The sequence below is a fragment of the Salmo trutta genome, chromosome 22 (genome assembly GCF_901001165.1).
Source record: "Salmo trutta chromosome 22, fSalTru1.1, whole genome shotgun sequence".
Taxonomy (NCBI): domain Eukaryota; kingdom Metazoa; phylum Chordata; class Actinopteri; order Salmoniformes; family Salmonidae; genus Salmo; species Salmo trutta.
Window position 1 is genome coordinate 39,341,993 of NC_042978.1, and position 555,435 is coordinate 39,897,427.

The window sequence follows — 555,435 nt, forward strand, 5'->3', positions numbered from 1 at the left end:
AGCTCCACAACCCCTAACTGTATGGAGACGCTGTCCATTCAGCCACACCCCACGGAGCTCCACAACCCCTAACTGTACGGAGGCGCTGTCCATTCAGCCACACCCCACGGAGCTCCACAACCCCTAACTGTACGGAGGCGCTGTCCATTCAGCCACACCCCACGGAGCTCCACAACCCCTAACTGTACGGAGGCGCTGTCCATTCAGCCACACCCCACGGAGCTCCACAACCCCTAACTGTATGGAGGCGCTGTCCATTCAGCCACACCCCACGGAGCTCCACAACCCCTAACTGTATGGAGGCGCTGTCCATTCAGCCACACCCCACGGAGCTCCACTATGCCTACCTGTACGGAGGCGCTCTCCATTCAGCCACACCCCACGGAGCTCCACTATGCCTACCTGTACGGAGGCGCTCTCCATTCAGCCACACCCCACGGAGCTCCACTATGCCTACCTGTACGGAGGCTCTGTCCATTCAGCCACACCCCACGGAGCTCCACCAAGCCTACCTGTACGGAGGCTCTGTCCATTCAGCCACACCCCACGGAGCTCCACTATGCCTACCTGTACGGAGGCGCTCTCCATTCAGCCACACCCCACGGAGCTCCACTATGCCTACCTGTACGGAGGCGCTCTCCATTCAGCCACACCCCACGGAGCTCCACTATGCCTACCTGTACGGAGGCGCTCTCCATTCAGCCACACCCCACGGAGCTCCACCAAGCCTACCTGTACGGAGGCGCTCTCCATTCAGCCACACCCCACGGAGCTCCACTATGCCTACCTGTACGGAGGCGCTCTCCATTCAGCCACACCCCACGGAGCTCCACCAAGCCTACCTGTACGGAGGCGCTCTCCATTCAGCCACACCCCACGGAGCTCCACTATGCCTACCTGTATGGAGGCGCTCTCCATTCAGTCACACCCCACGGAGCCACACCAAGCCTACCTGTACGGAGGCGCTCTCCATTCAGCCACACCCCACGGAGCCACACCAAGCCTACCTGTACGGAGGCTCTCTCCATTCAGCCACACCCCACGGAGCTCCACAACCCCTAACTGTACGGAGGCGCTCTCCATTCAGCCACACCCCACGGAGCTCCACTATGCCTACCTGTACGGAGGCGCTGTCCATTCAGCCACACCCCACGGAGCTCCACTATGCCTACCTGTACGGAGGCGCTCTCCATTCAGCCACACCCCACGGAGCTCCACTATGCCTACCTGTACGGAGGCTCTATCCATTCAGCCACACCCCACGGAGCTCCACTTTGCCTACCTGTACGGAGGCTCTGTCCATTCAGCCACACCCCACGGAGCTCCACTATGCCTACCTGTACGGAGGCGCTGTCCATTCAGCCACACCCCACGGAGCTCCACTATGCCTACCTGTACGGAGGCGCTGTCCATTCAGCCACACCCCACGGAGCTCCACTATGCCTACCTGTACGGAGGCGCTCTCCATTCAGCCACACCCCACGGAGCTCCACTATGCCTACCTGTATGGAGGCTCTGTCCATTCAGCCACACCCCACGGAGCTCCACTATGCCTACCTGTACGGAGGCGCTCTCCATTCAGCCACACCCCACGGAGCTCCACTATGCCTACCTGTACTGAGGCTCTGTCCATTCAGCCACACCCCACGGAGCTCCACTATGCCTACCTGTACAGAGGCTCTGTCCATTCAGCCACACCCCACTGAGCTCCACTATGCCTACCTGTACGGAGTCGCTGTCCATTCAGCCACACCCCACGGAGCTCCACTATGCCTACCTGTACGGAGGTGCTGTCCATTCTGGGGTGCTGAATCAAGGGCGCGGCCTGAATGTGTAGATCTTTCTTCATTCCTTCGTCGAGTTTGTTTGTCTTTATGCGTCCTTGTCAATTGTAGGCCTAAGTAATTAATTTGATGTATGCCTTTTATTTCAATGCATGTGTAGGACTTATCTGGCATAGTTTTCATTCACTGTCAGCTATTCTATGCTCCAGTTACCTTCACATTGATGTCTGTATGTCACGACTTCCGCCGAAGTCGATGCCTCTCCTTTCATTTTCCTTTTGTTTTGTCTTGTCTTCCCACACACCTGGTTTCAATTCCATCATTAGATGTTGTGTATTTAGCACTCTGTTCCCCACATGTCATTGTCCAGAATTGTTTATTGTAAGTGCTTGTGCACGTATGCTGGTGTGTGACGGGTTTTGTTACCCATTGATTGGTTGTTCTATTTTACGGTGGTATTTATTTATTATTAAACTGCTCCGTTGGAACACAGTTTTTGCACTCCTGTGCCTGACTTCTCTGCCACCAGTACGCACCCTTTACACTGTATTTGAAGTCGGCCTTGATAGCGTGTATTGTGCATCTATTTAATACTGCACTGTATGCACTGTTCCACAAGTAGGCTAAATTAGTCAATGTAGCCTATGTATGATGAGGTTGAATAGTACATTGTAAATGCCATTCCACATTAAAAAAGCTAAACCTAATATAAACCTAACATTGAGGTGATAATGTCGAGGGGACATTTTTGCTTGTTTTTGATGTTCTCCAAATGTTCTCAAAAATAGTTATTTCACAAAAGTTATTTCCTAAAAATTGTTCCCAAACGATAGCTCTCGTTATCGTTCTACATTCTTTTTGTAGTTTTGGCTGTAGTGTGAACACTCCTGTTCACTTGAATTGGAATGATTGATTTATTTATTGTTATAGTCATCGTTATAGTTATCATCCTTGGTGTGGACCGCCCTGTTCCCCCTAGAGTCGATGCCCGAGCAGAAATCTAATTAGCATAATAAAAACTAGCTCATCAAAATCCGCCTGTTTAAACTAGAGATATCTGCAATATCACAAAAACGTCTGTAGAGTCCGAAAGGTTTGGGCTACACAGGACTAGTCTGAAGGTAACCCGCTACCGGGAGAAAAATGTATAGAAGTGAATAGGGCATTTCCTTGTCAAAAGGTACAGTACATGACAAATTCCATTGTAAAAATATACACTTCCGTTCGAAAGTTTGGGGTCACTTAGAAATGTCCATGTTTTTGAAAGAAAAGCAATTTTTTTGTCCATTAGAATAACATCAAATACAGTGTAGAAATACAGTGTAGACATTGTTAATGTTGTAAATGACAACAAAAGCTGGAAACGGCAGATTTTTATGGAATATCTACATAGGCTTACAGAGGCCCATCAGCAACCATCACTCCTGTGTTCCAATGGCACGTTGTGTTAGCTAATCCAAGTTTATCATTTTAAAAGGCTAACTGATCATTAGAAAACTCCTTTTGAATTATGTTAGAACAGCTGAAAACTGTTGTGCTGATTTAAGAAACAATACAATTGGCCTTCAGGGCATCAGTTTTCAGCTGTGCTAACATAATTGCAAATGGGTTTTCTAATGATCAATTAGACTTTTAAAATGATAAACTTGGATTAGCTAACAGAACGTGCCATTGGAACACAAGAGTGATGGTTGCTGATAATGGGCCTCTGTAAGCCTATGTAGATATTCCATTAAAAATTATTCGTTTTCAGCTACAATAGTCATTTACAACATTAACAATGTCTACACTGTATTTCAGATCAATTTGATGTTATTTTAATGGACAAAAAAGTCGCTTTTCTTTCAAAAACAAGGACATTTCTAAGTGACCCCTAACTTTTGAACGGTAGTGTATATACTGTATATTTTCTTATATCTCTCAGATATAGAACAAACACTTCCATTAGATTTTCCATGTATGAGTCTGTTATTCAATGTGTTTCTATGGGCTAATAGCAGCAAGGCCCGATTCAGTGTTTCATCATTAATTTTTCTATAAATTTTTTATACCTACAGGGGCCCTAAAATTCTAAATCAAACAACTACATAATCCTTGGTATGACTATCTTAAAAGAATTCCTTATGTTAGCTTAGTTGAAAGTTGAGGTACAGTTCAGATAATTGTTCAAATAAATTGTTGGATATCTGATAAACGCATTCGATATTAGATATCCTTCCACAGTACTACAATCTATTGACTGATTTATTTATTTATTTTATTTCACCTTTATTTAACCAGGTAGGCTAGTTGAGAACAATTTCTCATTTGCAACTGCGACCTGGACAAGATAAAGCATAGCAATTTGACACAGAGGTACACATGGAATAAACAAAAAACCCAGTCAATAATACAGCAGAAAAAAAGAAAAGAAAAAAAGTCTATATACAGTTAGTGCAAATGAGAAAAGATAAGGGAGTTAAGGCAATAAATAGGCCACGGAGGTGAAGTAATTACAATATAGCAATTAAACACTGGAATGGTGGATGTGCAGAAGATGAATGTGCAAGTAGAGATACTGGGGTGCAAAGGAGCAAGATAAATAAATAAATACAGTATGGGAATGAGGTAGATAGATGGGCTGTTTACAGATGAGCTATGTACAGGTGCAGTGATCTGTGAGCTGCTCTGACAGCTGGTGCTTAAAGCTAGTGAGGGAGATATGAGTCTCAAACTTCAGTAATTTTTGCAGTTCGTTAGTCATTGGCAACAGAGAACTGGAAGGAGAGGCGACCAAAGGAGGAATTGGCTTTGGGGGTGACCAGTGAGATATACCTGCTAGAGCGCGTGCTATGAGTGGGTGCTGCTATGGTGACCAGTGAGCTGAGAGGTGGGGCTTTACCTAGCAGTGACTTTTAGATAACCTGTAGCCAGTGTGTTTGGCGAAGAGTATGAAGCGAGGGCCAACCAACGAGAGCGTACAGTTCGCAGTGGTGGGTAGTGTATGAGGCTTTGGTGACGAAACGGATGGCACTGTGATAGACTGCATCCAATTTGTTGAGTAGAGTGTTGGAGGCTATTTTATAGATGACATCGCCGAGGTCGAGGATCGGTAGGATGGTCAGTTTTACGAGGGTATGTTTGGCAGCATGAGTGAAGGATGCTTTGTTGCGATATAGGAAGCCGATTCTAGATTTAATTTTGGATTGGAGATGCTTAATGTGAGTCTGGAAGGAGAGTTTACAGTCTAACCAGACACCTAGGTATTTGTAGTTGTCCACGTATTCTAAGTCAGAGCCGTCCAGAGTAGTGATGCTGGACGGACGGGCAGGTGCGGGCAGTGATCGATTGAATAGCATGCATTTAGTTTTACTTGCATTTAAGAGCAGTTGGAGGCCACGGAAGGAGAGTTGTATGGCATTGAAGCTCGTCTGGAGTTTAGTTAACACAGTGTCCAAAGAGGGGCCAGAAGTATACAGAATGGTGTCGTCTGCGTAGAGGTGGATCAGAGAATCACCAGCAGCAAGAGCAACATAATTGATGTATACAGAGAAGAGAGTCGGCCCGAGAATTGAACCCTGTGGCACCCCCATAGAGACTGCCAGAGGTCCGGACAACAGGCCCTCCGATTTTACACACTGAACTCTATCAGAGAAGTAGTTGGTAAACCAGGCAAGGCAGTCATTTGAGAAACCAAGGCTGCCGAGTCTGCCAATAAGAATGTGGTGATTGAGTCAAAAGCCTTGGCCAGGTCGATGAATACGGCTGCACAGTAATGTTTCTTATCGAAGACGGTTATGATGTCGTTTAGGACCTTGAGCGTGGCTGAGGTGCACCCATGACTAGCTCTGAAACCAGATTGCATAGCGAAGAAGGTACAGTGGAATTCGAAATGGTCGGTAATCTGTTTGTTAACTTGGCTTTCGAAGACCTAAGAAAGACAGGGTAGGATAGATATAGGTCTGTAGCAGTTTGGGTCTAGAGTGTCTCCCCCTTTGAAGAGGTGGATGACCGCGGCAGCTTTCCAATCTTTGGGAATCTCGGACGATACAAAAGAGAGGTTGAACAGGCTAGTAATAGGGGTTGCAATAATTTCGGCAGATCATTTTAGAAAGAGAGGATCCAGATTGTCTAGCCCGTCTGATTTGTATGGGTCCAGATTTTGCAGCTCTTTCAGAACATCAGCTATCTGGATTTGGGTGAAGGAGAAATGGTGGGGGCTTGGGCGGGTTGCTGTGTAGGGGGATCCAGGTGGAAAGCATGGCCAGCCGGAGAGAAATGCTTATTAAAATTCTCAATTATAGTTGATTTATGGGTTGTAACAGTGTTTCCTTGCCTCAGAGCAGTGGGCAGCTGGGAGGAGGTGCTCTTGTTCTCCATGGACTTTACAGTGTCCCAGAACTTTTGGGAGTTTGTACTACAGGATGCAAATTTCTGTTCAGGCTTCCTCTGCTGACGGGATGAGGTCAATGTCATTCCAGGATACCCCAGCCAGGTCGATTAGAAAGGCCTGCTTGCAGAAGTGCTTTAGGGAGCGTTTGACAGTGATGAGGGGTGGTTGTTTGGTCGCAGACCGATTACGGATGCAGGCAATGAGGCAGTGATCGCTGAGATCTTGATTGAAAACAGCAGAGGTGTATTTGGAGGGCGAGTTAGTTAGGATGATATCTATGAGGGTGCCCGTGTTTACGGATTTGGGGTTGTACCTGGTAGGTTCATTGATAATTTGTGTGAGATTGAGGGCATCAAGCTTAGATTGTAGGATGGCTGGGGTGTTAAGCATGTCCCAGTTTAGGTCACCTAGCAGCACGAGCTCAGAAGGTAGATGTGGGGCAATCAGTTCGCATATGGTTTCGAGGGCACAGCTGGGGGCAGAGGGTGGTCTATAGCAAGCGGCAACAGTGAGAGACTTGTTTCTGGAAAGGTGAATTTCTAGAAGTAGAAGCTCGAATTGTTTGGGTACAGACTTGGATAGTAATACAGAACTCTGCAGGCTATCTTTGCAGTAGATAGCAACACCGTCCCCTTTGGCAGTTCTATCTTGGTGGAAAATGTTATAGTTAGGGATGGAGATTTCAGGGTTTTTGGTGGTTTTCCTAAGCCAGGATTCAGACACGGCTAAGACATCCGAGATGGCAGAGTGTGCTAAAGCAGTGAGTAAAACAAACTTAGGGAGTAGGCTTCTAATGTTAACATGCATGAAACCAAGGCTTTTACAGTTACAGAAGTCAACAAATGAGAGCACCTGGGAGTGGGAGTGGAGCTAGGCACTGCAGGACCTGGATTAACCTCTACATCACCAGAGGAACAGAGGAGAAGTAGGATAAGGGTACGGCTAAAGGCTATACGAACTGGCCGTCTAGCATGTTCGGAACAGAGAGTAAAAGGAGCAGGTTTCTTGCCACGATAGCATAGATTCAAGGCATAGTGTACAAACAAAGGTAAGGTAGGATGTGAGTACATTGGAGGCAAACCTAGGCATTGAGTAATGATGAGAGAGATAGTCTCTAGAGACGTTTAAACCAGGTGATGTCATCGCATATGTAGGAGGTGGAACAACATGGTTGGTTAAGGCATATTGAGCAGGGCTAGAGGCTCCACAGTGAAATAAGACAGTAATCACTAACCAGGACAGTAATGGACGAGGCATGATTATATTAGAAAGAGGCATGCGTAGCCAAGTGAACATATGGGTCCAGTGAGTGGTTGGGCTGGCTGGGGACACGCGATTCAGACAGTTAGCAGGCCGGTGCTAACAAGCTAGCAGATAGTAGGCCGGGGCCAACAAGCAAGCAGTTAGCAGACCGGGGCAAGCAAGCTAGTAGTTAGCAGACCGGGGCTAGCAAGTTAGCAGAAGGGCCTTTGGGGGACGTCGCGATGGAGGTAAGTCAGTTTTTGACTCTTCGTGCGGTGACGTCGATAGACCAGTCGTGGATTAGTAGGGTTCCAAGTAGCTCGAGGTAGCTAGTTGACTGTGGTTAGCAGAATGGGCCTTCAACGGACGTCGCGCCTGAGGGACCTGTTAGAATCCTCGGGCAGATTATCTCTCTCCTTCCCATCTCTCCATCCTTCTCTCTCACCTTCTCCCATCTCTCCATCCTTCTCTCTCACCTTTTCCCATCTCTCCATCCTTCTCTCTCACCTTCTCCCATCTCTCCATCCTTCTCTCTCACCTTTTCCCATCTCTCCATCCTTCTCTCTCTCCTCCCCATGTCTCCATCCTTCGCTCTCTCCTCCCCATCTCTCCATCCTTCTCTCTCAACTTCTCCCATATTTACATCCTTCTCTCTCTCCTCCCCATCTTTCCATCCTTCTCTCTCTCCTTCTCCCATATCTCATCCTTCTCTCTCACCTTCCCATTTCTCCATCCTCTCTCACCTTCTCCCATCTCTCCATCCTCTCTCTCCCCTTTTCCCATCTCTCCATCCTTCTCTCTCTCCTCCCCATCTCTCCATCCTTCTCTCTCACCTTCTCCCATATTTACATCCTTCTCTCTCTCCTCCCCATCTTTCCATCCTTCTCTCTCTCTTTCTCCCATATCTCCATCCTTCTCTCTCACCCTCCCATTTCTCCATCCTCTCTCACCTTCTCCCATCTCTCCATCCTTCTCTCTCACCTTCTCCCATCTCTCCATCCTTCGCTCTCTCCTCCCCATCTCTCCATCCTTCTCTCTCAACTTCTCTCATATTTACATCCTTCTCTCTCTCCTCCCCATCTTTCCATCCTTCTCTCTCTCCTTCTCCCATATCTCCATCCTTCTCTCTCACCCTCCCATTTCTCCATCCTCTCTCACCTTCTCCCATCTCTCCATCCTTCTCTCTCACCCTCCCATTTCTTCATCCTCTCTCACCTTCTCCCATCTCTCCATCCTTCTCTTTCTCCTCCCCATCTCTCTATACTTCTCTCTCACCTTCTCCCATCTCTCCATCCTTCTCTCTCACCCTCCCATTTCTTCATCCTCTCTCACCTTCTCCCATCTCTCCGTCCTTCTCTTTCTCCTCCCCATCTCTCTATACTTCTCGCTCACCTTCTCCCATCTCTCCAGCCTTCTCTCTCTCCTCCCCATCTCTCTCCTCTCACCTATTCCTGTCCTCTCCCTATCCCTCTTCTCCCTCCCCCTCGCCATCTCCCATTCACTCTCTTCCCCCTCTCTTCTCCCTATCTCCCTCTCCCTCTCTCCCCTCTGCCCCAATGTCACACCAAAACTCCAGTCAGGTAATCACCATCTCTGCGGGTGTCATTACTGGGTCGTTGAGCTGTCTCTGACTATCCATTCACTCTCACACGCTGTCTGTTGAATATAAATGAACTGTATTCACCTCGACAAGGCCAGTTAACGAATAGGGGATCTGCTTTAATGAGGCTAACTGTCAGTGAAGCACAACCTGCCTTTCCTTCGCTCATCCCTCTTTTATGTGTAATTATGCACACACACTTGGAAGTACACACACACACAGACATACGCATAAGCATGCACACAAGCACGGATACGCACACACACATGCACACACACACTCTGTCACATTGAGCTTCAAGAGCAGTGTAGAAGTAGCTCTGGCAATCTTCCAGGCTCAATCAACGTGGCTTTAAAACCCACTGGCTCAAACATCAAGGACGCTTAATACTTTGATAGGAGTTGGATGGAGAGGATGATGGGAAAGATTAAGACGTCCATCTGTTTCTGGTCACAGAGTGAAGATGGGCACAACACACACACACTGCATATACACACACAAATGCTGCATACACACACACACGCCGCATATACACACCAGTGACGTATATATTTATGGATGCCAAGGGAAGCCAGGATCCCCCCCAAAAAAGAAAAACATCTCTGTGTTTTCATGATTTTCATTCAATTTGCAAGAGGCTGAATGTATCTCACCTGAGAAAAGCATCCAAGCAAGCGAAACAGCGCCCCTCTCTCTATGTATGTGTATGACATTGTTGTTGCCGCCTTACCATTGAATGCAAGGGAAGCAAGCGAGCATTTGGCCTCCCCTGATAAAAAAAGTATAAATAAATAGCCAATCAGCGTTGAGCTAAACTGAGTGAGCTCAACTGGGAATGGTCCCGGCGCACCAAAAACAAGTGACAAGGGAAGCCAGTTTGGATTTGGCTTCACTCCTATCACAGAGAAACACGTTATCGATAGAAACAACTTGAATTGTTGAATCTCGTTGTGTTGTTGTTCTCTGGTGACTAGCTAGCTAGCTCAAATGATCTCTTTACTAAATTAGCCATGGATGGAGATAGAGATTTGGACTTGTGGTTTTAATTAATTATCTGTACTGGCCAATGATTATAACGGCGATTCGGATCCAACCATAAAATACATTGTGCCCCTGGACTGAGAGGATGGAAGTTCAATATATAGTTAGATGTAGAAGGCTAATGTTAACTAGCTAACGTTGCCCATGAAAGGAAGTTAGGCTAGCGAGCAAGCATTTTATCCAGGTAGCCTAGGACAACAAAAAATAAAAGCATGTACTAAATGACAGTCATAGACCGTTTCGTCAACAGGAAAGATGGCGTTTCTCTACAAGTAGGGTGAGTCAACATGTTTTTATACTTGCACAAACGTATACTGTATACACACACAAATCAGAACCATGGACTGCCACCTCACATTTAGCTTACATTGATTGGACTAAATTGTTTTTGGTACCTTTTAGTTGTCACTGTATTAGACTAAGCATAGGTGATTTAGATGACGTTGAAATGTTAAAGTTGAAATGGTGCTGGAATAGTGGAGGAAACTCCTATTTTTCTTTGCGATTTGCAGTAACTCTCCGTGGTTCTAAGTCAATACTTGTTTAGTTGTCCTAAAATGTTGGAAATATGCATTTTCTTGACCATGCTGTAGGTCATGTAACTGTTTGTTACATTCAATATCCTTTGTGAGGTTGCTCTCCGCCACTGTCTTCTTATTGTCTCAGTCTTAGGCCTTTACACTCTAAAAAGAAAAGGTTCCTGGAGTATTCTTTAGGGGATCTTCAAATTGAAACTGTGGGGGAACACCTATACGTTTTTCAAATAACCCCTTTTAATGGATCCAAAGAACCTTTCGAATAAACTTTTTGGGTTAATTTTTGAACTACCCCCCTATTATTATTATTAAAAACAATAACACTATATTTTAATTATCAGTGTTTATTATGATTTTAGTGGCAAAGCAGAATAAAACAGTCTAAATATGAGGTAAACCCCCAGCAGAGCCCCAGGTCCAATGGATATATCCTCTGGTGTGTTGATGTTAATGTCTTGATGTTCTCCGTATCCATAGCCAGAATGATTTTGCAGTGTATGGTGAGCGAACAGGTTTCCTGTTATATTCATCAGAGCTGAAGGGAGGGTGAAGTCTGTGAATCCCAAAAATAGTAATTATACAGATGATTAGCAAAACATGCACACAACAGTATTCATATCTTGGTTTTTGTGTTAAATGTGAATGAAAAAAATGGTTTTCATACACATACCTTGTCCATAATGTAGAGGCCTCTGGGATTTTCATTGAAGAGGTAAGGGAGGAGGATGGTAAATGTGATCTGCATAGCATACCAATACTAATTCACATACCTTTTCTATGCCTCCTCGTCTGTATACCTGCAGACACAGACACAAAAGTGAGCAGTTCAGTCATCTGCACCCAACACAGCTATCCTTCAACATATTCTTATAGCCTACATATTCTTACCTCTTTGTTGATTAATATCCATTAAATTGTGTCCATTTTCTGTTTTAGAAAGATTTGCACAAATATGAAAAGATAGATGGTATCATCAAACGAAATGAATTTAGATCATATAAGGGACTAACCTTACCTTAAATTGAGGAGATCTTTACATTTTTCAGTTAAATGCCTGCACCATTTAACTGCGCCAGCTGTCCTCTGAAAACAAAATGTTTCAGTTGGGCAGAAAGTTTTCTGCAAGAATCCCCACCAATTAAGGGTGTTCTTCGATGAACCCCACCTCCTATGGCGTTCTTGGAAGAACCCTTTGGGGGCCATTTTCAGTGCCAAGAACCCTAAGGTTCTTCAAAGAACCCTTGTTGAACCCCTCATTTTTAGAGTGTATATCATGGTGGCAAGGCATATGAACTAACAGGTTATAGAGCAAACAATGCAATTATCACAACACATTGGTTGGAATATGATATTTTCTTCTGGCTTGGTTTCCCCAGTGATTTTCCCACTCACCGCCACACACACACACACACACACACACACACACACACACACACACACACACACACACACACACACACACGCTGAGTATGTAACAGTTTTGCTTCCGTCCCTATCCTCGCCCCAGGGATCCTCTGAACACATCATCATCTGCCTCCCATGAAGCATCGTTACCTATCGCTCCACAAAAGCCGCAGCCCTACTACTTCAAGGTCTCAGAGTATGTGATGCACTGCTAACTAGCTAACCATTACACACCAGTTACACTTACCCCCTTTGACCTCCTCCTTCTCCTTATAACAGTGTTGCTTCCGAGAGAGGGAGAGAGAGAGAGAGAGAGAGAGAGAGATAATTGCATTGTACTTTATTGACTGAAAAGCTGTACCACTACACTGCTTTGGCAAAATCTACAAATTGTATTTCATGCCAATAAAGCAATCTGAATTTCAGAGGAAAGCTTAGCCCTTTCTACCCTATACCCAGTATGCCCTACCTTACCCACAGAGAGAGACTACACCAGACAATTCGGCCCTACCTAACCCAGAGACAACCCAGCCCAGTCCACACTAGCTCACCCAGAGAGAGACTATATCCCAGCCCAGTCCACCCTAGCTCACCCAGAGAGAGACTATAGCCCAGCCCAGTCCACCCTAGCTCACACAGAGAGAGACTATATCCCAGCCCAGTCCACCCTAGCTCACACAGAGAGAGACTATATCCCAGCCCAGTCCACCCTAGCTCACACAGAGAGAGACTATATCCCAGCCCAGTCCACCCTAGCTCACCCAGAGAGAGACTATAGCCCAGCCCAGTCCACCCTAGCTCACACAGAGAGAGACTATATCCCAGCCCAGTCCACCCTAGCTCACCCAGAGAGAGACGATAGCCCAGCCCAGTCTACCCGAGTTCACCCAGAGAGAGACTATAGCCCAGTCCAGTCCACCCTAGCTCACCCAGAGAGAGACTATATCCCAGCCCAGTCCACCCTAGCTCACCCAGAGAGAGACTATAGCCCAGCCCAGTCTACCCTAGCTCACCCAGAGAGAGACTATAGCCCAGCCCAGTCTACCCGAGGTCACCCAGAGAGAGACTATAGCCCAGCCCAGTCCACCCTAGCTCACCCAGAGAGAGACTATAGCCCAGCCCAGTCCACCCTAGCTCACCCAGAGAGAGACTATAGCCCAGTCCAGTCCACCCTAGCTCACCCAGAGAGAGACTATAGCCCCACCCAGTCCACCCTAGCTCACCCAGAGAGAGACTATAGCCCAGCCCAGTCCACCCTAGCTCACCCACCCAGAGAGAGACTACAGCCCAGACCAGTCCGCCCTAGCTCACCCAGAGAGAGACTATAACCCAGCCCAGTCTGCCCTAGCTCACCCAAAGAGAGACTAAAACCCAGCCCAGTCTACCCTAGCTCACCCAGAGAGAGACTATAGCCCAGCCCAGTCTACCCTAGCTCACTCAGAGAGAGACTACAGCCCAGCCCAGTCCGCCCTAGCTCACCCAGAGAGAGACTATAGCCCAGCCCAGTCCACCCTAGCTCACCCAGAGAGAGACTATAGCCCAGCCCAGTCTACCCTAGCTCACCCAGAGAGAGACTATATCCCAGCCCAGTCTACCCTAGCTCACCCAGAGAGAGACTATAACCCAGCCCAGTCTACCCTAGCTCACTCAGAGAGAGACTACAGCCCAGCCCAGTCCACCCTAGCTCACCCAGAGAGAGACTACAGCCCAGCCCAGTCCACCCTAGCTCACCCAGAGAGAGCATAGCCCAGCCCAGTCCACCCTAGCTCACCCAGAGAGAGACTATAGCCCAGCCCAGTCTACCCTAGCTCACACAGAGAGACTATAGCCCGGCCCAGTCCACCCTAGCTTACCCAGAGAGAAACTACCCCAGCCCAGTCCACCCTAGCTCACCCAGAGAGAGACTATAGCCCAGCCCAGTCTACCCTAGCTCACCCAGAGAGAGACTATAACCCAGCCCAGTCTACCCTAGCTCACCCAGAGAGAGACTATAACCCAGCCCAGTCTACCCTAGCTCACCCAGAGAGAGACTATAGCCCAGCCCAGTCCACCCTAGCTCACCCAGAGAGAGACTATAGCCCAGCCCAGTCTACCCTAGCTCACCCAGAGAGAGACTATAGCCCAGCCCAGTCTACCCTAGCTCACCCAGAGAGAGACTATAACCCAGCCCAGTCTACCCTAGCTCACCCAGAGAGAGACTATAGCCCCACCCAGTCCACCCTAGCTCACCCAGAGAGAGACTATAGCCTAGCCCAGTCCACCCTAGCTCACCCAGAGAGACTATAGCCCAGCCCAGTCCACCCTAGCTCACCAAGAGAGAGACTATAGCCCAGCCCAGTCCACCCTAGCTCACCCAGAGAGAGACCAGCCCAGCCCAGTCTACCCTAGCTCACCCAGAGAGAGACTTTAGCCCAGCCCAGTGTCAGCCTAGCTCACCCACAGAGAGACTACAGCCCAGCCCAGTCCACCCTAGCTCACCCAGAGAGAGACTATAGCCTAGCCCAGTCTACCCTAGCTCACCCAGAGAGAGACTATAGCCCAGCCCAGTCTCCAAGTAACCCACTCTACATAAGTAGTGCTGAGTGATTAGTGCTTTTTGAGATTGGTTGGTTTCGGTTTGATAATTTTTCTAAACAGTAAATGCACTATGCATTATGTGGGTTGAATGCTGTAACATCACAGAATAAAACTATTAATAAAAGTCTCATGATGGTAATGACTGCTCATGACTACTTATCACTTAATATCCATCATTTATTCACATTACTTTAATGAAATATTTCAGTTGTTGTGTATATTACATTTGTTTTATTTGATTACTTTATTATTTCATTCAAGTCACCATCTCGTCTCTATGACTGCTGAAAACCAACTATGAATCATGTATGTTCAGGTAGTCACCTCGCAAAGCAACTGCTCTATCCTGCGGGTCCGGGTGTCTGAACCAGAGCAACCTGGCAGGTTCCCCTGCCTCAGCTTGCTCGACGGGTTTCCATATCTCAGCGGGAATGATAGGCTCCCATGTCTCAACTGGGTGAACAGGTTCTCGTGCCTCGACCGAGGCAACCGGGAGGCCTCAGCCGGTAAATCAGGTTTCTGCGCCTCAGCGGAGGCAACCGGTCTGCTCCTGATCCCCGGGATCGTCCCTGTGGTTGGCTTCCTGCAGGCTGGAGCCGCGCGCCGGGGAGGGGGTACTGTCACGTATGCTCTCTCTCTGGTGCTCTAGGTCACCATGCTCCCACGCCTCAGTCGGATTGACAGGTTCCCGGGCCTTAGCAGAGATGACCGGTCCGCTAGATTTTTTCCATTCATGCATTTGTTGATTAAAAGTTACAACTACAAACTGATGTGTAAGATTTAACCCCCTAGTCGAATGAGGCACCCATGCACCAATCTGTCAGTTTAAGAGATATGTTTTTTTTACTGGACTGTGTCTCAATCTATTGCATCCCCCAATGTCGGGCCTTCTGTATCTTCTCACAAAAACATATGTAGTGTCCGAACAGTATGACCCCTCTATGGTAAGATGAGACTCTCACAAAGTGTCACGGGACTCGTCTGAAGGTAACCCGGCACTAATTAATAAAATGAATGGAAGTAGTTTTGGGGTGAAATATGTCATAGATATAGGGCAGACGCTTCAAAACCTTAAATAAAAAATCTGTTTAGCCATTTATGAATGTGTTATTCAATGCATTTTTATGGGCTACAGCAGTAAAGGCCAAATTCAATATTTTATTAAATAATTTGTAAATATTTTTTGATACAGGGGTCCTAAAATTCCAAATCAAATAGCTGAGATGGTATGACCATCTTAAAACAATTCCCCCCCCCCCCCACACACACACACACACACACACACAAAGGCTTGGACTTCATACTCTTCAAAGAATATCTTCAATGAAAAAAACACTGACTTTGCTGATAACTACTTTATTGAGGGTAAATGTACTTATGACTGTGATATGTGTTGTCTCACCTAGCTATATTAAGATTAATTCACTAATTGTAAGTCATTTTGGATAAGAGCTTCTGCTAAATTACTCAAATGTAAATGCCTATGAAGCTTGTCATATTTTTCCTTTATCTAACCAGGCATGTGTTATTGAGAACGTAATCTGAAATGTTCCCATCTTCCCCCAAACAGAGCCCTAGCTAGTAAAACCCAACATCAATATGGCCACTTCCCCGGTAAATAAAGATGGCGAGCGAATGGGAGAAATGAAGAGGTAAAGATGACATAACTGGTCCTAAGAAATATCATTTTTTCTGTAAGGTGTCAACAGAACTTTAGTGTTTTCACAACCCTCTGGGCCAGGCAGACTCCTGGAAAGGGAGCACATTCTGCATCCCAAATGGCACCCTATTTCCTACACTACTATTGCAAAACTAATGCACAATGTAGGCAATATGGTGCGATTTAGGGACAAACCCTCAGAGTCCAATGCAATCTGTTTAATCTTTGCAAACCCACCAAACGCAATCACCGCCGGCAGGGTTATTCTATTACAGGAGCTAGGGCCTTCACTTCAGCTTGAACTCTTTAAACAGAAAGTAACAGCGCAGTCACCTCACCCACCTCCGCTGTTCACTGTAATGCCATTACCACAGGTTCGAGGCAGAGCCGGGTCTGTCAGTAGCCGACAGGCTGCAGCAATCGCATGGTGTTATCTCATTCTACAGGTGAATAATGAATCAGAAACACACTTTCTCTCTCTCTGCATGGGAAACATTTGTATTGTTTATTTCACGTTTGTTTATTATCTACAAGTGAAGTAGATAATAAACAAAAGTGAAATAAGCAATACAAATGAACAGTAAACATTACACTCACAGAAGTTCCATAAGAATAAAGACATTTCAAATGTCATATTATGTCTATAACGGCTAATTCTGCTCTACATGCATTATTTGGTGTTTTACGTTGTCTCTCTCTGTCACACACACACCCCACCAATTTTCTTCTGTTTCCTGGTTGACCATTCTAATCAGCTATGTCATGTCGACCTAAGTGGAGCATTTACAAAGAGTAGTGTGTGTGTGTGTGTGTGTGTGTGTGTGTGTGTGTGTGCACGGCTGTGTGCTTAGCTGTAGCTAGGACTGAGGGCAGCATGTGTATGTAAAGCGTGCCTGCATGTGTGTGTGTTGTTTCCTCTCTTTTTCTCTGCCTCTCTCTCTCTTCCAACCACTAATTTCTCTCTCTCTGTCTCTTCCAACCACTAATTTCTCTCTCTCTGTCTCTTCCAACCACTAATTTCTCTCTATCTGTCTCTTCCAACCACTAATTTCTCTCTTTCTGTCTCTTCCAACCACTAATTTCTCTCTCTCTGTCTCTTCCAACCACTAATTTCTCTCTCTCTGTCTCTTCCAACCACTAATTTCTCTCTTTCTGTCTCTTCCAACCACTAATTTCTCTCTTTCTGTCTCTTCCAACCACTAATTTCTCTCTCTCTGTCTCTTCCAACCACTAATTTCTCTCTCTGTCTCTTCCAACCACTAATTTCTCTCTCTGTCTCTTCCAACCACTAATTTCTCTCTTTCTGTCTCTTCCAACCACTAATTTCTCTCTCTCTGTCTCTTCCAACCACTAATTTCTCTCTCTCTGTCTCTTCCAACCACTAATTTCTCTCTTTCTGTCTCTTCCAACCACTAATTTCTCTCTTTCTGTCTCTTCCAACCACTAATTTCTCTCTTTCTGTCTCTTCCAACCACTAATTTCTCTCTCTCTGTCTCTTCCAACCACTAATTTCTCTCTCTCTGTCTCTTCCAACCACTAATTTCTCTCTTTCTGTCTCTTCCAACCACTCATTTCTCTCTCTCTGTCTCTTCCAGCCCCTAATTTATCTCTCTCTGTCTCTTCCAACCACTAATTTCTCTCTCTCTGTCTCTTCCAACCCCTAATTTCTCTCTCTCTGTCTCTTCCAACCACTCATTTCTCTCTCTCTGTCTCTTTCAACCACTAATTTCTCTCTCTCTGTCTCTTCCAACCACTAATTTCTCTCTTTCTGTCTCTTCCAACCACTCATTTCTCTCTCTCTGTCTCTTCCAACCACTCATTTCTCTCTCTCTGTCTCTTCCAACCACTAATTTCTCTCTCTCTGTCTCTTCCAACCACCAATTTCTCTCTCTCTGTCTCTTCCAACCACTAATTCCTCTCTCTCTGTCTCTTCCAACCACTAATTTCTCTCTCTCTGTCTCTTCCAACCACTAATTTCTCTCTCTCTGTCTCTTCCAACCACTAATTTCTCTCTCTCTGTCTCTTCCAACCACTAATTTCTCTCTCTCTCTCTCTCCAACCACTAATTTCTCTCTTTCTGTCTCTTCCAACCACTAATTTCTCTCTCTCTGTCTCTTCCAACCACTAATTTCTCTCTCTCTGTCTCTTCCAACCACTAATTTCTCTCTTTCTGTCTCTTCCAACCCCTAATTTCTCTCTCTCTGTCTCTTCCAACCACTAATTTCTCTCTCTCTGTCTCTTCCAACCACTAATTTCTCTCTTTCTGTCTCTTCCAACCACTAATTTCTCTCTCTCTCTCTCTTCCAGCCCCTAATTTCTCTCTCTCTGCTTCTTCCAGGCCCTAATATTTATCTCTCTCTCTGAGGGAGGAGAGAGAGATATACACATACCAGACAGGATGTCCACTATGTTTCTCTGAATATTATTTCTTCCCAAAGTATACCACATCTCAGCTGTGTGTGTCCATCTGTGTGTGTGAGTGTGTGCTGCTTAGGATGGTTCCAGGCTCCTACAGATCTGAGCCCTCTCTCATTTATACTCAATTGGTTCCAATTAGACTGTATAGTGCACACCTAACACAAGGGCTGTGTCCCAACTGACACCCAATTCCCTTATAATGCATTACCTTTGACCAGGGCCCACAGCTCTAAAGTAGTGCACTATAAAGGGAATAGGGTGCCATTGTGTCCCAAATTCATCAAGCAATTCTGATCAGCATGGTCTAGCTTGTTATGCTGGTAGACCAGCCTTTGTTGTGGTTTTGCTGGTGACTAGCATTCATTGTGTTTTGCTGGTGATCAGCCTTCATTGTGTTTTGCTGGTGATAAGCCTTCATTGTGTTTTGCTGGTGATCAGCCTTCGCTGTGTTTTGCTGGTGACCAGCCTTCATTGTGTTTTGCTGGTGACCAGCCTTCATTGTGTTTTGCTGGTGATCAGCCTTCATTGTGTTTTGCTGGTGATCAGCCTTCGCTGTGTTTTCGCTGGTGACTAGCCTTCATTGTGTTTTGCTGGTGATCAGCCTTCGCTGTGTTTTTGCTGGTGACCAGTCACATTATGCTGGCTTGTGAAGTGATGTTTCATTCCTATTAGAATCCAGACAGAGTAGATTCCCACAATCTGCATTCAGAATGACTGCCAGGGTTAGAAAGATGAATGAATGAGACTACATATACCATGTAAACTAGATCAACCATTTCAGAAACAGGTGCAATATGTTCAACTGATAGATTGGATTAGTTTAGAAAAATGTATGTTATTTAGAAAAGTTGTAATTATTTTTTTGTGTAGCAAAAACACATCTAACTGCAATAGAGCATGATGGGAAATATGATAATGAGAAGTGTGGTTTTGCAGACCTCTCGGTCACTGGCATAGCACACCCCCCACGAGTTTTGGCCTTGTGTTTTAGGTTATAGTCCTGTTGAAAGGTGAATTCATCTCCCAGTGTCTGGTGTTTAGCTCCATTCCTTTACTTTATTGTCCTGAAAAACTCCTTAACGATTATAAGCACACCCATAACATGATCAAATCAAAACAAATTGTATTGGTTACATACACATGGTTAGCAGATGTTATTGCGAGTGTAGCGAAATGCTGATGCTTCTAGATCCTACAGTACAGCAGTATCTAACGGGTAATATCTATCAAATTCCACAACAAATCCTAATACACACAATCTAGTAAAGGAATGGGATAAGAATATCTAAATATACGGATGAGCAGTGACAGAGCGGCTAAGATGCAATAGATAGTGTAGTATACAGTATATACATATGAGATAAGTAATGTGAGACATGTACACATTCTTAAAGTGGCATCATTAAAGTGAATAGTGTTCCATTTATTAAAGTGGTCAATGAGATCAAGTCTGTAGGTAGGCAGCCGCCTCTCTGTGCTAACCATCTGATAGAAGCTGTTTTTCAATCTCAAGGCTATCTCTCTGTCCCAGCTTTGATGCACCTGTACTAACCTCGCCTTCTGGATGGAAGCGGGGTGAACAGGCAGTGGCTCGGGTGGTTATTGTCCTTGATTATCTTTTTGGCCTTCCTGTGACATCGGGTGTTGTAGGTGTCCTGAAGGGCAGGTAGTTGGCCCCCGGTGATGCGTTGTGCAGACCTCACTACCCTCTGGAGAGCCCTGCGGTTGTGGGCGGTGCAGTTGCTGTACCAGGAGGTGACACAGCCCGACATGATGCTCTCGATTGTGCACCTGTAAAAGTTAGTGAGGGTTTTCAGTGACAAGCGCTGCTGCGCGTTCTTCACCACACTCTGTGGGCGTGGACCATTTCCGTTTGTCTGTGATATGTACAGCGAGGAACTTAAAACTTTCCACCTTCTCCACTGCTGTTCCGTGGATAGGAGGGTGCCCCCTTTGCTGTTTCCACGATCATCTCTTTTGTTGTTTTCCTGACACCACACTCCGAGGGCCCTCACCTCCTCCCTGTAGGCTGTCTCGTCATTGTTGGTAATCAAGCCTACCACTGTTGTGTAATCTGCAAACTTGATGATTGAGTTGGAGGCGTGCATGGCCACGTAGTCGTGGGTGAACAGGGAGTACAGGAGGGGGCTGAGTACGCACCCTTGTGGGGCCCCAGTGTTGAGTATCAGCGGAGTGGAGACGTTTTTTACCTTCACCACCTGGGGGCGGCCCATCAGGAAGTCCAGGACCCAGTTGCACAGGGCAGGGTCAAGACCCAGGGACTCAAGCTTAATGATAAGTTTGGAGGGTACTATGGTGTTTAACACGGAGCTGTAAATGAACAGCATTCTTACATGTACATAGGTATTCCTCTTGTCCAGATGGGATAGGGCAGTGTGCAGTGTGATGGCGATTGCATCGTCTGTGGACCTATTGGGGCGGTAAGCAAATTTAAGTGGGTCTAAGGTGACAGGTAGGGTGGAGGTGATATGATCCTTGACTAGTCTCTAAAAGCATTTCATGATGACGGAAGTGAGTGCTATGGGGGAGATAGCCATTTAGTTCAGTTACCTTAGCTTTCTTGGGAACAGGAACAATGGTGACCATCTTGAAGCATGTGGGGACAGCAGACTGGGATAGGGATTGATTGAATATGTCCGTAAAAATACAGCAGCCAGCTGATCTGCGCATGCTCTGAGGATGCGGCTAGGGATGCCGTCTGGGCCGACAGCCTTGCAAGGGTTAATGCGTTTAAATGTTTTACTCACATTGGCCACGGAGAAGGAGAGCCCACAGTCTTTGGTAGAGGTTCGCGTCGGTGGCACTGTGTTGTCCTCAAAGCGCGCAAAGTTGTTGTTTAATTTGTCTGGAAGCAAGACGTCGATGCCCGCGACGGGGCTGGTTTTCTTTTTGTAATCCGTGATTGTCTGTAGACCCTGCCACATACATCTCATGTTTGAGCCATTGGATACTGACACTTTGATGTTTGATTGCCTTACGGATGGAATTCTACACTTTTTGTATTTGGCCATATTCCCAGTTGCCTTGTCATGATTAAATGCGGTGGTACGTGCTTTCAGTTTTGTGCGAATGCTGCCATCAATCCACGGTTACTGATTAGGGAAGGTTTTAATTGTCACAGTGGGTACAACATCTCCTATACATTTCCTTATAAACTCGCTCACCGAGTCAGTTTATGTTGTAATCTGAGGCTACCCGGAACATATCCCAGTCCACGTGATCGAAGCAATTTTGAAGTGTGGAATCCGATTGGTAAGACCAGCGTTGGATAGACCTAATACACCGACATTTCCTGTTTTAGTTTCTGCCTTTAGGAGGGGAGCAACAAGACGGAGTCATGGTCAGATTTTCCAAAAGGAGGGCGGGGGAGGGCCTTGTCTGCATCGCGGAAGTTAGAGTAGCAATGGTCGAGCGTGTTACTCGCTCTTGTACTGCAATCGATATGCTGATAGAATTTAGGCAGCCTTGTTCACAAACTAGCTTTGTTAAAATCCCCAGCTACAATAAATGCAGTCTCAGGATATATGGTTTCCAGTTTGCATAAAGTCCAGTGAAGTTCCTTGATGGCCGTCTTGGTATCCGCTTGCGGGGGGATATACACGGCTGTGGCAATAACAGAGGAGAGTTCTCTTGGGAGAAAATACGGTCGACATTTGATTGTGAGGAATTCTAGGTCAGGTGAACAAAAGGACTTGAGTTCCTATACGTTGTTACAATTACAATTGCCCCATTCAAAAAATGTAGAACCAAGAACAGATATAGCCCTTGGTTCACTCCAGACCTGACTGCCCTTGACCAGCACAAAAACATCCTGTGGCATACTGCATTAGTATCGAATAGCCCCGCGATATGCAACTTTTCAGGGAAGTTACATCAATGTCACAAGCTAACCATGTTTATGTGAAACAGAGTATGTTACATTCCCAGATATCTCTTTGGAAAGCAACTCTTGCCCTAATTTCGTCAACTTTGTTAACTAGGTACTGGACGTTAGCGAGTAATATACTTGGAAGCGGTGGGTGGTGTGTGCGCATCCGAAGCCTCATTAGAAGACCACTCCAGCACCCTCTCCTCCGGCGGCGTTGTTTTGGTTCGGCCTCTGGAATCAGTTCGAATGCTCTGGGAGGTGCAGATGAAGGATCCTCTTTGGGAAAGTCGTATTCCTGGTCGTAGTGCTGGTAAGTTGACGTCTCTTTAATATCAAATAGTTCTTCCTGGCTGTATGTAGTAACGCTTAAGGTTTTCTGGGCTAACAATGTAAGAAATAATACATAAAAAATGAAATACTACATAGTTTCCTAAGGACTAGAAGAGAAGCTGCCATCTCTATCGGCGCCGTCTTTGTTAAGTGATGCAACCACCACTGTGCTTGAAAATATGGAGAGTGGTACTCAGTAATAGTGTTGGATTGGATTTGCCCCAAACATAACACTGTATTCAGAACAAAAGTTAATTGCTTTGCCACCTTTTTTGCAGTGTTACTTTAGTGCCTTTTTGCAAACAGGATGCATGTTTTGGAATATTTTAATTCTGTACGGGCTTCCTTCTTTTCACTCTGTCAATTAGGTTAGTGTTGTGCAGTAACTACAATGTTGATCCCTCCTCAATTTTCTCCTATCACAGCCATTAAACTCTGTAACTGTTTTAAAGTCATCTTTGGCCTCACTGTGAAATCCCTGAGCGCTTTCCTTCCTTTCCGGAAACTGAGTTAGGAAGGACACCTGTATCTTTGTAGTGACTGGGTGTATTGATACACCATGCAAAGTGTAATTAATAACTTCACCATGCTCTTTTTGGTTGAATCTGTGTTTGAAATTCACTGCTCAACTGAGGAACCTTACAGATAATTGTATGTGTGGGGCACAGAGATGTAGTCATAAAAAAATCATGTTAAACACTATTACTGCACACAGTGAGTCTATGCAACTTATTACGTGACTTAAAATGTAGATTTCCACCTAAATAGACATACTTCAAAGTAACTGCTATTCATGTGTAATACATGATTCTGACATGCAAAAACGTGGAACATTTGGAAAGAAAACATCTGGGAGATTATGAGGAAATGATCAGAAGATAGAAGTTACATAGTTTAGAATACACAAGATTAAGCACACACAAAAGTTACCTTTCATTGACAAGCTATAAGTGAATTATTGATGACTTGAGCTTGAAACACACAAGATGGCTTCCACAACATGTGAACAATACCAGAAAAAAAATGGGATTGTTAGACCTAACAACTAGAAATGGGCAGATGTTCTAATAAGTGGTGTCAGGTGTGGTCACGGGACGTTTCCAAGTGTCCCTAAACCTCTCCAAAGTGGCATATGTCTGTAAATTAGATCATTCTAGTACTATTACATATTTGCAATCCCTACATCTTATTTGTTCAGTATTAAAAAAATTATTTCTACCATATCAACCTCACTCAAACACTGTGCTGGTGTTATGGGGAATCCAGGGTACATTCAAGTGTCCTTTCAACCTCTCCAGTGTCCAAATGTGGTAATTGCACTGTTTTTGCACACTGGATGCGCCTAAAAGTTATTGTTCACTATAAAAACTAAATTCCTACAACACCAACCTCTCTCAAACATGTGGTGGTGTCGGGGGACATACAGGGGATATCCAAGTGTTTTTTCAACCTCTCCAAAGTGCCTGAACGTTTAGCCTATGCATATCCAATATATTGGTCCCACATAGAAATAAACTGTTTACAAAAACAATACAAAAAGCACACCTACTCATTAAAGGGTTTTTCTTTATTTTTACTTCTACATTGTAGAATTATAGAGAAGACATCAAAACTATGAAAACACATATGGAATCATGTAGCAACCAAAAAAGTGTTAAACAAATCAAAATATATTTTTGATTTTTTATTCTTCAAAGTAGCCACTCTTTGCCTTGATGACAGCTTTGCACACTTTTGGCATTCTCTTAACCAGCTTCACCTGGAATGGTCTGAATGCTTATGTATATGTAATATAAATTAGCAAAATTTTCTAAACCTGTTTTTGCTTCATCATTATTGTCACGGTTGTCGTCTTCGTCTTCCGACGATATAACGAAATCGTCGTCTGAAAATGTAGACCAATACGCAGCAGGTACGTGTATGCTCATATTTAGATTTATTCACTTACAAAAACCACTGAATACAAAATAACAAAACCACTAGAACAAACGAACCACTAACAGTCTGGCAAAGCCTAGGGCTGAACACAGAACAATCACCCACAAAACACAAACACAAACACACCCTCATTTATGAGACTCTCAATCAAAGGCAGATAGAAAACACCTGCCTTCAACTGAGAGTCCCAACACCAATTCACCAGACATAGAAACAGACATACTAGACTCCACATAGAACTACCTAGACATAAACCAAAACCCGGACATACTAAATCAAACACCCTTTACACAAACACACCACCCCGAACCACATAAAACAAATACCCTCTGTCACGCCCTGACCAAACTACAAACAATTAACCTTATATACTGGCCAGGACGTGACAGTACCCCCCCCTTAAAGGTGCTACCCCAGAAGCACCTTAACACAAAAAAAATATAAATACCCCCAAACAATACCCAAAAGAAAGATTTCCCCCTTTCTAAAGGGAGGGAAGGGAGGGTGGCTGCCGTCAACGACGGCACTGTGCTACACCCCCCCTCCCCAACCCACCTATATTGGAGGCGGCTCAGGTTCTGGCCGTTCCAGGCAGTCTGGCGGCTCGGGGCAGTCTGGCGGCTCGGGGCGGTCTGGGCAGTCTGTCAGCTCGGGGCAGTCTGTCAGCTCGGGGCGGTCTGGGCAGTCTGTCAGCTCGGGGCGGTCTGGGCAGTCTGTCAGCTCGGGGCGGTCTGGGCAGTCTGTCAGCTCGGGGCGGTCTGGGCAGTCTGTCAGCTCGGGGCGGTCAGGGCAGTCTGGCCACTCCGGCAGGTCAGGGCAGTCTGGCCACTCCGGCAGGTCAGGGCAGTCTGGCCACTCCGGCAGGTCAGGGCAGTCTGGCCACTCCGGCAGGTCAGGGCAGTCTGGCCACTCCGGCAGGTCAGGGCAGTCTGGCCACTCCGGCAGGTCAGGGCAGTCTGGCCACTCCGGCAGGTCAGGGCAGTCTGGCCACTCCGGCAGGTCAGGGCAGTCTGGCCACTCCGGCAGTTCAGCGCAGTCTGGCCACTCCGGCAGTTCAGCGCAGTCTGGCCACTCCGGCAGTTCAGCGCAGTCTGGCCACTCCGGCAGTTCAGCGCAGTCTGGCCACTCCGGCAGTTCAGCGCAGTCTGGCCACTCCGGCAGTTCAGCGCAGTCTGGCCACTCCGGCAGTTCAGCGCAGTCTGGCCACTCCGGCAGTTCAGCGCAGTCTGGCCACTCCGGCAGTTCAGCGCAGTCTGGCCACTCCGGCAGTTCAGCGCAGTCTGGCCACTCCGGCAGTTCAGCGCAGTCTGACCACTCCGGCAGTTCAGCGCAGTCTGACCACTCCGGCGACTGTTGACTGGCGGGCAGCTCCGACGACTGTTGACTGACGGGCAGCTCCGAATACTGTTGACTGGAGGGCAGCTCCGACGACTGTTGACTGGAGGGCAGCTCCGACGACTGTTGACTGGCGGGCAGCTCCGACGACTGTTGACTGGCGGGGCTGGGGACACGCACCTTGGGCTTGGTGCGGGGTGCTGGTACTGGGCGTACCAGATTGGAGACACGTACCTCAGGGCTAGTGCGGGGAGCTGGCCTGGGGCTCCATCCTTGCCCCTCTTCACAGCCCTTGTGCCCCCCCCAAAAAATTTCTTGGGGCTGCCTCTCGGGTTCCCTTAACTCTTCCATAGCCCTGGACACGAACCTCCTTAAATCCGCCCATGTCCATCCATCCATGCTGTTCTCCTGCTGCTTGGTCCTTTGGTGGTGGGTGATTCTGTCACGGTTGTCGTCTTCGTCTTCCGACGATATAACGAAATCGTCGTCTGAAAATGTAGACCAATACGCAGCAGGTACGTGTATGCTCATATTTAGATTTATTCACTTACAAAAACCACTGAATACAAAATAACAAAACCACTAGAACAAACGAACCACTAACAGTCTGGCAAAGCCTAGGGCTGAACACAGAACAATCACCCACAAAACACAAACACAAACACACCCTCATTTATGAGACTCTCAATCAAAGGCAGATAGAAAACACCTGCCTTCAACTGAGAGTCCCAACACCAATTCACCAGACATAGAAACAGACATACTAGACTCCACATAGAACTACCTAGACATAAACCAAAACCCGGACATACTAAATCAAACACCCTTTACACAAACACACCACCCCGAACCACATAAAACAAATACCCTCTGTCACGCCCTGACCAAACTACAAACAATTAACCTTATATACTGGCCAGGACGTGACAATTATGGGGTATTGTGTGTAGATTGATCAGGTAAAAAAACAATTTCATCAATTTTATATTAAGGCTGTAACGTAACAAAATGTGGAAATGTCAAGGGTTCTGAATACTTTCCAAATGCACTGTATTGTGTAGACCTGTGCTGGATTTATGGCATTTTTAATCATTCCTTTTTCTATTTTACTTCAGGAATGATGTTGAACCCCTGTGTCGTGTCTTTGGGCACCATTAAACTGAAGACATGTTTATCAAAATAACTCCCTGTTATTATTATTACGCGATTAAACTGATTAATCGTTTAACTGTAATTAACTAGGAGATCGGGGCACCAAGGAAAATATTCAGATTACAAAGTTATAATTTTCCTAATATAAAACTTTCCTATATTATAACATTATATATTATATTATAGGCTGATTATCTTCTGGTTTAAATGGTGTATTTTACCTCGTGTCCGTCTCATTCCAAACATCGTAAATTGTTGTATCTGCACGAACCCAGTCTTCACTAAGTCATCCATACATCAACTGTCTTAAAATCATTTATTTACTAAACAAAGTAATTCACAGAAAGCATACAAACAGTAGTTATCGTCACAAAGACTTGGTAGAGTAATGTGCCCTAGGGGGCTAAACCGGCATGGCGGCTTGTTAAACAAAAAAAGGGGGGGGGGGGGGTCAGCTGAGAAGACCCTACAGAGTTGATTTGATTTGATTTTATTTGGATCTCTTTTAGTCCCCATTTGGACTAATCTTCCAAGAGTCCTTAAATATTAAAATACAATTTATATGCAAACACATTTTCACATATAACACACTATTACAATCATACATAATATACTAACGTAATAAACCAATAAATAATCATCTAAAAAATATGGATTCTTCATCTACTGTAATCCCACAGCATTTATGTGTATTATATTTAAATTGTTTTAAAATAATGTTTAAATGTATATATTGAAAGTTTTCTGGTTTGCTCAGTTAATTTATTCAATTTCTTTATTGCTCTAAATCGAAATGTTCTTTTGCCTATTTCTCTTTTCTGTCTGGATAACGCATAGATGGTGGACAATCTATTCCTAGTATTTACGGAATGTCTGTCTCTTACCAACTGATTACCGTTGTGAATTGTACTTGGCCGTTTTAAATGATGTATATTATGAAATAAAATAAGCATGTTTTTTTCAATTATCTTGTCGATTGATGACCAACCAAGAACATTGCGTATGACTGCAACAGAAAAACCATATCTCCACCGTAAAACAATCCTTGCTGCTTTGTTCTGTGCAATCTGCAGCCTCCTAACTTCACTTGATGATGCATCTCCCCAGACCACAGAACAGTAGTTCACTTGACTCTTAATTAAAGCTTGTGTTATTTGCTTAAGAATTTTTCCTGGTAAATATTTAGCTATCCTTCTGATTATGCATGCTGTTTTAATAATTTTTTTACATAGATTAGTTATTTGAGATGACCATGATAAGCAGTTGTCTAGCTGCACTCCTAATAGTTTGGTTTCTGCCACTTCTTCAATTTGTTCTCCTCCCATACTTAATTGTATCCCATGCTGTTTTGGCCTTTTTCTAGTGGAACAGACCAACATAACTTTGGTTTTCTTGGTATTTAAAACAAGTTTATTCTGGCAAACCCACTCCCTAATATTCTCCAAATCTCCTTGTAAAGCTTGCTGTACCTGTTGAACCGATTGTCCTGCTGCATAAATTGTAGTATCATCTGCAAATATAGTAGCTTGAGTTTCAGCTAGGGCATAGGAAAGGTCGTTGGTATATATTAAATAAAGAAGTGGCCCAAGGCAGCTGCCCTGCGGTATTCCACAGTTTAAAGCATGAGGGGAAGAAAATGAACCATTGATATAGGTGGACTGTTTCCTGTCAGTTAGATATGACTGTACCCAATTCAATGCTACCTCCTTAAAACCATAATGAATTAATTTTGTCAAAATTCTCATGATCCACTAAATCAAATGCTGCACTGAAATCAAAAAATAGTACCCCCACAAACTTGCCATTATCCATAGCATTGAGCCACTGGTCAGTCATGTCAACCAATGCAGTGGTAGTGGAATGATTTTTGCGATAAGCATGCTGATTGGCTGTAATCAGATCATTATTTTCCATGTACTCCCATATTTATCTACTCACAATACCCTCCAATATATTACTGAGTGTAGGGAGTAGACTAATTGGTCGACTATTGGCAGGAGTAGCGGGTTCTTTGCAGTCTTTTGGAATAGGACAAAGTTTAGCATGCTTCCATACATTTGCAAACATCCCCTTTTCCAGTGACCAATTAAATATGTATCTCAGTGGAACTGCAATCTGGGGAGCAGCACAGCGAAGCAAAAAAGTGTCCATAAGATCATAACCTGTAGATTTCCCATCAGGTAATGACTTCAAAAGGTTTAACACCTCCTCCACTGACACCATTTGCAGACTAAAAGAGCAGATCTTGTTGCTCATAATATGATCATCAATCCATTGGACAATAGCTTGTTTGGAAGAATGTATGTTTACATTGTTGCTCAGTAAATTCATTTTCTTTGTGAAAAAATCTGCAAAATGATTGGCAATATCAACTGGTTTTGTTATTATTCTCCCGTCAACCTCCACACTAGATGGGCATGATGAGATAGATGTACCAAGTAAACCCTTAACTGTGTTCCATACCTTTTTAGAATCATTTTCACAATCAATAAAAGCATTGTTGAAAAATAACTTTTTTTTCCTTTGATTCAATTTAACTGCATAATTACGCAATGTTCTATAATTCTGTTCATCAATTTCTGATTTTGATTTGGCTGCTAAGACTTTTAACATATTTCTTTGAGAAAAAGCCTCACCCAGTTCATCATCAATCCATGGAGATGGACGAGCACCAACTGTACTCTTTCTTACTGGGGCATGATGGTCCATAACCTCAGTGAGCAAATCAATAAATCATTCTGTAGCGTGATTTAAATCATCCTCTAGATAAATCAGCTCTCAGGGTACAGCAGCCAAATTATTTAGAAATAGCTCATAATTAAATGTTTTAAAATTTGTCTTGACCACAATCCTAGGGGGTTTCTTTGGAACCTTGGTGTTCATGGTTATGGTCACAATATTATGGTCTGTCCAGCCCACTGGCATTGATCTGGCTTTTAAGCATTGCGATTGTATATTACAGAAAATCAGATCAATGCATGTGTCTGAACGATGACCCAACTTAATTGATGATCTAGTAGTATCATTAACCATTTGTTTCAAACCACAGTTCTCGGCATATCTCATCAATTTTGTTCTATTCGAATTATTGTGATCCTTCCAATTTATATTAAAATCACCCAAGATAAATACATCTCTGTTTGCTATCTGTGGCCTTGTCAAACCCAGTGCATAAGTCATCCAAATAGGACACCTTAGAGCTAGGAGGTCTATACACACATCCTACCAATATGGCTGCCTGGTGAGGCAGATGTACTTGAGCCCATAGTGCCTCTACTTGACATACATTAAGGTCATCCCTCCTCTTAAAAGGTATATGATTCTGAATATACAGTGCTACACCCCCACCATTCCTATTCCTGTCCCTTCTAAGTAGACTATATCCATGAATGTTAATTTGCCCATCATTTACAGATGCATCTAAATGCGTTTCGGTCAAGGCCAAAATATGAATATTATTTATCTTGACCAAGTTAAAAACCTCATGTATTTTGTTAGGAAGGCTACATACATTAACCTGAGCTATATGCAACCCTTTCCTTATCAAGTGAAGATCAATAGAGCATGTATTCGTTATAGTTGAAGTTGTCATGATACACTACAACATACAAACTCAGATTTGAACATTAGATTAAAATAGCCAGGGAGTTAATCTAGAGTCCCGATACAATTGCCCGTTGATATAAAGTTTATCCATCACCATGGAGACTCGTTGATTCAGGCAACGTTTTTCCTTCATGATGGGATATAGTTTTTTTCTCCTTTCATTGATCTCGGTGGGGAAGTGATCATTCATTCCAAAATCAGTGTTTCTGAGTTCTCTGCCCATGTTCTTCGTCATTTCCTTTTGCTTAATTTTGTCAAAACATGCAATAATAGCCCGTGGCCTATTTCCAGAGGCCTTACCTATTCTATGGACTCTGGAGAAAGTGACATCACGCACAACATCAGTGGGCAGTTTTAGTTGAGTTGACATAAAATCTCGGACTGTGTCCTCACAGCCTCTGCTGTTGTCATTCTCCGGTATCCCTGAAAATATGAGATTGTCCCTCATTGATCGACACTGTACATCAAGCAAGGTTTCTTTAAGTTGTTTGTTCTCCCTTTGTACCACCTCCACCTTGCTCTGAATAGAGTCTACAGTACCTTTCATCCCTTTGTACCACCTCCACCTTGCTATGAATAGAGTCTACAGTACCTTTCATCCCTTTGCACCACCTCCACCTTGCTATGAACAGAGACTACAGTACCTTTCATCCCTTTGTACCACCTCCACCTTGCTATGAACAGAGACTACAGTACCTTTCACCACCTCCACCTTGCTATGAATAGAGTCTACAGTACCTTTCATCTCCATGTTCTCTTTCCTTAGATCATCAATCTGACGTTGGCTAAATTCTAGACTAGCACATAATGCATTGATGTCCTCTCGTAATATATCCAAGATATCAAGTTTGGCAAGCCTTTCATTGATGGATTTTAACAAGTCAACATCCATATCTGTAAACCTCTCCCCACTCGCCACACGCGCCCTCTTACTAGGGGATGGTTTGGTTCCATCGTTGATACCAATTGTTCAACCTGATTTTGGTTTGTTTTGTTGATTGGGTTGGTTGTCCTTAACAATGCTTGAGTCCTCCGAAGCTAGCGACATGTTTCTAAGAGTTCGTAAGTATCTCTCGTCAATGAATCGTTCAAGCTCTTCAATGGATTCTGAATCATCCAGCGTGTTTACAGACAGAGTTTAACAAACAAACAAATTGTTCAGATGCGCAAGACAATCTAATTTAGGTTCATCACAGAACAGGCGGGAGGCATGAGACTAACTGAACACTTTTAGTTCAGACAGAGTTGATAAATATTAACAATTGTTATGCTAATCCTTTGCACATGAACGCTCACTCATTCGAGAACAATTGCAATCAATATATATTTACGCTCAGTGTGTCGTCGGGATCCTTGTTGGAGAGTTTTTGTCCTGTTGGAGAGTTTTTGTCCGCGTTCTCTCTCTCTCGGTTAGAATGGATCTTTCAAAGCGACATTCATTAATGTCGTTATAGGATGGATGTTTCATCGGTCTTCGTGTTCAATGATATCAAATTTCTAGCTGGAGACTATTAATTAATATCAAAGACATGTTATTATTCTGTCGGTATCGATAGTCTAAAAGTTTAACCACGTGGTATGGTTAAACTTCAGTAGAGGGATGCATGGTCAAACCTTGGCTCTCTCTTCTGAGGTAAGCTGGTAACCAGAAAGTAACCCTGGGTGGGCTTATATACTGAACGTAGAAAAACTGTCACATGACGCCTTGTCCTGTCTGTGTCCCTGGGGGTGTGCCGATGACTGAGTTAAGCTTTGAACAGAAATACAATTCTATCACATTAACATCAGTACATAGCCTCTCAACATATTCCAAATAGCTTTAATCTTATTAAATCATTGTATACAACCATTTAGATGCAAGTCCCATAGCTGAGGCTATTATATAAACATTAGTATGGTAATACTGTCTCTAATGAGTATCACTAAATTGTACCAAGCGGACCAGTTCGTAGCTGGATTCTTCACCGATCTTTTATACCTTCTCCAGAACATAAATGTCATTCGGTTCCCCAATTATGTGAATAGAAGAATTCCTTTGTCTTTCTATGAAACCCCTCTCTGTCTCAAAACTGGGCCATGAGGCCAGACATTCTCCTTTGGAATTTTACAACCCCTCTCACCACAGCCTGGGTGGGGGGAGGTAGGTAGGGGGATGGTGCATAGAAAAGGCCTGGTGCAGAGGGAGGGGGTTCAACTGTGTTCTCTGTACGCAGAGAGAGGGCAACGTCATGACACCTGCTCGGATGAAACCTCTCTTCTGGATGAAACAATTGATCAGTCACTCTCCCAGTGGTGAAAAAGTACACAATTGTCAAAAGTAAAGATGCCTTAACAGAAAATGACTCAAGAAAAATGAAAGTCACCCAGTAAAATACTACTTGAGTAAAAGTCAAAAACCATTTGGTTTTAAATATACTTAAATATCAAAAGTACATGTAATTACTAAAATACACTTAAGTATCAAAAGTAAAAGTATAAATCATTTCAAATTCTTTGTATTATGCAAATAAGATAGCACCATTTTCTTGTTTTTTTTTAATGTATGGATATCCAGGGGCACACGCCAACACTCGGGCATCATTTACAAACAAAGCATGTGTGTTTACTGAGTCCACCAGATCAGAGGCAGTAGGGATGACCAGGGATGTTCTCTTGATAAGTGTGTGAAATGGACCATTTTCCTGTCCTGCTAAGCATTCAATATGTAACGAGTAGTTTTGGGTGTCAGGGAAAATGTATTGAGTAAAAAGTACATTATTTTATTTAGGAATGTAGTGAAGTATGTCGTGTCTTTGGGGTACCATTAAACTGAAGACATGTTTATCAATTAACTCCCTGTAATTATTATCACGCGACTAAACTGATTAATCGTTTAATTGTAATTAACTAGGAGATCGGGGCACCAAGGAAAATATTCCGATTACAAAGTTATAATTTTCCTAATATAACTTTCCTATATTATAACATTATATATTATATTATTTTATAGTATAGTATAGGCCGATTATCTTCTGGTTTAAATGGTGTATTTTACCTCGCGTCCAGTCTCATTCCAAACGTCGTAAATTGTTGTATCTGCACGAACCCAGCCTTTACTAAGAGTCATCCATACATCAATTGTCTTAAAATCATTTATTTACTAAACTAAGTAATTCACAGAAAGTATACAAACAGTAATTATCGTCACAAAGAATTGGTAGCGTAATGTGTCGTCGGGATCTCTCTCTCTCTCTCTCTCTCTCTCTCTCTCTCTCTCTCTCTCTCTCTCTCTCTCTCTCTCTCTCTCTCTCTCTCTCTCTCTCTCTCTCTCTCTCTCTCTCTCTCTCTCTCTCTCTCTCTCTCTCTCTCCTCTCTCTCTCTCTCTCTCTCTCTCTCTCTCTCTCTCTCTCTCTCTCTCTCTCTCTCTCTCGTCTCTCTCTCTCTCTCTCTCTCTCTGTGTGTGTTAGAATGGATCTTTCAAAGTGACATTCATTAATGTCGTTATAGAATGGATGTTTCGTTGGTCTTCGCGTTCAATGATATAATTTACTTAGCTGCAGACTAATAATTAATATCAAAGACTTGTTATTATTCTGTCGGTATCGATAGTCTAAAAGTTTCACCATGTGGTATAGTTAACTTTCAGTAGAGGAATTGGGTGGTCAAACCTATTGGCCAACTCGCAATGGAGTGGAGGCCTGGTCTGAAGAAATGTAAATCAGGGTGGGGTTTTATAGTGAACCTAGAACAGGCTTGCCGATGACTGATTTAATCTTTGAACATAAATACATTCTATCACATTAACATCAGTACACAGCATCTCAATATATCACAAATAGCTTTATCCTTATTAATACATTCTATACAACCATGTGGATGCAAGTCTCATAGCTGAGGCTATTATATAAACCGTTTTATGGTAATATGGCTATATTGTCTCTTCTGAGTATCACAAAATTGTACCAAGCGGACCAGTTCGTAGCTGGATTCTTCATCAATCTTCCATACCTTCTCCAGAACACAAACGTCACTCGGTTCCCCAATTCTGTGAGTTGGAAGAATTTCCTGTGTCTCTCTATGGGCCATGTGGCAGGAGATTCTCCTCTTAGAGTTTTACAACCCCTTCACACAGGGCCTGGGTGGGGGGAGGTAGGTTGGGGGATGGTGCAAGGGGGAGGGGGTCAACTGTCCTCCCTGTACTCAAAGAGGGCAGCGTCATGACAAGTAATAATAAGTTGTCAAAAATATAAATAGTAAAGTAGATACCCACCTCCCCCAAAACTACTTAAATATAAATACTTGAAAGTACTATTTAACTTCTATGGGCTACGTGCGTCCCACCTGCGGGACACAGCCAGTGAAATAACAGGGTGGCAAATTCAAAAACAACAAAATGTCATAATTCAACTTTCTCAAACATACACTTCTCCTTGATGTAACCACATTGTCCAATTTCAAAAAGGCTTTACAGCGAAAGCAAAACAATAGATTATGTTAGGAGAGTACATAGACAAAAATAATCACACAGCCATTTTCCAAGCAAGGACATGTGTCAATAAAACCCAAAACACAGCGAAATGAAGCACTAACCTTTGACGATCTTCATCAGATGACACTCCTAGGACATTATGTTACACAATACATGTATGCTTTGTTCGATAAAGTTCATATTTATATCCATAAACCCCATTTTACATTGGCGCATGATGTTCAGAAAATGTATTCCCACCAAAACTTCTGGTGAATGTGCACATCAATTTACAAAAATATCATCATAAACGTTGACAAAATATATAACAATTATTTAAAGAATTATAGATAGACTACTCCTGGATGCAACCGCTGTGTCAGATTTTAAAATAGCTTTACGGAGAAAGCACATTTTTCAATATTCTGAATACATAGCTCAGCCATCACAGCGAGCAAATTCAGACATCCGCCAAGTTCGGGGCAACCTAAACTCAGAATTAGTATTAGAAATAGTCTTACCTTTGCTGATCTTTGTCAGAATGCACTCCCAGGACTGCTACTTCCACAAGAAATGTTGTTTTTGTTCGAAATAATCCATATTTATGTCCAAATACCTCCATTTTGTTCGTGCGTTCAGGTCACTATCCAAAGGCATACCGCGCGAGCGTGGTGCCAGAGACGAAAAGTCAAAATGTTCCATTACTGTACTTAGAAGCATGTCAAACGCTATTTAAAATCAATCTTTATGGTATTTTTAACGTAAAATTGCGATAATATTCCAACCGGACAATAGCATATTCATTCAAGAAGAAAAAGAAGGAACGGCGCGCTCGGGGACCGAGCATATCCAATCCCTTTGTCTCCAGGCAGTCCACTCAGTAACTGAGCTCCTATTATCTGCCCAGTGACAGGAGAATGCTCAAACCACTTTCTGAAGGCTGTTGACAGCCAATGGAAGCCTTAGGAAGTGCAACGTCACCCCACAGACACTGTAGTTTCGATAGAGAATCAAAAGAAGAACTACAATTCTTAGACTTTCCACTTCCTGCTTGGATTTTTCTCAGGTTTTTGCCTGCCATATGAGTTCTGTTATACTCACAGACACCATTCAAACCGTTTTAGAAACTTCAGAGTGTTTTCTATCCAAATCTACTAATATGCATATTGTAGATTCTGTGCCAGAGTAGTAACCTGTTTAAATTGGGTACGTTTTTCATCCGGCCGTGAAAATACTGCCCCCTACACCCCAACAGGTTCAGTACTTTACACCACTGCACTTGTCACGTCCTGACCAGTAAAAGGGGTCATTTGTCATTGTAGTATGGTCAGGGCGTTGCAGGGGGTGTTGTTTTTGTGTGTTTTGGGGTTGGTTTGTTTCATGGGGATTTGTTCTAGTTTTAATTTTCTATGTTCATTTTCTATGTGTGGCCGAGTATGGTTTCTAATCAGAGGCAGGTGTCTTTCGTTGTCTCTGATTGGAAGCTATACTTAGGCAGCCTGTTTTTTCCTGTGGGGTGTGGGTGGCTGTTTTTTCGTATAGTCTATGTTACCTTACAAAACTGTCGTGTGTCGTTTTGTTATTTTTTGTTTAAGTGTTCACGTTACTCTAATAAAAGATGAGCACTCAACACGCTGCGCTTTGGTCTAATGCTTCTGACAGATATGACAGCACTCTTCCCCCATCCTCACCTCCAGGTATTCCTGGCTGACCATGTTAGTGCTGCATAACCTATTGGAGCCAATGCAAACACAACACTATTTAGGATATCTAGTTTATTCAATTGGTATACGGACTTGCTTTTTGAAAGAAATCTTGAACATATTGCAAAGCAATTGTGGTCCCACAGGTACCCTGTTTATAGTGTCTGTAGGCTATCCAAGGCTTTAAAAGAAATAAAGACAACTACTAGACATTTACACAATTGGATTTATTTCACCTTTCATGCCATACAAAGATAAATAGAATACATTTTTTCTAAACTAATTAAATGTTAGTTGGACTTATTGCGTCCGTTACTGAAATGGTTGTTCCAATTTGGATGTTTTATGTAGTGTAATTTATTAACCTTTTTAACCCTGGCAGTCATTGTGAATGCAGATTGTGGGTGAATAAAAGTTATAATATTCAGATATCCCCAGTCAGGGCTGATTCCAATAGGAATCAGACATCACTTTGAAGGCCTGCATATTGTGACTTGATACTGGTTTTGCAGGTAACCAGCATATATTGATATGCTGGTGACTAGCTTATGTGTCCAAAACACAGCGAAGGCTGGCCACCAGCGAAAACACAACAACGGCTGGCCACCAGCGAAAACACAACAAAGGCTGGCCACCAGCGAAAACACAACAAAGGCTGGCCACCAGCGAAAACACAACAAAGGCTGGCCACCAGCGAAAACACAACAAAGGCTGGCCACCAGCGGAAACACAACAAAGGCTGGCCACCAGCGAAAACACAACAAAGGCTGGCCACCAGCAAAAACACAACAAAGGCTGGCCACCAGCAAAAACACAACAAAGGCTGGCCACCAGCAAAAACACAACGAAGGCTGGCCAACAGCAAAAACCCAATGAAGGCTGGCCAACAGCGAAAACGCAACAAAGGCTGGCCACCAGCGAAAACACAACAGCGAAAACGCAACAAAGGCTGGTCACCAGTGAAAACACAACAGCGAAAACACAACAAAGGCTGGCCACCAGTGAAAACAGAACAGCGAAAACACAACAAAGGCTGGCCACCTGCGAAAACACCACCAAAACACAACAAAGGCTGGCCACCTGCGAAAACACCACGAAGGCTGGCCACCAGCGAAAACACCACGAAAACACAACAAAGGCTGGACATCAGCGAAAACACAACGAAAACACAACAAAGGCTGGACATCAGCGAAAACACAACGAAGGCTGACCACCAGCAAAAACACAACGAAGGCTGACCACCAGCAAAAATACAACGAAGTCTGGCCAACAGCAAAAACCCAATGAAGGCTGGCCAACAGCGAAAACGCAACAAAGGCTGGCCACCAGTGAAAACACAACAGCGAAAACGCAACAAAGGCTGGTCACCAGTGAAAACACAACAAAAACACAACAATGGCTGGCCACCAGCGAAAACCCAACAGAGGTTGGCCACCAGCGAAAACCCAACAGAGGTTGGCCACCAGCAAAAACCCAACAGAGGTTGGCCACCAGCAAAAACCCAACAGAGGTTGGCCACCAGCAAAAACCCAACAGAGGTTGGCCACCAGCAAAAACCCAACAGAGGTTGGCCACTAGCGAAAACCCAACAGAGGTTGGCCACTAGCGAAAACCCAACAGAGGTTGGCCACCAGCGAAAACCCAACAGAGGTTGGCCACCAGCGAAAACCCAACAGAGGTTGGCCACTAGCGAAAACCCAACAGAGGTTGGCCACCAGCGAAAACCCAACAGAGGTTGGCCACTAGCAAAAACCCAACAGAGGTTGGCCACCAGCGAAAACCCAACAGAGGTTGGCCACCAGCGAAAACCCAACAGAGGTTGGCCACTAGCGAAAACCCAACAAAAGGCTGGCCACTAGCGAAAACCCAACAAAAGGCTGGCCACTAGCGAAAACCCAACAAAAGGCTGGCCACTAGCGAAAACCCAACAAAAGGCTGGCCACCTGTGAAAACACAACAGCGAAAACACAACAAAGGCTGGCCACCAGTGAAAACACAACGTCTGGTCACCAGCAAAAACTCAACAGAGGCTTGTCACCAGCGAAAACGCAACAGAGGCTGGTCACCAGCGAAAACGCAACAGAGGCTGGTCACCAGCGAAAACGCAACAGAGGCTGGTCACCTGCAAAAACACAACAGAGGCTGGTCACCTGCAAAAACACAACAGAGGCCTGCGAAAACCTGCGAAAACCCAATGAAGGCTGGTCACCAGCGAAAACACAACAGCGAAAACACGACGGCTGGTCACCAGCGAAAGCACAACAAAGGCTGGTCAACAGCGCAAAACACAACAAAGGCTGGTCAACAGCGCAAAACACAACAAAGGCTGGTCAACAGCGCAAAACACAACAAAGGCTGGTCAACAGCGCAAAACACAACAAAGGCTGGCCACCAGCGAAAACACAACAAAGGCTGGTCAACAGCGCAAACACAACAAAGGCCTGCGAAAACACAACAAAGGCTGATAACCTGTGAAAACACAACAGCGAAAACACAACAAAGGCTGATCATCAGCAAAAACACAACAAAGGCTGGTCACCAACAAAAACAACAAATGCTGGTCATCAGCAAAAATACTATGAAAGCTGGTCACCAGTGAAAATACAACAGCAAAAACACAACACAGGCTGGTCACCAGCAAAAACACAATTAAGGCTAGTCACCAGCCTATGCTGCTCTATGCTTTTTCCCCCCAGCATGGTTACAGCCAAATCAAACACTAAGAGGGGATGTTACAGTAAGATGTTGATAGAGCACCCTCTCCTGGTAGTTATGCTACAGTACACTGGAAATAATACTCTAACCCAGAGGTTCTTAAGCTTTTTCAGCTCGAGACTCAAATGAGAAATGTACCGTCCTCACACGACCCAAATTAAGAAACAAATGTTTACTCATAACTCACGACCCACCTCTCACATGCTCACGGCCCACTTTGGGTCCCAAACCATAGTTTAAGAAACCCTGCTCTAACCAATTACAAATTATGCAAATATCCCACTTCTGATTTCTTATATTATCCCACGGGACCACATTTTCCTCCATTCCCAAACCCTTTCACATCATAGATACAGTATGTCAGTTTCTCAAATTAAGTCTGATAAAGCAGAATGACCAATATGCCAATCTATCATGTTTCAGCACATTCTATATATGAGCGGTCTTGCTCTAGCCTGGGTATCAGTCTGTTGGTTGCATCATGCCAAGGAGTTGGAATGATAGCACAAACAGGTCTGGGACTAGGCTATTCTTGTTCTACTTTCATCTAAATTCTGACCATTCTGAATGGGACAACCAGGAAAATGTGTTAATGGACCAGGTGGGTGTTGTTTGGCTTATAGCCTACCTCCAGCGAGGTGAGAGCAGCTGTGATCTTTATGTTCTCAATGATAAATAAGGTTGTGTTCTGCTGTGAAGCCATGCTTAACCCAGGTCCCTGCCTAGCGACATGGCTAATCCTGTGTCACAGCAGACAGCAACTCAGTGTGTAATCTGTCACAGCAGACAGCAACTCAGTGTGTAATCTGTGTCACAGCAGACAGCAACTCAGTATGTAATCTGTGTCAGAGCAGACAGCAACTCAGTGTGTAATCTGTGTCACAGCAGACAGCAACTCAGTATGTAATCTGTGTCAGAGCAGACAGCAACTCAGTGTGTAATCTGTGTCACAGCAGACAGCAACTTAGTGTATTCTCCCTCCCTCAAGACAACCAAGTCGATATATACCACAAAATAATGGTTCAGGGTGGCAGCTCATGGTCTCCTAGTATTGTCTGTCTGCAACCCTAACCTGTCTGAGTGACTGATGGCCTCGGTAATGGTGGAAGAGAAAACACGTTTAGATTTGATTTTTCTCAGCATGGACCACCTTCAACTCAACCATTTCTTAATAAGTCAACAGTCGTGGCAATAAAGATTTTATTGTGACCACGAAAACTACACAAGATCTTGACAAGGATTACATATCACTCTGGTATTTTTCAGTTTTTTCATTGGTTTCAAAATGTACATTCTTTTATCATGTATACCTAGAGTAGCAACAACTTTTTCAATAGAAAAAGGCACGCAAATGAAACTAGATGGCACATTTCTTACATATCGTAAAATTTCAAATACAGTACATATACAACAAAGAAAATTATCTATTTTTTTTTGAGGGCTCAGCCAATGCAAATGCCGATCTAAAACGCAATTCTCCACAACTGTTACAATAAGTGACCCAAAAGCATCCAAATCCAACATCCACCAGAGTCCAACCATTCAAAAACACCTGCTTTGACACACTATCCCATCATGCGCTTATGCTGTACAGTCTATCAAGCTCAGAGCAGCCATCGGAAAGAAAATAGACCTTTTCAGAAGATAGGCCTTTTCTTTCCTTTTTAATTAAATTCATCCCAGCATAATAGTTCCTGAAAGTGTGCAGCACTGAATGAAGGAGCCTCCACCCCTCTGCTCTCCTCTCTCCGAGATGTGACAGAGCTGGCTTCCTGTGGACTGAACAGTAGCACTGTAGACGTAGAGAATGTGCTTATAAAATGGCATCCTATTCCTTATAAAGTGGGCAGAGGTTTAGCATCTAGGACGCCTCGCACACTTGGACGCCTTTTCCCCATATTCTAAATGTCCAATATAAGTGCACAACTTTGCCCAGGGCCCATAGGGATCTAAGTGCACTATATTGGGAATAGTGTGCCATCTAAAAACAGCTAAGGTTCTGTAAATGCCCTCAACAGATAGATGAGCCTATCACTGACTGAACACCGGCCACAAGCCATTGTCTGTGTCTCTCCTGAGTCCTCTCCCTCCTGAGGGACTAAACAGCAGCATCAGACTGAATCAGTACATGAAGCACTATCAGCGCTTACAGCTGGTGGGCGCTGTCCTGTGCTTTGAGTGGACTGGAGGGAACAGTTCTGAACTGGGGGAGGTAGAGGGGGACACTCCTTACCCCTACCACTGACCCCTCATCACTGTACTCACTAAACATAGAGTCCTGACTCCCGAGCAAAGGGATGGACTCAACGGATGAGCCCCCTCTCCCCAGAACCATCACCTCTTTGAGAAGCATAGCCCCTGTGTCTTCCTCCTCCTTCTCCTCCTCTTCCTCCTCTCCCTCACTCTCCTCCTGATAGCCCATCCCCAGGTAATACAGGTCCTTCTCCTCAATTACCTCTATCCCCCCATCCCTCTCTCCTCCCAGGGCCTCATCCTCCTGTTCTGAAGTCTCGGAAAACTCCTCGACAGAGTTGTAAGAGCAGGAACGCCGTGGGTCCAGGTCCGACTCTCCGGTTCCGGAATGGGAGATCTCCAGCTCCCACAGACCTCCGGGGAAGGAGCCCGAGATGTCGGAGTTGTTGCCTGAGAAGTTGCCCTCGTCGCTGGAACTGCTGAGGCTGCCCTCCTGCTTGTAGAGGTGGTGGGGGTCGTCAGAGAGAAGCACGGTGGCGTAGGTCACTGACGGCTGGGCTGAGCTCTCCAAACTCCTGGGGAGATCTGGGAGTTGGAGGGTCTCCTCCTCCTCTGGGAGCCCAGGCACCTCTGAGTCCACACAGAGAGTTGGGGAGGAGGCTGGGATCAGGTCCTTGTCTGGGACTGACGTAGGGGGCCCAGTCTTCTCCATGATGGTGGCCTGGGAGATGGTCTCTGAGACGAGGAGTAGTGGCCAGGCTGGAAGGCCCTCTGGGTGGCGGAACAACTGCTCCATTGTGTCAGCCTGGACAAGAAGATAGGAGGAGAGTTAGGACCACACCAAGGTGAACAAGCCTATGGATTAGATAGTACTTTATTAATACTGTGGCAAGCTGTCCTACACAGCACATGCATTTTTTTTGTCTATTACCATTTTAGTAGCCTGCTATATCTTTAAGTGTGTTTTCATGGCTAAGTGTGTGTGGAGTAGTATTCCTGTACACCTCACCTTCCCGAAGTCAATCCCCTGAGCCCAGGAACAGTTGTTGGGGTTGGGAACATCTTTCCACATAAACTTCTTCATGCTGGGATTCAGACAGAATAGAATTTAACAACAAGGTATGGAGCCTTTCAGTCTCCAATCCAACACTCTCACTCATATACATTTACAAAGCGTAGTGTGTTTGTGTACGGATGTGTGCTTAGGTGTAGCTAGGACAGAGGGCAGCATGTGTATGTGAAGTGTGCGCCTCACTCACTCACTCTCACCCCCTTTCTCAGAACACATTCAGCCAATCACCATAGTAATTGAGCCCTGAGGACATTCTGTACATTGTTGAAATGTCACGTATAATCTAATTCCATTCCTAATCAATGTGTCTGACTGTGTTCCTCAGATCAATAACTACCTGGAATCACCATTTTAGTCTTAACCACCTGCACAGAGGCAAAAAACATTGATCCTCTCTTTCTAATGTCAGACACAGTCCAAAAGTACTTTCTGTAAATACACCACTGGTATAGAACACACCACACCACTGGTATAGAACAGAACACACCACACCACTGGTATAGAACAGAACACACCACACCACTGGTATAGAACAGAACACACCACTAGTATAGAACAGAACACACCACACCACTGGTATAGAACAGAACACACCACTGGTATAGAACAGAACACACCACTGGTATAGAACAGAACACACCACTGGTATAGAACAGAACACACCACTGGTATAGAACAGAACACACCACTGGTATAGAACACACCACACCACTGGTATAGAACAGAACACACCACACCACTGGTATAGAACAGAACACACCACACCACTGGTATAGAACAGAACACACCACACCACTGGTATAGAACAGAACACACCACACCACTGGTATAGAACAGAACACACCACTGGTATAGAACAGAACACACCACTGGTATAGAACAGAACACACCACTGATATAGAACAGAACACACCACTGGTATAGAACAGAACACACCACTGGTATAGAACAGAACACACCACTGGTATAGAACAGAACACACCACTGGTATAGAACAGAACACACCACTGGTATAGAACAGAACACACCACACCACTGGTATAGAACAGAACACACCACTGGTATAGAACAGAACACACCACACCACTGGTATAGAACAGAACACACCACTGGTATAGAACAGAACACACCACACCACTGGTATAGAACAGAACACACCACACCACTGGTATAGAACAGAACACACCACTGGTATAGAACAGAACACACCACTGGTATAGAACAGAATGCAACACTGCTATTGAGTGTCTACGACTGAGCAAAAATCTGTTAGCAGTATATACAGTTCATTGTCAAATGATTAAACTTTAAATTATATTCAATAATGATGTGAAATATAATCTTACTGGTTTTGGGATATGACCAGGGTGACGAAGAGGACAATGGAGAGGAAGGCGATGATCATCAGAAGCATGTAGGCAGCAGGCCCAGCATCACCCCCCCTAAAGACTGGAGGACAGGACAACACCCTGTGTAAGTCTATCAATCAATCAATCAATTAATCAATCCACATTGGATCATATTCACATTGACAAGATGGCGCCAGAGAACAAGGCTGACATTTTACGTATGCCTAACCCAATTTTTTTTTTTTCATTTCTTTGCGTTGTTTGTAACTTCTTTTTTAACTTATTTTGTACATAATGTTGCTGCTACCGTCTCTTATGACCGAAAATAACTTCTGGGCATCAGAACTGCGATTACTCACCACGGACTGGCAGAATACTTTTTTTCCTTTAACGAGTCTGACGTGAATGATATACTGCTTCCCGGGAACAGGCCCAGATCCCCGTCATTTGTGTGAAGAGAAGGCGCAGAAAAAGGGGCCAGAGGGCGGGCTGCCTTCTGAGAATTCGTAGCCGATCTAATAAACCCCCACTTCCTTCCATTCTGCTAGCAAACGTGCAATCTTTGGAAAATGAAATCTATGACCTACGCGGAAGATTAAACTACCAATGTGACATTCAAAACTGTAATATCTTATGCTTCACGGAGTCGTGGCTGAATGACAACATTATCAACATACAGCTGGATGGTTATACTCTGTATCAGCAGGACAGAACAGCGGCGTCTGGTAAGACAAGGGGTGGCAGACTATGTACTTTTGTAAATAACAGCCGGTGCATGATATCTAAGGAAGTCTCAAGGTTTTGCTCGCCTGAGGTAGAGTATCTCATGATAAGCTGTAGACCACACTATCTACCGAGACAGTTTTTACCTGTATTTTTCGGAGCTGTCTACATACCACCACAGACTGATGCTGAGACTAAGACTGCACTCAATGAGCTGTATTCCACCATAAGCAGGAAAATGCTCACCCAGAGGCGGCGCTCCTAGTAGCTGGGGACTTTAATGCAGGGAAACTTAAATCCATCTTAATAAATTTCTATCAGCATGTTAAATGTGCAACCAGAGAGAAAAAAATACTCTGGACTACCTTTACTCCACACACAGAGACGCATACAAAGCTCTCCCTCACCCTCCATTTGGCAAATCTGACCATAATTCTATCCTCCTGATTCCTGCTTACAAACAAAATGTAAGCAGGAAGCACCAGTGACTCGATCAATAAAAAGTGGTCAGATGAAGCAGATGCTAAGCTACAGGACTGTTTTGCTAGCACAAACCGGAATATGTTCCGGGATTCCTCCGATGGCATTGAGGAGTACACCACATCAGTCATTGGCTTCATCAATAAGTGCATCGATGACGTCGTCCCCAAAGTGACCATACGTACATACCCCAACCAGAAGCCATGGATTACAGACAGCATCCGCACTGAGCTAAAGGCTAGAGCTGCCGCTTTCAAGGAGCGGGGCTCTAACCTGGAAGCTTATAAGAAATCCCGCTATGCCCGCCGACGAACCATCAAACAGGCAAAGCGTCAACACAGGTCTAAGATTGGATCGTACTACACCAGCTCCGACACTCGTCGGATGTGGCAGGGCTTGCAAACTACTACAGACTACAAAAGGGAAGCACAGCCAAGAGCTGCCCAGTGACACGAGCCTACCAGACGAGCTAAAGTACTTCTATGCTCGCTTCGAGGCAAATAACACTGAAACGTGCATGAGAGCACCAGCTGTTCCGGAAGACTGTGTTATCACGCTCTCCGCAGCCGATGTGAGTAAGACCTTTAGACGGGTCAACATTCACAATCCTTGGTGTCCACATCACCAACAAACTAACATGGTCCAAGCACACCATGAGCCGTGAAGCGGGCACGACAAAACCTATTCCCCCTCAAGAGACTGAAAAGATGGGTCCTCAGAACCTCAAAAGGTTCTACAACTGCACCATCGAGAGCATCTAGACTGGTTACATCACTGCCTGGTAAGGTGCCTGCTCGCATCCGACCGCAAGGCACTACAGAGGGTAGTGCGTACCTCATATGCCATCCAGGACCTCTGGATGGCATATGAAGGAAGACCCTAAAAATTGTCAAAGACTCCAGCCACCCTAGTCGTAGACTGTTCTCTCTGCTACCGCACGACAAGAGGTACCGGAGCGCCAAGTCTAGTTCCAAGAGGCTTCTAAACAGCTTCCACCTCAAGCCATAAGACTCCTGAACATCTAATCAAATGGCTACCCAGACTATTTGCATTGCACCCCCTCTCTTTTATACCGCTGCTAATCTCTGTTATCATCTATGCATAGTCACTTTAATAACTCTACCTACATGTACATATTACCTAAACTAATCAGTGCCCCCGCACATTGACTCTGTACCGGTACCCCCCGATGTATAGTCTCACTATTGTTATTTTACTGCTGCTCTTTAATTACTTGTTACTTTTATTTCTTATTCTTACTCGTATTTTTTTAACTGCATTGTTGTTTAGAGGCTCATAAGTAAGCATTTCACTGTAAGGTCTACACCTGCTGTATTCGGTGCATGTAACTAATAACATTTGATACCAATACATAACCCTAGAGGAAATGTGTTAAAACACTCATAAAATTGGCACAAATTTGAACATATGACTTACATTATAGCTGCATGCATGTCAGTGCTTTAATATACAAAATAAACACAATCCATACTCATATGTCAAATACATAGGCTGCGTTTACACAGGCAGCCCAATTCTGATCATTTGTCCAATTATTGTAGAACGATCTGATTGGTCAAAAGATCCAAATTGGGCTGCCAGTGTAAACGCAGTCATTGAGACATATTTTTGGCCGGGTATATTGTATGTTCCTATCTTGAGGGAGGGCTTACCTTTAGTATACACTGGCTCTCCTTCTCCATCCGCGAACACTGGATACAAAATAAACTCGTACTCATCAGTGTCATAGAAATTACCTGGGAAATATAGTCAGAGAACAGAGAAAGGCTCAGATTAGAACAGATTGAACCATATAGTCAGAGAACAGAGGCTCAGATTAGAATAGACTGAACCATATAGTCACAGAGAACAGAGAGAGGCTCAGATTAGAATAGATTGAACCATATAAAGTCACAGAGCACAGAGAAGCGTGCAGATTAAAACAGATTGAATCATATTTAGTAACAGAGTAAAAAGAGAGGCTCAGATTAGAACAGATTCAACCATGTCTATAAACGCTCACTAGAGGGCGCCAGAAGCTCACCACCAACAACCTCTCAAAATGGAACTCCAAACGGATTGAAGTGCCACAGTTTGACCAGAAGCTGTTAAGGGGGTAGAAGCTGTTAAGGAGCCTCTTGGACCTAGACTTGGTGCTCTGGAACCGCTTGCCGTGAGATAGCAGAGAGAACAGTCTATGACTAGGGTGGCTGGAGTCTTAACATTTGTAGGGCCTTCCTCTGACACCACCTGGTATAGAGATCCTGGATGGCAGGAAGCTTGGCCACAGTGATATACTGCACCGTACGCACTTGTGGTCAGATGTCAAGCAGTTTCCATACCAAGCGGTGATGCAACCAGTCAGGATGCTCTCGATGGTGCAGCAGTATAACTTTTTGAGGATCTGAGAGGGAATAGGCATTGTCGTGCCCTCTTCACGACTGTATTGGTGTGTTTGGACCATGATAGTTTGTTAGTGATGTGGACGCAAAGGAACTTGAAGTTGATGTGAATGGGGGTATGCTCAGCCCCCCTTTTCCAGTAGTCCACAATCAGCTCTTTTGTCTTGCTTACATTGAGGAAGAGGTTGTTGTCCTGGCATCACACTGCCAGGTCTCTGACCTCCTCCCTGTAGGCTGTCTCATTGTTGTCGGCAAACTTAATGATGGTGTTGGAGTCGTGCGTGGCCATTCAGTCATGGGTGAATAGGGAGTACAGGAGGGGACTATTTATTATTATTCTTTTTTTATTTCACTTCACCTTTATTTAACCAGGTAGGCTAGTTGAGAACAAGTTCTCATTTACAACTGCGACCTGGCCAAGATAAAGCAAAGCAGTGCGACACAAACAACACAGAGTTACACATGGAATAAACAAGCTAAGAACGCACCCGAGGGCTCCCGCACTGAGGATCAGAGTGGCAGATGTTTTGTTGGCTACCCTTACCACCGGGGGGAGGCCTGTCAGGAAGTCCAGAATCCAGTTGCAGAGGGAGGTGTTTAGTTGCAGGGTCCTTAGCTTAGTGATGAGCTTTGTGGGCACTATGGTGATGAACACTGAACTGTAGTCAACAAACAGCATTCTCACATAGGTGTTCCTTTTGTCCAGGTGGGAAAGGGCAGTGTGGAGTACAATAGAGTTTGCATCATCTGTGGATCTGTTGGGGCGGTATGCATATTATAGTGGGACTAGGGTTTCTGGGATGATGGTGTTGATGTGTGCCATAACAAGCATTTCAAAGCACTTCATGGCTACAAACGTGAGTGCTACGGGTCAGTAGTTATTTAGACAGGCTACCTTGGGGTTCTTGGGAACAGGGACTATGGTGGTCTGCTTGAAAATGTAGGTATTACAAACTCAATCAGGGAAAGGTTGAAAATGTCAGTTTAGACACTTGCCAGTTGGTCAGCACATGCTTGGAGTATGCATCCTAGTAATCCGTCTGAATGTTAACCTGTTTAAAGGTCTTGCTCACATCGGCTACGGAGAGTGTGATCACACAGTCGTCCGGAACAGCTGGTGCTCTCATGCATGGTTTAGTGGGGCTTGCCTCGAAGCGAGCATAGAAGGCATTTAGCTCGTCTGGTAGGCTTGCGTCACTGGGCTGCTCGCGGCTGGGTTTCCCTTTCTAATCCGTAGTAGTTTGCAAGCTCTGCCACATCCGATGAGCGTCAGAGCCAGTGTCAGAGCCGTGTGGCTCAGTTGGTAGAGCATGGTGTTTGCAACGCCAGGGTTGTGGGTTCGATTCCCACAGGGGACCAGTACGGGGGAAAAACTTATGAAATGTATGCATTCACTACTGTAAGTTGCTCTGGATAAGAGCGTCTGCTAAATGACTAAAATGTAAATGTAGTAGGATTCGATCTTAGTTATGTATTGACACTGCCTTTTTGATGGTTCGTTGGAGGGCACAGGGCAATTTCTTATTAGAGATTTTCTTGTCTCGCTCCTTGAAAGCGGCACCTCTAGCCTTTAGGTCAGTGCGGATGTTGCCTGTAATCCCCAGCTTCTGGTTGGGATATGTATGGTCACTTCGGGGATGACGTTGTCGATGCATTTATTGATGAAGCCAGAGACTGGTGTGGTATACTCCTTAATGCCATCGGATGAATTCCGGAACACATTCTGTAGTAGCAAAAGAGTCCTGTAGCTTAGCATCCACATCATCAGACCACTTCCGTAATGAGAGAGTCATTCGTACTTCCTGCTTTAGTTATTGCTTGTAAGCAGGAATCAGGAGGATAGAATTATGGTCAGATTTGTCAAATGGAGGGTGAGGGAGAGCTTTGTATGCTTCTCTGTTTGTGAAGTAAAGGTGGACCAGAGTTTTTTTCCCTCTGGCTGCACGTGACATGCTGGTAAAAATTTGGTAAAACAGATACAAGTTTCCCTGCATTAAAGTCCCCGGCCACTAGCAGCGCTGCTTCTGGGTGAGCATACTCTATATTGCTTATGGCCGTATATTGCTCGTTGAGTGTGGTCTTAGTGCCTGCATCGGTTTGTGGTGGTAAATACTGATGGAAACTCTCTTGGTAAATAGTGTGCTCTACAGTTTATCATGAGGTACTCTACCTCAGACGTACAAAATCGAGACTTCCTTAATATTAGAGATTGCGCACCAGCTGTTGTTGACAACAGGACACAGACCACCATCCCTCGTCTTACCGGAGGCAGCTGTTATCTTGCCGATGCATGGAAAACCCAGCCAAATGTATATTATCCATGTCCTCGTTCAAACACGACTCGGTGAAACACAATATATTACAGTCCTAATGTCCAGCTGGTAATATGGTCTCGAACAGAGCTCTTCCAGTTTATTCTCCAGTGATTGCACGTTCGCCAGTAGGACGGATGGTAAAGGAGGATTATCCACTCGCCGACAAATTCTCACAAAGCACCCTGATCTGCGCCCCCTGTATCGGCGTCTCCTCTTTATGCGAATGACGGGGATTTGTGCCTGGTCCGAGAGGAGCCGTACATTTTTGTCCTTCGATTTGTTAAAGAAAGAGAATGAAAGAGAGAGAGAAAGAAAGAATGAGAGGGGAAATGAGACGGAAAGGTACAACAGGAAGTAAATGTACATACCATATAGGTAGAGTAGCTTGTCAGTAGGGGGGAACCTGGTCCACCTCTCCCTGCTCTCCGAGGTCTGGTCCGGTCTGTCCTGGTGGTTCTGACCCGACCACTCTACAACCAGGGACCACGGTACACTGCTGTTGGGCTGCAGAGACCACAACAGGACCACACAACTACTGTTCACACGGGATGCACTGAACGAACGCACACACTGACCTGGAGAGGGAGGGGCAGAAAAGGGAGGACGAGAGAAAGTGGGGGAAGGAAAGGAAGAGAGAGTGGGGGAAGGAAAGAAAGAGAAATAAAATATAGTTTATATTTTCTCTTCATGTAAAAACGGTTGGCTGGTATGCCCTCACGCATCTGAGCGGTCGGCTGTGAAAGCCCTCACCCGCTAGTACACTTATGATGACTGTGATTTGAGATCTGACCCTCTACAGGATGTCCAGTAGGAACAATGCCGATGCTTCTCCTTTCTGGGTTTTAATTTCCTTTTTCTCTTCATCATCAACACACACACTTAAGTGTAACTGTCACTAAGGAAGAGGGATAATGACCTCGAAGCTTGTGGTTGGAGGATATATTGGCACGGTTTGCCAGCCCTCGACTTTGTCTTGGGCCTAACAACTCCCATGCCCATATATCCTCCAATCACCGGCTTTGAGGGCATTATCACTTTTATCCAACGGGTTACCAACATATTCAAATAATGATCTACATATTTTCATTAAAAATGTTATTTTGATTAATTTATTCATAGTATTTCATCATTCCACAAGATATCGTCCCAACATAAATCTAGGGTTGCTAGAGACACGACCCAGTCGTTCGTTCTTTTTGTTCTGCATCTATGGACGCGACCCAGTCGTTCAGTCTTTTTGTTCTGTATCTATGGACGCGACCCAGTCGTTCAGTCTTTTTGTTCTGTAGCTATAGACGCAAACCAGATGTTCGTTCTAAATGCTCCATTGCCATACTGACTGGCAACGTTCTAATCCCTTGCTTGCTAGCTAGCCAACTACGGCTAATTTACAGTCACATCAAAAGTGCAGCCAGACTAACAGCAAAGTAGCTGCATTTGCATTTGTTTAAGCTGTTTTCTAGTTTGATTTATTTGGATACATCCATAACAATGAGCTTATGATGCGCGACTTTGCCTGGCAGAGAAAATGTTCACTCGTCAGGACACTGTTCAGACAAAAGAAAGACAATCTATGACATCCATTTCAGCTGATTTTAATAAATGAAACCATACATTCTCTTTGTTACCCACCACAGCTGACATAGCTATAGCTACTTATTGTATGTCCCATTTATCTGTACATTCCCCTGGATTGTGCATTGGTTGAAATATCTGTCTCTGTCTGTGCTACTACTTCTGCTGCCTTGCTTCAGCCTTTAAGGTGTTGATGGTGCTGCAGTGTTCACTTTGTTTTCAGCCAGGATGTTGCTCCAGAGTTTACTGTCGGTTAGTGACGGACGTCAGTAGCTATGGAGCGAACCTTCGCACCCATGTCCACTCACTGACAATCTCCCTCGCTTCTAAACCAGCATTGGTCAGTTTCTGGACGGTCGTTGTCCTGATGCTGTGATTAGTGTATGAAGTTGGTCCAGCTGCCCTACAGATCTTGGGTAAAAGTGCTGCCAGATACTTCACGGCCATCGGCTCTGACGTGTACCAGATCGAGTCCCCAATACACTCTCCTCTCCTTGGGTGGAGATAAAATGCAAGGGCGTTCTCCGGGCATTTCGATAGATATTTCTCCAGTGATGCCACCAGCATAGCGGGTTCCCTGGCTGCTCAAACATGAATCCCCTCTTGGACTCCTTGCCCTTCTCCCTTGGGTCCAGATGATTCTTTGTGGCCTTGTTATATGCGAGAGTGGCGTGTCTGAGTGAGAGAGAATGCATTGTTTTAATATTGTTTTCCAGTAGCCTAATTACAAGTGCAAAAAAACAAAAAAAAACAGGCTATGAACAACATACCTTAGACCGTTCTCGTCTGTTTTTACGAGGAATGAGTTGGGTTTCAGTTGTCTGTTCCCCTCTTCGACCCAGATGTAACTGGAGGTTGAACTACCCTTTCTGGACCAGACCCCTTGGTGTACCAGGATTCAGAGCCTGTGAGTTTTGGAGCTTGGGCCATTGTCCTCATCGGTGGCTGTTTGTGATATATTTTCCTTGCCGCCTTTGCTGTTTGATGTTTCCCAGAAATACATGATTAGAGGTGGTAAATTCGATGTCCTTCATATGGCACCAGCTGCGACCAGTGGGTGGATCATTTAGAAACCGGTTGAGCTCACTACGGAGTGCCAGGTAGCTACTTATGCTGTACTGCTCCCCCTTCCCATTTCGTACATTTGTTGGAGAAGGATGTTAAACTCTTAGTGACAGTTTTGAAGTCAACAACTGTTTAATTCTCTGCTAGTCAGCCCTCGAAGCAACGCACAGCTCAGTTTGTATTCTTAACAATGCAGTATCCCCCAAATCTGCATTCCTGGAGATTATTGCCATCTCTTTTTCACATTCATCTATTGTCATGCCGCTGAAAAGATCAAAAGAAATGTTCCACTCATCCATTTTAGTTTTCACAACAAAGTATCGATTTAGCCAGTCAACTGAAAAAAAAAGCTGTGTGTTGCTATGACAACCAGCTCAATTTGCTGCTTTACATGGGACGGTGGAGATCCCAATTCAATATCGAAAAGGTCTGAGAGACAGACAGCAAGGTTTATATCTCTGCTGTTGAAAACCAAATGCTAGTCTAAAAGAAATGGGAGATAATGTCTAGATGCTTTTTAAAGTGGAGATCAAGATTTAGCAGGTGGTAACTGAAATAGACACCGGCTGGAATGTGATTTTAACCAATCAGCATTCAGGATTAGACTCACCCGTTGTATAAACACACACACACACTTCGATTATATACCATGGATCTTGACTGGGAATGAATCTTGGTGGAATAGAACAATTCCGAATGAATTGTGTTTCTATAATGCAAGAACATGCACAACATAACAGTAAAGTGTCATAATTAGGCTATATAAACATGAATGAATAAGCATAATATTACACTACTATAACACGGATATAAACACAGCTATAAACATAGCAGAATAAACAATAACCAAAACGATAAACATCTTGTCGTAGAGAGAGAAACCAATTACTGACACTGACAAGATAAAGATTTATGTCACCCTCTCTCTCTGGCCCATAGCCACAGAAAGTAGGGGTGCTGAGGGTCCTGCAGCATCCCCTGAAAAATATGAATAAAAGTTGTGCACTGGGCCTTTTACATGCCTTGATAGCATGTATTATGCATCTATTTCATGTTGGATGCACTGTTCCACAAGTAGGCTAAATTAGTCAATGTAGCCTATGTACAGTGCATTCGGAAAGTATTTTCCCCACATTTTTTTTACGTTACAATCTAAAACAAATCCTCATCAATCTACACACAATACCCCATAATGGCAAAGCGAAAGCATATTTTCGGATACATTTTTTTTGCGCAAATGTATTAAAAATAAATAACAGAAATACCTGAATACCTTAAGTATTCAGACCCTTTGCTATGTGACTCGAAAATGAGCTCAGGTGCATCCTGTTTCCATTGATCATCCTTGAGAAGTTTCTACAACTTGATTGGAGTCCACCTATGGTAAATTCAATTGATTGGACATGATTTGGAATGGCACACACCTGTCTATGTAAGGTCCCACAGTTGACAGTGCATGTCAGAGCAAAAACCAAGCCATGAGGCCAAAGGAATTGTCCGTAGAGCTCAGAGAGTGGATTGTGTCGAGGCACAGAACTGGGGAAGGGTACCAAAACATTTCTGCAGCATTGAAGGTCCCCAAGAACACAGTGGCCTCCAAGTTTGGAAACACCAAGACTCTTCCTAGAGCTGGCTGTCCAGCCAAACAGAGCAATTGGGGAAGAAAGGCCTTGGTCAAGGAGGTGACCAAGAACCCGATGGTCACTCTGACAGAGCTCTAGAGTTCATCTGTGGAGATGGGAGAACCTTCCATAAGGACAACCATCTCTGCAGCCCTCCAACAATCAGGCCTTTATGGTAAAGTGGCAAGACGGAAGACACTAGACGGAAGGACTTTCAGACCATGATGCTCTCAGACCATGAGAAACAAGATTTTCTGGTCTGATGAAACCATTTTGAAGTCTTTGGCCTGAATGCCAAGTGTCACGTCTGGAAGAAACTTGGCACCATCCCTATGGTGAAGCATGGTGATGGCAGCATCATGCTGTGGGGATGTTTATCAGCGGAAGGGACTGGGAGCCTAGTCAGGAGTGAGGGAAAGACGAACGGAGCAAAATACAGAGAGATCCTTGATGAAAACCTGCACCAGTGCACTCAGGACCACAGTCTGGGACAAAGGTTCACCTTCCAACAGGACAACAACCCTAAGCACACAGCCAAGATAACGCAGGAGTGGTTTCAGGACAAGTCTCTGAATGTTCTTGAGTGGCCCAGCCAGAGCCCGGACTTGAACCCAATCGAACATCTCTGGAGAGACCTGAAAATAGCTGTACAGCGACGCTCCCCATCCAACCTGACAGAGCTTGAGAGGATCTGCAGATAAGAATGGGAGAAACTTTCCAAATACAGGTGTGCCAAGCTTTTAGCGTCATACCCAGGATGACGCGAGGCTGTAATCGCTGCCAAAGGTGCTTTAACAAAGTACTGAGTAAAGGGTCTGAATACTTACGTAAATGTAATATCGTTTTTCTTATTTTTTTTTATCAATTTGCAAACATTTCTAAAAATCTGTTTTTGCTTTGTCATTATAGGGTATTGTGTGTAGTTTGAGGGAAAAAATAAATTAATTTGTTTTAGAATAAGGCCGTAATGTAACAAAATGTGGAAAAAGTCAAGGGGTCTGAATACTTTCCGAATGCACTGTATGATGAGGTTGAGTAGTACATTGTGGATGCCATTCCACAGACCTTTAAACCTAATATAAACCTAATGTTGAGGTGATAATGTCTATGGGACATTTTTGTTTGAGTTTCTTTTTACAGGGACAGTGAACATTAATCAATGTTTCAGTAAAAGTGCCGGTTTTAGCCAGCCGGCTAATTTTCAACCGCAGTCCCTGGGCAGGTTATTAAAAACAATTACAATACAAACAAACAATGAGCAGTGAGCACATGCAGAGCAACACAGGACAAGCAACACGTAGCACACAGACAGAGCAGCAGCACAAAAAGCAACAAAGTTTTTCCAAATCTCACAAGCTACAGACAACAGATAACATGGAAAGCGGCAATACACAGCTAGGGATTATGTTCACAAGTCTGATTGTCCTTTTGCCATGCCACATTTGTTTTTGCTGTTCTCCAAATAGCATTTTAGAGTTTTAAAATTGTGTCGAAGTATAAATGAGCTTCAACTGGTGGATGTATTTCTACACACTCCACTTTGCCATACCCTAGGCACAGATAGAACAATGAGACAGATATTTCACTGGATGTATAAATATGAAGCATCCGCTTGGCGTTTCCACTCACTACCAAATATGGTAATGAGAAGAAGCCCAGTGACAGGCAGAGGGAGAATGGAACGAGATGGATTTTGGCCTACATTTTGCACATTTTCTCATAGATGAACCTCAATACAGTTTTCTGTTCCCAAAACTAGAATCTGTTATGAACAGATTGGAAAGTTTTGTAGACTTTTGCAAAGGTTTTAAGAAATGGCGTTGTTAAGGAGTGCAAAGTAGAATGTAGTTATTGCACACGCGCATTTCACAGAGCAGGCGTTCCCTAACGGAAATATGCAGATGTAGCTAGAACGGCCCAATAGGATCTCGCTAGCTCGTGCTTGGATCCGCCCACCTCCTTGCTTGTTCTGCCCACTATGACTCATCTGTTCCCATTGGAAACGACAGGCTGTGGTCTATCTTCGTTTAGTTGTAAAAATCTGTGCCCTAGGTTTAGCTGAACGCCATCCCCAAACTACTTCCCGCTGCTAAGCTCCGGGCTGGTGCGAGAATCTGCAATGCTTATCTTATCGTATCTGCCCCAGCACCACAGGGTCATGAATTACTCCGCACATGCGGGAGCTCCATGACCTGTCTGGGAAGGTTCTAGAAGCTCCCAACAACCACTCTAACAAAGGCCACTATGGAAAGCGCAGCAGTAGCATGTGTATATGAAAAACTATGTTTACCAATACAGCAGTGATACTTACGGTAACGAGGCATAATGCTACATACTATACATGATATGCCAAACAGAATAGTAATAGCTGTACTATAGAACATATGTTTGCAAATTGATCAAAGTTAGTGAGTAATTTGTGGTTATTACCCATTACTACACAACATGTAAAAATATATTCAATAACCCCCCCCCCCCCCCCGCAACTTACATTTCGATGCACGCACAACATTCAGATATTCTTGTTACTGTCCACAATAAAAATTGTCCTCAGAAAATGTGCGTATTCTTTCTTCCTATGATGAGGGATTACTAAAAAGGTAGGCTGCGTGGGAATTAGCACAACAAAAAGTGTTCCCCTCCTGTCCTTGACTAGAAAATAAACTGAACATCATATATCATTTTTTGGGCCCATCCAAGTTGAGAGACCAGTACCTATTTTACTAATAATAACAGTACCAGCATCACAGTTAATGATTTCCTCTTAGCCAACTAGCTATTCATGAAAATATGAATAACAGATGAAAACACACACAACAAACAAAGACCTGTGCCGAGAAGAGCTCCATTTTACAATTAATTCCAAGTCCATTATAACAATTATTAGACCTCGGTAGAGAACATACCAAGTCAGAGATAATGGTTTTTGATCCACTCTCAGGCTTTTAACTGACATCAACATGCCTAATCATTTACATTTTAGTTATTTAGCAGACACTCGTACCCAGAGCGACTTACAGGAGCAATTAGGGTTAAGTGCCTTGCTTAAGGGAACATCAACAGATTTTCCACTTAGTCGGCTCGGGATTCATGCCAGCGACCTTTCAGTAAACTGGCCCAAAGTTTTTAACCACCAGGCTACCTGCTGCTGCCCTCACCCTTCCTCTCCTCTCCCTCTCTAGTGAAGCCGCACCCCCCTCGGACCTTGAGGTAGTGAGCATGCCCAGTTGGGACCAACATGCCTGTTATCTCTCACTGATGACCACGAAGTCAGAAACATAGTATTTCAACTGACTATGACATGAAGCAAGAACACCAACTCAATATATGTTATTTAAATTGGGAAAACAAACAAGCAGTTTTCAAAGAACATTTTCTTTCTTTACAGATATTTGTTTCTGAATGCAAACTCTTTTGACTGCTAGTAATCTGTTTATGCTAGTAGTCTGTGTACTGGGTATAAAAATCCTTCAGCCCTATACAAATACAGTACATTCCCATTCAGTGTATTTTTCAGCAGCGACTTACGTTTGGGGTGTCTATCCAGGGTCATGTGGGTGTTCCGAGTGGAAGAACCCTGGCTGTTCTGAGCCTTGACCGTCACAGAGTGGACCTCCTCTCTCCACTCAAAGCTATAGGATGACACCAGGCCTATTCGCTCCTCAGTAACAGTGCCCCCAGAGTCCTGGTGCTGTACTACAAGTTCCTCCACACAGTAGGTTGGCTCCACTATGGGGGAATGCTATGGGGAAGAGGAGAGGGAAGAGTTGAGACTATCAAGGACTCTAATGAGGATTTGTTACCCAATGTGCTACTTCCTTATATTCTCTGATCTGAGATCGGTAACTGAGTACTGCTGTATTGCACTGACTCATCTAGTATTTTCAGAATAAACTAAGAACAACGATGTAGTGGAAGGAGAGGAGGCACCTTCGTACACCTGTTCAATTAATCTAACTCTCTCTGATGTTGACATTTAAACCACATACTATGAAACATGTAATGTGTTCTCTGAAGGCTATGGACTGTACCTCGAAGAGAAGAGTGACGTTCGTCTGCATACTTGCTGGATCCTCCTGAAACACTCGCCAGAAATCAGGACCCTGTTCAGGAGCTGAGAGAACAGAATATAGATGTTACAGCTGTGTGTATGCATGTGTGCACGTGTACCTACTGTATGACTGAGGCTTGAATTTTCTATCAGAACGTTATTTTCCATTTGGCAGCAGGCTACATGAAAATTGGAACAGCTGGATCGGGAAACGGCTCGAGTCGCACAAAATGGAATATAACGTTGCGGATAAAGTTCTAAAGACCTACATCGGTATACTGAGAGAGTTTTAGTTTCTAAAAGGACATATTTGGGTGTTTTTGGAGCATTTGTTAATGTTTATTCGGACCCCCGTACTGTACAACGAGGATGACGAAGCGAATCGCTGGTAGGTTTCTCAAAAACAAGTGAAATCACCCCAAAAACATTCTGGACCTTTCTATTTCTTTTTTATGACAATGACACTAACCTGTATAAATAAAAGTGAAATGACATGCATGAAGTGATGAGGAAGTCATCCAGTACAATACTGTACCTCTGCTGTTGTGAGTGGTGGTGTAGAGCAAGTGGCTCCAGTCACTCCAGGTCCCGGAGCCGTTGATGTGCTTACAGCGGACCTGCACATTGTACACCCCACACACATCTGGTTCAAGGACCTCAGCCCACGACTCAGTCTGCAGAGCTAGGACCTGTGGAACATATCCCAATTAAATCACATATTTACACCAAATCATTTATTTTTCAATGATAGAGCTTCAAAATCAATAAATATTTATCCATTAACTCAAAAGCAAATGGATATTGGGAAAATACACTATATGACGAAAGTTATGTGGAGACCTGCTCTTCGAACATCTCATTCCAAAACCATGGGCATTAATATGGAGTTGGTCCCCCCTTTGCTGCCATAACAGCCTCCACTCTTCTGGGAAGGCTTTCCACTAGATGTTGGAACATTGCTGCGGGGACTTGCTTCCATTCAGACGAGCATTAGTGAGGTCGGGCACTGATGTTGGGTGATTAGGCCTGGCTCGCAGTCAGCTTTCCAATTCATCCCAAAGGTGTTTGATGGGGTTGAGGTCAGGGCTCTGCGCAGGCCAGTCAAGTTCTTCCACACCAATCTCGACAAATAATTTCTGTATGGACCTCGCTTTGTGCACAGGGGCATTGTCACGCTGAAAACAGGAAAGGGCCTTCCCCAAACTGTTGCCACAAAGTTGGAAGCACAGAATCGTTTAGAATGTCACTGTATGCTGTAGCATTTATGATTTCCCTTCACTGTAACTAAGGGGCCTAGCCCGAACCATGAAAGACAGTCCCAGAGCATTATTCCTCCTCCCCCAAACTTTACAGTTGGCACTATGCATTCGGGCAGGTAGCGGTCTCCTGGCATCCACCAAACCCAGATTTGTGAAGCGTGATTTATCACTCCAGAGAACACATTTCCACTGCTCCAGAGTCCAATGTCCGCGAGCTTTACACCACTCCAGCTGACGCTTGGCATTACGCATGGTGATCTTATGCTTGTGTGTGGCTGCTCGGCCATGGAAACCCATTTCATGAAGCTCCCGACTTACAGTTATTGTGCTGATATTGCTTACAGAGGCAGTTTGGAACTCGGTAGTGAGTGTTGCAACCTAGGATAGACTATATTTACACGCTATGTGCTTCAGCACTCGGCGGTTCTGTTCTGTGAGCTTGTGCGGCCTACCACTTCACGGCTGAGATGTTGTTGCTCCTAGACATTTTCACTTCACAATAACAGCTGACCGGGGCAGCTCTAGCAGAGCAGAAAGTTGACGAACTGACTTGTTGGAAAGTTGGCATCCTGTGATGGTGCTATGTTGAAAGTCATTGAGCCCTTCAGTCAAGCAATTCTACTGCCAATGTTTGTCTATGGAGACTGCATGGCTGTGTGCTCAATTTTATACACCTGTCAGCAACGGGTATGGCTGATATAGTCGAATCCACTAATTTTAAGGGTTGTCCATATACTTTTGTATATATAGTGTATAATGTATGTCTTAAAAGATATGAATGTTATGTGACCCAGCAAGCGAGGGAACATTTTGAATGGAGGAAAAACTTCCAAAATACCCATGTGCCCAAAGATAGTGGGCATTTTCAAAAAGTGTTAATCAAAGGTTTTATTAAAATGACGTATTCTGCTTCATGCCACCAAGTCAGTGTTCCTCTACCAGTAAATGCCATGTATTTTAGGGCAAATAATGCCACTCTTAGATCAGAGATAGGAGATAGATAGAAAATAGAGACGAGCTGATGATCATGGCCAGGCGGTTGGAGCAAGATGAGCTCAAGGCCGCATCCGATATGGCCCCCTATTCAGGGTTCCCCAACTAGCAGCCCACTGGCCGAATTTAACCCGCCGGTGATTTTATTTCGCCTCCCAGGTTTTCTGAGCAAAACAAAGTTAGATATAAAAAATGTTTTTGACATAAAATACTATAAAAACACCAGCAAATCAGCTCCAATTGATTTTAATATTGGAAATATCTGTTCCAAAATTATTCCCAAACACTTTTTATATAAAAAAAACTTGGTAAAAAATACTTATTTTAAACTGTACAGTCACCAAGTACACAGAATGATCACAATTTCAAACAGTTCTTCATTTGGCGTCTCCAGCCATACGATATGTAATCGTATACCAATGTAAACACGGTTTGAAATTATTATGTTTTAGTCAAATATTATATGTGTGTTTGGGTTTCTTGCGGTCAATTTGCAGTCCACAAATTATTTGTAATTATGTTCTGGCCCCGTGACCATCCGTTCAAGAATAAATCGGCCCCCGGCTGAATCTAGTTGATGATCCCTACATAGTGCACCACTTTGACCAGAGCACTATGGCAAGAGCCCTACGTACCTGCCAGAATGGATGGGCCCTGCCAGTTGAAAGGGCATAGCGAACCTGGTACTGCATATCGTAGATGGGCAGTTCTGGGGGCACCCACGCCAGCTTTAGGACCCCACTGGGCATGCTCACTGCCTCAAGGCCTGAGGGAGGATGGGGCTTCACTAGAGGAAGGGAGAGGACAGTCATTATGTAGCCTGATCAAGCAAACTAAAAGCTATACATTATTTTTTTAAATATAGTAAATATTATTAACACATACTGGTGCAGTAGGTTCCAAAAAGCCACAACATGTAAGAAAATAAATGTAACAAGACCAGAACTCCTATACTGGTCCTAACTCACCGTGGTCCATAGGTGTGATGTAGACAGGATGTGACCTCGTGCTGTTGTCTGTCTTGGCCTCCATCCACAGCTTGTAGCAGGAAGTCACTCTTATTGGCTGCAGGTTGCAGCTCTTCACTCCCCTATAGCCGCTGGATTCACATTTCGCCTGCCTGACCACACCCACTGGCACACCCACCCTCTCCGCCTCCTCCATGACGTCACAGGACAGGTCGGCCACCCTGGAGAATTTAACGGACACACACACACACACACACACACAGTCAGGGTGAAAACACCTTTACCACTTCTGGGTATGTATGAACCATGTCATAGTCAATGGTATGCAACAAGTCTAAACTTCTACACTGCCTGAGTTTTGAAATCACGGCAATAATTCACAAATTATCACACACAGTCATTTACATTTTGCTTTACAACCTGGACTCAGGGGTAGATGTAACATAGTAAACGTAAATCTGTCTCCCTCCATTTAGGTGGGCCTAGCCCTGTCACAGATGCCATGGTTGTCCTTAGTTTAAAGATGTAATCCAGAGACAGGTGTTTTGTCCATCTCTTTAGCTATCATACTCCATCCATCCATCCATCCATCCAACCATCCAACCATCCCACTGATTTCAAAACTCAGGTCCTCCAGAAAATGGAGAGCAACACTTATGCAGTTCTACTAAGCAATATATGTATATTTTTAAAGCCGCGTTATACAGGATTACCTACACATGCTAACCAGCTCAAATAGACAGAAGCGTGCTATATGGCAGACCAATCCGAACTCATCTCTCGGCATGTCCAGCCCACTCATTATCTCAGCCAATCATGGCTAGCGGGAAGGTTGCTCACTTTTTCTGTGGCTAAACCAACTCGGCTCATAATTTAACAATTTTATTCATATTTACAGATGGCATACAAGTTTGTTATTAAGGCACATGAAAGTTCACGTTGCAGGAGTCATTTCTGCCCAAAAACTCAATTTGATAAAAAAAAAAAAAAAAAGATTACATTGAAATGGCTCTCGTGTGAAGTAGTGACCCGCGACATACTGTACACCTAGTTTCCTGAAACAGGTCACAAATAGCTAAAAAGTAGTACTGTAAGTAGTTGCTAAAGTTGACCGTGATGAGACTCAAACATGCAACCTTTGGGTTGCTAGACATTCACGTTATACACCCCCCATCCACCCTGACCAAGAACCTTATAAGTAATCTACTGTCTCATGAACCATACCACACTGCGTGAATCAGGCCTTCTTGGTCGAATTGCTGCAAAGAAATCACTGCTAAAGGACACCAATAGGAAGAAGAGACTTACTTGGGCCAAGAAACACGAGCAATGGATATTAGACCGGTGGAAATCTGTCCTTTGGTCTGAGGAGTCCAAATTTGAGATTTTTGGTTCCAACCGGAATGTCTTGGTGAGACGCAGAGTAGGTGGACGGATGATCTCCGCATGTGTGGTTCCCACAGTGAAGCATGGAGGAGGAAGGTGTGATGGTGCTTTGCTGGGCACACTGAATTATTTAGAATTTAAGGCCCATTTAACCAGTATGGCTACCACAGCATTCTGCAGCGATATGTAACCGATGTGAAATGGCTAGTTAGTTAGCGGTGGTGCGCGCTAATAGCGTTTCAATCAGTGACGTCACTCGCTCTGAGACCTGAAGTGGTTGTTCCCCTTACGTTGCAAGGGCCGCGGCTTTTGTGGCGCGATGGGTAACGATGCTTCGTGGGTGTCAGTTGTTGATGTGTGCAAGGGTCCCTGGTTCGAGCCAAGGTCGGGGCGAAGAGAGGGACGGAACCTACACGGTTAAATTGATGCTGTTGACCCAGATCATTGGTTGCTGCGGAAAAAGGAGGAGGTCAAAAGGGGGGTGAGTGTAACTGATGTGAAATGGCTAGTTAGTTAGCGGTGGTGCGCGCTAATAGCGTTTCAATCGGTGACGTCACTCGCTCTGAGACCTGAGGTGGTTGTTCCCCTTGCGTTGCAAGGGCCGCGGCTTTTGTGGCGCGATGGGTAACGATGCTTCGTGGGTGACTGTTGTTGATGTGTGCAAGGGTCCCGGGCTCAAACCAGGCTGCCGGTTTGGGTTCCGTGATAGAAACAGTAGATCTGTTCTATGTGCGCTATTGCATGGTTGCTAGCTATGACAATCCGTTTGTAGCGCTAGTAGTATTGTATGGGTTGGGATTATGGTTAATTGTTTAGCTATATATATTTATATAAATATATACATATATTTATAGATCTATCTATCTATCAATCTATCTATATATATATAGATCTATCGATATACGTCTATCTATCTATATATATATATATATATGTATATGTATATATATATATATATATATATATATATATATATATATATATATATATATATATATATACGTCTATCTATATATATATAGATATAGATATATATAGATGTATGTGTATATATAAAGATCTATAGATGTGTGTATATATATATAGATCTATAGATGTGTGTATATATATAGATCTATAGATGTGTGTGTGTGTGTGTGTGTGTGTATATATATATATCTATATATATATATATATACATACACATATATATATATACACATATATATATACACATATATATATACACATATATATATATACACATATATATATATACACATATATATATATACACATATATATATACACATATATATATATACACATATATATATATATATATATATATATATATATATATATATATATATATATATATATATATATATATATATATATATATATATATATACATACATACATACATACATACATACATACATACATACATACATACATACATACATACATACATACATACATACATACATACATACATACATACATACATACATACATACATACATACATACATACATACATACATACATACATACATACATACATACATACATACATATATATATATATATAAAATTGTAGAAACCAGGAAATGGCAGAGAGATTTATGTATAATACATCTTTAACAAAGAGCCAAATGTAAGATCCTCCAGTATTTCAAATGCTCTAATAGACTGATCTTAATCACAAGATATAAGATAACCAATAGTCACTTTAAACTATATGTGTAGGTTGTACAGGTTTTTGTGTAGGTTGTACAGGTGTATGTACTCGTGTAGGTTGTACAGATGTTTGTGTAGGTTATACAATGCTGTAAGTAGTGTTTACCTGGACATGAAGTTGATTCCACCTATAGGTAGGTTGTTCCACCTACAGGTCATGCTGTCCAGATCCCCATTGGTCACACAGCTGATATCAATGACCGGATCTGAAACACACAGATAATTTACATCAAATAAATACATTTCCTGAGGTCTAACCCTAACCCAATCCCAACCCTATATCAATCTAAACCTTGACATCCATCCAAACCCTGACATCCATCCATCTATGCATCCAACCATCCATCCCAGCACACCTTTAATGTATATCGTTGAGTAGCGGTAGTTACAGCTATACGTCTCCCCTAAAGGTTGGCAGCAATGCAGGGTGTCAGACAGTCTCTGCTCCGATGGTCGAACTGTTATTTTACTGACACGGTCGTTGACTGCAGTGTACTGGCTCTTAGGAAGGCGGTCACGGGAGTTCAGAATCCAGACCGTGGTGCTGGCGTTCACCCTGAGGTCATTGAACACGCAATAGACGGTCACGCTGTCTCCAAAGCTGGCCACCACTCTCTCAGGGAGATATGTCACATCTGAAACAAAGCAAAGTGAACTCAGTCAGAAAAACTGTATAACATCACATCAAACCTTCACAAACTTTTCTAAACTTTATTAGGGTAATGTCAAAAGTAAGTCAAGCCATTGTTTATAGGGAAAATCCGAGGTGGAAATTGTATCGCAGCAAACACATTACAGTTGGAACTTAATTTGGCCAAAGAAAATGACTCAACAGAATGAAACAAAACACTTGCAAACTAGTTTAAACCTTCACAGAAGTTTTGAACAGGCTATATTGCAGCAATTACCAAGAATCTTAAACTAAATATGGAGCACCCAATTCAAAAAGACAGATTTTTGCATATTTAAAGAACTGGTTTAGATTAATAAATAGGCTACAATAATAAAATGATATACAATAATAATAATAATAATAACACAAATGATTAAAAATATGAAAATAAAATAAAAAGTTGCATCCTACCTGAATAGCAAGTTGCACAGTAGCCTGAATTTGGCCATTTGTGTGGTACACTATACAGTGCATTCAGAAAGAATTCAGACCTCTTGATTTTTTCCACATTTTGTTACGTTACAGCCTTATTCTAAAATGGATTCAATTAGCATAATTTCTTTCAAATTTAAATTCCTCTGTGGAGATGGGAGAACCTTCCAAAAGGACTCCTCTAAAATCAGGCCTTTGTGGTTTGGGAGTTTGCCAAAAGGCACCTAAAGGACTCTCAGACCATGACAAACAAGAGACTCGCTGGTCTGATGAAACCAAGATTGAACTCTTCGGCCTGAATGCCAAGTGTCACGTCTGGAGGGAACCTGGCACCATCCCTAAGGTGAAGCATGGTAGTGGCAGCATCATGCTATGGGGATATTTTTCAGTGGCAAGGACTGGGAAACTAATCAGGATTGAGGGAAAGATGAACAGAGCAAAGTACAGGGAGATCCTTGATGAAAACCTGCTCCAGAGCGCTCAGAACCTCCGACTGGGGTGAAGGTTTACCTTCCAACAGGACAACGACCCTAAGCACACAGCCAAGACAATGCAGGAGTGGCTTTAGGACAAGTCTCTGAATGTTCTTGAGTGGACCAGCCAGACCCCGGACTTGAACCTGATGGAACATCTCTTGCGAGACCTGAAAATAGCTGTGCAGTGACACTCCCCATCCAACCTGACAGAGCTTGAGAGGTTCTGCAGAGAATGGGAGAAACTCTCCAAATACAGGTGTGCCAAGCTTGTAGCGCCATACCAAAGAAGACTCGAAGCTGTAATCGCTGCCAAAGGTGCTTCAACAAAGTGCTGCATAAAGGGTCTGAATACTTATGTAAAGGTGATATTTCAGTTTTCTATATTTTCTATTTTTCTACATTTCTACAATCCTGTTTTTGCTTTGTCATTATGTAGTATTGTTTGTAGATTGATGCGGTAAAAAAACCAGAATGAATCAATTTTAGAATAAGGCTGTAACATAAAATGGAGCTGACAGAGAGGGCTGCCATGCTTCTAGCTCTTAGGAAACTTTGTAGTATTTAGTTTTTAATCTATTATTTCTTACATTATTAGCCCAGAATTTTTTTTGTGTTCTTACATACAGCCGGGAAGAACTATTGGATATCAGAGCGGTGGTAACTCACCAGCATTACGACCAGGAATACGACTTTCCTGAAGCGGATCCAGGGCAATTGAACTGATTCCAGAGGCCGACCCAAAACACCACCAGTGGAGGAGATGTACTCGGAGTGGTCTTCTAGTCTGACTTAGGAGGCGTGCACACCACACACAGCTTCCGATGTATATTACTGGCTAATGTTTAGTCTCTGGAAAATTATTTTTTTTACCTTTATTTAACTAGGCAAGTCAGTTTAGAACAAATTCTTATTTTCAATGACGGCCTAGGAACAGTGTTCAGGGACAAAAAGACAGATTTGTACCATGTCAGCTCGGGGATTCGAACTTGCAACCTTTCGGTTACTAGCCCAACGCTCTAACCACTAGGCTACCGTGCCGCCCCGATAATAAAGTTGACGAGCTCAGGGTGAGGATTTTTTTTCAAGAGATACATCAGCGATGAAAACATACTCTCTTTCACAGAAACATGGCTGTCTCGGGACATACTGTCTGAGTCGATCCAGCCAGTTGGTTTCTCAGTTCATTGCGCAGATGGAATAAACATCTCTCCGGGAAGAAGAAGGGTGGGTGTGTTTCATGATCAACGACTCATTGTGTGATTGTGATAAAATACAGGAACTCAAGTCCTTTTGTTCACCCAACCTAGAATACCTCAAAATCAAATGCAGACCGTATTAACTCCCAAGAGAATTCTCTTCAGTTATAGTCACAACCGTGTATATCCCCCCTCAAGCCGATACCACGACGGCGCTCAAAGAACTTCACTAGACTTTATGCAAACTGGAAACCACATATCCTGAGGCTGTATTTATTGTAGCTGGGGATTTTAACAAAGCAAATTTGAGAAAAAGGCTGGCCAAGTTCTATCAGCACATTGACTGAAGTACTCGCGCTGCTAAAACACTCAACCACTGCTACTCAAACTTCCGGGATGCCTACAAGGCCCTCCCCCGCCCTCCTTTCGGCAAATCTGACCACAACTCTGTTTTGCTCCTCCCTTCCTATAGGCAGAAACTCAAACAGGATGTACCCGTGCTAAGGACTCTCCAATGCTGGTCTGACCAATCGGAATCCACGCACCAAGAATGTTTTGATCACACGGACTGGGATATGTTCCGGGTAGCTTCCGAGAATAATATTGCCAAATATACTGATACGGTGACTGAGTTTATCAGGAAGTGTATAGGAGACGTTGTACCCACTGAATATTAAAACCTACCCTAACCAGAAACCGTGGAGAGATTGCAGCATTCGTGCAAAACTGAAAGCACGAACCACCGCTTTTAACCATGGCAAGGTGACTGGGAATATGGCAGGATACAAACAGTGTAGTTATTCCCTCCGCAAGGCAATCAAACAGGCAAAATGTCAGCATAAAGACAACGTGGAGTCGCAATTCAACGTCTCAGACAAGAGACATATATGGCAGGGTCTACAGACAATCACGGACTACAAAAGGAAAACCAGCCACGTCGTGGACACCAATGTCTTGCTTCCAGACAAACTAAACACCTTCTTCACCCACTTTGAGGATAATACACCGCCACCGACGCGGCCAGCTACCAAGGACTGTGGGCTCTCCTTCTCTGTGGCTGACGTGAGTAAGACATTTAAGCATGTAAACCCCTCGCAAGGCTGCCGGCCCAGACGGCATCCCTAGCTTCGTCCTCAGAGCATGCGCAGACCAGCTGGCTAGTGTGTTTACGGACATATTCAATCTCTCCCTATCCCACTCTGCTGTCCCCACATGCTTCAAGATGGCCACCATTGTTCCTGTACCCAAGAAAGCAAAGGTATCTGAAATAAATGACTATCACCCCGTAGCACTCACTTCTGTCATCATGAAGTGCTTTGAGAGGCTAGTCAAGGATCATATCACCTCTACTTTACCTGTCGCCCTAGACCCACTTCAATTTGCTTACCGCCCCAATAGATCCACAGACGATGCAATCGCCATCACACTGCCCTATCCCATCTGCACAAGAAGAATACCTACGTAAGAATGCTGTTCATTGACTATATCTCAGCATTCAACACCATAGTACCCTCCAAGCTCATCATTAAGCTCGAGGCCCTAGGTCTGAACCCTGCCTGTACTCCCATGACTGCGTGGCCAAGCACCCCTCCTACGCAATCATCGAGTTTGCAGACGACACAACAGAAATAGGCTTGATTACCAACAATGACGAGACAGCCTACAGGGAGGAGGTGAGGGCTCGGAGTGTGGTGCCAGGAAAATAACCTCTCACTCAACGTCAACAAAACAAAGGAGATGATCGTGGACTCCAGGAAACAGCAGAGGGAGCACCCCTCCTATCCACATCAACGGGACCGCAGTGGACAAGGTGGAAAGCTTCACATTTCTCAGCGTACACATCACTGACAAACTGAAATGGTCCAACCACACAGAGATCGTGGTAAAGAAGGCACAACAGTGCCTCTTCGACCTCATGAGGCTGTAGAAATGTAGCTTGGCACCTAAAACCCTCACAAACGCTTACAGATGCACAATTGAGAGCATCCTGTCGGGCTGTATCACCGCCTGGTACGGCAACTGCACCGCCCACAACCGCAAGGCTCTCCAGAGGGTGGTGCGGTCTGCCCAACGCATCACTGGGGGCAAACTACCTGCCCTCCTGGACACCTACAGCACCCAATGTCACAGGGAGGCCAAAAACATCAACAAGGACAACAACCACACGAGCCACTGCCTGTTCACCCCGCTATCATCATCAAGAAGGCGAGGTCAGTCGAGATGCATCAAAGCTGGGAAAGAGAGACTGAAAAGCATCCATCTCAAGGCCATCAGACTATTAACCTCTCTGGGCTAGGTGGGACGCTTGACTATTTTACAGCATATTAAAGACAAGACTCTCGTTAATCTAACCACACTGTCCGATTTCAAAAAGGCTTTACAACGAAAGCAAAACATTAGATTGTCAGCAGAGTACCCAGCCAGAAATAATCAGACACCCATTTTTCAAGCTAGCATATAATGTCACATAAACCCAAACCACAGCTAAATGCAGCACTAACCTTTGATGATCTTCATCAGATGACAATCTTAGGACATTATGTTATACAATACATGCATGTCTGTTCAATCAAGTTCATATTTATATCAAAAACCAGCTTTTTTACATTAGCAGGTGACTAGCATGTGACTAGCATTCCCACCGAACACTTCCGGTGAATTTACTAAATTACTCACGATAAACGCTCACAAAAAACATAACAATTATTTTAAGAATTATAGATACAGAACTCCTCTATGCACTCGATATGTCCGATTTTAAAATAGCTTTTCGGTGAAAGCACATTTTGCAATATTCTAAGTAGATAGCCCGGCATCACAGGGCTAGCTATTTAGACACCCAGCAAGTTTAGCCCTGACCAAAGTCAGATTTACTATAAGAAAAATGTTATTACCTTTGCTGTCTTCGTCAGAATGCACTCCCAGGACTTCTACTTCAATAACAAATGTTGGTTTGGTCCCAAATAATCCATTGTTATATCCAAATAGCGGCGTTTTGTTCGTGCGTTCAAGACACTATCCGAAAGGGTAAATAAGGGTTACGAGCACGACGCATTTCGTGACAAAAAAAATCTAAATATTCCATTACCGTACTTCGAAGCATGTCAACCGCTGTTTAAAATCAATTTTTATGCCATTTTTCTCGTAAAAAAGCGATAATATTCCGACCGGGAAATCGTTTTTTTATTACAAAGAGAGTGAAAGTAAAAGCATGCTATCCCCTCATGCACGAGCCTCAGTCTAATGGCCCTCTGATAGAGCACTTGCCAAATGCGCTAGTGTGTTTCAGCCTGGGCCTTGAATTACGTCATTCAGGTTTTTCCCGGGTTCTGAGAGCCTATGGGAGCCGTAGGCAGTGTCACGTCATGCCAGAGATCCCCTGTTTTTGTTAGAGATTATCAAGGAGGGCAAGAAATAGTCAGACAGGCCACTTCCTGTAAGGAATCTTCTCAGGTTTTGGCCTGCCAAATGAGTTCTGTTATACTCACAGACACCATTCAAACAGTTTTAGAAACTTTAGGGTATTTTCTATCCAAAGCCAATAATTATATGCATATTCTAGTTACTGGGCAGGAGTAGTAACCAGATTAAATCGGATACGTTTTTTATCCGGCCGTGCAAATACTGCCCCCTAGCCCCAACAGGTTAAATAAACATCACTAGCACATTAGAGGCTGCTGCCTACATACATAGACTTGAAATCACTGGCCACTTTAAAAAATGGAACACTAGTCAATTTAATAATGTTGACATATTTTGCATTACTCATCTCATATGTTCACTACTGGTCAAAAGTTTTAAAACTACAAGGGTTTTTATTTGGACTATTTTCTACATTGTATAATTTTAACTATTGAATAATAGTGAAGATATCAAAACTATGAAATAACACAAAGAATCATGTAGTAACCCAAAAAATATTTTATATTTGAGATTCTTCAAATAGCTAACCGTTGCCTTAATGATAGCTTTGCTCACTCTTCCAGTTTAAGTTATTTTCTGTTTGTTTATGAGGCACACAAAATCAAATCTATTGACTGAAAGCTAAAAAGGGCAATAGCCTAGGTGATTAGTTGCATGTAATGATCTTCCTCTTAGCAATGAGACCTCTCAAGTGTAATAAAGAGAGAAAGAAAGAGTGAGTGTGCGAGGGAGGGAGGGAGGGAGGACAATATTTTTACAAATGGCTCTGCGTGTGTGTGTACATGTGTGTCTGTATGTGTTTGTCTTGACCAATATAAATATCATCACAGTTGAAGTCGGAAGTTTACATACACCTCAGCCAAATACATTTAAACTCAGTTTCACAATTCCTGACATTTAATCCTAGTAAAAATCCCCTGTCGTAGGGCAGTTAGGATCACCACTTTATTTTAAGAATGTGAAATGTCAGAATAATAGTAGAGAAATATTTATTTCAGCTTTTATTTTTTTCATCACATTGCCAGTGGGTCAGAAGTTTACATACGCTCAATTAGTATTTGGTAGCATTGCCTTTAAATTGTTCAACTTGGGTCAAACGTTTCGGGTAGCCTTCCACAAGCTTCCCACAATACGTTGGTGAATGTTGGCCCATTCCTCCTGACAGACCTGCTGTAACGGAGTCAGATTTGTAGGCCTCCTTGCTCGCACACTCTTTATCAGTTCTGCACACACATTTTCTATAGGATTGACGTCAGAGCTTTGTGATGGCCACTTCAATACCTTGACTTTGTTGTCCTTAAGCCATTTTGCCACAACTTTGGAAGTATGCTTGTGGTCATTGTCCATTTGGAAGACGAATTTGCGACCAAGCTTTAACTTCCTGAATGATGTCTTGAGATGTTGCTTCAATATATCCACATAATTTTCCTCCCTCATGATGCCATCTATTTTGTGAAGTGCACCAGCCCCTCCTGCAGCAAAGCACCCCCAAAACATGATGCTGCCACCCCCGTGCTTCACGGTTGGGATGGTATTCTTCAGCTCGCAAGCCTCCCCCGTTTTCCTCCAAACATAACGATGGTCATTATGGCCAAACAGTTCTTTTTTTGTTTCATCAGACCAGAATACATTTCTCCAAAAAGTACAATCTTTGTCCCCATGTGCAGTTGAAAACCGTAGTCTGGATTTTTTTATGGCGGTTTTGGAGCAGTGGCTTCTTCCTTGCTGAGCGACCTTTAAGGTTATGTCGATATTGGACTCGTTTTACTGTGGATATAGATACTTTTGTACCCGTTTCCTCCAGCATCTTCGCAAGGTCCTTTGCTGTTGTTCTGGGATTGATTTGCACTTTTCGCACCAAAGTACATTCATCTCTAGGAGACAGAACGCATCTCCTTCCTGAGCGGTATGACGTCTGCGTGGTCCCATGGTGTTTATACTTGCATACTATTGTTTGTACAGATGAACGTTGTACCATCAGGCGTTTGGAAATTGCTCCCAAGGATGAACCAGACTTGTGGAGGTCTACAATTCTTTTCCTGAGGTCTTGGCTGAGTTCTTTTGATTTTCCATGTCAAGCAAGGAGGCACTGAGTTTGAAGGTAGGCCTTGAAATACATCCACAGGTACACCTCCAATTGACTCAAATGATGTCAATTAGCCTATCAGAATCTTCTAAGGCCATGACATAATTTTCTGGAATTTTCAAAGCTGTTTAAAAGGCACAGTCAACTGAGTGTATGTAAACTTCTGACCCAGTGGAATTGTGATACAGTGAATTATAAGTCAAATAATCTGTCTATAAACAATTGTTGGAAAAATTACTTGTGTCATGCACAAAGTAGATGTCCTAACCGACTTGCCAAAACTATAGTTTGTTAACAAGACATTTGTGGAGTGGTTGAAAAACGAGTTTTAATGTCGCCAAGCTAAATGTATGTAAACCTACGACTTCAACTGTATATTTCCATGGTCCTGGCTCCTCTGTGTGTGCGTTTTCAATAATCACTTCTACACTGGGGCAGAATCCCTCAGTGGTCCCCATCTTTCATTCCCTGTCTTTGTCCTTTATGAAGAGCCTTCATCATGTGAGTCAGAGAGAGGGCTGACAGGGCTGACAGATGAATCTACAGCTCTGCAGTAAAGCTATAGGAGGAAAGGGACAAAAACAGACAACCTCCAAAAACCGACTCTCTGCATGATGTAGTCATCACTGAGAGAGGGAGAGATAGATGAGAAGAGGGGCAGGGAGGGAGAAAGAGAGGGCGAGAGAGACAGAAAGGGGAGAATAAGCTAATAAACTCCCATATCTACTGGGTGAAATACCACAGTGTGCCATCACAGCAGCAAGACTTGTGACCAGTTGCCACAAGAAAAGGGCAACCAGTGAAGAGCAAACACCATTGTAAATACAACCCATATTTATGTTTATTTATTTTCCCTTTTGTACTTTAACTATTTACACATCGTTACAACACTGTATATAGACATAATATGACATTTGAAATGTCTTTATTCTTTTGGAAATTTTGTGAGTAATGTTTACTGTTCATTTGTATTGTTTATTATCTTGGTAATGTTAAAGCAAGTGAAGTAGATAATAAACAATAAAAATGAACACCTGAGACAACTTCACAATTTCCAAACCAAATATGTTGGCCAAGTTGCCCAATGTATACTGTATCAGCTGCAAGTGTATGTAATGCATATTTATGAATCATCGCGTCTCTAACAGTACAGTATGCAGCAGGTACAGACCCATCCCAGTCTCCTCATCCAGGGGTTCTAAACCAAATATGTTGGCCAAGTTGCCCAATGTATACTGTATCAGCTGCAAGTGTATGTAATGCATATTTATGAATCATCGCGTCTCTAACAGTACAGTATGCAGCAGGTACAGACCCATCCCAGTCTCCTCATCCAGGGGTTCCAAACCAAATATGTTGGCCAAGTTGCCCAATGTATACTGTATCAGCTGCAAGTGTATGTAATGCATATTTATGAATCATCGCGTCTCTAACAGTACAGTATGCAGCAGGTACAGACCCATCCCAGTCTCCTCATCCAGGGGTTCCAAACCAAATATGTTTGCTAAGTTACCCAATGTATACAGTATTAACTGCATGGAAATGCAATGCATATCTATGAATCCTCGAGTCTCTAACAGTACAGTATGCAGCAGGTACAGACCCATGCCAGTCTCCCCATATATGTGTGTTTGTGTGGGCAAAATCTATCAACCACAGATGATTTATGACAGTGTGCTAGGAAAATAGCTTCTCCTTTTGTCTTAAAGAGCGACTGAATGCACCAATTCCGCATGTGTTTCTCTGATGAAGAATCCAGCTACGAACTGGTCCGTTTGGTACAATTTTGTGAAACTCATGAGAGACAATACCGCCACATTACCATAATCATGTTTATACAATAGCCTCAGCTATGAGACTTACATCTAAATGGTGGTATAAAATGAATTAATAAGGATGGAACTGTTTGTGAAATTGTGTAATGTGATTTTGGACTGTTTAATGAAGGAAACTCCAATTCCCTTTGGAGTCTAACTAAATCAGAGGACCGCCCATGAGCACAGTTATGGTCTGGCGTCATGGGAATTCGGTATCATTGAACGCGAAGGACCGACAACCGCCGAAACATCTGTCCAATAACGGCTTTAATGAATGTCACTCTGAACTACCCATTCTAACCACGACAGAGAGAGAGAGGGCGGATAGACTCTCCAACAGAAACTAACTTTTCAACAGAGATCCCGACGACACACTGAGCGTAAATATATATATTGATTGCAATTGTTCCCGAATGAGTGAGCGTTCATGTGCAAAGGATTAGTATTTCAATTGTTATAATTATCAACTCTGTAGTGCCATCTCAGCTGACCCCCCACTCCCCTTTTGTCTAACAAGCCGCCATGCCGGTTTAGCCCACTAGGGCACATTCCTCTATCATTTCTTTGTTACGATATCTACTGTTTGTTATGCATTTCTGTGAATTACCTAGTTAGTAAATAAATGATTTTAAGACAATTGATGTATGGATGACTCATAGTGAAGACTGGGTTCGTGCAGATAACCAACAATTTACGACGTTTGGAATGAGACTGACGTGAGGTAAAGAATACATCATTAATCAGAAGACTAATTGATCAGATATTAAAATATCTGAAAGATATATTAGGAAAATTATAACTTTGTAATCTGAATATTTTCCTTGGTGCCCCGACTTCCTAGTTAATTACAGTTACACGATTAATCAGTTTAATCGCGTAATAATAAGAATTTAGTTTTAATAATGCCAAAGACACGACACAGTATGAGAGGGGACTATATCTGACTGTATATTTAATGTGTGTAAGTAGGGCAAGGCAGAGGTCTTACTGTGCAGGTAGATGTCAAGGGAGTATGATAAGTTAACTGTGTGTTTATGATGTATATGTTTCTGTGCAGAGAGAGAGGTCTCACTTTCCAGACGGATACGATGTCGTTGGCTCCAGTCACTCCACAGGTGAGGCCGAGCAGGGTGGCGAGACCGGATCTGGACAGTGTAGTGCAGACCAGGCCTCAGTCCAGTCAGAGACACCCACTGGCCTCCAGACACCTCCACGTGCTGGAACAGAGGAATAGGGGAGAGAAACACAAGATGTCATACAGAAGTTACTCCATCTGCAAAATGCAGTGTCAACATGGATTGACAATTTGACAAATACAAAATGGCATTGTGATGACTGAGAACATAACTAAAAATGATATCTACATCTAAGAACAACCATGAGTAGCCTTAAGACTCTTCAACATCCTCTATCCTCTAGGTGTTTGCTCTTGTTCTCTGTGAAATTATTATTGTCACTAGCTTTATTTTCCTGTAAGACCTGTACTTAGATGTTGTGTTTGCTCGGAGGCCAGTGTGTTCTTACCAGCCAGTTGAGGTGAGAGGTACTTTGGGAGGTATTGTATCGGACCTCGTAGCTCAGTTGGACAGGGCTGGCATGGGGCTGTGGGTCGCTCCAGCTCAGAATCAACTCTCCCTCTGTGGTCTGGGTGTGTGTTAGGTTCAGTGGTGGGCTTGGTTTCCCTGTACAACACACACACACACACACACACACACCTTCATCATCATCATCATCCATGGTTGTTAGCATCATCACCATCCTCCAAACTATGAAACACCATTATCAACGTCATTATGGGCGCTCAGATCTTAATTTGACCAGTATATTGTAGCAACATGATTTGAAAGTTTAGTCCATAATGTTGCTTGATCGGTGGTTAGGCTATTAGCTGGAAAAAAGTAGGCTACATGAAAAGTGCAATACTGTTAATACACTGAACTAAAATATAAACGCAACATGTAAAGTGTTGGTCCTGTCATGACGTTGGCCTCTTTGAGTACAGGGAGGACAGTTGACCCCCTCCCCCCCTTTGCACCATCCCCCAACCTACCTTCCCCCACCCAGGCCCTGTGTGAAAGGGTTGTAAAAACTCTAAGAGAAGAATCTTACAACCACATGGCCCAGTTGAGACACAGAGGGGTCCCATAGAGAGACACAAGAAATTCTTCCAACTCACAGAATTGGGGAACCGAGTGACATTTGTGTTCTGGAGAAGGTATGGAAGATTGGTGAAGAATCCAGCTACGAACTGGTCCGCTTGGTACAATTTTGTGATACTCAGAAGAGACAATATAGCCATATTACCATAAAACTGTTTATATAATAGCCTCAGCGATGAGAATTGCATCCACATGGATGTATAAAATGTATTAATAAGGATAAAGCTATTTGTAATACATTGACGTGCTATGTACTAATGTTAATGTGATAGAATTGTATTTCTGTACCAAGCTTAACTCAGTCATCCAGGAAATGTTCCAAATGCACAAAAAGCTTATTTCTCTCAAATGTTGTACACACATTTGTTTACATCCCTGTTAGTGAGTATTTCTCCTTTGCCAAGATAATCCATCCAATTGACAGGTGGGATTAAACCGCATGATCATTAAACAGGTGCACCTGGGGACAGTTTTGTCACACAATACAATTCCACAGAGGTCTCAAGTTGAGGGAACGGGCAATTGGCATGCTGCCTGTAGGAATGTCCACCAGAGCTGTTGCCATTAAAAAAAGAGTGGGACAACATTCCACAGGCCACAAACAGCCTGATCAACTCTATACAAAAGAGATGTGCTGCACTCCAAGAGGCAAATGGTGGTCACACCAGATACTGACTTTTGGTTACTGGTTTTCTGATACAGGCCACTAACTTTTTTTAAGGTATCTGTCATGTGAAATCAATAGATTGGGGCCTAATGAATTTATTTCAATTCACTGACTTCCTTATACGAACTGTAACTCAGGAAAATCTAGAAATTGTTGCATGTTACGTTTATATTTTTGTTCAGTATATAACTGTGTGTTTGTGCAGGTTTTCAGTGAACTTATGTAAATCACGAAGCTCATCTGCATTTCCAGCGCAGGAACATTCTCAGTAACAAACAAGTGATCAAATTAAGATGCGATATCTATATTTCTACACTGCAGAGACAATGGTCTCAGGCACATACAGTACTGTAACAGCCATTGGAGACACATTGATTGTCCCTAATAACTGCATTGGTTATAGACTCAAACAGGCTTCATACAGGGCAGCCAAATGATGAAATCAGCAGAAACGTATTTGAAATGACATGACAGGCCAGGCTCAGTGGTGTATGAACATGATATAATAACATATATCTAAAAGACAGCATCTCTACTTTAGTGGTCCATGGGCTTCTTACTGAATACGGATCAATAAGGCCAAGCTCCATATGTCAGAAAAATCAATACCTCAAAATGTAATTAAAATAACTGAAATTGCAACCCAGTACCAAGGCAGAGTAGAAGACACCCTTTCGACATTTCTTCCTGGAATTTGAACATATATTACAGTATTTGACAGTGAGATGTATCCTCCTGGTATTTAAACTGCTTTGTTCATTTTGAAGTATTTGTGTTTACTCCCAGTGATTGACTTGACAGGGGAGTTATTTGTAACCCATCTTATTGTTGTTTTGATTTAGTGTTTTCATTAAAGTTAAATATGAGCACTTTACATGGCGCGCCTTGGTCCCCTTTGAACGACGAACGTTACAGAACTACCCACCATGACTGGATCAAGCGGTGTGCCCAGGCAGAGATGGACACCTGGTCACACATGGAATGGATGGAGAGGAGAAACTGGACTTGGGGGCAAGTCATTGACAGATATTGGAGCCTACCGGGGAAGAACGAGAGGCAGCCCCCAAACATTTTTTTGGGGGGGCACACGGGTAGTTTGGCTGGGCCAGGGGTGAGCCCTGAGCCAACTCCCCGTGCTTATTGTGGTGAGCATGCCTCTCGCACTCTCTCTCCGGTACGCCTCCATAATCCAGTACGTCCAGTGCCTGCTCCTCGCGCTCTCCCTCCAGTTCGCCTCAATAGCCCAGTAAGGCCGGTGCCTGCTTTGAGCACTCGGTCCTCAGTGTGTCTCCCCAGTCCGGTGAGACCGGTTCCAGCTCCCCGTAGGAAGCCTCCGGCGGCGGTCGGCAGTTCAGAGCCTCCGGCGGCGGTCGGCAGTTCAGAGCCTCCGGCGCTGATCCACGGTCAGGTTCCTCCGGTGACACAGAAGCGGGGGGGATCAGCAGGCCGTGTGGGGGCTACCCCCGAACCAGAGCTGCCGCCAAGTATAGATGCCCACCCGGACCCTCCCCTATAGGTTCAGGTTTGCGGCCGGGAGTGCGCACCTTTGGGGGGGGGGTACTGTCACGCCCTGACCTGAGAGAGAGGGTTTGTTTCTCTATGTGGTTAGGTAAGGGTGGGCATTCTATGTGTTGTATTTCTTTGTGTTGGGCCGAGTATGGTTCCTAACCAGAGGCAGCTGTCTATTGTTGTCTCTGATTAGGAACCATACTTAGGCAGCCTGTTTTTCCTTTGGGTTTTGTGGGTAGTTTTCTGTTTTGTTCCTTGTAACCTGACGGAACTGTTGACGGTTGTTTTTGTTGTTTTGATTTAGTGTGTCACGAATCCCACCGAAGGTGGCTCCCCTGCCTGCTCGGGCGGCGCTCGGCGGTCGTCGTCACCGACCTACTAGCCGCCGCTGATCCCTTTTTCCTTTTCGTTTGGTATGTCTTATTGTTTGCACCTGTTCCTCATTTGGTCTTTTGATTTTGGTTATTTAAGCCTGGTTAGCCCGCCCAGTGTTGTGCGGGATTATTTTAGCATCAGGTTGTACTTTTGTCGTTGGATGTGCTGCCGATTTATTACTTAATATTATATGCATGCTGTGCACCTGTTTTGGGCACTTGGCATTTTTCCCACGCCGTTTGTGTTGGCGTTGATCGTATTGTTTTTTTGTTCAAATAAACACAAAGTTCCGTACCTCTGCTCTCTGCGCCTGACTCCTACCACCACTCCTAGCAACACTGTGACAGAATCCCGCACCCGCTATGGAGTCAGCAGGAGCAGCCTCCCCTCCTCTCCCATCGATGGAGGAACGGATCCTTCACCATACCACCATCCTCCACCGAATCGGCTCAGCGATGGAGCAGATGATGGAAAGGATGGACCGATGGGAGAGGAGTGGCCTCCCTACCGCATCCCCAGCACCAAATCCCCCTCCACCATCTACCCCTCCACCGACGTCCGGACCCGGAGCCCTACGCCTGGCTCTCCCCAGGGAGTACGATGGAGCGGCGGCTGGGTGCCAGGGGTTCCTGCTACAGTTGGATTTGTACCTGGCTACCGTTCATCCGGCTCCCTCGGGAGAGGAGAGCGTAAGCGTCCTCGTCTCCTGCTTAACGGGACGTGCCCTGGAGTGGGCCAACGCAGTGTGGTATGGCCCAGACTCGGCAAGGGATCACTACCCCGAGTTCACCCGCCGTTTCCGGGCCGTGTTCGACCACCCAGCAGAAGGCCGGGCGGCGGGTGAACGGCTGTTCCACCTGCGTCAGGAGACGAGGAGCGCACAGGACTTTGCTCTGGAGTTCCGGACCTTGACTGCTGGAGCGGGGTGGAACGACAGGGCCCTGATGGACCACCATCGGTGTAGCCTCCGGGAGGACGTCCGCCGTGAGCTAGCCTGTCGGGACACTACCCTGTCACTAGATGAACTGATCGACATGTCCATTCGTCTCGACAATCTGCTGGCTGCGCGCGGGCGTCCAGACGGGGCCCTGTTGGTTCCACCTACAGGTCCTCCAGCTCCCATACCTATGGAGCTAGGGGGGGCGCGTCCAGGGGAACCGGAGGAGGAGGCTCCCCTTGTCCCCAGTGTGGTTGGAGAGGACACACTACCGACCGGTGCTGGGGGAGCTCCTCTGGGAATCGGGATGGCAGGCGGAGCACTCCTCGTCCATCTCAGGTGAGTAAGCACCAACCTCACCCAGAGCTCCCTGTTGGTCACATGTTCGTTTTAGTAACTTTCCCCTTGTTTTCTCCTTCTTTCCAGCATAAGGCGCTAGTCGATTCAGGCGCAGCTGGAAACTTTATGGATCGTGGGCTCGCATTAAGGCTAGGGATTCCCCTGGTGTCGTTGGACCAACCTTTCCCCGTGCACTCCATAGATAGCCGACCATTAGGGTCAGGACTGGTCAGGGAGGCCACGGTGCCACTGGACATGGTAACGCAGGGGGATCATGGGGAACGGATTAGTCTCTTCCTCATTGATTCTCCTGCGTTTCCGGTGGTGCTGGGGATTCCCTGGCTGGCCAATCACAATCCCAATATTTCGTGGAGACAGGGGGCTCTCAGAGGGTGGTCAGAGGAGTGCTCAGGCAGGTGTAAGGGAGTTTCCATCGGTGCGACGACGGTGGAGAGTCCAGACCAGGTTTCCACAGCGCGCATTCCCTCAGAATATGCCGATTTTTGGCTATCGCCTTCTGTAAAAAGAGGGCGACCCGATTACCACCTCATCGACGAGGGGATTGCGTGATAAATCTCCAGGTAAACGCTGCACTTCCCAGGAGTCATGTGTACCCATTGTCACAGGAGGAGACGTTGGCTATGGAGACATATGTCACGGAATCTCTGAGACAGGGGTATATACGGCCCTCCATGTCACCCGTCTCCTCGAGTTTCTTTTTCGTGAAGAAAAAGGATGGAGGTTTGCGCCCGTGCATTGATTATCGAGGTCTAAATTCCATCACAGTAGGGTTCAGTTACCCACTACCTCTCATCGCTACGGCGGTGGAATCATTTCACGGCGCGCATTTTTTCACGAAACTGGACCTCAGGAGCGCTTACAATCTGGTGCGTATCCGGGGAGGAGACGAGTGGAAAACCGCATTCAGTACCACATCGGGCCACTATGAGTACCTCGTCATGCCGTACGGGTTAAAGAATGCTCCAGCCGTCTTTCAATCCTTTGTTGACGAGATTCTCAGGGACCTGCACGGGCAGGGGGTGGTGGTGTATATTGACGACATCCTGATTTATTCCGCCACCCGCGCCCCGCATGTCTCCCTGGTGCGCAAGGTGCTTGGGCGACTGCTGGAGAATGACCTGTACGTCAAGGCTGAGAAATGTGAGTTTTTCAAACGAGCCGTTTCCTTCCTGGGGTATCGCATTTCCACCTTGGGGGTGGTGATGGAGGATGACCGCGTTAAAGCCGTGCGTAATTGGCCGACTCCGACCACGGTAAAGGAGGTGCAGCGGTTTTTAGGGTTTGCCAATTACTACCGGAGGTTTATCCGGGGCTTTGGTCAAGTTGCGGCTCCCATTACCTCACTGCTGAAGGGGGGTCCGGCGCGCTTGCGCTGGTCAGCAGAGGCGAACAGAGCGTTCAGTCGCCTGAAGGAGCTGTTTACCGTCGCTCCAGTGCTGGCTCATCCGGATCCCTCTTTGGCATTCATAGTGGAGGTGGACGCGTCCGAGACTGGGGTGGGGGCCGTGCTATCACAGCGCTCGGGCACGGCACCCAAACTCTGCCCGTGCGCTTTCTTTTCTAGGAAGCTAGGGCCGGCGGAGCAGAACTATGACGTGGGGGACAGGGAGTTGTTAGCTGTGGTCAAGGCTCTGAAGGTGTGGAGACATTGGCTTGAGGGGGCTAAGCACCCTTTCCTCATCTGGACTGACCACCGTAATCTCGAGTACATCCGGGCAGCTAGGAGAATGAATCCGCGTCAGGCCAGGTGGGCCATGTTCTTTACCCGTTTCCGGTTCACGATCTCTTATCGGCCAGGTTCACAGAACACGAAGGCCGACGCACTGTCCCGCCTATATGACACCGAGGAGAGGGCCATCGATCCGGCTCCCATTCTTCCGGCGTCGTGTTTGGTAGCTCCGGTGGTATGGGAGCTGGACGCGGAGATCGAGCGGGCGTTACGGTCGGAACCTGCACCATCGCAGTGTCCGGCGGGTGTTCAGTACGTACCGCTTGGTCTCCGTGATCGATTGATTCGATGGGCCCATAATCTCCCCTCTTCGGGTCACCCTGGGATCGAGAGGACAGTGCGGAAACTGAGGGGGAAGTACTGGTGGCCCACCTTGGGTAAGGACGTGCGGTTCTATGTTTCCTCCTGCTCGGTGTGCGCTCAGACCAAGGCTCCTCGACACCTGCCTAGAGGGAAATTACACCCCCTCCCCGTTCCACAGCGGCCGTGGTCACACTTGTCAGTGGACTTCCTCACTGACCTTCCCGTATCTCAGGGGAACACCACTATCCTGGTCGTTGTGGATCGGTTCTCGAAGTCCTGTCGTCTCATCCCGTTGCCCGGTCTCCCTACGGCTCTGCAGACTGCGGAGGCACTGTTTACCCATGTCTTCCGGCACTACGGGGTGCCCGAGGACATCGTTTCTGATCGGGGTCCCCAGTTCACGTCCAGAGTTTGGAGGGCGTTCATGGAACGTTTGGGGGTCTCGGTCAGCCTGACCTCGGGTTTCCACCCCGAGAGTAATAGGCAGGTGGAGAGGGTGAACCAAGAGGTGGGTAGGTTTCTAAGGACGTATTGCCAGGACCGGCCCAGAGAATGGGCGAGATACGTGCCATGGGCAGAAATAGCCCAAAATTCTCTACGGCACTCATCAACCAACATGTCACCGTTCCAGTGCGTGTTGGGCTACCAGCCGGTCCTGGCTCCATGGCACCAGAGCCAGACCGAGGCTCCTGCGGTGGAGGATTGGGTGCAGCGCTCGAAGGACACCTGGAGAGCCGTCCAAGACGCACTCACAAAGGCGAGTGGACGGCAGAAGAAGAGCGCTGACCAGCACCGCAGTGAGACCCCTGTGTTTGCACCAGGGAATCGAATCTGGCTCTCGGCTAGAAACCTGCCCCTCCGCTTGCCCTGCCGGAAGCTGGGCCCGCAGTGTGTAGGGCCATTTAAAGTCCTGAGGAGGATAAACGAGGTGTGTTACCGGTTACAACTTCCATCTTACTACCGTATTAACCCCTCGTTTCATGTGTCTCTCCTCAGGCCGGTGGTGGCTGGTCCCATGCAGGAAGGTGAGGTGCCGGAGGTTCCTCCCCCCCCGCTGGACATTGGGGGGTCCCCGGCGTATAGGATACGCGCCATTCTGGACTCCAGACTTCGGGGGGGGGGGGGGGCTACAGTACCTCGTCGACTGGGAGGGGTACGGCGCGGAGGAGAGGTGCTGGGTACCCAGGAGGGACATTTTGGACCCCCCACTACTGAGGGAGTTCCACCGCCTTCATGGGGATCGCCCTGCGCCTCGTCCTCCGGGTCGCCCTCGAGGTCGGTGGCGGCGCGCTGCGGGAGCCGCACGTACTGTCACGAATCCCACCGAAGGTGGCTCCCCTGCCTGCTCAGGCGGCGCTCGGCGGTCGTCGTCACCGACCTACTAGCCGCCGCTGATCCCTTTTTCCTTTTCGTTTGGTATGTCTTATTGTTTGCACCTGTTCCTCATTTGGTCTTTTGATTTTGGTTATTTAAGCCTGGTTAGCCCGCCCAGTGTTGTGCGGGATTATTTTAGCGTCAGGTTGTACTTTTGTCGTTGGATGTGCTGCCGATTTATTACTTAATATTATATGCATGCTGTGCACCTGTTTTGGGCACTTGCCATTTTTCCCACGCCGTTTGTGTTGGCGTTGATCGTGTTGTTTTTTTGTTCAAATAAACACGAAGTTCCGTACCTCTGCTCTCTGCGCCTGACTCCTACCACCACTCCTAGCAACACTGTGACATAGTGTTTTCATTCATGTAAAATATGAGCACTTTACACGCCGCGCCTTGGTCCCCTTTGAACGACGAACGTTACATACATGAGGAGTCGGCAACCTTTCTCAGTTGACGGTGCATGTCAGATAAAAAAGTACGCCATGAGGTCAAAGGAATTGTCTGTAGAGCTCCGAGATAGGATTGTGTCGAAGCATAGATCTGGGGAAGGAAAAAAAAAATTCTGCAGCATTTAAGGAAACCAAGAACACAGTGGCCTCCATCATTAAATGGAAGAAATTTGAAACCACAAAGACTCTTCCTAGAGCTGGCCGCCCAGCCAAACTGAGCAATCGGGGGAGAAGGGCCTTGGTCAGGGAGGTGACCAAGAACCCTATGGTCACTCTGACAGAGCTCCAGAGTTCCTCTGTGGACATGGGAGAACCTTCCAGAAAGACAATCTCTGCAGCACTCCACCAATCAGACCTTTATGGTAGAGTGGCCAGACGGAAGCCCTCCTCAGTAAAAAGGCAGTTTGCCAAAAGGCACCTAAAGACTCTCAGACCATGAGAAACAAGATTCTATGATCTGATGAAACCAAAATGTAACTCTTTGGCCTGAATGCCAAGTGTCACATCTGGAGGAAACCTGGCACCATCCCTAAGGTGAATCATGGTATGGTGGTGGCAAAATGTAACGTCATGATGTGGGGATGTATTTCAGCAGCAGGGAGACTAGTCAGGGTCAAGGAAAAGATGAACAAAGCAAAGTACTGACAGATCCTTGATGAAAACCTGCTCCAGAGCTCTCAGGACCTCAGACTGGGGCGAAGGTTCACCTTCCAACAGGACAACAACCCTAAGCACACAGTCAAGACAATGCAGGAATGGCTTCGGGACAAGTCTCTGAATGTCCTTCAGTGGCCCAGCCAGAGCCCGGACATGAACCCGATCGAACATCTCTGGAGAGACCTGAAAAGAGCTGTGCAGCAATGCTCCCCCTCCAACCTGACAGAGCTTGAGAGGATCTGCACAGAAGAATGGGAGAACCTCCCCAAATAAAGGTGTGCCAAGCTTCTAGCATCATACCCAAGAAGACTCAAGGCTGTAATCGCTACCGAAGATATAGATATATATATATATATATATATATATATATATATATATATATATGTTACTGCTAAACTAAAACAATCTCGGTCGACCAACAGCCTAATGACCAAACAATCGACCAGTTGACTACTTTGGGTCAGCCCTACATAATTAGAAGAGACAGGTGGGATAATTGAGTCTCATAATGGAAATGTCCCCTCCTAGCCGACAGGAAGAGACTGGATCCATCTGTTTCATTATTAAAGATAAACTATTATCACTCTCAGACATTCACGTCTTAATAAACAGGCTGTGAATGTGAAATTACATTTAGGGAATGAATGGTACTTCCCTTCATGTTGGTTGGACACTAAAGGCACTAAATCATGCATTGACTTTGATAAAATACGTATGTGAAAATGTAAGTTAAGCGCAAGAATATTAAGTCAGAATACCACCCCATATCTGACATACTGCACACATACATTCCTCCCATAAACGAGAGGGGAGCAAACTTAAAGCTGATAAGAAGGCAATTTTCCTGCCTTGCTACATAATTTAGGCATATTGATATTCCAGGGGTTTATTCCTGTCTCTCTTGAAAAGTGCACTTTCTTTGGCATAGGACTTGCATATAGCTACGTATGCTTTACTGCTTGCGATGTAAGAGAGCAGACCCACTAATGGAAACAATAACCTCGAATCAAAATGTTGTTGTTGATCATTGAGAACATGGCTGACAAGGCAACATGTATGCATCCTCTAATGTACTGTCACTAATGTACTGTCATAAAGATCACATGTTCAACTTAATACAAAAAAAGGTTTTGCATTTTTCCCATCAAAAGTGCCAAATAAAGTAACAAGGTTGACTGTAACAGGATGACGACTTCATCTTAAATCAGCCATAAATCTCCTAGTGACAGGGGGAATGGAAGCTTGTGTGCAACAGGAAGAGGCAATTGAATACAAGCTTCACAATTGATTTATTAATTGTTAAAACATTTCTAGCCTGTCCATCTATGGGTAACAGGGTTGACATGTTATGCTCGACCCGCTCAGTTTTCACCACAAAACACCAGAAAATAGAACCAGCTCACCTGATTTTACACTATGATTTGAATATTAGATCTTCAATGTCTCTTTATAAAAATACAAAATAAAATGAGGAATAGTTTCACCAAATGAGAGTTCCGGTCACGTAAGAGGGTTAACCTTAAAATGAGTGACAGGTTTCTTTTTTACCTTCACTAACAACAAATAAATAATAATCTTCAGAAATGACTTTGTCAAAGCAGCAAAATAACTAGGGCTTTACAATGGTGGTGAAATGTTGGAGTTAAGTGTGCTAAAACCTTCCTAGAAGTCACAGAGGATGCACAGAACAACATGTCAAAATACTGAATTTTGGCCCTTTAGCAAGTCTTTATTCATATAAAAAAAATCTGACTTATAAAATGTTCCATGTGATCTAAATTAAATGACACTTCAATTAATTTAACAGGCTTTTAAAACTCAATATTTGCACAATTTCTACTTGTATCAAACCAATGTTCCATTGACCAACAAGGCCGCAAAGAGCTTAGATTGAGCAAACAAGGTATGTGTTTCCCATCAGTGGAGAGATCTCCAGCTCATCACCATGGTTCCTGGGACCAGAGTAAACACTAATCTCGGCCTGCCTGGAAGTCCCAAAGGGCAGCTGGTATCAGACCTACTGAAGCTGCCCGTTACATTCACTATACTGTACACGTGTACATGTGGTCTTTAAGCCTAAACAAATAACTCCCCAGTTTCCTCATGGTACAAATGGCTCCCTAGATACCGCTGGCCTACATAATAAACAGTGCCAGCTCGCCAGGCAGCACGCTGGTACTTGGTAAATGTTAAGTGATATCCATTAACCTCAGAATATGAGGACCAGATAGATAAGCCATTAAAGCAATTAACATCCTCTATCTTCAGAAGAGAGGTTGAGAGAGGGATCAGGTGCATTCACACTCCTTACAGAGACGCGGAGGGACGCTGAGCATCACCAGGGGACCTGCTGTGGTGTTGGACACATTGGCTGTTACCACGACGATACTGCTGACCACATGGAGAGCAATAGAACAGGTGATGGAATCCTCTCCCACACAGTCAGTCCCATGTGTGGTGTTTACCTCACTGTCAGGCAGTGTTCTGAAATAGACAAGAGACATTTATGTACTTCACCAGATGAGGACATGGACTGCGTCCCCCCATATGTACTACGTTTAGCCCTATGTGTCCTAGTCGAAAACCCAGCCTAAATAAATATACTTTCATTCAGTAAAGATAAGAGGCTAGTGTAGTGTGCTAATCATAGACTAAGCACAGGTCAGGATGCAACCTAGCCTGGTCCCAGATCTGTTTGTGCTATCATGTCAACTCCTTGTCATGCCATGTTTGAAAGGATCACAAACATCTGGGACCAGGCTAGGTACAATCCACATGAAAGTAATGAAAACAACAAGTAAAAACACTTTTGTGATATTGTGCCTAATTATTTGCAAAATATTTAATAAGATGGGCCAAAAGCCAATTATAGGTAACTGGTGTTGGTTTTTTATCACACAGTCTCAGCCTGCTCCATGCATAACCCTGCTGTGGGAGATGAATAGGCTCTGCCAGTCACATTGCATGCACAGACAGGCACGGACACACACACACCTCAGACCCCCACCTGAGCTCTTACTGCCTCAGGCACATCTTTGAGCCAACACTAGACAAGAATAACAAACAGGACGGGAGAGGAGAGGACAGACTCGACAATAGCAGCAGGACGATTTCAACTTGATACTCACGCTAAGTGCTGCAAGCTAAGTGCCACTGACCCAGGAGTGGAGGTGTCTGAGGAAGTGGCTGGGTGCTTTAGATCACATATTACATTATCCCAGGTCTCATCAACACGGCACAGGATGTCCCAACAGGTGGCTGGAGAGAAGTTCAATTAGCATATTAGCATCAACACAGGCACATACTCTGTCTGGGTGGTCACTGTAAACCCTAAAATATGAACTCAACAACCCAAGACAAAGCACACACACACACACCTAGCTGAATAAACCCAAACCCAATTAGGAGTCATAGCAAGCCCTGGAACATTCTGAAAAAGAAGCCCTAGAATCTGGCCAACGTCATAGTTTATCATCCACTCTTACTCACACGTAGGACCTCAGGTCTACCTGAGCTGAATCAACATGTCATTGGAGAGGAAAATGTAACACCCACTCACACCATTTTACGTCTGCACAGTTATTGTCAACGATTCATGAGACCGTTTTCAAAACATCCCCTCTTTAAATGCCACAGAGCCACAGGCTGTGGGAAGCCTCATCTAATATCCATCGATTAGCATTAGCACGCGTCAGAGGCTACCACCACGCTATTGATCTCATGAATAAATCCTTCGCCCTGAGCCTTTGCTTCCTGTTGTTAAAACACACATTTGCACGGATGCACACACAGGCACACACACACAGATCTTTAGTTTGTGTTACCACCTCCCACTTCCACCACCACCTCCAAACAGAGAAGAACACCACACTCAAGTGCACAGAGGCCATCTTATCACTCCAGTTAATTGGCCCCTATTCAATTGAATGAGCCTCAATGTTCTCTTCCTCAGTGCAGTTAAGTGGCCACAGGCTGTTTTATTACGCACCATTCAGAGAAATGAAAACACATTTATCCAGTATATACAAATCGTCTCAGAATAGGAGTGCTGATCTAGGATCAATTCCTTGCTCTTATTCATTATGATTTAAAAGGTATTTGATCCTCGGTCAGCACCTTACACACCTATGATGCTTTGTGAATACGGTCCCAGGGCAGTAGTAAGACAGAACTCTCACCCAGTAAATATCATGCACAGGAGGTTGGCGACACCTTAATTAGGGAGAACGAGCTGGTGGTAATGACTGGAGCGGAATCAGTGGAACGGTATCAAATACATCAAACACATTGTTTCCATGTGTTTGATGTCATTCCATTTTCTCCGTTCCGGCCATTACTATGAGCCGTTCTCCCTTCAGCAACCTTCTGTGATGTCATGTCAGTAAAACAGAGCAGGACGCTTACCTCTGCTGGGCTCAGTCTGCGGGTGAGGTCCTAGTATGCTTGTGAAGTTCCTGAAGAGGCACTGAAGGGTGTGTCGGTGTCCCGGATCAGATGGTGCTGCCCTGGACCCCACAGACCCTCGGTCTTCTTCCTTTCCTCCGTGGTGAAGTTGGGCTGGGCGTGAGGAACAGCAGAGCTCTGTCTGCCAGGGGAGGTCTAGAAGGTCTCCATGGGGTGATACTCCCACACGCTCCACCGACACAGCACCTGAGGCAGAAACAGGAAGTAATCATGGTTGACAGGAAATGACATCAGACACTGGACAGAAGTTGTGGCTGGGGTATAATGATGCTGGTAATACCAGAGTTGTGGGTTTGATTCTCAGCATGGTATTCAAAGACGACATTGATATGAATTCCTAATACATTAATTTCAGACCGAATTATGAAGATATGTTCATGAAGTTGGTAAAAGTATTAGAAAAAGGCTACACTATTGTTCAGAGACCTTTACTAAAATGAACTCTGGTAACCTCAGCCTATACCAGAGGATTTCTACCAGCTCAAGGATACATACTGTACATGCTTCTTTGTCAACCAGGTAAAACAATGTGACTGACAAGACAATGGTTCCTTCTAGAGGTCGACCGATTATGATTTTTGAACGCCGATACCGTTTATTGGAGGACAAAAAAAGCCGATACCGATTACTCTGCCTTTTTTTTTTTTTTTTTTTTTTTAATAATGACAATTACAACAATACTGAATGAACACTTATTTTAACTTAATATAATACATCAATAAAATCTATTTAGCCTCAAATAAATAATGAAATATGTTCAATTTGGTTTAAATAATGCAAAAACAAAGTGTTGGAGAAGAAAGTAAAAGTGCAATATGTGCCATGTAAGAAAGCTAACGTTTAGTCCCATGTGGCTCAGTTGGTAGAGCATGGTGTTTGCAACACCAGGGTTGAGGGTTCAACTCCCATGGGGGACAAGTACGGAACAAAAAAAATATGTATGAAATGTATGCATTCACTACTGTAAGTCGCTCTGGATAAGAGCGTCTGCTAAATGACTAAAATGTTTAAGTGCCTTGCTCAGAACATGGGAACATATGAAAGCTGGTGGTTCCTTTTAACATGAGTCTTCAATATTCCCAGGTAAGAAGTTTTAGGTTGTAGTTATTATAGGAATTATAGGACTATTTCTCTCTATATGATTTGTATTTCATATACCTTTGACTATTTAATGTTCTTATAGGCACTTTAGTATTGCCAGTGTAACAGTACAGCTTCCATCCCTCTCCTTGCTCCTACCTGGGCTCGAACCAGGAACACATCAACAACAGCAAGGGGAACAACTACTCCAAGTATCAGAGCGAGTGACGTTTGAAATGCTATTAGCGCGCACCCGCTAACTAGCTAGCCATTTCACATCGGTTACACCAGCCTAATCTTGGGAGTTGACAGGCTTGAAGTCATAAACAGCACAATGCATTGTGAAGAGCTGCTGGCAAAACGCACTAAAGTGCTGTTTGAATGAATGCTTACGAGCCTGCTGGTGCCTACCACCGCTCAGTCAGACTGCTCTATCAAATCATAGACTTAATTATAATATAATAAACACAGAAATACGAGCATTGGGTCATTAATATGGTCGAATCCAGAAACTATCATCTCGAAAACAAAACGCTGTTTTCTTTCAGTGAAATACGGAACCGTTCCGTATTTTATCTAACGGGTGGCATCCCTAAGTCTAAATATTCCTGTTACATTGCACAACCTTCAATGGTATGTCATAATTATGTAAAATTCTGGCAAATTAGTTCGCAACGAGCCAGGCAATGAACGCAAGAGCAGTGACACAATTTCATGTTAGCAGGCAATATTAACTAAATATGCAGGTTTAAAAATATATACTTGTGTATTGATTTTAAAGAAAGGCATTGATGTTTATGGTTAGGTACATTGGTGCAACGACAGTGCTTTTTTCGTAAATGCGCTTGTTAAATCACCCGTTTGTCGAAGTAGGCTGTGATTCGATGAGAAATTAACAGGCACCGCATTGATTATATGCAACGCAGAACAAGCTAGTTAACCTAGTAATATCATCAACCATGTGTAGTTAACTAGTGATTATGTTAAGATTGATAGTTTTTTATAAGATAAGTTTAATGCTAGCTAGCAACTTACCTTGGCTTCTTGCTGCCCTCGCGTAACAGGTAGCCAGCCTGCCATGCAGGCTCCTCGTGGAGTGCAATGTAAGGCAGGTGGTTAGAGTGTTGGCCTAGTAACCAGAAGGTTGCAAAAACGAATCCCCGAATCCCCCCTGAACAAGGCAGTTAACCCCTGTTCCTAGGCCGTCATTAAAAATAAGAGTATGTTCTTAATCTGACTTGGCTAGTTAAATAAAGGTGTAAAAAAATATATAAAAAAATAAGGAAAATTAGCAAATCGGTGGCCAAAAATACAGATTTCCTATTGTTATGAAAACTTGAAATCGGCCCTAATTAATCGGCCATTACGATTAATCGGTTAACCTCTAGTTCATTCCACCCAATAGTCACCCATCCACCCTCCCAGTCTCCCCATAGCATGCTGGATTGGGATAAATATTACACAAGGGATATCAGTTGTATACTGATTCTCAAAGACGGAGTGTTCTCAATAACACAAACACGTTTGCCCACATGTACACACAAAGGATTGCTACTTTACCTGACAAAGATCCCCTTCTAGGATCAATTTGTTGTGTAACTAGCCGAATTAAAAGGTATGTGGTGCAGCAATCATGTGTGCAGTTCCAATTTCATTTCTACTTTTCATGGGGGAAATATCTTTTTGTGCGTCTATTTGGTTCAATATAGGCCATTTTTGTGGTCAGGAGACATTATGCCCTGCTGAACGATCTATTCTGTGTTTCACTTGTGTGGTAGAACGATTCTTGCCAAACACATTGGATGATGTCCAACATTACAAAGACGGCTAACTGCAGAGACCGGCATACTTCGATTTAGATCACTCAGTGTCACACCAATGAAATGCAACACTCAATGGCCCTTTTTATTTTGGCAATAATGGACTGTATTGTAAGTAGGGGCGTGATTGTATGGGAAGATGACCTTTGTTTCTGTATATATGCATATGAGTGTACTGTTCTGTAAGTTCTGGCACGTGAAGGTTCCAGAGAATAGCTGCCGGATGTAACTACATGTGGCATTGCTGCTGAAATGTTTGCTATTCATTATTTTAGTCTAAAGGAAAGCTTTCCTGGGGATAGTGAAGTTGTGTGACTACAGGCAGAGCCACATGGGAGGTAATGTTTCAGGGGAGGTAATGTGGATGGATGCAGTGAGATAGAAGAATCTGAACTAATGGGGAAGGAACTCAACTCACTGTGGGAGACGATGAGAATATGCAGCAGGAATGTCAACATTGCAGACAGGATCCTGCAGAGATCCAGAAAGAGAGGGAAGGAGGGAGAGAGCGAAAGAGGGAGCGAGAGAGAGGTACAGGCGGATGATGAGAGAACCCGTAGAGAGTGAGAAACATAGATAAAGAGAGAGAAAGAGAGAAAGATATGTAAAACACATAGACAGTCTATGCAATCTTGACTCAATCCAACACTGAAAACTCATTTGACAGGAGAACAGAGCCTTAGTAATAGTCACCACACCATGACCACAGTATTCTGCTGTAATGGCCTGGGTGTTGTCTGCTCATCTGCTGGCACAGGCTTGACTGATCTCTTCACAGCAGAAACTTCCTCATGCAAGATTAGAATGGATGATACTGTACTTTTTTACGAGCTTGCAGCTATACGAAGGTTTGTCAGCTTCTGAATGTACAATTGCTGAGTCATTTTTCAAAAAGTAAAATTCCCTTCCCCATCCACACTTGAATTTCCATTATGACTATAGCATTCATATCATAAACCACTATATAGTCCAAACCCAACCCTCCTGTGACGACAAAGGCAGTACAGTAAATAACATTAACACACAATACATAACACTAACCTACATTACATGCTGTATAAACATGGTGCCTGCCTGCCTGGGTTTTAAATCCCACATGCTAAAGTTCATCCCATGCCACATTAATTCCATTTCATATTCAAGAGCACCACCATCAATCATACTTACATTGTCTTCATGAGTTAGAGTTGGTGCGCATGGCCTCTACTGTGAGTGAGATTACTCTCACTGGGGAGGGAACAGAGATAGAGAGAACCTTAGGGACCAGTTAGGAAGACAACACAACGCAGAGATATACAATGTGTAAAAAACATTATGAACACCTGCTCTTTCCATGACAGACTGACCAGGTGAAAGCTATGATCCCTTATTGATGTCCCTTGGTAAATCCACTTCAAATCAGTGTAGACGAAGTGGAGGAGACAGGTTAAAGAAGGATTTTTAAGACAATTGATACATGGATTGTGTATGTGTGCCATTCACAGGGCGAATAGGCAGGACAAAATATTTAATTGCCTTAGAGCGGGGTATGGTAGAAGGTGCCAGGCTCACTGGTTTGTGTCAAGAACGGCAATGCTGCTGAGTTTCACTCAACAGTTTTCCGTGTGCATCAAGAATGGTCCCACCACTCAAAGGACATACGGCCAATTTGACGCAACTGTTGGAAGCATTGGAGTCAACATGGGCCAACATCCCTGTGGAATGTGTCGACACCTTGTAGAGTCCATGCTCCAACGAATTGAGGGCAAAAGGGGGCGGGGGGTGCCATCTAGAACCTAAAACAATTCTTCGGCTGTCCCCATAGGCAAACCCTATGAAGAACTGTTTTTGGTTCCAGGTAGAACTCTTCAGTTCCATAGAACCCTTTCCACAGAGGGTTCTACATGAAACCCAAAAGGGTTCTACCTGGAATGAAAAAGGCTTTTCCTATTGGGACAGCTGAAGAACCGTTTTGGAACCCTTTTTTGTAAGAGTGTAGATAGAGATGTTATAGATATGTTTCATCTCTACGCTGAAGAAACGATTGAAACTGCTCCCCAAGTCATCTCGCCATCCAGAACCCAATCTCCCACTACTAAATGTTAATGTATATCAAAAGAGACTACTACCACCAAGGTAAATGAAATTCAAGCAGGGACCATTTCTTCAAAATTGCTCTGACACACCATATACGTAGGTGGTGAGGGTAGGTGGCAACACATCTGCCACGCTGATCCTCAACACTGGAGCAGGTTGAGAGCCTCAAATTCCTTGGTGTCCTCAACAACAAATTAGAATGGTCCAAACACACCAAGACAGTCGTGAAGAGGGCACGACAAAGCCTATTCCCCCTCAGGAAACTAAAAAGATTTGGCATGGGTCCTGAGATCCTCAAAAGGTTCTACAGCTGCAACATCGAGAGCATCCTGACCGGTTGCATCACTGCCTGGTACGGCAATTGCTCGGCCTCCGACCGCAAGGCACTACAGAGGGTAGTGCGTACGGCCCAGTACATCACTGAAGCAAAGCTGCCTGCCATCCAGGACGTCTACACCAGGCGGTGTCAGAGGAAGGCCCTGAAAATTGTCAAAGACACCAGCCACCCCAGTCATAGACTGTTCTCTCTACTACCACATGGCAAGCGGTACCGGAGTGCCAATTCTAGGACAAAAAGGCTTCTCAACAGTTTTTATCCCCAAGCCATAAGACTCCTGAACAGGTAACCAAATGGTTACCCAGACTATTTGCATTGTGTGCCCTCCCCCTGCCACCCCTGCTACTCTCTATTTATCATATATGCATAGTCACTTTAACGATACATTCATGTACATACTACCTCAATTGGCCCGACCAACCACTGCTCCCACACATTGACTAACCGGGCTATCTGCATTGTGTCCCGCCACCCGCCAACCCTTCTTTTTATTCTACTACTACTCTGTTCATCATATATGCATAGTCACTTTAACCATATCTACATACTACCTCAATAAGCCTGACTAACCGTTGTCTGTATATAGCTTTGCTACTCTTATTTTCAAATGTCTTTTTACTGTTGTTTATTTCTTTACTTACACTTTTTTTTCGCACTATTGTTTAGAGCCTGTAAGTAAGCATTTCACTGTAAGGTCTACCTACACCTGTTGTATTTGGCGCACGTCACAAATAAACTTTGATTTGAAATGCATTTAATTTCCCTTTCAGTCCCTGGATCTTTGATTAAATGATTTCACTGGGGGATTTCTGACCATCACAAAATTTTATTTTGGTCCGTTCTTTAATAAACGATCTCTCCTTGAAGTAGCAGCTAATTTGCATATATTGAAAACAAGGCCTTGATGTGTCTGACAGCATAGAAATAGAACGACAAGACTAGAGTCTATTTCTACTTAGCTGACCGACAGACAGGTCCCTGCTGCCACTGCCACTCAGATAATAATAATACATTTGCTTTGTTTTCAATTGATTACCACAACAATAGTCTGAGGGAAAGGCATCTTCCATTTTAGTTTATAACGTTTCTGTTAATGCCAGTGTGGAAGGGTACTGTGTCTCATGGCCAAGGGGGAGGTTATAGGTAGGCACAGGAGATTCTTTTCAATAGGCCTACGGGATTTATTGAATAAAGAGGGTAATCATTGTTTCAAGTTAATGTCACATGGCCAAGTACAGTGAAATGCCTTTCTTGCAAATTCAAAACCCAACAATTCAGTAACCAATAACAAATCAGTGGAGGCTACTGAGGGGAGGATGGCTCATAATAACGGTCAGAACGGAGGGAATGTATTTGATACCATTCGACTGATACCGCTCCAGCCATTACCAAGAGCCCAATCTCCCCAATTAAGGTACCACCAACCTCCTGTGATAACAATGTAATACTAGAAAACACACACAAGAAAAAAATAAGAATATGAAGAACACAATAAGTGAGCAAGCATACTATATACAGGGTCAGTTCAGTACCATATTTACAATGTGCAAAGATACTGGAGTTATGGAGGTAGATACAGTTGAAGTCGAAAGTTTACATACACTTAGGTTGGATTTATTAAAACTTGTTTTTCAACCACTCCAAAAATGTCTTGTTAACAAACTATAGTTTTGGCAAGTCGGTTAGGGCATCTACTTTGTGCATGACAAGTATTTTTTTCAACAATTGTTTACAAACAGATTATTTCACTTTATCACAAGTCCAGTGGGTCAGACGTTTACATACACTAAGTTGACTGTGCCTTTAAACAACTTGGAAAATTACAGAAAATTATGTCATGGCTTTAGAAGCTTCTGATAGGCTAATTGACATCATTTGAGTCAATTGGGGGTGTACCTTTGAGTTTGAAGGTAGGCCTTGAAATACATCCAGTGCCTCTTTGCTTGACATCAAGAGAAAATCTAAAGAAATCAGCCAAGACCTAAAAAAAAAAAAAAATGTAGCCGTCCACAAGTCTGGTTCATCCTTGGGAGCAATTTCCAAAACGCCTGAAGGTACCACGTTCATCTATACAAACAATAGTACGCAGGTATAAACACCATGGGACCACGCAGCCATCATACCGCTCAGGAAGGAGACACGTTCTGTCTCCTAGAGATGAACGTACTTTGGTGCGAAAAGTGCAAATCAATCCCAGAACAAAAGCAAAAGACCTTGTGAAGATGCTGGAGGAAACAGGTACAAAAGTATCTATATCCACAGTAAAACAAGTCCTATATCGACATAACCTGAAAGGCCGCTCAGCAAGGAAGAAGCCACTGCTCCAAAACCGCCATAAAAAAGCTAGACTACGGTTTGCAACTGCACATGGGGACAAAGATTGTACTTTTTGGAGAAATGTACAACTGTTTGGCCATAATAACCATCATTTTGTTTGGAGGAAAAAGGGGGAGGCTGCAAGCAAAAGAACACCATCCCAACCGTGAAGCACGGGGGTGGCAGCATCATGTTGTGGGAGTGCTTTGCTGCAGGAGGGACTGGTGCACTTCACAAAATACATGGCATCATGAGGGGGGGGAAATTATGTGGATATATTGAAGCAACATCTCAAGACATCAGTCAAGAAGTTAAAGCTTGGTCGCAAATGGGTCTTCCAAATGGTCAATGACACCTAGCAAACTTCCAAAGTTGTGGCAAAATGGCTTAAGGACAACAAAGTCAAAGTATTGGGAGTAGTCATCACAAAGCCCTGACCTCAATCCTATAGAAAATGTGTGGGCAGAACTGAAAAAGCGTGTTCGAGCAAGGAGGCCTACAAACATGACTCAGTTACACCAGCTCTGTCAGGAGGAATGGGAGAAATTCACCCAACTTATTGTGGGAAGCTTATTAAAGGCTAACCGAAATGTTTGACCCAAGTTAAACAATTTAAAGGCAATGCTACCAAATACTAATTGAGTGTATGTAAACTTCTGACCCACTGGGAATGTGATGTATAATAACACATCAAAACTATGAAATAACACATATGGAATCATGTAGTAACCAAATAAAGTCTCAAACAGATTTGAGATTCCTCAAAGTTGCCACCCTTTGCCTTTATGATAGCTTTGCACAATCTTGGCATTCTCTGAGTAGGTGTCCAAACTTTTGACTGGCACTGTAAGTATTCTTCTTATCTAAGTGGGTGAGGGCAGTGTGGAAAGCAACTGAGATTGTGTCTTCTATGGATCTGTTGGGGTGGTATGCAAACTGGAGTGGGTTTAAGTTGTCTGGGATGATGGAGTTGATGTGTGCCATAACAAGCCTCTCAAAGTACTTCATGATTACATAAGCGAGTGGTCATATAAGTAGTCATTGTGGCATGAAGCCTTAGAGTTCTTGGGGACAGGAATGATGGTGGTCATCTTAAAACATGTGGGGATTACAGACTGGGATAAGGAGGTTGAAATTGACTGTGAATATGCCAGCTATTCTGCGCATGCTCTGAGAACGTGACCTGGAATACCGTTGAGCCCTGCAGCCTTGCGGGTTTTGACCTGATTAAAGACTTTTCTCACGTCGGCCTAGGAGAGCGAGATCACTCAATCCTCTAGGTCGGTGACGGCCCTCAAACTCGGCATGATGATAATGTTGTCGTCAAAGGGGCATAAAATGCATTGAGTGCATCTGGTAGAGTGGCATCATTGGGCAGATCGCAGCTGGGTCCTTCATAATCCGTAATGGACTGTAGCCCCTGCCACATGAGGCAGGCGTCAGAGCCTGTGTAATATGATTCCACCTTTTTCCTATAGTGTCCTTTTTCTTGTTTGATAACTCTGCGGAGGTCGTTGCAGGAATTCTTGTACTTATTCCTGTCCTCAGCTGTAGCCTCAGAGTTGTATACGATAGCTCTGGGTGAGGTAGCCCTCTCCTTCAGTTTAGCGCCAACCTCTGTGTTAATCCAGGGCTTTTGATTGGGGAAGCAGCGAACCCTCACCGTGGGGACAACATCGCTGACGCATTTTCTAATGAAGACGGTGACGAAGGTGTTTAGCTCACCAATGTTATCAGCGGACTCTCTAAACATATTCCAATCAGCACTAGAAAAGCAGTCGTGGCATAATCTCTGATTCTCATTTCTCAACAGAGTAAGTCACGGGTACTACCCGTTTGAGTTTATGCTTGTAAACAGCAAGCAGGAGTAGGGAGTCATGATCTGATTTGCCGAATGGCGGATGAGGGAGGGCCTTGTATGCTTGCGGGTAGAATAACAGTGGTCTAGGAGTTTAAATCGCCTCTAGTGGTGTTGGAGATGTGTTGATTGTGTTCGGCATCACGTGCCTTAGTTAGTAGAATTACAATTGCCGGCGACCAGAAAAGTAGCCTCTGGATGTAGGTTCTTGCTCGTTTATGGCCTTGTACAGTTAAGCGCCAGTTCATTATTTTTCTTGTCCTGAGGTGGAATGTATACAACAGTCACGATAATGTCTGAAAACTCCCTTTTATCAGCTAACCACATCATATGTTATAGCAATGTGTCAGTTGATGACACAGTCGATGAAGTGGCAAGCAAACTTTGGTTGATGCATGCAACGTCTGAGCAGGGGAAAGCCACCATTACCAGCATTCCTGGTTGTGACTATGTGTTACACAGCTATGGATGGAAGTTACTTTTCGTAGCAGGTTAGGAGAGCATTTTAGCTAACCCTAACCCTTTTCCTAACCTTAACCTAATTCTCCTAACCTGCAACATTAAATTCTGTTAACATGCTGCGTAAGTTCTCCTAACCAGCTAAAAGTCCCTTCCATCCATAGACAAAACCAGAGGTCAGCTGTGTGCAGGTGCACCTAACAACCCTGGAAAACAAGGGAGGGATAGGCAGATAAGAAACACTTCACTTCTCAAATAGTGTAATGATAACTTTAAAATGATTCCTCAAAAGGCAGTGAAAATACAGGCAACAATGTCACTAAACTCAGCAAAAAAAGAAACGTCCTCTCACTGTCAACTGCATTTATTTTCAGTAAACTTAACATGTGTAAATATTTGTATGAACAAAACAAGACTCAACAACTGAGACATAAACTGAACAAGTTCCACAGACATGTGACTATCAGAAATTGAATAATATGTCCCTGAACAAAGGGGGGGTCAAAATCAAAAGTAAGTCAGTATCTGGTGTGGCCACCAGCTGCATTAAGTAGCTGCATCTCCTCCTCATGGACTGCACCAGATTTGCCAGTTCTTGCTGTGAGATATTACCCCACTCTTCCACCAAGGCACCTCCAACTTCCCAGACATTTCTGGGGGGTAATGGCCCTAACCCTCACCCTCCGATCCAACAGGTCCCAGACATGCTCAATGGGATTGAGATCCGGGCTCTTCGCTGGCCATGGCAGAACACGGACATTCCTGTCTTGCAGGAAATCACACACAGAACAAGCAGTATGGCTGGTGGCATTTTCATGCTGGAGGGTCATGTCAGGATGAGCCTGCAGGAAGTGTACCACATGAGGGAGGAGGATATCCTCCCTGTAACGCACAGCGTTGAGATTGCCTGCAATGACAACAAGCACAGTCCGATGATGCTGTGACACACCACCCCAGACCATGACGGACCCTCCACGGCCAAATCAATCCCGCTCCAGAGTACAGGCCTCGGTGTAATGCTCATTCCTTTGACGATAAACATGACTCTGACCATCATCCCTGGTGAGACAAAACCGTGACTCGTTAGTGAAGATCACTTTTTGCCAGTCCTGTCTGGTCCAACGACGGTGGGTTTGTGCCCATAGGCAACGTTGTTGTCGGTGATGTCTGGTGAGGACCTGCCTTACAACAGGCCTTCAAGCCCTCAGTCCAGCCTCTCTCAGCCTATTGCGGACAGTCTGAGCACTGATGGAGGGATTGTGCGTTCCTGGTGTAACTCGGGCAGTTGTTGTTGCCATCCTGTACCTGTCCTGCAGGTGTGATGTTCAGATGTACTGATCCTGTGCAGGTGTTGTTACACATGGTCTGCCACTGCGAGGACTATCAGCTGTCCGTCCTGTCTCCATGTAGCGCTGTCTTAGGCGTCTCACAGTACGGACATTGCAATTTATTGCCCTGGCCACATCTGCAGTCCTCATGCCTCCGTGCATCATTCCTAAGGCAAGTTCACGCAGATGAGCATGGACCCTGGGCATCTTTCTTTAGGTGTTTTTCAGAGTCAGTAGAAAGGCCTCTTTAGTGTCCTAAGTTTTCATAACTGTGCCTACCACCTGTAAGCTGTTAGTGTCTTAACGACCACTCCACAGGTGCATGTTCATTAATTGTTTATGGTTCATTGAACAAGCATGGGAAACTATTTAAACCCTTTACAATGAAGATCTGTGAAGTTATTTGGATTTTTACAAATTATCTCTAAAAGACATGGTCCTGAAAAAGGGACGTCTCTTTTTTAGCTGAGTTTATAATGAGCTACAGTGGACATGACTGAGCCATGAATAATTCTAACTAGCAACCTTTCAGATACTGGCCCAATGCTCTAACCGCTAGGCTACCTGCTGCCCTATTTGACTCACTCAGTAATGAGAAAGTGTTTTTACCTAGTCTGGGAACTTGATTCCCACACAAAACATCAATATCTTACCCTTTGCATGCATTACTCCAAACATAAATACAGATCAATGACTGCATCCATGAATTCATTGGTTCTCTTGTTCAAAACAATAACATCCCAGGTTACAATAAAGTACCATGGATGACAGCTACTCAGCCAAGTGGCCAACTGCAGCTGGGAGACCTAGTCCTAGACAATCTATAGGGATGAGTTAGGCCACTGAGCAATAACAACTGAACTAGGTGTTATTCAATGTGATATAACAACCTGTGTGTGTGTGTGTGTGTGTGTGTGTGTGTGTGTGTTTTATCAAACTGCTATCAGTATAATGATGAGAAGGAAGCATTGGGCATGATCGGGCCCTAAATGGAAGAAAAAAAACAAGTGAATCCTCTCCATCACAGCCCGTGCTGGTACACACGCCTCATATTCATTAGATCACATATCAAAACAAGTTGTACTCTGCCAATGACAATAACAACATATGGTGGTAGGCGTATCACAAATTTCAAATGACAAGAAAATAAATTCATGTTAATCACTAGTCAAATGGAAAGCCATCAAGATTTGATAAACAAATGTGGTCCAGATTTGATAAAGCACCTCATGGGTATTCACATTGATCAGTGGCCAAATCAAATCTCTCATCTCATTTTTAGTACCGATTGAATTTCAGCAGGTTGACATATTGCCACGAGCAGAACTGAGCGATTTTCCCCTTAGATAGGCCAGCTGCAAATATTTTTTTTTTACTATATTGTAAAAATGTATGAATACAAAAAGGTGCTTTTCAGTCTTGATTTACGGTTAGGATTAGGCATTAGGGTTAGCAGTGTGGTTAGGGTTAGCTTTCTAATCAGATTGTATAACTTTGTGGCTGTCAGCTGGTGACCACCCACATGTCAGTTCAACATCTAGGTTTGATTTACATTTGGTTGAGTTGTCAACTAAAGTGAATTAAAAGTGAAATCAACTAAACATTTTACCATGTCATTGGATTTAGATTAAAAGTCCCCTTTTAACCTACGAAATTCCCTTATGTTGATGCCTTCTTCAAATCCAACCATTTTCCCACGTTGATTCAACATCATGATATTTCATTTTTGTTGGTGAAATGACGTGGAAATGCAGCGCTGCCTCCAGAGCAAGATTCATGAGGAAAAACGCTAACCTGCTGAATTTCAGCCATAGCCTGAACATCAATGTAGATTAATTATCCTATAAAAAGGCGTGAAGTCTGTTTTTGACACCCAAATCTCAGTCCCTCGATTGCATGCCTCTGGGAGTATTGCCTAACAGTCTACTCTACGAAGCCACCGACTCAATGTGAGTCACAGCGTTGAAACAGTTCCAAACTGGGCGCGCTGGGGCTTGCATCACCGGGAGGAAATCCTGGTTGATTTCTTTAGAAACGCAGTTGCACAGGTTACACTAGAGGGCCTTCCATACATTATTTATGCATGCCAGAATTGCTCAAATAGGGCTATAAGAGTTTATTTTCTCTTTTTTTTTTACTTGCAATCTTTAACCAAAAACAAATATATGCATATAAGCTATACAGCCTGGATGAAAAAATTTACAAATAAGGCAAAAATATATATACGCATTAGTTGTTTTTTCACTTAGAAAGAAAAACATGCAGCAAACATATCTGGCCAGGTGACACACAGACACACTGAGACAGCTGTGTCTGTATTTATACTGTATGTCGACTATGTGTGCCGTTTTAAAATGTATGTCGTTTTGTGCTTGAGCTGTTCTTGTTTATTCATGTTCTGTTTTTTCATGTTCTGTTTTGTCATGTTTTATGTGGACTCCAGGAAACCCCAGGAATCCTCATAAAATACCACAAAAAAAAAGAGTCCCTTGAGTTCTTACACATGGACTACAAATATTCTAGAATGTTGCACTGATCTTGAAAGCGCTTACTGCTCTAAATAGTAGGCTATAATTCAAACATTTAGAAGAGAACATTAATTAACTGTGCCTTACTTGATCTTTTGGTTCCTCTCCAAGTCGCCGATTTCCCAGTAGCCGATAGTTAGCCAGTCAGTGAACTACTCCGCAACAAATACAGAGGTTTTGAGGACTCAATATGCTAGCCAATAGTTTGCCTCATTCCTTCACAAATTCAAAGGCGGATCATAAGCTACTGTTGTAAACCATACTGTTAAAGCAATGTCAGAATGCTGAAACAGTTCCTTGTTATTGAAGTCCAGTATGTTTCCCAGCGCTGTCTCTTCTCCCCGACATGTAGCTAACTGAACCGCGCTCTTCACTAGCGGTTCTCTAGGTTTGGAGAAGGGAGTGGCGTAGCATGAGACAATATCGTCACGGGAACTATCGCCTACCAAATAATAACACTGTTCTAATAACCATTAAAAACACAATTATAATAAAAATGTATTTAACACAATATAACATGGTTGACAATGCACAATTAAATATGCATTACGCATAAATCGCTCTGCCATTTCCTGGTTGCAAAAAATGTGGCTTAAATTTCAGTTTATGTGACAAAACAAGCAAGTATAGTGTAGATAATCATTGTACCATCTAAACCACTGTCAAATATATGTTCCATAACACAAAATATTGTATTTTCAGCTGTTTGAAGCTGGTGTACAAAAAGTAAAAGACGGGAAGCACATAGTACATATCTACCAGATCTATATTTCACATTTCTATGTACATTTGGTTGATCACCCAAAAAGTTATATATTGCAGCTTTAATTAGTCTAATAATAATAATAATAAGTCTAAAAAATACTTATTAATTGAATTTAGTCCCAGAGGCATTAATAATAACATATTCATAATGGGAAAATTATCATGACATTGCTTTGGAGGACAATGTGAAATTATTAAAGTAGAAAAAAGGAGTGAACTCATCCTTAAGGTGATGTCATATTACAGTTTCAGAGATAGTTTAGTCATGGCAAGTTTGTAGCCCCTAGGGACATTTTTTATATTGTATAGTCAAAGGGTAGCTGTTATTTTAACTGAAAAGTAGGCCTATACATGAGTAAGAACACAGTGGCCTCCATCATTCTTAAATGGAAGACGTTTGGAACCACGAAGACTTCCTAGAGCTGGCCGCCCAGCCAAACTGAGCAATCGGGGGAGAAGGGTCTTGGTCAGGGAGGTGACCAAGAACCCGATGGTCACTCTGAAGGAGCTCCAGAGTTCCTCTGCGGAGATAGGAGAACTTTCCAGACCATTAGAAACAAAATTTCCTGGTCTAATGAAACCAAGATTGAAATTTTTGGCCTGAATGTCAAGCGTCATGTCTGGAGGAAACCTGGCACCATACCTACGGTGCAGCATGGTCGTGGCATCATCAGGTTGTGGGGATGTTTTCAGCGGCAGGGACTGGGAGACTAGTCAGGATCGAGGGAAAGATGAACTGAGCAAAATACTGAGAGATCCTAGATGAAAACCTGCACCAGCGCGCTCTGGACCTCAGGGGCAAAGGTTCACCTTCCAACTGGACAACAACCCTAAGCACACAGCCAATACAAGGCAGGAGAGGCTTTGGGACAAGTCTCTGAATGTCCTTGAGTGGCCCAGCCAGAGCCCAGACTTGAACCTGATCAAACATCTCTGGACAGACCTGAAAATAGCTGTGCAGTGATGCTCCCCATACAACCTGACAGAGCTTGAAAGGATCTGTAGAGAAGAATGGGAGAAACTCTCCAAATACAGGTGTGCCAAGCTTGTTGCGTCATACCCAAGAAGACTCAAGGCTGTAAAGGTGCCTAAACAAAGTACTGAGTAAAGGGTCTGAATACTTATGTAAATGTAATATTTCCTTTTTTATATATATACACATTTGAAAAAATGTCTTCACCTGTTTTTGCTTTGTCATTATGGGGTATTGTCTGTAGATTGATGAGGGACAAAAACAATTTAATCAATTTTAGAATAAGGCTGTAACATAACAAAATGTGGAAATAGTCAAGTGGTCTGAATACTTTCCGAATGCACTGTATATGGACTAATAGTTACCATGAGGTGATGGTTATTTAACACATTATATTCATCCTATTTATCAGTTTCCCTTAAAATGTACATGAAATCGTCTTCCCTTGAAACTACCTGAGTGTTATAGCTATTATTGGGTCTGATTAAGCATAAATAGAAGCATGATATTGAGGTGTTGCATTAGCAGAAAAAAAGATGGGTGAAGGAGAAATAAGGATATCAGGCTTCAGGCTCCGTTGTCCTGTGACAACCCTGGCTGGGATTTAAAAATAACAAATGAATTTCATCTACACTCTGGAGGTGTGGCAGATTGATTACATTTGAGTCCACATTCCTTGCTTTCACCAAAGTACAATTCCAGTCCTGAGCAACCTGAACAACACATTTCTAATCCGTCCATCCCAGAAGCAGTAGTGTTCCTGCTGCATCCCAATGTAAACATACTGACAGGGCATATATCAGGGTCTGAATGCCAGGCAATCATGGACAGTCACAGCCTGTCTGATTTAAAGTGAGGACAGAGTACAGTCCCAACAACTCATTCTGAGAGCCACTGGAGTAGGAAAGATACATTTCTCATAATTTTTGTATTTGTATTATGGATCCCCATTAGTTCCTGCCAAGGCAGCAGCTACTCTTCCTGGGGTCCAGCAAATTAAGGCAGCTTATACAATTTTCAGAACGTTACAATGCATTCACAGATTTCACAACACACTGTGTGCCCTCAGGCCCCTACTCCACCACTACCACATATCTACACTAAAAACATCCATGTGTACATGTGTGTATAGTGCGTATGTTATCATGTGAGTGTATTCATGTGTCTATATGTCTATATTTGTGTTGCTTCACAGTCCTCGCTGTTCCATAAGGTGTATTTTTATCTGTTTTTTAAATCAAATTTTACTGCTTGCATCAGTTACTTGATGTGGAATAGAGTTCCATGTAGTCATGGCTCTATGTAGTACAGTGCGCCTCCCATAGTCTGTTCTGGACTTGGGGACTGTGAAGAGACCTCTTGTGGTATGTCCTGTGGGATATGCATGGGTGTCCGAGCTGTGCGCCAGTAGTTTAAACAGACAGCTCGGTGCATTCAACATGTCAATACCTCTCATAAACACAAGTAGTGATGAAGTCAATCTCTCCTCCACTTTCAGCCAGGAGAGATTGACATGCATATTATTAATATTAATTCTCTGCCCTGTTCTGAGCCAGTTGCAATTTTGCTAAGTCCCTTTTTCCTAAGTCCCTTTTTGTTAATGATGGAAGATACCCCTGTATTGAAATCCTGAAACTACTTTATCTCACTATAGTAACTGGTCACAACCACAGAGTAGGCTACAGATCAAAGGATGGGAAAAAAGTTCCCACAGCGCTAGAATGTAAACCTTATTTCCTCAATCTCTTATGATCTCAGTAGGCTACTTTATCAGACCATCTCTGTAGGCTACTTTATCAGACCATCTCTGTAAGCTACTTTATCAGACCATCTCTGTAGGCTACTTTATCAGACCATCTCTGTAGGCTACTTTATCAGACCATCTCTGTAGGCTACTTTATAATACTTGCTAATGAGAACAACTGTCCATTACTGAGAGTAAGACTGACTTTGAACACAGTAGAGACACACACACACACACACACACACACACACACACACACACACACACACACACACACACACACACACACACACACACACACACACACACACACACACACACACACACACACACACACACACACAGATATGTTAAACTAAACATTATAACATCAGGTCACGTGACAAACGTACATAATGAGTAATATGCAAATCATGATGAATAAGTATCCCATCTACCTGGTCTTTCGTGTACATTAGAGACTACATGTGGATAATATTAATTGGTCTGGGATAATTACTCTATAATTCCCTGGGTGATTCCCTGGGTGATTCCCTGGATGATTGCTAAATACTGCACCATTTAAACACCCAAATCCCCCCAAAACACATGTAAATATTTGACTACAAATTGTGCCTTCCTGTATTATACTTATGCTAAAATGTTTATTATATTCTATTGAGGCATTTGCTTTATGTTGGTATTCTGATCTTTTATTATTTCTTATTGTTGTTGCATTGTGGAGAAGGAACCTCAAGTAAGCATTTTGTTGGACAGTGTATACCATGTGTATCCCATACATATGACGAATAAAACTTTAAACTTAATTCTGTATGAGAGGCACACAGCCAAAGCAGAGGTGGGTGACTGTTCTTAGCAGGTTGTTTGTTCCCTGACAGAGATGACAGTCTGATTCATCAGTGAAACACAGTTTGACACCTGGAGCATGTCCTTGTGTAACTATGGACTGTTTCCATGTAAGGAAACAAAACCTATTTTTACCAAAACCTTCTTCTACCTTTTTTCCTTCTATTATAGTAAGCAGATGTGTTTATATTGTAAAGTTTGACTTTGGAAGATCATTTAAAATCAAATCAAATTGTATGTCACATGCGCCGAATGCATCATACGTAGACCTTACAGTGAAATGCTGATTTACAAGCCCTAACCAACAATGCAGTTAATTAAAAAAAATAATAAGAATAACAAATGAAAGTAACAAATAATTAAAGATCAGCAGTAAAATAACAATAGCGAAGCTATATACAGGGGATACTGGTGCAGAGTCAGTGTGCAGGGGCATTTGTCTTTGTGTGTGTGTTAGTGTGTGTGTGTGTGTGTGTGTGTGTGTGTGTGTGTGTGTGTGTGTGTGTGTGTGTGTGTGTGTGTGTGTGTGTGTGTGTGTGTGTGTGTGTATGCGTGTGTCTGCACACTCCTGACTCATTGTTGAGGGTGGGGGTGTGTGCATGTAGAGTATGTAGAATATAGGATGCGTCATATGTAGAGTATAGGATGCGTCAAATGTAGAGTATAGGTCATATGTAGGGTATAGGATGTGTCAAATGTAGACTATAGGTCATATGTAGAGTATAGGATGCGTCATATGTAGGGTATAGGTCATATGTAGAGTACAGGATCCGTTATATGTAGAGTACAGGATCCGTCACATGTAGAGTATAGGATGCGTCATATGTAGAGTATAGGATGTGTCATATGTAGAGTATAGGATGCGTCATATGTAGAGTATAGGGTGCATCATATGTAGGGTATAGGATGCGTCATATGTAGAGTATAGGTCATATGTAGATTATAGGATGCGTCATAAATAGAGTATAGGATGCATCATATGTAGGGTATAGGATGCGTCATATGTAGAGTATAGGGTGCATCATATATAGGGTATAGGATGCGTCATATGTAGAATATAGGATGCGTCATATGTAGGGTATAGGATGCATCATATGTAGGTATAGGATGCATCATATGTAGGGTGTAGGATGCGTCATATGTAGAGTATAGAATGCATCATATGTAGGGTATAGGATGCGTCATATGTAGAGTATAGGATGCGTCATATGTAGGGTATAGGATGCATCATATGTAGGGTATAGGATGCGTCATATGTAGAGTATAGGATGCGTCATATGTAGAGTATAGGATGTGTCATATGTAGAGTATAGGATGCATCATATGTAGAGTATAGGATCCGTCATATGTAGGGTACAGGATGCATCATATGTAGAGTATAGGATGTGTCATATGTAGGGTATAGGATGCGTCATATGTAGAGTATAGGTCATATGTAGAGTATAGGATGCGTCATATGTAGAGTATAGGATGCATCATATGTAGAGTACAGGATCCGTCATATGTAGAGTATAGGATGCATCATATGTAGGGTACAGGATGCATCATATGTAGAGTATAGGATGCATCATAGGTAGAGTATAGGATGTGTCATATGTAGAGTATAGGTCATATGTAGAGTATAGGATGTGTCATATGTAGAGTATAGGTCATATGTAGAGTATAGGATGCGTCATATGTAGGGTATAGGATGCATCATATGTAGAGTATAGAATGCATCATAGGTAGAGTATAGGTCATATGTAGAGTATAGGATGTGTCATATGTAGAGTATAGGTCATATGTAGAGTATAGGATGCATCATATGTAGGGTATAGGATGCGTCATAAGTAGAGTATTGGTCGTATGTAGAGTATAGGACATATGTAGAGTATAGGTCATATGTAGAGTATAGGTCATATGTAGAGTATAGGTCATATGTAGAGTATAGGATGCGTCATATGTAGAGTATAGGATGCGTCATATGTAGAGTATAGGATGCGTCATATGTAGAGTATAGGATGCGTCATATGTAGGGTATAGGATGCGTCATATGTAGAGTATAGGATGTGTCATATGTAGGGTATAGGATGCGTCATATGTAGAGTATAGGATGCGTCATATGTAGAGTATAGGATGCGTCATATGTAGGGTATAGGATGCGTCATATGTAGAATATAGGTCATATGTAGAGTATAGGATGCATCATAGGTAGAGTATAGGTCATATGTAGAGTATAGGATGCATCATATGTAGAGTATAGGATGCATCATATGTAGAGTATAGGATGCATCATAGGTAGAGTATAGGTCATATGTAGAGTATAGGATGTGTCATATGTAGGGTATAGGATGCGTCATATGTAGGGTATAGGATGCGTCATATGTAGGGTATAGGATGCGTCATATGTAGGGTATAGGATGCATCATATGTAGAGTATAGGTCATATGTAGAGTATAGGATGCATCATATGTAGGGTATAGGATGCGTCATATGTAGGGTATAGGATGCGTCATATGTAGAGTATAGGATGCATCATATGTAGAGTATAGGTCATATGTAGAGTATAGGATGCATCATATGTAGGGTATAGGATGCGTCATAAGTAGAGTATTGGTCATATGTAGAGTATAGGACATATGTAGAGTATAGGTCATATGTAGAGTATAGGTCATATGTAGAGTATAGGTCATATGTAGAGTATAGGATGCGTCATATGTAGAGTATAGGATGCATCATATGTAGGGTATAGGATGTGTCATATGTAGAGTATAGGATGCATCATATGTAGGGTATAGGATGCGTCATATGTAGGGTATAGGATGCGTCATAAGTAGAGTATTGGACATATGTAGAGTATAGGACACATCCTTGGCAATTTCTCACATGGAATAGCCTTAATTTCTCAGAACAAGAATAGACTGACGAGTTTCAGAAGAAAATAATTTGTTTCTGGCCAATTTGAGCCTGTAATTGAACCCACAAATACTGATGCTCCATATACTCAACTAGTTTAAAGAAGGGCAGTTTTATTGCTTTTGAGGGTGGGAGTGTGTGCATGGTGTGTTGGATTGCAGCTGTGATGAATTTCTGCAGCTATCTCCACAGCCTGCAGTGTGTGGGTGTAAGTAGGCCATCGAGGGCAGGAAGATACCAAAGGCAGACATAGCCTGCAAATCCTATACTACCCTATATTCACACCACAACTCCGCACTGAGATCACAGAGATATTAACTGATGTGGGGATTGCCTTCCAGGCAGCATTAAGATCATTTTTAGCCCATGTTACAATGAATCGTTATATTCATAGTATAGTTCACTCAGCGGGCTTCACAAAATCACAATGGGTAAAATCAAGGTTGGCTTTGACAAAGAACATGTGTGAGACAGTACAGTAGCCTACATTACAGTAAGCTAGAAAGGACACCAGACTTACACATGCATTCAGGGTGGTGACATCATTCTCCTCTCACCAGGCATCAACCCAGTTCTTGTAAGAATGACATCCTCCGATGATGTCATGCTCCCAGGAAAGTGGTCACATGGTGCACTGCACACTGATGAATAATTAATAAACGGATTTCATAATTTGACGTGCTGAGCAGAAAGAACAGTAGCCGAGCCACCGCCTATATACAGAAACATACACGGAGACACATACATTGTGGATAGGTACCTCTAGTCTAGAGTGGCACAATAGGATCGCAAGGGGGGGTAATATGAAAATAATATGAAATAATATGAAAAATAGGTGATAGGGAATCCTTGATACCAGTAGAAATATTTAATGACGTTGTTGCATGTGATACGAGTGGCATTCATATGATTCTGGCTACAAAGGCTTTGAAACGCCATCTAATTAATCAACTGTTGGCTATTATTTAGCAAATTAATATGCTCATGTCAAATTAATTTATCTAGATAGTAGTGACTGTATCGTGAATGAATTTATCTAGATAGTAGTGACTGTATCGTGAATGAATTTATCTAGATAGTAGTGACTGTATCGTGAATGAATTTATCTAGATAGTAGTGACTGTGTCGCCTCTTATCTTGAGTAGTGAATAGACATAGCAACAGAACGAAGTAGCATTTTCCTGAGGGAGAAAATGATTATTTTACAAGGTGCGAGGAACAACAGAAGATTTACTATCTACGTCACAGGCAAGCCTAGCTGGCATTCTGAAGTTTGTCCACCGTTAAAACTTCTTACGGCTTGAATCCCGTTAGCGGGATCGATATGACGACAGCCAGTGAAAGAGCACGGCGGCAAATTCAGAACAACAAAAATCTCATAATTAAAATTTCTCAAACATACAAGTATTATACACCATTTTAAAGATAAGATTCTCCTTAATCTACCCACAGTGTCCGATTTCAAAAAGGCTTTACAGCGAAAGCAAAACATTAGATTATGTTAGGACAGCACCTTAACAAGAAAAACCACATAGCCATTTTCCAAGCAAAGAGAGGTGTCACAAAAACCAGAAATACAGCTAAAATGTATTACTAACCTTTGATGATCTTCATCAGATGACACTCCTAGGACTCAATGTTACAAAATACATGTTTTGTTCAATAAAGTTCATATTTATATCCATAAACCCCATTTTACATTGGCGCGTGATGTTCAGAAAATGTATTCCCACCAAAACTACCGGTGAATGAGCACATCAATTTACAAAATACTCATCATAAACGTTGATAACATTTACAACAGTTATTGAAAGAATTATAGATATACTACTCCTTAATGCAACCGCTGTGTCAGATTTTAAAATAGCTTTTCGGCAAAAGCACATTTTTCAATATTCTGAGTACAGAGCTCAGCCATCAAAGCAAGCTATACAGTTACCCGCCGAGTTCTGGAGTCAACTAAACTCAGAATTAGTATTATAAATCTTCCCTCACCTTTGCTGATCTTCGTCGGAATGCACTCCCAGGGCTCCTACTTCCACAAAAAAATATATTTTTGTTCGAAATACTCCATATTTATGTCCAAATACCTCCGTTTTGTTTGTGCGTTCAGATCACTATCCAAAGGCATAACGCCTGAGTGTAAAACAAGAGACAAAAAGTCAAATAGTGCCATTACCGTTCGTAGAAACATGTCAAACAATGTTTACAATCAATCCTTAGGGTCTTTTTAACATAAAACGTTGATAATATTCCAACCGGACAATAGCGTATTCATTACAGAAGAAAAAGAAGGAGCGGCGCACCAAATGTGCCCGTGCGGTAAACAACTCACTGGTCCCAGGCAGTTAAGTGATTGACTGAGCTTCTATTCTCTGCCCAGTAACAGTAGATGGATGAAACAAGTTTCTAAAGGCTGTTGACAGCCAATGGAAGCCTTAGGAAGTGCAAAATGACCCCACAGACACTGTAGTTTGAACAGCGATTAGATAGAAGAACTACAAGTCACTTCCTGGTTGGATTTTTTTCTCAGGTTTTTGCCTGCCATATGAGTTCTGTTATACTCACAGACATCATTCAAACAGTTTTAGAAACTTCAGAGTGTTTTCTATCCAACTCTACTAATAATAAGCATATCTTAGTTTCTGAGAGTGAGTAGCAGGCAGTTTACTCTGGGCACATCAGTCATCCAAGCGACTCAATACTGCCACCATGCATAAGAGGTTAAATCCACAAACTGGGCTGTAACTCTTTCCCTGGTGATGGATCTATCTCGCTGGTCGGCTAAATTGATTGTCCTACTGATGAGATCGATGGTGGCCAACAAAAGCCGGCCGAGCATCCTTTCTTTAGACTATGAATTCTGTCCGGGCAGTCAGTATGGCTTTGCTTACCATTGTCTCCCAACAACATGATCTCACATCTCACTGCTATATTTCACCAATGTTTGTCCAAAAGACACAATCGTCAAACCGCAAAGCTGTAGTCAAAGGTGCTATACAACCGTCAAATGTGAGATTAGTTTCTGGCCACCCGCGATGCCTCCTCTCGACAGTGCCGCTTGAAGTCCACAGAGGAAAGGTCATATCCTAGATTTGGCTTTTTTTATTTTGTAAATAAAGTGATCTTCTTCTGAAGGTTCTGACAGCTCTTGGCCTTGCCAAGACACTCAGCCAATTAACCCCTGCTGACATAGGCCAAAATCAGACAGAAGAAAATTCTGATGTCTGACAAAGCTATGCTGAATAATCTCACATTTTGATGTCACAACTTGCCATTTGCACCACTTGGACAAACGTCAAGAGTCGACACGAGTTTGTGAGATCTTGTTTCAATTGAATAGACTGTGTTATGGCAGGTGACAAACAGGCCAGCAGCCGCTGACTGGGGCAGCCTTTTCACCTTTGATGCCCCCGAAGAGCAGTGCTCACTATAAAACTGATTTTACAGAGGTAGGATAGCAGAAGCTTGCAGAGTGTTAGCACTGAAGCATGGCACTGTACAAGAGTGCAATTCAGGCCCAGTGGAGCATGAAGGCTGAAGGCCAAGCTAAGTATCTCCCACCTCTATTAACAAAAGGCTAGGTTTTTCCTTAGCGCTTTGAAACTTATTTTCCTTTAAAACTGTATAATGAAAGGAAATATAATTTGTTCAGCTTTTTCCTGTAAATAACAGGGTTGGTAATAATAATGTCTGTATATGTTTGTGGAAGTTCTGTGTTAAGGCATCCTTCTCAGTCTACAGTGTTTCCACTGGAACCTTGCCCAGGGCCCCTGCTATGAATAACCCAGTGTCCCATAGCTGCAAGAGTTTCATTTCCCAGGCTAAGTGGACATGCCATCCGCAAGGACAACTCAGGACATCTTCCAGAAGTTTTCACACATACAGTACAGTACACTCCCCTTCATGGATTCAAATTAAGAAAAAAGGAGTAGTGTAAGGAATTTGGTGGAAACTTGGTGGAAACTTCCACCAGCCATACACCAATGCAGTGGTTTTAAATGCAAGAGGGAGAGTGAATGAGGGCACACTTCTGGAAAAAGGGTAGAGAATTGGAATGCAGCTGAGTTGGCCTTGCAGAGTGGATCAGATTATATTTGTTCCTTCAGTTCAGTCTGGTACATACAGTAAAGATCTAGTTTTTCATTCATACCTTATTCACTAATTTCCATAAAGTAACACCTCCATGGAAATGTAAAATGCTGCTTAGTGATAGAAGTGCTCCCCCAAATTAAACGTGTGTGTGTCACGGATCCCTCCGGAACTGTGTCATTGCGCACACCTGGTCCCCATTCCCACTGATTGTATTTGTATAAATGTGCCCTTTGTTTCTCCATTGGGCTGTCGATTATTGTTCCAATGTCTGTAGGTCATGTGAGTACCTATGCTGTGTCGTTTTGGCTTTTGTGCCACGTGTATTGTGCAGGTGATTACAGGTCTCGTCCCGTGTGATAATCATTGTGCGCTTGTGTATTTATTCGAGGTACTCCTCGCTCTTTTGTTTGGGTTTCAACCCTGTGTTTTGTATACGTGTTTGTTTGGTCTTCGTCCCCGTGCCTTTACATGGCACACTGTAATTTGGGTATAATAAAAAAAAATTTTACTCATTCCTGTGCCTGTCTCCCGAATCATTCATACCAACATGACAGCTAGTGTGTGTGTGTGTGTGTGTGCTTCCATGTCATCATCCATCCATCCATCCATGCAGGACAGAGGGATACTCAACCAATCAGATGAGAGAGTGTGATGATGCGTATGCCGGTTTACAGTTTGTGGGAAACAACCAATCAGATGAAGGAGCGTGATGACTCGTATTTTTTTATTTATTTCACCTTTATTTAACCAGGTAGGCAAGTTGAGAACAAGTTCTCATTTACAATTGCGACCTGGCAATGCTGACTGGCTTGCAGGGGCAGATGAAAGACATGTATTTCTTTAATCTAGTGATCCATCAATGACTTGGTTATTTATTAGATATAGTTAAACCAACCATTATAAATGCAAAGTGTTAATCGGATGTCTTATTCAAACTCAGCTTGCAAGCTTATCATACTTACTTGTCTATCCAAAATAGGTTTACTCCAATATCTGCATTGTTTTTAAAATGGCATGTAGACAAACAAATGGACACATCTTGATTTTAGATTTATTTATTTTTTATCCACAAGTAAAACAGTTTCACAGACGTTTCAATTTTTTTAAATTGGCTTATTTTTTACTGATTTAAGATGAAAATGACATCATTTATGTTGTACATAGGCACTTACAATAGTTATTTATTTAACTTAACATAGCCTTGCAGAATTTCACCACCCTAACCCCACTTACAGTACATACTCTAACTTATTTATTTTTTTACAGATATTTTGTTCCATATACATTATTCATACACTTTACATACAGTACATGTTACTTTAATACACAGTATTACATGATAGGAATCAGTGGAGGCTGAGGAAGAAAGGGGAAGACCATCCTCAGTGAATAAAAAAAAATGTAAATAGTGAAACATTAAAAAAAGTTATCCTTTTTAGAAAAAATTATACTAAATATATTCGTCACCAAATAATTGATTAAAACACACTGTTTTTGTAACGAAGGTCTACAGTAGCCTCAACAGCACTCTGTAGGTTAGCACCATGGTGTAGCCGGAGGACTGAGAGTTTCCGTCCTCCTCTGGGTACATTGACTTCAATACAAAATCTAGGAGGCTCATGGTTTTCACTCCCATAGACTTACACAGTAATTATGACAGCTTTCGAAGGACATCCTCCAACCTATCAGAGCTCATGCAGAATGAACTGACATGTTGTCCACCCAATCAAAGGATCAGAGAATGAATCTAGTACTGAAATCATAACCTACAGCTATCTAGCACTGAAGTGCATAAAATGTGCTGAGTAGTTGACCTACAGAGAGAAAGACAATAGTTTAATCGTTTTTAACAAAATAATTTCTTCAAAAATGAAGAAGCAAGAGAGAGAGCTATCTATATTTCATTGCATTTTTTTCCCTTTCACTTAGCTCGTGAATGCAGCTAGCTAGTTTAGCCTACTCAAACACCCAGCTCAAACAGAGGGATGCTATGTTAGCTAGCTGGCTATCCAACACTTGAACTCTTCCAAGTCAAGGTAAGTTTTTGCTTTTATTAATGTATTGTCACCGGGGCCCGCCTGAGTAACTGCTAAATTGCTTGCTGACTGTACACGGCACTGCATGATTGTAGCAAGTTTACGAACGTGTTGGTTCTAGTAGCTATTTTGATTATGACGTTAGCTAATATAGTAACAATGATGTAGGCTGTGTGTAGAGGTTAGCGGTTATGATATGAAGGTTTGGCTAGTAAAGCTTTTCACCTGGTCACAGACAGCTAATGTGTTGGGCACCTTTTCCCTTCACTTATTGTGCACAAGGGAAAAGGTGACAGGAAGAGATTGCGTAGAAGCAAGAAGAAATTATACAACAAACAAAGTGATCATGCTGTTTGTATGTGGCTGCTATGAAAGTGAACTCTGTTTGCGTGTGATCAGGGGTGTATTCATTCTGCTGATTCTGTTGAAAAACGTTTCTTAAACGTCAGCAAACGGAATGAAGATAAAAAATACGTGAATTTGTCCAATAGAAACTCTTTCGCAACTGCTGGACTAATCATTACTCTATGGATCAGCTAGATGCAGGCAACAGCGTGCAAGGCAGTATTGAATGTCTGTCACCTTGATTACTCCAATTTCTCTCAACCTACATTGTAAACTTTGATTCATAGGCTAGATTGTAGCAACCTCATGATGGGTATAGGGAAAATTCCAGTATTCCGTAGTAGCCTAAACCTAACGATGTTACAATGAGCTGGGTGAATGGAATATGCAATGGCGGATTTAGGCATAGGCGACATGGGCAGCCGCCCAGGGCGGCATCTGCCGGGGGCGGCATGGAGTGCCCGCACAAAACAAATTATATTCTGAATGGTGACATTTGCGCGATTGGTTTTCTATCACTCATTTGCACGTCACGTGAATATCATGTCACCTTGTGGGACTGTGGGTCAATTAACCTTGTCAGAGTGGGCGCACTGATTCTAGTTTGTGAGCTAGGCAGGCTACTGCCTGGGAAGGTCTCCCACTCAGAAGTATAACATGGGGCGGGGGTAGGTTGACCTCAGGTTTCCCCACTGAAATCTATCAAATAGCGCACATCTAACTTTGTACAGTACTAATGCAATTAGTAAGGCAATTAGTTGTGCAATTTAGTTTGTGTGTTTCTTGTTTGAAGTGCAATAGTGTAATAATCAGGTTCTCTTCTTTATAAGTGTGTTATTCTATTTGTGTATTTGTGTGATATAGGATTTGTGCAATTTAGTTTTATTTGTGTGTTTTTTGTTAGCAATAGGGTAATAGTGTAATATTTCGATTCACATCTTAAACGGCAATGACCGCCACTGATAGAAATACAGTTTGATATACACATTACACGTAAAATGGTACTCATCATTACATACTCTTGCAATAAGTGCCATGGGATCTTTAGTGACCACAGAGTTAGGACACCCCTTTAAAGACCCATTTTCAATTTGAGGAACATTCCATTATTAGTTATTAATTGAAATTTTTTAAATTAAACTTAAGTTGTGATCTGTCTTTGAACGTACTGCTTTCTTGTTCATTTCAGAAGCATGTTTCTCGTTGGCTTTTGTTTGTCTGTCTTTCCCCCTGTTGGCATTCATACGTCTTTGTGCCACCCAATTTGAAACGGAACACCATTGACTGGGAGACTTTTACTCTCCCAACTGAGTTTTTTGCCTTGCCAAAGAGTGTGCATATATTGAAGCTCAAGAATACGATATATTACTATTATAATGACAGGCTATCTGTCCTGGGATCCTGCCAGATTCCATATAGGGGGAGAGACGCGAAAGCACAGCTTGCTTAGCTGGCTGGGCGGGCTCAAATGTAGGCCGCTATTGAACGTTTCCAGCGTTGCAGGAGCTGTGTTTACTTTGCTTTGTTCCGGGACAATGAAGACCGCGCTGACTTTCAATGTAGCAACTGTTTGTTTGTGGAGGACTACAGGAGCGAAGTAACTACTCTTAGCAAGCAAGTAGCAAACCTACCTTTTATTTTTCTTCCACCCCAGTAGCTGGACGCCGCTCTGGTCTGGTGGAAGTTTCGCCGTCGTGTCGGCTCTCCACAGCCCGGCAGTGCTCGGCAGGGTTCCATCCCCAAAGGGGTCTCCCCCTTCCCTGGAGAACGGAGCTCGACCCAAACAACCAGCCATGGAGGTACGTCACTCACCGTGGAAGTCGAAGAAGGCGTCCTCTGGCAACGGGGGTCTCCATGGAGATGTTGAGCCCGGAACTGACACAGACCAGAAACAGCTTTGCCGCCCTGGCCAATCAAGATCAGATCCGGAGGTACCTGCATCTTCATCCTCGGTTCTGTCTCCCTCTCCTGTGGCTTCTACTTTGGGTTCAGATCCTCGGAGCTCCCAGCCTCACCAGACCATGAGGCTGCCTGAGAGACCGGCCCATTCAACATCACCAGCTGTCATCGTAGGCAGCTCTATGGTGAGAAACATCTCAGTCCCCAAGGCAAAAACACTGTGCTACCCAGGAGCACGAGTACAGGACATAAGGCTGCTTCCGACTGTTCTACCACAGATGCCGGGAGCTGACACTGTTGTAGTCCATGTGGGGTCAAACGACATCAGGAGGGCTAGCTCAGAACATTTGAAAATTGATTTTAAAGAAATGATTTTAGCATTAAAAGACTCCAAAAAACGGACATTCATTTCAGATCTAGGACCATCGTTGAGCCGCGGGTGTGAAAGATTCAGCAGACTGCTGGAATTACACATCTGGCTAAAAGACTACTATAGCTCTGCTGGAGTCACTGTTATTGATAACTTTGACATCTTCTGGAACAGAAGATACTCTATAGTCCATCCAAATCATCTTGGCTCCTGGACTCTGTCCTCGCATTTCAAGGCTGCATTGAAACAATGACTGGTAAATGATTCAAGACCAGCTCAGTTAAATCCCTACCATTGTGACAATGAGTCTTCATAATGCTGCATCAAATGTACATGACTTTAGGGGCATTGGCAAACACAATGTAAGTAATTTAATTTATGTACCCCTAATTGCACCGAATACATCTGTTTATCCTACAGCTATTGTAAGCCGTTATCATGAGCCTATAAACTAGAGTTACACTGTTAGCATTGAGGCAGTGTGCAATAGTAGGAAGACCACTTTATGCAGCTCACCCTGCACTATTTGGTCTGTACTCTGGTCTTGTCACGTGTGCTCTGGCCAACAGTTTGCATATAAAGTGCTGGTAGGCTAGTCTACATGATGAGATTATTATGGATAAGAGCCAGAATATTTTTATTTGTCAAACGGCAGTCAAGCAACAATCATCATGTCACCAGAATAAGACCCTCAATATTTCTTGGAATGGAACATCAAGATCACAGTGCACTTTCAAAACCCTGTGAAGTTAATCATAATTTATTTAATCTGTAGCCTTTTAAACTGTATGGTTTCCTGGGTCATAGTGGGAGGAACACACAACATGTCATTGCATGACTCCAAGTTTACTTCGATATGATGGTTGTTATATCAATATTTGTGAATAAAGGCACTTTCAACGCCTTTTCTCGCATAATTAATTTTACAGACACAAAAAGATCACACCATGTCAAACCAACAAATAATCTGTTAGTATTTGTAAAAGTGTACTAAAACTTCCTGTTTCCATCACAGCTGTCGTGATTTTTACGGTATGACTTTACTCGCATAAAAACTGTGGAGATGTTATGGTTATTGGAAGGTCTGTGTTAGGCATCTGGGTTAATGTAACGAATTTTAGTAACGTTGCCAAATCTTGTTCCCTAATCTATTTTGCTATTTGGTCCTCAAACTTGAACATGCCATTTCTGATCAGTCGGGTAGGTGGGCCTTCTGAGCCAGCATACGAGTTATCACACTCCATCTGATTGGTCAAGTAGGCGGGCCTTCTGACTTTGTGGTAGTAACTAGTAACGACCCAGCACTGGCTTGTACACTACCAATGATGAAGTCTTTAAAAATACTTAACATATAGGAAGCTTACCAGTTTCTCTTGTAAAAATATGTGTATTATTGTGGCGGCGATAGCAGTACAGTACATTGGTTGAAGCTCAATGTTACATTTATGACAGAGTCGTCAGTATTAGGGTTGTCAGACAATTTTTTGCCCAAACCTAACTCAAATTCTGGACGTCAGATTAAAGCAAGGCTACAGCACCTATAAGGTGAAAATCAGACCTGAATCCATTTGGACTGAATATGTTTGTACAGTATATGCAAAAAAAATGTATTACATGTATAATTTATAGCCCTCACGTGCACATTTCCCTCCATGAATGACAATGCTAACATCTTTCAGCCGAATCTCAGAGTTTTAAAACTGGACTAAAGCACTTGGGTTGAGCAGCAACAGTGCTAGTATCTAGCGAACACCAGTCGGATGAGAGGCAAGCTACAAGCAAAGGAAGTTAGCTATATTTTACTGTGGAAGGTTTTTTATGCGGCTGTAATCATCTGTGTAAACTGTTGACCTTCACACTTGGGTGTAATAAGCACATAAAATAGCAAACGTCCTTGGCTACTATTGCCAGTTAGCTAGCCAACTAACATTAGACAGTAACGTTAGACAGCTACAAGCCAACAAGATTGTAATGTTAGCTGTATGGACGGATCACGCAACAAGCAAAGCTAGTAAAGTTAACAGTCAACACCAAACTTTGGGAAACTACCATGCTGCCAAATGTACAATACATGCAATGGGCATTGCTCAACTAACGTTAACGTTAGCTAATGTTACTCCATACACTAGCCAATCTGGCTTGCTTAGCAATGTAGCTAACATTATGAATAGATTCAGTACACTCCTTCCTCTGTCAATGCAATTTTTATAATGCATTATAATCCACATTTGCGCAGACTGATTAATACAATGTAAAGTTACTTTTCATTGTATTAGCGAAAACCTGAAGACGCCATTAAGTATGAAGTAGCCAGGGGGCTAAACAACACCAACATCATTGGGCGACCTTTGCGCAGTGAAAAGAAAACACCTTGCTTGCTATCTTGATTAGCTGTGTGACTGTTTTCAACTCAACTGTTTTAGATAAACAAATGTTTCTATCAGTACTGAGTGAATGAACGTTAACAAAAGCTTCCTGTCATCACCAGACTGTCCATTTAAATAAAGTGTCAAGATAATGCATTGATAACAGGGTTCGTAACGTAAGCGTTAACATCATCGTCATGGGACCTGAAGGGTTTCCACTAGTTACCACAGCCACAAATAAACAATTGGCTGTATCGTAAAAATGTATGAATCATTTTTTTCTTCATTTAAGGTTAGGGTTAGGCATAAATTTAGCGGTGTGGTAAAGATTAGGGTTGAGGTTAGGGTTAGGTTCAAAATCATATTTTAAGTAGAGAAATTGACCCCCGATCCCGACACACACCGGCCGCACCGTGTAGTTATTTTCAGTTATTAGGTGGCTCTTTAAAGAGTATTTTTGAGTGGCAATGGACAGGGATTGTTGTTTGCTCAAGCATCTTCATGCGTGTTTGACTCCTCTGATATTCTGGATTTCCTTGATTGTCTAACTTAAGGATCGGTGTCCTGCTAGCGGGACAACTTCCAGTGAAACTGGAGGGCACCAATTCAAATAAATAATCATAAACATTATGGATTTTAAACATTTAGGTACATATAAGTATCTTATATCGGCTGAAAGCTTCAATTCTTGTTAATCTAACTGCACTGTCCGATTTACAGTAGCTATTACAGCGAAAACATGCTTGCGATTGTTTGAGGACGGCGCCCCACATCAAAATATTTTTCCACCGGCACAGGAGTGATTAAATATTCACTTACTTTTCGAAAATCTTCCTTTGATTTGTCATCCAAAGGGTCCCAGCTATAACCTGTAGTGTCGTTTTGTTAGATAAACTCCTTCTTAATATCCAAAAAAATCTGTTTAGTTGGCGCCATCGATTTGGGTAATCCACTCGTTCAACTTGCAGAGAAAGGAATCCGAAAATCTACCCCTAAACTTTGTTTCAACATGTCAAAATATGTTTCCATTAACCTGTTGGGGCTAGGGGGCAGTATTTACACGGCCGGATAAAAAACGTACCCGATTTAATCTGGTTACTAATCCTACCCAGTAACTAGAATATGCATATAGTTATTATATATGGATAGAAAACACCCTAAAGTTTCTAAAACTGTTTGAATGGTGTCTGTGAGTATAACAGAACTCATTTGGCAGGCAAAAACCTGAGAGATTCCTTTACAGGAAGTGGCCTGTCTGAGCATTTATTGGCTTTCTCTTCCAAAAACTAAGGATCTCTGCTGTTACGTGACACTTCCCACGGCTCCAATGGGCTCTCAGAGCCCGGGAAAAAACAGAATGACGTAATTCAAAGCCCTGGCTGAAACACACGAGCGCTTTTGCTAAGTGGTCTATCAGAGGACAAAGGGCTTCATGCTCGTGCACTGTCCGCCCCCGTCTTTCTGTTTTTCCCTCTATTTACAGACACGCAGATTCCCGGTCGGAATATTATCGCTTTTCTACGAGATAAATTGCATAAAAATTTATTTTAAACAGCGGTTGACATGCTTCGAAGTACGGTAATGGAATATTTAGAATTTTTTTGTCACGAAATGCGCCATGCGCACGACCGTGATTTACCATTCTGATAGTGTCTAGAACGCACGAACAAAACATCGCTGATGGAACATAACGATGGATTATTTGGGACCAAACCAACATTTGTTATTGAAGTAGAAGTCCTGGGAGTGCATTCTGACGAAGAACAGGAAAGATAAGACCATTTTTCTTATAGTAAATATGATTTTGGTGAAGGCTAAACTTGCCGGGTGTCTAAATAGCTAGCCCGTGATGGCTGGGCTATGTACTTAGAATATTGCATAATGTGCTTCATCCGAAAAGCTATTTTAAAATCGGACATATCGAGTGCATAGAGGAGTTCTGTATCTATAATTCTTAAAATAATTGTTATGCTTTTTGTGAACGTTTATCGTGAGTAATTTAGTAAATTGTTAGTAAATTCACCGGAAGTTTGCGGGGGGTATGCTAGTTCTGAACGTCACATGCTAATGTAAAAAGCTGGTTTTTGATATAAATATGAACTTGATTGAACAAAACATGCATGCATTGTATAACATAATGTCCTAGGTGTGTCATCTGATGAAGATCATCAAAGGTTAGTGCTGCATTTAGCTGTCTTCTGGGTTTTTGTGACATTATATGCTAGCTTGAAAAATGGGTGTCTGATTATTTCTGGCTGGGTACTCTGCTGACATAGTCTAATGTTTTGCTTTCGTTGTAAAGCCTTTTTGAAATCGGACAGTGTGGTTAGATTAACGAGAGTCTTGTCTTTAAATAGCTGTAAAATAGTCATATGTTTGAGAAATTGAAGTAATAGCATTTCAAAGGTTTTGAAAATCGCGCCACAGGATTCAACTGGCTGTTGCGTAGGTGGGACGAATTCGTCCCGCCTAGCCCAGAACTCCTCAGATACTCTAAAATGTAATCAAACTATAATATTTCTTACTGAAAGTAGTATGTTCAATAGGAAACCGATTTTAGCAGGTGCGTAATGTCTTCATGGCGCGCAAACCCGAATTTCCAAGACTGTGTTCTTCTACTAAAACTGATATTTCTTATTCGTTTTCGAAGTTACAAGCCTGAAACCTTGAACATGACTGCTGACACCCTGTGAAAGCCATAGGAATTGCATCCAGGGAGCTAATTTTCAATATGACCTTTCTCTTGCATTTCTAAGAGGATGGTCTGTAAAAAAAAAGATTCTGTTTGGTTTTCTTTAGATTTTGTCCTACCATATCTATTGTGTTATTCTCCTACATTATTACAACATTTCTACAAACTTCAAAGTGTTTTCTTTCCAATGGTACCAATTATATGCATATCCTGGCTTCAGGGCCTGAGCTACAGGCAGTTTACTTTGGGCACGTCATTCAGACAGGAAGTGGATAAAAAAAAGGGGCCTAGCCCTAAGAAGTTTTAAAATGTGGGTCAAAATAAATTGGAAATAAAAGTATTATTGGAGTTTTTGGGGGCAAAAGACACTGTCTACCGGTATATTAGCTACTGGTGTGCACGGGAGTCCTCCTAACTAGCTAACACACAGTGTCCTTCCCTAATGCCTACCAAAGACCTGCCCTCGCCGTCGTTAACAGAACTGCGGGAAAACAGTGCCCGACAGGCGGGGGCGAAGAACACTGTCTACCGGTGTCCTAGCTATCGTTAGCTAGCTATCTACAATACCAGTGATAAGTTTGGACACACCTACGCATTCAAAGGTTTTTCTTTATTTGTACTATTTTCTACATTGTAGAATGATAGTGAAGACATCAAAACTATGAAATAACACATATGGAATGATGTAGTAACCAAAAACAAATCAAAATATATTGTAGATACTTCAAAGTAGCCACCCTTTGCCTTGATGACAGCTTTGCAAACTCTTGACATTCTCTCAACCAGCTTCACCTGGAATGCTTTTCCAACAGTCTTGAAGGAGTTCCCACATATGCTGAGCACTTGTTGGCTGCATTTCTTTCACTCTGCGGTCAAACTCATCCCAAACCATCTCAATTGGGTTGAGGTCGGGTGATTGTTGAGGCAAGGTCATCTGATGCAGCACTCCATCACTCTCTTTCTTGGTCAAATATTTCTTACACAGCCTAGAGGTGTGTTGGGATATTTTCCTGTTGAAAAACAAATGATAGTCCCACTAAGCGCAAACCAGATGGGATGGCTTATCGCTGCAGAATGCTGTGTTAGCCATACTGGTTAAGTGTGCCTTGAATTCTAAATAAATCACAGACAGTGTCACCAGGAAAGTACCCCCACACATCACACCTCCTCCTCCATGCTTCACGGTGGGAACCACACTTGCCGAAATCATCCGTTCACCTACTCTGCGTCTCATAAAGACGCAGATTGGAACCAAAAATCTCAAATTTGGAGTCATCAGACCAAAGGACAGATTTCCACTGGTCTAATGTCCATTGATTGTGTTTCTTGGCCCAGCAAGTCTCTTCTTATTATTGATGTCCTTTAGCAGTGGTTACTTTGCAGCAATTCGACCATGGAGGCCTGATTCATGCAGTCACCTTGATGTTGAGATGTGTATGTTACTTGAACTCTGTGAAGCATTTATTTGGGCTGCAATCTGAGGTGCAGTTAACTCTAATGAACTCTAGGTAACTCTGGGTCTTCCTTTCCTGTGGCGATCCTTATGAGAGCCAGTTTCATCATAGCGCTTGATGGTTTTTGTGACTGCACTTGAAGACACTTTCAAAGTTCTTGTAATTTTCCACATTGACGGACCTTCATGTCTTAAAGTAATGATGGACTGTCATTTCTCTTTGCTTATTTGAGCTATTCTTGCAATAATATGGACTTTGTCTTTTACCAAATAGGGATATCTTCTGTATACAACCCCTACCTTGTCACAACACAAGTGAGGCTCAAACACATTAGCTAGCTAGCACCCATTGTCCTTCACTAATACCAAACAAACACCTAGCTTAAAAATGGACCAATATAAGTATAAAGAGGGGTACTTGCAGATGCAGGAATGCCCCAAATTACGGACCACAATATCCCTTCTCTGTCTTGCTACTACAGAGAAGCGTACGGTGGAGAATGGACTCTCAACTCTCAAGGAATTGCCCTCATCCGTCAGATACACTCCACCCCTATGGTACATCACAGGGACACACTGCTTAGGGTGGCGGATTGTGTTCCCTGAAATGCGTACACCAGCTGATTTTTTATTTTTATTTAACTAGGCAAGTCAGTTAAAACCTGTTGGGGCTAGGGGGCAGTATTTGCACGGCCGGATAAAAAATGTACCCGATTTAAACTGGTTACTACTCTTGCCCAGAAATAATAATATGCATATAATTAGTTGATTTGGATAGAAAACACTCTAGTTTCTAAAACTGTTTGAATGGTGTCTGTGAGTATAACAGAACTCATATCTCAGGCCAAAACCTGAGAAGATTCCATACAGGAAGTGCCCTGTCTGACAATTTGTTATCCTTCTGTTGCATCTCTATCGAAAATACAGCATCTCTGCTGTAACGTGACATTTTCTAAAGCTTCCATTGGCTCTCAGCAGGCGCCAGAAAGTGGAATGACGTGTCTCCTGTCTCTGGGCGAAGAACAGCAGGAGTATTTGTTAGTGGTCAGGCTGGGAACAGTGACACTGGAGATGCGCGTTCATGAGAATTCTTAATTTTTTTCTTTCAGCCTTTCAATGAATACAACGTCGCCCGGTTGGAATATTATCGCTATTTTACGAGAAAAATAGCATAAAAATGGATTTTAAACAGCGTTTGACATGCTTCGAAGTACGGTAATGGAATATTTTGAAATTCTTTGTCACGAAATGCACTCGCGTGTCACCCTTCGGATAGTGACTTGAACGCACGAACAAAACGGAGCTATTTGGATATAACTATGGATTATTTGGAACCAAAACAACATTTGTTGTTGAAGTAGAAGTCCTGGGAGTGCATTCTGATGAAGAACAGCAAAGGTAATCTAATTTTTCTTATAGTAAATCTGAGTTTGGTGAGGGCCAAACTTGGTGGGTGTCAAATTAGCTAGCCGTGATGGCCGGGCTATGTACTCAGAATATTGCAAAATGTGCTTTCGCCGAAAAGCTATTTTAAAATCTGACACCGCGATTGCATAAAGGAGTTCTGTAGCTATAATTCTTAAAATATTTGTTATGTATTTTGTGAACGTTAATCATGAGTAATTTAGTAAATTCACTGGAAGTTTTCGGTGGGTATGCTAGTTCTGAACATAACATGCTAATGTAAAAAGCAGTTTTTTATATAAATATGAACTTGATTGAACAAAACATGCATGTCTTGTATAACATAATGTCCTAGGAGTGTCATCTGATGAAGATCATCAAAGGTTAGTGCTGCATTTAGCTGTGGTTTTGGTTTTTGTGACATATATGCTTGCTTTGAAAATGGCTGTGTGATTATTTTTGGCAGGGTACTCTCCTGACATAATCTAATGTTTCGCTTTCGCTGTAAAGCCTTTTTGAAATCGGACAATGTGGTTAGATTAAAGAGAGTCTTGTCTTTAAAATGGTGTAAAATAGTCATATGTTTGAGAAATTGAAGTTATAGCATTTTTGAGGTATTTGTATTTCGCGCCACGTGATTCCACTGGCTGTTGACTAGGTGGGACGCAAGCTGAGATGCAGTGCCTTAGACCGCTGCGCCACTCAGGAGCCCAATTGACAGCGCACCAGGCCCTCTCTATGCGTTGGTTTATCTTCTGGTATCACTCGAACATCCAGCTCCTCTGCTGCGCGATATCAGAGAAGACAACCGTTGTCCTGGAAACATTCGGATGACCATCTCTAAATTCACGCATCTGCAGCACCAGTGCTGTCCTCTTGGTGTATCCCAAGTGATTTCCACCAAGGTGGATGACTAGGATGTCAGGGGGAGAAGTAGCACAGGCCCTCTGCTGGGGCAGAACACCGAGAAGTTTCTGTCACTTCATGCCTTGCTCTCCAAGCCACCTAATGTGACAATAATGTACATTATGTAAATAGTTAATGGGTAGGCTACATGTTCATTATTTGTGTATTTTCTAGGAGCTTGCTAAATTGTCTTGTTAAATAAATCTTACAACAACAAAAAATAACAGTTTACTCCAGATTGGCTTAAATGGGTTTCTGTTTTTTCAGCTGTTAATATTAATAAAAAAATACTAATAACTGCACTATTTCTGTTGCCATTTGTTTTACTTGACTTGTATTGCTGTGTTATGCTATATTACAATGTTGTATAATAATGTTGCATAATCACCTTCCAGTGTTAAAACCAAGGAAATTGAAAGTTTTGGATCCTAAGCAAACTGCATACACATTGTTTGAAGTACAAAAGACCAACATAAAGTTGAAGTCGGAAGTTTACATACACCTTTAAACCTGTATGACGGCTGCGTGGTCCTTTAAACCGGTATGACGTCTGTATGGTCCTTTAAACCTGTATGACGGCTGTATGGTCCTTTAAACCTGTATGATGGCTGCGGTATGATGGCTGCGTGGTCCTTTAAACCTGTATGATGGCTGCGGTATGACGGCTGCGTGGTCCTTTAAACCTGTATGACGGCTGCGGTATGACGGCTGCGTGGTCCCATGGTGTTTATACTTGCGTACTATTGTTTGTACAGATGAACGTGGTACAGATGTGTTTGGAAATTGCTCCCAAGGATGAACCAGACTTGTGGAGGTCTTCAATTTTTTTCTGAGGTCTTGGCTGATTTCTTTTGATTTTCCCATGATGTCAAGCAAAGAGGCACTACGTTTGAAGGTAGGCCTTGAAGTACATCCACAGGTACACCCCCAATTGACTCAAATGATGTCAATTAGCATATCAGAAGCTTCTAAATCAATGACATAATTTTCTGGAATTTTCCAAGCTGTTTAAAGGCACAGTCAACTTAGTGTATGTAAACTTCTGACCCACTTGTGTCATGCACAAAGTAAATGTCCTAACCGACTTGCCAAAACTATAGTTTGTTAACAAGAAATTTGTGGAGTGGATGAAAAATGAGTTTTAATGACTCCAACCTAAGGGTATGTAAACTTCCGACTTCAACTGTATACTACTGTAGTAGTTCAAAGCTGTATGCTGGCAAATCTTAGTATAGCATGGGTGGAGTAGGCATTGTGGTTCTAATGTGAATTTCCTTTCTTTGTAGGCTTCAGAATAATGCCTACCTCTCACTTAAAAAATAGTTTTGAGTTTTTAATGATAGTAACATCTTAGTTGTCTTTCTGATATAATGTATCACATTCCCTAAATACCTTTAAGGCTTGAAAATTATGCAATGTATGCATTGAATTAAATTGTGATAAATAAATAGAAAAAGTGCACCAATATTTTAGCCCGCATCGTGCCAGGGTGAACATGTTTGCTGGGAAGTCTCTATCCGTGAAATAAAACAGGAAAATATGTACAGTGCCTTCAGAAAGTATTCATACCCCTTGAGTTATTCCACATTTTGTTGTATTACAGCCTGAATTCAACATGAATTAAAAAAATGTTTTCTCTCACCCATCTACATACAATAATTCCCCATAATGACAATGTGAAAACATGTTTGTAGACATTTTTGCCAATGTATTAATAATTAAATACAGAAATATCTCATTTACATAAGTATTCACACTCCTGAGTCAATACATGTTAGAATCACCTTTGGCAGTGATTACAGCTGTGAGTCTTTCTGGGTAAATCTCTTTGCACATCTGGATTGTACAGTATTTGCACATTATTATTACAAAAATAATTCAAGCTCGGTCAAGTTGAATGTTGATCAAAGTGGCTGGACAGCCATTTTCAAGTCTTGCCATTGTCACGCCCTGACCTTAGAGATCCCTTTTATTCTCTATTTGGTTAGGTCAGGGTGTGACTAGGGTGGGAAATCTATGTTTTCTATTTCTTTGTTGGCCGGGTATGGTTCTCAATCAGAGGCAGCTATCGTTGTACAGCTATCGTACAGTCTATCGTTGTCTCTGATTGGGGATCATACTTAGGCAGCCTTTTTCCCACCTTAGTTTGTGGGATCTTGTTTTTGGTACTGTGCTGTATGCCTTACTGAACATTACGTTTTGGTTTTGTATTATTTTTGGTTTTGTTTCAGTGTTCATCTAAATAAAGAAAGATGTACGCTTACCACGCTGCACCTTTGTCTAATTCTTCCCTCATCAAACGTAACAGCCATAGATTTTCAAGATGATTTAAGTGAAAACTGTAACCAGGCCACTCAGGAACATTCATTGTTGTCTTGGTAAGCAACTCCGGTGTATATTTGGCCTTGTGTCTCAGGTTATTGTCCTGCTGAAAGGGGAATATGTCTCCCAGTGTCTGTTGGCAAGCAGACTGAACCAAGTTATCCTCTAGGATTTTCCCTGTGCTTAGCTCTATTCCGGGGTTTTTTAATCCTAAAAAACTCCCTAGTCCATGGCGATGACAAGCATACTCATAACATGATGCAGCCACCACCGTGCTTGACAAAATGAAGAGTGGTACTCAGTAATGTGTTGGATTTGCCCCAAACATCATGCTTTGTATTCAGGACATAAAGTTAATTTCTTTGCCACATTTTTTTGCAGCTGTACTTTAGTGCCTTATTGCAAACAGGATGCATGCTTCTTTATTTTCACTCTGTCATTTAGGTTTGTATAGTGGAGTAACTACAATGTTCTTCCATCACAGCCATTAAACTCTGTAACTGTTTTAAAGTCACCATTGGCCTCATGCTGAAATCCCTAATTGGTTTCCTTCCTCTCTGGCAACTTAGGTTAGGAAGGACACCTAAATCTTTGTAGTGACTGGGTGCATTGATACACCATCCAAAGTGTAATTAATAACGCTATGATGCTCAAAGAGATATTCCATGTCGGTTTTTCTTTATTTTTACCCATCTACCAATAAGTGCCCCTCTTTGCGAGGCATTGGACACCCTCCCTGGTCTTTGTGGTTGAGTCTGTGTTTGAAATTCACTGCTCGACTGAGGGATCTGTCACGTCCTGACCAGTAAAGGGATCATTTGTAATTGTAGTATGGTCAGGGCGTGGCAGGGGGGGGTGTTTGTTTTGTGTGTTTTGGGGGTTTTGGTTCTAGGGGATTTTGGTTCTAGTTTTCTATTTCTATGTTTCATTTTCCATGTTTGGCCGAGTATGGTTTCCAATCAGAGGCAGGTGTTTTTCGTTGTCTCTGATTGGAAGCCATACTTAAGCAGCCTGTTTTTCTTTGGGTTTTGTGGGTGGTTGTTTTCTGTATAGCCTGTGTGCCTTACGGAACTCTTTCGTCGTTTTGTTTACTTTGTTTGAGTGTTCTCTCTAAATAAAGAAGGAAGATGAGCACTATACCCGCTGCGCCTTGGTCTAATCCTTTCGACGCATATGACAGGATCTTACAGATATTTGTATGTGTGTGGTACAGAGATGAGGTAATCATTAAAAAAATCACGTTAATCACTATTATTGCACGCAGAGTGAGTCCATGCAACTTATTCTGTGAATTGTTTAGCACATTTTTACTCCTGAACTTATTTAGGCTTGCTATAACAAAGGGGTGATATACTTGCTCACTAAAGAGATTTCAGGTTTTCATTTTTAATTAATTTGTAAAAAATTCAAAAAACATAATTCCACTTTGACATTATGGGGTATTGTGTGTAGGCCAGTGACAAAAATTCGCAATTTAATCAATTTTAAATTCAGGCTATAACAGAACAAAAAAAGAGAGAAAGAGAGAAAGAGAGAAAATCATGAGAAAACAAAAAGATAATTACTTTGACACCAAAAAAACAGATAACAAGAATGCCATTAGGCCCTAAACAGAGAGTGCACAGTGGCAGAATACCTGACCACTGTGACTGAAATCTTTGACTATGTACAGACTCAGTGAGCATAGCCTCCTGAGCAGGGCTCCTGAGTGGCGCAGCGGTCTAAGGCACTGCATCTCAGTGCTTAGGGTGTCACTACAGACACCCTGGTTCGATTCCAGGCTGTATCACAACCGGATGTGATAAGGAGTCCCATAGGGCGGCACACAATTGGCCTAGCGTCGTCCGGGTTTGGCCGGTGTAGGCTGTCATTGTGAATGAGAATTTGTTCTTAACTGACTTGCATAGTTAAATTAAATCATTTTAAAAGCCTTGTGATTGAGAGAGGCAGACCTGGCTCTCTTGAGAAGACAGGCTGTGTGCACACTGCTCAGAAAATGAGGTGGAAACTGAGCTGCACCTCCTAACCTCCTGCCAATTCGATGACCATATTAGAGACACATATTTCCCTCAGATTACACAGACCCACAAAGAATTCTAAAACAAATCAAATTTTGATAAACTCCCATATCTAGTGGGTGAAATGCCCCAGTGTGCCATCACAGCAGCAAGATTTGTGACCTGTTGCCCCAAGAAAAGGGCAACCAGTGAAGAACAAACACCATTGTAAATACAACGTATACTTATGTTTATTTATTTTCCCTTTTGCACTATACAACACTGTATACAGATAGACATCTTTTGGATCTTTGTGAGTGTTATGTTTACTGTACATTTTTTATAGTTTATTTCACTTTGGTTTATTATCTATTTCACTTGCTATGACAATGTAAACATGTTCGCATGCCAATAAAGCCCTTACATTGAAGTTGAATTGAGAGAGGAAGGGAGGGAGGGACAGAGGGAGTGATGCGGTGAAGAGGCCTAAGGGAGGATGTCAAGGAAGTCAATAGTACGTTCTCACTCTCTGCCCAATGGGGTGCTGTTTATAACTTATTTTATTTCAGGAAAACAAAATGAACATTGATTCCAATATTTCTCTTCTACCGCTCTGTGTCTGTCGTTCTCTCTCTCTGTTTGATTGTGTCTGTCTGTCTGTCTCTCTTTCCCACTCCGTCTCTCAATCTGTCTCTATCTCTCGCTCTCAATCTATTCCCTCTTTGGCCTCTTATGTTCTTCCCTCCCTCTCCTCTCTCTCCCCTCCCTGTGAGGAAAGCCTCAGCGTGTGTGTGTCGCGACAATGCCAGATCTGATCTTGCGTCATCTACACTCCTAACATTCATGTCATAATTATAATTAATAGTTTGCATTTTGTGAATCATTATTTACTGAATGAACATTCAGATCATTGAGAAGGGATGTCTGCAGGCACAGCATGTGCCAGAGTACTTTTATTATCACTGTAAAGTGCCAATGAGTCTTAGCATTAAACATATGTTTCCCATGCCAATAAAGCCCTTAACTTGAATTGACATTGAATTGACAGCCTAGAGAGAGATTGTATGAGTAAGCATCAATAGAGATTGTATCTGTGAGAGATGATAATCTGATTGTTGTTTTATGACCCTCTCCATCTGTCTCTCAAGAGTAAAGCTGTGAGAGAATCAGCAGAAATGGCTTGACACATCACGACTCTCTCTCTGATATTGATAGATTGAGTATGAGGGCCCTTTAAACAAAATAACATACAACATAACTTTTCCAGATGCACCATTGAGAGCATCCTGTCGGGCTGTATCACCGCCTGGTACTGCAACTGCACCACCCGCAACTGCAGGGTACTCCAGAAGAAGTGGAGGTCTGCCCAACGCGTCACTGGGGGCACACTGCTTGCCCTCCAGGACACCTACAGCACCCGATGCCACAGGAAGGCCAAAAAGATCATCGAGGACATCAACCACCCGAGCCACGGCCTGTTCACCTCACTATCATCCAGAAGGCGAGGTCAGTACAGGTGCATCAAAGCTGGGACCGAGGACTGAAAAACAGCTTCTATCTCAAGGCCATCAGACTGTTAAATAACCATCACTTGCCGGCCTCCACCCAGTACCATGCCCTGAACTTAGTCACAATGCCATTCTCCTACATAAATCCACTGAAAGACAGCCTCAGACAACACACACAATCTCTCTCTCACACACACACACACACACACACACACACACACACACACACACACACACACACACACACACACACACACACACAGTGTACAAAACTTTAGGAACACCTTGCTAATATTTAATTTACAGACAGCCAGGGCCACACTCCAACACTCAGACATCATTTCCAAATGAAGCATGTGTGTTTAGTCCGCCAGATCAGAGGCAGTAGAGATGTCCAGGGATGTTCTGTTGATAAGTGTCTGTCCTGATAAGCATTCAAAATGTAACGAGTACTTTTAGGTGTCAGGGAATATTAATTGAGTAAAAATTACATACATTTCTTTAGGAATGTAGTGAAGTAAAATTAAAAGTTAGTCAAGTCAAGTATAGTCAAGCATAGTCAAGTAAAGTACAGATAGCCCAAAAAACTACTTAAGTAGTAGTTTAAAGTATTTTTACTGAAGTACTTTACACCACTGCACAATCCAAGTTTCAATTGTTTCAGTGAATAAAAATCCTTCTTTAATCTGTATCCTCCCCTTCATCTTCACAGATTGAAGTGTATTTAACAAGTGACATCAATAGGGGATCATAGCTTTCACCTGGTCAGTCTTTGTCATGTTTAGAGCAGGTGTTCCTAATGTTTTGTACACACACACACACACACACACACACACACACACACACACACACACACACTCACACACACACACACACACACACACACACGTAGCAAACCAAGCCCAATGTGTATTAAGTCTCAGTCACATTAGTAGAGACAGCCGTTACCAATAGATTTAATGGAGCTCGTTAGTGCTGGGTTGAGTCAGTTGGCACAGAAGGGTAATAAAGTCAAACCCACGACACAAAGACGTGGTTTGTTCTCACACACGGGGCTTGCAGTGCCCTACACCTCACGTGGAAAGCCACAAAGAGTTGGCAATGGCACAGGTACTGCATGACACGGCATCAGGGCATCAGGGCTCATTTGCCAGTAATGTGTTTGGAGTTTTTTTTGCATAGCCGTTTCCAATCTTTACTGTGTAGGCAATCGATTTTGCTCTCATTGTCTGTTGTTCCTCCTTTCTATCCACTTTATTTCTCTGTCATGTTCATTGTTTTGTCTGTTATTTTGTTTTTGAAAACTATAACAGATTTTCAAAAAAGATTGACTTAATTGCCTGTGCCTGAATGGGCCTAAAGGCCTCTCAGACTGGATCTGTCCCCATCAGAGGGAGAGTCGTGATGGGTCAACCCATTTCTGTTGATTCTCTCGCATCACATGATGATGTAGCTTTACTCTTGAGAGACAGATGGAGAGGGTCTGTCACGATTGTCGTAAGGAGTGGACCAAAACGCAGGGGGAAAATGTATACTCATCTTTTTTATTTGAAGAAGGAAAAACAAAATAAACACGTATACAACACAAACGACTCCAAACCGTCCCGTCAGGTGCAACAAACACTAAACCAGGAAATAACTACCCACAAACCCCCATAGAACAAACACCCCTATAAATAGGACCTTCAATCAGAGGCAACGAGAAGCAGCTGCCTCCAATTGAAGGTCAACCCAATAAACACCACATAGAAATAGACCAACTAGAAATAACATAGAAATACACTAACATAGAACATAACCCAAACAACCCCGAAACACCCGAAACAAACACCCCCTGCCACGCCCTGACCAAACTACAATAACAAACAACCTCTTTTACTGGTCAGGACGTGACAGGGTCATAAAACAGCAATCAGATGATCACCTCTCACAGTCTCTAAGGACGCTTACTCATACAATCTCTCTTTCTCTCTCTCTCAATATAAGGGGCTTTATTAGCATGGGAAACATATGTTAACATTGCCAAAGCAAGTGAAGTAGATAATATACAAAAGTGAAATAAACAAAAATGAACAGCTTCTTCAGGTTCATCTCTCTGTAGTTGATGGCTTTTTTATGGAATGTTTGGGAATCGCTTCCTTTTAGGTGGTTGTAGAATTTAACGGCTCTTTTCTGGATTTTGATAATTAGCGGGTATCAGCCTAATTCTGCTTTGCATGCATTATTTGGTGTTTTACGTTGTACACAGAGGATATTTTTGCAGAATTCGGCATGCAGAGTCTCAGTTTGGTGTTTGTCCCATTTTGTGAATTCTTGGTTGGTAAGCGGACCCCAGACCTCACAACCATAAAGGGAAATGGGTTCTATAACTGATTCAAGTATTTTTAGCCAGATCCTAATTGTTATGTCGAATTGTATGTTCCTTTTTGTATGTTCCTTTTGTATGTTCCTTTTGTCCCTTCTTGCCTTGCCTCTCTCTCTGTGAACTCACTAAACCCACACCAAGTAGACAGAAGCACAGACACACCAATAACTTATCCTATTCCTCCTCATCTCTACCGCCACTCCTTTTCAGTCTCACTCACAAAACCTCATCTCCAGCAGAGAAAAATAGGAAATAATTGAATGAAAGAGAGAGAGAGATGAAGTAGCCAGTTGGTGCGTCACTCTGTGTCATTGTCTCAAGTGAGTAACCATCCAGAAACCACATTTAGGTAATGACTGGGGGACTTAGAAAATATCACTGGTGTCCATGACACCGCTTTCATTTGGAAACATTAATAAGATCTCTAATATTGTTTCTTTGTCATTGACATTGGATTGTTTTCTCTTTCTCGGTGAAAGACAAAGGAAAGACGTTGAAACCCACAGAGGCAGGGGAAGGGATAAGATTATAGCTTGGTTTGTAGAGAATTATAAAGACCACTGACTGATGTAGTCTGTATCATGTCTTCCATTCATCCCAGAGCGGAAAATAACACTCCTGGGCAGGAAAGCTAACATGCCTTTTCTGAGTATTCGGCCATTTTCAGAGTTGAAATACTCAAACAGAAGCTACCACATACAGTTACAGTAAAGTCCAGTGGTAATAGTATGTTTGTTGACACGTTCCATAATGTCCATTGTGGGAAAGCAATAGATCAAATCAAATCACATTTTATTTGTCACATGCGCCACAAAACAACAAGTGTAGACCTTACCATGAAATTCTTACTTACAAGCCCTTAACCAACAGTGCAGTTCAAGAAGAGTTAAGAAAATATTTACCAAATAAACAAAAGTAAAAAAAATATAAAAAGTAACACAATAAAATAACAATAACGAGGCTATATACGGGGGTACCGGTACCGAGTCAATGTGCGAGGGAACAGTTTAGTTGAGGTCATTTGTAAATGTAGGTGGGGTGAAGTGACTATGCATAGATAATAAACAGTGAGTAGCAGCAGTGTACAAAACAAATGGTCAATGTAATAGTCCGGTCGCCATTTGATTAATTGATCAGCAGTCTAATGGCTTGGGGGTAGAAGCTGTTAAGGAGCCTTTTGGTCCTAGACTTGGTGCTCTGGTACCGCTTGCCATGTGGTAGTAGAGAGAACAGTCTATGACTGGGGTGACTGGAGTCTCTGACAATTTTTGGGGCTTTCCTCTGACACCGCCTATTATATAGGTCCTGGATGGCAGGAAGCTTGGCCCCTGTGATGTACTGGGCCGTACGCACTACCCTCTGAAGCGCCTTACGGTCAGATGCCAAGCATTTGCCATAGCAGGCGGCGATGTAAACGGTCAGGATGCTCTCAATGGTGAGAGAGAGAGAGAGGGGTGGGCGGGATTAGAAAAGAGAGTGAAAAGAGAGAGATAACTAAATAATGAACACCAAATAATGCATGCAGAGCAGAATTAGAACAATACCCGCAAATGATCTTCTCCTGGACTGGAGAAGAGTCCCATAAGCAAGCTGGTCCTGGGACTCTGTTCACAAACACAAACAGACACCACAGAGCCCCATGACAGCAACACAATTAGACCCAACCAAATCATGAGAAACAGAAAGATAATTACTAGACACATTGGAAAGAATTTACAAAAAAACAGAGCAAACTAGAACGCTATTTGGCCCTAAACAGAGGGTACACAGTGGCAGAATACCTGAACACTGTGACTGACCCAAAATTAAGGAAATCTTTGACTATGTACAGAGTATGTACAGAAAGGCCGCCGAAGGCAGACCTGGCTCTCAAGAGAAGACAGGCTATGGGCACACTACCCACAAAATGAGGTGGAAATTGAGCTGCACGTACTAACCTCCTGCCAAATGTATGACCATATTAAAGACACATATTTCCCTCCAATTACACAGACCCACAAAGAATTCTAAAAACAAATCAAATTTTGATAAACTCCCATATCTATTGGGTAAAATACCACAGTGTGCCATCACAGCAGCAATATTTGTGACCTGTTGCCACAAGAAAAGGGCAACCAGTGAAGAACAAACACCATTGTAAATACAACGTATATTTATGTTTATTTATTTTTCCCTTTTGTTCTTTAACTATTTGCACATCATTACAACACTGTATATAGACATAATATGACATAATGAAACTTTTGTGAGTGTAATGTTTACTGCTAAATTGGTATTGTTTATTTCACTTTTGTTTATTATCTATTTCACTTGATTTGGCAATGTAAACATATGTTTCCCATGCCGATAAAGCCCCTTAAATTGAAATTGAATTGAGAGAGAGAAGCTGGCGGAAGTGATAAGGAAAGAGAGGGGGGTTGATAAGAAAGAGAGAGGGGGGGCATATAGGAAAATATAGAGAAAAGGCACAGAGGTAAGAAAGGGAAAGGGGGATACCCAGTCAGTTGTACAACTGAATGCCTTCAACTCAAATGTGTCTTTCTGTCACGTCCTGACCATAGTAAGTTGTTATTTTCTATAGTAGAGTGGTCAGGGCGTGACAGGGGGTGTTTTGGGTGGTTGTTCTATGTTTTCTATTTCTATGTTTAAGTTCTAGTTTGTCTATTTCTATGTTGGTATTGTTTGGGTTGATCTCTAATTGGAGGCAGCTGATCCTCGTTGCCTCTGATTAGAGATCATATTTAAGTAGGGGTTTTTCTCTTCTGGTTTTGTGGGTTATTATCTTTTGAGTAGTGTGTTTTCCTCTCTGCGTGACTGTTTGTTGTTTTTGTGTTTCAAGTAATTTTGTGTGTTGCATTCAGTTTCACGTTTAATAAAGATGTGGAACTACGAACACGCTGCATTTTGGTCCGATCCTTCAAACAGCCGTGACACTTTCGCATTTAACCCAACCCCTTTGAATCAGAGAGATGCAGGGGGCTACGAGGAACAGTGGGTTAACTGCTAGTGGTAGGACCAACACATTTCATGTGTATAGGGATTTTGTGAATGAAAGAGACAGTCATTTCATCATCTTGAAACATTGATGGTGATAGTAAAAATATTCTGATTTAAACTGTGGCGGTTTATGAATGAAACACCTCAGGCCACAGAAGAACATTGAAATGTATTATTATTTTTTACATGTTATTACCTTGTTGGTACTAGCCTAACATTCATGTTATAATTAATAGTTTGCATTTTGAAATTAATTGTTTACTGAATGAACATTCAGATCATTGAGAAGGGATATCGGCAGGCACAGCATGTGCCAGAGTACTTTTATTATCACTGTAAAGTGCCAATGAGCATTAAACATGTGTTTCCCATGCCAATAAAGCCCTTAACTTGAATTGGCATTGAATTGACAGCCTTGAGAGAGATTGTATGAGTAAGCATCAATAGAGATTGTATCTGTGAGCGATGATAATCTGATTGTTGTTTTACTATGACCCTCTCCATCTGTCTCTCAAGAGTAAAGCTGTGAGAGAATCAGCAGAAATGGCTTGACACATCACGACTCTCCTTCTGATATTGATAGATTCTATCTCAAGGCCATCAGACTGTTAAATAACCATCACTAGCAGGCTCTCACCCAGTACCCTGCCCTGAACTTAGTCACTGTCACTAGCCGGCTGCTACCTGGTTACTCTACCCTGCACCTTAGAGGCTGCGGCCCTATGTACATAGACATGGAATCACTGGTCACTTTAATAATGGAACACTGGTCACTTTAATAATGTTTACATACTCTTTTACTATTTTCATATGTAAATACTGCAATCTACTGTATTTTTTTATTTTTTATTTTTTTATTTCACCTTTATTTAACCAGCTAGGCTAGTTGAGAACAAGTTCTCATTTGCAACTGTGACCTGGCCAAGATAAAGCATAGCAATTCGACACGTACAACAACACAGAGTTACACATGGAATAAAGAAAACATAGTCAATAATGCAGTAGAACAAAAGAAAACAAAAAGTCTATGTACTGTGAGTGCATATGAGGTCATTTAAGGCAATAAATAGGCCATGGTGGCGAAGTAATTAAGATATAGCAATTAAACACTGGAATGGTAGATGTGCAGAAGTAAAGATGTGCAAGTAAAGATACTGGGGTGCAAAGGGGCAAGATAAATAAATAAATACAGTATGGGGATGAGGTAGGTAGATAGATGGGCTGTTTACAGATGTGCTATGTACAGGTACAGTGATCTGTGAGCTGTTCTGATAGCTCTTGCTTAAAGCTAGTGAGGGAGATATGAGTCTCCAGCTTCAAAGATTTTTGCAGTTCGTTCCAGTCATTGGCAGCAGAGAACTGGAACGAAAGACGACCAAAGGAGGAATTGGCTTTGGGGGTGACCAGTGAGATATACCTGCTGGAGCGAGTGCTATGGCTGGGTGCTGCTATGGTGACCAGTGAGCTGAGATAAGGCGGGGCTTTACCTAGCAGAGACTTTTAGATAACCTGTAGCCAGTGAGTTTGGCGACGAGTATGAAGCGAGGGCCAACCAACGAGAGCGTACAGGTCGCAGTGGTGGGTAGTGTATGGGGCTTTGGTGACAAAATGGATGACACTGTGATAGACTGCATCCAATTTGTTGAGTAGAGTGTTGGAGGCTATTTTATAGATGACATCACCGAAGTCGAGGATCGGTAGGATGGTCAGTTTTACGAGGGTATGTTTGGCAGCATGAGTGAAGGATGCTTTGTTGCGATATAGGAAGACGATTCTAGATTTCATTTTGGAATGGGGATGCTTAATGTGAGTCTTGAAGGAGAGTTTACAGCCTAACCAGACACCCAGGTATTTGTAGTTGTCCACGTATTCTAAGTCAGAGCCGTCCAGAGTAGTGATACTGGACGGGCGAGCTGGTGCGGGCGGTGATCGATTGAATAACATGCATTTAGTTTTACTTGCGTTTAAGAGCAGTTGGAGGCCATGGAAGGAGAGTTGTATGGCATTGAAGCTCGTCTGGAGGTTAGCAACACAGTGTAGCTGTGGAGGGTGCCGGGCAGTTGACCAAGGTAGGGGAGGCCAGGTGGAAAGCATGGCCAGCCGTAGAGAAATGCTATTTGAAATTCTCAATTATAGTGGATTTATTGGTGGTAACAGTGTTTCCTAGCCTCAGAGCAGTGGGCAGCTGGGAGGAGGTGCTCTTATTCTCCATGGACTTTACAGTGTCCCAGAACTTTTTTGAGTTATTACTACAGGATGCAAATTTCTGTTTGAAAAAGCTAGCCTTAGCTTTTCTAACTGCCTGTGTATATTTGTTCCTAACTTCCCTGAAAAGTTGCATATCACGGGGGCTATTCAATGCTAATGCAGAACGCCACAGGATGTTTTTGTGCTGGTGAAGGGCAGACAGGTCTGGAGTGAACCAAGGACTATATCTATTCTGAGTTCAGAATGTTTTGAGTGGGGCATCCTTATTTAAGATGGTGAGTAAGGCACTTTTAAAGAAATGCCAGGCATCATCTGCTGACGGGATGAGGTCAATGTCATTCCAGGATACCCCGGCCAGGTCGATTAGAAAGGCCTGCTCGCAGAAGTGTTTTAGGGAGCGTTTGACAGTGATGAGGGGTGGTCGTTTGGTCGCAGACCCATTACAGATGCAGGCAATGAGGCAGTGATCACTGAGGTCTTGATTGAAAACAGCAGAGGTGTATTTGGAGGGCGAGTTAGTTAGGATGACATCTATGAGGGTGCCCGTGTTTACGGATTTGGGGTTGTACCTGATAGGTTCATTGATAATTTGTGTGAGATTGAGGGCATCAAGCTTAGATTGTGGGATGGCCGGGGTGTTAAGCATGTCCAAGTTTAGGTCACCTAGTAGCACGAGCTCAGAAGATAGATGTGGGGCAATCAATTCACATATGGTATCGAGGGCACAGCTGGGGGCAGAGGGAGGTCTATAGCAAGCGGCAACAGTGAGAGACTTTTTTAGAAGTATTTTAGAAGTAGAAGCTCGAATTGTTTGGGTACAGACTTGGATAGTAATACAGAACTCTACAGACTATCTTTGCAGTAGATTGCAACACCGCCCCCTTTGGCAGTTCTATCTTGGCGGAAAATGTTATAGTTAGGGATGGAGATTTCAGAGTTTTTGGTGGTTTTCCTAAGCCAGGATTCAGACACGGCTAAGACATCCGGGTTGGCAGAGTGTGCTAAAGCAGTGAGTAAAACAAACTTAGGGAGTAGGCTTCTAATGTTAACATGCATGTAACCAAGGCTTTTACGGTTACAGAAGTCAACAAATGAGAGCACCTGGGGAGTGGGAGTGGAGGTAGGCACTGCAGGACCTGGATTACCCTCCACATTACCAGAGGAGAAGTAGGATAAGGGTACGGCTAAAGGCTATAGGAACTGGCCGTCTAGCACGTTTGGAACATAGAGTAAAAGGAGCAGGTTTCTGGGCACGATAGCATGGATTCAAGGTATAGTGTACACACAAAGGTAATGTAGGATGAGAGTACATTGGAGGTAAACCTAGGCATTGAGTAATGATGAGAGCGATATAGTCTCTAGAGACGTTTAAACCAGGTGATGTCATAACATATGTAGGAGGTGGAACAACATGGTTGGTTAAGGCATATTGAGCAGGGCTAGAGGCTCTACAGTGAAATAAGACAGTAATCACTAACCAGGACAGTAATGGACGAGGCATATTGATATTAGAGAGAGGCATGCGTAGCCAAGTGTACATATGGGTCCAGTGAGTGGTTGGGCTGACTGGGGACACGGCGATTCATACAGTTAGCAGGCCGATGCTAACAAGCTGACAGTTAGTAGGCCGGGGCTAAACAAGCTAGTAGTTAGCAGAACGGGGCTGGCAAGCTAGCAGTTAGCAGACCGGGTTAGCAAGCAAGCAGTTGGCAGACCGGGGCTAGCAGTTAGCAGACCGGGGCAGGCAAGCTAGCAGTTAGCAGACCGGGGTAAGCAAGCTAGCAGTTAAAAGACTGGGGCTAGCAAGTTAGCCTTTGGGGGACGTCGCGATGGGGGTAAGTCTGTTTTTGCCTCTTCGTGTGGTGACGTCGATAGACCAGTCGTGGAATTAGTAGGGTTCCATGTAGCTCTAGGTAGCTAGTAGGCCGCGGTTAGCAGAATGGGCCTTTAGCAGACATCGCGCCTGAGGGGCCTGTTGGAATCCTCTGGCAGATTATGTCGGTATTCCAGTCGTAGAGGATCGGCGGGGTTCCGTGCCCCTTACCGGCAGTAGAAGGGGTACGGATATTGTAGCCCAGGAGTGGGCTTCGGCGGTAGCACAGGAGCCCTGGCCGGGCTAGCTTCAGGCTAATTGGTGCTTGCTCCGGGATGGAAACGCAAGCCAGGAGTAGTCACCCGGGATTGCGGTTAGCTAGTTGCGAAGATCCAGATGAAAATGTTCAGAGTTTGCAGTAGGAATCCGGGGATATGGGGAAAAAAATAATAATAGGTCCGTTATGCTCTGGTTTGAGTAACGTTGTACGAACTGGCGAGAGCTTTCCGAGCTAAAGGTTAGCTGATGACCGCTAGCAATGGTTTGCTAACTCTAGCTGGTAGGTAGTTAGCTGGCTAGCTTCTGTTGAAGGATTCCAGATCCGAAGTAAATAGAAATTCTTTAGAAAAGAAAACAGATCCATGCCACATTGGATGAGGCGGGTTGCAGCAGAGTATTTGGAAGCTGAGGTTTAGGAAAATATTTTAAAAAGATGTGCGAAGAAAAATATGTAAAAATATATATACAAGGGACACAACAGGACTAGACGTCCGACTGCTACGCCATCTAGGATTCTAATCAATGCCACTCTGACATTGCTCGTCCTAATATTTATATATTTCTTAATTCCATTATTTTACTTTTAGATTTGTATGTATTGTTGTGAATTGTCAGATACTACTGCACTGTTAGAGCTAGGAACACAAGCATTTAGCTACACCTGCAATAACGTCGGCTAAATATGTGCATGCGACCAATAAAATTTGATTTGAACAATGAACACAACACAGGGAAAGGGGGAACAACAGACAATGAGGGCAAAATCGGTTACCTACACAATAATGATTGGAAACTGCTAGGCAAAAAACACAAATACATTGCTGGCAATTGAGCACTTATGCCAAGTGTCATGCCAGTGAGAAAGAGAGAGCGAGACGGAGAGAGAAATACACTTTTGGTCGGGCTTCCTTGGTGTACAGGTTTTCTGGCTGAGGTGTTGGCTGCAGTCCCTAAAATCACTAAGAAACTATCATGGTCCACACACATCAACACAGTCATGAAGCGGGCGCGGCAACACCTCTTCCCCCTCAGGAGGCTGAAAAGATTCAACATGGGCCCTCAGATCCTCAAAAAATTATACAGGTGCACCATTGAGAGCATCTTGACTGGCTGCATCACCACTTGGTATGGCAACTGTTCCGACCACAAGGCACTACAGAGGGTAGTGCATATGGCCCAGTACATCACTGGGGTCTAGCTCTCTGGCATCCAGGACCTCTGTATCAGGCGGTGTCAGAGGAAGGCCTTAAAAATTGTCAGACTCCAGCCACCCAAGTTATAGACTGTTCTCTCTGCTACGGCATGACAAGCAATACCGATGCACCATGTCTGGAACCAACAGGACCCTGAACAGCTTCCACCCAAAGCTATAAGACTGCTAAATAGTTAGTTAAATAGTTAACCATTAGCTACCCGGAATATCTGCATTGACCCTTTTTGCACAAATCTCTTTTGACTCATCACATACGCTGCTGTTACTGTTTATTTTTATTTGATTTATTTAACTTTACCGTTACATATATGTACATATCTACCTCAATTACCTCGCACCCCCCTGTACATGGACTCGGTACTGTCACGACTTCCGCCAAAGTCAGTTCCTCTCCTTGTTCGGGCGGCGTTTGGCGGTCGACGTCACCGGTCTTCTAACCATCGCCGATCCACCTTTCATTTTTCCATTTGTTTTGTCTTGTTTTCCCACACACCTGGTTTACATTCCCTCATTATTTGATGTGTATTTAACCCTCTGTTCCCCACATATCTGTGTGTGGAATTGTTTGTTTAGTGTATGTGCACGTTAGACTGGTTGCGCTGGGGTACGTCAACCTGTATTGTGTTTAGTGTTCTTAGTGCCGTGTGTTTTGTTCGCTGAAAGAAAAGGCTCTGTTTGCTACCCAAATTCTGCTCTCCTACGCCTGACTCCCTTACAGCCAGTTACCCATACCTAACAGAATTCCACACCCGAGTATGGAGTCAGCAGGAGCAGGTACCTACCAGCTGGTGGACCAGTCCATTCGGCTGGATAACCTGCTGGCCACTCGCGGACATCCATTGCGGGGTCTGTCGGTTCCATCCCCAAGCACCACCGCTCTGATGCCCAAAGAGCTGGGAGGTGCTGCGCTCGGGGAAACTGGAGGAAGTTCTGTCTCGTGCACCGTCTGTGGCCGCAGAGGTCACACTGCCGGTCGGTGCCGGGTTGGTTCCTCTGGGGGTCGAGGCAGCAGGCAGGGCACTCTGGCGTCACCCCAGGTGAGCCGGCACCATTCTCACCCAGAGCCCTCTGTTGTACACATGTTTTTGTATGTTACTTTTTCTGAATTTTCCCCGCATTCCCAGCATAAGGCGCTCGTCGATTCAGGCGCGGCTGGGAATTTTATAGACAGAGCATTCACTCATAGTTTAGGGATCCCCATTGTTCCAGTGGATGTGCCCTTCCCAGTTCACGCCTTAGACAGTCGACCATTGGGGTCAGGGTTGATTTGGAGGCCACTGCTCCCCTTCTCATGGTGACGCAGGGGGGTCACAAGGAGAGAATCAGTCTCTTCCTCATTGACTCTCCAGCGTTTTCCGTGGTGCTAGGCCTACCCTGGTTAGCCTGTCATGACCCCACTGTTTCATGGCAACGGAGGGCCCTCACGGGGTGGTCGCAGGAGTGCTCGGGGAGGTGTTTAGGGGTTTCCGTTGGTGCTACTACGGTGGAAAGTCCAAACCAGGTCTCCACCGTGCGCATTCCCCCAGAATATGCTGATTTGGCTCTCGCCTTCTCCAAAAAGAAGGCGACTCAATTACCACCCCATCGATGGGGGGATTGTGCCATAAATCTCCTGGTAGACGCCGCACTTCCCAGGAGTCACGTGTATCCCGTCACAGGCGGAGACGGCGGCTATGGAAACATATGTCTCCGAATCCCTGCGTCAGGGGTACATTTGGTCCTCCACTTCACCCGCCTCCTCGAGTTTCTTTTTTGTGAAGAAGGAGGGAGGTCTGCACCCGTGTATTGACTATCGAGGTCTAAACCAGATCACGGTGAGCGCTTACAACCTGGTGCGTATCCAGGAGGGAGACGAGTGGAAGACGGCGTTCAGTACTACCTCAGGGCACTATGAGTACCTCGTCATGCCGTACGGGTTGATGAATGCTCCATCAGTCTTCTAAGCCTTTGTAGACAAGATTTTCAGGGACCTGCACGGGCAGGGTGTAGTGGTGTATATTGATGACAGACAGACAGACGGACGGACGGACGGACGGACGGACGGGCGGGCGGGCGGGCGGACGGACGGACGGACGGACGGACGGACGGACGGACGGACGGACGGACGGACGGACGGACGGACGGACGGACGGACGGACGGACGGACGGACGGACGGACGGACGGACGGACGGACGGACGGACGGACGGACGGACAGACAGACAGACAGACAGACAGACAGACAGACAGACAGACATGGATAGAGACAGACATGGATAGAGACAGACATGGATAGAGACAGACATGGATAGAGACAGACATGGATAGAGACAGACATGGATGGAGGGATAGGGGGATTGAGGGAGAGAGTGGTGGAGAGGGAAGGGGGAAAGACAGACAGACAGAGAGACAGATAGGGGGATTGAGGGAGAGAGTGGTGGAGAGGGAAGGGGGAAAGACAGACAGAGGATATTGCATGATTCAGTATTCAACTAATTGACCATTAGAATAAATGACCATGAGTCTTCCTGTAATTTGTGATCAGCCAGTTCTGCGGAGCATCAACAAAAACAACAACAGTGGTGGCTGGCAGACCGCCACGGTAACAACAACACCATACGGACAGGCCGAGACCATGACTTCATTAACGGTCCTTAGTTGTCATTAGTTGCTAATGCCATGGTGATGAGTCTTGAGACCCTGGGCTGGGGGCTGGTGGTGATGAGTGATGAGTCCCTGGGCTGGTGGTGATGAGTGATGAGTCCCTGTGCTGGGGGCTGGTGGTGCTGAGTGATGAGTCCCTGGGCTGGTGGTGATGAGTCCCTGGGCTGGTGGTGATAGTCCCTGGGCTGGTGTTGATGAGTGATGAGTCCCTGGGCTGGTGGTTATGAGTGATGAGTCCCTGGGCTGGTGGTGATGAGTGATGAGTCCCTGGGCTGGGGGCTGGTGGTCTAATTGCTAGTGGTTATGGGTGTGTATATCTCCTATCTCCTGAAGTTTGCTCTCGTTCACTACTTTCCACAAATCTAAAAGGCAAGTGTTAGTGGGGGTTTCCACCATATTTCTCATACCAGCCATTTCCTTTCAAACCAATGAAGGGAAGTGAACAAGTGACAACAATAGGATGGAGAGATAATTGGGACATAGCTGCCCATATGAGCTGCCCACTGAGACAGCTCTTGCCGGGGACTTGTTTGCAGTGTTGGCCCTAGACGGTACCCCCTAGTGTTGGAGAGGTCAGCTGAGTTTAGCCGGTCCATGACTGCAAACATAGGCAGCAACATCGATTTGTTGACATCCTATTGATTCATTGAAGTCAAAACAAAGGAGCAGATTCACTCTCTATTTCACTCTACCTGCCAGTTTTTCTCTCTTCACTACTGATACCTCCTTCCCTTTCATCTGCTCATTCTCTCTCTCTTCTCTGTATTCTATCTCTTCCTCTGCACCACTTATTCTCTCTCTCCTCTGTATTCTCTCTCTTCCTCTCCACCACTTATTCTCTCTCCTCTCTGAATTCTCTCTCTTCCTCTGCGCCACTTATTCTACCTCTCCTCTCCGTATTCTCTCTTCCTCTCCACCACTTATTCTACCTCTCCTCTCCGTATTCTCTCTTCCTCTCCACCACTTCTTCTCTCTCTCCTCTCCATATTCTGTCTTCCTCTGCGCCACTTCTTCTCTCGCTCCTCTCCGTATTCTCTCTTCCTCTCCACCACTTTCAAGGTATCAGGTTGATTTGGCCCGTCTCATGGTTCTGCCATACTAATGAATCTGTGTTTTATCCCTTGTTTACTGTCAACCTTTACCCCGGCTGTTCTGTTTCTGGATCAGTGGAGAGGTTTTCCCTCCCTGTTTCTACTGGTCTAATGAAAGAGTCACAAGTCCTAATTCGTCAAGCAGTACAAGTTCGTGGATCGTCCTTATTTTTTCAGAACAAAAATATAAACGCAACATGTAAAGTGTTGGTCCCATGTTTCATGAGCTGAAATAAAAGATCCGAAACATTTTCCATATGCACAAAAAGCTTATTTCTCTCGAATTTTGTGCACAAATTTGTTAACATCCCTGTTAGTGAGCGTTTCTCCTTTGCCAAAATAATCCATCAAGAAGCTGATTAAACAGCATGATCATTACACAGGTGCACCTTGTGTTGGGGACAATAAAAGGCCACTCTAAAATGTGCAGTTTTGTCACAGAAAACAATGCCACATATGTCTCAAGTTTTGAAGGAGCGTGCAATTGGCATGCTGACTGAAGGAATGTCCACCAGACCTGTTGCCAGAAAATGTATTGTTAATTTCTCTACCATAAGCCACCAATGTCGTTTTAGAAAATTTAGCAGTACGACCAACCCGTGTAACCATGCCAGCCCAGGACCTCCACATCCGACTTCACCTGAGGGATCATCTGAGACCAGCCACCCAGACAGCTGATGAAACTGAGGAGTATTTCTGTCTGTAATAAAGCCCTTTTTGTGGGGAAAAACTCATTCTGATTGGCTGTGCCCCTGGCTGTGCCCCTGCCCAGTTATGTGAAATCCATAGATTAGGATCTACTGAATTTCTTTCGATTGACTGATTTCCTTATATGAACTATAACTCAGTAAAATCGTTGAAATTGTTCCATATTGCGTTTATATTTTTGTCTCGGTTTGCTACTCACCAACTGCTTAGTCAGGATCTTCACAGAGCCACTGTCTTCACAGAGCCAGGGTCTTCACACAGTCCGGCCAGTGGATAAATAGACTGGCTTGACGAGTCTGGAGAGTAAGGTAGATGTTGAGTAGTATTGATATTCAGGACAGCCAGCTGAGAGTGAAGGAAGATATGTCCCAGAGCAGGAGATGTTTGGGAAGTTTTGTCTACGGCCTAAAAGGTTTGTAGTACAACAGGTGTGTAGTACAACATGTGTGTAGTTCTGTTTTTGAACATATCGCCGCTTCCTCGCAGGTCGCTGGGCAAACGTACAGTTATTCTGGGAGAGAGGGACAGGAATACACACCAATCATCTGCACTGACACTGGCATGCCAGGAGGGGCTGGGGGGGGGGGGGCTGGGAGGAGGCCAGGGGGGTTTAATGGTGACTGAAAGCCAGCTCTCACACACACACACACAGAACACACACACACAACCCCCCTATAGTTGGTCAGAATGGCAAACGTGCCAGCTTAGCAACCAGGCACCTTGGCTGCTACTGTCCTCCCCCCACCCTACCCCACCCTACCCCACCCTACCCTACCCTACCCTACCCCACCCTACCCCACCCTACCCTACCCTACCCTACCCTACCCTACCCCACCCTACCCCACCCTACCCCACCCCACCCTACCCCACCCTACCCTACCCCACCCTACCCCACCCTATCCTACCCCACCCTACCCCTCCCCACCCCACCCCACACTACCCCACCCTACCCTACTCTACCCCACCCTACCCCACCCCACCCTACCCTACCCCACCCCACCCTACCCCACCCCACCCTACCCTACCCCACCCCACCCTACCCCACCCCACCCTACCCTACCCCACCCTACCCTACCCTACCCTACCCTACCCCACCCTACCCTACCCCACCCTACCCCACCCTACCCCACCCTATTCTACCCGACCCTACCCCACCCCACCCCACCCCACACTACCCCTGCCTACCCTACCCCACCCCTTATTGTCTTGTTACTTATTTCCGATAAGTATAACAGCATAATTGCATTAACTTGGTTCCAGGATATGTACAGTACTGCAGCAGTGTTCAGGCTATCTCATAGTAGTTCCTACCTTTCTCAATAAAAATTATATTGTACATTAAAATAATAAAATGATGCTGAAAATGTTTCATAAGTTAATATACTTTAGTTTATTTATTTAATTCAGAGCAGATAAAAGTTCCTACAGTAGGACTGCATACAGTAATGGCACTTCAGTTCTTAAAATCTAAATCAGTCATAACCAAAAATCCTCAACAACAGAACAGGTCCCACTAACAGCTGTTCATTTTATTTGAGAATTGTGGCAAAAAAAATCATGAGCCAATTTCCGATAAACGTCTATGAAAGTGACTATTACTGTTAATGCCATTTATTATTGTTATTTTCCTTCTTGGCAGCTGTAACTCCACTAATCCTGTGCCATGCCTGTGAACAGACTACCAGCCAATGTGTGCCCTTCTATTATTAGGCTTCCAGGAAGGTATCTAACTGCAGTACACTTGGTCTTGGACCTGCAGCAGCAGCATTTTCCAATTATCACTTTCACATTTTATGTTCTGATTCATAAGTTTATCATTCATGAATTCCCTGAAAACCGCAGACCAATCTTACTGGAAGAGATCCTATGGCAGGTTACGGTTACAAACTTAGTTATAAAAAGGTTCATGTTTCCAAACTGGAGAGTTTGGACACTAAGGACCATCATGCCGAGAGAGAGAGATGACAGGATGGTCCGAATGTTCACAACAACACACTAACAATATCCCCATAGATTTAGCAGACATGAGTCAGGCTCATGGTCTCGGGGTGAGGTAGCCATGCCTGTCACTTCAAAATCAATGTCACAAATTCCCTCTTGGTCAAGATGTTTTTTCCTGTGGAAGGCCACGGTTCAGAACCTACCCGTGACATAGACATGCTCTTGTCTAGTCCCTACAACCAGGCTCAACAATTTCTAACAGACACACTTCAGACAGGAGTGTTTTATTGACTAGGTTTTCAGAAGTACTGTGTCTCAATCTGCCCGAGTGCCAATTATATGTTAGAAGCAGGGAGAGCTGTACCATGAGCAAATCAAATCAAAGGTACTCAGTGGCAGAGCAGGGAAGAAGAGACTAGTTCAAGCAGACAAAAACCTCCAGTCTCCACAATGTCAATAAGAAATTTAATGAAATGATCTGTAGTCTCTCACGACACATACTTATCTATTAAATTCAATTAAATGACCATAGGCCTTTGCTCAGGTGAGCGTGATTTGATTCAAGATGCTGAGTTGTGTCATAGGCATCGTAAGGATTGGACCAAAGCGCAGCGGGAAAAGTGCTCATCTTCTTAATTTATTAAAGAAAACACTTAAACAAAATAAACAGACGACGAAAACCGTTCCATAAGGCACACAGGCTATACAGAAAATAACCACCCACAAAACACAAGAGAAAACAAACCCAACTAAATATGGCCTCCAATTAGAGACAACGACAACCAGCTGCCTCTAATTGGAGGTCATTGCCAAAAACCCAACATAGAAATAGAAAACTAGATAAACACATAGAAATAGATAACATAGAACATAAACCAAAAACACCGAAACACACAAAACAAACACCCCCTGCCACGCCCTGACCAAACTACAATGACAAATAACCCCTTTTACTGGTCAGGACGTGACAAGTTGAAAACCTCTTAGATGTAAAGTCCCGTTTAGGGGACCTGCGTGGTTCTGGTACCGGTTTCTGACCGACATTTTTGCATATAAATTGATCTGTGGACACTGTAGATTGAAATGGCTTGTATTGAGTGATAGCACTGGTTCCCACGGATACAAAGTATACTGAAAAACAGCTTTTATCTCAAGGCCATCAGACGGTTTCCACCCGGTTACCTAACCCTGCACCTTAGAGGCTGCTGCCCCATGTACATAGACTTGAAATCACTGGCAACTTGAATAATGGAACACTACTCACTTTAATAATGTTTACATATTTTTGCTTTACACATCTCATATGTATATACTGTATTCTATTCTACTGTATTTTAATCTATGCCACTCCGACATTGTTCATCCTCATATTTATATATTCCTTAATTCCATTATTTTACTTTTAGGTTGTGTGTATTGTTGTGAATTGTTAGATATGTCTTCACTGTTGGAGCTAGAAACACAAGCATTTCGCTGCACCCACAATAATATCTGCTAAACATGTGTATGTGACAAATAAAAATTGATTTGATTTGATTTATTTTCTGAGCCTGTGTGAAGTATGATGTGAAATCTGAAACCACTTGAAGCTGGGATGTCCCTCCTACAATTTCATTCGCTCTTCTGACTGTCCATCAACTCCTGGCTGAACCCTATCTCACAGCCAAAGTACATATCTGCAATCGTTACATTGTAGCGCAGAAGGGGAGAGTGGTTTCATCACAGTAGCACATTCAGAGATCGATTTATAGACATTCATCTAAAATAATTCATAGATTTTAAGCAAAAAATACTTTCTGTTTGTCATAAAGTAGACGGACAAGATTAATATGAGATGAAAGGCAAGTTTCTAACGAGTTCAGGAAGCCAAAGCTAGAGCTCTGTGAGACGTTCACAGCATTAGGGGCATTAGGGGCACAGCATACTAAACATACAAATATGTATTTTACAGTTATAAGGAAGGTGAAATCTATTTTTACCAAAAAGGTGAGATTTTAATCTTTCTTTGTGTATGCAGCATTATAAGTTATTGTTTATGGCCCTCTCATGATAAATAATTACTTTTGGGGATTATGTAGTTTTAGTTTTAGTTACATTAAACTGGTTAATGATCATCAAAAATGATTGAAGTTGGCTCTAAAACCTTCTAGTATTCTAACTTAGTACTCTGAGCTACCAGAACATTTTTTATTTAACTAGGCAAGTCAGTTAAGAACAAATTCTTATTTACAAAGACGGCACACCCTGGGCCAATTGTGCGCCTGCCCTATGGGACTCCCAATCACAGCCAGATGTGATTCAGCAAGGATTCGAACCAGGGACTGCCGTGACACCTCACTGAGATGCAGTGCCTTAGACCGCTGCGCCACTCGGGAGCCCAATTAGTGCTACTAGAACACTTTACGTCAGAGCTTAGAAAGGAAGTTTGGTGCCCAAGACAAGTCGCTCTATAACTTTACAATATTCTTATTTTTTTGTTGTGTGTTTTCACCCCTTTTTTCTCCCCAATTGGTAGTAGTTATAGTCTTGTCTCATTGCTGCAACTCCCGTACGGACTCAGGAGAGGCAAAGGTCAAGAGCCATGCATCCTCCAAAACACAACCCAACTCATCCAACCTGGAAGCCAGCCGCACCAATGTGTCAGAGGAAACACCGTACACCTGGCGACCATGTCAGCGTGCACTGCGCCCGGCCCGACACAGGAGTCACTAGTGCACGATGAGACAAGGATATCCCTGCCGGCCAAACCCTCCCCAAACCCAGACAACACTGAGCCAATTGTGCGCCGCCCCATGGGCCTCCTGGTCACAGCCAGCTGCAACAGAGCCTGGACTCAAACCCAGAATCTCTAGTGGCACAGCTAGCACTGCAATGCAGTGCCTTAGACCACTGCGCCACTCAGGAGGCCAACTTTACAATATTCTAACTTAGTGCTCTGAGCTGAATTAATAAATAAGAAGTTGAAAACCATCAACAGTTGTTAATTGCATTGGAGGGTTTAGGGAAGGCACTTTAACTATGGGATGGTTGAGATAAACACTGCTGTCTGATTTAGAAGAACTAGCAGAGAACAAAATAAGCTCTCATACAAAAGCAATTACAATCGCTATTACAATCCATATTACAATCACGCAGGACTTGGATATTGGTTAAAAAAAAGACATTTCAAAAGTACACAACACCCTGTTTAGCCAAATCTTTCCTTCGAAGTACGAATACATAATGTACTCAAGTACCATGCAATACATATATGCATACAGATGTAGGATCTTAATTTGATCACCCCGTTGCAGGATAACTTTGATTGTATTTTAGGTTTAAAAAGGCTTCTGAAGTTTGTAATTTCCACTTTGAAATTTCTGATTGATCAACCCCTACAAAAATGGCCATTGATTAGAATCCACATAATAATTTACATTTCCTGTCTCTGCAGGATTATTTTCCTGCTGTAGCAAACTGGCTCAAATTAAGATCCTACATCAGTATATGTTCTAAAATACTAGACTAAATGACTTCTGGAGGTATGCAAATACGTCAGTATGACCCTATCATTCTATCAAAATCTTGTTTTCGCCACCAATCAGAGTTCTCTGGTACTATGCCATTAAATGCTGTCATTAAAAGGCCATTTACAAACAACCTTGAGAATGTAATTTCCATAACTGTGATTTCTGCACTCATAAAGTCCCTAATGGCCTGTAAACGTGTCCACATAGAGGCTTTATGATGCCGGTGGATTTGAATCATCATTTACTGAGCAGTCGGGGTCGTGATGGGAAAATAGCCACGGAGGGAGCGGGCCAGATGCATAGAAGAATCCAACCATAGAGTACCTACACAGCCAAGAAACTCCACCACAGCTCACCAAAGTGCTCTTCTGCTTCCAAACCCATAATATATAAATATATACATATAATATATCCATATAATAAGACATTTCATTGACTGGATATGGTTTTAAATGTGTTTACTGTGTACACAGAATGAAGTGTACCACTGTGAATTAATTACTAAGCCTTGCATTAGTAGTTCATTGTAGCTCTGGTGATCATTAGCAGTAGTTACTTTTCATGTTCAAGCATGAGGAGCTATCGGAGGAGACCAAATGTCCAGGAAAGAGAACAATGGACATTAAAAAAATTATAATCAAAGCAAATAATCAAAATATTAACAGAGCCAACCGTGGAAGGAGGTAATGCAGGGGGAAAACTCAGGCTGGGTCTGAGACTTCATTTTACCCCAGTCACAGGCACAACACTGACTGACGCAGTGATTGGACGCAGTGATTGAACCACTGTCTCCGGTGGGGAGCAGCATACAGTACATTCGGAAAGTATTCAGACCCCTTGACTTTTTCCACATTCAATTGTTTTTTCCCCCTCATCAATCTACACACAATACCCAATAATGACAAAGCATTTAGAAATGTTTGCATATTTAAAAAACTGAAATGTCACATTTACATAAGTATTCAGACCCTTTACTCAGTACTATGTTGAAGCACCTTTGGCAGCAATTATAGCTTTGAGTGTTCTTGGATAAGACGCTACAAGCTTGGCACACCTGTATTTGGGGAGTTTCTCCCATTCTTCCCTGCAGATCCTCTCAAGCTCTGTCAGGCTGGATGGGGAGCGTCGCTGCACAGCTATTTTCAGGTCTCTCCAGAGATGTTTGATCAGGTTCAAGTCTGGGCTCTGGCTGGGCCACTGAAGGACATTCTGAGACTTGTCCTGAAGCCACTCCTGCATTGTCTTGGCTGTGTGCTTAGGGTCGTTGTCCTGTTGGAAGGTGAACCTTCGCCTCAGTCTGAGGTGCTGTACTTTGCTCCGTTCATCTTTCCCTCGATCCTGACTAATCTCTCAGTCCCTGTTGCTGAAAAACATCCCCTCAGCATGATGCTGCCACCACGCTTCACAATAGGGATGGTGCCAGGTTTCCTCCAGTGATGCTTGACATTCAGGCTAAAGAGTTCAACCATGGTTTCATCAGTTCAGAGAATCTTGTTTCTCATGGTCTGAGAGTCCTTTAGGTGCCTTTTGGCAAACTCCAAGTGGGCTGTCATGTGCCTTTCACTGAGGAGTGGCTTGAGTCTAGCCACTCTACCATAAAGGCCTGATTGGTGGAGTGCTGCAGAGATGGTTGTATTTCTGGAAGGTTCTCCCATCTCCACAGAGGAACTCTGTTGCTCTGTCAGAGTGACCATCGGGTACTTGGTCACCTCCCTGACCAAGGCCCTTCAACCCCCGATTGCTCAGTTTGGCCAGTCGGCCTGCTCTAGGAAGAGTCTTGATGGTTCCAAACTTCTTCCATTTAAGAATTATGGAGACCACTGTGTTCTTGGGGACCTTCAATGCTGCAGAAATATTTTGGTACCCTTCCCCAGATCTATGCCTTGACACAATCATGTCTCGGAGCCCTACGGACAATTCCTTCGACCTCATGACTTGTTTTTTGCTCTGACATGCACTGTCAACTGTGGGACCTTATATAGCCAGGTGTGTGCCTTTCCAAATCATGTCCAATCAATTTAATTTAACACTGGTGAACTCCAATCAAGTTGTAGAAACATCTCAAGGATGATCAATGGAAACAGGAGCACCTGAGCCTAATTTCGAGTCTCATTTCAAAGAGGATCAAATCAATCTAAATCAAATGTTCTTTGTCATATGCGCAGAATACAACAGGAGTAGTTTCACCTTACAGTGAAATGATAACTTACAAGCCCTTAACCAACAATGCAGTTTTAAGCAAAATACAAAAAAAAGAAATAAAAGTAAATAATAAATAATTAAAGAGCAGCAGTAAAATAACAATTGAAAGGCTATATACAGGGGGTTCTGGTACAGAGTCAGTGTGCGGGGGCACCGGTTCGTCGAGGTAATTGAGGTAATATGTACATGTAGGTAGAGTTATTAAGTGACTATGCATAGATAATAACAGAGTGTAGCAGCAGCGTAAAAGGGGGGGGGGGCAATGCAAATAGTCTGGGTAGCCATTTGATTAGATGTTCAGGAGTCTTATGGCTTGGGGATAGAAGCTGTTTAGAGGCCTGTGGGACCTAGACTTGGCGCTCCGGTACCGCTTGCCATGTGGTAGCAGAGAGAACAGTCTACGACTAGGGTGGCTGGAGTCTTTGACAATTTTTAAGGCCTTCTTCTGACACCGCCTGGTATAGAGGTCCTGGATGGCAGGAAGCTTGGCCCCAGTGAAGTACTGGGTCGTACGCCCTACACTACACTCTGTAGTGCCTTGCAGTCGGAGGCCAAGATGTTGCCATACCAGGCAGTGATGCAAGCCATCAGGATGCTCTCGATGGTGCAGCTGTAGAACCTTATGAGGATCTGAGGACCCATGCCAAATATTTTCAATCTCCTGAGGGGGAATAGGTTTTGTCGTGTCCTCTTCATGACTGTCTTGGTGTGCTTAGACCATGTTTGTTGGTGATGTGGACACCAAGGAACTTGAAGCTCTCAACCTGCTCCACTACAGCCCCGTCGATGAGAATGGGGGCATGCTCGGTCCTCCTTTTCCTGTAGTCCACAATCATCTCCTTTGTCTTGATCATGTTGAGGGAGAGGTTATTGTCCTGGCACGACACAGCCAGGTCTCTGACCTCCTCCCTATAGGCTGTCTCGTTGTTGTCGGTGATCAGGCCTACCACTGTTGTGTTATCAGCAAACTTAATGATGGTGTTGGAATCGTGCCTGGCCGTGCAGTCATGAGTGAACAGGGAGTACAGGAGGGGACTGAGCACGCACCCCTGAGGGGCCCCCGCGTTGAGGATCAGCGTGGCGGATGTGTTGTTACCTATCCTTACCATCTGGGGGTCCAGGATCAAGTTGCAGAGGGAGATGTTTAGTCCCAGGGTCCTTAGGTTAGTGATGAGCTTTCAGGGCACTATGGTGTTGAACGCTGAGCTGTTGTCAATGAATAGCATTCTCACATAGGTGTTCCTTTTGTCCAGGTGGGAAAGGGCAGTGTAGAGTGCAATAGAGATTGCATCATCTGTAGATCTGTTAGGGCGGTATGCAAATTGGAGTGGGTCTACGGTCTCTGGGATGATGGTGTTGATGTCAGCAATGACCAGTCTTTCAAAGCACTTCATGGCTACAGACGTGAGTGCTACGTGTCGGTAGTCATTTAGGCAGGTTACCTTAGTGCTCTTGGGCACAGGGACTATGGTGGTGTGCTTGAAACATGTTGGTATTACAGACTCAGACAGGGAGAGGTTGAAAATGTCAGTGAAGACACTTGCCAGTTGGTCAGTGCATGCTCAGAGTACATGTCCTGGTAATCCGTCTGGCCCTGTGGCCTTGTGAATGTTGGCCTGTTTAAAGGTCTTACTCACATCGGCTGCGGAGAGTGTGATCACACAGTCATCCGGAGCCGGTGTAGTACAATTCGATCTTAGTCCTGTATTGACTCTTTGCCTGTTTGATGGTTCGTCGGAGGGCATAGCAGGATTTCTTACATGCTTCCGGTTTAGAGTCCCGCTCCTTGAAAGTGGCAGCTCTACCCTTTAGCTTAGTGCGGATGTTGCCTCTAATCCATGGCTTCTGGTTGGGTATGTACGTACGGTCACTGTGGGGACAACATCATTGATGCACTCATTTATGAAGCCAGTGACTGATGTGGTGTACTCCTCAATGTCATTGGAAGAATCCCAGAACATATTCCAGTCTGTGCTAGCAAAACATTCCTGTAGCATAGCAACTGCTTCATCTGACCACTTTTTTTGTTGACCGAATCCCTGGTGCTTCCTGCTTTAATTTTTGCTTGTAAGCAAGAATCAGGACGATAGAATTATGGTCATATTTGCCAAATGGAGGGTGAGGGAGAGCTTTGTATGCGTCTCTGTGTGTGGAGTAAAGGTGGTCTAGAGCTTTTTTCCCTCTGGTTGCACATTTAACATGCTGGTAGAATTTAGGTAAAACTGATTTAAGTTTCTCTGCATTAAAGTCCCAGGCCATTAGGAGCGCCGCCTCTGGGTGAGCGTTTTCCTGTTTGCTTTTGGCCGTATACAGCTCATTGAGTGTGGTCTCAGTGCCAGCATCGGTTTGTGGTGGTAAATAGACAACTAGGAAGAATATAGATGGAAACTCTCTAGGTAGATAGTGTGGAATACAGCTTATCATGAGATACGCTTCCTCAGGCGAGCAAAACCTTGAGACTTCCTTAGATATCGTGAACCAGCTGTTGTTTACAAATATACATAGACCGCCATCCCTTGTCTTACCAGAGGCTGCTGTTCTATCCTGCCAATACAGTGTATAACTTGCCAGCTGTATGTTATTCATGTCGTCATTCAGCCACGACTCGGTTAAACATAAGATATTACAGTTTTTAATGTCCCGTTTGTAGGATATATGTGATTGTAGTTCGTTCACTTCATTATCCAGCGATTGTACGTTGGCCAATAGTACCGATGGCAAAGGCTGATTAGCCACTCGTCTCCGGATCCTCACAAGGCACCCCGATCTCGTTCCGCGATACCTCCGTCTCGTGTGAATGAAGGGGATGAGTCCCTCTTGTCTGACTCGTTAAAGAAAAATTATTTGTCCAGTTCAAGGTGAGTAATATCTGTTCTGATGTCCAGAAGCTCTTTTCGGTCATAAGAGACAGTAGCCGCAACATTATGTACAAAATAAGTTACAAACAATGGGAAAAAACAAACAAAATAGCGCGGTTGGTTAAGAGTCCATAAAACGGCAGCCATCCCCTCGGCGCCATCATTTTGTTCTTATGTAAATAATGTGTTTATTTTTTATATTTTATAAATGTGCCCAAATTTCTAAAAACCTGTTTTTGCTTTGTCATTATCGGGTATTGTGTGTAGATCGATGAGGATTTTGTTTTTATTTAATAAATGTTATATTAAAGCTGTAACATAACAAAATGTGGAAAAAGTCAAGGGGTCTGAATACTTTCTGAAAGCACTGTATATGACCGTCAAGGGGTGATACCACTAGACCACAACACAGGTGTTGTGCAGGCCCAATTCTTTTATGTGTGGATTCACTATGATTTTCTTTTTAGCTAAACGTTATTCAAGCTACTGACGGAGTAAAATCAATGGCCAGATTGTGCAAAACAATTTTTAAATGCAAAACCATGCAGTGAGGTAAGTCCAAACACATGTGCCTGTTTAGCCTTGTTAGCTTGAGATGCGCTCTCTCTCACACAAACACACTGCTACTTGTGAAGATGGACTGAGTCACATAAGATGGGATCCAGCAGGAGTTCCTATGCTCTCTGCACCTCTCATTGCTCATTGGAGATATTATGTCTTCACACTAAGGAATCATCTTTGCACTGTGTAACAACACCAGGGACTGAACTAGGAACATTCGGACAGACAGTGAAGGAGGTGGATGGATTGGCCTTTTTTAAAATTTTGGCAAGTCAGTTAAGAACAAATTCTTATTTACAATGACGGCCTACCCCGGCACAAAATAATCTGAAACACAACCCAAACTCATCAGCAAATGCATCCAACAAGTTTGTAGAGACCCAAACTTGATATAATCATTGTGTGCTAGGAATATGGGACCAAATACACCACCTTTGACTACTTTAATACACATACAAATGAATTTGTCCCAATGCTTTTTGGTCCCCTAAAATGGAGGGACTATATAAAAAAAGTGCTGTAATTTCTCAACGATTCACCCAATATGGATGAAAATACTCTAAAATCAAAGCTTACAGTGTGCACTTTAACCTCATTGTTATTGTCAAATCCAAAGTGCTGCAGTACAGAGCCAAAACAACAACGAAAATGGTCACTGTCCCAATAGTGTTGGAGCGCACTCTAGGTAGGGGTAAAGTGACTTGGCAGCAGGATAGATAGACAGTAGCATGCCTTAATCGATCTGATATTTTGTTTACTAGGCCTACTTGGTACTGCATGCGCAGTTGTGTCGGTATTTTAAGCTAAACTGATCTTTAGTATTTTGGTTTGCATGCATGAATAACTAGGCTACTACTTTCAGCATTTAGTTTGCATTATTTAGGTAAGACAGCTGTGTGTGCGGCTGCATTCACGTAGGGTAATTCACCAATTACAAACAGCCTATCTATCTTGTAGCCTATATTAATGGCCAAAACAGCCTTGCTTTAGTGTGTAGTGCGCTGTCCATTGTGATAATACAGCGCAGCGGAGATAGGCTACTTCAAAAACACTAAATCGATGGTCTCGGAGTCTCTGCATTTGAACTTTATGTTAATTGTGGTATAGTCTGAAGTAAGCAGAATTCAATATAATTCCAAGGCAAGAACCCACCAAAATGTTTCCCCCTCACCGATTTCAACTGCCCCCTTAGTCACTTTATCCTGGCACCAGGTCTGATGCAATACATAGGCTTACACAACCTTCACACAGGGCCTCTCTCCCCTGCCTGAAGATTTCTCTAAATGACTTACGCAGGCTCTGATCATGTTAATATCCATAACACTGTGCAGTGTGCTCCAGCATTGTCTAATGACGTGCTTGGTCACCATGGATCATCATTAGATCAAGATGCTATAGATCAGTGTCAGACTTAACCTCATAATTTTTTTCTCTCTGCGTGCGTAAGAATCTTTTATGACTACTGTAATATCCTTTAGTACCTCCCCTGCTACGCATCCACACTGGCACAGAGCCTAATCCGCTCCAATATGTGATTACCTGCTGCTGTGAGTGTATGTGTGTGTGTGTCTGTCTGTATGTGTGTCTGTGTGTGTACGTGTCTGTGTGTGTGTCTGTGTGTGTCTGTGTCTGTGTGTATGTGTGTCTGTGTGTACGTGTGTGTGTGTACGTTTGTACGTGCAAGCATGCGCAAGCGTGTGTGTGCATAGGTGGCAGGACAGAAACTCAGAATGCAACCTATTAGATTAGAATCTTGCTCGATGGTGTAGGTTGTCATGACAGTAGGTCATCATGACAAATAAGATGTCAGTCTGGGCAGAAGATATCATCAATCATCAGAGATCATTAGAGATTCCCCCTCCGGAAGCACATCAGGTGTGTGGAGGGGGTGAGAAATAAGACTAGGAGCTGTACCCACAGCGCAGGGTAAATGACATTTGGAAGAGGTTTATTTCATTTACAACTCCCTTGTTTCTCATCTTCACTGATCACAAAATATGGGATATTTTTCATGGGTATCAGGCTGTCCTTGGGACAGTGATATGGAGGAGTCTGGATTTGGTTGACAGCACAGCGCAGAAACCTCACCTATACATTCATCTCAGATCAGTTACTTTAAGGAGAGACATGGTAGGAGGTTGGAACATCAAATTAATGAAGCCATGGATGTCCATACATTCATAGCATCAGTCATATAGACACATTCATAGCAACACATTCAGTTCCAGTCATATCAACACATTCACATCATATTATTCAAAGCAACTTACAATAGTGATCATACCTCTATACATTTTTTTCTTACTGGTCCCCTGTGGGAATTGAACCCACAACCTTGGTGTTGCCAGCACCACGCTCTACCAACACAAAACCCTAAGGTCTGCCACTGTCCTCTAGTGGTGAACATGAATAGCTTTACTCCTTCCCAGAGCCATTTACTGTATATACTACAGGTAACTGACGAAAGGAAACGCCAACATAAAGCGTCTTAGTAGGGCGTTGGGACACTACAAGCCAGAACAGCGTCAATGCACCGTGGCATAGATTCTACAAGTGTCTGGAACTCTATTGGAAGGATGCAACGCCATTCTTCCACGAGAAATTCCATCATTTGGTGTTTTGTTGATGTTGGTGGATAACGCTGTCTCAGGCGCCGCTCCAGAATCTCCCATAAGTGTTCAATAGCGGAGGTGAATATGGCGGCCCCATGTACTTACCACAAATTCCTCATTCTGCTAAGTTCTCCGTATTGTACAGTGCTCTCTGTTAATCTTTTCTTGTAAGGTCATTAGCATTGTTTACATGATCCCAATTTTTGCTTCAAGACGTGTTGTGGATATGTTGTGGATAAGACGTGTTGTGGATAAGTATGTTGTGGATAGTGCTAAAACAATGACGTCATATCTGAATTCTGCCATCTTTATGCGTGTTCACCATTGGGTTGAGATCTGGTGACTGAGACAGCAATGGCATATGGTTTACATATTTTTCCTGCTATTCAAACTATCCAGTGACCATTTGTGCCCTGTGGAGGGGGGCATCATCCTCCTATGGGGGCATAGCCATGGTAGCCAAAATAATGGCCTGCCCAGCATTTTTATACATGACCCTACTCATGATGGGATGTTAATTGCTTAATTAACTCAGTAACCACACCATGTGTGGAAGCACCAGCTTTCAATACACTTTGTATCCCTCATTTAATCAAGTGTTTCCATTATTTTGGCAGTTAGCTGTACATCAATGGCTCCCAACTCCAGTCCTCAAGTACCTCTAACTGCACACAAATTGTTGTTGTAGCCCCAGACAAACACTCTTGATTCAACTCATCAAAGGCTGATGATTAGTTGACAAGTTGAATCAGGTATGCTTGCCCAGGGCTACAATGATAACTTCTTTGGGATAGGGGGCAGTATTTTCATGGCCGGATAAAAAACATACACGATTTAATCTGGTTACTACTCCTGCCCAGAAACTAGAATATGCATATAATTAGTAGATTTGGATAGAAAACACTCTAAAGTTTCTAAAACTGTTTGAATTGTGTCTGTGAGTATAACAGAACTCATATGGCAGGCCAAAACCTGAGAAGATTCCATACAGGAAGTGCCCTGTCTGACAATTTGTTGTCCTTCTGTTGCATCTCTATCAACATTACAGCATCTGTGCTGTAACGTGACACTTTCTAAGGCTTCCATTGGCTCTCTAAAGCCGCCAGAAAGTGGAATGGGGTGTCTGCTGTCTCTGGGCAAAGTATAGGAGCAGAGTTTGTAAGTGGTCAGCCTGGGGACAGTGAGACTGGAGATGCGCGGTCACGAGAACTCTCCATGTTTTTCTTTCAGTCTTTGAATGAATACAACGTTACCCGGTTGGAATATTAGCGCTATTTTACGAGAAAAATAGCATAAAAATTGATTTTAAACAGCGTTTGACATGCTTCTAAGTACGGTAATGGAATATTTAGAATTTTTTTGTCACGAAATGCGCTCGCGCGTTACCCTTCGGATAGTGACCTGAACACATGAACAAAACGGAGGTATTTGGATATAACTATGGATTATTTGGAACCAAAACAACATTTGTTGTTGAAGTAGAAGTCCTGGGAGTGCATTCTGACGAAGAACAGCAAAGGTAATCCAATTTTTCTAATAGTAATTCTGAGTTTAGGTGACCCCGAAGTTGGCGGATGTCAAAATAGCTAGCCGTGATGGCCGAGCTATGTACTCAGAATATTGCAAAATGTGCTTTCGACCGAAAAGCTCTTTTAAAATCGGACATAGCGATTGCATAAAGGAGTTCTGTATCTATAATTCTCTAAATAATTGTTATGTATTTTGTCAACGTTTATCATGAGTAATTTAGTAAATTCACCGGAAGTTTGCGGTGGGTATGCTAGTTCTGAACATCACATGCTAATGTAAAAAGCTAGTTTTTGATATAAATATGAACTTGATTGAACAAAACATGCATGTATTGTATAACATAATGTCCTAGGAGTGTCATCTGATGAAGATCATCAAAGATTAGTGCTGCATTTAGCTGTGGTTTGGGTTTATGTGACATATATGCTTGCTTGGAAAATGGCTGTGTGATTATTTGTGTCTATGTACTCTCCTAACATAATCTAATGTTTTGCTTTCGCTGTAAAGCCTTTTTGAAATCGGAAAATGTGGTTAGATTAACGAGAGTCTTATCTTTAAAATGGTGTGAAATAGTTGATTGTTTGAGAAAATTGAATTGTGGTATTTTAGTTGGTTTTGTATTTCGCGCCGTGCGATGCCATTGGCTGTTGGCTAGGGGTTCCGCAGGCGGAACGTCTGTCCTCAACAGGATAATGTGTACTGTTGGGGGGGTAATGGAGGACTGGAGTTGGGAAACACTGCTGAACAGGATGGTAATAAATGGTTCTGCTCCTTCTGACTTACACAGACTAATCATATTTCTTTAGTCTTTACAAATCTGATTTCTACATAACACACAGCGGGAACTGTGGAAGCACAGTTCCCGCTCAGCCCAGTCAAAACTGTTCGCTGCTCTGGCACCCCAATGGTGGAACAAGCTCCCTCACGACGCCAGGACAGCGGAGTCAATCACCACCTTCCGGAGACACCTGAAACCCCACCTCTTTAAGGAATACCTGGGATAGAATAAAGTAATCCTTCTACCCCCCCCCAGAAAGATATAGATGTACTATTGTAAAGTGGTTGTTCCACTGGATATCATAAGGTGAATGCACCAATTTGTAAGTCGCTCTGGATAAGAGCGTCTGCTAAATGACGTAAATGTAAAATGTAAATGTAATGTCCTCATCATCTACATGTATGTACAGCTATGGCTCTTTAACGCAGTAGAACCCTTCCACTATGCCATTGGCTAGATTGTCCCACTAAGAACCAACACAGACACAGATGACATTTGTTTGTTGTTTCTGACTTTCATCTTCTCTATTTATTTGTGCATTGCACTTATCACTTTATCAAGGGTAAACAGAACCCACAAAGAGAAACACAGAAACCACAGGAGGTTGGTGGCACCTTAATTGGGGAGGACAGGCTCATGGTAATGGTTGGAGTGGAATAAGTGGAATGGTATCAAATACATCAAACACATGGTTTCCATGTGCTTGATACCATTCCATTTGCTCCGTTCCAGCCAGTGTTATGAGCCTTCCTCCCCTCAGCAGCTTCCACTGACAGAAACAGTTTACACTTTTAGTAGTAATACTTTTACAGCCGACAAGCAAACACATACAGTAGTTGTATCCAAATCGTATCACATCCTCACGTACAACAGTTTCAACAACACTCATCCACTATATAGAGAGAGGTTAGCGTTTTAACATTGCCTTAAGTTAGCAGATAGACAAGAGATTTAAGTCAGCTAGGGAGCTTATAGGGGTTCTCCCTCTCTCTCTCTCACACACACACACACACACACACACACACACACACACACACACACACACACACACACACACACACACACACAACCTCAGTGTACATACATACAGTACATACATACTACACAGCCACAGCTCACCAGAGAAAGCAGAGCCTACAGTGGACAGACAGTCTCTTTAGTTCTATACTGGTCAGTGGTCAGTCAGTGCTCACGTTAGTCCACAACTCAGGTGTGGCCTTTTCACAGAGGAAAGGATTGACAACAGAGTAGGCTGGTCCTCCTATAGCTCCTCCCACCAGCCTCCTCTGGTTGACAACATCAGTATGCAGGGGATAAAAGAGGGAAATGGTTGTATCAGATGAAATAGATGTGCCAGTCTACCAAATGTATTGTTTTACACAGATAAGGGTTAGAAGGGGCAGACATTAGGATCTCACAAGCTTGATAGTGGTCCAATACACTCAAGTATAGTAATGTATTATGGAATGATGTGCCTCTATGTGTAGCAAGGTAAAGTCAGTCTTGTAGTCCTTCCACTAGTTCTCCCAGTCAGTGCATGCAAAAAAGATATGCATCAAACTAATGTAAATATAAAAGCCCTCATCAATGACAGGTTGCCTTTGATTAAACAGAATTTCACTTCAAATGTTTGTCATGATTTAAAAGTAAATGCTTTAGAGGATACAGCAAAGGATGAATAGGACAATACACCACCTGCATGTTACTAAACATTACCCACAATAAAATGAAAGATTCTTCATTGGGAGGGACTGAAGCATCTGAAACGAGTCAATAAATGAACATAATACAAAGTAAAACTGCACGTAACGATGATGAAGCTTCAGCAGTTAAGTTCTTAGATAAGTACAGCAGTGTGATATGGGATACTTTCTCTGATATGGAGAATATCCTTTACACACTGGTTCTTTCAGACTGTAGACACTACATTTACAGGAGAAATTAGGGTTAAGTGCCTTGCTCAAGGGCACATCAACAGATTTTATTACCTAGTCAGCTCGGGGATTTGAACCAGCAACCTTCCGGTTACTACCACAACGTGCTTAGCCGCAAGGCTACCTGCCGCCCACTAGCCAGTGACTGTAAAGATGAGAGTGAGTACTGTATGTTTAAAGCTGGAATCCGTAGCGGTCAAACTGCCACGTCCGTTTGTGATATTACAAAGACGTTACTTCAAATAACCAACACTGTTTTTTTCCCCCTCGGACATGATTGCACACTCAATAGAACAGCAGAGTTTTTTTAAACCAAGATGCTGGATGCTCCTCTCCTCTTTTCATAAACTAAACAAAAACAAAAACAAATGCGCCTGGGGCGACCGGTGGCGCTGTTTCACCTAATGTGGATTCCAGCTTTAAGACTGGTAATAGACTACAGCTGAGTTTACTCTCTGTGTTATAGCTAAAGACATTTTGCACCTTTCTGAGACTGAGGGCAAGAAAACACAAGAACCAACCACCGTAGGTAGTAAAGGTGGTGGTGTAACAACGAATATCCTGCCTACCTTCACCTACTAACTGTATGTCAAGTTGAGTCTCTAGGTTGTTGTCAGAACGTAAACATGTTACCCTTGCCTTGCAGTTGTCTTGTTCTCTCCTAGAACTCTCCTGTGGAGTTCTGTGGAAGCACATTGATCTAAATTGGTAATTCAAATAACATAGATAACAGTAGCTTTTCCATGAAGATAGACAACTCAGGTGGAAACTCTGTGAGATCGCTCTATATTGAATTCTTTGACATGGTATTTCTGAGATCACCGTGGTGTATAGACTTTACAGTCAGTGGTACAGTGCCTAATTGAATAGGCCATCCACTCCCAACACTGGCTCCAGATCTTCACTTCAAAGTCACACAGGTGACTGTGACAGGAACACTGTGTTAATGCTACAGTGTGTAAAACATTGTCATTGTCTTGACAGGTGACTGACAGGAACACTGTGTTAATGCTACAGTGTGTAAAACATTGTCATTGTCTTGACAGGTGACTGACAGGAACACTGTGTTAATGCTACCGTGTGTAAAACATTGGCATCGTCTTGCTCTTTATATAGCACCTGGCCAACAACACTGTGACCACAGGTATGTCATTATCTCCTATGTCTGGTGTATTAGGTGGACAGTATCACTCTGGTGATGTCTCCATAGACAGCTGGATGACTCTGCATGAATTGGTTCAGGACTCTTTGCTTGGTTCAGGACTCTTTGCTTGGTTCAGGACTCTTTGCTTGGTTCAGGACTCGGACATGTAGGACAGGGTTGAACAGTTCTTGTTGGACAGTGCTGCCACCAGATACATAGGTAGGTGGGTAGGCAGGTATCTTTCTGTTAGTCTGGCTATTGAAGTCTCTATGGAGTAGAGTCCACAGGACAGTGACAAGAAGAGAAGGAGGGGGGAGTCAGATCCGGTGGGGGCTTGATTATTGATCACAGGGGGTCGGCAGGAACTCTTTCTTTCTCTCTCTCTCTCTCCCTCTCTCCCTCTCTCTCTCTCTCTCTCTCAGCTCAGTAGAGTGCTTTTTGTCCTTGGCTGTCAAATTCTGACCAGGCATCATTCAGTTCCATAAAAATCATCTTGGCATATTGTTCATAGGGCTGTCCAGTGGCCTGGGAGAGGAAACAAGGAAGAAAACATCAGTCAGTCACGTTGTAATTTACTGCAGAGGTGAAAAGTGTATATTGTACAGAACCTCACTATATCATATCTGGTGTTTATTTGTGTGTGTGTGTGTGTAGAAGCATTATACCCGTAGGGGGTATAGGGGCACTTTCCCCACACAGGTTTTACTACTTATAGGTATGTGTTTGGGTAAATTAACCATTTTGTTTTATTCTATAAACTACTGAAAACATTTCTCCCAAATTCCAAATAAAAATATTGTCATTTAGAGCATTTATTTGCAGAAAATAAATAACAAAATAACACCAGTCTCAACGTCAACAGTGAAGACTCGGGGATGCTGACCTTCTAGGCAGAGTTGCAAAGAAAAAGCCATATCTCAGACTGGCCAATAAAAAGAAAAGATTAAGATGGGCAAAAGAACACAGACACTGGAAGAGGAACTCTGCCTAGAAGGCCAGCATCCCGGAGTTGCCTCTTCACTGTTGGCGTTGAGATGTGTGTTTGCAGGTACTATTTAATGAAGCTGCCAGTTGAGGAGTTGTGAGGCATGTGTTTCTCAAACTAGACACTCTAATGTACTTGTCCTCTTGCTCAGTTGTGCACCGGGGCCTCCCATTCCTCTTTTTATTCTGGTTAGAGCCAGTTTGTGCTGTTCTGTCAAGGGAGTAGTACACAGCGTTGCACGAGATCTTCAGTTTCTTGGCAATTTCTCGTATGGAATAACGTTAATTTCTCAGAATACAAATAGACTGACAAGTTTCAGAAGAAAAGTCTTTGTTTCTTGCCATTTTGAGCCTGTAATCAAACCCACAAATGCTGATGCTCCAGATACTCAACAAGTCTAAAGAAGGCCAGTTTTATTGCTTCTTTAAATCAGGATAACAGTTTTCAGCTGTGCTTACATAATTGCAAAATGGTTTTCTAATGATCAATTAGCCTTTTAAAATGATAAACTTGGATTAGCTAACACAAAGTGCCATTGGAACACAGGAGTGATGGTTGCTGATAATGGGCCTCTGTACACCAATGTAGATATTCCATTCAAAATCAGCTGTTTCCAGCTACAATAGTAATTTACAACATTAACAATGTCTACACTGTATTCCTGTTCAATTTGATGTCATTTTAATGGACAAAAAAATACCTTTTCTTCAAAAATAAGGACATTTCTAAGTGACCCCAAACTTTTGAACGGTAGTAAATTACATTCATTGGAGCTAATTAATTATATTCACTGGAGAATTTGACAGTAGGCATTGAAAAATACCAGTCACGGCAGGTGACGCTGGCTCCTGGCAAGCTTTCTTGACTTGAACATTAACTTTTGTCAACACATTGCTAACTTTTGTTCAACCAGTGAAACACCTGTTATTAGTGAACATGTTTGGAGCACAGCTATCGTGCTATAATCGTCTTAATACATACATTTTAAGAGAAGGGGGATTCAACTTAATATTAAAGTAGATTTAGTTTACCTGAAAGCAGTTTCCATTTTTACATGAAGTGGGTAAAGTTGGTAATCATCTCACGAGGAGAACAGCACAGTTGGGAGGAGAAGCTTCATTTCCAGAAGTTCTAAGCAGTCCATTTATTTTTGAGACAAGGGTGTCACTAAAGCTGTGTTGTATTTATTAGGTATATTGTAGCTAATTTTGAAAGATGTCATGATGCATTACAAGCAAGAACAAAAAATTCAACAAAAATAACAATTCTGAAAATAACTGTTTACCATTTGCATGACAATGAATCATTACCCCAAATCCCATAATTGTCAAAGCCCTAGTTTGAGTTACCTGTCTAGCTAATAGGCTATGTTAGAGTTTATACTTCTTCCAATTATGTGGGGGGGTCAGAATAATGAAAAACTATCTATCAAATCTATTCATTTTAAAGTGTTGAATACTTGTCCTTGCCATTATCATTCACCGGATGATGTTTTGCTAACATGATCGGGGTTCCTGGGTCGCCGGTTTGCCTGGGCGGGCGTCCTTGGGCAAGATAAGGTTTTAGACCCCTGCTTTAGAAAAGCAATAAATAACTAAAGGTACTGAATAAGACACATTCATTTCAATCTTTTACCTAGATTTTAGCAGAAATGCAGAGAAGCATATTTGGTTTCTTTAAAAAAAAAAGAACTGCCAGTTAGGAGGTGTTGTGGAATATTGAGTCAAATATTTACACAGATACCGGAACTCATCTGGGGTGCCGACTGCCTCTGCATATTGAATTCACAAGTTTCAGTATCTGTGTAAATATTTTACTCAATATACCACAACAGAGGATAAAGACAGCTCAAGAAAAATACAAAATAGAATTAAGCATATTGATTATGGCTCTACACTCTTAGAAAAAAAGGTTCTATCTAGAACCTAAAATGGTTATTTGGCTGTCCCCATAGGAGAACCCTTTCAAGAACCATTTTATGTTCCAGGTAGAACCCTTTTGGGTTCCATGAATAACCCTTTCCACAGAGGGTTCAACATAGAACCCAAAAGGCTTCTAACTGAAACCAAAATAGGTTCTACCTGGAACCAAAAAGGGTACTCCTATGGGGACAGGCAAATTTGAGGTGTTTGAAAAATGCTAAATTCTTCAACTTAAAGGATGGGGGGCCTAGCCTCCAGTCCACCTCCCAGCCATACTCACGCACCCTCAGATTTTTGGGGTGCATGATGCCCCCTGTGTGTGTGTGTGCGCGAGTGTGTGTGTGTGTGTGCATGAGTATGTGTGTGTGCGTGCGTGTGTGTGTATGAGGTACGTGTGGATGTGTTACACTGTGTGTAGAGTTAACCTCTTCCTTCCCTCTCACCTTGTCTGGATGGACCACCAGCACAGCTTTACGGTAGACCTTCTTGACCTGCTCTGGGGTCACCAGGTCAGCCATGCCTACAGGCTTCCAGCGGGTCTCCCCCTCCCACAGCACCGTGTGCATGGTGGACAGCAGGGCCCGGATGTTACGCTCCTTCCCCTCGATCCAGTCCAGAATCTGGTGGTAGAGGGGGGACAGTCTGGGCCAGATACAACACGGAGCTCACAGGGCTTCTTCAAAATCTTGAGATAGCTAACTTGTTTTTCTTTGGCTGTCAAAAGACAGTCCAACATTGGACCCTCCTCCCCCCTGTAGTTATATCTTCACTACACTCTCCAACTCTCGGTCCAAGGCAATTGGCCACTGTAAGACTACCTTGAGTTTCTCGGGGTCCATCTCTTTAGCCATTTCCTCCTTTCTCATCTCTGCTATTGTCCTGGGACCTTCCTTCTTTTTGGCTCCAGCAAAGCCTTGGCCAGACAGCAGGTCATCAAAGTTAGCCGTTGCAACTTTGGGCTTGGTACCTGGGAGAGAGAAAATAACATCTTCTCTCATCCACTTATAATACAGTATATGTGCAGTCTTATCATGAATGACTACCTGCACAGATCACACACATGCAGGTCAGTTTCAAGTGGCACATTTGTACATTAATACAGAGCAACAGGAGTTATTTTGGGGGGGAACACAACCCAACAGTCTATCCATCCCAGTGTAATAACAACCAGTCTCCCACTGACTCACCCATGTTGGGCTGTTGTTTCCCGGCTGCATTGGGAGCAGCTCCTCCTCCCATGGCAGAGAAGCTGACGTTGTAGTTGGGTCTGTTGGAGGGGGAGGTGTGGGGCATGGAGTGGCTGGTGCTGGGCTTGGCCTGGGGAGATGGACCACCCTGACCCTGGGGTTGGGGCTGCCACCCTGGCTGCCCTCCAACACCACCACCACCGGGCTTCCAGGAGGGGAGGCCTGTGTTGGCCTGCCAGCCCCCACCGTGCTGGGGCGAGGGAGGAGGCCGTGTAGGGGAGCCCATGGGGGGGAAGGCAGGGGTGGTGCCTGTAGGGGTGGTGGGCTTACTGGAGAACCCAGATCCTCCTATAGAGAGAGATGTAAGTGGAGTGTTTACATAAACTGTAACACAACTATCATAACATAACGTAGCATGACATGACATGACATAACCAGAGGAGGCTGGGGGGAGGATATATAGGAGGACAGGCTCATTGTAATGGCTGGAATGGAATCAATGAAACTATATCAAACACATCAAACACATGGAAAGCACGTTTGACTCCGTTCCATTGATTCCATTCCAGCTATTACAATGAGCTCGTCCTCCTATAGCTCCTCCCAACAGCCTCCCCTGGACATAACATATTTAAAGCATCTGTTAGAACAGTACTTAAAGCCTTCACTGACCTCCCAGACTTCCCCCCAGGTTTCCGATGTCAGCAAAGGGGTCCAGAGTGTTGGGTTTGGCCTGGTGTGTGGGAGTGTTGTTGACCGACCCAGTAGGACTGGTACTGGCTGACTTGCTGCCCATACTGAAACCACCTCCTCACACAGAACACACAATAACACGGTTGAAATACTATACTATACTATACAATACTTTATTTTATTTAGCCTCTATATTACCAGGAAGGTAAATTAAGAACACATTCTTATTTCCAAAGAAGTAGGCACTGTAGTTCTATAAACATGATTCTCATAAGCACCAGCAGAGGTCCCTATTTAGTCCATTCTGATATTACACACGCTTGCTTGCTCATGGCAGCACAGTACGCTGGATGATGGCATGCCATAGCTCTCTGTTGCTCATGGCAGCTGGTTGTTCCTCTGTTCTCAGACCCCTGTCTCTGAAGATGTTGTCCATGAATGTTACACATGAGTAGAGCCTACCTGGAGCTGCAGGTTTGTTCCAGTCCCATCCTCCCATGGCGTTGGGAGGCTGCTGAATGGTGACTACAGGGGTGGTAGGCGGGACTGGGCAGCTGCGGCCTATCAGAACACAGAAACATCAGTGACAGACCTCACAGACAATGGGAGGAAGGAGATATGAAGTGATGGAAATTATGACCACATTATCACCAATGACCATAGTGTTGGATACTATCTGACTTGAATTCCCTTTGAGCCCTTGAATTGAGCCCCTCTGTTTGTAATTGTATAATTAGCCTAGCAGTAGTAATTATCATTGGTCTATGTGCATTGTATTCAGGCAGAGTGAAAGTACAAAGGGGGCGTGTCTCTGAGTGTAAGAACGATTCCATAAGGGTTAAATAGGATCCATGTGTCTGGGGTTAGAGCTGACAGATCATAATTACTGTTCTATAACACTGTCTAATATCTTTACAGTTTTATATAGTTATATACTCTTATATACAGTTTTTATGTATTCTTAAAGATTGAAAGTAATGTTAGGTGTAAGCTCTTTGTGTATGAGAAGTGTAATTACAGTATTTAGTGGACTGCAGTAGACTGTAGGAATGTGTACTCCCAAGAACTCAAGGTCTCTCCTGACTGATAAGAAGTCCTGTGAAAGGAACGGAGGAGCGCAAAGGTTCCAGACTCAGGCTGGGCCACTATAACACCTGACCGATAAGAAGTCCTGTGAAAGGAACGGAGGAGCACGAAGGTTCCAGACTCAGGCTGGGCCACTATAACACCTGACCGATAAGAAGTCCTGTGAAAGGAACGGAGGAGCACGAAGGTTCCAGACTCAGGCTGGGCCACTATAACACCTGACCGATAAGAAGTCCTGTGAAAGGAACGGAGGAGCACGAAGGTTCCAGACTCAGGCTGGGCCACTATAACACCTGACCGATAAGAAGTCCTGTGAAAGGAACGGAGGAGCACGAAGGTTCCAGACTCAGGCTGGGCCACTATAACACCTGACCGATAAGAAGTCCTGTGAAAGGAACGGAGGAGCACGAAGGTTCCAGACTCAGGCTGGGCCACTATAACACCTGACCGATAAGAAGTCCTATGAAAGGAACGGAGGAGCACAAAGGTTCCAGACTCAGGCTGGGCCACTATAACACCTGACTGATAAGAAGTCCTGTGAAAGGAACGGAGGAGCACGAAGGTTCCAGACTCAGGCTGGGCCACTATAACACCTGACCGATAAGAAGTCCTGTGAAAGGAACGGAGGAGCACGAAGGTTCCAGACTCAGGCTGGGCCACTATAACACCTGACTGATAAGAAGTCCTGTGAAAGGAACGGAGGAGCACGAAGGTTCCAGACTCAGGCTGGGCCACTATAACACCAATAGGAGGAACTGACTTGGTTGTTGCCCAGTAACAGAGACTGATTGTTTATCCTAGAAATACAAGGAGGGGACTCTACCTAATCGGAAGGTATAAATATATGCTTGTGTGAATTGTATCAGTGTTATGCAGCTACAATGCCCAGTGTGGTGAATAAATCTAATTTAAGCTTATTTTGGTGTCTGGATTGTACCAGAATGTACAAGCTAACAACAGCATACCATGACTGTTAAGCTAACCAACTAAGGTCAGAACCATACCAATAGCAATAACTGTAACCATAAAAAAAACATTCCATTCAGATCTCCCTCAAAACTTGCAGCTTGAATTCCCATTGATCATCACTCATTATGTGCATGCATATACAGATGCCATATCTTAATTTTACATCCTGTTGTAGTAGAAATGTTCCTGCATTGCAGGAAATGCAAACTTGTATTGTATTCAAGGTTTAAAAAGGTTTCTACAGTTTTTCATTTCCACTTAAAAATGGCAGACTTGATTTGCCCTAACAAAAAATTTATTAACCTCTACAAAAAATGTCCATTAATTATAATTCACACAACAATTCACATTTCCTGTTTCTGCACGATTATTTTCCTGCTTTAGCAAACTGGTTCAAATTAAGATCCTACATCTGTACATTACCAAACACAACAGCATGGCTGAAGCAGCAGACTAGTATCAGTGTAAAGATAGCATTCGTATAGTGGATAGTGGATACAGTGAAACGTAAGTGGATCATCGTAAAGATAGCAGTCGTATAGTGGATAGTGGATACAGTGAAACGTTAGTGGATAGATATCAGTGTAAAGATAGCAGTCGTATAGTGGATAGTGGATACAGTGAAACGTTAGTGGATAGATATCAGTGTAAAGATAGCAGTCGTGTAGTGGATAGTGAATACAGTAAAACGTTAGTGGATAGATATCAGTGTAAAGATAGCATTCGTATAGTGGATAGTGAATACAGTAAAACATTAGTGGATAGATATCAGTGTAAAGATAGCAGTCGTATAGTGGATAGTGAATACAGTAAAACATTAGTGGATAGATATCAGTGTAAAGATAGCAGTCGTATAGTGGATAGTGGATACAGTAAAACGTTAGTGGATAGATATCAGTGTAAAGATAGCAGTCGTATAGTGGATAGTGGATACAGTGAAACGTTAGCGGATCATCGTAAAGATAGCAGTCGTATAGTGGATAGTGGATACAGTGAAACGTTAGTGGATCATCGTAAAGATAGCAGTCTTTGTATTAACCTCTACAAAAAATGTCCATTAATTATAATTCAGTAAAACGTTAGTGGATAGATATCAGTGTAAAGATAGCAGTCGTATAGTGGATAGTGGATACAGTGAAACGTTAGCGGATCATCGTAAAGATAGCAGTCGTATAGTGGATAGTGGATACAGTGAAACGTTAGTGGATCATCGTAAAGATAGCAGTCGTATAGCGGATAGTGGATACAGTAAAAAGTTAGTGGATAGATATCAGTGTAAAGATAGCAGTCGTATAGTGGATAGTGAATACAGTGAAACGTTAGTGGATAGATATCAGTGTAAAGATAGCAGTCGTATAGTGGATAGTGAATACAGTAAAACGTTAGTGGATAGATATCAGTGTAAAGATAGCAGTCGTATAGTGGATAGTGGATACAGTGAAACGTTAGTGGATCATCGTAAAGATAGCAGTCGTATAGTGGATAGTGGATACAGTAAAACGTTAGTGGATAGATATCAGTGTAAAGATAGCAGTCGTATAGTGGATAGCGGATACAGTAAAACATTAGTAGATAGATATCAGTGTAAAGATAGCAGTCGAATAGTGGATAGTGAATACAGTGAAACGTTAGTGGATAGATACAGTTGAAGACGGAAGTTTACATACTGTCACGTTCTGACCAGTAAAGGGGTTATTTGTTATTGTAGTTTGGTCAGGACGTGGCAGGGGGTGTTTGTTTTATGTGGTTCGGGGTTTGTTGGGTTATGTTATTATGTAAGAGTGTCACGTCCTGACCAGTTTAGGGATTATTTGCTATTGTAGTTTGGTCAGGACGTGGCAGAGGGTATTTTGTTTATATGTTTCGGGGTGGTGGTGTATGTAGTAGGGTGTTTGATTTATTTCCGGGTTTTGGTCTATGTTCTTTCTGGTTTGTTGGATTTCTATGTTTAGGTTGATGGGGGGTTGGACTCTCAATTGGAGGCAGGTGCTTTCTCGTTGCCTCTGATTGAGAGTCCTATATATGGGTAATTGTTTGGTTTGGTGTTGTGGGAGATTGTTTCTTGTTTTGCCTGTGTGACTGTGACAAGACTGTTTTGGTGTTCTCTTTATTTAAAATAAATATCAAGACGAGCATCCACATTCCTGCTGCGTTTTGGTCCTCTATTCCCGACGACAACCGTTACAGACTCTCCCACCACAAAAGGACCAAGCAGCGGAGAAGGGAGCGATGGGAATATGATATGGACTGTCGGGAAAAGGAGACATGGGCAGAGTTGAGGAGAGGCATTTCCAGGGCTGTGGAGGATTTAAGGGAGCCCGAGAGGCAGCCCCAAGATTTTTTTTTGGGGGGGTGGCACACGGGTAGTTTGGCTGGGCGAGGAGTGAGCGCCAGGCCAAATCCCTGTACCTTTTTTGGGCAACCAGTGACTGGACAGGTCCCGTGCTTCGGGGTAATGGGTACTGTGGCGAGGCCAAGTATTTTTAGGCCGGTACGCGCAGTACCAGCGCCCTGCATTTGCCAGGGGGAAGTGGGCATCCAGCCAGTAAGAGCGATGCCAGTTCTGCACTCGAGACCGCCAGTACGCCTCTACAGTCCAGTGCGTCAGCCCAGTCCGACTCGTCCTGTTCCCGCTCCCCGCACTAGCCCTGAGGTGCGTGTTCCCAGGCTGATACCTCCAGTACCAGCACCACGCATCAGGCTTCCAGTGCGTCAACCCAGTCCGACTCGTCCTGTTCCCGCACTAGCCCTGAGGTGCGTGTCCCCAGACTGGCACATCCAGTACCAGTACCACGCATCAGGCTTCCAGTGCGTCAGCCCAGCCTCGAGAGTTCGGCACCAGTGTGCAGCCCAGAGGATCCGGCACCAGTGTGCAGCCCAGAGGATCCGGCACCAGTGTGCAGCCCAGAGGATCCGGCACCAGTGTGCAGCCCAGAGGATCCGGCACCAGTGTGCAGCCCAGAGGATCCGGCACCAGTGTGCAGCCCAGAGGATCCGGCACCAGTGTGCAGTCCAGAGGATCCGGCAACAGTGTCTAGTCCGGAACCGAGGGGGTCTGCCTGCGACCCGGAACCGAGGGGGTCTGCCTGCGACCCGGAACCGAGGGGGTCTGCCTGCGACCCGGAACCGAGGGGGTCTGCCTGCGACCCGGAACTGAGTAAGTCTGTTGACGATCTGGAACTAAATGTGATTAACTGTGTACAAAATGAGTCTGCTTACAGCGTGGAATGGAATGGGTCTGCCTACGATCTGGAACAGAATGGGTCTGCCTACGATCCGGAACGATGGGAGTCTGCCTACGGCTCGGAACTGAGCAAGTCTGTCTGCAGTCTGGAGGGCAGTAGGCCTGAGCCGGAACCACCTCCAGTTTAAGTGGGTTGGGGAGGGGGGGTGTAGCACAGGTGCTGTCGTTGACGGAAGCCTCCCTCCCTTTAGTTTAGGGGGATTTTTGTTTGTTTTTGGGGATTATGTTTTTTTTTGTGTAAGGTGCATCCGTGGTTTGCACCTTTGGGGGGGGGGGGGTAATGTCACGTCCTGACCAGTTTAGGGATTATTTGCTATTGTAGTTTGGTCAGGACGTGGCAGAGGGTATTTTGTTTGTGTTTCGGGGTGGTGGTGTATGTAGTAGGGTGTTTGATTTATTTCTGGGTTTTGGTCTATGTTCTATGTTCTATGTTTTGTATTTCTATGTTCTTTCTGGTTTGTTGTATTTCTATGTTTAGGTTGATGGGGGGGGTTGGACTCTCAATTGGAGGCAGGTGCTTTCTCGTTGCCTCTGATTGAGAGTCCTATATATGGGTAATTGTTTGGTTTGGTGTTGTGGGAGATTGTTTCTTGTTTTGCCTGTGTGAGCCTGACAAGACTGTTTTGTTGTTCGTGCGTTCTTTGTTTTGGTGTTCTTTTTATTTAAAATAAATATCAAGATGAGCATCCACATTCCTGCTGCGTTTTGGTCCTCTATTCCTGACGACAAACGTTACAAAGAGGGGTGTTTGTTTAGAGTGTTCTGGGGTTTTTGGGCTATGTTCTATGTTAGTATGTTTCTAGTATGTCTAGTTCTATGTTTAGTTTATGGGGTTGACCTTCAATTGGAAGCAGCTGCTCCTAGTTGCTTCTAATTGAAGGTCCTATTTAAGAGGTGTTTTTCTGTGGGACGTTGTGGGTAGTTGTTTCCTGTTTTGTGTCTGTGCACCTGACAGGACTGTTAGTGTCGTTCGTTGTTTTTGTAAACGTGATTTGTTTGTTTTTTCCTTTTTAATAAATAAAGATGAGTATACACATTCCCGCTGCACCTTGGTCCAATCCTTACGACAGCCGTTACACACACTTAGGTTGGAGTCATTAACTTGTTTTTCAACCACTCCACAAATGTCTTGTTAACAAACTATAGATTTGGCAAGTCAGGACATCTACTTTGTGCATGACACAAGCAAGTTTACCAACAATTGTTTACAGACAGATTATTTCACTTATAATTCACTGTATCAAAATTCCAGTGGGTCAGAAGTTTACATACACTAAGTTGACTGTGCCTTTAAACAGATTGGAAAATTCCCGAAAATTGTCATCGCTTTAGTAGCTTCTGAAAGGCTAATTGACATCAATTGGAGGTGAACCTGTGGAAGTATTTCAAGGCCTACCTTCAAACTCAGTGCCTCTTTGCTTGACATCATGGGAAAATCAGAAGAAATCAGCCAAGACCTCAAAAGAAATTGCAGACCTCCACAAGTCTGGTTCATCCTTGGGAGCAATTTCCAAATGCCTGAAGGTACCACGTTCATCTGTACAATCAATAGTACGCAAGTAAAAACACCATGGGACCACGCAGCCGTCATACCGCTCAGAAAGGAGACGCCTTCTGTCTCCTAGAGATGAACGTACTTTGGTGCAAAAAGTGCAAATCAATCCCAGAACAACAGCAAAGGACCTTGTGAAGATGCTGGAGGAAACGGGTACAAAAGTATCTATATCCACAGTAAAACGATTCCTATATTTATTCAGCAGGGAAGATGCCACTGCTCCAAAACCGCCAGAAAAAGCCAGACTACGGTTTGCAACTGCACATGGGGACAAAGATCATACTTTTTGGAGAAATGTCCTCTGGTCTGATGAAACAAAAATAGAACTGTTTGGCCATAATGACCATCGTTATGTTTGAAAGAAAAAGGGGGAGGCTTGCAAGCAAAAGAACACCATCCCAACCATGAAGCACGAGGGTGGCAGCATCATGTTGTGGGGGTGCTTTGCTGCAGGAGGGACTGGTGCACTTCACAAAATAGATGGCATCATGAGGGAGGATAATTATGTGGATATATTGAAGCAACATCTCAAGACATCAGTCAGGAAGTTAAAGCTTGGTCGCAAATGTAGCGTAGCCTCTCTATGGAGGGGGTGTGTGGAATCAGGAGCAGGAGAGCAGAAGGGTTCCAGGAATTTCCACCGTTTATTTTGGCAGATCCGGAAAAAACACAACGACACATACAGGTGAGAAACCTCAACTCCGTAATGCCTACAAGCAAAATGTCCATGGTAACACATACCGTACAAACAACTAACAACGCCCGTGGTGCAGGCACGCACCCCTTACATGTTGCCTACAGCAAAATAATCCCGCACACAGCCTAATATATAAAGCCACCAAAATCAACAAAACAAGACACAGGTGTGTAAAACCAGACAGAACTAAATGAAAAAGAAAATGGGATTGGTGGCAGCTAGTTGGCCGGCGACGACGACCGCCGAGCACCGCCCGAGCAGGGAGAGGAGCCACCTTCGGTGGAAGTCGTGACAGCAAATGGGTCTTCCAAATAGACAGTGACCCCAAGCATACTTCCAAAGTTGTGGCAAAATGGCTTAAGGACAACAACGTCAAGGTATTCGAGTGGCCATCACAAGCCCTGACCTCAGTCCTATAGAACATTTGTGGGCAGAACTGAAAAAACATGTGCGAGCAAGGAGGCCTACAAACCTGACTCAGTTACACCAGCTCTGTCAGGAGGAAAGGGCCGAAATTCACCCAATTTATTGTGGGAAGCTTGTGGAAGGCTACCCGAAACGTTTGACCCAAGTTAAACAATTTAAAGGCAATGTTACCAAATACTAATTGAGTGTATGTAAACTTCTGACCCACTGGGAATGTGATAAAATAAATAAAATCTGAAATAAATCATTCTCTCTATTTTTCTGACATTTCACATTCTTAAAATAAAGTGATGATCCTAACTGACCTAAAACAGGGAATTTTTACTGGGATTAAATGTCAGGAATTGTGAAAAACTGGGTTTAAATGTATTTGGCTAAGGTGTATGTAAACTTCCGACTACAACTGTATCAGTGTAAAGACAGCAGTCGTATCGTGGATAGTGGATACCGTAAAACGTTAGTGGAAAGATATCAGTGTAAAGACAGCAGTCACATAGTGGATAGTGGAAAGAGTGAAACGTTCATTGGTAGACAGTGCCTCTACAGATGCAGTCTGGTCATGCCTTACCCATGCCAGTGTTCTGCATGGTGGGGGATAGAGAGTGAGCTGCATGCAGGAGGGGGGCAGGCTGCCCCAGGTTACCAAGATTACCTGCTGGACCTAGGAAAGACCCCATCAGCTCCTGGGGCTTGGGCATCGGACCCGCCCCAAACGGGTCCAACGCTGGGTGGACAGAGAGAAAAGCATAAACCATTACTTTCCTCTTCAATTCAATACATTTTATTAATCTCCGACAGGCAATTATTTCTGGCAGTCATAGGATACGGATAGATTAACATACTATGTACACATCTGTGTTAAAATGACTTTGTAAAAAACAGACAAATAAACCTGAATTGAGTTGATCAGTAACTATGGCTATATGGTGTTATAGTAATCCTTGACTACATACCTGGATAGGGGCAGGGGAGGGTGGAGGGAGGGGCTATTTTCTGTGGGGTGGACTGGGCCGAAGTGGGCCCACTCCCTGTCTGGGGGGAGGCCCCAAACAGATCCCCCAGGAGGTCCGTGGTGATGTTGGTGGTCGGGGGCTGTGGCGAGGGGCAGGGGGGGTTCACTGCCACCCCATCCAGGCCCAGGAGGTCCACCTCTTCTGGGGGAGGAGGAGGAGCAGCGGGGGGGGCATGGGGCTGCTCGGGTCTCTTGGGGCCCCTGGTTCCAGCCTGAGCCCCTCCAGGTCTCTCTCCGCTAGCGTGACTCTGCTGGTTGGAAAGGGACAGCATCTCGTCATCAGACGGCTCGCTGTCCTCCCCGTGAGGACGACCGTCCAGACCGCCTTGGGACCGGCTTGGCTCTACATGGGGGGGGGGGGGGTGTAGGACACATAAGGAAAACTTGGTCTTGATTTAGTAAATATGTTTGCTTCCCACAAAGTATTCTACAGGAGAACAGGAGATACTTTGCTAAGTGATAGGTATCCGTATTGCTAGCCACCACAGCAGCGTGACAAAGCTAAACTAACACATACGTACTGTACATCACCCAGGGGAAACTGCCTCTAACAATGTGCTGACTTCCTCTAACTACAGCAGCTAGTATGTTTACTGGTCTGTGGTCTCCTCTACTCTAGACCTACCCTCCAAGTCCAGTCCCTCCATCTCATCTTGGGAGGAGAGAATGAGACCAACGTTAGAGTAAGAAAGACTGTTCAACAGCAGCTCTCATTAGTGTTGACCATATCTGTCTGTGTCCAGAGTTTCTGTGTGTGTGCCTTGGTCCATCTGGGCATTGGAGTGTGTGGACCTCTGTGTGGACCTCTGTGTTAGTGCATGTATCTGTGCCTGTGTACCAACATGTGCGTGCCCATCTGTGTCCGTTTGTATGCATGCATGTGTGTATGAGTGTGTGCATCTGTGTGTACATCTTTGCCTGTGTGTGTCTGTGTGTGTATGTGTGTGTGTCCATCTGTCCTGTATGCCTCTGCCTGTGTGCTTGTATGTTGACCTCCCCTCTGCCCTACCTGCTATGGCCAGTGCGTCCTGGTGTTCCTGGTGACAGGAGAACAGTACATTGGGGATGAGGTCTTTATTAGGGAACTGTTCCCAGGGAGGGGTCAGGTCCTTCTGCTTGTCAGTGCTTTCCACCTCGATGTCCACCAGCACATGGAACAACCGAGGGTACTTCTCTGGAGAGTCACACGCATCCAGCTCCGGCCTAGACAGGTGTGTGTGTGTGTGTGTGTGTGTGTGTGTGTGTGTGTGTGTGTGTGTGTGTGTGTGTGTGTGTGTGTGTGTGTGTGTGTGTGTGTGTGTGTGTGTGTGTCAGACAAATAGTTAGTTAGTTCTCCATTCACTATTTCAAAAAAGAGCCATGTTCCATATCATGACTTACACCAACATGTAAACATGATATAGTATTTCACATTTACGTGTTAATACTTCACATATGTACTGTACAGATATTATATGAGAGAGGGGCTCACTTTGTAAACTTTAACACAGTGGTTCCTGGAGCAATGAAGCCTGTGTGGAACTGGATCTGGAATATCTGGGTGTTGGACACCTGCAAACACCAACAAGCAATCACATAGATAGATTCAGAATTCACATAGATAGATTCAGGAATCACATAGATAGATTCAGGAAACACATAGATAGATTCAGAATTCACATAGATAGATTCAGGAATCACATAGATAGATTCAGGAAACACATAGATAGATTCAGGAAGCGCATAGATAGATTCAGGAAGCGCATAGATAGATTCAGGAATCACATAGATAGATTCAGGAATCACATAGATAGATTCAAACAATTACACTGTGGAGATTTATGATCGTAAGGGAAGGAGATTCCGTCTTGATTCCATCTAGATTTTAATTTAGTCTCAATGCATTAGTGCTGTGTTTATGTTCATTCAGGGCACACAATGTACATCATTGTGTTAGTGTGACAGTATCGCCCAGAGTGCGATCTCTGTCTGTAAATAACAAGGTATCAGGACATGGTCCCATACAATCAGAGCTAACAGAATCTCTCATGGCATAGCATATCATAATCTGTGTGTGAGTCAGTGTTATGTTAGCATGCTAGACTAGCCACATGCTGTACCTTGGCCTGCGTGTGTCAGTGTTGTCTTAGCATGTTAGGCTAGCCCCATGCTGTACCTTGGCCTGCAGTCGTCCTCCGATGGTGTTCCTCATATGATAGACAGAAATTACCACATCACCCTGGACATTCACACCTAGAGGGAAGACAACCTTCCCCTCCTGGACCCTGTGCTCTCTGAGAAGGGTGGGGGGAAGAGAGAGACAGACAAGCAGAAAGGAGGAGAAAGAGAAAAAGAGAAAGGTATTCAGAGATGGTGTCATACAGTACACTCGGAAAGTATTCAGAACCCTTGTTGGTCATTAGTTTACTCCAATTAGGGGAGGGGTGGAAGGGTTAGTGGTAAATAAGAAAGTAAAAAATATATATATATATACAGTTGAAGTCGGAAGTTTACATACACCTTAGCCAAATACAATTCCTGACATTTAATCCTTGAAAAAATTCCATGTCTTAGGTCAGTTAGGATCACCACTTTATTTTAAGAATGTGAAATGTCAGAATAATAGTAGAGAGAAGTATTTCTTTCAGCTTTTATTTCTTTTATCACATTCCCAGTGGGTCAGAAGTTTACATATACTCAATTAGTATTTGGTAGCATTGCCTTTAAATTGTTTAACTTGGGTCAAATGTTTCGGGTAGCCTTCCACAAGCGTCCCACAATAAGTTGGGTGAATGTTGGCCCATTCCTCCCGACAGAGCTGGTGTAACTGAGTCAGATTCGTAGGCCTTCTTGCTCGCACATGCTTTTTCAGTTCTGCCCATACATTTTCTATGGGATTGAGGTCAGGGCTTTGTGATGGCCACTCCAATACCTTGACTTTGTTGTTCTTAAGCCATTTTGCCACAACTTTGGAAGTATGCTTGGGGTCATTGTCCATTTGGAAGACCCATTTGCGACCAAGCTTTAACTTCCTGACTGATGTCTTGAGATGTTGCTTTAATATACAGTGGGGGAAAAAAGTATTTGATTCCCTGCTGATTTTGTACGTTTGCCCACTTACAAAGAAATGATCAGTCTATAATTCTAATAGTAGGTTTATTTGAACAGTGAGAGACAGAATAACAACAACAAAAGTTCCAGAAAAACGCATGTCAAAAATGTTATAAAATGATTAGCATTTTAATGAGGGAAATAAATATTTAACCCCTCTGCAAAACATGACTTAGTACTTGGTGGCAAAACCCTTGTTGGAAATCACAGAGGTCAGACGTTTCTTGTAGTTGGCCACCAGGTTTGCACACATCTCAGGAGGGATTTTGTCCCACTCCTCTTTGCAGATCTTCTCCAAGTCATTAAGGTTTTGAGGCTGACGTTTGGCAACTCGAACCTTCAGCTCCCTCCACAGATTTTCTATGGGATTAATGTCTGGAGACTGGCTAGGCCACTGCTTAATGTGCTTCTTCTTGAGCCACTCCTTTGTTGCCTAGGCCGTGTGTTTTGGGTCATTGTCATGCTGGAATACCCATCCACGACCCATTTTCAATGCCCTGGCTGAGGGAAGGAGGTTCTCACCCAAGATTTGACGGTACATGGCCCCGTCCATCATCCCTTTGATGCGGTGAAGTTGTCCTGTCCCCTTAGCATGTCTCCTGTCTCCATGTTTGACGGTGGAGATGGTGTTCTTGGGGTCATAGGCAGCATTCCTCCTCCTCCAAACACGGGGAGTTGAGTTGATGTCAAAGAGCTCCATTTTGGTCTCATCTGACCACAACACTTTCACCAGTTGTCCTCTGAGTCATTCAGAGGTTCATTGGCAAACTTCAGACGGGCATGTAACTGTATTCTTGAGCAGGGGGACCTTGCAGGCGCTGCAGGATTTCAGTCCTTCACGGCGTAGTGTGTTACCAATTGTTTTCTTGGTGACTATGGTCCCAGCTGCCTTGAGATCATTGACAAGATCCTCCCGTGTAGATCTGGGCTGATTCCTCACCGTTCTCATGATCATTGCAACTCCACGAGGTGAGATCTTGCATGGAGCCCCAGGCCGAGGGAGATTGACAGTTCTTTTGTGTTTCTTCCATTTGCGAATAATCGCACCAAATGTTGTCACCTTTCACCAAGCTGCTTGGCGATGGTCTTGTAGCCCATTCCAGCCATGTGTAGGTCTACAATCTTGTCCCTGACATCCTTGGAGAGCTCTTTGGTCTTGGCCATGGTGGAGAGTTTGGAATCTGATTGATTGATTGCTTCTGTGGACAGGTGACTTTTTTACAGGTAACAAGCTGTGGTTAGGAGCACTCCCTTTAAGAGTGTGCTCCTAATCTCAGCTCGTTACCTGTATAAAAGACACCTGGGAGCCAGAAAACTTTATGATTGAGAGGGGGTCAAATACTTATTTCCCTCATTAAAATGCAAATCAATTTACAACATTTCTGACATGCGTTTTTCTGGATATTTTTGTTGTTATTCTGTATCTCACTGTTCAAATAAACCTACCATTAAAATTATAGACTGATCCTTTCTTTGTCAGTGGGCAAACGTACAAAATCAGCAGGGGATCAAATACTTTTTTCCCCCACTGTATCCACATCATTTAACTCCCTCATGATGCCATCTATTTTGTGAAGTGCACCAGTCCCTCCTGCAGCAAAGCACCCCCACAACATGATGCTGCCACCCCTGTGCTTCACGGTTAGGATGGTGTTCTTCGGCTTGCAAGCCTCCCCCTTTTTCCTCCAAACATAACGATGGTCATTATTGCTAAACAATTCTATTTATGTATCATCAGACCAGAGGACATTTCTCCAAAAAGTACGATCTTTGTCCCCATGTGCAGTTGCAAACCGTAGTCTGGCTTTTTTATGGCAGTTTTGGAGCAGTGGCTTCTTCCCTGCTGAGCGGCCTTTCAGGTTATGTCCATATAGGACTCGTTTTACTATGGATATAGATACTTTTGTACCTGTTTCCTCCAGCATCTTCACAAGGTCCTTTGCTGTTGTTCTGGGATTGATTTGCACTTTTTGCACCAAAGTACGTTCATCTCTAGGAGACAGAACACGTCTCCTTCCTGAGCGGTATGACGGCTGCGTGGTCCCATGGTGTTTATACTTGCGTACTACTCTTTCAACAGATGAACGTGGTATGTTCGGGCATTTGGAAATTGCTTCCAAGGATGAACCAGACTTGTGGATGTCTACATTTTTCTTTCTGAGGTCTTGGCTGATTTCCTTTGATTTTCCCATGATGTCAAGCAAAGAGGCACTGAGTTTGAAGGTAGGCCTTGAAATACATCCACAGGTACACCTCCAATTGATTCAAATGATGTCAATTAGCCTTTCAGAAGCTTCTAAAGCCATGACATCATTTTATGGAATTTTCCAATCTGTTTAAAGGCACAGTCAACTGAGTGTATGTAAGCTTCTGACCCACTGAAATTGTGATACAGTGAATTATAAGTGAAATAATCTGTCTGTAAACAATTGTTGGAAAAATTACTTGTGTCATGCACAAAGTAGATGTCCTAATCGACTTGCCAAAACTATAGTTAGTTAACAAGAAATTTGTGGAGTGGTTGAAAAACAAGTTTTAATGACTCCAACCTAAGTGTATGTAAACTTCCAGCTTCAACTGTATATACACTACCGTTCAAATGTTTTGGGTCACTTAGAAATGTTCTTGTTTTTGAAAGAAAAGCACATTTTTATCCATGAAAATAACATCAAATTGATCAGGAATACAGTGCAGACATTGTTAATGTTGTAAATTACTATTGTAGCTGGAAATGGCTGATTTTTTATGGAATATCTACATTGGTGTACAGAGGCCCATTATCAGCAACCATCCCTCCTGTGTTCCAATGGCACTTTGTGTTAGCTAATCCAAGTTTATAATTTTAAAAGGCTAATTGATCATTAGAAAATCATTTTGCAATTATGTTAGCACAGCTGAAAACTGTTGTTCTGACTAAAGAAGCAATATAACTGGCCTTCTTTAGACTAGTTGAGTATCTGGAGCATCAGCATTTGTGGGTTTGATTATAGGCTCAAAATGGCCAGAAACAAAGACCTTTCTTCTGAAACTCATCAGTCTATTCTTGTTCTGAGAAATGAAGGCTATTCCATGCGAGAAATTGCCAAGAAACTGAAGATCTTGTACAACGCTGTGTACTACTCCCTTGACAGAACAGCACAAACTGTCTCTAACCAGAATATAAAGAGGAGTGGGAGGCCCCGGTGCACAACTGAGCAAGAGGACAATTGCATTAGAATATCTAGCTTGAGAAACAGATGCCTCACAAGTCCTCAACTGGCAGCTTCATTAAATAATAAATAGAAGGACAGCATCCCGGAGTCGCCTCTTCACTGTTGACGTTGAGACTTGTGTTTTGTGGGTACTATTTAATGACGCTGCCATTTGAGGACTTGTGAGGCGTCGGTTTCTCAGTTGTGCACCGAGGCCTCCCACTCCTCTTTCTATTCTGGTTAGAGCCAGTTTGTGCTGTTCTGTGAAGGGAATAGTACACAGCATTGTACGAGATATTCAGTGGCCTCCAAATCATGTCCAATAATGCTGTAACGTAACAAAATGTGGAAAAAGCTCAAGGGGTCTGAATACTTCCCGAAGGCACTGTATGTAGATATATATTTGGAGGTTGAAGTAATTGTCCGTAGAGCTTTGAGACAGAATTGTGTCGAGGCACACATCTGGGGAAGGCTACCAAAAAACCTCTGCAGCATTGAAGGTCCCAAAGAACACAGTGGGCTCCATCATTCTTCAATGGAAGAATTTTGTAACCACCAAGACTCTTCCTAGAGGTGGCTGCCCGGCCAAACTGAGCAATCGGGGGACAAGGGCCTTGGTAAAGGAGGTGACCAAGAACCCAATGGTCAATCTGACAGAGCTCCATAGTTCCTCTGTGGAGATGGGAGAACCTTCCAAAAGGACAACTATCTCTGCAGCACTCCACCAATCAGACCTAAATGGTACAGTTGCCAGACGTAAACCACTCCTCAGTAAAAGGCACAGATTTTAAATACAATTCTCTCAACCAGCTTCACCTGGAATGCTTTTCCAACAGTCTGTTACTTGAACTCTGTGAAGCATTTATTTGGGCTGCAATATCTGAGGCTGGTAACTCTAATGAACTTATCCTCTGCAGCAGAGGTAACTGGGTCTTCCTTTCCTGTGGCGGTCCTCATGAGTGCCAGTTTCATCATAACGCTTGATGTTTTTTTGAGAATGCACTTTAAGAAACGTTCAAAGTTCTTTACATGTTCCCGGATTGACTGACTTTCATGTCTTAAAGTAATAATGGACTGTCGTTTCTCTTTGCTTATTTGAGCTGTCCTTGCCATAATATGGACTTGGTCTTTTACCAAATAGGGCTATCATCTGTATACCACCCCTACCTTGTGTCAGAGTCTAGGTGATGTGGGTAAGGCGGAGTCAGGCGCAGGACACAGAGATGAGTAATAATAGTAACTTTACTCAAAAAGAATCCTCCAACAACGAGAACAAAAATCCAGAATCACATAAACGAGACAACTGACAACAATAAACACGTACAAAACCATGATGGCTCCAGAGGGTTAAATAGGGAAATAATTCAAACAAAATGGGACCCAGGTGTGTACAATACAGACAAAACAAATGGAAAAAGAAATGTAGATCGGTGGAGGCTAGAAAGCTGGTGACGTCGACCGCCGAACGCCGCCCGAACAAGGAGAGGCACCAACTTCGGAGGAAGTCATGACACCTTGTCACAACACAACTGATTGACTCAAACGCATTAAGAAGAAAATAAATTCCACAAATTAACTTTTAACAAGGCACACCTGTTAATTGAAATGCATTCCAGGTGACTACCTCATGAAGCAGGTTGAGAGAATGCCAAGTATGCAAATTTGTCATCAAAGCAAAGAGTGCCTACTTTGAAGAATCTCAAATATAAAATATATTTTGATTTGTTTAACACTTTTTGGTTACTACATGATTCCATATGTGTTATGTCATAATTTTGATGTCTTCACTATTATGTCTTCACAGGAACAGGAGTGGAGAAATAGGCTATGATGATTTCTTTCTTTTAACATCTTGAGAGAATGTGAATGTGCAGTTAGATACCGTCAGTAGAGGTGTTATCTCTATCTGTATCATGAAAGCTGATTGCCACGTCCTGACCCTAGTAAGATGTCATTTTCTATAGTAGAGTAGGTCAGAGCGTGACAGGGGGTGTTGTGTTTTTCTATGTTTTCTATTTCCATGTTTGTGTTCTAGGTTTTCTATTTCTATGTTGTTGTTTTTTGGGTTGATCTCCAATTGGAGGCAACTGGTCCTCGTTGCCTCTGATTGGAGATCATATTTAAGTAGGGGTTTTTCTTCCTGGGTTTTTGTGGGTAGTTGTTTTCCGTTTTGTCTATGTACCTGACGGAACTGTTGGCTGTCGTTTTTGTTATTTTGTTTAAGTGTTATCATTAAAAGGAAATATGAGCACTTTACACGCTGCGCCTTGGTCCCCTTTATACAACCCATGTTACACTGATAGTATTTCAAACACATAAAATATGCATCCAAGCCGAACTGAAATCTTATCAGAGACATGATGGGTTGTTTTCACAGCTTTCTATTTCCTTACAACTGGTCCAACTGGAGCATTTTCTCCCCGGTCCCTAAATGTCTTTGCTCCATGAAAGAAGCAGAGATGACAGAGAGAACTTTACCGATGTCAACTTGAAGCGTTCATTCTGCCGATTTATGACATTCTGGTGAGCTGTGGTTTATTTAGACTTCTAGGGCAACATATAATGACAGAAGAGAAGCTGTATGTATCTAATTATAGACCAGTTGACTAACATATAGTCTACCAAAATGTTGGAAATTATAAACAAAAACATATCTAAATCAGGCAAAACTAATTCTGCACCGCCTGTCAAAAATAATCTGTTGTCTATCTGTAGCCTACACCACATTTTCTATAATAGAAGGTTAGGGTCGGGTGCGGGCCTCAGATTTTCACTTTATCACATATAGTCAGGTGATTGTGGATGGGTTATTAGCAATTGCGGGCGGGTGCGTGTGAACAAACAGCTGCTGGTGTGTGTGTATCTGCACCTACTGTACCTCATCCTCTCATAGTCCTGTGCAGTAGAGAAGATCTTGGTCTCCCCTATGAGGATCTCACAGAAGGGTCTGCAGCCGATGCGTTGTTTGTTGAAGCAAGGTACTGGACTCATGGTGACTGCCTTGACCACCAGGGGCTTGGAGTGTGGCAGGGAGGGCTTCTCTGATACCATACTGCACACATAGCCTATGTACCTGGAGAAGAGAGGCAGAGTATGTAAGGTTACAGACACTAAACTACCATAAGCACTGAGTACTATCTAAAAATAAACATACATTGTCTACATGAATACAGAGGAGGGGATTTTTTTGTGCTAGAAAATATCACAAAACTATTCATCTTAAAGTTACAGTATATACTTCAAATCATATTTCCTATGTGTACAGATTCTTGCACAAAATCGTTTGCTTTTTCAGTTTAGAGAAACACAACAGAACAAAAACAAAGATGAGGCTTGATTGCCACTGTCTTCATCCATCAGCCTCTCTCTGTCTGGGCTGAAGGATGAAGCAGTCTTTGTTATTTTGAGAAGGAGCTGTGTGGCCAAGCGGCTGGCTGTGTTTGCGTGTGTGTGTGTGTGTGCGCGTGTGTGCGTGCGTGTGCTTGCGCACGTGTGCATGCGTGTGTGCGTGCGTGTGTGCGTGCGTGTGTGCGCGTGTTTGTGTGCGCGTGCTCGTGTGCATGTGTGTGTGTGTGTGTGTTCGTGCTTGCATGTTGATTAATTGGCTTCTGTATATTTCTGGCACCTCGTTAGCATCGTGGCTAATGCGCCATGTACCGCAACTCAGCCATGGGAAAATAAATAGGTTGATAAAGGATTTAGGAGAATAATGCAGGGGGAGAAGGGAGGAGGGAGCTAGATTTTTATGTTCATCCATCATCTAAAAATAACAAAGTAAAAGTCATGGAGGTGAAGACTGTTTATGTGATAATCTTTTTCTCCTGTTTTCCACTGCAATGAACAGCAATCAATATAAACGTGCACACACACACACACACACACACACACACACACACACACACACAGACACGCCCTCTGTGTTGTCCTACCTCCGGTGCGAGGGCCAGAGGCCAGAGCCGGGTCTCTTGGCGCTGAGCAGCTGCATGGCAGGCACTGGGTTGGAGAAGAGGTGGCAGAAGCAGAACATGGCACAGACCAGCACACCCGACGGAGCACGGCCGTCCTTAAGGAGGGCACAGACAGTCAGTAGACAGTAGATACACATAGACAACACTAGCAAGCGAACAGCAACATGCCAACATAAACCGTTATGTAGGATAACTGACAGAAGAAAAGGAAGCTGCAGCTAGCTTCCAGTACTTCAATTTACACAACTCAATGCATTGCAAAAAAAGGCAGTATAGTCTTCATGATTCATATAAGCAAGGATAGTCTTTATGATTCTTAGAAGCTAGGACAGTGTTTATGATTCCTATAAGCTAGGATAGTCTTTATGATTCCTATAAGCTAGGATAGTCTTTATGATTCCTATAAACTAGGATAGTCTTTATGATTCCTATAAACTAGGATAGTCTTTACAATTCCTATAAGCTAGGATAGTCTTTATGATTCCTATAAGCTAGGATAGTCTTTATGATTCTTAGAAGCGAGGATAGTCTTTACAATTCCTATAAGCTAGGATAGTCTTTATGATTCCTATAAGCTAGGATAGTCTTCATGATTCTTAGAAGCTAGGATAGTCTTTATGATTCCTATAAGCTAGGATAGTCTTTATGATTCTTAGAAGCTAGGATAGTCTTTATGATTCTTAGAAGCTAGGTTAGTCTTTATAATTCCTATAAGCTAGGATAGTCTTTATGATTCTTAGAAGCTAGGTTAGTCTTTATAATTCCTATAAGCTAGGATAGTCTTTATGATTCTTAGAAGCTAGGATAGTCTTTATGATTCCTATAAGCTAGGATGGTCTTTATGATTCTTAGAAGCTAGGATAGTCTTTATGATTCTTAGAAGCTAGGATAGTCTTTATGATTCCTATAAGCTAGGATAGTCTTTATGATTCTTAGAAGCTAGGTTAGTCTTTATAATTCCTATACGCTAGGATGGTCTTTATGATTCCTATAAACTAGGATAGTCTTTATGATTCCTATAAGCGAGGATAGTCTTTATGATTCTTAGAAGCTAGGATAGTCTTTATGATTCTTAGAAGCTAGGATAGTCTTTATGATTCTTAGAAGCTAGGATAGTCTTTATGATTCTTAGAAGCTAGGATAGTCTTTATGATTCTTAGAAGCGAGGATAGTCTTTATGATTCTTAGTAGCTAGGATAGTCTATATGATTCTTAGAAGCGAGGATAGTCTTTATGATTCTTAGAAGCTAGGATAGTCTTTATGATTCTTAGAAGCGAGGATAGTCTTTATGATTCTTAGAAGCTAGGATAGTCTTTATGATTCCTATAAGCTAGGATGGTCTTTATGATTCTTAGAAGCTAGGATAGTCTTTATGATTCTTAGAAGCTAGGATAGTCTTTATGATTCTTAGAAGCTAGGATAGTCTTTATGATTCTTAGAAGCTAGGATGGTCTTTATGATTCTTAGAAGCTAGGATAGTCTTTATGATTCTTAGAAGCTAGGATGGTCTTTATGATTCCTATAAGCTAGGATAGTCTTCATGATTCTTAGAAGCTAGGATAGTCTTTACGATTCTTAGAAGCTAGGATAGTCTTTATGATTCTTAGAAGCTAGGATAGTCTTTATGATTCTTAGAAGCTAGGATGGTCTTTATGATTCTTAGAAGCTAGGATAGTCTTTATGATTCTTAGAAGCTAGGATAGTCTTTATGATTCTTAGAAGCTAGGATAGTCTTTATGATTCTTAGAAGCTAGGATAGTCTTTATGATTCTTAGAAGTTCTCTGTGCATGGCCAATATTTTTGGCTTCAGTCCCACGTTGCTCCAATATCACTAAACAGGGACTTCACACAGAGTTTGTCTGTCACTATCTGCTGCCACAGTATCTAAATATAGCTTGTGTCTCTTTTGCTTAAGAAAGTTATACAGTTATAAATACATCTAGTTGAGGTAATGTTAAGATCATAAAACTGGACCAAGTATTTCTAAGAGAGCAACATTCTTCCTTCAGCACAAAACGTTGAGGAAGACATTTGAGGAACTCTCATATAAACTAAAAGTGATTGCTCAACACAGATGAACTTGCCAACCACAATGAAATCACATACAGAAAGATGGAAAGCACTACATTCCAGTCATAGTGTACTGTAGTACATAACTAAAAACATGTACAGTATACTTTAAAGCATGTACAGTATAATTTGAAACATGTACAGTATACTTTGAAACATGTACAGTATAATTTGAAACATGTACAGTATACTTTGAAACATGTACAGTATACTTTGAAATATGTACAGTATACTTTTCTCTACCCATAATTATTTTGCTACAGCAAATGGACAGGACCAGGATTTTTATTTTATACTATTCTACTGTAGTTTATACTTCTCTCTTGAATACAGAGAACATCTGTCTTTGCTTAAGGTCTGTAATGCCAGTGAAAGAGCTCAGTGGAAACTAAAGCTGAAACAGAAACAATTGGAGCAGTATTCCAAGCTGTGTTTCTCTTGGACCCCAGGCAGTCCCACAAACCCAGAACAAACCCAGGACAACCCCAGGATGGTAGGGAGGCAACAATGAGAGGGGGAGGAGGAGAGGGAGGAGATGGATGGAGAATGGAGTGAGAGGAATGTTGTGTAAACAAGAAAGAAGTGAGGATGAGTGTGAATGATGGTTCTCAGGTCCGAGGCAACAATAAGAGGGGGGAAAGAGGAGGTAGGAGATGGAGGGAGAAAGGAGAAGAGAAAGGAATGGTGTGTAAACAAGAGAGGAGGAACAGAGGAAAAGGGACAGAGTGAAGAATGTGAATGAGAATAAACACTCCTGTGGGCCTCATCTTACCGAGCAGGTGATGACACACACATTCTTGGGGTTCTGTTTGAGCCAGTTGTGCATGTTCTTACACACCGCAAACAGGTTGTGCAGGCTGGGAGCCTGGCGGGATGGCCAGTTACACTCTGAGACCTGGAAATGGCGGGGGGTAAGAGAGATGGGGAGGGGAGAGAGAGAGAAGAGGGGTGAAGAGAGAGAGAAAGAGAGAGAGGGGGGTGAGAGAGAGGGAGGGGAGAAGGGGGGTGAGGGAGTGGGAGAGAGAGAGAGGGGGGTAAGAGAGGGGGAAGGGAGAGAGAGAGAGAGAGAAAGAGAGAGAGAAGAGAACGATTATGAGCAACGTCCTTGCAGTGAAAGCAACATGTGCACAAATCACGAGTTACCATGATGAGTCACATAATTACAATGACTTTACCAGAGAAAAAAATATGGATGAATCCATCGATGACATCCCCCCATTGTTTCCTATGAGAATGCTCAGTGGCGCATTTGATGATCAGGAAGTGTCATTTCAGCGTGTCGCCATCTTTCTACATGGACCTGACTGCCCTTGACCAGCACAAAAACATCCTGTGGCGGACTGCAATAGCATCGAATAGTCCCCATGATATGCAACTGTTCAGGGAAGTCAGGAACCAATACTCACAGTCAGTCAGGAAAGCAAAGGCTAGCTTTTTCAAACAGAAATCTGCATCCTGTAGCTCTAACTCCAAAAGGTTTTGGGACACTTTAAAGTCCATGGAGAACAAGAGCACCTCCTCCCAGCTGCCCACTGTTCTGAGGCTAGGTAACACGGTCACCACCGATAAATCCATGATAATCAAAAATTTCAATAAGCATTTCTCTACGGCTGGCCATGCTTTCCTCCTGGCTACCCCAGCCCTGGCCAACAGCTTCGTCCCCCCCCACAGCTACTTGCCCGAGCCTCCCCAGCTTCTTCTTCACCCAAATCCAGATTGCAGATGTTCTGAAAGAGCTGCAAAACCTGGAACCGTACAAATCAGCTGGTACTAGACAATCTGGACCCTCTATTTCTAAAACTGTCGCCATTGTTGCAACCCCTATTACCAGTCTGTTCAACCTCTCTTTCATATCGTCCGAGATCCCTAAAGATTGGAAAGCTGCCGCGGTCATCACCCTCTTCAAAGGGGGTGACACTCTAGACCCAAACTGTTATAGACCTATATCCATCCTGCCCTGCCTCTCGAAAGTCTTCGAAAGCCAAGTTAATAAACAGATCACTGACCATTTCGAATCCCACCATACCTTCTCCGCTGTGCAATCCGGTTTCCGAGCTGGTCACGGGTGCACCTCAGCCACACTCAAGGTACTAAACAATATCATAACCGCCATCGATAAAAGACAGTACTGTGCAGCCGTCTTCATTGACCGGGCCAAGGCTTTCGACTCTGTCCATCACCGCATTCTTATTGGCAGACTCAATAGCCTTGGTTTCTCAAATGACTGCCTCGCCTGGTTCACCAACTACTTCGCAGACAAAGTTCAGTGTGTCAAATCGGAGGGCCTGTTGTCCGGACCTCTGGCAGTCTCTATGGGGGTACCACAGGGTTCAATTCTCGGGCTGACTCTTTTCTCTGTATATATCAATGATGTCGCTTTTGCTGCGGGTGATTCCCTGATCCACCTCTACGCAGACGACACCATTCTGTATACATCTGGCCCTTCTTTGGACACTGTGTTAACTAACCTCCAAACGAGCTTCAATGCCATACAACACTCCTTCCATGGCCTCCAACTGCTCTTAAACGCTAGTAAAACCAAATGCATGCTTTTCAACCGTTTGCTGCCCGCACGCCCGACTAGCATCACTACCCTGGACGGTTCTGACCTAGAATAAGTGGACAACTACAAATACCTAGGTGTCTGGCTGGATTGTAAACTCTCCTTCCAGACTCATATTAAACATCTCCAATCCAAAATCAAATCGAGAATCGGCTTCTTAATTCGCAACAAAGCCTCCTTCACTCACGCCGCCAAACTTACCCTAGTAAAACTGACTATCCTACCAATCCTCGACTTCGGCGATGTCATCTACAAAATAGCTTCCAATACTCTACTCAGCAAACTGGATGCAGTCTATCACAGTGCCATCCGTTTTGTTACCAAAGCCCCTTATACCATCCACCACTGCGACCTGTATGCGCTAGTCGGCTGGCCCTCGCTACATATTTGTCGCCAGACCCACTGGCTCCAGGTCATCTATAAGTCTTTGCTAGGTAAAGCTCCGCCTAATCTCAGCTCACTGGTCACGATAACAACACCCACCCGTAGCATGCGCTCCAGCAGGTATATCTCACTGGTCATCCCCAAAGCCAACACCTCTTTGGCCGCCTTTCCTTCCAGTTCTCTGCTGCCTGTGACTGGAACGAATTGCTGAAGCTGGAGACTTATATTTCCATCACTAACTTTAAACATCAGCTATCTGAGCAGCTAACCGATCGCTGCAGCTGTACATAGTCCATCTGTAAATAGCCCACCCAATCTACCTACCTCATCCCCATGTTGTTTTTATTTACTTTTCTGCTCTTTTGCACACCAGTATCTCTACTTGCACATTTACTCATTTATCACTCCAGTTGTTAATCTGCTAAATTGTAATTGTTTCACTACTATGGCCTATTTATTGCCTACCTCCTCACACCATTTGCACACACTGTATATAGACAATTTTTTTCCATTGTGTTATTTACTGTATGCTTGTTTATTCCATGTGTAACTCTGTGTTGTTGTTTGTGTTGCACTGCTTTGCTTTATCTTGGCCAAGTCACAGTTCTAAATAAGAACTTGTTTTCAACTAGCTTACCTGGTTAAATAAAGGTGAAATAAAATACAATTAAATAAACTATAATGTGGATCCTGTTTTCTGGAAACAGTACAGCGGTCGGCCGTCCACTTGAAATCCTAAAGGCGAGGGGTTCTCCCCTGGTGTGTGTGTGTAATGAAAAAGGGGTGATAATGGTAGACCCCTCAAGAAACCAACACTCGACCCCTCTGATGTAAAAAAAAATGATAATACAATTACAGACCGGTATCCTTTCTTTCCTTTCCAAAACACTTGAGCGTGCTGTCTCTGACCAACTCTCTCATTATCTCTCTCAGAACCATCTTCTATACCCTAACCAGTCAGGCTTCAAGAAGGGTCACTCAACTGAGACTGCTCTCCTCTGTCACGGAGGCTCTCCGCTCTGCCAAAGCTGACTCTCTCTCCTCTGCTCTCATCTTCCTAGATCTATCCGCTGGCTTCCACACGGTGAACCATCAGATCCTCTTTTCCACCCTCTCAGGGCTGGGTGGCTCAGGCTCTGCACACTCCTGGATTGCATCCTACCTGGTCGCTCCTACCAGGTTACGTGGAGAGGATCTGTGTCTGCACCACGTGCTCTCACTACTGGTGTTCCCTAGGGGTCGGTTCTAGGCCCTCTCCTCTTTATTCTTTACACCAGCTCCATCATATCCTCTCATGGTCTCTCCTATAATTGCTAGGTAGATGACACTCAACTACTTCTCATTCCCCCCTTCTGTCACGGATGTCTGAAGGATCGGACCAAAACGCAGCATGTTTGTAGTTCCACATTATTATTTATTAGTGAAAGACAATGCAATACACTAAATAACTGAATATACAAAAACAGCAAACCATGACGCAGAGAGAAACAAACACTACTCAAAAGATAATAACCCACAAAACAGGAAGAGAAAAACCCATACTTAAATAGGATCTCCAATCAGAGGCAACGAGGATGAGCTGCCTCCAATTGGAGATTAACCCAAACAACCCCAACATAGAAATAGAAAAACTAGAACTTAAACATAGAAATAGAAAACATAGAAAAACCCAAAACACCCCCTGTCACACCCTGACCTACTCTACTATAGAAAATGACAACTTACTAGGGTCAGGACGTGACACCTTCTGACACCCACGTGGCAACATACAGTACATCTCTGCGTGCCTGGCAGATATCTCAGCTTGGATGTCGGCTCACCATCTCAAGCTCAACAAGACGAAGCTACTCTTCCTCCCGGGAAAGGCCTGCCCTCTCCAAAACCTCTCCATCATGGTTGACAACTCCATGGTGTCCCCCTCCAAGAGTGTAAATAACCAAAGCTTGAACCTGGACAACACCCTGTCATTCTCTGCAAACATCAAAGCAGTGACTCGCTCCTGCAGGTTCATGCTTTACAACATTTGTTGAGTACAAACTTTCCTCACACAGGAAGCGGCGCAGGTCCTAATCCAGGCACTCGTCATATCCCGTCGGGACTACTGCAACTCCTGAGTGGCGCAGCGGTCTAAGGCATTGTTTCTCAGTGCCAGAGGCGTCACTACAGTCCCTGGTTCGAATCCAGGCTGTATCACATCCGGCCGTGATTGGGAGTTCCATAGGGCGACGCACAATTAGCCCAGCGTTGTCAAGGTTTGGCCGGGGTAGGCCGTCACTGTAAATAAGAATTTGTTCTTAACTGACTTGCCTAGTTAAAAAAAGGTAAAAAAATCTAAATGTAAAAATGTAACTAGTAGAAAGAGGAGGAAGGGAAGCGCTACTAAGGTACACAATAGTACATTTTGGTAGACAGAAGGTGCTCTTTGGTAAAAGGGGTGAAATGGTCATCAAAAAGAAAGGAGGACCAAGGCACTCTTCATATCATTTATTAAAATGCCTTTATTTGTATGGATGTTCAATAGAAACAACATTTTACGCTTCAGATTTTTAAAACGTTGTTTCTATTGAACATGCCATACAAATAAAGGCATTTTAATTAATTTTATGAAGAGTGCCTTGGTCCTCCGTAAAAATGTAACTGTTGGCTGGGCTTTCCGCTTGCGCCATCAAACCCCTGCAACTTATCCAGAACGCTGCAGCCCGTCTGCTGTTCAACCTTCCCAACTTCTCCCATGTTACCCTGCTCCTCCATACACTCCATTGGCTTCCAGTCAAAGTTCGCATCCACTACAAGACCATGGTACTTGCCTACAGAGCAGCAGAGGAACTGCCCTCCCTATCTTCAAGCTCTGCTCCAAGCCTACATCCCAAACCAAGCACTCTGTTCTGCCACCTCTGCTCTCTTGGTCGTCCCACCCCAAATGGTGGGCAGCTCCCGCTCAGTCCAGTCCAAGCTCTTCTCTGTTCTGGCACCCCAATGGTGCTAGGACAGGAGTCTCTTCCCATCTTCAGAACTCATCAAAGAGTATCTTAAATAAAAATGATCAGTCTTCAAACCCCCCCCCCCCCCCCCCCCCAAAAAGTGCACATCTTTTCCTACTAGCACTGACTTTGCTGATAACTTCTTTATTGAGGAAAAATGTACTCACTACGACTGTGATATGTGGTGGTTTCAACTAGCTATATTAAGATGAATGCACTAACTTATCTGGATAAGAGTGTCTGCTAAATGACTAACATGTCAATGTAAAATGTAACTGCTGGTGTCTTGGTGACCCATAAACTGAATGGAGCGATTTAGCCAGAATCATTCCAAGGATAACATCTAGTCATTGAACAGTAAATCAGTTGAAGTGGGAAGCTGACATAGTAGTGACTGGAGTCCTGTGTAGACTCTATACCGTCTGCCTCACTGTGAGAGAAACTGAGCCAAGTCTTACTCTCCAAGTTCAGTCTTTGATTCTGATTTAGGTCTATGCATAGGACAATGCACTTTCACAGTGTTCAGTGGGTATGCTATGTTTGCCATGAAACACAATACCTGGTGCCTATGGCACGTGTCAAACTCATTCCACGGAGGGCCGAGAGACTGCGGGTTTTCGCTCCACCCTCGTACTTGATTTATGGATTAAGGTCACTAATTAGTGAGGAACTCCCTTCACCTGGTTGTCTAGTTCTTAATTGAAAGGAAAAACCACAAACCTGCAGACACTCGGCCCTCCATGGAATGAGTCTGACACCCCTGTGCTATGGGTAATGTGTTGTTATATATTATAAATCATTGCATACATGTTGGCATAGTGTGTTTTAGCATTACCGTATAACAGAGAGTGTCTGAACTGAGGCTAAGTATAGTATCTCTGTGTGTTGATCTTGGTAGGCCTTGGTAGACCTCCATCTCGTTCTCTCTGTCTCACCCGGTTGGAGAATTTTGCGCCGCGGTAGTTGCGCTGTGACAGGTTGAAGACAGTGTAGTGGTCAGCGTGCCGTGAGTCCAGAAAGGAGCGCATATCCTCCACATGGTTCTGGTTGCCGATCTGCAACGCCTCTGTAGGATATGACATCACTGGCAGGGGACAGAGAGGGAGACATTGGCAGAGGACAGAGAGAGGCATTGGCAGGGGATATAGAGGGAGACATTGGAAAAGGACAGAGAGGGAGACATGGGAAGGGGACAGAGAGGGAGACATATGGGCAATCCCAGTCACCATAAAGGTGATGATGAGGCATGCCAGGATATACAGTACTATGCTATTATCAAACACTGTCATGGCGTTCCATGACAGTGTTTGATTTGATCCATACTATTAACTCCTAATTTACCAGGTAAGTTGACTGAGAACACATTCTCATTTACAGCAATGACCTAGTGAATAGTAACAGGAGAGAGGAGGAGGGATAAACGAGTCAATTGGAAGCTGGGGATGATGAGGGCCAGATTGGGGATTTCATGTGCAGTAGGAAGGCTGTACACATATAAAACAGACAGGGAATCATACTAAATATCGAAAAGATGAGAGAACAGTTTGTGATTTATGTATAGTTATATTCTCCCGTTTAAAATTGTGTTTAAAATAATGTAACTGCAGGTGTTTTATAACAGGTTTGACTGGCATGTCCAGCTACATGTGGGGTGTTATAGAGAATAATAATGAGTTTTCAGTGAGAGGAGGGGTCAGAGGTGAGGGGATAGGGGCACCCAAGTAACGCCTGCATGACTGTGTCCTCTGCATCTGTAGGACAGACTGCTGTTACATGCAACCTCACAACACTGAAAGAGTGTGTGTGTGTGAGTGTGTGTGTGTGTGTGTGTGTGTGTGTGTGTGTGTGTGTGTGTGTGTGTGTGTGTGTGTGTGTGTGTGTGTGTGTGTGTGTGTGTGTGTGTGTGTGTGTGTGTGTGTGTGTGTGTGTCAGGAGAAGGAAGACAGAGTAGTACTATGGTTTCCACAGCACAGCTCTACTCTGTTGAACAGCACTCAGGTGTGGCAGGTGGAGGCGTGTGTGTGTGTGTGTGTGTGTGTGTGTGTGGTGTGTGTGTGTGTGTGTGTGTGTGTGTGTGTGTGTGTGTGTGTGTGTGTGTGTGTGTGTGTGTGTGTGTGTGTGTGTGTGTGTATCAGGAGAAGGAAGACAGAGTAGTACTGTGGTTTCCACAGCACAGCTCTACTCTGTTTACAGCACTCAGGTGTGGGAGGTGGAGGCGTATGTGTGTGTGTGTGTGTGTGTGTGCGTGCGTGCGTGCGTGTGTGTGTGTGCGTTCGTACGTGCGTGTGTGTGTGTTGCCTGCTATGAGGGGCCCATCACAAGGGTGGAGCATCATTTGCGTTTTTATTAGGGGTGTAACGGTACACCCACTCTCCCAGACATCTCACCCTCTGTCACCTGCAGATTTAATGTAGATGTTGTGCAGGGGAAAAAGTGAGGCAATATTTATAGGAGGCTGGAGACTGAGAGATTCAGATGTCTAACGCTGGCTAGGTTGAGAAGAAACCTCTGAAGCTCGAAGACAGGCTTACTGTTCCCCATAATGAGAAAATTCAACTACAGTTTGAGAATGACGTTTCTATACAGTACTCACCTATGATTCGTGACGTGATGTAGGCAATGTCCAGCTCTCCTTTTGTGTATCTGTAAACAGAGATGTTTTGTTAAGTAACATATAATGCAATTTAGACTATGTAATTACAGTGTTTATAACACTGTGTTGACTGTTTTGTGTTGTCACATTTGTATCTAATGTAATGGTTAAAAATTACATTGTAGCAAGCTGTTGAGGAGTAGACATACACAGACAGGGGTCAGTAGCCTACTGGCCAAAGCTACACAATACAAGTGACAATAGAAGTAGCCTAAAGTGTATGAGGCTGAGGCCCTGTTGCTTGTGGTGTAAATGTAAATCCACTATCTAGGCCACTGGTCTGTTAGTGAAGTGCTGGGGTGGATGAGCGCCATATAGCCCTAAGGGCTTCCCATCCTGGCCTTGCATGATTACCCAATAGCCCAGCCACCTGGGTAAACTGAGGCAGGGAGAGAGGGGAGTAGGGGGAGGCAGGGAGGGAGGAGGGATAAGGGCATTTAGGGGGACTGGAGGGAGGAGGGGAGGCAGGGAGGGAGGGCCGGCAGGGAGGGAGGCAGTGAGGGAGGCAGGGAGGAGGGGGAGGCAGGCAGGGAAGGAGGAGGCAGGGAGGGAGGGCCGGCAGGGAAGCAGAGAGGGAGACAGGGAGGGAAGAGGGGGAGGCAGGAAGGGAGGGCAGAGAGGGAGGAGGAGAGGAGGGGAAGCGGGAACAGGAGGAAGCATCAGTGGGCAATTCCTCTTAACGAGGTAATTGGACCAAAAGCAGCATCTTATTTTGATCCGGTGTTTTGTTGTGCTCTCCTGCAGCGTGAACAGTGTTAGAAAATCTGGATAATATGGCTGACCAGAAGACCACTCCATCGGCCCCTTCTGCGGCACTGAAGTCCACAAGTGAAGGGAAAAGGTGAGAGGAGAGTGTGTAGATGCAAGAAGGAATTATACAATCTTTTATTTAAAAAAAAATATTTCACCTTTATTTAACCAGGTAGGCCAGTTGAGAACAAGTAATCATTTACAACTGCGAACTGGCCAAGATAAAGCAAAGCAGTGTGACAAAAACAACAACACAGAGTTACACATAAACAAACGTACAGTCAATAACACAATACAAAAATCTATGTACAGTGTGTGCAAATGTAGTAAGATTAGTGAGGTAAGGCAATAAATAGGCAATAGAGGTGAAATAATTACAATTTAGCATTAACACTGGAGTGATAGATGTGCAGATGATAATGTGCAAGTAGAGATACTGGGGTGCAAAAGAGCAACAACAAGAATAATAATATGGGGATGAGGTAGTTGGGTGTGCTATTTACAGATGGGCTGTGTACAGGTACAGTGATCGGTAAGCTGCTCTGACAGCTGACGCTTAAAGTTAGTGAGGGAGATATAAGTTTCCAGCTTCAGTGATTTTTGCAATTCGTTCCAGTCATTGGCTGCAGAGAACTGGAAGGAAAGGCGGCCAAAGCGGGTGTTGGCTTTGGGGATGACCAGTGAAATATACCTGCTGGAGCGCGTGCTACGGGCGGGTGCTGCTATGGTGACCAGTGAGCTGAGATAAGGCAGGGCTTTACCTAGCAAAGTCTTATAGATGACCTGGAGCCAGTGGGTTTGGCGACGAATATGTAGCGAGGGCCAGCCAACGAGAGAATACAGGTCACAGTGGTGGGTAGTATATGGGGATTTGGTGACAAAACGCATGGCAATGTGATAGACTGCATCCAATTTGCTGAGTGGAGTGTTGGAGCCTATTTTGTAAATGACATCGCCGAAGTCAAGGATCAGTAGGATGGTCAGTTTTACGAGGGTATGTTTGGCAGCATGAGTGAAGGATGCTTTGTTTTGCGAATTAGGAAGCCGATTCGCGATTTAATTTTGGATTGGAGATGCTTAATGTGAGTCTGGAAGGAGAGTTTACAGTCTAACCAGACACCTAGGTATTTGTAGTTCTCCACATATTCGAAGTCAGAACCGTCCAGAGTAGTGATGCTAGGCGGGCAGGCGGGAGTGCTAGGCGGGCGGGCGGGAGCAGGCCGCAATCGGTTGAAGAGCATGCGTTTAGTTTTACTAGCATTTAAGAGCAGTTGGAGGCCACGGAAGGAGTGTTGTATGGCATTAAAGCTCGTTTGGAGGTTTGTTAACACAGTGTCCAAGGAAGGGCCAGATGTATACAGAATGGTGTCGTCAATGGTGTCATCAATGAGCAAAGTAATCATGCGGTTTGTATGTGGCTGCTATGAAAGTGAACTATGTTTGTTTGTTTCCAGGGGTGTATTCATTCCACCGATTCTCTTGAAAAACATGTCTTAAAAAAGAAACAAACGTAACGAAACAGAATCTCTCGTTCGCAACTGTTGGAATAATGATTACATCCTAGATCAGCTAGATGCAGGCAAGTGTGTGCAAGGCGGTATTGAATGTGTCACTGTTTGTGACCTTGATTACTCAAATTTATGCACCTATGTTGTAAACGTTGACTCCTAGGCTAGGATGTAGCAACCTCATGATGGGTATAGGGAAAATTTGAGTATCATGTAGTAGCTTAACTTATTGATGTTACATTGAGCTGGGTGAATGGAATATGAATGACAGTGATCCAATATGCTTGCTGTTATAGAAATAAGGCCATGCTCATAAAAAAAGAATTGTCCTCCCTCATCTTAAAACGGCAACGACCGCCACTGATGGCTTCAGGACTGCAGATCCAGCCCAGGCTATTTTAGCAGGAGAAGCAGGTGTTGTGTTGCATCGTCGCATGAGGCCAGCGGTGCTGTAGCGATGCAGATAAGCAGCCTCTGACTGGATGCTGGAGCGTGTGCACCCTGACTCCCCTTGTGAAGCAGATCGTTACAGTAGACACTAAACACACTTGCTAGTATCTTGGTGAGGGTAGGAGAGGTGCGGTAGATGTACACATACACAGGTGCATAGGCTACTGTATTCTGTGCCCTGCCAGATACACACAAAAACACAAGCATGCATTAGGCCAGGAGAGCTACAGCTGCCCTTGGCTGTATTACATTAGAGACATTAAAGCTGTGCTCTAACAGTAAGTGAGTCTCCTGTGGCAATACCTCACACACTCAGCAGTGTGGTCACAACACAACAAAGCAAACCACTGTAAGTGGGTTAAACCCCCGTGGCCATTGCATTACAGCTCTCCTCTGTGCCGGTCTCTCACTTAACATCCCGTTTATATCGGTCACCTAGATAACCCTAGCTTAACCCAGGCCACGATGGGGTCATGTGACTCCCTAGGTTTCAATATGTACTCATCATGACCAGGGATGGGCAAAAATCTGAAAATGCTAATACAAAATATCACAAAGATCAAAATAAACTAAAAAGTATATGTTTTATGTATTTAATTAAAATATATGTATTTTGTATTTTGACATACAAAAATACATTTGCAAGTAGCCAGCCAAACAGCAACAACATCTGCTAAATGATCAGAATGTAAATGTGAAAATGCAGATACCAAAATGAAATGCAAAGCACTCTGGGGATTATTATTGACCTTGTTCTGGGGAGGAGCTCATTAGAATAATAAACAGAATGCTTTGCAACTGTTCATTCTTACATATACAGTGACTTCAGAGAGTATTCATACCCCTTGACTTATTCCACATTTTCTTCTGTTGTTGCCTGAATTCAAAATGGATTAAATATATTTTTATTCTCACCCATTTACACACAATACCTCATAATGAAAAAGTTAAAACAGGTTTTTATAAATCTTTGCAAATGTATTGAAAAAGAAATACAGGAATCTAATTTATTGTACATAGAGTAAGTATTCACACTTCCGAGTCAATATATGTTAGAATCACACCTTTGGCAGCGATTACAGCTGTGAGTCTTTCTGGGGAAGTCTATAAGAGCTTTGCACGCCTGGATTGTATAATATTTGCACACTATTATTTTTTAAATTCTTCAAGCTCTGTCAAGTTGGTTGTTGATCATTGCTAGACAGCCATTTTCAAGTCTTGCCATAGATTATCAAGCCGATTTAAGTCAAACTGTAACTAGGCCACTCAGGAACATTCAATGACATCTTGGGAAGCAACTCTAGTGTATATTTGGCATTGTGTTTTAGGTTATTGTCTTGCTGAAAGGTGAATTTGTCTCCAAGTGTCTGTTGGAAACCAGACTTAACCAGGTTTTCCTCTAGGATTTTGCCTATGCTTAGCTCTATTCTGTTTCTTTTTATCCTACAAAACGCCCTAGTCTTTGCCGATGACAATTATACCATAACATGATGCATCCACCACTGTGCTTGAACATATGAAGAGTGCTACTCAGTTATGTGTTGTTGGATTTGCCCCAAACATAACACTTTGTATTCAGGACATAAAGTTACTTTTTTTGCAGTTTTACTTTAGTGCCGTATTGCAAACAGGATGCATAGTTGGGAATAATTTTATTCTGTACAGGTTTCCTTCTTTTCACTCTGTCATGTAGGTTAGTATTGTGGAGTAACTATAATGTTGTTGATCTATTCTCAGTTTTAAAATCACCATTGGCCTCATGGCGAAATTCCTTAGAGGTTTCCTTCCTCACTAGAAACTCAGTAAGTAAGGACACCTGTATCTTTGTAGTGACTGGGTGTATTTATACACCATCCAAAGTGTAATTAATAACTTCACCATGCTCAAAGGGATACCCATCTACTTATAGGTGCCCGTCATTGCGAAACAAAATGTGGAAAAGATCAAGGGGTGTGAATATTTTCTGAAGGCACTGTACATTCATATTTAGTTCATTTAGCAGACACTCTTATCACACCATAGTACCATGCAAAGTCAGTCTGCCTGTCACAACTGCATTTGGTCTAGGGAACATGGTGTTGGGTGAAAGAAAACTTGTGTGGTTGATTGAAGGGTTTTTCTCTTCTTGAATTTTACCTCAATAATTACACAGAATCTTAATTGGAATATCAGACATAAACTGTATCAGACTTCAGAGGCAAAGTTTAGAAATTCACAGGGTATGCAAATAGTCTGGGTAGCCATTTGACTAGATGTTCAGGAGTCTTATGGCTTGGGAGTAGAAGCTGTTTATAAGCCTCTTGGACCTAGACTTGACGCTCCGGTACCGCTTGCAGTGTGGTAGCAGAGAGAACAGTCTATGACTAGGGTGGCTGGAGTCTTTGACAATTTTTTGGGCCTTCCTCTGACACCGCCTGGTATAGAGGTCCTGGATGGCAGGAAGCTTGGCCCCAGTGATGTACTTGGCCGTTCGCACTACCCTCTGTAGTGCGTTGCGGTTGGAGGCTGAGCAGTTGCCATACCAGGCAGTGAAGGAACCCGTCAGGATGCTCTCGATGGTGCAGCTGTATAACCTTTTGAGGATCTGAGGACCCATGCCAAATCTTTTCAGTCTCCTGAGAGGGAATAGGTTTTGTCGTGCCTGCTTCACGACTGTCATGGTGTGCTTGGACCATGTTAGTTTGTTGGTGATGTGGACACCAAGGAACTTGAAGCTCTCAACCTGCTCCACTGCAGCCCCGTCGATGAGAATGGGGGCGTGCTCTGTCCTCTTTTTCCTGTAGTCCACAATCATCTCCTTAGTCTTGATCACATTGAGGGAGAGGTTGTTGTCCTGGCACCACACGACCATGTCTCTGACCTCCTCTCTATAGGCTGTCTCGTTGTTGTCGGGGATCAGGCCTACCACTGTTGTGTTATCAGCAAATTTAATGATGGTGTTGGAGTCGTGCCTGGCCGTGCAGTCATGAGTGAACAAGGAGTACAGGAGGGGGCTGAGCACGCACCCTTGAGGGGCCCGTGTTGAGGATCAGCGTGGCGGATGTGTTGTTACCTACCCTTACCACCTGGGGGTGGCCCATCAGGAAGTCCAGAATCCAGTTGCAGAGGGAGGTGTTTAGTCCCAGAGTCCTTAGCTTATTGATGAGCTTTGAGGGCACTATGGTGTTGAACGCTGTGCTGTAGTCAATGAATAGCATTCTCACATAGGTGTTCCTTTTGTCCAGGTGGGAAAGGGCAGTGTGGAGTGCAATAGAGATAGCATCATCTGTGGATCTGTTAGGGCGGTATTCAAATTGGAGTGGGTCTAAGTTTTCTAGGATAATGGTGTTGATGTGAGCCATAACCAGCCTTTCAAAGTACTTCATGGCTACAGACGTGAGTGCTACAGGTCGGTAGTCATTTAGGCAGGTTACCTTAGTGTTCTGCTTAAAACATTTTGGTATTACAGACAGGGAGAGGTTTAAAATGTCAGTGAAGACACTTGCTAGTTGGTCAGCGCATGCTCGCAGTACACGTCCTGTAATCCGTCTGGCCCTGCGACCTTGTAAATGTTGACCCGTCTAAAGGTCTTACTCACATCGGCTGCGGAGAGTGTGATCACACAGTCTTCCGGTACAGCTGGCGCTCTCATGCATGTTTCAGTGTTATTTGCCTTGAAGCGAGCATATAAGTAGTTTAGCTCATCCGGTAGGCTCGTGTCACTGCGCAGCTCTCGGTTGTGCTTCCCTTTGTAGTCTGTAATGGTATGCAGGCCCTGCCACATTCAACGAGCGTCAGAGTAGGTGTAGTACGACTCGATCTTAGTCCTGTATTGACTCTTTGCCTGTTTGATGGTTCGTCGGAAGGCATAGCGGGATTTCTTATAAGCTTCCGGGTTAGAGACCCGCTCCTTTTAAGGGGCAGCTCTAGCCTTTAGCTCAGTGCGGATGCTGCCGGTAATCCATGGCTTCTGGTTGGGGTATGTACATACGGTCACTGTGGGGACGACGTCATCGATGCACTTATTGATGAAGCCAATGACAGATGTGGTGTTCTCCTCAATGCCATTGGAGGAATCCTGGAACATATTCCAGTCTGTGCTAGCAAAACAGTCCTGTAGCTTAGCATCTGCTTCATCTGACCACTTTTTTATTGATCTAGTCACTGGTGCTTATACTGCTTGTAAGCAGGAATCAGGACGATGGTATTATGGTCAGATTTGCCAAATGGAGGGTGAGGGAGAGCTTTGTATGCATCTCTGTGTGTGGAGTATAGGTGGCCCTGAGTTCTTTTCCCTCTGGTTGCACATTTAACATGCTGATAGAAATTTGGTAAAACTGACTTAAGTTTCCCTGCATTAAAGTCCCCGGCTACTAGGAGCGCCGCCTCTGGGTGAGACTTCTTGTTTGCTTATGGCGGAATACAGCTCATTCAATGCTATCTTAGTGCCAGCCTCTGACTGTGGTGGTACAGTGAGGGAAAAAAAGTATTTGATCCCCTGCTGAGTTTGTATGTTTGCCCACTGACAAAGAAATGATCAGTCTATAATTTTAATGGTAGGTTTATTTGAACAGTGAAAGACAGAATAACAACAATAAAAAATCCAGAAAAACGCATGTCAAAAATGTTATAAATTGATTTGCATTTTAATGAGGGAAATAAGTATTTGGCCCCTCTGCAAAACATGACATAGTACTTGGTGGCAAAACCCTTGTTGGCTATCACAGAGGTCAGACGTTTCTTGTATTTGGCCACCAGGTTTGCACACATCTCAGGAGGCTTTTTACTTTTTTCCCTCACTGTATGTAAACAGCTACAAAGAATATAGATGAAAACTCTCTCAATAGGTAATGTGGTCTGCAGCTTATTATGAGAAACTCTACCTCAGGCGAGCAATAGCTCGAGACTTCCTTAGATATCGTGCACCAGCTGTTGTTTACAAAAATACATAGACCCTTGTCTTACCAGACGCCGCTGTTCAATCCTGCCGGTGCATCGTATGTTGATATTGTCGTCGTTCAGCCACGACTCCGTGAAGCATAAGATGTTACAGTTTTTAATGTCCTGTTGGTAGTTTAATCTTCCCAATAACTCGTTAATTTTATTGTCCAAAGATTGCATGTTTGCTAGCAGAATTGAGGGGAGTGGGGGTTTATTCGATCGCCTCCGACTTCTCAGAAGGCAGCCAGCCCTCCGGCCTCTCTTTTTCCGCCTCCTCTTCACGCAGATCACTGGGGTTGGGGCCTGTTCCCGAGGGAGCCGTATATCCTCCGCCTCGGGCTCGTCAAGAGTCGGGAAAGAAGAAAAATAATTCTGCTAGTCCGTGGTGAGTAATCTCAGTCCTTATGTCTAGAAGTTATTTTTGGTCATGGCCTGTTTTTCCTGGGTGAAATTAATCCCTGTGTATCAGCAGTGCTCTGAGTATCTGGCACAATGAACTGCTATACATTATTCACACAGGAGAGGAGAGACAAACAGAAAACAGAGGAGAAGAGGAAGAGAGCAGAACAGCAGAGCGCACAGGGGAAAAATGTGAGAAGACAATAGACAACAGAAGATTTGTGACGTTCAAGAGAAGAATGGTAAGGAAAGAAAAAGGATCAGTGGTGTAAAGTACTTAAGTAAAAATACATAGTTTTTGGGGGTATGTGAAATTGACCTTAATATTTATGTTTGACAACAACTTTTACTTCCCTACATTCCTGAATAAAATATTGTACTTTTTTATCCATACATTTTCCCTGACAACAAAAAAGTACTCAGTACATTTTGAATGCTTAGCAGGACAGGAAAATGGTCTAATTCACGCACTTATCAAGGAGAACACCTGGTTATCCCTACTGCCTCTGATCTGGCAGACTCACTAAACACACATGCTTCATTTGTAAATGATCAAATCAAATCTGTTTCTCAAACTAGACGCTCTAATGTACTTGTCCACTTGCTCAGTTGTGCACCGGGGCCTCCCACTCCTCTTTCTATTCTGGTTAGAGACAGTTTGTGCTGTTCTGTGAAGGGAATCGTATAAAGCGTTGTACGAGATCTTCAGTTTCTTGGCAATTTCTCGCATGGAATAGCCTTCATTTCTCAGAACAAGAATAGACTAACGAGTTTCAGAAGAAAGTGCTTTGTTTCTGGCCATTTTAAGCCTGTAATTGAATCCACAAATGCTGATGCTCCAGACACTCAACTAGTCTAAAGAAGGCCAGTTTTTTTGCTTCTTTAATCAGGATAACAGTTTTCAGCTGTGCTAACATAACTACAAAAGGGTTTTCTAATGATCAATTAGCCTTTTAAAATTATAAACTTGGATTAGTTAACACAACGTGCCATTGGAACACAGGAGGGATGGTTGCTGATAATTACATTTACATTTAAGTCATTTAGCAGACGCTCTTATCCAGTGCGACTTACATAATGGGCCTCTGTATGCCTACGTAGAAATTCCATTAAAAAGTTTCCAGCTACATTAGTCATTTACAACATTAAAACCTGTTAGGGACAGATGTTCCGCTAGAAGAACGCCTCACCAATATCTAATGGTATAGAGTGGCGCGAATTACAAATACCTAAAAAATGCAAAAACTTCCATTTTTCAAACATATGACTATTTTACACCATTTTAAAGACAAGATTCTCCTTTATCTAACCACATTGTCCGATTTCAAAAAGGCTTTACAACAAAAGCAAAACATTAGATTATGTCAGGAGAATACCCAGCCAGAAATAATCACACACCCATTTTTCAAGCTAGCATATATGTCACAAAAACCAAAACCACAGCTAAATGCAGCACTAACCTTTGATGATCTTCATCAGATGACACTCCTAGGACATTATGTTATACAATACATGCATGTTTTGTTCAATCAAGTTCATATTTATTTAAAAAAAAACAGCTTTTTACATTAGCATGTTTTGTTCAGAACTAGCATACCCACCGAAAACTTCCGGTGAATTTACTAAATTACTCACGATAAATGTTGACAAAAAACATAACAATTATTTTAAGAATTATAGATACAGAACTCCTTTATGCAATCGCGGTGTCCGATTTTAAAATAGCTTTTCGGTGAAAGCACATTTTGCAATATTCTGAGTAGATAGCCCGGCCATCATGGCTAGCTATTTTGACACCCACCAAGTTTGGCACTCACCAAACTCAGATTTACTATAAGAAAAATTGGATTACCTTTGCTGTTCTTCGTCAGAATGCACTCCCAGGACTTCTACTTCAACACCCAATGTTGTTTTGGTTCCAAATAATCCATAGTTATATCCAAATAGCTCCATTTTGTTTGTGCGTTCAAATCACTATCCGAAGGGTGACGCGCCGGCGCGTTTCGTGACAAAAAAATTCAAAATATTCCATTACCGTACTTCGAAGCATGTCAAACGCTGTTTAAAATAAATGTTTATGTGATTTTTCTCGTAAAATAGCGATAATATTCCAACCGGGAGACGTTGTATCCGTTCAAACACTGAAAGAAGAAAATGGAGTCATCACATGCACGCACGCACCAGTGTCATTGTTCTCAGAAGTTCCACTCTCCAAAACCCCTACTGTTTTTCGCCCAGAGACTGCAGAGTTATCATTCCACGTTCTGGCGCCTTCTGAGAGCCAATGAAAGCCTTAGAAAATGTCACGTTACAGCAGAGATCCTGTATTTTCGATAAAGAGGCTACAGAAGGCCAAGAAATGGTCAGAGAGGGCACTTCCCATATAGAATCTTCTCAGGTTTTGGCCTGCCATATGAGTTCTGTTATACTCACAGACACCATTCAAACAGTTTTAGAAACTTTAGGGTGTTTTCTATCCAAATCTACTAATTATATGCATATTCTAGTTTCTGGGCAGGAGTAATAACCAGATTAAATCGGGTATGTTTTTTATCCGGCCGTGAAAATACTGCCCCCTATCCCAAACAGGTTAACAATGTCTACACTGTATTTCTGATCAATTTGATGTTATTTTAATGGGAAAAAAAGTAGCTCTTCTTTCAAAAACAAGGAAATTTCTAAGTGACCACAAACTTTTGAATGGTAGTGTACATGTAAGTAGGGGTAAAGTGATTATTCATAGATAATAAACAGAGAGTAGCAGCAGTGTAAAAAAAGGGGGGGGGGTCATTGCAAATAGCCATTTGTTTAGCTGTTTCGCAGTCTTATGGCTCAGGGGGGAAGAAGCTGTTAAGAAGCCTTTTGGACCTAGACTGGGCGCTCCCGTACCGCTTGCCGTGCAGTAGCAGAGAGAACAGTCCATGACTAGGGTGGCTGGAGTCTTTGGCAATTCTTAGGGCCTTCCTCTGGCACCACATGGTAGAGGTCCTGGATTTTATTTTATTTTAAAAAAAATATTTCACCTTTATTTAACCAGGTAGGCCAGTTGAGAACAAGTTCTCATTTACAACTGCGACCTGGCCAAGATAAAGCAAAGCAGTGCGACAAAAACAACAACACAGTTACACATAAACAAACGTACAGTCAATAACACAATAGAAAAATCTATGTACAGTGTGTGAAAATGTAGAAGATTAGGGAGGTAAGGCAATAAATAGGTCATAGAGGCAAAATAATTACAATTTAGCATTAACACTGGAGTGATAGATGTGCATATGATGATGTGCAAGTAGAGATACTGGGGTGCAAAAGAGCAATGAGGATCTGAGGACACATTCCAAATATTTCAGTCTCCTGAGGGGGAACAGGAGTTGTCGTGCCCTCTTCACGCCTGTCTTGATGTGTTTGGACCATGATAGTTTGTTGGTGATGTGGACACCAAGGAACTTGAAGCTCTTAACCTGTTCCAATACAGCGAGAGAATAGGGGCGTGCTCGGCCCTCCTTTTCCTGTAGTCCACGATCATCTCCGGTCTTGATCACGTTGAGGGAGAAGTTGTTGTCCTGGTACCACACGGCCAGGTCTCTGACCTCCTCCCTATAATGTCGGTAATCGGGCCTACCACTGTGAACAGGGAGTACAGGAGGGGACTAAGCACACACCCCTTAGGGGCCCCCGTGTTGAGGATCAGCGTGGCAGATCTGTTGTTGCCTACCCTTACCACCTGGGGGCGGCCCGTCAGGAAGTATCTTGAGTGTTGGAGTGTGCTACTGGCTAAAAAACAAGAAAACGGTGCAGTCTGGTATGCTTTTTGTAAGGACTTTGAAATGATTCATACTTTTACTTTTACTTATGATATTTGAGTATATTTTAGAAATTACATTTACTTTTGATACTTAAGTATATTTAAAACCAAATACCAAAAAGTATATTTAAAACCAAATACCAAAAAGTATATTTAAAACCAAATACCAAAAAGTATATTTAAAACCAAAAAGTGGTATTTTACTGGGTGACTTTCACTTGAGTCATTTTCTATTAAGGTATCTTTATTTTTACTCAAGTATGACAATTGGGTATTTTTTCCACCACTGCAAAGGATGGGAGAAGGGAGGAGACAAGACGAGACTAGGCCAGAGACAATCTTATCAGCAGAAAATTGTGATCGACACACTGAATCAATGTGCCCCAGCTCTGCCCAGTCCCTGCTCTGTGAATGACACTGTTCCAAAGGGTCCAGAGAGATGAGTGTGTGTGTGTGTGTGTGTGTGTGTGTGTGTGTGTGTGTGTGTGTGTGTGTGTGTGTGTGTGTGTGTGTGTGTGTGTGCGTGCGTGCGTGTGTGTGCATGCGTGTGTGTGTGTGTATGGCAGTGTTAAAGAGAGAGTGTGTGGACAAGGCGTGAGTCTCGAGAGGCCTGCTCACTGTCAGACAGTACAGAGGCCCCTTTGTGTGTCTGGTGAAGACGCCTGTGCAGAAATACTCTCTCTCAGGACCCAGCGGTGCCAAACTCGACAGCCTCTCTCTCCCTCATTCCTCTCCCCCGCCTGTCCTTCATCCCTGTACACCCCTTCTACTGTTCCTCTCCTTCTCTGTTTTCACTCTAGTCTTTTCTATCAGCTATCTGATTAGCTAATATTTTATCTCAGATATAGATACAGTTCAAAGAATACCTCTCATTATAAACTGGGTGGTTCGAGCCCTGAATGCTGATTGGCTGACAGCCGTGGTATATCACACCGTATACCGTGGGTATGACAAAGCATTTATTTTTATTGCTCTAATTAGGTTGGTAACCAGTTTATAATAGCAATGAGGCACCTCGGGCTTTGTGGTATATGGCCAATATACCACGGCTAAGGGCTGTTCTTGGCACGACACAAGGCGGAGCCACATACCACAGCCCCTCGTGCCTTATCGCTTAAGTGTATCATAGTGGCAATACAGTCTAAAGTGTTATCTCATTGTTGCTGTAATGTAACTGTAGAACCATAGCGGTGTATCTCTGTGTGTAAAACCATGTGTAATCAGCCCGGGCATTGTTACTCCATTCCATGTTTCACAGCTCAAGGAACCCCGGCAACCAGGGGATGACATGTAAAGATCTCAGCTGGGTGATAACACAGTCTCCTCCTCTCATACTAGAGCCTAGCAGGCACACAGAGCGCTACTAGGCCCAGTCTCAGAGCGCTATACAGTAAGAAAGTGGCACTTCCTGGATCCTCATTTTGTAGGCTAAGAACAAACCTCACATTTGCATCTTCAAAGTCATAAAAACATGGTCATTTAAGATACACTGTATATTAAAATGCATACGTGTTTCAGAGTGAATTTACCTACCATATGCCGGTATTCAACTAATTTGACGGCCAAGAAGAAGCATGACGCTGAAAAGTTCCAACTGTTTCATTAGAACTACACACATGAACAACAACTCCCACCACCTGTATATCTCTCATAAGTAGACAGCTTGCCTTTTCAACAAAAAAAAAACATTTTTTTTGCATTTTTAAAAAGTACTGGCTGGCAATGGTCAGTAAAAAAAAACTTTGTAATCTAATTTACCACCCTATGAGTCAGTCTAGCATGGGAGCCAGACCTGGGTCAGACTTAGGTGGGAGGGAGGCAGTGATATTTCTAGCCTTAGACAATAGACACCATTGCATAGACCCACATAAAAAATACTTCAGTTTACTATAGAATACTAATGTACTTAATATAGAATTCTGTAGTAAACTGTACTATACTGTAGAATACTATACTACACACTGTAGAATCTCTCAGTCATGTGTACAGTCATGGCCAAAAGTTTTGAGAATTACACAAATATTAATTTTCACTAAGTCTGCTGCCTCAGTTTGTATGATGGCAATTTGCATATACTACAGAATGTTATGAAGAGTGATCAGATGAATTGCAATTAATTGCAAAGTCCCTCTTTGCCATGCAAATGAACTGAATCCCCAAAAAACATTTCCACTGCATTACAGCCCTGCCACAAAAGGACCAGCTGACATCATGTCAGTGATTCTCTCGTTAACACAGGTGTGAGTGTTGACGAGGACAAGGCTGGAGATTACTCTGTCATGCTGATTGAGTTCGAATAACTGACTGGAAGCTTCAAAAGGAGGGTGGTGCTTGGAATCATTGTTCTTCCTCTGTCAACCATGGTTTCCTGCAAGGAAACACGTGCCGTCATCATTGCTTTGCACAAAAAGGGCTTCACAGGCAAGGATATTGCTGCCAGAAAGATTGCACCTAAATCAACCATTTATCGGATCATCAAGAACTTCAAGGAGAGCGGTTCAATTGTTGTGAAGAAGGCTTCAGGGCACTCAAGAAAGTCCAGCAAGCACCAGGACTGTCTCCTAACGTTGATTCAGCTGTGGGATCGGGGCACCACCAGTGCAGAGCTTGCTCAGGAATGGAGCAGGCAGGTGTGAAGGTGTCAAGAAGGGCAGCAAAGAAGCCACTTCTCTCCAGGAAAAACATCAGGGACAGACTGATATTCTGCAAAAGGTACAGGGATTGGACTGCTGAGGACTGGGGTAAAGTCATTTTCTCTGATGAATCCCCTTTCCGATTGTTTGGGGCATCCGGAAAAAAGCTTGTCCGGAGAAGACAAGGTGAGCGCTACCATCAGTCCTTTGTCATGCCAACAGTAAAGCATCTTGAGACCATTCATGTGTGGGGTTGCTTCTCAGCCAAGGGAGTGGGCTCACTCACAATTTTGCCTAAGAACACAGCCATGAATAAAGAATGGTACCAACACATCCTCCGAGAGCAACTTCTCCCAACCATCCAGGAACAGTTTGATGACGAACAATGTTTTTTCCAGCATGATGGAGCACCTTGCCATAAGGCAAAAGTGATAACTAAGTGGCTCGGGGAACAAAACATCGATATTTTGGGTCCATGGCCAGGAAACTCCCCAGACCTTAATCCCATTGAAAACTTGTAGTCAATCCTCAAGAGGTGGGTGGACAAACAAAAACCCACAAATTCTGACAAACTCCAAGCATTGATTATGCAAGAATGGGCTGCCATCAGTCAGGATGTGGCCCAGAAGTTTATTGACAGCATGCCAGGGCAGATTGCAGAGGTCTTGAAAAAGAAGGGTCAACACTGCAAATATTGACTCTTTGCATCAACTTTATGTAATTGTCAATAAAAGCCCTTTGACACTTGCGAAATGCTTGTAATTATACTTCAGTATTCCATAGTAACATCTGACAAAAATATCTAAAGACACTGAAGCAGCAAACTTTGTGGAAATTAATATTTGTGTCATTCTCAAAACTTTTGGCCACGACTGTAGTACTTAGTATTTAATTTTGTTGTATACTGCAGAATAGTATAGTAAATACTTCAGCATTCTCTACAAAGAAAATCTGTAGTAAATACTACAGAAATATCTACAAAAACACAACAACAAAAATAACTATACTAAATACTACAGTATTTAAATTTGTCCTTTCCCCTCCCCCATTTTCCAATTTGTGCCCCCCCGTAAGTGAGAAACCTACATGCCAAGTATAGGCCCTATATTGTGTTCCCTATGGTTATAGAAAAAGAGCAGAAGCCATGAACTCCTCATTCAGAACCCAGTCCTACCTACCTACAGGTTATGGAACATTTGCTCTTTAGTATTTCTCCAGTAGGCTTCCACTTCAAGTGCCAAACATAATAAAACAAAAACACTTTAGTAAATACTACAGTCATGTCCACAAAAATACTACAATAAATACTACAGTCATGTCCACAAAAACACTACAGTAAATACTAGTCATGTCCACAAAAACACTACATTAAATACTACAGTCTGCAAAAACACTACATTAATTACTATAGTACATACTACTCTTTTTGTATACTACATTATTTATACTATAGTATAAACGGACATACACTTAAGTCAGGTCTACCTTGTAAAAGAGGTCTTCAGTCAGCAAAAACACTACAGTGAAAACTATAGTATTCCTAACATAGTATACATTTTAGTATTTTTTCATATGGGGAGATTAGCTATAACAGAGCTATTGGCAGGGGCAGGGGCATGTCAACTTACCCCAGCCTATCCCCTTGCCAGAGCCAGGGGATAGGTAGTGTTCTGGGATCAGGAAAGGTACAGGGAAAGGGGATGGGGGTGGTTGTTGGGACTTACGTGGCCACCTGGTGCATGACTTTGGTGGAGGTGTCCTTTAGAGTGTCCTTCAGGTTATCCTTGAAGTTGCTGAAGAACTTGCCGGCTCCGCCCTTCACCATGTCCAGCAGGCCTCCGCCATAGTTTGCGTCCATATCTGGAGATGGAGGACCTTTACAATTAAGAATGAAAGGAGAAACACACAGAAACACACTGAGAATGTAGACAGAGACAGAGCGAGACAGAGCGAGACAGACGGAGTCAGACAGAAAGGAGACAGATGGAGACAAACATGTAGATGCATGTAGAGACACACTATATGCAGTACAGCACAGACAAACAAATATAACAACATGGGCACAGAGACAACATACAACATATACTGTAACAAGCACACTAACTGGACTGATAAACTGCTAAAGAAAGAGAGCGAGAGAACTGCAGTCAACTGTGGTACTGTGCTACTTCAAGAGAAAGCACTCCTCTTGGACCTCACCCAAGTCCTATATCTGACTCAGCAACCTGGTCTAAGCACACTCCTCCCTTCCCCATCCCATCCATCTGTACAAAGCACATGGCACCGAGCTCCCACTGCCGCTACCACCACCACCACAACTATTACCACTACCACCACCACCACTACTACTATCACTACCACCACTACCACTACCACCACCACCACTACTACTATCACTACCACCACTACCACTTCTACCACCACCACTACCATTATCACTACTTGCCAGCTCAGCCCTCCACCATGTCCAGCAGCAACCCTCCTCCATTGTTGGCGTCCATATCTGGAGATGGAGGACATGGTCAGGTCCCCCTTATAAAAGAGGTCTCCTGATCTCACTTGGATTTCCTTGATAAATAAAGGTTATTAAATAAAAATAAAAACTACAACCATCACTACTATCATTAACACAAACCTCAGAGCCTCAACACACACAGTGTTCCGCTATAGAAGGTCTTTGACAGTAGTTATCAAGTGCTGTAGCTCTATGGTCTTTACAGAGCAATTTAAATCTAAGAGCTTATCAATCAAGCAAAGGAGAGCTTCAAGTGGGTGATTAAGCCTGAGCAGGGGCTCCATTCTGGCATCTAGGAGGCACCTGAGTGTGCACTGACTGCATTCCTTTGACTTGATTGCAACACATTTAATGGAGTCTCAGAAGACAGTAAATCCATCATGATGGTAAAAGGGACATTTTGTGGGAATTCCTACTGAAATGGAGTGCTGCCTTTATGTCCTGATAAAAGTGTGTGTGTGTGTGTGTGTGTGTGTGTGTGTGTGTGTGTGTGTGTGTGTGTGTGTGTGTGTGTGTGTGTGTGTGTGTGTGTGTGTGTGTGTCTGTGTGTGTGTGTGTGTGTGTGTGTGTGTGTGTGTGTGTGTGTGTGTGTGTGTGTGTGTGTGTGTGATAGTTGTGTGGGGAAAACAGCTTTACCATACCACACAAAGGCATCCACGCACGCAGACACACACAGTTAGAGTGAGAGTGATAGCCAGCAAGCCTCTTTTCGAGACACAGGCACTTGAGACTGTCGACAGGATTCATTCAGCAATCTCATTGTGAAACGCCACTGCTAAATGAGAGAGATTGCTAACCTTCTCCAACACACTGATGATGCAGAAATATGTCTCTCCCTCTTCTCCTTCAACTCTAAATTCAGACTGCCAACACTCCTAAGAGGTGTCTGGTATCTGACAGGCAGAATTATTTCCAATTCCACCTGAATATGCTTGTGTTTAAAGCCAAGTTGAGTAAACGCAGCATTCTATATCCTAAATGAAGGACGTGATCGAGTTCTCATTCCTAATTCTAAGGGTGTGATCGAGTTCTAATTCCTAATTCTAAGGGTGTGATAGAATTCTAATTCTTAGTTCTAAGGGTGTGATAGAATTCTAATTCTTAGTTCTAACAGTGTGATAGAGTTCTAATTCCTCATTCTAAGGGTGTGATAGAATTCTAATTCTTAGTTCTAACGGTGTGTTCTACTTCTAGTTAAGCAAGTCGTGTGTCCGCGACATGGCTGGTTTTCCCTTTGTAATCCGTGATTGTCTCAAGACCCTGCCACATGGAGCTGAAGTAGGAAGTTTACATACACCTTAGCCAAATACATTTAAACTCAGTTTTTCACAATTCCTGACTTTTAATCCTAGTAAATATTCCCTGTTTTAGGTCAGTTAGGATCACCAATTATTTTAACAATGTGAAATGTCAGAATAATAGTAGAGAATTATTTATTTCAGCTTTAATTTATTTCATCACATTCCCAGTGGGTCAGAAGTTTACATACACTCAATTAGTATTTGGTAACATTGCCTTTAAATTGTTTAACTTGGGTCAAACGTTTCGGGTAGCCTTCCACAAGCTTCCCACAATAACTTCCCTCCTGATAGAGCTGGTGTAACTGAGTCAGGTTTATAGGCTTTCTTGCTCGCACACGATTTTTCAGTTCTGCCCATACATTTTCTATAGGATTGAGGTCATTGCTTTGTGATGGCCTCTCCAATACCTTGACTTCGTTGTCCTTCAGCCATTTTGCCACAACTTTGGAAGTATGCTTGGGGTCATTGTTCATTTGGAAGACCCATTTGCAACGAAGCTTAATTTCCTGACTGATGTCTTGAGATGTTGCTTCAATATATCCACATAATTTTCCTCCCTCATGATGCCATTTATTTTGGGAAGTGCACCAGTCCCTCCTGCAGCAAAGCACCCCCACAACATGATGCTGCCACCCCCGTGCTTCATGGTTGGGATGGTGTTCTTTGACTTGCAAGCTTCCCTGTCACGACATCCGCCGAAGTCGGTTCCTCTCCTTGTTCGGGCGGTGCTCGGCGGTCGACGTCGCCGGTCTTCTAGCCATCGCCGATCCACTTTTCATTTTCCATTGGTTTTGTCTTTGTTTCCCACACACCTGGTTTTCATTTCCCAATTACTGGTCATGTATTTAACCCTCTGTTTCCCCCATGTCTTTGTGTGTGATTGTTTATTGTTCAGGTCGGTACATTTCCGGCTGTTTATTTCCGGGTGCTGTTTTCACCCGTGCTTTATGGCAACCGTTATTGTTCGCACATTGGTATGTGTACTGTGCGCTATTTCTTAAGTAAAGTGCGTTGTTCACTCATCTCTGCTCTGACTTACGGACCCTGGCCGCTGGCGTGGGATGGAACGACAGGGCCCTGATCGACCACTATCGTTGCAGTTTGCGCGAGGACGTCCGTCTGGAGTTGGCCTGCAGGGACACCACCCTCACTTTCGACCAGCTAGTGGACCTGTCCATTCGGTTGGATAACCTTCTTGCTGCCCGCGGACGTCCAGATCGGGGTCTGTCGGTTCCATCCCCCAGCACCACCGCTCCGACGCCCATAGAGCTGGGAGGTGCTGCAGTTAGGGAGACTGGAGGAGGTTCCGTTTCATGCACCATCAGTGGCCGCAGTGGGCACACTGCCGGTCGGTGCTGGGGAGGTTCCTCTGGGAGTCGAGGCAGCAGGCAGGGCACTCTCGCGTCACCCCAGGTGAGCCGGCAACATGCTCACCCAGAGCTCTCTGTTGCCCACATGTTTTTGAACATTACTTTTCCTGAGTTTTCCCCACATTCCCAGCATAAACCGCACGTCGATTCAGGCGCAGCTGGGAATTTCATTGACAGATCATTTGCCCATAAATTAGGAATCCCCAGTGTTCCTGTGGATATGCCCTTCCCAGTTCACGCCCAAGACAGTAGACCATTAGGGTCCGGGTTGATTAGAGAGGTCACCACGCCCCTGGGCATGGTGACGCAGGAGGGTCATAAGGAGAGAATCAGTCTCTTCCTTATTGATTCTCCTGCATTTCCCGTGGTGCTAGGCCTACCCTGGTTAGTCTGTCATGATCCCACTGTTTCGTGGCAACGGAGGGCCCTCACGGGGTGGTCACGAGAGTGCTCGGGGAGGTGTTAAGGGGTTTCAGTTGGTGCTACTACGGTGGAAAGTCTAGACCAGGTCTCCACCGTGTGCATTCCCCCTGAATATGCCGATTTGGCTCTCGCCTTCTGTAAGAAGAAGGCGACTCATTTACCACCCCATCGACAGGGGGATTGTGTGATAAATCTACTGGTAGACGCCGCACTTCCCAGGAGTCATGTGTATCCCCTGTCACAAGCGGAGACGGCGGCTATCGAGACATATGTCTCTGAATCCCCGCGTCAGGGGTACATTCGGTCTTCCACTTCACCCGCCTCCTCGAGTTTATTTTTTGTGAAGAAGAAGGAGGGAGGTCTGATGAGTGGAAGACGGCGTTCAGTACCACCTCAGGGCATTATGAGTACCTCGTCATGCCGTACAGGTTGATGAATGCTCCATCAGTTTTCCAAGCCTTTGTAGACGAGATTTTCAGGGACCTGCATGGGCAGGGTGTAGTGGTGTATATTGGTGACATTCTGATATACTCCGTTACACGCGCCAAGCATGTGTCCCTGGTGCGCAGGGTGCTTGGACGATTGTTGGAGCATGACCTGTACATCAAGTCCTGCGGTGGACGACTGGTTCAGGCGCGCGGAGGAGACATGGGACGCTGCTCATGTTCACCTTCAGCGGGCCATGCTGTGCCAGAAATCCAGCGCAGACCGTCACCGCAGTGAGGCCCCGGTGTTCGCACCAGGGGACCGGGTCTGGCTCTCGACCCAAAACCTGCCCCTCCGCCTGAACGAGTTGAGTTACAGGTTACAACTTCCCCCCGATTACCGTATTAACCCCTCGTTCCATGTGTCTCTCCTCAGGCCGGTGGTGGCTGGTCCGCTCCAGGAGTCTGAGGTGCGGGAGGTTCCTCCGCCCCCTCTGGACATCGAGGGGGCACCGGCGTATTCAGTTCGATCTATACTGGACTCGAGGCATCGGGCAAGGGGCCTTCAGTACCTCGTGGAGTGGGAGGGGTATTGTTTGCACATTGGTATGTGTACTGTGCGCTATTTCTTATGTAAAGTGCATTGTTCACTCATCTCTGCTCTCCTGCACCTGACTTCATGTAGCAGCTACACCCACCGCCTGACGCTCCCCCTTTTTCCTCCAAACATAACAATGGTCATTATGGCCAAACAATTCTATTTTTGTTTCATCAGACCAGAGGTCATTTCTCCAAAAAGCACGATCTTTGTCCCCATGTGCAGTTGCAAACCGTAGTCTGGCTTTTTTATGGTGGTTTTGGAGCAGTGGCTTCTTCCTTGCTGAGCGGCCTTTCAGGTTATGTCGATTATAGGACTAATTTTACTGTGGATATATATGCTTTTGTACCTGTTTCCTCCAGCATCTTCACAAGGTCCATTGCTGTTGCTCTGGGATTGATTTGCACTTTTCGCACCAAAGTACATTCATCTCTAGGAGACAGAACGCGTCTCCTTCCTGAGCGGTATGATGGCTGCGTGGTCCCATGGTGTTTATACTTGCATACTATTGTTTGTACAGATGAACGTGGTACCTTCAGGCATTTGGAAATTGCTCCCAAGGATTAACCAGACTTGTGGAGGTCTTCAATTTTTTGGCTGATTTCTTTTGATTTTCCCATGATGTCAAGCAAAGAGGCACTGAGTTTGAAGGTAGGCCTTGAAATACATCCACAAGTACACCTCCAATTGACTCAAATTATGTCAGATAGCCTATCAGAAGCTTCTTAAGCCATGACATCATTTTATGGAATTTTCCAAACTGTTTAAAGGCACAGTCAACTTAGTGTATGTAGACTTCTGACCCACTGAAATTGTGATACAGTGAATTTATAAGTGAAATAATCTGTCTGTAAGCAATTGTTGGAAAAATTACTTGTATCATGCACAAAGTAGATGTCCTAACTGACTTGCCAAAACTATAGTTTGTTAACAAGAAATTTGTGGAGTGGTTGAAAAACAAGTTTTAGTGACTCCAACCTAAGTGTATGTAAACTTCCAACTTCAACTGTACGTCTACTTCAACTGTACCGTCTATCTGGTTTGGGTAGGTTTTAATAGTCACAGTGCGAACAACATCCCCTATACACTTCCTGATGAACTCATTCACTGTGTCCGTGAGTAATATCCTCGGAAGCGGTGGATGGTGTGCACGTCTCCTGAGTCAGACTAGAAGTCCATTCTGAATACCTCTTCTCCGCCGGCAGCATCTTGGAGCAGCCTCTGGGATAAGTTCAGTTGCCCTGGGGGGTACGAACAAAGGATGCAATTCGGGAAAGTCGTATTCCTGGTCATAATGCTGGTGAGTTACCGCCGCTCTGATATCCAAGATTTCTTTCCGTCTGTATGTAATTACACAAAAAAAACATTGTGGGCTAATAATGTAAGATATAACATACAAAAAAACAAAATACTGCAAAGTTGCTTAGGAGCTAGAAGGGCTTCCATGTCTGTCGGCACCATCTTATATTGGGCAGGTAGCATTCTCCTGTTATCCACCAAACCCAGATTCGTTGGCCAGATGGTGAAGCGTGATTCATCATTCCAGGGAACGCATTTCCACTGCTCGAGAGTCCAATGGCGGAAAACCATTACACCACTCCAGCCGATGCTTGGCATTGCGCATGGTGAGCTTAGGCTTGTGTGCGGCAGCTCGGCCATGGAAACCCATTCAAGACGATTCTGCGCTTCCAACTTTGTGGCAACAGTTTGGGGAAGGTCCTTTCCTGTTTCAGCATGACAATGCCCCCGTGCACAAAGCTAGACCCACACAAAAATGGTTTGTCGAGATCAGTGTGGAAGAACTTGACTGGCCAGCACAGAGCTCTGACCTCAACCCCATCGAACACCTTTTGGATGAATTGCAACACCGACTGCGAGCCAGGTCTAATCGCCCAACATCAGTGCCCGACCTCAGTAATGCTTTTGTGGCTGAATGGAAGCAAGTACCCGCAGCAATGTTCCAACATCTAGTGGAAAGCCTTCCTAGAAGAGTTGAGGCTGTTATAGCAGCAAAGGGGGATCTAACTCCATATTAATGCCCATGATTTTGGAATGATATGTTTGACAAGCAGGTGTCCACATACTTTTGGTAATGTAGTGTAATTATAAAATGAGTGAAAGACTTTTCCTTCGAAAATGTTTATTAAATATGTTAAAAGCAGCTTTTCTGTGTTGGAATGGTGTGGGCATACCCAACAACAGAATGGTGTGGGTGTAATCTGGTCATTAAAAATATTCATGCGAATAGACTGCTGATTGGTCAGCTCAGGCAATGAGGCAGGATATATGCAGGAAATAGCAAACATTTTTTAAACAGTCTATTTGAGATACAAGTTTGTAGGGTTTTTTAAGTGTTTTTTCTCCAACTTATGCGCTGGCCACAAATACGAGTCAACAACATTATTTGGGTATGAGTTAACAGAATATGAACTTTTAAAAGTGAAGTTTTCACTGGACAGTTGCTTTAAGACTCATTGTACTTCTTGGGCATTACTTAGCATCCTCCTTCAGACTATTTAACCAGTCAGCTTGTCCCTCTTTTAATGCTAGAGGAACACTTCAAAGCCTCCTCCACAGCCATCCCTTAGAGTTGGTTACTGCTCTCTGAACTCCGACCAAAACGCCCCCCCTCTCACTCTCCTCCTGTTCATCCTTCCATCCTCCCTGCTCCAGTCAGGCACCTCTGATGTGAGAGAAAGGCCCAGTCAGAGAGCCGCTGGCCCAGAAAGAGATTTGGCCCCGGTCAGAGAGATCAATACAGACACAGTCTCAATGTGCCTCTCTCTCTCCTTCAACAGCCCCAACCTTCATCCTTTATACCTTCTATCCGGTGCAGGGTGAATAGGACAGACAGAGCGAGACAGAGAGAGACAGCGAGAGACAGCGAGAGACACAGACAGACACAGAGAGACACAGACAGACAGACAGACAGACACAGACAGACCTGTGTACTGCAGTAGTGACATGTGGGCCTCTGTTGTGGATCAAACAGGAACAGGAACTTTCCCAACAAACAGGCTCTAAGCTCTTTATTATAGATGCTGCTGATAAGACAAGAGTCTATGATTAATCTGTCTGGAAGGGACAGGCAGCTTGACATCAATAGTGACTATGTGGGAGATAGACACCCACAAAACATGATTGATATAGCAGCAGATATGCACAATACTAAACTCCACCCAAAAACTATATTTTGCCATTTGTTTCATTAGTCCATTGTTGACATAGTCCCAAAATGTTTTGCTTGTCAGTAATCAAGTTTCCAAGATATGTAACTTCCAAATACAGAAATTATCCCTGTATGATGCACAATTTTCCTTTAAGACTTAAATATTTACAGCGGACTGAAGTGACGTCATCCAGCCATCTATTTATCACTTAATGTCAGTAAAACAGCTCTAATGTAAGAGCGCTGCCCTGGAGTTGGGGAGATGGCGAAGTTTGCATTTCCAATGGGAAATTTCTCACATAATATACATGTTCTGATGCTAAGCTGATGGTGCGCTGATGGTGCCTGGTGGTCTCACCAATCCCTTTCAAACACACTGGAGATTTACAGTACATAAATCAGGGGTAGGCAACCCCAGTCCTGGAGTGCCGCATCACTTGGAAGACCGGGTGTGTTGAATTTAGTCAATCACTGAACTGATCAATTAGCTCAGTTGGTCAGCTGTGGTGCCTAGTTGGAACAAAATCCTGCAGAACCTGCAGCTCTCCACGAAGAGTGTTACCTACTCATAACATAGACTCTGCTATGTGGGAAGACAATGGGAAAACCTCCAATGCAGTCTCAGACCCTAACCACTAACCAAACACCTACTACTTAGCTGCAACATGTCTATCCACCTGTCTCTGTGTCTGCCTCTGTGTCAGTTGGTCAGTCAGTCGTTCAGTCTGCTTGTGTGCTGGCTTGCCTGCCAAACACGACTGACCAGATGGAGATGGGAGTCTGCAGAGCTCTGATGTTTACTGAGCTACACTGCACAGACACACAGAGAAGCAGAGGGAGAAGGAGATACAGACCACATACAGCCAGCCAGCGCAGGCAGACTCACCTGACACTCAGCCATCTCAGAGGTCTATGTCCCCCTCTCCCTCCTCCCCTCTCCTCCCTTCTCTCTCCTTTCCCCTCCCCTCCACATCGTACACGTCCCCTCAGCTCAGATAGATCCAGTACCTAAGGCCAGGTCTTTCAGTGCACTGCAGTGAGCTGTGGATATATCCAACCTGGTCTCAGAGCATTTCGTACTATTCTGTACATAAATCTGAGACACTCCATTTAGTATATGTTACATTTGATATGGTTTCAAAAGACAGATGGTTACTTAAGGCAAAAACAAAAGGAGGGTGGGCGTATAATGCAAACGTCTAGCAACCCAAAGGTTGAGAGTTCGTATTTCATCATGGACAACTTAGCATTTTAGCTATTTAGCAAATTTTCAACTACTTACTATTTGTTTGCTACTTTGCAACTACTTAGCATGTTAGCTAACTCTTCACCTAACCGTAACCCTTTTAGCTAACCCTTCCCCTAATCCTAACTTTAACCGAACTCCTAAACCTAACCCTAACCCCAAGCCTAGCTAATATTAGCGAGCTAGCTAATGTTACACACCTAGCCATCTAGCTAAAATTCGTAACATTTGATACGTTTTTGCAAATTCATAAAATATTTTACGTTTTGCAAATTCGTAACATATTGTACGTTTTTAGCAAATTCTTAACAAATCATACAAAATGGGTGATGGACTTCCACAAATGAATTGTCACGGTTGTCGTCGGTGAAAGAGGACCAAAACGCAGCAGGTACGTGTATGCACATTTTGAGATTTATTAACTTTCCAAAATGAATACAAAATAACAAACCACGAGAATGAACGCACAACCAACAAACAGTCTGGCAAAGCCTAGGGCTGAACACAGAACAATCACCCCCCAAATCACAAACACAACCACACCCTTATATATGGGACTCTCAATCAAAGGCAGATAGACAACACCTGCCTTCAACTGAGAGTCCCAAAGCCAATTAACCAACATAGAAACACACTCACCAGATTAGACATAGAAATACATAAACATAGACTATAAACCAAAACCCCGGAAATACTAAATCAAACACCCCCTTTGAACAAACACACCACCCTGAACCACATAAAACAAATACCCTCTGTCACGCCCTGACCAAACTACAAAACAATTATCCTTATATACTGGCCAGGACGTGACATGAATACATACCAGACGACACGTGATATATCATACTCAATGAAGTGTCTCAGATTTACAGTGGCAAGAAAAAGTATGTGAACCCTTTGGAATTACCTGTATTTCTACATAAATTTGATCTGATCTGATCTTCATCTAAGTCACAACAATAGACAAACATAGTGTGCTTAAACTAATAACACACAAATTATTGTATTTTTATTGTCTATATTGAATACATCATTTAAACATTCACAGTGTAGGTTGAGAAAAGTATGTGAACCTCTAAGCTAATGACTTCTCCAAAAGCTAATTGGAGTCAGGAGTCAGCTAACCCGGAGTCCAATCAATGAGACGAGATTGGAGATGTTGGTTAGAGCTGCCTTGCCCTATAAAAAACACTCACAAAATGTGAGTTTGCTATTTACAAGAAGCATTGCCTGATGTGAACCATGCCTCAAACAAAAGAGATCTCAGAAGACCTAAGATTGAGAATTGTTGACTTGCATAAAGCTGGAAAGGGTTACAAAAGTATCTCTAAAAGCCTTGATGTTCATCAGTCCATGGTAAGACCAATTGTCCATAAATGGAGAAAGTTCAGCACTGTTGCTACTCTCCCTAGGAGTGGCTGTCCTGCAAAGATGACTGCAAGAGCATAGCGCAGAATGCTCAATGAGGTTAAGAATCCTAGAGTGTCAGCTAAAGACTTACAGAAAAGGCCCACAAATTAGATTGTTGAAAATAAATTTATTGGAAAAGTTGTTAATTCCAAGATAGCTAAACCGTTATCTTAAACTCAGGGCAGTGAGAGAACATGTTTAATTGACTCACAAACTTCCTCTGAAAGTTTCAGTACTGATTATTTTAAACCCAATAACATGTTTTAGAACAGTAATCTCAGTAAGAAATATGCTAACATGATTGCCATTGCTAGCTAGATAGCTAGCTAAAACGGTTGCCTAGCAACACACATCTTAAGAAGATTTGAAAGATATTTGGGAAGTTCTTAAGAAAATCATTAAATCTTAAGATAGAGGAGTGCAATTGAGGAATTGCACTTCAACTACTTTATGAACTTATTTATTTTCTTAAGAAGCTTCTTAAATTTTGCTAAGATGTGTTTTGTGAATATGGGCCCTGGTTGATATATCCCTGTTCACAACACTACCACTCACTCACTGACAATGAACTGTGGCTTTTTAACTCTCCAATGGCCACATGACATACAGGCAACTGTATGCAGGAAATTCCCTACATACAATTCTTCAAAAGGAACAAGGAAGGATAGAGTATTATTGGGTTAGTGTTTTTTTGTTGTTGCCATGTTAGCTATTGTCAAGCTGTCTATTACTGTCACTGTTAATCAAGTCTTAGGGCTACACCACATCAGGATGATTGATAGGGACTATGTAGATGGTCTAATCATAATGTGTGCATGTTCAATTACATTAATTGAAGTTTTATTAAAATATTGGTAGCTTAATATTGGTAGACTGTAACATGAGATCACTGCTATGATGAGATCAGCTCTACTCACACAAAATAAAAATGAAAGCAGAAAAATATAGGCTACAATATAAGGAGACACCACGATTACATGATGCAATGCGCGGAAACATTAAGACAGAAATGTCTAGATAATCTATTTGAACCTATTTACACTGATCTTATTCAAATTAAATATATTTCAGGGAGTATCACACAGCGACAGGCGTGCTCTGCCTCGCATGCAACAGATCTGCATTATCCCCAGCTTGGCCTTGCTTGCTGCGCGTGAGCCACACCGCCTCCCATGGAGAGCCACCGCTTACCTGAGCTGTCCATGGTGCTGCAGTCGTTCTCCCGCAGTGGGCCTGCCTTCGGTCCTCCTAGGGTTGCTGCTGATACCAAGCCTCCACCGATTCCGCTGCGTCTCCCTCCTCCGTTATTGAAGCCTCCGCTGCTATCGACCAGCTGTAAAGATTCATAGCCATCATAACTGCATGGCTTTTTCTTATAGCCACCCAGTAGGCTCATCTCATGAGCACTGCGCCGTGGATTTGAGAATTACATTAAAAAAAGACAAAAACAGCTACTGAATGGCGTGAATGCACATATTCTGGACGATAAATTTCAGATATATACTTAGAAATAATCCACCAGATATGTGTTAGTAGTTCCAGCACCGTCTCTCTCTGATTTCTTTTCTCCGGGATATCAAGAGCAGGACGCTGTCATCAGGTCCGCATTTACTACACCGAACATCCACGGTTGTTCTGGCTGCCAGTCCCGGTTGAGTTAATGGGTCCTTTCCGGCTTTATGCTGGCTCCAAGCCAATCCTGACAATACCATTCCGGCAGTAGGTGACTAAATGATCGCCTGATTCCCTGATTCATAGTTATTTATTTACAAAGCAGTAATATTTGTCAGAAAATATACATTCATGTTGAATAGGCTGATGTGATGATAGCCCACTGGATATCCTACACAGGATTCTATTCTATACGAAAATATTCACATATCTATTTCTAATAACGTATTTTAACAGCCTACAGTTATCTTCAAGATATCTTCATAACTAATTATAATGGTTAAATTAACAATACAAACCACTTAAAAATTGCACTGTTGGTTAGAGCCTGTAAGTAAGCATTTCACTGTAAGGTCTAAACCTGTTGTATTCAGCGCACGTGACAAATAAACTTTGATTTGATTTGATTTCAGTTTCTTATAATCTACATAGGCGACAGTCTCCATTGCTAAGGGGCTTTAATTCGACCCATGTATTGGCCAGCTGTAGGCTATACTGTATAGCACCTCCACAGGAGGATAATAAAGGGATTAAAGTGCTGAAGTCTTTTAGTCAGCACTGTAGGACAGCATAGTGCTTTGTCAGGGAGGGGGGAGCACTTCAGTCAGTTGATAACTAAAGAGCTCGACTCTCCCCCCAGCCCCCACAAAAGGCAATCCCCCCAGCCCTCACAAAAAGATATCCCACAAATGGCACCATATTGCCCATAGACCTCTGGTCAAAAGCAGTGGAGTAAAGTACTTAAGCAAAAATACTTAAAAGTATCACTAGTCCTTTTTTTTTGGTATCATTACTTTACTATTTATATTTGTTGACAACTTTTACTTTTACTTCACTACATTCCTAAAGAAAATATGTACCTTTTACTCCATACATTTTACCTGACACCCAAATGTACTTGTTACATTTCGAATGCTCAGCCAGGACAGCAATGTCGTCCAATTCACACACCTATCAATCATTCCTACTGCCTCTGATCTGGCGGACTCACTAAACACAAATACTGTGTTTGTAAATTATGTCTGTGTGTTGGAATGTGTGCCTTGCTGTCCGTAAATAAAAAAAACAAGAACATTGGGCCGTCTGCTTTGCTTAATATAATAAGTTTTGATGTATAGCATTTACTTTAACTTTTTACTTGTACTCAAGTATGACAAGTTAGTACTTTTCCCACCACTGTACTTAAAGGAGAAGTTTACCCAAAATCCAGAAACTCCCAAGTGATTCCATACATTGAAACTAGTTCAGTGGAGTTTGCCATCTTTCCCCCTTCTCTCTCACTGTAGTGCTGTACTGAAAAAGCTGCAAAAATGGGTCACGTGACTCATGATATTGCTGAATGCAGGCCTCACTCTGCTCTGTTACCAGTGAATTCATGATTCAGAAATCTGCGAAGTGGGGACAAATTCATTGTTTTATTGAAAGCGTAGAAACTGCACGTTAGGCCCTTATTCACAGATGCAAGTTTTTTCGGAGGTGAAGACATTGTTACACATTAGTTATATAAATAAACAACAACCTACAAATATGTCTGATGACTAAATACTCGCGAGTGATGAAGAAAACTACTTGAGGGGCGCTGATGGTCTTGTCGAACTGTATTGTTTGGAGTGTGAGTATGCAGACAAAGAATTTAGGCAAAGTGAGCTTCAGATGGCCGCAGCCCCTCTAGACACCGAAGCTGCAGCAGTAACTGGACCACAGCCCCAACCCATCCCTGGGATCAACACAGACCGGTGCTGCGGCAGTAGCTGGACCACAGCCCCAACCCATCCCCGGGATCAACACAGACCGGTGCTGCGGCAGTAGCTGGACCACAGCCCCAACCCATCCCCGGGATCAACACAGACCGGTGCTGCGGCAGTAGCTGGACCACAGCCCCAACCCATCCCCGGGATCAACACAGACCGGTGCTGCGGCAGTAGCTGGACCACAGCCCCAACCCATCCTCGGGATCAACACAGACCGGTGCTGCGGCAGTAGCTGGACCACAACCCCAACCCATCCCCGGGATCAACACAGACCGGTGCTGCGGCAGTAGCTGGACCACAGCCCCAACCCATCCCCGGGATCAACACAGACCGGTGCTGCGGCAGTAGCTGGACCACAGCCCCAACCCATCCCCGGGATCAACACAGACCGGTGCTGCGGCAGTAGCTGGACCACAGCCCCAACCCATCCCCGGGATCAACACAGACCGGTGCTGCGGCAGTAGCTGGACCACAACCCCAACCCATCCCCGGGATCAACACAGACCGGTGCTGCGGCAGTAGCTGGACCACAACCCCAACCCATCCCCGGGATCAACACAGACCGGTGCTGCGGCAGTAGCTGGACCACAACCCCAACCCATCCCCGGGATCAACACAGACCGGTGCTGCGGCAGTAGCTGGACCACAGCCCCAACCCATCCCCGGGATCAACACAGACCGGTGCTGCGGCAGTAGCTGGACCACAGCCCCAACCCATCCCCGGGATCAACACAGACCGGTGCTGCGGCAGTAGCTGGACCACAACCCCAACCCATCCCCGGGATCAACACAGACCGGTGCTGCGGCAGTAGCTGGACCACAACCCCAACCCATCCCCGGGATCAACACAGACCGGTGCTGCGGCAGTAGCTGGACCACAGCCCCAACCCATCCCCGGGATCAACACAGACTGGTGGTGCAGTTGTGGCAATTGCGCTCCAATGCTGCAAATGAGGAATGTTTGTGCTGCAGTTAATTCAAATATGTGACTACAATTCCTACAAAAATGGAGGAACGTAATGATGATGAGGAGCAGTTAGTTTGCTTTTGCAACCAGGGGATTTTGTGGCCCTTTTTTTCCCATGTTATAAAAAAAACTAATTGGAGACGCATCCCTGTTTCACCTGGGTCAAATGGACAGTTATCTAACGAGTAAGTAGCAACTTTACTTTATTGAATGATTGATTGCTTATGATCAACCTCTATGAGCCGGACTGTTAGTGTGTTTATGTTTTCATATTAGCCCGAAACACTATATAGCCTATGTTTATTTATCACAATGTTTGGGGAGTATTCTATTCTGCCAAGAAAGGTGACACAATGTCTATTGTCTCTCAACCCCAGCTGTCATAAATATATAGGGAACATATGCTAACCTGTAGAGCACCTATGCCTATACGTCTACATTATATGATGCAATGGTAATAACACAATAAGAACACCGCAAACTTCAAGAGTCAGACTGGGCTACATACCTCCGCGCACTTGCTTTGTCGCTTTCTCTTCTCAAACGCGCATTTGTATTTTGGCACTGCTCCAGATCCAGTCCATGGACTTACAGTAGCAACAGCTGTATTTTAGCAGTCGGCTCCATAAAATAATTATAAAAAATAAACCTAAAATGTTTCAGGTGGAAAAGTACACATTTTGTGACTCAAAACAGATAGTACTTTTGACCAAAATAGCTAATTTGGCTAATTTACACTTTCAATAAAACAACGAATTTGTCCACACTTTGCTGATTTCTGAATCATGAATTCACTGGCAAAGGAGCAAAGCGAGGCCTGCATCCAGCAATGTCATGAGTCACGTGAGCCGTTTTTGCAGCGGTTTCAGTACAGCGTTTTTGCAGCGGTTTCAATACAGCGTTTTTGCAGCGGTTTCAGTACAGTGTTTTTGCAGCGGTTTCAGTACAGCGGTTTTGCAGCGGTTAAAGTACAGCGCTACAGGGAGAGAGAGGGGGAGAGGGCAAGCTCCACTGAACTAGTTTCAATGTATGGAATCACTTGGGAGTTTCTGGATTTTGGGTAAACTTCTTCTTTAAGTACATTTAAAACCAGATACTTTTAGAATTTTACTCAAGTAGTATTTTACTGGGTGACTTTCACTTTTACTTTAGTTATTTTCTATTAAATGGTATCTTTCCTTTTGCTCAAGTATAACAAATGGGTACTTTTTCTACCACTGGTCAAAAGTATTACACCATATAGGGAATGGTTTGCGATTTGGGACGCACACAAGACAGCTACTTGGCGTTTTGCAGCATGTTTCCTTCCTTGGCCTAGTTCCCTGGCAACTAAAGGGCTGCATGGTTTCTCAAAGCAGAACCCGGGCCTGGGAAACCCTTTACAACAGGAGCCCTGGACTGAAAGCACAGCAGGCAAGGGAATGTCCAAAAGGAGAAATTATTCAAGACATAACCGGATGCAAAGTGCCGCTCTATTGTAGGATTTAGTTTCCTCTGAAAGCTAACCTCCCAACATCAGACATTTACCCCAGATGCACTACTTCATGAAGTCAACTCCTGCAGTCAGTCTCCAATACAAATGGTCACAATCCTCACTCATTGAGAGGACTGGACTTGGGCATCAAAAGCAATGTAATGTCCTGGCATTGACCTTTTGACCACTGGTGGTACAATTTTATGTCTATGGTCACAGAACTGTGTGATGCAAGAAGGGATCACTTGGATGATGAGAGTGCCCACTGTACTTTATTTGGGATCCAAGTTCAAAAAGCAGAATAAATCACACTACAATGACAACTACACTTCCACATAATCCAGAATAATGGTCCCGTGTGGCTCAGTTGGTAGCGAATGGTGTTTGCAACGCCAGGGTTGTTGGTTCGATTCCTACGGGGGACCAGTACGAGAAAAAAAAAAGTATGAAATGTATGCGTTCACTACTGTACGTCGCTCTGGATAAGAGCGTCTGCTAAATGACTAAAAATTTAAAATAATGGACAGATAAGCAAATATGAACAAACAGGGAGAGATTATCGTCAGCCTGCTACATAAAAAACAATTGACAGCCATTAAAAAAAATCTAGCTCTATAACCCAGCCTACTACTACCTTTATTAACTTACTACATAGGTTTAAATGCCACATTGCATTCCTTTACAGGAGAGGTTTAAGCACCGTGGGTTAAGGAAGTTGTAGTTTAACAAAGACCTTGTGATGTTTTATTAGACCTTCGCCTCATAAACAGAAGGTTATTTCAGTCTTCCAGCTACGCCTCTTCAAAAACTGCTATACTTCATGATTTTTAAGACTTATGGATATTGAGGACAACAATAGGCTACTTGAATCCAGTCCGGCCATACAGCCATTATCTTCACTAAACTGACTGACCTAAAATAATATTTTCTGCTTGATTCGGTGGATTTGCCATCATATTTAAGGGTGGACAGTGGATTAATGATTATCCCTACAGGTTAAAGCTTTATTGACCTGTAAAATCTGCTGGCTAGGGTTAGGGTTCACTGGCAGACAGTAGCCTAAATTACTTGATCTGTGTGTAGCCTATTGTCCATGCAGCTGTCGTTACATTTTGAACTAAATAGATTCTTGCTTAGCCTAATGAAGAATCTCTAAACATTTTTCCAATCATCATCAAAGGAATCATGATGAAATGAAAATAAAACATAGTATTGCTATATTTCACAACCCACTGGGCACAGAAGTCAATTCGATGTCTATTCCACGTTGGTTGAACGCCATTTCGTTGAAATGTATGCATAAGAGAAATATGCTCTTAAAAGGGTAATAAAATCAAGTTAAGCCTACATGTGGTTATTTGCTCATAATTAGCCTATAGGCAAGTAATATCAATACATCATATTAATAAGCTATTACACTAACACCTGCACTGAAAAATGTTGTCCTGAATGTATCTAGTTTCGATAATATAATGTAGTCGTCAGTATAACGGTTTTACTAGTCTGGTGTGAAACGGAAACCACGCATCTCATCATCTGACACCACCGTGCGGCACAGGACAGGAGGCGGCACGACACTGGCACCATATGAAACCAGAACCGGCCATCGCTTCAGCACCTGGATCATGCAAGGGATTTCCCTACAATTTTTCCCTCAGCAAAACCCATTTCCTTTGAAATCTGAGCTAAATAATTCATTTAAGAATGATAGCAAATAATTAGTAGCCTATTTAGTTGGTTTCTCTATATTGTCGTCGTCTTCTTCAAACTGCCCCGCCACTGCCAGTAAACGCGTATTCAGCAACATGAATCATCCCCGGCATAGACAGCTATTTTTTTTACTTAGCATGTAGTTTTCCATTTTAATGAGTCAGTGACTTTAAAAACTATGAGAATTATCAGCTAAACACATATTAAATATTTTAGGGTTTCCCCACATTTAAAATAGTGAGTCATTAATAATCTCAGATCATGCCTAAAAATCCCCCGGTCATATTTGTCATTCAGTGCGCTTGGAATGTCGGTTGTTCAGGCTACGGCGGGTTCACCATTCATATGAGTGCACGTTTTTGGCTCATAATTATTAGCAATGCATAAAAAAAGCTTAAAGCAGCAACAGGACAGGGTATGTAACGTCATAGAGAGGCTGAGCGCACCGGGCTGTTTCCCATCGTTACGCATTTCCTCGCCTAAAGATAGGCCTGTAACCTGACAAAACACCTGCACCGAATAGAACCAAACATCATCGATGCTATGGGATATTCAAATGTCTAATATTATGGTAAAAACGCAGATAGACTTCTACTGATTGCCAAACCATGATATGCAGAATATCTTTATGCAGATCTAGCCAACAGAATTCCTGGGGCAGAGAAGACAATCATTATGTAATATTCAAATCTAATCGGGGAGAAACACATGACGACGATGCTACTCCGAAACAATCATTTCAGTGTCATTTGATACAAAACGTATCTGGTTTAAAACGAATTATGCAACAACAACAAAAATATATAATAATAAATACAGCCCGTTTCGCATACCTTTCAGAGCGCTCGCTGTCATTATCTCTGGAACGCCGACGTCCTCAGCTCCTGAGATCCGCGCGGGGACCCCAGCTGCGCTCTGAGAAATGGCAACCTTTGATTTGTCATTCGCCGCCAGAGCAGTCAAAGGTCAAACGACCGATACTTCCTTCTGTACCTCAACCTGTAAGTGGTGGCGGTGCACGGGCGACGTGTATAATGTCAGCTCCTGCGGTTGGCTAAAATTACAATTACTAATGACTACGACATCATCATATCATCACCTTATATTTAATGTGAGCTTCACTGAAACGAATCCAGCGACCTCAATTCGCTGATCTAACAACAATATGAAGCCTATCCATGTGAGCTGAAGTGTTCCGGATGTCACATAAATCCATATACTGGAAAAATGCGCAGTTTAGCGCCTCAGAATGCTGACTACACAGCGCATCACATCTTGCTGTAGTCTACTAATAAAACATAGGCAAGCAAAATCTGAGTAGGAATTTGGGGACTGGATAGATGGAAATTAAATTAACTCACATGTGCTGACATTTACATGAGACTGCCATGCTGACCACACCACTTGTTATGTGCCCAAGCGTTGAAAAATAAATGTACACATACATGTTATTCAATCATTGCATCCACACTGCTTGCGCGTGTCAACGAGAGTCTGCATAGCCAGGCACTAAAATATACTTGATTCTATTTGTGACGCTTGGCCCGCTGCAAACCCTGCCTCTCCCATCTCCTCATTGTTTTTTAGCAGCATATACCCACGTGAGTGACTGAAAGGTGAACTGAGGTCCACACTCCAGTCAAATTGTTGGTGGTAATGCAACCTAAAGTTGTTTGCCAACCTCCATATAAAGTCCGAAGAAGGAGAAGCCTAATGGAGGAGAGATTACTCGAAAGGAATTTGGTTTACACTCTTATCTGTGGATTAATTGTCGAGTAGAGGACCTTGTGCATTGCAGGTAAAATAAGGGAGGGGGTGCTGTAACTCTGAGTTCTCTCACATTATACTTCATTAGAATGCATGGTGGACTGGATACATACAGATGCTGCATCACCACAGTATGCCTATAGAGTTCTATGATAGCATATCTAATATGTTAGCAATGGCAATCCCACTCACCACTCACAGTAGAAACCCATCAGTCTTCTATACAGTGCCTTCAGAAAGTGGCGCAGCGGTCTAAGGCACTGCATCACAGCTGCTTGAGGTGTCACTACAGACCAGGGTTCGATCCCAGGTGGTGTTGCAACCTGGAGAACCTATGAGGCGGCGCACAATTGCTAATCTCCCTCATGCTTGAGGTGTCACTTGACCTTGAGAAGTCAAAGACCTGAAAGGAAATTCTGAGAAAATATGTTTATTTTCCTTGGAAAATGCCAGAGTTTTGACAGCAACATGACTTCTGGACAGAAAACATTAAGTGTGTGGTGGTGGGGTAATACACAGTGTATGAAAAGCTTTCCTAATCACTCATTCACCATAATGGGCTTGTCATACTCATAATGGACCAATTACAGTTTACACCAGCGACTGTTTGCATATTGTGTTATAGAAATCTAACAGGGAGACACATCCTCCCACAAACACTGTCCAACCACACTGACCACACTCATCCATTTTCTGATACAGCCATTCAGACGTATTACACTTTCAATTGGTTAAAACACTCTTTGGTCCCTTTTAATGCAGTTATAGACCAATTCATTAGAATCGTTTTACATTGTTTAGTCTTATAAGGTTATATTTGGTATAACGAAAATCAACAAAACAGTTTTAAATTGAACACAAAAACATATTTATGTAATCCAACTACCTTTGATAAAGATTAACATCTTAATCTGACTGAACTGTAAAAGTAATCCACATTATAGGGTGTGCTGTTTAGAAGACAACAATAGTTATTTCAGTTTAAATGAAAGAAAAATTAGAATTCAACAGTTAGTTAATTACCCTTACATGCGAATTAATATGCATGTGTGAATTGGAAATGTATTTTTTGAGATACCCTTGGAGAGTGGGGTCGTAGCCAGGGTCTGCCATATTCAACGGCAACCCTGGAGCAATTAGGGTTAAGTGCCTTGCTCAAGGGCACATCAACAGATATTTCACTGTGTTGGCTCAGAGACTCGAACAAAGCAACCTTTCGGTTACTGGCCCAACGCGCTAACCGCTAGGCTATCTATGTAAGAGTAATAAGAATGTAAGAGGCGAAGGTGCATGAAGATGGAGGAATTCAGGTACGACGTCATTGTTTGAGCACTACACAGAGTTTTTAAACTATGGCGCCGTATTATACATTGCACTCCAGAGCACTGTATAATACGGCGGAAAAAGCTAATTAGGCGTTTGCGGTAAGTACATTGGTGCCACCATCTTTATGCATGTCCGGCTATTAAAGGCATACTTAGGGTTGTACAACTCAGGCTCTCTGCAGTTCTGCAGTCCTGCTGATTTCCATTTCTCCCTGGGGCTTCAAACGTATTATCTGGAGAGGGGAAATCAGTCTCTGGTTAACAGGTAAGGACGAAAACCGTACACTGTAGCCCTTGAGGACCGAAGGTGTGGCCCCCTGATCTATAGTTGAAGTCTGAAGTTTACATACACCTTAGCCAAATACATTTAAACTCAGTTTTTCACAATTCCTGACATTCAATCCTAGTAAAAATTAGGTCAGTTAGGATCACCACTTTATTTTATGAATGTGAAATGTCAGAATAATGGTAGATAATGATTTATTTCAGTTTTTATTTCTTTCATCACATTCCCAGTGGGTCAGAAGTTTACATACACTCAATTAGTATTTGTAGCATTGTCTTTAAATTGTTTAACTTTGGTCAAACGTTCCGGGTAGCCTTCCACAAGCTTCCCACAATAAGTTGGGTGACTTCTGGCCCATTCCTCCAGACAGAGCTGGTGTAACTGAGTCATGTTTGAAAGCCTCCTTGCTCGAACAGGCTTTTTCAGCTCTGCCCACAAATTTTCTAAAGGATTGAGGTCAGGGACTTGTGATGGCCTCTCCAATACCTTGACTTTGTTGTCTTTAAGCCATTTTGCCACAACTTTGGAAGTATGCTTGGGGTCATTGTCCATTTGGAAGACCCATTTGCGACCAAGCTTTAACTTCCTGTCACGTTCGTCGTAGGAAGGAGACCAAAGCGCAGCGTGGGTATCGTTCCAAATCTTTTATTATAATTTGAAACTTTGCAAAATAAACAATAAACTACAAACAAAACACAAACCGTGACGAAAGAGGTGCAACATGCACTAACTCAAAATAATCTCCCACAAACACAGGTGGGAAAAACAACTACTTAAATATGATCCCCAATTAGAGACAACGATGACCAGCTGCCTCTAATTGGGATCATACAAAAATCCCAACATAGAAAAAAGAAACTAGAACCAAAATAACATAGAACTAAATAAACTAGATAAACCCCCCCAGTCACGCCCTGACCTACTCTACCATAGAAAATAAGAGCTCTCTATGGTCAAGACGTGACACTTCCTGACTGATGTCTTGAGATGTTGCTTCAATATATCCACATAATTTTCCTCCCTCATGATGCCATCTATTTTGTGAAGTGCACCAGTTCCTCCTGCAGCAAAACACCCCCGCAACATGATGCTGCCACCCCCGTGCTTCACGGTTGGGATGGTGTTCTTCGGCTTGCAAGCCTCCCCCTTTTTCCTACAAACATAACGATGGTCAAATTGGCCAAACAGTTCTATTTTTGTTTCATCAGACCAGAGGGCATATCTCCAAAAAGTACAATCTTTGTCCCCATGTGCAGTTGCAAACCGTAGTCTGGCTTTTTTATGGTGGTTTTGAAGCAGTGGCTTCTTCTTTGCTGAGATACTTTTTCACCTGTTTCATCCAGCATCTTCACAAGGTCCTTTGCTGTTGTTCTGGGATTGATTTGCACTTTTCGCACCAAAGTACGTTCATCTCTAGGAGACAGAACGCGTCTCCTTCCTGAGCGGTATGACGGCTGCGTGGTCCCATGGTGGTTATACTTGCGTACTATTGTTTGTACAGATGAACATTGTACCTTCAGGCGTTTGGAAATTGCTCCCAAGGATGAACCAGACTTGTGGAGGTCTGCAATTTTTTTCCGAGGTCTTGGCTGATTTCTTTGATTTTCCCATGATGTCAAGCAAAGAGGCACTGAGTTTGAAGGTAGGCCTTGAAATACATCCACAGGTACACCTCCAATTGACTCAAATTATGTCAATTAGTCTATCAGAAGCTTCTAAAGCCATGACATCATTTTATGGAATTTTCCAAGCTGTTTAAAGGCACAGTCAACTTAGTGTATGTAAACTTCTGACCCACCGGAATTGTGATACAGTGAATTATAAGTGAAGTAATCGATCTGTAAACAATTGTTGGAAAATATTACTTGTGTCATGCACAAAGTAGATGTCCTAACCGACTTGCCAAAACTATAGTTTGTTAACAAGAAATTTGTGGAGTGGTTGAAAAACGAGTTTTAATGACTCCAACCTAAGTGTATGTAAACTTCCGACTTCAACTGTATGTAGTGCATAAGATTGTATTTGCAGACATGTTTTGGTAGCAACTGCCAAGCTAAAGTGGCTCCTAACAGCTCCTGTGCACGGCCTGCACTTCTACTGTGTCACCGCTGCTCTGCTCAGGGCAGTGGGATGTGCTGTGTGTCTGTCTCAGGTCTGCTAGGGATCTTAGTGCTGAGAAGAGAGTTGATGTATGGCCAGATCTTGTCGGTCTCTGTGCCAGAGAACGTGTGCAGTATGCCCTTTGACCTGGGGAGGAAAATAAGGTCACACTTTAGATGCATAGATGCATTGATACCATGTATCTTAAACACATTATATTGTAATAACATTATAGTAATATTGAAACTAAATTGTAATTACTATGTAACTGATCAGTTATGTACTTTATCTGAAATGTCCATGTAAGAACGTAAAGTATGGCCAAAAACCTTAAATGAGCAATGGTGAGAGAGTACGAAGTTGGGTGCAGTATCATGGACATTAATGATAAACTGACTACACAAGATTAGACTAGACTTTACAGGGCAAGCTATTTACACAGTGCTTTTAAAAATGTGTCAGTGATTTGAAGAGGGGACGTACTTGTACAGGTCTATGACTGGCTTGGCCACGTCCTTGTAGTGCCTCAGTCTGGCCACTAGAGCCTCTGGTTGGTCATTATCATGCTGGATCAGAGGCTCTCCGCTGAGGTCATCCCTGCCCTGGAGGGACGACACAACACAGAGAGATTCTTACAGCAATGGCGTAAACTCATGAAAACTCTCTGTGTACAGTTATCTCGAACCCCTCACATTCAAATTATTCAAAGATTGTACTGATCATAAACAAATTCAAGAAAATCTGGTACCATATTTTCACAGCCTTCTGTAGAAACCATTGCTTAGTGCTGGGCTCTGGGAGGAACAGACAGACTAACCAGAAGTCTAAACACGTATAAAGGTGAGAAAAGGGTGACAAACTGGTGATTAAAAGGAGAGAATCACTACAGTACTTCCGGACCTGTACGCGTGGAGGGTTGAAGCCCATGTTGTAGACCCTGCCGCTGCCTGGGTGGATCCAGCGGTCACTCAGCCGGTCCTTCAGGGTCTCATAAGGGATGTTGAGGCTGATGACCAGGTCCAGGTCACAGGTACTGTTCAGAGCCTTGGCCTGGGTTAGGGTACAGGGAAACCCTGAGGGAGAGAAGAGAGTGATGAGGGCGACTGTGGGGAGGGTGCGGGTTTGTATGTGTGTGTGTGTCTGACATGCGTCCCCATCAAGTATGTGTGTCTGTGTGTGTGTGTGTGTGTGTGTGTGTGTGTGTGTGCGTGTGTGAATCTCACACTGCTCCTGCACAACAACGTTGAGGAAAATATGAATTTATTTTGTGGGACATCATAAAACATCCAAACACAAGATCCTTATGTCTCCCTTTTCCCTACACTGATATGAAATTGGTAGACATATTGCAAACACTGTATTTATACAACACAAACTCCTCCTCCCTGGAAACTGGTTCTGCTGGGCCTGACCTGACTGTGAGACTAGATTAGGGTGTAAAATTGCACTAATGTTTACAGACCTTGGCCTGCTTTCAGCCAGTTTCTGGGTCAGACACAAACCTATTCAGTCAATGTTTGACATGATATCTTACACTATCTGGACGATGGTCAAATTTAACAGTAAACTCAATCAGGTGTGTGTGTGTGTGTGTGTGTGTGTGGTCTTACCATCCATCAGCCAGCTGTGGCGGGTCATCTCCTCCAGCCTGGGCAGTAAGAGCCGTGTCATCACATGGTCCGGCACCATCAGACCCCTCTCTATGTAGGTCTTAGCTAGAACACCAGCCTCTGTGGAGAGAGGGAGGGAGGGGAGAGAGAATGAAGAAGAAAATAAGATGATGATGATGATGATGGCATCCATACCTGATATTACGTTAAAAAGCAACTTTTCTGTTTTGGAAAGATGTGGGCATACCCCAACAACAGAATGGTGTGGGCGTATACTGGTCATTAAAAATATTAATGCGAGTAGACCGCTGATTGGCCAGGGGACTCCCTAAAACCACACCATTTCAATACATCTATAACTGGAAGTGACTTTTCGTAGCAGGTTAGGAGAGCATTTTCGCTAACCTAACCTTAACCCTTTTCCTAACCTTGAACTAATTCTCCTAACCTGTTACATTAAGCTCATCCTCTTCAGGAGTATGACATCATACTTTGAGGAAATAGCAAGCATTTTTTAAACAGTCTGTTTGAGATACAAGGTTGTGTTTTTTAAGTGTTTTTCCCTCCAATTTATGCTTTGCCCACAAATATGAGCAGAGGACGACTCAACAACATTATTTGTGTATGAGTTAACAGAATATTAACTTTTAAAAATGACATTTTCACTGGACAGTTACACAACACCTAAGCGATTACCCATTCACCCTGCTTTCTTTTCCCGCTTTTTTCCCTGCTTTAGTCACAGCAGTCAGTCACGTAACTTGCATCTAAGACGGAACTCCAGACAAAACTACAGTCTCTAAACTACAGTCATCAATAATTGATTCATGTCATTGAATGACCTACTTACCAATCTGGATCACGACAATGTTGTTACAGTGGCAACAATAGAAGTACATAAAGCCAAAGCATACTATTGTTGTGTCCACAGAATTAAACGGAAGATTTCTATGGTTTTCTATGGTTCAATACAGAGTATGATGTGTTTATACAAGTGCTACTGTAGGCCTATGTACTGTAAATAACTCCAGTATAGTAAGTCTGGAAACTGGGTTTAGTTTAGTAAGGCATGGCCTTAAAGCAGTACTGACAACTGTAATTACAAGTATACACATGTGTTTTGGGTTTGCCCTGAATGCATCACATTTCATTTGTGGGCTAAAGAGCTGGGCACACGTTCTGATTAAAATAGGCTCCATTTAATGGACTCAGAAGTCAAATCAGAGAAGTTACATACATCACTCAATATAATTTAGGAGGTATTCTGAGGCAGCATTGTTATAATAGCAAGGTAATTAGGAGATAAATGTTATAACAGCTTTTCAACATCTTAAACACACTATAACAAGTTTTTACCTGCCACAGCCTTAAACAAAGTCAACTCTTTATAGCTGGGATTTTTTTAAACATTTAATATGTGTATTTTAATGTGGACAATTTAGTAGGTTTGCCATCGCTTCTAATTTGAACTATTGTTTTTGTGGCTTGGATGATAGAAGTTTCCTGATTTGAGAAATGCTCCACTGTTATTGGCTACAGTCCGGCATGGTGCCAACATGGATGCCACTCTCTTCACTTCGCCTGAATTTGGGCCTCTGCTGGTGTTACAATATTATTGGAATTTACAGAAGTGAAAGCTCCGACAACAGGCTTAGGCTGCTGGGGGTGAAGGTTTAGGTGTGGCAAATTAAATGTGTGTGCATATATATATAAAAATAAGAAAACATAGAAAAAAATGATAAAGTAAACATAGATTGATAAATTGTAAATGATAAATAGATGGTGAGTAACTTATCAAGAATAGGCCAACCTGTATCTGCAGCTATATTCTCCCGAAGAAAGTCGCCACTGGACAGATGTTTGAGGCCAAAGCTCTGCGCAATTCTTTCAGATATGGTCCCCTTCCCAGAACCTGGTGGACCCATGATCACAGCTCGGAACAGTTTGGCCATCATCCACTATAGCCTGAGACACCACGGACTGTATCTGTATCTGGAGGAGACAAAAGAAAAGCATAACATACTTTTTGCATTCTTGAAACATTGATAAGCATATTTCAATGTTGCCCATGGTGTGCGCTGTGCAACTTATCATCAAAGTCTGTGCACAGAGACTTTCTGTTCCTTTGCGTTAACAGGAACATAGTTATTAAAGTGCATTATAATTTATTATAGTTATAATAGTTTAATTTATCATAGTTATTGTAGTGTATAATAGTATTGCAGGATCAAACAATTTCTTTACATATTGGTTACTTACGATTAATAAAGGCTAAAGAAAAACGAAACTTGCCGTTTGCAAGGTTGTTAAAGAGCCTCATTCATCCAATCAGCGAGAGAAATCGAACTTTCTAGATTTATTTTCGTACAGATGTCGGATTTAAACTATGGAGAAAAACAACAGGGCAACAGTCACGCATAATGAGAGATACCTCGCGGATGCCCACAATCACTCCTCACCTCCGATTTCTGCGTGTGTCCTGCAAAAGTATGCGTTATAAAGCACGTAGTTCACTCAGACCAAGTGAGATTTTTTCCTGTTTTCAAAGGACAGTATGTTGCCTGCGTCTTTAAGAAAGGGATTCTTTCTGCGAATGGATGGAGGAGCTGAAACAACGCCCTATTTCTCAGCACCGCCCCGACACAATATCCAGAAAAAATGTGCGCAGGAACTCTTGGTAATGCTTAGGAATCTGGTACCTGTAGTTTTCTATTGTGAGGGAGACATGAGGAATTCATTGTAGCAACCATATGTAAATCTATGGCTGAGACATGAGGACTAGAAGAGGATAGAATATAATGGATTAGAATAATATAACCTGGGTCGTCTGCACGACTGCAGATCACTTTAGCTCACTGAGCTAAAGCATACAAGCATCAGTTTATGCAGCTATCACAAGTCTATAGATCTAAGGTAAGGTCATCAATCATGTATAGGCCTAGTTTGTGTTGCCCAACTCTACTAGGTCAATACACTATTACACACTATTAGGTTAAAGGATCACTGCGTTGCCAGAAAGTTTACTTCACTGTATGAAAGTCCAACTTCGTGCATTGATGTTCTATTAGAATGCAATTCAAGCTATTCAGAACTATTTGGGAGTAATATTTATTGGCACGTCTCCAGAGGGGAGAGTAGAGAGGGGGTGGGATCTTGATAATGACTGCGTAATGAATGGTATAAATCCAAATTAATGTTTCCACTCATGCGTAAGACACCTATTGACAAAACACAGTGAATCCCAAAATAGACACAATTGTTGACAGCAACAGTCAATACAGCTCGCGCGCAACGGTAATTCTCGCATTTCGGGTGTTCCTCTGAAACATTGGCCATCACACATTACTAGCCTAATCCTAGGTCTGTTTGTGCTTTCGCCTACTCCATTGTCATTGTCAAGCCAAACATGACAATTTCATAAGGAGATGGCAAGAAAACAGAAACAGACTGGCACCCAGGCTACATAGCATTACGCGCAGAGACACTGTCATTCCGCGCAACATTTGCAGACCAAGGAATGTAGCCTACTTGTTGCGAACCAGACGGCGGCGTCAGTGTCCTAAAGCTGTCAAATGCTGCGCATGCACAGCCTATTGTTGTCTTCAGTCAATGGAACCTGCCTAATCCATCAGACGAAAATACATTGGAAGATTATACATTTACTCACTAGCTGTTTTTTTTGTCACATGGTTGAGAGATTTCAATAACAACAAAAAATGGCGACAATCACGTTGTTCTATGTTGGTCTTGCTGCGTCATAAAAAAATTGAAACACGGGAATGAAACGCGCAAAATGCAAGTAAGTAAGTCTAATATGTCAGATATTGTACTGCAAGTAAATATAAAAAGGTAATTGCTAATGTTAATTTGGACTACATAGTACTTGTTTTTAACTAGAAAGGGGTGTGTGTAGGCTGGGCGTTAGCGTTTGCTGCACATGAATACGGCTCAATAGAAAAGATAGCATTGCTGTTTGACATGGTCTTCTTATTGAATATCAAAGTTATTATGGCAATTTATGTATTTTCAAATTTGTCAAATGATTGACAGTCTATTTACAAAGGTTTTTAAATAACCTTACTCTTGTTTTATTTAGGCTATAGAAACAGCAACAAGCAATTGAAATGTGTGGATTGCATTCGATTTTCTTATAATAGTGGTCAAGTGTTTTGAAAGAAAGTACGTTTATTTAATATGATGGGCTTTTCACGATTATTGAAGGGTCTGATATGACTATTATAAGAAGTACAGTCTATCTATGGTAAGTTTTGTAGCTCAGCTATTTAAATTTTTACAATTTAATTACGCAACCAATGTTATGTGTTTTGCTCGATTCAACTGTTCTCTCAACATTGCGCAGCTGTTTATTTTTTAAATAATTGTTGGCAAGTGCTCGTGCAATCCTGTGATATCAAACAGAACCAGCTAATCGAGTTGTTTACATGAAGCGGAGGGCGGACAGAGCTAGGGAGGAGTCTCTGCGATCAGACTACGCGACTGGACTGCTGGAGAGGCTTCGCGCGCGGAGGGCGGAGCCCCAAGAATCATAACAAGTCTTACGTCAGCTCTGTGGTATAAATTATGCAGTTCAAACACTGTACTGGGTAAACAGTGCTGGCGTCGACCAATTAACAAGGTGTTATTCCTGTAAAAATACATTTTCAAAAAAGTTTAGGAAAAAGACGATACACTACAGCTGTTACACATGTATGATATTGGGATACCATTCATATGAGGTGAGAAAGACATCGTACTAATGGTAGTAAAAGACCTTCTAGAATTCTGTAATGCCTGTATGGAATTCATAGCACATGCATAATTATCTCTTGTGAATAATTACAAAGATTTGCAGGTTTTGTTAAATGCACTTCCCTGTGTAACCTATAGTATAGAGAAGCCTGTTTACATTACTTCTGCATGCAAATGTGTTCTCATTCATGTAATTTGAGACTGTGGAAAACATGAGTACAAACATGATTTATGGTTTTAGCATATTTTCTGAATCTCCAAAGGCACCCCCACCTGCCGACCCTGTAGTATACAGTGTCTTCTCATTCTCCTGTCCCCCCTATATATAGCATGCTTTAGCATGGTTCCATCTGCAATAAAACAGTGTGACTGACTGTGGGGTATTATTGTTGCTCTGGACTCCCAGTCCTGTGTGTGTCTTTGACCCTGGCCTGGTATTATGAAGACGGATGGCATCCTGATACCTTGGCAGGGCGTTAGGTTGCACTGCCTCCACCACTGCTGATGCTGTACCGTCACTGTGCTGGAACTCAGACTGACTGGGCCCCTGGCTCTTGGCGCATGTCTCCTGTCTGCTAAATCTGACATCCAGGCTGCCCTGGTTCAGTTATCACTGTGCTGATGCTGTCCATTTTAAAGGTACAGTACTGTGATAACTGAAGGATGGCTGCCATCTTGACACACCTGATCCACTGACTATGTGATGATGGATGGAAGGATGGAGGGAGGGAACTGGTGCTGCAGTCAAGGAAAAAGGGAGGAACTTTTGTGTCTCTGAAATAATTACATATGGGATATTACAATGTTGTGTCTCCGACTTACATTTTTCAAAACCACATACAAATATTTGGATAATTAGAAAATGTATGATTATAGCCTAATATATTTAAATTTTATTTGACTAAAATTGATGTATGATGTATTGTCATTAGTTGAAAGTGAACAAATTCTTATTTTATAGCATTTGAGTCATTAATGTTTTTAATTAAATGCAAATAAATCAGAAAGAAACTGAAAATAATATGTAGTCATGTTATTTCTAATACTCAAGTATGGGGCCACTACAGTAATTTTGTTACATTTCCAGAAATAAAATGCAATTATTAAAGACATTATAGCCTGTGATGTTTTGTGGGAAATGATTGATAATTAAAGATATAAAATATCTAAAATAAAAACATCACATTTTCAAATTGATTAATAACTTTGATTAGATTTGTATATAATAAATAATACAAACATATTTGTAAAAGTTAATACATTTTTGGTATGATTGTATAATAGAAATAACAACATATGAGTAAAGGTATTTACATAAGACTCCTGTTTGACACAAGTCCTTAGAATGTTAGCAATACGGGAAGTCAATGCGGAAATCCCCTCACAGACAAACAAAAGGTCACATCACATCTTTCACTCTCCCTCCCTCTGCCTCCACCCTCTCTCTGGCCCCTCCCTCCTTATCCCCTCTCTCTACCCCCTATCTTTCTCTGTCTCTGCCCCCACCCTCCTCTCTATCCCGCTCGCTCTCCTTTCTCTGCCCATACATGTTTTTCCACTCACTCACCACAACAGATATCAATCCACACGGTTCAGTTTAACTGGACAGATCAAAGTTTTAAATGGTTTTGAGGATAAAAAAAGGTTCCTGACTCACCCTAATCACACAATTTGACTTCAGAGATATGGCAATCAGTGGAACACCAATTCTGGTAAATAATAAAACCACTGACAGAGAAATTTGGTAAACAAAGAACTGTAGTTAAAAGTCGACTTCTGTTTCACATCCCTATTTTTGAAAATAAAGGTTTTATTTTCTCCTATGGCTGTGAGAAAGTAGTGGTTTGCTAACGGTGACCTGTGGTTTTTGCTTTTCGTTCACTACACTGTAATGGCATTCCCTTGCCTTTCAGTTTACTGGAGACCCCGAGGATATCTGTGAACCTGGAAGTTCCAGCTGAAGCTACAACAAATCATCATTCACACTTACAGCACAACAGTCTCATAATGACTACTTTAGAAGCACTTCTGTGATTGACACTTTTGGTTCTATTAATCATATAGAATGTAAAAAAATATATAAATAATTGTAAGCAGGCATCACATACTTACTAGCCTACATACCTGTATACAGTATTTTTAAAAGTTACGTTTTTATATGGTAGGTTTGTAATACATTTGGGCTACACCTTGCACTTTGTTATTGTGTCAGTGACTACAACATTCTTGGGAAATTTCTGCCCACGGTTTCTGGAAAACTAACACATTTGTAACACATCAGATATGGAACGGGAAGTCCCTCTCCTACAGACAGACTGGACCATCTTAACAGACCTGGCTCTCTATTTCCTCCCACCTCACTACGAGGATGTCAGTTTCCATTTGACAGTTGGCCTCCTTTTTGGACTACGTGACAATACTGTAAATAAGAAATGTTGATGATCATATTTTGAAATATGATCAGATGGGAAAGAAATGGAGGAGCGTAATTCCCTATTACATCTCAATTGCAACAGAAAAAGCCCATTCCTATCTTTTGAACAGAGAAAGGGTTATTAATGAAAGATGTAAATCATTTATGAAGATGGTCAGAAACAAACACAATTGTGACTGGGGTTTTCCTCACCAAGGACAATCAATGTTTCCTGTAACCCACAACTGATGGATTTTTGACATACAAATCTAAGTGATATTACTGTAACAGTTAGAAGGAATTGATTTTGTTAACCATTCCATGTGTTGCAAATTATATAATGAAATGCTTTTAGAGTCTCGGTGCATTTGTATTGAGCTATACCAGACACTGAGTGCCTGTTAAAGAGGCAAGATATATCTACTGTATATATATTTTTGGGGTATTGATTCCACATTAGACTAATGTATGCATCAAATGAAATCTAAGTTTATTGGTCACGTACACAGTTTTGCAGGTCCAACAATGCAGCATTAGCTAGGAATACAAAAACAATACACACATAATCCAACGGTTAAATTAAGACACATTAGAAGGAGCAATGTCAGAGTCCGGAATATAAATACATTTATAAACTTGATGGTTCGAGCCCTGAATGCTGATTGGCTGACAACCGTGGTATATCAGGGTGGCAGGTAGCCTAGTGGTTAGAGTGTTGGGCCAGTAACCAAAAAATGTGATCATATTACTCCAGTGCTAGCCTCCCTACACTGGCTTCCTGTTAAGGCAAGGGCTGATTTCAAGGTTTTACTGCTAACGTACAAAGCATTACATGGGCTTGCTCCTACCTATCTTTCCGATTTGGTCCTGCCATACATACCTACACGTACGCTACGGTCACAAGACGCAGGCCTCCTAATTGTCCCTAGAATTTCTAAGCAAACGGCTGGAGGCAGGGCTTTCTCCTATAGAGCTCAATTTTTATGGAATGGTCTGCCTACCCATGTGAGAGACGCAGACTCAGTCTCAACCTTTAAGTCTTTACTGAAGACTTATCTCTTCAGTAGGTCCTATGATTAAGTATAGTCTGGCCCAGGAGTGTGAAGGTGAACGGAAAGGCTGGAGCAACGAACCGCCCTTGCTGTCTCTGCCTTGCCGGTTCCCCTCTTTCCACTGGGTTTCTCTGCCTCTAACCCTATTACAGGGGCTGAGTCACTGGCTTACTGGTGTTCTTCCATGCCGTCCATGGGAGGGGTGCATCACTTGAGTGGGTTGAGTCACTGACGTGGTCTTCCTGTCTGGGTTGGCGCCCCCCTTGGGTTGTGCCGTGGCGGAGATCTTTGTGGGCTATACTCGGCGTGGTCTCAGGATGGTAAGTTGGTGGTTGAGATATCCCTCTAGTGGTGTGGGGGCTGTGCTTTGGAAAAGTGGGTGGGGTTATATCCTGCCTGTTTGGCCCTGTCTGGGGGTATCATCGGATGGGGCCACAGTGTCTTCTGATCCCTCCTGTCTCAGCCTCCAGTATTTATGCTGCAGTAGTTTATGTGTCGGGGGGCTAGGGTCAGTCTGTTACATCTGGAGTATTTCTCTTGTCTTATCCGGTGTCCTGTGTGAATTTGTATATGCTCTCTCTAATTCTCTCTTTCTTTCTTTCTCTCGGAGGACCTGAGCCCTAGGACTATGCCTCAGGACTACCTGGCATGATGACTCCTTGCTGTCCCCAGTCCACCTGGCCATGCTGCTGCTCCAGTTTCAACTGTTCTGCCTGCGGCTATGGAACCCTGACCTGTTCACCGGACGTGCTTGTTGCACCCTCGACAACTACTATGATTATTATTATTTGACCATGCTGGTCATTTATGAACATTTTAACATCTTGACCATGTTCTGTTATAATATCCACCCGGCACAGCCAGAAGAGGACTGGCCACCCCTCATAGCCTGGTTCCTCTCTAGGTTTCTTCCTAGGTTTTTGGCCTTTCTAGGGAGTTTTTCCTAGGGAGTTTTTCCTAGCCACCGTGCTTCTTTCACATGCATTGCTTGCTGTTTGGGGTTTTAGGCTGGGTTTCTGTACAGCACTTTGAGATTTCAGCTGATGTACGAAGGGCTATATAAATACATTTGATTTGATTTGATAGCTCGAATCCCCAAGCTGACAAAGGTAAAAATCGGTCTTTCTGCCCCTGAACCCACTGTTCCTAGGCTGTCATTGTAAATAAGAATTTGTTCTTAACTGACTTGCCTAGTTAAATAAATATCAGACTTTATACCACGGGTATGACAAAACATTTATTTTTACTGCTCTAATTACATTGGTAACCAGTTTATAATAGCAGCAAGGCACCTCAGGGATTGTTGTATATGGCCAATATACCACGGCTAAGGGATGTATCAATGAACTCTGCATTGCGTAGTGCCAAAAACAGCCCTTAGCCATGGTATATTGGCCCTATACCACAGCCTTATTGCTTAAATGTATGTATGTAAATGGTGTGTATAGACAGTATGGACAGTATATGAATAGAAAAGTTATGTACAGCAGTAGCTATATAAGATGAGCCATGACTAGAATATAGTATATACATATCAAGTGGATAAAACAGTAAACATTATTAAAGTGACCAGTGTTCAATGACTATGTACATAGGACAGCAGTCTTTGAGGTGCAGGGCAGAGTACCGGGTGGTAGCCGGCTAGTGACAGTGTCTAAGGTTCAGGGCAGGGTACTGTGCATGGTGTATTACATGAGTAATATACATAGAACATTACTATGCAAAGAACTCCCAAAAGCCTACATGGCAACAGAAATTGTGACATTTATAATAACCTCACACCCCTTTGTGTGGATTTTAAGACCCATGAAAGATGAGGAATGGTTTTATTATCTCCACACACACACACACACACACACACACACACACACACACACACACACACACACAACAATGGATGTGATTTCCTTCAGTTTACTGCTCCCTCCAATCTAGGGTTAACAACATATATGACAGTTTCTGTGGGCTAAATGATCACTTGACTGAAGGAGCAATGCACCAATCAGAATGTGTGAAGCTGAGCTTGACGCACTATTTTCGGGAATAGGGACGTTACTTGACAGGAAGGGTTAGCTAGAAAGATTATGTATGTACTTTCGACCAGAAGGGAAAGAAACTCGTCGGGCAAAAACAAATTCGTTTGGAATATAGACATGCCTAAGGATATTTTCCTGTCAAGATCAACTCAGTCTTTATAGTTTCACAACGGATAATTATATTCTGGATCTACGAACAGAACGATACGGAAGTAAACTTGCCATCTGGCTAGCTTGCTAACGGCTAGGTGAGTAAAAACTACATACAATCTGTTTTAAATTGATATTGAGTAAAATACCAGCCATCAAGCCGCTGATATTCTTTTAACTAGAATCGTTATTAGATTCACACCTGCTTTTTGCGGGCTGTTACAAATGCACGGGATCTCGGAACCCTCAACTCCGTTCTCTTGAATCGAGGCGGAGTTGAGTTTTGATGACTGGTCGCGGGATTTACAAGCAACAATATTGAGTCACCATCAGTCGATTCTTGTAAAAATGTCAATTCTGAAAACGCTTAACTATGTTTGTCCTGTACAACTGCGGTCCTTCCGCAGGGTACTGAAATATATACTCCCAATAAAAACTTTTTGCGAATACAACCACGGACTTTTATCTCGTTACTCGTACAACGCGAGTCTGTGCTATCCGGCATCCTTGGGAGGTCCCTATCCTAAACCATAGCCTTAACCCATACCTAACCCTAATACTAAATGTGCAGTATGCAGACATTGCTCCACCACTTCCACCAATTTTAATAGCTCGCCTAATTAAAGTTTGTGACAAAACATACAGTGTAGAGAATAGAACCATCTAAGCCGCTGTAAAATAAAGAAATATTTTTCATAACCCAAAATAATATATTTTCAGCTGTTTGAAGCTGGTGTACAAACCCGAAAGTAAAAGATGCAAAAACTGAAGAACGGTAAGCATAGAAATGGCGCACATAGAACAGATCTACCGCTTATTGGACTTGCTTAAAATGAGAATGACAGATCTATAATGGTTCGCTCAAAAGTTACATATTGCAGCTTTAATCTCTCCCGTAACCATTTAAAATTTCAACTTCAATGTATAACTGCACGTGTATAACTACAACCAGTTAGAAAGTCGGACTTTTCTGAGTTTCCTTGTTCTGACTAACGCTTGAACACAGCAAGGGACATCCCAAGGAACCCGAATAGCACGGACCCAATTGGAGCTCAGTATGAGCAGCGAGGAAACAGTTGGTGATTGTGTTCACTAAAAGTTTTTATTAAAATGATGAATTAACACCCCGCGGAAGGACCGTATTTGTACAGTACAAACACAGGAACATGTAGCAAAGGGTTTTCAGGAATAGCATTTTTACAAGAATCAACTCATTTTGACTCAATGTTGTTGCCGTGACTAGTCATTAAACCCCAACTCCGCCTCGATATAAGAGAACGGAGGCGAAGGTTTATGGAGCCAGATAGCTGCCAAAACATGTAACTTGCACATCGTTAGGCGAGTAAGAAAATCCATGCATAATTTGATTGGATCATAAGAAAAGCCATGCGTGAAACATGAAATTACACTTGTGAACATACAAATCTCATTGTAGGTAATGTTTTATGAGCTAAACTATGTAGAATAGTTGGAAACGACAACTCCCTATTACATCAGACATTTCTGGCGGTATTTGATTTATCCATAGAGAACTGTGCAATGTGTGCATTGAGCTCACAGAAAAAACCTGAACAAAATGGAATTCAAATAATTCAACAGATGTCGGTCAACTGACATTTCGGTTAGTCGCCCAGCACTATAAATTGGTTGTTGATCATTGTCAGACAGTCATTTTCAAGTCTTGCCATAGATTTTCAAGCAGATTTAAGTCAAAACTGTAACTCTGCCACTCAGGACCATTCACTGTATTCTTGGGAAGCAAATACAGTGTAGATTTGGCCTTATGTTTTAGGTTATTGTCCTGCTGAAAGGTGAATTCATCTCCCAGTGTCTGGTGGAAAGCAGACTGAACCAGGTTTTCCTCTAGGATTTTGCCTGTGCTTAACTCCAATCTGTTTAAATTTTTATCCTGAAAAACTCACCAGTCCTTAACGATTACAAGCATACCCATAACATGATGCAGCCACCACTATGCTTGAAAAATGGAGAGTAGTACTCCGTGATGGGTTGTGTTGGATTTGACCCAAGCATAACTCTTTGTATTCACAACAAAAAGTTAATTGCTTTGCCACATTTCTTTTGCAGTTTTACTTTAGTGTCTTATGGCAAACAGGCTGCATGTTTTTGAGTAATTCTATTCTATAGAGACTTCCTTCTTTTCACTCACACTGTTGACTATCCCAGTATTGTGGAGTAATTCATCCTCAGTTTTCTCCTATCACAGCCATTAAACTAGAGGTCGACCGATTATGATTTTTCAAGGCCGATACCGATTATTGGAGGACCAAAAAAGCCGCTACCGATTAATCGGCCGTTATTTTTTTAAATATATTTTTTCCCAATTTAATTATTTAAATTTTTTTTTATTTATTTGTAATAATGACAATTACAACAATACTGAATGAACACTTATTTTAACTTAATATAATACATCAATAAAATCAATTTAGCCTCAAATAAATAATGAAACATGTTCAATTTGGTTTAAATAATGCAAAAACAAAGTGTTGGAGAAGTAAAAGTGCAATATGTGCCATGTAAAAAAACGAACGTTTAAGTTCCTTGCTCAGAACATGAGAACATATGAAAGCTGGTGGTTCCTTTTAACATGAGTCTTCAATATTCCCAGGTAAGAAGTTTTAGGTTGTAGTTATTATAGGAATTATAGGACTATTTCTCTCTATACGATTTGTATTTCATATACCTTTGACAATTGGGTGTTCTTATAGGCACTTTAGTATTGCCAGTGTAACAGTATAGCTTCCGTTCCTCTCCTCGCTCCTACCTGGGCTCGAACCAGGAACACATCGACAACAGCCACCCTCGAAGCAGCGTTACCCATGCAGAGCAATGGGAAAAACTACTCCAAGTCTCAGAGCGAGTGACGTTTGAAACGCTATTAGCGCGCACCTGGCTAACTAGCTAGCCATTTCACATCGGTTACACCAGCCTAATCTTGGGAGTTGACAGGCTTGAAGTCATAAACAGCGCAATGCATTGCGAAGGGCTGCTGGCAAACGCACAAAAGTGCTGTTTGAATGAACGCTTACGAGCCTGCTGCTGCCTACCATCGCTCAGTCAGACTGCTCTATCAAATCATAGACTTAATTATAATATGATAAACACACAGAAATACGAGCCTTAGGTCATTAATATGGTCGAAACCAGAAACTATCATCTCGAAAACAAAAAGTTTTTCCTGTCAGTGAAATACAAAGCCCCATAGGGGCTTTGGTTAAAAGTAGTGGTCCTGTCTGTCTGTGTGTGTTTCTACTGAATGTGTGTTCACAACCTTTTTGCTTTGTAAGACTGTATTTATTGTAAAAGATAAATGGAAAATATTTTGTGCTTGAGAAACTATTTTATCTAACGGGTGGTGTTTTATCTAACGGGTGGCATCCATAAGTCTAAATATTCTTGTTACATTGCACAATTGATGTTATGTCATAATTACGTAAAAGTCTGGCAAATTAGTTCGCAACGAGCCAGGCGGCCCAAACTGTTGCATATGAACGTGCGTGCAATGAACGCAAAATGACACAATTTCACCTGGTTAATATTGCCTGCTAACCTGGATTTCTTTTAGCTAAATATGCAGGTTTAAAAATATATACTTCTGTGTATTGATTTTAAGAAAGGCATTGATGTTTATGGTTAGGTACAGTCGTGCAACGATTGTGCTTTTTTCGCAAATGCGCTTTTGTTAAATCATCCCCCGTTTGGCGAAGTTGGCTGTCTTTGTTAGGAAGAAATAGTCTTCACAGTTCGCAACAAGCCAGGCGGCCCAAACTGCTGCATATACCCTGACTCTGTTTGCAAGAGAAGTGACACATTTTCCCTAGTTAAAAGAAATTCATGTTAGCAGGCAATATTAACTAAATATGCAGGTTTAAAAATATATACTTGTGTATTGATTTTAAGAAAGGCATTGATGTTTATGGTTGGAGCAACGTGTACCTAAGCGATTATATGCAACGCAGGACAGGCTAGATAAACTAGTAATATCATCAACCATGTGTAGTTAACTAGTGATTATGATTGATTGTTTTTTATAAGATAAGTTTAATGCTAGCTAGCAACTTACCTTGGCTTCTTACTGCATTCGCGTAACAGGCAGGCTCCTCGTGGAGTGCAATGTAAAGCAGGTGGTTAGAGCGTTGGACTAGTAAACCGTAAGGTTGCAAGATTGAATCCCCGAGCTGACAAGGTAAAAATCTGTCGTTCTGCCCCTGAACAAGGCAGTTTAACCCCGTTCCTAGGTCGTCATTGTAAATAAGAATGTGTTTTTAATCTGACTTGCCTAGTTAACCTGTCTGGGCTAGGGGGCAGTATTTTCACGGCCGGATGAAAAACGTACCCAATTTAAACAGGTTACTACTCTGGCCCAGAAACTAGGATATGCATATTATTAGTAGATTTGGATAGAAAACACTCTGAAGTTTCTAAAACTGTTTGAATGTTGTCTGTGAGTATAACAGAACTCATATGGCAGGAAAAAACCTGAGAAAAATCCAAGCAGGAAGTGGAAGGTCTGAGAATTGTAGTTCTTCTTTTGATTCTCTATCGAAGCTCCAGTGTCTGTGGGGTGACGTTGCACTTCCTAAGGCTTCCATTGGCTGTCTAAAACTTTCAGAAAGTGGTTTGAGCATTTTCCTGTCACTAGGTAGATAATAGGAGCTCAGTTACTGAGTGGTCTGCCTGGCAACAAAGGGATTGGATATGCTCGGTCCCGCGAGCGCGCCCCTCCTTCTTTTTCTTCTTGAATGAATATGCTTTTGTCCGGTTAGCATATTATCGCAATTTTACGTTAAAAATACCATAAAGATTGATTTTAAACAGCGTTTGACCTGCTTCTAAGTACGGTAATGGAACATTTTGACTTTTCATCTCTCGTTCCGCACTCACGCGTTATGCCTTTGGATAAGTGATCTGAACGCACGAACAAAACGGAGGTATTTGGACGTAAATATGGATTATTTGGAACAAAAACAACATTTCTTTTGGAAGTAGCAGTCCTGGGAGTGCATTCTGACGAAGATCAGCAAAGGTAATACAATATTTCTAATACTAATTCTGAGTTTAGGTTGCCCCAAATTTGGCGGGTGTCTGAAAAGCTCGCCGTGATGGCTGAGTTATGTACTCAGAATATAGAAAAATTTGCTTTCTCTGTAAAGCTATTTTAAAATATGACACAGCGGTTGCATAAAGGAGTAGTCTATAATTCTTAAAATAATTATGTATTTTGTCAACGTTTATGATGAGTATTTTTGTAAATTGATGTGCACGTTTACCGGACGTTTTGGTGGGAATACATTTTCTGAATATCACGCGCCAATGTAAAATGCTGTTTTTTAATATAAATATTAACTTTATCGAACAAAATATACATGTATTGTGTAACATAATGTCCTAGGAGTGTCATCTGATGAAGATTGTCAAAGGTTAGTGCTTCATTTAGCTGTGTTTTGGGTTTTATTGACATGTCCTTGCTTGGAAAATGGCTGTGTGATTATTTTTGTCTATGTACTCTCCTAACATAATCTAATGTTTTGCTTTCGCTGTAAAGCCTTTTTGAAATCGGACAATGTGGTTAGATTAACGAGAAGTTTATCTTTAAAATGGTGTAAAATAGTCGTATGTTTGAGAAAGTTGAATTATGACATTTTGTTGTTTTTGATATTTCACTGGCTGTGTCCCGCAGGTGGGACGCTGGCATCCCACCTAGCCCATAGAAGATAAATGTAAAAAAAAAAAAGAAAAAAGATTGGCCAAAAAAGGCGTCCAAAAATACCGATTTCCGATTGTTATGAAAACTTGAAATCGGCCCTAATTAATCGGCCATTCCGATTAATCGGTCGACCTCTACATTAAACTCTGCAACTGTTTTAAAGTCACCATTGGCTTCATGTTAACCTGTTTGGGCTAGGGGGCAGTATTGAGAATTTTGGAAAAAATATGTGCCCATTTTTAACTGCCTCCTACACCAACTCAGAAGCTAGAATATGCATATTATTGTTCAGGTTTGGATAGAAAACACCCTAAAGTTTCTAAAACTGTTTGAATGGTGTCTGTGAGTATAACAGAACTCCTATGGCAGGCAAAAACCTGACAAGGTTTCATGCAGAAAGTGGCCTGTCTGACAAGGAGTCGTGCGTCTTGCATCTGTTTATTGAAAAGTAAGGATCTTAGCTGTAACGTGACAATTCCCAGGGCTCCAATAGGCTCTCAGAACCCGCGAAAAACCTGAAGGTTGACGAGGCAGCCTCAGGCTGAAACACATTATCGCCTTTGGTAAGTGGCGGATCAGAGGACCATTGAATGAGGCGCATGCACGATTCGCCCCCGTGGAGAAATTTAATTCGGCTGTTTAGGCTCATTGCAGATTCCCGGTCGGAATATTATCGCTTTTCTACGAGATAAATGGCATAAAAATTGGTTTTAAACAGCGGTTGACATGCTTCGAAGTACGGTAATGGAATATTTAGACATTTTTTGTCACGCCAATAAGCCATGCGCGAGACCGTGATGTAGCATTCTGATAGTGTCTAGAACTCACGAACAAAACGTCGCTGTTTGGATATAACGATGGATTATTTGGGACCAAACCTACATTTGTTATTGAAGTAGAAGTCCTGGCAGTGTATTCTGACGAAGAACAAGCAAGGTAAGAACATTTTTCATATAGGAAATGTGATTTTGGTGGAGGCTGACCTGGGTGGGTGTCTAAATAGCTAGCCCTGTGATGCCGGGCTATGTACTTAGATTATTGCAAAATGTGCTTCATCCGAAAAGCTATTTTAAAATCGGACATATCGAGTGCATAGAGGAGTAATGTATCTATAATTCTTAAAATAATTGTTATGCTTTTTGTGAACGTTTATCGTGAGTAATTTAGCAAACTGTTAGTAAATTCCCCGGAAGTTTGCGGGGGGTATGCTTTTTCTGAACGTCACATGCTAATGTAAAAAGCTGGTTTTTGATATAAATATGAACTTGATTGAACAGACATGCATGTATTGTATAACATAATGTCCTAGGTGTGTCATCTGATGAAGATCATAAAAGGTTAGTGCTGCATTTAGCTGTGGTTTGGGTTTATGTGACATGATATGCTAGCTTGAAAAATGGGTGTCTGATTATTTCTGGCTGGGTACTCTCCTGACATAATCTAATGTTTTGCTTTCGTTGTAAAGCCTTTTTGAAATCGGACAGTGTGGTTAGATTAACGAGATTCTTGTCTTTAAATAGCTGTAAAATAGTCATATGTTTGAGAAATTGAAGTAATAGTATTTCAAACGATTCAAAAATCGCGCCACTGGATTGAAGTGTCTGTTACGTAGGTGGGACGAATTCGTCCTACATGCGCCAGAGAGGTTAAAATCCCTGAGCGGTGTCCTTCCTTTCTGGCAACTGAGTTAGGATGGACGCCTGTATCTTTGTAGTAGCTGGGTGTATTGATACACCATCCAAAGTGTAATTAATAATTTCTCCATGCTCAAACGGATATTCAATGTCTGTTTGTTTTATCCATCTACTAATAATAATTTTAAATTCAGGCTGTAACAAAATAAAATGTGGAAAAAGTCAAGGGGTCTGAATGATTTCCGAAGGCACTGTATGTATTTTTTCATGCATATACAAACACCCCATTCTAAATGTTACCTTAAATCACACTCTATACACACATCAATGATTAGTCTACATCTCTCACCTTGGTTGAGTGCCAACGGATGAGGAGCAGCCTAGGCAAATTATTAGGGAAAAACTTTTCTGTGTGCAAATCCCTACTGTAGCCTACTGATCTCCTACGTCATGCCAAAAGTTGTGCGTGTGGTGCTTGCATGTGCCTTTTCCCAGTTTAGGCTAACTCTACCATGATTCCAGACATAAATAATAAATTACAGAGACTACATTATTACTCTGTTAGCTTTGTATATTCAAATCAAATGTATTTATATAGCCCTTCTTACATCAGCTGATATTTCAAAGTGCTGTACAGAAACCCAGCCTAAAACCCCAAACAGCAAGCAATGCAGGTGTAGAAGCACGGTGGCTAGGAAAAACTCCCTAGAAAGGCCAAAACCTAGGAAGAAACCTACAGAGGAACCAGGCTATGAGGGGTGGCCAGTCCTCTTCTGGCTGTGCCGGGTGGAGATTATAACAGAACATGGCCAAGATGTTCAAATGTTCATAAATGACCAGCATGGGCAAATAATAATAATCACAGTAGTTGTCGAGGGTGCAACAAGTGAGCACCTCAAGAGTAAATGTCAGTTGGCTTTTCATAGCCGATCATTGAGAGTATCTCTACCACTCCTGCTGTCTCTAGAGAGTTGAAAACAGCAGGTCTGGGACAGGTAGCACGTCCGGTGAACAGGTCAGGGTTTTATAGCCGCAGGCAGAACAGTTGAAACTGGAGCAGCAGCACGGCCAGGTGGACTGGGGACAGCAAGGAGTCATCATGCCAGGTAGTCCTGAGGCATGGTCCTAGGGCTCAGGTCCTCCGAGAGAGAGAAAGAGTGAATTAGAGAGAGCATACTTAAATTGACACAGGACACCGGATAAGACAGGAGAAATACTCCAGATATAACAGACTGACCCTAGCCCCCCGACACATAAACTACTGCAGCATAAATACTGGAGGCTGAGACAGGAGGGGTCAGGAGACACTGTGGCCCCATCCGATGATACCCCCAGACAGGGCCAAACAGGCAGGATATAACCCCACCCACTTTTCCAAAGCACAGCCCCCACACCACTAGAGGGATATCTCAACCACCAACTTACCATCCTGAGACCACGCCGAGTATAGCCCACAAAGATCTCCGCCACGGCACAACCCAAGGGGGGCGCCAACCCAGACAGGAAGACCACGTCAGTGACTCAACCCACTCAAGTGACGCACCCCTCCTAGGGACGGCATGGGAGAACACTAGTAAGCCAGTGACTCAGCCCCTGTAATAGGGTTAGAGGCAGAGAATCCCAGTCGAGAGAGGGGAACCGGCCAGGCAGAGACAGCAAGGGCGGTTCGTTGCTCCAGAGCCTTTCCGTTCACCTTCACACTCCTGGGCCAGACAACACTCAATCATAGGACCTACTGAAGAGATGAGTCTTCAATAAAGACTTAAAGGTTGAGACCGAGTCTGCATCTCTCACATGGGTAGGCAGACCATTCCATAAAAATGGAGCTCTATAGGAGAAAGCCCTACCTCCAGCTGTTTGCTTAGAAATTCCAGGGACAATTAGGAGGCCTGCATCTTGTGACCGTAGCGTACGTGTAGGTATGTACGGCAGAACCAAATCGGAAAGATGGGTAGGAGCAAGCCCATGTAATGCTTTGTAGGTTAGCAGTAAAACCTTGAAATCAGCCCTTGCCTTAACAGGAAGCCAGTGTAGGGAGACTAACACTGGAGTAATATGATACAATTTTGGGGTGCTATAGTCAGGATTCTAGCAGCCGTATTTAGCACTAACTGAAGTTTATTTAGTGCTTTATCCGGGTAGCCGGAAAGTAGAGCATTGCAGTAGTCCAACCTAGAAGTAACAAAAGAAGCATGGATTAATTTTTCTGCATCATTTTTGGACAGCAAGTTTCTGATTTTTGCAATGTTACGTATATGGGAAAAAAAGCTGCCCTTGAAACAGTCTTGATATGTTCTTCAAAAGAGAGATCAGGGTCCAGAGTAACACCGAGGTCCTTCACAGTTTTATTTGAGTATAACCATCAAGATTAATTGTCAGATTCAACAGAAGATCTCTTTGTTTCTTGGGACCCTGAACAAGCATCTCTGTTTTGTCCGAGTTTAAAAGTAGAACGTTTGCAGCCATCTACTTCCTTATGTCTGAAACACAGGCTTCTAGCGAGGGCAATTTTGGAGCATCACCATGTTTCATTGAAATGTACAGCTGTGTGTCATCCGCATAGCAGTGAAATTTAACATTATGTTTTCGAATGACATCCCCAAGAGGTAAAATATATTGTGAAAACAATAGTGGTCCTAAAACGAAACCTTGAGGAACACCGACATTTACAGTTGATTTGTCAGAGGACAAACCATTCACAGAGACAAACTGATATCTTTCCGACAGATAAGATCTAAACCAGGCCAGAACTTGTCCGTGTAGACCAATTTGGCTTTCCAATCTCTCCAAAAGAATGTGGTGATCGATGGTATCAAAAGCAGCACTAAGATCTAGCAGCACGAGGTAATTTACCACCTTCACAGGTGCAGTCTCAGTGCTATGATGGGGTCTAAAACCAGACTGAAGCGTGACAGCTTTTTCAAAAATTTCTGAGAGGAATGGAAGATTCGATATAGGATGATTTAAAAAAAAAAAGTAAATATATTTTCTGGGTCAAGATTGGGCTTTTTCAAGAGAGTCTTTATTACTGCCACTTTTATTGAGTTTGGTACACATCCGGTGGATAGAGAGCCGTTTATTATGTTCAACATAGGAGGGCCAAGCACAGGAAGCAGCTCTTTCAGTCGTTTAGTTGGAGTAGGGTCCAGTATGCAGCTTGAAGGTTTAGAGGCCATGATTATTTTCATCATTGTGTCAAGTGATATAGTACTAAAACACTTTAGTGTCTCCCTTGATCCTAGGTCCTGGCAAAGTTGTGCAGACTCAGGACAACGGAGCTTTGGAGGAATACACAGATTTAAAGAGGAGTCTGTAATTTGCTTTCTACTGATCATGATCTTTTCCCCAAAGAAGTTCATGAATTTATTACTGCTGAAGTGAAAGCCATCCTCTCTTGGGGAATGCTGCTTTTTAGTTAGCTTTGCGACAGTATCAAAAATAAATGTCGGATTGTTCTTATTTTCCTCAATTAAGTTGGAAAAATAGGATGATCGAGCAGCGGTAAGGTTTCTTCTTTCCAAGCTAGTCGGAAGACTTCCAGTTTGGTGTGGCGCCATTTCCATTCCAATTTTCTGGAAGCTTGCTTCAGAGCTCGTGTATTTTCGGTATACCAAGGAGCTAGTTTCTTATGACAAATGTTTTTAGGGGTGCAACAGCATCTAGGGTATTGCGCAAGGTTAAATTGAGTTCCTCAGTTAGGTGGTTAACTCAATTTTGGCCTTTGACGTCCTTGGGTAGGCAGAGGGAGTCTGGAAGGGCATCAAGGAATCTTTGGGTTGTCTGAGAATTTATAGCACGACTTTTGATGCTCCTTGGTTGTGGTCTGAGCAGATTATTTGTTGCGATTGCAAACGTAATAAAATGGTGGTCCGATAGTCCAGGATTATGAGGAAAAACATTAAGATCCACAACATTTATTCCACGGGACAAAACTAGGTCCAGAGTATGACTGTGGCAGTGAGTAGGTCCAGAGACATTTTGGACAAAACCCACTGAGTCGATGATGGCTCCGAAAGTCACCAAAAATTTGAATATTATCTGCTATGACTACAATGTCCGATAGGAATTCAGGGAACTCAGTGAGGAACGCTGTATATAGCCCAGGAGGCTTGTAAACAGTAGCTATAAAAAGTGATTGAGTAGGCTATTAACTTCTATGTTCGTGCAGCACAAGATTTTGACTGGAGTGGGAAGAGGTGATCCCAGAACAGAAATCAACATGAGCTTAACGGAAGAACTGACGTTTCATCCCTAGGTAGTGATTCACAATTATGGAAAATCTCTGTATTTATGCTACTGGCTACTTCACTGACACGGAAGCCCTTTTTCACCTTTCCTTCTATTCCCTTATTAAGAGGTAAAGTTGATAAACAGCAATCTACCCAAATAACAGTGTAGGTCTGGGTCATGGTGGTGCAATACAGCTCAATACAGCCAGTCAGCTGATCACTACAATATCTAATACCTTAAAGGCCCAGTGCAGTCAAAATGTTGTTTTTCCTGTGTTTTAGATTTATATTTAGGGCCCTATTAAAATCCTTGATGCGGAGAACGTGGACGAAATCACGGAATCCAGTAAATAAAACACAATTTAACAATATTCAATAGTCTATTGAATTTAGTACGAAATTAACTAAATGTAATTTGCCCAAGTTTTATCATAAGACATGAACAGAATGCATCAGTGATTTGTATTTCCTGCAACTTTCTGAAGAGGCAAGGAGAATTCCCCTGTATGTGTGGTCCGCGAGGCTGCCACGTTGTGTAGACACTATAAAAACACCACAAAACAATAGCCTCTTCCTAGGTGGACACTGGGATTAAAGGGTAACTACACCCAGAACTAGCAATTTCTCAAATTTTTCCCAGGCCTCAAAAGTGGTCTCCTGATGTTGTTTAAGCATTGTTGTGGACTTAGAAAATCAAATGTATTTTTTTGTTGTTGTATGTTTAGAGAGCGAAAGCCTGGAAAAACTAACCGGCAAAAACTGAATTTTGGAAAAAATGAATGGAAAAAAGGCAATAAAAGTTACAGATTTTATAGCAGCTGATGAATCTAACACTGGAAAAGTGTGAACAAATTTGATCAGTTGTTTCTGGTTGAAAATGCAATCTACACAGGACCTTCTAATCAGCAGTTTGCATGGGTGGGAGATTCAGCTTTCCATGGTGACATCACCATGCGGTCAATTGGTTAATAGACCAATATCAGAAAAAGGTTCCAAAACTCTCTGCCAATAACAGCTGTGCAGTTTTCCCCTCAACAGCCCACAGACCTAGCAAAATTCTTGCTTTAGAAATATTTTTTCCCATTTTTAATGGGAATCGATTACCGATTACAGTAAGTTACTTGATTTTTACACAAATTATTTGATATTGATATAAAAACAGCTGCATTGGGCCTTTTTAAAAGTCCCTTTGATTATGTATACAATGGTTCACTAGTCCAGTTACCACAGTTCTAAATATGAAATGAGCATTAGTGATGCTTGTATCTCACATTATAAACCTTGCATTAATGTTGTATTATTGTGATTGTAGTGCATCAGTAGTGGTAGGCCCATCTCCAGGCTAATATTAGGCCTACCACACAATGGAATAAGTACACTGAACAAAAATATAAACCCAACATGCAAAGTGTTGGTCCAATGTTTTATGAGTTGAAATAAAAGATCCCAGAAATGTTCTATATGCACAAAAAGCTTATTTCTGTTTACATCCCTGTTAGTGAGCACATTTCCTTTGCCAAGATAATCCATCCACCTGACAGGTGTGGTATATCAAGAAGATCATTACACAGGTGCACCTTGTGCTGGAGACAATAAAAGGCCACTCTAAAATGTGGAGTTTTGTCATACAACACAATGCCACAGATGTCTCAAGTTTTGAGGGAGCATGCAATTGGCATGCTGACTGCAGGAATGTCCATCAGAGCTGTTGCCAGGTCATTTAATGTTAATTTCTCTACCATAAGCTGCCTCCAACATCGTTTTAGAGAATTTGGCAGTACGTCCACCTGGCCTTAACTGCTTACCACGTGTATGGAGTTGTGTGGGCGAGCAGTTTGCTGACGTAAACGTTGTGAACAGAGTGCACCATGGTGGCGGTGTGGTTATGGTATGGACATGCATAAGCTACGGACAACAAACACATTTTATCGATTGGCATTTTCATGCCAATCAACCGCCACCATCACCTCATGTTTCAGCATTATAATGCACAGCCCCATGTCGCAAGGATCTGTACACAATACCTGGAAGCTGAAAATGTCCCAGTTCTTCCATGGCCTTCATACTCACCAGACATGTCACCCATTGAGCACATTTGGGATGCTCTGGATCGACGTACGACAGCGTATTCCAGTTCCCGCCAATGTCCACCAACTTCGCAAAGCCATTGAAGAGGGGTGGGATAACATTCCACAGGCCACAATCTGCAGCCTGACCAACTCTATGCGAAGGAGATGTGTCGCGCTGCATGAGGCAAATGGTGGTCACACAAGATACTGACTGGTTCTCTGATCCACACCCCTATCTTTTTTTTTTTTAGGTATCTGTGACCAACGGATGCATTATCTGTATTCCCAGTCATGTGAAATCCATAGATTAGGGCCTAATGAATGTATTTCAATTGACTGATTTACATATATGAACTGTAACTCCGTAAAATTCAACAAATTGTTGCATGTTGCCTGGTCACTTTTTATGTTATTTTATAGTTTCTACAAACTATTTAAAAAAATATATAAAAATGTTTTATTAACCCCTCTTCGCCGCACACAAATGTTTGTTTGTTTTTACAGCTTTGTTGCTATGTATACATATACTTGACATATAACACTTTACATATTTTATTTATACATTTTGCATACATGGTACTTTTATATACAGTACCAGTCAAACGTTGACACACCTACTCATTCAAGCATTTTTCTTTATTTTTTACCATTTTCTACATTGTAGAATAATAGTGAAGACATCAAAACTATGCAATAACACATATGGAATCATGTAGTCACCAAAAAAGTGTTAAAGAAATTAAAATATATTTTAGATTTGAGATTCTTCAAAGTAGCCACCATTTGCCTTGATGACAGCTCTGCACACTCTTGGCATTCTCTCAACCAGCTTCACCTGGAATTCTTTTCCAACAGTCTTGAAGAAGTTACCACATATGCTGAGCACCTGTTGGCTGCTTTTCCTTCACTCTGCGGTCCAACTCATCCCAAACCATCCCAATTGGGTTGAGGTCGGGTGATTGTGGAGGCCAGGTCATCTGATGCAGCACTCCATCACTCTCCTTCTTGGTCAAATAGCCCTTACACAGCCTGGAGGTGTGTTGGGTCATTGTCCTGTTGAAAAACAAACAATAGTCCCACTATGCGCAAACCAGATGGGATGGCGTATCGCTGCAGAATGATGTGGTAGCCATGCTGGTTAACTTCTTGTGGATCATTGGGACGCTAGTGTCCCATCTGGCCAACATCCGGTGAAATTGCAGAACGCAAAATTCAAATTAAATTACTATAAATATTTAACTTTCATAAAATCACAAGTACAATGCATCAAAATAAAGCTAAACTTGTTGTTAATCCAGCCGCCGTGTCAGATTTGAAAGAGGCTTTACGGCGAAAGCAAACCATGCGATTAGGACAGCGCCCAGCACACAAATGCATAACAAATCATTTTCAAGAAGGGAGTTGCGACACGAAAGTCAGAAATAGCGATATAATATATGCCTTACTTTTGAACATCTTCTTCTGTTGGCACTCCAAAAGGTCCCAGTTACATTACAAATGGTCCTTTTGTTCGATAAAGTCCTTCTTTATATCCATAAAAACTCAGTTTAGCTGGCGCGCTTCAGTCAATAATCCACTCGGTTTCCCTCCTTCAAAATGCATACAAAATGAATCCCAAACTTTACCAATAAACTTATCTAAACAAGTCAATCAACGTTTATAATCAAACAATAGGTACCCTAATACGCAAATAAACAATCAAATTTTAGACGGAGAATGGTTATTGTCTTTACCGGAGAAAAATACCAAAGAACGCGCTCTGTCACGCGCTTGGAAACACTACAGCCAAGATGGGAGCCACCTAGAAAAACTATAATTTCTGGCTCATTTTTCCAAAAACCAGCCAGAAACTCTTTCTAAAGACTGTTGACATCTAGTGGAAGCCCTAGGAATTGCAATCGGGCATGATTTCGCCCTATTATAAAAGTGCCAGCCATTGAAATCAGTGGTAGGATGATTTTCTTTTTTTTGGGATGGTTTGTCCTCGGGGTTTCGCCTGCCATTTCAGTTATTTTATACTCACAGACATTATTCTAACAGTTTTAGAAACTTTTTTGAGTGTTTTCTATCCAAATCTACCAATTATATGCATATCCTAGCTTCTGGGCCTAAGTAGCAGGCAGTTTACTTTGGGCACGCTTTTCATCCGGATGTCAAAATACTGCCCCCATCCCAAAGAAGTTAAGTATGCCTTGAATTCTAAATAAATCACAGACAGTGTCACCAGCAATGCACCATCACACCTCCTCCTCCATGCTTCACGGTGGGAACCACACATGCAGAGATCATCCGTTCACCTACTCTACGTCTCACAAAGACACGGCGGTTGGAAGCAAAAATGTCAAATTTGGACTCATCAGACCAAAGGACAGATTTCCACCGGTCTAATGTCCATTGCTCGTGTTTCTTGGCCCAAGCAAGTCTCTTTTTCTTATTGGTGTCCTTTAGTTGTTGTTTCTTTGCAGCAATTTGACCATGAAGGCCTGATTCACACAGTCTCCTCTGAAAAGTTGATGTGGAGATGCGTTATTCTGCATTGACATATTTAATGTAGTCCTTATTATGTCCTGTTATATTCCTATCAGTGGAGAGATGTATGATTTAATGTAGGGCTATTTTGTGTGTGTGGCAGCCCAATTCTGATATTTTTTTCCCAATAATTGGTATTTTGATCATGATCAATCAGATCTTTTCACATCAGATCTTTTTCAGAGCTGATCTGATTGGTCAAAAGACCAATTAGTGAAAAAAAGTTCCAAGTTGGGCCACCTGTGTAAACGCTGTGTGTGTGTGTGTGTGTGTACTGTGACCCCGCTGATCCCGTCATCAGTCAGTAGATCAGAGCTCCGCCGCCACGGGCGATAGGCTGATAAGGGCTGTTATGAAACAAGCTGTGTCCTAGCCACTGGGGGTGCTGCCTGCACCGCTCTAGAGGAAGGGGAAACGCTGCTGGGAGAACTAATGGGATGATCTGCATGCAGAGGAGAACTATTTCTCCTCCATCTCTTCCTCATCCCCTCCTCCTCTCTTCCCTTCATCCTCTCTTCCTCTAGTAGGAGAGTTGGGTAAAGGGGACAGTGTATCCTTGGTCAACTCTCTTGTCCTTGGATTGCCACGTCACGGGACCACAGAGTGTGTTGTGCTCTTAGAAATAACATGGCTAGAGTAATTATAATTCTGTGGTTGTTCTTGATGACATCAATTCAGTGGGCGTGTGTGTTATTAATAGGGTTACCTTGGTAGAGGAGTGTGTGTGTGTGTTTTTGATTTAATCTATGAAGGTATGTGAATGACATTTCAAGAGGTGTGTGTTTGCTTTGGTGAGATCATCTAATCAGGTGTGTGTGTTGTGAATGACGTCGCCTCAGTAGGTGTGTGTGTGTGTGTTGGGGGCAGCCCATGTTGGAACATGAGTCATCAGGCTATGCAGGACTCTGCATCGCTGCTACAGTGAGCTCACCTCTGGATCAATACATTACCCACTCCTGACACACTTACCCACACCAACTCACCATCTCTCTCCCTCTCCTTCCAGAGTCTGGATGCCAAGTCTGGGGGTGATGGAGCTGGGCAGGCAACTGTGTGGGAAGATGAGGAGGCCGAGGAGGGCCGAGGGCCCCGTCACTGTGCCCATGAGAGGTCTGGAGATTCATTTCTACCTACCAGATATTCACCCGCTGGTGTTCCTCAAAGACAGCTTCACCGCTGAGGAGCTGTGTGTGGAGGCCGCCAAAAGATGCTGTAAGTACTGTCTCAACTCCTGCTGTGTGTGTCCGTGCCTAACTACGATCATCCATATATATGTGTGTGTGTGTGTGCCTGCCTGCCTGCGGGAATCCGAGTGTGTGCATGCCTGTATGCCAGAGCATTAACTTCTCTAGGGCCAGATTTCGTCCCACCCTAGTCAACAGCCAGTGGAATCCCGTGGCGCGTTATTCAAATACCTTAGAAATGCTTTTACTTCAATTTCTCAAACATATGACTATTTTACACCATTTTAAAGACAAGACTATCGTTAATCTAACCACACTGTCCGATTTCAAAAAGGCTTTACAACGAAAGCAAAACATTAGATTATGTCAGCAGAGTACCCAGCCAGAAATAATCAGACACCCATTTTTCAAGCTAGCATAGAATGTCACATAAACCCAAATCACAGCTAAATGCAGCACTAACCTTTGATGATCTTCATCAGATGACAATCTTAGGACATTATGTTATACAATACATGCATGTTTTGTTCAATCATGTTCATATTTATATCAAAAACCAGCTTTTTACATTAGCATGTGACGTTCAGAACTAGCATACCCCCCGCAAACTTCCGGTGAATTTACTAAATTACTCACGATAAACGTTCACAAAAAACATAACAATTATTTTAAGAATTATAGATACAGAACTCCTCTATGCACTCGCTATGTCCGATTTTAAAATAGCTTTTCGGTGAAAGAATATTGCAAAATGTGCTAAGTCGATAGCCCGGCATCACAGGGCTAGCTATTTAGACACCCACCAAGTTCAGCACTCACCAAAGTCAGATTTACTATAAGAAAAATGTTATTACCTTTGCTGTTCTTCGTCAGAATGCACTCCCAGGACTTCTACTTCAATAACAAATGTTGGTTTGGTTCAAAATAATCCATAGTTATGTTCAAATATCCTCTGTTTTGTTCGTGCGTTCAAGACACTATCCGAATGGTAAAGAAGGGTGATGCGCACGACGCATTTCGTGACAAAAAAATTCTAAATATTCCATAACCGTACTTCGAAGCATGTCAACCGCTGTTTAAAATCAATTTTTATGCCATTTTTCTCGTAAAAAAGCGATAATATTCCGACCGGGAAAGCGTGTTTACGTTCAAAGAGAGAGAAAGTAAAAACATGGGATCCCCTCGTGCACGAGCCTCAGTCTGATGGTCCCCTGATAGAGCACTTACCAAAGGCGCTAATGTGTTTCAGCCAGCGGCTGGAATTACATCATTCAGCTTTTTCCCGGGTTCTGAGAGCCTATGGGAGCCGTAGGAAGTGTCACGTTACAGCAAAGATCCTAAATGTTCAATAAACAGCCAAGAAGCCCAAGAAATGGTCAGAGAGGGTACTTCCTGTTTGGAATCTTCTCTGGTTTTTGCCTGCCATATGAGTTCTGTTATACTCACAGACATCATTCAAACAGTTTTAGAAACTTTAGGGTGTTTTCTATCCAAAGCCAATAATTATATGCATATTCTAGTTTCTGGGCAGTAGTTATAACCAGATTAAGTCGGGTACGTTTTTTATCCTGCCGTGTAAATACTGCCCCCTAGCCCTAACAGGTTAAATTTTATTTTATTTGTATTTATTTCACCTTTATTTAACCAGGTAGGCAAGTTGAGAACAAGTTCTCATTTACAATTGCGACCTGGCCAAGATAAAGCAAAGCAGTTCGACAACATACAACAACACAGAGTTACACATGGAATAAAACAACATACATTCAATGATGCAGTAGAAAAAAATAAGACTATATACAATGTGAGCAAATGATGTGAGATAAGGGAGGTAAAGGCAAAAAATGCCATGGTGGCAAAGTAAATAAAGTATAGCAAGAAAAACACTGGAATGGTAGATTTGTAGTTTGAAGAAAGTTAAAAGTTAAAATATAAATAATATGGTGCAAAGGAGCAAAATAAATAAAATAAATAAATACAGTAGGGGAAGAGGTAGTAGTTTGGGCTAAATTATAGATGGGCTATGTACAGGTGCAGTGATCTGTGAGCTGCTCTGACAGCTGGTGCTTAAAGCTAGTGAGGGAGATAAGTGTTTCCAGTTTCAGAGATTTTTGTAGTTCGTTCCAGTCATTGGCAGCAGAGAACTGGAAGGAGAGACGACCAAAGGAGGAGTTGGCTTTAGGGGTGACCAGAGAGATATACCTGCTGGAGCGCGTGCTACAGGTGGGTGCTGCTATGGTGACCAGTGAGCGGAGATAAGGAGGGACTTTACCTAGCAGGGTCTTGTAGATGACCTGGAGCCAATGTGTTTGGCGACGATTATGAAGCGAAGGCCAGCCAACGAGAGCGTACAGGTCGCAGTGGTGGGTAGTATATGGGGCTTTGGTGACAAAACGGATGGCACTGTGATAGACTGCATCCAGCTTGTTGAGTAGGGTATTGGAGGCTATTTTGTAAATGACATCGCCGAAGTCGAGGATTGGTAGGATGGTCAGTTTTACGAGGGTATGTTTGGCAGTATGAGTGAAGGATGCTTTGTTGCGAAATAGGAAGCCAATTCTAGATTTCACTTTGGATTGGAGATGATTGATGTGAGTCTGGAAGGAGAGTTTACAGTCTAACCAGACACCTAGGTATTTGTAGTTGTCCACAAATTCTAAGTTAGAACCGTCCAGAGAAGTTATGCTGGACGGGCGGGCAGGTGCAGGCAGCGATCGGTTGAAGAGCATGCATTTAGTTTTACTTGTGTTTAGGAGCAGTTGGAGACCACGGAAGGAGAGTTGAATGGCATTAAAGCTCTTCTGGAGGGTTGTTAACACAGTGTCCAAAGAAGGGCCAGAAGTATACAGAATGGTGTCGTCTGCGTAGAGGTGGATCAGAGATTCACCAGCAGCAAGAGCGACATCATTTATGTATACAGAGAAAAGAGTTGGCCCAAGAATTGAACCCTGTGGTACCCCCATAGACTAATAGCCTAGTCTGTGTTTTTACGATTTGATTGGGGGAAGTTTTCAGGAACATTCTGAAGTTATATACTCCCATCTTAAAGGTCCTGAAAATTCATTCTGAAAAGTAATTTTTCTCTCATGGCTAACTACCAGGAAGTTTGAAACAACAGGCTGAGTGGGCGGGGAGCTTGTGTTCATGAGCTCACCTTGACTGACAGCTCTTTGAAACACCTATCTCAAGCAACTTGGATGCAGTGAGCAATGTTGCAGTAAAATCCTCTAAAGCTAATTTGGTGATACTAAAAGCAACTCAAACAACATTGAAATTGCACCAACAGTGCCCTCCGTAATTAATTATTGGGACAGTGAAGCATTTTTTTTTTTGGGGCTCTATATACCAAAAGTTTGGATTTGAAAAAAAAGGCTATGACCATGAAGTTAAAGTGAAGACGGTCAGCTTTAATTTGAGAGTATTGTCATCCATATCATGTGAACTGTTTAGAAATTACAGCAGTTTTTGTACATAGTCCCCCCATTTTAGGGGACCGAAAGTATTGGGACAAATTCACTTGTATGTGTATTAAAGTAGTCAAAAGTTTTTGGTCCCATATTCATAGCAGACAATGACTACATCAAGCTTGTGTTTGTTTTTGGTTGTGTTTCAGATCATTTAGTGTTCAATGGAAATGAATGGTAAAATCATGTATTGTGTCATTTTTATTGTAGGTAAGAATAGAATGTTTCTAAACACTTCTACATTAATGTGGATGCTACTTTGATTACAGATAATCCTGAATGAATTGTGAATAATGATGAGTGAGAGGTTATTGTAATGGTGAGAGGTTATTGTAATGGTGAGAGGTTTGCGTGTCTTAGGGGTATGATATTTGTGCGTCTGTAACTTTCTCACTCATCATTATTCACGATTCATTCAGAATTATCCGGAATCATGGTAGAATCCACATTACTGTAGAAGTTTTGAATGGCCCGTCCCACCCCCCATTTTGTTCCATGCTGGCTGAAGACCTAGAGTTGAAGTTGGAAGTTTACATACACTTAGGTTGGAGTCATTAAAACTCGTTTTTCAACCACTCCACAAATTTCTTGTTAACAAACTATAGTTTTGGCAAGTCGGTTAGGACATCTACTTTGTGCATGACACAAGTAATTTTTCCAACAATTGTTTACAGACAGATTATTTCACTTATAATTCACTGTATCACAATTCCAGTGTGTCAGAAGTTTATATACACTGAGTTTACTGTACCTTTTAAACAGTTTGGAAAATTCCAGAAAATGATGTCATGGCTTTAGAAGCTTCTGATGCTAATTGACACCATTTGAGTCAATTGGAGGTGTACCTGTGGATGTATTTCAAGGCCTACCTTCAAACTCAGTGCCTCTTTGCTTGACATCATGGGAAAATCAAAAAAATTGTAGACCTCCACAAGTCTGGTTCATCCTTGGGAGCAGTTTCCTAACGCCTGAAGGAACTACATTCATCTGTACAAACAATAGTACGCAAGTATAAACACCATGGGACCACGCAGCCATCATACCGCTCAGGAAGGAGACGTGTTCTGTCTCCTAGAGATGAACGTACTTTGGTGTGAAAAGTGCAAATCAATCCCAGAACAACAGCAACAGACCTTGTGAAGATGCTGGAGGAAACAGGTGCAATAATATCTATATCCACAGTAAAATGAGTCCTATATCGACATAACCTGACAGGCCGCTCGGCAAAGAAGAAGCTACTGCTCCAAAACCGCCATAAAAAAGCCAGACTACGGTTTGCAACTGCACATGGGGACAAAGATTGTACTTTTTGGAGAAATGTCCTCTGGTCTGATGAAACAAAAATAGAACTGTTGGGCCATAATGACCATCGTTTTGTTTGGAGGAAAAAGGGGGAGGCTTGCAAGCCGAGGAGCACCATCCCAACCGTGAAGCACGGGGTGGCAGCGTCATGTTGTGGGGGTGCTTTTCTGCAGGAGGGACTGGTGCACTTCACAAAATATATGGCCTCATGAGGAGGGAAATTATGTGGATATATTGAAGCAACATCTCAAGACATCAATCAGGAAGTTAAAGCTTGGTCGCAAATGGGTCTTCCAAATGGACAATGACCCCAAGCAAACTCCCAAAGTTGTGGCAAAATGGCTTAAGGACAACAAAGTAAAGGTATTGTAGTGGCCATCACAAGCCCTGACCTCAATCCTATAGAAAAGTTGTGGGCAGAACTGAAAAAGTGTGTGCGAGCAAGGAGGCCTACAAACCTGACTCAGTTACACCAGCTCTGTCGAGAGGAATGGGCCAAAATTCACCCAATGTATTGTGGGAAGCTTGTGGAAGGCTACCCGAAATGTTTTACTCAAGTTAAACAATTTAAAGGCAATGCTACCAAATAGTAATTGAGTGTATGTAAACTTCTGACCCACTGGGAATGTGATGAAAGAAATAAAAGCTGAAATAAATAATTCTCTCTACTATTATTCTGACATTTCACATTGTTAAAATAAAGTGATGATCCTAACTAAGGTGTATGCAAACTTCCGACTTCAACTGTAGCTTGACAGTAACTTGTTAAAACCAGACACAGAAGAAAGGGGAAACGAGTATCTTTGCCATATATGAATAGGGGAAACTTTTAATTATTTTTGCTGACACCATACAGTGAATTTTTTTGCAACAGTAGATGAGCTATCTAGCTACTGTATACCACGCCCCTCTGCAAACAGGCCTTCTCCGGTGTTGGTTATGAGGTGGTACTTATTTAAATTAGGTAAGAGAATATCATGTTACCATTAGTGTATTAAAATGAAAGTTCAGGTGATGTCATCTTGTTCCCTTTAATAATGAATCCAAGTGTTTGAGGGGAACAGTAACTTTATGATCAAACTATATCAATGTAGAATCAAGTAATTGTTCATACTGTGATCTGGTTTCCTTAGAATATCATACAATTTCATGAAAAACATGATTTTGACTGTTCATGACCTTTTAAATTTGTTCATTTTGAACTAATTGGGGATAAATTAGACTTATCCTGATAGAGCCTGTCTGCCAACAGAAGTCCACTGTAAATAGGCCCTGTCACATGAGAACTGTTACGTAGCAGACAAGAAGGAGTAATACAACTAAGAAATGGCTTCATAGGAGATGTTTTGTCTCTTTTTGTGTGCTGCTCATTTGTGTCATACAGTAGATTCTAGCCTATATGACATGGGACCTGAAAATGTTCCAAAGATGTAGGCCTATCTGTGTTATTTGTGGATCTTTGTTTTATTGCCAACAATCTAATGTTGTCAGAAGGATGCTCTTAATTACAGCTGAATCTCGATGTTTAAGATAAGAAACGCTGAATCCTAATATAAGAAATGCTTCTGATGCTAGTAGTAACCGTATTAACAGGCTATTACAGTAACTGCCAGATATAAGGCACACAATACAGACTGATTGATAAAGCCCAGCTACTAAGCCTCATGAGAAAGGCCACTAACATCCAGCATCTGTTTTCTTACCGTTCTAAAAATGCTTGTTTGGTAGCCTTCTTCTTCGACAGACACATTTTGGACGATATTTAAAACGTTGTTCTGATACTTGCTCTAAAAGTCCAGAACATCTGCCAGTGTGACCAGGGATGGATAGAAAGGGAGAGAGGGGAAGAGAAAGGATTGGGTCTGTCCGTCCAGCTCTTGCTTTCAGCCAGACACTCCAAGACAAGATGGTGGCTGGTTGGGGTCGGCCAATGGGACAGGTTCTGGAATTTCCTCTTTGTGTGAAGCCAAAACATATTTTCCCAGTACTGCAGAGCGAGAGGGGAGACCAAGGAGGAGTTCAGACCAAGGAGGAGTTCATACGCAAACATAGTCCTTACGCAAACATTCACTAGTTAACCTTAGAGGCTTAACAAGCAAAGCAGCTGCCAACATAAATGCATGATCTGTTTATAGCAAGTGTGTCTGTGAAGGGCCTTTCTGTCTGTGTGGTCAGTGGTAGGTAGTTCGATACACACACTCAGTCACAACAAAACAGGAGAGCTCAGATAAGAGGAAGTATACTGGCCCCGGCATGTTCCTGTCTCTCACTATGTTCCCTTTATTATTTGCAACAATTAGAAAGGCTCATCTGTAAAGGCTAAAGTGTTAGCCTATAGGTTTTGTAGTAACGGCAGCAGTAGTAGTCCTATAACATACAGTAGGAACTATCACTTGCCATTTCATGACAGTCTGGAGACTCTACAGTAGACTCATGACAGTCATTTTTAGTGCAATACTTAAGATGGAGTAACATCCAGATATTTTGATCTGAGTTATCGAGGCTTGATTTACAGTACCTTCGGAAAGTATTCAGACCCCTTGACATTTTCCACATTTTGTTACGTTATAGCCTTATTCTAAAATTGATTAAATATGAATTGTTTTCAGCAATCTACACACAATACCCTATAATGCCAAGGTGAAAACAGGTTTTTAGACATTTTTGCAAATTTATTACAAATAAAAAACTAAAATACTTTTTTCCCCCACTGTATGTAAATAATGTATTTGATCCCCTGCTGATTTTGTATGTTTGCCCACTGATAAAGAAAAGATCTGTCTATAATTTTAATGGTAGGTTTATTTGAACAGTGAGAGACAGAATAACAACAAAAATATCGAGAAAAACACATGTCAAAAATGTTATAAATTGATTAGCATTTTAATGAGGGAAATAAGTATTTTACCCCCTCTCAATCAGAAAGATTTCTGGCTCCCAGGTGTCTTTTATACAGGTTACGAGCTGAGATTAGAGCACACTCTTAAAGGGAGTGCTCCTAACCGCAGCTTGTTACCTGTAAAAAAGACACATGTCCACAGAAGCAATCAATCAATCAGATTCCAAACTCTCCACCATGGCCAAGACCAAAGAGATCTCCAAGGATGTCAGGGACAAGATTGTAGACCTACACAAGGCTGGAATGGGCTACAAGACCATCGCCAAGCAGCTTGGTGAGAAGGTGACAACATTTGGTGCGATTATTCGCAAATGGAAGAAACACAAAAGAACTGTCAATATCCCTCGGCCTGGGGCTCCATGCAAGATCTCACCTCGTGGGGTTGCAATGATCATGAGAACGGTGAGGAATCAGCCCAGAACTACACGGGAAGATCTTGTCAATGATCTCAAGGCAGCTGGGACCATAGTCACCAAGAAAACAATTGGTAACACACTACGCCGTGAAGGACTGAAGTCCTGCAGCGCCCGCAAGGTCCCCCTGCTCAAGAAAGCACATATACATGCCCGTCTGAAGTTTGCCAATGAACATCTGAATGACTCAGAGGACAACTGGTGAAAGTGTTGTGGTCAGATGAGACCAAAATGGAGCTCTTCGGCATCAACTCAACTCACCGTGTTTGGAGGAGGAGGAATGCTGCCTATAACCCCAAGAACACCATCTCCACCGTGAAACACGGAGGTGGAAACATTATGCTTTGGGGGTGTTTTTCTGCTAAGGGGACAGGACAACTTCACTGCATCATTTGCCATGTACTGTCAAATCTTGGGTGAGAAAATGGGTCGTGGATGGGTATTCCAGCATGACAATGACCCAAAACACACGGCCAAGGCAACAAAGGAGTGGCTCAAGAAGAAGCACATTAAGGTCCTGGAGTGGCCTAGCCAGTCTCCAGACCTTAATCCCATAGAAAATCTGTGGAGGGAGCTGAAGGTTCGAGTTGTCAAACGTCAGCCTCGAAACCTTAATGACTTGGAGAAGATCTGCAAAGAGGAGTGGGACAAAATCCCTCCTGAGATGTGTGCAAACCTGGTGGCCAACTACAAGAAACGTCTGACCTCTGTGATTGCCAACAAGGGTTTTGCCACCAAGTACTAAGTCATGTTTTGCAGAGGGGTCAAATACTTATTTCCCTCATTAAAATGCAAATAATTGTATTACATTTTTGACATGTGTTTTTCTGGATTTTTTTGTTGTTATTCTGTCTCTCACTGTTCATATAAATCTACCATTAAAATTATAGACTGATCATTTCTTTGTAAGTGGGCAAACGTACAAAATCAGCAGGGGATCAAATACTTTTTTCACCCACTGTAAGTATTCAGCGCCTTTGCTATGAGACTCAAAATTGAGCTCAGGTGCATCCTGTTTCTAATGATCATCCTTGAGATGTTTCTACAACTTGATTGGAGTCCACCTGTCGTAAATTCAATTGATTGAACATGATTTGGAAAGGCACACACCTGTCTATAAAAGTTCCCCCAAAAACCAAGCCATGAGTTCGAAGGACTTGTCTGTAGAGCGCTGAGATAGGATTGTGTCGAGACACAGATCTGGGGAAGGGTACCAAAACATTTCTGCAGCATTGAAGGTCCCCAAGAACACAGTGGCCTCCATTTGTTAAATGGAAAATGTTTGGAAACTGGGAATTGGTCTGGGAATTGACCAAGAACCTGATGGTCGCTCTAGAATTCCTCTGGAGATGGGAGAACCTTCCTGAAGGACAGCCATCTCTGCAGAACTCCTCCAATCAGACCTTTTATGGTAGAGTGGCCAGTTGGAAGCCACTCCTCAGTAAAATGTAGCCTGCTTGGAGTTTGTCAAAAGGCACCTAAAGGACTCTCAGACCATGAGAAACAAGATTCTTTGGTCTGATGAAACCAAGATTGAACTCTTTGCCCTGAATGCCAAGTGTCATGTCTGGAGGAAACCTGGCACCATCCCTACGGTGAAGCACTGGGGTGGCAGCATCATGCTGTGGGGATGTTTTTCAGTGGCAGGGAGTTCGAAACTAGTCAGGATTGAGGGAAAGATGAATGAAGCAAAGTACAGAGACATCCTTGATGAAAATCTGCTCCAGAGCGCTCAGGACCTCAGACTCGGGCGAAGGTTCACCTTCCAAGACAGACTTGAACCCGATCAAACATCGCTGGAGAGACCTGAAAATAGCTGTGCAGCAACGCTCCCCATCCAACCTGACAGAGCTTGAGAGGATCTGCAGATAAGAATGGGAGACACTCCCCAAATACAGGTGTGCCAAGCTTGTAGCGTCATACCCAAGAAAACTTGATGTTGTAATCGCTGCCAAAGGTGCTTCAACAAAGTGCTGAGTAAAGGGTCTGAATACTTATGTAAATGTGATATCAGTTTTTTATTAGTAATACATTTACAAAAAATTCGAAAAACCTGTTTTTGCTTTGTCATTTTAAGGTATTGTGTGTAGATTGATGACGGGAAAAAACGATTTAATACATTTTGGAATAAAGCTGTAATGTAACAAAATGTGGAAAAAGTCAAGGGGTCTGAATACTTTCCGAAGGCACTGTATGTTGGGGGATTCCCTCTCTCTGTCCAACACGGTGTGTTTTGCGGAACTAATTTCTCACAGTTCAGTTCAGTGCACCACTCCCTTCCTTCCTGTCTCCTTGGCTGCCCAGTGAATTTCTGACCCAATGAAACCTGCCCTCTAACCACACAAAGACCCACTGTGACTGTGAAGATCTACGCCTATTGAAGACTTGAACATACAGTTGCTAGTATCCATAGCCAAGTCACACAATCGTCCAATACGTTGTTATTCCTAATGGGAATTTATCTCTGTTTTGTTTTTCACACAGAAACTGTAGGCATAAATGCGTGTGCTGATATCTGCACTGCAGGGGTACTCAAACTATTTGAGAAGGTCCAGTCGTACAAATTTCCTAGGTGGCAAAGGTCCGGATGGATATTATAATTTATCGGCGTAGTAACAAACCTGCACCTCGCAACCTATGCGACCCGAAACTGTTCACACCCCTATTGTTGGCATAGAGAGAAAATGTTGCAGTTTTACAGCAAATTGTCTGCCATTCTACACATTTTGCAATGTCTTGTGTGTTCATATGATACCAGAGTGACTCAACAAAATCAATGGGGGCTCCCTGGGTGTCAAGTCCCCTGGGCACATAATCTGACCATGATAACTACTATTCTACAAGTCTTAGATTAGACTAGCTACCTACAGCTAGTTGATCAACTGGACATTTCTGGCACTTTATAAATAACTCTGAGGTCTGTCAGTGATTGAAATAGTACGTGGGCAGTTTTCCTCTTGTTAGACTATCAAACGTTTCACCTTGTGCATTCTACTATTACAACTCTCAACACAAGTAAATTGAAAGCCCAGTTTTTAGTTCCTAGCACTGTATTGACTCTGTTCTGGGTCGGGATCCAGACTGCGGTCCACCTATTGAGTACGCCTGCTGTACTGTATGTTATAGGGATGGGCGATTATGGCCTAAATCATAGGCTAAATATAAGCCTTCCACAACCATAAGACCTACTAATAATGTCATTATTTTATTAAAATAGTTTAATGTGCTTTTTTTTGGCAATAATCACTGATCTAGATTTCAAGTCTGTTTATGAAAATGCCATTTTTGTTACAAGTTTAACTAGAACTATAGAAACTATAGAAAATGAACACCGATCTCATAAACAATCAAGCACAAGCCCACATGCTAGTGAGTAGCCAGCTAATCTTTATTTAGTCTAGCCAACTTGGATCTATTTGCTTGCTAAAAAGGTAGAACAGTTGAACTGTTATGAACACACCCTCTTGTCTGTCTCCAACTGTTTGAACAACACAGCCTGTTCACTTTGTTTACATGTTGAAATCCAGTGGCCTACCTGGATAAGAAGATGCTTATTTCTCAGAATGAGAACGAGTTGCCAATACCTTAAATAAATGTCTATTTTTATGCTCATTGTACATTTATAAAACACAGACTAGACAGTACTTGGTAAATGAAAAGCCTGACAGAAACGGAGCATTCATTTCCACAATCATGTTCATTGATGCTCACGTTTTAGTAGGGTAAGCTCTGTTCTACATTTTGGGAGTTAGAAAGGTTAAGTTATCATCTATTACAGTAAAATAATGTCTCTGTCGGTAGGTGGTTAGGAGACCAGACCAAAAATAAATAGAACGCTCATACATTTTTTTTCTTTGTATAATATATTTTTAAAAAAAAACTTGGTTCTTGCAATACAGGCATTATTGAACATCGCGCTAAAACATAATTTAAAATGAATTCGATATATCGCCCAGCCCTAGTATGTTATTTATACGATGACTCCTGTATGAACTTTGTGGTACTGACGAGTCAGTGTCAAAATGAATGAAGGGATGAATAATGTTGTAATGTATCCCCTTTCTCTGTCTGTCTGTCTCTCTCAGATATCTCCCCCCTGTGCTGTAATCTGTTTGGTCTGTATGATGAGAACCAACAGCTGTGGTACGCCCCCAACCACGTCATCAAGGTTACTGACGAGACCTGCATCAAGCTGCACTACCGCATGAGGTACTTAGACAGGCCTACTGCACTGTGTGTGTTATTACATTATCAAATCATTCTAATGGATGATGATTATCTCACTGACGCCATTCACCAGACGTCAATATACCTAACGTTGTTACTTACTTAGTTATCCACCACTGTTACCTGCTGTTGTTGCCGTTGTGAGCTCTCAGCATCGCCTGTCACTACGTTCTAGATTATTCAACAGGGCTGATACTTAACCATCATTCTTCAACCATGATTCAGTGTAACAAGAGAGTTGTCATGCAGGTAGGGTGTATGAGACATTGGCACAATGCTGTGCAGAGTCAACTGGCTCTTGCTGAGCTGGTGAACTAGTCTACATCAGATAAGATTCAAATACAGTAGAATGTAATTAATTAGGATTTACTTGTGAACTGTTTTTACAATCGACATGGATACAAGGCAGGGAGAAATCCAATGCTTAAAGTATGAAGTGGATGTGTTTGTTTGGCACACCTGAGGGCATTGAAACAGGAGATATTCAGTTGCCTTGCCAGTCTGTTGTGTATGATCCAAGAGAAACTGTTAACTCCGAGAGGAAGGATAGCAAACATGGGGTGTCACGCAGACATCCTCTTTCTGTTCTCTCACTAGAAAATAGAGAGCGAGGAGGGGAGGGTGAATGTGGTGAGAGCCTTAATGAGCAGGCCTATTGTTGAGTTGAATTTGCATCATACAGCCAGGGTACACTTGGTCAAACAACAGATTATGGTCAACCTTTGTACACAAATACAAACAAATGCGTATACTTACTGTAAATACGTGGATGCACACACCTCACCCACCTACCGAGTCCCGGCCATGTCTTGGTATTAACATGGTCCTGTCTCTTCTCTCCCATCCATCAGGTTTTACTTCACTAACTGGCATGGTACCAGTGAGCGTGAGTCTCCAGTGTGGAGACACTGTATCAGTAAGCTGAGGGGAGGTCTCGGCCCACAGAGGGCCCCTGAAGGTATACCCCTACTGGACGCAGCCTCCCTTGACTACCTGTTCGCCCAGGTACGTGTGGGTGTGTGTCTGTATGGGAGGGTGTGTACACCGTACAGGTAAAAATGCTATTTGTCACATATGCCGACTACAACGGGTGTAGAATTTACAATGAAATGCTTGCTTAAAAATAGTAACAGAAGAATGATGCTATATACAGGGAGTACCAGATCAATGTGCAGCTATATACAGGGAGTACCAGTACCAGATCAATGTGGAGCTATATACAGGGAGTACCAGTACCAGATCAATGTGCAGCTATATACAGGGAGTACCAGTACCAGATCAATGTGGAGCTATATACAGGGAGTACCAGTACCAGATCAATGTGCAGCTATATACAGGGAGTACCAGATCAATGTGCAGCTATATACAGGGAGTACCAGTACCAGATCAATGTGGAGCTATATACAGGGAGTACCAGTACCAGATCAATGTGGAGCTATATACAGGGAGTACCAGTACCAGATCAATGTGGAGCTATATACAGGGAGTACCAGTACCAGATCAATGTGCAGCTATATACAGGGAGTACCCGATCAATGTGCAACTATATACAGGGAGTACCAGTACCAGATCAATGTGGAGCTATATACAGGGAGTACCAGTACCAGATCAATGTGCAGCTATATACAGGGAGTACCCGATCAATGTGCAGCTATATACAGGGAGTACCAGTACCAGATCAATGTGCAGCTATATACAGGGAGTACCAGATCAATGTGCAGCTATATACAGGGAGTACCAGTACCAGATCAATGTGCAGCTATATACAGGGAGTACCAGATCAATGTGCAGCTATATACAGGGAGTACCCGATCAATGTGCAGCTATATACAGGGAGTACCAGATCAATGTGCAGCTATATACAGGGAGTGCCAGATCAATGTGCAGTTATATACAGGGAGTACCAGTACCCGATCATTGTGCAGGGGGTATGAGGTATTTGAGGTAGATATGTACATAAAGACAGGGTAAAGTGACTAGGCATCAGGATAGATAATAATGAGGTAGGTGTGTACATAAAGACAGGGTAAAGTGACTAGATGTCGTCAGGATAGATAATAATGAGGTAGGTGTGTACATAAAGACAGGGTAAAGTGACTAGATGTCGTCAGGATAGATAATAATGAGGTAGATGTGTACATAAAGACAGGGTAAAGTGACTAGATGTCGTCAGGATAGATAATAATGAGGTAGATATGTACATAAAGACAGGGTAAAGTGACTAGACGTCGTCAGGATAGATAATGAGGTAGATATGTACATAAAGACAGGGTAAAGTGACTAGGCATCAGGATAGATAATGAGGTAGATATGTACATAAAGACAGGGTAAAGTGACTAGGCATCAGGATAAATATTTTATATCAAGCTGACATTTTTGGACAGCTTGATATAAAGGTCCTGGATATGATTCACTACTCTTAATTTAATTGGAATATTAGTCAGCCAATCGTGTGTGGGTGTGTTTCCAGGGCCAGAATGATTTCCAGAAGGGTCTGGCTGTGGTTCGTTGCCCCCAGAGTGAGGCAGAGCAGCATGAGATAGAGAATGAGTGCCTGGGCATGGCTGTACTGGCCATCACTCACTATGCTATGACCAGAGAGATTCCCCTGTCTACTGCCTCCAATGAGATCAGGTAGAGATGTACACAATATACACACACTAACACACAACATAGACACACACACACAGATATACTCTGTAATCTCTACACACATATTTCACAAATGGAAAGGAATGACAATGTCCCTAATTCCTCCACTGCCTCCATCTCTGCTCCATCTCTGCTCCATCTCTGCTCCCTCTCTTCTCCCTCTTTTTCTCCCTCTCTGCTCCCTCTCTGCTCCCTCTCTGCTCCCTCTCTTCTCCCTCTCTTCTCCCTCTCTTCTCCCTCTCTGCTCCCTCTCTGCTCCCTCTCTGCTCCCTCTCTGCTCCCTCTCTGCTCCCTCTCTTCTCCATCTCTGCTCCATCTCGGCTCCCTCCCTGCTCCCTCTCTTTCCATCGCTACTCCCTCTCTCTCTAGCTACAAGCGTTTCATCCCGGAGAAACTGAACAGGCAAATCAAACAGCGGAACATTCTCACCCGGCTCCGCATCAACAACGTCTTCAAGAACTTCCTGAATGAGTTCAACAGTCGCACTGTTCAGGACAGTAACATCACACTCTACGACCTGAAGATCAAGTACCTGTCCACCCTAGAGGGCCTGACCCAGGGCCTGGGGAGGGAGATGCTGGAGCCCAGGGCCCTGGTAGTTACCCAGGAGGTGGAGACCAATGGGGGGCTGAGCGACGGGCCTGAGTCTTCCCTGGCCATGGAGGTCCAGGTTACTGGCACCACAGGGATATCATACAGGAGGAAGCCCCCTAATGTGAGTGGTTCTGGCTCCTTTTTTATGTTAAGGAGGATGTGTGGGATTTGAGGTGAGTTGGTGTGAGATGTTTGGAGATTTTTAAATGTTTTTTTGTGCTATTTTTGTGGGTGGGATTTTGAGTTGGCTTGAGAAACACTATATTATCTCTGAAGTTGGAGTGAATTTCGAAGGTACTGATGAAGTATCTGAATGTATTTTGAAGCTCATCTAAGAGAAATCTCTTGACAATGTATTTTTTCTTTCATTGGCAATAGAATACCTTGATCCTGAAAGAGAAGAACAAGTCCAAAAAGAACAAGTTTGAGGGTAAACAGACCAAGCCCAAGAAGAAAGACACCAGCGACGGCTGGGTGACATTCTGTGACTTCCACGAGATCACACACATTGTCATCAAAGAGTCCACTGTCACCATCTTCAGACAGGATAACAAGAAGATGGTGAGACACACACATCTCTCCAAACACTACCTGAGCTCGAATTACCGTAATTTCCGGACTATTAAGCGCACCTGAATATAAGCCGTACCCTCTGAATTTAAAAAATATTATTTTGAACATAAATAAGCTGCATATGTCTATAAGCCGCAGGTGCCTACCGGTACATTGAAACAAATGAACTTTACACAGGCTTTAACGAAACACGGCTTGTAACAAAAATAAATAGGCTTTAACGAAAAATAAAAAATTAGCAGTAAGCTTTAGTTGTCTTTTTGCACTGAGTCAATTCCTCACGCTGCGGTTTCCAACGTCTTATCATCGACACATTAAGACCAAGCTCCCGTGCAGCAGCTCTATTTCCTTTTCCAACAGCCAGATCAATCGCCTTCAACTTGAAAGCTGCATCATATGCATTTCTCTGTGTCTTTGCCTTGATGAGGGTGACAAAATGACTACCGTAATCAGAATGATGGGAAGCTCGATTTATTCTAAACAGTAAATAAAAAAGTTGTTTGACCTTAACCCGTTCAGCAATTTCATTGGTCTAATGAAAGCTTCATGCCGCCAAAAAACTCAGCACGTCACAGAATGTGTTTTTTTTGGGGAAAAAAATTGAAAGCGGGAAAAATCCATATATTAGCCGCGTCATTGTTTAAGCCGCGAGGTTCAAAGCTGGGAAAAAAGTTGCGGTTTATAGTCTGGAATTTACGGTACTAGATTAAGCAGTAACAGTAGCATATTAATGAGTGATTAATGAACGTTGTCTCTACTGTACCGTCTTAGCTCCAGTCAGTCAGAGTTCAAATGTCACCGGGCCTAACAGCCAGCCAACATAGCTAAGGGACAAATAATGTGATTAGTATTCTGTGTTTAGATTAGATTATCGACCGGTTTCTACTGTGAAATGCTTTGTCGATACAGGCCCAGGACACTAAGGAATGGACACAAGAAAGGAAACTAGTGCAGTGTTTTGGAACACAGACTAAAGGCAACAGCTAATGGGGATCTAAATAAAGAAAAAATGATCGAATGTATTGATTTATAAAGTATTTCTTACTATTGATTCATTCTCCTATTGTCCCACAGGAGGTGCAGCTGGAGTTTAAAGGAGAGGCGTTGGCGTTCGCTGCCCTGGTGGATGGGTACTTCCGTCTAACGGTAGATGCCCACCACTACCTGTGTACAGAGGTTGCCCCTTCCTCTGTGGTGCAGAACCTACAGAACTGCTGTCATGGACCTATCTGGTCAGTACTCAGACACTCTCTCTCTGTGTGTGTCTGTTTCTTTTTCTCTAGCTCGCTTTCTCTCTGACTGTTTCTCTCTTTCTGTCTATCTCTTTCTGGCTTTTGTTCTCTCTCTTCATACCCATTTTTATCTTCCATCACCTCTATCTGTTTAATTTCTCTTAATCTAGCGTTGAGTTTTGTGTTTTTGACCATTTGGTTCTGTTTGTTGGTCCTGCAGTACGGAGTATGCCAACCAGAAGCTTCGTCAGGAGGGCAACGAGGAGGGAACCTATGTCCTGCGCTGGTCCTGTACTGACTACCATTACATCATCATGACCGTGGTCTGCAGCGAGGTAACACACACACACACACACACACACACTCTGAGAACTAGGTCCGGGATGATACCAGTATCGCGATACTCGTTAGTATTGTGGCAAGGAAATAAAAAAGAAGCTGATTTAACTTCCTTAGGAAAATGGCTCTAATGTTGGAAACAAGCATCATTATGTTGTCTTCCAGAGTCAAATGTATTTATTTTCTAACCTATAGCACACAATATTTAACATACAGCATGTTTTTAAAGGACTAAAGAGTTTGGTCTGCTTTGTGTTTTCATTTTATGCCATGGAAAACATATTGCGATACTGATATCGTCACAGCCCTACTGAGAACACGAACAGTGTTTCTGCATGTATTTCTGCAGGCAGGGAGAGTGGGGTGGAAATGACTGAAGTGGGCGAGGTGGAACAAGTGGAGAAGTCAGATAAAAGGCCAAAGTTCAGAGTTCAGACATCATTACACAAGGAAGTGACTAAGAACAGATATAACACAGATGATGCCAAAATATGACACACACACACACACACACACACACACACACACACACACACACACACACACTGCTCATTGTCTAACTGTTTCGTTATTGTCTGATAAAGAGTACTGATAACCATGACTTTGATAGAAGAGCAATTAAAGTCCTTTTCAGACAATGTGTGGTTACTGTCAAAACAAGCACATACCAGGTGACACACCAGAGTAGATTTTGAGCAGAGCCTGGTGGTCTGGTCTGGTGTCTGTATCACATCATCATGGTAAGATGACCTACATTAGTAAACACTGTTGTTCAGTGTCAACACTCTGACTGAGCAGCCTCACATGCGTGCACAACACATGGTCAAACAGGCTCCAAGTGTGCGCGCGCGAGAGAGAGAGAGTGTGTGTGTTCTTGTTTGAGGCATCCATTCTCAATTAAATGAATTCAGTTCCAGTCAATAGCATGTGACTTAATGTACAGGCTGATTGGGATGTGGTGTTCCAGTGGACAGTTTGTTTTATCCAGCTAACTCGGGTCTAATCTAAACATAGTAGTGAAAACAGACTTAAAAGACCTGCTTTGTTCAACGTATCTATTAGCCTTTTGTTGACAGTGGTTGTAACATCTTTCACTACCAGCTGAACTCTTGTGGTTGTTGTAACATCTTTCACTCCCTCTCTCCCTCTTCTTTTCTTCTCCTCTCTTTTGATTCCCCCAAACTGACCACTCACCTCTCCCTATGTCTCTCCCCCCTCTATCTCCATCCCCCCTCTGTCTTCAGTTGGATCTGTGTGAGTCGAGACAGGTGCGTCAGTATAAGAACTTCCAGATCGAGGTGGGTTCAGAGGGTTTTCGTCTGTATGGGACAGAGACCTACAGGTCATCTCTCAGAGAGCTGCTAGACCACCTGTCTGGACAGAACCTCCGTACGGACAACCTCCGCTTCCAACTCAGCCGCTGCTGCCCCCCACAGCCCAGAGGTAGGGGGAGAGACAGACACACACACACACGTACACATACGTACACACACCTTGGTCAGTATGAAACTTTCACTTCAGTTTTTAGTATTTTTGTTGCAGTCCCTCAGAATGTATTTTGTGTACGTGTCAAACACACACATTGCCCTAAACCCTTAGTGTGATTTGGCTCTGGTCTGCTGAAAGGATGTTCCTTTTAAAGCCTGTTTACACCATGAGTTCTAGTTTCTCTTAGCGACACTGCCTCACCATGGTTACCACTCGCTTAACCCTCTCAATACCTCAACTCTGTTTTGTAGCTGTGTGCAACCGTGTGGATGTGGCTATGTGTTGTTGTATCTGTACACTGTAAAACCAAGTGTTTAGGATCTGAACACATAACTAAACACTTTTCAGTAACACTTTTTAAACGCATCGAGGCATTTAGAATTTCAGTGAAAATGTGTCACAGTGTTTAGATTGTAAACATGTTTATTCGCTGAAACACTTTTTAAACACATGAGCACAATTATTCAGTACAAGGCGTTTAGGTTTCAAACACTAACACTGGGGGTGTTGTTTTAACACTGTAGGGTGTAAAGCTGTATTTGCATACTTCCCAGCGTGCTTTTGAGTGAATGTGAGAGATACCCACCCATGACTGTGTTTGTTAGTGATATACATGGTTGTTGCATTCAATAAGGGAATGTGTTTCAATTAATATTTTACTTTAGATAATTTAGAACAATGTAAGTTATTTATCTTTGTATAGTATAAGATTGAAATCAATCAATGTGCATGAGGAAACATAGATATTAAAACAAACTATTGTAAAAATCTACCTGCAGCAAAACATGCTGGGAAATATGATAACAGAAATGAACTCAACACAGTTGATTAACAAACATTTTAAAATATTTATTGAATAAAATGTCCTGTTTAGTTGACAGACATTCCTAACACTGATCTAAATAATAGGCATGGAAAGTCACATCAATATCGAATGACTAAATGCACTCTAAACAAGATGATAGGAAAGTAAAATCTGAACACTTAGGAGAGATAGGTGTTCTCCTGGTTGGAAACTGACTGGAAATAGATGACTAACATGTTTAATCTTGCATTCTAAATGCCTGTTTAGGTTATGAACTTGTCAAATGTTTTCATTATTTTGCTGTGTACTGTGTGTGTGCTTTTCAGTGAGCGGGAGGGACAGTATCTATATGTGGGTGTTTTTGCAATCGTGTGTGTGTGTGCATGTACTGTGTGTCTGTAAGCACCCTGTCTTGTTTATCCTCTCTCTCTGTGTGTGTTGTGTGTGCGCACGCATCAGGAGAAGGAAGACGGTGTAGTACTGTGGTTTCCACACGCACAGCACTCCTCTGTTTACAGTGTGAGTGGGTTACCTGCTATGAGGGGCCCATCACAAGGGTGGAGCATCATTTGTGTTTTTATGGTAGGGGTGTTCAGTACGGGGACCTCGGTTCGGTCTGCACTGTGAATGAATGCATAATAGTATATTTACTAAAGAAAAACACTGGCCCTATATGCTATGCCTATGCTGCTTTATAGGCCTAAGCCTTTTGAGTAAATCTGAGCTGAAAAACAACTAGAGCTTATCCTTTTTTTAAACAACTAGAGCTTATCCTTTTTTTAAACAACTAGAGCTTATGCTTTTTTTTAAAACAACTAGAGCTTATCCTTTTTTTAAACAACTAGAGCTTATGCTTTTTTAAAAAACAACTAGAGCTTATGCTTTTTTTAAAAACAACTAGAGCTTATCCTTTTTTAAACAACTAGAGCTTATCCTTTTTTTAAACAACTAGAGCTTATGCTTTTTTTAAAAACAACTAGAGCTTATCCTTTTTTTAAACAACTAGAGCTTATGCTTTTTTTTAAAAACAACTAGAGCTTATCCTTTTTTTAAACAACTAGAGCTTATGCTTTTTTTAAAAACAACTAGAGCTTATGCTTTTTTTAAAAACAACTAGAGCTTATGCTTTTTTTAAACAACTAGAGCTTATGCTTTTTTTAAACAACTAGAGCTTATCCTTTTTTTAAACAACTAGAGCTTATGCTTTTTTTTAAAACAACTAGAGCTTATGCTTTTTTTTAACAACTAGAGCTTATGCTTTTTTTAAAACAACTAGAGCTTATGCTTTTTTTAAAACAACTAGAGCTTATGCTTTTTTTAAAACAACAACTAGAGCTTATGCTTTTTTTTTAAAACAACAACTAGAGCTTATGCTTTTTTTTAAAACGACGACTAGAGCTTGTGCTTTTTTTTTAAAACGACGACTAGAGCTTGTGCTTTTTTTTTAAAACGACGACTAGAGCTTGTGCTTTTTTTTTTAAACGACGACTAGAGCTTGTGCTTTTTTTAAAACGACAACTAGAGCTTGTGCTTTTTTTAAAACGACGACTAGAGCTTGTGCTTTTTTTTAAACGACGACTAGAGCTTGTGCTTTTTGAAAAAACAAGTAGAGCGTGTGCTTTTTTTGGAAAAACAAGTAGAGCTTGTGCTTTTTTGGAAAAACAAGTAGAGCGTGTGCTTTTTTGGGAAAAACAAGTAGAGCGTGTGCTTTTTTGGGAAAAACAAGTAGAGCGTGTGCTTTTTTGGGAAAAACAAGTAGAGCGTGTGCTTTTTTTGGGAAAAACAAGTAGAGCGTGTGCTTTTTTGGGAAAAACAAGTAGAGCGTGTGCTTTTTTGGGAAAAACAAGTAGAGCGTGTGCTTTTTTTGGGAAAAACAAGTAGAGCGTGTGCTTTTTTTGGAAAAACAAGTAGAGCGTGTGCTTTTAAAAAAAAAACAAGTAGAGTGTGTGCTTTTTTGAAAAACAACTAGAGCTTTTGCGCATGTTGCAATCAAAATTTGAATATTAATTTGGGCATTTCAAGCTGTGCTTTTTTGAGAGGCAGCTGGGAAATAGTTATGTACGACGGTGAGTGGCGGTGTCGATAAACCAGGAGGGAGGATTCCCCATTATTGTTTAATGATGGAGAATCCCAGTAGATTTATGGATGGAGAATCCCAGTTTCCCAGTAGATTACAATGGCGATGGACAGAGAGTTGTGGATAAAACGTTAACAGTATATCGCCATGGTCAACGAGAATAGCCTATGCAGTTGCCAACACCTCAAAATTGTTGACACATTTGCACCGACATCACCCCAGTATACCGTAGTAAGACAGAAATGCAACAAAAAAAGAACACAACATCGTCTCCCCTCTGCATTCAAGCAGCCTGCCGCCCCTTTCTAGACAGACACGCAGTCGTTGCTGGAGAACTGCTGTTCTTGTCTGACTTTGTACCTCTGTTTGGCTGCCTTAATTCCTTAGTGTAGCTTTTTCTTGGCAATCTATTAATGTGGTTTTTAATTTGTTTACAAGCATAATACTTTTAAATTATGGTTGACACAGCTTGTTGGCCGTTAGCCAATTAGCATTTCTCAACAAGTTCAAATCACATGATTGGATCCAACTGGTATTTAAATTCCCACCTCCCACATGGTTATAAACGCAGCATCAGAGTGGAAACTTGAGATGCCCAACATAACAATCCAGTCAGAACAGACAATGCAAGGAACATTGTGAATGCTGAACATTGTAAATTACATTTAATTTTCCCGCTGTACCGAAACGAACCGTGACACCAAAACTGCAATACGTACTGTACTGTGGGTTTTGTAAACTGTTACACCCCTAGTTTTTATGTTTGTGTGTGTGTGTCTGCGCACATTTTTATATATAATAAATAATCACACACATGCGAACATTTTGCCAGTCCCCACAAGGAAAAAGGCTATTTTAGGCTTAGTGGTTAGGGTTAGAATTCGGGTTAGGGTTAGAATTAAGGTTGGGGTTAGGATTTTGAATAGGAGTCAATTGTTTGGTCCCCACAAGGATAGTAAAACAAATTTGTGTGTGTGTGTTGTCAACCACAGAGAGTTCGTATTGTCAGAACATCACTTCCTCCTCTTCACCCAGCCACATATTGTGGGGGCGTTCAAACTCCACACACACACCAACGTGCATATACTCATGTGTACTACTCGCATATACACACCCATTTTGCTTATGCAAGCAGACACACTTGTTGTTTTCAAGCCGAAAACATTTCTATTTTTTTCAACTACATATTCATCATCTCTAGCATCACCCCAACATCAACATACAGTAGCATTCAAAAGTTTGGACGCACCTACTCATTCAAGGGTTTTTCTTTATTTGTACTGTTTTCTACATTGTAGAATGATAGTGAAGACATCAAAACTATGAAATAACACATATGGAATCATGTAGTAACCAAAAAAGTGTTAAAGAAATGAAAATATATTTGAGATTCTTCAAAGTAGCCACCCTTTGCCTTGATGACAGCTTTGCACACTCTTGGCATTCTCTCAACTAGCTTCATGAGGTAGTCACCTGGAATGCATTTCAATTAACAGGTGTGCCTTGTTCAAAGTTAATTTGTGGAATTTCTTTCCTTCTTAATGTGTTTGAGCCAATCAGTTGTGTTGTGACAAGGTAGGGATGGTATACAGAAGATAGCCCTAGCCCTATTTGGTAAAAGACCAAGTCCATATTATGGCAAGAACAGCTAAAATAAGCAAAGAGAAATGACAGTCCATCATTACTTTAAGACATGAAGGTCAGTCAATCTGGAAAATGTCAAGAACTTTGTAAGTATCTTCAAGTGCAGTCGCAAAAACCATCAAGCGCTATGATGAAACTGGCTCTCGTGAGGACTGCCAGAGGATAAGTTCATTAGAGTTATCAGCCTCAGAAATTGCAGCCCAAATAAATGCTTCACAGAATTCAAGTAACAGACACATCTCAACATCAGCTGTTCAGAGGAGACTGCGTGAATCAGGCCTTCATGGTCAAATTGCTGCAAAGAAACCACTACTAAAGGACACCAATAAGAAGAACAAACTTGCTTGGGCCAAGAAACACGAGCAATGGACATTAGACTGGTGGAAATCTGTCTTTGGTCTGATTAGTCCAAATTTGAGATTTTTGGTTCCAACCGCATTCTCTTTGTGAGACGCGGAGTAGGTGAACGGATGATCTCTGCATGTGTGGTTCCCACTGTGAAGCATGAAGGAGGAGGTATGGGGGTGCTTTTCTAGTGACACTGTCAGTGATTTATTTAAAATTCAAGGCACACTTAACCAGCATGGCTACCACAGCATTCTGCAGCGATACACAATTGCGCTTAGTGGGACTATCATTTGTTTTTCAACAGGACAATGACCCAACACACCTCCAGGCTGAGTAAGAGCAATTTGACCAAGAAGGAGAGTGATGGACTGCTGCATCAGATGACCTGGCCTCCACAATCACCCGACCTCAACCCAATTGAGATGGTTTGGGATGAGTTGGAGCGCAGAGTGAAGGAAATGTAGCCAACAAACCATTCCAGGTGAAGCTGGTTGCTAGAATGCCAAGAGTCTGCAAAGCTGTCATTAAGGCAAAGGGTGGCTACTTTGAAGAATCTCATATATATTTAACTTTGTTTTAACACTTTTTTTTGGTTACTACATGATTCCATATGTGTTATTTCATAGATTTGATGTCTTCACTATTATTCTACAATGTACAAAATAGTAAAAAAATGAAAAACCCTTAAATGAATAGGTGTGACCAAACATTTGACTGGTTCTGTATGTGTCATGGAGCATTTCTATGTTTTGTATTAAAAAAAAAAAGATAGAGGAAATTAAGTGTTTCCAATGACATCATTAACCAATTAGTAGGCAATGCCTCCTCATCATTTCTTAAAAGCCACTTTGCGGGCTCAGCCGTTGTTGCTACGAGACGTTTCCACTTCACAACAACAACACTTGATCGGGGCAGCTCTAGCAGGGCATAAATTTGACGAACTGACTTGTTGGAAAGGTGACATCCTATGACTGTATCATGTTGAAAGTCACTGAGCTCTTCAGTCAGGCCATTCTACTACCAATGTTTGTTTATGGAGATTGCATGGCTGTGCGCTCAATTTTATATACCTGTCAGCAACGGGTGTGGCTACACACACTATACAGTTGAAGTCAGAAGTTTACATACACCTTAGCCAAATACATTTAAATTCAGTTTTTCACAATTCCTGACATTTTAATCCTAGTATAAATTCCCTGTCTTAGGTCAGTTAGGATCACCACTTTATTTTAAGAATGAAATGTCAGAATAATAGTAGAGCGAATGATTTACTTCAGCTTTTATTTCTTCATCACATTCCCAGTGGGTCAGAAGTTTACATACACTCAATTAGTATTTGGTAGCATTTCCTTTAAATTATTTAACTTGGGTCAAACATTTTGGGTAGCCTTCCACAAGCTTCCCACAATAAGTTGGGTGAATTTTGGCCCATTCCTCCTGACAGAACTGGTGTAACTGAGTCAGGTTTGTAGGCCTCCTTGCTCGCACACACTTTTTCAGTTCTGCCCACATATTTTCTATGGGATTGAGGTCAGGCCTTTGTGATGGCCACTTCAATACCTTGACTTTGTTGTCCTTAAACCATTTTGCCACAACTTTGGAAGTATGCTTGGGGTCATTGTCCATTTGTGACCAAGCTTTAACTTCCTGACTGATGTCTTGAGATGTTGCTTCAACATATCCACATAATCTTCCTGCCTCATGATGCCATTCATTTTGTGAAGTGCACCAGTCCCTCCTGCAGCAAAGCACCCCCACAACATGATGCTGCCACCCCCATGCTTCACGGTTGGGATGGTGTTCTTCAGCTTGCAAGCCTCCCCCTTTTTCCTCCAAACATAACCATGGTCATTATGGCCAAACAGTTCTATTTTTGTTTCATCAGACCAGAGGACATTTCTCCAAAAAGTACAATCTTTGTTCCCATGTGCAGTTGCAAACCGAAGTTTGGCTTTTTTATGGCGTTTTTAGGGTGCTACACTGCCAACGTGTGTGTGTGTGTGTGTGTGTGTGTGTTTCAGAGGTGTCCAACCTGCTGGTGGTAACTAAGGACAGAGTGCTGGTCCCCCAGACAACCCTGCAGGAGAGTCAACTCAGCTTCCACAGGATTCTCAAGGAGGAGATCATGCAGGTGCTGTATCACAAACACACACACTTCTGCAACACACACACCTCTACACACACCGCGACACACACACACACACACACACACACACACACACACACACACTGCTACGCACACACACTCTACACACACTGCACACACACACACACACACACACACACACACACTGCTAAACACACACACTTTTTTTCCCCCCAAGATGGCGTAGCAGTGCAGATGTGGTTTGTCGTAATCTCGTTTACTTTTTGCATTTTTCTTTTTTGTATATATTCCAATTTATTTTTCAATCTCTTTTTCCCTTTTTAAATTAAATATACCTTCCAGTAACCCACCTCACTCAATGTGACACGGATCCGCTATTTCTTTAGACCTTATAGCCAAAACTTTCATCAACAGCTAGCCAGCTAATTAGCTACTAGCTATTTAGTCATTGTTAGCCACTGCTAGCGGCCTTTACCCTCTGCTTAGGCACCAGCCGTTTTTTGGCCTGGATAATACCTGCCAGGCTCGGACTGTTTTTCTCTAATACAACGCTGGATTCCTGCCGTAAACTCTGGACCATTGATCATCACAGCTAGCTAGCTGCCACTGAGTGACCCAGCCCCGAAGCTAGCTCTGAGCCAGGCTCATCTCCCGGCTAGCAAACAAAATGACCACAACTACAATACCTCTTTCGCCATCTGTCCCGGTCCCTTCGTCGATACGGCGCCCCGCCGTACCATCACGACTGGTCCGCAGACGTAATTCCATCAGCTGTGCCTTCATCCAGCCTTTGCTGGAGGTCGGAGCAGACTCTTCTACTTACCCCGGACTGCTAACTTCAAACACCGTGTCTCCCGCATGCTAGCGTAGCAACGACTACCCCGCGGCTTCCCTGTTCCATCTATTGCTGTACACTGGACCCTATGATCACTTGGCTACATAGCTGATGCCTGCTGGACTGTTCATTTATCACGGTACTCCACTTTGTTTACCTTTGTTTATCTGTCGGCCCTAGCCCCGAACTCAGGCCCTGTGTGTAGTTAACCAACCCTCTCTGCCCATTCATCGCCATTTTACCTGTTGTTGTTGTCTTAGCTGATTAGCTGTTGTCTTACCCGTTGTTGTCTTAGCTAGCTCTCCCAATCAACACCTGTGATTGCTTTATGCCTCGCTTTATGTCTCTCTCAAATGTCAATATGCCCTGTATACTGTTATCGTTGTTTTAGTTTACTACGGAGCCCCTAGTCCCACTGTACATGCCTTAGATACCTCCTTTGTCCCACCTCCCACACATGCGGTGACCTCACCCAGTATAACCAGCGTGTCCAGAGATGCAACCTCTCTTATCATCACTCAGTGCCTGGGCTTACCTCCACTCTACCCGCACCCCACTATACCCCTGTCTGCACATTATGCCCTGAATCTATTCTACCACGCCCAGAAATCTACTCCTTTTATTCTCTGTCCCCAACGCACTAGACGACCAGTTTTGCTAGCCTTTAGCCGTACCCTCATCCTACTCCTCCTCTGTTCCTCGGGTGATGTGGAGGCTAACCCAGGCCCTGCGTGTCCCCAGGCACTCTCATTTGTTGACTTCTGTAATCGAAAAAGCCTTGGTTTCATGCATGTTAACATCAGCAGCCTCCTCCCTAAGTTTGTTTTACTCACTGCTTTAGCACACTCCGCCAACCCTGATGTCCTTGCCGTGTCTGAATCCTGGCTTAGATTTCCATACCCAACTACAACATTTTCCATCAAGATAGAACTGCCAAAGGGAGAGGAGTTGCAATCTACTGCAGAGATAGCTTGCAAAGTTCTGTCATACTTTCCAGGTCTATGCCCAGATAGTTTGAGATTCTAATTTTAAAAGTGAATCTCTCCAGAAATAAGTCTCTTACTGTTGGCGCCTGTTATAGATCCCCCTAAGCTCCCAGCTGTGCCCTGGACACCATATGTGAATTGATTGCCCCCTATCTGTCTTCAGAGTTCGTTCTGTTAGGTGACCTAAACTGGGATATGCTTAAATCAAAATCAAATCAAATCAAATTTATTTATATAGCCCTTCGTACATCAGCTGAAATCTCAAAGTGCTGTACAGAAACCCAGCCTAAAACCCCAAACAGCAAGCAATGCATGTGAAAGAAGCACGGTGGCTGGGAAAAACTCCCTAGGAAAAACTCCTGAGAAAGGCCAAAAACCTAGGAAGAAACCTAGAGAGGAACCAGGCTATGAGGGGTGGCCAGTCCTCTTCTGGCTGTGCCGGGTGGATATTATAACAGAACATGGTCAAGATGTTAAAATGTTCGTAAATGACCAGCATGGTCAAATAATAATAATCATAGTAATTGTCGAGGGTGCAACAAGCACGTCCGGTGAACAGGTCAGGGTTCCGTAGCCGCAGGCAGAACAGTTGAAACTGGAGCAGCAGCATGGCCAGGTGGACTGGGGACAGCAAGGAGTCATCATGCCAGGTAGTCCTAGGGCTCAGGTCCTCCGAGAGAAAGAAAGAAACAAAGAGAGAATTAGAGAGAGCATATTTACATTCACACAGGACACCGGATAAGACAAGAGAATACTCCAGATGTAACAGACTGACCCTAGCCCCCCGACACATAAACTACTGCAGCATAAATACTGGAGGCTGAGACAGGAGGGATCAGAAGACACTGTGGCCCCATCCGATGATACCCCCGGACAGGGCCAAACAGGCAGGATATAACCCCACCCACTTTGCCAAAGCACAGCCCCCACACCACTAGAGGGATATCTACAACCACCAACTTACCGTCCGAAGACAAGGCCGAGTATAGCCCACAAAGATGTCCGCCACGGCACAACCCAGACAGGGTTGGCGCCCCAGCAGTCCTACAATCTAAGCTAGATGCCCTCAATCTCACACAAATTATCAAGGAAACCACCAGGTACAACCCTAAATCCGTAAACATGGGCACCCTCATAGATATTATCCTGACCAACTTGCCCTCCAAATACACCTCTGCTGTTTTAAATCAGGATCTCAGCGATCACTGCCTCATTGCCTGCATCCGCTATGGGTCCGCGATCAAACGACCACCCCTCATCACTGTCAAATGCTCCCTAAAACACTTCTGCGATCAGGCCTTTCTAATCGACCTGGTCCGGGTATCCTGGAAGGATATTGACCTCATCCCGTCAGTCGAGGATGCCTGGTCGTTCTTTTAAAAGAAATGTTCTCCTTCCTCCACCATCTTAAATAAGCATGCCCCATTCAAAAAATGTAGAACTAAGAACAGATATAGCCCTTGGTTCACTCCAGACCTGACTGCCCTTGACCAGCACAAAAACATCCTGTGGTGGACTGCAATACCATCGAATAGTCCCCACGATATGCAACTGTTCAGGGAAGTCAGGAACCAATACACACAGTCAGTCAGGAAAGCAAAGGCTAGCTTTTTCAAACAGAAATTTGCATCCTGTAGCTCTAACTCCAAAAAGTTTTGGGACACTGTAAAGTCCATGGAGAACAAGAGCACCTCCTCCCAGCTGCCCACTGCACTGAGGGTAGGCAACACGGTCACCACGGATACATCCATGATAATCGAAAATTTCAATAAGCATTTCTCTACGGCTGGCCATGCTTTCCTCCTGGTTACTCCAACCCCGGCCAACAGCTCCGCACCCCCCGCAGCTACTTGCTCGAGTCTCCCCAGCTTCTCCTTCACCCAAATCCAGTTCGCAGATGTTCTGAAAGAGCTGCAAAACCTGGACCCGTACAAATCAGCTGGGCTAGACAATCTGGACCCCCTTTCTAAAATTATCCGCCGCCATTGTTGCAACCCCTATTACCAGTCTGTTCAACCTCTTTTTCGTATCGTCCGAGATCCCTAAAGATTGGAAAGCTGCCGCGGTCATCCCCCTCTTCAAAGGGGGTGACACTCTAGACCCAAACTGTTATAGACCTATATCCATCCTGCCCTGCCTTTCTAAAGTCTTTGAAAGCCAAGTAAATAAACAGATCACTGACCATTTCAAATCCCACCGTACCTTCTCCGCTGTGCAATCCGGTTTCCAAGCTGGTCATGGGTGCACCTCAGTCACGCTCAAGGTACTAAACGATATCATAACCGCCATCGATAAAAGACAGTACTGTGCAGCCGTCTTCATCGACCTGGCCAAGGCTTTCGACTCTGTCAATCACAGTATTCTTATCGGCAGACGCAATAGCCTTGGTTTCTCAAATGACTGCCTCGCCTGGTTCACCAACTACTTCGCAGACAAAGTTCAGTGTGTCAAATCGGAGGGCCTGTTGTCCGGACCTCTGGCAGTCTCTATGGAGGTACCACAGGGTTCAATTCTCGGGTCGACTCTTTTCTCTGTATAGATCAACGATGTCGCTCTTGCTGCGGGTGATTCCCTGATCCACTTCTACGCAGACGACACCATTCTGTATACTTCTGGCCCCTCTTTGGACACTGTGTTAACTAACCTCCAAATGAGCTTCAATGCCTTACAACACTCCTTCCGTGGCCTCCAACTGCTCTTAAACGCTAGCAAAACCAAATGGATGCTTTTCAACCGTTCGCTTACCGCACCCGCTCACCCGACTAGTATCACTCCTCTGGATTGTTCTGCCCTTGAATACATGGAGAACTACAAATACCTAGGTATCTGGCTAGACTGTAAACTCTCCTCCAGACTCATATCAAACATCTCCAATCCAAAATCAAATCTGGAATCGGCTTTCTATTTCGCAACAAAGCCTCCACTCACGCCGGCAAACTTACCCTAGTAAAACTGACTATCCTACCGATCCTCGACTTCGGCGATGTCATCTACAAAATAGCTTCCAATACTCTACTCAGCAAATTGGATGTAGTCTATCACAGTGCCATCCGTTTTGTTACCAAAGCGCCTTACACCACCCACCACTGCGACCTGTATCCTCTAGTCGGCTGGCTCCAGGTCATCTGTAAGTCTATGCTAGGTAAAGCCCCGCCTTATCTCAGCTCACTGGTCACGATAACAACACCCACGCGTAGCACGCGCTCCAGCAGGTATATTTCACTGGTCATCCCCAAATTCCAAGACCTCCTTTGGCCGCCTTTCCTTCCAGTTCTCTGCTGCCAGTGACTGGAACGAATTGCAAAAATCGCTGAAGCTGGAGACTTACATTTCCCTCACTAACTTTAAACATCAGCTATCTGAGCAGGTAACTGATCGCTGCAGCTTTACATAGTCCATCTGTGAATAGCCCACCCAATCTCCCTATCTCCTCACCATTTTGTTTTTGTTTACTTTGCTGCTCTTTTGCACACCAGTATCACTACTTACACACCATCATCTACTCATCATCATCTGCTCATCTATCACCCCCATGTTAATCTGCTAAATTGTAATTACTTTGCTACTATGGCCTATTTATTGCCTTACCACCTCATGCCATTTGCACACACTGTATAAAGACTTTATTTTTTTCCCTATTGTGTTATTGGCTGTACGCTTGTTTATTCCATGTGTAATTCTGTGTTGTTGTTTCTGTCACTTTGCTTTATCTTGGCCAGGTCGCAGTTGTAAATGAGAACTTGTTCTCAACTGGCTTACCTGGTTAAATAAAGTTGAAATAAAAAAAAATAAAACACACACACTCTACACACACTGCTAGACACATGCTACACACTCTGCTACATTACACTTTGCTACACACACAAACCGTACCTCTTGTCACATCCATCCATCCATCGGCTGAAGGAGACTTTGTCAATCTTTACTTTTCTAGGCAGGGCTGAAGAGCCCTTCAGGGTTTTCTTACTGGTGTTTGTCACCAGTGTGTATTTACGATGTGTGTATGTTATGAGTGTGTATTGACTAACTCTCTGTCATCTTCCTCCTGTATCTATCAGGGAGAGCACCTGGGGCTGGGTACCCGGACCAACATCTATGCTGGAGTACTGAAGGTGAAGAGTGAGGAGGATGCAGGATACTATCCCTCTCAGGAGCTCAAAGTAGTGCTGAAGGTGTTGGGGTCCGGACACAGAGACATCTCCCTGGTAAGACACACATACACCATCTACATCATGGGATTACTTTATTACTTTAGGGACTCCCTCAAAAAGAGTGAAGAAGGCACAGTGATGCTGAAAATGTTGTGGTTTTTTTTACATAAAACATTACTGTGTGTGTGTGTGTGTGTGTGTGTGTGTGTGTGTGTGTGTGTGTGTGTGTGTGTATATATATGCATATATATATGTGTATGTGTGTGTATGTATATATATATATGTATGTATGTATGTATGTATGTATGTATGTATGTATGTATGTATGTATGTGTGTGTGTGTGTGTGTGTGTGTGTGTGTGTGTGTGTGTGTGTGTGTGTGTGTGTGTGTGTGTGTGTGTATACATACAGTTGAAGTTGTAAGTTTACATACACCTTAGCCAAATACATTTTAAACTCAGTTTTTCACAATTCCTGACATTTAATCCTAGTAAAAATACCCTGTCTTAGGTCAGTTAGGATCACCACTTTATTTTAAGAATGTGAAATGTCAGAATAATAGTAGAGAGAATGATTTATTTCATCACATTCCCAGTGGGTCAGAAGTTTACATACACTCAATTAGTATTTGGTATCATTGCCTTTAAATTGTTTAACTTGGGTCAAACATTTTGGGTAGCCTTCCACAAGCTTCCCACAATAAGTTAGGTGAATTTTGGCCCATTCCTCCTGACAGAGCTGGTGTAACTGAGTCAGGTTTGTAGGCCTCCTTGCTCACACACGCTTTCTCAGCTCTAACCACAAATTTTCTATGGGATTGAGGTCAGTGCTTTGTGATGGCCACTTCAATACCTTGACTTTGTTGTCCTTAAGCCATTTTGCCACAACTTTGGAAGTATGCTTGGGGTCATTGTCCATTTGGAAGACCCATTTGCGACCAAGCTTTAACTTCCTGACTGATGTCTTGATGTTGCTTCAATATATCCACATCATTTTCCTTTCTCATGATTCCATCTATTTTGTGAAGTGCACCAGTCTCTTCTGCAGTAAAGCACCCCCTCAACATGATGCTGCCACCCCCGTGCTTCACGGTTGCCATGGTGTTCTTCGGCTTGCAAGGCTCCCCCTTCTTCCTCAAAACTTAACAATGGTCATTATGACCAAACAGTTATATTTTTGTTTCATCAGACCAGAGGATATTTCACCAAAAAGTATTATTTTTGTCCCCATGTGCAGTTGCAAACCGTAGTCTGGCTTTTTTATGGCGGTTTTGGAGCAGTGGCTTCTTCCTTGCTGAGCGGCCTTTCAGGTTATGTCGATATAGGACTCGTTTTACTGTGGATATAGATACTTTTGTACCTGTTTCCTCCAGAATTTTCACAAGGTCCTTTGCTGTTGTTCTGGGATTGATTTGCACTTTTCGCACCAAAGTACGTTCATCTCTAGGAGACAGAACACGTCTCCTTCCTGAGCGGTATGACGGCTGCGTGTTCTCATGGTGTTTATCAGAAGCTTCTAAAGCCATGACATTTTCTGGAGTTTTCCAAGCTGTTTAAAGCCACAGTCAACTTAGTGTATGTAAACTTCTGACCCACTGGAATTGTGATACAGTGAATTATAAGTGAAATAATCTGTCTGTAAACAATTGTTGGAAAAATTACTTGTGTCATGCACAATGTAGATGTCCTAACCGACTTTGTGGAGTGGTTGAAAAATTAGTTTCAATGACTCCAACCTAAGTGTATGTAAGCTTCTGACTTCAACTATATATGTGTATGCGACTCTCTATTTAAATAGCTTCCAGTGTATTCTCTGTTAGTCAGCACCTCAGCACTAAATAATTTTCTCTGGGGGTGCTCCTGCTCATGCTTTTTATTAGACTGTGTCAGTATTTTGCCACGTTCCATATTAGCTAACTCGGACTCTGTCTCTCCCTCTGTCTCTCTCTCTCCTGTCCTCCATCTCTCTCCCGCTGTCTCTCCCTGTCTCTCTCTCTCCCGCTGTCTCTCCCTGTCTCTCTCCTGTCCTCCATCTCTCTCTCTCTCTCCTGTCCTCCATCTCTCTCCCTGTCTCTCTCTGTCTCTCTCTCTCTCCTGTCCTCCATCTCTCTCCCGCTCTCTCCCTGTCTCGCTCTCTCCTGTCCTCCATCTCTCTCCCGCTGTCTCTCTCTCTCCTGTCCTCCATCTCTGTCTCTCCCTCCTGTTATCCCCCTCTCTCCTGTTATCCCTTCTCTCTCTTGTTCTCTCTCTCTCTCCCCAGGCCTTCTTTGAGACAGCCAGTATGATGCGGCAGGTCTCCCATAAGCACATCGCCCTGCTCTATGGAGTCTGTGTACGCCACCTTGAGAGTGAGTACACACACACACACACACACACACACACACACACACACACACACACACACACACACACACAGTAACCTACATGAGCCCTATAAACCTCTCTTCCTGTGCAGCGTTCATACAGGACCTATACTACAGTATTGCAGTAGTAGATCAGCAGATAGGATGGGACTTCATTCCCCATGAGCTGTTGACTCAGTACTGAGTAGTACTGAGTAGTACTGAGTAGTACGTTGACTTAGGTTGAATCTCAAACCGATCACTTTGATCACTCGATAAAGGACTTAGTGTTCAGTTTGAGATTCAGCTATACTGTACTGTACCCTTTGAACACGATTTACCTGTCTAAACCAGTTAGTGGGAGATGTTTGGTATGAGTACAGTAACGTAGCTGTACTGTTTTCCCCAACACTCTAGAAAGGCAGGAATCTAGGAATGTACAGGCTGACTGGGATGTCACTTTGTTTTATCATGCCTAACTCTCTCCCTTTCCCTCCCTGATTTCCTATTTCCTTCATCTACCCCTTCCTGTGTGTGTGTGTGTCAAATCAAATGTTATGCTTCATAAAAACAGGTGTAGATCAACAGTGAAATGCTTACTTATGGGCCCTTTCCAACAATGCAGAGTTAAAGATAAAAAATAAATACACAGTAAAATAACGAGTAAAAATAACATGGCTATATACTGGGAGTACCAGTACAGAGTTGATGTGCAGGGGTATGAGGTAATTGAGGTAGCTATGTACATATAGGTAGGGGTAAAGTGACTAGGCAACAGGATAGATGGACAGTAGTAGCAGCTTATGTGATGTGTGTGGTGTCAGTAGGCATGTGTGTGCTGGGGTGTCAGTGTGTGGGTAGAGTCCAGTGTGTGTGTGTGCATAGAGTCAGTGCAAGAGAGAGAGTGCAAAAATGGGGGTCAATGCAGGTAGTCCTGGTAGCCATTTGATAAGCTGTTTAGTAGTCTTATGGCTTGGTGATAGAAGCTGTTCAGGGTCTTGTTGGTTCCAGACTGGTGCATGGGTACCGCTTGCCATGCGGTAGCAGAGAGAACAGTATGGCTTGAGTCTGACCATTTCTTGGGCCTTCCTCTGACACCGACTGGTATAGAGGTCCTGGATGGCAGGGAGCTCGGCCCTAGTGATGTACTTAGCTGTACTTACCACCTCGGTAGAGCCTTGCGTTCGGGTTCTTTGCCTTTGCCGTCAAGATGCTCTCGATGGTGCAGTGGTAGAACTTTAGGTTGGCCTCCCGAGTGGCGCAGTGGTCTAAGGCTGTGCCACTAAAGATTTTGGGTTCGAGTCCAGGCTCTATCGCAGCCGGCCGCGAATGGGAGACCCATGGGGCGGCACACAATTGGCCCAGCATCGTCCGGGTTAGGGGAGGGCTTGGCCGGCAGGGATGTCCTTGTCCCATCGTGCACTAGCGACTCCTGTGGCGGTCTGGGTGCAGTACACGCTGACCAGGTGTACGGTGTTTCCACCGACACATTGGTGCGGCTGGCTTCCAGGTTAAGTGGGCATTGTGTCAAAAAGCAGTGCGGCTTGGTTGGGTTGTGTTTCGGAGGACGCACGGCTCTCGACTTTCGCCTCTCCCGAGTCTGTACAGGAGTTGCAGCGATGAGACAAGACTGTAACTACCAATTGGAAACCACGAAATTGGGGATAAAGAGGGGTAAATAAAATAAAAAGAAGACCTTAAGGCTGCCTCATCGTTGTCGGTAATCAGTCCTACCATAGCTGTGTCGTCAGCAAACTTCATAAAGGTGTTGGAGGCGTGCGTGAACTAGAGGTTGACCGATTATGATTTTTCAACGCCGATACCGATTATTGACGGCCCGAAAAAAGCCGTTGCCGATTAATCGGCCGATTTTTTTTATTTTTCCAATATTTTCTTTTTTTTACATTTTATTTGTAATAATAACAATTACAACAATACTGAATGAACACTTATTTTAACTTAATATAATATATCAATAAAATCAATTTAGCCTCAAATAAATAATGAAACATGTTCAATTTGGTTTAAATAATGCAAAAACAAAGTGTTGGAGAAGAAAGTAAAAGTGCAATATGTGCCATGTAAAAAAACTAACGTTTAAGTTCCTTGCTCAGAACATGAGAACATATGAAAGCTGGTGGTTCATTTTAACATGAGTCTTCAATATTCCCAGGTAAGAAGTTTTAGGTTGTAGTTATTATAGGAATTATAGGACTATTTCTCTCTATACGATTTGTATTTCATATACCTTTGACTATTGGATGTTCTTATAGGCACTTTAGTATTGCCAGTGTAACAGTATAGCTTCCGTCCCTCTCCTCGCTCCTTCCTGGGCTCGAACCAGGAACACATCGACAACAGCCACCCTTGAAGCAGCGTTACCCATGTAGAGCAAGGGGAAAAACTACTCCAAGTCTCAGAGCGAGTGACGTTTGAAACGCTATTATCGCGCAACCGGCTAACTAGCCTGCCATTTCACATGGGTTACACCAGCCTAATCTTTGGAAGTTGACAGGCTTGAAGTCATAAACAGCGCAATGCATTGAGATATATATCTGTATACTTCTGGCCCTTCTTTGGACACTGTGTTAACAACCCTCCAGACGAGCTTCATTGCCATTCAACTCTCCTTCCGTGGTCTCCAACTGCTCCTAAACACAAGTAAAACTAAATGCATGCTCTTCAACCGATCGCTGCCTGCACCTGCCCGCCCGTCCAGCATAACTTCTCTGGACGGTTCTAACTTAGAATTTGTGGACAACTACAAATACCTAGGTGTCTGGTTAGACTGTAAACTCTCCTTCCAGACTCACATCAATCATCTCCAATCCAAAGTGAAATCTAGAATTGGCTTCCTATTTCGCAACAAAGCATCCTTCACTCATGCTGCCAAACATACCCTCGTAAAACTGACCATCCTACCAATCCTCGACTTCGGCGATGTCATTTACAAAATAGCCTCCAATACCCTACTCAACAAGCTGGATGCAGTCTATCACAGTGCCATCCGTTTTGTCACCAAAGCCCCATATACTACCCACCACTGCGACCTGTACGCTCTCGTTGGCTGGCCTTCGCTTCATAATCGTCGCCAAACACATTGGCTCCAGGTCATCTACAAGACCCTGCTAGGTAAAGTCCCCCCTTATCTCCGCTCACTGGTCACCATAGCAGCACCCACCTGTAGCACGCGCTCCGGCAGGTATATCTCTCTGGTCACCCCTAAAGCCAACTCCTCCTTTGGTCGTCTCTCCTTCCAGTTCTCTGCTGCCAATGACTGGAACGAATTACAAAAATCTCTGAAACTGGAAACACTTATCTCCCTCACTAGCTTTAAGCACCAGCTGTCAGAGCAGCTCACAGATCACTGCACCTGTACATAGCCCATCTATAATTTAGCCCAAACTACTACCTCTTCCCCTACTGTATTTATTTATTTTATTTATTTTGCTCCTTTGCACCATATTATTTATATTTTAACTTTGAACTTTCTTCAAACTACAAATCTACCATTCCAGTGTTTTTCTTGCTATACTTTATTTACTTTGCCACCATGGCATTTTTTTGCCTTTACCTCCCTTATCTCACATCATTTGCTCACATTGTATATAGTCTTGTTTTTTTCTACTGCATCATTGATTGTATGTTGTTTTACTCCATGTGTAACTCTGTGTTGTTTTATGTTGTCGAACTGCTTTGCTTTATCTTGGCCAGGTCGCAATTGTAAATGAGAACTTGTTCTCAACTTGCCTACCTGGTTAAATAAAGGTGAAATAAATAAAAGATGGGCTGCTGGCAAACGCACAAAAGTGCTGTTTAAATGAACGCTTACGAGCGTGCTGCTGCCTATCAAATCATAGACATAATTATAACGTAATAACACACAGAAATACGAGCCTTAGGTCATTAATGTGCTCGAATCCGGAAACAATCATCTCGAAAACAAAACGTTTTTCCTGTCAGTGAAATACGGAACCGTTCCGTATTTTATCTAACGTTGGCATCCCTAAGTCTAAATATTCCTGTTACATTGCACAACCTTCAATGTTATGTCATAATTACGTACAAATCTGGCAAATTAGTTCGCAATGAGCCAGGCGGCCCCAACTGTTGCATATACCCAGACTCTGCGTGCAATGAACGCAAAATGACACAATTTCACCTGGTTAATATTGCCTGCTAACCTGGATTTCTTTTAGCTAAATATGCAGGTTTAAAAATATATACTTCTGTGTATTGATTTTAAGAAAGGCATTGATGTTTATGGTTGGAGCATCGTGTACCTAAGCGATTATATGCAACGCAGGACAGGCTAGATAAACTAGTAATATCATCAACCATGTGTAGTTAACTAGTGATTATGATTGATTGTTTTTTCTAAGATAAGTTTAATGCTAGCTAGCAACTTACCTTGGCTTCTTACTGCATTTGTGTAACAGGCAGGCTCCTCGTGGAGTGCAATATAAAGCAGGTGGTTAGAGCGTTGGACTAGTAAACCGTAAGGTTGCAAGATTGAATCCCCGAGCTGACAAGGTAAAAATCTGTCATTCTGCCCCTGAACAAGGCAGTTAACCCACCGTTCCTAGGCCGTCATTGAAAATAAGAATGTGTTCTTAACTGACTTGCCTAGTTAAATAAAGGTCTATTAAAAAAAAATAATAATAATTTTTAAATCGCCGTCCAAAAATACCGATTTCCGATTGTTATAACTTGAAATCGGCCCCAATTAATCGGCCATTCCGATTAATCGGTCGACCTCTAGCTTGAACATGGAGTACGGGAAGGGACTAAGCACACACCCCTGAGGGGCACCTTTGTTGATGGTCAACGTGGCGGATGTGTTGTTTCCTACCCTCACTGCCTGGCGGAGGCCCGTCAGGAAGTCCAGGATCCAGTTGCAGAGAGAGGTGTTCAGTCCCAGGGTCCTGAGAGCACTATGGTGTTGAATGCTGAGATGTAGTCAATGAACAGCATTCTTACATACTGTAGGTAGAGTGCATTTGGAAAGTATTTAGATCCCTTCACTTTTTCCACATTTTGTTAAGTTACAGCCTTATTCTAAAAATGATTAAATACATGTTTTTCCTCATCAATCTGCACACAATACCGCTTGATGACAAAGTGAAAACAGGGTTTTAGTCATTTTTTGCAAAAACAGAATTACCTTATTTAGTGTTCAGACCCTTTGCTATGAGACTCAAATTTGAGCTCTGGTGCGTCCTGTTTCCCTTGATCATCCTTGAGATGTTTCTACAACTTGATTGGAGTGCACCTGTGGTAAATCCAATTGATTGGACATGATTTGGAAAGGCACACACCTGTCTATATAAGGTCCCACAGTTGACGGTGCCTGTCAGAGCAAAAACCAAGCCATGAAGTCAAAGGAATTGTCTGTAGAGCTCTGAGACAGGGTTGTGTCGAGTCACAGATCTGGGGAAGGGTACCAAAAAATATCTGCAGCATTGAAGGTCCCCAAGAACACAGTGGCCTACATCATTCTTAAATGGAAGAAGTTTAGAACCACCAAGTGTCTTCCTAGAGCTGGCCGCTTGGCCAAACTAAGCAATTGGGGGAGCAGGGCCTTGGTCATGGAGGTGATCAACAACCCGATGGTCACTCTGAAAGAGTTCCTCTGTGGAGATGGTTGTTCTTCTGGAAGGTTTTCCCATCTCTGCAGCACTCCATCAATCAGGCCTTTATGGTAGAGTGGCCAGACAGAAGCCCCTCCTCAGTAAAAGGCACATGACAGTCCACTTGGATTTTGCCAAAAGGCACCTAAAGGGCTGTTAGACCATGAGAAAGAGGATTCTCTGATCTGAAACCAAGATTGTACTCTTTGGCCTGAATGCCAAGCATCACGTCTGGAGGAAACCTGGCACCATCCCTAAGGTGAAGCATGGTGGTGGCAGAATCATGCTGTGGGGATGTTTTTCAGCAGCAGGGACTGGGAGTCTAGTCAGGATTGAGGGAAAGATGAACGGAGAAAAGTACAGAGATTCTTGATGAAAATCTGCTCCTGAACGCTCAGGACCTCAGACTTTGGTGAAGGTTCACCTCCAAACAGGACAACAACCCTAAGCACACAACAATTTGTAAGTCGCTCTGGATAAGGGCGTCTGCTAAATGACTTAAATGTAAATGTAAACCAAGACAACGCAGAAGTGGCTTCGGGACAAGTCTCTGAATGTCGTTGAGTGGTCCAGCCAGAGCCCGGACTTGAACCTGTATGGGCTTCAGGCCGAAGTCTTCACGCTTTTTGAGGTATTTCCAAACTGCAGTTTCCTCTGCTTGGAGCAACAGTGAAGTGGGCAGGGCAGTACGGATTTCTTGTCTTACATCTGCAAGCAGAGTCTGAACATCAGACAGGATGGCATTGTCTCCCTCAATCCGTGCAATGGCTACTGCTATAGGTTTCAGGAGTTTCAGGCTGCTTACCACTCTCTCAAAATACATAATTCAAGAGGATCCTTTTGATGGGGCTGTCCATATCGGCAGACTGTGATATGACCATTCCTTAGAGAGACTCCTTCCCCTCCAGGAGACTGTCAAACATGATGACAACACCACCCAAAAGGACGTTGCTGGGCAGCTTCAATGTGGTGCTCTTATTCTTCTCACTTTGCTTGGTGAGGTAGATTTCTGCTATAACTTGATGACCCTTCACATACCTAACCATTTCCTTTGCTCTCTTGTAGAGTGTATCCATTGTTTTCAGTGCCATGATGTCCTAGAGCAGCAGATTCAATGGGTGTGATGTGAGGGTAGGACTCCTCCACTTTATACCAAGCAGCCTTCATGTTTGCAGCATTGTCTGTCACCAGTGCAAATACCTTCTGTGGTCCAAGGTCATTGATGACTGCCTTCAGCTCATCTGCAATGTAGAAACCGGTGTGTCTGTTGTCCCTTGTGTCTGTGTATTGTTAAGCACATGTTTACTCCTGAATACTGGTTGAGGGGTGGAGATGATGTAGTTAATTATTCCTTGCCCACGAACATTCAACCACCCATCAGAAATGATTGCAATACAGTCTGCTTTCTCTATGATTTGCTTGACCTTCACTTGAACTCTGTTGAACTCTGCATCCAGCAAATTAGTAGATAAAGCATGTCTGGTTGGAGGAGTGTATGCTGGGTGAAGAACATTCAGAAATCTCTTCAAATACACATTGCCTGTGAGCAACAGAGGGGAATCAGTTGCATGCACAGCTCGAGCAAGACATTCATCACCATTTATCTGACTATGTTCCTCCATTGAGTCAAAAAAAACGTCTGATTCCAGGTGGACCATGAGCTGTTGCGGATAAGGTGTCTGATTCATCATTTTCACCTCGAATAGAAGTAGAGGGACTTTTGTCAGAGGTTGCTTGTTTTGTGAGCACTGAGGGAACTTTATGCACTTGGCCAGATGATTCTTCACATATGATTTGGCACAGTATTTGCAAATGTACACACATTTTCCTTCTACATTAGCTGCAGTGAAATGTCTCCACACATCAGATAGTGCCCGTGGCATTTTCCTGTAAAGATCAGAAAAAAAGTTGTAAAAACAAATACAATTCCATGTACAGATAAATAGTTAAGCAGTTAGATTAAACAACTCCTTTGTAAGATAAATGTTTTAAAATGAAACATGTAAGGAAATGAATTAACACTCTTTGTTAGCAGGTTCAAGCAAGCTAAAACCCACATTGTAGCAAACACTAACTAGCAGAAATTGTTAACAAGTTAGAAATTATATAAACACACTTTGCTGTAGGCTACTATTTACAAGTTAACAAAAAAAATAATGTATGTCATATATAAAATATATTCACCCCATCCAGTATTGTAATCAAAACTTACCAGAAAGCATGTAGTCCTTGGCTCAGACAGTGTAGTAGTGTGGGCTCAATAGCATCTCATTAGTGTGCAAGATCTTGAGAATCAGCTGTACATGTGATGCAAGAATGCACAGTGCATGCAGAGGGTTGCAATTCCATTGAATTGGGGATAGTTTAACCAAAATATGCTACAAGACCTTGAATTGCCTTATGAGTATCCCTCAAAAAGGTTCACAGTTATAAGCTAACTTTTTTGATGAATTTGTGCTAAATTACCAAAATTCCCGGGCTTGACTTCCCATGGAAAAATGACGGAAATTTACCGTAAACTTTCCGACCCTTTGCAACCCTATCCATGTCTCTCTCTCTCCCAGATATCATGGTGGAGGAGTTTGTCCAGTTAGGTCCGTTGGATGTGTTCATGCGGAGACAACGCAGTCCTCTCAGTACACCATGGAAGTTCCAGGTGGCCAAACAACTGGCCAGCGCTCTCAGCTACCTGGTAAGAAAAACACACTCTGAAATGTCTTCACCCTCTTTGTTTTGGCAAGCCTAAATATGTTCAGGAGTAAAAATGTGCTTAACAAGTCACATAATAATTGCATGGACTCTGTGTTTAACGTTATTATTTTATGACTACCTCATCTCTGTACCCCACACATTCACTCATCTGTAAGGTCCCTCAGTTCGAGTTGTGAATTTCAAACACAGATTCAACCATAAAGACCAGGGAGGTTTTCCAATGCCTCACAAATAAGGGCACCTATTGGTAGACGTTGGAAAAAAAGCAGACATTGAATATCCCTTTGAACATGGTGAAGTTATTAATTACAGTTTGGATGGTGTATCAAAACACCCAGTCACTACAAAGATACAGGTGTCCTTCCAAACTCAGTTGCCAGAGAGGAAGAAAACCGCTCAGTGATTTCACCATGAAGGCAATGGTGGCTTTAAAAAAGTTAGAGTTGAATGGCTGTGATAGGAGAAAACTGAGGATGGATCCACAACATTGTAGTTACTTTACATTACGAACCTGATTGACAAAGTGAAAAGAAGGAAGCGTGAACAGAATAAAAATATTCCAAAACATGCATCCTGTTTGCAAAAAGGCACTAAAGTAAAACTGTAAAGAAATTGTTAAAGAAATGTCCTGAATACAAGGCGTTATGTTTGGGGTAAATCCAACACATCACTGAGAACCACTCTTCATATTTTCAAGCATGGTGGTGACTGCATTAGGTTATGGATATGCTTGTCATCGGCAAGGATAATAAGCGGAATGGAGCTAAGCACAGGCAAAATCCGAGAGGAAATTCTGGTTGTCTGCTTTCCAATAGACATTGGGAGACAATTTCACCTTTCAACAGGGCAATAACCTAAAACAGAAGCCAAGTATACACTGGAGTTGCTTACCAAGGCAACATTTAAATGTTCCTGAGTGGCTTAGTTACAGTTTTGACTTACATCGGCTTGAAAATCTATGGCAACAACCAACTTGACAGAGCTTGAAGAATTTCTTTAAGAATAATGTGCAAATCTCTGTCTGTGTAGGAGGATAAGAAGCTAGTGCATGGCTTTGTGTGTACCAAGAACATCCTGCTAGCCAGAGACGGAGTGGACAGTGAGGGCGGACCCTTCATCAAACTCAGCGACCCCGGCATACCCATCACTGTGTTGACCAGAGAGGGTAAGACTTCATTGAATCATTTTGTTTGGCAAATGATGCACATTGAGTGCAAGACAACCATCATGTTCCTTTTCAGTTTGCGTTGTTATCCAGAGCAACGGATCTTATTTTGCAGATGTGTAGGGATCCACTTTGAGTTCAGAGAGGACAAGGGCCCAATTTGAGATTGTAGAATGTATTGTACAGTATGTTGAGTTCTGAAAGGTTTGTGGCCCAGGAGAATGTTTTGGGGAACAAGACTATACAAGGGCACAGCTCACATTCCATATTTCCCCCCAATTGCATATTTATGTTTGGTAAACATTTACTGTGTTTGTGGCTGAGTGAAGAAAGTTAAACAGACCAAACAGTGTTAATGTCCACCGGGACCACTGGATCTGACAGATGGGAACACTCTCCCTCCCTCCCTCCCTCCCTCCCTCCCTCTCTTTATGTTACTGGCATGGCAGGGCTGTGGATTCCTGTCACCTGGAAGTGATGTGAGGGCTTGTGGGAAGAACTTGGAGACAGTCAGAAAGAGAGTGTTAGAGATGGAGACAGTCAGAGAGACGGGTTTAGAGATGGAGACAGTCAGAGAGACGGAGTTAGAGATGGAGACAGTCAGAGAGACGGGTTTAGAGATGGAGACAGTCAGAGAGACGGGTTTAGAGATGGAGACAGTCAGAGAGACGGGTTTAGAGATGGAGACAGTCAGAGAGACGGAGTTAGAGATGGAGACAGTCAGAGAGACGGGTTTAGAGATGGAGACAGTCAGAGAGACGGGTTTAGAGATGGAGACAGTCAGAGAGACGGGGTTAGAGATGGAGACAGTCAGAGAGACGGGGTTAGAGATGGAGACAGTCAGAGAGACGGAGTTAGAGATGGAGACAGTCAGAGACGGGGTTAGAGATGGAGACAGTCAGAGAGACGGGGTTGGAGTCAGAGAGGGAGGGGGTTGGAGTCGGAGAGGGAGGGGGTTGGAGTCGGAGAGGGAGGGGGTTGGAGTCGGAGAGGGAGGGGGTTGGAGTCGGAGAGAGAGGGGGTTGGAGTCGGAGAGAGAGGGGGTTGGAGTCGGAGAGAGAGAGGGGGTTGGAGTCAGAGAGAGAGAGGGGGTTGGAGTCGGAGAGAGAGAGGGGGTTGGAGTCGGAGAGAGAGAGGGGGATGGAGTCGGGGAGAGAGAGGGGGTTGGAGTCGGGGAGAGAGAGGGGGTTGGAGTCGGGGAGAGAGAGGGGGTTGGAGTCGGAGAGAGAGAGGGGGTGGAGTCGGGGAGAGAGAGGGGGTTGGAGTCGGGGAGAGAGAGGGGGTTGGAGTCGGGGAGAGAGAGGGGGTTGGAGTCGGGGAGAGAGAGGGGGTTGGAGTCGGGGAGAGAGAGGGGGTTGGAGTCGGGGAGAGAGAGGGGGTTGGAGTCGGGGAGAGAGAGGGGGTTAGAGATGGAGACAGTCAGAGAGCCTCATGGAACTGTAATACTCCTTCCCCAAACAGATGAAGGTTCATTGTGTGTTCACTACAATAGTGTTTTGGTTTCTGCACTGCATGTGACTGTTTGTTTGTTTGTGTTATGACTAAATGTTTGTACTGTGTTTACATACACATACTGTGTGTCTAACTGTGTGTGTGTGTGTCAACCTGCAGAGTGTGTGGACCGGATCCCCTGGATTGCTCCAGAGTGTGTGAAGGACTCTGCCAACCTGAGTGTAGCGGCTGATAAATGGGGCTTTGGCACAACACTGTGGGAGATCTGCTATGACGGAGAAGTGCCCCTCAAAGACAAGAAACTCACAGAGGTACATACTGTATATACACACATGCACACCTTAATCCACTTTATCCTACACCCTCACACATCTCTATGCCATGTATTGCCAGTTTGGACACAAAGTATCAGATACCCTTAAGCTACTCTCTCTCTCTTTCCCCACTCCCTCCCTCTTGCCCTCCCCTACCCCTCCCTCTCTCCTCACCTCCCTCTCTCTCTCTTTCCCCCCTCCCTCCCTCACCTCCCTCTCTCTCCCTGAACAGAAAGAGAGGTTCTATGCAGCAGAGTGTCAGTTAGCTACTCCAGACTGCAAAGAGCTGGCTGAACTGATGACCCATTGTATGACCTTCGACCCCCGCAAACGCCCGTTCTTCAGGGCCATCGTCAGAGACATAGACACCCTGGAGGAACAGAGTACGTGTGTGTGTGTGTGTGCGTGTGTGCGTGCGTGTGTGCGCGTGCGTGCGTGCGTGCGTGCGTGCGTGTGTGTGTGTGTGTGTGTGCGCGCGTGCGTGTGTCAGTGAGGGTAAAATCACTGGGGAAGTGAAAAAAACTCACCCTACTTGTAGAGAAACACCAATGATAACCTCCTCTTTCATGTTGCCGAAACATTTAGCTTTTGTTGTCCTAAGCTACCTGGCTAAAATACTTGCTAGCTATCATAACTTCCTTTCATGGCCTGGCAACGATGCGCCAGGCCAGCTAGTTAACGTTAGTCTAAATAACTAGCTAGCTACATTGAACTTCCATCCTCTCAGGCCAGGGGCACAATTATGGTTGGATCATTGGCCAGAATGAAGTAAAACCAAATCCCTATCTCCATCCATGGCTAATTGAAGAAAGGGACAATTGTCACTAGCTAGCTAGCCACCGGAGGACCACAACACAAGGAGATGCAACAATTATATCTTTTTTTGTAAATTACGTTTTGCTTTTGGTGTGAAGCCGAATCCAAACTGTCTTCCCTTGACACTTTTTTATTTTTTGGCACGCCAGGACCATTCACAGTTAACCTCACTCAGTTTAGCTCTACGCTGATTGGCTAATATTATTTCAAAAATGTAATCAAAGGAGGCCAACTGCTCGCTGGCTTCTCTTGCATTCAATGCTACGGGCAGCAACGATGTCATTCTCTTTTTGCCCAGACAGCATCAGATAGATGGCCTACATATACTGAGAAAGAGGGCCGCTGTTGTGTTCGCTCGGATGCTTTCTCCAGTAAGATACATTCAGCCTCTTTCGAATTGAAGGAAAATGATAAAACACAGAGAGACGGCAGCTGTTTCTCAGCGCTAGCTAGAGAGAGAGATTGCAAGAGTGTGTGTATGAGTGTTGTGGAGTTCACTGGGTTCACGCTCCACAGCTCCCCCTAAACTGGGCCCCATGGATATAAATATTGCCTCAATACTCCCACACGGTGGCTAGAATTTGGTACTGCAGTCATGTCGCAGTTAGACATCCATCATACTGGTGTGGTTGCTTAGCTGAATAAACCCACTGTGTATGTTGTCAGTGTGTAACAGTGTGTATGTTGTCAGTGTGTAACAGTGTGTATGTTGTCAGTGTGTAACAGTGTGTATGTTGTCAGTGTGTAACAGTGTGTATGTATGTTGTCAGTGTGTAACAGTGTGTATGTATATTGTCAGTGTGTAACAGTGTGTGTGTGTGTGTATGTTGTCAGTGTGTAACAGTGTGTGTGTATGTTGTCAGTGTGTAACAGTGTGTATGTATGTTGTCAGTGTGTAACAGTGTGTATGTATGTTGTCAGTGTGTAACAGTGTGTGTGTGTATGTTGTCAGTGTGTAACTGTGTGTGTGTATGTTGTCAGTGTGTAACAGTGTGTGTATGTTGTCAGTGTGTAACAGTGTGTATCCCTCCATCAGACCCCTCTATCAAGCCTGTACCCACTCTGGAGGTCGACCCCACTGTGTTCGAGAAGAGGTTCCTCAAGAAGATTAGAGATTTAGGAGAGGTAACACACGTGTGTGTTTGACCATGCCAGAGACCGTGTGCATATGCAAGTAATGTTAATGTTTATGTGAGTATGATGTGATAAGAATGTTCTCTGTATGTGTGTGTGTAGGGTCACTTTGGCAAGGTGGAGCTGTGTCGGTATGACCCAAGAGGGGACCGGACAGGGGAGCTGGTAGCAGTGAAGAGTTTAAAGCCAGAGAACAGAGAGGAACAGAGCAGCAACCTCTGGTGTGAGATAGGAATCCTTAAAGAACTTTACCACCACAACATTGTCAAGTACAAAGGCATCTGTCAGGAGGAGGGTGAGCAGAGTATAGCACGCATGCACACACACACACGCACACACACACACGTATACACACACACCTGCACATACTGAACACCCACACATACACACCTACCTACTGAACACACACCTTCTGCTTTGCCTCACTCCATCCTCTCTATCTGTCTGTGTGCAGGAGGCAGAGCCATCAAGTTGATCATGGAGTACCTGCCTGCTGGCAGTCTGAAGGAGTACCTCCCCCGCAACAAAAGCCAGACCAGCCTGAAGACCCTGCTCAGTTACGCTGTCCAGATCTGTCAGGTACTTTAACACTAGGACCGCTGCCTAACATACCCCTAACACGCGCACCGCTGCCTAACATACACCTAACACGCGCACCGCTGCCTAACATACCCCTAACACGCGCACCGCTGCCTAACATACCCCTAACACGCGCACCGCTGCCTAACATACCCCTAACACGCGCACCGCTGCCTAACATACCCCTAACACGCGCACCGCTGCCTAACATACCCCTAACACGCGCACCGCTGCCTAACATACCCCTAACACTAGCACCGCTGCCTAACATACCCCTAACACTAGCACCGCTGCCTAACATACCCCTAACACTAGCACCGCTGCCTAACATACCCCTAACACGCGCACCGCTGCCTAACATACCCCTAACACGCGCACCGCTGCCTAACATACCCCTAACACGCGCACCGCTGCCTAACATACCCCTAACACGCGCACCGCTGCCTAACATACCCCTAACACGCGCACCGCTGCCTAACATACCCCTAACACGCGGCCTACCCCCCCCACCGCTGCTAACAACCCCAAACACGCGCACCGCTGCCTAACATACCCCTAACACGCGCACCGCTGCCTAACATACCCCTAACACGCGCACCGCTGCCTAACATACCCCTAACACGCGCACCGCTGCCTAACATACCCCTAACACGCGCACCGCTGCCTAACATACCCCTAGCACGCGCACCGCTGCCTAACATACCCCTAGCACGCGCACCGCTGCCTAACATACCCCTAGCACGCGCACCGCTGCCTAACATACCCCTAGCACGAGCACCGCTGCCTAACATACCCCTAAGTCTGACCATTAACTCTGGTTGAACAGATCCCTAGACCTGACGGTGTTATAGATATGTTGTGGGAATGTTATGGAAAAATGTTGGGACATTATGGCGGTGTTATGGGAATACTATGGAGATATTAAGGGGATGTTATGGATAGGATAAATTCCAACCATCTCTGTGTCTCCCCTCTGTCCAGGGAATGGACTATCTGGGATCTCGGAATTACATCCACCGGGATCTGGCGGCCCGGAACGTTCTGGTGGAGAACGAGAGCACGGTGAAGATCGGAGATTTCGGACTGACCAAGAGCATCAAGGACAACGAGGGATATTACACGGTCAAAGATGACCTGGACAGCCCTGTGTTCTGGTGAGGGAGGGAGGGAAAATAAGACAAAGTGTAGTACAGAGAGGGGAAGAGATATGAGAGGGAAAGAAAGCTGCTCTTTGAAAATGATACTGACTCTATTTTGAATTTGTATTGACATGTGTGTCCTCTCTCCTCTCCGCCTGTGCCAGGTATGCCCCAGAGTGTCTGGTCCACTGTAAGTTCTACCTGGCCTCTGATGTCTGGTCCTTCGGTGTCACGATGTATGAACTACTCACCTACTGTGACTCTGCCATCAGCCCCATGACGGTCAGTACACACACAGGCCTGACAGCACGGCCTTCCGTCTCCTGATTGAGGCAGATGGCGCCAGTCAATGCCCAGGGTGACTCTGCCCACTCCCGCCAGCCTGTGCCATAATACACACACACACACACGTGCAACTCCCTGATTGCTCAGACAAACTGTCACAATATGTCCTCCCTCATCCACACCAAGTAGCCATGATTAGTACATATCCATTGGGTCTTATTAATACCCTTTACCACCCTGTTCAATTTACAGTAAAGGAACATGTAGTCTCTCATCTGATCTGACTTAATATCAATTAGCTATTACTGTCTTATACAATGCCTTCAGAAAGTATTCACACCCCTTGTGTTTTTCTACATTTTGTTGCGTTACAACCTGAATTTGACACACAATACCACATAATGTCAAATTTGAATTATATTTTTTAGAAATGTTTACAAATTAATAAAAAATTGAGTCCGTAAGTATTCAACCCCTTTGTTATAGCAAGCCTAAATAAGTTCAGGAGTAAAAATGTAACATAATAAGTTGCATGGACTCACTCTGTGTGCAATAATAGTGTTTAACATCATTTTGGAATGACTACCTCATCTCTGTACCCCACACATACAATTATTTGTAAGGTCCCTTAATTGAGCAGTGAATTTCAAACACAGATTCAATCACAAAGACCAAGGAGGTTTTCCAATGGCTCGTAAAGAAGGAGACATTGATTATCCTTTTGAGCATGATGAAGTTGTTAATTACACTTTGGATGGTGTATTAATACACCCAGTCACTACAAAGATACAGGCGTCCTTCTCAGTTGCCGGAGAGGAAGGAAACCGCTCAGTGATTTCACCAGGAGGCCAATGGTGACTTTAAAACTGAGGATGGATCCACAACATTGTATTTACTCCACAATACTAACCTAAATGACAGAGTGAAAAGAAGGAAGCCTGTACAGAATAAATATATTCCAAAACATGCATCCTGTTTGCAATAAGGCCGGGATCGGAGGGAAGTAAAAAATGTGGCAAAGAAATGAAAAATATGTCCTGAATTCAAAGTGTTATGTTTGGGGGAAATCCAACAACACATCACTGAGTACCACTCTTTATATTTGACTGATGACTGCATTAGGTTATGGATATAATGGCAATAATCTGGCAATAATCAGCAACAAACTTGACAGAGCTTGAGGAATTTAAATATAATAATGTGCAAATATTTTACAATCCAGATGTGCAAACCTCTTAGACATACCCAGAAAGACTGTGATTCTAACATGACTCAGGGGGTTGAATACTTCTCTAATCAAGATATATTACTGTTTTATTTTTCATAAATGTTTTACAAATGTTAGACATTTTCTTCCACTTTGACATTATAGAGTATTTTGTGTAGATCATTGTCAAAAAAACAATTAAATCCAATGTAATCACACCTTGTAACACAACAAAAGTCAAGGAGTGTGAATACTTTCTGAAGGCATTGTATGTTGTCTACAGACTGTTTTGAAATAGATTATAGAATGTTAAATGTAATGTAGGTAAGGTTCGATGACTAATGTCTTCTGAATGTTGGTGACAACAATACAACTCTAAGTCACTCCAGTCCTCACTGGCTAGATTTCAGGGGTCATTTCATCACATCTCCATGGTGACGTATCTCTGCTCTCCCCTCCCCCTGACCTTTCCCCACAGGTGTTCTTGAAGATGATTGGTCCCACTCAGGGTCAGATGACTGTGACGCGATTGGTCAAGGCGCTGGAGGAGGGGAAAAGGCTGCCCCGCCCTGAGAGCTGTCCTGGAACGGTAGGATCTACATACGTAGCTACATACCTACCTGCCTGCCTACCTCATGCTGTTCAGAGTCACCCCATCACACACAACATGCTCTCTCTCTTTAAACACTTTCTCCACCATAAAGAGGAATCCTCAATAGGTCACTCATATACCTATAACTTGGTTACGCTACTGTGCGCTTGTGTCGTGAAAACCTTATTATATTTAGTGGAATTGCCCATTATTGATATGCTGTCAGTGTGTAAGTGAGATTTAAACATGAACACAATTTGAAAAACTAGTTGGCTTCGACTATTCAAACACAACAGAGGCCTGGCAATGCCACTCATAGTGCTAGAAATACCAAGAGCCTTATGAAACAATTTAAAAGACAGAATAACACAATCAAAATGAACTAGGGCTACTTATATGCAGGCTAAGGTGTTTGAATGTAGTCATGTTGGCCATATTGGATTCAGAACACAGGAGGTTGGTGGCACCTTAATTGGGGAGGACGGGCTCGGGGTATTGGCTGGAACGGAATAAGTGGAAAATGCAATTCCATTTGCGCAGTTCCAGACATTATTATGAGATGTCCTCCCATCAGCAGCCTCCACTGATTCAGAATAAAATGTATACACACCAACAGTCTTTATAGGCATGACTATTGTACACAATAAAAAAAATATACTAAAATACTAAATTCATATTTACAGGTGATTTTTAACCTCCATCAAATGTTATTATGGCAGCCATATTAGATTTGAGACTAAATATAATCTGTGATTGCCCCTTTGACTTAATTGCAAGACTTGGGGCTAAAGATACACTGCTCAAAAAAATAAAGGGAACACTAAAATAACACATCCTAGATCTGAATGAATGAAATAATCTTATTAAATACTTTTTTCTTTACATAGTTGAATGTGCTGACAACAAAATCACACAAAAATAATCAATAGAAATCCAATTTATCAACCCATGGAGGTCTGGATTTGGAGTCACACTCAAAATTAAAGTGGAAAACCACACTACAGGCTGATCCAACTTTGATTTAATGTCCTTAAAACAAGTCAAAATGAGGCTCAGTAGTGTGTGTGGCCTCCACGTGCCTGTATGACCACCCTACAACGCCTGGGCATGCTCCTGATGAGGTGGCGGATGGTCTCCTGAGGGATCTCCTCCCAGACCTGGACTAAAGCATCCGCCAACTCCTGGACAGTGCAACGTGGCGTTGGTGGATGGAGCGAGACATGATGTCCCAGATGTGCTCAATTGGATTCAGGTCTGGGGAACGGGCGGGCCAGTCCATAGCATCAATGCCTTCCTCTTGCAGGAACTGCTGACACACTCCAGCCACATGAGGTCTAGCATTGTCTTGCATTAGGAGGAACCCAGGGCCAACCGCACCAGCATATGGTCTCACAAGGGGTCTGAGGATCTCATCTCGGTACATAATGGCAGTCAGGCTACCTCTGGCGAGCACATGGAGGGCTGTGCGGCCCCCCAAAGAAATGCCACCCCACACCATGACTGACCCACCGCCAAACCGGTCATGCTGGAGGATGTTGCAGGCAGCAGAACGTTCTCCACGGCGTCTCCAGACTCTCACGTCTGTCACATGTGCTCAGTGTGAACCTGCTTTCATCTGTGAAGAGCACAGGGCGCCAGTGGCGAATTTGCCAATCTTGGTGTTCTCTTGCAAATGCCAAATGTCCTGCACGGTGTTGGGCTGTAAGCACAACCCCCACCTGTGGACGTCGGGCCCTCATACCACCCTCATGGAGTCTGTTTCTGACCATTTGAGCAGACACATGCACATTTGTGGCCTGCTGGAGGTCATTTTGCAGGGCTCTGGCAGTGCTCCTCTTGCTCCTCCTTGCACAAAGGTGGAGGTAGCGGTCCTGCTGCTGGGTTGTTGCCCTCCTACGGCCTCCTCCACGTCTCCTGATGTACTGGCCTGTCTCCTGGTAGCGCCTCCATGCTCTGGACACTACGCTGACAGACACAGCAAACCTTCTTGCCACAGCTCGCATTGATGTGCCATCCTGGATGAGCTGCACTACCTGAGCCACTTGTGTGGGTTGTAAAACTCCGTCTCATGCTACCACTAGAGTGAAAGCACCGCCAGCATTCAAAAGTGACCAAAACATCAGCCAGGAAGCATAGGAACTGAGAAGTGGTCTGTGGTCCTCACCTGCAGAACCACTCCTTTTTTGGGGGTGTCTTGCTAATTGCCTATAATTTCCACCTGTTTGAGTTTGAGTTTATTTTATTTTTACAGGGACAGTGCACATTAATCAACGTTTCAGTAAAAGTGCCGGTTTTAGCCAGCCGGCTAATTTTCAACCGCAGTCCCTGGGCAGGTTATTAAAAACAATTACAATATAGACAATCATAGAACAGTGAGCACACGCAGAGTAACATAGGACAAGCAAGACATAGCATACAGACAGAGCAACATAGGACAAGCAAGATGTAGCATACAGACAGAGCAACATAGAACAAAAAGCAACAAGACAAAATCCATAAAAACAACAGTGTTTCCACACCTCACAAGCTACAGACAACAGACAACATGGAAAGCGGCAATACACAGCTAGGGATTATGTTCACAAATCTGATTGACCTTTAGCCATGTCTTCATGCATTTTGTGAAAGTGTGATATGTGGTGCAGTTATGTGTGTCTGATGGCAGTGTATTCCAGACATGGGACGCTCTCACAGAGAAAGTGGATTTACTAAAGGTGCTTTTCTTTAAGGGAACTATACAGTCACCTCTCATGGCAGACCTTGTGGATCTGCTGCCATATGTTTGGATTTTCTGTTTAACAAAAATACTGAGTGGAGGGGGAGCCAGGCCATTTAGGATCTTGAATACAAGACATGCGTCGGTGTATTGCACCAGATTTTCCCAACTCAGGAGCTCATGCTTTCTGAGGATGTAACAGTGATGATGGCTATTGGGCTTCCTATCGAGCACTTTGAGAGCCTGTTTGTAGACAGACTGAATAGGTTTTAATGTTGTACAGCAAGCTTGGGTCCAACTAGTCAAGCAGTATGTTAAGCGGGGGAGAATCATCGATTTGAAGTACAGTCTTGCTACCTCTGTGGTCAAACAATTTCATATAAATCGGAAATTAGCTAGGTTGAATTTGGTTATTTGAATTACCTTTTTCACATGCTTTTTAAAAGAGAGGTTGGAATCAAGTATGATTCCAAGGTACTTAAAATCAGATACCACCTGGAGCTTCTCCCCTGGCACAGACATCTGGCTCAGTAGCATCTGTTGCCCTCTTTGTGAAGAACATGCAAACAGTTTTTTTCACATTGAGATGCAAACACGAGTCACTGAGCCACTTTGTAACCTGGACCATTACTGTAGTGAGTTCTTGTGCAGCTTGTTGTTTGCTCTTTGCATGCACATATATCACTGTATCATCTGCATACATTTGAACTTCAGACCCAGTGCAGACGGAAGGCAGATCATTAATGTACAGGCTGAACAAGAGGGGCCCCAGTATTGACCCTTGGGGCACGCCCACATCATAGCTAAGAGTGGGCGACAGCTCATTGCTCGCACTGAGTTCTGCCTTCAAGGTATGATTTCATCCATCTCAAGGCATCGGGGGAAAAGTTGAACTTGGACAATTTTGTGATGAGAATCTCATGGTTAACAGTATCGAAAGCCTTCCTTAGGTCCAGAAACACAGCCCCAACAACGCCCCCTTTGTCCATCTTGGACTTCACATTTTCCAGAAGAAAGCAGTTGGCCGTTTCTGTGGAGTGTTTCGCTCTGAAGCCAAACTGCATGGAGTGTAATGTGAAGGGGCTGTTGTTGAGGTGGGAAATCAGTTGTTCTGCTACACACTTTTCAACAACCTTCGACACTACAGGTAGTATACTAATGGGCCTGTAGTTACTCACGTCAGCAGGGTCGCCCAATTCAAAGATGGCAGTTATTATGGCTGGCTTCCATACCCTTGGAAACACCCCCAGACCAATAGATGTGTTGGTGACCTTAGTAATGGGGCCAATGAGTGACTCTTGATGGGGCCAATGAGTTGTCTATTCCATTTGCACAACAGCATGTGAAATGTATTGTCAATCAGTGTTGCTTCCTAAGTGGACAGTTTGATTTCACAGAAGTGTGATTGACTTGGAGTTATAAAGTGTTCCCTTTATTTCTTTGAGCAGTGTACAAAATCCTTAAAGTTGTCTTGGACCCCAATTTTTTTTCGATGTCTGAGCCAACTTGTTTTCCTTAGAGCCAATTACAATAGCCACAACATCAAAAAGGCAGACCCATACAGCCCTGAATGAGAGCAATATTTTGAACAGCTACCAAAAAGTGAAGTTTACATTACATTCATCATAAATATTCATAGTTGATATGTCCACCTATTGTATCTGTGTGTTTCCAGGTATATATTTCCAAGACTAATAAATATATCATAATGCTGATTGTTTATGTACAGTACATTCGGGAAGTATTCAGACCCCTTCACTTTTTCCACATTTTCTTACATTACAGCCTTAATCTAAAATGGATTCAATAAAATTTTAAGGGTACCAAAAAAATGTCTGCAGCATTGAAGGTCCCCAAGAACACAGTGGCCTCCATCATTCTTAAATGGAAGAAGTTTGGAACCACCAAGACTCTGCATAGAGCTGTCAGCCCAGCCAAACTGAGCAATCGGGGGAGAAGGGCCTTGGTCAAGGAGGTGACTAAGAAACCTATGGGAGAACCTTCCAGAAGGACAGCCATCTCTGCAGCACTCCACCAATCAGGCCTTTATGGTAGAGTGGCTAGACGGAAGCTACTCCTCAGTAAAAGGCACATGACAGGCCTCTTGGAGTTTGCCAAAAGGCACCAAAAGACTCTCAGGCCATGAGAAACGAGATTCTCTGGTCTGATGAAACCAAGATTGTACTCTTTGGCCTGAATGCCAAGTGTCACGTTTGGAGGAATCCTGGCACCATCCCTATGGTGAAGCATGGTGGTAGCAGCATCATGCTGTGGGGATGTTGTTTATTGGCAGGGAGTGGGAGACTAGTCAGGATCGAGGCAAAGAGAAAAGTACAGAGAGATCCTTGATGAAAACCTGCTCCAGAGCGCTCAGGACCTCAGACTGGACAACGACCCTAAGCACACAGCCAAGACAACACAGGAATGGTTTCGGGACAAGTCTCTGAATGTCCTTGAGTGGCCCAGCCAGAGCCCGGGCTTGAACCTGATCAAACATCCATGGAGAGATGTGAAATTAGCTGTCCAACCTGCCAGCGCTTGAGAGGATCTGCAGAGAAGAATGGGAGAAACTCCCCAAATACTGGTGTTCCAAGCATGTAGCGTCATACCCAAGAAGACTCGCGACTGTAATTGCTGCTTAAGGTGCTTAAACAAAGTATTGAGTAATACTTACAGTTGAAGTCGGAAGTTTACATACACTTAAGTTGGAGTCATTAAAACTCGTTTTTCAACCACTCCACAAATTTCTTGTTAACAAACTATAGTTTTGGCAAGTCGTTTAGGACATCTACTTTGTGCATGACACAAGTAATTTTCCCAACAATTGTTTACAGACAGATTATTTCACTTATAATTCACAATTTCAGTGGGTCAGAAGTTTACATACACTAAGTTGACTGTGGCTTTAAACAGCTTTAAACAGATGTCATGGATTTGGAAGCTTCTGATAGGCTAATTGACATAATTTGAGTCAATTGGAGGTGTACCTGTGGATGTATTTCAAGGCCTACCTTCAAACTCAGTGCCTCTTTGCTTGACATCATGGGAAAATCAAAAGAAATCAGCCAAGACCTCAGAAAAAAATTGTAGACCTCCACAAGTCTGGTTCATCCTTGGGAGCAATTTCCAAACACCTGAAGGTACCACGTTCATCTGTACAAACAATAGTACGCGAGTATAAACACCATGGGACCACACAGCCGTCATACTGCTCAGAAAGGAGACGCATTTTGTCTCCTAGAGATGAACGTACTTTGGTGCGAAAAGTGCAAATCAATCCCAGAACAACAGCAAAGGACCTTGTGAAGATGCTGGAGGAAACGGGTACAAAAGTATCTACAGTTGAAGTCGGAGGTTTACATACATTTAAATTCAGTTTTTCATCATTCTTGACATTTATTCCTAGTACAAATTAAAACAAATCCTATATCGACATAACCTGAAAGGCCGGTCAGCAAGGAAGAAGCCACTGCTCCAAAACCGCCATAAAAAAGCCAGACTACGGTTTGCAACTGCACATGGGACAAAGATCATACTTTTTGGAGAAACGTCCTCTGGTCTGATGGAACAAAAATAGAACTGTTTGGCCATAATGACCATCGTTATGTTTGGAGGAAAAAGGAGGGGGCTTGCAAGTCAAAGAACACCATCCCAACCATGAAGCACGGGGGTGGCAGCATCATATTGTGGGGGTGCTTTGCTGCAGGAGGGACTGGTACACTTCACAAAATAGATAGCATCATGAGGCGGAAAATTATGTGGATATATTGAAGCAACATCTCAAGACATCAGTCAGGAAGTTAAAGCTTGGTCGCAAATGGGTCTTCCAAATGGACATTGACCCCAAGCATACGACCAAAGTTGTGACAAAATGGCTTAAGGACAACAAAGTCAGGGTATTGGAGTGGCCATCACAAAGCCATGACCTCAATCCCATAGAACATTTGTGGGCAGAACTGAAAAAGCATGTGCGAGCAAGGAGGCCTACAAACCTGACTCAGTTACACCAGCTCTGTCAGGAGGAATGTGCCAAAATTCACCCAACTTAATGTGGGAAGCTTGTGGAAGGCTACCTGAAACGTTTTAAATCAAATGTATTTATATAGCCCTTCTTACATCAGCTGATATCTCAAAGTGCTGTACAGAAACCTAGCCTAAAACCCCAAACAGCAAGCAATGCAGGTGTAGAAGCACGGTGGCTAGGAGAAACTCCCTAGAAAGGCCACAACCTAGGAAGAAACCTAGAGAGGAACCAGGCTATGAGGGGTGGCCAGTCCTCTTCTGGCTGTGCCGGGTGGAAATTATAACAGAACATGGCCAAGATGTTCAAATGTTCATAAATGACCAGCATGGTCAAATAATAATAATCACAGTAGTTGTCGAGGGTGCAAGAAGTGAGCACCTCAAGAGTAAATTTCAGTTGGCTTTTCATAGCCGATCATTGAGAGTATCTCTACCGCTCCTGCTGTCTCTAGAGAGTTGAAAACAGCAGGTCTGGGACAGGTAGCACGTCCGGTGAACAGGTCAGGGTTTTATAGCCGCAGGCAGAACAGTTGAAACTGGAGCAGCAGCACGGCCAGGTGGACTGGGGACAGCAAGGAGTCATCACGCCAGGTAGTCCTGAGGCATGGTCCTAGGGCTCAGGTCCTCCGAAAGAAAGAAAGAAAGAGCGAATTAGAGAGAGCATACTTAAATTCACACAGGACACCGGATAAGACAGGAGAAATACTCCAGATATAATAGACTGACCCTAGCCCCCCGACATATAAACTACAGCAGCATAAATACTGGAGGCTGAGACAGGAGGGGTCAGGAGACACTGTGGCCCCATCCGATGATACCCCCAGACAGGGCCAAACAGGCAGGATATAACCCCACCCACTTTGCCAAAGCACAGCCCCCACACCACTAGAGGGATACCTTCAACCACCAACTTAACATCCTGAGACAAGGCCGAGTATAGCCCACAAAGATCTCCGCCACGGCACAACCCAAGGGGGGGCGCCAACCCAGACAGGAAGACCACGTCAGTGACTCAACCCACTCAAGTGATGCACCCCTCCTAGGGACGGCATGGAAGAGCACCAGTAAGCCAGTGACTCAGCCCCTTTAATAGGGTTAGAGGCAGAGAAATCCCAATGGAGAGAGGGGAACCGGCCAGGCAGAGACAGCAAGGGCGGTTCGTTGCTCCAGAGCCTTTCCGTTCACCTTCACACTCCTGGGCCAGACTACACTCAATCATAGGACCTACTGAAGAGATGAGTCTTCAATAAAGACTTAAAGGTTGAGACTGAGTCTGCGTCTCTCACATGGGTAGGCAGACCATTCCATAAAAATAGAGCTCTATAGGAGAAAGCCCTGCCTCCAGCTGTTTGCTTAGAAATTCTAGGGACAATTAGGAGGCTTGTGTCTTGTGACCATAGCGTACGTGTAGGTATGTATGGCAGGACCAAATTGGAAAGATGGGTAGGAGCAAGCCCATGTAATGCTTTGTAGGTTAGCAGTAAAACCTTGAAATCAGCCCTTGCCTTAACAAGAAGCCAGTGTAGGGAGGCTAGCACTGGAGTAATATGATCACATTTTTTGGTTCTAGTCAGGATTCTAGCAGCCGTATTTAGCACTAACTGAAGTTTATTTAGTGCTTTATCCGGGTAGCCGGAATTTATAGGCAATGCTACCAAATACTAATTGAGTGTATGTAAACTTCTGACCAACTGGGAATGTGATGAAATAAATAAAAGCTGAAATAAATCATTCTCTATACTATTATTTCACATTCTTAAATTAAAGTGATGATCCTAACTGACCTATGACAGGGAATTTTTACTCGGATTAAATGGCAGGAATTGTGAAAAACTGAGTTTAAATGTATTTGGCAACTGCATGCAAATGTTATAGTTCAGTTTTACATTTTTAATAAATGTGAAACAAATTCTAAAAACCTGTTTTTGCTTTGTCATTATGGAGTATTGTGTGTAGATTGAAGAGGAGGAAAAACAATTGAATCCATTTTAGAATAAGGCTGTAACGTAACAAAATGTGGAAAAAGTGAAGGGGTCAGAATACTTTCTGAATGCACTGACTACTTGTATTCTGAATTTGAGCAATATCATAGCTTGCGATATTGGGTTACATGAGCTTAGGTGCCCCCCCACACCTGTCCCCCAGGCATTCTTCTGCACTGTTTAAGTTAAGGGGGTGTGTCACAATATCTATCAATTTAACCACTTTTGCATAAAAACATTTTTCACAACCATCCATTTCATATATGGGAGACATGTTTTTGTTTTGTTATACCTCGGGTAGGGGTATCTAGCCTAGTTGTCTAGCAGGTGTATGAAGTAGTTTCTGTAACTTACGTTAGTTATGATCATGTTGTCTTGCAGGTGTATGAGCTGATGAGGAAGTGTTGGGAGAGCACCCCCGACAAGAGGATCACCTTCAAGAGCCTCATCGACGAGTTCACTCGCATGCTTGCCAACAACAGCTTGTAACCACAGCAACCACCCTCTACGCAAAGCCTTACCTACCACTGATACAATCCCAGGGGTCAAGGGAGAAAGGTTAAGGGCCACAGACTATGGTGACCTGGACCAAAAAAACAACGAAATCAGTGCTGCTGCAACAGACTTTCTTTCACGTCATTGTTGACATCCTCTATATTTACACTTCTGTTTTTTCCCAGAGAGATATTATACTAGAGATATCAACTATATGGATGAATACATACATAGCATATGGAATGAAACATGTCCGAACACATAGCTTTGACATCTTGCTGAATGTGACACTGAGCTGTGTTCACCTGGGGCCCACCATTCAGTCTGACCTTTCACCTTTTATCAAAATGTATCAGCTCTGCCTTTTTCATATTGCCATGTATGTATGGAGCTGTATCATTATAATCATTTCTAAAATGAAGAAAAGGGTTGAAGAAAGAGGGAGAGAGGCCCTCGATTGGACCTGTGCAAGATGGACTCTGGAAAAGGATTGCTACGGCCACTGTGAAGATGACACAGTGACAAAGCCAACAACATGTTAGTGAACAGGATTCTGACCATGGACTGTGACTGCATGAGGCCACCTCCCAGTGAGTGGTGACAGACGTGTAGGATAAAGGATACTGGTGAAACATCAAATCACATTTTATTCTGCACATTCTTCGTAAACAGGTGTAGACAGGCCCTTCCCAACAATGCAGAGAGATAGAAAATAGAGAAATAAAACATGTAATAATAAAAACACAACGAGTAATGATGTATGGGATATAGTATACTGTTAGCAGTGGGTTGGATTGGGATGAAGGATACTGTTTACATTGAAGGGAGGAGGATGGGAAAGTAGTACCTGTGGTGGACAATGGAGGGCAGTAAAGCTTTACATAAACTTTACTGTAAAACGCTCGTATTTCAAAACAGCTTCTTAAGTACAGCCATAATGTGTATGTTCAATATTTCATGTCTTTATTTGAATATATAATAAATAATATTGTGGGTGTGAGGACAGAAGGAAGGAGATGAAAGAACAGAGCCTTAAAAATGTGTTATTTGAGACCGTCTAAAAGGGTAAACCACAGAAATAGAATTAACGGAACAGACATTGTTATATATCTCGTGAAATGCATATGCCAGTAAGGTCTACAGCACGTACAGCAGTGGAGGCTGGTGGGAGGAGCTATAGGAGGATGGGCACATTGTAATGGCTGGAATTGAATAAATGGAACAGTATCAAACACATCAAAGATATGGAAACCACGTTTGACTCCGTTCCATTAATTCCATTGCAGCCATTACAATGAGCCCATCCTCCTATGGCTCCTCCCACCAGCCTCCACTGACTTACAGGTATCTTTACCGTAGGCAAACAAACAGTTAAAGGGAAAAGGTGATATTGAGAACGTATGTAAAGAAGGTGCTGGACAGACAATGTGTGGATGAGATAGTCAATGTAAGAAGAAGACAACACAGAATTGTTTTTTCAGTTACAATCCATGTTTATTCTGGAATGTAAAAGACAATTCCTTCTGCTCATAAAGAAGAGAAAACAAATACACTTTTTCAGAGGAATAAGACAAAGAAATAATGACTGACGGAAACATTTACATAAATACACAATTCAAATAAATAAAACGTAAAATGTTTTTTTTTGCCTTCTGTTCTGTGTCAAATTCCAAAGTGTCAAACGCAATATTAATTATTGAAAACATATATTTGTATATTACAGCAGTAAATATGCATGCTAAAATTCAATCGCATCTAGAAATAGCTTATTCACAGTAAAGCAATATCAACGTAGTTGTAATATAAAATATTGCAAAATCTACGGTAGAGATTTCATGTCAGAAAGAATCCACATACTTAAAAAAAAAAAAAAAAACAGTAGAAAGCAAATAGCACACCCAATCTGAGTCTACAGTCGTGGCCAAAAGTTTTGAGAATGACACAAATATTAATTTTCACAAAGTCTGCTGCCTCAGTTTGTATGATGGCAATTTGCATATACTCCAGAATGTTATGAAGAGTGATCAGATGAATTGCAATTAATTGCAAAGTCCCTCTTTGCCATGCAAATGAACTGAATCCCCCAAAAAACATTTCCACTGCATTTCAGCCCTGCCACAAAAGGACCAGCTGACATCATGTCAGTGATTCTCTTGTTAACACAGGTGTCAGTGATTCTCTCGTTAACACAGGTGTGAGTGTTGACGAGGACAAGGCTGAAGATCACTCTGTCATGTTGATTGAGTTCGAATAACAGACTGGAAGCTTAAAAAGGAGGGTGGTGCTTGGAATCATTGTTCTTCCTCTGTCAACCATGGTTACCTGCAAGGAAACACGTGCCGTCATCATTGCTTTGCACAAAAAGGGCTTCACAGGCAAGGATATTGCTGTCAGTAAGATTGCACCTAAATCAACCATTTATCGGATCATCAACAACTTCAAGGAGAGTGGTTCAATTGTTGTGAAGAAGGCTTCAGGGCGCCCAAGAAAGTCCAGCAAGCGCCAGGACCGTCTCCTAAAGTTGATTCAGCTGCGGGATTGGAGCACCACCGGTACAGAGCTTGCTCAGGAATGGCAGCCGGCAGGTGAAGGTGCATCTGCACGCACAGTGAGGCGAAGACTTTTGGAGGATGGCCTGGTGTCAAGAAGGGCAGCAAAGAAGCCACTTCTCTCCAGGAAAAACATCAGGGACAGACTGATATTCTGCAAAAGGTACAGGGATTGGACTGCTGAGGACTGGGGTAAAGTCATTTTCTCTGATGAATCCCCTTTCCGATTGTTTGGGGCATCCGGGAAAAAGCTTGTCCGGAGAAGACAAGGTGAGCGCTACCATCAGTCCTGTTTCATGCCAACAGTAAAGCATCCTGAGACCATTCATGTGTGGGGTTGCTTCTCAGCCAAGGGAGTGGGCTCACTCACAATTTTGCCTAAGAAACACAGCCATGAATAAAGAATGGTACCAACACATCTTCCGAGAGCAACTTCTCCCAACCATCCAGGAACAGTTTGGTGACGAACAATGCCTTTTCCAGCATGATAGAGCACCTTGCCATAAGGCAAAAGTGATAACTAAGTGGCTCGGGGAACAAAACATTGATATATTGGGTCCATGGCCAGGAAACTCCCCAGACCTTAATCCCATTGAGAACTTGTGGTTAATCCTAAAGAGGCGGGTGGACAAACAAAAACCCACAAATTCTGACAAACTCCAAGCATTGATTATGCAAGAATGGGCTGTCATCAGTCAGGATGTGGCCCAGAAGTTAATTGACAGCATGCCAGGGCGGATTGCAGAGGTCTTGAAAAAGAAGGGTCATCACTGCAAATATTGACTCTTTGCATCAACTTCATGTAATTGTCAATAAAAGCCTTTGACACACTGTAATTATACTTCAGTATTCCATAGTAACATCTAACAAAAATATCTAAAGACACTGAAGCAGCAAACTTTGTGGAAATTAATATTTGTGTCATTCTCAAAACTTTTGGCCACAACTGTACAGTCTTTAAAATGTTTTGTTCAGTCGTAAAGACTTCAGTATTGCAAAGCACACACACACACACACACACACACACACACACACACACACACACACACACACACACACACACACACACACACACACACACACACACACACACACACACACACACACACACACACACACACACACACACACGGTTCAGTACCCTAGGCACAGGCTCACTCTTTGTGCTCACCCAGTGTAGTACCAACACTGTTGTGTCAATGCAGCCTACAGACACGTCAAACTAGCTGATTCTCCTACAACACTGACCGTGTACCTTGTTTCCAATCAATATAAAAATACGCCTAGATGTCAACATGCAGAGATGGGCACAACCGATATACAGTACCAGTCAAAAGTTGGGACACACCTACTCATTCAAAGTATTATTATTATTTTTTTTTTTACAATTTTCTACATTATTTTCTACAATTTTCTACATGCTAGTGAAGACATCAAAACTATGAAATAACATATGGAATCATGTAGTAACCAAAATAGTGTTAAACAAATCAAAATATATATTTAGATTCTTCAAAGTAGCCACCCTTTGCCTTGATAACAGCTTTGCACACTCTTGGCATTCTCTCAACCAGCTTCACCTGGAATGCTTTTCCAACCGTTTTTAAGGAGTTCCCACATATGTACAGTGCTTTTCCTTCACTCTGCCGTCCAACTCATCCCAAACAGGTTGAGGTCGGGTGATTGTGGAGGCCAGGTCAACTGATGCAGCACTCCATCACTCTCCTTCTTGGTCAAATAGCCCTTACACAGTCTGGAGGTGTGTTGGCTTATTGTCCTGTTGAAAAACAAATGATAGTCCCACTAAGCGCAAACCAGATGGGATGGCTTATCGCTGCAGAATGCGGTGGTAGCCATACTGGTTAAGTCTGCCTTGAATTTTAAATAAATCACAGTGTCACCAGCAAAGTACCCCCACACCATCACATCTCCTCCATGCTTCACTGTGGGAACCACACTTGCGGAGATCATCCGTTCACCTATTCTGCGTCTCACAAAGACACGGCGGTTGAAAACAAAATTCTCAAATTTGGACTAATCAGACCAAAGGACAAATTTCCACCGGTCTAATGTCCATTGCTCGTGTTTCTTGGCCCAAGCAAGTCTCTTCTTCTTCTTGGTGTCCTGTGGTAGTGGTTTCTTTGCAGCGGTTTGACCATGAAGGCTTGATTCACGCAGTCTCCTCTGAACAGTTAATGTTGATGGGTCTGTTACTTGAACTCTGTGAAGCATTTATTTGGGCTGCAATCTGAGGCTGGTAACACTAATTAACTTATCCTCTGCAGCAGAGGTAGCTCTGGGTCTTCCTTTCCTGTGGCGGTCCTCATGAGAACCAGTTTCATCATAGCGCTTGATGGTTTTTGCGACTGCACTTGAAGAAACTTTCAAAGTTCTTGTACTTTTCTGGTTTGACTGACCTTCATGTCTTAAAGTAATGATGGACTGTCGTTTCTCTTTGCTTATTTGAGCTGTTCTAGCCATAATATGGACTTGGTCTTTTACCAAATAGGGCTATCTTCTGTATACCACCTCTACCTTGTCACAACACAACTGATTGTCTCAAACGCATTAACCTCTTACATCTAGACGTTGCGCTAGCGGAACACCTGCTCCAATATCCAATGATAGGCGTGGCGCGAAATACAAACTCCTCGAAAATCCGAAAACTTCAATTTTTCAAACATATGACTATTTTACACCATTTTAAAGACAAGACTCTCCTTTATCTAACCACACTGACGATTTCAAAAAGGCTTTACAGCGAAAGCAAAACATTAGATTATGTAAGCAGAGTACCCAGCCAGAAATAATCAGATACCCATTTTTCAAGCTAGCATATAATGTCACAAAAAACAAAACCACAGCTAAATGCAGCACTAACCTTTGATGATCTTCATCAGATGACACTCCTAGGACATTATGTTATACAATACATGCATGTTTTGTTCAATCAAGTTCATATTTATTTCAAAAACCAGCTTTTTACATTAGCATGTGATGTTCAGAACTAGCATTCCCACCGAACACTTCCGGTGAATTTACTAAATTACTCACGATAAACGTTGACAAAAAACATAACAATTATTTTAAGAATTATAGATACAGAACTCCTTTATGCAATCGCGGTGTCCGATTTTAAAATAGCTTTTCGGTGAAAGCACATTTTGCAATATTCTGAGTAGATAGCTCGCCATCACGGGCTAGCTATTTTGACACCCACCAAGTTTGGTACTCACCAAACTCAGATTTACTATAAGAAAAATTGGATTACCTTTGCTGTTCTTCGTCAGAATGCACTCCCAGGACTTCTACTTCAATAACAAATGTTGGTTTGGTTCCAAATAATCCATAGTTATATCCAAATAGCGGCGTTTTGTTGTGCGTTCAAGACAATATCCGAAGGGTAACGAAGGGTGACGCGCCCGGCGTGTTTCGTGACAAAAAATATTCCATTACCGTACTTCGAAGCATATCAAACGCTGTTTAAAATACATTTTTATGTGATTTTTCTCGTAAAAAAGCGATAATATTCCGACCGGGAGTCGTTGTTTTTGTGCAAAGACTGAAAATGAAAACATGGAGTCGTCTCGTGCACGCGCGCCAGTCTCATTGTTCTCTGATCGACCACTTACCAAATGCGCTACTGTTTTTCAGTCATGGCCTGCAAAGTCATCATTCAACGTTCTGGCGCCTTCTGAGAGCCTATGGGAGCGTTAGAAAATGTCACGTTACAGCAGAGATCCCCTGTTTTGGATAGAGATGATCAAGAAGGCCAAGAAATGGTCAGAGAGGGCGCTTCCTGTTTGGAATCTTCTCAGGTTTTGGCCTGCCAAATGAGTTCTGTTATAGGAGTAATAATCAGATTAAATCGGGTACGTTTTTTATCCGGCCGCGAAAATACTGCCCCCTATCCATAACAAGTTAAGAAGGAAATAAATTCCACAAGTTAATTTTTAACAAGGCACACCTGTTAATTGAAATGCATTCCAGGTGACTACCTCATGAAGCTAGTTGAGAGAATGCCAAGAGTGTGCAAAGCTGTTATCAAGGCAAAGTGTGGCTACATTGAAGAATCTCAAATATAAAATACATTTGATTTGTTTAACACTTTTTTGGTTACTACATGATTCCATATGTGTTATTTCATAGTTGTGATGTCTTCACTATTATTCTACAATGTAGAAAATAATAAAAATAAAGACCCTTGAATGAGTAGGTGTGTCTAAACTTTTGACTGGTACTGTAGATGGGAAAGCCCTTAACCCTTCAACCTCTGGTCAGGTCACTGGTTCTAGCAAAACTAAAAGCACTCTGGCCCTTGAGGCCAATTCCACTGCTGATTCTCATTCTTCCCCTTTAACCAGGGCTTGCTTTAAAACCTGTAACATCATAAACAGTATACACTGTGTACAAAATACTGCTCTTTCAATCAGTGTAGATTAAGGGGAGGAGACAAGAGTTTTAAGCTTTGCTACAGTTGAGACATGGATTGTGTATGTGTGCCATTCAGAGGGTGAATGGGCAAGACAAAAGATTTAAGTGTCTTTGAACGGGTTAAGGTAGTAGGTGCCAGGCGCACCAGTTTTAGTGTGTCAAAAAATATGTGTATCAAGAATGGTCCACTACCCAAAACATCCAGCCAATTTGACACAACTGTGGGAAGCATTGGAGTCAACATGGGCCAGCATCCCTGTGGAATGCTTTCAACACCTTGTAGAGTCCATACCCCAATGAATTGAGAGTGTTCTGAGGGCAAGGGGGGGGGTGCAAGTCATTATTAGGAAGGTATTCCTAATGTCTGGTATACTCAGTGTACATGCAAGACTACAGGGAACACTTCTAAGAGGAGACAGAGACAGAGAGATGTCCTGCAGAGGTAATGAGGTATCTGTGCTGACTATCATCATAATATTATATGGTAGCAGACCTGGAGCATACCATAAGAGACCTCAGCTAAATACTCACTCACTCACTCACTCACTCACTCACACACAGCAGCCAGACCAGAGGGGAAAAAAAGAGGAATCGAAATGGAACGACAAATGAATAAACACAGACTGTGCTAGCAGCTGGAGCTGTTTTTCTCTCTGTCCCTCTCTTTCTCTCCTCTCTCTCTGTCCCTCTCTTTCTCTCCTCTCTTTCTTTCCTCTCTCTCTGTCCCTTTCTTTCTCTCCTCTCTCTCTCTCTCTCCCACTCTCCTCTTTCTCTCCTCTCTCTCTGTCCCTCTCTTTCTCTCCTCTCTCTGTCCCTCTCTTTCTCTCCTCTCTTTCTCTCTCTCCCACTCTCCTCTCTTTCTCTCCTCTCTGTCCCTCTCTTTCTCTCCTCTCTCTCCCACTCTCCTCTCTTTCTCTCTGTCCCTCTCTTTCTCTCCTCTCTCTCTGTCCCTCTCTTTCTCTCCTCTCTTTCTCTCTCTCCCACTCTCCTCTCTTTCTTTCTCTCCCACTCTCCTCTCTTTCTTTCTCTCCCTTTCTGCTGTCTGTTCCCCTCATACCTGCCAAAAGCAGGTTATTAATGCACACACAACTTATTCACACACTCACACAAACTACAGTACACTAAATTCCTATAAAAACCTATGGACCTGCTATTAGGCAAAGAAGGAATATGAGCAGGTCAGAAAACACACAGGCACAGCTCTGCATAGCACTGTGGCACACCCGGTAATGGCTTAGAGAGAAAAGGCTAATTAAATAACCGGAGGGCCATTAAAACAACACAGACTGGCTTAAAGTGCCTGACTACAGACAGACATTATGACCTGCCTTTTACAGATACTGACTGAGACAGCCTCCTACAGTCACACACACACACACACAGAGAAATAAAGAAGCTACACACACTTCTAAGCATTGCCTTTTAAAGACGTGGTTGAAGCTAGCAATCAACTGGCTGGAAAGCCAAGTCAAACATACACACACAGTACAAGTAAAAGTATGGCTCTAAGCCAGTGTAACACAGCACTGAAAGGGGTTTAAATATGTTACAGCTTCGCCCGTTAAGAGCATGATATATGACACCACTAAAAACATCAGTGCTTCAAATCAAGTCACGTGACACAGGAGAACGCCGCTTTTTCAACTCAGTGGAGGATAAAAACAGACAGATTAGAGAGAGATTGGGGATCAGATAGAGAGAAAAGGAGAGGAAGAAAGATGAAAAGAGAGAAAGAAACTGGCAGTTTGATTGATTGTAGCACACTACACATTGAGTGGTAATGCCCTTGTATGCCCTCATGTTGGCATTGTGATATTAGTTGGTACAGTAGCTGTTGTTATTGCCTGGGTCTAAGGCTGAAGACCTGTGCCAGTTCTTAACATGGTGCTAAAGCCCTCATCCCATGCCCTTCGTACCTCTAAAAACCCCCTGTCAGTCCACAAGGGTTGGGTTTCAGTGCCTTTTCACTTTCACTGTACCACAGGGGTAGGCAAGTCTGGTCCTGAAGTGTCGCAGGCACGTTTTTGATGTAACCGACCTGGAAGACCAGGTGTGTTGAATTTAGTCAATCACTGAACTGATCAATTAGCTCAGTTGGTCAGCTGTGGTGCCTAGTTGGAACAAAATCCTACAGTACCTTTAGCACTCCAGGAAAAGGGTTGCCTACCCCTGCTGTACCACATGAATCTCAAGGTGATTCATTTAAATTCGATTCATGGCTTGATGAAAATTGCCGGTTATTTTTATAGATAGAAGCCTATCTTTTTACTTTCTGAATTGACTGAATCAAAATGGAAATTACTCCAATCTCTGAGATAATTCAACATGGCTACTCTCCTGTTTCCTGTTTCATTTCTAATGGCAGTTTATGAAGCAGTATTAAAGCGTTGGTTGGTTTGTTTGTGTCTCCACAGCGCTTCCCATCCAGAAAAGTCATTTAAAAAACAGCAGAAAAAGAAGAGGGGAGCCTGGGAACCTCTTCTGTTCCTCGACTGAGCCACTGTTCAATGGCCCCTACAGAAAACGACAGCCATTATAAACAGTGGAAGGTTTCCACCCTGTAGCTATCATACACAGAGCCATAAGAAGAAGGCCTAGGTCTTGGAAATGTCCATCCGCTAGCTAGTTATAATACATGGCTATATCGACCCAAAGAAGTGTCCACTCAGTGACTATTGTCATGTCTATAAGGTACCAAGTTAGGTGTCCATTCATTTGCTAGTACACCAGACCAATGGGAGCCTATAAGTGTCTATTGTTCAAGGTTAAAAGCAGTGATTAGACATCCCTCTCCCTGTGTATCTGAGTTTCCAGGGTAGCCCTGCCTTCTTCTACCCTGTGAATGGCTGATCACTCCTACACTTACGACACAACACGCACACACACACGCACACACTACATCAAGGTCTCCACAAAGAGAGAGATAAAAGGAGAGCTTAGGTGATCAGAAAAAGAGAAAGACACTGAGGAAGAGAAAAACACGTCAGTTACAGTGAGTCATCAAATCAACTCTGTCTGCAACACTGGCCAGTTTCCCCCGTTTGTAGAAAAGCGCACAGAGAGACTAGAAACTGAGTGATAGAAACAGAGAGAGAGAGAAACCTGACTACACACTGACTGGCCTTCAACAAGGCAGACTGACTGACTGGCAGAATGACTGACCCTAAAATACAGAAGCAGCTCACATACATTAGAAACAATGTACAGAGATTATTAGTCAACGAAACATTTACACCAACTGAGTTAAGAGTTAAGGCTTGAACAGGACAAAAGCAACAGTGTGTGTGTGTGTGTGTGTGTGTGTGTGTGTGTGTGTGTGTGTGTGTGTGTGTGTGTGTGTGTGTGTGTGTGTGTGTGTGTGTGTGTGTGTGTGTGTGTATATATATATATATACCAACATCATACAGCACTAAAGCTGAGACTGTGTATGTACTGTATGGTTTAGGAGATAGGGTGCAGGGGTTCAGAGAGAGAGAGGGAGGTCAGAGGTCATCTCTAGATCCTCTTCTTCTTGAAGTAGTCAGCGTACTGACCCCCCAGCCCCTGGGAGTGCTGCCCCACGTATGCCCCCTCTGATGTCATATTGTGCACCGCCAAGTGAGGGTACTCCCGTTTCTGCCCCCGAGTCGTCTGATTCTGAGAGAGAGAGAGAGAGAGAGAGAAGATCGTCAAAGATCTCAGTCACCCGAGCCACAGCCTGTTCACCCCGCTACCATCTAGAAGGTGGAGAAAGTACAGGTGCATCAAAGCTGGGACTGAGAGACTGAAAAACAGCTTAATCACTACCGGCTACTACCTGGTACTCTGCCCTGCACCTCAGAGACTGCTGTCCTATGTACATAGTCATTGAACACTGGTCATTTTAATAATGTTTACTGTTTTATCCACTTGATATGTATATACTATATTCTAGTCATGGCTCATCTTATATAGCTACTGCTGTACATAACTTTTCTATTCATATACTGTCCATACTGTCAATACACACCATTTATACATACTATTCCAGACTCTGACATTGCTTGTTCTGATATCTCTTATTTATGTAAATGTATGGCTAGATATTACTGCACTGTTGGAGCTAGAAACACAAGCATTTCACTTCACCTGAGATAACATCTGCAAATCTGTGTACAGGGCCAATACACTTTCATTGTTTTGATTTGAGAGAGAGGGTAATAGAGAGAGAAAGAAAGAGAGATATGAGAGAGAGTGAGTGAGAGAGAGAGCGAGAGAGAGAGGAAGAAGATGAGATGAGAGTGAAGGATGAAGAGAGATTGAGTATCGTATCGCCAAAGTTCAGCGCTATAGCACTATTTAAATTTACACAAAAGAAATGCTCCCCCCAATTGATCCACAGACGATATCGCCCCAATAGATCCAGACGATACCGCCCCAATAGATCTAGACAATACGGCCCCAATAGATCTAGACAATACCGCCCCAATATATCCAGACGATACCGCCCCAATAGGTCCACAGACGATACTGCCCCAATAGATCCAGATGATACCGCCCCAATAGACCCAGACGATACCACCCCAATATATACAGACGATACCGCCCCAATAGGTCCAGACGATGCCGCCCCAATAGATCTAGACAATACGGCCCCAATAGATCTAGACAATACCGCCCCAATATATCCAGACGATACCGCCCCAATAGGTCCACAGACGATACCGCCCCAATAGATCCAGATGATACCGCCCCAATAGACCCAGACGATACCGCCCCAATATATACAGACGATACCGCCCCAATAGGTCCAGATGATACCGCCCCAATAGATCCAGATGATACCGCCCCAATATATCCACAGACGATAATGCCCCAATATATCCAGACAATACCGCCCCAATATATCCACAGATGATATCGCCCCAATAGATCCAGACCATACCGACCCAATAGATCCAGACGATACCGCCCCAATAGATCCAGATGATACCGCCCCAATAGGTCCACAGACGATGCCGCCCCAACTGATCCAGATGATACCGCCCCAATAGATCCAGATCATACCGCCCCAATATATCCACAGACGATATCGCCCCAATAGACCCAGACAATACCGCCCTAACATATCCAGACGATACCGCCCCAATAGGTCCACAGACGATACCGCCCTAATAGATCCAGATGATACCGCCTCAATATATCCACAGGCGATACCGCCCCAATAGATCCACAGATAATACCGCTCCAATATATCCAGACGATACCGCCCCAATAGACCCAGACGATACCGCCCTAACATATCCAGACGATACCGCCCCAATAGATCCACAGACAATACCGCTCCAATATATCCAGACGATACCGCCCCAATAGATCCAGATGATACCGCCCCAATATATCCAGATGATACCAACCCAATAGATCCACAGACGATACCGACCCAATAGAGCCACAGACGATACTGCCCCAACAGATCCACAGACGATACCGCCCCAATAGGTACACAGACGACACCACCCTAATAGATCCAGACGATACCGGCCCCAATATGTCCAGACGATACCGACCCAATAGAGCCAAATGATACCGATCCAGACGATATCGCCCCAATATATCCAGACGATACCGACCCAATAGATCCACAGACGAAACCGCCCCAATATATCCAGATGACACCAAACCAATAGATCTACAGACGATGCAATCGCCATCACACTGCACAATGCCCTATCCCATCTGGACAAGAGGATTACCTAGGTAAGAATGCTGTTCATTGACGACAGCTCAACATTCAACACCATAGTACCCTCCAAGCTCATCATTAAGCTCGGGGACCCTGGGTCTGAACCCCGCCCTGTGCAACTGGGTCCTGGACTTCCTGATGGGCCGCCCCAGGTGGTGAAGGTAGGAAACAACACCTTCACTTCGCTGATCCTTAACACAGAGGCCCCACAAGGGTGCGTGCTCAGCCCCCTCCTGTAGTCCTTGTTCACCCATGACTGCGTGGCCACGCGCGCCACCAACTCAATCATCAAGTTTGCAGACGACACAACAGTTGTAGGCCTGATTACCAACATTAACGAGACAACCTATAGGGAGGAGGTGAGGGCCAAGAAAATAACCTCTCACTCAACGTGTAAAAAAACCAAAGCAGCTGATCGTGGACTTCAGGAAACAGTAGAAGGAGCATGCAACTATCCACATTGACGGGACCGCAGTGGAGAAGGTGGAAACCTTCAAGTTCCTTGGCGTACACGTCACTGATGATCTGAAATGGTCCACGCACACAGACAGTGTGATGAGGAAGGCGCAACAGCGCCTCTTCAACCTCAGGAGGCTGAAGAAATGTAGCTTAGCCCCAAAAAAACCTCAAACCTTTATAGATGCACAATTGAGAGCATCCTGTCGGGCTGTATCACTGCCTGGTACGGCAACTGCACCGCCCGCAACCACAGGGCTCTCCAGAGGGTGGTGCGTTCTGCCCAACGTATCACCGGGGGAAAAACTACCTGCCCTCCAGGACACCTACAACATCCGATGTCACAGGAAGGCCAAATAGATCATCAAGGACATCAACCACCAGAGCCACGGCCTGTTGACCCCGCTATCATCCAGGAGGCGAGGTCAGTACAGGTGCATCAAAGCTGGGACCGAGAGACTGAAAAACAGCTTCTATCTCAAGGCCATCAGACTGTTAAATAGCCATCACTAGCCGGCAACCACCCGGTTACTCAAACCCGCACCTTAGAGGCTGCTGCCCTATGTACATAGACTTACTTTATTGGTCACTTTAATAATGTTTAAATAATTTTTACATACTTCTTTACTCATCTCATATGTATATACTGCATTCTATTCTACTGTATTTTAGTCAATGTCACTCCGACATTGCTCAATCTAATATTTATATATTTCTTAATTCCATTCTTTTACTTTTAGATTTGTGTATATTGTTGTGAATTGTTTTTAGATACTACTGTACTGTTAGATACTACTGCACTGTTGGAACTAGGAACACAAGCATTTTACTACACCCGCAATAACATCTGCTAAATATGTGTATGTGACCAATACAATTTGATTTGATTTGCATTCATGGTAAACACTGCATATGTTGGCTCAATCGGAAATTACATTTAAACATTGGCAATACTGATTGAATTGAGCCCTAAACACCACTACTTATGATCCAGACCGCTCACTATACCTTCCCAACCCGAGACCCTTCACCCGAAACCTAACCCCGACTTAACTGCATATACCTTCCCAACCCGAGACCCCTCACCCAAGACCTCACCCCCAACTGGACTGCATATACCTTCCCAACCCGGGGCCCCTCACCCAAGACCTCACCCCCAACTGGACTGCATATACCTTCCCAACCCGAGGCCCCTCACCCCAGACCTCACCAGCGACTTGAAGACATATACCTTCCCAACACGAGACCCTTCACCCCAGACCTCACCCCCGACCTGACTGCATATACCATCCCAAACTAATTGAAACAGGAGGATGTGAAGACTGTGTGTCTGTACAAATACAGTACAAGTCAAAAGTTGCGAGGCAGCTACTCATTCAAGGTTTTTTCTTTATTTGTACTATATTCTACATTGTAGAATAATAGTGAAGATGTCAAAACTATGAAATAACACATATGGAATCATGTAGTAACCAAAAAAGTGTTAAACAAATCAAAATATATGTATATTTTATATTCTTCAAAGTAGCCACCCTTTGCCTTGATGACAGCTTTACACACTCTTGACATTCTCTCAACCACCATTCATGAGGAATGCTTTTCCAACAGTCTTGAAGGAGTTCCCACATATGCTGAGCACTTGTTGGCTGCTTTTCCTTCACTCTGCGGTCCATCTCATCCCAAACCATCTCAACTGGGTTGAGGTCGGGTGATTGTGGAGGCCAGGTCATATGATGAAGCGCTCCATCACTCTCCTTCCTGGTCAAATAGTTTTGTTGAAAAACAAATGATAGTCCCACTAAGCGCAAACCAGAAGGGATGGCGTATCACTGCAGAATGCTGTGTTAGCCATGCTGGTTAAGTGTGCCTTGAATTCTAAATAAATCACAGACAGTGTCACCAGCAAAACACCCCCACACCATCACACCTCCTCCATGCTTCACGGTGGGAACCACACATGCAGAGATCATCCGTTCACCTACTCTGCATCTTACAAACTAGGCAGTTGGAACCAAAAATCTCAAATTTGGACCAAAGGACAGATTTCCACTGGTCTAATGTCCATTGCTCATGTTTCTTGGCCAAGCATCATGTTTCTTGGCCAAGCAAGTCTCTTCTTCTTATTGGTGTCCTTTAGTAGTGGTTTCTTTGCAGCAATTCGACCATGAAGGCCTAATTCACACAGTCTCTTCTGAACAGTTGATGTTGAGATGTTTCTGTTACCTGAACCCTGTGAAGCATTTATTTGGGCTGCAATCTGAGGTGCAGTTTAATTGTCGATTTCTGAGGCTAGTAACTGTAATGAACTTATCCTTTGCAGCAGAAGTAACTCTGGGTCTTCCTTTCCTTTAACAATCCTCATGAGAACCAGCTTCATCATTGCGCTTGATGGTTTTTGCGACTGCACTCAAAGAAACTTTCAAGCACCGGTGACTCTGTCTATAAAAAAGTGGTCAGATGAAGCAGATGCTAAACTACAGGACTGTTTTGCTATCACAGACTGGAATATGTTCCAGGATTCTTCCGATGGCACTGAGGAGTACACCACATCAGTCACTGGCTTTATCAATAAGTGCAGCGAGGACGTCATCCCCACAGTGACTGTACGTACATACCCCAACCAGAAGCCATGGATTACAGGCAACATTCGCACTGAGCTAAAGGGTAGAGCTGCCGCTATGCCCTGCGACGAACCATCAAACAGGCAAAGCGTCAATACAGGGCTAAGATTGAATCATACTACACCGGCTCCGACGCTAGTCTTATGTGTCAGGGCTTGCAAACTATTACAGACTACAAAGGGAAGCACAGCCGTGAGCTGCCCAGTGACACGAGCCTACCAGACGAGCTAAATCACTTCTATGCTCGCTTTGATGCAAGCAACACTGAGGCATGCATGAGAGCATCAGCTGTTCCGGACGACTGTGTGATCACGCTCTCTGTAGCCGACGTGAGTAAGACCTTTAAACAGGTCAACATACACAAGGCTGCGGGGCCAGACGGATTACCAGGACGTGTGCTCCAGGCATGTGCTGACCAACTGGCAGGTGTTTTTACTGACATTTTCAACATGTCCCTGATTGAGTCTGTAATACCAACATGTTTCAAGAAGACCACCATAATCCCTGTGCCCAAGAACACAAAGGCAACCTGCCTAAATGACTACAGACCCGTAGCACTCACGTCCGTAGCCATGAAGTGCTTTGAAAGGCTGGTAATGGCTCACATCAACACCATTATCCCAGAAACCCTAGACCCACCAGAATTTGCATACCGCCCAAACAGATCCACAGATGATGCAATCTCTATTGCACTCCACACTGCCCTTTCACACCTGGACAAAAGGAACACATGTGAGAATGCTATTCATTGACTACAGCTCAGCGTTCAACACCATAGTAAACTCAAAGCTCATCACTAAGCTAAGGATCCTGGGACTAAACACCTCCCTCCGCAACTGGATCCTGGACTTCCTGACGGGCCTCCCCCAGGTGGTGAGGGTAGGTAGCAACACATCTGCCACGCTGATCCTCAACACTGGAGCTCCCCAGGGGTGCGTGCTCAGCCCCCTCCTGTACTCCCTGTTCACCCACAACTGCATGGCCAGGCACGACTGCAACACCATCATTAAGTTTGCAGATGACACAACAGTGGTAGGCTTGATCACCGACAACGACGAGACAGCCTATAGGGAGGAGGTCAGAGACCTGGCCGGGTGGTGCCAGAATAACAACCTATCCCTCAACGTAACCAAGACTAAGGAGATGATTGTGGACTACAGGAAAAGGAGGAGTGAGCACACCCCCATTCTCATCGACAGGGCTGTAGTGGAGCAGGTTGAGAGCTTCAAGTTCCTTGGTGTCTACATCAACAACAAACTAGAATGGTCCAAACACACCAAGACAGTCGTGAAGAGGGCACGACAAGGCCTATTCCCCCTCAGGAAACTAAAGATTTGGCATGGGTCCTGAGATCCTCAAACGGTTCTACAGCTGCAACATCAAGAGCATCCTGACTGGTTGCATCACTGCCTGGTACGGCAATTGCTCGGCCTCCGACCGCAAGGCACTACAGAGGGTAGTGCGTACGGCCCAGTACATCACTGGGGCTAAGCTGCCTACCATCCAGGACCTCTACACCAGGCGGTGTCAGAGGAAGGCCCTAAAAATTGTCAAAGACACCAGCCACCCCAGTCATAGACTGTTCTCTCTACAACCGCATGGCAAGCGGTACCGGAGTGCCAAGTCTAGGACAAAAAGGCTTCTCAACAGTTTTCATCCCCAAGCCATAAGACTCCTGAACAGGTAATCAAATGGCTACCCGGACTATTTGCATTGTGTGCCCCCCAACCCCTCTTTTACGCCGCTTCTTATCATATATGCATAGTCACTTTAACTATACATTCATGTTCATTCTATCTCAATTGGGCCGACCAACCAGTGCTCCCGCACATTGGCTAACAGGGCTATCTGCATTGTGTCCCGCCACCCGCCACCCGCCAACCCTTCTTTTTCGCTACTGCTACTCTCTGTTCATCATATATGCATCGTCACTTTAACCATATCTACATGTACATACTACCTCAATCAGCCTGACTAACCGGTGTCTGTATGTAGCCTCGCTACTGTTATAGCCTCGCTACTGTTATAGCCTCGCTACTTTTATCTTTCACTGTCTTTTTTTACTGTTTTATTTCTTTACTTACCTATTGTTCACCTAATACCTTTTTTGCACTATTGGTTAGAGCCTGTAAGTAAGCATTTCACTGTAAGGTCTACACCTGATGTATTCGGCGCAGGTGACAAATAAACTTTGATTTGATTTGCCTGCCTTGACCTGTCATTTACCTGCCCCGGTGGTTACAATAAACATTGTTACTTCACACAGTCTGCACTTGGGTCTTACCTTGATTCCTGATAATTAAGAAGGAAAGAAATTCCACAAAATAACTTTTAACAAGGCACACCTGTTAATTGTAATGCATTCCAGGGGACTACCTCAGGAAGCTGGTTGAAAGAATGCCAAAAGTGTGCAAAGCTGTCAAGGCAAAGGGTTACTACATGATATATTTTCATTTGTTTAACACTTTTTTTGGTTACTACATGATTCTATGTGTTATTTCATCATGTTGATGTCTTCACTATTATTTTACAATGTAGAAAATAGTAAAAATAAAGAGAAACCCTTGAATGAGTAGGTGTGTCTGAACTTTTGACTGGTACTGTAGATGTAACTCTTTAAGAGACATGAGTTCAGCTCAAGTCTCTGAGTAAATCCTCCCACTAGGCTGTCTGCTCATCTCAGCTCATTCTCCTAATCTCCCACGCTCAAACGTCACACACTGCTACTACAGCCGTCCAGGATAATGCATCTAGTACCACTACAAATCTCTTGTCGACAGATGCAGGTAACATAAATGGTAGTAGCATCTGTCGACAGACTGTGGGATGGACAACTTATGTCACTGATTATTTGGACAAATCACAATTTCACAGATGCTTGTATCTTTTGAATTTTGTAAGGGGACATTTGGCCTCTAGACTTGCCAGAACCTGGGTGAGTTTCTGTTTAGAGGGATGGAGACTTTGCTAGTCTCATTAGTATATTTTCTAAAACGTCTCCCCCAGAACTTAATCGAGCATCTGAAGCAATTACGCAATATTTTAGTTCTGAGTCCAAGATTAAGAAACTACTAATAGTACTAATCATATGATAGTACTGGGACTACTCCTAGTACTGGCTCTTCACTGGGACTACTCCTAGTACTGGCTCTTCACTGGGACTACTCCTAGTACTGGCTCTATACTGGGACTACTCCTAGTACTGGCTCTATACTGGGACTACTCCTAGTACTGGCTCTTCACTGGGACTACTCCTAGTACTGGCTCTACACTGGGACTACTCCTAGTACTGGCTCTTCACTGGGACTACTCCTAGTACTGGCTCTACACTGGGACTACTCCTAGTACTGGCTCTTCACTGGGACTACTCCTAGTACTGGCTCTACACTGGGACTACTCTTAGTACTGGCGCTTCACTGGGACTACTCCTAGTACTGGCTCTTCACTGGGACTACTCCTAGTACTGACTCTTCACTGCGACTACTCCTAGTACTGGCTCTACACTGGGACTACTCTTAGTACTGGCGCTTCACTGGGACTACTCCTAGTACTGACTCTTCACTGGGACTACTCTTAGTACTGGCGCTTCACTGGGACTACTCCTAGTACTGGCTCTATACTGGGACTACTCCTAGTACTGGCTCTATACTGGGACTACTCCTAGTACTGGCTCTACACTGGGAATACTCCTTACTTATATCACTGTAGAAAGTTTAAATATAGCAGTTGCATTGGTTCTCTAACTTCCATGGTGTTCCTGGAGTTTGGCCATAATGAGTACGGTGTCTCTGACGGAAAGATCATCACCATCAACATCCTCTTAATCATCATCAACATCATGTGACTTACGTAGTAGTACTGGTTCCATTCATTGGTGGATTGGGTGTGGGCACTCTGGATGTGTGTGGTGGAGCTGGGTGGGTGTGTGGCGTGAGGTGGCGCGGCCATGAAGCCTGACATCATAGGCATGGGGCTGTAAGCTGGCAGGACCGCGGCGGGCAGCACCGACTGGGCACCGTTACTGACCGCATGGAGAGACACACCCAGCGACTTACACACATCAGCCTCCTAGCAGACAGAGAGAGAGAAATAAAACGAACACACACACAGTTAACGAACGCATGGAGAAACTCACTCAGGGCCTTACTCACCTCCAACTCCTATTATTATTACACACACACACACACACACACACATACTCACATACACACCGGCCTTCCTTAGTCTTATGACGCGACACCTGCTGTGGTGTGGACAGACAGTCTCTCCCAGCAGGATATCTGTGTCCTGGGTTGGGGTGAGGAGTGTCATGCTCCCCAAATAAACACACCAGCATCTAAATACCACAGGCCTTCCACACCGGGGGGTCACTGACATACTACTACGATAGATTACACCCCAGGAGGGAGCATAAGAAGGGTACAGGGAAGGGTTATAGGAAGGGGTAGCTTGGGTAGGAGAGCGGGGGTCACTAAAGTCAACCAGAGAGAGACATGACAAGAATGGGATATAGTGTGAGCTGGGGTATGAGGTTACAGCCAGGGATTGGACAGTGTTAGATGAAAGCTGGGACATGGGAGTCCAAGGTACAGGCTAAGTGATGATGTTAGTGCGTATTACATCTAGAGAAAGAAGGGGGAGTAGGGTGTGTTTCGGCGGGCACTGGTGTACCCTAATAGTGTACCCTTATACATAGAGAAGATAGATTGGGGTCGTGAACTCTCTGGAACATTGGGTTGGAGGTGTTGACTAGCTAGGGTTTGGACATCTGGGGTGTGGCTTTTGGAATGTGACTGTGTGTCTTAACAGTGACATTCTGCACTGCGTCTTAACAGTGACATTCTGCACTGCGTCTCAACAGTGACATTCTGCACTGCGTCTCAACAGTGACATTGTGCGCTGCGTCTCAACAGTGACATTCTGCGCTGCGTCTCAACAGTGACATTGTGCGCTGCGTCTCAACAGTGACATTCTGCGCTGCGTCTCAACAGTGACATTGTGCGCTGCGTCTCAACAGTGACATTCTGCGCTGCGTCTCAACAGTGACATTCTGCGCTGCGTCTTAACAGTGACATTCTGCGCTGCGTCTCAACAGTGACATTCTGCGCTGCGTCTTAACAGTGACATTCTGCGCTGCGTCTCAACAGTGACATTCTGCGCTGCGTCTTAACAGTGACATTCTGCACTGCGTCTCAACAGTGACATTCTGCGCTGCATCTCAACAGTGACATTCTGCGCTGCGTCTCAACAGTGACATTCTGCGCTGCGTCTTAACAGTGACATTGTGCGCTGCGTCTCAACAGTGACATTCTGCGCTGCGTCTCAACAGTGACATTGTGCGCTGCGTCTTAACAGTGACATTGTGTGCTGCGTCTTAACAGTGACATTGTGTGCTGCGTCTTAACAGTGACATTGTGCGCTGCGTCTCAACAGTGACATTCTGCACTGCGTCTTAACAGTGACATTATGCGCTGCGTCTCAACAGTGACATTGTGTGCTGCGTCTTAACAGTGACATTGTGTACTGCGTCTCAACAGTGACATTGTGCGCTGCGTCTCAACAGTGACATTATGCACTGCGTCTTAACAGTGACATTGTGCGCTGCGTCTTAACAGTGACATTGTGTACTGCGTCTTAACAGTGACATTGTGTGCTGCGTCTCAACAGTGACATTGTGTACTGCGTCTTAACAGTGACATTGTGTGCTGCGTCTTAACAGTGACATTGTGTACTGCGTCTTAACAGTGACATTGTGTACTGCGTCTTAACAGTGACATTGTGTGCTGCGTCTCAACAGTGACATTCTGCGCTGCGTCTCAACAGTGACATTGTGTACTGCGTCTTAACAGTGACATTGTGTGCTGCGTCTCAACAGTGACATTGTGTACTGTGCTGTGTACCTTGGTAGGGTCTCTGTGTTGGTAGACCTGGGGAGGTGGCTGGGTCATAGGAGGCTGACAATAGTACTGACTGACAGCCTGCATGTAGGAGCTGTAATCCCCATAGGACGGCACCGCCGCCGCTGCCACAGCCTGCTGGAACACAACAGGGATATGTTACACACACACACACACACAGGCACACACACACACACAGGCACACACACACACAGGCACAAAGGTACAAAGGTGCCAGGTACCGTGTGTGTCGTGACCCTGAGGTGCCAGATACCGTGTGTGTCGTGACCCTGAGGTGCCAGATACCGTGTGTGTCGTGACCCTGAGGTGCCAGATACCGTGTGTGTCTTGACCCTGAGGTGCCAGATACCGTGTGTGTCTTGACCGTGAGGTGCCAGGTACCGTGTGTGTCTTGACCCTGAGGTGCCAGATACCGTGTGTGTCTTGACCCTGAGGTGCCAGATACCGTGTGTGTCTTGACCCTGAGGTGCCAGATACCGTGTGTGTCTTGACCCTGAGGTGCCAGATACCGTGTGTGTCTTGACCCTGAGGTGACAGATACCGTGTGTGTCTTGACCCTGAGGTGCCAGATACCGTGTGTGTCTTGACCCTGAGGTTCCAGGTACCGTGTGTGTCGTGACGCTGAGGTGCCAGATACCGTGTGTGTCTTGACCCTGAGGTGCCAGGTACCGTGTGTGTCGTGACCATGAGGTGCCAGATACCGTGTGTGTCTTGACCCTGAGGTGCCAGGTACCGTGTGTGTCGTGACCCTGAGGTGCCAGGTACCGTGTGTGTCTTGACCCTGAGGTGACAGATACCGTGTGTGTCTTGACCCTGAGGTGCCAGATACCGTGTGTGTCTTGACCCTGAGGTGACAGGTACCGTGTGTGTCTTGACCGTGAGGTGCCAGATACCGTGTGTGTCGTGACCCTGAGGTGCCTGGTACCGTGTGTGTCTTGACCCTGAGGTGACAGATACTGTGTGTGTCTTGACCCTGAGGTGACAGATACCGTGTGTGTCTTGACCCTGAGGTGCCAGGTACCGTGTGTGTTGTGACCCTGAGGTGCCAGGTACCGTGTGTGTCTTGACCCTGAGGTGACAGATACCGTGTGTGTCGTGACCCTGGGATACCAGGTCCCGTGTGTGTTGTGACCCTGACGTGCCAGATACCGTGTGTGTCTTGACCCTGAGGTGACAGGTACCGTGTGTGTTGTGACCCTGAGGTGCCAGGTACCGTGTGTGTTGTGACCCTGAGGTGCCAGGTACCGTGTGTGTCTTGACCCTGAGGTGACAGATACCGTGTGTGTCGTGACCCCGGGGTACCAGGTCCCGTGTGTGTTGTGACCCTGACGTGCCAGATACCGTGTGTGTCTGTACATGTAAACTTAACTGCTTCCCACCCTACTTTACATAATGTACTGGCTATAATGTTGCTTATATTGAAATACCTGACCTGTGTTATGATTCTGATCAGTATACCCCTGGAGGATAATACAGTAACTGAGAACACACTACACTGACCTGTGTTATGATTCTGATCAGTATACCCCTGGAGGATAATGCAGTAACTGAGAACACACTACACTGACCTGTGTTATGATTCTGATCAGTATACCCCTGGAGGATAATACAGTAACTGAGAACACACTACACTGACCTGTGTTATGATTCTGATCAGTATACCCCTGGAGGATAATGCAGTAACTGAGAACACACTACACTGACCTGTGTTATGATTCTGATCAGTATACCCCTGGAGGATAATACAGTAACTGAGAACACACTACACTGACCTGTGTTATGATTCTGATCAGTATACCCCTGGGGGATAATACAGTAACTGAGAACACACTACACTGACCTGTGTTATGATTCTGATCAGTATTCCCCTGGAGGATAATACAGTAACTGAGAACACACTACACTGACCTGTGTTATGATTCTGATCAGTATTCCCCTGGAGGATAATACAGTAACTGAGAACACACTACACTGACCTGTGTTATGATTCTGATCAGTATACCCCTGGAGGATAATGCAGTAACTGAGAACACACTACACTGACCTGTGTTATGATTCTGATCAGTATACCCCTGGAGGATAATGCAGTAACTGAGAACACACTACACTGACCTGTGTTATGATTCTGATCAGTATACCCCTGGAGGATAATACAGTAACTGAGAACACACTACACTGACCTGTGTTATGATTCTGATCAGTATACCCCTGGGGGATAATACAGTAACTGAGAACACACTACACTGACCTGTGTTATGATTCTGATCAGTATACCCCTGGAGGATAATGCAGTAACTGAGAACACACTACACTGACCTGTGTTATGATTCTGATCAGTATACCCCTGGAGGATAATGCAGTAACTGAGAACACACTACACTGACCTGTGTTATGATTCTGATCAGTATACCCCTGGAGGATAATGCAGTAACTGAGAACACACTACACTGACCTGTGTTATGATTCTGATCAGTATACCCCTGGGGGATAATACAGTAACTGAGAACACACTACACTGACCTGTGTTATGATTCTGATCAGTATACCCCTGGATGATAATGCACTGAGAACACACTACACTGACCTGTGTTATGATTCTGATCAGTATACCCCTGGAGGATAATGCAGTAACTGAGAACACACTACACTGACCTGTGTTATGATTCTGATCAGTATTCCCCTGGAGGATAATACAGTAACTGAGAACACACTACACTGACCTGTGTTATGATTCTGATCAGTATTCCCCTGGAGGATAATACAGTAACTGAGAACACACTACACTGACCTGTGTTATGATTCTGATCAGTATACCCCTGGAGGATAATGCAGTAACTGAGAACACACTACACTGACCTGTGTTATGATTCTGATCAGTATTCCCCTGGGGGATAATACAGTAACTGAGAACACACTACACTGACCTGTGTTATGATTCTGATCAGTATTCCCCTGGAGGATAATACAGTAACTGAGAACACACTACACTGACCTGTGTTATGATTCTGATCAGTATTCCCCTGGAGGATAATACAGTAACTGAGAACACACTACACTGACCTGTGTTATGATTCTGATCAGTATACCCCTGGAGGATAATGCAGTAACTGAGAACACACTACACTGACCTGTGTTATGATTCTGATCAGTATTCCCCTGGAGGATAATACAGTAACTGAGAACACACTACACTGACCTGTGTTATGATTCTGATCAGTATTCCCCTGGAGGATAATACAGTAACTGAGAACACACTACACTGACCTGTGTGTGCTCCTTGCTATAGTCCTTAGCTTGGCTCTCCTGGGGGGCGGTGCTGTAGCTCTGGGCTTGGTAGTGCTGGTACCACTGCTGCATAGCCTCCTACAATACAATCACGCAGACATTACATTACAATGACATTACAATCATATTACGTTAATCACATTACAATGACATTAAGTTACAATCACATTACGTTACAATCACATTACAATGACATTACGTTACAATCACATCACGTTACAATCACATCACGCTGCAATCACATTACAATGACATTACATTACAATGACATTACATTGCAAACCCATTACGTTACAATCACATTACACTACAATCACATCACGTTACAATCACATCACGTTACAATCACATTACGTCACAATCACATTACGTTACAATCACATTACGTTACAATCACATTACGTTACAATCACATTAATCACATTACGTCACAATCACATTACGTTACAATCACAGTATGTTACAATGACATTATGTTACAATGACATGGCGTTACAGTCACATTACGTTACAATGGCATGAGAATCACATTACGTTACAATGACATTATGTTACAATCACAATACGTTACAATGACAATACGTTACAATCACATTACGTTACAGTCACATTACGTTACAATCGCATTACGTAACAATGGCATTACGTAACAATGGCATTACGTTACAACGGCATTATGTTACAATCACATTACGTTACAATGGCATGAGAATCACATTACGTTACAATCACATTACAATGACATCACGTTACAATCACATTACGTTACAATGGCATTACGTTACAATCACATTACAATGACATCACGTTACAATCACATTACGTTACAATGGCATTACGTTACAATCACATTACGTTACAATCACATTACGTTACAATCGCATTACGTTACAACGGCATTACGTTACAATCACATTACGTTACAATGGCATTACGTTACAATGGCATTACGTTACAGACAGATGGAAACTGATGGTACTGTAGAAGTAGTCGTGTAGTATGGTGGTTTGGAGAGAGAGACAGCGAGAGAGAGAAAGAGTGAAATACAGTTCTTGTTTTATATGGTCTAGCAGTGTGCTGGAGTGGAGCACCAGATGGAACAGAATACACACTCTCTCTCCCCTTACCCATCTCTCTCCTCTCTCTTCCCTTACCCATCTCTCTCCTCTCTCTTCCCTTATCCATCTCTCTCCTCTCTCTCCTCTCTCTTCCCTTACCCATCTCTCTCCTCTCTCTTCCCTTATCCATCTCTCTCCTCTCTCTCCTCTCTCTTCCCTTACCCATCTCTCTCCTCTCTCTCTCTCCCTCTCTTCCCTTATCCATCTCTCTCCTCTCTCTCCTCTCTCTTCCCTTATCCATCTCTCTCCTCTCTCTCCTCTCTCTTCCCTTACCCATCTCTCTCCTCTCTCTCTCTCCCTCTCTCCCCTTACCCATCTCTCTCCTCTCTTCCCTTACCCATCTCTCTCCTCTCTCTTCCCTTACCCATCTCTCTCCTCTCTCTCTCCCTCTTTCTCTCTTCCCTTACCCATCTCTCTCCCTCCCTTCCCTTACCCATCTCTCTCCTCTCTTTTCCCTTACCCTTCTCTCTCCTCTCTCTCTCTGCCTCTCTCCCCTTACCCATCTCTCCTCTCTCTCTCCCTCTCTCTCCCTTCCCTTACCCATCTCTCTCCCTCCCTTCCCTTACCCATTTCTCTCCTCTCTCTTCCCTTACCCATCTCTCTCCTCTCTCGCTCTCCCTCTCTCCCCTTACCCATCCCTCTCCTCTCTCTCTCTCTTCCCTTAACCATCTCTTTCCTTTGTCTTTCTCCCTCTCTTCCCTTAACCATCTCTTTCCTCTCTCTCCTCTCTCTCCCTCTCTTCCCTTACCCATCTCTATCTCTCCCTTTCCTCTCTCTCCCCTTACCATCTCTCTCTCTCATCTCTCTCCCTCTCTTCATGATCCCATCTCTCTCTCCCTCTCTTCATTAACCCATCTCTCTCTCCCTCTTCATTATCCCATCTCTCTCTCCCTCTCTTCATTAACCCATCTCTCTCTCCCTCTCTTCATTATCCCATCTCTCTCTCCCTCTCTTCATTAACCCTCTCTCTCTCCCTCTTCATTATCCATTCTCTCTCTCCCTCTCTTCATTAACCCATCTCTCTCTCCCTCTCTTCATTATCCCATCTCTCTCTCCCTCTCTTCATTAACCCATCTCTCTCTCCCTCTTCATTAACCCATCTCTCTCTCCCTCTCTTCATTAACCCATCTCTCTCTCTCCCCCTCTTCATTAACCCATCTCTCTCTCCCTCTCTTCATTATCCCATCTCTCTCTCCCTCTCTTCATTAACCCATCTCTCTCTCCCTCTTCATTAACCCATCTCTCTCTCCCTCTCTTCATTATCCCATCTCTCTCTCCCTCTCTTCATTAACCCATCTCTCTCTCCCTCTTCATTATCCCATCTCTCTCTCCCTCTCTTCATTACCCCATCTCTCTCTCCCTCTCTTCATTAACCCATCTCTCTCTCCCTCTCTTCATTATCCCATCTCTCACTCCCTCTCTTCATTAACCCATCTCTCTCTCCCTCTCTTCATTATCCCATCTCTCTCTCCCCTCTTCATTAACCCATCTCTCTCTCCCTCTCTTCATTAACCCATCTCTCTCTCCCTCTCTTCATTAACCCATCTCTCTCTCCCCCTCTTCATTAACCCATCTCTCTCTCCCTCTCTTCATGAACCCATCTCTCTCTCCCTCTCGTCATTAACCCATCTCTCTCTCTCCCTCTCTTCATTAACCCATCTCTCTCTCCCTCTCTTCATTAACCCATCTCTCTCTCCCTCTCTTCATTAACCCATCTCTCTCTCCCTCTCTTCATTAACCCATCTCTCTCTCCCTCTCTTCATTAACCCATCTCTCTCTCCCTCTTCATTAACCCATCTCTCTCTCTCCCTCTCTTCATTACCCATCTCTCTCTCCCTCTCTTCATTACCCATCTCTCTCTCCCTCTCTTCATTAACCATCTCTCTCTCCCTCTCTTCATTAACCCATCTCTCTCTCCCTCTCTTCATTAACCCATCTCTCTCTCCCTCTCTTCATTAACCCATCTCTCTCTCCCTCTCTTCATTAACCCATCTCTCTCTCCCTCTTCATTATCCCATCTCTCTCTCCCTCTCTTCATTATCCCATCTCTCTCTCCCTCTCTTCATTAACCCATCTCTCTCTCCCTCTTCATTAACCCATCTCTCTCTCCCTCTCTTCATTAACCCATCTCTCTCTCCCTCTTCATTAACCCATCTCTCTCTCCCTCTCTTCATTATCCCATCTCTCTCTCCCTCTCTTCATTAACCCATCTCTCTCTCCCTCTCTTCATTAACCCATCTCTCTCTCCCTCTCTTCATTAACCCATCTCTCTCTCCCTCTCTTCATTAACCCATCTCTCTCCCTCTCTTCATTAACCCATCTCTCTCTCCCTCTCTTCATTAACCCATCTCTCTCTCCCTCTTCATTAACCCATCTCTCTCTCCCTCTCTTCATTAACCCATCTCTCTCTCCCTCTCTTCATTATCCCATCTCTCTCTCCCTCTCTTCATTATCCCATCTCTCTCTCCCTCTCTTCATTATCCCATCTCTCTCTCCCTCTCTTCATTAACCCATCTCTCTCTCCCTCTCTTCATTAACCCATCTCTCTCTCCCTCTCTTCATTATCCCATCTCTCTCTCCCTCTTCATTATCCCATCTCTCTCTCCCTCTCTTCATTAACCCATCTCTCTCTCCCTCTTCATTAACCCATCTCTCTCTCTCTCTTCATTAACCCATCTATCTCTCCCTCTCTTCATTAACCCATCTCTCTCTTTCTCTCTCACTCATCTCTCCTATTGTTCCTTTCTCTCTACATAACTCTACCTCTCCCCACTCTCTCTCTTTTCACTACCCTGTCTACTGCAACACACCCCACTCTCTCTCTCTTTCTCCATCTCTCCAACAGATGACAGAATTGTGAGTAATTGCAAAAACAACCTGTCTCTATGAGGAAGCACGGAAGACATAATGACTTACTGTGCAGAGCTCAACAGTTTGGGTGTGTGCTCACCCCTGCGTACACACTCGTGTCTGTGTGTGCATGCGTGTGTGTGTGTTACCTGTGAGTATGCCTGGCTATAGTGACTGTAGTCTGCAGAGGTATCGGTGCTGTAGGGTGCTGGGGTTTGGGAAGTGGTGGGTTGGGAGACAGGGGTCATAGCACTGCTGTACACCCCAACTAGAGGCTGCCCTGTCTGTGCTTTACAGGCCGCCGGGGCTGCATGACAGACCAAACAACCACACAGAGAATACAGTCAAATACACACAGTCATAGAAAAATAGGACATCATCTGTAATAGTTAATGTGAGTCCTTTTTTAATAACAAGCCCCAACAAGTTATAAGAAATATCTTAAAACGAGCAACATGTCCTTTATACTGGGTCATAACAATGAATGTGAATGAGTGTGTATCTGTGTGTGTGTGTGTGTGTACTTTACCTTGCAGCACCATGCCAGGTAACACACTAGCTAGATTCAGGTATGGATTGGAAGGTAGCTTCATCTCTTTAGGGGGTTCACCCAGGAGAGAGAACTGACTGCTGGGAGCCTGGAGACAGACAGAGATGGATAACATTGGACTTTACCACACTGTTACTTACCTAAGTAATTAACCAAATCATGAACAACCCATCGTACTAACGTATCATTAATGCATTCAACAATGCTGTAGATGTTCAAGTCAAAATGCTGTACACCCTTTAAGACTGTGTTGCCACCTAGCTTGCCTCACAATCAGCCCTCTACATAACTACCTAGCCACCCCATACAGCCGTGTGTATCTCAGCTTGCCTCACAATCAGCCCTCTACATAACTACCTAGCCACCCCATACAGCCGTGTGTATCTCAGCTTGCCTCACAATCAGCCCTCTACATAACTACCTAGCCACCCCATACAGCGAAAGAGAGAAAGACAGCGACAGACAGCTAAAGAGAGAGATAAAGAGAGAGAGAGCGAAGAGCCAGAGAGAAAGACAGCGACAGACAGCTAAAGAGAGAGATAAAGAGAGAGAGAGCGAAGAGCCAGAGAGAAAGACAGCGACAGACAGATAAAGAGAGAGATAAAGAGAGAGAGAGCGAAGAGCCAGAGAGAAAGACAGCGACAGACAGATAAAGAGAGATAAAGAGAGAGAGAGCGAAGAGCCAGAGAGAAAGACAGCGACAGACAGCTAAAGAGAGAGATAAAGAGAGAGAGAGCGAAGAGCCAGAGAGAAAGACAGCGACAGACAGCTAAAGAGAGAGATAAAGAGAGAGAGAGCGAAGAGCCAGAGAGAAAGACAGCGACAGACAGCTAAAGAGAGAGATAAAGAGAGAGAGAGCGAAGAGCCAGAGAGAAAGACAGCGACAGACAGATAAAGAGAGATAAAGAGAGAGAGAGCGAAGAGCCAGAGAGAAAGACAGTGACAGACAGATAAAGAGAGATAAAGAGAGAGAGAGCGAAGAGCCAGAGAGAAAGACAGCGACAGACAGATAAAGAGAGAGCGAGAGAGAGAGCGAGAGAGCGAGAGAGAGCAAGAGAGAGAGAGAGAGAGAGAGAGAGAGAGAGAGAGAGAAAGAGAGAGAGAGAGAGAGAGAGAGTGTATGTGTGGGGGTGCATTTAAGTTCAATACTGAGGCAACAGACCCTTCAGGGTCTGGAATGGTTTCTTTGCCTGTTCTTCGTGTGTGTGTGTTATATATATATATAAATGAATGAATGAATGAATGAATGAAAGAAAGAAGCCAGAGTTTCTGAGGGCTAAATCGGGCGAAAAGGCCCAAGGCCACAGAACACCAACTCATAAACAAATCAGACCTGTCAGAGAACTTAGACAGAGAGGAGGAGGAGAGAGAGAGACAGACAGAGACAGAAAGGAAAAGGGAGAGAGACAGACAGAGAGACAGACTGACTGACAGACAGACGACAGTCTAAAACCAGCGAACCCTAGGGCTATCTCTCTCTCTAGAGTGCTCCCTCAAAGTGAAGGAGGTGTGAAGGAGAGAAAAGAGGAGGTGAGGTGGATGGACAAACAGACAGATACAGTAGATAGGTAGAGACAGACTGATGAAGGAAAGAGAGAGAGACAGGAACCAACAGCCAAGGAAATGAGAGGCAGAAGGCAGGGCAGGAGAGCTAGTGATGGCTGGTAGGAAAGAGAGCTACCGGTGTCTCAGTCAATGCCAATGTGTTGTCGTATTGTTGTGTTGTTGTGCTGTTGTATTGTTGTACTGTTGTAATGTTGTGTTGTTGTATTGTTGTGCTCTTGTGTTGTTGTGCTGTTATATTGTTGTGTTGTGTCTGTGCTCTATACTCACTCCACTAGCTGGGCTACTCTCAGTGCTGCTGTAGCTGTGTAGGCCTGGCTGGTGGCCCCCTGGAGCTTTGGGTGGTGGGGGACCCAGGAAGTAGCTCTGTCCCTGGGGCTGAGCATTCACCGTGGTTCCAGGAGGGGCTGGTTGCCTGTCAGAGGCTGTGGTGTAGATACAGGCCCCGTTCTGTTCCCCTCCCCCGGCTGTTCCCAGGTGTGCCTGCACCTGCAGGTAGGGCATCATGCCCGCTGCCGACACTGAGGCCTGACTGGACATTGGCAGGGACTCCTGACCCAACTCTGTGGAGGGGGAAAGAGAGGCAAGAGAGGCAAGAGAGAGAGAAAGAGAGAGGTGGTTGAGAATGGATAGAGGACAGACACAAGACCTAGTATCATTCACAGACTGGTCCCCTCACTTACTGCTAGCCCACAGTAAACTGCAGTCACAGACTTGTCCCCTACTTACTGCAAGCCTACAGTAAACTACAGTCACAGACAGGTCCCCTCACTTACTGCTAGCCTACAGTAAACTGCAGTCACAGACTGGTCCCCTACTTACTGCTAGCCTACAGTAAACTGCAGTCAGACTGGTCCCCTACTTACTGCTAGCCTACAGTAAACTACAGTCACAGACTGGTCCCCTCACTTACTGCTAGCCTACAGTAAACTGCAGTCACAGACTGGTCCCCTACTTACTGCTAGCCTACAGTAAACTACAGTCACAGACAGGTCCCCTCACTTACTGCTAGCCTACAGTAAACTACAGTCACAGACTGGTCCCCTCACTTCCTGCTAGCCTACAGTAAACTGCAGTCACAGACTGGTCCCCTCACTTACTGCTAGCCTACAGTAAACTGCAGTCACAGACTGGTCCCCTCACTTACTGCTAGCCTACAGTAAACTGCAGTCAGACTGGTCCCCTCACTTACTGCTAGTCTACAGTAAACTACAGTCAGACTGGTCCTCTACTTACTGCTAGCCTACAGAAAAATACAGTCAGACTGGTCCTCTACTTACTGCTAGCCTACAGTAAACTACAGTCACAGACTGGTCCCCTCACTTACTGCTTGCCTACAGTAAAATACAGTCAGACTGGTCCTCTACTTACTGCTAGCCTACAGTAAACTACAGTCACAGACTGGTCCCCTCACTTACTGCTTGCCTACAGTAAACTACAGTCAGACTGGTCCCCTACTTACTGCTAGCCTACAGTAAACTACAGTCACAGACTGGTCCCCTTACTTACTGCTAGCATACAGTAAACTACAGTCAGACTGGTCCCCTACTTACTGCTAGCCTACAGTAAACTACAGTCACAGACTGGTCCCCTCACTTACTGCTAGCCTACAGTAAACTACAGTCAGACTGGTCCCCTCACTTACTGCTAGCCTACAATAAACTACAGTCAGACTGGTCCTCTACTTACTGCTAGCCTACAGTAAACTACAGTCACAGACTGGTCCCCTCACTTACTGCTAGCCTACAGTAAACTACAGTCAGACTGGTCCCCTCACTTACTGCTAGCCTACAATAAACTACAGTCAGACTGGTCCTCTACTTACTGCTAGCCTACAGTAAACTACAGTCACAGACTGGTCCCCTACTTACTGCTAGCCTACAGTAAACTACAGTCACAGACTGGTCCCCTCACTTACTGCTAGCCTACAGTAAACTACAGTAAGACTGGTCCTCTACTTACTGCTAGCCTACAGTAAACTACAGTCAGACTGGTCCCCTCACTTACTGCTAGACTACAGTAAACTACAGTCACAGACTGGTCCTCTACTTACTGCTAGCCTACAGTAAACTACAGTCACAGACTGGTCCCTTACTTACTGCTAGCCTACAGTCAGACTGGTCCCCTCACTTACTGCTAGCCTACAGTAAACTACAGTCAGACTGGTCCCCTCACTTACTGCTAGCCTACAGTAAACTACAGTAAGACTGGTCCTCTCACTTACTGCTAGCCTACAGTAAACTACAGTAACAGACTGGTCCCCTCACTTACTGCTAGCCTACAGTAAACTACAGTCAGACTGGTCCCCTCACTTACTGCTAGCCTACAGTCAGACTGGTCCTCTACTTACTGCTAGCCTACAGTAAACTACAGTCAGACTGGTCCCCTCACTTACTGCTAGACTACAGTAAACTACAGTCACAGACTGGTCCTCTACTTACTGCTAGCCTACAGTAAACTACAGTCACAGACTGGTCCCCTACTTACTGCTAGCCTACAGTCAGACTGGTCCCCTCACTTACTGCTAGCCTACAGTAAACTAAAGTCAGACTGGTCCCCTCACTTACTGCTAGCATACAGTAAACTACAGTCAGACTGGTCCCCTACTTACTGCTAGCCTACAGTAAACTACAGTAAGACTGGTCCTCTCAATTACTGCTAGCCTACAGTAAACTACAGTAACAGACTGGTCCCCTCACTTACTGCTAGCCTACAGTAAACTACAGTCAGACTGGTCCCCTCACTTACTGCTAGCCTACAGTCAGACTGGTCCCATTACTTACTGCTAGCCTACAGTAAACTACAGCCACAGACTGGTCCCCTCACTTACTGCTAGCCTACAGTAAACTACAGTCAGACTGGTCCCCTACTTACTGCTAGCCTACAGCAAAATACAGTCACAGACTGGTCCCCTCACTTACTGCTAGCCTACAGTAAAATACAGTCAGACTGGTCTCCTACTTACTGCTAGCCTACAGTAAACTACAGTCAGACTGGTCCTCTACTTACTGCTAGCCTACAGTAAACTACAGTCACAGACTGGTCCCCTCACTTACTGCTTGCCTACAGTAAAGTACAGTCAGACTGGTCCCCTACTTACTGCTAGCCTACAGTAAACTACAGTCACAGACTGGTCCCCTCACTTACTGCTAGCCTACAGTAAACTACAGTCAGACTGGTACCCTCACTTACTGCTAGCCTACAGTAAACTACAGTCACAGACTGGTCCCCTCACTTACTGCTAGCCTACAGTAAACTACAGTCAGACTGGTCAACTACTTACTGCTAGCCTACAGTAAATTACAGTCACAGACTGGTCCCCTCACTTACTGCTTGCCTACAGTAAACTACAGTCAGACTGGTCCCCTACTTACTGCTAGCCTACAGTAAACTACAGTCACAGACTGGTCCCCTCACTTACTGCTAGCCTACAGTAAACTACAGTCAGACTGGTCCCCTCACTTACTGCTAGCCTACAATAAACTACAGTCAGACTGGTCCTCTACTTACTGCTAGCCTACAGTAAACTACAGTCACAGACTGGTCCCCTCACTTACTGCTAGCCTACAGTAAACTACAGTCACAGACTGGTCCCCTCACTTACTGCTAGCCTACAGTAAACTACAGTCAGACTGGTCCTCTACTTACTGCTAGCCTACAGTAAACTACAGTCACAGACTGGTCCCCTCACTTACTGCTTGCCTACAGTAAACTACAGTCAGAATGGTCTTCTACTTACTGCTAGCCTACAGTAAACTGCAGTCACAGACTGGTCCCCTCACTTACTGCTTGCCTACAGTAAACTACAGTCAGACTGGTCCTCTACTTACTGCTAGCCTACAGTAAACTACAGTCACAGACTGGTCCCCTCACTTACTGCTAGCCTACAGTAAACTACAGTCACAAACTGGTCCCCTCACTTACTGCTAGCCTACAGTAAACTACAGTCAGACTGGTCCTCTACTTACTGCTAGCCTACAGTAAACTACAGTCAGACTTGTCCCCTCACTTACTGCTAGACTAAAGTAAACTACAGTCACAGACTGGTCCTCTACTTACTGCTAGCCTACAGTAAACTACAGTCACAGACTGGTCCCCTACTTACTGCTAGCCTACAGTCAGACTGGTCCCCTCACTTACTCCTAGCCTACAGTAAACTACAGTCAGACTGGTCCCCTCAATTACTGCTAGCATACAGTAAACTACAGTCAGACTGGTCCCCTACTTACTGCTAGCCTACAGTAAACTACAGTAAGACTGGTCCTCTCACTTACTGCTAGCCTACAGTAAACTACAGTCACAGACTGGTCCCCTCACTTACTGCTAGCCTACAGTAAACTACAGTCAGACTGGTCCCCTCACTTACTGCTAGCCTACAGTCAGACTGGTCCCATTACTTACTGCTAGCCTACAGTAAACTACAGCCACAGACTGGTCCCCTCACTTACTGCTAGCCTACAGTAAACTACAGTCAGACTGGTCCCCTACTTACTGCTAGCCTACAGCAAAATACAGTCACAGACTGGTCCCCTCACTTACTGCTAGCCTACAGTAAAATACAGTCAGACTGGTCCCCTACTTACTGCTAGCCTACAGTAAAATACAGTCAGACTGGTCCCCTACTTACTGCTAGCCTACAGTAAACTACAGTCACAGACTGGTCCCCTACTTACTGCTAGCCTACAGTAAACTACAGTCACAGACTGGTCCCCTCACTTACTGCTAGCCTACAGTGAACTACAGTCAGACTGCTCCCCTACTTACTGCTAGCCTACAGTAAACTACAGTCAGACTGGTCCCCTACTTACTGCTAGCCTACAGTAAAATACAGTCAGACTGGTCCCCTACTTACTGCTTGCCTACAGTAAACTACAGTCACAGACTGGTCCGCTACTTACTGCTAGCCTACAGTTAACTACAGTCAGACTGGTCCTCTACTTACTGCTAGCCTACAGTAAACTACAGTCAGACTGGTCCCCTCACTTACTGCTAGCCTACAGTAAACTACAGTCAGACTGGTCCCCTCACTTACTGCTAGGCTACTGTCAGACTGGTCCCATTACTTGCTGCTAGCCTACAGTAAACTACAGTCACAGACTGGTCCTCTCACTTACTGCTAGCCTACAGTTAACTACAGTCAGACTGGTCCTCTACATACTGCTAGCCTACAGTAAACTACAGTCAGACTGGTCCCCTCACTTACTTCTAGCCTACAGTAAACTACAGTCAGACTGGTCCCCTCACTTACTGCTAGCCTACAGAAAACTACAGTCACAGACTGGTCCCCTACTTACTGCTAGCCTACAGTAAACTACAGTCAGACTGGTCCCCTACTTACTGCTAGCCTACAGTAAACTACAGTCAGACTGGTCCCCTACTTACTGCTAGCCTACAATAAACTACAGTCAGACTGGTCCCCTCACTTACTGCTAGCCTACAGTAAACTACAGTCAGACTGGTCCCCTACTTACTGCTAGCCTACAGTAAACTACAGTCAGACTGGTCCCCTCACTTACTGCTAGCCTACAGTAAACTACAGTCACAGACTGGTCCCCTCACTTACTGCTAGCCTATAGTAAACTGCAGTCACAGACTGGTACCCTACTTACTGCTAGCCTACAGTAAACTACAGTCACAGACTGGTCCCCTCACTTACTGCTAGCCTACAGTAAACTGCAGTCACAGACTGGTCCCCTACTTACTGCTAGCCTACAGTAAACTGCAGTCACAGACTGGTCCCTTACTTACTGCTAGCCTACAGTAAACTACAGTAACAGACTGGTCCCCTACTTACTGCTAGCCTACAGTAAACTACAGTCAGACTGGTCCCCTCACTTACTGCTAGCCTACAGTAAACTACAGTCACAGACTGGTCCCCTACTTACTGCTAGTCTACAGTAAACTACAGTCAGACTGGTCCCCTCACTTACTGCTAGTCTACAGTAAAGTACAGTCAGACTGGTCCCCTACTTACTGCTAGCCTACAGTAAACTACAGTCACAGACTGGTCCCCTCACTTACTGCTAGCCTACAGTAAACTACAGTCAGACTGGTCCCCTCACTTACTGCTAGCCTACAGTAAACTACAGTCACAGACTGGTCCCCTCACTTACTGCTAGCCTACAGTAAACTACAGTCAGACTGGTCCTCTACTTACTGCTAGCCTACAGTAAACTACAGTCACAGACTGGTCCCCTCACTTACTGCTTGCCTACAGTAAACTACAGTCAGACTGGTCCCCTACTTACTGCTAGCCTACAGTAAACTACAGTCACAGACTGGTCCCCTCACTTACTGCTAGCCTACAGTAAACTACAGTCAGACTGGTCCCCTCACTTACTGCTAGCCTACAATAAACTAAAGTCAGACTGGTCCCCTACTTACTGCTAGCCTACAGTAAACTACAGTCACAGACTGGTCCCCTCACTTACTGCTAGCCTACAGTAAACTACAGTCAGACTGGTCCCCTTACTTACTGCTAGCCTACAGTAAACTACAGTCAGACTGGTCCTCTACTTACTGCTAGCCTACAGTAAACTACAGTCACAGACTGGTCCCCTCACTTACTGCTTGCCTACAGTAAACTACAGTCAGAATGGTCCTCTACTTACTGCTAGCCTACAGTAAACTGCAGTCACAGACTGGTCCCCTCACTTACTGCTTGCCTACAGTAAACTACAGTCAGACTGGTCCTCTACTTACTGCTAGCCTACAGTAAACTACAGTCACAGACTGGTCCCCTCACTTACTGCTAGCCTACAGTAAACTACAGTCACAGACTGGTCCCCTCACTTACTGCTAGCCTACAGTAAACTACAGTCAGACTGGTCCTCTACTTTCTGCTAGCCTACAGTAAACTACAGTCACAGACTGGTCCCCTCACTTACTGCTAGCCTACAGTAAACTACAGTCAGACTGGTCCTCTACTTACTGCTAGCCTACAGTAAACTACAGTCAGACTGGTCCCCTCACTTACTGCTAGACTACAGTAAACTACAGTCAGACTGGTCCCCTACTTACTGCTAGCCTACAGTAAACTACAGTCAGACTGGTCCCCTCACTTACTGCTAGCCTACAGTAAACTACAGTCACAGACTGGTCCCCTCACTTACTGCTAGCCTATAGTAAACTGCAGTCACAGACTGGTACCCTACTTACTGCTAGCCTACAGTAAACTACAGTCACAGACTGGTCCCCTCACTTACTGCTAGCCTACAGTAAACTGCAGTCACAGACTGGTCCCCTACTTACTGCTAGCCTACAGTAAACTGCAGTCACAGACTGGTCCCTTACTTACTGCTAGCCTACAGTAAACTACAGTAACAGACTGGTCCCCTACTTACTGCTAGCCTACAGTAAACTACAGTCAGACTGGTCCCCTCACTTACTGCTAGCCTACAGTAAACTACAGTCACAGACTGGTCCCCTACTTACTGCTAGTCTACAGTAAACTACAGTCAGACTGGTCCCCTCACTTACTGCTAGTCTACAGTAAAGTACAGTCAGACTGGTCCCCTACTTACTGCTAGCCTACAGTAAACTACAGTCACAGACTGGTCCCCTCACTTACTGCTAGCCTACAGTAAACTACAGTCAGACTGGTCCCCTCACTTACTGCTAGCCTACAGTAAACTACAGTCACAGACTGGTCCCCTCACTTACTGCTAGCCTACAGTAAACTACAGTCAGACTGGTCCTCTACTTACTGCTAGCCTACAGTAAACTACAGTCACAGACTGGTCCCCTCACTTACTGCTTGCCTACAGTAAACTACAGTCAGACTGGTCCCCTACTTACTGCTAGCCTACAGTAAACTACAGTCACAGACTGGTCCCCTCACTTACTGCTAGCCTACAGTAAACTACAGTCAGACTGGTCCCCTCACTTACTGCTAGCCTACAATAAACTACAGTCAGACTGGTCCCCTACTTACTGCTAGCCTACAGTAAACTACAGTCACAGACTGGTCCCCTCACTTACTGCTAGCCTACAGTAAACTACAGTCAGACTGGTCCCCTTACTTACTGCTAGCCTACAGTAAACTACAGTCAGACTGGTCCTCTACTTACTGCTAGCCTACAGTAAACTACAGTCACAGACTGGTCCCCTCACTTACTGCTTGCCTACAGTAAACTACAGTCAGAATGGTCCTCTACTTACTGCTAGCCTACAGTAAACTGCAGTCACAGACTGGTCCCCTCACTTACTGCTTGCCTACAGTAAACTACAGTCAGACTGGTCCTCTACTTACTGCTAGCCTACAGTAAACTACAGTCACAGACTGGTCCCCTCACTTACTGCTAGCCTACAGTAAACTACAGTCACAGACTGGTCCCCTCACTTACTGCTAGCCTACAGTAAACTACAGTCAGACTGGTCCTCTACTTTCTGCTAGCCTACAGTAAACTACAGTCACAGACTGGTCCCCTCACTTACTGCTAGCCTACAGTAAACTACAGTCAGACTGGTCCTCTACTTACTGCTAGCCTACAGTAAACTACAGTCAGACTGGTCCCCTCACTTACTGCTAGACTACAGTAAACTACAGTCACAGACTGGTCCTCTACTTACTGCTAGCCTACAGTAAACTACAGTCACAGACTGGTCCCCTACTTACTGCTAGCCTACAGTCAGACTGGTCCCCTCACTTACTCCTAGCCTACAGTAAACTACAGTCAGACTGCTCCCCTACTTACTGCTAGCCTACAGTAAACTACAGTCAGACTGGTCCACTACTTACTGCTAGCCTACAGTAAAATACAGTCAGACTGGTCCCCTACTTACTGCTTGCCTACAGTAAACTACAGTCACAGACTGGTCCCCTACTTACTGCTAGCCTACAGTTAACTACAGTCAGACTGGTCCTCTACTTACTGCTAGCCTACAGTAAACTACAGTCAGACTGGTCCCCTCACTTACTGCTAGCCTACAGTAAACTACAGTCAGACTGGTCCCCTCACTTACTGCTAGGCTACTGTCAGACTGGTCCCATTACTTACTCCTAGCCTACAGTAAACTACAGCCAGACTGGTCCCCTCACTTACTGCTAGCATACAGTAAACTACAGTCAGATATGTCCCCTACTTACTGCTAGCCTACAGTAAACTACAGTAAGACTGATCCTCTCACTTACTGCTAGCCTACAGTAAACTACAGTCACAGACTGGTCCCCTCACTTACTGCTAGCCTACAGTAAACTACAGTCAGACTGGTCCCCTCACTTACTGCTAGCCTACAGTCAGACTGGTCCCATTACTTACTGCTAGCCTACAGTAAACTACAGCCACAGACTGGTCCCCTCACTTACTGCTAGCCTACAGTAAACTACAGTCAGACTGGTCTCCTACTTACTGCTAGCCTACAGCAAAATACAGTCACAGACTGGTCCCCTCACTTACTGCTAGCCTAGAGTAAAATACATTCAGACTGGTCCCCTACTTACTGCTAACCTACAGAAAAATACAGTCAGACTGGTCCCCTACTTACTGCTAGCCTACAGTAAACTACAGTCACAGACTGGTCCCCTCACTTACTGCTAGCCTACAGTAAACTACAGTCACAGACTGGTCCCCTCACTTACTGCTAGCCTACAGTGAACTACAGTCAGACTGCTCCCCTACTTACTGCTAGCCTACAGTAAACTACAGTCAGACTGGTCCACTACTTACTGCTAGCCTACAGTAAAATACAGTCAGACTGGTCCCCTACTTACTGCTTGCCTACAGTAAACTACAGTCACAGACTGGTCCCCTACTTACTGCTAGCCTACAGTTAACTACAGTCAGACTGGTCCTCTACTTACTGCTAGCCTACAGTAAACTACAGTCAGACTGGTCCCCTCACTTACTGCTAGCCTACAGTAAACTACAGTCAGACTGGTCCCCTCACTTACTGCTAGGCTACTGTCAGACTGGTCCCATTACTTGCTGCTAGCCTACAGTAAACTACAGTCACAGACTGGTCCTCTCACTTACTGCTAGCCTACAGTTAACTACAGTCAGACTGGTCCTCTACTTACTGCTAGCCTACAGTAAACTACAGTCAGACTGGTCCCCTACTTACTGCTAGCCTACAGTAAACTACAGTCAGACTGGTCCCCTCACTTACTGCTAGCCTACAGAAAACTACAGTCACAGACTGGTCCCCTACTTACTGCTAGCCTACAGTAAAATACAGTCAGACTGGTCCCCTACTTACTGCTAGCCTACAGTAAACTACAGTCAGACTGGTCCCCTACTTACTGCTAGCCTACAATAAACTACAGTCAGACTGGTCCCCTCACTTACTGCTAGCCTACAGTAAACTACAGTCAGACTGGTCCCCTACTTACTGCTAGCCTACAGTAAACTACAGTCAGACTGGTCCCCTCACTTACTGCTAGCCTACAGTAAACTACAGTCACAGACTGGTCCCCTCACTTACTGCTAGCCTACAGTAAACTGCAGTCACAGACTGGTCCCCTACTTACTGCTAGCCTACAGTAAACTACAGTCACAGACTGGTCCCCTCACTTACTGCTAGCCTACAGTAAACTGCAGTCACAGACTGGTCCCCTACTTACTGCTAGCCTACAATAAACTGCAGTCACAGACTGGTCCCTTACTTACTGCTAGCCTACAGTAAACTACAGTCACAGACTGGTCCCCTACTTACTGCTAGCCTACAGTAAACTACAGTCAGACTGGTCCCCTCACTTACTGCTAGCCTACAGTAAACTACAGTCACAGACTGGTCCCGTATTTACTGCTAGTCTACAGTAAACTACAGTCAGACTGGTCCCCTCACTTACTGCTAGTCTACAGTAAACTACAGTCAGACTGGTCCCCTCACTTACTGCTAGCCTACAGTAAACTACAGTCAGGCTGGTCCCCTACTTACTGCTAGTCTACAGTAAACTACAGTCAGACTGGTCCCCTCACTTACTGCTAGCCTACAGTAAACTACAGTGAGACTGGTCCCCTCACTTACTGCTAGCCTACAGTAAACTATAGTCAGACTGGTCCCCTCACTTACTGCTAGGCTACTGTCAGACTGGTCCCATTACTTGCTGCTAGCCTACAGTAAACTACAGTCACAGACTGGTCCTCTCACTTACTGCTAGCCTACAGTTAACTACAGTCAGACTGGTCCTCTACTTACTGCTAGCCTACAGTAAACTACAGTCAGACTGGTCCCCTACTTACTGCTAGCCTACAGTAAACTACAGTCACAGACTGGTCCCTTACTTACTGCTAGCCTACAGTAAACTACAGTCACAGACTGGTCCCCTCACTTACTGCTAGCCTACAGTAAACTACAGTCAAACTGGTCATCTACTTACTGCTAGCCTACAGTAAACTACAGTCAGACTGGTCCTCTACTTACTGCTAGCCTACAGTAAACTACAGTCACAGACTGGTCCCCTCACTTACTGCTTGCCTACAGTAAAGTACAGTCAGACTGGTCCCCTACTTACTGCTAGCCTACAGTAAACTACAGTCACAGACTGGTCCCCTCACTTACTGCTAGCCTACAGTAAACTACAGTCAGACTGGTCCCCTCACTTACTGCTTGCCTACAGTAAACTACAGTCAGAATGGTCCTCTACTTACTGCTAGTCTACAGTAAACTACAGTCAGACTGGTCCCCTCACTTACTGCTAGCCTACAGTAAACTACAGTGAGACTGGTCCCCTCACTTACTGCTAGCCTACAGTAAACTACAGTCAGACTGGTCCCCTCACTTACTGCTAGGCTACTGTCAGACTGGTCCCATTACTTGCTGCTAGCCTACAGTAAACTACAGTCACAGACTGGTCCTCTCAATTACTGCTAGCCTACAGTTAACTACAGTCAGACTGGTCCTCTACTTACTGCTAGCCTACAGTAAACTACAGTCAGACTGGTCCCCTACTTACTGCTAGCCTACAGTAAACTACAGTCACAGACTGGTCCCTTACTTACTGCTAGCCTACAGTAAACTACAGTCACAGACTGGTCCCCTCACTTACTGCTAGCCTACAGTAAACTACAGTCAGACTGATCATCTACTTACTGCTAGCCTACAGTAAACTACAGTCAGACTGGTCCTCTACTTACTGCTAGCCTACAGTAAACTACAGTCACAGACTGGTCCCCTCACTTACTGCTTGCCTACAGTAAAGTACAGTCAGACTGGTCCCCTACTTACTGCTAGCCTACAGTAAACTACAGTCACAGACTGGTCCCCTCACTTACTGCTAGCCTACAGTAAACTACAGTCAGACTGGTCCCCTCACTTACTGCTAGCCTACAGTAAACTACAGTCACAGACTGGTCCCCTCACTTACTGCTAGCCTACAGTAAACTACAGTCAGACTGGTCCTCTACTTACTGCTAGCCTACAGTAAACTACAGTCACAGACTGGTCCCCTCACTTACTGCTTGCCTACAGTAAACTACAGTCAGACTGGTCCCCTACTTACTGCTAGCCTACAGTAAACTACAGTCAGACTGGTCTCCTCACTTACTGCTAGCCTACAGTAAACTACAGTCAGACTGGTCCCCTCACTTACTGCTAGCCTACAATAAACTACAGTCAGACTGGTCCTCTACTTACTGCTAGCCTACAGTAAACTACAGTCACAGACTGGTCCCCTCACTTACTGCTAGCCTACAGTAAACTACAGTCAGACTGGTCCCCTCACTTACTGCTAGCCTACAATAAACTACAGTCAGACTGGTCCCCTACTTACTGCTAGCCTACAGTAAACTACAGTCAGACTGGTCCTCTACTTACTGCTAGCCTACAGTAAACTACAGTCACAGACTGGTCCCCTCACTTACTGCTTGCCTACAGTAAACTACAGTCAGAATGGTCCTCTACTTACTGCTAGCCTACAGTAAACTACAGTCAGACTGGTCCTCTACTTACTGCTAGCCTACAGTAAACTACAGTCACAGACTGGTCCCCTCACTTACTGCTTGCCTACAGTAAACTACAGTCAGAATGGTCCTCTACTTACTGCTAGTCTACAGTAAACTACAGTCAGACTGGTCCCCTCACTTACTGCTAGCCTACAGTAAACTACAGTGAGACTGGTCCCCTCACTTACTGCTAGCCTACAGTAAACTACAGTCAGACTGGTCCCCTCACTTACTGCTAGGCTACTGTCAGACTGGTCCCATTACTTGCTGCTAGCCTACAGTAAACTACAGTCACAGACTGGTCCCCTCACTTACTGCTAGCCTACAGTAAACTACAGTCAGACTGATCATCTACTTACTGCTAGCCTACAGTAAACTACAGTCAGACTGGTCCTCTACTTACTGCTAGCCTACAGTAAACTACAGTCACAGACTGGTCCCCTCACTTACTGCTTGCCTACAGTAAAGTACAGTCAGACTGGTCCCCTACTTACTGCTAGCCTACAGTAAACTACAGTCACAGACTGGTCCCCTCACTTACTGCTAGCCTACAGTAAACTACAGTCAGACTGGTCCCCTCACTTACTGCTAGCCTACAGTAAACTACAGTCACAGACTGGTCCCCTCACTTACTGCTAGCCTACAGTAAACTACAGTCAGACTGGTCCTCTACTTACTGCTAGCCTACAGTAAACTACAGTCACAGACTGGTCCCCTCACTTACTGCTTGCCTACAGTAAACTACAGTCAGACTGGTCCCCTACTTACTGCTAGCCTACAGTAAACTACAGTCAGACTGGTCTCCTCACTTACTGCTAGCCTACAGTAAACTACAGTCAGACTGGTCCCCTCACTTACTGCTAGCCTACAATAAACTACAGTCAGACTGGTCCTCTACTTACTGCTAGCCTACAGTAAACTACAGTCACAGACTGGTCCCCTCACTTACTGCTAGCCTACAGTAAACTACAGTCAGACTGGTCCCCTCACTTACTGCTAGCCTACAATAAACTACAGTCAGACTGGTCCCCTACTTACTGCTAGCCTACAGTAAACTACAGTCACAGACTGGTCCCCTCACTTACTGCTAGCCTACAGTAAACTACAGTCAGACTGGTCCCCTCACTTACTGCTAGCCTACAGTAAACTACAGTCAGACTGGTCCTCTACTTACTGCTAGCCTACAGTAAACTACAGTCACAGACTGGTCCCCTCACTTACTGCTTGCCTACAGTAAACTACAGTCAGACTGGTCCTCTACTTACTGCTAGCCTACAGTAAACTACAGTCACAGACTGGTCCCCTCACTTACTGCTAGCCTACAGTAAACTACAGTCACAGACTGGTCCCCTCACTTACTGCTAGCCTACAGTAAACTACAGTCAGACTGGTCCTCTACTTACTGCTAGCCTACAGTAAACTACAGTCAGACTGGTCCCCTCACTTACTGCTAGACTACAGTAAACTACAGTCAGACTGGTCCTCTACTTACTGCTAGCCTACAGTAAACTACAGTCAGACTGGTCCCCTCACTTACTGCTAGACTACAGTAAACTACAGTCACAGACTGGTCCTCTACTTACTGCTAGCCTACAGTAAACTACAGTCACAGACTGGTCCCCTACTTACTGCTAGCCTACAGTCAGACTGGTCCCCTCACTTACTCCTAGCCTACAGTAAACTACAGCCAGACTGGTCCCCTCACTTACTGCTAGCATACAGTAAACTACAGTCAGATTGGTCCCCTACTTACTGCTACCCTACAGTAAACTACAGTAATACTGATCCTCTCACTTACTGCTAGCCTACAGTAAACTACAGTCACAGACTGGTCCCCTCACTTACTGCTAGCCTACAGTAAACTACAGTCAGACTGGTCCCCTCACTTACTGCTAGCCTACAGTCAGAGACTGGTCCCATTACTTACTGCTAGCCTACAGTAAACTACAGCCACAGACTGGTCCTCTACTTACTGCTAGCCTACAGTAAACTACAGTCAGACTGGTCCCCTCACTTACTGCTAGACTACAGTAAACTACAGTCAGACTGGTCCTCTACTTACTGCTAGCCTACAGTAAACTACAGTCAGACTGGTCCCCTCACTTACTGCTAGACTACAGTAAACTACAGTCACAGACTGGTCCTCTACTTACTGCTAGCCTACAGTAAACTACAGTCACAGACTGGTCCCCTACTTACTGCTAGCCTACAGTCAGACTGGTCCCCTCACTTACTCCTAGCCTACAGTAAACTACAGCCAGACTGGTCCCCTCACTTACTGCTAGCATACAGTAAACTACAGTCAGATTGGTCCCCTACTTACTGCTACCCTACAGTAAACTACAGTAATACTGATCCTCTCACTTACTGCTAGCCTACAGTAAACTACAGTCACAGACTGGTCCCCTCACTTACTGCTAGCCTACAGTAAACTACAGTCAGACTGGTCCCCTCACTTACTGCTAGCCTACAGTCAGAGACTGGTCCCATTACTTACTGCTAGCCTACAGTAAACTACAGCCACAGACTGGTCCCCTCACTTACTGCTAGCCTACAGTAAACTACAGTCAGACTGGTCTCCTACTTACTGCTAGCCTACAGCAAAATACAGTCACAGACTGGTCCCCTCACTTACTGCTAGCCTAGAGTAAAATACATTCAGACTGGTCCCCTACTTACTGCTAACCTACAGAAAAATACAGTCAGACTGGTCCCCTACTTACTGCTAGCCTACAGTAAACTACAGTCACAGACTGGTCCCCTCACTTACTGCTAGCCTACAGTAAACTACAGTCACAGACTGGTCCCCTCACTTACTGCTAGCCTACAGTGAACCACAGTCAGACTGCTCCCCTACTTACTGCTAGCCTACAGTAAACTACAGTCAGACTGGTCCCCTACTTACTGCTAGCCTACAGTAAAATACAGTCAGACTGGTCCCCTACTTACTGCTTGCCTACAGTAAACTACAGTCACAGACTGGTCCCCTACTTACTGCTAGCCTACAGTTAACTACAGTCAGACTGGTCCTCTACTTACTGCTAGCCTACAGTAAACTACAGTCAGACTGGTCCCCTCACTTACTGCTAGCCTACAGTAAACTACAGTCAGACTGGTCCCCTCACTTACTGCTAGGCTACTGTCAGACTGGTCCCATTACTTGCTGCTAGCCTACAGTAAACTACAGTCACAGACTGGTCCTCTCACTTACTGCTAGCCTACAGTTAACTACAGTCAGACTGGTCCTCTACTTACTGCTAGCCTACAGTAAACTACAGTCAGACTGGTCCCCTACTTACTGCTAGCCTACAGTAAACTACAGTCAGACTGGTCCCCTCACTTACTGCTAGCCTACAGAAAACTACAGTCACAGACTGGTCCCCTCACTTACTGCTAGCCTACAGTGAACCACAGTCAGACTGCTCCCCTACTTACTGCTAGCCTACAGTAAACTACAGTCACAGACTGGTCCTCTCACTTACTGCTAGCCTACAGTAAACTACAGTCAGACTGGTCTCCTACTTACTGCTAGCCTACAGCAAAATACAGTCACAGACTGGTCCCCTCACTTACTGCTAGCCTAGAGTAAAATACATTCAGACTGGTCCCCTACTTACTGCTAACCTACAGAAAAATACAGTCAGACTGGTCCCCTACTTACTGCTAGCCTACAGTAAACTACAGTCACAGACTGGTCCCCTCACTTACTGCTAGCCTACAGTAAACTACAGTCACAGACTGGTCCCCTCACTTACTGCTAGCCTACAGTGAACCACAGTCAGACTGCTCCCCTACTTACTGCTAGCCTACAGTAAACTACAGTCAGACTGGTCCCCTACTTACTGCTAGCCTACAGTAAAATACAGTCAGACTGGTCCCCTACTTACTGCTTGCCTACAGTAAACTACAGTCACAGACTGGTCCCCTACTTACTGCTAGCCTACAGTTAACTACAGTCAGACTGGTCCTCTACTTACTGCTAGCCTACAGTAAACTACAGTCAGACTGGTCCCCTCACTTACTGCTAGCCTACAGTAAACTACAGTCAGACTGGTCCCCTCACTTACTGCTAGGCTACTGTCAGACTGGTCCCATTACTTGCTGCTAGCCTACAGTAAACTACAGTCACAGACTGGTCCTCTCACTTACTGCTAGCCTACAGTTAACTACAGTCAGACTGGTCCTCTACTTACTGCTAGCCTACAGTAAACTACAGTCAGACTGGTCCCCTACTTACTGCTAGCCTACAGTAAACTACAGTCAGACTGGTCCCCTCACTTACTGCTAGCCTACAGAAAACTACAGTCACAGACTGGTCCCCTACTTACTGCTAGCCTACAGTAAACTACAGTCAGACTGGTCCCCTCACTTACTGCTAGCCTACAGTAAACTACAGTCAGACTGGTCCCCTACTTACTGCTAGCCTACAATAAACTACAGTCAGACTGGTCCCCTCACTTACTGCTAGCCTACAGTAAACTACAGTCAGACTGGTCCCCTACTTACTGCTAGCCTACAGTAAACTACAGTCAGACTGGTCCCCTCACTTACTGCTAGCCTACAGTAAACTGCAGTCACAGACTGGTCCCCTACTTACTGCTAGCCTACAGTAAACTACAGTCACAGACTGGTCCCCTCACTTACTGCTAGCCTACAGTAAACTGCAGTCACAGACTGGTCCCCTACTTACTGCTAGCCTACAGTAAACTGCAGTCACAGACTGGTCCCTTACTTACTACTAGCCTACAGTAAACTACAGTCACAGACTGGTCCCCTACTTACTGCTAGCCTACAGTAAACTACAGTCAGACTGGTCCCCTCACTTACTGCTAGCCTACAGTAAACTACAGTCACAGACTGGTCCCCTATTTACTGCTAGTCTACAGTAAACTACAGTCAGACTGGTCCCCTCACTTACTGCTAGTCTACAGTAAACTACAGTCAGACTGGTCCCCTCACTTACTGCTAGCCTACAGTAAACTACAGTCAGGCTGGTCCCCTACTTACTGCTAGTCTACAGTAAACTACAGTCAGACTGGTCCCCTCACTTACTGCTAGCCTACAGTAAACTACAGTGAGACTGGTCCCCTCACTTACTGCTAGCCTACAGTAAACTACAGTCAGACTGGTCCCCTCACTTACTGCTAGGCTACTGTCAGACTGGTCCCATTACTTGCTGCTAGCCTACAGTAAACTACAGTCACAGACTGGTCCTCTCACTTACTGCTAGCCTACAGTTAACTACAGTCAGACTGGTCCTCTACTTACTGCTAGCCTACAGTAAACTACAGTCAGACTGGTCCCCTACTTACTGCTAGCCTACAGTAAACTACAGTCACAGACTGGTCCCTTACTTACTGCTAGCCTACAGTAAACTACAGTCACAGACTGGTCCCCTCACTTACTGCTAGCCTACAGTAAACTACAGTCAGACTGGTCATCTACTTACTGCTAGCCTACAGTAAACTACAGTCAGACTGGTCCTCTACTTACTGCTAGCCTACAGTAAACTACAGTCACAGACTGGTCCCCTCACTTACTGCTTGCCTACAGTAAAGTACAGTCAGACTGGTCCCCTACTTACTGCTAGCCTACAGTAAACTACAGTCACAGACTGGTCCCCTCACTTACTGCTAGCCTACAGTAAACTACAGTCAGACTGGTCCCCTCACTTACTGCTAGCCTACAGTAAACTACAGTCACAGACTGGTCCCCTCACTTACTGCTAGCCTACAGTAAACTACAGTCAGACTGGTCCTCTACTTACTGCTAGCCTACAGTAAACTACAGTCACAGACTGGTCCCCTCACTTACTGCTTGCCTACAGTAAACTACAGTCAGACTGGTCCCCTACTTACTGCTAGCCTACAGTAAACTACAGTCACAGACTAGTCCCCTCACTTACTGCTAGCCTACAGTAAACTACAGTCAGACTGGTCCCCTCACTTACTGCTAGCCTACAATAAACTACAGTCAGACTGGTCCTCTACTTACTGCTAGCCTACAGTAAACTACAGTCACAGACTGGTCCCCTCACTTACTGCTAGCCTACAGTAAACTACAGTCAGACTGGTCTCCTCACTTACTGCTAGCCTACAGTAAACTACAGTCAGACTGGTCCTCTACTTACTGCTAGCCTACAGTAAACTACAGTCACAGACTGGTCCCCTCACTTACTGCTTGCCTACAGTAAACTACAGTCAGAATGGTCCTCTACTTACTGCTAGCCTACAGTAAACTGCAGTCACAGACTGGTCCCCTCACTTACTGCTTGCCTACAGTAAACTACAGTCAGACTGGTCCTCTACTTACTGCTAGCCTACAGTAAACTACAGTCACAGACTGGTCCCCTCACTTACTGCTAGCCTACAGTAAACTACAGTCACAGACTGGTCCCCTCACTTACTGCTAGCCTACAGTAAACTACAGTCAGACTGGTCCTCTACTTACTGCTAGCCTACAGTAAACTACAGTCAGACTGGTCCCCTCACTTACTGCTAGACTACAGTAAACTACAGTCACAGACTGGTCCTCTACTTACTGCTAGCCTACAGTAAACAACAGTCACAGACTGGTCCCCTACTTACTGCTAGCCTACAGTAAACTACAGTCACAGACTGGTCCCCTCACTTACTGCTAGCCTACAGTAAACTACAGTCAGACTGGTCCCCTCACTTACTGCTAGCATACAGTCAGACTGGTCCCCTCACTTACTCCTAGCCTACAGTAAACTACAGTCAGACTGGTCCCCTCACTTACTGCTAGCATACAGTAAACTACAGTCAGACTGGTCCCCTACTTACTGCTAGCCTACAGTAAACTACAGTAAGACTGGTCCTCTCACTTACTGCTAGCCTACAGTAAACTACAGTCACAGACTGGTCCCCTCACTTACTGCTAGCCTACAGTAAACTACAGTCAGACTGGTCCCCTCACTTACTGCTAGCCTACAGTCAGACTGGTCCCATTACTTACTGCTAGCCTACAGTAAACTACAGCCACAGACTGGTCCCCTCACTTACTGCTAGCCTACAGTAAACTACAGTCAGACTGGTCCCCTACTTACTGCTAGCCTACAGCAAAATACAGTCACAGACTGGTCCCCTCACTTACTGCTAGCCTACAGTAAAATACAGTCAGACTGGTCCCCTACTTACTGCTAGCCTACAGTAAACTACAGTCAGACTGGTCCCCTACTTACTGCTAGCCTACAGTAAACTACAGTCACAGACTGGTCCCCTACTTACTGCTAGCCTACAGTAAACTACAGTCACAGACTGGTCCCCTCACTTACTGCTAGCCTACAGTAAACTACAGTCACAGACTGCTCCCCTACTTACTGCTAGCCTACAGTTAACTACAGTCAGACTGGTCCTCTACTTACTGCTAGCCTACAGTAAACTACAGTCAGACTGGTCCCCTCACTTACTGCTAGCCTACAGTAAACTACAGTCAGACTGGTCCCCTCACTTACTGCTAGGCTACTGTCAGACTGGTCCCATTACTTGCTGCTAGCCTACAGTAAACTACAGTCACAGACTGGTCCTCTCACTTACTGCTAGCCTACAGTTAACTACAGTCAGACTGGTCCTCTACTTACTGCTAGCCTACAGTAAACTACAGTCAGACTGGTCCCCTACTTACTGCTAGCCTACAGTAAACTACAGTCAGACTGGTCCCCTCACTTACTGCTAGCCTACAGTAAACTACAGTCACAGACTGGTCCCCTACTTACTGCTAGCCTACAGTAAACTACAGTCAGACTGGTCCCCTACTTACTGCTAGCCTACAGTAAACTACAGTCAGACTGGTCCCCTACTTACTGCTAGCCTACAATAAACTACAGTCAGACTGGTCCCCTCACTTACTGCTAGCCTACAGTAAACTACAGTCAGACTGGTCCCCTACTTACTGCTAGCCTACAGTAAACTACAGTCAGACTGGTCCCCTCACTTACTGCTAGCCTACAGTAAACTACAGTCACAGACTGGTCCCCTCACTTACTGCTAGCCTACAGTAAACTGCAGTCACAGACTGGTCCCCTACTTACTGCTAGCCTACAGTAAACTACAGTCACAGACTGGTCCCCTCACTTACTGCTAGCCTACAGTAAACTGCAGTCACAGACTGGTCCCCTACTTACTGCTAGCCTACAGTAAACTGCAGTCACAGACTGGTCCCTTACTTACTGCTAGCCTACAGTAAACTACAGTCACAGACTGGTCCCCTACTTACTGCTAGCCTACAGTAAACTACAGTCAGACTGGTCCCCTCACTTACTGCTAGCCTACAGTAAACTACAGTCACAGACTGGTCCCCTACTTACTGCTAGTCTACAGTAAACTACAGTCAGACTGGTCCCCTCACTTACTGCTAGTCTACAGTAAACTACAGTCAGACTGGTCTCCTCACTTACTGCTAGCTTACAGTAAACTACAGTCAGGCTGGTCCCCTACTTACTGCTAGTCTACAGTAAACTACAGTCAGACTGGTCCCCTCACTTACTGCTAGCCTACAGTAAACTACAGTCAGACTGGTCCCCTCACTTACTGCTAGCCTACAGTAAACTACAGTCAGACTGGTCCCCTCACTTACTGCTAGGCTACTGTCAGACTGGTCCCATTACTTGCTGCTAGCCTACAGTAAACTACAGTCACAGACTGGTCCTCTCACTTACTGCTAGCCTACAGTTAACTACAGTCAGACTGGTCCCCTACTTACTGCTAGCCTACAGTAAACTACAGTCAGACTGGTCCCCTCACTTACTGCTAGCCTACAGTAAACTACAGTCACAGACTGGTCCCCTCACTTACTGCTAGCCTACAGTAAACTGCAGTCACAGACTGGTCCCCTACTTACTGCTAGCCTACAGTAAACTACAGTCAGACTGGTCCCCTACTTACTGCTAGCCTACAGTAAACTACAGTCAGACTGGTCCCCTCACTTACTGCTAGCCTACAGTAAACTACAGTCACAGACTGGTCCCCTACTTACTGCTAGCCTACAGTAAACTACAGTCAGACTGGTCCTCTACTTACTGCTAGCCTACAGTAAACTACAGTCAGACTGGTCCCCTCACTTACTGCTAGCCTACAGTAAACTACAGTCACAGACTGGTCGCCTACTTACTGCTAGTCTACAGTAAACTACAGTCAGACTGGTCCCCTCACTTACTGCTAGTCTACAGTAAACTACAGTCAGACTGGTCCCCTCACTTACTGCTAGCCTACAGTAAACTACAGTCAGGCTGGTCCCCTACTTACTGCTAGTCTACAGTAAACTACAGTCAGACTGGTCCCCTCACTTACTGCTAGTCTACAGTAAACTACAGTCAGACTGGTCCCCTCACTTACTGCTAGCCTACAGTAAACTACAGTCACAGACTGGTCCCCTCACTTACTGCTAGCCTACAGTAAACTACAGTCACAGACTGGTCCCCTGACTTACTGCTAGCCTACAGTAAACTACAGTCACAGACTGGTCCCCTCACTTACTGCTAGCCTACAGTAAACTACAGTCACAGACTGGTCCCCTCACTTACTGCTAGTCTACAGTAAACTACAGTCAGACTGGTCCCCTCACTTACTGCTAGCCTACAGTAAACTACAGTCACAGACTGGTCCCCTCACTTACTGCTAGCCTACAGTAAACTACAGTCAGGCTGGTCCCCTACTTACTGCTAGTCTACAATAAACTACAGTCAGACTAGTCCCCTACTTACTGCTAGCAGTGCACACAGTATAGTATACATGCTGTGCTCAAGCTATAGGCTTTAAAGAGATTAGGTGCATCCTAACTATGCTATCAAGCACAGTTAATTAAGCAATAAGGCCCGAGGACATGTGGTATATGGCCACTATACCATGAGTAAGGGCTGTTCTGGATACAGCACTTAGCCGTGGTATATTGGCCATATACCACAAACTCCCGAGGTGCCTTATTGCTATTATAAACTGGTTACCAGCGTAATTAGAAAAGTTTGCGGTCATACACACATCCTTTAAAACATAGGTGCTGGGCTAATAAAGACTACTAGTAAAGAACTATTGGGAGTGTTAAGTGTGACAGCCTCCTTGTTCTTTACTACCAACGTAATTCGAACAGTAAAAAGTAACTTTGTCATACCCGTGGTCTTTCATACTACGTCTTTCAGCCAATCAGCATTCAGGGCTCGAACCACCCGGTTTATAATACAGTATACAGTGCCATATATGCACAACTAAAATACCATTATCTACCCAGGAGAAAGTAAAGATTACATTAACTCAGGTTATGACATTTCTGAATGGAACACCTCATACATTATTATCTATTTACCAGTAGCACTGCAGCACAGCACAGAACACTACTCTGTTTCTCTGTTTCATCCTGGAATACCCAGATTACATTCATTCCAACTGTTAATATCCCTGTGATGAATGACCTGCATAGCCCAGAGCAGCCTCAGCCCTTACGGGCCTGCAGCAAACAAAACAATGCTAGCAAACATAGATAAATGATCGCAACCACAGAAATTTCAATACATTTGCATAAATAGTGACATTCTCATTTGGAAGATTTGAATTGCAAATGTGTTTGGTCTGTCTGAGAAGAACAGTTACAGAGGGAGGCCGAACGTCCAGGCTAGGTGGTGCTATAGGGCTGTGCGTACCGAGCCCAGGGCACTCACCAGTGGGGGAGTCACCCAGCAGACCCTTTCCCAGGGCCATGGGGGCTGGAGGTCTGAGACCAAGGACTTTCTGTAGGAGTAGACGAGAGGGGTCACCCAACAGACTAGATACCTAGGGAGGGGAAGAAAGAGAGGAGGAAGAGGATAGGAAATACAAAGAGAGAGGGAGGGGGGAGGAGAAAGGGAGAAAGGAGGTGAAAAAGAGGTGAATGATAGTGAGAGGAGAGGCAAAAGGTGATAAATTGAGAGTGAAGAGAGCAAGAGAGAAAGGGATTGTGGGAGGAGAGAAGTAGAGGAAAGGCTAAGAAAAGGGTTGTGAGACTAATGCAGAAATGGATAATGATCTCACAACTCAACTTAGCGTGTCTCCACTCCACATACACTGAGAGCAGTACTACATGTACAGCAGGATAGATGGAGCTAACAGAGCACACACACACACACACACACACACACAATCTCTCTATCTCTCAAGTCTGTCCTTTTAAAACTACATAAAATACGCAGACACCCAGAGTAATGTAATTAATATTTATATTGCTATACCTCACATGACAAATCGGGCAATAAAGAGAACAGAAGTTTCAATATTGTGAGAATATTTTTTTACCAAATCATTTCTGCACAGAACCCATTAGCTGTTCAGAGTAAAGCTTTCCTAATGTTGTTATATTTCATTAAGAATGACTGACAGAAGCAGCCAACCGAAAACACAACACACACAGGCTCAAGCACACACACACATTTGTTTTACTATCCTTGTGGGGATCAAACAATTGATTCCCAGTCAAAATCCTATTTTCCCGAACCCCTAACCCTAAACCTAACCCAAAACCCTAAACCTAATCTTAACTCTTATTAATCCTAACCCTAACTCCAAACCCTAATTCTAACCCCAACTCTAAACCTAGCCCTTAAGCCTAAAAAAACATTTTTCCTTGTGGGGCCTGAGGACACACACACACACACGTTGGACTGCCTCACATTGCTCATGTGCTTGTCTTTGATGTGCAGGAGCTGCTGCTGGGCCAGCTGCATGTGCAATAGATTCTGAAGAACCAGACCGTTCCCCAACATGGACCTCTGGGAAAGACACAGTACACACACATTTAGAAGACGCTGTAACAGTACACACAGATTTAGAACACACTATAACAGTACACACATTTAGAAGACGCTGTAACATTTAGAACATACTGTAACAGAAAACACATTTAGAACATGCTGTAACAGTACACACATTTAGAACACGCTGTAACATTTAGAACATGCTGTAACAGTACACACATTTAGAACACGCTGTAACATTTAGAACATAATGTAACAGTAAACACATTTAGAACATGCTGTAACATTTAGAACATAATGTAACAGTAAACACATTTAGAACATGCTGTAACAGTAAACACATTTAGAACACGCTGTAACATTTAGAACATAATGTAACAGTAAACACATTTAGAACACGCTGTAACATTTAGAACATAATGTAACAGTAAACACATTTAGAACATACTGTAACAGTAAACACATTTAGAACACGCTGTAACATTTAGAACATAATGTAACAGTAAACACATTTAGAACATGCTGTAACAGTAAACACATTTAGAACACGCTGTAACATTTAGAACATAATGTAACAGTAAACACATTTAGAACATGCTGTAACAGTAAACACATTTAGAACACGCTGTAACATTTAGAACATAATGTAACAGTAAACACATTTAGAACATGCTGTAACAGTAAACACATTTAGAACATGCTGTAACAGTAAACACATTTAGAACACGCTGTAACAGTAAACACATTTAGAACATGCTGTAACAGTAAACACATTTAGAACACGCTGTAACAGTAAACACATTTAGAACACGCTGTAACATTTAGAACATAATGTAACAGTAAACACATTTAGAACATACTGTAACAGTAAACACATTTAGAACACGCTGTAACAGTAAACACATTTAGAACACGCTGTAACATTTAGAACATAATGTAACAGTAAACACATTTAGAACATACTGTAACAGTAAACACATTTAGAACACGCTGTAACAGTACACACATTTAGAACACGCTGTAACAGTAAACACATTTAGAACACGCTGTAACATTTAGAACATACTGTAACAGTAAACACATTTAGAACATACTGTAACAGTAAACACATTTAGAACACGCTGTAACAGTACACACATTTAGAACATTCTGTAACATTACACACATTTAGAACACGCTGTAACATTTAGAACATGCTGTAACAGTACAAACCTTTAGAACACGCTGTAACAGTACACACATTTAGAAAATGCTGTAACAGTACACACATTTTGAACATGCTGTAACAGTACACACATTTAGAACACGCTGTAACCTTTAGAACATGCTGTAACAGTACACACATTTAGAATATGCTGTAACAGTACACACATTTAGAACATGCTGTAACAGTACACACATTTAGAACATGCTGTAACAGTACACACATTTAGAACACGCTGTAACAGTACACACATTTAGAACACTCTGTAACAGTACACACATATGGAACACTCTGTAACATTTAGAACACGCTGTAGCAGTACACACATTTAGAACATGCTGTAACAGTACACACATTTAGAACACGCTGTAACAGTACACACATTTAGAACATGTTGCAACAGTACACACATTTAGAACACGCTGTAACAGTACACACACACATTTAGAACACGTAACAGTACACACATTTAGAACATGCTGTAGCAGTACACACATTTAGAACACGCTGTAACAGTACACACATATAGAACACTCTTTAATATTTAGAACATGCTGTAACAGTACACACATTTAGAACACGCTGTAACATTTAGAACATGCTGTAACAGTACACACACATTTAGAACATGATGTAACAGTACACACATATAGAACACGCTGTAACAGTACACACATTTAGAACACGCTGTAACAGTACACACATTCAGAACACGCTGTAACAGTACACACAGACATTTAGAACACGTTGTAACAGTACACACACACACACATTTAGAACACGTTGTAACAGTACACACACACACATTTAGAACATGCTGTAACAGTACACACATTTAGAACACGCCGTAACAGTACACACATTTAGAACACGCCGTAACAGTACACACATTTAGAACACGCTGTAACATTTAGAACATGCTGTAACAGTACACACATTTAGAACATGCTGTAACAGTACAGACATTTAGAACATGCTGTAACAGTACACACATTTAGAACACGCCGTAACAGTACACACATTTAGAACACGTTGCAACAGTACACACATTTAGAACACGCTGTAACATTTAGAACACGCTGTAACAGTACACACATTTAGAACACGCTGTAACAGTACACACACACATTTAGAACACATTGTAACAGTACACACACACACATTTAAAACATGCTGTAACAGTACACACATTTAGAACACGCTGTAACAGTACACACATTTAGAACACGCTGTAACGGTACACACACACACATTTAGAACACGCTGTAACAGTACACACATTTACAACACGCTGTAACAGTACACACATTTAGGACACGCTGTAACAGTACACACATTTAGAACACGCTGTAACGGTACACACACACACATTTAGAACATGCTGTAACAGTACACACATTTAGAACATGCTGTAACAGTACACACATTTAGAACACGCTGTAACAGTACACACAGACATTTAGAACACGTTGTAACAGTACACACACACACATTTAGAACATGCTGTAACAGTACACACATTTTGAACACGCTGTAACAGTACACACACACATTTAGAACACATTGTAACAGTACACACACACACATTTAGAACACGCTGTAACAGTACACACACACATTTAGAACACGTAACAGTACACACATTTAGAACACGCTGTAAAAGTACACACATTTAGAACATGCTGTAGCAGTACACACATTTAGAACACGCTGTAACAGTACACACATATAGAACACTCTTTAACATTTAGAACATGCTGTAACAGTACACACATTTAGAACACGCTGTAACATTTAGAACATGCTGTAACAGTACACACACATTTAGAACATGCTGTAACAGTACACACATATAGAACACGCTGTAGCAGTACACACATTTAGAACACGCTGTAATAGTACACACATTTAGAACACGCCGTAACAGTACACACATTTAGAACACGTTGCAATAGTACACACATTTAGAACATGCTGTAACAGTACAAACATTTAGAACATGCTGTAACAGTACACACATTTAGAACACGCTGTAACAGTACACACATTTAGAACACGCTGTAACAGTACACACATTTAGAACACGCTGTAACATTTAGAACATGCTGTAACAGTACACACACACATTTAGAACACATTGTAACAGTACACACACACACATTTAGAACATGCTGTAACAGTACACACATTTAGAACACGCTGTAACAGTACACACATTTAGAACACGCTGTAACGGTACACACACACACATTTAGAACACGCTGTAACAGTACACACATTTACAACACGCTGTAACAGTACACACATTTAGGACACGCTGTAACAGTACACACATTTAGAACACGCTGTAACGGTACACACACACACATTTAGAACATGCTGTAACAGTACACACATTTAGAACATGCTGTAACAGTACACACATTTAGAACACGCTGTAACAGTACACACAGACATTTAGAACACGTTGTAACAGTACACACACACACATTTAGAACATGCTGTAACAGTACACACATTTTGAACACGCTGTAACAGTACACACACACATTTAGAACACATTGTAACAGTACACACACACACATTTAGAACACGCTGTAACAGTACACACACACATTTAGAACACGTAACAGTACACACATTTAGAACACGCTGTAAAAGTACACACATTTAGAACATGCTGTAGCAGTACACACATTTAGAACACGCTGTAACAGTACACACATATAGAACACTCTTTAACATTTAGAACATGCTGTAACAGTACACACATTTAGAACACGCTGTAACATTTAGAACATGCTGTAACAGTACACACACATTTAGAACATGCTGTAACAGTACACACATATAGAACACGCTGTAGCAGTACACACATTTAGAACACGCTGTAATAGTACACACATTTAGAACACGCCGTAACAGTACACACATTTAGAACACGTTGCAATAGTACACACATTTAGAACATGCTGTAACAGTACAAACATTTAGAACATGCTGTAACAGTACACACATTTAGAACACGCTGTAACAGTACACACATTTAGAACACGCTGTAACAGTACACACATTTAGAACACGCTGTAACATTTAGAACATGCTGTAACAGTACACACACACATTTAGAACACATTGTAACAGTACACACATTTAGAACATGCTGCAACACACGTCATCAAACAGATACACACACACACACACTCATCTCTCCATTCCCTGTGAACCACTCCTGTACACACTCCCACACACACACTCTCACACACTCCACAGTATTCTTACCTGCTGTACCTTCCCCAGTTGGAACAGGGCTGCTGTGAGGGGGGGTCTGAGGAATGGAGACAGGCTAGGGGGCCGCCCAAACTTCCCTGGAGACAGAGAGAGGGAGGAAGCAGGCATGGTCAGTGTATTGTATAACAGGGGTATTAAACTTGACTGAGACACTCAAGTGACAAGGGAAAAGGCATACTGTGGTGGCCTCACAGACCAACCAACCAAGGTGCATGAATGAATAAACAAACGGAATGTGGGAAAAATATTCAGCCACTCTTAGAAGAAAATGGAAGTTAGATACGAAAATACCTCTTTATTATGTGTTGGCATTTAGACTTCCACAGGCTGTATGCGACAGAGCATAGCACACAGCAGCCAGATAATAATCTCAGTAATAGCTCCAGATATCCACAACCTACTCATAATAAATGTATGCGTCAAAGCTAATGGTAGCTTCCTCCAGAATAGGTAGAAAGTTTAACATTTAATCAGGGGCTAATTTTAGACTTAGTCTAATTGTGTGTGCTCCTCTTTTAAGAGCCAGCCCTCAGCCTTCACTCCTTCCTGCCTGCCTGCCTGTTCTCCTCTGTTCTGATGTAGTCTGAGAACAAGTTCATTATAATAAATGATTAAGCATTCATCAAAAAGAAACGTGCTTAGAATTGAAATGACAGGATACGCTAATCGAAAGCCATTTCTATCTTTCTAGGGGCACAGAGAGGATGAGACGGATAAAAATGAAACAATCTAATCTGTACAACCCAATAAACTTTAGCAAGTAAGTTGTTTCTCTATTTAATTTACAATAGTCCTGTAAATAAGGGAGTCCAGTCTGTGTGTGTGTGTGTGTGTGTGTGTGTGTGTGTGTGTGTGTGTGTGTGTGTGTGTGTGTGTGTGTGTGTGCGTGTGTGTGTGTGTGTGTGTCTGACCTCCTCGTTTGCCAGTGTGGTAAGGCCTCATGAGGACCTGTAGGGCTGCTGGGTTGGTCATGCTGTTCAGCAGTTGGGCCAAGTTGGGCTCCGGCAGTAAGCCCTTCTTATTACTCAACATCTGCAACACACACACACACACACACACACACACACACAAACAAAAGGGAAAGGTTAGCACAGCTTGCTATATGCAGTATATACATTACCGGTCAAAAGTTTTAGAACAAATCAAATCAAATGTTATTAGTCACATGCCCCGAATACAACAGGTGTTGACCTTACAGTGAAATGCTTATGGTTACCTACTCATTCAAGGGTTTTTCTGTTTTTTACTATTTTCTACATTGTAGAATAATAGTGAAGACATCAAAACTATGAAATGACACATGGAATCATGTAGTAACTAAAAAAAGTGTTGAACAAATCAAAATATATTTTATATTTGAGATTCTTCAAAGTAGCCACTTTTTGCCTTCTTTACAGCTTTGCACACTCTTGACATTCTCTCAACCACCATTCATGAGGAATGCTTTTTCTTGAAGGAGTTCCCACATATGCTGAGCACTTGTTGGCTGCTTTTCATTCACTCTGCGGTCCAACTCATCCCAAACCATCTCAATTTGGTTGAGGTTGGGGGATTGTGGAGGCCAGGTCATCTGATGCAGCACTCCATCACTCTCCTTCTTGGTCAAATAGCCCTTACACAGCCTGGAGGTTGCTGTGGTAGCCATGCTGGTTAAGTGTGCCTTGAATTCTAAATAAATCACAGACAGTGTAACCAGCAAAGCACCCTCACACCATAATTGTCATGGATCCCTCTGGAACTGTGTCATTACGCACACCTGGTCCCCATTTCAGTGATTGTAATTGTATAAATGTGCCCTTTGGTTTCCATTGGGCTGTCGATTATTGTTCCAATTGTTCCACAGTTGGTCGTGTGAGTACCTGTGCTGTGTTGTTTTGGCTTTCATGACGCTTGTATTGCGCAGATGATTACGGGTCTCGTCCTGTGTGGTATCATTGTGCGCTTGTGTATTTATTCGAGGTACTCCTTGCTCTTTTGTTTGGGTCTCAACCCTGTGTTTTGTATACGTGTTTGTTTGGTCTTCGTCCCCGTGCCTTTACATGGCACACTGTAATTTGGGTCAATACAAATCCCTATTACGCATTCCTGCGCCTGTCTCCCGATCCCTTTATGCCATCGTGACAATAATAGCTCCTCCTTCATGCTTTACGGTGGGAAATGCACATGCGGAGATCATCCGTTCACCCACACCATGTCTCACAAAGACAAGACGGTTGGAACCAAAAATCAAACATTTGGACGCCAGACCAAAGGACACATTTTCACCGGTCTAATGTCCATTGCTCGTGTTTCTTGGCGCAAGCAAGTCTCTTATTCTGATTGGTGTCCTTTAGTAGTAGTTTCTTTGCAGAAATTTGACAATGAAGGCCTGATTCACACAGTCTCCTCTGAACAGTTGATGTTGAGATGTTTCTGTTACTTGAACTCTGTGAAGCATTTATTTGGCTGCAATTTCTGAGGCTGGTAACTCTAATGAACTTATCCTCTGCGGCAGAGGTAACTCTGGGTCTTCCTTTCCTGTGGCGGTCCTCATGAGAGTCAGTTTCATCATAGTGCTTGATGGTTTTTGCGACTGCACTTAAAGAAACTCTTGACATTCTTGACATTATACAAATTGACTGACCTTCATGTCTTAAAGTATTGATGGATTGTCATTTCTCGTTGCTTATTTGAGCTCTTTTTGCCATAATATGGACTTGGTCTTTTACCAAATAGGGCTATCTTCCGTATACCCTTTATTGTCACAACACAACTGATTGGCTCAGTAAACACATTAAGAAGGAAAGAAATTCCACAAATGTACTTTTAAGAAGGCACACCTGTTAATTGAAATGCATTCCAGGTGACTAACTCATGAAGCTTGTTGAGAGAATGACAAGAGTGTGCACAGCTGTCATCAAGGCAAATGGTGGCTACTTGAAGAATCTCAAATATAAAATATATTTTGATTTGTTTAACACTTTTTTGGTTACTACATGATTCCATATGTGTTATTTCATAGTTTTGATGTCTTCACTATTATTCTACAATGTAAATAGTAAAAAACAAAAAAAACCTTGAATGAGTAGGTGTTCTAAAACTTTTGACCGGTAGTGTATATACACTGAGTGTATAAACCATTAAGGACACCTGCTCTTTCCATAACAGACTGACCAGGTGATTCCGGGTGAAAGCTATGATCCCTTATTGATGTCACTTGTTAAATTCACTTCAATCAGTGAAGATGTGTCATGACTTCCGCCGAAGTCGGCTCCTCTCCTTGTTCAGGCGGCGTTCAGCGGTCGACGTCACCGGCTTTCTAGCCATCGCCGCTCCATTTTTCATTGTTCCATTTGTTTTGTCTTGTTCCCTGCACACCTGGTTTACATTCCCAATCACACTGCATGTATTTATTCCTCTGTTCCCCCCATGTCTTTGTGTGAAATTGTTTCGTGTTCGAGGTTACGCGTCAGGCTGGTGTTTAATGATCCGTGTTATTGCACGTAGTATGTTTATTTGGTATCATTAGCTTTTGCGCTCTGGGAGTCGAGGCAGCAGACAGGGCACTCTGGCTTCACCCCAGGTGAGTCTGCACCACTCTCATCCAGAGTCCTCTGTTGTCCACCTGTTTGTACCTGTTTGTTTTCCCTGCATTCCCAGCATAAGGCGCTCGTCAATTCAGGCGCGGCTGGGAATTTCATCGACAGAGCGTTAGCCCTTAGTTTAGGGATCTCCATTATTCCTGTGGTTAGACCTTTCCCGGTACACACTCTGGACAGTTGACCATTAGGGTCCGGGCTAATCAGGGAAGCCACCATCTCCCTGGCCATGGTGACGCAGGGGGGTCATGAGGAGAAAATCAGTCTCTTCCTCATTGACTCTCCTGCGTTTCCTGTGGTGCTAGGCCTTCCCTGGTTAGCTCATCATGACCCCACCATTTCATGGCAACAGAGGGCTTTCATGGGGTGGTCACGAGAGTGCTCGGGGAGGTGTGTAGGTGTTTCCGTTGGTGCTACCACGGTGGAAAGTCCAGACCAGGTCTCCACCATGCCGATTTGGCTCTCGCCTTTTGTAAAAAGAAGGCGACTCAATTACCACCCCATCGACAGGGGGATTGTGCGATAAATCTCCTGGTAGACGCTGCACTTCCCAGGAGTCACGTGTATCCCCTGTCGCAAGCGGAGACGGTGGCTATGGAGACATATGTCTCTGAATCCCTGCGTCAGGCGTACATTCGGTCCTCCACTTCACCCGCCTCCTCGAGTTTCTTTTCTTGTGAAGAAGGAGGGAGGTCTGCACCCGTGCATTGACTATCGAGGTCTCAATCAAATCATGGTGAGATATAGTTACCCGCTACCTCTCATCGCCACGGCGATTGAGTCAATGCACGGGGCGTGCTTCTTCACTAAACTGGATCTCAAGAGCGAGTACAACCTGGTGCGTATCCGGGAGGGAGACGAGTGGAAGACGCCGTTTAGTACCACCTCAGGGCATTATGAGTACCTCGTCATGCCACACAGATTGATGAATGCTCCATCAGTCTTCCAATCCTTTGTAGACGAGATTTTCAGGGACCTGCACGGGCAAGGCGTAGTGGTGTATATCGATGACATTCTGATATACTCCGCTACACGCGCCGAGCATGTGTCCTTGGTGCGCAGGGTACTTGGATGACTGTTGGAGCATGACCTGTACGTCAAGGCTGAGAAATGCCTGTTCTTCCAGCAGGCCATCTACTTCCTAGGGTATAACATTTCCACGTCAGGGGTGGAGATGGAGAGTGACCGCATTTCAGCCGTGTGTAATTGGCCGACTCCCACCACGGTAAAGAAGGTGCAGCGGTTTTTAGGGTTTGCCAATTACTACCAGAGATTTACCCGGGGTTTTGGCCAGGTGGCGGCTCTCATTACCTCACTGCTGAAGGGGGGTCCTGTACGTCTGCAGTGGTCGGTTGAGGCGGATAGGGCTTTTGGGCACCTAAGAGCCCAAAAGCCCCTAAGAGCTCTGCCCGGCGGAGCGGAACTATGATGTGGGGGCCAGGAGCTGTTGGCTGTGGTTAAGGCTTTGAAGGCGTGGAGACATTGGCTTGAGGGGGCTAAACACCCTTTTCTCATCTGGACTGACCACTGCAACCTGGAATACATCCGGGCAGCGAGGAGACTGAATCCTCGTCAGGCAAGGTGGGACATGTTTTTTTTACCCGTTTTGTGTTTACCCTGTCCTACAGACCAGGTTCCCAGAATATGAAGGCAGACGCACTGTCCCGGCTCTATGACACAGAGGAGCGGCCCATGGATCAGACTCCCATACTCCCGGCCTCCTGCCTGGTAGCGCCGGTCATGTGGGAGCTGGACGCGGACATTGAGCAGGCGTTGCGTACAGAGCCCGCTACCCTCCAGTGTCCCGTCGGGCGTCTGTACGTTCCATCTGCTGTCCATGACCAGTTGATCTATTGGACCCACACGTCACCCTCCTCTGGTCATCCGGGAATCGGTCGGGCGGTGCGCTGTCTGACTGGGAAGTACTGGTGGCCCACCTTGGCTAAGGACGTGAGGGTTTATGTTTCCTTCTGCTCGGTGTGCGCACAGTGCAAGACTCCTAGGCACCTGCCCAGAGGTAAGTTACAACCCTTACCCGTTCCACAACAATGTCGGTAGATTTCCTGACCGATCTTCCTCCCTCACAGGGTAACACCACGATCCTGGTCATTGTGGATCATTTTTCTAAGTCCTGTCGCCTCCTCCCTTTGCCCGGTCTCCCTACGGACCTACAGACTGCGGAGGCCTTGTTTACACACGTCTTCCGGCACTACGGGGTGCCTGAGGATATAGTGTCTGATCGGGGTCCCCAGATCACGTCGAGGGTCTGGAAGGCGTTCATGGAACGCCTTGGGGTCTCGGTCAGCCTTACCTCAGGTTTTCACCCCGAGAGTAACGGGCAAGTGGAGAGAGTAAACCAGGATGTGGGTTGGTTTCTGAGGTCCTATTGCCAGGACCGGCCGGGGGTTTGGCAGCGTTCGTGCTCTGGGCAGAGATGGCCCAGAACTCGCTCAGACCGGGTCTGGCTCTCAACCCGAAACCTGCCCCTCCGCCTGCCCTGCCGGAAGCTGGGCCCGCGGTTTGTGGGGCCATTCAAAGTCCTGAGGAGAGTGAACGAGGTATGTTACAGGTTACAACTTCCCCCCCGATTACCGCATTAACCCCTCGTTCCATGTGTCTCTCCTCAGGCCGGTGGTGGTTGGTCCACTCCAGGAATCTGAGGTGCGGGAGGTTCCTCCGCCCTCTCTGGACATCGAGGGGGCCCGGCGTACTCCGTTTGTTCCATCCTGGATTCGAGGCGTCGGGCGGGGGGCCTTCAGTACCTCATGGAGTGGGAGGGGTATGGTACTGGGTTCCGGTGGCGGATGTGTTGGACCCTGAACTGCTGCGGGAGTTCCACCGTCGCCGGCCGGATCGCCCTGCGCCTCGCCCTCCGGGTCGTCCCCGAGGCCGGGGTCGGCGCGCCGCTGGAGCCACGCGTCAAGGGGGGGGGGTACTGTCACGACTTCCGCCGAAGTTGGCTCCTCTCCTTGTTCCGGCGGCGTTTGGCGGTCGACGTCACCGGCTTTCTAGCCATCGCCGCTCCATTTTTCATTGTTCCATTTGTTTTGTCTTGTTCCCTGCACACCTGGTTTACATTCCCAATCACACTGCATATATTTACTCCTCTGTTCCCCCCATGTCTTTGTGTGAAATTGTTTCGTGTTATGTGTTTGAGGTTACGCGCCAGGCTGGTGTTTAATGATCCGTGTTTCTGCACGTAGTATGTTTATTTTGTATCATTAGCTTTTGTAACTGTGTTTTGCACTCTGCACTTTTGCTGTTGTGGCTGGAGGTTTTGACGCATTTGCGTCCGTCTGCTGTTTTCTCCTGCGTCAATAAAGTGTGCGCCTGTTCACAACTCTCTGCTCTCCTGCACCTGACTTCGCTACCAGTACGCACCCAACACCCTGACAAGATGAAGGGGAAGAGACAGGTTAAAGAATGATTTTTAAGCCCTGAAACAATTGAGACATGGATTGTGTACGTGTGCCATTCAGGGGAATGGGCAAGACAAAAGATTTAAGTGTCTTTGAATGGGGTATGGTAGTAGGTGGCAGGCGCACCGGTTTGTGTCAAGATCTGTAAGTTGCTGGGTTTTTCATGCTCAATAGTTTCCCATGTGTACCAAGAATGGTCCACCACCCAAAGGACATCCAGCCAACTTGACACAACTGTGGGAAGCATTGGCGTCAACATGGGCCAGCATCCCAGTGGAACGCTTTCAACACCTTGTAGAGTCCATGCCTCGATGGGCACACATTTGTTAACATCCCTGTTACTGAGCATTTCTCCTTTGCCAAGATAACCCATCCATCTGACAGGTGTGGCATATCAAGAACCTGATTAAACAGCACGATCATTACACAGGTGCCCCTTGTGCTGGGGACCATAAATGGCCACTCTAAAATGTGCAGTTTTGTCACAATAAACAAAGCCACAGATGTCTCAAGTTTTGAGGGAGCGTGCAACTGGCATGCTGACTGCAGGAATGTCCACCAGAGCTGTTGCCTTTCTCTACCATAAGCCCCCTCCAACATCATTTTAGAGAATTTGGCAGTACGTCCAACCAGCCTCACAACCGCAGACCATGTGTAACCACGCCAGCCCAGGACCTTCACGTCCGGCTTCTTCACCTGCTCGATCGTCTGAGACCAGCCACCCGGACAGCTGATGAAACTGTGGGCTTGCACATCTGAAGAATTTCTGCACAAACTGTCAGAAAGTGTAAGCTCATCTGCATGCTCGTCGTCCTCACCAAGGTCTTGACCTGATTGCAGTTTGGTGTCGTAACCGACTTCAGTGGGCAAATTGTCACCTTCGATGAACACTGGCACGCTGGAGAAGTGTGCTCTTCCTGGATGAATCCCGGTTTTAACAGTACCGTGTATGGCGTTGTGTGGGCGAGCGGTTTGCTGATGTTAACGTTGTGAACAGAGTTCTCCATGGTGGCGGTGGGTTTATGGTATGGGCAGGCATAAACTACAGACAACGAACACAATTACATTTGATCGATTGCAATTTGAATGCACAGAGATACGGTGACGAGATCCTGAGGTCGATTGTCGTGCCATTCATCTGCCGTCATCACCTCATATTTTAGCATGATAATGCACGACCCCATGCTGCAAGGATCTGTACACAATTCCTGGAAGCTACATACTCCATGGCCTGCATACTCACCAGACATATCACCCATTGAGCATGTTTGGGATGCTCTGGATCTACATGTATGACAGCGTGTTCCAGTTCCCGCCAATATTCAGAAAATTCGCATAGCCATTGAATAGGAGTGGGTCAACATTCCACAGGCCACAATCAACAGCCTGATCAACTCTATGCGAAGGAGATGTGTCGCGCTGCATGAGGCAAATTGTGGTCACACCTGATACTGACTGGTTTTCTGATCCACACCCCAACTTTTTTTTTAAAGGCATCTGTGACCAACAGATGCATATCTGTATTCCCAGTCATGTGAAATACATAGATTATGGCCTAATGAATGTATTTCAATTGACTGATTTTCTTATATGAACTGTAACTCTGTAAAATCTTTGAAATTGTTGCATGTTTCGTTTCTATTTTTGCTCAGTGTGTAAGTGCTATCACCTGCAGGTTTGAGCTTCTCATCACAGAGCCACATACACAGGCTCACAGAGTAGACATTCACAATAGCAATAAACAGATGATATTTCCCCTAGCCTTGAGCCATGTTCAGCTGAGTGAGTACAGTGTGTATTACTGCCTCTGATTGAGAGTGTGTGTGTTGTGTGTTTTAGCCTGTCAGTGAGAGTGTGTATTATACAGAGTCTATGTTAGTTGGGTATTGAGCGAGGCACAGTGTGATCTGTCACTGATTGCATCTTTCATAGGGAGGAGTGAAATTCTCTCTCTCTCTTCCTCTCTCTCTCTATATATATAAATTATATATTTCTCTATCATTCTCTCACTCTATATTTCTCTCTATCCCTCTCTCTTTCTCCCTCTATATTTCTCTCTTCCTCTCTCTGTCTCCTTCTCTCTCACCCCCACTCTCTCCCTCTCTATTTCCTTCTCTCTATATATTTATCTGTCTCCCTCTCTCCCCCCTCTCTATATTTCTCGCTCTCTTTTCCTCTTTCTCTCTCCCTCTCTCTCTATATACAGACGTGCTCAAATTTGTTGGTACCCTTACAGCTCATTGAAATAATGCTTCATTCCTCCTGAAAAGTGATGAAATTAAAAGCTATTTTTATCATGTATACTTGCATGCCTTTGGTATGTCATAGAATAAAGCAAAGAAGCTGTGAAAAGAGATAAATTATTGCTTATTCTACAAAGAGATTCTATAATGGCCTGGACACATTTGTTGGTACCCCTTAGAAAATATAATAAATAATTGGATTATAGTGATATTCCAAACTAATTTGTTTCTTTAATTAGTATCACACGTCTCCAATCTTGTAATCAGTCATTCCGCCTATTTAAATGGAGAAAAGTAGTCACTGTGCTGTTTGGTATCATTGTGTGCACCACACTGAACATGGACCAGAGAAAGCAAAGGAGAGATTTGTCTGAGGAGAAAATAATAGACAAGCATGGTAAAGGTAAAGGCTACAAGACCATCTTCAAGCAGCTTGATGTTCCTGTGACAACAGTTGCAAATATTATTAAGAGGTTTAAGGTCCATGGAACTGGAGCCAACCTCCCTGGGCACAGCCGCAAGATGAAAATCGACCCCAGATTGAACAGGATAGTGTGAATGGTAGAAAAAGAACCAAGGATAACTGCCAAAGAGATACAAGCTGAACTCCAAGGTGAAGGTACGTCAGTTTCTGATCGCGCCACACATCGCTTTTTGAGCGACAGTGGGCTCCATGGAAGAAGATCCAGGAGGACTCCACTTCTGAAAGAAAAACATGAAAAAGCCAGACTGGAATTTGCTAAAATGCACATTGACAAGCCACAATCCTTCTGGGAGAATGTCATTTGGACAGATGAGTCAAAACTGGAGCTTTTTGGCAAGTCACATCAGCTCTATGTTCACAGAAGAAAAAATTAAGCTTTCAAAGAAAAAACACCATACCTACAGTGAAACATGGAGTAAGTTTGCTTATGTTTTGGGGCTGCTCTGGGCTGCAGACCGTCGCCGAAGACTCTGGGCTGCACACCGTCGCCGGAGGCCCCGGGCTGCAGACCGTCGCCGGAGGCCCCGGGCTGAGAGGCGTCAACGGAGGCCCCGGGCTGAGAGGCGTCGCCGGAGGCTCCGGGCTGAGGAGCGTAGCCGGAGGCTCCGGGCTGAGGAGCGTAGCTGGAGGCTCTGGGCTGAGGGGCGTCGCCGTAGGTTCCGTGCCATGGATCATCACTGGAGGCTTCGTGCCATGGATCATCCCTACAGGCTCCGGGCCATGGATCATCACTGGAGGCTTCGTGCCATGGATCATCCCTACAGGCTCCGGTTCATGGATCATCACTGGAGGCTTTGTGCCATGGATCATCCCTGGAGGCTTCCTACGGGGAGCTGGAACCGGTCTCACCAGACTGGGGAGACGCACAGGAGACTGGGTGCGCAGAGCAGGCACAGGGCACACTGGGCCGTGGAGGCGCACCGGAGGTCTGGAGCTCAGGGCTGGCTCACCCCGTCCTGGCTGGATGGTCACTGTAGCCCGGCACGGGCGAAGCGCTGGCACAGGGTGAACTGGGCTGTGCTGGGGAATGAGGGCTGCCGTGCATAGAGCAGGCGCAGAATAAACTGGGCCGAGGAGATGCACTGGCGGCCAGATGCGTAGAGCCGGCGCACTTTTTCCTGGCTGCCGGCCAACTCTCGCCTGGCAACGCTGCGGAGCCCGTACCGACTGCACCGGGCTGTGCGTGCGAAAGGCCAAGATAGTGCGCACTACCCCGTAATGCATTTCTCGCCCTCTGCACACCCGCTCCGCAGTGCCCTTTCCGCCAGCATCATTCCCCGGGATCTCGCGTCGAACTCAGCGCTTGACTCCTTTTGGCTCCGGTTTGCTCCACGGCTCTCTCCTATACGCCCGGGAAGTTAGGTCAGGGTTCCCCCCTGACCTAGCCAAACTACCCGTATGCTCCCCCAACATTTTTTGGGGGGGCTGCCTCTCAGCCTCCTCTTGCCGCCCCAGCCGTTCCTCCCAGTATCGCCGTTCCACCTTCGCTGCCTCTATCTCCTCCGGCGGGCGGCGATACTCTCCCGGCCTTGTCCACGGTCCTGCCCCATCCAGGATTTCCTCCCAGGTCCATGACTCCAAGCCATAGTGCTCAGTCCTGCTCCTCCTCCCACGCTGCTTGGTCTTCTTTTGGTGGGTGGTTCTTTCACATGCGTCGAAAGGATTTGACCAAGGCGCAGCGTGCATAGTGCTCATCTTAATTTATTTTGAGAGAACACTTAAACAAAATAACCAAACGAAAAACAGTTCCATAAGGTGCATAGACTATACGGAAAACAACCCCCCACAAAACCCAAAGGAAAACGGGCTGCCTAAGTATGGCTTCCAATCAGAGACAACGAAAGACACCTGCCTCTGATTGGAAACCATACTCGGCCAAACCTGGAAAACGAAACATAGAAAATGCAAACTAGAACACATTCCCCCAGAAACAAACAAACCCCAAAACACACAAAACAACCCCCCTGCCACGCCCTGACCATTCTACTATGGCAAAATGACCCTTCTCACTGGTCAGGACGTGATATCCCAAGGATGAACCAGATTTGTGGAGGTCTACAATTTTTTTTCTGATGTCTTGGCTGATTTCTTTTGATTTTCCCATGATGTCAAGCAAAGAGGCACTGAGTTTGAAGGTATGCCTTGAAATACATCCACAAGTACACCTCCAATTGACTCAAATGATGTCAATTAGCCTATCAGAGGCTTCTAAAGCCATGACATAATTTTCTGAAATTTTCCAAGCTGTTTAAGGCACAGTCAACTTAGTATATGTAAACTTCTGACCCACTGGAATTGTGATAGTGAACTATACTGTAAGTGAAATAATCTGTCTGTAAACAATTGTTGGAAAAATGACTTGTGTCATGCACAAAGTAGATGTCCTAACCGACTTGCCAAAACTATAGTTTGTTAACAAGAAATTTGTGGAGTGGTTGAAAAACAAGTTTTAATGACTCCAACCTAGGTGTATGTGAACTTCCGACTTCAACTGTATGTAAACTTCCGACTTCAACTATATATATATATATATATATATATATATATATATATATATATATATATATATATATATATATATATATATATCTGGCTCCCCCCTCTCTCTTCCTCTCTCTGTTGTCCACTCCCCCCCTCTCTCCCTATATATATTTCTCTCTCTATATATATATATATTTCTCTCTCTGTCTCCCTCTCTATATTTATCACTCTCTCCCCCCTCTCTCTTCCTCTCTCTATATTTATCACTCTCTTCCGCTCTCTTTCTCCCTCTATCTCTCTATATATATTTCTCTCTCACTTCCTCTCTCTCTCCCTCTATTTCTCTCTCTCTCTATATATGTATCTCTCTCTCATTCTGTCTCTTATTCTCTCCCTCTCCTTGAGAAAATGTCAGTATGCATCAGTCTGTTTGGTTGGTTGCTGGTTGGTTCCCTCAAGCACGAGAAAACCAGGCTCCCACACCATCACACCAGGGAGAAAGGGAAGGCGAGAGAGGGAGGGAGGGATGGAGAGAATAAAATAGAAGGGGGGAGGTCCATCTGCGACTGTGTTCACACTCAGTTTCACAAACTGAAGAAATGACAGGAGTAGTCCTCTGCTGAGCACAGCGGCTCTCCTCCTCCTCCTCTCCTCTCCTTCCAGGGTTCTTATGTTGCTATTGTTTCTGTCTGAATCTCATTTTGTAATATACTCAACAGAAAGTGCCTGGTGCATGCTCCTCTACAGAATTAAATAGGATCTCTATGTGCTCTTCACTTTCTAGGAAATACTTTTTTCTAAGAACTACTCAACCTATTCACTGTCTGAGTATTTAAAGTATTCCGTCTCTAAGTGCACTATTAAAACTATATCTGAGACACAGGGGTCATCTGATAATATACCTGGGATGTACCAGAGTACTATCTCTGAGACACAGGGGTCATCTGATAGTACTCTGGTACATCCCAGGTATATTATCTCTGAGACACAGGGGTCGTCTGATAATACACCTGGGATGTACCACAGTACTATCTCTGAGGCACAGGGGTCATCTGATAATATACCTGGGATGTACCAGAGTACTATCTCTGAGACACAGGGGTCGTCTGATAATATACCTGGGGTGTACCAGAGTACTATCTCTGAGACACAGGGGTCGTCTGATAATATACCTGGGATGTACCACAGTACTATCTCTGAGACACAGGGGTCGTCTGATAATATACCTGGGATGTACCACAGTACTATCTCTGAGACACAGGGGTCGTCTGATAATATACCTGGGATGTACCAGAGTACTATCTCTGAGACACAGGGGGCGTCTGATAATATACCTGGGATGTACCAGAGTACTATCTCTGAGACACAGGGGTCGTCTGATAATATACCTGGGATGTACCAGAGTACTATCTCTGAGACAAAGGGGTCGTCTGATAATATACCTGGGATGTACCAGAGTACTATCTCTGAGACACAGGGGTCGTCTGATAATATACCTGGGATGTACCATAGTACTATCTCTGAGACACAGGGGTCGTCTGATAATATACCTGGGATGTACCACAGTACTATCTCTGAGACACAGGGGTCGTCTGATAATATACCTGGGATGTACCAGAGTACTATCTCTGAGACACAGGGGTCGTCTGATAATATACCTGGGATGTACCAGAGTACTTTCTCTGAGACACAGGGGTCGTCTGATAATATACCTGGGATGTACCAGAGTACTATCTCTGTGACAAAGGGGTCGTCTGATAATACACCTGGGATGTACTAGAGTACTATCTCTGAGACACAGGGGTCGTCTGATAATATACCTGGGATGTACTAGAGTACTATCTCTGAGACACAGGGGTCGTCTGATAATATACCTGGGATGTACCAGAGTACTATCTCTGAGACACAGGGGTCGTCTGATAATATACCTGGGATGTACTAGAGTACTATACATTATACTGTCCACAGTCACCTGGTATGACCAAGTTGATGCTGAGGTGTTGACAGATTGACAGTTCCTCCTGCCATCTTTTCGTCTCAAAAGGTAGAAATTAGAGAGTGAGTGGGGTAGAGGTGAGGTGCTCAAAGTACTGTGTGTGCACGTATTTAAGTGTTTGTGTAGACTTCAATGGTTGTGTATGTGTGTGTGTGGATGACTTTGACTGTGCATGTGTTTGAGTACATTACAGTAGTGTGTGTCTGTTTGTGTGCATGTCAGTTTTTGTATGTGTGTAGGCATGGTGTGTCAGGGGCAGTGAGCACAGCAGGGTTGATTTCTGTCAGAAGCAAACAGAGGAGTGAGTGGGCTCATTGTGAGGCAGGGCTACATTAGGACAACTCTTAAAATAACTTCCACTGTTATTGTTTCTGCCAGACAGCACCACAGTACGAGAGGAAGAAGGAGCGGGAGGTAATATGTACGCATGTATACAGTATGCAGATTTATGTTTAAATTGTCAGTATACCATGGCATTGTTGAATACTCATTTCTGATTAGTTTGAAGGGCATTCTAGAGCGTGCATTATTTCCCTTTATAAACTGGGTGGTTCATGTCCTGAATGCTGATTGGCTGAAAGCTGTGGTGTATGAGGCCGTGTACCATGGGTATGACAAAACATTTATTTTTACTATTACTACTAATTACTATTACTACTAATTACTACTAATTTTACTATTACTACTAATTACATTTGTAACCAGTTTATAACAGCAGTAAGTCACCTCGGGGGTTTGCGGTATATGGCCTATATACCATTACTAAGGGCTGTTTACAGGTATTCCGTGTTGTGTCGTGCAAAGAACAGCTCTTAGCCGTGGTATATTGGCCATATTCCACACCCCCTTGGGCCTTATTGCTTTAATAATACACTAATTGTACAAAACATTACGAACACCTGCTCTTTCCATAACATAGACTGACCAGGTGAATCCAGGTGAAAGCTATGATCCCTTAATGATGTCACTTGTTAAATCCAATCAAATCAGTGTAGAGGAAGGGGAGGAGACAGGTTAAAGAAGGATTTTTAAGCCTTGAGGCAACTGAGACATGGATTGTGTATGTGTGTCATTCAGAGGGTGAATTGGCAAGACAAAAGATTTAAGTGCCTTTGAAAGTATGGTAGTAGGTGCCAGGCGCACCGGTTTGAGTGTGTCAAGAATTGCAACGCTGCTGGCTTTTCACGCTCAACAGTTTCCTGTGTGTATCAAGAATGGTCCACCACCCAAAGGACATCCAGCCAACTTGACACAACTGTGGTGTCACGTCCTGACCAGTAAAGGGGTTATTTGTTATTGTAGTTTGGTCAGGACGTGGCAGGGGGTGTTTGTTTTATGTGGTTTGGGGTTTGTTGGGTTATGTGTTATGTAGAGGGGTGTTTGTTTTAGAGTGTTCTGGGGTTTATGGGTTATGTTCTAGGTTAGTGTATTTCTATGTTAGATCTAGGGTGTTTAGTTCTATGTTTAGTTAATTGGGATTGGCCTTCAATTGGAGGCAGCTGTTCCTCGTTGCCTCTGATTGAAGGTCCTATGTATAGGGGTGTGTTTGTAATGGGAAGTGTGGGAAGTTGTTTTTGCATAGCTGTGTGTAGCCTGCAAGACTGTTTGTCGTCCGTTCGTTTTCTTGTTTTTGTTACGTGTCTCAAATAAAGTTAAAATGAGCACTCAACCTGCTGCGCCTTGGTCCACTTCATACGACGGCCGTTACATGTGGGAAGCATTGGAGTGATGATTTTTATATGCATTCATTTGTATATCATTGAACTTTATAAATCTGTCAGTTTATTAAAGCTCAGTGATTAGTGCTTTTTGAGGTGAGTTTGGTTTCAGGTTCGATAATTTTTCTAAACAGTAAATGCACTATGCATTATGTGGGTTGAATGCTGTAACATCACAGACTAAAACTATTACTAAAAGTCTCATGATGGTAATGACTGCTCATGACTACTTATCACTTAATATCCATCATTTATTCACATTACTTTAATGAAATATTTCAGTTGTTGTGTATATTACATTTGATGACTTTATTTCATTCCAAGACATCTCATCTCTACAGAGACTGTTTATGACTGCTGAATAACAACAATCACTTAGATCATGTATTTTCAGGTAGAGATACCTCGCGAAGCAACTGCTCTGTATCCCTCAATTGTGTATTCTTCTCTCTCTTTTATGTAGCAGGTGTAGCAATGGATTATGGTCATTGTAGTTAATTACCACATTTCCTGCGCTAAACTATGTAGAATATTGTCCTGTTGGAAACTACAACACTCTACTACATTGCACAGTTCAGGCTTGATCTGATATCTCTACAGAAACTGCACAATGTGCGCATTGAGTTCACAGAAAAAAAAACGAACGAAATGGAATTAAAATAATTGAACCAACATTGGTCAATGAGTTGTTTATTAAATAACTTTTGGTTAATCACTCAGCACTATCGTTTATCCAGATTTGCAGTAAACATACAGTATTGTGTGTGTGTGTGTGCGCAAGTGGCCATGCTTGTGCATGTGTGTGTATGTATGTGAGTGTGTGTCCGTGTGTGCATGTGATTTGAACTTCTAGACAAGTTACTTACCACACCCTGAGCAGCGATGAGCGCTGCCAATGTGCTCCTGCCTGAGGTTCCGGGGGTGCAGAGAGAGAGACAGATCTCCTGTCCTCCCACCAGTGTTCTGTCCATCTCTATCAGTATAGCCTCCGCCTGCTCTGCACTCTCATACTCCACCACCCCGAACCCTCGCACCGGGCTGCCCTCATCCTGGGCTAGCTGAAACACAGAAAACACACACACGTTATACACACACGTTACACAGATCTCACTCTCAACAGCACAGGGCTACAAACAAACAAGCAAACTGACAACAGTAAAAACAAGTACATACCAACACATAAACCTTGCACGATGCATTCCCAACACTCTCTTATTCCCATCACAATTAGCGCAGTGTGAACGGAATAAAGCAACAACCTTGTCATGCCTCCACAGAGACTGGCAGTATACTCTCACAAGATGAGCTCCAACTCACATCCAACTCTGACACATTCCAAAAAGCTCTCTCTCAGAGTGGAGTAGCAGTACCATACTGTATTACATCTATCATAGACAGGTGGAGTAGCAGTACCATACTGTATTACATCTATCATAGATCAGGTGGAGGCTCAGGTGGAGTAGCAGTACCATACTGTATTACATCTATCATTGATCAGGTGGAGTAGCGGTACCATACTGTATTACATCTATCATTGATCAGGTGGAGTAGCAGTACCATACTGTATTACATCTATCATTGATCAGGTGGAGTAGCAGTACCATACTGTATTACATCTATCATTGATCAGGTGGAGTAGCAGTACCATACTGTATTACATCTATCATAGCTCAGGTGGAGTAGCAGTACCGTACTGTATTACATCTATCATAGCTCAGGTGGAGTAGCAGTACCATACTGTATTACATCTATCATAGACAGGTGGAGTAGCAGTACCACACTGTATTACATCTATCATAGCTCAGGTGGAGTAGCAGTACCATACTGTATTACATCTATCATAGACAGGTGGAGTAGCGGTACCGTACTGTATAACATCTATCATAGCTCAGGTGGAGTAGCAGTACCATACTGTATTACATCTATCATTGATCAGGTGGAGTAGCAGTACCATACTGTATTACATCTATCATTGATCAGGTGGAGTAGCAGTACCATACTGTATTACATCTATCATAGCTCAGGTGGAGTAGCAGAACCATACTGTATTACATCTATCATAGCTCAGGTGGAGTAGCAGTACCATACTGTATTACATCTATCATAGCTCAGGTGGAGTAGCAGTACCATACTGTATTACATCTATCATAGCTCAGGTGGAGTAGCAGTACCATACTGTATTACATCTATCATAGCTCAGGTGGAGTAGCAGTACCATACTGTATTACATCTATCATAGCTCAGGTGGAGTTGCAGTACCATACTGTATTACATCTATCATTGATCAGGTGGAGTAGCAGTACCATACTGTATTACATCTATCATAGATCAGGTGGAGGCTCAGGTGGAGTAGCAGTACCATACTGTATTACATCTATCATAGCTCAGGTGGAGTTGCAGTACCATACTGTATTACATCTATCATTGATCAGGTGGAGTAGCGGTACAGTACTGTATTACATCTATCATAGCTCAGGTGGAGTAGCAGTACCATACTGTATTACATCTATCATAGCTCAGGTGGAGTAGCAGTACCATACTGTATAACATCTATCATAGCTCAGGTGGAGTAGCAGTACCATACTGTATTACATCTATCATAGATCAGGTGGAGTAGCAGTACCATACTGTATTACATCTATCGTAGATCAGGTGGAGTAGCAGTACCATACTGTATTACATCTATCATGGATCAGGTGGAGTAGCAGTACCACACTGTATTACATCTATCATAGCTCAGGTGGAGTAGCAGTATCATACTGTATTACATCTATCATAGATCAGGTGGAGTAGCAGAACCATACTGTATTACATCTATCATAGCTCAGGTGGAGTAGCAGTACCATACTGTATTACATCTATCATAGATCAGGTGGAGTAGCAGTACCATACTGTATTACATCTATCATAGCTCAGGTGGAGTAGCAGTACCATACTGTATTACATCTATCATAGACAGGTGGAGTAGCAGTACCATACTGTATTACATCTATCATGGATCAGGTGGAGTAGCAGTACCATACTGTATTACATCTATCATAGATCAGGTGGAGTAGCAGTACCATACTGTATTACATCTATCATAGACAGGTGGAGTAGCAGTACCATACTGTATTACATCTATCATGGATCAGGTGGAGTAGCAGTACCATACTGTATTACATCTATCATAGCTCAGGTGGAGTAGCAGTACCATACTGTATTACATCTATCATAGCTCAGGTGGAGTAGCAGTACCGTACTGTATTACATCTATCATAGCTCAGGTGGAGTAGCAGTACCGTACTGTATTACATCTATCATAGATCAGGTGGAGTAGCAGTACCATACTGTATTACATCTATCATAGACAGGTGGAGTAGCAGTACCATACTGTATTACATCTATCATTGATCAGGTGGAGTAGCAGTACCATACTGTATTACATCTATCATAGCTCAGGTGGAGTAGCAGTACCATACTGTATTACATCTATCATAGACAGGTGGAGTAGCAGAACCATACTGTATTACATCTATCATGGATCAGGTGGAGTAGCAGTACCATACTGTATAACATCTATCATAGCTCAGGTGGAGTAGCAGTACCATACTGTATTACATCTATCATAGACAGGTGGAGTAGCAGTACCACACTGTATTACATCTATCATAGCTCAGGTGGAGTAGCAGAACCATACTGTATTACATCTATCATGGATCAGGTGGAGTAGCAGTACCATACTGTATAACATCTATCATAGCTCAGGTGGAGTAGCAGTACCATACTGTATTACATCTATCATAGACAGGTGGAGTAGCAGTACCATACTGTATAACATCTATCATAGCTCAGGTGGAGTAGCAGTACCATACTGTATTACATCTATCATAGCTCAGGTGGAGTAGCAGTACCATACTGTATTACATCTATCATAGACAGGTGGAGTAGCAGTACCATACTGTATTACATCTATCATAGCTCAGGTGGAGTAGCAGTACCATACTGTATTACATCTATCATGGATCAGGTGGAGTAGCAGTACCATACTGTATAACATCTATCATAGCTCAGGTGGAGTAGCAGTACCGTACTGTATTACATCTATCATAGCTCAGGTGGAGTAGCAGTACCATACTGTATTACATCTATCATAGCTCAGGTGGAGTAGCAGTACCATACTGTATTACATCTATCATAGCTCAGGTGGAGTAGCAGTACCATACTGTATTACATCTATCATAGACAGGTGGAGTAGCAGTACCATACTGTATTACATCTATCATAGACAGGTGGAGTAGCAGTACCATAGTGTATAACATCTATCATAGCTCAGGTGGAGTAGCAGAACCATACTGTATTACATCTATCATGGATCAGGTGGAGTAGCAGTACCATACTGTATAACATCTATCATAGCTCAGGTGGAGTAGCAGTACCATACTGTATTACATCTATCATAGACAGGTGGAGTAGCAGTACCACACTGTATTACATCTATCATAGCTCAGGTGGAGTAGCAGAACCATACTGTATTACATCTATCATAGACAGGTGGAGTAGCAGTACCATACTGTATTACATCTATCATAGCTCAGGTGGAGTAGCAGTACCATACTGTATTACATCTATCATAGATCAGGTGGAGTAGCAGTACCATACTGTATTACATCTATCGTAGATCAGGTGGAGTAGCAGTACCATACTGTATTACATCTATCATAGCTCAGGTGGAGTAGCAGTACCATACTGTATTACATCTATCATAGACAGGTGGAGTAGCAGTACCGTACTGTATAACATCTATCATAGCTCAGGTGGAGTAGCAGTACCATACTGTATTACATCTATCATGGATCAGGTGGAGTAGCAGTACCATACTGTATTACATCTATCATAGCTCAGGTGGAGTAGCAGTACCATACTGTATTACATCTATCATAGCTCAGGTGGAGTAGCAGTACCATACTGTATTACATCTATCATAGACAGGTGGAGTAGCAGTACCATACTGTATTACATCTATCATAGCTCAGGTGGAGTAGCAGTACCATACTGTATTACATCTATCATAGCTCAGGTGGAGTAGCAGTACCATACTGTATTACATCTATCGTAGATCAGGTGGAGTAGCAGTACCATACTGTATTACATCTATCATAGACAGGTGGAGTAGCAGTACCGTACTGTATTACATCTATCATAGACAGGTGTTTTGTGAAAGCCAGCCACTTTGATAATGGTCTGAAAAGAGCCCTTTCAGAATCTGCTGATATCGCTCTGTCTCTCTCTCTTATTCTCACTGTCTTTGGTGTTCTGAACCAGAATTCCCCAGAGAAAGCATTACAGAAGTGAGAGAGATAGCCTGGCTCAGAACTCTAAAGATGAAGAGAATATGAGAGAGAGAGAGAGAGAGAGAGAGAGAGAGAGAGAGAGAGAGAGCGAGAGAGAGAGAGAGAGAGAGAGAGAGAGAGAGAGAGAGAAATCAGCAGATTCTGAAAGGGCTCTTTTCAGACCATTATCAAAGTGGCTGGCTTTCACAGAATCCACCTGAGCTATGATAGATGTAATATAGTACGTTACTGCTACTCCTACTCCACCTGGCTTTCTCTCTCAGACTCAGACAAATAAACACACACACAAACATTAAAAAAGCACTAGTCTTCTTAGTACTGACGCAATGACAGAGCAGTTTCTTCCTCATGAAGTGCAGGCTGGTTTCCAGTGACAGAGCAGTTTCTTCCTCATGAAGTGCAGGCTGGTTTCCAGTGACAGAGCAGTTTCTTCCTCATGAAGTGCAGGCTGGTTTCCAGTGACAGAGCAGTTTCTTCCTCATGAAGTGCAGGCTGGTTTCCAGTAAGCACCAGTAGATAATGTCTCCTGACAGCTATTATTACTTTACAGTTACTGTCCATCAATACAACTAACAGGGATAGAGGGAGGGAGAGAAGGAAAGAGAGAAGGATGGAGGAAGGAAGGGAGGGAGGGAAATAAGATTGGGAGGGAGGGAGGATTGGTGAAAAGAGAGATGGATAGATGGATGGAGTGAAGAAGGGAGTTTGTAATGCCCCTTTCTGGAAATGAGTCAATTTAAGCCCACTGTAATAGGACAAGGAGCCATACATCCTGGTACTTACTGTATGTCAGCCAATCAGCAGAAGGGATGAGTTAAATAATGCACCAGAACTTCTCACCCCTGTAGGCCCTGAGTCCTGTCATACAACATTTAGATGCCAGCCTAGTAGCTAATGCAGACCAACTGGCATAACATGCTTCCAGATCACCACCAGTCACTGTTCAGCTGGATGGAATGGTAAGACAAGGCAGGACTGAACTGGACTGAATCGCATATAGTAGAGATTCTCCACACAATAACACAGCTGCTCTCATAGGATGTTCAGTCATGACTCATGAGTCAGTTGTTGCTTATCCCCCATCCTCTCACCCCACATTTCCTCTCCTCCACTCCCACTTGTCTGTCAGTCCCCCCAGCCTGAGGAACAGAGCTGTGGAGGAGGAGGTCGATAGGCCATCAGAATACATTAGCCATACTCTATGGAAATAAATGACCTTCCTCTCCTCCTTACCAGTCTACCAATTCAACGCCCTAAGGAAGGGAATGAGAAGGGGCATTGAACACACATATGTCACTCCAGTGAGTGAGTGAGTGATGTTTGCAAAGCAAGAGAGAGAGAATAAGTGACAAAGAGAGAGAGATGCACACACATATACACATCAAGCTGTTATGTTCATTCACCTTCTGCACAATCAAGTGTGTGTGCCTGCGTGCATGTGTGTGTAATGCACTGATCTGACTCTGAGAGCTTTATTTATAGTACAGAAAGTAGGGACTGTCATTTAGCTGGGTGTCAAGCAGCTGAGAGGGAAACCAAACCCCCACAACAGACACCAGCACCATCCCCAGCAGGGTGCACAGTCATACACACAAACATACAGAGACATCTACATAAGTTCACTATGGTTTAACAGGTAAAAACTCTCTCTCTCTCTTTCTCCCACTCTGTTGCACTCGTCCAATGATAAAGGGTGAAAGGGGATTAGGTAAATAAAACACTATCTCCAAACATACAGCTGGCCAATGTGCAATAGCTTTCCCTATGTCACCTGCTAATATTCATTTATAGTGAGAGGGTCCAGAGAGCCTTTGGTTGAAGTTAGTCAATAGTGGCCTTAGCTCTGCACTTCCAATGAGCCAGTGACCCCTCCCTCCCTCCCTCCCTCATCCATTGTCCATGTCCAGTGTTAACATAAAGACTAACCCATTTACAGAGAGACCCATCACCCCCACCATGCCCTCTATGATATAATTGAGACTCTGGCATTTTATCTCCCCCTCAGGTTAAGGTTACTTCTGCCTCTTCAACATCATAATCACATAAAAGGCCAGCTACTGTGGACATGTGTGTATGTGTGTAAAGTGCACGTGTGTGTGTGTGTGTGTGTGTGTGTAGTGTTTATTATCCACATCTTTCTGTGTCTGTCATGGTCTGTCGACTCCTATGCTACTCGATGGCACAGAACCCCTCTGATGTCATCCGCACAGCTCTTTCCACTGTTTATGAAACTGGCCAAGAAACTTTCCTAAGCAGTCATTGTGTGTGTGTGTGTGTGTGTGTGTGTGTGTGTGTGTGTGTGTGTGTGTGTGTGTGTGTGTGTGTGTGTGTGTGTGTGTGTGTGTGTGTACGCATCAGGAACAGATATGTCATAGTGAATCAGTCTTGTTACTTAAACAAAGATCAGTGCACACACGCATAAAGACAGACACACAGGCAGACACACAGACAGACACACGCACCGCGAGAAAGAGAGAGCAGGATATGTGCTCAGACCTTCACAGCCGTGCCACATGGTCCTCTATAGACTATCTACAGTATACACACGCGCTCATGCACACTGTCATATGCTCCATGTCTCTGGCAAGTCATTTACCTCAGTCTTACTGAGCTAACATCACCAATGTCTGGGAATGGACACATGCAGGTGTAGGATCTTAATTTGATGACCCTGTTGTTGCACGAAGTTAACATACGAAAATGTTTTAAGATGGTCATACCAAGGATCATGTACAGTTGAAGTCGGAAGATTACATACACCTTAGCCAAGTACATTTAAACTCAGTTTTTCACAATTCCTGACATTTAATCCTAGTAAAAATTCCCTGCCTTAGGTCAGTTAGGATCACTACTTTATTTTAAGAATGTGACATTTCAGAATAATAGTAGAGAGAATGATTTATTTCATCTTTTATTCCTTTCATCACATTCCCAGTGGGTCAGAAGTTTACATACACTCAATTAGTATTTGGTAGCATTGCCTTTAAATTGTTTAACTTGGGTCAAACGTTTCGGGTAGCCTTCCACAAGCTTCCCACAATAACTTGGGTAAAATTCATCCCATTCCTCCTGACAGAGCTGGTGTAACTGAGTCAGATTTGTAGGCCTCCTGGCTCGCACACGCTTTTTCAGTTCTGCCCACAAATGTTGTATAGGATTGAGGTCAGGGCTTTGTGATGGCCACTCCAATACCTTGACTTTGTTGTTCTTAAGCCATTTTGCCACAACTTTGGAAGTATGCTTGGGGTCATTGTCCATTTGGAAGACCCTTTTGCGACCAAGTTTTAACTTCCTGACTGATGTCTTGAGATGTTGCTTCAATATATCCACATCATTTTCCTACCTCAGGATGCCATCTATTTTGTGAAGTGCACCAGTCCCTCCTGCAGCAAAGCACCCCCGTGCCACTCCTGTGCTTCACGGTTGGGATGGTGCTCTTCGGCTTGCAAGCCTACCCTTTTTCCTCCAAACATAACGATGGTCATTATGGCCAAACAGTTCTATTTTTGTTTCATCAGACCAGAGGACGTTTCTCCAAAAAGTACAATCTTTGTCCCCATGTGCAGTTGCAAACCGTAGTCTGTTTTTTTATGGCGGTTTTGGAGCAGTGGTTTCTTCCTTGCTGAGCAGCCTTTCAGGTTATGTCGATATAGGACTCGTTTTACTGTGGATATAGATACTTTTGTACCTGTTTCCTCCAGCATCTTCACAATGTCCTTTGCTGTTGTTCTGGGATTGACTTGCACTTCTCGCACCAAAGTACGTTCATCTCTAGGAGATAGAATGCGTCTCTTTCCTGAGCGGTATGATGGCTGCGTGGTCCCATGGTGTTTATACTTGCGTACTATTGTTTGTACAGATGAACGTGGTACCTTCAGGCATTTGGAAATTGCTCCCAAGGATGAACCAGACTTGTGGAGGTCTACAATTCTTTTTCTGAGGTCTTAGCTGATTTCTTTTGATTTTCCCATGATGTCAAGCAAAGAGGCACTGAGTTTGAGGGTAGGCCTTGAAATACATCCACAGGTACACCTCCAATTGACTCAAATTATGTCAATTAGCCTATCAGAAGCTTCTAAAGCCATGACATCATTTTCTGGAATTTTCTAAGCTGTTTAAAGGCACACTCAACCAAGTGTATGTAAACTTCTGACCCACTGGAATTGTGATACAGTGAATTATAAGTGAAATAATCTGTCTATAAACAATTGTTGGAAAAATGACTTGTGTCATGCACAAAGTAGATGTCCTAACCAACTTGCATAAACTACAGTTTGTTAACAAGAAATTGGTGGTTGAAAAACGAGTTTTAATGACTCCAACCTAAGTGTATGTAAACTTCGGACTTCAACTGTAGCTATTTGATTTGGAATTTTAGGACCCCCTGAAGGTATATAAAAACATTTTGAAAAATGATTTTCTTTACTGCTATTAGCCCATAGAAATGCATTGAATAACAGCATAATACATGGATAAACAGATAGTCAAGAAAAAATAATAAAGGAAGCTTGTTCTGAAGTGTCTGTCTATCTGAGAGATGCATTACATGTATTACTGAACTAAAATATAAATGCAACATATAAAGTGTTGCTCCAATGTTTCATGAGCTGAAATAAAAGCAGCATTTGTTTACATCCTTGTTAGTGAACATTTCTCCTTTACCAAGATAATCCATCCACCTGACAGGTGTGGCATATCAAGAAGCTGATTAAACAGCATGATCCTTACAAAGGTGCACCTTGTGCTGGGGACAATAAAAAGCCACTCTAAAATGTATAGTTTTGCCACATAACACAATGCCGCAGATGTTTTGAGGGAGCAAGCAATTGGCATGCTGACAGCAGGAATATCCACCAGAGCTGTTGCCAAAGAATTGAATGTTCATTTTTCTACTATAAGTCGGCTCCAACATCATTTTAGAGAATTTGGCAGTACATCCAACCGGCCTGACAACCGCAGACCACGTGCAACCAACCATGCTCCCAAGTGGGTGGGCCTATGCCCTCAGACTGGGACGAAGGTTCACCTTCCAACAGGACAATGACCCTAAGCACACAGCCAAGACAACGCATGAGTGGCTTCGGGGCTCTGAATGTCCTTGAGTGGCCCAGCCAGAGCCAGGACTTTAACCTGATCGAACATCTCTAGAGAGACATGAAAATAGCTGTGCAGCAACGCTCCCAATCCAACCTGACAGAGCTTGAGAGGATCTGCAGAGAAGAATGGGGGAAAAAATCCCCAAATACAGGTGTGCCAAGCTTGTAGTTTCATACCCAAGAAGACTCAAGGCTGTAATCACTGCTTCAACAAAGTACTGAGTAAAGGGTCTGACTACTTATGTAAATGTGATATTATTATTATTTATTTAAAAAAAATTGCAAACATTTCTAAAAATCAGTTTTTGCTTTTTCATTATGCGGTATTGTGTGTAGATTGATGAGGGAATAAGGCAGGAACGTAATGTCACGTGTGCTCCCTCTCTGGCCTCTAGGTCACCAGGCTGCTCGTTATGGCGCACACCTGTCACCATCATCACTCACATGATTACCTTCCTTATACATGTCACTCCCTTTGGTTCCTTCCCCAGGCGTTATTGTTTCTGTTTCTGTGTCAGTTCTGTGCGTTGTCCGTGTTTCTTATTTTGTATTATGTTGTGTTTCTTTATTAAAACACTCACTCTCTGAACTTGACTCTCAGAGCACATCGTGCTCACCTAAGGGAAGCATCAGGGAGTGTTTTTAGTTTTTTTGTGTCAGGTGGAATGACGTTGGGTCGGGGAGCCACTACAGGTTTACATGCCTCAGCCTGATCAGCAGGCTCCCCTGGCTCAGCCGGATCTCCAGGCTCCCCTGTGTGGCTGAGAGTGTGTGGGTGACAAAGTGTTGTGGATGTGTTTCTGGCTTATTATGAGTGGGACGTAGCAAACAGGCCATCTCCACTCTATCTTGCTTAACTCTAAAAGAGAGTCAAAGCAAATCAAATGTTATTGGTTACATACACATAGTTAGCAGATGTTAATGCGAGTGTAGCGAAATGCTTGTGCTTCTAGTTCGGACCATGCAGTAATATCTAACAAATAATCTAACAATTTCACAACAACTACCTTATACACACACGTGTAAAGGAATTAATAAGAATATGTACATATAAATATATGGATGAGCGAGGGTATGTAAACATTATATAAAGTGGCATTGTTTAAAGTGACTAGTGATACATTTATTACATCCAATTTTTTATTATTAAAGTGGCTAGAGATTTGAGTCAGTATGTTGGCAGCAGCCACTCTATGTTACTGATGGCTGTTTAACAGTCTGATGGCCTTGAGATAGAAGCTGTTTTTCAGTCTCTCAGTCCCAGCTTTGATGCACCTGTACTGACCTCGCCTTCTGGATGATAGTGGGGTGAACAGGCCGTGGCTCAGGTGGTTGTTGTCCTTGATGATCTTTTTGTCCTTCCTGTGACATCAGGTGCTGTAGGTGTCCTGGAGGGCAGGTAGTTTGCCCCCGGTGATGCGTTGTGCAGACCTCTCTACCCTCTGGAGAGCCTTACGGTTGTGGGCGGAGCAGTTGCCATATCAGGCGGTGATACAGCCCGACAGGAAGCTCTTGATTGTGCATCTGTAAGAGTGTTTTCGGTGACAAGCCAAATTTCTTCAGCCTCCGGAGGTTGAAGAGGTTAATCACCAAGCTGTCTGTGTGGGTGGACCATTTCAGTTTGTCAGTGATGTGTACGCTGAGGAACTTTCCACCTTCTCCACTACTGTCCCGTCGATGTGGATAGGGGGGTGCTCCCTCTGCTCTTAACTGAAGTCCATGATCATCTCCTTTGTTTTGTTGACGTTGAGTGTGAGGTTATTTTCCTGACACCACACCATCGTTACGCGCACCTGCATGTGTGTGTGTGTGTGTGTGTGTGTGTGTGTGTGTGTGTGTGTGTGTCGGCAGTATTTGCCTGTACAGTCTTTTCAAAAAGGGCAAAAATCTCTTCCAAATAAATCATCTTTACCCTCCTCGGCCCACACTAGTCATCCATCACATCCACAACACTTTGTCACCCACACACTCTCAGCCACACACTCTCATTGACACCCTGTTCTCTCACAGACTGCTACTCTGACACAGTTCTCCTCCTAGTCTCCTCTGTCCCAGCCTGTCAATCAGGCAGGTCTCACTGACAATTGTGACAGGGCAACCATGTCCCCGGTCACAGAACGGTCACTCTGTGGTCTTCAAAGTCTCTCCTCTATAGGGCCCTGGAAGTCTACTGCTGTCAGACAGACCGACAACCAGGGCAATGGGTTTAAGTCAGCTTGATGAACACACACAAACACAGATCCTAACCCCTCCTAACTCCTCCTAGCCCCTCCTAACTCCTCCTAACTCCTCCTAGCCCCTCATAACTCCTTCTAACCCCTCCTAACTCCTCCTAGCCCCTGGGGCTAGGAGGAGTTAGGAGGAGTTAGGAGGGGTTAGGAGGAGTTAGGAGGAGTTAGGAGGAGTTAGGAGGGGTTAGGAGGAGTTAGAAGGGGTTCGGAGGGGCTAGGAGGGGCAAGGAGGAGTTAGGAGGGGTTAGGAGGAGTTAGAAGGGGTTAGCCCCTTCTAACTCCTCCTAACTCCTCCTAACCCCTTCTAACTCCTCCTAACCCCTTCTAACTCTTCCTAACTCTTCCTAACTCATCCTAGCCCCTCCTAGCCCCTCCGAACCCCTCCTAACTCCTCCTAACCCCTTCTAACTCCTCCTAACCCCTTCTAACACCTCCTAACTCCTCCTAGCCCCTCCTAGCCCCTCCGAACCCCTTCTAACTCCTCCTAACCCCTCCTAACTCCTCCTAGCCCCTCCTAGCCCCTCCGAACCCCTTCTAACTCCTCCTAACCCCTCCTAACTCCTCCTAACTCCTCCTAACCCCTCCTTGCCCCTCCTAACTCCTCCTAATCCCTCCTAACTCCTCCTTGCCCCTCCTAGCCCCTCCTAACTCCTCCTATCTCCTCCTAACCCCTCCTCTCCTCCTTGCCCCTCCTAGCCCCTCCTAGCCCCTCCTAACTCCTCCTAACCCCTCCTAGCCCCTCCTAACTCCTCCTAACCCCTCCTAACTCCTCCTAACCCCTTCTAACTCCTCCTAACCCCTCCTAACTCCTCCTAACTCCTCCTAACCCCTTCTAACTCCTCCTAACCCCTCCTAACCCCTCTTAACCCCTCCTAACCCCTATTAACTCCACCAAATGTAACTCCACTCTTCTCCTCTTACAGGTACCCTGCTTTATCACTGATGACTCATGTAGTATACAGTTTGTTCCCAGAGCTCTGTCCGGTCCCTAGCCACAGAAAAAGAGAGGGGGGGGGCATACAGAGAGAAAGAGACTTCTCTCTACTGTCATTTACCTGCTAATAACACATAGCTTTCTAATGGGCCTGGCATTCTTAGATTGCCTCCTGCTTATTTTTTTATTTAACCTTTATTTAACTAGGCAAGTCAGTTAAGAACAAATTCTTATTTACAATGATGGCCTACACCGGCCAAACCCGGATGACGCTGGGCCAATTGTGCACTGCCCTATTGGACTGCAAATCAGTTGTGATACAGCCTGGATTTGAACCAGGGTGTCTGTAGTGACGCCTCTAGCACTGAGATACAGTGCATTCAACCGCTGCGCCACTCAGGAGCCCTTCATTTGTGAGAGGGTGACCCGAAGCACACCGAGCGAGGCTTTGACAACCACTGTAAGGATGGAGACTTTAATTAATCTAGCACTACAGTACTAGAGGAGTCACTCTCAAGCACTGCTGCCAGAGGATAGAAAGTTTTTAAACAAATTAGAATGGAACTGAAATGGAGAAAAACCATGGAAACGAAACGAGGGGGGGCTAGTGGTGATCATAGGGCTTAGGGAGGAGGAGGAACCTTAGTGCACTGCAGAGGGATGGTGGTGGGGATGGGGGGCTTAGGGAGGAGGAGAGCCCTTAGTGCACTGCAGAGGGATGGGGATGGGAGGCTTAGGGAGGAGGAGGAACCTTAGTGCACTGCAGAGGGATGGTGGTGGGGATGGGGGGCTTAGGGAGGAGGAGAGCCCTTACTGCATTGCAGAGGGATGGTGGTGGGGGGCTTAGGGAGGAGGAGGAACCTTAGTGCACTGCAGAGGGATGGTGGTGGGGATGGGGGGCTTAGGGAGGAGGAGAGCCCTTAGTGCACTGCAGAGGGATGGTGGTGGGGGGCTTAGGGAGGAGGAGAGCCCTTAGTGCACTGCAGAGGGATGGTGGTGGGGGGCTTAGGGTGGAGGAAGAAACTTAGTGCACTGCAGAGGGATGGTGGTGGGGGTGGGGGGCTTAGGGTGGAGGAGGAACCTTAGTGCACTGCTGAGGGATGGTGGTGGGGGTGGGGGGCTTAGGGTGGAGGAGGAACCTTAGTGCACTGCAGAGGGATGATGGTCGGGGTGGGGGTGGAGGGTTTAGGGTGGAGGAGAGCCCTTAGTGCACTGCAGAGGGATGATGGTCGGGGTGGGGGTGGAGGGTTTAGGGTGGAGGAGAGCCCTTAGTGCACTGCAGAGGGATGATGGTCGGGGTGGGGGTAGAGGGTTTAGGGTGGAGGAGAGCCCTTAGTGCACTGCAGAGGGATGGTGGTGGGGTGGGTCTGGGATCTGTGAGGTATGGGATCTGTGAGTTATGGATCTGTGAGTTATGGGATCTGTGAGGTATGGAACCTGTGAGGTATGGGATCTGTGAGGTATGGAACCTGTGAGGTATGGGATCTGCGAGTTATGGGAACTGTGAGTTATGGGAACTGTGAGTTATGTGATCTTTGCGTTCTGGGATCTGTGAGTTATGGGACTTGTGATGTATGGAATCTGTGAGTTATGGGACCTGTGAAGTATGGGATGTGTGAGTTATGGGATGTGTGAGCTATGGGATCTGTGAAGTATGGGATGTGTGAGTTATGGGATCTGTGCGTTATGGGATCTGTGCGTTATGGGATCTGTGAGTTATGGGATCTGTGAGTTATGGGATCTGTGCGTTATGGGATCTGTGAGTTATGGGATCTGTGAGTTATGGGATCTGTGCGTTATGGGATCTGTGCGTTATGGGATCTGTGCGTTATGGGATCTGTATATGAAACCATTAGGACGGATACTGTGGGTATGGCAGAGTGTAGGAGAAGATCTATAGCTTATCATCTGTTCACAACACACACACACACACACACACAAACACACAAACACACAAACGCACACAAGCATAGGTCATTGCATAGCCTGAAGCATAGGTCATTGCATAGCCTGCTGGTTCTGCAACAGCTAGGAGGCATCATGGTAATTTCATAATGTAGGTGTATTGATATCGGTGTGGGACAAGTGGAGGGTTACAGGGAGGTGGAGGACGGGTGGATGAGAGGGAGTGGAGGGATGGAAGATAGGAGGGGTGGAACACGCACATGCACACACAACCCCCCACCCCACACACAACCCCCCACCCCACTCCACACACACACACACACACAACCCCCCACCCCACTCCACACACACACACACACACACACACACACAACCCCCCACCCCACACACACCAAGTACTGCACCTCAATCTCACCTGGCAGAAGACAGGCTTGTATCTGTCTGAGAACAGGAGGGTCAGCTCTTCTGAGTCGTACTCCTGGGGCAGCCGGTCCACACAGAGGCACTTAGAGTGGAGGTGGTGACCCGCAGTCAACTGGTTCACATCTGTCCATTGGACCATGACCGCACGGCCCCCCTCTGGTCGCCCCAGCAGCTCCGACCGCGCCCTCGACGCTGAGTCCTTCTTCATGTATTCCACGAAGCCGTAGCCCTTGGAGTGTCCGGTGAGCTCGCTGTAGACCAGGAAGCAGCGCTCAATGTTTCCGTAGGAACGGACTAGGTCCTCCAGCTGCTGGGCAGTAAAGGTATGGGGCAGGTTGGTGAGGCAGAGCAGACTGTCTGTGGGCTGGAGCTGCACCGTGATGTCCCGGCTGCGCACGATGCTCTGGTGGAGGGAGCGGATGGCATCCTGAGCCTGGTCACCGTTCAGCAGGGTCACAAATGCTGGAGGGACACGGATAGGGGCGCACAGAGACAGGGACGGAGACAGGGACGCACAGAGACAGGGACGGAGACAGGGACGCACAGAGACAGGGACGGAGACAGGGACAGGGGGACACAGAGACAAGGACGGAGACAGGGTACATGGATGCACAGAGACAGGGATGGAGACAGGGACAAGGACAGAAATGCACCGAGACAGGGACGGAGACAGGGTACATGGATGCACAGAGACAGGGATGGAGACAGGGACACGGACAAGGATGCACCGAGACAGGGACAGAGACAGGGACACACAGAGACAGGGACGGAGAAAGGGACATGGACACAGAGACAGGGACGGAGACAGGGACACGGACGCAGAGACATGGACAGGGACAGTGAGACAGACATGGACAAGGAGACACAGACATGGACAGGGAGACAGACATGGACAAGGAGACACAGACAGGGAGACACAGACATGGACAGGGACATGGACAGGGAGACAGACATGGACAAGGAGACACATACATGGACAGGAAGACACAGACATGGACAGGGACATGGACAGGGAGACACAGACATGGACAGGAACATGGACAGAGACACAAACAAGGAGACACACAGCCAGAGAAACACAGAGACACGCATAGAGACACACAGAGACGCACAGAGAGAAAGTCCCACATTAGCTGGGAGCAGCCTGGAAATAATCCACTCACTGACAGACATATTTAACCTGCCTCTAAACACACATTGACAGAACAGCATGCTAGATCACTATGACAGGGGAGGCGCTTACAACATCACAGGCCAATAAACATGGCTAATCAAACCTGAACCCTTTCAAACGAATGCTAACAGCCCGAAACGACGGTCTGCCCCCCCCCCCAACATGGTCCCCCTCGCCGACACGCCCGTGCAGTGATTCATTGGCCATGAAATGAGGCGGTAATGAATTGATATGGAATGTGTAGCGTAGCTATAATATCCCTCAGCCGAGTGAGGGCTGTAGTGATAGCAGCTTCTGTCTGACAGACTGACCAGCTGGCCAAAACACGTGACTGCTGATTTAAAAATACATCTAAATAAACTTCATTTGTGAGTGCTGGTCATCTTCTTGTAAACTAAATGATTGTTAAACCTGCTAAACATTTATTGTCTGTGGTAGGTCTGTGTTGAATATTCAGTTTAATTTAGTTGAATTTATTTGCACCAAAGAAAACATGTGATAATGTCACGGCTGTTAGAAGGAGCGGACCAAGATGCAGCGTTTTCGTAGTTCCACATATTTATTTCACCAGTGAAACCGAATGCAACAACTAAACACTTCAAAATATAAACAAAACAACAACCATGACGCAGGAGGATCAAATACACTCACAACTAATTATCACCCACAAACACATGTGAAACAAACAACTTAAATAGGACCTCCAATTAGAGACAACAACAACCTGCTTCCTCTAATTGGAGGTCATGCCAAACAACACCAACATAGAAATGCAAAACTAGAAACTGAACATAGACATACAAAAACAGACAAACACCCCCTGTCATGCCCTGACCTACTCCACCATAGAAAATAACCACTCACTATGGTCAGGACGTGACAGATAAACACCAATACAGGTATAAAAATGTATAAACAAATGGTGTGCAGGTGTGGTTGGAAGCCCAAGGGCTGTTAAAACAGATAACAAAACCTAATGATTATAAACGAACTGATCAGTAAAAAAAATCACTGAGTGGAAGAACTATATCTAAATCTTTTTAATTTTTTTATTTAACCTTTATTTAACTAGACAAGTCAGTTAAGAACAAATGTTTATTTACAATGACGGCCTAGGAACTGCCTTGTTCAGGAGCAGAACGACGGAATCTTTCATGGCTATCAGCCTCTTGCAGTTGACATCTTTTGAAGCAGAGCAGAGCCAACACTATCAAGGCCTGTTGCATTTATCCTAATGCCCTTCCAGCGTTCTGAGAACGTTGTGCTAAGTGCAACAGGATAGAGACTAATACTGGCATTATCAGGAGAGAGATTTGGGTGCTGTCGAGTTATGACTAAGGATTTGAGAGACACCGGCACAGTTTAGCAGTGATCCCACTGATGTCTGATGTAACGGAGGAGCTGAACCCAGAGCACTAATGTGATTCCAGGATTGTTCTGTCAGATAACACCAGAGAGGAGCTCTCTCCCACGTCCCACCCGTCGGCTGCTAGAACTCCCAGCTCCATGTGCACATCTTCACATTCCATTAAAGCGTTAATACACGCCGCCCGCCATCCTGCCCTGCAACCGCCCGCACAGAAATCAATTAACTCAACACTCTAATACTCAAACTGCATAATGGATCTAGTTCGCTGAGCTGAGACGGTAATCTGGTTATACTGCGATAAGTACAGTAACATCCCACTGAGAGTAGCCTGTATGATGTCTTAGGCAGACTTTATGCCCCCTCTGAAGCTTTCCCTCTCTTTCTGTGTTTCTCTTTCTCTCTTTATTTCTCTCTCTCTCGTTCTTTCTCTTTCTCTCCCTTCATCAAGCAATACACTCCAAGAAGTGGTGGCTTATTAAATGGAGCACCGCTGCTCAATATTTTCTTCAAGTGAGAGAGTGGAGTGGAGGAATGGAGGGGAGGACAGCTCAAAGGTCTTAAATAGCTTACACAAAAATCTTATAATACTGAGGCGTTCCAGAAGCTGCTGACAGGTTTTCAGGTTAAACGTTTCTCTCCAAAATACAAAGAGGCTCTTAATTACAGGGCTTGGCTTCAAAACGCAGTGATTGAATTGTGTATAAGGACTGTGTATGGCAAGAAGAATGTAAGGAAAGAAAGACAGAGGGAATCTGTTGTGGAATCATCTCAAAGCTTACAATTCTACATACCATGTTTCCTTGTGAAGTCGCTAATTAAAAACACAGGACACTAAGGAGGACAGCGGCTGTATGATGGCTAAATCACATTGTGTAGAACACAGGGCTTTGTTCACCTACTATGCTCCTGTCAATACCGTACTGGAGATGACATCCTCTCTGTTTCTTCACTATGGCCATGTTTGTACTCCATGTACCCAACAGATGGTATCACAGGATGGGAACATGCCCCAACCCACATTAACATTCCTCTTCGTCCACATCACCGAGAACTTGTCATGGACCAACACCACCACTCATGTCAAGAGGGCGCAACAGCGTCTTAATTCCTAAGGTGGCTGAAGAAATTCAGTATGCCACCCCGCGTCCTCTCCAAATATTACCGCTGCACCATCGAGAGTGTCCTGACCGGTTACATCACGGCCTGGTACGGAAATTGCTCCATCCGCGACCGCAAGGCCCTCCAGCGGATGGCGAAGACGGCCCAGTTCTTCCACCCATCCAGGACATCTACATGAAACGGTGCCTGAGGAAGGCATGCAGCATCATCAAGGACCCCACACACCCCAGCCATACTCCAGTTCTCTCCCTTACCGTCGGGCTGACGATATCGGAGCATGAGGTCTGATACCAATAGGCTCAGAGAGTTTCTATCTACAAGCCATCAGACTGCTGAACACTTGAACTGGACTGACCACCTGCTCTGATTCTCCACATCTTAGCACACAACACAACTGCTGCTACCAGACTCCTATTATACTGCTATATTTATATACTTGCCTCCGCTCACCCCCTCCCTTCCCCAAAACACATGTAAATATTGGACTAAAATATTGGACTAAAACATTTAAACATTTAAACGTGTTAACCTCTCTGGGCTAGTTGAATCCCGTGGCGCGTTATTCAAATACCTTAGAAATGCTATTACTTCAATTTCTCAAACATATGACTATTTTACACCATTTTAAAGACAAGACTCTCGTTAATCTAACCACACTGTCCGATTTCAAAAAGGCTTTACAACGAAAGCAAAACATTAGATTATGTCAGCAGAGTACCCAGCCAGAAATAATCAGACACCCATTTTTCAAGCTAGCATATAATGTCACATAAACCCAAACCACAGCTAAATGCAGCACTAACCTTTGATGATCTTCATCAGATGACAATCTTAGGACATTATGTCATACAATGCATGCATGTCTGTTCAATCAAGTTCATATTTATATAAAAAAACTGCTTTTTACATTAGCATGTGACTAGCATGTGACTAGCATTCCCACCGAACACTTCCGGTGAATTTACTAAATTACTCACGATAAACGTTCACAAAAAACATAACAATTATTTTAAGAATTATAGATACAGAACTCTTCTATACACTCGATATGTCCAATTTTAAAATAGCTTTTCGGTGAAAGCACATTTTGCAATATTCTAAGTAGATAGCCCGGCATCACAGGGCTAGTTATTTAGACACCCATCAAGTTTAGCACTCACCAAAGTCAGATTTACTATAAGAAAAATGTTATTACCTTTGCTGTCTTCGTCAGAATGCACTCCCAGGACTTCTACTTCAATAACAAATGTTGGTTTGGTCCCAAATAATCCATTGTTATATCCAAATAGCGGCGTTTTGTTCGTGCGTTCAAGACACTATCCGAAAGGGTAAATAAGGGTTACGAGCACGACGCATTTCGTGACAAAAAATGTCTAAATATTCCATTACCGTACTTCGAAGCATGTCAACCGCTGTTTAAAATCAATTTTTATGCAATTTTTCTCGTAAAAAAGCGATAATATTCCAACCGGGAAATCGTTTTTTATTACAAAGAGAGTGAAAGTAAAAGCATGCTATCCCCTCATGCACGAGCCTCAGTCTGATGGCCCTCTGATAGAGCACTTGCCAAACGCGCTAGTGTGTTTCAGCCTGGGCCTTGAATTACGTCATTCAGCTTTTTCCCGGGTTCTGAGAGCCTATGGGAGCCGTAGGAAGTGTCACGTCATGCCAGAGATCCCCTGTTTTTGTTAGAGATGATCAAGGAGGGCAAGAAATGGTCAGACAGGCCACTTCCTGTAAGGAATCTTCTCAGGCTTTGGCCTGCCAAATGAGTTCTGTTATACTCACAGACACCATTCAAACAGTTTTAGAAACGTTAGGGTGTTTTCTATCCAAAGCCAATAATTATATGCATATTCTAGTTACTGGGCAGGAGTAGTAACCAGATTAAATCGGTACGTTTTTTATCCGGCCGTGCAAATACTGCCCCCAAGCCCCAACAGGTTAACCCTCGCAAGGCTGCCGGCCCAGACGGCATCCCTAGCCGTGTCCTCAGAGCATGCGCAGACCAGCTGGCTGGTGTGTTTATGGACATATTCAATCAATCCTTATCCCAGTCCGCTGTTTCCACTTACTTCAAGAGGGCCACCATTGTTCCTGTTCCCAAGAAAGCTAAGGTAACTGAGCTAAACGACTATCGCCCTGTAGCACTCACTTCCGTCATCATGAAGTGCTTTGAGAGACTAGTCAAGGATCATATCACCTCCACCCTACCCGACACCCTAGACCCACTCCAATTTGCTTACCGCCCCAATAGGTCCACAGATGACGCAATTGCAATCACACTGCCCTAACCCATCTGGACAAGAGGAATACCTATGTAAGAATGCTGTTCATCAACTACAGCTCAGCATTTAACACCATAGTACCCACCATAGACCCTGGGTCTCGACCCCGCCCTGTGCAACTGGGTCCTGGACTTTGACGGGCCGCCCCCAGGTGGTGAGGGTAGGAAACAACATCTCCACCCCGCTGATCCTCAACACTGGGTCCCCACAACGGTGCGTTCTCAGCCCTCTCCTGTACTCCCTGTTCACTCAATCATCAAGTTTGCAGACAACACTCCAGTGGTAGGCTTGATTACCAACAACGATGAGACGGCCTACAGGGAGGAACTGAGGGCCCTCGGAGTGTGGTGTCAGGAAAATAACCTCGCACTCAATGTCAACAAAACAAAGGAGATGATCATGGACTTCAGGAAACAGCAGAGGGAGCACCCCCCTATCCACATCGACGGGACATTAGTGGAGAAGGTGGAAAGTTTTAAGTTCCTCAGCGAACACATCAAGGACAAACTGAAATGGTCCACCCACACAGACAGCTTGGTGAAGAAGGCGCAATGGCGCCTCTTCAACCTCAGGAGGCTGAAGAAATTTGGCTTGTCACCAAAAACACTCAAACTTTTACAGATGTACAATCGAGAGCATCCTGTCGGGCTGTATCACCGCCTGGTACAGCAACTGCTCCGCCCACAACCACAAGGCTCTCCAGAGGGTAGTGAGGTTTAAACAACGCATCACCGGGGGCAAACTACCTGCCCGCCAAGACACCTACAGCACCCAATGTCACAGGAAGGACAAAAAGATAATCAAGGACAACAACCACCCGAGCCACAGCCTGTTCACCCCGCTATCATCCAGAAGGCGAGGTCAGTACAGGTACATCAAAGCTGGGACTGAGAGACTGAAAAACAGCTTCTATCTCAAGGCCATCAGACTGTTAAACAGCCATCACTAACATAGAGTGGCTGCTGCCAACATACTGACTCAAATCTCTAGCCACTTTAATAATAAAAAATTGGATGTAATAAATGTATCACTAGTCACTTAAACAATGCCACTTTATATAATGTTTACATACCCTCGCTCATCCATATATTCTAATTAATTCCTTTACACTTGTGTGTATAAGGTAGTTGTTGTGAAATTGTTAGATTACTTGTTAGATATTACTGCATGGTCCGAACTAGAAGCACAAGCATTTCGCTACACTCGCATTAACATCTGCTAACCATGTGTATGTAACCAAAAAAATGTAATTTGATTTTGACTATAAATTGTGCCGTCCTGTATTATACTTATGCTAAAAATTTTATTATATTCTATTGAGGCATTTACTTTATGTTGGTATTCTGATCTTTTATTAATTCTTATTGTTGTTGCATTGTGGAGAAGGAACCTGTAAGTAAGCATTTTGTTGGACAGTATATACCATGTGTATCCCGTACAAATGACTAATGAACAGGCAAGGCCCAGCTAGAAGGACAGTCCCAGAGTTCAGACCATGGCTGTAACACACACAGATGATTTGTTTTTCCTCTTTCCTTTTGTTGCCGTTGGAAGCTCAAACTAGGCCCTGCCTGCAGATTTACAGCACGTCTATTAAAGGAGCATCCACTATAGGCAAAGCCAAGGTTCTTCTGTCTCTCTGCAAACACACACAATCTGGATATAAACACAGAGATGCAACAGACACGTGTCAACAGAACAAAGTCAACTCGAGTCTAACTCTTTCACAGCAAGAATTCATGTTTTCTCTCTACAACCTTAGCCCTGGCGTCTCCTTCTCTCCCTCCCTGACAGCTAACATAAAGCTCAGAGAGAGAGAGAGAGAGAGAAATGTAATTGAATTGAGAGAGCGAGTTATCGCAAACTGATCATCAGAGCAGCACTTTAATTTGCATCTCTCCTCAGCGACCCTGGCCTAAAGTATTGTGTTCTGCATAGGAACCACACACCCACACTCTTCACTCAGCCCAATCACTTACTGCTGACCCCCAGCTCCAGCCCCTTTAGCCCCCATCCTCCCTCAGCCTCTCCTTCCCCCCAGCTCCAGCCCCTTTAGCCCCCATCCTCTCTCAGCCTCTCCTTCCCCCCAGCTCCAGCCCCTTTAGCCCCCATCCTCCCTCAGCCTCTCCTTCCCCCCAGCTCCAGCCCCTTTAGCCCCCATCCTCCCTCAGCCTCTCCTTCCCCCCAGCTCCAGCCCCTTTAGCCCCCATCCTCCCTCAGCCTCTCCTTCCCCCCAGCTCCAGCCCCTTTAGCCCCCATCCTCCCTCAGCCTCTCCTTCCTCCCAGCTCCAGCCCCTCTAGCCCCATCCTCCCTCAGCCTCTCCTTCCCCCCAGCTCCAGCCCCACTAGCCCCATCCTCTCTCAGCCTCTCCTGCCTCCCAGCTCCAGCCCCTTTAGCCCCCATCCTCCCTCAGCCTCTCCTTCCCCCCAGCTCCAGCCCCACTAGCCCCATCCTCTCTCAGCCTCTCCTGCCTCCCAGCTCCAGCCCCTTTAGCCCCCATCCTCTCTCAGCCTCTCCTTCCTCCCAGCTCCAGCCCCTCTAGCCCCCATCCTGTCTCAGCCTCTCCTTCCCCCCAGCTCCAGCCCCTCTAGCCCCCATCCTCCCTCAGCCTCTCCTTCCCCCCAGCTCCAGCCCCTCTAGCCCCATCCTCTCTCAGCCTCTCCTTCCCCCCAGCTCCAGCCTCTCTAGCCCCATCCTCTCTCAGCCTCTCCTGCCCCCCAGCTCCAGCCCCTCTAGCCCCCATCCTCTCTCAGCCTCTCCCAGCTCCAGCCCCTCTAGCCCCATCCTCTCTCAGCCTCTCCTTCCCCCCAGCTCCAGCCCCTCTAGCCCCCATCCTCTCTCAGCCTCTCCCAGCTCCAGCCCCTCTAGCCCCCATCCTCTCTCAGCCTCTCCTTCCCCCCAGCTCCAGCCCCTCTAGCCCCATCCTCTCTCAGCCTCTCCTTCCCCCCAGCTCCAGCCCCTCTAGCCCCCATCCTCTCTCAGCCTCTCCCAGCTCCAGCCCCTCTAGCCCCCATCCTCTCTCAGCCTCTCCTGCCTCCCAGCTCCAGCCCCTCTAACCCCCATCCTCTCTCAGTCTCTCCTGCCCCCCAGCTCCAGCCCCTCTAGCCCCATCCTCTCTCAGCCTCTCCTTCCCCCCAGCTCCAGCCCCTCTAACCCCCATCCTCCCTCAGCCTCTCCTTCCCCCCAGCTCCAGCCCCTCTAACCCCCATCCTCTCTCAGCCTCTCCTTCCCCCAGCTCCAGCCCCTCTAACCCCCATCCTGTCTCAGCCTCTCCTGCCTCCCAGCTCCAGCCCCTCTAGCCCCATCCTCTCTCAGCCTCTCCTTCCCCCCACCTCCAGCCCCTCTAACCCCCATCCTCTCTCAGCCTCTCCTTCCCCCCAGCTCCAGCCCCTCTAGCCCCCATCCTCTCTCAGCCTCTCCTGCCTCCCAGCTCCAGCCCCTCTAACCCCCATCCTGTCTCAGCCTCTCCTGCCTCCCAGCTCCAGCCCCTCTAACCCCCATCCTGTCTCAGCCTCTCCTGCCTCCCAGCTCCAGCCCCTCTAACCCCCATCCTGTCTCAGCCTCTCCTGCCTCCCAGCTCCAGCCCCTCTAACCCCCATCCTCTCTCAGCCTCTCCTTCCCCCCAGCTCCAGCCCCTCTAGCCCCATCCTCTCTCAGCCTCTCCTTCCCCCCAGCTCCAGCCCCTCTAGCCCCATCCTCCCTCAGCCTCTCCTGCCTCCCAGCTCCAGCCCCTCTAACCCCCATCCTCTCTCAGCCTCTCCTGCCTCCCAGCTCCAGCCCCTCTAGCCCTCAGTCTCTCTCAGCCCCTTCAGCCCCCATTCATGAGTGGCCAGAAAGTGGCGTACTCATTCCACAGCTCGTTCCACTGCTTCCCTACCTCCCTGCCACATAATTTCCATCAGTCACTTTTTCTCCCTGCATGTAACACTAAGTCAATCCTTCTCCTCCTCTCTCTCTTCCCTCCTCGGCTATGCTAGTCTGATGTCATTAGAGTTTAAAAAGTCCCTGAATAGCTCTCTGAACCATATCATAGAATCTAATGCCCATGCCACCACAACCTGAAAATATCACTCCACCATCACACCAGAGACGACTTCCTTCCCCTTCGTGTAGAGAATGAAACTAGCCTGTCTATATGGTCTGTTAACCACAATAACACTCGAGAGAAGTAGAGAGGACACATATGCCATCTGCTCTGTAATTTAGACTGTCAACAGTGTCAACAGTGTTAACAGTGTCAACAGTGTTAAGGCCAGTGATGGGAAATCCACAGCTCAGGTCAGGGGGACAGTAAACTGTTGATGCTACAGCAGTCAGACAAGAGACTGAGTGAAAACGTAGTCTGTTCAGGACCCCTGGGCTATGATAAACCTGGTAGTGTACGGGCAGAGTCCTGAAGGGAGAATCTCTCTGGAAGTATTATTTATGAAGTGAAACTTAAGTATTCGCTCTGCTAGTAATGTAAACACCAGGATTCAGAAGTGGGTCAGATATAATGATGGGTCATATGAAGTAAAGAGATCCCACACACAGTACAGTTGCCCTCATAGATCAGATATTGCCTGTATTTTATTTTACCTTTATTTAACTAGGCAAGTCAGTTAAGAATAAATTCTTATTTTCAATGACAGCCTAGGAACAGGGGGTTAACGGTCTGTTCAGGGGCAGAATGACAGATTTGTACCTTGTCAGCTCGGAGATTTGAACTTGCAACCTTTCGGTTACTAGCCCAACGCTCTAACCACGTATATGGCAGGTTAGCAACGTAATCATTTGGTCTCGGAGGTCTCTGTGCGCTGTTTGTACCTGTTGACTCTGATAATCTGTCACTGGAACTTTCCTCTCCCAATGATAATAATTAACAGTCAATAAGCCTTGACTAATTCCCAAGGTTTGTAAGACACTGGGTAAAGAATAATTAGGCAAGGACTCGGCTTTCTGCAAAAGGTCTGTACAGTTTATTCAGAGAACGTTCTGAGGTCCAAATAACAAAGACATTCATTTTATGCTAACTCTCCACTTACGCACATACCTCCACACAAACAGTAGGTGAGTTGTATCCCTCCCTGGAGTTCTCATCACTGTTAATCCCTATCCAGTGCTGTCTGTTCCTTTCCCCTGAGATTAGAGAGACCTTGAAGGTTACTCCCTGTTTTCTCCTAAGTCTCTCCAGGTCGGGTCAAACACATGTCTACAGTTCCCTTAGTCTAACTAACACACACACACACATTTCCCTTCCTCCCGGGTCTTCTACTAGACCTTATGGGACTTATGTTCAGTACTTTAATTATTCATTACACATGCTACATAACTATTAATTACTAATCAGTTACGTTTCAGGGATGGATTCTTTGTTCATTTACCTTTATTATATAATTCCCTTATCATAACCCACTGCAAACGGTCAGCGCAGTGTGTGGCTGGATAGATGGGGATGTTGTGTGTGACTCAGTGGTGCAAGTCAGACTCAACACACACACCTGCTGTTTGTAGAGATAACACCAGAGAGGATGATAGGGCTGGGTGTGAGACTGCCAAGTGTTCCTGTGACAACTGTTGTTTTGTCACTATCATTACCAATACTGGCTTCATCACCATCATCCTCATCATTACCAATACAGGCTTCATCATCATCATCTTCTTCATCATTACCAATACTGGCTCCATCGTCATCATCATCATCATTACCGATTCTGTCTTCATCATCCTCATCATCAGCATCCTCATCATCATTACCAATACTGCCTTCATCATCATCATCATCATTACCAATACTGGCTTCATCGTCATCATCATTACCGATACTGCCTTCATCATCAGCATCCTCATCACCAATAATGCCTTCATCATCATCATCACCGATACTGTCTTCATCATCAGCATCCTCATCAACATTACCGATACTGCCTTCATCATCATAATCATCATCATCATCAATACTGCCTTCATCATCCTACTCATCATTATCATAAGTTACATTACTGTCTTCATCATCATCGATACTGCCTTCATAATCATCATCATCATTATCAATACTGCCTTCATCATCATCACCTTCTTAACTTTCAGTTAAAACACAGACAGGCTCTTTAGTTTATCAAGGAGAGGTGTTGTGAAGAGGTCGAATAGCTTAATTAACGACCTGCACAGCACTAAGGCTATTGTTACCTATTTAAATGGCTCTGTCTCAGGAAGATGAAACAATAGAAGAAGACAGAGCCCTATAGGAGAACTCTCAGGTTTGATTTCCTGGGTCCAAACAGAGCTCCATCAAATACTATGAAACTAGGAGCAGTGTCATGAAGAAGCAAATCAATTAGACAGCGGAGTGTGACACGGAGTAAAACACAAATCCCATTGTTTTGTACAGGTTGAGATAATAGGGACTTAACAGGGAACACTTGGCAAACTATGAGTTGGCTACTTAATGGGATCAATCCAAACAGAACATATCTATCACATAGCACACACGGCTTGGCATGGGCACGGCCTGGCATGGGCACGGCCTGGCATTGGCACTGCTGCCCTCATTTACAGCTACTGGCTCACACAGAACAGATGGACAGATGACGATGGAGACAGAGAGAGGGAAAGAGAGACAGAAATAACAAGAGGGAGAGATGGGGAGAAAGAGAGAGAAAGAGAGATCTGCCTGCAGTTGTCCTCAGGGGCAATTACAGGGCTGAGAGATCTCAAGTGGTATTGTCACTAAGAGCTGAGTTATAGACAAGTAGACCCATAATGGCTCTATCTATTAAGGAGAAAACTCACCAGACCGATTGACAGTCTGCACATTACGGGCCATTCGTTGGCTGTTCGTTGACTTGCTTTCGGTGCTGTGTGCTAGAGGGACCACCCACCCGTTTCTTCTATTTCTACATTCCATTCTTTTACTTTTAGATTTGTGTTGTGAATTGTTAGATACTACTGCACTGTTGGAACTAGGAACACAAGCATTTCACTACACGCGCAATAACATCTGCTAAATATGTGTATGTGACTAATACAAGTTGATTTGATACATGTAGAATCAGTTTGCTAAGTACTCTGGGCCGGCAGACGCTTGACAATCCTACCGGTCTGTCTGTGCCTTTAGTTTTGTGGCAAATTTCCAGGAGTCAAAAGAGATGACAATTTACATCTAAAGGCTTTAACACATTTAGATAAAGAGTCTGTTGATATTATACAATAACAGGGAAAAGGTCTAGTCAGAACATTGCCCTCTCAGAAACAGATGTGGTTCTGTAAACATTTAGCATCTTTAGGTCATTGGCTAGTAGAAACCGCATGGATGTGGAGCTTCAGTACATTGGGTTATATAATGGGATGTTGCAGGCTGCCAGATACACGGCCGGCCCGCTCATTATGCAGCCGCTTATGGCGGTAGATTGACGAGGGTGGCAATTTCTGAGCAAAACTCACATAATTCTGCCCTAAACCAAAGACAATTTCTCTTAACCAGTGGCTTATGGGCTTTTTAGGTGAGCGCTGATGCCGTCCTTTGATAAGCAGTGCCGACTTTGTCAAAAGCAGGGGCACAAAATATTTTGCTTGAATGGCAAAGACCGGACCTGGCCAGATAGGATACAAGTTGTCCTTCTTCAGAGATGTAAGTGGTGACACAAGCAATGTACTTGACTTTCATAGCACACTGTTCCTTCTCCTGTCTCTTTACAGTGCCTCTTCCTGTCTCTTTACAGTGCCTCTTCCTGTCTCTTTACAGTTCCTCTTCCTGTCTCTTTACAGTTCCTCTTCCTGTCTCTTTACAGATCCTGTCTCTTTACAGTTCCTCTTCCTGTCTCTTTACAGTGCCTCTTCCTGTCTCTTTACAGTTCCTCTTCCTGTCTGTTTACAGTTCCCCTTCCTGTCTCTTTACAGTACCTCTTCCTGTCTCTTTACAGTGCCTCTTCCTATCTCTTTACAGTTCCTCTTCCTGTCTCTTTACAGGTCCTCTTCCTGTCTCTTTACAGTTCCTCTTCCTGTCTCTTTACAGTGCCTCTTCAAGTCTCTTTACAGTTACTCTTCCTGTCTCTACAGTTCCTATTCCTGTCTCTTTACAGTTCCTCTTCCTGTCTCTTTACAGTTCCTCTTCCTGTCTCTTTACAGTTCCTCTTCCTGTCTCTTTACAGTGCCTCTTCCTGTCTCTTTACAGTTCCTCTTCCTATCTCTTTACAGTACCTCTTCCTGTCTCTTTACAGTGCCTCTTCCTGTCTCTTTACAGTGCCTCTTCAAGTCTCTTTACAGTTCCTCTTCCTGTCTCTTTACAGTTCCTCTTCAAGTCTCTTTACAGTGCCTCTTCAAGTCTCTTTACAGTGTCTCTTCAAGTCTCTTTACAGTGTCTCTTCAAGTCTCTTTACAGTTCCTCTTCAAGTCTCTTTACAGTTCCTCTTCAAGTCTCTTTACAGTGCCTCTTCCTGTCTCTTTACAGTGCCTCTTCAAGTCTCTTTACAGTTCCTCTTCAAGTCTCTTTACAGTGTCTCTTCAAGTCTCTTTACAGTTCCTCTTCAAGTCTCTTTACAGTGCCTCTTCCTATATCTTTACAGTGCCTCTTCAAGTCTCTTTACAGTGTCTCTTCAAGTCTCTTTACAGTTCCTCTTCAAGTCTCTTTACAGTTCCTCTTCCTGTCTCTTTACAGTTCCTCTTCCTGTCTCTTTCACAGTTCCTCTTCAAGTCTCTTTACAGTCGTCTTCCTGTCTCTTTACAGTTCCTCTTCCTGTCTCTTTACAGTTCCTCTTCCTGTCTCTTTACAGTTCCTCTTCAAGTCTCTTTACAGTCCTCTTCCTGTCTCTTTACAGTTCCTCTTCCTGTCTCTTTACAGTACCTCTTCCTGTCTCTTTACAGTTCCTCTTCCTGTCTCTTTACAGTTCCTCTTCCTGTCTCTTTACAGTTCCTCTTCCTGTCTCTTTACAGTCCTCTTCCTGTCCCTTTACAGTTCCTCTTCCTGTCTCTTTACAGTTCCTCTTCCTGTCTCTTTACAGTTCCTCTTCAAGTCTCTTTACAGTCCTCTTCCTGTCTCTTTACAGTTCCTCTTCCTGTCTCTTTACAGTTCCTCTTCCTGTCTCTTTACAGTTCCTCTTCAAGTCTCTTTACAGTCCTCTTCCTGTCTCTTTACAGTTCCTCTTCAAGTCTCTTTACAGTCCTCTTCAAGTCTCTTTACAGTTCCTCTTCCTGTCTCTTTACAGTTCCTCTTCCTGTCTCTTTACAGTTCCTCTTCCTGTCTCTTTACAGGTCCTCTTCCTGTCTCTTTACAGGTCCTCTTCCTGTCTCTTTACAGGTCCTCTTCCTGTCTCTTTACAGGTCCTCTTCCTGTCCCTTTACAGTTCCTCTTCCTGTCTCTTTACAGTTCCTCTTCAAGTCTCTTTACAGTCCTCTTCCTGTCTCTTTACAGTTCCTCTTCCTGTCTCTTTACAGTTCCTCTTCCTGTCTCTTTACAGTTCCTCTTCAAGTCTCTTTACAGTCCTCTTCCTGTCTCTTTACAGTTCCTCTTCCTGTCTCTTTACAGTTCCTCTTCCTGTCTCTTTACAGTTCCTCTTCAAGTCTCTTTACAGTCCTCTTCAAGTCTCTTTACAGTTCCTCTTCCTGTCTCTTTACAGTTCCTCTTCCTGTCTCTTTACAGTTCCTCTTCCTGTCTCTTTACAGTTCCTCTTCCTGTCTCTTTACAGTTCCTCTTCAAGTCTCTTTACTGTTTCTCTTCATGTCTCTTTACAGTTCCTCTTCCTGTCTCTTGACAGCTGAACATGACTCCTAAACATCCTATACGAATAGAGTGATCATAATCAACTTGCAATTTAAAGGAACCTCTTGAACAGTAGAGAAATACTGAAATTGTCAAATAATGAAATCTGTGAATCTGTGAAAACACAGGATGAAGGTAGAAAGACTACTCCCTAGGGAATCCTTAGACAACAACTCACCATAACAAAACATAAAGAGCATTCTAACAGGGAAACCAGACCGGCCATGTTGTATGTGCGTGTGTTGTATTTCACGAACATACAAACACACGTGGATGTTTGAAAGATGAACAAGGAGAAACTAATCAAAGATAACCAACTACAAACTAACTCACATTCCCTTTTTATCTGTGGATTAACCGTCAGAATAGAGAAACACTACATTTTGTACGACTCCAGGTCAAAATTCTACAAATATCTATAAAAAAAAGCACCGTATGCATTTCAGGTAAAATAACAACCCAATGTTTATCTCCCAGGATGAACTAGTTAGCAACAGCAATCTAGCTAAATGACCATGATCGTTTGTGTTTCCACCTGTCCCCAAATAAATTAAGTTGGTTCACAGTTGGTTTTGGTATTTTAACCTGCATTTCAAGATCACATCTGGTGGGGATAGACAAAATCAACATGTGTGTGATGGCGCACGTGGATGCACGGCCAGTGGAGCTAAGGTATAATGATGGTCCAACCACAGATTTCAAAAGAAAATGACTGCACAGCACATAGGTCATATGCACCACAGAGGCTTAGTGTACATCAGAGACAAACATTCATGAAGTCGCTGATGGGACTGTGTGGGCCGTAGTCCATTTTGTGTCAAGTACAAAGCTCTGGGCCAGTTAGCTTTGAACCGTGCAGGGCTCCTCTATTACCCCAGTGTCTTCATTATAGGGACAGTGCGGCTCACACAAAAGGCCCATTGTGTGGCCAGGATTCCTCTGCTGACCCCTTCCATTGTCATCCCAGTGGACAGTTCCGGAACGCCGCACATACCTTTGGAATTCCGAATTCCACTCCGGAGCACTCTATGGAAGCTCTATGGCTGGCCTGGCTGGGGTTTTATCCAACACCAGTGGGATGGGAGGCCAGGTAGTGACCAATGATGTATACAAACCCTGGGTTGCTGTTTCAAGGACAAAATTACATGTATTTTAAGTATTTCTGTTGTTGTGGAGACAGTAACAGTACGTTCTAAAAATATATGTTTAGCTCACATATTAAAATTTAAAAGTATGCATTATTACTTCTGTAATAGAATACCTTTCTATAGCTTCCAAAATATATTTTACGGTGGAGGAGTTGAAAGATGGAGGTACGGTGGCTTCAAAACCGCGCCCCCTGTCAGTCATCGAGTGTATATATAATATATTGGTAATGATGGATGGTAACTGTTAAATTAACACCAAAACACTCCGTAACGAGGTGGTCTTAAAGGGATAATCCACCTCAGAAATAAAAATCATGAAACTCCTAGCAATTTAGTGAAAGCCTATGTTCTATCAGTGGGTAAAATAAAAATGTTCCCCATGATTTAACTTCTAAGTGGTTCATCTTTGAAATCAGGAAATCGTGTAGTAATGCTTCATAGCTACATAATTCTCGTCACTAGAGCTAGAGGATAACACACTATCACCAACTCCATATTAATGCCCATCATTTTGGAATGAGATGTTCCACGAGCAGGTGTACACATACTTTTGGTCATGTAATGTAGCCAGAGAGGGCGCATTGCATTGTGGGTTTTGTAGTCCACTTGAGCTGCAACAGATGCCTGGCTCTCATTTGCACTGAAGTGAGAGCGGAGTAAAGTTAACATTGGGGATAAAGAGGGAGAAATACTTTCATTCCCTAAAGAAACTACTGAGAAATGGACAGAGAGTGACATACACACGCATGCAGAGAGTCATTGCCAAACACATTTTCAGAGACACATTCCGGGCAGACAGTCAAACACTCTTACGGAGAGCTACACCCACACACGCGCATGAATGCAGGCACGCACGCCATGCACTCACACACACACACACACACACACACACACACACACACACACACACACACACACACACACACACACACACACACACACACACACACACACACACACACTAATATGCCCTAAATTACTTCAAGTTTCTATATGGTTGCAGATCTGATGTCAGAGATGGAGCAGCCATACATGTCAATGAGTGCTAATAGGAAGCTAATAACCGACATACACATGCTTACATTGATGTTTGATTAAACACACCAGCAGTCCTCTCTCTCTCTACTGTAGCTAGCCTCCTCCAGGCAAGAGACTGGTTTGAAAACCTAGACAGGAGCTTCCTTTGAATTTACTCTCTGTTGTTTTGTTCAAAGGAATCATCACACGACACGTCTTGCTAGCCAATTCTCATTCCCAGGAATTCTCAGAAATGCCCCACTTATTTCACACATAGGGCAAACCAAGCCATCTGTGAGATACAATCAGCACACAATATATTATATGACAGTGATTCTTTCCCATGAATAAAAACACGGCCCAATAAAATCACCTTAAAATCTGTATCTAAATTCCCCCAAGAGGTTGATGAAATGTACATCCCATACAATAGATACTACATCCAAAAGAAACATGGTGTTTAGCTAATTCAGCATGAAGTAGGCAGACTGTACACATACTGTATATACATGCAGAGCTGTGGACTCGAGTCACATGACTTGGACTGGAGTCTGACTTGAGTCATGAATTTGATGACTTGAGACTCGACTTGATAGAAAATCAAATAACTTGACACTTGACTTGGACTTAAAATTATCTGGCTATGTTTTGTAACAAATGTGCAACAAATCAAATCAAAAAGTATTGGTCACATACACATGGTTAGCAGATGTTATTACTAGTGTAGCGAAATGCTTGTGCTTCTAGTTCTGACAGTGCAGCAATATCTAACATGTAATCTAACAATTCCACAGCAACTACCTAATACACACAAATCTAAGTAAAGGAATGGAATAAGAATATATACATATAAATATACGGATGAGCAATGACAGAGCGGCATAAGCAAGATGCAATAGATGTTATAAAATACAGTATATACAGTTGAAGTCAGAAGTTAACATACACTTTAGCCAAATACATTTAAACTCAGTTTTTCACAATTCCTGACATTTAATCCTAGTAAAAATTCCCTGTCTTAGGTCAGTTAGGATCATCACTTTATTTTAAGAATGTGAAATGTCAGAATAATAGAAGAGAGAATGATTTATTTCAGCTTTTATTTATTTTATCACATTCCCAGTGGGTCAGAAGTTTACATACACTCAATTACTATTTGGTAGCATTGCCTTTAAATTGTTTAACTTGGGTCAAACGTTTTGGGTAGCCTTCCACAAGCTTCCCACAATAAGTTGGGTGAATTTTGGCCCATTCCTCCTGACAGATCCGGTGTAACTGAGTCAGGTTTGTAGGCCTCCTTGCTCGCACACGCTTTTTCAGTTCTGCCCATACATTTTCTATGGGATTGAGGTCAGGGCTTTGTGGTGGCCACTCCAATACCTTGACTCTGTTGTCGTTAAGTCATTTTGCCACAACTTTGGAAGTATGCTTGGGGTCATTGTCCATTTGGAAGACCCATTTGCGACCAAGCTTTAACTTCCTGACTGATGTCTTGAGATGTTGCTTCAATATAGCCACATAATTTCCCTCCTCATGATGCCATCTATTTTGTGAAGTGGACCAGTCCCTCCTGCAGCAAAGCACCCCCACAGCATGATGCTGCCACCCCTGTGCTTCACGGTTGGGATGGTGTTCTTCGGCTTGTCTCCACCTTTTTAATCAAAACAAAACAATGGTCATTTTGGCCAAACAGTTATATATTTTTGTTACATCAGACCAGAGGACATTTCTCCAAAAAGTATGATTTTTGTATCCATATGCAGTTGCAAACCGTAGTCTGGCTTTTTTATGCCGGTTTTTGAGCAGTGACTTCTTCCTTGCTGAGCGGCCTTTCAGGTTATGTCGATATAGGACTCGTTTTACTGTGGCTATAGATACTTTGTGTGACGGCTGCGTGGTCCCATGGTGTTACTATTGTTTGTACAGATGAACGTGGTATCTTCAGGCGTTTGGAAATTGCTCCCAAGGATGAACCAGACTTCTGGAGATCTACAATTTGTTTTCTGAGGTCTTGGCTGATTTCTTTTGATTTTCCCATGATGTCAAGCAGAGGCACTGAGTTTGAAGGTAGGCCTTGAAATACATCCACAGGTACACCTCCGATTGACTCAAATGATGTTAATTAGCCTATCAGAAGCTTCTAAAGCCATGACATCATTTTCTGGAATTTTCCAAGCTGTTTAAAGGCACAGTCAACTTAGTGTATGTAAACTTTTGACCCACTGGAATTGTGATACAGTGAATTATAAGTGAAATAATCTGTCTGTAAACAATTGTTGGAAAAGTGACTTGTGTCATGCACAAAGTAGATGTCCTAACCGACTTGCCAAAACTATAGTTTGTTAACCTGTTGGGGATAGGGGGCAGTATTTGCACGGCCGGATAAAAAACGTACCCGATTTAATCTGGTTACTACTCCTGCCCAGTAACTAGAATATGCATATAATTTATATAATAGATTTGGATAGAAAACACTCTAAAGTTTCTAAAACTGTTTGAATGGTGTCTGTGAGTATAACAGAACTCATATGGCAGTCAAAACCCTGAGACAAATCCTAACAAGAAGTGGAAATCTGATGTGTGGAATCACTTCAAGCCTTGCCATTGAAACACACAGGGACTTATTAATCATTTAGCACTTCCTAAGTCTTCCACTAGATGTCAACAGTCTTTACAAAGTGGTTTAGAAACTGACCCAAAGAGAGGCTTGGGAAGTTGGTCACAGGGGGAGGGCCATTACTACTATGACGCAGCCGCCCATGGGAACCCTTTTGTTCTGAAATGTTTAGTAAGACAATGCAATCGTCCGCCTTGAATATTATTGAAGCTCTGGTTGAAAAAGGCCCTAAAGATTTATGTTATACAACGTTTGACATGTTTGAACGAACGTAAATATATATTTTTTGCACATTCGTGACGACAAGTCCCGCGCGCTCCATTACATTATGAGTAGCCTTCGGAACGCGCTAACAAGAAGGAACTATTGGGACATAAATTATTAACTTTTTCGAACAAAACTACATTTGTTGTGGACCTGGGATTCCTGGAAGTGCCTTCTGATGACGATAATCAAAGGTAAGGGAATATTTACAATAGTATATTTGATTTTAGATGGTTCCAAGATGGCGCTAACATGTATCGCCTAGCCTATTTTTCTGAGCATACCACGTCGTTTATTGCAAAGTGTGATTTCCCAGTAAAGTTATTTTTAAATCTGGCAATGCGGTTGCATTCACGAGATGTTAATCTATAATTCTTTGAATGACAATATTACATTTTAACAATGTTTTCGAATAGTAATTTTGTAAATTGTAGAGCTGATTCACCGGAAGCATTTGAGGGAAAATATTTTCTGAACGTCACGCGCCGATGTAAAATGCTGTTTTTATATATAAATATGAACTTTATCGAACAAAGAATGTATTTATTGTGTAACATGATGTCCTAGGAGTGTCATCTGATGAAGATTGTCAAAGGTTAGTGCTGCATTTAGCTGTGTTCTGGGTATTTGTGATGCATGCTAGTTGCTTTGAAAATGGCAGTGTGATTTTTTTTGGCAGGGTACTCTCCTAACATAATCTAATATTTTGCTTTTGCTGTAAAGCCTTTTTGAAATCGGAGAACGTGGTTCGATTCAGGAGAGGTGTATCTATAAAATGGTGTAAGATAGTCATATGTTTGAGAAATTGAAGTTATAGCATTTATGAGGTTTTGTATTTCACGCAACGCGATTCCACTGGCTGTTGACTAGGGTCCCACGTTTCCAGACAGGTTAACAAGAAATTTGTGGAGTGGTTGAAAAACAAGTTTTAATGACTCCAACCTAAGTGTACGTAAACTTCCGACTTCAACTGTATTATTTCAATTAAAAATCCTTATTTCTAACCTTGTCAATGTTTTGACTATATTTCCTATTCATTTTGCAACTCATTTCATGTATGTTTCCATGGAAAACAAGTATATTTCTAAGTGACCCCAAACTTTTGAACGGTAATGTGCACTGCTACCATCTAGTGGCCAAAATCTAAATTGCGCCTGGGCTAGAATAATACATTATGGCCTTTCTCTTGCATTTGAAATATGTTTTTTAAATTAAAAAAAAATATTTTACCAGTTCTAATGTGTTATATTCTCCTACATTAATTTCACATTTCCATAAACTTCAGTGTTTCCTTTCAAATGGTATCAAGAATATGCATATCCTTGCCTCAGGTGCTTAGCTACAGGCAGTTAGATTTGGGTATGTCATTTTAGGTGAAAATTTAAAAAAAGGGTTGGATCCTTTAGGTTGTAATGACAGGCTACATTGCGCAGCGATTGTGCGTGCGTGCGTGGGGGGGGGGAGGGGGTCGCAAGCTTTGAACCACTGCTTTTTGGGGACCGGGTCAAAGCATTTGAGAACCACTGAGCTAGCAGACAGATTGTTGATTTGCTGTAGAACGGGTGCAGCGCAAACGTCAATTTGTAGGGAGAGAATATTGCCATAAATACTGTATGTGGTGGCCTAGGGAAACCCTTCACATCGTCAAATTCTGACTTTTAGATTTTTTTGTTTGTTCTGTAAACTAATTTTCTAATTCCATTCAGAGAAAAATACCAACATTCAGCTTCAATGTTTCAGAAGAGATTGTCACTATGTGTGTATATATATACTGCTCAAAAAAATAAAGGGAACACTTAAACAACACATCCTAGATCTGAATGAAAGAAATAATCTTATTAAATACTTTTTTCTTTACATAGTTGAATGTGCTGACAACAAAATCACACAAAAATAATCAATGGAAATCCAATTTATCAACCCATGGAGGTCTGGATTTGGAGTCACACTCAAAATTTAAGTGGAAAACCACACTACAGGCTGATCCAACTTTGATGTAATGTCCTTAAAACAAGTCAAAATGAGGCTCAGTAGTGTGTGTGGCCTCCACGTGCCTGTATGAACTCCCTACAATGCCTGGGCATGCTCCTGATGAGGTGGCGGATGGTCTCCTGAGGGATCTCCTCCCAGACCTGGACTAAAGCATCCGCCAACTCCTGGACAGTCTGTGGTGCAACGTGGCGTTGGTGGATGGAGCGAGACATGATGTCCCAGATGTGCTCAATTGGATTCAGGTCTGGGGAACAGGCGGGCCAGTCCATAGCATCAATGCCTTCCTCTTGCAGGAACTGCTGACACACTCCAGCCACATGAGGTCTAGTATTGTCTTGCATTAGGAGGAACCCAGGGCCAACTGCACCAGCATATGGTCTCACAAGGGGTCTGAGGATCTCATCTCGGTACCTAATGGCAGTCAGGCTACCTCTGGCGAGCACATGGAGGGCTGTGCGGCCCCCCAAAGAAATGCCACCCCACACCATGACTGACCCACCGCCAAACCGGTCATGCTGGAGGATGTTGCAGGCAGCAGAACGTTCTCCATGGCGTCTCCAGACTCTGTCACGTCTGTCATGTGCTCAGTGTGAACCTGCTTTCATCTGTGAAGAGTACAGGGCGCCAGTGGAAAATTCTCTGGCAAATGCCAAACGTCCTGCACGGTGTTGGGCTGTAAGCACAACCCCCACCTGTGGACGTCGGGCCCTCATACCACCCTCATGGAGTCTGTTTCTGACCGTTTGAGCAGACACATGCACATTTGTGGCCTGTTGGAGGTCATTTTGCAGGGCTCTGGCAGTGCTTCTCTTGCTCCTCCTTGCACAAAGGCGGAGGTAGCGGTCATGCTGCTGGGTTGTTGCCCTCCTACGGCCTCCTCTACGTCTCCTGATGTACTGGCCTGTCTCCTGGTAGCGCCTCTGGACACTACGCTGACAGACACAGCAAACCTTCTTGCCACAGCTCGCATTGATGTGCCATCCTGGATGAGCTGCACTACCTGAGCCACTTGTGTGGGTTGTAGACTCCGTCTCATGCTACCGCTAGAGTGAAAGCACCGCCAGCATTCAAAAGTGACCAAAACATCAGCCAGGAAGCATAGGAACTGAGAAGTGGTCTGTGGTCCCCACCTGCAGAACCACTCCTTTATTGGGGGTGTCTTGCTAATTGCCTATAATTTCCACCTGTTGTCTATTCCATTTGCACAACAGCATGTGAAATTTATTGTCAATCAGTGTTGTTTCCTAAGTGGACAGTTTGATTTCACAGAAGTGTGATTGAGTTGGAGTTACATTGCGTTGTTTAAGTGTTCCCTTTATTTTTTTGAGCAGTGTATATATATATATATAGATTTTTTTTTATTAAAGCAACTGCTGGTATTGTTTTCATTAAATAATCATTACTAAAATGAATTTTTATACTGTACAATAATATAGAGTACCAGTCAAAAGTTTGGACACACCTACTCATTCAAGGGTTTTTCTTTATTTTTACTATTTCCTATATTGTAGAATAATAGAGACGACATCAAAACTATGAAATAACAAATATGGAATCATGTGGTAACCAAAAAAGTGTTACTTTTTTAAATATTTGAGATTCTTCAAAGCAGCCACCCTTTGCCTTGATGACAGCTTTGCACACTCTTGGCATTCTCTCACTCAGCTTCATGAGGAATGGAATGTATTTCAATTAAGAGGTGTGCCTTCTTAAAAGTGAATTTGTGGAATTATTGTGAGGTAGGGGTGGTATACTGATGATAGCTCTATTTGGAAAAAGACCAAGTCCATATTATGGCAAGAACAGCTCAAATAAGCAAAGAGAAACAACAGTCCATCATTGCTTTAAGATAAGAAGGTCAGTCAATCCAGAAAATTTCAAGAACTTTGAAAGTTTCTTCAAGTGCACTCGCAAAAACCATCAAGCGCTATGATAAACATGGCGGTATTCGCCTTAGCAATCTCACTAGAATAAAGACCTCCTCCATTCCTGCCATTATTGAAAGAGATCGTGATACCTCACATCTCAAAATTGGGTTACTTAATGTTAGATCCCTCACTTCAAAGGCAGTTATAGTCAATGAACTAATCACTGATCATAATCTTGATGTGATTGGCCTGACTGAAACATGGCTTAAGCCTGATGAATTTACTGTGTTAAATGAGGCCTCACCTCCTGGTTACACTAGTGACCATATCCCCTGTGCATCCCGCAAAGGCGGAGGTGTTGCTAACATTTACGATACCAAATTTAAATTTACAAAAAAAAAACAACGACGTTTTCATCTTTTGAGCTTCTAGTCATGAAATCTATGCAGCCTACTCAATCACTTTTTATAGCTACTGTTTACAGGCCTCCTGGGCCATATACAGCGTTCCTCACTGAGTTCCCTGAATTCCTATCGGACATTGTAGTCACAGCAGATAATATTCAAATTTTTGGTGACTTTAATATTCACATGGAAAAGTCCACAGACCCACTCCAAAAGGCTTTCGGAGCCATCATCGACTCAGTGGGTTTTGTCCAACATGTCTCTGGACCTACTCACTGCCACAGTCATACTCTGGACCTAGTTTTTTCCCGTGGAATAAATGTTGTGAATCTTAATGTTTTTCCTCATAATCCTGGACTATCGGACCACCATTTTATTACGTTTGCAATCGCAACAAATAATCTGCTCAGACCCCAACCAAGGAGCATCAAAAGTCGTGCTATAAATTCTCAGACAACCCAAAGATTCCTTGATGCCCTTCCAGACTCCTTCTGCCTACCCAAGGACATCAGAGGACAAAAATCAGTTAACCACCTAACTGAGGAACTCAATTTAACTTTGCGCAATACCCTAGATGCAGTTGCACCCCTAAAAACTAAAAACATTTGTCATAAGAAACTAGCTCCCTGGTATACAGAAAATACTCGAGCTCTGAAGCAAGTTTCCAGAAAATTGGAACGGAAATGGCGCCACACCAAACTGGAAGTCTTCCGACTAGCTTGGAAAGACAGTACTGTGCAGTATCGAAGAGCCCTAACTGCTGCTCGATCATCCTATTTTTCCAACTTAATTGAGGAAAATAAGAACAATCCGAAATGTATTTTTGATACTGTCGCAAAGCTAACTAAAAAGCAGCATTCCCCAAGAGAGGATGGCTTTCACTTCAGCAGTAATACATTTATGAACTTCTTTGAGGAAAAGATCATGATCATTAGAAAGCAAATTACGGACTCCTCTTTAAATCTGTGTATTCCTCCTAAGCTCCGTTGTCCTGAGTCTGCACAACTCTGCCAGGACCTAGGATCAAGGGAGACACTAAAGTGTTTTAGTACTATATCTCTTGACACAATGATGAAAATAATCATGGCCTCTAAACCTTCAAGCTGCATACTGGACCCTATTCAACTAAACTACTGAAAGAGCTGCTTCCTGTGCTTGGCCCTCCTATGTTGAACATAATAAACGGTTCTCTATCCACCGGATGTGTACCAAACTCACTAAACGTGGCAGTAATAAAGCCTCTCTAGAAAAAGCCAAACCTTGACCCAGAAAATATAAAAAACTGTCGGCCTATATCGAATCTTCCATTCCTCTCAAAAATTGTAGAAAAAGCTGTTACACAGCAACTCACTGCCTTCCTGAAGACAATCAATGTACACGAAACGCTTCAGTCTGGTTTTAGACCCCATCATAGCACTGAGACTGCACTTGTGAAGGTGGTAAATGACCTTTTAATGATGTCAGACCGAGGCTCTGCATCTGTCCTCGTGCTCCTAGATCTTAGGGCTGTTTTTGATACCATCGATCACCACATTCTTTTGGAGAGATTGGAAACCCAAATTGGTCTACACGGACAAGTTCTGGCCTGGTTTAGATCTTATCTGTCGGAAAGATATCAGTTTGTCTCTGTGAATGGTTTGTCCTCTGACAAATCAACTGTAAATTTCGGTGTTCCACAAGGTTCTGTTTTAGGACCACTATTGTTTAAACGATATATTTTACCTCTTGGGGATGTCATTCGAAAACATAATGTTAAATTTCACTGCTTTGCGGATGACACACAGCTGTACATTTCAATGAAACATGGTGAAGCCCCAAAATTGCCCTCGCTAGAAGCCTGTGTTTCAGACATAAGGAAGTGGATGGCTGCAAACGTTCTACTTTTAAACTCGGACAAAACAGAGATGCTTGTTCTAGGTCCCAAGAAACAAAGAGATCTTCTGTTAAATCTGACAATTAATCTTGATGGTTGTACAGTCGTCTCAAATAAAACTGTGAAGGACCTCGGCGTTACTCTGGACCCTGATCTCTCTTTTGAAGAACATATCAAGACTGTTTCAAGGGCAGCTTTTTTCCATCTACGTAACATTGCAAAAATCAGAAACTTTCTGTCCACAAATGATGCAGAAAAATGTATCCATGCTTTTGTTACTTCTAGGTTGGACTACTGCAATGCTCTACTTTCCGGCTACCCGGATAAAGCACTAAATAAACTTCAGTTAGTGCTAAATACGGCTGCTAGAATCCGGACTAGAACCAAAACATTTGATTATATTACTCCAGTGTTAGCCTCCCTACACTGGCTTCCTGTTAAGGCAAGGGCTGATTTCAAGGTTTTACTGCTAACCTACAAAGCATTACATGGGCTTGCTCCTACCTATCTTTCCGATTTGGTCCTGCCGTACATACCTACACGAACGCTACGGTCACAAGACGCAGGCCTCCTAATTGTCCCTAGAATTTCTAAGCAAACAGCTGGAGGCAGGGCTTTCTCCTGTAGAGCTCCATTTTTATGGAATAGTCTGCCTACCCATGTGAGAGATGCAGACTCGGTCTCAACCTTTAAGTCTTTACTGAAGACTCATCTCTTCAGTGGGTCCTATGATTGAGTGTAGTCTGGCCCAGGAGTGTGAAGGTGAACGGAAAGGCTCTGGAGCAACGAACCGCCCTTGCTGTCTCTGCCTGGCCGGTTCCCCTCTCTCCACTGGGATTCTCTGCCTCTAACCCTATTACAGGGGCTGAGTCACTGGCTTATTGGTGTTCTTCCATGCCGTACCTAGGAGGGGTGCGTCACTTGAGTGGGTTTAGTAACTGACGTGGTCTTCCTGTCTGGGTTGGCGCCCCCCCCTTGGGTTGTGCCGTGGCGGAGATCTTTGTGGGCTATACTCGGTCTTGTCTCAGGATGGCAAGTTGGTGGTTGAAGATATCCATCTAGTGGTGTGGGGGCTGTGCTTTGGCAAAGTGGGTGGGGTTATATCCTTCCTGTTTGGTCCTGTCCAGGGGTATCGTCGGGGCCACAGTGTCTCCTGACCCCTCCTGTCTCAGCCTCCAGTATTTATGCTGCAGTAGTTTATGTGTCGGGGGGCTAGGGTCAGTCTGTTATATCTGGAGTATTTCTCTTGTCTTATCCGGTGTCCTGTGTGAATTTAAGTATGCTCTCTCTAATTCTCTCTTTCTCTCTTTCTCTCTCTCGGAGGACCTGAGCCCTAGGACCATGCCTCAGGACTACCTGACATGATGACTCATTGCTGTCCCCAGTATACCTGGCCGTGCTGCTGCTGCTCCAGTTTCAACTGTTCTGCCTGCGGCTATGGAACGCTGACCTGTTCACCGGACGTGCTACCTGTCCCAGACCTGTTGTTTTCAACTCTCTAGAGACAGCAGGAGCAGTAGAGATACTCTTAATGATCGGCTATGAAAAGCCAACTGACATTTACTCTTGAGGTGCTGACTTGTTATACCCTCGACAACTGTGAATATTATTATTTGACCATGCTGGTCATTTATGAACTTGTGAACATCTTGGCCATGTTCTGTTATAATCTCCACCCGGCACAGCCAGAAGCGGACTGGCCACCCCTCATAGCCTGGTTCCTCTCTAGGTTTCTTCCTAGGTTTTGACCGTTCTAGGGAGTTTTTCCTAGCCACCGTGCTTTGCTTGCTGTTTACATTGCTTGCTGTTTGGGGTTTTAGGCTGGGTTTCTGTACAGCACTTTGAGATATCAGCTGATGTAAGAAGGGCTATATAAATAAATTTGATTTGATTTGATCAAACTGGCTCTCATGAGGACCGCCACAGGAAAGGAATACGCAGAGTTACCTCTGCTGCAGAGGATAAGTTCATTAGAGCTAGCTATCTTAACATACCTAATGCATTGTGTACTTAGCTAGCTAGCTAGCTAGCTTAACATACCTTGCTTGCTCCTCGTTGAAGATGCTCTCATCTCTCCATCCATGATCTGAGGTGACAGACAATCGTTGGGACCACTCATAAAATAATAATTGATTATCGGTAATTCAGAGCATAGTGGCAGCTGAAGTCAGTGGCAGGTTTACTCTGTGGTGGTGGTTGAGGAGACGGTGATTGACAGGGGGAAATATTACAGTGTAACACCTTGTAATCAGGCTTGGAGTAACACGCCTCCCTCTCACATGCCCTGTGGTGTGCCTACTGCTCAGTCAGCTAGCCTGGGATACTTAGAACACACACAATCATCCTGACTTCTGTGATAGACAAAAGTGTGTGTGGTACAAACATGAGCATCTGTGTACGCTAGACAGCCTGCACGTGCGTAGGAGGGGGGAAAATATCAAGAAATGAATAACAGAGTTAAAATGCTGTCAGATCTTCTCTGTGATTGACTCGCTGTGTCTGAAGTCAAAGATTACTGATCTTGACAATACTGGTCCTGGCCTCAGAGACGACACCAGATAATAGATATGGTACTGTGCTATGGTATTTTAACATGAATATCTCAAGATTGATAGAAAACTCACTCTAGCTCTCTCTTCCCTCCTTTCACTGCCAATCTCTTTGAAGCTCCCCCAATTTAAATGAGATTTGATTCAAAATAGTTCTGTCTCCGTCTTTTAATTCAAAACGGCGATCATAACAATTCCACTGAGACTGATGGATTAAGTTCTGCAACTAGCTACCTTCTCTAAAAGAGCTAGGCTATTCAAAGCATGTACATCTATTGATGTGGAGAGAGAGAGAGAGAGAGAGAGAGAGAGAGAGAGAGAGAGAGAGGGAGAGAGAGAGAGACAGAGCTCTCATTTTATCACCAAGGGATCCGTATTAAGACAATTAAATACAGTTTAAAAAAAATTGAGTCTCCGACATTCTTTATATACTTCTACTGGTACGTCAGAACCCATCCTACCTTCACACAACGGTCTGTTGGACTAATTAACAGTGTGACATGAGCTGTGGATAAGGCCGTTTCTCATCACACACACCATGGATAAGGCCGTTTCTCATTAAGCTCCCATCAGCAATTAAACAGCATTAACCTTTAGTGCCCCCCGCCTCAGCCCCATCATCTCAGCTGTTTGCAGATCTGTGTTTCAAAAGGTGTTCAAGTTTGGCTCGCCCTCTCGCTCTACTCTAAATACAGCCATTCCCTCTAACCAGGAAAAGAGAAAAGGACTGGACAGACATGGTGGGGTAGTTCTGTGAACTGAAGAGAATGGTGATGGTTTGGAGAAGTGGGGGGGGGGGGTTTGGCTTACCTGTCCCTTTGTTGCGGTCCACAAAGCAATACTTGAGCTCGTATTCTCTCAGAATCTCATGGACCTCCTGCAGAGAGAGAGAGAGAGGGGGGGGAAAGAGAGGGAGTGAGAGAGAGAGGGAGAGAGATGGAGAGAGTGAATGGGGGAGAGAGAGAGAGAAAGAGAGAGAGAGAGTTTAGACAGCAGGAATATTTGAAACACGGAACACACTAACGTCACAGTTGTCCAATGAGCTAAATCTCTCATTCTTTTACAGTTTTTTTTTCTCCAGATATACTTTCAGAAGTCTTTGATGGAACGTCTCCCTATTGTAATTATTTCTTGATTGGGGAATTAGATCAAGCATATCCTGTTGAAGAGCTGAATAGCTTTTTGGGCTCTTTATCGAGAACACAGACACATGTAGTTAACACTCACAGGGGAGATACATCCCCAAAACATATTAATAAGAATATTAAGATAAATACTTTTTTTTTTTACAGCCAAATGTCACCTGGCCCTCTGATTCATCCACACATTTCATTTATTTAGACTATTTAGTCATTTAGCAGAGGCTCTTATCCAAAGCGACTTACAGTCAGTGCATACTACCCACCAACCCAACAGCCCATACAACATGGATCATCAACTAGATTCAGCCGTGGGCCGATTTTTTCTTCAGCGCGTTGTCGGGGGGCCCGGAACATAATTCAAAATATTTTTTAGACTGCAAGAAGCCAAAACAGACATATTTGACTAAATCATAATCCTTTCAAACCCTGCTTACATTTGTATACGATCACATCTCCCTATTATGCGCGGGAATACTTGTGAACAGATTTCCAAAATCTGGTAGGGGTGGTATACAGAAGACAGCCCTATTTGGTAAAAGACCAAGTCCATATTATGGCAAGAACAAATCAAATAAGCAAAGAGAAATTACAGTCTATCATTACTTTAAGACATGAAGGTCAGGCAATTCAAAAAAATGTCATGAACTTCGAAAGCTTCTTCAAGTGCAGTCGCAAAAACCGTCAAGCGCTATGATGAAACTGGCTCTCGTGAGGACCGCCACAGGAAAGGAAGACCCAGAGTTACCTCTGCTGCAGAGGATAAGTTCATTAGAGTTACCAGCCTCAGAAATTGCAGCCCAAATAAATGCTTCACAGAGTTCATGTAATAGACACATCAACATCAACTGTTCAGAGGAGACCACGTGAATCAGGCCTTCGTGGTTGAATTGCTGCAAAGAAACCACTAAAGGACACCAATAATAATAAGAGACTTGCATGAGCAAAGAAAACAAGCAATGGACATTAGACTGGTGGAAATCTGTCCTTTAATCTTGATGAGTTCAAATTTTAGATTTTTGGTTCCAACCGCTGTGTCTTTGTGAGACGTAGAGTAGGTGAACGGATGATCTCTGCATGTGTGGTTCCCACCGTGAAGCATGGAGGAGGTGGTGACATGGTGTGGGGGTGCTTTGCTAGTGATTTATTTAGAATTCAAGGCACACTTAACCAGCATGGCTACCACAGCATTCTGCAGCGATACGCCATCCCATCTGGTTTGCACTTAGTGGGACTATCATTGACCCAATACACCTCCAGGCTGTGTAAGGGCTATTTGATCAAGAAGGAGAGTGATGGCGTGCTGCATCAGATGACTTGGCCTCCACAATCACCCGACCTCAACCCAATTGAGATGGTTTGGAATGAGTTGGACCACAGAGGGAAGGAAAAGCAGCCAACAAGTGCTCAGCATACATGGGAACTCCTTCAAGACTGTTGGAAAAGCATTCCAGGTGAAGCTGGTTGAGAGAATGCCAAGAGTGTGCAAAGCTGTCATCAAGGCAAAGGGTGGCTACATTGAAAAATCCCAAATATAAAATATATTTTGATTTGTTTAACACTTGTTTGGTTACTACATGATTCCATATGTGTTATTTCATAGTTTTGATGTCTTCACTATTATTCTACAATGTAGAAAATAGTAACAATAAAGAAAAATCCTTGAATGAGTAGGTGTGTCCAAACTTTTGACTGGTACTGTATATGAAACAAAAATATAAACGCAACATGTAAAGTGTTGGTCCCATGTTTCATGAGCTGAAATAAAAGATACCAGAAATGTTCCACACGAACAAAAAGCTTATTTCTCTCAAATGTTGTGCACAAATTTGTTTACATCCCTCTTAGTGAGCATTTCTCATTTGCCAAGATAATTCATCCACCTGACAGGTGTAGCATATCAAGAAGCTGATTAAACAGCATGATCATTACACAGGTGAACCTTGAGCTGGGGACAATAAAAGGCCACACTAAAATGTGCAGTTTTGTCACACAACACAATGCCACAGATCAAAATCAAATGTTATTTGTCACATGTGCGGAATACAACCGCTGTAGACTTACCATGAAATGCTTACTTACAAGCCCTTAACCCACAATGCAGTTCAAGAAATAGAGTTGAGAAAAAATTGACTAAATAAACTGTCGTGACGTGACTATCATTAATGTGACAACTGCTATTTATCGAATAATTACCGACCACGTTTAACTATTACTCGATTAAATTAATTATGTAACAATTAACTCATTAGGAATTTTGGGCACCACGAGAATAGTTCTTGAACAAGTTACTATCTCCCGACTTAAACTCTAAAGATTTTATAAATACTGTATCTCTTATATCAGTAACAGTCAATTATTAATTATTACCTCATCAGTCTCATTCTGAACGTCGTTTAATTCGTAAATCTGCACGATCCCGAATCTAAGTGATGAATCAACAAATTGGCTTAATTATTTAGTTAGAAAATAAATGATCACACAGAAATACATAAAGACCCGCACACACACAAACACACACGGTATAGGTTATTGATTACTGACATAATGCAATGAAAACAGTCACTAGTGAACTAACCCGATATGACGGCTTTTTACACAATGGAAAAAGATGGGGAAAGATAAAGAGCGGGTAAGATAAAGTGAGTGGACTTATCGTACATACATTTGGAAACTACGCTCACTATAAAGATGAATATTTAGCACCCTAACAACCTCTCATTCGGATTAGATATGCAACATATATTTACATGTAGATGTCTTTCTCTGTCATCTCTCTGTTGAAACCACTCAATCCGTCTATGGCGAGGAGTTCAATGTAAGTCTCTGGCTGTCCACCAGAGGTTACAATGTCCTTCTTAGTTGTATGCTTCTTTGTCTTGGAGTGTTCGTTAGAATGGTTACATCAGAGGTGTACCACCCGGTGGTGAGAGGGATCTGTTCTTCCCTCCCCTCTTTGGTAAATTGTCCGAGACTACTTTACACACAGAGCTGCAGACGTTGCATGTTTTGGTCTAGTTTTCACCTTCTTCACTCGTTGAGAGTTTCAGAGGGTCTTACCATTTTCGTATCTTGTAGTTTTAACCATTTCAACGTGTGGACCACGTCCTCACATTCTCTGGTCTGTGTTTAAATTCTCAGGGAGTCCTTTTAAGCACTCTGGCCTTGGGGGGCATTCCATCCTGTTGACACAATGTTTGTGCTCACGTGGGCGTGGTTACTGACTGGGACCAGGTTTATATGAAAAGCCATTATCTCGTTTAGAAGGCTAAAATCACATTTCTATCATCACAAAAGTATTCTTATACTTAATAATTTATTTTACACAACATTTAGATGATAACTAGGATGTGTACAGTCGTGGCCAAAAGTTTTGAGAATGACACAAATATTCATTTTCCCAAAGTCTGCTTTCTCAGTTTGTATGATGGCAATTTGCATATACTCCAGAATGTTATGAAGAGTGATCAGATGAATTGCAATTAATTGCAAAGTCCCTCTTTGCCATGCAAATGACCTGAATCCCCAAAAAACATTTCCACTGCATTTCAGCCCTGCCACAAAAGGACCAGCTGACATCATGCCAGTGATTCTCTCGTTAACACACTTGTGAGTGTTGACGAGGACAAGGCTGGAGATCCCTCTGTCATGCTGATAGAGTTCAAATAACAGACTGGAAGCTTCAAAAGGAGGGTGGTGCTTGGAATCATTGTTCTTCCTCTGTCAACCATGGTTACCTGCAAGGAAACATGTGCCATCACCATTGCTTTGCACAAAAAGGGCTTCACAGGAAAGGATATTGCTGCCAGTAAGATTGCACCTAAATCAACCATTTATCGGATCATCAAGAACTTCAAGGAGAGCGGTTCAATTGTTGTGAAGAAGGCTTCAGGGCGCCCAAGAAAGTCCAGCAAATGCCAGGACCGTCTCCTAAAGTTGATTCAGCTGCGGGATGGGGGCACCACCAGTACAGAGCTTGCTCAGGAATGGCAGCAGGCAGGTGTGAGTGCATCTGCATGCACAGTTAGGCGAAGACTTTGGAGGATGGCCCAGTGTCAAGAAGGGCAGCAAAGAAGCCACTTCTCTCCAGGAAAAACATCAGGGACAGACTGATATTCTGCAAAAGGTACAGGGATTGGACTGCTGAGGACTGGGGTAAAGTCATTTTCTCTGATGAATCCCCTTTCCGATTGTTTGGGGCATCTGGAAAAAAGCTTGTCCGGAAAAGACAAGGTGAGCACTACCATCAGTCCTGTGTCATGCCAACAGTAAAGCATCCTGAGACCATTCCTGTGTGGGGTTGCTTCTCAGCCAAGGGAGTGGGCTCACTCACAATTTTGACTAAGAACACAGCCATGAATAAAGAATGGTACCAACACATCCTCAGAGAGCAACTTCTCCCAACCATCCAGGAACAGTTTGGTGACGAACAATGCCTTTTCCAGCATGATGGAGCACCTTGCCATAAGACAAAAGTGATAACTAAGTGGCTCGGGGAACAAAACATCGATATTTTGGGTCCAGTGCCAGGAAACTCCCCAGACCTTAATCCCATTGAGAACTTGCGGTCAATCCTCAAGAGGCGGGTGGACAAACAAAAACCCACAAATTCTGACAAACTCTAGCATTGAATATGCAAGAATGGGCTGCCATCAGTCAGGATGTGGCCCAGAAGTTAATTGACAGTATGCCAGGGCGGATTGCAGAGGTCTTGAAAAAGAAGGGTCAACACTGCAAATATTGACTCTTTGCATCAACTTCATGTAATTGTCAATAAAAGCCTTTGACACCTATGAAACGCTTGTAATTATACTTCAGTATTCCATAGTAACATCTGACAAAAATATCTAAAGACACTGAGGCAGCAGACTTTGTGGAAATTAATATTTGTGTCATTCTCAAAACTTTTGGCCACGACTGTATAGTATTATTTAGTCATGATTGCATTGAACTCCCTTCCATCTCATACAGCGCAAGTGAACATATTTTTTTTTGACTATAAAGCAACACCTCACTCCATAACGCAGTGACCTACTTGTGTGTATGTACTGCCATGTGACCAACTTGTTGTGTGTATGTACTGACATGTGACTTACTTGTTGTGTGTATGTACTGACATGTGACCTACTTGTGTGTATGTACTGAGATGTGACCTACTTGTTGTGTGTATGTACTGAGATGTGACCTACTTGTTGTGTGTATGTACTGAGATGTGACCTACTTGTTGTGTGTATGTACTGAGATGTGACCTACTTGTTGTGTGTATGTACTGAGATGTGACCTACTTGTTGTGTGTATTGTTTTAGTTTTGTTTGTGTCTGTAAATTCATCTGTCTTTAGTTGTAGTTTTTTATATACACTGAACAAAAATATAAATGCAACAACTTCAAAGATTTTAGTGAATTACAGTTCATATAAGGAAATCAGTCAATTGAAATAAATTCATTAGGCCCTAATCTATGGATATCACATGACTGGGAATACAAATATGCATCTCCTGGTCACCGATACCTTAAAAAGAAAATATGAGTGTGCTTCAGAAAACCAGTCAGTATCGTCAGCGCAACACATCTCCTTCACATAGAGTTGATCAGGCTGTTGATTGTGGCCTATAGAATGTTGTCCCACTCTTTTTCAATGGCTGAATGAAGTTACTGGATATTGGCGGGAACTAGAACTCGCTGTTGTACATGTCGATCCAGAGCATCCCAAACGTGCTCAATGGGTGACATGTTTGGTGAGTAAGCAGGCCATAGATGAACTGAGACCGTTTTCAGCTTACAGTAATTGTGACAGATCCTTGCAACATAGGGCTGTGCATTTTTATGCTGAAATACAGTTGAAGTCGGAAGTTTACAAACACCTTAGCCAAATACATTTAAACTCAGTTTTTCACAATTATTGACATTTAATCCTAGTAAAAATTACCTGTCTTGGGTCAGTTAGGATCGCCACTTTATTTTAAGAATGAGAAATGTCAGAATAATAGTAGAGAGAATGACTTATTTCAGCTTTTATTTCTTTCATCACATTCCCAGTGGGTCAGAAGTTTACATACACTCAATTAGTATTTGGTAGCATTGCCTTTAAATTGTTTAACTTAGGTCAAATGTTTCAGGTAGCCTTTCACAAGCTTCCCACAATAAGATGGGTGAATTTTGACCCATTCCTCCTGACAGAGCTGGTGTAACTGAGTCAGATTTGTAGGCCTCCTTGCTCACACACACTTTTTCAGTTCTGCCCACAAATTTTGTATAGGATTGAGGTCAGGGCTTTGTGATGGCCACTCCAATACCTTGACTTTGTTGACCTTAAGCCATATTGCAACAACTTTGGAAGTATGCTTGGGGTCATTGTCCATTTGGAAGACCCATTTGCGACCAAGCTTTACCTTCCTGACTGATGTCTTGAGATGTTGCTTCAATATATCCACATCATTTTCCTACCTCATGATGCCATCTATTTTGTGAAGTGCACCAGTCCCTCCTGCGGCAAAGCACCCCCACAACGTGATGCTGCCACCCCCGTGCTTCACGGTTGGGATGGTGTTCTTCGTCTTTCAAGCATTCCCCTTTTTCCTCCAAACATAACGATGGTCATTATAGCCAAACAGTTCTATTCTTGTTTCATCAGACCAGAGGACATTTCTCCAAAAGGTACGATCTTTGTCTCCATGTGCAGTTGCAAACTGTAGTCTGGCTTTTTTTATGGCGGTTTTGGAGCAGTGGCTTCTTCCTTGCTGAGAGGCCTTTCAGGTTATGTCGATACAGGACTTTTGTACCTGTTTCCTCCAGCATCTTCACAAGGTCCTTTGCTGTTGTTCTGGGATTGATTTGCACTTTTCACACCAAAGTATGTTCATCTCTAGGAGGCAGAACGCGTCTCCTTCCTGAGCGGTATGATGGCTGCGTGGTCCCATGGTGTTTATACTTGCGTACTATTGTTTGTATAGATGAACGTGGTACCTTCAGGCATTTGGAAATTGCTCCCAAGGATGAACCAGACTTGTGGAGGTCTACAATTTCTATTCTGATGTCTTGGCTGATTTCTTTAGATTTTCCCATGATGTCAAGCAAAGAGGCACTGAGTTTGAAGGTAGGCCTTGAAATACATGCACAGGTACACCTCCAATTTTTTTTATTTATTTCACCTTTATTTAACCAGGTAGGCTAGTTGAGAACAAGTTCTCATTTGCAACTGCGATCTGGCCAAGATAAAGCATAGCAGTTCGACACATACAACAACACAGAGTTACACATGGAATAAACAAAACCTACAGTCAATAATACTGTAGAAAAAAAAGAAAACAAAAAGCCATGACATTATTTTCTGGAATTTTCCAAGCTGTTTAAAGGCACAGTCAACTTAGTGTATGTAAACTTCTGACCCACTGAAATTGTGATACAGTGAATTATAAGTGAAATAATCTGTCTGTAAGCAATTGTTGGAAAAATTACTTGTGTCATGCACAAAGTAGATGTCTTAACCGACTTGCCAACACTGTAGTTTGTGAACAAGAAATTTGTGGAGTGGTTGAAAAATGAGTTTTAATGACTCCAACCTAAGTGTATGCAAACTTCTGACTTCAACTGTATGAGGTGATGGTGTATGATGAATGGCACGACAATGGGCCTCAGGATCTCGGCACGGTATCTTTGCATTAAAATTGCCATTGATTAAATTAATTTGTGTCAGTTGTCCATAGCTTATGCATGCCCATACCATAACCTCACCATGACGCACCAGCCGTATATCGGGATTCATCTGTGAAGAGCACACTTCTCCAGCATGTCCGTGGCCATCAAAGGTGAGCATTTGCCCACTCTAGTCGGTTCCAACGCCGAACTTCAGTCAGGTCAAGAACCTGGTGAGCACGACGATCACGCAGATGAGCTTTCCAGAGATGGTTTCTGACAGTTTGTGCAGAAATTCTTCAGTTGTGCAAACCATCAGTTTCATCAGCTGTCCGGATGACTGGTTTCAAACGATCCCGCAGGTGAAGAAGCCTGGATGTGGAGGTCCTGGGCTGGCGTGGTTACACGTGGTCTGCGGTTGTGATGCCGGTTGATGTACTGCCAAATTCTCTAAAATGATGTTGGAGGCGGCTTATGGTAGAGAAATTAACATTTCAGGAAACAGCTCTGGTGAACATTCCTGCAGTCAGCATGCCAATTGCACTCTCCCTTAAAACTTGAGACATCCTACCAGATGGGCTAAATGCCTTTTATGCTCGCTTCGAGGCAAGCAACACTGAAGCATGCATGAGAGCATCAGCTGTTTCGGACAACTGTGTGATCATGCTTTCCTTAGCCGATGTGAGCAAGACCTTTGAACAGGTCAACATTACAAGGCCGCGGGGCCAGACGGATAACCAGGACGTGTCTTCAGAGCATGCACGGACCAACTGGCAAGTGTCTTCACTGACATTGTATTTTATTTTTCTCCCCAATTTCATGAAATCCAATTGGTAGTTACAGTCTTGTCCCATCACTGCAACTCCCGTACAAACTCGGGAGAGGCGAAGGTCGAGAGCCATGCATCCTCCGAAACGCAACCCTGCTTCTTGACACACTGCTCGCTTAACCCGGAAGCCAGCCTCACCAATGTGTCGGAGGAAACACTGTACAACTGGCGACCGCAGTCAGCGTTCATGCGCCCGGCCCACCAAAAGGAATCGCTAGAGCGCGATGGGACAAGGACATCCTGGCAAGTCCTCCCCTAACCCAGGCGACGCTGGGCCAATTGTGCGCCGCCTCATGGGTCTCCTGGTTGCGGCCGGCTGCGACACAGCCTGGATCTGTAGTGATGCCTCTAGCACTGTGATGCAGTGCCTTAGACCGCTGTGCCACTCGGGAGGCCCTTTCAAAACTCTCCCTGACCGAGTCTGTAATACCTACGTGTTTCAAGCAGACCACCATACTCCCTGTGCCCAAGAAAGTGAAGGGAACCTGCCTAAATGACTACCGCACCGTAGCACTGACGTTTGTAGCCATGAAGTGCTTTGAAAGGCTGGTCATGGCTCACATCAACACCATCATCCCGGAAACCCTAGACCCACTCCAATTCGCATACCGCCCTAACAGATCCACAGGTGACGCAATCTCAATCGCACTCCACACTGCCCTTTCCCACCTGGACAAAATGAACACATATATGAGAATGCTGTTTATTGACTACAGCGCAGTGTTCAACACCACAGTGCCCACAAAGCTCATCATTAAGCTAAGGACCCTGGGACTAAACACCTCCCTCTGTAACTGGATCCTGGACTTCCTGACGGGCTGCCCCCATTTGGTAAGGGTAGGCAACAACACATCTGCCACGGTAATCCTCAACATGGGGGCCCCTCAGGGGTGCGTGCTTAGATCCCTCCTGCACTCCCTGTTCACCCACGACTGCGTGGCCAAGCACGACTTCAACACCATCAAGTTTGCTGACGACACAACGGTGGTAGGCCTGATCACCGACAACGATGAGACAGCCTATAGGGAGGAGGTCAGAGACCTGGCACTGTGGTTCCAGGACAACAACCTCTCCCTCAACGTGAGCAAGACAAAGGAGATGATCGTGGACTACAGGAAAAGGAGGGCCAAACACGCCACCATTCACATCGACGGGGTTGTAGTGGATCGGGTTGAGTGTTTCAAGTTCCTTGGTGTCCACATCACCAACAAACTATCATAGGTCCAAACACACCAAGAAAGTTGTGAAGAGGGCACGACAATGCCTTTTCACCCTCAGGAGAATGAAAAGATTTGGCATGGATCCCCAGATCTTCAAAAAGTTCTACAGCTGCACTATCGAGAGCATCCTGACCGGTTGCATCACCCCCTGGTTTTCGAAACTGCTCTGCATCCAACCGTAAGGCGCAACAAAGGGTAGTGAGTACAGCCCAGTACATCACTGGGGCGAAGCTTCCTGCAATCCAGGACCTATATACTAGGCGGTGTCAGAGGAAGGCCCAAAAAATGGTCATAGACTCCAGTCACCCATCATAGACTGTTCTCTCTGCTACTGCACGGCAAGCGGTACCGGAGCACCAAGTCTAGGCTCAAAAGGCTGCTTAACAACTTCTACCCCCAAGCCATACGACTGCTGAACAATTATTCAAATGGCCACCCGGATTATTTACATTGATCCCCCGGTTTGTTTTACACTGCTGCTACTCACTGTTTATTATCTATGCATAGTCATGTACAAATTTCCTCGACTAACCTGTACTCCCGCACATTGACTAGGTACCAGTACCCCCTGTATATTGCCTCGTTATTGTTATTTTATTGTGTTACTTTTTTATTACATTTTTTTACTTTAGTTTTGTCATGACTCTCTCTCCTTGGTGAGGATCAAAGGCACCAGATCAGCTCGTCACAGGGCTGACAGATAACCAGACCCCCCACCCTCTCCCACCAGAGAGGAAGGGGGGAGTTGGGCCGGTTTTATGACTTAACGCTGGTCGTAAACTTTCTCTCTCTTGCCTTGTAGTATCAAGGAATGTGCTGTGTGTAGAGAGAAACTCTTGCCTAAGAACTAATATCAAAAGATTGGACATTGGAACATTAGTTTTGAAGTCCAAATGTTTGAAATGGTTGGTGGGGATAACAGTAATCATGTATTATTTTGTGATGTCATTAGAAATGGTATAACAAGATAACTGTAACTCTGAAAAGTGTACAGTTGTGGCCAAAAGTTTTGAGAATGACACAAATATTAATTTCCACAAAGTTTGCTGCTTCAGTGTCTTTAGATATTTTTGTCAGATGTTACTATGGAATACTGAAGTATAATTACAAGCATTTCATAAGTGTCAAAGGCTTTTATTGACAATTACATGAAGTTGAAGAGTCAATATTTGCAGTGTTTTCAAGACCTCTGCAATCCGCCCTGGCATGCTGTCAATTAACTTCTGGGCCACATCCTGACTGATGGCAACCCATTCTTGCATATTCAATGCTAGAGTTTGTCAGAATTTGTGGGTTTTTGTTTGTCCACCCGCCTCTTGAGGATTGACCGCAAATTCTCAATGGGATTAAGGTCTGGGGAGTTTCCTGGCACTGGACCCAAAATATCGATGTTTTGTTTCCCGAGCCACTTAGTTATCACTTTTGTCTTATGACAAGGTGCTCTATCATGCTGGAAAAGACATTGTTCGTCATCAAACTGTTCCTGGATGGTTGGGAGAAGTTGCTCTCGGAAGATGTGTTGGTACCATTCTTTATTCATGGCTGTGTTCTTAGGCAAAATTGTGAGTGAGCCCACTCCCTTGGCTGAGAAGCAACCCCACACATGAATGGTCTCAGGATGCTTTACTGTTGGCATGACACAGGACTGATGGTAGTACTCACCTTGTCTTCTCCGGACAAGCTTTAATCCGGATGCCCCAAACAATCGGAAAGGGGATTCATCAGAGAAAATGACTTTACCCCAGTCCTCAGTAGTCCAATCCCTGTACCTTTCACAGAATACCAGTCTGTCCCTGATGTTTTTCCTGGAGAGAAGTGGCTTCTTTGCTGCCCTTCTTGACACCAGGCCATCCTCCAAAAGTCTTCGCCTCACTGTGCGTGCAGATGCACTCACACCTGCCTGCTACCATTCCTGAGCAAGCTCTGTACTGGTGGTGCCCCCATCCCGCAGCTGAATCAACTTTAGGAGACGGTCCTGGCGCTTGCTGGACTTTCTTGGGCGCCCTGAAGCCTTCTTCACAACAATTGAACCGCTCTCCTTGAAGTTCTTGATGATCCGATAAATGGTTGATTTAGGTGCAATCTTACTGGCAGCAATATCCTTGTCTGTGAAGCCCTTTTTGTGCAAAGCAATGATGACGGCACGTGTTTCCTCGCAGGTAACCATGGTTGACAGAGGAAGAACAATGATTCCAAGCACCACCCTCCTTTTTAAGCTTCCAGAGTCACAGTATCCACAGAAAATGGTGCCCCTCCTCGGCCGGGCGGCGCTCGGCGGTCGTCGTCGCCGGTCTACTAGCTGCCACCGATCTATGTTCTGTGTTCGTTGTGTTTTGTCTGTTTAAGTCCGCACCTGTTTTCGTTTCTGTAATTAGTGGGGTGGTATTTAGTTTGTTCCTTGTGGTTTGTGTTTTGTGCGGGATTGTTAATTCGTCAGCGGGCAGGTCTGTGAACGTTTGTGTTTTTTGCACATTTTTCCCCAGCGGCTTCTCGCTAGAGGAATGTTATTTGCCGGGCTGCGCCCGGTGCGTATCTTTGTTTTCTCGGGGTTAACTGTGTTCCCGGGTGGTCTCTGGGCACACCCTATGCCCTTGTGTTACGCCGAGTGTTTTTTTCCGGTGAAATAAATATACCGTTCTACGGCACAACTGGACTACGTCTCCTGCGTTTGACTCTGCCTTTTCCTCCTGCCTTACGGAACCGTGACATCCAGTCTGTTATTCGAACTCAATCAGCATGACAGAGTGATCTCCAGCCTTGTCCTCGTCAACACTCACACCTGTGTTAACGAGAGAATCACTGATATGATGTCAGCTGGTCCTTTTGTGGCAGGGCTGAAATGCAGTGGAAATATTTTTTGGGGTATTCAGTTCATTTGCATGGCAAAGAGGGACTTTACAATTAATTGCATTTCATCTGATCACTCTTCATAACATTCTGGAGTATATGCAAATTGCCATCATACAAACTGAGGCAGCAGACTTTGTGAAAATTAATATTTGTGTCATTCTCAAAACATTTGGCCACAACTGTATATTTTCTTGAATTTGTTCTTGACCTGGAGACCCCTGGTGGCATGTTTGGTGGGGTAAGTATGTACTGTCAGATCTATATGTAAGTTGATTATACAGAAAATGTGGAATTTTCAACACATTAATATTTCTCACAAAAACAAGAATTGGTGCAGTCAATCTCTCTACTTTGAGCCAAGAGAGACCAACATGCATACTGTACCCTCTGTGTACATTGAAGGGCAAGACTATATAGCTTATAGTATACCTCCATGTTAACCGTGGAGGTAGTGGTGCCTGCCTGCTGCCTGAGGGAAGATGTGTGGCTGGTCTCTGGGGAACTGCTGCCTGACAGAAGATGTGTGGCTGGTCTCTGGGGAACTGCTGCCTGACAGAAGATGTATGGCTGGTCTCTTAGGAACTGCTGCCTGACAGAAGATGTGTGGCTGGTCTCTGAGGAACTGCTGCCTGACAGAAGATGTGTGGCTGGTCTCTGAGGAACTTCTGCCTGACAGAAGATGTGTGGCTGGTCTCTGAGGAACTGCTGCCTGACAAAAGATCTGTGGCTGGTCTCTGAGGAACTGCTGCCTGACAGAAGATGTGTGGCTGGTCTCTGAGGAACTGCTGCCTGACAGAAGATGTGTGGCTGGTCTCTGGGGAACTGCTGCCTGACAGAAGATGTGTGGCTGGTCTCTGGGGAACTGCTGCCTGACAAAAGATGTGTGGCTGGTCTCTGAGGAACTGCTGCCTGACAGAAGATGTGTGGCTGGTCTCTGAGGAACTGCTGCCTGACAGAAGATGTGTGGCTGGTCTCTGGGGAACTGCTGCCTGACAGAAGATGTGTGGCTGGTCTCTGGGAAACTGCTGCCTGACAGAAGATGTGTGGCTGGTCTCTGAGGAACTGCTGCCTGACAGAAGATGTGTGGCTGGTCTCTGGGGAACTGCTGCCTGACAGAAGATGTGTGGCTGGTCTCTGGGGAACTGCTGCCTGACAGAAGATGTGTGGCTGGTCTCTGGGGAACTGCTGCCTGACAGAAGATGTGTGGCTGGTCTCTGGGGAACTGCTGCCTGACAGAAGATGTGTGGCTGGTCTCTGAGGAACTGCTGCCTGACAGAAGATGTGTGGACTGTATATAACAGAGGGAGGCAGAGAGAGGCATGCGTTGTTTCACCTCAGCAGCAGGCCACACACACCCACGCTGGATCACTGGTAGCTAAACAGAGCAGCTTTTATGGGATGTTAGAGGAAATCAAAGCACTTAGAGAGAGAGAGAGAGAGAGAGAGAGAGAGAGAGAGAGAAAGAGAGAGAGAGAGAGAGAGAGAGAGAGTAGAGCTGTACATCCAGCACAAAAGCCTCTTCCTCTTCTCTCTCCTCCTCCTCCTTCCCTCTCTCTTACTCTCGCTCTCCTTTTAAGGCCATGCACTGTGGTATGCTTCCCTGTCTGTCTGGGGTGAGATTAAACAATGTTGTTGTATTTACTCAAACTTGTTTGTCTCTGTGCTCACAGATGGGTGATGGGTGGAGGTAGGGTAAAGGCAGAGAGGGTCCCTCCTGCAGCAGAACTAGCCTGCTGACAAACCTCCATTAAGCCACTCTGAAGCCCCACGTCCACATCCTGTAAAACACATCGCTGCCTGAGACAGTTCAGACTGCATTACACACTTTAAACATGCGTGCTGTGTCAGACCAAGTCATGCTGTGCTGAGCCATCGTGTGCTGTGCTATTTCTACACTGCTCCGTCGTCACATTTTGAGGAAAGACAGTGGGTCCCAAAGCATCAGCCCACCAGCTCCAGTCCCCGCAGTGTGCGTCTCTGCTTGGTTGTGAGTGACTCCTAGCTGTTTCCTGCTGTGTCGGCAGGGGTCTGACATTAAACAGCACAGTCCTGCCCTGAGAGCTACAGTCTTAACTTAGTTAACAGTAAACAGACTGGGTATACTTATATTCTGTCTGTTCCTCTTACTGAGAGAAAACACTCTCTGGCAGAATTCCAAATGGCACCCTATTCCCTACAAAGTGCACTTCTTGTTTTAACCAGAGCTCTACTGTACAGTATATGAGCCCTGGTCAAAAGTAGTGCACTATATAGGGAATAGGATGCCATTTGGGACAAATGCATGGAGAGGAGCCATCTAAACTCATCTCCGCTCAGAGAGAGATACAATCGACATGAACAATTTTTTCCTGTCTTTCTTTCTCTCTATCTATCCCTCTCTTTCTACCTCTCTCTCTCTCTATCTCTCCTTCTCCCTCTCCTCTTAATGCGTCTCGGTCCACAGACGATAATAGGTCTTAAATGAGGAGAAAGCCCTTCCCGGACACAATAACCAGAGATATCGATTAAGACATACGTGACGATTTCTTGTCTCAAATACACACAATCCTAGTCATAAACATATGATCGGCCTAGAAAAAACATCTGGGCAGGCTGTGTCCCAAATGGAACCCAATTCCCTCTATAGCCCACTACTTTTCATCAGTGCCCATAGGTCTCGGGTCGAAGGCAGTGCACCATATAGGGAATAAGGTGCCATTTGGAGCACACACAGCACAGGCAGGCAGCCAGCCAGGCAGGGAGCCAGCCAGCCAGGCAGGCAGGCAGGCGAGGTGACCAGGCCAGAGCAAAGGAGAGCAGAACTGGGCAGGACACAGAGAAATGATGAGCTAAGGCTAATGGATTACACAGGAAGAGATGTTCATACATTTACACTTCAGCTCTTAACTTGTTCGCTATTGTAGCCTAAACACACACACACACACACACGCACACACACACACACACGCACGCACGCACACACACACACCTTCTGCCCCCTTCACTCACAGAGGCTTAATATAATGGTTTATAAGCACACACACAGAGGACAGTGGTTTAAGGGGATTTGGAGTAAAAGTCTACGCTGTCAGAGAGGGAGAGTGACCATGTGAGTCAAAGGGAAGGAGTGACTGAGGGATTCAAAGTAGGTGACTGGTAGGTGACTGGGTGAGAGTCTCTCCAGCACACCTCCAGCCAGCCAGCCAGCCAGCCAACCAGCCAGCCAGCCAGCCTGTGAGTTTCAGCTCTGGGTAGAGTAGAAACACACAAGCCAATGTTGGTCACTGCACCGCAGCGTCTCCCAAACTCAGTCCTTGGGACCACAAGGGGTGCCTGTTCAGGTTTTTCCCCTAACTCTACACGGCTGATTCAAATAATTAAAGCTTGCTGATTAGTTGATTATTTGAATCTGTTGTGTAGCGCTAGGCCAAAAACCAAAACGTGCCCCTTGGGGTCCCAAGGACCGAGTTTGGGAAACGCCACTGTACAGCCTCTACCAGTCAGCTGGGGCCTAGCAGGGAATGTCTTCCTGCCCTTGATCCACTCAAGGATATGACTAACCAGATAACATGTAGGTATTACTCTGTGTTCTTGTTCCTAGAAGTCTGTTCTCTCTCTTCCTATTTGTGGAACCATGACCAATATGGGTGCCCCATATTCCACTCTGCCCCGTTCCCTATCTTACACTCTGTTGAGGTGACTTCCTCAACAGAGTGTAAGACAGATGACTTCCTCAACAGAGTGTAAGACAGGTGACTTCCTCAACAGAGTGCAAGACAGGTGACCTCCTCAACAGAGTGCAAGACAGGTGACCTCCTCAACAGAGTGCAAGACAGGTGACCTCCTCAACAGAGTGTAAGACAGGTGACTTCCTCAACAGGGTGTAAGACAGGTGACTTCCTCAACAGGGTGTAAGACAGGTGGCTCACTAGAGCACGGCACAGATCACACACAAGGCTAAATAGTCTCACTTCATAGGACACCTCACAGACAGGTTGCGCTCAAAGGCTTTTTCTACTGTGGCATCAATGAGGGTTTACCTCTTTGGGCTGGGGGGCAGTATTTTCACATTCGGATGAAAAGCGTGCCCAGAGTAAACTGCCTGCTACTCAGGCCCAGAAGCTAAGATGCATATTATTAGTAGATTTGGATAGAAAACACTCTGAAGTTTCTAAAACTGTTTGAATGATGTCTGTGAGTATAACAGAACTCATATGGCAGGCGAAAACCTGAGAAAAATCCAACCAGGAAGTGGTAAATCTGAGGTTGGTAGTTTTTCAAGTGATTGCCTATCCAATATACAGTGTAAATTTGGTCACTTCCTAAGGCTTCCACTGGATGTCAACATTCTTTAGAATGTTGTTTCAGGCTTCTACTGTAAAAGGGGAGCGAATAAGAGCTGTTTGAACTAGTGGTCTGGCTGAAAGCCTTTAGTTTAGTCACGAGCAGGAGCTCCGTTCCCTTTCATTTCTAAAGACAAAGGAATTGTCCGGTTGGAATATTATTGAAAATTTATGATAAAAACATCCTAAAGATTGATTCTATACATCGTTTGACATGTTTCTACAAACTGTAATGGAACTTTTTTGACTTTTCGTCTGGACTTAGTGCCCGCGCCTTGTGCATTTGGAATAGTGAACTAAACGCGCAAACAAAAAGGAGGTATTTGGACATAAAGATTAACTTTATCGAACAAAACAAACATTTATTGTGGAACTGGGATCCCTGGGAGTGCATTCCGATGAAGATGATGAAAGGTAAGTGAATATAACACTATTTCTGACTTTTGTTGACTCCACAACATGGAGGTATCTGTATGGCTTGTTTTGGTGGCTGAGCGCTGTACTCAGATTATCGCATGGTGTGCTTTCACCGTAAAGCTTTTTTGAAATCTGACACAGCGGTTGCATTAAGGAGAAGTTTATCTATAATCCTATGCATAACACTTCTGTCTTTCATCAAAGTTTATGTGTCACGTCCTGACCAGTAAAAGGGGTTATTTGTTATAGTAGTTTGGTCAGGGCGTGGCAGGGGGTGTTTGTTTTGTGTGTTTTGGGGTTTTGATGTATGTTCTATATTTTATATTTCTATGTTTTGTATTTCTGTGTTTTGGCCTGGCCTTGCTCTCAATCAGGGACAGCTGTACTTCGTTGTCGCTGATTGGGAGTCATACTTAGGTAGCCCTTTTTCCACCTGTCTGGTGTGGGAAGTTGTCTTTGCGTTGCATGCGTTTGCACGCATAGCTTTTCGTTCGTTGTATTATTTATTGTTTTGCTGGTTCACGTTTAAAATAAATAAAGATGAACCCAACTCACGCTGCGCCTTGGTCTACCGTTAACGACGGACGTTACATTATGATGAGTATTTATGTAAATTAATGTGGCTCTCTGCAAAATCACCGGATGTTTTGTAGGCAAAACATTTCTGAACATAACGCGCCAATGTAAACTGAGATTTTTGGATATAAATATGAACTTTATCGAACAAAATATACATGTATTGTGTAACATGAAGTCCTATGAGTGCAAACTGATGAAGATCATCAAAGGTTAGTGATTCATTTTATCTATATTTCTGCTTTTTGTGACTCCTCTCTTTGGCTGGAAAATGGCTGTTTTTTTGTGACTAGGCGCTGACCTAACATAATCGTATGGTATGCTTTCACAGTAAAGCCTTTTTGAAATCAGACACTGTGGCTGGATTAACAAGAAGTTTATCTTAAATGGTGTATAATACTTGTATGTTTGAGGAATGTTAATTATGAGATTTCTGTTGTTTTGAATTTGGCACCCTGCAATTTCACTGGCTGTTGTCGAGGTTGGACGCTAGCGTCCCACATATCCCAGAGAGATTAACAACTCTGTCTCCTCTCCTTATGCCCCTCTGCACTGCTACTTGTCTGTCTAATGAAATGTTCATGCAGTGTTCTGTTACCCAGAGAGAACAAGAACATGCTCATGTACACACAATCTCTCTCCCTCCCTCTCTCTGACCTCTCTCTCACCCCGTTTCACACTTGTATCTCTCTTTGTTTCTCTCTGTCCTTGACTTTAGTCTCTCAAAGGTGTAACCACTAACTCCTCTCCTTAGGAAAAGTTATATTTGAGTGTTTCAGTGAATGGTTAGTGAGGGAGGCCCTGCTCTCTCGCTTCCCCAGTTGTTTAGTTAATTTTCATTCCAATCTCCTTTGCATTAGCGTAGCCTCTCCTGTAGCCTGTCAACTATGTGTCTGTCTATCCCTGTTCTCTCCTCTCTGCACAGGCCACACAAACGCTTCACACCGCATGGCCGCTGCCACTCTAACCTGGTGGTCCCAGCGCGCACGACCCACGTGGAATTCCAGGTCTCCGGCAGCCTCTGGAACTGCCGGTCTGCGGCCAACAAGGCAGAGTTCATCTCAGCCTATGCTACCCTCCAGTCCCTCGACTTCTTGGCGCTGACGGAAACATGGATTACCACAGAAAACACGGCTACTCCTATTGCTCTCTCCTCGTCTGACCACGTGTTCACGCATACCCCGAGAGCATCTGGTCAGCGGGGTGGTGGCAATGGAATCCTCATCTCTCCCAAGTGGACATTCTCTCTTTCTCCCCTGACCCATCTGTCTATCTCCTCCTTTGAATTCCATGCTGTCACACTCACTAGCCCATTCAAGCTTAACATCCTTATCATTTATCGCCCTCCAGGTTCCCTTGGAGAGTTCATTAATGAGCTTGACGCCTTGATAAGTTCCTTTCCTGAGGATGGCTCACCCCTCACAATTCTGGGTGACTTTAACCTCCCTACGTCTACCTTTGACTCATTTCTCTCTGCCTCCTTCTTTCCACTCCTCTCCTCTTTTGACCTCACCCTCTCACCGTCCCCCCCTACTCACAAGGCAGGCAATACGCTTGACCTCATCTTTACTAGATGCTGTTCTTCTACTAATCTCACTGCAACTCCCCTCCAAGTCTCCGACCACTACCTTGTATCCTTTTCCCTCTCGCTCTCCTCCAACACTACTCACTCTGCCCCTACTCAGATGGTATTGCGCCATCGCAACCTTCGCTCTCTCTCTCTCCTGCCACTCTCTCCTCTTCCATCCTATCGTCTCTTCTCTCTGCTCAATCCTTCTCCAACCAATCTCCTGACTCTGCCTCCTCAACCCTCCTCTCCTCCCTTTCTGCATCCTTTGACTCTCTATGTCCCCTATCCTCCCGGCCGGCTCGGTCCTCCCCTCCTGCTCCGTGGCTTGACGACTCATTGCGAGCTCACAGAACAGGGCTCCGGGCAGCCGAGCGGAAATGGAGGAAAACTAGCCTCCCTGCGGACCTGGCATCTTTTCACTCCCTCCTCTCCACATTTTCTTCTTCTGTTTCTGCTGCTAAAGCCACTTTCTACCACTCTAAATTCCAAGCATCTGCCTCTAACCCTAGGAAGCTCTCTGCCACCTTCTCCTCCCTCCTGAATCCTCCTCCCCCCCCTCCTCCCTCTCTGCGGATGACTTTGTCAACCATTTTGAAAAGAAGGTTGACGACATCCGATCCTCGTTTGTTAAGTCAAACGACACCGCTGGTCCTGCTCACATTGCCCTACCCTATGCTTTGACCTCTTTCTCCCCTCTCTCTCCAGATGAAATCTTGCGACTTGTGACGGCCGGTCGCCCAACAACCTGCCGGCTTGACCCTATCCCCTCTCTTCTCCAGACCATTTCCGGAGACCTTCTCCCTTACCTCACCTTGATCATCAACTCATCCTTGACCGCTGGCTACGTCCCTTCCGTCTTCAAGAGAGCGAGAGTTGCACCCCTTCTCAAAAAACCTACACTCAATCCCTCCGATGTCAACAACTACAGACCAGTATCCCTTCTTTCTTTTCTCTCAAACTCTTGAGCGTGCCGTCCTTGGCCAGCTCTCTTGCTATCTCTCTCAGAATGACCTTCTTGATCCAAATCAGTCAGGTTTCAAGACTGGTCATTCAACTGAGACTGCTCTTCTCCGTGTCACGGAGGCTCTCCGCACTGCTAAAGCTAACTCTCTCTCTTCTGCTCTCATCCTTCTAGACCTATCTGCTGCCTTTGATACTGTGAACCATCAGATCCTCCTCTCCACCCTCTCCGAGTTGGGCATCTCCGGCGTGGCTCACTCTTGGATTGCGTCCTACCTGACAGGTCGCTCCTACCAGGTGGCGTGGCGAGAATCCGTCTCCGCACCACGTGCTGTCACCACTGGTGTCCCCCCCAGGGCTCAGTTCTAGGTCCTCTCCTATTCTCGCTATACACCAAGTCACTTGGCTCTGTCATATCCTCACATGGTTTCTCCTATCATTGCAACGCAGACGACACACAATCTTCTCCTTTCCCCCTTCTGATAACCAGGTGGCGAATCGCATCTCTGCATGTCTGGCAGACATATCAGTGTGGATGACGGATCACCACCTCAAGCTGAACCTCGGCAAGACGGAGCTGCTCTTCCTCCCGGGGAAGGACTGCCCATTCCATGATCTCGCCATCACGGTTGACAACTCCATTGTGTCCTCCTCCCAGAGTGCTAAGAGCCTTGGCGTGACCCTGGACAACACCCTGTCGTTCTCCGCTAACATCAAGGCGGTGACCCGATCCTGTAGGTTCATGCTCTACAACATTTGCAGAGTACGACCTTGCCTCACACAGGAAGCGGCACAGGTCCTAATCCAGGCACTTGTCATCTCCCGTCTGGATAACTACAACTCGCTGTTGGCGGGGCTCCCTGCCTGTGCCATTAAACCCCTACAACTCATCCAGAACGCCGCAGCCCGTCTGGTGTTCAACCTTCCCAAGTTCTCTCACGTCACCCCGCTCCTCCGCACACTCCACTGGCTTCCACTTGAAGCTCGCATCTGCTACAAGACCATGGTGCTTGCCTACGGAGCTGTGAGGGGAACGGCACCTCCGTACCTTCAGGCTCTGATCAGTCCCTACACCCAAAGAAGGGCACTGCGTTCATCCACCTCTGGCCTGCTCGCCTCCCTACCTCTGCGGAAGCACAGTTCCCGCTCAGCCCAGTCAAAACTGTTCGCTGCTCTGGCACCCCAATGGTGGAACAAGCTCCCTCACGACGCCAGGACAGCGGAGTCAATCACCACCTTCCGGAGACACCTGGAACCCCACCTCTTTAAGGAATACCTGGGATAGGATTAAGTAATCCTTCTACCCTCCCCCCCAAAAAAGATATAGATGTACTATTGTAAAGTTGTTCCACTGGATATCATAAGGTGAATGCACCAATTTGTAAGTCGCTCTGGATAAGAGCGTCTGCTAAATGACGTAAATGTTAGCACTCTCTCTCCTCTCTGTAGCTCTCTCCTCTCTCTCCAGGCATGGTTCTGTGAGAGGAGAAGCATCAGTGGCAGGTGGCATGCCCAAGGACAGGGCTCGTTTTCCAGTCAATTCGTCTGATCTTTCCCCGTCTCTGTGTGTCCCTGGAGCTCAGGGCTCAGGTGGGCACAGCGGCACACTGCCGCCTCAGCAGCACACCACACAGCAGCAAGGCAGAGGCTCCTCACATATCATGGCACCAGCTGAAACCACCGCACTGACTGAGCTATACAGAGATCTGCCACCAGCAAAACCCCTTTACAGCCACAGAGGTTACAATGGGCTTTCAAAGGCAAAGCTATAATGACATGTTAGAACCTTGCAATTCTTTCTAAGTGCATTTACGCTACAACTCATAACAGCCACTTCAAATGTACACATATTAGATACAGAACGAAAGGGTTTGTGTTACATAACTACAAATACTTTTCCAATGTGCAGCTTTAGTACCATGTCATTCCATTCCTCAACTGTTCTGTGAATGATTGAAATTACAGTTTTCTGATCTTTACAAAGTCTAAAGATATCTGTGGGAAAATGGGTCACAATATGTTGTTTGTACCCCAGGTGTTTCAGTCAGAATGTACATGAACTATAGTGATATCAACGGGCAGTCCCAGCTTCCGAAATATACAATTGTAAAAGAGGATGAACACAGAATCGGACTACAATGATATAAAGAACTACTGATCCCACCAGGGAGGGAGTCTCAATAGCAGCTTCTGAGCCAGTGCCAGAGACAGACAGGCACCGGATAACAGCAGGCCAGCAGCAGGCAGCAAACTCCTGCCTCGCTTTCCACTGTCTCTCCCTCCACTCCACAGGCCAGGCTGCTACAGATCAGCAAGCGGCAGTAGGCAACTAAGAATGTTTTCTGCATTGAAAAGTCTTGGGCGGGCCGCCAAAGTCCAAACAGTAATATACAGTGTGTGTATATATAAGTATGTAGAAAAGATAATGGACCAATAATTGTTTTTAATAAGATCATTTTTGACAACTAACAATCACTAAAATAAAAGCTGGGGTGTCACACCACCCAAACCCCATTTTGATCCAGAAAAAAACTCTGCAGCAGACTTCTGTCGCTCTCTCTACTCCCTCCTTCCTCTCTCTCTCTTTCTCTCACCCTACTCTGTCTCCCTCCACTCTGTCTCCCTCCACTCTGTGTGTCTCTCTCTGTCTCCCTCCACTCTGTGTGTCTCTCTCTGTCTCCCTCCACTCTGTGTGTCTCTCTCTGTCTCCCTCCACTCTGTGTCTCTCTCTCTGAAGACAGATACAACTAAAGAGCTTTGTTCATTCACTGTCCACAGTGCTTAAATTTGACTGTCTTCAGGGATTATTGAAAAAATAGGCTGTTAGAGACATGAGGGAGAGGAATAGTAGTATGTGTGGATGGAGAGGCTGTTGTAAAAGTAATAAAAATACTTATATTTCAATGGAATTGCAGTATACAGCTGCAAGCGCTAGTTACTGTTAGGCCTACTTGTAGCTAACATTCTGGTTAGTGTTAGCTAGAGGTCGAACGATTATGATTTTTCAACGCCGATACCGATACCGGTTATTGGAGGACCAAAAAAAGCCAGTACCGATTAATCGGCCTATTTATTTATTTTTACTTTTTTATTTGTAATAATGACAATTACAACAATACTGAATGAACACTTAACTTAATATAATAGATCAATAAAATCAATTTAGCCTCAAATAATGAAACATGTTCAATTTGGTTTAAATAATGCAAAAACAAAGTGTTGGAGAAGAAAGTAAAAGTGCAATATGTGCCATGTAAAAAAGCTAACGTTTAAGTTCCTTGCTCAGAACATGAGAACATATGAAAGCTGGTGGTTCCTTTTAACATGAGACTTCAATATTCCCAGGTAAGAAGTTTTAGGTTGTAGTTATTATAGGAATTATAGGACTATTTCTCTCTATACGATTTGTATTTCATATACCTTTGACTATTGGATGTTCTTATAGGCACTTTAGTATTGCCAGTGTAACATTATGGCTTCCGTCCCTCTCCTCGCTCCTACCTGGGCTTGAACCAGGAACACATCGACAAAAGCCACCCTCGAAGCAGCGTTACCCATGTAGAGCAAGGAGAAACAACTACTCCAAGTCTCAGAGCGATTGACGTTTGAAACGCTATTAGCGCGCACCGGGCTAACTAGCTAGCCATTTCACATCGGTTACACCAGCCTCATCTTGGGAGTTGACAGGCTTGAAGTCATAAACAGTGCAATGTATTGCGAAGGGCTGCTGGCAAAATGCACGAAAGCGCTATTTTGAATGAATGCTTACGAGCCTGCTGCTGCCTACCATCGCTCAGTCAGACTGCTCTATCAAATCATAGACTTAATTAAAACATAATAACACACAGAAATACGAGCCTTAGGTCATTAATATGGTCGAATCCGGAAATGATCATCTCGAAAACAAAACGTTATTCCTGTTACATTGCACAAGCTTCAATGTTATGTCATAATTACGTAAAATTCTGGCAAATTAGTTCGCAACGAGCCAGGCGGCCCAAACTGTTGCATATACCCTGACTGTGTGCAATGAACGCAAAATGACACAATTTCACCTGGTTGATATTGCCTGCTAACCTGGATTTCTTTTAGCTAAATATAAAGGTTTAAAAATATATACTTCTGTATATTGACTTTAAGAAAGGCATTGATGTTTATGGTTAGGTACAGTCGTGCAACGATTGTGCTTTTTTCGCAAATGCGCTTTTGTTAAATCATCCCCCGTTTGGCGAAGTCGGCTGTCTTTGTTAGGAAGAAATAGTCTTCACAGTTCGCAACGAGCCAGGCGGCCCAAACTGCTGCATATACCCTGACTCTGTTTGCAAGAGAAGTGACACATTTTCCCTAGTTAAAAGAAATTCATGTTAGCAGGCAATATTAACTAAATATGCAGGTTTAAAAATATATACTTGTGTATTGATTTTAAGAAAGGCATTGATGTTTATGGTTGGAGCAACATGTACCTAAGCGATTATATGCAACGCAGGACAGGCTAGATAAACTAGTAATATCATCAACCATGTGTAGTTAACTAGTGATTATGATTGATTGTTTTTATAAGATAAGTTTAATGCTAGCTAGCAACTTACCTTGGCTTCTTACTGCATTCGCGTAACAGGCAGGCTCCTCGTGGAGTGCAATGTAAAGCAGGTGGTTAGAGCGTTGGACTAGTTAACCGTAAGGTTGCAAGATTGAATTCCTGAGCTGACAAGGTAAAAATCTGTCGTTCTGCCACTGAACAAGGCAGTTAACCCACCGTTCCTAGGCCGTCATTGAAAATAAGAATGTGTTCTTAAAACCTGTTGGGGATAGGGGGCAGTATTTACACGGCCGGATAAAAAACGTACCCGATTTAATCTGGTTACTACTCCTGCCCAGTAACTAGAATATGCATATAATTGTTTGATTTGGATAGAAAATACCCTAAAGTTTCTAAAACTGTTTGAATGGTGTCTGTGAGTATAACAGAACTCATTTGGCAGGCCAAAACCTGAGAAGATTCCAAACAGGAAGCGCTCTCTCTGACCATTTCATGGCCTTCTTGATCATCTCTAACCAAAACAGGGGATCTCTGGCATGATGTGACATTTTCTAACGCTCCCATAGGCTCTCAGAAGGCGCCAGAAAGTTGAATGGTGGCTTTGCAGGCCCTGGCTGAAAAACATTAGCGCATTTTGTAAGTGGTCGATCTGAGGACAATGAGACTGGAGGCGCGTGCACGAGCCGACACCATGTTTACTTTCTCTCTCTTTGAACGAAAACAACGACTCCCGGTCGGAATATTATCGCTTTTTTACGAGAAAAATAGCATAAAAATTGATTTTAAACAGCGGTTGACATGCTTCGAAGTACGGTAATGGAATATTTTGACATTTTTTGTCACGAAACACGTCGGGCGCGTCACCCTTCTTTACCCATCGGATAGTGTCTTGAACGCACGAACAAAACGCCGCTATTTGGATATAACTATGGATTATTTGGAACCAAACCTACATTTGTTATTGAAGTAGAAGTCCTGGGAGTGCATTCTGACGAAGACAAAGGTAATCAAACTTTTCTAATAGTAAATCGGAGTTTGGTGAGTACCACACTTGGTGGGTGTCAAAATAGCTAGCCTGTGATGGCCGGGCTATCTACTCAGAATATTGCAAAATGTGCTTTCACCGAAAAGCTATTTTAAAATCGGACATAGCGAGTGCATAAAGGAGTTCTGTATCTATAATTCTTAAAATAATTATGTTTTTTGTGACCATTTATCGTGAGTAATTTAGTAAATTCACCGGAAGTGTTCGGTGGGAATGCTAGTCACATGCTAGTCACATGCTAATGTAAAAAGCAGTTTTTTGATATAAATATGAACTTGATTGAACAAAACATGCATGTATTGTATAACATAATGTCCTAGGATTGTCATCTGATGAAGATCATCAAAGGTTAGTGCTGCATTTAGCTGTGGTTTGGGTTTATGTGACATTATATGCTAGCTTGAAAAATGGGTGTCTGATTATTTCTGGCTGGGTACTCTGCTGACATAATCTAATGTTTTGCTTTCGTTGTAAAGCCTTTTTGAAATCGGACAGTGTGGTTAGATTAACGAGAGTCTTGTCTTTAAAATGGTGTAAAATAGTCATATGTTTGAGAAATTAAAGTAATAGCATTTCTAAGGTATTTCAATATCGCGCCACGGGATTACACTGGCTGTTGAGTAGGTGGGACGCAAGCGTCCCACTGGCCCAGAGAGGTTAACTGACTAGCCTAGTTAAATAAAGGTCCAAAAAATACAGATTTCTGATTGTTATGAAAACTTGAAATCGGCCCTAATTAATCGGCCATTCCGATTAATCGGTCGACCTCTAGTGTTAGCTACTTCTGTGGCTTGAGACTGCTTGCTAACAGTAAACGGACAGGAAAAAGCTTTGACAGGACGGATTCATGCAGATAGGCTACAATGTGAATTTGTGGTAAGTCAGAACAGATAGAGAGGGGGGAGTATGCCCAGACCCCCCTAAAAGAGGCTAGCCCCTCTATCCATGAATCTCTAGTTACGTCACTGCTGTGAATGCAACATATTTCCACTTTAAGTTGCCAGTAGTCTTTTCTTCTCAATCAGCTCTGATAATAAGAGTAATAATTTACGTCATTTAGCAGACGCTCTTATCCAGAGCGATTCACAGTAGTGACTGCATACATTTTCATACTTTTTTTCATACTGGTCCCCTGTGGGAAATGAAGCCACAACCATGGTGTTGCAAGCACCATGCTCTGTAGCACCATGCTCTGTAGCACCATGCTCTGTAGCACCATGCTCTGAAGCACCATGCTCTGAAGCACCATGCTCTGTAGCACCATGCTCTGAAGCACCATGCTTTGAAGCACCATGCTCTGAAGCACCATGCTCTGTAGCACCAGCACTACAACAGTCAGCCAGGCAGCTAGATCTACAACAGTCAGCCAGCTCTACAACAGTCAGCTAGCTTCTACACCCAGGCTCAGAGTCAGGCATGCTGCACCACTCAGCTCCCTGTCAGCTATTTCAGTCCTCTTAGGGAGCTACTCAGGGAGTAGGATACCCATTATATCAATACTAATAATGACCTCTTCAAAATAATGGATTTGTATGCAGGCTTGCGTTTGTTTGTGCGTGGGGTTTTGTGTATGTGATATTGAGTGCGTGTTGTGTGTGCACGGTGGTGATGAAGAGTGTGTCTTGTTCTTTGAGGGGCAGATTTGACAACATCTGCTATTGACACATGCAGCAGTGCTATCCAGGAGAGGGCTGGGTAAAGAGGGTGACATACACACCACCTGCATGAGTCTCACCTGTTCCAGAGAGGCTCTAAATAATTGAACAGCTTAGCTGACAGCAGGAGGTGAGTGGGTAGTTTGACAACTCATCCTCCCCCATCCCTCCCACCTCACCCCTTAACCCTCCCACCCTGTATTCTGCCCCACTCTCATTTGTTTCTACTTAACCTTTATTTATCCAGGTTAGTCTCACAGAGATGAAATCTCTTTTGTAAGAGAGGACTGGTTGATGGAACAGAAAACCATCTATACAGTGCATTCGGAAAGTATTCAGACCCCTTCCCTTTTTCCACATTTTGTTACGTTACAACCTTATTCTAAAAATGATTTAATAAAAGCATTTCCTCATCATTCTGCACACAATACCCCATAATGACAAAAATACAAATTTCAAATGTATTTAAGATAAAAAAACATAAATACCTTATTTACATAAGTATTCAGACCCTTTGCTATGAGACTCAAAATTGAGCTCAGGTGCATCCTGTTTCCACTGATCATGCTTGAGATGTTTCTACAACTTGATTGGAGTCCACCTGTGGTAAATTCAATTGATTGGACATGATTTGGAAAGGCACCCACCTGTCTATATAAGGTCCCACAGTTGACAGTGCATGTCAGAGCAAAAACCAAGCCATGAGGTCGAAGGAAATTGTCCGTAAAGCTCCGAGACAGGATTGTGTCGATGCACAGATCTGGGGAAGAGTACCAAAAAATGTCTGCAACATTGAAGGTCCCCAAGAACACAGTGGCCTCCATCAATCTTAAACAGAAGAAGTTTGGAACCACCTAGACTCTTCCTAAAGCTGGCCAACTGGCCAAACTGAGCAATTGGCTGAGAAGGGCCTTGGTCAGAGAGGTGACCCCGATGGTCACTCTGACAGAGCTCCAGAGTTCCTCTGTGGAGATGGGAGAAACTTCTAGAAGGACAACCATCTCTGCAGCACTCCACCAATCAGGCCTTTATGGTAGAGTGGCTAGACGGAAGTCACTCCTCAGTAAAAGGCACATGACAGTCCACTTGGAGTTTGCCAAAAGGCACCTAAAGGACTCAAACCATGAGAAACAAGATTCTCTGTTCTGATGAAACCAACATTGAACTCTTTGGCCTGAATTGGAGAAAGTCACATCTGGAGGAAACCTGTCACCACCCCTATGATGAAGCATGGTGGTGGCAGCATCATGTTGTGGGGATGTTTTTCAGTGGCAGGGACTGGGAGACTAGTCAGGATAGAGGGAAAGATGAATGGAGCAAAGTACAGAGAGATCCTGGGTGAAAACCTGCTCAATAGCGCTCAGGACCTCAGACTGGGGCGAAGTTTCACCTTCCAACAGGACAACGACCCTAAGCCATCAGCCAAGACAAAGCAGGAGTGGCTTCGGGACAAGTCTCTGAATGTTGTTGAGTGGTCCAGCCAGAGCCCAGACTTGAACCCAATCGAACATCTCTGGAGAGATGTGAAAATAGCTGTGCAGCAACACTCCCCATCCAACCCGACAGAGCTTGAGAGGATCTGCAGAGAATGGGAGAAACTCCCCAAAGACAGGTGTGCCTAGCTTGTAGCTTCATTCCCTACGAAGACTCCAGGCTATAATCACTGCCAACGGTGCTTCAACATAGTACTGAGTAAAGGGTTTGAATACTTATGTAAATGTGATATTTCCATTTTTTATTTATAATACATTTGCAAAAACGTCTAAAAACCTTTTTGCTTTGCTTTGTATTTGTATTTGCTTTGTCATAATGGGTTATTGTGTGTAGACTGATGAGGGGAAAAAACAATGTAATCAATTTTAGAACACGGCTGTAATGTAACAAAAATGTGGAAAAAGTCAAGGGGTCTGAATACTTTTCGAATGCACTGTATCCTCCATCAACCGCTCAACCTACATCTGCTCTCTCTCAACCTGCTTTTCTGCTATATCTTCTCTCCCTACCTCTCTCCATCCCCTTCCCGTTCATCTGAGGGGTATCAGCAGGGCTATAGATCTGACAGCATCCAACTTGGACAAGGACACCATTAAAATGGGGCTAGTCAGGCTCCTACTATACTGGGGGGAAATGGGCTGGGGGCGAGGAGGGGATATGGAGGGGATATGGAAAGGATGGGGGATAGCAGACAAGTTACATCAGCCGGAGATGGTTTTCCATTTCCATCAACCTGGCAGCCTCCTTATGGTGCAGAGTGGATCTGTTTAAAAATGTTGCTCTCCTGTGTGTGTGGATTCTGGGAAAACCCACTTACTCACATGGGAACTGTGGTGCACAGACTGTGTGTGTGTGTGTGTGTGTGTGTGTGTGTGTGTGTGTGTGTGTGTGTTTTAAAATCAATGGTTTGACGTGCAATACAATTTCCTTATAACTTAATATACTGTATATTGGATAGTTGTAGTATTATGATATGGTCGTACTGCGTAATCAGGAATAACATATTGTAGTGCTCGATTTGGTTGTCATGTCGCAAAATTAAAACCAAATAGCCCATATCAGACAAACTAAAAAGTTTCATGTGAAGTGGAGGTCTACGCAGATAAATAAACGCATAACATTGCCCTTGGCTTCGCTTCTATTTGCTCAATTGTAAGCTACTGGCAAATATTTGTGTACATTGGTCACATTATAGAAATGATTAACAAACTCGAGGCCACTGTCTGATATCTTTCCTCACTACATTGTAAAAACAAAATATAACAAGCCCGGTGCGCGTCCATAGTTAAATGCCTTTCAGCATTTACATTGTATAACTGTCTTTGTAGGAATTAGACTAATGATGCATTACAAACTTCTACTATTTAACAGTAATATGGATATCGAATGAGAGTGGCAGGTCGCAGAGCCACGACAATACTCGCAGCAAAATTAACGGATCTCTCAAACAGTTTAAGTTAATAAGGCCCAGTATTCGTTTTGGTCCAAATGAACTACACATAAGTATAGCAAAGTATTGCATATTAGCACACCTGAAATTATTTTAAACTTCCAGAGAGCCGCAAAAGAGAAGCGCAACAAAACAACTTTCCCTCCATCTGTCAGAATACAGAATTAGTGTAGGATACCTGGTTGGTTGAATCTTGTGGAAGGTTTTTAATTAGGATTTTCCTCCTGTTGCTCAGCTCGCGGCGAGTTTTCTCTAGCCTCTTCTCAATTTCCTCCGGTTCCAAATCGGGTAAGTCTCTGAGACTGGTCCCCTCGGATGCTGCGTCCTCATCCTGCCGGCTTTCCGGGCTGTCAGAATCCGGGAAATGTGCACTTTCCTGGTTCAAAGAGTGAACGGTCGGCGGCTGGATGGAGGAAGCTGCCGCCATCTTGAGTAGCTGTGATAGAAAGTGAGTGGAGGCAGTGATAGGTGGGCGTCTGTGTTTTTGTCGCTCCCATCTGAGTGAGAGTGAGCAGAGCAGACGGGAAAGGTACGCACATGAAGCCAGGCCCCGGCGCGCTACTGTAGGCTACCCCGGACGCTTGGCGACCCACACCGTTGACAAAATGTATAAGAGGGCACTATGAAACAATAACGAGTATTGTATCGCCATCCTGTGGTAGACTATACCCCATGGCTAATGAACTAATGCTACCTGTCAATAAGCACGTTATAGAGAGGCTATATCCAATACTGAGAAGAGTACAATCAACTAGCCTACAGGTTGCATAATTCGTTTTATGATAAAGCATAATGCATACTGTTTTTCAAATAAACATTGCTCTCTAACAGTATGTGGACACACCCTTCAAATTAGTGGATTTAGCTATTTCCCCCACATCCGTTATACAATCAAGTACAAAAGCCATGCAATCTCCATAGACAAACAGTGACAGTAGAATGGCCTTACTGAAGAGCTCAGATACGTTCAACGTGGCACCGTCATGGGATGCCACCTTTCCAACAAGTCAGTTCGTCAAATTTCTGCCCTACTAGAGCTGCCCTGGTCAACTGTAAGTGCTGTTATTGTCTAGGAGCAAAAATGTCTCAGCCGCAAAGTGGTAGGCCACACAAGCTCACAGAATGGGGCTACCGGGTGCTGAAGCAAGTAGTCTGTCCTTGGTTGCAACACTCACTACAGAGTTCCAAACTGCCTCTGGAAGCAACGTCAGCACAAGAACGGTTCATCGGGAGCTTCATGAAATGGGTTTCCATGGCCGAACAGCTGCATACAAGCCTAAGATCACCATACGCAATGCCAAGCGTCGGCTTGAGTGGCGTAAAGCTCGCCACCATTGGACTCTGGAGCAGTGGAAACACATTCTCTGGAGTGATGAATCACTCTTCACCATCTGGCAGTCCGACGGATGAATCTGGGTTTGGCGGATGCCAGGGGAACGCTACCAGTTCCAATGCATAGTGCCAACTGTACAGTTTGTGGAGGAAGAATAACGGTCTGGGGCTGTTTTTCATGGTTCGGGCTAGGCCCCTTAGTTCCAGTGAAGGGAAATCTTAATGGCTACAGCATCTAGACAATTATGGCAAGACATATTTTCTGTTTTAAAGCTAATGTTGAGATGATATCTGAGTGAGAATGACGTGCTCTGCATGCACGTTCGGTATTCAGCCATGATTACTACAAGATAGTCTAGCCAGCTAACTACCAATCTAAATATTGACATGGGTAATTGTCAGCTAACTGAGGGACTGACATAAGAGAAAAACTGCTGATGCACAACCAAATGTAGACATTGCACCCAGCGTATTCTACTATTCTTACTCTCGATAGTGAGGCGAGACCCCGACTGAGTAAAAAACTAATTTAAAATAATTCAAATCCTTGCAATGTAGGATATAGGCCATACTTTATTTTGCCTATAAATAAGAAATATACCCTAACATACAAACAGTGGAAAATGTAGTAACGTTCCCCTGCTGTGCAGATTATAAACCTGATTGGCCAGGTCTTCTCTCAGCCAGAGTCAGTCAATCCTTTTCCTGTGGGTGGATGATGCCACCCAGTCAGACTGAGCGGTAAATGGCAGCTTTCCTCCAGGGCCCCCACAATGGCCATGTGCGTGTGTGCGTGTCAGACCTGAATGTATAATTGCAACCCGCTTAGGAAATAGTTTTTAAAAAGGGGAGAAAATAAACCAATCATCATGCAAAATAGATATGATGCTCCGCTTACCTAGTGAGATGTTTGGCAGCTCTACAAATAGTGCTACACTATCACAACGAAGGGATGGAAACATCCTGCTCTCAACTGGCAAATGAAATTACAGTCTTCAGACTAAAGCAGAACTATACCTCGTTTATGCGTAATTACAGCAAACTAACCCACTTCCTGTCTGACGGGCGGTTGAAAAAAATAGTTATTCAATGGATATAGGCTAAAACAAGATTGGCTTGAATGAGTGTGTTCTCAAAACTGTACTGTATGTGAGCCTACCAGCAAAATGTCTCAATATCCATACAGATTGGAAGACATGAATCAATCAACTGTGTTTTCTCTGAAATGATGGTCAGTGATGCTGGTCAGTAACAAGATGCTGGAGACATGATTTATCCCAATCAGATAAACAGAAACTCCCCTCAAGAAAACAATCTCTCTCATTCACACACCATTGTATTCCCCTCATGCCATAAAAATTCCTCAAAGTTTGTCACATTTTTCATCCATGCAAATCAGAGAAGTCTTTCACATGTAAAAGGAAAGGCAGGCTATCCAACCAGATGCCAATGGGGATGGGGTGTTGGTCTGCACTTCTGTGAGAATGATTCAGAGCTCCACCGAGTGGGAGTATGAGAAGAAACCAGGAAACGTCAGCGCTCGATCGTTGGGACCTGTGAGTGGGTGTCAGCGAGTGGCTGAATGGGGCAATGCAGGAACCTGGGACACATGTTTATGTTATGTAGGCGGACGGAACCTTGAACCCTGAATGGCTGTGAGTGAGGTGCTCTGTGTGTGTAGGAGTAAACATTATCAATAAAATCATCTTCATTGTAGATCTATTTCACCCATTTACATGGTAATTCCTTGCTTTAATCCAGGACACTGGATGGTTGTCCTCACCATTCAGGTACACATTTATATGGGATTGAAGAACAGAAAATTACAGAATGGTGTAAGCATGAGCAGGACCTCTATCACCTACCCAATTGCCCTTCAACATATCCGTCCCCATGTTCCCTGATGTTAATGGTACATCAGCCTCAACCAGTGGTCGTCCTGAGATGCATTGATGACGAGGAGGAGATGCAAATAAGTACAGCCCTACTTCAGAATAAGCTAGCCTGTTAGTGCATGTGTATGCTTACTCCTCAGTTGTCAGAGAATGCCTTGGGTACACCCTGAATGGCCTGAGGAAAGTGAGAGTGCTCTAATCCGGAGCAGATCCATGGCAGAGAGAGGAAAGAAAGAGTGAGGAGCTACTCTTCCTCCTGCTGGCCCTGGCCCATCCTTCAGCACTGCAGAACAAGCTGGTCCACTTTTCTGTCCTGCTGCCTATGGTCATTAAGGAAAAACATCTACCGTGTCCTTTCTCTTTATCTGAAGAAACTTAGTTTAGAATGTGGAGAGAAGACCTGGTTAGATAGAGGACCGAATGCCACTTCAGCATTTACCCATTATTCACAACTGCTATAGTGTGTCTGTAGATCTTCCGCAACCTCTTTACATTCATAGACCTATACATCATATTCCATAAATTGATGCCAAGACATCAATTCATCACTTTAGGCACATCTTCTCTTTTAGAGGTGATGAATGTGACTACAAAGAAAACTCATAGAATCTAGATTGTTTGGTACAAAAGTCTATATGCCAATTAAGATGTACAGAAAGGCTTATAAATAAATATCCATAAATCAAATGTATTCATAAAGCACTTTTTACATCAGCAGACGTCACAAAGTGTTATACAGAAACCCAGCCTAAAACCTCAAGCAGCAAGCAATGCAGATGTAGAAGCACTATAAAGCATAGCTCTTCCCCTACCTCCCCCACAATGAACTACTTCTACAGTAGCTGGAAGTACTTCTACAGTTAACCTGTGGGATTAAAAGACCATTGTCTAATACCGTTCAGTTGCCCTAAATTACCTTTCCACCCCAGTCTAATCCAACAATAAATATGGGTTGGTTGCTAACAGCAATATGGGCCTGACACAGAGGCTAAATACAGGATCAGTTCATCCTACTGGATCTGTACTGGCAGGTGGGACATGGTGCCCTACAGACTGACCCAGGAACATCAGATTATGAAAGGATCATTCTAGTTGTAGGCCTCAGTTGTTGCACTGTGATTGTGTCTGCCATGGGTGGTACTTAATGTTATTGCTGATCTAAGATGTGATTAATGCTGTCTAAAGGGAGAAGTACATGATGGTACACCGTGAATTAAATATTGAGGCAGTACAGTACATGGTACACAGTGAACTGTAACATAGTAAATGGGAAATACATTCAAAGGCAAGTGGTTTTAAGTGTAACATGGATTTTTTTTTTTTTATCACATTCACATTGCAATATATCTCCATTTTATAACTGTATATGTTACACTGGAAGTTCTTTCAGTACATTAATTAAATTCATAGTGTTCAGTATACACAAGATTATACTTTCTTACAACAGCTGGTAAATACTGTTCATGCTCTCTCGCATCAAAAACGTAATTACAATATAGTCTCAGTAAATGTAGCTCTTGTTTTTCAGATTCAAACCAAAAATCTAAACATCAGACCCACTTACAGTACCAGTCAAAAGTTAACACACCTACTCATTCAAGAGTTTTTCCAACTTTTACTATTTTCCACATACTACAGTCCCATATTGAAGACATCAAAACTATGAAATAACATATATGGAATCAAGTAGTGACCAACAAAAGTGCTAAACATATCAAAATATATTTGAGATTTTAGATTCTTCAAAGTAGCCACCCTTTGCCTTGATGACGCAGAGTAGGTGAACATATGATCTCCGCATGTGTGGTTCCCACGTGAAGCATGGAGGAGAAGGTGTGATGGTATGGTGGTGCTTTGCTCGTGACACTGTCAGTGATTTATTTAGAATTCAAGGCACATTTAACCAGCAGGGCTACCACATCATTCTGCAGCGATACGCCATCCCATCTGGTTTGCGCTTAGTGGGACTATCATTTGTTTTACAACAGGACAATGACCCAACACACCTCCAGGCTGTGTAAGGGCTATTTTCCAAGGAGAGTGATGGAATGCTGCATCAGATGACCGACCTCAACCCAATTGAGATGGTTTGGGATGAGTTGGACTGCAGAGTGAAGGAAAAGCAGCCAACAAGTGCTCAGCATACGTGGAAACTCCTTCAAGACTGTTGGTAAAGCATTCCAGGTGAAGCTGGTTGAGAGAATGCCAAGCGTGTGCAATGCTGTCATCGAGGCAAAGGGTGGCTACTTTGAAGAATCTAAAATCTTAAATATATTTTGGTTTGTTTAACACTTTTTAGGTTACTACATGTTTCCATGTGTGTTATTGCATAGTTTTGACATCTTCACTATTATTCTACAATGTAGAAAATAGTAAAAATAAAGAAATACCCTTGAATGAGTAGGTGTGTCCAATCTTTTGACTGGTACTGTATGTTTTGGTGCTGTACCGTTGGAAATATGTACCAACCGACGTGACAAAATCGAGGCGTATATTCCCAGAGCTGTGTAGTGTTATGAGTAACGTCCAGTGTTATAATTTCAGTGGTGGTGGTTATGAACAGGACAGTAGGAGATAACTGACTAAAAGGAATTACTGCTTTAACTACAGAGAGTAGAGTACCACAATATCCCATAATATGAGCTATAGGGTTAGGTGACATGGCATTATTATTCAATGAAAAGGTATTCTAGAACTAAAGTTGGGGTCAATTATATTTCAATTCAGGAAGTAACACGATATTCAATTTCTAAGATTTGAAATGAAATTGACCCATATCCTGTCTATAACTAATCCAACTCAACGAACAGGGAGAAAGTTCCACTGCAGTCTAAAATAAAATCTCTTCTTGACAATTGATATTGTTTTTTGTGACATTTTGACCCTACGTGGTTAAACAATTTTTTTAAAGACTTTAAGATCTTCAACTTTAAGTGTCTAAAATACAACTATGTCAGTCTGTCTTCCATCCAATATGGACCTTAAGAAAGGTAGACCTAATAACATCCAAGGTGTCGCATGAACTGAAAAATATCACAATAAACCCAAATATCTGAGCATCATTTTGAGTACACAATATTTCATTTCCAACATAAAAATATGGAGTGCAACACATGAATAGCTATTTGTGACTTTTAAAAAGTTATGTACACATTATACAGTTTAGATCGGGGGTAAAAAAAAACATGAGACATTCTTCACCAAAACTAAATGAATACCATAATGGCTTGATTTGGAGAAGTTCATCCATGAATCACATGACAAAAAAACAGTCATAACGGGGAAATGACTCGTCCGAAAATCAGGCGGACTGCTGAAACAAAAATCATTTCATCTCTATTCACTAATTACACTTTCAAAACAATTAAACCATGTAATAATGCTTTCAATTAAGATGCTCTGACCACTTCCATACAATCAGACCAAACACACACACACACACACACACACACACACACACACACACACACACACACACACACACACCCCATTACAGTTGCACAAGCTGTGTACACACACACCTCTCTTCAACACTGATAGGTCCCACTAAGGCATAGAGACAGAGGGAGTCATAGCTTGGTCCACCAGGTCCAGATGTTAGTGTGAGGGGGTCAGATAAAACAGACCAACCAATCCCTCTCACCAGCTCTATGCCTTAATGTTCAGGCAGATAACAGGGCACCAAAATGTGGGAATGGCTCTTCCTGTGTGTCTGAGTCATTCTGCCAGGGTTCTGGCCTGGCCCTTCCATATTCAGTCATACAGCATCCCATTGACACAAACCAGCCCTTGACTGGTGGTTGCCTGGTAGGGTGGATTAGTGAATACAATGTATTGTACTCAGCTTGTTCAGTCAGGACAAAGAGTTCAACTAATTTCACAACAATAACAAGGATTTTCTGATTCTCAACTGAAAATAATCCAAAGAATAACCTGTGTCAGATATGTGTTGAATAACCACTTCCTCTTCATGATGCGTCCTTAACAGGAAGTGAGGGGCGTGTGCAGCAGGGACACTCTGTGGTCCATGATCAGCCACTGTGGTTACGTTGGCAACCAGAGTTCATTCAGTTCAGCTCCAGCCACTGTCAGGCGCTCATCTGATCATTCTCAAATCCAGTTCAATAAATAGTAGAAAAATAATCATTTATTTCTTATTTGTTATCTTCTTCTTAAAAATTTGAGATGCTTTGTTTACACTTTTAAACAAGTTCAGACCCCTTTTGAATAAAAGAGGCCTCCACCACACCCCCCATGTTTCTGAGCAGGGCTATACTGGGCTACAGAAGCTATTGTTCCTCCAGCAGGGGGTCTGCTCTGTTCTCCCCAGCCCAACTCCTCTCACCCTGGCTTGGCACAGTGGGAGCACACATGAGTGGTGGAGTCTGGAGTTGGTAGTGGTAGTGTTGGATGAACAGCTAGTAGTGATGTAGCCAGGCTTGGGAGAGGGCTGGTGGGGTTGGAGGAGAGCTGAGGCCTGTGTAGGTATCGGTTATAGAGGATCAGCACTCTGCGTCCACACTGTGCACGGTGACAGCTGCCTGCAGGTGGTGTGTGTGGAGCTGGTGGTGGGGCGGGTGGCGGTACGGGTGGAACTTGTGGCTGAGCAGCGCCGCCGTCTGAGGGGGCGTGTCCAGATCCAGGTCGTCGTCGTGGTTCCCCACGTCCACGCCGGCCGACAAGGGGTCGTTGTTGCAGGGAGGGTTTTCGCTGTCCTCCTGAGGACTCATGGTGCTGTAACCTGTTGCGACACACAGGAACACAGACGTTAATATACATTCAATCCACATCTATGTAAAAAACACAGGCATTCATAAAAGGAGATAAGTATACAAGCACTTTGTGATAGACCAATAGAGACTTCAGAAGAGAATCAGCAAGACTTTACACACCAGAGTACACGTCCATCGATCTATAATTACAGTTTAGGGAATAACATTCTAAGCCATCACACCTCATTAATTACGTGTGTTAAATCTCAATCATTGTAGAAACGTCTGGAGAAGGAGAGCTGTATGTGCAGGGAGTGGTGTGTGTGTACGTTGCACGTGAGCTGGTATGAAGGGACGAGTTAAGGAAAGTTTGTGCCCCTGCAGTGGAGAGAAAGAGAGCGATAGCAATCAGGGGGTATTGCCAATTTGAATCAATCCCTCCATCTCCAACACCTCTCCAACTTCCCTCCCTCCTCCACCGACTCCCCGCAGATCACCGACATTAAAGCATCATACATATCTGCCAAATCCCAACATTTAGCATCCCTCCGGCACTTTAGTTCTACAAAATGAACCATCAACTTTTAGAAAACAGTCCAACTGTGGAAAGAGGAGAAGCGTCACTGCTGTGCTGAGTGTAATGGAAGATAGGTATGAGTGGAAGATGGGGGAAGGAATGGGCATCTATTGGTATATATCTAAGCAAAACAAAGAGGTACTGATATAACCTGGCTAGTAGAGCTTCTGAAGGTCACTTAGGCTTTTGACATGTTCTCTAATTCTGTCAGAGAGAACTATGGGGAGGACTTCAATGGGATCCGGGGGAGAGGAAAGATGCCAACTTCAGAAGCACTGAGTGTGCAGCTCCGCACTCCTATCCTCTGCTCAACTCCTTCCATCTATTGAATTGAAGACATTTCAAACAGTGCTACTGCCATTTGTCATCAGTTGTCCGAGCAGCACAAGAGGTGAGAAAAGAAAATCACAGTTAAAAGGGTCATGAACAACCGTGGAGACGGGGCCTGAAACAGGGGATGTGAAAGGTCAGGACTTAGGTAATAATACAGAGAAAGGTTGTATTAATAAAGCCCATACCTGGATGTCTGTTAGCCTGCAGGCAGTTAGACAACATCCTTGACTCAGTGACTGTGTGTCTAGAGAGTACAGAGACCCCTCAGCTGTGTGAGTGAGTGGACTGTGGGAAAACGCCACTGACTGAGCTGAGGAACAGAGCCAATGTGTTTTTAACGCTTTGCTGTTTGCCCTGAATCGCCTCCTCCCTCTTTCTTCCACTCTCTCTGTATTTCTCCACTGCATCAATTTCCTCCTCTCCTTCACGTTCCTCTCTGATCAGTAGATACACAACCAGTGTTAGCTAGAGAGACTCATCTCCGGGCAGAAGAGAGGGAACACAAGGGAAGGGTGTCCTATCTGTTATGTGGTTTTACAGAGAGTTCTACTACTCTCCTCCTTCTCAAGCAGAAAATGTGTGGTTTGAAGAGCAGAACAGTAGCCTGTTTCCTCTGGGGTCATATTGTCTTACCGTGGTCACTCTCTGTCCCTGACCGTCCCCAGTACCTCCTCCTGCGCTCGGGGCTGTGGGTGTGTCTCTCCATCACCGCAGCAATAAACCGTGTGTTGCTGACTGCAGGACGGGACAGGAAAACATCTAGGTTTAATACAAGGAATAAAGACAAGGTCAAGTCAAGGTCTTACAGTACACTAATACTAATCGTCCTACAGTACTTACTGATTCCCCTGTCTTCATGACTGTCCTCATCTCGCTCATTATCCAGGTTAGACATCCGCACTGACATCTCTGCAGAAAGGACAGAGGGAAACAAAGTATTACTTTCATGCATCTCTTTAGTCAGAGTAAATAACAAGTGTTTATGGTGTCATTAGGGAAAGACAATACTGCTGTCTGTAGCGCAGGTCAGCTGTTGAGTTCAGGGCATTAGTTCATTCATTCATCCCCAAAACGAAGACCTGATGCTCAGACAACAGAGGCAACTTTAGGGGAAATTACTGCCTGAATTTGAATACTTTCATAACAGACTAAGACAATAACAAAGTGGTTTTAAAATGTCAATAACATGTCCTATTCATAGCACTGAGATTTCTCTGAGGTCAACCTAAATCAGAGGCTACCCGTGTCACCGCTACCCGTGTCACCGCTACCCCTGTCACCCCTACCCCTGTCACCGCTACCAGTGTCACCGCTACCAGTGTCACCGCTACCAGTGTCACCGCTACCCGTGTCACCGCTACCCGTGTCACCGCTACCCGTGTCACCCGCTACCCGTGTCACCCGCTACCCGTGTCACCGCTACCCGTGTCACCGCTACCCCTGTCAACCGCTACCCGTGTCACCGCTACCCGTGTCACCGCTACCCGTGTCACCGCTACCCGTGTCACCGCTACCCGTGTCAACCGCTACCCGTGTCAACCGCTACCCGTGTCACCACTTGCATGCACTAACTGTTCCATAGTCAGTTGTTCTAGGTAACATTCATCTCCAGTATGTCGAAGTGTCTTACCCTGCGCGGCCAGAGGGGACATGTGTTGGTGTGAGCGCCGGTGGAGCTGGTGTCTGTAGGCGTATACAGCCAACACCAGCACCATGATACAGCCCATAATCCCCCCGGCAACCGGCCCTACCGGTGCACTCCGAATCATGTTCAGAGATGCAACCTCCTCATCTGGAAGGAGGGAGGGGAGAGGGAGAGAGAGAGAGGAGGAAGGGTTAAACACTTGGATCTATTATGCTAACCAAAATCTTCTAGGAGGACTATGACAAAGCCAGAGCTATGTATTTACAGAGTTGGGACAACTTGTAGAATTTTTAATATAGTTATACACCATTGTATAATGGTTATACACCATTGTATAAATATCCCCCATGTAATGTTAATGGTGAGCTATAACATGGCTGCTATAGAATGTTGTAGTGTCATGTAAATGCATCGTAATGCAGAAACCTCAATGACCCAACCATAGAATTAGGAATTGGAATAGGCAAGTCATTTATCAGGATGTCTATGGTCCTAACCAGAGCCATGCATTTAGAGAGTTGGGCCAATAAGGTTTCTGCATTATTTACATAACACTTCTACATTCTATGGCTGCCATGTTAAAGCTCCCCGTTAACGTTACGGGGGGATATTTATACAAAGCTGTGTAACTAAATGTCTAGAACTAGAACAATATTACACATTCTACAAGATGGCCTCAATTAAATAAATGGCTCAGGTCCTAACTCGTTAAATAAATTGCTCAGGTCCTAACTCGTTAAATAAATTGCTCAGGTCCTAACTCGTTAAATAAATTGCTCAGGTCCTAACTCGTTATATAAATTGCTCAGGTCCTAACTCGTTATATAAATTGCTCAGGTCCTAACTCGTTATATAAATTGCTCAGGTCCTAACTCGTTAAATAAATTGCTCTGGACATACTGCGGGGAAATCAAGCCTACTAGCCCATTATGTTTGCATGACCTCGTGACAGTATGGAATGAGTAGACTCACCCAACATCCCCATGCCGTCCATGTAAGGGCTCTTGGCCCCGAGGATGCCCCCGAAGCATTCCTTCTGCAGGGCACAGTAAGGTGTGTCCAGGTGGGTCTTCCCATCATTGTCCACCATACACCATTCACAGTCCAACACGCCAAAACAGTCACTGGAGATCAGAGTAAAGGTATGAGGTAAAGTCATGGTCAAGACTCATACAACGTAATGGCTTTTCTTCACGTTAAATCTCAGCATATGTATTTTGGAAACGTGTTGTGATCTGAAACTTGTTTTGCTCTTCTAAATCAATATATACACATCACCACATGCTTTAATTAAATCAGTATAGTGCCTTGCAAAAGTATTCATCCCCCTTGCCGTTTTTCCTATTTTGTTGCATTACAACCTGTAATTTAAATGTATTTTTATTTGGATTTCATGTAACGGACATACACAAAATAGTCCAAATTGATGAAGTGAAATGAAAAAAATGACTTGTTTCAAAAAATTATAAAAAACATAAAAGTGGTGCGTGCATATGTATTCACCCCCTTTGCTATGAAACCCCTACATAAGATCTGGTGCAACCAATTACCTTCAATAGTCACATAATTAGTCAAATAAAGTCCACATGTGTGCAATCTAAGTGTCACATGATCTCAGTATATATACACCTGTTCTGAAAGGCCCCAACACCACTAAGCAAGGGGCACCACCAAGCAAGCGGCACCATGAAGACCAAGGAGCTCTCCAAACAGGGTCAGGGACAAGGTTGTGGAGAAGTACAGATCAGGGTTGGGCTATAAAAAAATATCAGAAACTTTGAACATCCCACGGACCACTGTTAAATCCATTATTAAATAATTTAAATAATATGGCACCACAACAAACCTGCCAAGAGAGGGCCGCCCACAAAAATTCACAGACCAAGCAAGGAGGGCATTAATCAGAGAGGCAACAAAGAGACCAAAGATAACCCTGAAGGAGCTGCAAAGCTCTACAGTGGAGATTGCAGTATCTGTCCATAGGACCACTTTAAGCCATACACTCCACAGAGCTGGGCTTTACAGAAGAGTGGCCAGAAAAAAGCCATTACTTAAAGATAAAAATAAGCAAACACGTTTGGTGTTTGCCAAAAGGCATGTGGGAGACTCCCCAAACATATGGAAGAAGGTACTCTGGTCAGATGAGACTAAAATTGAGCTTTTTGGCCATCAAGGAAAACGCTGTCTGGCGCAATCCCAACACTTCTCATCACCCAGAGAATACAATCCCCACAGTGAAGCATGGTGGTGGCAGCATCATGCTGTGGGGATGTTTTTCATCGGCAGGGAATGGGAAGCTGGTCAGATTTGAAGGAATGATGGATGTGCTAAATACAGGGAAATTCTTGAGGGAAACCTGTTTCAGTCTTCCAGAGATTTGAGACTGGGATGGAGGTTCACCTTCCAGCAGGACAATGACCCTAAGCATACTGCTAAAGCAAGACTCGAGCAGTTTAAGGGGAAACATTTAAATGTCTTGGAATGGCCTAGTCAAAGCCCAGACCTCAATCCAATTGAGAATCTGTGGTATGACTTAAAGATTGCTGTACACCAGCGGAACCCATCCAACTTGAAGGAGTTGGACCAGTTATTGCCTTGAAGAATGGGCAAAAATCCCACTGGCTAGATGCACCAAGCTTATAGAGACATACCCCAAGAGACTTGCAGCTGTAATTACTGCAAAATGTGGCTCTACAAAGTATTGACTTTGGGGGGGTGAATAGTTATGCATGTTCAAGTTCAGTTCTTTTGTCTTATTTCTTGTTTGTTTCACAATAAATAATTTTTCATCTTCAAAGTGGTAGACATGTTGTGTAAATCAAATGATACAAACCCCAATATTTTTTATTTTAATTCCAGGTTGTAAGGCAACAAAATAGGAAAAATGCCAAAGGGGGATGAATACTTTTGCAAGTTGGCTATAGCGGTAGCCTGTGGGCTGTAGCTGTGGCTTGTGGGCTGTAGCTGTGGGCTGTAGCTGTGGCTTGTGGGCTGTAGCTGTGGGCTGTAGCTGTGGCTTGTGGGCTGTAGCTGTGGCTTGTGGGCTGTAGCTTGTGGGCTGTAGCTGTGGCTTGTGGGCTGTAGCTGTGGACGATGATTGTGGGCTGTAGCTGTGGCTTGTGGGCTGTAGCTGTGGGCTGTAGCTGTGGGCTGTAGCTGTGGGCTGTAGCTGTGGGCGATGATTGTGGGCTGTAGCTGTGTGCGATGGTTGTGGGCTGTACTCAACCTGCTAGTGAAGCGCTGGCTGCAGCGGGTGTTGATACACTGGGGCAGGGTGTCCTGCAGACTGGAGTCCATCACCGTCAGAGACAGGGGCTCCTGGTGCACCTCACAGCTGGGGTTCCTGTTGAACCACACGGTCAGACCATAGTGAAGAACATGACCACACTGTCAAACCATAGTGAAGAACATGACCACACTGTCAGACCATAGTGAAGAATATGACCACACTGTCAAACCATAGTGAAGAACATGACCACACTGTCAAACCATAGTGAAGAACATGACCACACAGTCAGACCATAGTGAAGAACATGACCACACAGTCAAACCATAGTGAAGAACATGACCACACTGTCAGACCATAGTGAAGAACATGACCACACAGTCAAACCATAGTGAAGAACATGACCACACTGTCAAACCATAGTGAAGAACATGACCACACTGTCAAACCATAGTGAAGAACATGACCACACAGTCAAACCATAGTGAAGAACATGACCACACAGTCAGACCATAGTGAAGAACATGACCACACGGTCAAACCATAGTGAAGAACATGACCACACAGTCAAACCATAGCGAAGAACATGACCACACAGTCAAACCATAGTGAAGAACATGACCACACAGTCAAACCATAGTGAAGAACATGACCACACAGTCAAACCATAGTGAAGAACATGACCACACTGTCAGACCATAGTGAAGAACATGACCACACTGTCAAACCACAATACACACAGTCAGACTACAACAATGACAAACGCAGTTCAAATGAGAGACCTGGCACCACACTGAATCAAGGAGGTAATGACTACCCAATGATAATGTCACAGTTTCAAATTAGGCAGTAATTAGCATTATGTGAAAAGACCTCAATCAACCACAACAGAGGGAATACTACATGAATGCATGACTGCAGTCTGACAGCAGCTTTGTGGACGATCTTTTCTCTGGCATCCCTCTATCATCTCACAAAGAGCCTTAGCCAGACATTTGTCCTCTTCGTTTTTTTTGACAGCTTTTCTGCTACATATACATACATTTTACATACACGGTACTTTTATATAAAGCAATCACATAACAATAGTACGTGACCAAACATAAGCTCTTTAATCCCAACCCTCAGCCACTCTCAGGCCATCCCACCTACCACCATAGACCACCCTCGTTTGGTTTCCATGTGCCATATATTTTTCAATTGTGCTGTGATGTTTTACAACATTTTTAACCTTTCTAATCGTATATTATCCACAGGTTGTGAGCTAAAGATGAAAACCTTTCCTATGAGTATTATAATATTATTTATTGACACACTATGTCTTTCCAAATCACCCAACACTGCTATTTGTAAGGTTAATTTTAAGTGAATGTTTTTTTTAACCATTCCTGAACCTGTGACCAAAACATATGGGCTATGTCATTTACAAAAACATTTACTTCGGCGATGTCATTTACAAAAACATTTACTTCGGCGATGTCATTTACAAAAACATTTACTTCAGCGATGTAATTCACAAGAACATTTACTTCGGCGATGTCATTTACAAAAAAGCTTCCAACACTCTACTCAGCAAACTGGATGCAGTCTATCACAGTGCCATCCGTTTTGTCCCCAACGCCCCTTATACTACCCACCACTGCGACCTGTATACTCTAGTCGGCTGGTCCTCGCTACATATTCGTCGCCAGACCCACTAGCTCCAGGTCATCTACAAGTCTCTGCTAGGTAAAGCTCCGCAATCTCAGCTCACTGGTCACCATAGCAACACCCACCCGTAGCATGCGCTCCAGCAGGTATATCTCACTGGTCATCCCCAAAGCCAACACCTCATTTGGCCACCTTTCCTTCCAGTTCTCTGCTGCCAATGACTGGAACGAATTGCAAAAATCACTGAAGCTGGAGACTTATATTTCCCTCACTAACTTTAAATATCAGCTATCTGAGCAGCTAACCGATCGCTGCAGCTGTACATAGCCCATTAAAATGCAAATCAATTTATAACATTTTCGACATGAGTTTTTCTGGATTTTTTGGTTGTTATTCTGTCTCTCACTGTTCAAATAAACCTACTATTAAAAATATAGACTGAACAATTCTTTGTCAGTGGGCAAACGTACAAAATCAGCAGGGGATCAAATACTTTTTTCCCTCAATTCCCCTTGTGGAATTGGTAGATTACTTGTTAGATATTACTGCATGGTCGGAACTAGAAGCACAAGCATTTCGCTACACTTGCATTAACACCTGCTAACCATGTGTATGTGACAAATTAATTTGATTTTTATTTGATTTTTATGGCGAAGCTGTCAAAATGTTGATCCTGAAATGAAATTGCTATATTTTTCTATTTATGCCAATCCTTTTCAGCGAATTTGTATCTTTAATATATGGCAGGCAAACAAGTTCCCTACCTTCTCCCTTTTCCACTTGCCTCCTCTATTTTTGTGGTAGTGCTGCAATCCGTTGGTTGTAAGTTTGTATTGAGCAGATATTCCCATATATTTTCGATAGCTGCATGTGACATAACTCAACATTTCTATTCATAATATCATTCATAGATTTAATATCAAGTTTAAACATGTTTCCATAAAGAATGTTTTTCATTAAATCAGTATATTTGAGTTTAACCATAACATTTGTTGTAATATTTGTTCTAGCTTCTCTGAAGGACAAAAGTGAAATTGTAACCAGCTTTGTGTGGCTTGTTTAAGAAAGGGCGATTACTAGGTAGTGTAAACATTGTGTCTTAACGATCCAATACATAATATGGTGCACTTGTCATAACTAGGTTTAAGTCCAGAGAGGCTAGAAAAGTGATCAAGATCTTCAATGAGACTGTGCAGGGATCCAGATTGAGGACTTAAGAAAAAACTTGAGTCATCGGCATACATTGACACTTGTTTTTAAATCCTGGATTTCTAAGCCCTTGATGTTCTTGTTGAATCTAATTTGACCACATCTTGTTGGATCGAACATGAACACACGGTCAAAACACAATACACATGACCACACAATCAGACTACAACAATGACAAACACAGTTCAAATGAGAGACCTGGCACCACACTGAATCAAGGAGGTAATGACTAACCAATGATGTCACAGTTTCAAATTAGGCAGTAATTAGCATTATGTGAAAAGACCTCAATCAACCACAACATGAATGCATGACTGCAGTCTGACAGCAGCTTTGTGGACAATCTTTTCTCTGGCATCCCTCTATCCTCTCACAAAGAGCCTTAGCCAGACAGACAGTTGTTGTCAATGCTAGACACAGTTTAATGGCTAACTGAGGACACAGGTGTTTCTGAGGAATGGTCACAGCCATCTGATTATCATGACAGACAGCCTGATGACAGTGACAATCACTACCTGTGGGCACTATATAAAAGGCTTCAGTACAGACACGAGTACACATACTCAAACACACACTCAAAACACATTACAGTAGAGCAATACACATCTAAACATACAAACAAAACAGAAATGTGGGCTTTTTTAACATGCAGGACGGTTCTTGTGGTTCTCGACTCACCTGTTCTCAGTGTAGGTGAGGTTGCCAGTACACTCGTTAACCTCCAGGGGGCACTCACATGGACACTCACACTCATTCTGCTCCATCCTGTACAACACAGGGACAACAGTTACAGCCATGTTCTAAGAATATAGAGCCATAAAAGGTATGACTGAAAACCAACAAAAGTGCAATGAACTAACTTGTCACACAAATATTCACCCCTTTTAATACAGCAAGTTAAACAGATACCTCATAGAATTCATTGAGTTCATGAATAGAAATATGAAAACACCATCTTATTTCCTCTGTAACTCTATAACTGACCTGTGACAGTTGAGACAGAGGCGGTCCACGGTGCTACAGGCACAGAAAGCCAGCGAATCACACGTCTCGTTGACGATGCCAGCGAAAGCGTTGGTACCAGGGATACGGGTCAGACGGTACTTGGAGCAGTGGCTCCCATGGACCAGGTTAGTCAGGTCACCCTGTGAAGGAAGAGCGAGAGAGAGAGAGGGAACATAGTGAAATATGGTACTAGACAAGGGTTTATCCAATTATTTATATTTATACACTAGATGCCAGACAGGGGGCGCTGTTTTGAAGCCACTGTGCCTCCATCTTGGTACTCCTACACCGTTGTAAAAAAATATTTTGGAAGCTATAGAAATGCATTTATTAATGTTTACATTTATTGTGCCATGTTTATTCTATTACAGATAACTTAATGCATATTTTTAATTTAGAATACGTAAGATAAACATAAAAAACAAATAAAGAAATAGTACTAAAAATACCAAAAATTGTGTCATTTTGTCCTGGAAACATTTAAATGAAATACTGTAGAATTCCATTTATTCCTATGGAGGTCTGTATTTCTGAGGAGTGCCAACATGGCCGACCGCTGGCTTCAAAGCCTCTCATTGGCCAATACATAGCATCAGCAATCCAGGGATTATATAAATCATTGGGTTTATCAGACAGTACAACATGGAGCAGTGGCTCCAGTGGACCAGTTTAGTCAGGAGAGACAGGAGGAGTGTTGTCAAGCATCTTTGAGTTTGTTTTAAAAAGGCTACATACTATGTATTTGAAAACATGGTACTAACTAGATTATGGTTTATCAATGGCTCTACAAAGAAAGGAAGCACTTGGGTCATTTGAGTAAAGCTCATTGAGGATGCTATACAATATCTCACCATGTGGGGGGGTTATAATGCTGATGTATAATAATAAAAGCTGTCCTGGGAAAATGTTTTTCTGAGGCCAGCAGGGAGAGGACACTACCTGTCAACTTGCCTCTCACACTTTACTCAGTTAGTGTCAAACAATCCAAAATGGTGGATCTTGTGACACAGGGGCGGTCAGACTTCGGACCGCAGGGCTATATCGGGGCCGAGAGAGAGAGAGAGCGAGAGACAGAGCGAGAGACAGAGCGAGAGAGAGAGAGAGAGAGAGAGAGAGAGAGAGAGAGAGAGAGAGACGGAGCGAGAGAGAGAGACGGAGCGAGCGAGAGAGACGGAGCGAGCGAGAGAGACGGAGCGAGCGAGAGAGACGGAGCGAGAGAGAGAGACGGAGCGAGAGAGAGAGACGGAGCGAGAGAGAGAGACAGAGCGAGAGACAGAGCGAGAGACAGAGCGAGAGAGAGAGACAGAGCGAGAGAGAGAGACAGAGCGAGAGACAGAGCGAGAGAGAGAGAGAGAGAGACGGAGCGAGAGAGAGAGACGGAGCGAGCGAGAGAGACGGAGCGAGCGAGAGAGACGGAGCGAGCGAGAGAGACGGAGCGAGCGAGAGAGACGGAGCGAGCGAGAGAGACGGAGCGAGCGAGAGAGACGGAGCGAGAGAGAGAGACGGAGCGAGAGAGAGAGACGGAGCGAGCGAGAGAGACAGAGCGAGAGACAGAGCGAGAGAGAGCGAGAGCGAGAGAGAGCGACAGACAGAGCGAGAGAGAGAGACAGAGCGAGAGACAGAGCGAGAGAGAGAGACAGAGCGAGAGAGATAGACAGAGCGAGAGAGAGAGACAGAGCGAGAGACAGAGCGAGAGAGAGAGACAGAGCGAGAGACAGAGCGAGAGACAGAGAAAATCCCTGCTGTCCAAAGTCTTATCAATTCAATTCAAAGGGCTTTATTGGCATGGGAAACATATGTTTACATTGCCAAAGCAAGTGAAGTAGATAATAAACAAAAAGTGAAATAAACAATAAAAACATTACACTCACAAAAGTTGCAAAAGAATAAAGAGAGACATTTGAAATGTCATTGTGTCTATATACAGTGTTCTAATGATGTGCAAATAGTTAAAGTACAAAAGGGAAAATAAATAAACATAAATATAGGTTGTATTTACAATGGTGTTTGTTCTTCACTGGTTGACCTTTTCTTGTGGCAACAGGTCACAAATCTTGCTGCTGTGATGGCACACTGTGGTATTTCACCCAATAGATATGAGAGATGTGGTTTTCGAATTCTTTGTGGGTCTGTGTAATCTGAAGGAAATATGTGTCTCTAATATGGTCATACATTTGGCAGGAGGTTAGGAAGTGCAGCTCAGTTTCCACCTCATTTTGTGGGCAGTGTGCACATAGCCTGTCTTCTCTTGAGAGCCAGGTCTGCCTACGGCAGCCTTTCTCAATAGCAAGGCTATGCTCACTGAGTCTGTACATAGTCAAAGATTTCCCTTAACTTTGGGTCAGTCATAGTGGTCAGGGATTCTGCCACTGTGTACTCTCTGTTTAGAGCCAAATAGCATTCTAGTTTGCTCTGTTTTTTTGTAAAAGCTTTCCAATGTGTCAAGTAATTATCTTTTTGTTTTTTCATGATTTGGTTGGGTCTAATTGTGTTGCTGTCCTGGGGCTCTGTGGGGTGTGTTTGTGAACAGAGCCCCAGGACCAGCTTGCTTAGGAGACTCTTCTCCAGGTTCATCTCTCTGTAGGTGATGGCTTTGTTATGGAAGGTTTGGGAATCGCTTCCTTTTAGGTGGTTGTAGAATTTAACGTCTCTTTTATGGATTTTGATAATTAGCGGGTATCAGCCTAATTCTGCTCTGCATGCATTATTTGGTATTTTACGTTGTATACTGAGGATATTTTTGCAGAATTCTGCATGCAGAGTCTCAATTTGGTGTTCGTCCCATTTTGTGAATTCTTGGTTGGTGAGCGGGCCCCAGACCTCACAACCATAAAGGGAAATGGGTTCTATAACTGATTCAAGTATTTTTAGCCAGATCCTAATTAGGATGTCAAATTTTATGTTCCTTTTGATGGCATAGAAGGCCCGTCTCTCAGATCGTTCACAGCTTTGTGGAAGTTACCTGTGGTGCTGATGTTTAGGCTGAGGTATGTATAGTTTTTTGTGTGCTCTAAGGCAACGGTGTCTAGATGGAATTTGTATTTTCTCTGAGCCCCTACTCACAATGATGCTGGTGTTGAACTTGTAGAAACGTTGGACTGTTCGGTCGCTGAAGCTGTTGCACAAGTTCTTCTTGACAAAGTTAGGATGGTTCAGGATGTCGTTGGCCACCAGAGGTTCCTTGTGTGTGATGTGCTGCCGCTCGGCTGGAGCGTGACCTTTAGGGTCGATGAGGGTGGGGTGGGCCACCAAGTAACCCCTGTCCTCCATGATAAAACACCTAGAGAGAGAGAGAGAGAAATAGACAGCGAGAAAGCGACAGAGAGCGAGGGAGATAGCGACAGAGAGAGAGACAGACAGAGAGAGTGCGACGGAGAGAGAGACAGGGAGAGTGACAGAGAGAAAGCGAGAGAGAGACGGAGAGAAAGCGAGAGAGAGAGAGAGACAGAGAGAAAGCGAGAGAGAGACAGAGAGAAAGTGATAGAGAGAGAGAGAGAGACAGAGAGAGAGAAAGCGAGAGAGAGAAAGCGAGAGAGAGAGAGAAAATACAGTTGACGTATTATTCATTTTATGGAACAGTACAATCAATTTCACTTAATACACTTAAATCAAATACACATGCCCACTGAAATCCATCAGATTTAAACACAATAGAACTCGAACTTCAGACTTTCTGTGGAAAGGGGAGAGAGAGGGAAAGAGGGGAAAGAGCCAGAGCGATTACAGTGGACATGGAGGGCAAAGAGAGCAGTGTTAAGTCAGGAGAGACAAGGGGTGGTGTTAGAGAGAGCAAATTCTGAGTGTTAAGAACACCAGATGGGCCAGGCTCCAGATCAGCTCTGTGTAGTGTCACACCTGAGCTCCATATTACCCCAACCTGCAGGATAGAAAACCATTCAACCCCAACCCACCATGCCCTTCCTCCTGTTTAACATGAACCACTGAACACTGAAGACTCTCGGACAGAGAGAGAGAGGGAGACAGGGTAAAGAGTGAGAGAAAGAAAGGGGGAGAGGATTGGAGAGAAGGGGGAGAGAGAGGGAGGCAGGCAGGGGGAGAGGGAGAAACTGGAAGGAGGGAGGGAGGGGAGAGTAGGGGTGGAAAGGGAGACCGAAAAGAGAGAGAGAATGTAGCAGCAGCATCTAGCATAACAGGATTTTTCTGAAATGTAATTATAATCAGTTTCTCCCTCTCACCCTCTTTGTAACCAGAATAAAGTTCATTTGTGGACCACAACAGATACCAAAGAGAGAGACTCAGGGAAGTTTTCTCCCACTTAGCAGAGGGCATGCTGGGATGTTGGAGGACTAGGTGAATGTGCCATTCAAATTAGATTCAGAGAGTCTTAAAAACCTCAGTGGGTCATCCTTCAGGATCCCTATGAGGAACAGTCAAAAGGCCTGTAACAAGAGAGAAGGAGCCTCAATGAAAGACGTACCGGATCTTGTTGCCCTTGTCCTGATTGCAGATGGGTAGCAGGTCCAGCAGAACCTTGTAGAAGTAACGCAGTGTGAAGTCTATCCCCATTACTGCTACTGCATACCCTGAGGCCATCTGAGAACTACACAGAGAGAGGAGAGAACATTATTCAACAGTACACATCTCATATTCTCTAGCTACCTTCCCTGCTTGTGCATGCAAACCTATTCCGAAAACCATGTGCTTGAAGCTCTTGGGAGCCCTATTTGAGAGCAGAGTCTCGGTATACTACAGACGCCACAGGACATGCTCACCGGGGCAGAACCAACACCAACACACTGAGCCTGCCTTATCAGAGCTGTGTGTGTGTGTGTATTGTATCTTAATCCACAGCCTGTGTGTTCCAGTTGTTGGTGATTGCCTCCCGTCTACAGCCTCCTCTGAGATGAACCAGTAATGTTGTAACAGTAGTCAGCAGGCACAAGCAGCAGACTGCCAGGGCCACTACACATTCAGATCACAGACTAAATAGGAACATTAGTCTGTCTATTTCCCACTACTTCTTCCTGTTTTGTTCTATGTATTGCTTGTGAAAATGGTATTATGTGGCTCGGTCGGGGGTTTGAGTCCTACTGCGGCCACCCGTACGATGAATGTATGCACGCATGATTAAGTCGTTTTGGATAAAAGTGGCTGCTAAACGGCCAGTTATGAAAAAATAGAAGAGCATAGTATCGTATCATTAAAAATACTAAAGAAACAGAACGTTTCAAATTCAACAGTCCCAAATGAAAATCTCAAAGTGTTTATCAGGTTGCCCTGGTAACTAGACTGGTGTATCACCATACCTCTGTGTGACATAGATACAGTCCAGTCCAACTGGGTTTCTTCCAATCAGAGCCTGGGACTGTGGTTGACCCTTGACCCCTCCTACCTGTAGGTGTGGATGGTGAGGAAGATGGTGTGTTTGTCCTCCTACAGTACCTGGAGGTGTGGAAGGTGAGGAAGATGGTGTGTTTGTCCTCCTACAGTACCTGGAGGTGTGGATGGTGTGTTTGTCCTCCTACAGTACCTGGAGGTGTGGAAGGTGAGGAAGATGGTGTGTTTGTCCTCCTACAGTACCTGGAGGTGTGGATGGTGAGGAAGATGGTGTGTTTGTCCTCCTACAGTACCTGGAGGTGTGGATGGTGTGTTTGTCCTCCTACAGTACCTGGAGGTGTGGATGGTGAGGAAGATGGTGTGTTTGTCCTCCTACAGTACCTGGAGGTGTGGATGGTGAGGAAGATGGTGTGTTTGTCCTCCTACAGTACCTGGAGGTGTGGATGGTGTGTTTGTCCTCCTACAGTACCTGGAGGTGTGGAAGGTGAGGAAGATGGTGTGTTTGTCCTCCTACAGTACCTGGAGGTGTGGATGGTGTGTTTGTCCTCCTACAGTACCTGGAGGTGTGGAAGGTGAGGAAGATGGTGTGTTTGTCCTCCTACAGTACCTGGAGGTGTGGATGGTGAGGAAGATGGTGTGTTTGTCCTCCTACAGTACCTGGAGGTGTGGATGGTGAGGAAGATGGTGTGTTTGTCCTCCTACAGTACCTGGAGGTGTGGAAGATGGTGTGTTTGTCGTCCTACAGTACCTGGAGGTGTGGATGGTGAGGAAGATGGTGTGTTTGTCCTCCTACAGTACCTGGAGGTGTGGATGGTGAGGAAGATGGTGTGTTTGTCCTCCTACAGTACCTGGAGGTGTGGATGGTGAGGAAGATGGTGTGTTTGTCCTCCTACAGTACCTGGAGGTGTGGATGGTGTGGAAGATGGTGTGTTTGTCCTCCTACAGTACCTGGAGGTGTGGATGGTGAGGAAGATGGTGTGTTTGTCCTCCTACAGTACCTGGAGGTGTGGATGGTGTGTTTGTCCTCCTACAGTACCTGGAGGTGTGGAAGGTGAGGAAGATGGTGTGTTTGTCCTCCTACAGTACCTGGAGGTGTGGATGGTGAGGAAGATGGTGTGTTTGTCCTCCTACAGTACCTGGAGGTGTGGATGGTGTGTTTGTCCTCCTACAGTACCTGGAGGTGTGGAAGGTGAGGAAGATGGTGTGTTTGTCCTCCTACAGTACCTGGAGGTGTGGATGGTGTGTTTGTCCTCCTACAGTACCTGGAGGTGTGGATGGTGAGGAAGATGGTGTGTTTGTCCTCCTACAGTACCTGGAGGTGTGGATGGTGTGTTTGTCCTCCTACAGTACCTGGAGGTGTGGAAGGTGAGGAAGATGGTTGTTTGTCCTCCTACAGTACCTGGAGGTGTGGATGGTGTGTTTGTCCTCCTACAGTACCTGGAGGTGTGGAAGGTGAGGAAGATGGTGTGTTTGTCCTCCTACAGTACCTGGAGGTGTGGATGGTGAGGAAGATGGTGTGTTTGTCCTCCTACAGTACCTGGAGGTGTGGATGGTGAGGAAGATGGTGTGTTTGTCCTCCTACAGTACCTGGAGGTGTGGAAGATGGTGTGTTTGTCCTCCTACAGTACCTGGAGGTGTGGATGGTGAGGAAGATGGTGTGTTTGTCCTCCTACAGTACCTGGATGTGTGGATGGTGAGGAAGATGGTGTGTTTGTCTTCCTACAGTACCTGGAGGTGTGGATGGTGAGGAAGATGGTGTGTTTGTCCTCCTACAGTACCTGGAGGTGTGGATGGTGTGGAAGATGGTGTGTTTGTCCTCCTACAGTACCTGGAGGTGTGGATGGTGAGGAAGATGGTGTGTTTGTCCTCCTACAGTACCTGGAGGTGTGGATGGTGTGTTTGTCCTCCTACAGTACCTGGAGGTGTGGAAGGTGAGGAAGATGGTGTGTTTGTCCTCCTACAGTACCTGGAGGTGTGGATGGTGAGGAAGATGGTGTGTTTGTCCTCCTACAGTACCTGGAGGTGTGGATGGTGTGTTTGTCCTCCTACAGTACCTGGAGGTGTGGAAGGTGAGGAAGATGGTGTGTTTGTCCTCCTACAGTACCTGGAGGTGTGGATGGTGTGTTTGTCCTCCTACAGTACCTGGAGGTGTGGATGGTGTGGAAGATGGTGTGTTTGTCCTCCTACAGTACCTGGAGGTGTGGAAGGTGAGGAAGATGGTGTGTTTGTCCTCCTACAGTACCTGGAGGTGTGGATGGTGAGGAAGATGGTGTGTTTGTCCTCCTACAGTACCTGGAGGTGTGGATGGTGAGGAAGATGGTGTGTTTGTCCTCCTACAGTACCTGGAGGTGTGGATGGTGAGGAAGATGGTGTGTTTGTCCTCCTACAGTACCTGGAGGTGTGGATGGTGAGGAAGATGGTGTGTTTGTCCTCCTACAGTACTTGGAGGTGTGGATGGTGTGGAAGATGGTGTGTTTGTCCTCCTACAGTACCTGGAGGTGTGGATGGTGAGGAAGATGGTGTGTTTGTCCTCCTACAGTACCTGGAGGTGTGGATGGTGAGGAAGATGGTGTGTTTGTCCTCCTACAGTACCTGGAGGTGTGCAAGGTGAGGAAGATGGTGTGTTTGTCCTCCTACAGTACCTGGAGGTGTGGATGGTGAGGAAGATGGTGTGTTTGTCCTCCTACAGTACCTGGAGGTGTGGATGGTGTGGAAGATGGTGTGTTTGTCCTCCTACAGTACCTGGAGGTGTGGATGGTGTGTTTGTCCTCCTACAGTACCTGGAGGTGTGGAAGGTGAGGAAGATGGTGTGTTTGTCCTCCTACAGTACCTGGAGGTGTGGATGGTGTGTTTGTCCTCCTACAGTACCTGGAGGTGTGGATGGTGTGGAAGATGGTGTGTTTGTCCTCCTACAGTACCTGGAGGTGTGGAAGGTGAGGAAGATGGTGTGTTTGTCCTCCTACAGTACCTGGAGGTGTGGAAGGTGGTGTGTTTGTCCTCCTACAGTACCTGGAGGTGTGGAAGGTGAGGAAGATGGTGTGTTTGTCCTCCTACAGTACCTGGAGGTGTGGATGGTGAGGAAGATGGTGTGTTTGTCCTCCTACAGTACCTGGAGGTGTGGATGGTGAGGAAGATGGTGTGTTTGTCCTCCTACAGTACCTGGAGGTGTGGAAGATGGTGTGTTTGTCCTCCTACAGTACCTGGAGGTGTGTATGGTGAGGAAGATGGTGTGTTTGTCCTCCTACAGTACCTGGAGGTGTGGATGGTGAGGAAGATGGTGTGTTTGTCCTCCTACAGTACCTGGAGGTGTGGATGGTGAGGAAGATGGTGTGTTTGTCCTCCTACAGTACCTGGAGGTGTGGATGGTGAGGAAGATGGTGTGTTTGTCCTCCTACAGTACCTGGAGGTGTGGATGGTGTGGAAGATGGTGTGTTTGTCCTCCTACAGTACCTGGAGGTGTGGATGGTGAGGAAGATGGTGTGTTTGTCCTCCTACAGTACCTGGAGGTGTGGATGGTGTGTTTGTCCTCCTACAGTACCTGGAGGTGTGGAAGGTGAGGAAGATGGTGTATTTGTCCTCCTACAGTACCTGGAGGTGTGGATGGTGTGTTTGTCCTCCTACAGTACCTGGAGGTGTGGAAGGTGAGGAAGATGGTGTGTTTGTCCTCCTACAGTACCTGGAGGTGTGGATGGTGAGGAAGATGGTGTGTTTGTCCTCCTACAGTACCTGGAGGTGTGGATGGTGTGTTTGTCCTCCTACAGTACCTGGAGGTGTGGAAGGTGAGGAAGATGGTGTGTTTGTCCTCCTACAGTACCTGGAGGTGTGGAAGGTGAGGAAGATGGTGTGTTTGTCCTCCTACAGTACCTGGAGGTGTGGATGGTGTGTTTGTCCTCCTACAGTACCTGGAGGTGTGGATGGTGTGTTTGTCCTCCTACAGTACCTGGAGGTGTGGATGGTGAGGAAGATGGTGTGTTTGTCCTCCTACAGTACCTGGAGGTGTGGATGGTGTGGCTGATGGTGACCACGTATCCGGCCCCACCCACGTCCAGGTATGGCCCGGTGAAGGTGATGAGGCCAGGGTTCGCCACTGCGTGCTGGTACCTGTTTGGGTCAGGGGTTAGAGAGCATGGTAAGTGTGATGGGAAACAAACGCCTTGACACAACATGCTAATTCCACGACAATACATGTGGATACTGTCTACTAACTAAAGGCTGGGAAAAATATTTAACAGATATTGACTGAAACATTTATACTAAAATATATCTGACTACTCCAGACTGTCGTTCAAAATGAAAAGTGTCATGAAGGATTTAGTAGAACTAAGACTGTTCCATAGAAAGTGAATCATTCCAGCCGTAAACAGAAAGCTATGAGAACCGGGCCAAAACACTAGAGCAGGACTCAACTTCCCATCCCTCTCTAGGAGTCTGGAACTACCCCCCCACAACCCCTAAATAAACCTCACCATTGTCTCCGGGTCGGATCGAAGGCTTTGTCCATGAGTGAGCCGGGGTAAATCCGAAGCACTCCATTGGGCGTTGCTATGTAACGGCGCACAATGTAGCAGTTGAGGCTACTCATCTCCATGAGTGTCATCCATTCATCTGTGACGTGACTGGTCGCCATCACCTCGTTCCTGACCGACGACTAGAGGGAGAGAGCGATATAGACACAGAAGAGGAGTTGAGCTCTCTCTTTCATGTAAGGTAGGCCCAGTTCAGGATCTCTCTCACCACATACAGTCTCTCCACCACTCTCTCACCACGTACAGAGTCTCTCAGTCTCTCCACCACTCTCTCACCACATACAGAGTCTCTCAGTCTCACCCCCACTCTCTCACCACATACAGAGTCTCTGTCTCTCCACCACTCTCTCACCACGTACAGAGTCTCTCAGTCTCTCCACCACTCTCTCACCACGTACAGAGTCTCTCCCCCACTCTCTCACCACGTACAGAGTCTCTCAGTCTCTCCCCCACTCTCTCACCACATACAGAGTCTCTCAGTCTCTCCCCCACTCTCTCACCATGTACAGAGAGTCTCTCAGTCTCTCCCCCACTCTCTCACCACATACAGAGTCTCTCAGTCTCTCCACCACATACAGTCTCAGTCTCTCCACCACTCTCTCACCACGTACAGAGAGTCTCTCAGTCTCTCCCCCACTCTCTCACCACATACAGAGTCTCTCAGTCTCTCCCCCACTCTCTCACCACGTACAGAGAGTCTCTCAGTCTCTCCCCCACTCTCTCACCACATACAGAGTCTCTCAGTCTCTCCCCCACTCTCTCACCACGTACAGAGAGTCTCTCAGTCTCTCCACCACTCTCTCACCACGTACAGAGTCTCTCAGTCTCTCCCCCACTCTCTCACCATGTACAGAGTCTCTCAGTCTCTCCCCCACTCTCTCACCATGTACAGAGTCTCTCAGTCTCTCCCCCACTCTCTCACCACGTACAGAGTCTCTCAGTCTCTCCCCTACTCTCTCACCATGTACAGAGTCTCTCAGTCTCTCACCACGTACAGAGTCTCTCAGTCTCTCCCCCACTCTCTCACCACGTACAGAGTCTCTCAGTCTCTCACCACGTACAGAGTCTCTCAGTCTCTCCCCCACTCTCTCACCAAATACAGAGTCTCTCAGTCTCTCCCCCACTTTCTCACCACATACAGAGTCTCTCAGTCTCTCCCCCACTCTCTCACCACATACAGAGTCTCTCAGTCTCTCCCCCACTCTCTCACCACGTACAGTCTCTCAGTCTCTCCCCCACTCTCTCACCACGTACAGAGTCTCTCAGTCTCTCCCCCACTCTCTCACCACGTACAGAGTCTCTCACCACGTACAGAGTCTCTCAGTCTCTCCCCCACTCTCTCACCACGTACAGAGTCTCTCAGTCTCTCCCCCACTCTCTCACCACATACAGAGTCTCTCAGTCTCTCCCCCACTCTCTCACCACGTACAGAGAGTCTCTCAGTCTCTCCCCCACTCTCTCACCACGTACAGAGTCTCAGTCTCTCCACCACTCTCTCACCACGTACAGAGTCTCTCAGTCTCTCCACCACTCTCTCACCACGTACAGAGTCTCTCAGTCTCTCCCCCACTCTCTCACCACAGAGTCTCTCAGTCTCTCCCCCACTCTCTCACCACGTACATAGTCTCTCAGTCTCTCACCACGTACAGAGTCTCTCCCCCACTCTCTCACCACGTACAGAGTCTCTCAGTCTCTCCACCACATACAGTCTGTCTCTCCACCACTCTCTCACCACGTACAAAGAGTCTCTCAGTCTCTCCCCCACTCTCTCACCACGTACAGAGAGTCTCTCAGTCTCTCCCCCACTCTCTCACCACATACAGAGTCTCTCAGTCTCTCCCCCACTCTCTCACCACGTACAGAGAGTCTCTCAGTCTCTCCACCACTCTCTCACCACGTACAGAGTCTCTCAGTCTCTCCCCCACTCTCTCACCATGTACAGAGTCTCTCAGTCTCTCCCCCACTCTCTCACCACGTACAGAGTCTCTCAGTCTCTCCCCTACTCTCTCACCATGTACAGAGTCTCTCAGTCTCTCCCCCACTCTCTCACCACGTACAGAGTCTCTCAGTCTCTCCCCCACTCTCTCACCACGTACAGAGTCTCTCAGTCTCTCACCACGTACAGAGTCTCTCAGTCTCTCACCACATACAGAGTCTCTCAGTCTCTCCCCCACTCTCTCACCACGTAGTCTCTCCCCCACTCTCTCACCACATACAGAGTCTCTCAGTCTCTCCCACACTCTCTCACCACGTACAGAGTCTCTCAGTCTTTCCCCCACTCTCTCACCACGTACAGAGAGTCTCTGTCTCTCCCCCACTCTCTCACCACGTACAGAGTCTCTCAGTCTCTCCCCCACTCTCTCACCACATACAGAGTCTCTCAGTCTCTCCCCCACTCTCTCACCACGTACAGAGTCTCTCAGTCTCTCCCCCACTCTCTCACCACGTAGTCTCTCCCCCACTCTCTCACCACGTACAGAGTCTCTCAGTCTCTCCCCCACTCTCTCACCACATACAGAGTCTCTCAGTCTCTCCACCACTCTCTCACCACATACAGAGTCTCTCAGTCTCTCCCCCACTCTCTCACCACGTACAGAGTCTCTCAGTCTCTCCCACACTCTCTCACCACGTACAGAGTCTCTCAGTCTCTCCCACACTCTCTCACCACGTACAGAGTCTCTCAGTCTCTCCCCCACTCTCTCACCACGTACAGAGTCTCTCAGTCTCTCCCCCACTCTCTCACCATGTACAGAGTCTCTCAGTCTCTCCCCCACTCTCTCACCACGTACAGAGTCTCTCAGTCTCTCCCCCACTCTCTCACCATGTACAGAGTCTCTCAGTCTCTCCCCCACTCTCTCACCACGTAGTCTCTCCCCCACTCTCTCACCACATACAGAGTCTCTCAGTCTCTCCCACACTCTCTCACCATGTACAGAGTCTCTCAGTCTCTCCCCCACTCTCTCACCACGTACAGAGTCTCTCAGTCTCTCCCACACTCTCTCACCATGTACAGAGTCTCTCAGTCTCTCACCACGTACAGAGTCTCTCAGTCTCTCCCCCACCACATACAGAGTCTCTCAGTCTCTCCCCCACTCTCTCACCACGTACAGAGTCTCAGTCTCTCCACCACTCTCCCACCACGTACAGAGTCTCTCAGTCTCTCCCACACTCTCTCACCACATACAGAGTATCTCAGTCTCTCCCACACTCTCTCACCACATACAGAGAGGGGCTAAAAATGCTGTGCACACAAGCTGCTGAAAACATGGAGCTTTTCTCTAGCTTCTCCTAAAAGACAAAGAAGGCAGTGGCGCTAAGAGACTTGAGGGGCAGTTCGGTGTCTTTCTTTTGGTGGCGTTAGCTAGTGTGGTTTGGCTCACAAGTCTTTCCAGAAGATACGTGTTTGATATTAGTTTGGCTTCTCTGTGTTAATGACTGTCAAATGTGATTGTGTGAGTGTGTGTACCTTGAGTCCAGGGTTGGCTATGAGGCGTGTGTTATCACTGAGGTAGGCAGTGTAGTGTTCCACCATGCGTTTGGTCTCTGGTTGGCTCAGGTGTTCGTAGGGCGAGGAGAAACTCCCTGCAGACAGCATCACTGTAGGACTCTCTGACAGAGAGAGAGACAGAGAGGAAAATAGAGACTAAATATAAAGCTCTAAAATCTCTGCCTCAAGCCTAGTTCCTCTCTCACAGTCATTGCCTACATGGCCTCAGGTCTTACCGACAGTGGCCAGCTGTTTGAAGTGCAGACAGGAGCTGGGCTGACCCAGCAGGTCCAGTCGGTGATAGAGCAGCTTGGAGCTGGGAGCAGTGTTCAGGTTCTTCAGGTGTTTCACAGGGATCTCTGGCTGGATGTTCACTATGCACAGGATGAACGACTTGTCCTGGACCTGGGGAGGGATTGAGGGAGAAGATAATGGATGTTTTTGTGTAGGAACTTCTACTTAGAATAGAGTGATACAGAGCAGAGACACAGCTAGAGTCATTTGACTAGTTTTTCACAATCCATTGATAAGTCATGACTGATCCTAACTTGTAAGGGGGAGTTGAGGTTTAGGGCTACCTCTGGAACGAGCTCTGAAAGAGAAAGTGTTTTGGGGGTGGGGGTGGGAGCACTGGGTTTTTCTAAAGGTGACAGATTGGAGATGACTGAGGGAGATGGAGTGAGAGAAGAAGATGCAGTACTGCATTACTTGCTTGTTACATAATGACGAGGGAGTGAGAGAGGGACAGAGGGGAAGGAAGGGAGGGACAGAGGGGAAGGAAGGAAGGGACAGGGGGGAAGTAAGGGAGGGACAGGGGGGAAGGAAGGAAGGGACAGGGGGGAAGTAAGGGAGGGACAGGGGGGAAGTAAGGGAGGGACAGGGGGGAAGTAAGGGAGGGACACAGGGGAAGGAAGGGAGGGACAGAGGGGAAGGAAGGGAGGGACAGAGGGGAAGGAAGGGAGGGACAGAGGGGAAGGAAGGGAGGGACAGAGGGGAAGGAAGGGAGGGACAGAGGGGAAGGAAGGGAGGGACAGAGGGGAAGAAGGGAGGGACAGAGGGGAAGGAAGGGAGGGACAGAGGGGAAGGAAGGGAGGGACAGAGGGGAAGGAAGGGAGGGACAGAGGGGAAGGAAGGGAGGGACAGAGGGGAAGGGAGGGAGGGACAGAGGGGAAGGAAGGGAGGGACAGAGGGGAAGGAAGGGAGGGACAGAGGGGAAGGAAGGGAGGGACAGGGGGGAAGGAAGGGAGGGACAGAGGGGAAGGAAGGAAGGGACAGGGGGGAAGGAAGGAAGGGACAGGGGGAAGGAAGGGAGGGACAGGGGGGAAGAAAGGGAGGGACAGAGGGGAAGGAAGGGAGTGTCGTGTCTTTGGCTATGCCGGATTAAGTGATATGACATGCTAACTTATAAAATTATTTCTCTGTAATTGATATTACCTGATTAAGCTAATCATGTAAATGTAATTAACTAGAAAGTCGGGGCACCACAGAAGAACGTTTATAGAGCTGTTATCCTCTGAATAAACTCTTAAAATACTTAGTAATATTTTACATCAATAGCAGTCAATCTTAACCCGTATGTTGTTTCAGTCTCATCATGAAAGTTGTAATTCTTGGTTATCTGCACGAACCCAGTCTTTACTAAAATCATCCATACATCAATTGTCTTAAAATCATTTATTTACTACACTAAGTAATTAACAGAAAACATACAAACAGTAATTATCGTCACACAGGATTGGTAGGGGAATGTGCCCTACTGGCTAACAAGCATGGCTGGTCTGTTAGACAATGGGTCATAAAACGGTAAGTTGAGAAGTTACACAGAGTTCATTAATATTAACAATTGAAGGCTCACTCATTCGGGAACAATTGTAATATCAATATATATTTACGCTCATGTGTCGTCGGGATTCGTGTTGGAGAGTTTTGTTCTGATGGAGAGTTTGTCAGCGTTCTCTCTCTCTCTCTCGGTTAGAATGGATCGTTCAGAGCGACATTCATGAATGTCGTCATAGAATGGATGTGGTTGGTCTTCGCGTTCGATGATATAATTTACTTAGCTGCAGACTAATAATTAATATCAAAGACTTGTTCTTATTCTGTCGGTCTCGATAGTAAAAGTTAACCACGTGGTATAGTTCACTTTCAGTAGAGTACTTGGCTGGTCAAACCTCTGGGCCAAACTCACGATGGAGTGTAGGCCTGGTCTGTAGAAATGTAAATCAGGGGGTCTTTTATAGTACCCAGAGAACAGGCTTGTCAAATGACGCCTGGTCCTGTATGTGTCCCTGGGGGCGTGCCTATGACTGAGCTAGACTTGGTTACAGAAATATAATTCTATCACATTAACATCAGTACATAGCATCTCAATGTATTACAAATAGCTTTATCCTTAATAATACATTGTATACACCCATGTGGATTCAGTCTCATCGCTGAGGCTATCATGTAGACCGTTTTAGGGTAATATGGCTATATTGTCTCTTCTGAGTATCACAAAATTGTACCAAGCGGATCAGTTCGTAGCTGGAGTCTTCATCAATCTTCCATATCTTCTCCAGAACACACATGTCGCTAGGTTCTCCAATTCTATGAGTTGGAAGAATTTCCTTTGTCTCTCTATGAAACATGTTGTAGTAGATTCTCCTCTTGGAATTTTTACAACCCTGGGTTGGGGGGGAAGGTAGGTTGGGTGATGGTACAAAGGGGAGGGGGTCAACTGTCCTTCCTGTACCCAAAGAGGCCAACGTCATGACATACCCCCCCTGGTGGTTTGGATCTTGTTTATCCTGCAAGTTACAAATCAACATAAAATCATGACCACGTGATGTCCCATTGGTAGATCATCGTTGCAGTCCTCTCTGGTGGTTGAACTTGGTAGGCTCTCTGAAAGCGGAGCCGTCCACCACAAGGATGGGCAGTTGAGGTCCGGTTGGTGATCGCCGATGCGGTCTCCTCTAGTGGCGTACCTTGGTAGGTTCCCTGGAAGCTGTAAAGTACCCCAGGGAGGGCCAGGGGATGTCCTGGTTGTTGATCGCCGTTGCGGCCCCCCCCCTCTGGTGGTTTACCTTGGTAGTCTCTCTGACAGCGGGCATGCCGCCACAAGGATAGGTTGTGGGTGTCCGGATTTGGGGTCGCCGTTCCGGACCCGTCGTCCAGACTGGAAGATCTGGGCAGTAACTTAGGCAGATGTTAACAACGCACACACACTCATGAAATATATATGATTACATTCATTCCCCAATGAGCGGCGTTGTGGCACTAAGTGATGGTTGTATGGGGACTTTGTTTATGGCTCTATCACTTCCTATGTGTCAAAGGAACTGAACCGAAAAGGAATGAAAGCATAAACAAAACAAAAATATACAAAATATAGTTCTCACACAAAAAAAAAAAATCATCTAATTGGACTGTATTCTATATAAGTCCAATGTTCTGGCAAAATGATTATCATGGCATTGTCTCTAATGCCATATCTAGGGTTTTCCTACTTGGTGTGTTGCTTAGGCGCTATCCTAAGTTGATAACTATATGATAAGTCTACAGCTGTAATGCACTAGTTTTGGGCAGTCTACAGGGATGACCTATGGACTTCTGGGAAGAAAACTGGTGAGTGCTGTAGAGTCAAAGGCCTAGAAGTAAATGTTCAACTTTACTAAGGCTGGTATATTGCTTGGGCCCTTAAGTGATCCTAGCATAAATCCTAATTGGATGTTCCGTTGTGCATGTGCGCTTCTGCTTACACAAGCGCGCATGTCAAGGGAAGAAAACCAAGTATCCGGGCAGATTACAACTTGTTCAGAATGAGTCTGACGTAGTCAGGTAATTTTCAGGTCAATGCCTGGAGGTCAGTCAGAATTGGTGTCAAGGGAGTCTGTAGTAGTTTTTCTACAAGTCACTGTTTCTTCCACTTTTGTAGTGGCGATAGGTATGAAGTCTATTTCATAGCTATGTTATCCACGGAGGAGCTAACCTCACGACGGAAGTACTCTTTAAGTATTGGACCAGTCATACGTGGTGTGATCATGGTTCATGACTTCTAATAATTTTCCTCCTGAATGGAGGGTCCTATTTATTAGTGGCATGTGTGTTAACCATTGGAAGAGTGCACTGGAGATTCCCCTCCACGTTTTGCACTCTGAGTGACTCCTATGTCGCTGTTGTCAATGGTAATTTGATTGGTTAAATCGCTAACCTTCTTACTGATTGTAGCTGGACTGACTGTTGCTAGTATTGGTACTGGTACTCAAGGGGACCAGTTATCCTACCGATTTATTCTGAAATATTATCTACCGGAACACATGATTGGAGCATTTTACTAGTTGTATGGTAGTTGAACCTACACATGGCAAAGAATGATTACTGATGCCATTTGTTTTGGAGGTGGACAAGTCCACTGGACTTCCTTTACGACCAGTGTGGTACACCTCAGTACTATCTTAGATGTGTTCTAAGATAATCCCCGTCTAGGGGCCTGTCTGCTCCTCACTGTTCTCATAGGAGAGTTTACAACTAGATTTGATTTATGCTCTGGCGGCCTCGTACGGTGTTGTCCGTAGTCTTGACCCCCCCACCGGCCTCGATGAGGCTCATCATGGGTCTGGGCTACTATTCCCCCCCTTTGTGCCTCGGGACCCCCCCACCAGCGGGTGGTGTTGGTGCCCGATGCGCAAACAAGAAGATCGGACCCTACGTACGAGCTTTCAGCGGCCGCGTTGTTATGAGAATGGCTGTAACCTTTCAACCAAATCTCCTGGTGTTTGTGCTTCAAAACGCTCAGTGGCTGTCGAGGCATGTCAGTCCCCACCGCGTCCGCGTGTGGCAACCTCTTCATTACCTGCGAACTGAGACGAGGATATCGGTCTGTGATATTGCAAAGTGTTTCACCAGTGGGAGTCATCGGGTCAGTTGCTGGACTGACGCCATTAGTGTCATTGTAAGGGGTGACAGTCCCCAACAAAGCGGAAGGTGTATCATCGGAAGCAGAGTATACTATGCGCATCGATGTTTTTCTTGCTGGGACGGCCGCAGTGCTTGCGGAAGTGTCCAAAGGGCAAGAGAAGTTCATCTCAACTACCGTATTGCACGACTGCAAGAAGGAGGGAAGTTGCTCATTCACAGAGACAGCTGGCTCGAAATCATGAAAAGAATGGTCAATCAGGTTGGCTGATGGAATGTGTCGAGATATCGTAATATCTCCATGGATCGGATTTTGTACCAAGAGGTTTCTAAACGTCTTTTTCCCAAGGGGTGCTTTCGACAGATACCCCTAGTGAAGGACTGCGTTGCAGCTAGCGTTAGGGGAAGACAGTGTGGTCAGTGGAGAAGGCACTGTGGCCTGTGACCATACCTGGTTGGTTTTCCAATCCATCAATGGGAGTAACCGATCCATCAAGTCTGCTCCAAGTAGGAGGGTTACAGTTTCGAGGCTGGTAACATACACAGGGTGAACGAGCGATACGTCCTGGAAGTGTAGTTTCAGCATGACTCTCAATGTGAGAGGCGAGGTAGTCTGAGTGACCCCTCGAAGTTTAGTGTCGCATCGTTCCACTTTTAACCAACGTTTAGTTGGCTTCAAAGCCCTTTTGAGATCATCAAACAATGTTTGAGAGATGAGTGATATTGTCGCACCCGAATCAATTAGCGCATGACAAGCTAAGCAGTCCTCCAGGACTGTTTCCAGGTATGGCCGTTTAGATTCGTGGTTAGTGGACATATTCCCCACAAAGTGGAGTGGTCGTTCGCAACGACGTGATGTGCCATGTCTGTTCAAGATGGAAGCAGATTGACTTTTCCGATTTTGAGTGGGCTTGGCTTTAACGAAGCGTTTGACCTTTATCTTCGCAACTTTTGTATCAGAGTCTATAGACAAAGCCCGGGGGCTTGTTTCTTGATCAAGCGGGCCCTGGATAGGGTCTTGAATGAGAGCGGGAGAAATTTGAACTTTAACGTCCTTGCTATGGGTGTTAATTCCTGCGGACCTGGTGTCCGGTAATTCCCCGTCTATTCCTTGTGACTTATCTTTTACCCTTTTCTCAAATTGTTCTCGCTTAAGTTCTTCCCGTAGTGGGACTTCTGGAGAACATTGGTCTACGTTTTGATCGTCCTTCAACCCTTTGTTACCCTTGTGCTCTGACACTTTTTGTGGGTTGGGTGCAGGAACGTAGCGAACGGGTCGATTGTAGCGGTAGTCATGTTCATGGCTACGTACTTTACAGTTATTTCGACCGCGGAGGTTATTGGAATCGTGGTTTCGTGGTAGAAACTGTTGTTGTGCGTCATCTGTCGACGCTCCAATACCTGATAATGCACCCTCTAACTGGAGTCAGTGCTCCTGGTTAAACTTCAAAACTGAGTGGTCAGGGCTCTTAGCGTTGTGAACTTTTGATGCCTCAAAAGCTGTGCTTGCAAGCTCTCTGAGTTGTAAGATAGGCAAGCCAACGTGGGCGGCAGGGCCCAAGTAGGTAATGAAGGTGGGATACATGTTCGACAGAAACATTTGTTTGAATGGTAAAAGCTCTTCCATTCCTGTTTCTGTGAGTAGGCCAAAGTAAGCTGAACGAAGCCTATGATAGTAAGCTTGTGGGTGTTCGTTCCGAGCTTGTTTGACGGTGTTAGCCAGTGAGCTATCGTGTTTGCGAGTCGCAGAACCACTGAATTCTAATTTCAAAGCTGTGGCAAGTTTAGTGTAGTCATTTAGCACGTGTTGCTGTTGTAGACGAATGAACCTTGTCACGTATCTATTTGACGTTCGCTTCAACAGGTAAACCCTGTCAGAACCTGTAGCGTTCGGGTAGCCATCCAACGCATCCTCTATGTCAGCTAGGAACGTCTCAGTATCGTTTGGCTGACCTGGAATGGGGTCAAAGGTGGGGAAATTCTTGACGAGTTTGTCAAGGTATTCCGCGCCAAGCGGGCGGAGAGGGTTGGCTTCATCCTGTGGAGAGATTGGGGCCGAAAGGCCAAGAGAGGAAGCCAAGCCTTGTTGTTGTTGGCCAAGAGGCGCCATATAACTCAGTGCCGAAGGGCAAAGAGGAGAAGACTGAGGGACACATGAGGGAGGCAATGTCTGAAACCTATTGTCTTCACTCCTGTGAGTACAGGGCTCCGGTTGCTTGGATGGGAAGTCGCGCTGTAGAGCGGTACCATTCTGGATTTCCTCCAGATGGTACCTAAGGGTGGAATTCTGCTGCATTGCAGAGTCCACTTGAGCGCTTAGAGTACTGATTTTGGACACGTGAGTGTCACACCTGCTCCTTTCGGTCTCAAACTTATCTGTCATGGTTTGCAGATAGAGGTCTTGAGTACGGAGCGAGAGATTCAGTGATGATATTTCCTCTGCTTGCTTAGAAATCAATATTTCCAACCTCATCACCTGAGTTCTCTCATCATTCATTTGGTCAGCGACTTCAATAAGTTCTGCTGATTTATCATCCAACTTTGTCATTGTGTTCATTAACTGATCGTCTTTGGTCTGCAGCGCTTTGAGGAGCACCGTGTTATTTTGAGTAACATTCAACAAAACAGCATGCATGTTGTCAAGTTGAGCGCTCCTGTTTGTAGATAACTCTTCAGATTTATCTAGTTTGGCGTGGACATCATCGTATTTAGTTTTGGCTAAATCGAGTTGTTCCTGTAGCCTATGATTTTGTTCCTGTAGAAAACGATTTGTTGAAGAGCTTGTGCTTGTTCATCGTCATACGTTTTTGCAATTACATTTAATTGTTCAGTTTTCGAACGCAGTTCCATAGCTAGCAGAATTTTTCCCTTGTCTGCCTTGGTCATTGGTTTCCCGGTTCTCTCCACCTGTCCCTTTATGTCTACCATTACCTGCTCGTGCTTCAGCTGTGCACTGCGGTATTGGACAGATGGCAATCTCGGATGGCAAGACATCAGAGCTAGACTGGAGAGAACCTTTACGAGGCCTGCACCCGATGGTTGATTTTGGAAAACATTGTTGTCTGCTTTTCCACTAATGGCATAATTAGGGTTGTTATCGCTGCTGAGGTCAGAGATCAATCCATTTACGGGTGGAGGTTCACTAATTAGCGGGCGAGTGGGGACCACCCCCTCTGATAGCTTGCACATTATTAGAACATTTGAAAGGAAAAATGTTTTTCCTAATTTTCCAAAATTTGGTTTTGGAACGTGGGGAGCTGCAAAGACGATTTTAATCTATTTATAGACGTTAATGAACCATCAGTACTGTACAGTACTGTGGAAGTTGGGCGTGAATGAATTTGCAAAAGCAAATTGAATTAATCAATGCCAATGATTAGTCCTACCTGGGTAGGCTGTCTGGGTATTAAACTTGAATTACCTGAGAGTTTGCTTCATCCAGGTTAATATGCAAAGTTTAAGTTGTCTCATTTAATTGGAAGAACCTAGAAAGGTATGTTCGACAATTTAACTTATTAAATTGAATGAGACGATTGGTTCCTACAATCTCCATTGATTGGATATCATAAGTGTAAACCGAAGGTCAAATGTTGGGACCCTTCACCACTAGGGTACGCTCCTACCTGGGCTGAGCGTCAGTAAAGGGGTTTTACTGACTGTGCCTTGCTAAAGCAGATTTTACTGATTAATCTATTTAGGATATATCAAACCTGTATAGGCTATCTGGGAATTAACTTTGAATTACCTGAGAGGTTGCTTCATCAAGGTTAATATGCAAAGTTTAAGTTGTCTCATTCAGTTGGAAGAACCTAGAAAGGTATGTTCGACAATTTAACTAAATAAATTGAATGAGGCAATGATACCCAAGCAATTCAGATTGCGGAGTTATCCTAACAGTAATGTAGTTTAAATGTTTAGGGTACATTCACCACTATACTTTCCCTTAAGGCCGAAGCCACATGGGATTCACTCCCGTCAGTAATGGGTTTTACTGACTGTGCCTTGCTAAAGCAGATTTTACTGATTAATCTATTTATGATATATCAAACCTGTATAGGCTATCTGGGAATTAACTTTCAATTAACCTGAGAGCCTTGCTTCATCTAAGTTAAGTTTGGAAAAAGTTAATCATGTCTCATTATGGACGCCCAATCAATTTTGGATATTTTTTAAAAAGATCCACTTGAAAAGGTAAATCTGGCAATTTCACTTGTTAGTTAAATTGAATGAGACGTCATATCCCGTGCTCCACGTTTGAATTTCCCCTAGAGATGTGCTGGCAATTCTTCACCACCAGGGTGCAGAATGATGAAATTTAAACGGAAGTACAAAGGTCGGACTTCCGTCGCGCTACGGATGAATTTTAAACGTGGTACGGAGAGAGGAAATGTTCCCTCTCTGTTAGCTTGCCCGTAATGCTAAGCTATTGCTACTTGGTTCAGAAGTATCCTTCCAAGCACCAAAATAGGATCCTTTCACTTATGGAAAGGGTGGGTTTTCTAGTGACGTCTCACCTTAACCCCATTCAGCATATTCTGCTAGCGTTTCTGCTGACCGGAGCGACACGGTACTAAAATACAGATACGCATACGGTCTGCCCACACTGTCCTAGTGCGGTAGGCAAATTATTCGGCTCGGTTACCGGACAGTTAACTTCTAAATTCTAACCTTACTCTAGAAGTTAATATTTACCGACAGAAATAGTACCGTTTGGCCTAACGGACTAAAACTGGAATTTATTCCTCACTGCTATCGATATAAGACCGGGGCTATTTTAAATAGCTTCTCTCAATGGAAAATGCACAATCACTTTGTTTAGATAGCAGGCTGTTTGTACAATTCTGTTTGCACAATTGATATATAGAATTTCACAGCAAAGTCCAATTCTATCTTAGATTCCTCGCACGGGGGCTCCATATATGTATTATCAAAATGAGCCAACGTGCATTTTAGTTTGAGTCCTCACACGGGGGCACCATATATGTCGTGTCTTTGGCTATGCCGGATTAAGTGATATGACATGCTAACTTATAAAATTATTTCTCTGTAATTGATATTACCTGATTAAGCTAATCATGTAAATGTAATTAACTAGAAAGTCGGGGAACCACAGAAGAACGTTTATAGAGCTGTTATCCTCTGAATAAACTCTTAAAATACTTAGTAATATTTTACATCAATAGCAGTCAATCTTAACCCGTATGTTGTTTCAGTCTCATCATGAAAGTTGTAATTCTTGGTTATCTGCACGAACCCAGTCTTTACTAAAATCATCCATACATCAATTGTCTTAAAATCATTTATTTACTACACTAAGTAATTAACAGAAAACATACAAACAGTAATTATCTTCACACAGGATTGGTAGGGGAATGTGCCCTACTGGCTAACAAGCATGGCTGGTCTGTTAGACAATGGGTCATAAAACGGTAAGTTGAGAAGTTACACAGAGTTCATTAATATTAACAATTGAAGGCTCACTCATTCGGGAACAATTGTAATATCAATATATATTTACGCTCATGTGTCGTCGGGATTCGTGTTGGAGAGTTTTGTTCTGATGGAGAGTTTGTCAGCGTTCTCTCTCTCTCTCTCTCGGTTAGAATGGATCGTTCAGAGCGACATTCATGAATGTCGTCATAGAATGGATGTGGTTGGTCTTCGCGTTCGATGATATAATTTACTTAGCTGCAGACTAATAATTAATATCAAGACTTGTTCTTATTCTGTCGGTCTCGATAGTAAAAGTTAACCACGTGGTATAGTTCACTTTCAGTAGAGTACTTGGCTGGTCAAACCTCTGGGCCAAACTCACGATGGAGTGTAGGCCTGGTCTGTAGAAATGTAAATCAGGGGGTCTTTTATAGTACCCAGAGAACAGGCTTGTCAAATGACGCCTGGTCCTGTATGTGTCCCTGGGGGCGTGCCTATGACTGAGCTAGACTTGGTTACAGAAATATAATTCTATCACATTAACATCAGTACATAGCATCTCAATGTATTACAAATAGCTTTATCCTTAATAATACATTGTATACACCCATGTGGATTCAGTCTCATCGCTGAGGCTATCATGTAGACCGTTTTAGGGTAATATGGCTATATTGTCTCTTCTGAGTATCACAAAATTGTACCAAGCGGATCAGTTCGTAGCTGGAGTCTTCATCAATCTTCCATATCTTCTCCAGAACACACATGTCGCTAGGTTCTCCAATTCTATGAGTTGGAAGAATTTCCTTTGTCTCTCTATGAAACATGTTGTAGTAGATTCTCCTCTTGGAATTTTTACAACCCTGGGTTGGGGGGGAAGGTAGGTTGGGTGATGGTACAAAGGGGAGGGGGTCAACTGTCCTTCCTGTACCCAAAGAGGCCAACGTCATGACAGGAGGGACAGAGGGGAAGAAAGGGAGGGACAGAGGGGAAGGAAGGGAGGGACAGAGGGGAAGGAAGGGAGGGCCAGAGGGGAAGGAAGGGAGGGCCAGAGGGGAAGGAAGGGAGGGAAAAAAGGGACAGACAGACAACAGCAGTGCATCGTACCAGTTTCCATGTGTAGCTGACGTTGTAGACATCCTTGCTGGGGTCTCGGAGGCGGTTGGTGTGCCAGGACAGAGAGGAGTTGGTGGGCACAGCTATTACCTGACTACCCAGGGGCAGACTGGAGGGAGGAACAGGAAGTAGTAGGGTTAAAATTAGCAACACAAGATTGTGCAATACAGTCCGATCACCAAAACACCTCAGACTACAGTATATAAACAAAGATGGCTATGACAATGGGAGTGGATGAAAACATCTTACTACATTACTAGTCTGCCTTGAGTTTCCAGAATCTATACATACTGGTGAAACCCCACCTCTCATTGCCCCCTGACCCTAACTCACCGGAGAATGTTGTCCCGTACCACGGGGAACCCAGGGATGTTCTCATAGTGGATGATGTCAGTATGGAGGGGAGGCTCTGTCATCAGGTAGGGCCGCGTGAGGGACGGGTGCATCAGGGTGTAACCTGGGAAACCAAAAACAACCACATCATCAGAACTGAAAATGCATAATCAATCAATGCCATCAGGGGCTCTTCACAGGAGCAGCCCTTCATGCAGCACCCAGGAGCCCCCAGGGGCCTTGACCCCACCTCACCCCAGGGACGGGCTACTGCTCCTTGGGCAGGGTGAGGCCAGATCACCCATAGACCCCTAGTACTGTGGTCCTGTATCCAGGCAGCCACCAGAGCAGCCACCAGAGCAGCCACCAGAGCAGCCACCAGAGCAGCCACCAACCAGAGCAGCCACCAACCAGAGCAGCCACCAACCAGAGCAGCCACCAACCAGAGCAGCCACCAACCAGAGCAGCCACCAACCAGAGCAGCCACCAACCAGAGCAGCCACCAACCAGAGCAGCCACCAACCAGAGCAGCCACCAACCAGAGCAGCCACCAACCAGAGCAGCCACCAGAGCAGCACTAATAGTAAGCTATGGGAGATCGGAAGCCCTTACGAGGGAGGAGGGAAGGAGGGAGAGAAGGGGGGGTATATTTTAAGTAGGGCAAAGCGACAGAGAGCTAGAGAGACCGAGCGAGCAAGAGCGAGGAGAATCCCTTTTCTCTAACGACAAGGTATCTCTGACCATATCACCTCCATACTACAATAGTCCATTACAGCAGCTCCACTCTCCACTCACCTGTTTATCTTCTGTCTAATTGAGAGTGGCCTATTAGTCAGAACACACATAACGACTTTAACACTCATTAATTATGGTCTGACAATGTAATAAGCACCGTGCAGTAACCGCATGTCATCTGACAACAGACTCATTACAATAACACTACGGCTAACCATTCGAATTGTATCCCAAAATCCCTCTAGGGAGTACAGAGGACATACTGCTGGGCTGACAAAGTTTCATAATAACCCAGTCAATACACATGTCTGAGCATGGCCTTTCCAAACCACCCAAGCAAACATCCTGTTTTAACTTGAAAAGCATATTTTTAAAATGACTCAAACCTTAAGATCTTAAATATGGCTAGCCTGCGTTAACACTAAAGGAAAACCTCAAATGAGAGTGGCAGTGAAGCACTGAGACAAACCCTAACTCTGGCCCAGTCCCTGCCTGTCGGCGCGCCCCTGGCCCAGTCCCTGCCTCTCGGCACGCCCCTGGCCCAGTCCCTGCCTCTCGGCGCGCCCCTGGCCCAGTCCCTGCCTCTCGGCGCGCCCCTGGCCCAGTCCCTGCCTCTCGGCGCGCCCCTGGCCCAGTCCCTGCCTCTCGGCGCGCCCCTGGCCCAGTCCCTGCCTCTCGGCGCGCCCCTGGCCCAGTCCCTGACTCTCAGTGCGCCCCTGTATAATTATGTGCACCAAATAACGTCTACGCCAATCACCAAATAATGCTTTTGGGAACAGTCAATGGAACTGTAACCTACTGTTCAGATGGGTTAAATGGAAACTGAAATCTGGAGACTGACTGTAGGTCTATAAACTCTCACATAGCCTTACTATTAACTCCTGCAGAATTAAACATTTCTTGCAGTGAAATTATGCACCAAATGTAGGCTAAATTTGGACTTGGGAACAGGAGTGGAGAAATGTGCTTTCTTTCTGCATCTTGAGATAGTTGGGTTGTTTTCACAGCTTTCTATTTCCTTACAACTGGTCCAACTGATGTCATTTGGACATTTTGCACAGAAAATTGTTCATGTTTTTCTTCCCAGTCCCTAAACGTCTTTGCTCCACGAAAGAAAATGACACAGGAAAACAACTTTACTGATGTCAACAAAACTGAAGCATTCTATAGATTTATGACATTATTCTGGTGAGCAGGGGTTTATTTAGTCTTCAAGGACAACATATAATGACAGGAGAGAAGCTGCATGTATCGAATTATAGACCAGTTGACTAACAAATATCCTACAAAAAGGTTGGAAATTACAAGCAGAAACATATCTAAATCAGGCCAAAAACATCCTGCACCCCCTAATGGGGTGCAAACTGGTCTTATGCATGCCTAATGACCGGACTCCACCTCCGAGTCAGAGCTAACACTGGCTCCACTATGTCAGACACTGGGTCCAATAGCAGCAGTACTACTGTAGCTCTGGAGTGTAGAGAACTAATGTTATCTTCCCTGGGATGCCCCAGAGAGGCCTACTCTGTCATACAATACTGTGGCCTGGAGAGGAGAGCATAACAGAAGAACTAAAAGGCTGAGACAAGACTTTTGCATGCGAGTTGTTGTCCTCGAGGAGAGTGCAGGGTTAGGGTAAGTGTGGAGGTGTAGGACGCACCTTTGTTGTCTATGAGGAAGGTGTAGGAGGCCAAGGAATCCTGGTAGTAGGTGACGTCCTCTAGAATGTAGGCTAGGTTCACGTCCACCCCAACCACACCCAGCAACAGGTTGCCAAAGTAACAGGGCCGGCTCACCGTCATGATGAAACCTGCAGGGAGAAGACAGATAGTTTTACATGACACTGATTGATCACCAAGAGCCCAAATCAATCTGATCCAGTTTATAATATTTTCTTTACCACTGATTTAGGTTAAGCAGCTTACTGTACATTAGTTCTAACCTTAAACATTATGCGGACATAAGAGCAGAACTGGTCCCAGACCAGACCAAAATGATAAACGGCCATGACCAGTTGTTAGGATCTGGTCCTGTGGTCCTGTGGGGTCCTGGTAGGGCAGGTTGAAGCTGGACAGGTCTATCATCTATTCATTACCACTGATTTAGGATCAGATCACTGTACCTCAGCTCTAACCTTAACCATAATGACTAGAACAGACCAACTGGTCCTCGATCTGTGTCCAAACCCACCGTCTCCCATGGGGTCCTGGTAGGGCAGGCTGAAGCAGGACAGGTCTATCATGCGGTTGGGCAGGTTGATGTAGAAGCGTCCCACGGTGGTCTCCAGGTTACTGAGCTGATTCAGGACCATCATGCTCCCCTTCACCACGGGTAGCGCCGAGCGGTCTGGGACGCCGTACTTCAAAGAGTTCTGCTCCGCTAGGTCACGCAGGAACGCTAGCTCCTTCAGACCCGTCACGCCCTCTGTTGAGGAAGAAGAGAGCAACACAGATGTTTTACAGAAGTTTTGCAGATGCGTTCAAATATATTGGAACCATTGAACGATTCACTTCTTCTTCTAAAATAAGTTGACAATTTCAAAAACTGTGTTCACACATGTATTTCTTTGATTTACAACTGCACAGGACACCCAAAAATACAAAATAAAAACATACACATTGAGATTTTTCAATTCTAAGTGGAAAAATGGCCTTGTTAAATTAATCTAAATGTAATTTAATTTGGTTGGAAGTAGGGCTGTTGTGGTGACCGTATTACCACCGCACCGGTGGTCACGAGTCATGAAGGCAGTCAAATTCAACGTGGCCTAGGTTCACGTCCACGTTTAGTCGCGGTAATTAGGCTTCTCCAAGTTATGATGCTGCTGCTGGTCATTGGTAGCCCACCAAACTCGCTAACTGCCTGGTATTCAGCACTATTTCCCTCTAATCCCCCTGACATCAATGCAAATGTTTCTAATCAAACACTTCATGAAAGCCCATGAGCTCATGTTGCACAACATTTCAATAGGCTATGCAATTGCGCAAGAGAACAGAGTGATGGCCTCTACTAAAAAGAGGAGGATCAGCTTTCTATAGGGTAGGCTTACTATATTTATTTCTCATCTTTCCTAATATTAAGCACATTGCTTATATTTACATAGCCTACCTGGCTGGCATGAAAATAAACCATGGGGAACAGCATACTCCATTCGCTATTTAAGTGCATAGATGACATGTATTTTTTCCCGCTGCCCCTGTTTCAATACAGGTGCATGATAATGGTCCTTTCTAAATCAAAATAAATGTCACACATATATTATTTAGTATATGTAAAGGCAATATCAAATTTAAGAATAGTCTGATGGGTGACAAAATTAGCCTATCACTGAATGATGCCCAGCATATGAAACAAATAGTTTTTTTGTGACTTTTTTGCTAATCATAGTCGCACTCCTCATGTAGCCTAGCCCATAGGCCTATGTTTTAATAAGGTCTGTATTGCCACTAAAGTGGCCAAATAACTTGTTAAAATGAAGCACATTAATCCGCTTTACACAGGATGTAGAGCCTAACTGGCATACATAAGCAGCGCTTGAGTTTCATGTTTGGGGAAGATAATTTCACGCATAAAAATGCATCTTTATAATAAAAGCATTATATGCATAATTGCATTTGTGGTCACTTTTGATAATGGTGTTTTCCCGCTAATGGAACATTCGCACTTATAGCCTACTACCATGTGCGCATTGCTGCGTTTATAATGTGAAGAAATAGCCTAATAGTTTATCAACATTTTAAGCTAAATGTTCTGATCTGTTGCATCAGCCACATTGCATAAAAATGTTTTTGCTAGTGGTTGTATTAATTTGGGATCTATCGCATTCCACAACTGTCCCAGACTATGTTTGGAATATTTATTTCTCACACAGAATATAATATGTCAACCTTTGTACTATGGGGTATAGTAGATTGACATAGGCTAGTGCTTTTGCTGTTCGTTAGGCCTACTCATCTTGTTGGCTAACGAAAAGTAAATGTGGACAGTTCTTCAAATATCTTCAATATGCACCTCGGAATTGGATAAGGACGCACGCAGTTGCGTCCCCGATGTGTCAGTCTTCACTTGTAGCCTGTGAGAAAGACCCGATCACGTGATGGAGTGTGCAGCACCACAAACGGCCTGGATTTTTTTTAGGGTGCATTACGGCCACACAAAGGGGATGCCGTCGTGAAATTCTAGGCATTATCAAGTGCTTGTCAAATTGTGAATCAGTCAGACTGATGTAGTGTTTACAGCCTGCGCAAAAAACAAAGCTTCAATCAGCCTTACAATGTATTAAAAATCTAAACATATAGCCCAATGTTTTTAGAACAACTAAAGTCACAATAATAACTCAAAATTAAACATTTAGGAATGCCTATTTATTTGTTAACCGCTCAGCACAGAATAGCCCCATGTTTGGAGAAAATATTCTTTCTATTTTATTCAGCTTTGTTCAATTGTATTCTTCATATTATAAAATAAAGCCACGGAATTCTAAGCAAATCTTGTCTGCTGAACTGAAAATGTGTAGCCCACAGCCATTTGGCATAGACAGATCAGGACCTAAGACAAGGACAACTCAGAGTATTGTCATGACGTTGGCCTGTGGGTAAGGTTTATGACCCCCCCATAAATACCTTTCTCCCTTCCCCTCTCTCTCTGACCCTACTGAAGGACTTGAATAGCCTGTGTTAAATATAGAGAGTCTGGGAACATCAAACAAATGGGGAAAGGAACCATCTTTTGATAATAAAACCAGTTGGAAATATGCTTGATAACGTAATGAGTATGTATGTCAGTTCATTGTTATCTGAGACATTATTTTTATTTATTATTTTTTTTTATTTCACCTTTATTTAACCAGGTAGGCAAGTTGAGAACAAGTTCTCATTTACAATTGCGACCTGGCCAAGATAAAGCAAAGCAGTTCGACAACATACAAAAACACAGAGTTACACATGGAGTAAAACAACATACAATCAATGATGCAGTAGAAAAAAATAAGACTATATACAATGTGAGCAAATGATGTGAGATAATGGAGGTAAAGGAAAAAAAATGCCATGGTGGCAAAGTAAATAAAGTATGGCAAGAAAAAACACTGGAATGGTAGATTTGTAGTTTGAAGAAAGTTAAAAGTTAAAATATAAATAATATGGTGCAAAGGAGCAAAATAAATAAAATAAATACAGTAGGGGAAAAGGTAGTAGTTTGGGCTCAATTAAAGATGGGCTATGTACAGGTGCAGAGATCTGTGAGCTGCTCTGACAGCTGGTGCTTAAAGCTAGTGAGGGAGATAAGTGTTTCCAGTTTTAGAGATTTTTGTAGTTCGTTCCAGTCATTGGCAGCTGAGAACTGGAAGGAGAGACGACCAAAGGAGGAGTTGGCTTTAGGGGTGACCAGAGAGATATACCTGCTGGAGCGCGTGCTACAGGTGGGTGCTGCTATGGTGACCAGTGAGCGGAGATAAGGGGGGACTTTACCTAGCAGGGTCTTGTAGATGACCTGGAGCCAATGTGTTTGGCGACGATGATGAAGTGAAGGCCAGCCAACGAGAGCATACAGGTCGCAGTGGTGGGTTGTATATGGGGCTTTGGTGACAAAACGGATGGCACTGTGATAGACTGCATCCAGCTTGTTGAGTAGGGTATTGGAGGCTATTTTGTAAATGACATCGCCGAAGTCGAGGATTGGTAGGATGGTCAGTTTTACGAGGGTATGTTTGGCAGCATGAGTGAAGGATGCTTTGTTGCGAAATAGGAAGCCAATTCTAGATTTCACTTTGGATTGGAGATGATTGATGTGAGTCTGGAAGGAGAGTTTACAGTCTAACCAGACACCTAGGTATTTGTAGTTGTCCACAAATTCTAAGTTAGAACCGTCCAGAGAAGTTATGCTGGATGGGCGGGCAGGTGCAGGCAGCGATCGGTTGAAGAGCATGCATTTAGTTTTACTTGTGTTTAGGAGCAGTTGGAGACCACGGAAGGAGAGTTGAATGGCATTGAAGCTCGTCTGGAGGGTTGTTAACACAGTGTCCAAAGAAGGGCCAGAAGTATACAGAATGGTGTCGTCTGCATAGAGGTGGATCAGAGATTCACCAGCAGCAAGAGCGACATCATTTATGTATACAGAGAAAAGAGTTGGCCCAAGAATTGAACCCTGTGGTACCCCCATAGAGACTGCCAGAGGTCCAGACAGTAGGCCCTCCGATTTGACACACTGAACTCTGTCAGAGAAGTAGTTGGTGAACCAGGCGACGCAATCGTTTGAGAAACCAAGGCTACTAAGTCTGCCGATGAGGATGTGGTGATTAACAGAGTCAAAAGCTTTGGCCAGGTCAATGAATACGGCAGCACAGTAATGTTTCTTATCGATGGCGGTTACGATGTCGTTTAGGACCTTGAGCGTGGCTGAGGTGCACCCATGACCAGCTCTGAAACCAGATTGCATAGCGGAGAGGGTGCGGTGGGATTCAAAATAGTCGGTAATCTGTTTGTTGACTTGGCTTTCGAAGACCTTAGAAAGGCAGGGTAGGATGGATATAGGTCTGTAGCAATTTGGGTCAAGAGTGTCACCTCCTTTGAAGAGGGGGATGACAGCAGCTGCTTTCCAATCTGTGGGAATCTCAGACGACACGAAAGAGAGGTTGAACAGGCTAGTAATAGGGGTTGCAATAATTTCGGCAGATAATTTTAGAAAGAAAGGGTCCAGATTGTCAAGCCCAGCTGATTTGTAGGGGTCCAGATTTTGCAGCTCTTTCAGAACATCAGCTGAATGGATTTGGGAGAAGGAGAAATGGGGGAGGCTTGGGCGAGTAGCTGTGGGGGGTGCAGTGCTGTTGAATGCAGTAGGGGTAGTTAGGTGGAAAGCATGGCCAGCCGTAGAAAAATGCTTATTGAAATTCTCAATTATAGTGGGCTTATCGGTGGTGACAGAGTTTCCTATCCTCAGTGCAGTGGGCAGTTGGGAGGAGGTGTTCTTATTCTCCATGGACTTTACAATGTCCCAGAACTTTTTAGAGTTGGAGTTGCACGAAGCAAATTTCTGTTTGAAAAAGCTAGCCTTGGCGTTTCTAACTGCCTGTGTGTATTGGTTTCTAACTTCCCTAAAAAGTTGCATATCGCGGGGGCAGTTCGATGCTAATGCAGAACGCCACAGGATATTTTTGTGTTGGTTAAGGGCAGTCAGGTCTGGGGAGAACCAAGGGCTATATCTGTTCCTGGTTCTAAATTTCTTGAAAGGGGCATGCTTATTTAAGATGGAGAGGAAGGCATTTAAAAAAAATAACCAGGCATCCTCTACTGACGGGATGAGGTCAATATCCTTCCAGGATACCAGGGCCAGGTCGATTAGAAAGGCTTGCTCGTTGAAATGTTTCAGGGAGCGTTTGACAGTGATGAGTGGAGGTCGTTTGACCGCTGACCCATTACGGGTGCAGGCAATGAGGCAGTGATCGCTGAGATCTTGGTTGAAAACAGCAGAGGTGTAATTAGAGGGCACATTGGTTAGGATGATATCTATGAGGGTGCCAGTGTTTGCGGCTTTGGGGTTGTACCTGGTGGGTTCATTAATAATTTGTGTGAGATTGAGGGCATCAAGCTTGGATTGTAGAATGGCTGGGGTGTTAAGCATGTCCCAGTTTAGGTCGCCTAGTAGCACGAGCTCTGAAGATAGATGGGGGGCAATCAGTTCACATATGGTGTCCAGAGCACAGCTAGGGGCCGAGGGGGGTCTATAGCAGGCGGCAACGGTGAGAGACTTGTTTTTGGAGAGGTGGATTTTTAAAAGTAGAAGTTCAAATTGTTTGGGTACAGACCTGGATAGCAGGACAGAACTCTGCAAGCTATCTCTGCAGTAGATTGCAACACCGCCCCCTTTGGTCGTTCTATCTTGTCTGAAAACGTTGTAGTTAGGGATGAAGATTTCACAGTTTTTGGTGGACTTCCTAAGCCAAGATTCAGACACAGCTAGGACATCCGGGTTGGCAGAGTGTGCTAAAGCAGTGAATAAAACAAACTTAGGGAGGAGGCTTCTAATGTTAACATGCATGAAACCAAGGCTATTACGGTTACAGAAGTCATCAAAAGAGAGCGCCTGGGGAGTAGGTGTGGAGCCAGGCACTGCAGGGCCTGGATTCACCTCTACATCCCCAGCGGAGCAGAGAAGGATAAGTATGAGGGTACGGCTAAAAGCTATAAGAATTGGTCGTCTGTGACGTCCAGAATAGAGAGAAAAAGGAGCAGGTATCTGGGGGCGATAAAATAGCTTCAAGGTATAATGTACAGACAAAGGTATGGTGGGATGTGAGTACAGAGGAGGTAAACCTAGGCATTTAGTGATTATGAGAGAGATATTGTCTCTAGAAATATCATTGAAACCAGAAGATGTCATAGCATGTGTGGGTGGAGGAACTGAGAGGTTGGATAAGGTATAATGAGCAGGGCTAGAGGCTCTACAGTGAAATAAGCCAATAAACACTAACCAGAACAGCAATGGACAAGGCATATTGACATTAAGGAGAGGCATGCTTAGCCGAGTGATCAGAGGGTCCAGTGAGATTCAGACAGCTAGCCGGGCCATAGGTAGCAAGCTGGTGGAAGATGGGGGGAGGTCTGTTTTTAGCCGCCTCGTGCGTTTCCGTCTGTGGGTTAGTGGGGTTCCGTGTGGAAGGGGGGACCTGTCCAAGTTGGCAAAATAGTTAGTTATAGTGGCCCAAGAAAAGTGTCCGACAGACCTATTCAGATCGCAGCCGAAAAGACAGCTAACGATTAGCTGGCCGCAGATGGGCGATCAGGTTACGTCGCGACGGAGGGGCCAGTTGGACAACTCCCTCGGGCAGATAACGTCGGTGATCCAGTCGTGAAGACCCAATGGGGCTCCGCATCGGCAGTAAAACGGGTCAGGATAGGTGAGTTGTAGCCCAGGAGACACTTCAGCTGGCTAGCTCAGGAATAGCCCACGAGTGGCTGACGGAATTCTTCAGCTGGCTAGCTAGCTAGCTCCGTAATAGTGTGTGTTAATTCCGAGACCGACATTGCCAATAGTCACTCAGGTAGCAGCTAGTTAGCTGCAAGATCCAGGTGTAAATGTCCAGAGCCTGCGGTAGAAATCGAGGAAAGGAGAGAGAATAGGTCCGATATGCTCTGGTCTGAGTCGCGCTGTACAAAAACTGGCGATAGCTTTTCGAGCTAATGGATAGCTGAGGACAGCTAACCGTAGCTAGCTGAACTTCAACGTTAGCCAGTGAAAATGGCTAACCTCTGGCTAGCTTCTGTCGTGGAATTCAGATGAGGTAAATAATACTTTCTTTTTTTTTTTAAATTGATGAGGCGGGTTGCAGGAGAGTGCTTTGAGGTTGAGTATTTAGAAGAAAAAAAAAATGTAAAAAGATAAGTGAAGAAAAAATATGTAAATATATATATATATATACACACGGGACACGACAGGACGTCTGAACTGCTACGCCATCTTGGAATTTTTTATGATGATGATGATTATGATTGATGACAGGACGACATAAACTGTACCTGAGAAAGTATACACCCTCTAGTTATCAGAGTCACATGGAATTGTTATGCAATTGAAATGTTTGATATTGAAATTGTTTGTTAGGAGATTAAATGTAATTTTAGCTTCCAAATGAGAGAATTGGGTTTTCATAAGGAAAGTGCCCTGCCCGATCAGTGGCCAACCCTGTGAAGAGACAGGGGTTATAAACGATGAAACACCTCCTCCCTCCTCTCCACTATATAAGCTTGTGACGAAAATACATTCACCGTGTTCCAGTACGGGAGGTCTGCAGCCTGCGTCAGAAGGACACACATGTTAACTAAACCATATCAAGGACAGAACTAAGCCAACCTCGGCGTGAGCTTTGATGGCGAATGGTATGAACTTTGAGCTTATTCACTACAGAAGTGATACTTCCTAGCCGTTGAGTTAGCCGCTGCTAACGTGGGCTAGGAAAGGACGGACGACGGATCCAGTCTAACAACCAGATGAAGATACCACCACGTACCCAATTTACCACCATTGACATTCTTCCACTACAGAAAGATCTGTTGGCCAACCCGGCCAGCATCTACGACCAATCTACCAAAGCGCAGCTCAGAGTAAATATTTATTGCATTTTCCTTTTCCAAATGGGCGGTAATTTATAATGCATAAGATAATGTATTTACGATAGCATAGCTGCTGTTTCTTTGTTCCTAAGTCTTCCCGCCCTTTCATTCAGGCCCAACCCCCCTTTCCTTTGTGTAACCAGCCATCATACAGGTTCCGTCCACCAGGGGTGAATTCTGTATGACATTGTATTCTGTGTATTTGTAATTCTGTGTGATTAGTTAGGTATTTAGTAAATAAATAATTAAACCCAATTTTGTATTGCTGATTCAACTTGTTAGCCAGGGTTCGTGAAGATAACCAAGAATTTACAACTTTCATGATGAGACTGAAAATAAGATAAGGGTTAATATTGACTGCTATCGATGTAAAATATCACTAAGTATTTTAAGAGTTTATTCGGAAGATACCAGCTCTATAAACGTTCTTCTGTGGTGCCCCGACTTTCTAGTTAATTACATTTACATGATTAGCTTAATCAGGTAATATTAATTACAGAGAAATAATTTTATAAGTTAGCATGTCATATCACTTAATCCGGCATAGCCAAAGACACGACAGTATGCTATTCTGTTCTTCTGAAATAGACTACATTTTCTTCATATCATGCTTTTATAGACCTGACCATGTTAATTCATGTCAATTACCGTAAGACCAGTTGCTAGACAATCACCAGCTGACAAAATTTTGTGACCGCCACAGCCCTAGTTGGAAACAAGTGATTCTCGGCAAGTGTAATAAATCCCACCTGTGGTAAGTTGCAGGTGCCTATAGAAAAATAGCAATTGAGTCAGTTTTTAAAAGAGAAACCAGAACATTCTGCATCATTAGTAGTGCAAGAGTGCTAGTATATTTGACCGCATCATGTAGGTTTGTTGTTTATTGACATGACACAAGGCAATATAGGTAATGACACTCCCCATCGTGCTGACTGGTGCATAGAGAAGCATAGAGCAATGTCAAGCATCGTCGAGCAGTGTTGAGAACCGCAGCGTAGAGCAGAGCAGCATAAAGCAGAGCGGCGCAGGGCGGAGCGGCGCAGGGCGGAACGGCGCAGGGCGGAGCGGCGCGGCGCAGGGCGGAGCGGCGCAGGGCAGAGCGGCGCAGGGCAGAGCGGCATAAAGCAGAGCGGCATAAAGCAGAGCGGCATAAAGCAGAGCGGCATAAAGCAGAGCGGCGCAGGGCAGAGCGGCATAAAGCAGAGCGGCGCAGGGCAGAGCGGCATAAAGCAGAGCGGCATAAAGCAGAGCGGCATAAAGCAGAGCGGCGCAGGCCAGAGCGGCATAAAGCAGAGCGGCGCAGGGCAGAGCGGCATAAAGCAGAGCGGCGCAGGGCAGAGCGGCATAAAGCAGAGCGGCGCAGGGCAGAGCGGCATAAAGCAAAGCGGCGCAGTTCAGAGCGGCATAAAGCAGAGCGGCGCAGGGCAGAGCGGCATAAAGCAGAGCGGCATAAAGCAGAGCGGCGCAAAGCAGAGCGGCATAAAGCAGAGCGGCGCAGGGCAGAGCGGCATAAAGCAGAGCGGCGCAGGGCAGAGCGGCATAAAGCAGAGCGGCGCAGGGCAGAGCGGCATAAAGCAGAGCGGCGCAGGGCAGAGCGGCATAAAGCAGAGCGGCGCAGGGCAGAGCGGCATAAAGCAGAGCGGCGCAGGGCAGAGCGGCATAAAGCAGAGCGGCATAAAGCAGAGCGGCGCAGGGCAGAGCGGCATAAAGCAGAGCAGGGCAGAGCGGCGCAGAGCAGAGCGGCGTAGAGCAGAGCGGCGTAGAGCAGAGCGGCATAGAGCAGAGCGGCATAGAGCAGAGCGGCATAGAGCCGGGCAGAGCGGCGCCGGGCAGAGCGGCGCAGGGCAGAGCGGCGCAGGGCAGAGCGGCGCAGGGCAGAGCGGCGTAGAGCAGAGCGGCATAGAGCAGAGCGGCGTAGAACAGCCACATAGATGTGAGGTCCTTCGATGTATTGATACCAATGTAAGAAAACGTCCTCTAGAATATTCATTGACTTTATAACAGAGGACACCCTAGAATAACCTCTCTAACATGGCTGCCCAGACAGCTGTCACTGGGCACATTTGGCATTAAGACAGGGCTTAATATGGAATGCATGGCAGTCATATCACTGATTGGATTAAATAGGGATCAAGTCAAGCCTTAATACTTAGGGCCTTGTCTGATAATAATAGGATGCTGCACACATGAGAATGTTGCACTATTGACAGGAGTGAGTCAACAGGAGGTGAAAGAAGTCAATACAGCCTGGAATGTGTGGATACAGCTCTACTCAAACTGGACAGCAGATGTCATAGTTGGAATGGCCATAGATGAACGTTTGGCCGACGACATTCTCTGTAAAATCCATGATTCTGTGGGTGATTTACTGGTTACTGTTAAAGCATATCTTTAAATCATTCTCCTGTTTTTCATGTCTGATAAGGGATTTTAGATGTATTGAGTTTGTTTGTGGTTCACAAATCAGGCAGGAGGGACTGGGAAGTATTAGACAGTCACAGACCAGGGGGAAGTCCAGAGGGTTTGGCCCTTCTAGTTCTAGCATTTCATCAAAAAACACACAGACAAACAAGCTTAGTTCAAACATCAGAGTTGACGTGGGAGACAATCATCAGCTTACACCTGGCACACACAGCTCTATGCATCGCTCACAATGTGCTACACAACAAAAGCTTTCTGGGTGCTATGCTAATCAACTCAAGATGATTACATATTTCTGAATCCTTTTCATCATGGCCCCTTTTAAACAAGTGGCCCCCGGCTGTCTCTGTCACGCACCACCCTTTGAAGTCTTTAGACTCAGGCGCTCTCAGTTTCCCTCATTTTCATTTCCTAATGAACATGATTTGTGCTAATGCCAGGCTAAGGCATGCACTGTGAAGGGGTCTCTGTGTAGGACATGGAACGAAGGATGAGGAGAAGGGGAGGAGGGAGGGGAGACAGGTGAAGAGGGCCAATAGAGAGGGGGAGGTGGAGGCATAACAGACACACAGGAGAAACCAAAAAGCCTTTGAGGTTCCTGAGCACCTCTCCAGTCTGCACTGCCCCCATTCACCCACCACCTTCCTCTCCCCCATTCAGACACCCCCTCCCCCATCCAGGTGGCTGGGTGGGTCCAGCAGCAGTACCCATGACACACACATTCCACTACTAATCAGGATTGATACACCATCAATCACATTACAAAACATATTGGATTTGTATTGACATTTTAAACATACTCATGCCACTTCCAGCCACCACCAAGGCATTTCCTTTTCTCTTGATGGAGTGACTCTCAATGTGATTTTTGAACATAGATGACCGTGTGTGGTGGAGGGTGATTACGATCATAGACACACTGTGTGTGGTGGAGGGTGATTACGATCATAGACACACTGTGTGTGGTGGAGGGTGATTACGATCATAGACACACTGTGTGTGGTGGAGGGTGATTACGATCATAGACACACTGTGTGTGGTGGAGGGTGATTACGATCATAGACACACTGTGTGTGGTGGAGGGTGATTACGATCATAGACACACTGTGTGTGGTGGAGGGTGATTACGATCATAGACACACTGTGTGTGGTGGAGGGTGATTACGATCATAGACACACTGTGTGTGGTGGAGGGTGATTACGATCATAGACACACTGTGTGTGGTGGAGGGTGATTACGATCATAGACACACTGTGTGTGGTGGAGGGTGATTACGATCATAGACACACTGTGTGTGGTGGAGGGTGATTACGATCATAGACACACTGTGTGTGGTGGAGGGTGATTACGATCATAGACACACTGTGTGTGGTGGAGGGTGATTACGATCATAGACACACTGTGTGTGGTGGAGGGTGATTACGATCATAGACACACTGTGTGTGGTGGAGGGTGATTACGATCATAGACACACTGTGTGTGGTGGAGGGTGATTACGATCATAGACACACTGTGTGTGGTGGAGGGTGATTACGATCATAGACACACTGTGTGTGGTGGAGGGTGATTACGATCATAGACACACTGTGTGTGGTGGAGGGTGATTACGATCATAGACACACTGTGTGTGGTGGAGGGTGATTACGATCATAGACACACTGTGTGTGGTGGAGGGTGATTACGATCATAGACACACTGTGTGTGGTGGAGGGTGATTACGATCATAGACACACTGTGTGTGGTGGAGGGTGATTACGATCATAGACACACTGTGTGTGGTGGAGGGTGATTACGATCATAGACACACTGTGTGTGGTGGAGGGTGATTACGATCATAGACACACTGTGTGTGGTGGAGGGTGATTACGATCATAGACACACTGTGTGTGGTGGAGGGTGATTATGATCATAGACACACTGTGTGTGGTGGAGGGTGATTACGATCATAGACACACTGTGTGTGGTGGAGGGTGATTATGATCATAGACACACTGTGTGTGGTGGAGGGTGATTACGATCATAGACACACTGTGTGTGGTGGAGGGTGATTATGATCATAGACACACTGTGTGTGGTGGAGGGTGATTATGATCATAGACACACTGTGTGTGGTGGAGGGTGATTACGATCATAGACACACTGTGTGGTGGAGGGTGATTATGATCATAGACACACTGTGTGGTGGAGGGTTCCTACCATTCATGAGGGCGTAGGTGAGGATCATGACTGAGTTGTTGAGGTGGCGGTTCTCCTCTTTGACCACACGGAGGGTGTCTCTCTTCTCATGCTCCGATGCGTCTCGGGACGTGATGCCAGATGACAGGTAGACTATCACCATGTCTGTGTCTGACAGGAACACACAAGCACAGAGAGATCAGAAACAAATCCTTGGTCATAAATCCGTCATCTCACAAATCCTCCGTCTCTTGAGTCACATTCATTGAGCCATTTAAACCTAATTAACTGCATTGATTTACAAGTAGATTTATGTGTGAAATATTTTTACAAATACATTCATTACCACATAACTGACAAATCGGCATTCCCTATAGAACCCTCAAATGCAACTCTGGACCTGGAAGCCACTTCCACTGATTTAATTAATTCTTCCCCTCTAATCAGGGACTAATTTAGACCTGGGACTCCAGGTGGATGCAATTAATTATCAGGTAGAACAGAAACCAGCAGGCTCCAGACCTCGTAGGGTAAGAGTTGAATACCCCTGCTATAGAACAAGCATGTAGCATCAGTGGCCCGTAAAGACTGCATTTCCCATAGTTCCCTGTTCTTACTGGTGAGTTTCCGGGTGACGCTGCTGGTGTTCCTGAGGAGCTGGAAGGCCTTCTGGAAGCCCAGTGCATGCTGGGTAGGGCTGTCGGAGGCCTTGAGGTTGCTAATGAAGGCGCTCAACTTCCTCTTGGTCTCGCTGGTGGCAGGAGACAGGTAGCTCTTATAGCACGGGTCCAGAGAACAGGAGCGCACAGCCTCCGCTGAGGACAGGATCGAGACCTGGTGAAGAGGACATGCACAGACACAAGTGGGCATTACATACAAACACAACATAAACAACCACTTTTGGGATTGTAATCACGGGGCATATGCACAATCTGTTTTAGCTTCAGAGGGAGAGAAAGGGTGGTTGTATCTAGAACGTGGATGGTGCGTCAGGGGTCATCAGTTTCAGAAGGGCTGGGGAATTGGGCTACAAGGAGGGGAGTAAGGGCTTGGTAATCAGAGCAGAGCTCCTTACCTTGTCATGTTCGTCTATTGAGTTGAGGACGACGAGGGCAGCATCTCTGGCAATCTGGAGCTGTGTTTCTGTAATGGTCACTCCGTGGTCGATGATCACCACGATGTGTTTAGACTGGGGCCGCACCGCCGCCACGTACACTGGCCTGCGAGGACACACACGCAGACACGTGATGAGTACAACCAAGAGTCGTCTGTTCTTTCGACCAATCGATTGAACAAAAATGTTAAACGCGTATTTTTCCATATATTGACAGATCCTATGTGTTTTAATGAAATCAACTATTTTTACTGAGCTTGTCTGATGCTTTAAGCACACTGTTTGATTAAATAATTAGGACACACAAATTATTAGAGGGAATCCGACCAGCAATTGATTTGATTGTGCCGGGCCAGGCCGGGCCGGGCCGGGCTCAGACTTGCTGTGCTGTGTAAAAAAAACAAGAAGACAGTGAGTGTGTGACAAGCACCCGTGGTCTCTCTCTCCTCCTTGCTGCAGCGACCACCACAGAACATCAGTGTTTATCGTGCTGTCCATGTTGCTGAAGCTGCAACATAATCACAGCCATTTCTGACTGAAAAGTTCTGTTTCCAAAATCCCTCACTTGTTTTGGAAAAAAATTCCCTATTCCCGTAACCCTTGCTCTCTTAACGTGACACGTATGCATCGCATACATGAGACCAAATACCTATTTGCATGGGACGAGTATTACTAGAGAATGTTGATTATGTAATTATTACTCCAGAATGTCCGTTAGTCCAGAGGACGATTCGGTCGCGATTCGTTTTTTTCCAAACTGCCCCCTGTAATTCTTTGGCAGTTATGACAGAAGCCTGGAGGTTTTTATTCCAGGTGTGAAGATACAGTACTTCAACATTTATTATGGCGACACTATACCAAAACATCTTTGGTATAGTGTGGCCATAATATTTCAATTGAGAAAGTGTGATCATATTCATTAGGATGTTTTAGCGATCCGCAGTACGTCCTAAATGCTCCCCAGCATTCAGATGTGAGCTTAACAGTGCAATTGCACTTGAGATGCGTTTTAAGGCCATAGATGAGAAAACGTACTTATTATTTCCAAACATGTAGGTCAGTTGTCTGCTGCTTTGGGATCTATTAACAGCAAGGGTTGCATTAAATAGGCTCAATATTTTTTACTGATGCATTTGGCAATATTCAATTAATACGCACAAAATATATAAACAAAAGCATTCACTGTGGAAGTTGATGGGCTACATGTAGGCCATTCATATATAGCTTATGCACTTCAAAGTTCAATTTATGCAATCAGTTATTGTTTTCTCGCGCGAACTGCGAGCAATACCTGTCAAATTCAAGATATTTCTCTCAAAACACAGGGATGTCAATTCGCACAGGACTAGTACTATCAGAGGACCTTGGAGTTCTCCAAAAAACAGTAGGTTATTCTGGCTGGAATTGTTATTCTCCTGCCATGTAAAAATGACTGACAAGGCAGCAGTGGCAACCCGTCATTCAGGGAAGGTGGGGCAGACCACCCGCTCAGCTAAAACGATATATTTTATCATTTTTTTGCCTGTTTTGCATGTTATTTTAGCATTAATGCGTGTCACATATCAGTTTACAAACAATGTATAAAAAAAAAACTAAAAAAAAAAAGTTAATAAAGATGCATTCAAACAAGATCTCTTCTTTGCTTTCTTGAGTAAGGAAGCTCCAAAATGCAGTTGTTTCAGCCTAGCTCAGTGCTTTCTGTGGTGGTGAGGCACCCAGTGGAAAATACGGAGCGTAGGGGTTGGTAATGTTCTCTAGATGCGCCGTGATAGGCTCAGTGTTCTGTCACTCATGGGGACACTACATCACCACAAAATCTACAGGTAGAGCTCGAAAATTCTAGCCCCTTGGGTGCTGACATAGAGCTACATTAGATGTGCCCTTCCAAGAAGGCTCAAGGTCATTGGCCACAGACATAATGACATCAAATCACGTTATATCTACAGCAGCTTTGATTGGACTTAGCTAGCGGTTAGCTTAGCTTAGCTAGCGGTCATCATCATCATGAATCAAGTTGACAATCTACTGGCAAATCCTTTTCAATCCTTGTCACATGAAGAGAAATTATAGATAAAACGTATCGGTGCTCATTGGACATTACACAACAAATTGGAAATCGCAAATTTAACAATTAGCGGTTTGGAAGTAATCAGTGGCTAACTGCAAGCATTGCAAAGCAAATCACTAGCCTGCTATTCAGTGGAGTGAATGTGTGGTACAAGTCTCTTTTCCAAGCTTAAAAGGATACACATTCAACATTGGCCATGCTGTCAATCCAGCATGACTTCTGCCACTTTCAAAACAACTGGAAACTCGGAACTGGGAAATCTCGGACTTCAGTGAGTTCAAGACAACTGGGAACTTGGGGGGGGGGGGGGGACAAGCTCCGACTGGAAAAATCCGTTTTGAACGGTTATCCAACTCGGAAACTTGGGCCTCTTTCTAGAGCTCCAACCTGAAGATCACTGATGTCATCATGATTCGACCTTGTTTTTTCCGAGTTCCCTGTTGTCTTGAAAGCACCATAAATCCGGAGAATGCCAGACTTTGATGACAAAATTGGCCCATGAAGGACCGCCGCGCCACCTTCCTGTTCAAGTGAGCACAGCACAACAAGGAGATTACAAAAATGTATTGTATGCCATTGTATAATTGATGTAATATGCCAGGGAGAAAATCGTAAAAATCCAAATAACTTCACAGATCTTCATTGTAAAGGGTTTAAACACTGTTTCCCATGCTTGTTCAATGAACCATAAACAATTAATGAACATGCACCTGTGGAACGGTCGTTAAGACACTAACAGCTTACAGACGGTAGACAATTAAGGACACAGTTATGAAAACTTAGGACACTAAAGAGGCCTTTCTACTGACTCTGAAAAATACCAAAAGAAAGATGCTCAGGGTCCCTGCTCATCTGCATGAACGTGCCTTAGGCATGCTGCAAGGAGGCATGAGGACTGCAGATGTGGCCAGGGCAATAAATTGCAAACACACCTGCGGGACAGGTACAGGATGGCAACAACAACTTTCTGAGTTACACCAGGAACGCACAATCCCTCCTTCAGTGCCTAGACTGTCCGCAATAGGCTGAGAGAGGTTGAACTGAGGGCTTGTAGGCCTGTAATAAGGCAGGTAGTCACCAGACATCACGTCACATATGGGCACAAACCCACTGTCGCTGGACCAGACAGGACTGGCAAAAAGTGCTCTTCTCTGATGAGTCACGGTTTTGTCTCACCAGGGGTGATGGTCGGATTCGCGTTTATCGTCGAAGGAATGAGCGTTACACTGAGGCCTGTACTCTGGAGCGGGATCGATTTGGAGGTGGAGGGTCCGTCATGGTCTGGGGCAGTGTGTCACAGCATCATCGGACTGAGCTTGTTGTCATTGCAGGCAATCTAAATGCTGTGCATTACAGGGAAGACATCCTCCTCCCTCATGAGGTACCCTTCCGGCAGGCTCATCCTGACATGACCCTCCAGCATGACAATGCCACCAGCCATACTGCTCATTCTGTGTGTGATTTCCTGCAAGACAGGAATGTCCGTGTTCTGCCATGGCCAGCGAAGAGCCCGGGTCTCAATCCCATTGAGCACGTCTGGGTAACTGTTGGATCGGAGGGTGAGGGCTAGGGCCATTCCCCCAGAAATGTCCAGGAACTCCAGGGGAACATCTCACAGCAAGAACTGGCAAATCTGGTGCAGTCCATGAGGAGGAGATGCACTGCAGTACTTAATGCAGCTGGTGGCCACACCAGATACTGACTGTTACTTTTGATTTTGACCTCCCCTTTGTTCAGGGACACATTTTTCAATTTCTGATAGTCACATGTCTGTGAAACTTGTTCAGTTTATGTCTCAGTTGTTGAATCTTGTTATGTTCATACAAATATTTACACATGTTAAGTTTGCTGAAAATAAACGCAGTTGACAGTGAGAGGATGTTTCTTTTTTTGCTGAGTTTATGTATACTGTAGCTAAGAAAGTAATAGTAGGTGTATGTTGTGTAGTAAGCTGTTAGTAGCCCATGTGCCTCACCCTGATACATTTGGTCCCAACTCCCCCTCATAATTTAGCCTACTGTTCTGACTTGGTGGTGCACATCTAGCCTATTGCCGGTTTTAGAAAAATGTAATCATTGAATTTTGTAAGAGCTTTCATTTTCTGCTTATATGGCCCTTTCATTTATCCTACGGTTCTGACTTGGTGTACAGGGGGAATACTGTAAGAACGGCCCATGTTCTGAATTCTGCAAAAGTGCTGAAGAAATAGTTATATTGACTACGTGTCCTAGCTCGCTCTTTAATGTCTTAATCAAAATTATGGATAGCCTCATACGCTCGAATTCCCGTTATGCCATAGATTGTACATCTCAATTGTCCGTAGAAAACACATTTGTTTAAGCAAGTCAGCCATATCAACTATGTTTTTTTTAAGGCAGTAAATGAGGCTGAATAGCCAGGTGGAGCAGTGGTAAGGTTTTGGGACTGCTGTTAGGACTCAACTCTGCTGTTGTTACAGCTTTATGTAGGCCCGAATATTTTGTGGCCACCATTTGTTACCGTTATAATTTAATTAATGTATTGTTTAGTGTTGTGTGGCGGCTTTGCTGGCATGCATCTAAAACATTTTTGGGAGTTTGCCCCACCAAGATTTACATGGTAAAATCACCACTGCATGGCAGATTAGGACGTTTTAAAATTACAGATGTGGTGTTTTGTTCTGATGCACTTTATTACATTACCCGACCTCCCCCAGCAAAACAAATCCCGTCTGAATAGGGCCTGACCTATAGCATATCATAATCACATCAATTGATTTGAATAACTTGGTTATAACAAACTCTGAACACCGTAACATATATGACAGCAAAATGGATGCAGATGGCGTGACAAATAAACTCTAAACGGGGGAATGTTTACTGGTTGCTGAGGAGGTAAAGGGGGAGTCAGATATGTGGAATACATTTTACTAGTTGTGGAAAATACTGGAGATCAAGAAAAATAAGGTGAGGAGTAAGAGCTGCGTGCATATTATGTGTGCCTAGGGTTGCAAAGGGTCGGACACTTTCCGGTAAATTTCCAGAATTTTTGGGAAAATCTTCCATGGGAAGTTAAGACAGGGAATTTGGGGAATTCATCAAAAAAAGGTTGCTTGTAACAGAGAATCTCAACTCTTTTTTGTGGGATACACACAAGGTAATTCTATGTCTTCTGGCATATTTTGGTTAAACTAACCCCAATTCAATGGAATTGCAACCCTCTGCATGCACAGCGCATTCTTCCATCACATGTACAGCTGATTTTCAAGATCTTGCACACTAATGAGATGCTATTGAGCCCACACTACTACACTGTCTGAGCCAAGGACTACATGCGTTCTGGTAAGTTTTGATTACAATACTGGTTGGGGTGAATATATTTTATGACATACATCATTTTTTGTTAACTAGTAAAAAGTAGCCTACAGCAAAGTGTGTTTAAATAACTTCTAACTTGTTAACAATTTCTGCTAGTTAGTTTTTGCTACCATATGGGTTTTAGCTTGCTTGAACCTGCTAACAAAGGAGTGTTAATTCACCTGTTTCCTTACATGTTTCATTTTAAAACATTTATCTTACAAAGGAGTTGTTTAATCTAACTGCTTAACTATTTATCTGTACATGGAATTGTATTTGTTTTACAAATTTTTTCTAATCTTTACACGAAAATGCTAGGGCACTATGATGTGTGGAGACATTTCACTTAAAATAATATATATATATATTTCACCTTTATTTAACCAGGTAGGCCAGTTGAGAACAAGTTCTTATTTACAACTGCGACCTGGCCAAGAGAAACCAAAGCAGTGCGACAAAAACAACACAGAGTTACACATGGAATAAACAGATGTACAGTCAATAACACAATACAAAAATCTGTATACAATGTGTGCAAATGTAGTAAGGAGGTAAGGCAATACATAGGCCATAGTGGCGAAGTAATTACAATTTAGCAATTAACACTGGAGTGATAGATGTGCAGATGAGGATGTGCAAGTAGAAATACTGGTGTGGAAAAGAGCAGAAAAACAAAAATGGAATGAGGTAGGTAGTTGGTTGGATGGGATATTTACAGCTCTGACAGCTGATGCTTAAAGTTTGAGAGGGAGATATAAGTCTCCAACTTCAGTGATTTTTGCAATTAGTTCCAGTCATTGGCAACAGAGAACTGGAAGGAAAGGCGGCCAAAGGGGGTGTTGGCTTTGGGGACGACCAGTGAGATATGCCTGCTGGAGCGTGTGCTACGGGTGGGTGTTGCTATGGTGACCAGTGAGCTGAGATAAGGCGGAGCTTTACCTAGCAAAGACTTATAGATGACCTGAAGCCAGTGGGTTTGGCAATGAATATGTAGCGAGTACCAGCCAACGAGAACATACAGGTCACAGTGGTGGGTAGTATATGGGGCTTTGGTGACAAAACGGATGGCACTGTGATAGACTGCATCCAATATGCTGAGTAGAGTGTTGGAGGCTATTTTGTAAATGACATCTCAGAAGTCAAGGATCGATAGGATTCTAGATTTAATTTTGGATTGGAGATGCTTAATGCGAGTCTGGAAGGAGAGTTTACAGTCTAACCAGACACCTAGGTATATTCTAAGTCAGAACTGTCCAGAGTAGTGATGCTAGTCGGGCATATCTCTATCTATCTCTCTCTCTCTCTCATTGAAAAGTTCCTTGCTTCAGTGTTCTTTAAGTAATAAATGGAAAGCAAAGTTATATTTGTGTCCTTTTTTGTTGCTGACCCGAAAAATGATCCAATCCGTGACTCTAAACCATGATCCTATCTGAACCGTGAGTTTGTGATCTGTTGCTCCACTAACACAAACAACAATACATTCCCATTCAAAAACATACATCAACTAGAATGGTGTTTTATTGACACCAGACAGACACTCTGCTCCAGGCTGATAACCCCATCTCCCCTGCTTCATGGTGGCATAAGCCCCAAGGGCAGTCCCCTCTACCTCCGGCTGCCCTGAGTCCTCCACACACCGTTTTCACAAGATCCCCTTCCCAGGAATACTGTTGCTTTGGGGGGGGGGGGGGGAAGAGAAAGAGAGAGAGAGAAAGACAGAGAGACTCACCAGGTTAGGCCACAGAAATCACAACAGCGGGAGAGAGATTCCAGTGGTGTTTACTGGTCCCAGAACACAGGGGCATGTGTGGTCAGGGTGTCTGTCTCAGAGAGGAGAGGAAAACCCAACGACCCCGGGGGAGGAATAATGTTCACATGCTCTCTGACTGTGCCACACACAAACAACCAAGAGGGAGGAGGTGGAATAGAAGATGTTGTTTTCTGTTTTCTCTTTGCCTAGCAGGAGGTGACCGTCTTGGCTATACAACAACAATATCCTTGATGTGGCCACACAAAGCGTAATGTTTGAGGAATGGGCAGTCAGTGATGATTTAGTGATGATTTACTTGGGTTGTGCCGTGGCGGAGATCTTTGTGGGCTATACTCGGCCTTGTCTCAGGATGGTAAGTTGGTGGTTGAAGATATCCCTCTAGTGGTGTGGGGGCTGTGCTTTGGCAAAGTGGGTGGGGTTATATCCTGCCTGTTTGGCCCTGTCCGGGGGTATCGTCGGATGGGGCCACAGTGTCTCCCTACTCCTCCTGTCTCAGCCTCCAGTATTTATGCTGCAGTAGTTTATGTGTCGGGGGGCTAGGGTCAGTCTGTTATATCTGGAGTATTTCTCCTGTCTTATCCGGTGTCCTGTTAGAATTAGAGAGAGCATACTTCAATTCATTCTCTCTCTCTCTCTCTCTGGGAGGAACTGAGCCCGAGGACCATGCTTCAGGACTACCTGGCCTGATGACTCCTTGCTGTCCCCAGTCCACCTGGCCGTGCTGCTGGTCCAGTTTCAACTGTTCTGCCTGTGGCTATGGAACCCTGACCTGTTCACCGGACGTGCTACCTGTCCCAGACCTGTTGTTTGAACTCTCTAGAGACAGCAGGAGCGGTAGAGATACTCTGAATGATCGGCTATGAAAAGCCAACTGACATTTACTCCTGAGGCACTGACCTGTTGCACACTCTACAACCACTGTGATTATTATTATTTGACCCTGCTGGTCATCTATGAACATTTGAACATCTTGGCCATGTTCCGTTATAATCTCCTCCCGGCACAGCCAGAAGAGGACTGGCCACCCCTCATAGCCTGGTTCCTCTCTAGGTTTCCTCCTAGGTTCTGGCCTTTCTAGGGAGTTTTTCCTAGCCACCGTGCTTCTACACCTGCATTGCTTGCTGTTTGGTGTTTTAGGCTGGGTTTCTGTACAGCACTTTGTGACATCAGCTGATGTAAGAAGGGCTTTATAAATAAATGTGATTGATTGATGATTTATGTAACAATAATTTCTCCATTCGTGCCCATGCGTTTAGGGCTAGTTGATTTTACTGTTTATCTAGGCGATGGTGTGTGATTGAATTGCTGGTCTGGAAGTGTAACATTTTAGTCATTTAGTTGTACTGTACCTGCTGCGGTGCTCGTAGTTGCCCTTGCAGTGGAATTTGTGGGCGGGGAACACAGTGAAGATGCCCTCCTCTGAGCTGAAGTACTGCCACTTGATGCCCGGGTTGGACTTCAGGTTATCTGCCAACACTACAGAGGAGAGGATGAGACACATGTCAGTATTACAATAACAAACAGTAGGTAGGATTAATATTAGAGAGAGAGAGCGAGTAAGCGAGAGCAACAGAGTGAGAGAGACGAAGAGCGATTGAGAGAATGAAGAGAGAGACGAAAAGCGAGAGAGGCGAATAGCGAGAGAGACGAAGAGCGAGAGAGGTTGGGTTGATACAGTTTAAAATCTGCGGGATTCTGGGTGATGAAGTATTATGAAACACAGAAAGAGTTCCCTACAGGTATATCCCTCTCTCTCCTTCACCCATACTCTTTAACATGCTTTAACCCACTAGGAGGCTTCATCCTGGGCTCTCAGACACCTGTCAGAGCCCACTGATAGATGGAGACTTTAAAGGGTTAACCTAGTCTTCTCTAGTCTGTGTGAGAAGAGTGAGAGTGAGCTCACATGATAATAATAATAATAATAATAATAACGTAAGGCCTGGCATAAAATCCCATTCCCTATATGACTGTGTCAGACTGGATATCAGATTAAACTGTTCATTCTGCTGTATTACTAACATGGTTGAAATCGTTTCACTTAAGTGTAACTGTGTGCTCTTACTAGGCCTAATATTGCCAATGGCACAATGTACATCTACACTACATGACCAAAAGTATGTGGACACCTGCTAGTCGAACATCTCCTTCCATAATCATAGGCATTAATATAGAGTTGGTCCCTACTTTGCTGATATAACAGCCTCCATTCTTCTGGGAAGGCTTTACACTAGATTTTGGAACATTGCTGCGGGGACTTGCTTCAATTAGTGAGGTCGGGTACTGATGTAGGCAGATTAGGCCTGCCTCGCAGTCGGCATTTCAATTCATCCAAAAGTGT

General features: G+C 44.1%; 6 protein-coding genes and 2 long non-coding RNA genes across 26 annotated transcripts; 2 read left to right on the plus strand and 6 right to left on the minus strand.

The window, feature by feature from the left end:
• Positions 1 to 40,935: 40,935 nt before the first annotated feature.
• On the minus strand, positions 40,936 to 104,199 carry lepr (leptin receptor). The gene is made up of 20 exons (XM_029707951.1): positions 103,905 to 104,199; positions 94,083 to 94,142; positions 93,334 to 93,386; positions 89,956 to 90,201; positions 88,680 to 88,809; positions 87,863 to 88,035; positions 76,554 to 76,711; positions 76,102 to 76,246; positions 65,283 to 65,561; positions 65,033 to 65,132; positions 61,817 to 62,037; positions 61,484 to 61,635; positions 59,132 to 59,285; positions 58,577 to 58,659; positions 58,074 to 58,287; positions 50,652 to 50,858; positions 47,240 to 47,323; positions 44,361 to 44,463; positions 42,952 to 43,027; positions 40,936 to 42,747 (listed from the first exon to the last, which is right to left on the minus strand). Exons 2-20 carry the CDS (start codon positions 94,091 to 94,093, stop codon positions 41,896 to 41,898), a joined length of 3,441 nt encoding a protein of 1,146 aa, XP_029563811.1. The 5' UTR covers positions 94,094 to 94,142; positions 103,905 to 104,199; the 3' UTR covers positions 40,936 to 41,895.
• Positions 104,200 to 166,234: 62,035 nt separating this feature from the next.
• On the minus strand, positions 166,235 to 239,151 carry dnajc6 (DnaJ (Hsp40) homolog, subfamily C, member 6). Of its 10 annotated transcripts, none has more exons than XM_029707961.1 (20): positions 238,828 to 239,151; positions 231,613 to 231,754; positions 219,686 to 219,821; positions 203,437 to 203,486; positions 201,779 to 201,927; positions 195,688 to 195,810; positions 192,805 to 192,938; positions 191,754 to 191,948; positions 184,750 to 184,867; positions 184,066 to 184,145; positions 183,604 to 183,797; positions 183,220 to 183,246; positions 182,536 to 182,937; positions 182,151 to 182,306; positions 174,068 to 174,166; positions 173,585 to 173,722; positions 172,913 to 173,260; positions 172,544 to 172,692; positions 172,169 to 172,345; positions 166,235 to 169,343 (listed from the first exon to the last, which is right to left on the minus strand). In XM_029707961.1, exons 2-20 carry the CDS (start codon positions 231,623 to 231,625, stop codon positions 169,242 to 169,244), a joined length of 2,790 nt encoding a protein of 929 aa, XP_029563821.1. In that variant the 5' UTR covers positions 231,626 to 231,754; positions 238,828 to 239,151; the 3' UTR covers positions 166,235 to 169,241. The 10 variants fall into 10 exon arrangements, with proteins under 10 accessions (XP_029563821.1, XP_029563819.1, XP_029563820.1 ...); XM_029707959.1 differs by having other exon boundaries at positions 219,686 to 219,836; XM_029707960.1 differs by lacking the exon at positions 231,613 to 231,754.
• A 4,224-nt stretch (positions 239,152 to 243,375) lies between these two features.
• ak4 (adenylate kinase 4) lies at positions 243,376 to 248,842 on the minus strand. 5 transcript variants are annotated; one of them, XM_029707967.1, is made up of 6 exons: positions 248,750 to 248,842; positions 246,893 to 247,074; positions 245,083 to 245,202; positions 244,373 to 244,545; positions 243,956 to 244,074; positions 243,376 to 243,619 (listed from the first exon to the last, which is right to left on the minus strand). In XM_029707967.1, the coding sequence occupies exons 2-6, from the start codon at positions 247,035 to 247,037 to the stop codon at positions 243,490 to 243,492; spliced, it is 687 nt and encodes a 228-aa protein (XP_029563827.1). In that variant the 5' UTR covers positions 247,038 to 247,074; positions 248,750 to 248,842; the 3' UTR covers positions 243,376 to 243,489. The 5 variants fall into 5 exon arrangements, with proteins under 5 accessions (XP_029563827.1, XP_029563829.1, XP_029563826.1 ...); XM_029707969.1 differs by lacking the exon at positions 248,750 to 248,842 and adding an exon at positions 248,611 to 248,702; XM_029707966.1 differs by lacking the exon at positions 248,750 to 248,842 and adding an exon at positions 247,375 to 247,774.
• On the plus strand, positions 248,792 to 250,849 carry LOC115158719 (uncharacterized). The gene is made up of 2 exons (XR_003868711.1): positions 248,792 to 248,881; positions 249,502 to 250,849. It is a non-coding gene; the product is annotated as an uncharacterized LOC115158719 (long non-coding RNA).
• A 4,470-nt stretch (positions 250,850 to 255,319) lies between these two features.
• On the plus strand, positions 255,320 to 335,210 carry jak1 (Janus kinase 1). The gene is made up of 24 exons (XM_029707970.1): positions 255,320 to 255,580; positions 272,678 to 272,883; positions 285,016 to 285,139; positions 286,009 to 286,162; positions 287,628 to 287,791; positions 288,179 to 288,524; positions 288,782 to 288,964; positions 290,051 to 290,208; positions 290,429 to 290,543; positions 291,792 to 291,990; positions 298,931 to 299,040; positions 304,896 to 305,042; positions 307,248 to 307,335; positions 315,524 to 315,651; positions 316,701 to 316,836; positions 318,448 to 318,599; positions 318,835 to 318,985; positions 320,455 to 320,543; positions 320,655 to 320,847; positions 321,007 to 321,131; positions 322,113 to 322,285; positions 322,435 to 322,552; positions 324,241 to 324,351; positions 333,457 to 335,210. The coding sequence occupies exons 2-24, from the start codon at positions 272,685 to 272,687 to the stop codon at positions 333,562 to 333,564; spliced, it is 3,471 nt and encodes a 1,156-aa protein (XP_029563830.1). The 5' UTR covers positions 255,320 to 255,580; positions 272,678 to 272,684; the 3' UTR covers positions 333,565 to 335,210.
• Positions 335,211 to 341,562: 6,352 nt separating this feature from the next.
• raver2 (ribonucleoprotein, PTB-binding 2) lies at positions 341,563 to 487,252 on the minus strand. Of its 5 annotated transcripts, XM_029707973.1 has the most exons (16): positions 486,874 to 486,891; positions 455,805 to 455,871; positions 454,486 to 454,531; positions 425,568 to 426,037; positions 410,520 to 410,711; positions 394,646 to 394,766; positions 393,726 to 393,811; positions 389,156 to 389,254; positions 388,172 to 388,283; positions 364,889 to 365,181; positions 363,035 to 363,143; positions 362,655 to 362,812; positions 358,517 to 358,615; positions 355,235 to 355,369; positions 353,184 to 353,402; positions 341,563 to 344,189 (listed from the first exon to the last, which is right to left on the minus strand). In XM_029707973.1, the coding sequence occupies exons 3-16, from the start codon at positions 454,526 to 454,528 to the stop codon at positions 344,049 to 344,051; spliced, it is 2,277 nt and encodes a 758-aa protein (XP_029563833.1). In that variant the 5' UTR covers positions 454,529 to 454,531; positions 455,805 to 455,871; positions 486,874 to 486,891; the 3' UTR covers positions 341,563 to 344,048. The 5 variants fall into 5 exon arrangements, 4 of the variants coding, with proteins under 4 accessions (XP_029563833.1, XP_029563832.1, XP_029563831.1 ...); XM_029707972.1 differs by lacking the exon at positions 454,486 to 454,531 and having other exon boundaries at positions 355,235 to 355,366; positions 486,874 to 487,252; XM_029707971.1 differs by lacking the exon at positions 454,486 to 454,531 and having other exon boundaries at positions 486,874 to 487,252.
• A 5,721-nt stretch (positions 487,253 to 492,973) lies between these two features.
• On the minus strand, positions 492,974 to 554,620 carry cachd1 (cache domain containing 1). The gene is made up of 22 exons (XM_029707975.1): positions 554,444 to 554,620; positions 545,882 to 546,026; positions 545,424 to 545,640; positions 544,828 to 544,977; positions 532,294 to 532,527; positions 531,764 to 531,913; positions 529,369 to 529,492; positions 529,027 to 529,144; positions 517,827 to 517,995; positions 517,570 to 517,712; positions 514,044 to 514,225; positions 513,568 to 513,678; positions 508,718 to 508,840; positions 507,343 to 507,559; positions 504,259 to 504,419; positions 503,953 to 504,039; positions 500,416 to 500,532; positions 498,162 to 498,313; positions 497,175 to 497,336; positions 496,385 to 496,453; positions 496,178 to 496,279; positions 492,974 to 494,663 (listed from the first exon to the last, which is right to left on the minus strand). The coding sequence occupies exons 1-22, from the start codon at positions 554,593 to 554,595 to the stop codon at positions 494,425 to 494,427; spliced, it is 3,324 nt and encodes a 1,107-aa protein (XP_029563835.1). The 5' UTR covers positions 554,596 to 554,620; the 3' UTR covers positions 492,974 to 494,424.
• On the minus strand, positions 509,074 to 511,564 carry LOC115158723 (uncharacterized). 2 transcript variants are annotated; one of them, XR_003868714.1, is made up of 3 exons: positions 511,544 to 511,564; positions 510,426 to 511,164; positions 509,074 to 510,284 (listed from the first exon to the last, which is right to left on the minus strand). It is a non-coding gene; the product is annotated as an uncharacterized LOC115158723 (long non-coding RNA). The 2 variants fall into 2 exon arrangements; XR_003868713.1 differs by lacking the exon at positions 511,544 to 511,564 and adding an exon at positions 511,206 to 511,266.
• Positions 554,621 to 555,435: the final 815 nt, after the last annotated feature.

Excerpts from the sequence above, each read along its gene's own strand:
- ak4 (XM_029707967.1), bottom strand. The coding sequence starts at position 247,037 with ATGATGGCCAAACTGTTCCGAGCTGTGATCATGGGTCCACCAGGTTCT. Across the intron at positions 245,203-246,892 it reads GAATATAGCTGCAGATACAG|AGGCTGGTGTTCTAGCTAAG; the intron begins GTTGGCCTATTC and ends CTCTCTCCACAG. Across the intron at positions 244,075-244,372 it reads TCAACCCTCCACGCGTACAG|GGCAGGGATGACCTCAGCGG; the intron begins GTCCGGAAGTAC and ends TCGTCCCTCCAG.
- jak1 (XM_029707970.1), top strand. The coding sequence starts at position 272,685 with ATGCCAAGTCTGGGGGTGATGGAGCTGGGCAGGCAACTGTGTGGGAAG. Across the intron at positions 290,544-291,791 it reads TGACCGTGGTCTGCAGCGAG|TTGGATCTGTGTGAGTCGAG; the intron begins GTAACACACACA and ends CTCTGTCTTCAG. Across the intron at positions 320,544-320,654 it reads AGATTAGAGATTTAGGAGAG|GGTCACTTTGGCAAGGTGGA; the intron begins GTAACACACGTG and ends GTGTGTGTGTAG.
- cachd1 (XM_029707975.1), bottom strand. The coding sequence starts at position 554,595 with ATGTGTCTCATCCTCTCCTCTGTAGTGTTGGCAGATAACCTGAAGTCC. Across the intron at positions 500,533-503,952 it reads CTCACCTACACTGAGAACAG|GAACCCCAGCTGTGAGGTGC; the intron begins GTGAGTCGAGAA and ends GTGGTTCAACAG. Across the intron at positions 497,337-498,161 it reads GGACGGCATGGGGATGTTGG|ATGAGGAGGTTGCATCTCTG; the intron begins GTGAGTCTACTC and ends CCCTCCTTCCAG.
- lepr (XM_029707951.1), bottom strand. Across the intron at positions 65,562-76,101 it reads ACATCGTATCCGTCTGGAAA|ATGTGACATATCTCCCTGAG; the intron begins GTGAGACCTCTC and ends GCTTTGTTTCAG. Across the intron at positions 62,038-65,032 it reads GGAATCAACTTCATGTCCAG|GGTGGCCGACCTGTCCTGTG; the intron begins GTAAACACTACT and ends TAAATTCTCCAG.
- dnajc6 (XM_029707958.1), bottom strand. The coding sequence starts at position 238,849 with ATGACAGCGAGCGCTCTGAAAG. Across the intron at positions 195,811-201,778 it reads GCGCAAAATTCTCCAACCGG|GTCTCAGAGTGTAACTGGCC; the intron begins GTGAGACAGAGA and ends CGCCATTTCCAG. Across the intron at positions 183,247-183,603 it reads GGACGCACTGGCCATAGCAG|ATGAGATGGAGGGACTGGAC; the intron begins GTAGGGCAGAGG and ends TCTCCTCCCAAG.
- raver2 (XM_029707971.1), bottom strand. The coding sequence starts at position 487,122 with ATGGCGGCAGCTTCCTCCATCCAGCCGCCGACCGTTCACTCTTTGAAC. Across the intron at positions 365,182-388,171 it reads GCTGGGTGACTCCCCCACTG|AGTTGGGTCAGGAGTCCCTG; the intron begins GTGAGTGCCCTG and ends CCCCCTCCACAG. Across the intron at positions 363,144-364,888 it reads AGAGTAGCCCAGCTAGTGGA|GCTCCCAGCAGTCAGTTCTC; the intron begins GTGAGTATAGAG and ends GTCTGTCTCCAG.